This window comes from Gasterosteus aculeatus, chromosome 15, assembly GCF_964276395.1.
Source record: "Gasterosteus aculeatus chromosome 15, fGasAcu3.hap1.1, whole genome shotgun sequence".
Taxonomy (NCBI): domain Eukaryota; kingdom Metazoa; phylum Chordata; class Actinopteri; order Perciformes; family Gasterosteidae; genus Gasterosteus; species Gasterosteus aculeatus.
Window position 1 is genome coordinate 4519105 of NC_135703.1, and position 574537 is coordinate 5093641.

Below are 574537 nucleotides of genomic sequence, written 5' to 3' on the forward strand. Positions count from 1 at the left end.
ATTACATGTGCACTGAGCCAAAAGTTAGAAGCAAAAAAGAGAGTTCCGCTCTACTGCTCTGCTTTCTGGGTTAGAAAATGACAACACAAGAGTTATTTAACAGTGGCAAACAAGATGTATGTTGATGCTGAACAAATGCTGCGCGGCGGTAGAGAGGCGCTATCGTGTCGCTGTGCCACGAGCTAACAGGGATAGCAGATGATTTTATTTGTGAAGGGCTTTTTTTTCCCCACACCAAACATCTTAGACCTGCCTGGTTCTGACTTTTTATTCATATTTCCAAAGACTTGGGAACCAGAGAACAAGCTGGAGGAGGTTCGACGTGCCATTTTAGAAAGACTTCTCATGGAGAGTGTGTAAGAGGGATGAAGACAAAACCGATGGAAGGTTGATACTAGTTCTGATTGGTGTGAATTTTAAATGTGATTTATGGGTTAAACAAGTTTGTGAGCTACGACCCGTTGTTTTACAACACATTGGTGCTTTGAACTAAACGCTAACGTCAGCATGCTAACATCCTGAGAATGAGAGGGCTAATTTGCTGATGCTAAGCAGGTATAATATTTGCCAAGTTAACCATCTTACTTTAGTGTACTAGCTGCTGATTAGCACCAAAAATAGCAGAGACTGATGGGAATGGGTTTAGTTTGGCAGCTAGATGGACGTGGAAAAATTCATATTTAACTCTTTGTCAAAACAAAAGTAAAAGTTGGAGAATTGAAGTGAAAGTTCTTGGGACAATGAATGTTTCATCCGACCCTGGACGTGCTTCAGTCAGGACGACAAGATGGTGGACTGAAAAGACACTTTCACCCATAGAGCCATGTTGAACATGTCAAACAGAAGGGACACTGCTTCCTGGGTGCATAATGGAGGTGAATGAAACCTATTCTGAAAGGAGTGTTTTTACTGTATTATCCTCTGTATTGGGCCCCACTGTTTGTACTCACACAGCCTAAAAAGGAAAGAAAAGATGAGAAACTGAAACTGCCACCGCTCATCCATTATTTAATGCAATTCTGACAGTGTCTGACCACTCGTCTTTGAAATTCTACTTATTTTTCAAAGTGCATATTACCTTTCATATTCCCTTTGTACACGACTGAAAGGAAAATGTAAAGTAAAAAAAGGGGCTGATGGGTCCGTCATCAGAATACACAATAGGGCAGGGTGCCTTCAGAAAAATAAAGAATGACGGGACCTTTTTTCACTAGAAACCGGCAATGCTTCGCGCTGATTGTAAGATGCAGATGTTTGACAGCATGCTCCCACTGGATCTAAGTGCCTTAGCTCTTTTCCTCTCTTCCTCTCCCCCGTACGGGGCTCCGCTGTGGGAAAAGTCAGCTAGTGGAATGGGGGAAGCCCTGAGAGTTCACACTTTTATCAATAATGCAGAGCTTCTCGGGGGTGAATGAGGACGGAGAGGAAGAGAGCAGACTGTCACCTCTTCTGCTAATTCCTGCTATCTGCGGTTTGATGAGGAGAAAGAACACAAGAACTCCAGCCGCCGCCGTCTGCGATTCAACATGGAAGAAATTTTCCTACAGACCACAAACCGAGCCGGACGCCGTGGGTGCTACTTCAGAAAAGTCCTCAGTGTTTTAAAAGCCGGAATACTCTGCGTCTTCAATGGTTGAACAAAGCCTGTACTACTCTTTTATGTCTAGCACGACATTTTTATACTACGCACCAGGGGATATTTATTTATTTGAACAGTCATATCACACACTTTTACATTTAAGGTGTTTGGGTGTGTATGATGTTCAGGTATTGTACTCCACGCCATCCAATCAACCCACAGCAGTTTTATGGCGTTTTCCAATATTTGAGTCGTGCACCTGAACAATGGCAGAACAATGGCTCAAAGTAAAGGCAACTCATTGGTCAATTTTGTTCAGTAGAACATAATTAAAATTCAATAAATTAAAGTTAAAAAAAGGGGTTAGGGTTAAAACTTGAATGTCTGATTATGTATTTTACAAATATTGTCAACAATGTTATAACAGCGTGTCCTGTCCTCTCCTCAGAGCGTCGTCCTCAGCGGCTTTAAAGGTCCAAGCAGGTTTTACACAACCTCAAATGGTTTATCTGGGTCCGGATTTGAAAGGAGACATGTAGAATAAAATGTTGGTAGCGAACTGTTCATACGTAATCTTGTCAAATGTAGTTGTTGGGGAGGAATTTGAGGCGGATCACCAGAAATAAACAATCTGGAATTCAGGAATTATTCATGAAACTAGCACGCAAATGGTGATGAACCATCAATCTCTGTAATCCTGAATGCTTCTGGCTCTTTGTCACACCATAAAATACCACGTCATGACCTGACATGGCTTGTTCACGCATAGTTTACATGAATACCGGCGCCTCCCGCCTTTATCCACGTTCCTACAGAACTATCAAATGTTTCTCTGCATTGCAGCTCCGTCTCTACCTCAGCCTCCAACTGCCATCCAACACACTGCGCTGTGCCGGAAAGACGTGCCTTCCTCCACACAGTCTGTCTGTCCTCATTCTCCTCTCCGCTGCAGACTCCCCCTCTGTCTCCCTCTCTCTCCCCCCTCCTGTGTTGTCATGCCGATCCGCCTGTTCATCTAACAGCCCAAATGGCAACAGGCAAAACCAGACAGCCCGGCTCCGACAGCATTAACCCGCGGCCGACCATTTTTACCGGAGTCCTGGCCGGTGGTCTTAAGTTGAAGGACCTCAGTTAATCTTCCCGAAGGTCTCGGGAACTCGGGGGGCGTGTGCCCGTGCTCTTCGTTCGCACGAAACCTTTAACCTCCAGTGATGTTCCGTAACGCCTTTACCTTCTGGCGCGGCCCGGGCCGAAGTCAGAAGGATGCTGCAATCCGTGAAATGGCAGAGGAGGCGACAACGACAATCCTTCAATTTCATATTCTTTTGCCGGGTGTGATAACAGGGCCACTCTATCCGCCTCACTCAGAGGAAACAAAGACAGCCGGTCAAAAGGTCGCTCTCCTGCAATTAAGATCGTCCCTGCGGGGGTCAAGAGTAATATGTGTGAGCAAGTGTGGGGGGGGGTGTCGTGCTGCCAGTACGACAGCGTTTTGGAAAATAAGAGATCACAGCTCCCCCACGAGGACAGAAGTTGGCATAAAATGACAAGAGAAGGAGGCGTATACATCTGGAGTCCTCATTCATTGCTATGACTGTTTCAAACAGAAGATGGGGATCCATTACAGATGTCTTTGCACCGAGCCCCCCGGAATATACCCCCCTCCGTCCCCCTCCCCCCTACTCCCCCCCTCCCTCGGGGTGTATATATCGAAACACAGCAGAACTATCTAAATGGGAAGAGAGACGTTTGTGGGAGCGCAAATCATTCAGCGGAGGGAAAAAATAGAAGTGGCCGAGGGAAAGGCAGAGAAGTGACAGATACGATGAAGAGCAGGACTGGTCCGGGGGAAAAAAAAGCAATGATCTGGAAATAGGTTTTGGCCCCGGAACATTACCGAAGTGTAAGACACTGTGAAAGGTGTTTTTTTTTTTTAAATCATTTCTCCTCGAATATATAGATCTACCGTACCTAACCAAACAGCCTTTTCTCCTTCTCCCTTCCCAAAAAGCAATGCAGCCAAACCAGAGTCCTTTTCATAAACCTCCCCCCCTCCCCCTCCTCCCTTCCTCTCTCTGGGCACCTGGCCAGCGCGTAGATGAATGGCAGCTACAGTCGTTTGTAGCATCCTCGTGTTACCTCTGCATGGAAGCTTGTTCCATCACGAAAGCTGGCTGGGAGATGATGTGTGAGCGTATGTCCGCAACTATTACTTCCTGGAATTAACCCCCACACCTCAGCAAATTCCCATATTCCTATAGAGCAGCAACTGATACAGCGAGATAAGCCTGCAGGATTAAAATCAGAAAACCCCTGTGTTTCTCATATAACGGTTGGAAAACAAAATGTATTTTGTGCCCAAAAGCTGCGAGGATTCTGCGTGGTGTCCTCTCATGGCCTGGAGCCAGTGCTCTGAAACAGTCGGTACCGCTACTCCTCCCTAAGACGCCTTTTAATAACTAAAAGTAGTTAAATGTCTTTAATCAATACACGCTGACTCGGGTCACTTCTAGGTGCAGCTTGATGGTAATAAAGTGTCTCCCTGCAGTGATTAATCGCCACCATTTTTTGAGTATGCAAGGTACATTTATCGGACAAATTCTACTGTGTGCATAAAGCAGCATGATGAATAAACAGTATAAAGCACTTTGGGCCGACACAAGTCCTCAAATAGCTTCTGAAAAACAGATCATTTCCTGTTCTAATCATTTCCGATCTAAGACCCCCCCCCCCAACAAACATCCGTGACGACCTGTTGCATCTCCCGCGCTGCTTCAATCACTCCTTCAGGCCTTCACACTGAACTGGCAGCGTCTTTTAAATTCCTCCTACTCCGCTTGTGTTGACCTTGCAGTATTTAGGCAGGCAGCTGAAACCTCTCCAAATAGTCGACTGAGGCCACGAGCCGACGCCTTGTGACGGCACACGGATTTAGTGCTTCACGGGTCTCTGGTCCTGCTGCCCCCCCGCCCACCCCCACTGCTCCACTCTGCGAGAAAGGGATGTAAATCCATTGCAGGGGCCTGTTCGCTGCAGCCGGAGATTCACCCTCGCAGGCTAAAGATAAGCTGACTCAGTGTGCACGACAGGTGAATGCTAAGCAGTGAGGGGGGGATTCTTATCAGGGGGGGCTGAAGAGGAGAGGAGTGGGTAAAAAGAGTTTTTTTTTTTTTTTGCAAAACGCCCTTGAAGAGTCCTTCACGCGCAGCAGCCGCATCTCAGACTCCGTCAGATGTACAAAAGCGTGACTATGACAATGTGCAGAGCATGAGTAGGTATTACGGAACACGAGCAGGAGATCAGTGACGATATTTGTTAGAGCACGCTGGGTTTTACTTGCTTTTCCCAATCCAGGCACACAGCCCCATCTCATGGTCTCACCCAGAAATTCATGTTTAATCGGTGTTCTTCACCACTTCACCAGCTCTGTACAGATGCATTGTTACAATTAGTGTGCGCTCTCCGGACAACCCTGAGTGGGAACAAGCTGTACCTTTCCGTCAATAACCCCACTTTGATCTCAATCAATGTAAATGCTGCCGCCGCTGTTCCAAACCCTCGGAAGTGCACTCTCGTTTTTTGTATCTGTACAGTTGATAGCGTTTACACATGCAAATAGCATTTGCACCCCCCTGGAGAGCCATGTGTGGCTCCCGAGGTGTCCTGTGTGATTTGTTAATTCAACAGCACCGCGTGGGGGCTTCCATCAGCTGCAGTACATCCTCTCCCTTTTTTCATCCGATTTGTACCGAACAGCTGAGCACCATTTCACAAATCGATTCCGACACTGGAACTGAGCATCTTCAGTCAAGCCTATCGATATTTAACGTACTGCTGTGTATTCCGCGACCATACGAAGTATTTTGAAGCACTATCGAAGCTGACTGTGCCAGAGAGACCAGATAAACACAGTAAGGACACACTGCGCACAACCCGATGAATTATTATCTCCTCTTGGACAACAGCTGCCTCGACCCGTCTCAGAGCCGAGGAGGTGGCCGGCAGTCTGCGATAAGATGTCGCCCTCTGATGAAAGTAGGCTCCAGTTGAACTTGTAATAGCGCACGGGTTGGCGGTGCAGAAAATTGGTACTGCAAAAAAAAAAAAGAAATCAACACAGAACCTAATTCCAAACGCTGCTCTGCGATTCCATTGTGACACAGTGAGCTGGAGAGTGTGTGCACGTGAATGTTGAGTGCATGCTCGGCAGTGTGCGGTCCGTACCCATTTCCATCCCTCAGTTCTCAGTCACTTCCATCTCTCAACTTTGTCTAGGCGGTCCAAACAGAGCCATCAGCCCCCCCCCCCCCCCCCCCCACACACACACCATTAGCTGTGACGCAGCGCAGCAGGCGAACAAAAAGCCGGGGATCAACGCTCGCCACCGACGGCCTCTTTTTCTTTCACTTTCTTCAATCCACGCCTCGTTTTGCTGAGGCGGGCGGGATTCGGTGGAACGCCGTTACCGCCATGGTAATGAGAGCGCTGTGTCTCTCCCCCAGCGCGGCGGGCCCCCAGAAGGGCTTTATCCGGGCATGCTGGATGGCCGCGATAACCCCCATCCGTCATCATGACCGTCCGGCCTTTATTGCTTTAGAAGAGCCGCTTTGCCAAAAAACTGCTCGCCCAGGAAAACACAATATTTGTTCTCAATGTAAAATTGGTGGCTTTAAGATTGATCTGATCTGATAATATGACCGTAGATAACTTTTTTTTTTTTCAACACTAACGTGAGCAAGAGTTTGCAGCCATGGCAGCAGCGAGGCCGTAATATGAGCAGTACAAGCAGCTGTGGAAGGTCGAGCGAATCTCCGCTCATCATGAAATCAGGAGTTTAGTCGACATGCCGTGGTGTCCAGTAGATAACTACCATCAGAGAATGTCTATTGGTCCAAATGGGCAGGTGGCACATTGTATAGAAGCCTCCGCCATCTGCGTGCCAATGTGTCAATGCTGGCGTGTGTGTTGGAGTAGAAAAGCACCCTATGAATAAAGTCCATCTTACCATCGACGATCATGCTCATCGTGCGCGTAGTCTAACGGGCTTGCAGGTGCTAAACGACGGCAATGTTACGAAGCAAAGCAGGGAAGGAAATTCTGCTTTGGATCTGATGTTGCGAGACATAAAGGTCAGCAAATCCAAGTTATTCAAACTCAAACCCTGAGAACCATGAATAATTCATCATCATAATCCGTCCAACAATTGTCAAGACATTTCACAAAAATATCAAATATGTCAACCTCACGCTCGCGTTGAATAAAGATTAAGAATACATTATCTTCAAATCCAGAGGCAGATGGAGAGACAAATCACAAATGAAAAGGTTCCCCTGCAAGTGACGCTGCAGAGGGAGAACTGCCAATCAATCCAGTAGTTGTCAAGGTACGTCTCTCTCATCCACAGAAGTCAACCCCATGTTTATCCCGCTAACTGCAGAGATTCTTGATGAATCCGCCACCGACTGGGTTATGAAACATCCTCCCGCCCACATGAGGATCCCCCTTCGTCTACATTTCCAGGTATCATTCTTGTCGTCTTGTCTGATTGAAATGTGACAAATAAACAAAAGCTCTTCTTCTCCCACCGCTTGCCTGTCTCCCTCTCCCGGGTCGCCGTGATGTCAATCACGTTGCAGACGGCGGATGTCGTCTCCGTTCACTCGTCCCGGCAGGGGGTCCCTGCCAGGGGTGTCAAACACTTGTTGCACCCCAGCAAGAAAGAACGGAGCTCGACGCTCCTTAAAATTCGTACAAAATTTTACCCAAAGCCTCATTGAATCATCAAGTTTGTACCCAAATAGATGTCTTATCTACTGGAAAATGATCAAGTTTACCGTTTAGTGAGAGCTACTGAGAGCGACTGCTGTAGGCAATTCCTTTGTTCTTAACTAAGCTACAAAAAAGGTGATGAATCCCAATCCTGACGTTCAGATTTGGAGAATATTTGCGCACACTATCAAATTGTTTCCCTCTGCTGGATTTGGTTCCACCGCCGGGAGTCAGCCTTCTGCCACGCCTGAGGATTTGAATCCACCATTTTGCTCCTAAACTCCTCAAATAAAGAAAGTCATCGACAACCCACTCCAACTGCAACCTTGATAAAAGGATTCACAGAGGATTTCACAAAAGAAGCAGAAATGCCAATTTGTGTGCGGCAAAGTGCAAACAAAGAGAACAGAAGGAGAAGGTGACTCCGGAAAATAAGAGAAGTAACTGATGACACATCGAGAAAAATGTGAGAGATCCTTTGAAATAGCCTGAACTCAAAAGCCTGAGTCAGACATAACTTCAAAAGGGAACCACCGCTGACGTCTCACTTTCTGTGTCCTTGAGCAGAAGAATGGGGCGAAGCGTTGGTCCATGTATGTTTCTTGTGAGCGAACCGTCCCCATCACCCAAAGTAATGTTCACATGTTCACAGTGTGAGGGTGGCTGTTTTGGGGATTATTAACTGGAATTAGTATTGCTACACCTGCCCATCTGGGCATAAACACATTCGATTAGTGGTTCGAATCGTCCCTCGGATGCACAAAACCCAAAGAAACCACCACGGCCAGCGAGATGGGGACGGCAGGAGACTCAGCGGCGGCAGAACATCTTTCACACAGATTTGAGCCTGTTTACGATAGCAAATGAAAGCAGAGACATACTGAACACACGCATCCACGGTGCACGTCAGCAAACAGTCACCTGTGGTCCAGGCAGGACTTCATATTCGTGGCCTCGGTTTGCAAGCAAAAGGAAATAATAACTAAACCGTAATTATTTTCAAAAACTATATTTGCTCAGTTATATATTTATATGTTTTGGTTTGGTCGCTGCTTTCGAATGAGGCAAACTTCTTTAAAGTTAACACTGTAGATTCATGGATAGATCTATAAAGATAGTTGTAAGTTATTGAATCACTTTTTTTGTCTTTGGGTATGTTGACTGCTTACCTGAACCTTGAATTGTTGTAAGATTACTGGGAAATAAATAATTTAAAATACTCTATTCTCTATACTCTATAATACTCTATCTATTAATATGTAACCAAAGCACATTAACGCAACATATGTGTGTGTATCATTAATTGGGTAAATAAATTTCAGACCAGACATCACTTGTTTTAGCTTCACTGTGTGAGAATTTGTCATTATTTCCTGAGTTTTCAGACAAAAGAACAAAGATTAATTGAGAATATAATGAGTGCAATATTATGATATTGAAATTGATGGTTAGCTAAAGTCCTAAATCTGTCCCTTTCTTCACAAGACAAGAGAGGATCGGTTGTAGCAGAGCCGGTTTTCGGTGGACTTCCTGCCTGGTGTCGTGGCTGTGATCCGGATAATCAAATCACAGCCGGCCGGTCCAGACAGCCGGTCGCTGGCCTGCCGGCTACGTTCCCTCCACGGATAATGTCACTTCCTCTGAAAACCAACTGATCTTGTTACTGGACGCTCACCGTTATCTGTCACAGCAAATAACACAAAAAACTACTATTTCAATTGTGGTAAATACACTAAGAGCACGACGATGCCGGCTGACCTGGCAGAGAAACTGTTTTGTTCAGGGAAAAACCGAACGGGTGTCAGCTCATCAGCCAAATAAATGTCCCTTCACTGCAGCACCCGCGGATGACACGAAACGACTCAGGATATGTCAGGAAGTTCAAACACACAGTCGAAACTCCACCGGTCGACTGAGGAAACAGCTGCATTGGTACAGAAACACACGGAAGTAACAGGACGGTCGGCCGCATGGCGATAGGAGAGAGGGTCCGAACTGGCTATTCCATGGAGTCAAGTCCATGCCCCTCGATGTCCTCAAGGAAATTATTTTCATGCATCTGCCCCACTCAATCCCCATCCTGCATCTGCAGCACGTGCTGCTTCATAGCAGAACTAAACGCGTTTGAAGCCTGGTACAAAAAGACGTTTAGGTGTCTTTTTCCTGCTCATGACAACTCTACTGGGGCGGACGTTTTCAGTCCACCTCAACAAATTAAATAATATAAAGCGTTTAAATTATGCATAATTAAGCCCATGGTTCATAGCTTCTCCTCTCTGGCTAAATGTACTCTACATTTTGATAAAGACTAAAAGCATTTCAAAATCAGGGGTTCAGCGTGAGGCAAAACGTACCATCTGCTGCACGCATGCCATTAGTAGAGACTCGTAGGCTGTGAGCTGATGATAAAATAAGGAGAGAGGAGGGAGACGGAAAGAATGAACGGGAATTAAAGGTCTGCAAACAGCAACAAGAACAAGACCTTCTCCCAATTATTTCACTTCCTGCCACTGTCATTAACTCATTAATAAGCAGCTTGGAACAGAGTGACTCAGCGTTAAATCACCCAGCTCGCTCATTAAGTCCGTGACAAACTGAGAGGGACAATCCACAGAGGCCGGTGTCTGTCCTTACGTCAGACACCGCGTGCTTCAATGAAAGGGGTCCCGCCGGAGACATGAAGCGCTTACTCACGAATACATTCACGGGCAGGTAAGCGTGCGGCGCCATCACAAACGCAAATCTGGAGAACAACACGTATGCTACAAAAGAAATTGTATTTTTCTCCAATGTTCACAGACATTGATGGACACACAGTCAAGCGCTAAAACTGCAAGGCGACTTTTCTATCGATAAGCAGCGAAACTGGAGCTAGCTAGCATGTAGCCTCCCCCGCTAACGTCATCAGTAGACAATAAACAGCAAAAAAAAAAAAAAAGCTCAATCCGCCTCTTCAGGCATAAAATTAAATGAGATTGTCAGACTATGACAAATACATTGCTCTCACTATATGTGCAAAACACACACACACAACGTTGGCCGGACGAAGACTGCCAACCTGACAAGTTTTACCGCTCATTTAAAATGAAACACAATGTTCTCGACATGTGTACGGGCGCCGCGTGACGACTACTCTTATTAGAATGCACTTATTCTAGAGATCTCTCACACCACACAAGAGCTGTTTGAAAAGTACCACTCAGTGTTCCTCTAATCCATTATTCCTCTGCGTCATATAAGTTTACCATCAATTTGTTGCTACGGCAGCGCGGTTGCGTAGAGACGGCCGCCGGGAGGAGGAGGCCCCCTGTTTCCGAGCTACCGGCTCTTGTAACAGTTCAGCGGGTTCGCCTCGGCGGTGCTGGAGGAGGAAAGGGAGCAGCGTGGAGCTGGGAGAGGAATGGGGGGGGGTTGTCAAGGGTAGAAACTAACGGTGGAAAGAAGGGAAGGCTGGGGAGGTGAGATAGGGGAGGATTTGTCGAGAGTTTAGCGGACGTGAGGAGAACTCCTGAGGGCCTCCGGCATGCGCACGCACGGCGCGCCCTCCTCTGTCGGCTCTCACTCATTCACTCAGCCTTCTCTGATCTGCTGTCTCTTGCGCACGCATCTCATTGACGCGTTGGTATCTCTCTAAGACAGCGTCTCCCTTTCTCTCCGGGGGGGGGGGGGGGGGTCTCACTTCTGCTGAGCGGGTGCAGAGTGCACACGGGTGTGAGGCGTCGAGGCCTCTGGGAGCTATCAGAAGGAGACAGGCCCTCCCTGATTGTCTCGCCTCGCTACAGATTGATATCAAGTCCGCCGGAGGACACATTGTGTATGTGAGCACCGACTGTTTGTAAAAACACGCACATCGGGGGTCGAGCGAGTGTGTGCGCGCGTTCACAAAAGCGACAGACCGCCTGTTAATTACTCAAACTAATAGAGCAGCTGCTGATTTCCCCCCCCCGGTGTCGATCGGGTTCACAGCACGACGTGGCGGCCCGGGCAGGACATGTGAAGCATTAAGACGGACGTTGGGACTGAGGCTAAGTGAGGTGAAGAGAAAAGGCACAAGACTGAAGTACTTCAAGGACCTCTGATGAGGACAAAACACAACGCTTTCAGGAAGTATTCAAGATGCTCTTGAGATTAAGGTAAGAAAGTTCCCACACAGGATACGTTCTGAGGGTGTTAAGAGGACTTTGAAGAACAACTCCCAAATGACTTTCTGTGTGTGTCGGTGTTTGTTCGTCATTAATCTCGCTTACTAAGAACCCAAACATCCCGTAAACACCCGTAGTGTGGGGAGGAAGTGTGTGGGGGGGGGGGGGGGGGGGGGAAGCAGGTACGAGCTGACGAGCTGCATTTAAAAAAGCACAGAAATATTCCACTGTTTTCATTATGCATTTATCAAATATATTTCACAAATTTAAACATTGGTCCTTGTAAAATACGAGACTGTGAAGCCATCTTCATTTAAATGTAAACCGTTGATGCTGTTGTTGCTCGTTTTGAAAGCAACTCTAACGAGGACATTTGTCGGCGGCGGCCCGTCGGGCCTGAATTAAGCGCTTTGCATAAACGCCGCGACCTCACAGACTACACATCCAACTAAGGCGTCTGTCCTTCGGTTGTCTTGACAACCGTTCACCCTGTCACCTTGAGCGTGAGCTCCTGTGATCCATGGGACAGATTCATTTGTAGTGCGTTATGTACACACTGCGTAGTGTACCGACAGGGACGACTACTGGAACAGACCCCCCCCCCCCCCCCTTCAGCCTGTTGCAATGATTACATTCTTATACCTGACTGACAATCAACCACTTGAATTAGTCTGCGACAGTCATGTTCAGAGGGCTTTTAAGGGGGTAGGACTGGTTGATCATCTCAGCTACACAAGCACAAATGGGTTTTTGTCTGCTTGTTAACGTGTGGAAATAATTACCTGTTCCTGAGGGTGCAATTTGAGACACTGGCACTAGAATACTTTTTGTACCACTTTGTATTCTTCTTTTTGGTGGTGTGGCCCTCTGGATATTCCAACTGAGACCTCACAGAGCTCTCGGCCTCCTTCCACTCTGCTCCTTTTCCCTGTTGAGTCTGCGTGAGGCTTTCTGTGGCCCCAGAAGGGGATTACTTCTCCGCCTGCTGCTCAAGGCAATGACTCTACCAACTGCTGCAGAGAAGCTCCCATTTTATTTCCCTCCTGCAGCTGAGGGGGGTCGTCACCCGCTGCCACGGGAGATCCGGAGGTCATTCTCTCTCTCTCCACCTGGATTTGCTCCCACTGAAATGCGGAGGTGCTCAGGCAGTGCGTGAAGGGAAGGATAGGATGTTTCTAGTGTCTTCAGGCAAGCATACTTCTCATGCTCAACAACATCTGACACCATGCACGCCATGAGAATCTTTACTAGCTGGGTTAATACTACGTTCACAATGCAAGACAAGCAGTTGAAGTCGGTCCACTCACCTGTAAACAGAGTGGAACCACATGGGAATTGTAAATGGAGGCACCAGGTAACGTTTCAGTGTATATGTGTGTGTGTGTGTGTGTGTGTGTGTAGGTGGTTTTTAGGACATAGGGGAGACAAAAATCAATGAGGATCTAAGGCCATGAATGCAAAACAGAAGTGTCCAAATACTGCAAAGGATGACAGAAGGGGTCCCAGAATTGACCAGTCAGCGGATCTTCGTGCAGCATCTTTGCATGAATTGGTGGCAATTGTGGCATAAGCAATGTGAGCCACTTGCTCTTGGCAACAAAAGGTGCACTGCTGCTCGTGCAAGCGATGTGAACATGCTCTCACTATCAGACAAATCTTCCAAAAGTCCAATTTCAGTGAATTACTTAAGCGTACATTTCTACAATGCTTTTTTTTTCAAAATGCGAGAGCAGGAGAGAAGCTCCGGGCAGGTGATGGATGAGATGATAAAAGGACCCCGGAAATTCAGTATGGACGTGAAAAGTGGCATTAGGTGAAATATCCCCAAGTTAATTAAGGTCTATAGGCTTAATCCGTGAACTTGTGGCATGCAAATGCTCCGCTCACGTGCACAGGGACCCACTGATAACAGAGAGACTGTAAGAGCACAAAACACCTCATGCCGTCACTTTCAAGGCACGAGATTTGGAATGTGAGAAACACAAGTGGGGCGCAACTCAAGGAGGTGTTTCCGAGGAGGAGAGGCGATTCGTTAAAGCCCAGGAGAGGGCGCCTCTCGCTCGATGGTGCGCAGAAGAGCACAGCACATGCACACAGACATGGACACACACACACACATATACAGACGTAACGTCTTTAACCGTATTCGCCAGCAGGAGACACTCATCTTTCCGTGGTCGTTATTTTCTAAGCGTTTTCTTATCTTGCTCCTTGTTAGATTTGCAAGACATTTTTCCTATTTCTCGGAGCTCTTCCTTCCTCGGGCCAGGCAATAAATCGTTCAGCTGGTGTCTCTGAGGGATCCCGGGCCTCACACACACACACACACACACACACTACTGAACTCACCGGCGAGCATCCCCAGTTTCGTGCGCTCTGTCCAGCACGTACAAATGCAACAGAGCCACGTCATCCAAATAGGGAGACGGAAGCAACGCTTGCTGAAAAATGGACACAATGCGGTCCTCCCTTCGGCCGGCACAGACAGATGTGTTGCCATGGAAACAGGATGCCAAGGTAGACGCTGTATGGGCGCCGGGGTTGTGCACAACTATGCCAGTGTGTGAGCGCGCCTCGCCGAAGTCGATTGGACTCAGGCGCTGTTTTGCGATGCGTGAATGGTGACATGGGAACTTTGCTAAAGTGTGCGTGTGAGGTTTGTTGAGTATTTAAGAGAGGCGCAATGTACTCGGTCTTCTTGATTGCACAATGTCAAAAATCACGAGTGAAGACTACAACTGGCTCTGGTTCCCGGGCCAGCGTCTGCTGGAATACCTCTGGAGGAGCGTGAAACCGCCCATGTTCATAAGGCTATTATGATGTTATTTTGTCCGCTATGTCGTAACTTCTTGTACATCTCCACGTTCATTCGGCATGTCGCGACTGAACATACAGCAGCTCGTCCTGCTGGGAAAGTTCCTCTTTGGCCGACAAGAGCGAGCCCGGCCCTCGCGGCACCCTTCGAGTAGAGTTGACCGGATTGAAATTTTAGCCAGGCTCTCGTTTGCAGAACTTTTATGCACAAAATAATTGCAAAACTGCTGAATTACCAATTTGTTGAGTTTCTTATCGACTTAAGCGCAGATCATCTCGCCTACACGCCCCATCAAACATTAATTTCACGCTGCGAGATGCCTCGCAGTTATCGGTTATAAGCCGGCACCTAAAAACTCGTGGCCGGTTTACAAGTCTCTCTTTATCCCCAAGGCTGCGGTGCCCTTGCTCTTCTCCTGGGATTGTTGTGCGGTTAGCTTTCTAATCATGCCTGAGAGAAAAAAGAACTGTCAGTTTGTAGAACCAAGTGCAAATGTAACCTCACATAATGGTTGGTCACCGAATAGTCAGGAGGGGGGTGTTTCACTGCATGAAGGGATGTAGATGCGTGCAGCCAGCAGACGAGGTACAGATCAGAGCTCAACCCCCCCCCTTTGAAGGGTCCCTCCATCTCTGGTCTCTGCGCTGCGTGGGACCGGTGTGCTTACCGGAGAGGGGACATCTGCTTGGATCCTTACCTGTGTTCCTGTCTGGTAAGATACAGCAATGCTTCTTCAGTATGCCAGGCAACAACTTCCAAGAAACATCAAAGCAGGAGCGAGAGCGAGAGAGAGAGAGAGAGAAAAAAGAAAGGTAGAGGTTAATGTCGCAGCAGCTCGAGGCAGATAAACAAGGTGGCGCTGAGGGGAAAAGCACCGAGCCATGCTGCGTGCCGCAAGTCAGAGTAGCGAGACACGCCCATTTCTCACCCCATTTGCATCAAACGGAGCGGCTCCCGTATTCACTCGCACCGCCAATCCGAGCGGTGGAGCACCAAGAGAAGGTGCCAGCTGATCATCTCTGATTTAAAACAGACACAGTCAAAGGCGGGTTGAAGGAAATTATCCACTGGGATGGAACGGCACAGAGATTATGAAGAATGTATATGCTGGATTGGAATGGGAAGAGGTGTGTCAATGTCACCGATCATTGGAAAACAATTTTAGAAGCTTCCTCTGCTGGAGGAACGTCAGCTCCGCTGTGCTTGGACGTCGTTGCAGCAAATACCTACAACTGGCAACATTTTACGATCACCATCATCCGTCTTCTGGTCGTCAGTTTCATGTCTTGTTCTCGGGGGAACGATGAAGACATATTCCTCTGCATAAGTCAAAACTAAGTATAAATACTAAGTATGTCATTTCAGGGTGAGATAGCGGTTTTCTTAAGGTATGCTGTGACTCTGAATAACGAAATTGGTGCTCACAAGGCAAATATGCAGAGAATCCACCAAAGAGAGGAACTCATAAAACGGGTTATCGGAGCCTCTTTGTCCTCGTCCCTGACTCACATGCTCATTATTGTCCAGGATGTCGGTTATGCGGACAGACCACCTCTCCTTTCTCTCTGCTGATCTCGTGATAGTATTAACATTCCTATACATTGGCACTTGGTGGTTATCTCAGGCTCCTATACTCCTCTCCAGGCACTGAACAAGAACGATCAGATAAGTGTCCCTTTTAATTAAGGAGACGGGCATTTGTATAAAGGTGCTTCTCGAAAATGGGGGAAAGAGCGGTGAAATAAATGAGAAATGAACTCTAACTGCTTGTCCCTGGGGGATATTCAAAGGAATATCAACCCACTGCATCATTCATAAAGCAGAAGGGCCTCAAGACGCCTGTCATCCCGTCTCATTTTCAACTTTATCAGCGTAAGAAAAGGAGACGCAACCCTGGATTAGTATATTAACACTTCCTTACATCTCCTTTATCCTGTGACTCCTGCGCTTTTTCAGCGTGATGTACACCACCTGTTCATAAGGCTTTGTGCTCCGTCCTGTGAGTGGCGAAGCTTCATTCTCAACAGCCTTGTGTCATTAGTGACACGGAATGAAATCAATCGCCGCGTCACTCCGAGCCATTTAAATACAGTGTGAATATACTTGCACACAAAATACTAACATCCATTTCATACGTCTCATATTATTGTCTGCATATTTCGGGTTAAATCTTCTTCATACAAATGTTTTGTTTGCTAAAACATTTTTAAAAAGACCTCAGAGGAACATGACATCCGACCGTAAATAGTGTTCCACTGTCATTGCTAATATATGAATGCTATTCAAGAACCAAACGTAAGGAGAACCTCGGTGTGTAGAAGCAGATATCTGTGCACAGAGAAGAGCGAGGAGCTTCAGTGACTGACGTCTAGCGGCTCAAACCGCTGCATGATGTAAGTCAGAATTGATGCTGGCTGGCAGAGACGTGCAGCGGAGGAGTGTGGAAACTCTTCAGCGTTTCAGAGCTGCCTCTCATTTACACTTTGAAAGGGATCCGAGTCCAGAGGCAAAGCTTCTAATTTCACATGAGAAAATGCATCCGTCTGTTTGTCTTTTCACGCTTATCTCGGAACGAGCACAAAAGAGGATTCACAGCGTTTTAACAAGACAGAAATCGGAGGAGATGCAAAACTGATACTTTGTACAGATTTGTTTTCTCACAAACTAACTGGTTAAATATGATTGTATTTAACCAGCCGTTCTTGAAATAAAAAAGCTTTTATCGCATGAAAAGAACCCAATACGTTTTCATCACCCATTAAATAGGAAATCCAACCTAACAGTTTCTCAAAGGGGGTTTATTTCAGTCAATTGAAATTCAACACAATAAATATTCTGCAAAGCGAATCAATAGGTCAAATGTTGTAAATGTGTCTTCAAACCGCCGAGTCGGCGAGTGACGGACAGGCTCCTTTGGACAACGTCGTAGCGGTTTACCACGAGCTCTTCCATCAAGGCCGGTGGTCTTTTAAGCCTGAGGATGTCAGAAGAAGGACTTCATCCTCCCCTCCATGTTGTCACCCTGTGACATTACTCTAAAGTTTACTACTGCGGTCATCACGCTATACAATCAAGCACATTTTCAGGTACAGGGTGCATTTTTGTGTGCGTATTAGTCTGTATTATTCTACACTAGTGTGGCATCAAACCACGGCACCAACTTCAGACACTAAAGTAACTCCAGAGATCCAAATGAGACGGATGAGCTACTGAAGTCACTACTTTAGTAGAGTCGCACTCTACTAAAACAAAACAGCCATATGAATGATGGTCATTATTAGTTCAAATATATCTTTACTATGTCTGACAAAGCTGAGCCACCTCTTTACACAGAGCCAAGCTCTACGTCACCAGCGTGCCCGAGAGGGAGACACAAAGACTCCCGAGGCCCGAGGACAGAAACAAACGCCGGCTCATTAACTGACAATCGGACGGGGCGGCGCAGGTGAATCACAAACCATTTCAGTCCGCGAGCAAACCTTCTCTCTGGAAATGACGGCGAACACTAAAGAACTGATTACTCCCCCCCCTCCCTCCCTCCGCGCAGGTCGTTTTTATCTACTGTGTAATGGGGCCAGTCTCATCATCAGAAATTGGTTCTCTGATTCAACCGTTACACAAACTGCCGCTCATTTCTTGTCGTTCTAGTACAGCCGGGTGAGAACACCCCCCCCCTCCCCTCCCCGTCCACCTGGTGCAAATGCCTCAAAAACAATTCTAGCTCCGATGCGCCAGGTTGATTTAATGCCCCTGCAGGATTATTTGAGTTTTACCGCGGCGTAGAGCAGCTGGCAGGAACGCCTCGTGTCCGTGTGGTGTTTCAGGTCGACCCAGCGGCCACGTGGACAACACCATTACTGCTGGGAACAGCCAATTACGCCCGTGTATGATGGGATATCCGGGCGCCCGGTGCCGAGGGCCGGAGTGACGCTCTTGGGGACAGAGGAGACGTTACAGAGGGGAATGGACGGGAAGTAGAGTCACTCCAACGCGGCCCTGAAGGATCTTCCTGTCCGCTGCCTCTTGTAGCCGCGGCACGTGTGGTGGCGTGGATGGAGCGCGAGATGCGGTTTTCACACGGAAATTGTTGGAGGCACCTTTCGATAGGATGCAATTGAGTAGGAGAAATCCACAAGCTGGGGGCTTCCTGAAGCTCGTAAGTATGTCTGTGTGGGAAAGTGTCCCTCATATAAGGAAAAAGTGAAGCTGATATTTAACTAGAACCCCCCCCCCCCCCCCCCCCCCTCACCTAAATGCTCATGCATCAAGGCAAGCAATGCATCTGCTGAACAACAGAAACAAGGATGTACTATAAGGAATATTCTCAATCTTAAACAGCTTGAATACATTGGGATTATTAAGCACTAATTCACAATCTGGAGATTAATCAAATGTTAAATGTCCTTCACTGGAGCGGGCTTCTTCATTGAGCTAATATATTCAAGTTCACTGCTTCCGTTCGAAGGAGAGAGTAAAGTCTCGGTTGTAAAAGCGCCGGGCCTCTCGCCAACGATAATGGTATTAGGACTTGTACTCTACCAGGAGTCGTGCGAGGTCTTCCACTTGAATCAGGGCTGAACTTCGACGGGGGCACTTTTGCAAACATTTTCAGACCAAGCTATGATTTTAGCTTGCATGGTTTCTTTTCAAAAGGCGCACACCTGAAAGGACGCACGGGCCGTCCTGACTCCTTGTCATGATGGAAATGGACTTGTCAGGTGGGGGACTTGGCTGGACCCAAACGCAGAACAGACAGACACAGCCGTCAGGAGGAGAGTGAATTTAACAGTTTATTAATCGACACGACTGTGGAGGTGCAGCAGGAGCGGGCGTGAGGAGTGCAGATGAAGGATGGGGTCCCGGGTGATGATCTCCTCGACAGTGCGCGGTGCCCAGTGCTCCTCCCACGTGCAGGAATCCAGACCGGTGTCACTGTAACCGAGGAGGTGAGACAAGGGGTAAGTAACAGGATTAACACTGAATGAAAAGAGAACAACAGCCAGCTCTCGGCTTGACTGGGTGATGGTCACTGAGACTCGCGAAGACTGAGGTCGACATACGTGACGTGAGTAACGATCCGACGTCGGCCGGTTGTCAGGCTCTCCCTCTTATACCCTGGTGATTGTGGCTCCGGTGCAGGTGCGTGATTGCAGAGCTGAGACAGGTGCGTGCGAGGCCAACCTCTCCCAGATCCACCAGAGGGAGACCAAAACCAGCCTTTACCTGGGTCTGGAGGGGGGAACTCTGACAGGACTTTGTCCGGCTGACTAAGGCCGCCCGGTAAAATCCTCATAAATAACAATTAGACCAACTAAGGGGATCATATTTTTGACCGTGCAATTAGAGCAGAGAGGAAAGGTTACAGACGACGGGCCGGCTTGTTAATGCGCCTTGTAATGACTTGCATCTGACTTGAGGCTGCGTGGCAGCCATTGCGGTACACTGTAAACCCGAACGTCCAAAGTAATTAAATAGATTAAGTAGTGTATACTCAAATTTTTGAAAAAGTTCTACTAACTTAATTATGTCATGTTGGTGTAACATGTTCTTCTTTTTTGAGTAATTTTAACTAATACTTTTTGATTTAATGGAACTATTTAACAAAAACTTAAAAATATAACTTAAGTACAACTTAATAGAATTAAGAAGTGTCATACTAAGAATGATAAAGTCCTGTTATTTCTATTTTTTCAAATAGGGATGATTAAAAAAAAAACCTAATTTATATAGCACATGCTAAAATACAATCAAATCTCACAAAGTGCTTCACAAAATAAGTAACATCGATCATTAAAAAATACATTTCAATCATAGCTTATTAAAACAGTAACAATTTGATTGGGGCAAATGGTCTGAAATGCATTAGACATTAATGGAAGACAAAATGTATTCATTTTTATTGTCATCAGTTTAATGTAGCCTATATATTCATTTTGCTTGCAGGGATCATTTTAAAGCTCAAACTGACTTCCTACACTAGTCCATGTTCTCTCTAGGGAAGCTCGTTTTAAATTCTGAGCAGTGAGCACGCTGTAAAATGTGCTTTTACTTGTTTGTTATTTTAGGATATTATTCTGTCAGTATAACAAAGTATTCAAGTTGTCATGATAACACAACATTACTAGTTAGTAACATATCTACGACAAATAAAACGCTAATCTGAAAATTAATTCAATTGAATTAACACGCTAGTAGTGTATTTTAAGTCAAATTGATTAAGGAAGTAGTCGCGACCGTTATCAAAGTGCATTATGGGGTTGGCGGGCGAAGTTGACTTCCTTTCCGTCCTTGAGCCTTTTCGGACCAGGGTTCGGTAGCATCATCGGCTCAGACTGTTTTCAAGGTGAGTGAAATCATAGGTGTTTATATATATAAGTTGATATATGTAATGTGTGAAGTTAAATTATGTTACAATCAGCCAGTTGCCAATCCTCAAACGTAAAACAATTTAATTTAAATAATTTTCCAGACTTTGTCGTACGAGTGACATTACTAACGTTAGTTACTTCTGCTCCATTCACTGGGACTTAGTCTTCTCTGCCTGTGTGTGTCTCTACTTCAGCGGTTGCTGGTTTGAACTCGCAAACGTGTGCGCTAACGTACGTGCTAACGCACTCTGGCTAACGAACATACTACGCTAACTAACGTTACTTGACTGTGCATCTCGGACCAGCCGAGGAGCACGGGGATAGTATTCCACTAGCTAGCTAGCTTGTTCAACTGAGAAAAGGGCGGCTAACGAACCTACGCTAGCTAACATAAGTTAACGGTGCGTGCTTGAAACCGCTTTTCAGTCAAACAATCTAGCTAGCTAGTTAAAAAAAAACGGCCTCCCGTGCTTCTCGGCTGGTCCAGGAGCAGCGCCAGGTGTTTCTGCATCAAGCTTGTCGTGACTCGCAGTTCTGTGGCATTTCTATTAATTTTTTGCAAGTCATTCTGTTCATTCATTTTTGTGTAAAGCTGGAACTTTCCATCTATAAACGTTGTATAAAACTAATTGAAAACATGTCATTTTAAGGCAGTGTTAGCTGTAGTCATTGATCATGTTTTGGTAAGCTACTAGTAACTAACTTGTTATTATATTAAGTATAATTCCGTTTTTAAATTTTTAGATGGTGGTCTGAACTTTGTCATTTCTTTTCTTTGCCTTTTAGGTTGCTGGTTCCAAAATGATCTGGAAGTGTAAGTTGTGCGCAGCTTCTTTCACCTCCAGAATACAGTTATTTAGACACTATAGGTTGCAACAAGATGAGACGGCTGGATGTCAGGAGGTCACTGTTAATGCTGGAAAAAGAAGTAGAAGTAATCCTGAAAATGAATCTTCACATTCCAACATTAAAAGACCCAAGCGAGCCGAAGTCAACTTCCTACCCAACTTTCCCCAAGGAAAGGATCCTTCAATCCTTGAGCAGTTGAGGCAGACAATTGTTGAAGAAGTCACGAAGACTGAGGAGAGCCTGCCCCTGATTAGAAAGATGATGGAGACCACATTTCCCCTACGCCGACAGACTATAGTGATGCTCTGGCCTGCTCTCAAAATAGAGAATGAGGTAATATGGATCAGCTCTCTTAAGTGAAAATTATTGTGATTCTAACTCATTTGGCCCCTATTTTCTGCTTTATGAATGTGTGCTAGAGTCTTCAAATGTTACAGTTTTTGTATAAGTGTTGCTGTATTCTCATCCTACTGTTATTTCAATGTAGTTGTATGCAGTGTTCCAGCGGATTACGAATCAGAACCTCTCCAACACATTCTATGCTGAGCTTGACCGCCATCTTCCTCGACTGATGACCTTATTCAGACAGAAGGCATCAAAAACTGGGAAGACAGCAGAGGCTCTATTTGAAATTTTAAAAATCCACAATGAACAGGTAAATAAATTATTACACACTTCATAGGTTCTATGACTAATGAGTTTTGTGTATTTTGCAATTAGTCCACTTTGTGTTTGCCATTTGTTTGATTGCATTAATAATGTGAATAGGTTATTTGTGGACATGCGTTTTGTTTGGACTGTTTAAAATCAGTAGGTACAATTCTGTTTTTATCTGAATAGGAAATCCATGACATCCACACCAAGCGCACTACTGTTCTCCACGCCCTTCCTGTGTATCTGTGCGAGGATGCTTCTGGATTTTTCAGAACCTGCACAGTGAGTCTCCTTAAGTCACTAACAAATCATACTGTGTATTATGTAAATAGTTTATCAAAAATACTATTATCTTTTAGGACTTCTTTGTTTAGTACAGTTTGTGTATGATCTGTTTTCTTTCTCTTCACTACAAAGGAACTGTATTGGCAAGTGATAAGATGTTCAGTAAAACCTGTTCCTGTAAATGTCCTTTTAACTTGGTTTCAGTCTCTTACACCACTTAGATTCTCTGGTAATTTGGCAGATTTGTGTGTGCAGAATATGGATCTTATGCTTTTCACCTCTTGAAATAAGACCAAGATCTCCCTTGTAAAAGGGGTATAGGTCGTCAATGGGACTTGGTTAAAGGAAGATACATTATATGTAATCTGTTCTGTTCCATGTGTTAGTTTGTGATTAGTATCTCTTTTTCATTCATTCAGGACTAGTCTGATGAGCCAGAGCTTGACGGTGTTGCAGTGGGCCTCCTTACTGTCATCAGTGACCATGACACAAGTCCAGTTCACTACAACCCTGTGAGAATCTCTGTCATCATTGAAAGTGATGCCATGGTCAGCCTCCCCCGACTTGGCGATGCCTTCCTGGTAATCTTTGGACTGATCTATGCACTACACCTCAGCTACCCCAAAGAACTGACCAACACTCTTGAATTCACTGAAAAAATTCTACTTGGTCTAGAAAGTGGTAAACTGTCACCCAAGTTGCAGACCCTCAAGAATGACTTGATGCAGAAACTCATCTGAAAGAAGGCTGCAGGGAAAGCTTTATAAAAGGCTAGTTCAAAGTTTAAGGGGAAATGTTCTATAGAGTTTTTGTAATTTCATCCAAATTGCTGCCCTGTTGCCTTATGCATGCATTTTGCATGTAATCTTGTCGCGCAAATAATTTGCGTCATGTTTGGTGTGACCACGGCATTACTCAGGAATTAGCCAAAAGCACAGTTTTCTTTTTTAGCTGTAACGAAAAATAATTTCATTGGTATTTATTTGTTCTGATTACTTTGATTACAATTTATTTGAGCTCTTTATATTGAACAGACCAGTGCATATGTCTCTGTTGATTTTATAAATGTTGATTTATTTTTCTATTTCATTTTAATACCGCTGTGTGCTAAAAGGGAGTGGGTAAGAAAATACGGTTCAATAGCAAGTGTTCATGAGTTTGTGGAACTCAATGTATTTGAGGCAATCGATTGCCTCAAAAATATTAAGTTTCGAGTGACAGGTTTTTAAGTAAACACATGCAACATTTTTGACTAATGTGTACTTAAAACAATGACAACACAAACTAATAAAAATTGAGTTTGGTTAACATGAAATGGTGTGGTTGTGTACTTATTTTTTTAAGTTCTGTGAACTTATTCGTATTAGTTTGAAAACTAGACATTTTAAGTAATAATAACTGAAAATAATTGAGTTGCCTTAACAGAAAACTAAGTCATATTAACTGCAAATATTTGAGTTGAGCTAAATGGAACACTTTAATTAAACTGTTATCAAAAGGTACAAGTATCAAGTAATCCAACCTTTTAAGTTCTGGAAAATGTTGACTTTTAAGTTGATCAACTCAAAAAAATTGAGGCAATCGATTGCCTCAATTTTTTTGAGTTCTGGTAACTTATTCGGGTTTACAGTGTAACCGTAACACTGGGAGGACGTGCAATGACACCTGCTGGTCTGAAACATCTGTGCACAGCGCAGCACAAAAGGTGATTGGCTGAGTGGAGTTGGTGGCCAGGTATACACACACACACACACACACACACACACAAACTACTATACAGATCACACACTTGCATTATGAGATTCAAAAAGCTTGATCCATCCATCCCCTGAAGCCAAGCTATTACAGATGTGTGTGTCTGTGTGTGCGTGTTTCAACCTTTACTTTTTAGCCCACACGCAGAAATGTAGCGTTTGGAGTTCTCCCTGCATCTTCAAACAGATTATGAAAGCCTTTTCGTGTCACTGCCGACTACTTCAAGTCCATTGACAACTCGGGGCGCGTCTGTTTGTGTAGCCGCGTGTGTGTGTGTGTTTGCGTGCTCATGCACAAGAGCAATTTGACTGCCGCTTTGGAAATCTCTTGAAATGAGCTACTTTCAATTACAAACAGCTTCTGGGGAGAAATGGTGTCAGTTTCCAATTAGTTTTTTTGGGGTGGTTCCTTCATTCTTTTGATGCTTTTAATAAGGCTCTCTTCTTCCTAAGCCAAGAAATTGCCTCGTAGGATGCGACAAGATTTCGCCATCTCTTATGACTGGTTCGGAGTAGGGACGCAGTACCTGGAGGCACCGAGTGTAATCGAAAGACTGAATGCCTCCACCGAGTGAAAGCGCCGGTGTTCATTCACTCGTGTGTCAGGCAACATGGGGCTTGAGTTAAACGCTTGTATTCATGTGCACCGGTACCGGTGCATCTCTGGTGGAAAGCACAGGGAGTGATGTGGATGAGGGGAAAAGTGCCTCGTCCCTAAAGCTGGTCAATTATTTTTCAGTCACATGAGGACTTACAGAGCTGATGTATATTTAACACTCCCACTTTTTTCTTCAGTACAGACAAGCTAAGAATATTTTACAAGTAAACCCATCAGGCAACACGCACAGAGATACTGTCAATTACCCCCCTTGTTGCTTCAAAGTCATTATGTTGAGCTGCCACGGCATTACAGCACATTTCTCGCTGCCTTACTTATGAATGGATATGGGGGGAAAAAATAAAACATGCTTGTTGCTATGGTGGAAAATGGAGTCCGGTCCAAGTTTCACCCAAGCGGCTGCGTGTCATTGAGAAAAAGCCACTACTGTCTAAAAATAAAGAGGTTTTGTATTATTGAGCAGGGTAGCAGCGCCACATCCCCCGGGGGGATCTTAGCAGAACTTCTGCCAGGACAAACAGCAGTAACTCCAATGAGCTCCTAAAGCATTGCAATGAACATGTTCCCCTATTTTTAGCACCTCTGTGATTATGACGTCTGACTACGTGAGTCCTGGCAGCCGGCACTTTGTCACTGGCAGCGTGTGCCGAGTACTGAGGAGGACTGTGCTGCGGTTTCGGCAGCCCTTCGTTTTCTGTCGCTCACTCACGGCGATCTATCGGAGCTCGGACGTCTAAACTTGCGACTGCACTGAATTTTAAACCACGCAATGATTGTAGAACTGACAGGGACGATTTTTAAACCAACCAGCAACTTTTCTAATAGTGCAACATCCACAAGAATAGAAGCAGTAATAATTTCCCAGTCACAAGTCTCAGCGCTTTATATATGAGAGGGCTTGTGAATTGTTCATGTGCCTTTTTCCCATCCAGGTATTATGTAACATGTTTGTGCAGGTCTGTGTTTAGTTTCCTGATTCTTTCAAAACCGAGAGATCATCCGAAGCCCTCTTTCCTTCATCTCGCTGGCGCTCCGCTCTCATTCAGGACCGCCGGTGCTTGGTTCGAACTCAGATACAGTCAACCAAAGCCATAATACACTCTAAGAGACGACAGTCCGCATTGCACATGCAAGAATACGTGACAGTGAACAAAAGGAAGGAGTCGAGGAGAGAACAAATCCAACATAACATGCAGTTGAGAAGTTGGGCTTTTTTTTCTGCCTGAAATGGTTCCCATCCGAAGCAAAATGATTGTGCATCCAAGTGATGCAGATATGTTGTCATATTTTATTTATTTAAATAAATTAGCATTTTTGTAATTAATATAGTTACAATTATGAAAGGTTCTTACATTTCTAAAAAGCCAATTGTCCAAAAGTCAGAACCAATTAAGAAAGTCATGCACCCAAACTGCTTTAACACACCCATTTCACACAGCTGCACACCACGTTAATGCATGTGTTCTATGTTAGGAGTTAACACCTGCTCATAGATGAATATGAGATGGAGATAGGGAGAGGTTAGGGGGGGGGGTTACCTTCTTCAGAGCTGACATCCTAGGTGGATCCTCCTCCTGCAGAGCCCGTTCACATGCTGAGGTCCCAAGCGAAGTTTGGAGGGTGCGCAAATCCTACCTCATTCCGGTGCTGATGCTGAGCCATGAGGAGGCTGCTTAGTATTCTCACCTCGCTTCTTCTCCATCCTCCCGCTGGCTCGGTGTGCGCCCCCCCCCCCCCTCCCCCGCCCCCGCCCCCGCCCCCAACGTGCTGTTATTACAGGACTCGAACACACGGGGAGCTCTGGGCTCGTTTATCGCACTTCATGAAAAGAAAGTTGTCAATGGAAACTTTCCGCAAAAATTAACGTCTGCTGTATATGCCGATGTGAAGAATGGATTCGACAGATTCGAGTTATGCATTGATATAAAAGATATACGGTACACGTATTTTATGGCAACTGTGGATACGTGAAATCGATGAAAGTATGAATGGGAACCGGACGGAGGGTCGGTCACCACGACCGCTCTGTGGTCCCTCGAAGGGGAGGAGCGCAGCTGGAGCGGTCGGAGCATCGTACCTATTTTGACAACCGTAGCAGACTTACTTTTTTTAAAGTGTGGTAAACACGGGCTATTTATTTAGCTATATAAACGCAGCCCGCCGAGCAACTTCGATTATATCACCGGTGTCTGATGCTGTGAATCCGTCATGAATCGAGCTAATTCTAGAAGCTAACTTTAGCCGACTGGATAGCTACCTCAGCTAGCGTGCTAGCTGGATTAGCTACAGACACATGTTGCGTTACATTTCCGTCCTATTCGCCTCCACGCAGACATACACGTCACAATGGCACGCAGGGAAGAAGGTGAGCACCAACTGCGTCGTCGAGAACATTATTCCGCTCATATAGTTAAACTTAGACGTGTGAGCAGCTAGCTAATGGAGCTAACGTTAGCGGCCCAAGTATCGCGTTAAGTGGGCTCTTGCCTTGTAAACAAATGCACGTGCTCTACTGTCACATTATCGCTACAGTTAAACTTCAACACCGATACCAAATACAAGGTTATTGTGTCAACGGCAGAATACGAGAGCCTTTCTTTTCCCCATTCAGATCTGTAAGACTTCTGGTGATGTTTTACCTTTGTGCTGAACTTAGTTAAACAAATATTTACTAAATCCGTAGTTTTATCAGTTGTAATGGAAATATGTTATAACTGTTAGTATTACGAATATCACTAGTACCTTTATAATAGCAGTTTTTAACGTTAATTGAGTTCATCAAAAATAGATTTGCATAGTTATGAACCCTTGACTACATTTCATTCATATGCCAATCAGCATGACATTTAAAATAATATTAGGTTAACAGGTGGTTGTCTCTGTTTTGTGTCACTTTTTCTCATGTCCCTTAGTGTTTCAATCAAAAGTCTTCCAAAAGCTGTACCCTGCCCCTCCCAAACGGGAGAAGGAACTGAGCCCACCAGGCACAGTAGATGCTCTTTCCAGAAAACCCCACGTGAAAGGAAAAGCCTCTCAACCGGAGACGGCCACTGGTGAGTTCAGTTTAACTTTTGGTATTGCAATATACACATTAACAAATCCACAGTCATACATGCCGTGCCAGAACATCCCTCCGCTCCTCTTACATATGCATTGAGGCTTACTTCTTTTGTTTTCTGTCTCAGGAGATGCAGGAAGGAAGCCGATCGCTGCCAATCCAGGCAGGCGGATGTACACAGTCCTGCCTCCCCCCGCTGACCACAAGACAGATTCAGAGAAATCCGTCACACTCCCCCAGTTAGAAAGCGTAAATAGTGCAGACGACCCAGCTGGTAAGGCAATGTACTGTGCACCAGAGAGATTTACTGCGTGGGCTTTCTGCAGCCTCGCTCCATCATGTGTTAAATCCACTCAACTTAACAAAGACAAACCGCGATGATCGATTGTCTTTCTGAACTTGAATGCATCACCGATGGTGTTGGAGCCTCCGCTATTTTCACTTTAATCGGTGTTGTTTGTCAAAGTAAACAGAGCAATCTATCCAAGCTGCAGTTGAATACATAATTTAACGGCCGCTTATTTGGTCTGCGGTCCATCCGCAGGTTCTGTGACGGGAGTCCAGGCGGGTCTCCATACTCATCATCTTCCTCAATGCATACCTTCATTTACCGGACAGGCCACAGCTCTACGTCAACAAAATACAACCAGTGTGTTGGTTGAGACTTAGTGGGACCACTAGAATAAGTTTGATTAAATGCACTCGTCTGCCTAACGTAAGTCTGAGTTGGTCCAGTGTTCCTATCGATGGCAAAACAGTTCATGTCGTCCTCATATTCAGTCTTTGTCTAATTTCCCGACATTGTGACAGAAACGGCAGTTGAAAGAAGTGCATTTAGGCTTAAACACACATTGATACAGGATAGGTTGGTTCAGTTTTCTGCAGCGAATAGAACCGTGCAGTTCAGACGGCACATCGGTTGAATAATCAATGAAAATGTCCACCTTTCGCTTCATTGATCCTCAGACTGTCGTCAGTAAAGGTGTCCGTCTCTTCGAAATCGTTTGCGGCTGCACTTCCACCGTCTTTGGCCGGGGGCCAGTTCGCTACTCACAGAGGGCCACTGAGGATTCTATCAGAGCTGGTTTCTCGGACCTCTTAACACCTCTTGGGTTGCAAAGCGGAGGGCAGGGGCGGAAGAAGCAGCTCGCCCGGCAAGAGCGCAGCTTCTGTGTGGGATCACAGTTCAGTCCTTCAATTTGAGGCCACATTTACACATAGCCGGGTATTTACAGAAACAAATATTTCTGCCCCTCCGTTTTCAAAAATAACGTCGTACACACATGGTCGTTTTCAAAAAAGTTTGTTTATATGAACCCGCATAAATACGGCCCCCGGGCGCCATCATAACTATGCCAAACCTGTAGTCGACAGTGTAACGAGAAGGATAAAGACATGCAAACCAATCAGAATTCTCAAAACCAACAACAACTACGAAAAACACGATCAACTTCCTTTTTTTTCTAACTGTAAACATAGGACGCTCACATGACGTGAAGCATTTTTAGTCGCATACTGTGCGACGTTTGACAACCTAAAACTCTGTTTGGCCTAGTTCACACGCAAACACAAAAACAGAGTTTTCAGAAATCTCCACTTTGGCCGGAGTTTTTAGAAATGATCGTTTTCTGTGACAAAACCTCCGTTTTTGTGTAAATGAAAGGCCAAAACGCATGAAAACATATGCGTTTTCCCATCGTGTGAACGGGGTCTTAAGTTATAAGACACGACTGGAGAGAAAGATCTAACACAGTGGCAACATTTATTGTTGTGCTACTTTTGTCTTTGTCAGCATGAAAAAGCTAATGCACAAGCGTCTCGTCTGGCCCGTTGTTATTTGGTCTTTCATCAGAGTGCTGGAATATGAATGAGAGAACTGGTCACAATCAGCACATGCAGAGAGAATTAGAAAGACTCAATGGAGGATTTTGTCTGCGACTCGCTCAAGAGGCACCACGTAACCCTGCACATACGTTGTACTGATGCTATTGTTCCCTTGTTAACCACCTTTTGGTTTAATGCTTTTGCTCCATATGAGGTCAAGGATTGTGCAAGGTTTTATTTCCAATCAGTGAGCACACCAGCTGATTAGAATGCAATCATTTTTAAAGACTTAATTAGTGGGATCAGCTGGTGCAGTGATTGGATGGAAGGAAGCCCGCCATCTCTTAGCACAGCAATGGATTAGTTCAACTCAACAATTAAAGAAAACAAACTAATCCAGAGTTGTTTGATCCGTTTGCCTGCAGACAGGATAACAGACCGTGATAGCGATGAGGAACCAGTCCAAGATAAAGAGGAGGAAGAAGAACCGAAAAGAAGAAGGAAGAGAAGGAAAAGGAAACCGGACCGACACCAGGACTCCGGCAAGGACGGAGCAGCCGGCGTGAGTGAGTCCGGCCCGGGTCGGAGTCGGGCCCCCGAGGACGAGGGCGGGGAGAACATGAGCAGGAACAAGAAGAGGAAGCTGAAGAAGAAACGGCACAAAGAGAAGCTGCTCGCCATGGGTCTGATGCCGCGGGCCGCTGCACTGGAGTTCACCTACCGGAAGGCTGAGGAGGAGGAGGAGGAGGAGGAGGAGGAAGATAACGAGACGAGAGCCGCTGAGGTGTCAGACTTCCTGAGGACAACAATGGAAACCTATATGTCAGATCGTAAGTATTTATGAGAGCGAGGTCTGCTTTTTAGGATCAGCCAGTTTCGTACATTCTCACTGCAAAGTATTGGTTGAATTTTGATATTTGTAAAATTATGCTATGATGATGGAGGCCATCAACTGTGATCATCTGGTGCAAACTATGAAGCTTACAGCTTTGTTTCTGGGACTGAAATGATTACAGAAAGATTCTAAAACCGTGACGTCAATGCTTTTTTTAAAAATTGACCCCCTCTCACTTCTTCCGTGCCTCTGCAGCCTCTTTGCGCTCGGACCAGCGCCCCCTCCTGTGCGGGACCGTGAACAACCTTTTGAGCCGCGTGGCCGGCGGATGCTGCCCCCCCTCCGCCCTCCAGCAGCTCTACGCCCTCAAGGCCCTGGTTCAGCGGCGACAGCCGCACGACCTGGAAAAGGCCCTGGTGGAGCTCCTCGGCACCTCTCCTCTGCCCTCAGGTCAGCGCTCCCGAAACATCCCAGAATTCCAATCCAGCGGGGGAGGGGTCACGGAAAGGCGACTCGGCGCGTTCTTAGCGCCGCTCCGTGCTCGTGTCCCGCTTCCATCCCCGTCCGTCCGTCCATGCCGCCGTGCGTTCGCTGGGCTCTGCCCCAGGTGCATACGTGCCCGTACTTTACCTCTTTTTAGCCTCGTTTTTCGGCCGTGCACGTGAGTCTGTGCCGCGTGTTTGCATGGTGGGCAGGCTGGCTGCGTAATAGGATCAGCGGGAGTGTTTATGTGTGGGGAGGAGAGGTAAAGAGAGACTAGTGAGGAGAATCAGGTCACCGGCTTATTCTTAAAAAAAATAGTTTAAAAAGAAAGTCAACACATTAGTACTGAAAATATCTTGGAGGAAAAAGTCAAACAATATTGTTGAAAAATGTATTGGGGTGAAATATGTCATGGAAAGAAAAGTCTAAATATACATGTTCTAAAAATGTTTTGAAAAGATTCAGGCTGGCTTGATTCTGCTTGTCCCAGAGACACCATATAAATAGTTAATACATTAAAAAACCTGGTTTTCTGCCAGCAGTATTGCTCTTTATGCACCTGCTCATCAGCCGCCTGAAAGCTTCTCAGCCCCTCTCGCCTACCCCCCCCCCGACGCTGTATGAGTCATGCTTTGATTCACTTCATTGTGAAGAAAACGTGAATGAAAATAAATCAATTCAATTTTAGTTGAAGGGCACCGGCGTTCTCGCTACATTCGACGATTCGCTGCAGTGTGACGTTTCTTTTCAAAGGTTTCGATATTTTTGATTCAACATCCACCTTGATAAACACTTCACGGAACCCACAATTTAATTCTGCGGCCTTCAGGAATAAGTAAAAGGAAAATCTTGGGTGGGGGACTTTTTTGGGGCATTGTTCTCACCAAAGATACGGCAACAAGAGCCTCCTCAGTTCCTCTGGTGCTCTGAACGAAACGTTGCTCTCTGTCTCTTTTGCGTTTCAGGAGAAACGGCCGCGGTGGTTTCCCTGTTCCGATACTGGATCGCACACGTTCTCCCCATGCAGGGAGACGAGGAGGCTTCCTCGGAAGCGCCCGCCAGCTGGTGAGTCACGCCGCCACAGGGGCTGCGCTCACGCATTATCTCCATTGTGCTCCATCGCTTCTTCAATCTTTGACCTGAAGTGAAGCTGAATGAAATATTTGTATTACATTTTTTATACCCAATTTAACCATTTTTACATCTTATATTGCACGAGAACAAAAGCAGTTAATACTGTGATTATTTACATTACATATATTATCAACAGCCAGAGAACTGCCACAGAAGCTCTGCAAGAGCTGCAGCTTTTTTTTGCAGAGGATGTGACATTTTTGTTGACAGCTCCATAATTTAATCTATCGTACCCTCACCACCAATCCCTTTATGACCACTTCACGGCCTTTTCTCAAGAATGCGGATTAACACACAAAAGAGATGACACTCTGGTTCCACTTGGAGATCACGAGTACCGTTATTATGATCCCGCCCACCCACTTGTTGTTGTTGTTGTTGTTGCCCTTATCTAACCGCGCGCTCAATATAGCAGCCTGTTGATGCACCGCCCGGGGAGTCATTAGCTTAACCTTTCACAGTACCTGCCAACGTCTCAGGTAATCTATTCTAATGCATTTCCCTGCGAGTCGGGGCCGCGGGACGAGTTCAGGAAGAGGGCAGAGCGTTATCTCGGAATGATGACCCGGGTGACATTGTCTGCCACGTGGCGGCTCCAGAAGAAGACTCTTGTCTTTCACCAAATGGGATTATAGCGGTGAACAATTAGTGCGTGCGGTCGGCCATCTGTGGACGCACAGGGCGCCGTCTGCTGGAAGCTCGGGGGCCACGTCGTGCAGCCGTTGGTCGGAGGAGACAATGAGCGCAAAGAGACGTGTTTATGCGCAGACGGAGACGAATGGACTTTTTCTTTTCGCCGTGTCAGCGGCTCTTGAGGATGCCGAGGTGTCGTGTTCGGCGGCAATTTTGATCGAGACTGAAGTGTTCCCGTTCGACTTGGTGATCCCGTTCCTCCCCCCGAGCACCGGCGACGGCTAAAAGCGTCTCCATAACCAGCCGATTATCTCGACGTTTTGTACAGAAATTGACGTCCCACACGAGATGAATGAATATTGTTGTAATTGGGAGACAGTCACAACGCTATGAGTAGTGTGGCTCCTGCCGAGGCTCCTTGTGTATCTGTCTGGCACGCAACCGCTCTCAGAGCCAATAGCAAGATGATGAACATGGTCAATGCTACCGTAGCATGTGGACGAGATATATCTTTTTAATAATTCACGGCTTCACGCCGTTTTCAGTGGTTTCCTTTTTTTGCCTAAAACCCAGTAGGCGTCGCGAGTTTCAGTGGCAGCGTGACTTTGCGGCATTAATGCCAGAGTTTGCCGGTATTCATGGACGCATGAGCTGGGAGGCAGAGTCCTGTTACCGGAGATGAGAGGAAGGTCATTGCTGGCTGCTCTCTTCCAGCGAGGGAGACGTTATCAGCACAGCTACCTTTTATTATGGGACCTCACTCGACGGAGTCCGGGACCCCAAGGCTAGGAGGGATATTAAAGAGTAAAGAAATCGGCTGACGTGGCGGGAGAAGCCATTCTCAACATCAACCAGAAGGACATTCAAATCAAACCACTCGGCAGATTCACATGGATCCGATTTTAAATGACGGACGTCTGTCCGTTTTTGCCAAGTTCAAAGGTCAATTATACTTGACACTACTTGTATGATTTAGCTGGAGAGAAGAATTCAAAAACCTCCTTATTATCTCGTTGTCTACTTCCAAACAATGTACCTCAATTTGAACGATTTTATGTTTCAATGGGATAAACTTATGCACTAGAAACAATTCCGCATACATTATAAACCAAGAATAAAACTAACTTGAATGGGATTCCACTAAAAGTCGCTATCCTGAGATATCAAAGTGAGCCTCAAGCTCCCTCCTGTTGGGACGGACTTATTGGCCCCCGTGTGCCGGCTCCTGTAATCCCATTAGGAACCCCCGCCAGCAGGTAACCTGCTGCGCAGGGACAGGGAGGCGTCTCTATAAGGGCCGGGCTGGCCCGTCCTGCCCCAGATAGCCGAAGCACAGGTCGAAGCGCCGACCCCAACTGGCCCGCTTGTCGCCGGCTGTCCCGTCCTGGGAGTCCAGGAAGGAGAGAGCAGACACTCAGCTGGCCCTTTGGCCCCTTTTTTTTTTTACTGATTCAACAGGGGGACCCTCGCGGACCGCTCCAGAGATGTTCTTCAGAGTGCCGAGACTGACTCCGGGATACATCCGGCTGCTGCAGGTGGGTGTCGGCGGGCTTTGAACAAATTCAAATGTCATTTTTTAATTAAAAATAATTAAGTGACACTCGTTTGGATCTTTCGATGATACTTTGATGTAGAGGTGAACAAGGGTCGAGCGGCTGCATAAAGCAACTTGTTTTTGTTCTGAAGACCTTTTAAAACAATAAAAAATGGCTGGGATGATGAAATACAGTACCAGCACACACACACACATCATCCTCAAACATGCGTTTGTTCCACAGTCCATTGCGTTGTCAAAGAGGATGGCAACTGGGTGAGTGAGCTACGGGAATGGCTTCCTAACTATTCGCTCCTACAGCTACAGCTCTATATTTGCCACGGCCCCACTGAGGAAATTGCCCGTATCGCAGAATAGGCGAGCCTTCCGTTTGTCAGAGAGAGAGAGAGGCTGCGACTTGGTAAATGAGAGAAGATGAGTTTTTAATCTCCGGGGGATTGAGGGCAGTCTGAGCTACAAACTGCGGCAGTCAGTCAGACGATGCGAACAAACGTTTTGAAGCCCAAACAGATCAGCACCCATGCACACGTTTAGCGCATAAACAAACCATTACTCTTTAACAGGCCGTTGTTTGCTGGGAACGTGTCACTTCCAGGCTGCTCTGATCTCTCCTACACGCTCACGTTGCATCCGTCTCCTTCCAGACGCAGGCCTACCACCATGTGTCTGTGACCCCCCCAGCTGAGAGGAGCATGCCGGGCCTGGCTATGCTCCTGGGGGCCGTGGGGATCGGCCTGTGCGGCTACAGCTCCAGGCAGCTGGCCCTTTACCACCGGCCCTCCGCCCGCGTGCTGCAGTGGGTCGGCACGCACACCGACGCCACCAGCGCGGCGGCGGCCCACCGGAGCCCCGCCCTGGAGGTCCATCGCCGCGTCGGCGCCTGCCAGGAGATCCCGCCGGCCTCCTTCGTGGGCCAGAGAGTTCCAGTGAAATAAGAACCTTTCGGTGGTAGATCGGATAGAGACCGGCAGACGGCTCAGGTCGAGCTCCGGTAACGACGCTCGTGCACCACTAAGATTGTAGCTATGCCGGCCCCCCCCGCGCGCGGCCCATGTGCTCTCTGAGGCTGCGCGACTGTTGCTATTTGACCTCGAAACCTTTGCCTTTGCAGGGTGTCACGTGTGGTTATAGTAATAATGAAGTCCGTGCAAGACACAGGAAAAATAGTTTAAAGAAAACTATTGGATGGTGACAATCACTCACTAACGTTAGAGCCTTTAGTGCAGCGAGACGGCGCGATGTGAGCGCTTTGAACACCGGATGCTGCGGCTGAAAGGAGCTAACATGTTTAATTTGGAGACATTGTGTGTCTTGATGATGGCTGGCATAAAAAAGAAAGGGACTGACGCTTGGCAGTGCCCCTCCGTACACAGATGGTTGGTGACGCTCTCTCTCTCACTCAGCCATCGTCCCTCCCCAGCTACGTGCTTCTATTGATTTCCTCAGAGGAGAAGCAGGTGCCATCCATCAACAAGCCGTTGGCATTTGCTGGCATGGCCCGGCAACGGCTGTCAATCAAGAGACGGGTGGGGCGGGAGGATTCGACATGATAACCTGAGTCAAGTTAACGACCCAAACACTGGACTACGAGCCCTCGTTTCCCTCGCCGAGAGCCCGAATCGAGATTCCTCCCGGATTAACCTTCGTCCTCGCGTCGCACAATCTGCTTCGCCTAATCTGGTATTAGAGCCAAAGACCTGCGAGGGGCAGACAGTCACTGTGCGTCCCGACTTTGTACCATTCCCCCTGCGGTGTCCACCATTCAGCCCAGCTGCCATACGTGGAATAACTCACGATGGAATAGGTGTTTCCATTTAGCACCATTCCATTAGCACCAAAGATGTAGCAGCGAAAAAGGCACTTGAGGTTTGGCGAGACGCCGAGCGTGGTTGAGAATGCGTGCCGTGCCTTATGGAACGCACAGGGCCACACTGTCTGTACGTGGACAGCAGCAGTGGCGGCCATTAAAGGGGACAGGAGGACAAAAGGGTCTCAAATTGTGAAAAGGGGAGCAGGGGTGAGGAGGATCTTTTTCGGGCCCCGAGTAGTGACCCTGCAGGAGGCGAGCTCACCAGGTCACACACACACACGTGGTTCTAATCCACTCCGCTAAAGCAGATGAGACACTGAACTTAACGACAGGTCGCCTTGATCTGGACAGAGGGCGAGACCCGCAAACCCACCTCACAACAACACAAATGAAAACTAATTGAAATAAAATTTGTAACCCATCAGAAAAGATTTAGAACGCCATGTCCTGAAATCCGGGTCTGATGGTTCCCTTCACGCTGGCGAGAAGCTGCCTTTCGTAGTCATTTTCAGGCACGGTGCGAAATGACCGTGGGCGGGGGGGGGGCGGAGGTTGTGCAATGCACCTTGCTGCTTTTGATGGATGGTCCCTCTTTTAGCAGCGGTGGTCAGCATTATACTGTTTTATGAGGGGGGGGGCAAGACTGCCAAGACGGTACACTGACAAAACAAAGGGATGATCTGAGAACGCGTTTGCTGTTGCAATGAAAGACCGAGGGGACGTGTGTTAAACCTGTTAGCTTGTTGTGTGGGTGTCGCACATCAGCGCTCATTCATTTTAATAAAGTCGACTTCAGCTGTGCCCATTAACGCAGAGTATTTTTCTGTTAGCGATATAATGAATATTTAATGAAAAGATGTTGGAGGAGATTTACGAAAATAAAAGCATTTGGCAAACCCGCTGCTCTGCTGTTGCACTTAGTCACATTTGTGGGTCCTGTTGTTTTTATACTGTGCGATGAAGTTATGCTTTTTGTACCGACAAATAAACGTGTTTTTAGTCAAAGTGCAATTCATGGTGTTTGGCTGTGAATAAGGTTAAAGAGATCAGATGCGGATTTTCCAACGTTATAATGGTAGAATCATTCATTTGTGTTGATTTGAATGAGTTTTTGACTTGAGATACTCAAACTACAAAGTGTAGGGCACAGATTTGACATTAGGGGGGCTCTTTGTCTTTGAGGTCACACTCTCCTTAATCAAAAGTCAATCCCTATTCCAATCAAAAGGATTAGGCAGCACACATTGCAAATAGAAAATGATAAAACATGTAAAAGCCTTTGAGATGATTTATTCACTATTGGTCAATGACCAAGTCCATTTGAACCTGTAACGTAGCAGAACCAGGGCTGCTTCTAAATCGGTTCTATCAACCAACATTTTGTGTCTTTTATCCAATTTTATGATTTTAGATTCATGCATATTGAATCGATGCACCAAAAGAGTTAGCAGAAAGGTGATTTCCACCATGCGGATAATACAACTCAAAGTTCATAAAAGCGGTTTGATGTGCAGGCATTCACTGGGGGGAGGGTCGTTTGAATTTAAATAATTTTGCACAACTTCGGGTGCAATAACGCTGCTCGGCCCGGCGCGGTCTGCCACAGCGGGTCACCGGGTCACCGGGTCGGCTTCATATTAAAGAGTAAAGCGGCCGAGGACCAACTAAAACATCCCAGCGGCAACAAGTTGTCCCTATCGCGGCCTGGGGGCGCCCTCCAGCGGACGCATCCAGCGGACGCATCTAGTGGACACATCCAGCGGCCCCTCCGGCCGCCATCTGCCGCCCGGCTCTCTCCGCCGATGGTTTGTTTGGGTGGGTTTCGGTTTTTTCCTCCCCGCTCTTTGGCTTCGGTGTTTTGTGCCTGCGTGTTAGTGAGACGTCTGCAGCGGCAGCATGTCGCGGGGATCGAGAGTGCGCTCGGACGGCGACGCGGCGCCGTGGCCTCTCCTCCGCGGGGACGCACTTGGCGCGCAGCGCGCACGGCCCGCGCGCCGCAGAGACACGTCGGACAGCGGAGAAGAAGAGTTCTCCGAGAACGCAGTGGGGGGGTTTCTGCGCTTTAAAAAAGGGGTTCGTATGCGCTTTTCATTGCTCTTTGAATGCAGACGCGTCGCTTTTAAACGTCGCGTGCGATACGTTGAAGGGGCTTTTATAAACTCACGGATGCACATTTAACTGTCGCGTAAACGGCGTTGGGTAACGTCAAAGGCGTTACAGCCGCATGTTATTCTTTTGGATACAAGTTGGATACAATTTGTTAGTGCCCTTAGTTGAGTTGTTTCGATGGCGCGGAGTTTGTCTTTACCGGAGTTTCAATCTATCCCCCCATTGAAGACGTGGGGGTCCCTGAACCGGTTAACTGTCTATAGCGCAAGCGCATCACTTCATCCCTCATCTTTCTGGATGTCCTCTGCGTGTGTGTTTGTGTGTGTGTGTGCGTGTGCGTGTGCAGGTCACTTTGGTCTGAGCTGTGAAAAAAAGCATCAAACCCCCGCAGGCCCCCCATCATCGGCTCACACACCAATACTGCAGTATGGGTAACTTTTCCAGCAAGGACAGCCATGGACCCACAGGTAGGTCAACACAAAATACACACACACACACCTCAATGAGCCTCAATTCCTTTATTGTTATTATCTTTTTTAACTAATTCGGAGCAAATCACTTAAATCTCCTTCGGTCTGTTAATGGATTTCCAATGTTCGGCAGTACACGCAGACCTGGCAACGTGTGTTGGACTCATGTTTGGAGATATTTTGAGAATAGAAAGTCAGCCCACTTGACACATGAGGTAGAAAGAGGATGGTACAGGAAGAAACACAGGAAGAGAGGGGAGATGACGGGTGAATGAGCGCCATTCGGGATTTTGCAGGCAACACAAGGAGAAGCAAGCTGTGAAAAGGCGTTGTGCATGTGTGTGTGTGTGTGTGTGTGTGTGTGTGTGTGTGTGTGTGTGTGTGTGTGTGTGTGTGTGCGTGCTGAGCTGCAGCAGGAATCTTGGCCGGCCTCCTGTGTGTTGCACAGAGAGTGGTCATTCTCCTGGCGTCCCTATATGATCCGTTCAGGCCAGCTGTGATGAATAGGCAGAATTCCCCAGCTCAGCACAAGGGCAGCGGATTAATCACAGGAGGCCTGATGCTACCTGACACACACACACACACGCGCACACTCATCCTGCCACCCGTGCGCATGGCTGGACGAACAAAAAGCCGAGGTGACACAAGAAAGTTCCAAGACAATCCCGTCATTCTTTCCCAATGATTTGGCTTCGCAGCTGGCCCTGCATCACTTTGCTAACATGGAAAAAAAGAGGGGGAAAAAACACTTTGTTTTACTTGCAATGAGGCTTTAGTCCAAACAAGGAGTAGGTGGAAAGAAAAGACGGATACACGTAGCCCAGTGGTTCCCATAGCTTTTAAAGTTGTTATTAGTGGCATGCTGTTACAGCCGAGGAGAACCAGGCTTAAATCATCCGAGTTATTGCCTTTGTGTCAGGTTTGGAAATGTATTCGCGCCTGCCTGCTGCAAATTGGTCTATGTACGGGAAACATTTCCCCTCTGTGTAAGTGTGTGTGTTCCTGAATGTCAGAGAATGAATGTGACACACAGCGCTGTGGATGAGCGGCTCCAGAGGAATGTCCGTATTAAAGCATTCATCTTCGGGGGCCCGGCCTGAATGTTTGCCGGCCTGCTCGGCTCTCAGAATGTGTTTTTTTTTTCAGTTCCAACATACCACAGTAGTGAGCGGTAAACCTTTTTTTCTTTTAATAGTCTGCCCATGATTCGGTTTCTCCATCAGTTCTTTCAATCCCGTTGTGTTGTATTATTATTCATAACGTTACAGCTTTGTTACTATACTGGATGTTTGACCTAACTAAATCTTTAAGACCAGCCAATCGCCACACACGCTCCCATTACATCACATATACATTCACTCTGGATCTTTCAGTTAGGGAGAAAGAGTAGGAGTCATTTTAAAGGAGGATGAATTGTTATCCAAAGCAGATTACAAATGATATGCATGAGTTCTGTTTGAGTTCGGAACAGTGGGGGAATAAAAGCACAAGTAGCCTCGTAAATTGACAGTTAAACACAGCCAACCAAACATTCAAGCCCCAATATACAGCATGTGTGTCTTTTAAAACGTGTCTTTGCTTTTCTTGTTTCATCTGGATTTAGTTGGGGATAGTTTCCACACTCCTCCTGCCTCTCCACAGACTGATGGGCCTCCTTCCCTGCCCGGTGTCCCCTCTTTCCTTCAAACTACTCCCCCTCGCCCTCCCGCCGGGGCGCCGGTTTCATCGCCACCTCCCGTCCCAGTCCCCCCATCCGGCGGGAAGAAAGCCCAGCCGAGCGCCAACGCCACCACTACCGCCCGCGGTGCCGCTCCTGATTGGAGGCCTCATCCACCGGTCGGCTCAAACAGCTTCACTCTTGGCCTCGGAGTCAGCCCCCTCCACGACAAGTCAGGGAGCACTGTGGGTAAAGGACAAGATGCTCTGGGGAGGAACGGTGGTCCTCCTACTTCCACCCCGCGACCTCTGGCCTCCCAGGGGCGGGCCGTGGCCGTCGGCGCCACAAAGGGCCCCGCCTCTCCGCGTAGCGCCTCACCTGTGGTGGGCGGCTCTTCAGGGCCGAACTGGAAGGAAAGGGACAGCGGTCGGAGTCAGTCTTTACAGGGGGGTCACGAAGGTGGGGACGGCCAGGGCGAGGCGCTGGAGAAGCTGCTGGAAGAGTGTAGGTCAACACTGGGTATCACTGCCAGTCAGGACGGGGCCAAAAACACTGCAGGTGGGAAATAAAACAATATACTTAATATCCTGATGGTGAATCATATCCAGGTTCAGTTCATTGTGGGCTTCGCATTTCCCTGTGTTGAGAAGGGTTGATCTGTTTCCTCTCCTTTTAAACTTTTTAAAAATATGATATGCATTGGAAGTCATCTGACATTTCTGTGTCCTTCCCTCAGAGGTACTAAAGCATCTACTGACAGAAGTGAAGAGTTTGAGGAGTACTTTACAGGTGAGAAAGTTTGTTTGTTTTTAAATATGATCATGGTATGATAATGACCATCACCTAACAACCATTATTGAGCTGCCACCCACCGGCCTGGAAGTGTTTAATTACTTGCAGGCTCACTGGTGTGAAGCGGCACTCTGATTTAGCTCATTGACGAAACTACTATCTGTCACGGTTACTGATACCGGAGTACGGGAGAACCCAAATGCACGACTCGTACACGATGGACAAGACAGGAGGGTTTTAATCAAGGTTCAGGCAGGGTCAAAACCGGGAGATCCGTCAGGAGGCAAACAAGTCCAGAGGGGCAGGCAGGTAATCCGTAGACGAGGACAGGCAGGGTCAGAATCAGGAGGGCACACAGACAGGCAGACAAATCCAAAACGGGGCAGGCAGGTAAATCGGGGTCGAGGAACAGACGAGGTCGGAATCGAGAAAAACAGGATGGTTTCGGGAAACGCTGGAAAACTTGGTAGAACACACAAGACAATCTGGCAGTGAGCAACAGAATGTGACTGGCTTAAATAGTGAGTGACTGACGAGGGAAGGCACCACAGGTGAGGGTGAGGAGAACCAGGTGCAGGAAATCAGGTGACGAGGTGGGAGGATCTGAAATGACAGGAGAGTTAGTGAACATGCAGTGGAGATGAATAGACTATGATGTGAACACCCAGTGAAGATGAAAAATAAACTATGATGTGGACGTATGTGTGACAGAACTCCCCCCTCTAGGGACGGCTCTCGACGTCCCACTGGGCTGGTCCGGGTGTGCTCTGTGGAAGTCCCTGATCAGGGAAGGGTCTAGTATGTGGCGTGACGGGACCCACAAGCGCTCCTCTGGGCCGTATCCCTCCCAATCCACCAGATACTGCAGCCCCCTACCCCGTCGACGAGACTTGAGTAGGCGCCGGACCGTGTAAGTTGGGCCCCCGTCAATGAGCTGGGGGGGCGGAGGGGGTCTGGAGGAGGGTTGAAGTGGACTCTCCAGGACAGGTTTTAGCCTGGAGACATGAAAGGTGGGGTGGACCTTCATGGCCCGCGGCAACTGGAGTCTGACTGCTGCAGGGTTGACGACCCTGGAGACTGGAAAGGGACCCACAAATCGAGCCGCCAACTTCTTGGACTCCACTCTGAGTGGAAGGTCCCGGGCGGACAACCAGACACGTTGTCCCGGGACGTAGCAGGGTGCCGGGGTGCGACGTCTATTAGCCGACCGTTGATACCGGTCCGAGGTACGCAGGAGCGTGGAGCGGGCTTGCTTCCAGGTGCGCCGACACCGCTGAATGAACGCCTGGACAGAAGGGACGCTTGCCTCCAGTTCCTGCTCCGGAAACAGCGGAGGTTGGTATCCTCTAGAACATTGGAAAGGTGAGAGCCCGGTAGCCGAACTGGGGAGTGTGTTGTGGGCATACTCGACCCATAGGAGTTGCTGGGACCAAGAGCGGGGGTTGCGGGAAGAGATGCAGCGTAGAGAAGTCTCCATCTCCTGGTTCATCCGCTCTGCCTGACCGTTGGACTGTGGGTGAAATCCAGACGATAAGCTGACTGTGGCCCCCAGTAGCCTGCAAAACTCAGACCAAAAATGAGAAGTGAATTGTGGCCCCCGATCGGAGACCACATCGACGGGCAGACCATGCAGGCGGAACACCTTCTGTAATAGCAATTCTGCTGTCTCTTTAGCAGAAGGCAGCTTAGGTAGAGGGATGAGTTGAGCAGACTTGGAGAAGCGATCAATTACCGTTAGAATAACTGTGTTACCGTCAGATGGGGGTAGGCCGGTTACAAAATCCAAGGCAATGTGGGACCAGGGACGATGAGGGATGGGCAGGGGGTGAAGAAGGCCGGATGGAGCCTTGTGAGAGGGCTTATGCTGAGCGCAGATAATGCAGGCACTGACGAATTCTCTAGCGTCCTTCTCCATGGTGGGCCACCAAAACCGTTGTTTCAGCAGAGCTAGCGTGCGGATCACTCCCGGGTGACAAGCCAGGCGGGAAGAGTGACCCCACTGCAGGACCTTTGAGCGCAGATTCGCTGGGACAAACAGAAGGTTATCGGGGCAGGCACTCGGTGCCGGTTGCGCTGTATGAGACTGTTTTACTTCCTCTTCCACCTCCCAGGCCACTGCCCCAACAACACATTCAGGGGGGAGAATGTTCTCCGGACTCTGAACGCAGCTCCTGGACTGGTACTGACGGGACAGGGCATCAGGTTTGGCATTCTTCGTGCCCGGCCGGTAAGTTAGAGTAAACTCGAAACGGTTAAAAAATAGAGCCCACCTTGCCTGTCTGGAGTTCAACCGCTTGGCAGAGCGAATGTACTCTAAGTTTTTGTGGTCAGTCCATACCATAAACGGCTGGTCAGCTCCCTCCAGCCAGTGTCTCCACTCCTCCAGTGCAAGCTTTACCGCCAATAACTCCCGATCCCCGATGTCATAGTTCCTCTCCGTGGCAGACAGTTTCCGGGAGAAGAAGGCGCATGGATGAACCTTCTGATCTGTAGACGACCGCTGCGAGAGAACTGCTCCTACACCGGTGTCCGACGCATCCACCTCCACCACAAACTGGCGAGCAGGGTCTGGGAAAACAAGGATAGGGGCAGAGGTAAAACGTGTTTTCAATTCCCCGAATGCCCTGGCCGCTACCGAGGTCCACTGAAAGGGCACTTGTGGGGAGGTTAGAGCGGTGAGAGGAGCAGCCACAGCACTGTAGTTCCGAATGAACCGCCGATAGAAATTGGCGAAGCCCAAAAAACGCTGCAGTTCTTTGCGGGTGGAGGGTTGGGGCCAGTCTGCCACCGCCCTGGTCTTCGCAGGGTCCATCTGAATATTGCCGGCTTTGATGACGAAGCCCAGAAAAGATACTTCCGAGGTGTGGAAACTGCATTTCTCTGCCTTAACGAAGAGGTGATTCTCAAGGAGTCTCTTGAGGACTTGCCGTACATGTATCACATGCTCCTGTGTAGACTTGGAAAAAATCAAAATATCGTCCAGATAGACAAAAACACAGACATTGAGCAGATCGCGGAGAACGTCGTTTACCAGCCCCTGGAAAACAGCTGGGGCATTAGTGAGGCCAAATGGCATGACCAAATATTCATAATGTCCACTGGGAGTGTTGAAGGCCGTCTTCCACTCATCCCCCTCTCTGATCCTGACCAAATGATAAGCGTTGCGTAGATCTAGTTTGGAAAATACGGTTGCCCCTTGTAGCAACTCAAAAGCAGATGAGATGAGTGGAAGTGGATACCTGTTTTTGATGGTGATGTTATTGAGTCCCCGGTAATCAATACAAGGTCGCAGGGATCCGTCCTTCTTGCTCACAAAAAAGAACCCCGCGCCGGCCGGGGATGACGACGGTCTAATGAGACCGGCAGCCAAGGAGTCGCTGATGTACTTCTCCATAGTCCTAGTCTCAGGGGCCGACAGAGAGAATAGTCGCCCTCTTGGGGGCGAGGTGCCCGGAAGGAGGTCTATAGCACAATCGTACGGGCGGTGAGGCGGTAGTGAGGTGGCCCGAGCCTTGTTGAACACCTCCTTTACATCGTGGTAATCCTCGGGTACGCCCGTGAGATCTGGGGACTCAGGAGACACGGAGCGGCTAATGGCAGACGCCGGCTTTAAACAAACCGCGTGACAGTGAGGACTCCACCCAAATATAGTCCCAGTAGCCCAGTCAATGTGCGGATTATGCCTCCTAAGCCATGGAAACCCCAAAATGACTGGTTGTTGAGGTGCATGAAGTACATGAAAGGTGAGTGCTTCACTGTGGTTACCTGACATCTCCAAGCGCAGCGGGGTGGTTTGATGAGTCACCCTGCAGAGTAGCCGACCGTCCAACGCCGTGGCCCGGATGGGTCTCTCCAAAGCGATTTGCTCAATCCCCATCTTGAAGGCCAGGTCTTGGTCGAGGAGATTGGCGTCTGCACCCGAGTCAATCAGAACCGGAACAGTGTAGCTCTTATCCTGGAAAAACAACTGGGCATGGATTTGGGGTCGAGAGGGCATTTCTAATCTAACTTCCCGGCTCACCAGCGCCCTCTGGTTGACTGGTGAGCCCTGTCTTTTACTGGACAAGCGTTCACATAATGACCGCTTTGACCGCAGTACATGCATTGGTTGGCCTGCAGGCGGCGGTGCCTTTCAGCCGGAGCGAGTCGAGCCCGTCCCAGCTGCATTGCCTCTGGCCCCGCGATAGACTCAGAAGGTCCACCCTCGGTTGGTGCCCGTCGCGGTTCCGGCCACTGGCGCGGCGGTGATCCTGAAGCTGCGCAAGCGACCCTCTCTCTTCTCCGCTCCCGCAGACGGCCGTCGATCCGAATGGCGAGGGCGACCAGCTCGTCTAAACCAGCAGGGAGATCCCGAGCTGCCAATTCGTCCTTTACGCGGCTGGATAATCCGTGGTAGAAGGCATCGCGAAGCGAGGCTTGGTTCCAGTCACTCTCCGCTGCCATGGTGTGAAAGTCAATGGAATAGTCGGAAACGGATCGTATTCCCTGCTGCAGACCAAACAGTCCCCGGGCCGCCTCTCGTCCGGGAGTGGCATGGTCAAAAACCCTCTGCATCGCCTCGGAAAACGACGCGACGGAGGAACAGATAGAAGTCTGTTTAGCCCATTCGGCCGTTCCCCAATCCCTTGCTCTCCCTGTGAGCAAGGAAACAATGTACGCTACCCGGGACCTCTCGGTGGGAAACGCGGACGGCTGGAGCTCGAAGGCGAGCGAACACTGTACCAGGAACGGTCGACAGGAACCGGGAGCGCCGGAACAACGCTCGGGTGGAGGAAGACGTGCGTCGGACATTGGAGCGGAGGTGGGTGCTTGGGCAGCAGCGGGGGTGACGTCCGGAGTACGCGTCACCACGGCGAGGTTCCGCAGGTGGTCGCGGAGGGACTCCATGCTGCTCTCATGGCGGGCCGACATAGACTGCATGGCCTCAGCCATGAAGTGGAGCTGCTGCTCATGGCGCTGCAACATGTTGCTTGGATTCGGGGTTTCGGGCTCGGTACGTTCTTGGTCGGCTGGGTTCATGTTTGGCCAGATTGTACTGTCACGGTTACTGATACCGGAGTACGGGAGAACCCAAATGCACGACTCGTACACGATGGACAAGACAGGAGGGTTTTAATCAAGGTTCAGGCAGGGTCAAAACCGGGAGATCCGTCAGGAGGCAAACAAGTCCAGAGGGGCAGGCAGGTAATCCGTAGACGAGGACAGGCAGGGTCAGAATCAGGAGGGCACACAGACAGGCAGACAAATCCAAAACGGGGCAGGCAGGTAAATCGGGGTCGAGGAACAGACGAGGTCGGAATCGAGAAAAACAGGATGGTTTCGGGAAACGCTGGAAAACTTGGTAGAACACACAAGACAATCTGGCAGTGAGCAACAGAATGTGACTGGCTTAAATAGTGAGTGACTGACGAGGGAAGGCACCACAGGTGAGGGTGAGGAGAACCAGGTGCAGGAAATCAGGTGACGAGGTGGGAGGATCTGAAATGACAGGAGAGTTAGTGAACATGCAGTGGAGATGAATAGACTATGATGTGAACACCCAGTGAAGATGAAAAATAAACTATGATGTGGACGTATGTGTGACACTATCATGTTATTTAAGACGCATTTTGCAGGGCCCTCAAGATGAAAACGAGTCAGCTGGGAACGCCCAAAGATTTTACCAAACGCACGCAGCTAGCATACGCTTATTGAGCTAGCTCCAGCTAGCAACAATTACCTCTTCAACCAGCAAAATCCAATGAGTTTAGCGACGTAAACAGGAAGCCGCGCATCAGTCAGAGTAGCGCTTGTGACCTTTCGTCCAGGAGATAACAGCGATACCCCGTCCCCCTCAAACCCCTCCTCCATCGCAGAACCACTGTGGCCCCTCTGGGATCTGCAGCTTTGCTAATGGAGGTCTTCCTGTCCTCCGCGTCTCTTCGGGGCCCCAAAAAGGAAAAACCTTTGAGATTGTCATCTGTCAAAGTTTGTTTGGTTGCCCTTACTGGTTTGTCCTAGACAGTCGGGGTGTGGCTACTTAAATGTGGAAACGCTAGCAGGACACCCGTTTCTTTGCATGGTTAATTTGATTTTTTTGCCACTCTTGAAACACTATTGGGTTCCCGAAGCTAGCGATGTGGAAACCACGCACGATCAAAACGTAAACTCCGCAAGCATTCTTCGGTCCCGTTGCTTGGGCGGTGCATGCTCTCATGGGGATGGCGATATGCAGCGGTAATTTCCTGTGCGACGCTCTGTCCAAATTCTTCCCTCCCCTACGAGGCTCCCAGCTCCCTCTATATCTGCCACAGTTTACGACAGCTGGAATATGACCCAACGATACGCCTCCGTCGAACCCCGTCCCTCTTTCCTCCTGCCCCCCCCCCCCCGTCTCCTCCTTCTGCCTCTATGAATGATCTAGATCATCATATAGAAACCACTCGCTAATCTGAAACACATGACAACCACTTCCTCCTCTACACCACACTTCCCAGTCACCTCCGTCCCTACTTGATATTCACTGCCTGCTTTCTCCTGTTTTTTCCTTCCTCTCTCCTCCGATTTCCCACAACCTGGTAAGGGACCAGGAAACGCTGGCCAGCTGAACCTCAGAGAGACCTGTGGTAGAATGAACCAGTGAGAGGAATTAGAAAATCGTGGCGATCCAAAACTGTGTTTACTCTGGCCCTCGGTGGGGCAATATAAGCCCGCAGAGCTCGCCTTTATGAGCCCTCCCGGTCTGCACCGCTGCCCAGGGAGCCTGTTTGTGTTGCGAGCCGGAGAAAGGGGAGTGAAGTGCGGAGGAGGGGGGGGTTCACATTCGGCTGTTCGGGAAGACAACAACTTGTTTTGTGCTCTGTGGCGAGATGGAGGGTGGAGGGTGGGGGCGCAGTGGCTGACTGGCCATGTGTTTTGTGTGTGCACTCCACTTGAGACGGAGGACTCATGGACACGATTGGATGCATTGAAAGTCCGGGCTGGCGCGGTGGCTTTTGAAGCTCCGCGCCGAAGCCTCCCTCCCTCGGCTCTCCGCCGGTTCTTCAGACTTTTTGCTGCCACTCTATCCCCCCCCGCCCCCCCCTCTATCTCCCCTGCCCTCTGCCCAGCCCTCCTCTACTTCGCTTCCTCGCCCCGTAAATAGTCTCTTCCTCCTCCGTCCATCTTTTCATCTGACTCCTCTAAAGTGGCTTCGGCCTTTTTGCTTTAGCTCTGACCTCGTTTTTTGACCTTTTCAATATAAGAAGTTATTATTCTTCCAGCCCCCAAATGCCCTCGTTGTCTTTACACATTCACAATGTATTCCTGCTGTACTGTAGTTCAGCTGAATTCTAAAAAACACACATGGTTGGACAATGTGCATCGAGCTACAAAAGGGTTTCATGCGATGTGCCATCTGCCTGTGCTTATGCGCACCACCACTCTTCAATTGTTTTGACCGACAAAAATGAAAACACTCATTCATGGGTAGTGTGTGTGTGTGTGTGTGTGTGGGGGGGGGGGGCTCGTTAAAGTTGTGCTCTCTCCCTTCTGGAGTCCTCGCCGATCACAAAGCCCCGCTTTGGAATCAGTTCCAGGTGAACGCCGCCGGAGATTTCCAGGAATGATCTCCCGGTTCCCTCTCTGCTTTCTTTTGCTCTTCGCTAGGCTGCTCCAGCAAAAAGGGGGCCGGTCCCTGGAGGCCACGCAGGCTGTTCACGTGTAGAATGAGGATTTACGGGTGTCTTTTGGGGAGAGGGGGACTCTCTGTGTCACATTTGCAGTGACAAATTAATGGCAGTGACGTGGGACTGGCCCATCTAAACGTCTGACGTGGGACTGACGGGCAAATTCCCTCCGACTGGCCCATCTAAATGTCTACAGACGTTTAGATGGGCCAGTCGGAGGGAATTTGCCCGTTTTGTGCGTTAGGTTGACTGCTGTAGAGAAAGTGAAATGTCCCTTAATAGCGGTAACGGCCTATTCAGCCTGAGCTGGAGAGGGGAGCCGAGCTGGGCCGTTTCCCCCGAGAATGTTTCAGAACCACGATGGGTGTGGAGGGGAACAGATGGCTTGCACACACGCTGACACAATCATGCATGTGCATGCATCTGATACCACATCTGGTCTTGCAGCGGGACACTCGAGTTCCAGTTTTGTCTCTTAAGACTGACAATCCACACCCTTATCTCAGCGGGAACCTGATGAGCACTCCTTCCTGTTTCTCCAAACGGACATGCTCCAGTTGGAGTCGTGTCCAGATAACAAAGACGAGATCCTTCAAGGCCAAACGGGTGTGTTACTTAATCGAGAACATCTCTAAACGACCACGATGCTACTATTCATTTGACGCATTTTACCGGAGACAATGCGCCGCAGCTTAGCCCTGAATGTGCAGAGAAAGATGAAGTGTGGTTTAGTGGTAAGAGAACGAGGGAGCTGCACGTGGGAGAGAAAAGGGTAATATGAGATGTGTGTGTGTGTGTGTGTGTGTGTGTGTGTGTGTGTGTGTGTGTGTGTGTGTGTGCGCAGTGTAATCAAGTCCAGCTGTGGTCTTGAGTCAACGGTCAAACTCTGATGTTGCCTCCTCCTCCTCCACATCTCCATCCATTCGTCATCTAATTACCAACCGCTCCCCTCCTCCTCACATCTCCCTCACGTTCCTCCAAAGTCTGAACCGTATTAAATCTGTGAATGATTTCATCCACTTTTTTATTATATTCCCTCTTGTAATATAATAGTTGCTCAACCTTTCTTTTTAGGTCCTGGTGTCTTTGCCATCCGTCTTCCTCAAGAAAGGAAACTGAGCTTGTGTTCAGTGTCATGTTTTTTGTGTGGGATTAATTTCATTCATCAATTCAATTTTGTTATGAGTAGTTCACACAGCAAATAAAAATTGTTTTGGGGCTGGAATATTTTCCGTCCCGGAAAAAGGTTGATTTATAGGACCTTTTGCGCCAGAAATAAAGGCACCATCATCCAATTTCACTGTGCGAAATGGACGAACTTCCACGTACACATACGGTTCGACTACAGAGACTCAATAGTCTGGACCGGGAAAGCCAGCTTTATTATTCCTTTAATCTTTGACATGCTAAAATCATGCTGAAAAAATGCTGAAATCTTTTTTTTTTCTTCTAAAAGCTGAGAACAAAAGTGTTTTTTTAGATGACGTGAGCAAACCCTTCACCATCCAGTCGTGCCTCGTTGGAGTGGACCCGCCAGCTCCCGTCCTCTCTGAAGCTTGTTGCTCAGTTCGGTTCAACTCTCCAAATAGATATTTGATTACAGCCGTTGTCTGCTTAGGCTCCAGCTATGTTGGTTTGTGGCTGTCAGTCTAGTTTGGGTTTAAAAATGACATTTTTGTCCTTTGATATCCTTTGTATTCAGTTATTGTATAAATAGGATTTGCAGTAGAATAATATCCGCTGTAGGAATTGCCCGTCTGTTCTGATTTTATAATGGATTTTGACCCAGAAGTCAAATAAGAAACTAAATCTGCTGCTAGACATTTAAATGACTGAATATGTTCTGTTCTTTACCTGAACCCCCTCCCTGCCCCTCCGTTCTTTGCCCTCCAGACAGAACGCGGCGACTGGCTGCAGTTCCAGGCTGACCTGCAGGTGGCGGTGGCGGTGGCGGACCGCCTGAGGGCCGAGGCCGAGGAGGAGCTCGCGTCGCTGCGCTCGGCGCACGAGGACGTGGAGCGGGAGCTGGCCGCTTCCCGGCAGAGACAGGAGGAGGCCGATACGCACCTGGTGGCCCTGAGAGGGGAGCTGAAGCAGAGCAGGCAGAGGCTGGCTGCTGTCGCCCAGGCTCCGCGTCAGGAACCAGAGAGGCCCAACGGAGAAGCAACCGAGGGCTCTGAGAGCAACCGAGGGACCCCCAGGGGCCGGGAGAGGGGGCCGTGCAGGCCGGGGAGGGGAGGGGCCGGGGGCAGGAGTCAGGACGGGCCGACGAGGAGTGTCGAGGACGCCAGAGCGGACTGCAAAGGTGTGACCCAGCGTTACCTGAGGAACGTGACCAAAAAGGACGGAGAGGAGGCTCGAAGGACAGCCACCACAGAGAGGTCACGGTGAGGTGAACTGTGTGACCTTTGTGTGATGTTTGGGGAGGGGGGGGGGGGCGGGGGCGAAGGCGAAGGAACACACTGATGCATCATCTTCGCGTATAAATGGCACTTAAATGTGTTCCGACCGTAAGGTATTTCCAAACAAAGTCAAGAACCCACCACATTTTTTCTCTCTGACCCACTAGTGGCAAATAAATACTATTCACCAAATTTGGTCAGGTCGGTGATGGTTGTGTCTTTTGTCTGCGACAGTTCAAACTGCTTTTTCCACAGCTGGAGTGAAACACCTGTCTAATATGATAAAAGTGGTTGATTTGATATATGTGGCCTGTTCTCCTAACTCTGTATTTTAATGTCACAGAAGCCTTTCCAGACTACCTGCTTCCTCGGGCTCCCCCACCATGCAGAATGGAACCTTCCAGCCCCATTCGGCCTCAACCGTTGGCCTGACAAACAAGGTGAGATCTTCAGGATGCACCTCCATTAGAGTTGGCTTCTTAGCCAGGAAATGCACGCACGCTGAATTCATGATTTGAAGATCGTGTGTAGTGATTCAAGCAGAATTTTGAATGAGTGTTGTCTTGTTTGTGAAGAACTCGGGGCAACTGAGAGGCCGAAGAAGTCTGGATTGGCAAGACAGCCGGTCGAGTAGTGAAACCGGTGGGTTTGTTCATATTTTCCATGTAACCAGTTTTACCCCTTTACATATTTATGGTGCCCTGTGTAGTTGTTGTTTATACAGCAAATGGGTCGCCATCACTTCGACGACCTAAATGCGTCAGACTCACATCACTGCTGTCAGTACGATGCGCCACTGTACGCCATTTACAAACACGCTGTGGCGCCTCGAAAATAAACTTTTTGTACAGTTTGAAAAGGGATCAACTGGTGTACTCAGACGTTGGATCTGGGAAGAACTCCGTGCTCTTCTAGACTAGTCTGGGCTCTAATAAGTGGTGGAATATGATTAAGTATATTTAGGCTACTGGCACTTGCACTTTACCGGAGTATTTCCATTTTGTATAACTTCATACATCTTGTCCACTGCATTTGAAACAATAAGAACATTTTAATCTATTTAACATATGTTATATCTTACAGCTCACTCTGCTGCCCTTTAGACACGTAGAAAGATAAGCATCTTTGACCGTGCCTCCCTCCACCGCTGCTTAGTGTTCCTGATCATAGCATGCTGTCGTGTAATGACTTATGGTTCCTTTGCAGGAAAACGTGAGGGGTCTCTAAACAAGCACAACGCTACCCTCACTGAGCTGCCTCCCACCAAGTGAGTCTTCCCCCAAACACCCACACGCTGGCAAAGCATCGGGCCTTCCTGTCAATGACAGGGTCCAGGGTTTCTGTTTTCATATATAGTCTTTCACACTTTGTCAGGTCCCAGGATGGTTTCAACCTGCTGCTGCGCCGCCACGGAGGCTCAAAGAGAAACTCTCTTCTCCGCTGGTGTCAGAGCCGAACCCACGGCTACGAGGTGATTCCCGGATCCAGGATTCCGTTCACACGAGCAATGGTTTGTTCAAACCTATCAGCTTATCCGGTGCCACCGTAATCCTTTCTGTCCCCCCCCCCCCCCCCCTCCTCCGTGCAGAATATCGACATCACCAACTTCAGCAGCAGCTGGGCCGACGGTCTGGCCTTCTGCGCCGTGTTCCACACCTACCTCCCCTCACACGTCCCTTACGCCGAGCTCACGCCGGAGAACAAGGTAGGACCCGCCTCCTGCCGCTTGTATAATTTATAGGACCATGTGATTGATGGTGTTCGTTCCTTTTCTTTGTAGAGGGAGAACCTCAGCCTGGCGTTCAAAACGGGAGAGGCCGTTGGGATTGAACAAATCCTGGTACGCCTTCGTGTCTTTTAGAATTGCAAATTGTCTCCTTCCACCACGGAATGAAGGTCTGAGCTCACAAATGCGTTTCCTTTCTTTGCTCCGTAGACGTTAGAGGAGATGCTGAGAGCAGGAGGTCCTGATTGGCAAAGGGTCCTGAGCTACGTGGAGAACATCTACCGTCACTTTGAGATGTGACAACCCGCAGCGGACCCTGAAGGACAGAAACCATATTAGTTGAGATGGTTCCCTGAAAACTATTAAATGCCTTTTCTTGTGTCGGGAAACTTGACGAAAGACTTGATGTCAAAACATAAAAGTATTTCAAATGTGCTACTGTGGACCGAAGTCCCCTCTGCTTGTAAAACGCTTCAGAAAATGTCCTCCGACCAGCAGTGACATGTTATCATTGTCCCATTCATTTTTATATTTTTCGTACACTCAGTCTCCTGCCATTTGATTTATAGATCAGAATCTAGACAAAGTGGAAGTAGATAATATGACCAATTGAGACTGATAATAAAATACATTTTACATATGATTGACCATCATATAAATTAAGAATATGGGGGCCTTTTTTTATGGGGAAGATATATGTATAGTCTTCACACTGGCCAAAATTACTGTATGTCCTTTTATCAAATCTGTAGGAAGTCCTTAAACTGCCAATGTGTGATTTGCCTTTTAAGCTCGCCTGTGACACTCTGCAGAGATTATACTTCTTCCTAGACTTTTTTAGCACTCTGTAAATATGCACTTTTGCAAACACCTTGTTGGTGTACGAATGTATTGATGTACAGTACAGATGTTACACAACCGCTGCCTTCCACGGGCTCGGTATGGTGTTAGAAAAGGCCGCAGTCAGAGGATGCGTCGGGTTCAGATTTCTCTGAACACTACGTGCGTTTTCTCACAGCGAACGCAGTGACTGAATGGCAATGACCAAAACAAAACAAAAAAGTGCCTGCATGTTAACAAAGGTGCGAGTTGCATTACAGGAGTGACGTAAGCGAAAGTACCAGCCAGCATCAGCTCAGGTGACACCTGCATCCTCACAGATGCACGGAAGCGTTCTGTCGTGTCACACTGCTGCCAAGAAACGGGATAACAAGTTTCAGCAAATGCAACGCGGGAGTTTGTGGCCAAAGTACCAACACTTTAAAACATGTTTATATGTATGTAGAGTGAAATACCAAAGAAATAAAATGTTAATATGAAGTAAATTGCACTGTGGGTGTTGTGCATCCCTGGGAATCCCAAAGAACAACTTTCAGTAAATGAAACGTTTACTTTAATAAAAGCACTAAGCACAGTAAAGCGGTCCCATGTCTACCAGTTTCTAACAGGCACAGCTTTGAAGTGAGGAGTTAGCCTTGACTTGACTACCTCCTGCTGGTGAGGAAGAGTTAATAAGGGCCTTCGTTGTGCCTGTTATCATGTTGCTCGGTGAAGGTTTTAATTTCTGCTTCGAGGTTAAAACATGATCCAGCAAGGTCAGCTGCAATTACACAAACCCTTTGTGTTACACATAAGTATGTGTCTTCCCCTTCCATAACAGTGCTAAAATTGAGAAAAATTACATGAGAACCCATTTTTTCAGGTTAAAATGACTTATGACTTAGTTTACTGATAACGTGTCACCTCTCAGGTGGTTTTGTGTCGCACGTTAGCGGCTCAGTGGCTTGTTTTTTTCTGACACTCTCTGGGATTTCTAATACCCCCCCCCAAAAAAGACAGATGAGACGTGTCCCCCCCTGGGCTAAGGTGTGAGAGTGTGTGAACTCCTTTGTGACAAAGAATAGACGTGTGATGATATGTGCATGCATCCCGGTGTGTGTGTGTGTGTGTGTGTGTGTGAGTGCGTATAGGCGTGCGGCTGCGGCCCCCGTGGGGCGTTGGCGGACACACACGGGAGGGAGGGATCTCGTAAGGTCGAGGTCACTTCGCGGAGCGGAGCGGCCGCTGTCACTTCTGCGTCTGAACCAGGCGTTGAACGTGTGGACCAGAAGCATGGATGGGATCTGGGCTCTGGTGGTGTGTGCAGCAGTCGTGTGTTCGGCTGTTCCCTGTTTGTCCCTCAACTCATCCAGGTAAGAGACGTGGTCCGTTCGCATTGTCCTACTGCAGTCTTAATCCCTATGTTAATGCAGTTTTTTTCAATCTCATGCTCCAACTTGTTTTGCTAATTCATAACAAGCCGCTCTTTCAATTTTCTTCAAAGGCCATTGTTTATGATCTCATGTCCAGAGGTGGTGCATGCTGGGACACCCACTTCGCTGGCCATCACTGTCCTTGCTGACTTCCCTGGGAGGGTGACTGCTGAGGTGGCACATGGCAACACCAAAGTTGTGCAGACAGAGGACTTCCGAGGAGGTGATACTGCAGAGACTAGGAGGCTTTGGGTTATTTTGCATAATCACTTGACCTTTTGTGCTAAAGTAGCCGTTGTGTTTTCTTTTAAGGTTTAACTAAAGTCCTCATAATCCCTCCTGTGAGTATGACTTCTGTTTATTTGTCACAGATGAGAAAACAATAATGATGAGATGACCTTTTCAGTGTCTCAAAATGCACCAACAGCGTATTTTTTCAGAACATTCTGAGTTCATATTTTTAGCCTTTTTCGACCTAACATGTTGACTTTTTTTCAAAATACTTTTCCAGCTAATATTTTTTAAATTATTTTTCAGACTTTTTTCTCCACAAGTTTTGACTTTTTTTCCCCATACAAGTTTTCAACTAAATATTTTTTGCATTTTTTTCCATAAACACACACAAACATTTCGCAATATTTTCCAATTTAATATTTCTTTACATATTTTTATCTTAGGCGGCACGGTGGCGTGGTGGTTAGCACTGTTGCCTCACAGCAAGAAGGTCCTGGGTTCGATTCCACCCAGTGGCCTTTCTGTGTGGAGTCTGCATGTTCTCCCTGTGTCTGCGTGGGTTCTCTCCGGGTTCTCCGGCTTCCTCCCACAGTCCAAAGACATGCTCTGGGGATCAGGTTGATTGGGGACTCTAAATTGCCCGTAGTTGTGTGAGTGTGAATGGTTGTGTGTCTCTGTGTAGCCCCGCGATTGGCTGGCGACCAATCCAGGGTGTACCCTGTCTATCGCCTGAAGTTGGCTGGGATGGACTCCAGCCCCCCCGCGACCCTGTGTGCAGGATAAGCGGTTTGACAATGGATGGATGGATGGATTTTTATCTTACATATCACTTTTTTGTAAAAAAAAAATGTTTGACCTAGTATATTTTTTACTTTTTCAAAAAAGGTTTTTACTTACTTTACTTACATCGCAACAACCCTCTTTTCTCTACTTCATATCTTTTGACTTTTGTTCCAGATTCCTGGAACTGCAGCTGCAAATTTCCCCTTGAACCTAACAGTGAGTTTCTACAGAGAGAACGACCTCGTTTTCACCAACACCACCACCCTCAGCTTCAGCCCCAGGAACGTCTCCACCTTCATTCAAACGGACAGATTGCGCTACCAACCAGGCGACAGCGTCAAAGTCAGAGTTGTGTCTGTGCAGTCCGATAACCGTCCGTACAAAGGCAGAGTGGACCTCGCTCTACAGGTAGGTCTCGGACGTCTGTGTCAAAGAACAAAGCCAGAGGAGTAAAATGGATCTTTTGTTTTGTGTGGCGGTGGGATGTTTGAGTGACGTCCTTTTGTCACGTGCAGGATCCCAGAGGGAACATCGTCGACAGGTGGAATTCCACTGGGAACATGGGGATTGTGGTGTGGGAACTCAGCCGTGGCCACACGAGCCCAAATCCTGTTGGACAGTGGGTGATAACAACCACCATACAGGTGGGCCTGACATAAATAAATAAATACATTTACCTGTGTGCGCCATGCTGTTAAGAAATACTGCTCATTCACTTGAATTAAAAAAGCGGCATTGAATTCAATCTTCTTCCCTACAGGGCGTCACTGACGCGAGAGCATTCACTGTGGAGCATTACGGTAATAGATATCAGGTCTATTGCAATATCAATGCTGGACGGCAGTCAGTCGATCAAGAGAGATTACTGTCATTATTGTGCAGAATCATGGTCCCCAGAGGATTAGTACTTCCTTTCCCCCCCAAAAAATTCAAAAAATCAGTCTCCAACCTTTAGTCTTCTGAGAGTTAATACAACAGAATGAACGTGGCCGATTGCTACTGTCACTGATTCCCTTCCTTGCCCTGTCTGCCGTTGCAGAGCATCCCCACTTTGAAGTGCTGCTCAGGACACGTTCGCGGGTCCTCGTTGGAGAGGACATATCGGGATCAGTGAGAGCCCTGTGAGTTCCAGCAACTCATGCAAACTCATGCCGTTACATTTCAGCATATGGTGCAGTGCTATTCTCGTTTCCCCACCTAGTTACCCGAGTGGAAAACCTGTTCAGGGAACACTGACTGCGTCGGTCACTCTGGACGACGGGATTCCCAAAGCTTCATTTATGCCGATACAAACTACATCGGTGAGGCTTTATGACTAATTTACAGTTGGCACAGCAGGTCTCTGCACACTGACCGGCGCCGGCCGACATCTTTTCCGTTCCAGATCTATGGGTCGACGCGGTTTTTCTTCAGCAAGGATCTGCTTCAAGGAACCACCAGCAGCGTACATGTTTCAGTCTGTGTTACCGACAATTCCACAGGTGAGGTACATTTTGAGGCCTTGTCCGTTCAAGCGTCCCAGTTGCCCCTTCGAACCGTTCTGCTACAGCATCTCCCCCCCAAAGGCCTCACAGTGAACAAAACAGTGCAAGTCCAACGCACGAGGACCGCATTCCAGCTGGCGTTCCACGACTCGCCGCCTACGCTGAAGCCGTCTCTATTCTTCGCCGCGGAAGTGAGTGAATTATTATTAATCCGCTCATGCGACATCTGTTTTTAAACTGATGTCCCATTTTTTTTTTATTTTCCTTCCGCGCTGCGTCTCCCTGCGCAGCTGAGGATCTCCAGGTACGACGGAAAGCCGCTCAGCGCGCAGGATGTGAATCACTCTGCTGTGATTGAAGTCAGTCAGGGAACATCCACGGTGACCGCCGAACCGACGACTCTGACGCTTCCGGTGCCTGAGGACGGGAACGTCCACATTCGGCTCAAGTTACGAGATCAAATGGGGATGCTTTTCATTCGGGTGGGTGTTGTTTTATTAACGTCACGAGGGATGTTGGTCCTCCAGTTTTGTTGTACGTAATGTGAGTAGTTTCAGTGTGAATCCATAAACTTCAGAACAGTGTTAACAGACACTATAGTTACTTTCCTCACTTTTGCCTAAGCAAACACACGTTGATGATACGGTTATTGAAGTTGAAATTAACATCTTTTCATATCTTCTGTGTCTTGTGTTGACATTTAGGCAAGATTCCAATCCAGTGAGGAGACCCTGACTGTCTACAACAACAACGTCTCTCCCAGTGACTCCTATATTCAGATCTCCCCAATCAATAACTCTCAAGTACAGGTAGCTCTAAACACATGTTTAGTACCACTGGGATACGTCGGTAAAGAAACGAGATGATGCTGATTATGGAAACAAGACACAATTCACATTGGATGCTTATCTTTCAGATTGGAATACCTCTTCAGATAGACGTGATGAGCACCTTTCAACCAACTGAGATGCACTTCGTGGTATGTTTGGTCAGATATTTTGAATCAAGCAAATAAATAAATAAAAAAAAGTTTTTTCTTTTCCTCAACAACATAATACATTTCCACGTCAGGGTCCTTAAAAAGCAAACAATGACTTTTATGGTTGTACTTCTAGGTGAGCTCCAGAGGGCAAGTGTTGGCCGCCGGGACAACGACTCCCTCCTCTTTTTCTTTGACTCCAACCTTGTCCTGGTCCCCTGAGGCCCGCGTCACCGTCTACTGCATCCTCTCGGACGGAGAGGTCACCATGGACACGGCGCACATACCCGTCAACCAACAACACTACGTACTCTCCCTTCCTCAATGTGTTTCTACGGAATTTTTGTGATAGTCGCGGGATCCTCCCGGACGTGCCTGTGATTCTTTGCGTGTTTGTTTCCTCAGGGCTCTCTGAGCTGGAGCTCTGACAAAGCTCAGCCAGGGGGGCCGGTATCGCTCACCGCGACAGCTCTTGAACCGAAGTCCGTGTTGGGAGTCGTGGTGACGGAGACGCAGGACGACGCTCCGCCTGCTGACCTCAAAGCGGAGCAGGTGTGATCACCCGTTTTAATTTGCCAAAAGGTTTATAGGGGTAAAAAGTTTATATCTTTTATGAAACGCAAAATAGCATCTCTGAAACTTAAAGCAGATTTGCGTCATTTTTCTCTTTCTTTGTGAAACACTTCACACACTTTTCCCAGTTAGATACTACACAGCCGGTTGGTCTAGGTGTAATCCATCTGTCTGCTTTGTTGTTTCTAAGAAGTGGTAACGTTAGTGTGCTGAGTCGCGGACCGGAGGCTTGTTCATGGGTGCGAGGCGAAGGAAACAAAGCCTCACCACAGTGGGCCGTCTTAATAATGACCTTTGCCCATCACCATAGCACAGATGCCGTGTATTGTGTCTAGTAGAATACACTAGTTTAACAAGCGGGATCTCCTCGGGCATCAACAGAGCGGAGACCGCTTTACTCCTTAAATCACCTGCTGGCCTGACCTATATTTTACAGGCTTTCACACCAACAATGCGTGATCTGATAGTGGACTTCTCTGTACAGGCTTTTTAAATCTGAATGCAACCCCCCCCCCCCCCCCCCCTTTTAGCTGTAATATTATCAGCTAATGTAACAGGTTTACCATTGTTATCTTTGTCTTTGTGTCTTTCAAACCACAGGAAGGTAATATTAGGATGATAACCAATGCCAAAATACACCAGAAAAACAAGCCTGATGGACCTTCAAATGGTATGATATATAGCACACCAAGTCAAGGTGATGCTTTTTAATACGGCACCTAAATTATTTTTCTGGTGCTCTCTGTTGTGGCCATTTAGCATTTTAGATTTGACCCACAATTTCCACTGGATTTTATTACACTACTGATCTCTTCTCTCTCTGCGTGTTAAGGCGGAGCTGACTTGATGGTGGAGCAGTACTGGAGCCACTGGATGGACGCCGCCGAATCCTTGCTATGGTTCGACACTGGCGTGACGTGAGTGCTGAAGGGTAAACACAGTGTGCTGGCGATTGAAATGAGTGTTCAGGGACATTGAATGCATTCAATGTCGCACTTTCGTCTTTCTCTTCCAACAGCAATCAAACATGGACGAGTGGGAAAGTAACAGTGCCAGATGGCGTTACGTCTTTGGGCGCTTTTGCACTGGTGATGTCAGACAAACGGGGTCTGGGCTTCTCTTCTGTGCCACAAAAGGTAACTGAATATTCGCTATAGCCTCTGCATATCTAATTGTGTCATTTTTCAAAGAGGATGTTGAGCTTCTTTGTTTGCTCTGAAAGGGGAAAGGAGACATGGGGAGCGATTTCCAATTGGTGTGGCTATACAAGACCGAAGCAAACAGACTAACAAAATAAAAATATAGTAGTAGCTTTAACAATTCTCGAGGTCGTAACCCTACTGTGAGTTTAATTTCTCCTACTACCAATGTTAGCCAAAGTTGTTTTGGAAATGTATGTTCTCTTATTCACAGCTGACCGTCTCCAAAGATTTCTCCTTGTCTCTGGATGTCCCATCGTACCTCATCAGAGGAGAGGAGATTGTGCTGGAGGTGACCGTCATCAACCATTTAGAGCACGACATCGAGGTATGGACGGCTACATTTGTGGAACATTCCGGCTAAAACCAGACTGGTAAATCATCTGACCTGGAAAGTAGTACTTTACTCCCTACCTGATGATTTATTAGCATCTTCCACAAATCCCTGTCATCTATGGCAAACAGAAGGTACATTCCATGTTTCAAAAGAAGTTTCTCTCAACAGGTATTTGTGCTGCTAACACAGAGTGAGGCCTTTGAGTTTGTTTTGGTGGACAAAGGGGATGCCTCTGTAGTGACGGCCCACAAACTCACCATAGGGAGTCATTGTGCTGCTCCAGCGCTGTTCCCGATAAGGCCCGTGGTTCTGGGCGAGATGGAAGTATCCGTGGAGGCCATGTCGGCCGAGGCCTCAGACACACTTGTTTGGAGACTGCTTGTGAAGGTGTGGTACGATGGGAACTGGATGATATCCAATAATAATACCCAGTACATAAACAAAGTGGGCTACGTGGCACGAGATTACTCCTAAAAATAACTTCCATGTTCTCGAAGCCGGAGGGACTTGAACACTCCTTCTCAGAGACTCTGTTCCTGGAGATGGCACCAACGAAAAACAGCAGTTCAAGATCCGTCTCCTTCTCCTTTCCACCAGATGTGGTAGCGGGCAGCCAGAGGGCCCACGTGGCATTGGTTGGTACGTCCACGGTTTTGTCCTCCCTGTTCCATTTTGGGGCTTTTTCACGTTTGCTTGAACTCCATTAAGCATGTATAATATCTCCCACATTTTCCATTGTGAATAGATGATGATTGTGGGCATGAGTCCTGAAACATTTGTGAACAAGGAATAATTGACATCAAATGGGAATGTTTATGTGTGGGCAGATTCTGAGCAGCCGTTTCACTTGATGTTGGGAATTCGTCACAGTAGAAAGGCGAGCCCAGATTTTTCCTCGGATGGGACCATATTTGTGGTTTCTGTACTTCATGTCATGTAGAAAATTGACTTTTTTTCCTCTACTGTAGCTTTCGAATCAGAAGAGTCTTTATTCTCCATTCTTCCATACCTTGTAACTTTAAGATTTGAAGGCCATTCATGGACCTGTGCAACAGCTAACTCCCTCCTCCTTCCGTCATCTACTGCTTTTCACAGGTGACATCTTGGCCATGTCCATCAGAAACTTGGACTCGCTGGTTCAGAAGCCCGTTGGTTGTGGGGAGCAGAACATGATCCACTTTGCTCCATGTATTTATGTTATCCAGTACCTGAACAAATCAACTGAGGACAATGAAGAGATCCGGAGCAGAGCACTGGGCCACATGATGGAAGGCAAGTCACTGTCGTACATGTACTGTATACATACTGTTTAGTTATTGGACTCATTTTGAAACTTTGTTCTATTTCCTTCTGTCAGGATATCAAAGACAACTGTCCTTCCAACGTGATGACGGGTCGTTTAGCGCTTTCGGAGCCAGCGACACCTCCGGTAGCACATGGTTGGTCAACAGTGGAATGGCCGCAGGCCACAAGAGCATTCGTTTCGCTCAATCGTCGCTAGTGTTGCCTTAAAAGGCCTCTCATGGAGCTTCTCCTTTCTGTGGTCCAAGGTTGACGGCCTTTGTGCTGAGGTGCCTCCTCCAGGCTCAGCCCTACATGCAGGTTGACCAGAGTGTCCTGTCCAGAGCCGCGTCTTGGCTCTTCAAACTGCAGGGGCCCCAGGGTGAGTTCGAGGAGGTGGGCAGGTTGATCTCCACGGAGATGCAGGGAGGACTGGATAATAGTTCGGTGGGACTCACTGCCTACGTGCTGATGGCACTGCTGGAGGACAACGGCTTGGTGGTGAGTTCTAGGAATTTGTGTATTTTAGGGCAAATAGGGAGCGAACATAACCTTTGTACTTTTCACACAACACCAATTGCACACAGATCCCTTTGTTGCTCGATTGAATCATCTGCTTTACAAGGCTTCAAATAATTTTGAGTGTTGGTGTAAAGCATAAAAAATACATTTTATAGTCATATTTGTCATACTATTTTATAGGGGGGAAATGCCAATGGTAGTTTTAAGTCATTAATGTTCAAATGTGTTTTGAATCAACGTTTCACGTTCCACCAGTATGAACCATGAGGATCTCTGACCGGCGGCGGTCCGTCACGGCCCTAGTTGTTGGTAACAGTCTTCTGCCTGGTTTGTCTTTGTAAAGGACATTTACCAAGACAACATGTCCCTGGCCCAAAGGTACCTGGAGAACAAAGTGTCCAGTGGAGCGATCGTCAGTAACTACAGCTTGTGCCTGGTGGCCTATGCTTTAGCTATGGCCAAAAGTCCTGTGGCCGACGCTGCCCTGGCTGAGCTCAACAGGAGAGCTGACCACAGAGGTAATTCGTTTGTTTCTTAAGGAATTTGCAAAAGTCACTTCTTAAATCCTTCTTGTAATTATTGCTATTTTAGTTGATACTGCATGCATACAATCCAGTGAAACATGTGGATGATATGTCGGATTAACTTTTTGGATACTACAAATATTTGATACATTTATAACCAGTGCCTTGATGTAAATTTTGCCAGAAATTAGATGTTTAATGGTGAAGAAACCATGAAGACATATCTCAGGATAAACATTGTAATTTATAACGTCATGATCAGCACATTCATTGTAGCTAAAAAACAAAAGGTTGTTTTCAAATTACAAATTTGCAAACGTTTTTTTTTTTACTACAGATGATAAAAGAAATATGGTGCAGCCAAAAATATAAAACATGTTGCTTCAGCAACCCTGAAATACTAATAGTTGATTTAGAAACTAATCCAGGTTAACGTTTGTGCCATTCGTAGGAGTTTACTGTATTGTGCCACCAAGTGCTAGAACTTAAATCACATAAGCACAATAGATTCTACGCCGTAAAGTGTGATTTTCCTCCAAAGACGGCGTCATGATGTGGGGATCCTCGGCCGGCCTGGGGTCACATGGCTGGCAGCCGCGCTCGGCACAGATCGAGATGGCCTCCTACGTGCTGCTGGCGCTCTACAAGCGCGGCAGCTTTGTGGACGGCTTTGAAATGTTGAAATGGTTAAGCAGGCAGAGGAACCATTTGGGAGGCTACGGGACGACACAGGTGACCCAACGCAATCCAATCTATTGACCTGTGCGGCTGACCGGTTCGTTCGGGTCCACGTTGTACTGGCGAGCATTCTCTCTCTCTCTCAGGACACAGTGGTCGCCCTCCAAGCCCTGGCAGTTTACGCTGCCTTCAGCGGCGCCGTCGCCATCGACCTCACGCTCAACGTATCTGCCCCAGCGTCTTCGTTTGAGTCACTCTTTAGCATCAACTCCACCACCTATCTGACGTTAATGAGCCAAGAGGTAACTGACCTGGGTGGAATCCTGCGCTTGGGATGTGCATTTTAATTTAATATGTGACTATAACTGCACTTTCTTTGTTCCTCAGATCAATTCTGACAAAGATCTAAACCTAAATATATACATGGAGGGAAGAGGATTTGCAATATTTCAGGTAGGGTAATAACATGGTCCTGTTTTTCTTTGTCTGTAGAGTTCATATTGGATTAGTTTGGAGCTTTTGGAACTCTGTGGAAACAATTCTCATTTAAGGAAAACTAACTCCACAACCTCCCGCAACGCAGGAATGTTTTCCTACATCAAACATTCAACCGTACCAGAATAAATTGAACCCGGCAGTTGTGCACTTTACCGTCACCCAGCGCATCGAACTGCGTTGAAAATGCTAAACCAAAACAGCCAAACTCAAATATAGCATGATCATGGACTCCCAGCAATTAACATCTGGAACTTATACTATAGCTTGAAAGTGTCTCCGGATCAACTTACGCACTCATGGCAGGACCTTGGTGAGAGGTTAATCATTTCATTGTGCTCAATCTCACAAACCTTGACATCCTGTTTATACTTCGATTCAATACTTTATCGTTGAAAATATATACGGAGATGATCTCTATTTAATTCTCGCTTCATGCTGTTATGTCCGTGAGGCATCTTCATATATCCTTTAGCGGGGCGGATCAGGCAGTACAGTAAATTTAAGCAACTAAATCTATTTTTTTACACTTTTAAAACAACATTGTTAATCCATCCCAGATGAACATCTTTTACAACTTGGAGACCGAAGCTTTTTCACAGGACGAGGAGGCGTTCTCATTAACCGTTGGTGTTACTGGGGAAGCAGACCTCAATCACATGCTGTTGTCGATATGCACGGCGTGAGTACCGCTACGCCGAGCGACCGTTTCTGACTTCATTTCACACGTTTTATTCTAAAGTTGTCACGCATTTCAAATTATCCACAAGACAACAGACCATAATCTGGTACTTTTTCCTGGTCCTCTGTAGGTTAAAGGCGAATCAGGCCATACCTCATACGGGGATGGTCATAGTGGACGTGGGCATGCTCAGTGGTTTCCGTCTCTCTCCCGGAGCTGCTGCCTCAACAGATCTTATCCGAAGTGTGGAGATCCTTCCTGATAAAGTCAGCCTGTACCTAGATTCAGTAAGTGTTTCGTCATGGGCTCGTTCCATGTACATTGTAGTTGTATTTTGTCAAACCAGAACTCGAACAATCTCACTGGTTGTGTGTTTGACTAACCCGTATCATATTTCTTTGGGATTTTTTTTTTTCTTTTACCTCTTCGCTTCTTTGATGAGCGGCTTTTCACCTTATTTATTACCTCCGAAAACACTGTAAACATGAGATTATTCGTCAATATAGCATGATGTTCATCGAGTATATTGAGGGTCTCATTTAGAGTCAAATGCTTTGAGGAGTGGCTACCTTGTGATTGACAGGTCACTACGGTCTTACTAACTTAAAGATAGACATGACTACCTACATCACAAGGTACTTTTACATATTCACAACAATGGACAGAATAAAAAAGGTAAGAAAATGTTACATTGAGTTATATTGACTTCACTGGCCCCGTTTGCAGCTCAACAAGTCCGAGGTTTGTATCCGACTTCCGGTCACCAAAGACTACAAAGTGGCCCACGTGCGGGACGCCGTGGTTCGGGTTTACGACTACTACGAACCCAGTGAGTGCAGCCACACGTCGTTAGATTCTGCCGTCCGTCTCGTGCCTCTTCGGCGACATTCACGCCGTGTCATGTGCTGATCATCACATTATTTGCCCCCCATCTCACAGCGAGAAAGGCAACGAGAACGTACAACTCGGACGCGCTGCGCAGCACGACCCCCTGCTTCCTCTGCGGTGAGAACTGCGAGTCCTGTAGGCCGGGCGTCACCGTCATCGTGTCACCACTGTTTTCTCCCTCTGAGAGCAGCGCCGCCCACAGCGTCCTTTCCCTATTTCTTGGAGTCGCTGCTTTTTTTGCGGTGGTCTAATTAGAAGGAATGATAGCCAATATACAACGGTATAATACTAGCACACAAAGTTGTTATATTTTAGAAATCTATTTGCTTAGAGCACATGACTTCTACTGAACTTTTGTACACAATATAAAATGTGGGAAACTACTTTGGAAGCTAAATCAGTCAAATTCCATTCATGTAATAGTAATTTTTGGTTCCGAATAAAAATACCGTGAAAATGATATGCAATAATTTCTCTACCTTGGTCATGAGACCTGCTATTCTCTTTAATAAAATAACTCATGCACAGTTGAAAGAGAACAAATGAAAGTACCACATGTGTCCCGGTGTCACCACCTCTGCAAACACACACACGTTAATCTGCCGGAAGTCACACTGAAGCAAAAATAAAATGTATTTTCTAAAATGGTTTGCCCTGCTTTGAAGGGTTTAATGTGTTCTTTTTGCTGACGCTGATATATAGCAGTCCTACTTTCGTGAACCAGACCTAAATGAGTTTGGATGTAAATACGGCACCAAGGAGGAAAATGCCCTTTCAGATAATTTGGACTGATAGGAAAGTCATCATTCCCCTCGGCCACATCACGAACATTCGAGCCAGAGGAATGCAGACTGATCTGGAGCGCACACGTGTAAGTGATCAGGCCTGACGTTGCTGAAGTAACATAAAATATGAATGTTATTGCTGAGGTTTTGAGCCTACTGTGTTCAGTCCGTAGCATATTTCACTTTTTTCAACACAAACATCGCGTTCACACGACCAAGATCAGTGATCAAATGTTTTTATTTGGAAGTAATATCGAAGTTCCTCCAGTGATGGAAGGTTTGCTCTGTCGCTGTACCCGACCTTTGAACTGGTTTTCTGGTTTTTACGCGTCAGATGTTTTAGAATGCTCATTGGGCAAAGAAAGAACGCTCAAGGGGCTGTAAAGCTTTTTGTTTCATGTGCAAACGCAGACATGGAATGAAACTGAGAATGAAAGTTGTTCTGGTAAAAACCTCTACACATTTAAACTCTTAACTTTTGGCTTCATTCAAATGTCATAAATGCCTTGAACATCTGAGGGAATCTCCCGCAGATGCTTCCCCTGCTTCATTCCTTCAAATCTTTAAAATTAAGTGAATCCTTCAGTAAAGATACCTGACCACAGTACTGTGGGATGAAAAAAGAATTACAGCAAAGACAGATTGTGAACTGTGAACATGTAGAACACATGTGACCACACGGTCTTGGCCTTATTCTCTTTACTCCCATATGCTCCTGTTTTAAGACCTTACCTTATATAAGCATGAAACTACACACCAGGAGCTCACAGGAGATTTATGAATCTTCAAAAAAAGGGGAAACACACATGCTCATACAAAAAAAGATGATGGGTGATGCTTCTTACTGTGGATTGGCTTTGTCAAAGATTTGACTGGGTTTGTACCCTCGTATTGGAATGTGATTATTGTAAGTTGCTTCGGGTGAGGGCGGCAGCTAAATTAAATGGAATCTAATTTAAGTAGCAACTATGCTGACACAGTTTTCCCAAAGCAGAAATAAAACAATTACACACCGTTTCCATGATAACAAACACTGTTTGCATCTCGCAATTTCCAAAAGCTTTTTCCAGAAGACCCTGAGAGGTTGCAGTACCACTCATCAACACTAGATGGCAGACGTGCTCTCCTAATATCCATAGTTTTAAAAGCATTGGCAAGAGCCTTAATAAACTGATACTATCAGAAATAGGAAATACTTTTGGCCTGCACACTCTGCGGTGTCTGGGATTTAATGATAACTTTGCTGTTAGCGCTAAATGGAAAGTAGATGTGACACCCGGGATTATACCGACTCACCAGAGACCTGCATTGTGAAAGGGTCCATGACGTCCTTTATGCTGGCTGAGAACCAAACCGCCTGTATATCCTTAATCCATCCGCTGAAAATATACCCGATCACGTGGGGTAACAACCAATGCGCAAAGGTCACGATGGATGACCCTCACTCAGCGGGGCCTCCTTGTGAGCCCCGCAAGTAAAACAGTGATCAGTCAGCGGTCATGATGTCATGTGTTTTCCTTGTCAGAAGGTTGACAACTGCCTGATGCGGGGGGCCTTAACTGACACAGAGCTCAGGGAAGTGGTAAGATGAGTTGAAGGACAACTCTCTTAGCAAAAAAATTGCATGAGAGACAGAGAAGAAGAGATTGACGTCTTAACAGCGCGAGTCTGTCACCACTTTGTTATGAAGATCAACATGAGCATAAAAAGAAGAAAATGTAACATCCCGCAAGAACCGCTTCACTGTTTCCGCAGCGGCTCCTGGGGGGGGGGGTCGCGTCTCGCCCGGAAACAATGCTGAGCCCGAAATAAATCAGATCCATGGAGTCTGATGAGATTTATTGATGTTTCCCTCATGTCAATGTGGCCTTGAGAGGAGCAATGTTGGCTGTCCAAAAAGGAGATGCGTGGTAAACAATGTGGAGGAGAGGACTGCTTATGCCAGAGGTCAAGGTGGAGTGGGAACGTTATGTCCAAACACGCGGTTCACCTGGACAACAGGCGTCTTCAAAGCGTACCGAGAAAAATATGTCTCGCGTCGAGCAGATTTTATCAGACACACTCATCAAAAAGGAAAAGCCTCTTGACAGCGCTGCAGAGATTTAAGAGCAATACTCTTTCAAACCGCAGCTATTTCGAGCAAGACTTTGTGGCTTGGAGGCGTTTCCTGGCGATGCGTCATTTTAGAGCAGCATCTTTTTCAGAATAACATTGATACGAAATGGCTCCGTGTGGACCTGCTCCAGATGACATCAGTGGGAAAGATCCGCCATCACAACAAACAAGCACCTCATATGGAAACCCAAATGATGCATTTGTTTGGCAAGGCACGCTCCATTCACCGGGTCGAATCGTGGAGGAAAAAGAAGAAGAAGAAAAAAAAAGACCAACCCTTTGAGCTTCTATCCCACCCAGAGTGAGTGCGTGTTTGTACAACCCCCCCTCCCCCCACGGCGATCCTGCACAGGCCGACCCAGACAGACGAATGTACCCTAGACAGAGGGGGCTCAGGAGGAACAAAGCGGGGCTGACAGTCCGCTCAGTCATCCTGCCAGAGGTGGGCCATCCCTGATCTTATCCTCTCAGGTAGATGACCCCCGAACAAGAGGTGTCTGGTTCGCTCTTCGTCACCGCCAGAGATTATGTCTGGGCTATTAGTGTCTGTCAGGCGAAACGTCGGCCCGCGTGAGTCACTTTCTTTTGATGCATCATTTTGGACTTCACGTGTTGATGTCTAGTATGCTAGCTGCTACAAGCCCAATGACACATAACCCAAATGAAAGCCAGAATTGTTGAGACCCTGCATGGACACCTCTTAAACTTGGACATTTCAGTCACAAGTGAAAAAGAAATGATGAAAATGCACATTAGCTCTAATGATGTAACCAAACCAGCCCTTTGGAAACCAAATATCTCGACAACCGCTAAGACAAATGGTAACGACAACTTTGTGGTTGTCCTCGGGGCCGACGTTTGTGAGTCACAAGATGAAACTGCTACTGCCGTTGGTAGAGCCGTTCATCTCTTCCTCAAAGACATCCCAGCTACTTTCAAAGCCCAGCTTTGTGTGAATAAATGACCTCTGCTCCGCTCCGACCGCATTACTGCTCAACGCAACAGAATGAGTCGGTTTTCATTGCGGTGAAAGGTCATTTTTGGGAAAAGGCTTCAACCGTACCGCCTCTTGGGAGCGTGATGGATCGGTTCTGTCTGGCTCGCGATGGTTCCTTGACTCACCGCTCCTGTGCTCCATCTATTTGGCCTCGTGCTCGTCGTCACTCAACGAGTCACTTCAGGCTCTGGGGTTCTGAAACGTCTTTGTGAGGAAATGAATGATTCACATTACGGGAGAGGCTAAGATAACCCTGTCTCACACACACACGGGGAGAAAACGCTCCTAATGTCGCTGCGACTTCTCTCACTTAGAGCCTCTCTGGGTTTTCCACTCATTTTTCATCAGGGTCGTTTTCCCTCCCCCAGGTTTCCTGAACCTCATGGGCCAATTACAGTAATCAGAAACAGGTGGAAATAGGATTATACCACTGCTCCCGTATGCGTATGTGCAAATGTGCCATACTATACGCGGTTATAGGACAGCGACCAAGAGGAAGCATGTTAGCGTGTCAAAGGCACTAACCGACATGGGATTATTGTCCGAGGAGTTCCGCCGGTCCAAATCCGCCGCCCTGATTCCTCGGCATGGAGGAAACAACACGGGGCGTGCAGCTGAACTTGGTGTGACGTGGGGGCTCATGCAGTAGCAGGATACACGGGGGTTGATGAATGAAGTGGTGCTGAGAAAATAAACGCTACCGCTGTGTTACTCCGCTGACGTATGGCTCGATGATAAGCGACCCTCCGATGGTGGACCTGCTGGAAACGCTCGGGGCCCGGTTGTGACAAAGTGTACAGAGTAAGACGAGAGAGCAAGTTCATTAATGATGTGTTATCAGACGACTCAGACCTGCAATTACACTGTGCCAGAAGTCATTCATCTGACATAGAATATTGATATTGATTATTGATATTGTGCGATGAGCGAGTTAGTCGAGTCAAAATATCCCCCAGAACTTAATGGTGTACTGTTATGTTTGTAGGCAAGCACTCAATGTAAACCAATAATAATGGATAGTTAGCAGGAAATGATGCGTTATTTGACTATGAAAGATTTCATATTTGAAAAGGCTGACAATCAGAGATGACCTAAAATAACTTTTTAGATCTGGGTCGAATTGGGACCAGAATTCTGATGTTATGTTAAGAATTGTCATCACTGAACAACTTGTTCATTTATTTTTTCCTGCATCAAGGACAAAACAGTCAAACCTGTCATTCCAAATAATGTAGGCTCACTAATGGTATGGCTAAATAGGCTTAGGTTATCTTTTTTTCATTGCAAATGAAAATGAGTTGCTTTAAGTTGCAATGTGTGTCCTGGACTATTGTCCATTGCTTAGTGGGAAATCAGGAAAATCTAGCAGATTTTAGACTCTAGATTTTGAACGTGGTTCCTTTCCAGAAGAAACACACTCAAAACCTACTGAGAATTAGTGTTTTGTGCTCAAAAGGCTCTGTAACCAGACCTGACCTGAATAGATTTTACAAGATGCCTCCATACTTGTGGGACATTATCTTCCTTGTTGTGCAAATAATTCTTATAGTGGAAAATGGACAATAAATCTGTTTAAAGTAAGAGATCAGGATCAGTTTACTGACACAGTAAGTCCTGAAAGTAGTTGAGGGTTGATCTTTCCAAAGTAAAAAATGACCCTAAAGTTATCTTAGCTTGGGCCCAAAAACAACTATATATAACCTGCCTGCTTTGAAAGCTGCATTTACCAGTCAAACAAAAAGTAAATCTTTGTCTCTCTCAGTGACAGACTTATGGGGAAGCACCCTGAGCCGACAGTTAAAGTATTCAAAGTTTACTTTACCAGGTGCAATATTTATTACCAGGAATGCATCCTTTAGCAATATGTCTGTGCGTCTTGCCTTTCGAGATGCCCATTTGCCTTTTCAAATAGCTTAAAATTAATTTCTGCAATCTCCACCAGCCGCTATTCAAGTTCTGCCCATTCACATTCAAGTGGACATCCAGCATCAACGGTGGGGGAAGAGGATTATGGGAGAACCTTTGGCTTTGGGACCAAGAGTGCACCCAGTCGGGTCTCTGCAACCTCAATGGAGCGTGTAATGATTTCCAAAATCACTTCTCATCTCTGCCTTTGTGCCCCATCAAAGGTCATTTACTGCGGAGTAACCACTTGGGATGGTTGGGACTGATCTTTGGTGTCCACATGCCAGATATTCTGAGGATGATATCTTCCCCATTTTGCCTCCTGGTTAGAATGTGAAGAGTCATTTGGCCTTTCTGCTCCAGACCGGTTTATTTGGAACCGGCTGCATGTGGGGCGTAGCACCAGATGTGCGAACGCAAACCAAACCCACACAGTCAGAGAAAATCATTATTTCTAAGGTGTGCTGCTATATGTATGTACATGACTGACACGTCGAATCTGCTGTCACACGAAACGCCTCAGGGAAACAAATCCAATCTGCTCTGGATTTTTGCACTTAACTCAACCCCGGCCCCCCCACTGTCAGCTGGCTGGTGTTTGGAGACAGGCCAAGGTCTTGCTGCAGCAGACAGACATAACAGGAATGTCTGTCAGACCGACATATGTGACCAGCGGATGAAAAGAAACGGAGCAGGGGCCCAAAAAACAAGTCCCCCGAATGTGTGTTTTGTGAGAGCTGCTGCACCCACACACCCCTGTGCAGTTACCCACCATTCTGGGGGGGTGATTTGTGTGCCTCGTGGTGACTAAACATCGCTATTCGTTTCCATGAGCGGACGGTTGAGCGCTAATGGGGTGTCAAAAGACTCGCAGATGACCCGGTGCTACTGAAGTCCATGGGAGTCTGCAAGTATCTATAACAAATTCACTTTACTGCAAATGTTGTAGTTTGAGGTATTTTTGCATAGGATTTGGATTGGATCATGCCTCTGAAATTTTGGCAATTCTGGAAACTTAAGCAATAAATACACCATTTAGCTTTCTTTCCAAGAATGGTTACCAATGGAATTGTTTCATTAGCGAATAGAGGTAAAGAGGTCCCACATAAATAGATTTTTTACCACCGTAGGACAGAGCCAGTCAAGCTTTTTCCCCTTGCATGCTTCTAGTCTTCATGCAAAGTAAAGCCAACTGGCTGGTGGCTGCATCTTAACATCCAACGGACAGAAACATGACTGTTATTACCTCATCCAACGCGCAGAAATAATAAAAATAAGCATATTTACCAACTTTTGGGTGCCAACTATCATATTTGCCTCTTCTGTGAAGCTGGAGGATAATTTACCTGATACACAATAACTACTACTTGTCTTAATTTACAATTTACTTCATTTAATTTCTCCATCTTTTAACACATAAAACATAAGAGGATTTTATTATCATCACGGCTACATGCACGCCAGACGGGCACTGAGCGGGATGCTCAGCTCGAACTCTCAACCGCAGGCCTCTCTTTGTTCATCAAGGAGACCCCGGCACTTAAATCAAAGCCATATATCTTCCCCGTTTACTGGTCCCGGGTCTCCAGAAGAGCCGTGACCCCTGTGTGCGCTCATGGTCCAGATCTGAGAAGCGTCCTGTCCGTCCAACGTCTCCACTTCCGCCGCAGCGAGCCCTGCTGTCCTCATTCAGGTCTGCTCGCACCAAACCATTCATTGTCAAGCTGCTGCTGCTGTTGAATTATCGTTTTTCGACTCTGTGGAATTTCCCTTTTTTTATTTTTTTTATAGCAGCTCTCTTATACATCTGAGGTCCACATGAGGCCTGTCGGTCATCTGCTGCCATGGATGTTTTCCAGCACCGGTTTTGTGTAGCTGCCCGTGTAGCTGGAAACACGTCCAGTCCAGCACACCCTTTTGATTCACTGCACGCTGTGTATAAATGTGTACACACACACACACACACACACACACACACACACACACACACCCATCAAAAGGATGTTTCATTTGGATTAAGTGAGATGGAATTCATTACAGTCCAGAGCTTTGGCAAGGCTTCCATGACTGTGTTCTCGTATGGTGGCAAATTACAGTAAGTGATGATTTCTTATTTGACACTTTGTAAACTTGGCAGTAAACGGAGACCATTTTTCACTGTAGAGGGGGGCTGTGTTATGTTTATGATATCATTTCTTTCTTGGTAGTCGAGTGTAAAAACAGACAAGAAATAAGCTATAAAAGGCCTAAGAAGATACTTTCAAAGGATTAGTTTGACATAAAATAAATAAATATAAATATAGTATATAATAAATATAAATATAGTAAATAAGCTTATTTGCTGTCTTGCTGAGAGTCGAGTTAATCATAAAAACTGGAAACTGAGAAATAGAAAACTCTTAATGTTCAGAAAAACAAGGAGAGACATACAACATATTGTGGTTTTATGTAATTTAAGGGAACAAAACCACAGGTTATTCCTACTTGGTGGAGCTGACACATTATTATTATTATTACCCCCGTTTCAAGCCTTGTAATGACATCATTGAAATCATAAATTAAGGCCTAAATTAGCAGAGAGTAAAAAATGTAGTATTTAGTTCCTCTGAAATCAGGAGAGTCCTAACGTCACCAACTGGGAATTACAACTGAAACGTTATTCCCGGCTCCTCCTAACAATGTGGCATGGAAGCAACAATCAGCTGCCAGGCAACCAGTGGGAATTTCAGGTTTCAAGTTATTGCTCGTTGTGGATTATCTGCACAAAAAAGACAAGGATAGCTGTTGTACTAGAAATTCTCTAGTATTAATGCTAAGCTATATGTATCAGCTGCTGGCAGTCGCTCTATATTTACAAGCTGAGAGTTGTATCAATCCTCTTGACTAACATCCGCAATTAAGCAAACAAGCATATTTCCCATAATCTAGAGCTATTACTTTCCCGTCCCATCCCTCTGTGTTAAAAAGTTCCCTCACAAAATGCTCTTTGGTGTCAAGCAGAGAGACAAATGTCGGGAAAGCGTTACTGGAAAAGGACGCACGTGCTGAGCTCACCTCCCCAGACACTTCTGTCTGTCCAAGGGCTGTCCCCCTTGTTTCCTTTCAACTATGTAGCCCCCACGGGGCAGCAACATGTACTGGATGGAGACAAATGGAGTCGGGGCACTCCGAACCCCCTTTTTAACAGGGAGCAGGGAACGGGGGCTGAAACGCGATAGCTCTGACCCAAATCGATTTTCCAGCCGCTCCTTCCGCGCCTGGGGAGCCGGCATGTGCAGAAAACATCAAGCGGAGGTGAGCGGCGGCGGTCATTTCATTCCGCCTCGTAGGGTCTGCAGGCGTCGAACAGCGTAAGGCCGATGCCATGAGGGCCGCGACCCTGACACCCCCCCACCCCCCCGTTCCAGCCTGGCAGGACCTCCATCCAGCTACCTCCAGGTAACCTCTGCAGACGACGCTTCATATAGAAAGAACAGTAAATTACCGCTGCAGTGTCAGAAAGCTGGAAGGGAAAATAAAAAAGGAATGGAAAAAATGTGCAGCCAAGGATGTATGGGAGAGAATCGTGAGGTTGGGGGGGGAGAAGATAGAAAACACTGAATGAATGATGATGGGGAGCCGTTTCTCCTTAGCAGTACTGTCCAGACTGTCTCTGATGTATGATGGGAGCCTGGACCACCAAACCCTGGGGGCAACCGGTGGAGGAGGGGGTGGGGTGGGGTGGGTGGTTGAGGTCTGTATCTGAAACCACCATCTGCCTGCCTCAGGTCTATTTCCAGGAGACGCTGCGGAGCCTCCACGGTGAACTCCAGAAGCTTCTGTGCTTAAATCATGGAAAATCTGCGCCCCGAAGCTTGTAATTGCCTAATTGGAAAGCCTCACTCCCCTCAGCTATTTCCCTTATCCCCCCCCCTTTCCCTATCTAGCCGCCACTTTGATGACAACGTAAACCAGGCGGTTCTGTCTGAGAGGTGTGCGAGCTCACGAGTGCCTGAACGAGCGAATGAGCGATTGTTGGAGCTCAACTGTAGCCTGTGATTTGTGGCCCTCTGATGCAGAGAGTCTCCTTTCCACATCAAACCACTGGGGGGGCTACAGCCAGTAGGGGTTTTGAGGGGGGAAGGGGGCAGTAGAAACATGGTGAAACATGGCTCAGCAAAGACAGAAGAGTTTCACTTGACTTTGTCCTCAGTAGCTGAGATATTATCACAGTCAGGGGCTGTGAATCCTCTTTACCGTCTTGTGAAACAGTCAAATTGTTGTTCTTTGCTTCTCTTTCATATAATAGTTTGTCATCCAGGCCACAACAGCTTTAAAAGTAGATTCCTTTGAGAAAAATCCTGTGTTGGCCTTTTCATAGACCGCCAGAGCCGCATGCACCACAGAACTCGGGTTATTCACAACTCTCAGGGGGGCCGCTCTTCAAGCGGAACGTCCTTCCTAAACCAAGTCGTTATGCCACTTGAGCGGCGAAGAGCTATGAAAGTCAGTAGACCCCCAAGGCCCCGCAGGGCCCAACGTGAGGGGCACCTTCGCCCGGTGGAGAACCAGAACAGGAAAGGGGGAAATACTCCAGTCTGCAGTGAGCTCTCATGCTGTAAGATGACTTGTTCTCAGGCAGTAAGGCTCGCCAAGAGGAATGGTTTTGAGATCAGTCTTCCCCGAACGTCTTGATGTCAAAAAGAAGATGAATGTCTTTCTGCAGGTTTGCAGAAATAATATAACCGGTTACACTTCGGATAGTGTTCTCGTATAGATATGTCTATATATTTATACCTCCGTCTATTCTGTATATAAATATCTTTATATAAATAGACTTAGCTGTTTCATTCAGTCCCATGAGACCTTTACAAGGCTTTGCTGTCCGATGACAGGAAGCAATACGCTCACTCATCCATCCGGCTCGGGGAGCTGAAGAACAGATGCACACCGAATCGAAAGGATTTCCTCTCGTCCTGAAATTTCTGCCATCCCTGTCAGTCTGCATGAGAGTTATGACACCCGTCCCACGCTGATGTCATTATTGTGTCGAGAACTCAAAAACAGATCGAAATACCTGCCGCGGACAGAGAGCAGACCTTTCCGGAGCGCGTATGACTTCATCTCGTAGAAAAACGTTCCTTCACTGTGGTCCTGACTTCACTGCCGTTTTCCCTCAATCTTTTTATTTAGATTTGTAGTTCAACATATTTCACCATCTGTACTGGCTAATTACACTTGTTTAGGTGCCAGATGAGCCTCGGCGGGCTCGCTGATAAAGGAATTTTAACTACAAAATCACACTTAACAAAAAGATTATAATAAGGCTTTGGATGTCAAATAGCTATAACACATTTAATGTTCACGCGGAAAGATTGCAAAACAGAGAACTTTTTTCCCCCCAGAAAGGCCAAGACAACATTATTCTTGGTGTAAAAGTTTCACGAGGTGCATTTCCAGAGAGAAGTGAAGTGGTAATTTCCATAGGCGCTCAAACATTATCTCTTCTGGGAAGCAAGGTGGTAAAACTATCGGCAACGTGCGTGTTTGTGGAATAAAATCATCACCCGAAGTAATGGGAGGAACGAAACCTTCAGATTTTTTAAAAGTGAGTTATGTGGTTTCTGAAGAATTGCAGAGCAGACTGAAGCTCAGCGATTTTAGACACAACCCACGAAGCTTGTGTGTGCGTGTGAGTGTTACAAATGGTTTAAAACTCAATATCTCTCACTTGGATGGAACGTAACATTGAACCTTCACTTCCATATTATTTCAACCGCGACGACATTTTGAACTCTGGTGTTGTTTCACTTGAAAAAATCCGGTGGAAGTTAACGATGGAATATCTTCCAGATCTAATGTTTGCTGTCTTAATGAATTGTCGAGCCGTGTGCGTATGTGCCGTTTGGACTTGAAAGCTGAGCAGTCGTTGCTAATCAGTGAGGAGAGTTCGTTATGTGAACTCTGCATCAAACCGTAGCCATCGTGATGTTCGAAGGTCGTTCTCGACTTTTGGAAACAGCAGCTGAGAAAACAACCTCGCCGAGTCCACTAGGTGGGAGTTGCAGAAGTCTTGATCACGTGATCTTCGTCCGCAGAAAGGGTTTGTCGTTGACATTCTTTCCACCGCATGATAAGGACATTTTACCATCTACTTTCCTTTTTCCACTTTCCAAAACAGAATTCCAAGAATTCTGCGTGTATTTTATCATCTGCGCAATTTTGAAGAACATTTTTGAGCACATGTATGTAAATGTTGTATAAGTGTGTCTTTACAAATCACCTTCGTGATGCAGCACTGTTTGGGTCAAACCTTACTGGTCTTAATTTGCTTCCACCAATAGCTGCTGCTGCTGCTTATCTCCAAATGTGGCCCAATTATCCTAATGTGATAATGAGATTAACAGCCAGTCATTTTCTTTTTTTTTTAGTCATGACTTCAGTTCGACTCCAGTCTAGTCCATTAATAATCTGACACCATACTTCTGCCTGCAGTGACCTCATGCCTAATTTAACACATGGTGCTGATGGCAATAGTGTTTGCAGCAAAGTGATGAATTAACTCCCACAAAAGAACTCATTCAGAATTTCTTTCTTTACATGCAGTACGTGTTGAAAGCTCCTAGCCTTGGGAATTAGCCTCTGGCTACCTGCGGACAGCGCAGGGATCCGGCCTTTTAAAAAAAAAAAAATTTAAAAGCCCCCACTGGGCTTCTCGCTTAGTTTCCAAGCTCCTCCTGCAGATTCAGCTCCCAGGCTTCACTTTCCGCTCATAAAAAAAAAAACAGGCCCCCTCGAACTGCGCTTCCACGCGGCGAGAACCCCTTCGGTCATCACATTTTCTGCACTGAAACAATACTCGGCATTTCCGCTCCTGTTCCCGCGCTTGTCGTGGTGGGCCGTTGTCCCCGGCGATCCAGGCGCACGCACATTGCATCACCGTAGTCCGGCAGGTCGGTGTTACCTGTCCGGAGACACCGGCGATTGCTCGTGTGACAGCGATCGCCGTTCAGCTGGGAAACCGTACCGCTGGAAGTCTGATCATCAACCTCGAGGCGTGACCTCGGTTAAGCTGGGAATCCAAACGCTGCGAGTAGGCGCTAGTCCTCGACGACGCACAATTCAGCCTCCTTCGGAAGAGCTGACTTTGGGCATGTGCATGCAGTGTGAGACGCACCACTGAAGCGTTCATAATGATGGGTTTTTGGAATGCTGAGTACACACAGAATGATGTTTTATTAAGTTCAAGAAGGGCGCTGCTTCGGTTAACTCACTTGATCAGGTCTCTGCTCCCATGCTTGTCCACATTACTTATAAAAAGCATAAAACTGAGGGTGGGAGATTTAAAATAGGTATATTTAAAATGATCATCCATTCAAATCCTTAAAAAAAAAAGGTATACAGATTCTAGTAAACTGAATTTTACATTTGGTAGGCTGTTCAATTTCATTACCCTAAAACCCCCTGAGTCAGCAAGTGTTTTTTTATCCAAATCAAAAACGCCTTGTGCTGGTTATAAGGTACATGGCTGGAAAAAAAAAGAGAAAACGCTTAAGAAAGGTTGAGCACCACGGCGGTGGTGTCTGCACATGCAGAGGCCGTGCCCTCTGCCCTCTGGCGGCATTTTCTCTTCTCGTGTTCGGGGAGTTTCTGGGCGTCGGCAAGGAGCATTTGAATCCCAAGTGGGGCTGTGACCCCCCCCCCCTTTCCCCCGACTGTCTCTCTGCTGCACAGTGCCACATGGCATCACTAACCGAGAGGAGACACCAACAGGCACGGGGAGGGCCGACAGGCCGCAGCAGGACGAAAAGTGCCGCGGGCTGAATTCTTTCAAAAACCCGGCACCTTCCCCGCAGGTCGGTGCGAAGGCGTGTGCTCATATGTGCTTTGAAGTGTGACCGAAGAGAAACAGTCGAAAAATAACATCTCATTCTTGGGATTCACCCGTCCATCTCTTCATTCTGTGTGTGTGTCTTTCCATCAATCTGCTGTTGGGGGTCCTTCCAACTCGACGTTGTGGTTTAGGGACTGTTGTGCCTTGTCATCCATAACTCATTCACAAAGTCATGTCTGAACTCAAAGCAATTTGTTGCAGTTTTGCAAAACAAAAAAAGCCACCTTTCAGTCTCAATGTGTGTTCCCCAAAATGTCAGCTGTGAGGGATTACTCGTAAGCTGTGACCAGAGGCGGTCTGCAGTCTGCTTCCATGCAGAGCCTGTACATTCTGAGCCCTTTAAGTCAGGATGTCAATAAATTTACCGAAGCTTTTGGTCAAGCCAGACAGAGGAACTGCTCAGAGGCCTTTTATGGAGGATCTCGTAAGTTCAAAACACAGATGTTGAGTGTATTCTCAGGTTGGAACGAGAGAAGGGGCCCTCGTACCTGCAGATACGTCTGCAGAATATACAATAGCAATGCACCAATACGAAACCGGTATCGGGTATTAGATGCTGTGCATGTGTACTTTTGTACTCTTGAAACTACTCAACCGCACCACAACGTCACCTTAAATTCTATTCAGCTGCGAGCTTGTCAGCTATGCGTCTGCTTGGCCTCCTACGTTTCCACCGGTAGGCCTGGTGTGACGTTAATGGGTGTCCAATAAAGGAGGGGGGAGGAGGAGGGGTGTACGAGTATCAAGTTATCGCAAAATTAGCAACAACTCCGGCGCACTTAAGGTAGTTCAAGAAAAACGATGAAAACCTGAGGAACTCCTCCACGCTCTCTTCAGTAATGTATATGGCTAAAGGGGCCCCAATCTGGAGAGTGGACCCGGCCAAAGGGAGCCTCACGTTCCAAATAGGGGGTGGAGGCGAGGGGGATTACACAAATAGCAAGAAGCAAGACTCCTCTGGTACCTGACCAGCCTTTTTATTTGTTATGCTTTGCTTCTTAAACATTTAAAGGAGTCAAAGGTCACAAGGACTGCCTGGGAGGGGGGGTTGATGGAGTATACAGTGTGGTCTCTGACTGTGCAGAGAGATGGGTGGTTGGGGGGATGTACAGGACTGGCTCTAGTAAGTGGCGAGGGATGATGTCATGAGGTAAAGGCAAGTTAGTGTGTGGATGGATGAGAAAGAGCGGTTTCAGATGGAGCGCCGACTTCAAAACAGAAACTGCTTCAAAAATGCACTTCCTGTGGCGCCCTTTTTGTGGAAATCCTTCTTCTTATAAACTTCTCTGCCAATCACGGTTGACCCAAAACAATCTTTCACCCCTTTCTTTTGACTTAGATCTCGTTTAGTCATCCGCAGACCTTCTGCCCAATCCTGCCAGAGCTGAAGTCTTCTGTTCTCAATACGCTCATAAGTGTAACAATTGGACCAGAGCCCTTCCGTGAGAGGTGGGGTATTTAGCTGGCAGATGTCTGTGTTCATTTGCATCACCCGCTCCAGCAACTGGGGCAGTAAAAGATGCTGATGTTTGATCTCAGCCCAAAGCTCCTGGTAACAAAAAAAAAATATATATATCTTTTCAATCAATCTTTGAAAGGAAGGAGTGTAAAGGAGCACTGTGAGTCTGATTGGTACGATAAAACTGCTACTGACAAGGTTGGTTTTACTCCATGAAAAATCTCATCTTTTCTTCAAATCGTGTGTTTTTATGAAGAAAAATCACCATCACCAACTATTTTTGGAACGGTTGCTAAAAAAAAGAAGCCTGGAACCCAACCAGCTGTTACAACCAATCATACATACAGGATCTGCAATAAAAATCATTTTATGTATGTTCATAATATTCTTCTGAACCCTTTAAGTGGAAACCACCCCGAGGTGGTTTGAGATGTTAATTCCTCTGGTCAAATTCAATGAAGACTATAAAACATCCAATGACCAAACATTCGTCTGAAACCAATTACATTTTTGTCATCTACATGTTTGATAGTAGCGACTTGGGCAAAGTGGTCAAAACAATGTTTTCGTTACACAACAGTAGATGCACAAAATTCCCAAATGACTCAAATTTATTGCCACTGCGCTTTCAGAGACGGACGCAGATGCACATAACGCTTATGTCACACGGATGCTCATGTTTTCAATCACACCAGCCAAAGTGTCTTTTTAATGCTCACACAAGTTATTTCTGGAAATGCAGCGGTTTAGCTGCACAGCGCAAACCGAGGCCGTCATCGGGTTTTATTTTCACTTGACTGCATTTTATTACAAACATTAAACCAAAGTGCATTCGAGGTTCTTCTACAAACCATGTAGCACCACTGAATTAAATCTCCCTCATAAAAATAACAATTAAATGCAACCAAATTCATGTCGGGTCACACACATGAACGCCACATTTAGGGAAACAATGGACAGCCGTAAGCATTAACTTCATTACAGGAAAAGATACATTTGGGGGTCTTTTAAAACCATAAAAAAATATCATCACGACAACAATGGCGATGTTCATCCAACGCTCCTCCACTGTGCACCGACTGGCTATCTGGGTCAGGGTGGTTATCAAACCAATGGATGACACCAGGGGACGTCTCTGTAATAGCTAACGGCTGAAAGTTCACTCCTGGATTCTTTATGCATTATGAAACCATTAGATGCTAATTGATGATTGCCGGTTAATTCGAAAAGACTGTTGTTTCCTGGACGGAGCTCGTTTCCAGATGTGATCACCTGGCATTTGGATGAATCGTTTTCACCATTACTTGGACCCCCCCCTATTTTAAATTGTATGTAAAAAGCTCCAGTCACACGCAGTCCTTTGATGTCAAGTTGTGGTCACACGGTCGTTCCTTTCCTTCTATCACAATGTCGCAAATCTCCTCCTGGATAATTAGCCTTCTATCATTTGTTCCCTGTGATTTGTTTTTTTTTTATCCGCTTCATTGTGTAAAGACGAGTGCTCAGATGAGTCTCCCTCTCATCTTCATTCAAGGTCCAAAACCACAGGCCACATGAAGCTATGTGGAAATCCTCACACACACACACACACACACAGACTGACAGACAGGGCTTCATGCCATCGCCTACAGATGCTCGCATACACAGACAACCACATTTTCCCTTATTTACTGTAAATGTGTATTTACATGGCTTGTATTAAGAATTCTGCGGATGTTGCAGTAAAGATGTCCTCAATTTACGGGACATTTTGTAATCCTTCTGTCCTCTAAAAGGGAAATCTGATCTTTTCCTACAATGCAATGTTTTTTTTATTCAATTTGTTATGTACTTTAATCTGCAGCCCCTCAAAATAGCCCCCATGGTGAGTGTAAAGAACTCTAATGGCTCTTAAATGACCCTCTCTGGGAGTAGGAATTAAGCCTGAATATAAATGCATAATTCATTGAGTTGAGCTCCAACTCAGCCATCGTACTGCGTGTGTGTTTCACATTTCTACAATTCTCTTGGGTGGTAAATAAGAGGAAGTAAATCCTGGGGCCGAGTAAAGGGAGGAACAAGGCTGTTTGAATGCAATTAAACAATCAAGTGTTTGATGTTGTAACATTTTCCAGAAGTCCCCTCAGTTTTACATTATGGCCTTTTCCCACATTGTGAAACTAAGTTGGTACGGGACAAATCCTCTGAAAACAAAATTAATAGAAAACATAATTCAATATCGGTGTCATCTGTCTACCATTTTCACCCTTTAGTCATGTGAGAAAACCCTTAAAGGGCTGACGTATGACACAAGTAACCAACGAGCCGCGCTGCAGTGCTCCGTTAAACCGCCGCCTCTTACCAAACTCTGTCATTTTGGCCAAAGGGAAAAGCCCCCACTCTGTGATCCTTCTTTACCAGCTTCTATACACATGACATCGATCCATACAAGAAACCCAGCCGAAACAGAACCGTGGCCATGCAGCCCTCAGTTGTGGCTGTGGAAGGAGTCTTTGGTGGATCCATCATCAACGGGGCGAAGACAAGCCCTGAAATTTGCACCGTGTCTGACTCTCCGTTTCTGTCTGCACAGCAATTTAGTTAACTGTTGCAGATGCTCGCAGGGCAGCGGACCAGGTTCCATGTGGCCGGCGCTCACTGGGACGCAAAAGAAAGTCCAGAACTTTCTTTTAAAATTGCTGAAAAGAAGAAAAAGCCACTCCAGCCAGAATCCGTTTTTGCATTTCCAGTCATCGGCGCTGTGGTTTGGATCGATGGCACCGAGGTCCTCACGCTGGAGGAAGGGGAACCCGTTCCCGCACGTGAGGTTTGGCTCGTTGAGACGAGAGGCTAATGCGATAACATGTCAGAGTTTGGTTTGCGGCGTATTTCCTCTCACCTCCTCGTCACAGTGGGGCCACATGTTCTACTCTGCTCTAAAAGATTCTGCTGAATTAAAGTCCTAAATTCTAAAAAACAAACTAATACTAGAACCCCGTTCCCAGGAAGTTTGTGCGACACAATGCATGGGAATGAGGGCAAGACGCACCATCCAATCCTTTGACGTCAGGACACAATGAGCTCGCTTATGCGCAATCTAGCGGCCGCATTAGCTCCTTGAGCGGCTCTAAATTTCCCTGCCTTTCTTTAAAGGGTTGAGACATTTTGTTACTCTATGCACGAACACAACGGAGATAATTGAGTGATTATGAGGGCGGGTAGGCCTACCCACAAGCATTACAGTAACTTTAATGTAGATTGCCAGTGATGTGGGAACAATTGTTTTTCATGGTCTCCAGCTATATTTTGGCGGATGATTTCGAGGATTTACGCTTTTTGTGGTGGTTCTTTGTTTCACAATGGGGAGATAATTGCCCTCTCTTTTCAGCCACCAGGCCTTTCAAAATAAAGCACATTTTTATGGCTGATATTCTTGTGGTGTGAATGCATATTATCGTTGAACCCGTGGGAGCTGAGGCCAGTGACATGGGAAAAACTTGTACATTGAAAATAAATAATGATGGACCTGGTTTGCTATTCCACTGCTGTACTCATAATCAACAGTATTTATTGTAGTTGCACACATCTGGGCTAACAATCACTTAAAAGTCTGCAGCGGGAACGATGGCAAGCTGATCGGATTAAGTGCAATCACTCAGCAGACGCTGCATCTGTCATGTTGCAATCGGAGAAGATGCTACGGTTTAATTTCCGTGCCTCAAAGCTGAAGCGCACCAAATGTTTGGAGCTGGTGTAATCAAACCTGCCACTCACGGTGTTTGATCGCAGTGTGGGGTTATGAAGTAGCGCTCCAGCTTTCCTCAATTCAAATGTGGTAACGCGCAGATGGGACAAGCAGACCGATTCAAATCGCTTGATGTGCATTTGCGAGTGTCAAAGTCATTCTGGGAGCGATGTCTGCGTTGCACAAGGTGAAGGCGTTTGAGTGCAGCGTTTAACCTCCAGTCAGCAACTTGTGCGTTTCATTTCCATAACAGCCGGAAGAGAAGAAACCGATTCCCTCCTCGTGCCGACCCTGCAGAACTACCTGCACCAAGAGGCCGGTTTTGCAGAGCATGTGAACCACTCGCAAAAAGCTTTTTTTTTTTTTTTCCCCACTGACCAGGGCGTTCGGGTGGCACTGAAGAATCCCTTTGGCTAAAGCAGCAATGGTTAGATCAAGCATCTCCGTTTGCCGATTCGCCCCCAACATTCTTTCAGGAACTAACGACTGACAGCAGGGCGGCGAGTCGGCGCTCAGCTGAAGCAACAAGCCGTGTTTGTTTCTTGTTCTAAAACTGAAACCTGAGGGAAAATGTTTGCTCCGAGATGGTTTGAATAACAGCAAGCACAAGACATTTGTGACATTTTTTTAAATAATAAAACACAGTGGCAGGACGTGGTTTAACGTGCTTTTCATAAAGTGCGTCAAAGCCCTTCAATCCCTCCTGTGTTTGTCTGTTAACACGCGAGGCTTAAACAGCGTTGCCCAACATCGTTTCCTCCTCTATTTGACATGTAGAATAAATAGAACCACACGAAACTTGACTCATTACTAACATTTGTTAAAGGCAAGTAATATTTTTATTTTCTTTCAGACGTTGCCTGATGGAGTCGAATTTCAAAGCGATTACTAACAAGTATCTCACTTTAGTGAAGTAGGTTGCGTCATTAAAGCCGATGAAATGTGTCGAGAAGTAAATTGATCGCTAACAAATGCATCAAACGTAAACAGAAAGTCAATGTAGCATGACATGTTGGAGCCCTGCTCCCATGCGTTATAGTTTTAGCACAAAAAGATGTTTACTTCAGCCTTTGTACTGGAATGGATGCCTATATAGGATGGATAATGATGGAAGAAGACCCAGGAGTAAAGTAAGTTATAGAAGGAGGGAAACTCATTCGCTGCACTCATATCAACTTTAAATAATCTTTCTACCACAGAAACAATTCACACGGCGAGCGGTTGCCACAATTGGAAAAAGAAAACGGCCCGACCGGTGTCCATGTTGGAATAACTGCTGGCACATAACACAATAACCAGCTGGATGGGGTGACATGAGAATGCAATGTGGGGGGGGGACTCTGTTCCTTCGTTCCTCATTGATGGGCTCAGATCCCCCCACCCACCATGTTTCTATCAGAACTGGTCTCGTCTACAGGAAGCGGATGGAGGGGCGTCGTATGACACACGTCTCGCTCCATCTGCTCGAATCCACTCGCATGCCGGCGAGTTGGTAAATAAAGGGCATGTCGCACTAGCTGTTCCCCATAAATCAACCATGCTGCCTGCAGGTTCTGTTTGATGTCAGCTTTTCCACATTACGCCTCTGCCAGTGTGTCCGTCCGACCCCGGCCTTTAAAGCGTATCCCCGGTTACAAATTCAAAGCAGCAGTAACAACAAACTGTGCTTGTTAACGTTTGGCCTCGGCGCTGTGAGATGGTCACTGTCGGTTGTGAATTCAAACAAAGGCTCAGCGTCACAAATCTCCCCAGAACCGGAGGAGCATTGAGCTTCAGCTCCACCTAATCCCAAGAGACATGAAAAAGAGTGTGCAGATTTAATAGCTAATATTTTGATATACATAGTAGATGTTACCAGGACACAAGTAGTAGAGAGACAGGTTGATTATTCCACAGTCTCTGTGCATGTGAATCGGTGGCATTTATCTACTGTACAAACGCAGCAATAAATTATGCTGCATGTCTCCCTTCCTCTGTTGCTACAGCTGTGCGGATGTATTCCACGGTGTATTTTTAACTGTCCAGATGGGACTGATTAAAAACCATCTGGGCCGAGGTCAACATCAGCCCGTCTATTCCAATAAAAAAAAAAAAAGAAAAAGAAGAAGGGCTCAGGATGAGCAGGTACACAGCATCTCGCTTTATTCTGTCCATTGGCGTGCTGATGTAATACCCATGGAGGTCCACGGAGCACAGAAACACATGCACTGCATGAAGCATTTCATTTAATTAATGCTCTCAGAGGTATGAAGTTAGCTTGGTAACTGGATCCACGCACTGGGACATTTAGCGAGTTCAGGTTTGCAATACAAGTTCTATGAATCCGAGCCTCTAAATAATCTCAGAACTCTGATATAAAGACACAAGATATAGTTTGGTACCAATCTGCTGCTATTTTGAATACAGCACTGAACTGCAGGTTTGACCATCATTCCTTTGTACTGGACGACAGTTATTATTTAAACTAGTTGAATGGTCTGATTTGTCCCTTTCAACCATATCGAGGCCCTTGTCATTTCAAATATCAAAGCTATGAAACAAGATTGGGGGTAAAGTGTCTTGCCCGAGGACACATCAACACGTGGACGAGCGGGGCCGGGGGTCAAACCGCCAACCCTCCGATCACGATGGATGAAAAACACCTCCGTCTCACGACTTCATGTCGTACTTTTAAAGTTGAAATTCCACCGTGTTTCACTTTAAGGCCTGCGGGAAAGCTGTTAATCAATCCATAAGTACGTTGAAGAAAAACGCTCTAAATACAACGTGAGTCCTCATGGAGGTTTATGGAGTAAATTCTTACCTGGATAATTTATCTGAAGCGTGTGTGCTGCTGTTTGAATACACGCTCTCGACCACAGCGGTTGGTCTTTTAAACCAAAACACTTTCCTCAAAACCGACGATGAGTTCATGCTGCTACGCGCGAGTATAGTTAATTTCTCAGTGCTTCAGGACCGTTTTCACAAAAGTAATAAAACAGGAAAGAAGTGTAAATTGCACAATGTAACGGGCGAAACATTTTTCATTCGATTCAACACACGTCCCTTTTATTTTGCTGTAAATACTTGCTTGAGCACCAAATCGGAGTTAATCCTCAGCTGGAAATAGTCAACAACGCACTATTAACTCGTGTTTGTTTAAGAATTTCTTAAGTAAACAGTTCATATTCGTTTCTGAAAGTGATTTGTTGAATATTAACCGTTTTAAAAATGAGGCGTAATGTTTGTTTCCCATATTTGAAGCCCATTTGTCTTCAGCACTAACAAATGTCTCGGGGCCAGAGACAGGGTTTGTTAATTTGCAAAAAGGTACAAAGTCCAGGAAAAGATGTACTTTGCAATTCTCCGTGATGTCAGCGTGGTCCGGAGGGAAGAAACCGCACGCGGCTGAAAGCTTCCTCTCAATGGTGTTACATAACAGTTGAGTTACTCCAGACTGGACGGAGAATCAACGGCTTTCAGAGGAGATTTTAAGGTTTATGTTGCACAAGTATTACGCAAGAGACATTCGGATGTGAACAAAGTGTTGTTTTCTTTATTTCGGAGGAAAAATGTGAGCCCTCAGACCAGTCTGGAGGAACGAGAGGTGGCTAAAGCCTGGCACAGTTACCAATACTTCACATATGAAGCGCCAATCAGCCCCATGATGGTTTCATACGATCCGTCTGCATCTCTACTTTGTCGTTGCATCATTTAAGATAAACTAGACTCTGGTGCAAAAGTAAATCTGTGCGTGACAAAAGGTGCTACGGTTCTAGTGAGGTAACACATGGAAAGGGAATACTCTATTTTGAAGGTTGTGCTCGATTAGTGGTTATACACGAGTCTCCCACAGCGCACCAGCGTCATCGTTTTTAAAGTTACACCCACTATTTGAAGTTTGAAATGCGGAAAACATAAATAAGGGGAAGTGTAATCAAACATGTACTAATGTGTACAAAAGCCACGTTGCGAGCGATGTACACTGTAATCAGCAAACATCATAGTGATTATTTTTATGGCCGACTCCCAGCTTGTTTACTCTTGCCTCTCAGCTGAGGCAGATGGAGCCTTTGTTGTGGGGGGGGGGGGGGGGGGTCGGGAGGGGGGCTCCACATCCGAGCAGTAAGGCTCACACAAAGATTGGCAGTCAGCAACCGCGCGACAAGCACCTGAGCCTTGAGAAGCAAAGGAACCAGTGGTTACATTTGGGCTTTAATTTGACGTTCTGGTTTCACGAGCCTCCCCAGTGCACCTGACATAATGCGTCCCTCCCTGTGTCCCCGTCTGCACCTCCCTCCGGTAAAGCGCTTCGTCTACGCACAACAAAAACTCCTGGACCCTCACAAGAATGTCCATAATCTTTTACCAAATGGGCGTAGTCGCCGTCGCTTAACCACCTGTGACCTCCGCGGAAGCACCTGTGCCTGAACTGCTGCACATTGGTGGGCAGCATTTAGCCGGAAGGAAACCCTTTACCAGGTCCTCCTGGTGATGGGGATACACTACTTTGTATTTCCTGGAGGGGTTTAAGGGGCCGTAAAAAAGCAGCAGCATGTTTGAACTTGAAGGGAAGTATCACGTGGTTTTATACATCATCTGGGACAGATATATATCTCTCTCTCTCTCTCTCTCTATATATATATATATATATATATATATATATATATATATATATATATATATATATATATATATATATATGTGGGGGGCAAACGCAAAAACAACTCCAGTCTTCATGTCAATGTGTTATTACCAGTATATTTACAAATGAATGCTTCTGGGGTTTTAATTACAGAAATCATCTTTGTAACAGTTATTTAGAGCTGTTGCTCAAAACATCTTCATTTTTATTTCACTTGAAAAAAAGTTACATTTTTTTAGTCCCCTGTAATAAAAAAAGAAATAAATAAAAACAAACCAAAGTACAAACTAAGACTTTGACCTTTTGATGGTGCTAGATGAAAAGTAGGGGGGGGGGGGTGTAACATAAAAGCATGACTTTGTCATTAGAATTCAACATGAAAGAAATTTCATTGCAACATGTTATGGGGCAATTTATCCCTAATGAACAGCTAAAATCTAATAAGTCCTTTATTTAAATGCCAAAGAAAAAACACACACTGTGTTCTCTGATTATTTGTTTCAAATAAAAAGTGAATCTGGATTTAATGAATTGAGAAAATAACACAAGCTATCTTTGGCATGAAATGTCTTCCATCCCTGCACAATGTCAACTTACAAGACACAGACCACCAAGCGGCCGATACCAGGTGCTGCGGAGGCCTCGGGGGGGGGTAACGAGGAACAGCCGAAAAGACTCTTCACAGTTGAGCCGTTTGTAAAGTCTTTATTCATACAGAGTGATTTTGCATTACTTTTTTCCAATTTTGCACTGTTGGAGTGCGAAAACGCTGCGTTTAAGAATGAAGAAAAAGGCTTCCTGCATTGGGGGGGGGGGTGGGGAGAATTTGTCAGCGTCTGCAAAGCCGCGACCGCTCTCGGGTGATCTCAGCCCGGATGAAAACGGTCCAGGGAGTTCGGTGCGTTCCGTTCCGGCCAGAATCGGGTTCGACTGTTGGTTTTGAGGTGTGCAGAGTGTTTTGATAGGAGGTAAGTGACATGATGCCGAAAGCCAACAGCGGATAATATGTCTCACACATCTGCGAGAGCCATCAGAGGGAGAGACTCACGCAGCATGTATTTTTAGTCCCCGAGCACTGAGGCCAGGCCGAGTCATCTAGTGGAGTTGCGCTGCCCACGCTGTGAGCATAAGGTTCGATACGATCGCCCCCAACATGCATTCTGAGGAGTGCGATTACTTAGAAAATTACGGTGCTAAAATACAACGCAGTTATATTGAATTTCAAAATCGGTATTACAGCTACATCCTGAGATAAAAAAGGTTTGCAGTCTGCATCTGCGCGCTGGAAAGTCTGAGCTTTAAATCACAGAATATTTTCCTCAACACCCTGTCAAAAAGGAAGATGCAGCCATTATCGAGTATTAGGTTTACGCTCCCGTGCTGGCAATAATAACTGGAAAAAACGAAGAATGCCAAACCGAAAAACAGGCGCCGCAGGCACGAAATGAAACAAGAAGTGAAAGCATATGAAGGGCTGTGGGGGCCGAAAACGTGCTGCTTTCTGATGCTGCTCAGATCTGGATCCACGATGTCGAGTTAAGCCAGTGGCGTTTCCTTAAATAACATTTTTATACTTCTTACTTCGATTAAGACAGCGATGCAAAGACATTCCTTTGCTTTTAGGCTGCCTTCACAATGCACTCCAAAAATTACCTGGGAAGGTCATTAAATCCCCTTGTTTACCTTGGAAGGCCCAGTAGGAACTTTCCAGCAGACATAAAAAGGCTCTGCAAAAGCAGGGAACCCTTTAAATAATATCATCATACTTCATCAAATTTGTTTATCATGGCACCCGGGTTGAAATTAAGAGATGTTCCATATATTTCGGGTGGAATATAAACAAGAAAAAGCACCTGGGGCAAAGGGAACTGTTTGTACGATCGGATCGACTTACCGAGCGGAAGAAGAACTGACGACAACACGGAACAAATGCTTTTCATTCCGTTTATCACCGTTTTTGACTATTTTGGATCAAATCTGCAAACTGAAAATGTTAACGCGTGAGTAAGTAAAACTTACTGAGGTCCTTTGTGGCGACTAAACATCGCTTTTCTCCACAGCCATTTTTACCTCTCCGTTGGTGGAACTTTGTGCCGATTGTGCGCAAATCGCCCACCGGTCTCTGACTACGGGCCGCAGCTTCATTTCAAATCCAGCTGAGGTGTTTGTTCAAAAAAAACAAATCAAATACTCTGGAAACCTTGGTCTCTCCCACAAACCGCGGGATTAAAAAGCAGGGGGAAATGTTTCTCCCCATGAGGGAAGGGGGGGGGGGGGGGTGTTAGAGGCTCACACAGTGATGCATAATGTGTGAGTGACACGGCCAGAAACCACCATATGACAACAGAAATATATATTGAGAAACGGGTACTGAACGAGCATCCCAGGACATATTTCCATCCGATCCTTCTCAAATCGGCCGATTTGCACCGGATTGGATTGTGCAATAATAACAATAAAATGTTGAGTAGACGAGCTACAATGTGTATCGTTAGTTTGGATAGAAAGGCTTCGAGGGAATTTGAAGAATGAGGTAACGTAGATAAACGCTTACGGGGCACAACAGAAATGTCCAAGTGTCCTTGATTTACCTACGCAGCTTTAAAGCTACAACATATACAATTTCCAGATGGTACATAAGAGCACCGGGAAAGACTCCCACTAAATCTTTGTTTCTCCCATGTGATCCAGTCCCCTTCATTTGAATTGGAGTATCTTCATCATGGCGGCCACTTTCCCGGTTAAATGGGGTAATTCAGCGTGTCATCATCAATATCCACCGAGTGTAATGATATGTGCACATAGGAGCACATTCCCGTCCTTTGTGTGCGTCACACAATACATAGTTAGTGTCCTGCTATTTGTTGGAGTAGACACATCTCTGCTTCATGTTATGGAGTGAAATAAAAACCTCTAGTTGGACCCTCACAGGGTATTTGAACCAGGTAATTACGCTGAGCAGGAAACGCGGGTAACGCATGCTGAAATGTGAACTACACCAACGAAAAACAGGGTAAGGAATGGTAAAAGAAAGAAGCACAGACGCAGTGTGTGTGTGTGTGTGTGTGGTGGGGGGGTTCCAGCTTTGAATGGCGTAATACAAAGTTTACTGCAGGATTTGTCCGACTTTGGTGGGCTGACTTCAGACCTCTGAGGAAGGTCCAGGGGGCATTCTGAAAATGCATCAATCTGGAATAAACCCACCCGTGTTGTTCTGGTTAACAAATTATCCATGAGCACGTTGGTTGTGTAGATACAGATGGTGACGACAAGGCACACAAAGAGCGTTCTACTGGACGAGGATCTGTGCTCGGTCGGACCCTGAGAAATCTTGGTCATCATAAACATGTCTGACAAAAAGCGTGCCTCAGGAGTTCGCTTGGTCACGTCTTGTGTTCGCCATGGAGAGGAACTCAACTGTTGGTCGTGGCCCTCCGCCGGACCACTTCCAGTGCTCTGCAAACCCGTCCAGCAGAGCAGGGGATCAATAATATTCAATACCTGCGTCGGGAAAACCTACACTTCATTTGCAGCTGATGTGGTTGCAGTGATTTGCTCCCCCGAGGGTCTTTCATTTCCACTCTGCTCATCGTGCACATTGTTCGTGACTTCATAACTTGGCTCAGGACGAGCACAGCCAAGCGGCACATAAAGTCGACCTGCCAAGGGACACCCTTCGAACACACATCAGCGTGGAGAGCGGTGTGCAGAAATGTCCTTTAAAAAAAAGATCAGACATTCTCAGCGCGCTTCCCCGAAATTGATTAAAGATGAGGGAAATGATCCGGAGATGAACCGTGCAAACCAAAGGGTCAGTGTAAACTTTGAGACGCGACAGGAAAGACTTGTTTGTCTGGCCGCTGGAAGTCTGACAAACTAAATATAAAAACGTTTGTAGAGGAAGGACAGGATTTTATCCGATTTTTTTTGTCCCCCAGTCAGTCGCCTCTTAAATATTGGAATGGAATGTCCAATGTCAAAGTCCCGTGCCTTTTTTAATCTTAAATACATATAATCTTATACTTTCAGTTTGATCAGTTTCCCCCCCCAACCAACACCGAGGAAACAATGACAAAAAACACCCAATATAATAAGCTCATTTCAACTGGGATTACTTCATACTGCACGATGGACTCCACCTAATGCAAGCCATTAATCCAAGAACAATCTTGTGCAACTAAACTGTAAACCGCTTACAGATGGACAGTACACAGTATCATTACAGCATATTGTATATATATATATACATATATATATAATATGCTTGTGGCGCTGTTGTTTTGCCGGTGTGAGGCAGTGGCCTGTGGAGTGTTACATGCAGATATTCTGTTTAGTGTCGCTGCTCGTCGGGGTCGTTTTCATGTGTTTGGAATCCGTTTTTGTGAAACGGTTCTTTTTGCAGTGTTTGTGTTACAACTATTCAGGCAGCAACTCTCTGGCTTCTTTCACTTTTTTGTGTTGGTTTATGTTTCCTTGAAAGGCAAACACTTAAAAAGGCTGCCATAACTAAGAGCGCCGTTAAAGTTTGCTGCGCAAACATTGCTAAACACAAAAACACTGCGCTCACAATGGACAATAACGGCTGAATCAGCATATTTTCCACAACTATTGTGTCATGAGATTCGAGTGGTTTTTGTATTCTTATTTTGTCCACCATGTGTCAATGAAGCATTAAAAGGAGAAGATCCACTCACTACAAAAAAACACACCTCTTTACTTCCACTCAACGCCTCTCTTTGGGTTAGCGGATGCGGCTTCAATAAATCTGGCGAGGACGAGCGGCGTGCGGCCCCCCGGTGGCGTGACCACGCTGTCGGGCGGGTTAGCGCGCTCACGGCCAAGGAGCAGCCCGGCGGAAATTCAGAGTGTCAGCCGAGGCTGGGCAGCATCTTTCCAGCGTTATCAATCACTTGTGGACGAACAAAGGACACAAAGAAATCACAAACCGCCTCTGGAGCTGCATAACTCATCTGGAACTGTTGATCGCTAATAGATACAGATGTTGTTAACATGGTTTTAGGGCGGAAGCCTGATGACGTCGTGGTCCAAATGAAGCTAAATTTATGTCACGGCCACAGGGAACGTCAGTTATTGCATAATGACATGAGTTGCACATTCGAATGGATTTTAAGATGGAAATGAAGTGAGTTTGTGGATTATTAGCCTTAGTGAACTCTCAAAATATTTCTGCGTCACTAGAATATACTCAAAAAGGAAAGAGGACACGGAACCAAGAGACAGGCGATGAGGAAATTGCGGTGACCGTCGCCAGCTTCAGGCTATTTATCACTCGTGCCGTTCCACCAGGACCATCATGGTTACGCTGAAGCAAGATTAAAAAAAAAGAAAAGAATCTTCACTTAATAAAGCAGGATTAGAAAGAAGCAAGCGCATCAGTCTGCCCCTCCGGCTCGCGAGCTTCCCCCTCTCAACTCTCCAGCGCATGCGTTTTGAATTAGTCTGCTGGCAGCGGCCGTAATCTGGAGCCTTCCTTCGATGGAGAAGGCCCAAGCAGACTTTTACTCATCCGCCGCTGACAGATCTCGGTGGAAAGTCTGTGTCCAGTCACAGAGCAACACACTCAAGAGAACGAACCTGAATGGAGAGGATTGTGCAGAGAAACGGGTCCGTCAGTACCGATGACAACGCCCTGAAATCAGGGAGGTTATCGACACTGCACACAAATATTTCACTTTGCAGACCGCTTCATTTTATACGATCTACGTCCATTAATGAACTGAAGTCCTGGTGACAACCATTTAATTTCCACCGTAGCTTTAGCCTGATATGTTTTTCATATCAGGCTAAAGGAGGAGCTCTTAGAAGGAGCTAAGAGCTCCTTGTGCACAGTCGCATGTGTCTCCAATTATTCCAACAATCCGCTTGCCACTGAGGTGCGTGATGGAGTGTCTTTGAACGTCTGGTGACAACTTTATGACCATGCTGCGAGATGCTCAAATGAGTGGGCGAGTGATGACTTATGTTAAAAGCACACACGGAGCCGAGGTCGTTTCAAACGCCATACGCGGCTTTGAGGAACACCACCTGTTTCTACAGATTTAGTGTTGTTAAAGTGCAGCTTGCCAGAATCCTTCTAATTTACTCAGAGTTACTGTATGATAAAGGGAGTGTAGCCAGACAATTAAGTAACGCATTTAAAAAAAAAAAAAAAGATCCCTACTAAAAGCATTGTTTGGAATGCAGCTACGGTCAAGGAAAAATGTTGTTTCCCATAAATAATACACTTTGCTTTGGGCCCATTGTAGTGTCCCCCCCCCCCTCTTTACCAGTTCAGAAATACCTCTGATACTTTCATCAGCTCATTTACACTCAACAGAAACAACACTCGTCACTTGCTACCCGGTCTGCCCGAACCATCCGAACTGTAAACCAGCACCACACACCTGGGGGGGGGGGGTTGGACCGACCCCGGCGCCCTAATGGCCTCTTGATGATGGTACATCTACACCCGCGTTAGCGTTTAGCACAGTCCTGCAAAGAGCTAATGTCACAATGTAAGGTTGCATTGAGTTGCATTATGGTGCGTTCAAGCTGTATTCAGCAGAAGAAAAAGCTAAATATTTTCATCATACTGTCTTGTAATGTTGTGATTATTTGTTTTGGTCCAGAAACCTGAGTAAACACAGCTTTAGAAGGGGATATAAAATGCAATGGTGAGAATAATGATGTGCAGTTTTTTCCTAATCATTATTGGGAAGGGAAAAAAATGGTATCTGAACAATATCTAGTGGTTACATACATAAACAGATTTTTTTTATAACTGAGACAACCATATTGTATGAAGTATTCCTACAAAATCTGCTCCCTGCCTTGTGACAGCAACCTTGTTACACCCATTGACGCATAAACACTCGCGTGTGTTTGTGTGTATGCTGCCAACAAAAAGACACTCATCTCAGTTACACTAAAAACGCTTCCACACATCCTGCATCTCTCCCTTACTGCAACAGTGTTGTATTAACTATTTTACGTGTGTCCATTTGTTAATCCTGGTTAAAAGAGCCCCCATGAGCATTATGTGTAAATACAGCTGAAGGTATATAACCCAGTGTGCACAAACGTTACAGCGTGAACTCTGAAGTCTCCTTCACCGCCTCCCTGGACGGACGCTGCGTCCTTCACGGTGGTCACTGGGAGCCGTGTGGTCATTTCGGTTCTGAATCTCATGGCAAACGGTGGTCAGACCTCGTCCGCGTCTCTCCTGTTACACGACGGTTGCTTGATGTCTACATGTGGCGCCACTTAAAGATCTTTTTCCACCGGTGCGAGAATCATGTCATGCATTTTTTCTTTTTCTTTCCCCTTTGTGGAGTTTATGGCCTCGGGGCTCACCGAACATTAAGGAAATGTAAAGCTGTGAATTCGGAATACGAGTTGTTTACGGAGGCGCTGTAATCGGAGCATGGCTTCAGACTCGTGCAGACCAAAGCGTCCCAGCAGGAGTCTCGGGACTTTTTCTTTTTGGATATAGATGCGGCTTAACTGAATTTATCACTCTACAGGTTAGATGCTTGAAGCAGTTTAATCCGGTTATTGTCAGTAACCCACGGTTTGTTTAGTCTGACAGGATTAATGCAGCATGAACGTCGGAGGGAACTCAAATTCACTCGGAGCATTTCTCTGATCAGGGTCAAGTCGACAGCGCAGCTTTGAGAAGTTTAGTCAATAAAAACAATTTACTTCAGAAGGAAGTACGGCTGCTGTGGGTCAACGAGATGCTGCTAGTTGGTCCTCTGCCAGAGTAAATCTATTCAAACCCTTCATTGGAAATGTTTGCAGCCTGCGTCTCCCTCGTCGAGTTGTAATGATTGGGGGAGACTGAAATTAGGACTAAAAATTGGATTTACAACCACAAAAAGCGAGCGGGCAAAGAAACAACGCGTCTCGCACTCATCAAACAGCGCTGTCCGATACCCTGAAGCGGCTTAAGCCATCAACTGCGCCTCTGTTTTTTTATAGATACATAGACACGATACAAAGGTCAGTTGATGGTCACAGCCGTTCGGTGTTCAGACTAAAGGACTAATGTGTACGGGACGGTGTGTGCATGATGATCCACTGGAAGGCATCTCAGCTGTGGACACTGTGAGTCACCAAGGTCCAGATGTCTCTCCGATCCCGCCTCTACAGGTACGGTGCCCGGCGGCGGCAGACACCGGCCGTCTGGGAGAGCGGCACCATGGAAAGTGTGGTTTTTGTGGTTCATTTGAAAAAGGACAACAGGCCAACAAAGACGCCCTCAGCTTCACTGCAGCGTCGGTAACGGGACACGAAGGAGAAAAGACTAAATATCTTTATCCTGGAAAAGCCCTCCGGCTTGCGGTTGGTTTTCCTGGTCAATGTGTCAGACATTTTTTTTTAACAGAACTTGATTCATAAGGATAATGTTGAATCATCATTTGTGTACACATAATCAAACAAACATCTTTCCCACAAACGATGAACAGCAGAAAAGCCCAACAATTGAATTTTGAGTGACGTGCCGAGCTATGCAGGAGACATATATATATATATATATATATATATATATATATATATATATATATATATTTGGTTATATCAAGTTGCTATTTGCAGCCTTGTTGTCGTAGTAAATCAAGGAAAACGTTTAGCCCAAATTAACTGTGCCATCATACAGACAACACACTAAGGAGCCACCGCAGAGCCGTTTTATTTTTTTATTGAACCCTTTCCACTTGTAACATGAGGATCCAGGAAATGCAAGCATTGTTTGGACTCAATGATTCAGAGGTTATGAGACTTTACAAGGCGGCCCAGAGTCACGGAAAGCTGACCAAAGTGGAGTAAACGTCACTGCGCGATGATGACCGATGAGTTATATATCGGTTTTAACTTCCAATGTGTTGTAGTTTTTACAAGTCATGCAATAATATAGTTGTGGTTCAAGCACAGCAGTAGTTCCCATTTCTTTCAAATGAAAGACATCTTTGAATGTTATGAAACTTCTTGTTCTCTGAGTCCTTCACTCGTAACTTAACTGATTGCAGGGCTCTTACCAGCTGGGAGTCGACTATAATTTATTTTGTCCATCAGTCGTTCATGGTTTTTCTTTCCAATGAGCACATTTCTGGTAACGCAGGATTTAAAGATTGTATTTAATGGGAAACTCAGTTTTACAGATCTGTCAACAGAATTTAATTTTAGTCAAACAAGATTTTCCATTTCCGCATTTTTCCTTTAACATCAATTTTCTAGTGCACAAACATTCAATCCGATAGATTCTCTGATAACCTTCAAAGACCAGGCTGTGTGAAACTCCATGAGAAACCCAGACCAGACATTCCTCAAACCGCAGCTCATGGCAAGAAACCCGCTGGCGTTTGCCCTCGACTTGCACAAAGTCGATATTTTCAGCATTGCAAACCCCTTCCTAACGTTAAATTAGAGTGAGTCAGGATGTGCCGTTTACACGGCCTAATGAGAAGCATTCCCCCGACGCCGCGGCTGACTGAAAGCCAGCAGACTAGGAACTGCACACATGATGTCACGTGCGGACGGAGGCAGGCACGAGCCTCCGATGCTTCGACGCGGCTCCCGTGGGCTCCGAGCGGGTGAAACATTGGGTCACTCGGGCTGTTCGAGCTTGTAAAAACCACAAATGCCGTCCCGGTAATCCCCTGTAATAGCGATAACAGGAAGAGGCATTAAGACTTTACTGCCTGTGACTTTTCGGGCCATGTTCGGGCCGTGTATCTGCTCGCGGCAGAGAGGGGACAACTATTTATCCTCGTAGCAGACGTGCAACGAGCTGCTGACGTTTGGGCGAAACCGATAATTGCACAGTCGTCACGCTGGCGACTTAACACGGAAAGATCAGATGTCGACTGATCAAGTTAAAGTCTGTTGCGTTTCATCCAACTTTCCTGCTATTCCCGGCATCTCAGACTCGGAGGAGAACCCTGCACGTTTCAGCAATAACGACCGCACGCCATGTAACTAGACCAGAGTCAAAAAGGTCAAACGCAGATAGGGTTGAGACCACCAAAACACAAAGTGGCGTTCTTTGTCCAGTCGAGTTGCAATTTGTGGCCATCGCAACCATTAAAACCCTGAATACGAGCTCCTGCTGCCCAGAGGCTCACATGCTGCAGAGGGGGCACTTTAGTGGTTTTTGCAGACGGTGCTGAAGAGAGGATCGGTCGTGTTTCTCGTTCTCACACCAGGGATTCCTCCGTCCCGGGTGCAATGGGACTCATCGTTACCTGCTGCTGTAAAGGCATTTTCTGTCTGATTTTTAAAAGGTTTTCTCTTAAGCTACAACATTATCTTGTCAGGAGGAGGTCCCTCCTTCCTCCTAAAAGCCCCAAAAGAGCGGCAGATCTCCTGAGAGGGAACCTCGATCCCACGCCTGCGTCATCCCTCAAATAGGAGGTTTGAAGTAAGTAGGAAAGAATTCTGGTTGTCTCTTCCTTGTGTGCCATTGGCTTGGAAGAATGTGATTTTTCACCCAGCTCTTTAATGTTGCTATAGCTAATTTTGGGAAAGAGAATAGGCAGAGCATTACGGTCTGAAACTAAACATGTATCCTGCTTCGCGGCAGTGACTCAGGCAGTGCGGGTATTTTACCCCCATAGTTTATAGTGTAATGCTGCGGGAACGGTTTCATTTTCCATCAAGGAAGAATCCCAAATGTGCTGCACCGTTTCAGAGGAACCGGTTTGAATGTTAAAAACGAGAAGATGTTAAAAATGTACAGAAACTCTAATGATGAGAAAACGCACTGAAAGGGTAGAGGTCTGAGACGAGGATGCGGACAACAACCTGAACGGACAACGCCGTGGCAGTGACCTGTCAATCACAAGGTAGCCACGCCCTAAATTTATTTTAATGGGCTATTGCTTTAACTACCAGCTGAACGACTTCAGATGAAAATCTCCCATAGATAATACTTACAAAAACAGTTTACCAGCAAAAAGTAGTGTATCCTTCAACAGAAGACTAAGACTTAGAGTAAAACTAAGCTTGAAAAAAAAAAGTAATTTCCATACGAGTGTGACAGAAAAGAGCAGAATGAATGCAAGTCATCCTCACCGCGCTTCATTTGTTACCATCCCTTTTCTGAATCCAAACCCCCAAATTATACAAAGCAAACAGCCCAGTTTGACATCATAATACAAGATCGGTGCCAAATAAACATCCACTAGTCTGCTGTTTCTGGTTTCCCCCCAAAAAAAGCAGTTTTACTGGAATGATTGTGGAAAATTGACAAAAAAAAAACGGCTGTTTCCAATGATTCATGATTTTTTTCAGCTTGCTGTGATTGTGATTACAAAGCGTCAGTAAATGACCAGTTAGGAAATGTTTAAAGATTGTGGAAAGAGGAGACAAATGCACTTCATAGGGATGCATGCACATTTGAACAGAGAAAGATCACATTTTAATGCCAAACTAACTAAATACACCTCAGGCAGTGTGCAGAAACACTAAAATTGCAACTATTCATATTGGCTCTTTGGTGGATTATGTGATCGCCAAACTAACAGGTGAGTCTGTCTAATTCAGAAAAGACGGTGAATCTAGCTTAAGCAATATATTTGACATATATTTAGACACATCTGAGGATCTGGCGCTTGTGTGTTGCCTACAGCAACGTTGCAGTAGTCCTCTCGCTCCTGCTGGAGGCCGATTCAGACGCCTAACAGAGCGCAGGAGACAAACCGCGCCGCCGCCGCACATCGGAGCCGTTCACAGGAATCTCTTTCATCGAAACAGGACCATTATGAATAAAACAGGGCATCGAGCTTTAAACTACAGCGTATAGTTTTCGCTACACAGATCAACTCCAACTCCAATTTTTTCAAATGTTGATGTTTTCAAATCAAGCACCAGTAACTTTTAGCCTGATATACGAGATGCAAAAGAGAACACACTGCATCATTATGTGGACAGACGGTTTGTCCTGTCTCCCCTCCTCCTCCTCCTCCTCCTCCTCTACCTAAACGAAGAGCAATAAGTAATAGCTCCCCGCTCCCAAAAAACGGTTAACCTTCCACAGCAGATGGAAAATGTGAGTGGCTGAAGAGCAAACAGTGGAAAAAGTTCCGGTTATGGTTTGAACATTTCTAATTGAAGCTGACAGGGCCCGACTGCACAGACAAGGATCTCATTTTCTCTGCACACATCACAGAAGGAATGGGAGGCTTTCCGGCCATGAATAAATCAATCAATAACAACTTAAAGGTGTAAAAAAAAAACTGCACAGCGCCAAGGCAGACTTTCACGGCCACCTCGTTTAACAGAAAGCAGACATAACATTTGACAAAGAGCCCTATTAAATTAAGCCTTAAAAGAAAAAGACAAAAAAAGGCCCTACCTGGTTTTCATGAGGCTCGCCGGGTTGTTATTTGGTGAAGTGACAAACGTAACGGATTGGCGGCAGCGAGGGTCCATCACAAGAAGTATTCCCTTCACTACAAAGGTTGACTCTTCCTCGCTCTTCCCCTACTCTCAGGTAAATGTTTTTCCCATGAGTGTAAACTTTGCACTGTTCAAAAGAAATGGGTCAGTGCAGACGAGTGTACTGACTTTATTTGGAACAGAACAAACTCAAGCAACACAGTTCCAGAATGCAGAGGGATCACAACAACACAGCCGAGGTCTCGGGGTGAGTCAAGAAAGACAAACAAACAGCTAGACGAGGGACACATACAGGTTTGAATACAGTGGGGAGGTGCAGGTGATTGGACGCAGGTGTGAACAACTGGGGACAAGACAGACAATCACAAGGGAGGACCAAACCCACCTGTGGAGTTAACCCATGGAAATACAAAATAAGATGATGAAAAACCAGCACCGGGACAAAAAGTCACTTTAACCCATTTCACACATTGAATACACATGAATAAAGCATAAATACTATTCATTATTGACACTTGGGGGCCTGATAGTGATTAGGGCGCAGAGATGTGGCGCGGGGTGCTGTGTAAGCATGTGTTTGTGTGTGTTATTTGTGATTAAAGGCTATGGTAAAACCCGGCTCTGTTCTTCTCTATTAATGTCACGGCTGTTTATAGACCGTAGCGGTGAGGCTTTAATGACGAGAGACTATTCCGTCTCTCACACGAACGCACCGCAGCCGACTGCACTTTTCCCAGTCGCCTGGAGGCAGCGCTGTTCCTCCAACCAGCGGCCAGGGTGGGGGGGTCTCACGCCGGGGTGCATGTCGGCCTGCTGACTCACTGAGGAGGGACACTGAGATAACTGTCAGCCTCGACTCGCAGACAAACCAACCGAGGGGTCGCTTCACATCCGCGTTAGCCTCCAAAGCAGCTGCACAAATGAATTACAACAACACACTCCACACAGAACCACTTCTGCCTGAACTATACCGAGCCAGGACCTCATCACGAAGAAATATGAACGCTTCACACCATTCGAAGCGTTAAGAGTCTTGGCTACAATTGTCATTGATCCATTTGAAAATGCTAAAAACACAACTTCAACAAGTACTACGAGAGTTATGAAATATTCTATGCAAATTAGTGCAGAAATTGTGCACTCTGCGGTGCAAAACATGGACAATCCTTCGGAGCTAAAAGCTGACACGGCAAACAACACAAAGAAACTTTGCAGAATTGAGAGTTTAAAAACCGACAAGCCATCGAAGCGTATGAATCATAAATATCTTCTACCTTTGCTGTTTTGAACAAAAATATGAAGTGAATCGTCTCTTTCTGCTCTGGACGGCGTTCAGCATCCATCTTGCATGACTCATAGGGCTTCTTGACGCTTTTAATACACAGAATTCAGTTTGTGGTTTTTTTGTTGGTTGTGTATTGATTTATTGATTTATTCAGGTTCACCAGTAAGATATAAACTGATTTTTACACATCACACCTTTTATCCTACAAAACAAAATTGTCCAGATAGACAAATAAGTTTCAGAGTTATTACACCTGACATGTCATTTTCGTAAAAAGAGACCCCCAAATCCTCTCTCAAACTGAGACAATCTGTCACCGTGACCCTTTCACGGATGGATCATCATTCTTTCCGTCTTGGGAAGATGAAGACGATGCCTTGGGGAAGTCAGAACATTTCTTATCATGATGACTTTTTAATGTAGACAGGAAAATGAAATCACCATGCCCTGAAGCTGGGCCTGTCTGCAGGTGTCTCCGTGAAATAATACCATAGAGGAATTCTCAAGATTAGCCCGGAACTAGCTTCGAATCACGCGAGGGCCTATTGACGTCTTCCCTTGTCAGTCTGCCGGAGAAGTGATTATCATCTGTTAAGCAAAGCCAGAGGGGGGAGGACGCAGTGGACACATCCTACCGCACTCTTTCCAATCCAATCCAGGCTGTTGTGCGCGGTAAACTCTTGTGAGTCGGAGAAAGTTAAGAAACGAAACCAAAGACATCTGCTGAAACCTGGCTGTACCCTTAAGTCACATCACTGGAATACAACGGCCATCCTCGGCTGATGGAGAACACATGGGCAGCACTGTGTTTTCATAGACGAGTGAAGTATTATATGCCGGTGGAGCCAGAGCATGAATAATGAATGGGAGGGATGGTGGTGCGTAATTAGCAGTTAACTGCTTGTGCATGATGTGACCCTGATCATAACCATCGCTCCAGCTGAAGGCTCAATTTTTGCAATAACAGAGCCAATATCTTGAATTTCGTCTCCAAAGCGGAATTCAAATAGCTGTCTAATTGTTGTTTTTACACCGGCGATTCACACAAAAATACAAAAAACTAATCTACCATGTGAGGAAGTTTTGGCCTATCAGGTCGTAGTACATGGCGCTCAGAAGATGATATTTACAAAACGTGTTTAAATGAACGTGTTGAAAAGATCAAAACACTAGTAGGAACAAGTCTAACCCAGGAGACACATGGCTCGCTCTTAAACTCTTGAGTAATTGAGAGTTTATTTGAGATTAACTAGTATACAGTGCAATAGTGTGTCCAATTCGATATAACAGGTGAATGATTTTGATCTAAAGGTTGTTTTTTTTTAAACATTTGGAGAGCCGGGATAACTGATTCTTCCTTTCCGCTATTTATGCTAAGCTAACCGCCTTCACATTAAGTGCAATCTCCTCGTCTACCTCCTGAAAGGAGAGCAAATAAGCTTGCTCGTGTAAAACGGTCTCTTTCAGTGCTATTTAAAACTCAGCCTGATTGTTTTCTCATGCCTTTGTCTTCTTTATCTCCTGAGAAGTGCAGCTGAAGGTGGTAGTTGCAGATTGTATCAAACTCCCTACACGTTAAACAGCCCAACAAAACCACTAAAATAAACACTTATATGGGAAGAAGGTCAGACCCGTGAAAGTGCTCAGTCCAAGTTACCTCGCCAGTTTTTCTTTCCCCAAGATTTTCCAATAACGACGCAGGTCAAACCGATATACTGAAGGCTCAGAGACAGATTTCATACCTTAAACCTTAAACCACAAAGTCACCAGGACATTTTAAATGAGCCAGGATCAGTTTCCGTGGCCAAGTTGTGTAGCAAACCTCTCAGATGAAATCGCAGTGAAAACAGCCCAGAGGGAAGTGTAAAACATGAGGTTTGCAGACAAGAAAACAACCTCCACAGTTGGGAGTCTCTGGTGTCTCCTGCCTGTAACTGAATTCTGCCCGAGCGGAGGTAAATCTGGACCTTTAGGTTTCTTAAGTATGGAGAAAGAGTCTAAAAAACCCATACATGAAGCCACGTGAACCCAAACAAACCCCGAACCAAAGCGCAGTTTGGCCCAAGGCTACCGTCATGACGGGTATAAAAATGTGAAAATAAATGGATTTTGAATGAACAATGTGTGAGCCTGGGGGCTTTAGTGAGGGAGGTCCATCAGGTTATCATCTTATCTGGCACTGGTGCCAGTGAGTAAAGATCTCCTGGAGAGACTTAAGTTTCATATCTAAACAAGATTGTTCTTCATGTGAGAGTTGGACGAACTGTCAGTAAGGGCCTTCACGTCACATCGCCTACACGCTGGGAGCGGAGAGCAAATAGTGGAATAGTCCTGCTAAATAAAAGACCAGATGATTTAACACTGAGGCGCTGCACAGATGGGTTTTTGATGGTGCAGAAATGTTGATAGTATAATGCGGAACAAATGTTTCACATCAGAGTACATATAGGGTAAAATACGCATATGATAAGCTAGCCATTTCTTTACTGTTATTATTATCAAAAATGGATTAAAAATCAGAACCAAAAGAGCAAATTACCGGCTATTATCTCAGGTTTCACCCGGTGATCGGGTCCCCGTTGGGATACTGGCCGTCGCTTTTCAAAGAATGAAAAAAGCCGAGCGTTGTGCTTTGTGAGACAAAAGCGAAGAGAAGCATCCGGCTACGCTTAAAGCAACTGGCTTTGCTTTCATGCGTTGTAAAAAGATCAAATGTTCGTCACCAGAGCAGGATCATTCTGATTGATCATTCTTTTGTTTGACAGGCTTGAGATGGTGCATCTGGTCTGTGTGCGACTCCACAGCTGAGACGTCTTTCCGAGCAGTAAAATCATGAGAAGAAAAGACCCTCTTTCTTCACATGAAGATCCATCCAACCATTGAAGAACAGCTCTTCATTTGTTTGAAAAAAGACCACGCCCTAATTGCAGCAGGGATATTATGTTTTGTTCCGTTATGTCTGTTCACATCACCTAAAATTTCCTGATCATCAGACAAGTTTGGAGTTGGACCAAACACAACAGTATCAGATCGACTATTGACGAGGTATGAACAGACTCCTCCCCCAAACAGTAATAGTCCAATTACAGCCAATCAAGTGAAACCAGGCAGAGCACGTCTCATACGCCGATAACAACCACTTACACAGTGAACGCACAGTGAACCCAGCCAAAGCTAAACAAATAAAAAGAGGAACTTTTGAATTTGTTCTAAACGCCTTCCTTGTCCTCTCCTCGGAACAGTTAAGAACAACTTGAAAGGCTGTATGGCCCTGAGAGCAGTTTCCTCCTCTTGGTTTCGTGCAAAACGGGATGTGCTGAAACGTGGTCAATAACCAGCCACAATTCGGGAGAACAGAGGGGGTGGAAACCGAGGAGGTACGCGACTCGTCCAGTTGTTGTCTTCTTTCTCGCCGTGGCAGCGAACAGCAGACAGGGATTGTCTGCGAAAGCCATCGCCAATAGAAACCCCCGCTATCATCCGCTCGGAATGTCCCTCCCACACGGACGGAGACCTTCCCGCCTCTTACCACCTACATCAACATCATTTAAGGTCGGAAGAAAGCGTTACTCATGATGTGACCCCTACGGGAAAGGTTCATAGGCAGCAAACACAAGGATCCGTGTTATCGTTGCGTGTGTTTCGTCTATGATAACGTCACACAGATAAACATCTTGAAAATGAATTTCATCCCAGTGACATCTCTGAGGGGCCGGGACGGAAACACTCGGCGTCGATGTACCGAGCCATGTCGTGCTATATGTTCCCTAACCTCGAGCTGACATGCTCCACAGAGGCGCTCGGCAATGACTTCAGTGTGAAACTGTAAGTTGCCTCCAAAAGAAACGACCGGCGAGGGACGCGGCGGCTGCAGCGCCAGCAGTTTCCCTCCGCTGGCTGGACCGTAGGCTGCACGGCTGGAAGAAGGCCAGTTTATCCCAGTCTCACAGAAACAAAAGTGACACTTTAATTCAAGTTTTTCCTGGTGTCTACGGACTAAACCGTCAAAGGAAGATGACCTATCAATCTGCTGTAGGTTCTGCAGAGGATGAGCCCTCGTTTCTGTGACCTGCTGAACTCTCCTCTCCTGCAAACCATCCGTTCTATTGGTTTTATGACGCGTCTTCGTGGTCCTGTAGATTCCAAAGCACTTTCCGGGCCGCTCTCATTGGGGATCAATTCGTGGTCTTTTTTGCTAAAACTTACTTTTACAGGTAAAACAGTTGTCTTGGACAATTATCGGTAAATCTTACCTTAGTGATTTACCTTATACCTTAGTACCTTAGTGAGTGAAACCTGACAGTAACCTGAAACAAAGGTTGGTTTAAAAAGTTTAAGCTAAATCAAAATTTTAACAACTGACCCAAATTCATACATTTATATTTATAAATTTATAAATATGACCCCGCCGATGCATGCTGGGTACAGCTCACGACAAGAAGTAACTTAACGTTAACTAACGTTAACTCTGTTGCTACATGAAAACAGCAAAAGAACACAACTTGTGCCCAAGAGAGGAGCTGTGTCTTTGGTTTTGTAAAATCTCACGTAAGTTACATTAGATCAGAAAACGATTATTGCAAAGTCTGCCGAGCCTCTGGTGGCAACACTAGCCGCTACAACAAGCTAACATGCTAACCAGCTAACGAACTAACATGCTAACCAGCTAACAAGCTAACTCGCCGGCCAGTTTTGAGCAAGTTGGCTAGCAGCGGCGAACAGCTCTTCGGGGTCAATGAATTAAAGTGTTTTGTGAGAAAAAAAAAAGGGAATTAAACTCTATAAATCTAAAGTACCACTTCAAGGTGAACATTTAAGCAATTATCTTCTTTTTCTAGCAGCTTCAATTATCACTAAATCTTAACAATAATGTCTTATTCACAAGAAAAGAAAAAATAACCGGTGCTGACATGTACGGTATGTTTTATATTTTTTAGTTTTTCCCAGAACAGCCCCTCTTTTCTCGCTCTGACCCCGCTGGGAGCTGAGTCACACAGACTCTTCCTCCTTCCGGGGTTCACGGGTCATTATGACGGCTGCTCTGCCAGCTGCTGCGGCCTGGAGAGGAAACCGCAGGGAACGTTCTCGAAGCTGCTGTGCAGGGAAACAGTGACGCGGCGTAACGTGGGTCTAACCCCAGCGAGCATTTTCCCTCGCCGCCCTCCGGGGAGCCGAGGCCGCCGGCTGTCGGGCCGGCCCACGCGATCGGACCGGATCCCCCCCACAGAAAGATCTGGATGAACTCGCGGTGTAACGTCTGGCTGCAATGTGCAACAATGTTACAATGTTTTCCAGCTTTTCTCCATGCCTCTTATTTTAAGGTTTATTATATATTGATAATATTCAATTACTGATTTACATCAATGGTTTTGGGAAGGGACCTCCCAAGCTATCCTTAAAGGGATAAAGGTAAAGAAATACGATTCAGTCTTTTCTTTCTCTAAATCTTCTCTATTCCTTTTTCCTGTGAAATACTGAATCCTTTAAACCCTTCAGGGCCTTAAAATCCTTGAAATAGAAGTGAATGGTGGCTAGTTTATCCTCTCAAGGCCTTTGAAAACTCTCAAAGGAATAACTCGCATAGCTCATGCGCTTTCCTGCCAAGTGTGTTGAGAAGATGAAATATACACTTTTATGTTAGTCTATTAAATAGAATATTATACCAATGAGACGACTGGAAACACGGGGAGATCTAATTCTGTCCAAACATAAATAAAACGGAGTGCTTACGAACAACCGTAGGCTTCATTACTCATAGGCAACCCAGACTCCAGGAAGTCACAGCTTCAGGCCGAGAAATAACCCCAGTGGATTTGACAAACGAGTCATGTGTTAATTAACAGGCTTTCAGGCCTGGTCACAGACTCAACCCGTTGGAAAGAACGTAAAACACAGGGACCGAGATACAAAATGTTCTTCCTTTCTGTTCGGATACATCTGTCTCTGTTTTTTTTTCATTTCAGAGTGCCAATCAAGAGAGAAGCGGAATGCAGACCAGATATCCGTTCATCATCTAGTGCTTGTTTATGCGTAGCTCGGCCGTGTGCCGTCTGCAGAACGTATTCTCTATGCTCCGCTTCGCACTGTTAATTTCTTCTAGCTTTACATTCAACAACTGATCGCATGACCACGTGAGGCTCGATTACGGCCCCCCGTCGCACTACCAACGTGCAACCTGCCACAGACATCGAAGCCTTTTCCTCCGGTCCATGAAATCAGTCGCTCTGTAGTTTCAAGTGTTTGCTGTAACTTAATCAATACAAGATGAGACGGTAACGTCGTCCACGCATCGCGCTTGAGTCTCGAGTTACTCTTCTGAACTGCGCATCATTTGGCATGTGGTATCAAAAAACACTCACTGAGCAGAGAGCACTTGACAATGAGGCTGAAACGAGCTCTAATAGCAGCAGATGGACTATGACAAGAGTTGGGAGGACTTATTCCAATAAAATATTTCACAGCTCCCTGGGAGCTTTTAAACAGCCTAAAAAAAGGAACAAATAAACATGGAAACTAGTTAACACCTGAGGGAAAGGGATGTTTGAGTAATGTTGAATCCATACCTGCACTCTTGAATGAATTCAGGACATAAAAGAAATGTCATATCATAATACGCCTGCATTCAAAATTCAACTGATATCTACTGATCCCAGTTGAGTTTCACCTCATTAGTTTTCCAGTCACAGCAACAAGACATAAGAGACCACCCTCATCTCTCAATAAACACACCATCAAAGCTGACCCGGCAAAACGGTACGACATTTCACAAAAACATCGGTGCACCCTTTTGTGGGTTAGGCAGAGGAATCAAAGCTCTACGTAGCCTTAAAAACAGTGATCTCCACAGCTGTGCTCTCCATGCGCTGTTTCCTACAGAGGAGGACAGAGCTTCGAACTGGGTGGGGAATTTTCAGAGGGTCTCCTCCTCTGCAAAATAGACTTAAACAGCAAAAGTTAAGGTTAGAGTCCTTCAGACTTTCATCAAATCAAAAAACATGTTGCAGAATTGATTCATTATTTCAGCAACTACCATATAATATATTCACATTTTATCATTTTCTCTTCATGATATTCTATTCTGCCATTCAGGCTCTGTTTTAAACTTGACGTCATTGATATCAGCATCACTATTTACCTTTCCCACAGTCGTATTAGAGCTGTATCGAGTTGCTAGTGCAAACACAACGGTTCCCGCTGCTGCACATTAAAAGCAGCTGGGGACCTGAGGTGAGTTTTATTGTCACGCAGCCACAGTAAAGACGATTTATATGTCCCTGGGTGTAGCGCTAACTGTGGTTCTTCATTAAAAATGAAAAATGCATGTCTTTAAAAAAGCATAAAATTTGACACGGGTTTGAATTATTTTTGGACCGACGTTTTTCTAAAACACAACTTTGTTTGACTGCCCTTTAAATAAAAACACCGGATGTTTTTCTGACAAAGGAGCTGCTGAAGGAGTCGTTACTAAATCGGATGATGCTATCCCGTTGGTACGAGGACCACGACAGAGATCTACACTGCAATTTTGAGACTTGTGTGTGTAAAACCAAAAGGCTAAAAACACAAGCATTGCATAACTAAGTTAGTTCCTCACTGAGTGAGTTATACAGAAGGCCTCTCGTGCTGCAAGCAGCAGTCAAATGGAAAAGTTGAAGTAGATCAAGTGTCATTTATCTATAAAACGTCTCATTTTTTTCTCTTGGGGAGGACATTTTGGCGACAGGTAACAAGGCAAACGAGGACACTTTTTGAAGAGGAAAATTTCACAATAAAAGCTCAGTTTTTACAAGGTCAGCAGGAGACCACTTGGCTCCTCCTCTTGGTCAAATCGGAGTGCTGTTCCAATGCTGCTCTTGGCGTCTCGGTCGGTGGAAACATGGTGGATGCTTAATGCTTACTGAATATTTGCCCTCTGAAGACTTGACCCCCCCACCCCCTTTTAAGTTCAAAAGGACTACCTCATTCCTTCCTCAGGTTTTGGTTTGCGAGAATCAAAGCCACTCCGCTCTAATGGAGAACAGTTCATATACATTTGAGTCTGGTAGCTTTTGATCCTTTCTCAACCACATAAAAGCCGAGCAGGGATTACACACAGTATGATAAGATAGTGCAGTTCACAGGGATGTCGTATACTGGTTTTATTGAGTTTTTAAATGGGACTTCACAAAGTTATCCGTACTAATAAAAGTGTCTTTGCAATTTAAGTTCATTCGTTTCAACGCTGCTTTTCGAGCATCATTCACTCTCTGAAAATTAATTAAGAAAACAAAACAAACAATTTATTCCAACACAAATATTGGTCTGTGTCAAAGGCCGTCCAATAAAAAAAGCGTAGGATACAGTGGTCATCAAAATCTCAACTCAACTCTTGAGCCTGTTATGTAATATTTTTTGTAATATTACACCTATATGTAAAATTTGTATCCGTGATGAAGCTCATATGAAAGCATGTGTCTGTTACAAAACCTTAAGTTTCTTCACTTCATAACTGCATTGTCCAATAAATTACTTTTCTACAGTATGTTTTCTAGAAAATAGACACATGTATGCGATCTTCATCCCAATAATTCTCATGATGAGCTTTTACAGCAATCCTAAAAGTCCAAATAAAATTCTAGTTTAAATCACTCATGAGTACTTTAATACGAGGCTAATTCAACTCCTCTGCTGCGCAGCACTTGCTTGCTTTCTATTGGCACAGAAAAAAGCTGTGCAAAAGCGTAAATTTCAGGAAATTAATTGTTTGACAAAGAAAGAAAAATTTCTCTCAGCATTTTACTCAGTTATGCAGCTCCACTTTGGTGAGTGATGCTTTATTTTGATACTAAAGCCGCTGTGTTTTGACATGCCAACACTGATTGAACTTGACTAATATTCAACGCTTGGTATGAGCCCAAGATGTGACACCACACTGAAAAAATGTGAAAAGTTAGACAGTTTGACAAAGTCTGTCATTTTAAAACAGGAAACTAAAGCTTTTTAAGAAACTCCACAAAATATGACCTCATACGCAGGGAAATTAGTTTCAGATAATATTCTTTGAAATTCTCTTCTACCAGAGCCCCACAATGGAGTTATATAGTTTATCTGCACATAAAACTGATCAAAACAACAGTGTAAAGCCGCTCTAATCAATGTTTTTGTATAAAGAACATCAATATGTGGTTTGAAAACGAGTGATGAGAGAATGATCACCCGGCTCTGACCCCTTAAAATCTGTAGATTATTTTAGCGTTGTCCAACCTTGTTTTGATTTTTAGGCCTCTGTTTATCCACACAGGTGTTTTCAACTAAACTGTCCAGTTTTAAAGCGGACCGGATCTTTGATGAGAATGTATCAGCTCACACGATAACAAGAATGATAAAGTTGTCACTTCTTTTTTCTGCCCCAACATATATCAAGACTAATGAATCCTAGTCGATGCAAATGTTGTTCTGTGTCTGAGATGGATGTGAAAATGTGCTTTAGGCTACAATCAGTTCACTAAGATAATGTGCCTGAGAAGAGACACTTTGTTGTCTGCAAGAAGACAACCGGAGATAAAACATGTTAGTTAAAACCTGAAACAGCCGCAGACTCTGGAACAGACCACTTGAAACGCCCGCCACAAAACGAACACAGATGCTCGCTGGATTGTCAACAAACTCAAAGAAATCAGCAGACTGAAAGCAGACAGCGCGAGGATGGCATCGGGCATCACTGAATACCGTTTTCTTTATGGGAGTTTAGAGGGAAACCATATGATTGGTGGTGGTGGAAAAAAAAAGGCACATAGAGACATCTGGGAGACGGCGACATTAAAACCCAAATCAGAGCCTGATGTTGAGAAGTAAAGGACAGCGCACCCCTTTGAACAGGAACAAGGCCAGCAAGTGTGAAGGGGTGTTGCTGGAAGGTAAGTGTTTGTGCTTCCTTCAAAAAAAGCCACATCGTGAGGTGTGTACTGAGACCTCACCTGTGGGTTTAGTTACGTTCTCTCATGTGTTACAGTGTACCGCTGCAGAGATGTTTACAAGACAGACTGTCCAATATTTGTGATCTCTTTTTCTACTCTGCCTTCGTGCACACACCATGTGCAGACATCACTTCTGCACCCGCAAGAATTCCTGGCTCTCGCAAAATCAAAAGTCAGCTTTTCCATAAAGTTGCTTCATGCCGCGTCTTCGCGGTTCTAATGTCTCCTGTGAAAACTTCCTCCTCGCAACATGATTCCCTTTCATCACAACAAACAGAAATAGCGGGAGTTGTCCCTTACCTCACGCGTCTCTCGTTTCACCGCGAGGCGCGCTTAATGTGGGGGGCTGTGAATTTTTCCAGCCGGTATCCGCCCAGTTTTATTTGCATTGCTTCCTCGTGGAAGTCCATGCTTAATCGTTGCAACCTGACGAAAGCCAACTTGCATACTCCCTGCTTTCTGGTTTTGTTGCTCCGACATTACCTGACATTCTGCCGCTAAAATAGTTAGCTGCCAAAACAAATAAAGGTTCAAACTTCAAAGCATATTTCTCGAGGCCTTATGTTGGAAAGAAAATGTTTTTGTCGCTCAAGATCAAATAAACTGTGTTTGGTCTGGAGGCGTGTGGCGTAAAAGGGGAGATGGCAACATGTTGGGGAGTCAGTCAGATACTGTGAGAAGTAAAACAGCAAAAGAAAAAAATGACTGGAAAGCTGAAACAAACGTTACATTTTCAGTAGTTTTATTGAAAAATGCCTCTTCTGTTTTTAGAAATAAATAAGAAAATAAGGCTGTGTGGAATTCACAAAATGTGCAGTTCAAACATGGGAAAAGCAATTCTATGTCCATAGTCTTGCATCCAAATCCAGACTGCATATATAGAAAACAACAACTATATTCTGACGTCGAAATCCTCAGTAAATATACAACACAAACATGCAATTCCACCGTTGGTAACAAAACAAAATCAGATTATTTGGTTTAAAGGCCTAACAAAACATCTCAATAAACAAATCTTTGGGGATCAAATTAATTGTCCTTTTTGTTTTAGCTTTGGAGAAACAACTTTGCATCATGAAGTTTGACAGAAACAACATAGATAGTCTGAAAATGTTCAAAGTCATACCGTACTTCTTTGACATACTGCTGGTTTTCACATGATTAGTGACACAATGGACAATAAACATTTGCAGATTACAAACAGACACTTAGCAAGCACACAGGTTTTAATGAACAAACATGAAGGTTTCTATTCATCCCGCTAAATTGTCTCATGTCAAAAAATATATGTTCAATATAGCCAGGGGTATCAAACCCATATAAGTATGTAATTTTTCGGGAAGATCACCTCATCCTCACATGCGTGATCACGGAAGTTACTCCAATGTTTCGCTGTCTGAGAACTCCTCGGTGCAGCTATGATGCTAGCGTTTGTGTTTTGTCGTGTGGTGGTGATCTCTTTCCTCGCTGGTTTCGCATATAACCGGGTGATTGTATCGCCTCAAACTCCCCAGCGGGCTCCACGGGTATAGTCTCTACCTCGGGTCCAGGCTGGTAGTTGTTGGCTAGAAAAGTATTTGGAACGGCCAATAAGAAAAGGGTTCGTTTGAACAATTTTTCACATGCACAATTTAAATCATATTGCACTTTGGAATTCCAAACAAATGCCTAGTGTCTTACTATTGCTTCCTGAAGCACCATAGAAAAAGCTAAATAAAATAAAAATAAAAAACCTCTTCCAAATGCTGTGATGACATTTGAAAAAAAAAAAAAATCAACCATCAAGCTGTTGGATAATAAGACGTAGTAAAATAACCAGCTCATACTACAAAGAACTCATCGGAATAGCAGGGGAGCAACATTCAGCACCGACTTGGCCGACGTACACAAAGAACAGGAGGATTAAACTGACAAAAGGAACATGCTTAAGGCGTCGTATACAGAGGTGCTGGTGGTAAGTAAGCAGAGGGTTATGAGGCATGAGCTCAAAACGGATGTTAACTTGATTTTTGTGTTTTAGTAAAATGTCCTGGTTTCATACAATCATTTACAAGGCACCCACATTAGTTTTATTTACACATATCACCGGTACATTGACATTGCTTTGCATTATGAAATCCTCTTTGTTAGTAGTTGTTTTGGATGTTTGTACATGCTCCTTTCATTGTAGAAATGCTCAGTCTCGGGGGTTTTTATTTTTTATTTTCCAGTGGGTTGTGGTTCAAGATGCAAACAGGCCAGCAGGTTACCATCACTGTAGCCAGTGAGATGATGTTAGTGCCACTCCGCTCCATTCGTTTTTTGGGGGGCTTTTGTAATGTTCAATAATAATTGTGTCCGTGGTGATCATCCCTTACATGCCCCATAGCAAGTGGGCAAACATCTCAGACACAGGGCTTCAAAGTGTGATTACTATGCCATACCTGCAAATAGTTCAAAAAAGGTGTGAGTTTTCAAAATTAATTGAATGTAAGTCATCATACACACTCAGCATTAATGCTTTACAGGCCAGTTTAAACATTCAATGGATGGAGATATTGGAAAAGTGACTCCGCGCTCAGACTGAACCAAACCCCTCCTTCAAATGGACTCGATCATCCTAGTTTAGCATCAGCCAAGCTAACTGAGCTTAGCAGGACCTACACCTTTCTATCCTAACAGTTCAATTGTGAGGAACAGATTAAACAGTGGGTTTATGTTTCATAAAGATGCCATTTGAAGAAAGATTGATGGTCATTGACTGAAAACATGAAGGTGTGGAGGGTCAACCTCAAAGCCTCAAAAAGGGTCTTATTCCTTCAAAAAATGACCACTAATTGTGATGGTCAATCACTTTAAACAGCATTATGTCCCAATCAAGGATTATCTCGCTGGACAGCAGTAACCGGGACGGGGCCCTGGGGGTCGATCAGTTGTTTTGGGTTCAAGCAATAATACTCTGGAGCACTTAGATTCATATCTCCATACATTATCAAAGAAAGACGTAAAGCCCTGAGTTATTCATTAGTCTGCATACACTTAGTCTTGCATGTAATGTAGTAGCATGCAGGACCTAGACAGTGTTCAGTGTACCTGTGTATCCTTGTCCATTGTACGGAATGCCAACACACTGAGAGGAGTCGCAGTACCCAGATGGTCCTGGTGGTCCCCTCACACCTGGAGTGCCCTGGCGACCTGGAGGTCCACGAGGCCCAGTGGAGCCAGTGGCGCCCGGGGAGCCCGTTCTCGACTCTCCTGGTGGGCCTGGGAAGGGGAGCGAGAAGGTGAGTAAGGCCAGTTGGGGTGGACAGACGTGTCTGGAGCTCAGCACAAAGACTCGCTGACATCACAGGTGAATCTCTAGTGGAAATCTCTAGTGGGGTAATTCATAGGGGTAACACGGCACTGCTATTAGACATTTTCAATGGCTCAATTAAAAAGCTTGACCAAGAAAAAGAAAAAAGGAGAGTCTGGGGCTGTGTGCAGCCCCCCTGCCCGTGGCCCCGTCTGTCTAGACGGTAAAACTCAGGATTGGAATTTTTCCCCTCGCTCTTTTTCTCGTCCTTAAGTGAGCCCATGTGTTGGCGATGAAGTCACTCAAGAAAGTTCATTGTACGCTAATCAGATTCTCTCACACACGTACTGTACATTTACAGTACACACACACAAGTGAGTCATCAGTGTGGACTTCCTCCCACTGGTTGTTTCTCTCTTCATTCACAGAAACAGACATGTGAGTGTTTGTTGTTGTGGGGTCAACGTCAATAGAAGGTTGCTGTTGATCTGCAACAGCTTCTCTGGGGAGAGGAAGTCTTCTGAAGTGGTCAGCTTTTATTATTATTGTTGGGTATCCATTTTAACGGAGGAGAGCATACAGCCTTTTGCGAATGGACAAATCAGTCCAATATGTTTTTTTAAACAATATCAACTGTAGAATAAACTTGACCAAAGACTAAATATAGACCATCTAAAGCCTAGACACATACATTCTCTATTTAATGAGTGTAAATGCCTTCCATTCACTGTTTTATACATTAAATGTGCATAGTTTTCGGAGAGGTACAACATACTCCAGGCATATATCCCTAAGAAAATAAATGGGAATGTGTGCGGGGTCCCTCCAAATAATTTATGGAGAACAGCAGCCAGAACGAAGGTCCCTCTGACACCTACGCTGCAGGTACATTCAGGTTGGAGTATATCATTTTAATCGTTCTCACAGGAGTGCCGTGACATGGAAAGGTCCACAAAAAGGTGCAAACTGTCACTGGAACTGTGTTTTACTGCCAAGATTAAGTTGTAACTGAACAGTGGGAGACCAGCAGACCGTCTGGAGCTGCCGGAGAACAATATGCAACAGAAAATGTGCACTCTTGTGTTCCTTCCCTCATTGAGATGGGAGATTAACAGAGATGGATTATTTAGAATAATGGGTTACCTGGGGGCCCTAATGGACCTCTTTGTCCTCTGATACCAGTTCCTGGAGATCCTCTCTCTCCCTTTTCTCCTGCCAGACCTGCATAAAATGAAGAGGGGGGGGAAACACGTTCACACCAATAAAGCATGTTGGAGGAAAATCCCGGATCCAGGGACTAATATTTTACTCTTTTCAGACTAGTACCTCTTTCTCCTGGACTTCCAGGTAAACCCGGGTTTCCAGGGAAACCAGATCGACCAGGTTGTCCGGGCTCTCCGCGGGATCCCTCGTTGCCAGGAGGGCCGGGAGGACCAGCTGGCCCCGGAGTGTTGCTACGATACCCGGAGGGAATCTGGTTGAGCAACGTGTCAATTCGGCTCATCTGACCTGCAAGAGGGGAACCAAAACCGCTGGATTTGTAATGGATTTGTGTTTTTTCGTGACCTTAAAGTACATCAAATGTGAAGGGAAGTTTAGCTCACCGCTCACGAGCTGTTCACAAACTTGTCTGGCTATGGAGCGCATCATGTTCTGGGATGCAAAGTCTCCCTTGAAAACAAAGACCTTCTTGTGAAGACGTGGCACTGCTTCTTCTCATTAGTCATGAAAGATAATTGTTTTGCCGTTTGCTAAAAAAAAAAACAATACATACCCTCTCTCCTTTCTCTCCTTTAAGGCCAACGGGTCCCTGTTAAAGGGAAGAGATGTGTGAGAACAACGTCTTCAAAAAAACTGTCAATGTGTTCTCTCTTTATTTCCGTTATTAAGAACGTACTGGGTTTCCTGTGTCTCCTGATTTCCCTGGTTTCCCAGTAATTCCTGGTACACCTGGATTTCCAGGGTTTCCCTAAAAAAAATAACACAAAGATTATCTAAAATGACTGCACAATAAACATAATTGCAACGTTTGACTTCTGCTCCCTATTAATGTTTGTGTAACAAGCTTTAAGTTGGGTTATATACTTTGACAATTGCAGTGGGGGGATCGAAGGGGGGGGCAAAAGCTGCCAAGAACACTAAAGAGTAGATGGAAACACACACACACACAGACTGCGAGCATTAAGGGCGGTAAAGTGCGTGTGAATTATATGCTGGCGTGTTGCCTGTTGGCATTACGTCTGGATCAAGTAGATTCCGACCTCGTCAAACCGCAGAAGAGGAAAACGAGATGCATGCACCACCATCGTACCCGCGCAGAGGGCTTCAGACTATAGTCTGCTTTTTTTTTTATGTGCAGTTCCAGCAGAGTGCAACTGTGGAGCCAGAGGAGTAATTGGTGCAGATATAGGAGGAAAGAAAGCATGCTCCACGGAATAGTTGTTTGGCTCTTTTCTGTAAAAACACAAAGACAAAGAGACACACAAACACACACACACTCACCATGGGCCCTGGTGGGCCTCTGGGTCCAGATGGTCCCTCCTTTCCTGGTGGCCCCTGTGTAGAAATAACATACCATCACACATGGTCCACAACACACTGGGGACCCTATTCATGCAATACATCAGTGTCATAACTTAATATTGGTTTCAGCCTTGAATCTGTCGTTTGTAATTATTTTAGCTACGGCGCAAGTGAGAACATGCTTTGGCCCACGCGGAGCTCAGTGGGCGAACACATGCAAAACGTGTCCTTTAAGTGAAGTGTGTGTTGGATCAATTTGTTGGCTTGGAACACAGTGTGAACATGAAGCAGGCGAGAGGGTAGATCTTACCCGCACACCGCTTGGTCCAACGGGGCCCAGAGGACCACGTTGTCCAGGAGAACCCTGGGGGGGGAAAGCAGACCCATCAAGTCAAATGCTAAAGATCCCTGATGCGTTTGTTCAACTAGAATACACAAGAAGATAAACAATATATTGTCTTTGAAAATAAAAACAATTTCTTGTGCTTGTACTATAAATCTGAATCGTTAGTTTTACATTACACTTCATTGTGAAAAGACAATTCTGCCAATAAGCGCTGAAGCACTTTCTCGAGCGTCTGAATACGCCTTTTCAGAGGTTAGAATAACAAGCGGACAATGTTCACGCTTGTCGAATGGTGGGAGTTGGCTGAATGATCTCAACTGGATGCATGAACGTTCATCAGCCCACTCAGAAGTGCCCTTCCACCAAAATGATCCCATGAAATTCAAATCTGCAACCCTCAAACACCTTTGACCTCTGGTTGTTGGCGTAACGGTCAGTCGGGTTTTATGTCAATATTGTTCTCATCCAAGAAGTCTGCATGATGACATCTACTGCAAGCAAAAAAATGCTCCAGCTTCAGTCTCCACCAAGCCACGAACATCTTCAGTTACCGGTCTGTGGATAAGAACATGTTCCATTCCCTGGTTCCCCTTTGGTAACAGGAGCCAGCGCTCCATAATAACTTATCTGCAGCATCGACCTTTTGCCGTTTGTCAATCAACAGAGCAGAGAGTGTGGGTCTCTGCGGTAAACCTCCTCCTCTCAGGGTGGTTTCAATCTCAGCATGTGGAGTGAATCCAGGCTCCAGTAGCACTGCTGCTCTCTAAGGATATTCTCCTTGTTTCCTGTTCATAAACCACAAATGGAGAATGGGGGAGTACCTACTTGCAAGCCAGGCAGGCCCGGGTCTCCGGCATCTCCCTTTGGTCCCTGGCGACCCTGAAAGTGGAGCAGGAGAAGAAGAATGTTATGTTGAGAAGTTTTTGTTTTACCCCTTTTAGCCTGCGATTGACGTCATGTTTGTGTAAGAACATCTGCAGATTAGAAAATGAATTAGCAAGCCGCGTTGACTCTGGCTATTAATCACACACACTGTTGATTGGCAACAAAATTAGACTTTGGTATCATCGCTAATAACGGGGAGGGAGGGAGGGGGGTAATGTGGGACGCATACATTCATCTCCATCTCACAAGAATTCCTAAGTATTGCTCGCGTGGCTTGACTTTTGTATCGTAGGTCAACTTACGGGTTCTCCAGGTAGAGACAGTCCGTTGGGGCCCTGTGGACCCGGTGGTCCCATTGCGCCTGGGAGTCCTAAGTCTCCGCGTGGACCCACTGGGCCCTGCAGCAATACCCAGACAAAACGTTTAAAGCCACCCAAAACGCTTCTAATCAGACTTGAAATGAACATAACAGTGTAAAGGGTCCACTTTGAATCCAATAGGGAAAAAATACACCCACGATCAAAGCTTCAAAACTTGTAAAATGTGCCTTAAGTAGTGTACAGGGTCACTCACAGGATTGCCGTTTTGTCCTCGATCTCCTCGTGGTCCCTTAGAACCTGGGCTGCCCTGCAAAGGCAACGAGCCACAGGCACAGTGAGTGTAACAACAGGAGCAGAATTTCAAAATCCCCAAACCTCTAATCCCCAAAACCCTGAGCCCTGCCGAATCCTCACAGGGGTTTAGTGAGGTTAGGAAGCGCAGAAATTCCAGACGTTTTCACTGTTGATTTTTCAAAAGGCATTTATCTCTTGTCACTTCCTCTTGAGCCCACATTTCAGTACATGCAGCAGGTCTGATCCTCGTCTCCTCTTTCCGAAGGAAAACAAAATACCACCACTGATGCAAAGGACATCCTCAGTCTCACTGTAGCAGCGAATGTCGAGCAGCTTATTGTAGCTGTACAGAGACGTATGGCTTTATCATCATCATCAAGACAGACAGAGATAGAGGAGGTGCAGACAGAGGACAGAGGACCGTGGGAGTTTTTACCGAAGGTCCAGGAGGCCCCTCGGGGCCGATGCTATCCTGTGTGCATGTGCAAGAGTGGGGCAGGGAAGGACACTTGGCCTCGTCTCTCTGGAAAGGAAGATACACAAGATGAAGCGATCATAAAAGGAACAAAGATGCACAAACACACTGCAGAGGAGTGTTCTTAAAAGTCCATTTCACTTCCATTGGCAATCGGGATTCAAGCGGTCGGAGAGAGAATGCCGTTCAGTGAATGCATCCTGGAAAACTTGCAGTTTACGACGCTGAGAAAGTTTAGAAGCCCGGCTAAGGTCGTGATGGAACAGTAGCCCATGCAAAGTCAGAGTGGGACGTTAAGACTAGAGGCTCGCCGACAGCTGCGAACATTGATCACAGTTTTGGAAACGAGTCTTTGACATAATGAGTTACACAACACTGCAGTCATTGACATGATATATTAATGTCTGATACAAATTACAGACAAATTGCTCATAATGGGATGAATGTTGCGTGCGTCCGGTAATTACCATACTCGGTCGAAATACATATGATTTACTGTCTGCAAATGGAGCACTTGTTTTCCTGTAATTGCTGGGTCACACTGTTAACAGTCTGTTTGGCACAATGACTGACGCGCTCTCTTCCCAACCTGCATTCTAGTTATCAGTCTTGCCTTTAGCCCAATGAATACAAACTGGCTTAGATGAGAACATTTGCATGCACGCAATATATACAGTAAATATACTGGTTCATCTTTTATTTGTCCTGGGAACCAATATTGTTATTGATTCCAGGTCCTATTCTCTAAAAACACAGTTAGTCGTACACGTACATCAAAACCAACATATCCCGTGAGTGTGATCGACGATAGACGGCCTGTTGACTCGACTTGGTTGTTAGATGATTCAAAAAGGACGTTTGTGCTTACTGTGGAGGGCAGGTCGCAGCATTTGTCTCGGCTGATCCAGCTCAAGCTGCAGACAATATCGAACATCTGGAGCTGGAACTACACAACAGAAGAAGGGGAAAACATCCAGAGGTGTTACAAATGGCTCCCATTCTCGATGGAACTGTGGGTCCCTCAGATGAATAAAAGGTGGCAGGCTTCCCCTCTTCCAGCAGTCACTGGGAGCAGATACAATTTAATCGGGCATCTACACACAAGAGGATTTGGATATTTATCCTTTGGAAAGCCGTTCTTCTAAGCCTTTGTGTTCTTCCCCAGCGTCCTTTTCGCTTACCGTCGCAGACTGCCTCTTTCCGCCTGCGGACTTGGCCAACTTGCCAAGCACTTCATAGCCGTCCAGTGTGATGTTGTTGGCCTCCTTGATGGGCTTCTCCGCCACCTCCTGGCAGTCCAAGTTGAGCTTGACTTTCTCTGCAGAGACGCTGATGTGGAGCTGCAGGGAGGGAGAGGGCACAATTAACAAAAGCATATTGTCTTGTCAATACTTCGCCGCTGCCAGCCGTGTTGCAACACAATTACTTGGCAGAGAGCGGTAAGAACACTGGAGCTTTTCAAAAGCTGGGTTTGGCATTCATTTGTATTTGGAAAGGACACTTAAAAGAGGAGGGACATTCTTAAAGAAAATGCAACCATAAGGCCAGGAACAACTTCTCTGAACCGTTTTGACCCGCGCTGCCTGGAGTTTATGAAGATGCTGATCCCGTATTCCACATAATTTGCCAGATTGAGTGAACTGTTTAGTCTTTGCAGAGCCATGTTAATGATAGATTCTGATATTACCCCCGCAGCGGTTACTGATTTGGCACGAGACTGCCGTCTGATGCCTCCATAGATGAATGGGCCGTAAAAAAGGAAATATACAACAGTTGGATTTAGAGCTGCAGTCAGTGATTGTATAACAACACAGGATGACAAAGTGCCAGATTTGGAAGTTTCCTGACCAGAGAACCCCGCTCAAACATCTTGAAGCAATATCGCATGCGGTGTGCCATCAAACGTCCTACACTTTCCATACTTTTTCCCCCAGTTTTGCAAATGTTCCCCCTGATCAACACTCAGACAAGCTTTCTTTATGTCAGGAAAAGCAAGCTTCTATTTCTTTCTACAAAACCGTACCGACCACAGACTAGGCAGTAGTTCCTGGCAACCAATGACAAAAATTACAGTTGACTTCCTTGGCAGCAGAACGGAGTATCTGGTGGACCACAAAGAGAGAGGGGTGTCGTTCATCCCGGGGTCCTGGAACGGACAATAATACCACGGTGCTCCTGAGGGCTTACCGAAGCATCTTTGAATGATATACCGGGATGGCAAAGAAATGAGCATTTATATATATTTATACGCATTGCCTCACTGACCAATAAGTAAACACTATAAACACTGGAAAATGAGGCCACAGAAAAATTGTGTTTCTAGCGGCAATTGTTCCCTCTGTTGATAACACACGTTGTTAAGAAATCTGGTTCTCCAGCAGCAAAGTGTTGACAGATGAACAATTTCCATTGTTCAACACGGAAGGTTTCCCTGTGCTTTGCTGGGTCAACACTCAGTCAAGAGTCCGTATGGGAAGACATCCCAGCTCCCAGCTCTAATACACTTGAAATATTTCCGTAATTATTATCAGATTAGATTTTATGGTTCTTGGCTCTTTCCTGAGTGATCCGTCATTTTCATACTCCTTCAGTTTAGTACCTGCTATTAATGCATGGATGAAAGTCATTAAGTGTAAGTCCAAGCCTAAATTAGCTTTCATTGACAGTGAAGGGAAATAAATAATCACTATGAAAATTGCCATTAGATGTTTAATACCGACAGTGCTGTTGCTGGACCAGAAATCATTTCCAATGTATCTCTCATGATGTGAAGCTGTCTGATCTGGCACCTGCAAACAGTCACTGTGGATTCCTTTGGTAAGAAAAGTTAATTTCCTGTATTTCTCGCTCTCAGGTTCAGGAAGTCTTCCTGTCTTTGTGCCTGCCTATGTCCAAAAGAAGGCCGCCACAAATGAAGAGTACAATGACCGCAGTCAGCGGATAATCAGCGTGCGCGTACATTGGCGCAACCTTTGCAACAAAAGCGCCCGAAAGGAAAGTTTAAAAAAAAAAACCCACTGAATTCAAGACTTCAAGAACAATAAGGTTTGTGTGTGTTTTTCAGCGCTGCAGTGCACTGTTCAGTGACCCCACCGACCGGCACGCTCTCACTTCCAGCTTGTAACTCCCCGACTGGTCACCGCGGCTCGTGGAAAAGGTCCCGTCCACTTCGGTGTAGAGGAACTTTCCCTCTACGGGCTCCCACCCTGCGAGTGTGGGAGGGGATTCCCCAATGGGCCAGTGAGTGACTTGCATCTGCTTTAGTCATCTGTGAGAGCTTTCCCACATGTTCTATAAGCAATAGACCACGACCCCTCCAGCCTGGGTTTGCTTTTTATTCGGAATCTGTCGAGCTGTCTTTTAGTGTAAGAATAGTACGCTAATTGATCAAGCGATTGAAAGAGAGGGAACGTGAGAAAATGCGAGAACATTTTTTTATGGTTCTATTCTCTAAAATGTGAAAAACAAGATATTTGAAGATGACGCCACGGGGTTTTGAGACATTCGATCTAGATTTCTTTCCACTTGCCCTCATTTTACAGACTATTGAACAAATCAATGAAAAGGAGGATAGAATCTGGAGGCATATCAATCACGAACAGCATCCTTAGTTATTCGTTTCAGCTGAAACACACACTTTATTACAGAGGTCTCTCTGTAATAGCCACAGACTCGTTGGCAAAGCGCTTGCGACATGTAAAGACAAACCACCACAGCTGTTGGTAGCGGCACTTACTCAGCAGACCAGTAAATAAGCAGCTAGGTTAGACCGCTGAAGACTCGCCAGCTCATGGACCAACAACTACAGCACCGCAAAGTAGCCACCCAGTGTACATTCAGACTACAGTCTCTGCCACGGCCACAAAACACACACGGAACAGGCCGCTGTCCAACAAAACCATCAGTGATGTCATTTACATCTAGTCCTGAGTCCGACCCAACGTTTTCCAGGGTCCCATTCATTCATGAAGTTACCCCCGCAATTACGTGTGGGGAAGTTAAGTGGTCAAACTGAACAGCCAGAACGCTCTCTGATCCGCCGGCCAATCGCTCCCATCAGATCTCCAGTTCAAAACGCTGCCCTTTGTAACATCGGGAAGTGGGCTCCCTTTGATGTCGGATAAGACCATGGAGCATTAAAAAGGCTCATTCATTTTGATTACATTAGAAGGAGGAGCAAGGGAGGGTGGGGAGAGTGGGGTGGGGGGGCGAGGGGGGGTGCGGTGTCCTAAATAAGGGCCCTTGAAAACGTTCAATACATTGAAAACAGTCGTTTTTCTTCCAGTGCTGAATCTAGCATCCGAAGGCATTCTGGGGTTGTTACGGAAACACACTGTGCTCTCTACACTCGTCACAGAGGATGTTTTAGGTCCGCTCCTGCTTTCAATTGGACTCAAAGGCATTTGATGTTGTCTTTTTACCTCTTGCTTGCGACCACAAGAGACTGCGTATTGTACACACATATTGTTTATCGCAGTTATAAACTTGGCACGTGAGCCCTTATTTAGTGGTTGAACCACTGAAAAGAAACAAGGGTTTGCCAAACAATAACACCACTGTGGATGATTATTTCAAGATAGTTTGAACAGTAGTTGATTTTAGAATACTCTAATTACCGGTCCCCAGTTCAATCTTCATTTCTTCCTTAAAAGGCTGATGGCACGGATCGGTTTCATCGGGGCGGTTCAAAACATCTGGATTCAACCTTTTAATAGATCAACCATTGTTAGCGATCATTCCAGAACGTATTCTGGCTCACAGAACTATTATTAAATGTCCTTTAGTACTAAAAATACAAGGGCTCCAGCAAAGGGTTTAAAGGGGCAGTCAACTATTTTTTGTTCAGTTCTTGTTAAGGGTAATACTACTGAGAGCCCTGCTTTAATGTGTGCTGCGGCTCTCTTGCAGTTATGCTCATTTTAATAAGACGAAAGATGCCGTTGCGTTGCATTACGGGAAAAATTAGATTCCGCAGATCGACCCGAACAAGGTCAAGGTCCTCAGTTGCATTGATTTCCTGTGTACCAAACGCATGGAGAACTTCTTTGTAGAAGCACCGCAAAGCCTGCTGTATGCCATCTATGAACCCAATTCAAACAGAACCCTCAATTAAACTCAATCCAATCCCCTGACTGGCGCTTCAGTCCGGAGCAGAGTGCTTTCTAATCCACGGGACAACTAACGGGAGAGTTTCCCGTCTCTATGTGGTCAGACCCTTTAAATGAAGCATGAAGTCACGCAGAATTTAAAACCATAAAATGAAAGGGAGAAAAAAAGAAAACAAAATCTGAAAACTATAATCAGCCCACAGGTGACCACGAAACGCTCCCTCTTGACTATCCAAGTGGCTACGTACTCCTCCCGTTAAGAGTCATGCGTCGTGTTTACCTTGTGGAAGCTCCCGTGGAAAACCCGCTTCACTTGCTGGTCGTTGAACGTGGCTCTCTGGATCTCTCCTCGGGTGTCCTTGTTGTAGAACGTGATTGTTTTGCTGGAAGCTGAAGAGAAAAGAGCCTTTGATGAATCCCTGACAGTGTGTTACGATGCGGTGGCACGCAAAGCAAAGCCGGGGCGATGGAGAACACATGGTTGTAGCAAGGGAAGGCTAGGAGGGATTAGGTCCGTGTTTGTAATTATTTACGCGCATTTTACCGCGTGTGCGACCGTGCATTTGTCTTCACGAATGAAGGCTTTCTATTGGAGAATTTAAAAAGCCGGGGGAAAAATTCCCAAGCAAAGTGTTCAATACGGCTCGACTGTCTTATTATTATATCGGACAAACTTTAGCTGCCTGTCAGTAGGTCAAGAGAAGGCAAGTTGGTATATAAAAGCGTACAGCTGTGACTGTTTTGGGTTCAAGTACAGAGGGCTTCCCCTCCATCTGGGGGCCACAGTGGGATGAAAGACTTACGGTTAACGGTGATCCCGACCTCGGGGTTGTTGTTTTTGTCTGAAATCTGCCAGATATCGAAAGGTTCAGAGGTCGTGTCGGGCAGCAGGCGGAAGAGCAGGATGATGGTGTAGGATGGGGGAAGACCCTCCGGATGGAGTTCCCTGTAAAGCGTAAAGGCAACATAAATTGTTATGCGTCATGAGTCCGTGCCATCATCACAATAGCAGTCAGAGTATTACGTTAGAAATGAATCAAGAACATTCAGTCTCTCTGCAAAGATTCGGCATCCAGTCGCATTGGCTGAGAAACCCTTGATTTGCAAAAATTGGCCACATGTTGAAAACGTTCCATGTTCCCCTTCATTGTCTGAAGTTTTAAGTGTTTCCATTTGTGCACATGATGGCAGCGGCTGCTTCCGGGCACCAAGTGCTCATCATTATAAACACATGACGGATACTCCCGCAGTTCTGAAAATGCTCAAATGAGACCCAGGAGACACGGAGCTCTGGACCCTGCAGGTTTTTTGTTTTGCTCCTAGAAACACAAAGGAGGGCCGGTGCAGGAACTTTTAGAGGTACACTCTATTCCACAAGCTGCAACAACCTAATGGGGCTGTGGGCTCAAAGCCGAGGGGCACCGGGGAAACCCTTCTGACGACAGAGGCCTCATTATGAGTAATGACTGTGGGCCGAATTATGGTGCACGCGAGAGATAAGGCCAATAGGCTGCGATTTATTAGACTCATACGCCCATGACAAACACTCAGAGCTTACTTTGTGGGCTGGTTTAGGAAGGAGTCCTTGTGCAGCCTGTAGGCGATGTAGCTGTTGAAGGAGCCCGCCTCCATGGACACACCGTTGATGCCAGCGAATGTCCGGTCTGTGATGTTGAAAGCCTCGAGCATCCTGAAGCCTGGCAGGGGTGAGAACGGGAGGCACGTGGAGAGGGTGGAGATGGAAAGAGGGAAAACTCATTGTAGCTGCATAATAGCATTTCCCTAATGCAAACAAGCAAGAGGAGGTATTGTGAATGGTGAATGTAAGGTGTGTGGCGATGCTCTATGCTTACCCGGTGTTGTGAACCCATCGATGTAGATCAGGGGGCAAGCTGGAACAGGAGAAAAAGTTGTAAAGGCTTTGAGAAACAGATTAAGGGCTAGAGAAAGTGATTCATGTCAGTTAGTGCATTTCCTGGCAGGAAATCCACTGAAATGTGGGGCTTCCTGTTACCTTTTGCATGTGCATTAGAATAGATGGATAGAAGCTTCAGAAAAAAAGGAAATGTTTTTGAACGCCTTCCTATAATGGTGTTTTGTGATAATGACGGCCTTACTGGAAGTGGCGGTTTCACAGATGAAGGTGATCAGGTTGTCCTGGATCTTGGCGAAAGCGTCATAGTCGTCCACCACGAACACGTGTCTCTCAGTGGGCTTGCTGCCGATGATTCTCAACTCCGACTTGTCCACATCGGCGACTCCGACCACGAACACGCTGTAGCCTGTGAGGGCAAAACACACCCAGACACACACACAAAAAACAAGACTACTGTCAAACTTCCCCCAACCACTCAGTGTTATCAGTAGAAGGATCTTTTCAGAGAGTTTAAATTAAATTAACAACTGGGGCTCTGCTGGATGAAAACAAAGTTAGGGAGAAAATTGGAACGTAGAAAAACAGCTCTACTAAAAACAATATGGACACCGACAAAAAAGTGCATGGCAATGATGAATAATTGTACACATACCAGAATGTTGGAGTTTCTCTGCGCTCTTCTTGACCTCATCCTGGGAACGTCCATCTGTGACCACCACCAGCACCTTTGGGACGTTCCTCCTCATGCCGCTGTCTGAGGTGAACACCTTCTCATAGACGTGCTTCAGAGCGATACCTGGATGGAGGAGGAGGAGGACCACAATGAACGAGAGGGTTCAGGGAGCATCAAACACTTATTGATATGAGGGATTTAATGGAACCTCAATATTTTAAAAAACCTTGGAAACTTTTTATTGTCTTACTTAAAAAACATTCATGTTTTATTACGGTTATCTATTGTTTCCTCTCGTCAATCAATGAATCATCTGCTTTACAACAACTAGTTTTATCTGGACCTCTGTGTTTTTTGGTGGTGTACCTGTCTTGGTGTTGCCTCCTCTGTAGCGCACATTCTGTAAAGCTGAGATCACCACGCCTTTGTCCTGATAGGTGTTCAGCTTGAACTCCGTCTTGGCGTCGTCACTGTACTGCACAAATGAAACCTGTTCAAAGAGAACAAAAATGATGAGAGAGCGATAATGGTTGATGCAGAAATACAGAGCAAACATTTCAAAACATTGCATTTGGTGGGTTTACAAAAATGTTGCTGATGAAGAACTCATCAAAGACGCCATCGAGGTTCAGTGCCGACCTGCATGCCGCGAGGGTTGATGACGTCGAATGCTCCAGTCATGCTCTTGACGAACTGGAGAACCTTTTGGAAGCTGTCGTCTCCAATGCTCCAGGAACCATCAATGAGGAAGACCACATCCGCCTTGGCGCCTTTGCACACTGTGATGTGGGTACAACGATGTTAATGTGAAACCCGATGTCAGCAAAGCCATCAGAGTTACTGGTGCAAACGCCGGAGCTCTCCTCACCGTCCAGTGCAGGCGGCACTGTCGCCGGAGGAGGGGGGCTGGGCGGCTCCGTTGGCACCTCTGTGGGTTTCACCACTGCGAGGCAAAAACAAAAACACGTGCACAACGTGTAAGGCGACACGGTATAACGTGGCTGCTGCAGGTATCTACCGTGTACACGCAAAATAAATCCAAGTTCCAGTTGGCTTTACCGGTGAAGCGCGTGAGACCACTGTCCTCTGGTACATTAGCGTTAAACTAGCACAGAGGGCGTTATCTTACGTGTCCTCTCCTTTACTTTGACTCCGGGTCCCTCCAGGTTGGGGGTTTGGGTGAACACCGTGGCTTCGTAGAGCGAGTCGGGGGTCAAGCCGTCGAAGCAGTAGTTGCTCTCCGAGCCTCGGACAGTGATCTCCTTCGCTCCACTCTTGGACGCTAGAGGAGAGGAAAGAAAAAGGAGAATCCGGGTTGGACAGATTCAGGTTGCGCTCCCGGACACATTTAAAGTTGGCGCTGACTGAAGCACTTACGGTCGATAGGATTGACTTTGAGTCTGTAGGAGGTGGCGGCTCTGTGAGGGGTCCATCGGATGCAGAAGGTGTCATAGCCAACGTTGTAAGTGCTCAGGTCCGTCACATTCAGGTACACTAAAGGAAAGCACTCTTCTTATTACTTAACCTTTCACAACAACACCAATTTACAGGAAAATTAGAATCATCTACTTTGTTTTGTGCAGATAACACTTACATGTGGTGCCTGTTCCAATGAGAGGCGCACTGAGGCCTGTTTCGTACTGTGCCAGCACCTTCAGGTCGTAGGTGGTTCCAGGTTTCAGGTTGTGCAGCTGGTGGGAGGTCACGTCTCCAGCAAACACCTCCAACGACTCATCAGAGCCTGAGAGTAGACATTAAAAGTCCCCTTATGTGTAAGTATTAAAAGGAAAGTCCCTCTACTTTTTATAAACGTTCCTTTGAGGTGTAATATCAAAAAGCTCGCAGCGTTTGAAAGCAATAATAACGTGTTCACACCTTCAGCCTGGTAGATGATCTTGTATCCGGTTACCCTGGAGGGGGCGGGGTCCCAGGACACCCTGAAGCGGGTGTACCACTCATCAGAAACAAGAAGGTTCCTTGGGCCGAGCATACCCACTGCCGGAAAAACAAGACAGGGCAGCACAGTCAACACGGCTTTCCTTCCATTGCTGTGGTTTGTAGTTCTACGTCGGCGTTAATTAGCAGGGTAATTACTGTATTGCAGCTTATTATTGCTCATTCTGACTCAAGGGGATGATAAATTGGACCACATCAGAGAAATATTAACAAAGTAAATATTAAGCTGCCTTTGTGCCATGAGGTAGGCCTTCTTTTGTTTTCAAAAGCAAAGCACTGGCCGGCACTGGAAGCACAACATCTGTCTGGCAAAGTCTCCAGCTGCGATTGGCCCTCATTAAAAAGTCAAGAATTCAACTTATTTCCTTTTTTGTTACCCTAAATTTGCATCCAAAACAATGGACCATACTAATCACATTCTCTGCTATCTGTGTGCAGTTATGTAGTCTCTCTCAATGTGGCTGGTTTCGTGTCCTTAAGGAAATCTGCATTAGTCAAGATTAATTTGCTCGTACCCGTGCGTCCGTCTCCTTCCAGCTGTCCTCCTGCTCCATCGGCGTACATGGCAGTCACTGTGATATCATAAGGAGTATCTGCATCCAGGTTCTTCAGGACCACGTTGTTTCTGTTTCCCGGTACCACAGTCTGTGAGCCATAATCACATCACAAAAAAAAAAGGATAAGATGAGAACATGTCAGGAGCACACGAGGGACGCATTGCATTTACATCTCTTGGTTCATCACTTAATAATCGCCACTCTGGAAAAGAGACTTTGTTAGATATAAACGGGGGAATTTTGTGGAATTATAGACATCCTTACGTATTCCTCGATGGGGTCTCCAGTGGTCTGGGTATAGGTGATGCGGTATTGCGTGACGGGACCGTCGGCATGTTCCCAGCTCACAGACAGAGTGCTGGTGGTGGGGTCGTATACACGCATGTTCCTCGGACCACTGCGGGGCACTGAGCACGGAGACATTCAAAGAGCGTGGTCTAATCGTTGAACTAACTGCACCAGATTGCTTTTTCTACATGGGGATGGACTTTTTAACACGGAGGCAAAAGGTTCTCACGTGTCTTTCCGGCGTCGCTGATGGCGGGTCCTTCTCCGTCGCTGTACATTGCGACCACTCCGACATTGTAACCAGTGTCTGGGAGCAGCTGCTCGAGAAAGGCCTCGGTGGTGGTCCCTGGTATCAAAACCTGCATAAAGGTATCGCGCGTGTGAGGAGTTTCAGTAGTTTGCCAGACGGATTAAGCTCCTGGAAGGCTTGCGTTAACCTCTGTGATCACGGGCGGCATTGCCGATGCTGGCAGTACATCCTGAAAATCCCCAGCTAGTAACAAATTTGATGATGCCAGCTGAAAAAGGCCAGATTGCACATCATGGCTCCAGCTGCGAAAAAAGGTCTGAGCTCTCCATAAATGTGGACCTCTCCATCAATAAACCGTAATATGCCTGACTCTTTAAATAAACATGTTTTTTTTTAAGTCCCGGTGGATAAACTGTTCTTAATGGTGCAATAATACTGGCAGATGCTGGAGAGAGCTAATGATACTATGTCAAAGTAACATTCTTTAAGCAACCCAGAAGATGTGGTGCCACACTGGTGCCAGATGACGGATATTGTGGAACAGGAGTTGAAATCTATCGCATGTTACAAAAAGGCAGTTAGGGTAAAACCTCCATGCACGCAAACACACTAACATGGACCACTTGGTGAACAGACTTGATGGTCCGTTAAGATGATAAAAAGGTGAGTTACGGGTGACATTCTGCACTCACCGACTCAGAGGGCCTGGCACCATTGAGCGGAGAATAGACCACCCGGTACTTCACGACTGGACCCGTGGCCGCCTCCCAGCGAACGTTCAGAGTGTTGGTCGTGGGGTTGAAAACCTGGATGTTCCTGACGGGGCTACGCATCACTGCGGGCCCAGGAATGTCGGGGCGGGGAGACGGAGATACAAAGAGCGGAGAGGTTAGGACGAGGAGCGGGGTTAAGCCAGTACGCGGCACAAAGTGGAAAGAAGATTGATGAGAGGATTGTTAAGACACAGAGGACGGGGTGATGAACGGATGAGGTCAGAGGCCGGCAACTCGAGTGGTTTGTAAAGATTGGTTGAGATAGAATGAGGGAGAAGATGAGACCAGGCAGAGGAGGGAAGAACAGAGACTGTTTAGGTCAGGTTTTCATAGACGGGGATTGGACCCAGGTCAGTAAATTAGAGGCTAAAGCCATAATTTACACAAAACAACAGCTCTATTATCGCAGCACAAATGCCTGAAGAATGTTTCTTTTTGAATCCATGTTTTAGCGATGTGACATTTGACCTTGTGTAGTTTCATGGGGGTTATTAACAAGTTTTAAATGATACCTTTGAGAGTCTCCCAACCAGTGGTCCCCTCATTCAGTCTCATTTAACACAACGCGGTCTAGACTAGTTTTGTGGACACACAGAACCGTCCAACATCTAGATGAGAACGTGTCAATGAATTTGCAAACAACACCGGCCGACCGAGCCCAGTTTAAGACATTATTTAACAATACTGCTATCAACAGGATGCTTCCCGTCGGGGCCCCGCAGGTTAATGAATAGGATATAAAATGGTGTGCAGCCTTTGTGTGAAACTTGCCTCTAAAAAAAAAACCAAAGCAGATGTTTTGAAGCTTTGTGCTGCTCCCCAATATAACCCCAAAAATGCACGGGAAAAACACAGTGGGCAAAACCTGGGGAGGGAACTTCCGTACTTTAAAGTTACACAAACCCGAGCTTGTTACGGAATTTTAAAAAGGCACAATCCACAGTCAGCCGCTTGCAAAGTTAACTCAAATATTGAGGGCTGATCCATCCTTAAAAATTGGAAAATTGATTGATTGTTTGAGTGGAGATGAGGACATATTCCACAGATGTTGCAGCTACAAGGTTAGTTTTAAAAAGCAGCATGATCCGTCATACTTTACATAATGTATAAGAGCTCAGTTAACATTTCGAGGAAAAAGCCACAGAACATGAAGGTCCATGGTTCCAGAAAGGAAAATGGGGGGAACAGTAGCAGGCACGGAGCATGACCTTAGCCAAGTAAGTTGAGAGCCATAAAACATATAAAGCTCTCCATTCATTTCTAGCCCATTTTCTTTTTCCTAAACGAGAGCCAATTAGTCAATGTACCCCTCCCCCAGTCCCTATACCCAACATTATCCTGACCACTAGCTTACCTCCAACCTATAAATGGACAACATCACAGTAAAGCCAGATGAGACATTATTACCATCCCGCCAAGCCGGAGGAATTCCTTCCTACGCAATCACCCCGCAAAACGCTGACTCACTCCCAGCACAGATTGGTGGTTCGAAATTGTGGCAAAAAAAAAAAAAACATGAACCCTGCAAACTGTCTTCCAAGGAGGTCACAATGACTGTGTGCATGTATGCAGTGCTTACGGGTTTTTCCCCTCTCGGACATGCGTTGTCCCTCTCCGGCGGAGTAGACCGGAACCACAGTGGCCGTGTAGACCGTGTCGGACTGCAGGTTCTTCAGCACAGTGTTCAAGGTGCTGCCTGGTACCTGGACCTGGGCAGAAGTACGCCAAAGGCATAGATTGAGGAAGTGCTCCGGCAACTGCAGGGCCACATTGTGATCATGGAGCAGCCCGTTTCACCATTCTCATGCTCTCGAAAGCGTTGTCCCAACTTACCATCTGATCCTCTCCTCCGGCGGCGGGGACGTAGAAGACCTTATACTGACGCACATTGCCTTCTGCAGCCTCCCACACCACATTCAGGGTGCTGGTGGTGGGGTCTGTGACCTGCAGGTTCCTAACACCGCCCAAAGGCCCTGGGGTGAGACAAAAGAGTGATGCATTGCAGCTGTCAAACCCCAAACAGCGCTGAATACGTTCATCACGAGGGGCGTCTTCTACCACTTTTTGTTTTGGAAGCAGCCAAAGAGAGAGAGAGAGAGAGAGAGAACAACTCACTGGTCTTTCCAGGGCCTTTCAGCTCCGGGCTGAGTCCTTTGGCGTAGACCGCCACCACGGTGATGGAGTATTCGGTGTCTGGGGTGAGCTTAGGAAGCTGGACGGTAGTTTTCTTCCCTCCAACTTGGGTCTAGCAGGGATAGAATACATTTCCATTTAGGTTAGAACTTTCACTTTAATATATATACATCACTGATGCCGTCAAGGGTTTGTGAAAAGCTAGTTGCATTGTTACAATATCTATCAGTCTCACTATCGCTTTCAACAACTTTTAGCAATCCTAGCATCCACCGAGGGAAAAGATCTGTTCATCAGATGGGATCAAGACTCACGCCGCTCTTTGTGGGTGCATCAAGGTGACGTCAATAACCTGATGTGTGATAATGTGACCGCCGGTGCTTTTAAATTCTCCCTTAACCCTCTGTGGGTGTCTTTAATCGCTGTGCAGCTCTGTCTCTTAAACAGCTGGTTGAATCTTTTATAAGCAAATTAAAACCAAAACAGAAGGGAGGAAGTTCTATAATTTGGCACCAGTTTTCTGGTACACAAGTTCCAAATGTGCTGTGGATTTGTTGTCCCAGACCAAACAATGCAAAACTGCCTGTGTTAGTTACACTCTCTTGACTTTTGACAGTGTACCAAGATGCCTTGGCTGATGCTAATATTTGGCAGTTTTTAATCAAGCTTTCAGTGTGATAATACTTAACCAATTAGCCCCAAAAAAAGGGAAAGCTGTCACATCAGCTGAGCCAAAGGCACACTTAACAAAAGAATTCTGAAAATTTGCTGAGACCTTCAGTCGCTGTCTCCAGAATGACAAACGGTGTCTGTTGTCTGGAACTTATTAAAAGAGAGGAAAGAACCGCCCAACACAGTCTACTCTCTAATATTAAACACACGGGGCACAGTGCTCTCTCATTACACAAACACACACTAAAAGGACGGGACGAGAACATTCCGTTTTCCATGTATACATACACACACAAACAGGCGCACACAGACACACACTGAACGGTGAACTTTCAATGACATCGTAATTGGTTTCCCTCTTAAATAACTCCTCACATTAGTATTACTGCACACCGGCGAGGATGAAATATATTCAACAAAGTTGATTTAAGGAGTTGTTTTCGGAGCTTATCGGTCTGCAGTCTTGTGTGAGGGCGTGTGCATTAACACACACACTTTAGCCTGCTTGCTTTTTAAGTCTGCCTCTTGGAAACGAGGAGAAATGTCTGACAGCAAATTAAAACCAAATATGCAACCTGTCATCCAAAAACACTTTTACACATTTAGGAAGGCAGCCAAAAAATGCTGGGCTATGAAGCGTTTTGTCCACATTAACGCCGCCACATCCAAACAACCGCTTATGATTTTAATTAGGATAAAGTCAAATAATGCTAAACCACTGGCAGCACCTGTATTTCCTGGAGGCAAATAAGCGCTGGAAGGAGAAACCGATCCGGTGATTGAATAAAAGCTTGAGGGCCCGTGAACGTAAGTAATCCAGTAAAGAGGTTATAAACTTTTAATGACCATCAACGCTGCTACTGCAGTATTTGCTTAACTTATAATAAGTGTGTCTTATTTTCCAATAAACCACCAGATAATTTCTCTGCTTGAGAAATTGCCATAAAAGCCACTTGCAAAGGAAAAAGTCTCATCTACTGTAAATTTCAGAAAACACAATAACTACACAAAGCAGTGTGTTGGTCTGTTGGGTGACTCACAGTCAGACTCCTGCCTCCAGCCGTGGGGACGTAAGTGATCTTATAGTTCTGCACTCGCCCCGGAGCCGGATTCCACCTGGCGTTCAAAGTGGTGGTGGTTTCGTTGAACACAACCAGGTTTGTGGGAGGTCCGTTAGGCACTGGAAAACGTTTCACAATTACAACGTCAATGTCAATGTCGATCCGTCATGTGGTACGAGCAGTTGTTCCATTGCACACATTAAGAAAGTATTCTTTAAAGACACAGTCCTTGATATTTTGGTCGGCTCGTGTTAAAATGTCAACTCTGTCTTGGATGTCTCGAAATGACCTCACTTTCTTTACCTCACGGTAGAACAAAGCGGGTTTATCGCTGTTTTCTATCAAGGATTGCAACTTTAAAGAAGCAAAGACAAGCGGTCTTGTCTTTTTCACGAGGCCGGGATGGATTCTTGTGAACAGCAATGGATTGATGGAAAGATGATAACGGATGGACTGATAAATGCATGGATGAATGCGATGGAGAAATGGATGATGGATGAATTGATGATGAATGATGAAGGAATGCGCTTCAAAAACAAGGGTTCAAATCCCTGTTTGGCAGGGCATGCATATTTGAAATCCCTCTTCAGCCATGTCATTTGTCATTTCACTGAGGGATTCAGAAAACAGCCATGGGATGAATGGGATGGACAATGAGATGAAGGACGGACAAACATGGTCAACTCGGCCGCGTCGGGTGCATCACAGCACCACTGGAGCGATGGTTGGGTTAAGGGCCTTGCTTGATGATGATGGTTGTTGAATGAACAAAAAATGCTGATGACTGCTCTGAACATGCTTTCACAACTTGAAAGGGGAAAAAAACGAACATCCTCTCGCTTTACCATGAATATACTTACGTTTTTTACCACCAGTTGAGGACCCTATAGGCACTAGAGGCAGAAATAGAAAGGTGTAATGGGCATAGCCTTTGCTAAGGATTTGGCTCATTTCAAAATGTTAGTAATTGGGACGGCCTTCGTTTAAAGATCAGACAGAGATTCTGTCAAACAACGAAAGCAAAATCGTTTTATAATATAAGGGATTTTTCAGTCGCCATTGCAGCGCTGCGCGAGTGTGAATCTTACATGTCCTCTCGCTGCCCAGCAGGTCCTCGCTCTCCGACTCATCCGGGTAGATGGCGGTGACGGACACGTCGTAGGGCGTGTCCGGGTCCAAATTCTCCAGAACGTAGGTTATCTCGTCATTGTTCAGAATGAACTGATGAGCAAAACATAATCGCAGGTTGGAAACAACTTTCGCCAAAAGAAACCAAACAACACAAGGTCCATGCTGGAGTGCTTATAATTGGACTGTTGAGAAATATCTGGGGGGGGTTTAAGATCTCCTGCATGCCTCCACTGGAGTTCTCTGTCAGAGCATCGCCAAAGCATTTTCTGTGAGCCTTATCAAGAAATACTTGCATGAATTATTAGATCAGAAGTGTAAAAGATCTTTAAAAATTGTATTTTTCTTACAGATTTGATGTTAGAATCTCCCTTCTTGACCCAGGCGAGGCGGTACATAGCCACATCAGGAGCTCCGTGCTCCCAGGTGGCTCTAAAGCTGGTCTCCGTAACTTCTGTGAGTTGCAGGTTCTTCGGTGCAGGAACCACATCTGCAGAATAGAAAGACAGGAGTTATGAGAATGGGATGGTACCATTCTCCACAATACCATATTAATGAGGTGGTTCTTACCAGTGATTGCCTCTCCCAACATTGGTTGACTGGGTCCCTCATCATAGATCGGAGTGACAGCCAGAGAATACTCAGTCTGGGAAATCAGGCTGTCCAATTGTCTGGTCGTCACACTTCCGTCCACTTCCAGCTGTAGGACAATCAAACAAGATTATTTTCATATCATGACACAAAATCAACCCAAATACATGTGCTGAGGCTCAAAAGCTCATGAACCTTAAGTTGCTTTTCTCTTAAGCAACATTTTGCAAAAACTTTAATTATGAGTTGAGCATGAGTTTCCAGGAACGGGGCAACAGCTGCAAAGCGTTCCTTATTGAAAGTCAAGTAGTCAGGAATTTGTAGACGTAAAACTGCTCGTTTCCAGGGAACAAACACAAAACAAACAAACAAAAAAAATAGCGGCTAAGAAAACCACCTGAAATACTTCTAGGAAACACCCTGCTGACTTTACTGCCGTTTGTCCCATTAAGGGAATGGAAATAACCAGCAGGATTGCAGATTTTTAAGAGGTTTAACTTAAGATATTCATTCTGAACCCCCCATTAACCGGAGCAGTTGCTGTTTTTTTGCCGTTTATAGCCCAAACAGACACAGTATTTGTCTCTGTGAACCATTAAACCTTTGTAAAATGATTCACCTGGAGGGAACATGTCCGGTCTGCGTTGTGAGTGGCATTCTATCAGATAATCCATCACGACAAACATGACATTGTGCTACTTTCTGGGCAGTAGATTGTTTTTACACCAACGCACTTCGTTGCATCCTCATCCCATGAGTCACACGTGTGTTTCCATCAGAAGCGGTTTGAGGATCACCTCCACCTGATTTATGGCTAAGGAAGTAGCAAAAACGCTGACCACAGAGTTTTCTTCCGCAGCCCGAGAACTCCTATAAGGGGGATATGCAACCATAAAGCATCTGTCCACCCTTCAGCCCCCACAGGACCATTTTCTGATGGTCTCATAGTGTTTTCGTTGGAATCGAAAACCTTCCCTCGTGTCCATACAACCAGCTGCAGTCTCCATTATGTGGTCTCAGCCAATAGATGAAGGCTTCAGTGAATGTTAATAAATATATAAATCAATATACAAACCTAATGGCTGAAACAGACAACATGCAGCGGAAGGCCTTGTGGGAAACATGGTTTTATTGGGAAAAGAAGGGCTAGGATTGGAAGCAGACTCACTTCTTTTGCGTCTCCTTCCTCAGGCTTGTAGGTGATGAGGTACTTGCGAACGGGACCAGGAGCAGCATCCCAAATAAGCCTCAATGTGCTGTGGGTGACGTCGCGCACATTCAGCTTGCCGGCAGGTGGCAGAGGCCCTGAACGGGAGGCAGAAGGTCAGTGAATTAAAGTCAAAGTGGCTCTGCTGCATGAAACACTGCAATGTGCTGCTTTGATGAGTTTAGCGGCTACATACGTGTGACTCCCTGGTTCGTCAGGGGTTCGCTGGCTGACTCTCCATGCAGGGCGAAGAGAGAGAGGGTGTAGGCCGTGTTGGGGAGTAACTTGACCAGCTGGACCTCCGTTGTATCCCGTCCCACTCTCATCTGCAACGTGAGCATAGCAAGCCAACAACGTATGGTCAGGGAGAAGGTGACACGGACTGAGACGTTTGGATGAGACCGGTGGGAAAATTTCATCTGCCGACACCTCGTGAAAAAAAAGGTGATGTTCCGTTTGGCAAAGCTCTTGGTTCCCTCACATCTTTGAGACTAACAACGTTGAAAATGCTTCGGGTGACATCTGTATTCTGTCAAGAACGGTCTTCGGCGTTTTGCAGTGTGACGTTTGGTGTATTGTCTTGCATCTGAATGCCGGCGCTGTGGTTTCCACCCATGAGCACATGTGTTGAGTTATTCCCTGTCATATCCCCAGCACGTTGGCCGCGTGCCCTCTTCCTCGGCTCATGATGTGCTCGTCCGAGGATGTCTCTTACCTCCTGCTCCACGGTGGACTCGGTGGCGTTGATGGCGCTGTAGAGCAGCATGTACCCGGAGGCCCCGTCTGCCTGCTCCCATCTCACCCGCATGGTGGTAGTCCGCTCATCGAAAATGTACATGCGGCTCACAGCACTCAGGGGAACTAGAAAAACAGGCAATGATGTCAAAGGACGTCAAATTTGTGTTATGCAACTGAGAGATTCAGTGGTGGGCGGTGACTGAAAGTGAAACTTTGGTTCATAGAAGTAAAGGCTGGAGGTTCACATAAACTGTGCATAGACCATAGACCACGCTTATCAGGGATTCCTTAAGTGGCAGATTGTCAGATCTACGACTAGCGATCAAAGACCAGTCGAATGATTCTTTTATGTATAGTTTAAATAGTTTACATTCCTATGAACAGCTTCTGCCTTATATGGATTGTTACAGGAGGTTCTTCTCGAATCGGATGACGCAGGCCTAGATGTGAGTCGAGGAGCCAGAAATAGAAGACATACGTGTGGTCTCAGTTCCTTCGAGAGGTCCGCTGCTCTCCTCTCCCACCACTGAGTAGACGTTGATCATGTACTGTGTCAGAGGGCTGAGGCTCTGGAGAACCACCGTGGTCTCAGTGCCATCCACGAACACCTGATACACACAGAACAGTTAGATCTAGAGTAGAGCTTTGTTTACTGTCGCATGCTTTCTTTGTACTGCATTGACTTAGTATTTCATAATGCTATCCATGAAAGAGGAGAAATCCATCCAACAAGTTATTACTGCCCCCATTCAATTTTATGTCCATGAAACCACATCATTATGTTCACTATGTAGCAAAAACATCTGAGTTGGAAAAACATCTTGTCTATGTAAACTAGATTCAGACAACAACAAATTATTATTTCCCACGGCAGTAGAGCTAGAACTCATGCAATCCTTATTAGCTTCATAATCCTCTAAACTGCGAGTGGTGTGTTTTGTTTCCTTGCCCTGTGTCACAATGTAATTAGACACCCAAATTGCAAGAGGCCAAGACAAACTGAATGGTGCAGATGGTTTGACTGGTTTGACTTCCCGTTAGGAACAGTGGGTCAGCACACGTTAAAGCCCACGTCCCCTCAACACCCTCACAGGGAGATGCACTGGAGATGTATTTTTAGTGTTGCTGTGCATTGTTTTGTTGTATTAAATCAGGTATACCTGTTGTTGTTGTCCAGCCAAAGTGATGTACTCCACGCGGTACTTATCCACTGGGTCTTCGGGGGCAAGCCAGGTGGCTCTGAAGGAGTGGTGAGTCACCTCTGACGTCCTCAGTTCAGTTGGAGCATCAGGTGCACCTCCTACTCAGGTTGAAGCACAACGAGGCGTAAACTGCTAAATGAGCAATCCCAGTGAACAGAGTGAAGAATGAATGGACACCAGATGACAGCGTGCATATTTAGTAGCACGTCACAACAGAAGCTTGTAAATGGAACGGTGCTTATTGTGACTACGAAGCCAAATCCCAGCCAAGGAGTTTCCCTTCAGTATCAATAGCAGCTCTTAAATGTGATTAAAGAGCAGACATTCTTTTCCAAGTCCCGGGAGGCAGAGAGAATAAAGGGAATAAGACAATAATATATCTGAACGTTTCCAACAGCGTGGCTGCTTCTTTTGGCTCTAATAATGATAACAACATATCAGATTTGTGTAGTGTTTTTAAAAGTTCTCAAAGACGCTGAAAGTGCCTTTCCACGGTGGGCCAGACTGTCACTCTATGATGCTATACACTGTGCATATATATTTTAAATGTCTGGGAATGGAGCAGTTGGCGTATTTTGTGCACAGTAGAAGGTCTCTGTACTTCCGGTAACGGTTCCTCGGTGATTCCCCCTCTTGGATCGGTCCAGTGTGTGCATACTTTGCCGTTAACTCATACACACCTGGTCCCTTGACACTGTTGCAGAGGTTATCAGTGAGGGTGTCAACGATTTCCAGCAGGAAGCCGAAGTCAACCACGTTGAACATGTGAATACTGTCCGGATCGGTGGCGATAGACCTCAACTCACTCTCATCAGCATTCTTCACACCTAAAGAGCAGTAATGAGGATAGCGGTTGTATGCACTTTGATGAGTACCAATGCCGTTCGCTCCGTCATCCACCAAGTTCCAACAAAAACTGATTTATTTTCACTTACCGACAGCGTAGAGCTCAATGCCCTGATCGCGCAAGTTCTGAGAGTTGAGGAGGACATCGTCCTGGGATTTTCCATCAGTGATCAACACGCCAATCTTTCTGGCTTTGGGTCGCATCCCAACGTTCTCCTTGAAATTGTTCTGGAGGAGGTAGTTCAAAGCCAGGCCTAACACGGAGACATCAATGTTAATTTCCCTCCCGATAGTCACACAATACAAAATGTGCTACTGGGCTGGTCGAAGGTAACAGATTACGTAAACAGATCTAAGTACCAGTCATTGTGTTTCCTCCTTTGTAGGGCAGGTTGGCCACGGCATCCAGGAGAGATTTCCGGGTTCGATGAGCATCCAGGTGCCACTCTGTCTTTGGGTCCCCACTGTACTGAGCGAGACCTGAGGACACAAGTGTTACACCAGTGCAAAGAGACCTCATTTCGTTTCATTAGTAATGACCAGTTGGCTAGGACTCTACTAGTTTTGGTTAAACCCACCGATTTGGACCCTTTCCGGACCGATTTCAAAGACTTGCACCATACGGGCGATGAAGGAGCGAATGGTCTTGAAGTTGAGACGTCCAATACTCCAGGAGCCGTCCACCAGCAGCACAATGTCAGCTTGTGCAGCGGTCTTACACGTCACATCTGAGAGGGCAAAACTCCAGGGCCTTAATTTCAGAAATATGAAGGTCTGAGGTGACATATACAATACAAGTCGTAGTGTGTGTGGGGAATTGTAGTGAAAGAGGTACATAAATAGGCGTGAGAGGTAAAGAAAAGAAGAAGAGTTCAGTTTTTGGCATTGAACACAACTAAAACACATCAAAACACTCCCCAGTTGCAGACAAATGATACATTTACAAGCAGGCAGTAAAACATTCCCTCTTTTCTGGGGATTTTCTATCAGACAACTTCCATTTTCCAGGTGCTGTAATGATTATCTTCTTGTCTTGTGGCATGTCGAGGCAGTATTTCTCTCTGGGTTTGTTCCTTTTTGCATCCACGAGTTATTCCCAGGGGCGAATCAGGCCCGTGACATATCAAAGGCCGCCGCCGGAGAGGGTATTACTGCGCCTTCAGAGCAGCACGGCAAGATTTTCCAAACACCTGTGTGATGACAAGGAAGGCATCCCATCCGCTGTACCTAAAAGAGGGCTGCAGATGTGCTTTGGAGGTATGCAGATGTTGCAACTAACTGCAACTGTCTGCAACTGAAAACAGGTTATATGTTTGATTTACAGAACGGTTTGCTCACACAGAAAAGCCACACCCCGGTAATGTCTTCTGCGAATCCTAATCTGCCTCCTTGTTGGGACCCGGTCTGCCTTTTAGCGGTCAAGCTGACCTTTCAACACAACATTTCTCCTCCCTTTCACACTCACTGCCGACCGGGCTCTGACTCACGAGGTAGTAAAAAAAAAAAACTTTTATAACTGCGAACAGATTGTATGTGTATGGGCTGAATCTACACTGGCTTGTACTTGGACTGGAAATGAAAAGCAGAAGCCTGAAGTGTCACAAAGAAGAAAGCGGCAGCCGTTCCTCTGTTATTCACGCGAAACAATTAGATTCGACGAAAGGCATTTAGGGAACCTCTTTAGCTTTTATGGGCCGCGGTATTTTCCCAAGCAGAAATTCACTATGTGATACAGTCTCCAATGTTTGACAGTTGCTGCTCATAGACATAACACGCTGCAGACACAGCCTTAAAGGCAACGACAGGAGTAGCAACAGAACGACTAAACGCCATGTTGTTCTAATTACCTTTAGCACAAAACACGGTTACGTTTTTACAACAGGTTGGTTGCATTGTAGAATATTAGACTAACTTTACCCGATGCCACATAGGGAGGAGGCTCAGGTGCATCGACGAGAGTCGTTTTCTCCTCTCCAGCCAGAGGCATACTCTCTCCCCCTTCAAACATACCAACCACATTCACTGTGTATTTGGTACCAGCTCTGCAGGCCAAAAAAAAAAACACCCATATCATTTCAGATATTTTTTGACATGACATGCTGAAGAATATTCTTCAAAGTTCCTATGCGACATTGAGATTAAAAGTAAGAATCCCGCCACACCTCAGCTCCTCAAGGACCACGGTGTTGTCGTAGGGACCAACCAGAAGTTCTTCCAGGTCGATGTCTTTGCCTGAAGGGTGGAAAATGACTTTGTAGCCCTTAACATCGCCAGGAGCATGGTCCCACGTGACACGGAAACTGGTCTTGGCCGGCTCTGAAGTCTGGAGATTCCTTGGTCCTTTATAAGGAGTCACTACGGAGAGAAGAACATTGCAAAAGTGACTAAATGACACAGAACTGCAGGATGAAATACTGAAGGAATAAATACTGCAGCATGAGATGTTTATGGTCGTGATAACTTCTCCTAAACCTGCCGAAAGAACGGAATCTTGGCTTTTGAGAAGGATAAAAAAACCAACGTACGTGTTGTTCCTTCTCCCTGCCTCGCTTTGCCTTCACCAGACCGGTAGACTGGTAGAACAATGATTTCGTAGGTGGTGAGGGGGGTGAGGTTCCTCAGCACGGTGTGGGTGGTGCCAGCGGGCACCTTAGCCGCTAGCTTGCGCCCTCCAGCAACGGGTTTGTAGGTCAAGCGGTAGTTGAGTACATTTCCAGGTGCTGGTTGCCAAGTCACCTTCATGCTCTTCTCCGTCTCTTCAGAGACAGCAATCGTTCTGCCGGCCGCTGAGACTGCGAGGAACCGGGGGGGAAAAAGGGAAGAAGGGATAAGAAATTATTAAATGATGATCTGAGTGGAAAATGTGGATTTTGAGCCCCGTTCAGGTGGGATTTGCTGAATATGTGTTTAACTGTGGATTTTCTCAGTATACCTTTGGAAATATAAGCAGCGTGGCTTTCCTGGCGGTGAGTAAACTAATCAACAACATGCTCGGCTAACTCAGGCTTTCTTCTGGATATGTGTTCAGTTTCCACATGCGTATGGACACAACACAAGGTATACGTTAAACATGCCCGGAATTTACGTGATTGATGTTTTATTTGAAAAGGTTAAAGACTTAGACGCCTTGTGAATTTCAGTAAAACCAGCGCTCGAAGTGCTCACCAGGACATCGTACCAATACTTCTACATTTACTCTTTGGCGTACCGCGATTCTTCCTGCATAAGCAGCATTTCACGGCTGCATTTACTTCTTTCTGCCCTCCAAACATCAGGTTCAATGAGCATCATCGAATGACTCTCTGGTGGATTTCCAAATGACTTTTTTCCTGCTGCAGAATATGTTGTGTAGCTCACAGCCGGCGTGTTGTAGAAACTGTGACTTTAGGTTAGAAACACAGCGAAACGCTTAACTCAAGTATTCAAACGCCACCATAATCCTTAAAAGTTTGGGTTGGAATTTTATTGGACTGTTACAAGCCAAGAAAAATAGTCTCATTTTAACGTTACATTGATAATGACTGACACAGTGTAATATGATAAAGAATTACTGACAAACCTAACGAACTAGATGATGGATAAATAGAAATAAGTAGCTAGAGATTTCTAATGCCAGCCAATACACATGCCTAAATGTGAACAAGGGGAGCAGTGGCACATTTCTTTTCCACTTCAAGCCCTGAGCAAAGCCATGGCTCTCAATTTTCCATCGTGCTCCACAGAGTGTTTTTTTGTTTTCAGAGCAGGACGGGCGAGCGTGAATCAGTCAGTAGCATCAAAATGAGCAGCTTCAGAGCGAGGGACTTTTATTCAAACAAACGCAATCCAAGTTTGTCTTGTCTGACTCAAAGAGACCTGTGATTTGTGTAAAGCACAAGAAAAGATAGCGGGCGTTGTAAACATTTCAGTTTACGAGGCGGCCTAGTGGGGTTTTTTGGAGAGTGTAGGCCGCATTCACTGCCTGCCAGAATCAATGAACGTCAATGATGGTCGGAAATATTTTTTCCTAGAGCACATTCCATTTCACCTACTGATGGACCGATTCCCTCCCAACTGGTGCAATTTTCCGCTCAATGTGCTTTTCTCAAACGAGCATGAGTTTAGTCCTGCATCGCCCATGAAATCCGGTCGCAGGTGTGCTGCTGACATTACGTCACTTACAGAACATACATGTAACGCGCACGCGAGGTCGGAAAGATGTGCGCTGGAAGAGTCTCTATTCTTGATGGCTCACGTGAACTCCGGCAGCTTTGACGCTGTCTCTTAACGGAATGAGTAGATCCGTAATTGGCACCGACAGATCAACATAATCAAAAAAACTAAAATGGAGCTCACGGCCAAACTAGCGGCGCGTGGGACGTTAAAGCTTAAACGCGTGTTTGTGAAAAAAAACAGAAAACGTGCAAGTCTCCCTCTGTGGTCGTAGAGCGTTTTCGACTGCTGCGTTCATCGGTTGAATCACACCTTGGCTTCCCTCTTTTTCGCCAAACCCCACCACGAGACAACCCTTTGGAAAAACCCGTTGGGAGAAAAACCGGGTGGGACTTACTATCTGTGGTTTCTTCTCCGACCAATGGCTGACCCTCTCCCCGGCCGTAGCCGGCCAGCACGGACACCTGATAACGCGTCTCTGGGGTGAGACCCTCAAGGACCGTGGCCGTGACGTCTCCTGGTATCGTCTTCTCTCCGGCCTCTTCCGTGAACAGAGACCTCCACGTGATCCGGTACTGGCGGACGTTGCCGGGGGCCGCGACCCAAAACGCGGCGAAGCTGGTGTCCGTGACGTCTCTGGTCACCAGGTCTCTGGGGGAACCGAGCTCTGTGGAAGAATGGGGAGGAAAAGGATGAGAAACATTTTGCTTAGTGGATATGGAAACAGAAAAGAAACAGCACTACGGCCGTACTTTTGTTTACCTGAAGAATTCACTGAGGTTTTTTCTTTGGTTTGAGTTGCTCTGAGGCACAATAATTGATCTAAGATGGCAGTGCTAGTGCTACTGCCAAAAGGCTTCAGGGAGCTCCAGGCAAGTAAGGGCTTTTCCAGGTGGTGTGGATTTCTAATGCAGGTTTATGGAGGTTTGAGGAAGGAGGCCGAGACACAAAATAAACAAAACTAAGAACCCCAGCGATTTACCATGAAAAATGTCTCATTTGTTTCTGCTTTAACCCCTTGGGATCTGTCTGAACATCCTCATTTTCTCCCTTCATTATCAGACAGTGCTGGAAAAATTTCTGCAAAACTAATCATAAATCACAGATCCTCAGCGCCTCCCCCGGCTGCACTTAAAATGTTCCAATCGAAACACAGGACACCCGATCCACTAAAGTGTGTTTGCTACTATTGCAGATGTTCGCCTCCCCTTCACTCACTTTTCTTGACAGACCATCATGAAAGGAGAAATGCACAGAATCAGAGTTGAGGGGATTTTGTGGTGGCCGGCAAATGCTTCGTTTAGACTCTAAAGGGGGATAACCAAGTCGAGATGGACAAACACTCAGGTTAGGCGGCCTTATAAAAAGGAGTTTCATCTACCATGAACAGTCTCCCACACAACCTCTGGGATCCTGAATCGGGGCCCTAAGCTCCTACAAGCCAGCACCTAATGACAATATAATCACAGGAAGATGACGCTGGGTGGTCCTCCTCAAACCTCATTCATCAGAACTCAAAAACTGGGATTTATTAACGAAAAAATACAAATGAAGGATGAGATGCATGACAAATCTTTTTAAGAGCGAAGTATAATAATTTAGAAAAAGCCACCACACAGCAGAAAGAGTCTATCTATCACCTTTCAAGTCCTTTTCCGTATTTTCTGTGTTGGAAACTGATCTGAACAGTAATAACAGCAGCAGCGCCGCCTGCCAAGCGCAGCGTTCTGCGCCGTGAGCGTTGAGGCCAGTTATCAAGAGTAATGGCCACGACCACAAAGCAATGAAGAGTTCCAGATTCTGCAGGACCACGAAAACATCATGAGCACTTATAAATACCCGGATCGCTCCATCAAAAGGGCCGTCCTCGCCGAGGCCAAAAGGAATAAACGTGACGGACTTTTCCGCCTGTGTGTGAATCGAGGGGAAAAGGATCACACGATAATAACTTCTGCAGACAGCGGCTCACTTTTCACCGGCGCTTGGAGGCGAGCTAGAGCGAGGGGGCCACTTCTGGAAGCAGAGTCCACATCCATGAAACACATGGCCGACAGACCGAGCAAAAGCTTTGCATGTAATGTATTCATTCAGCTGACATTCTTTTAATTTGATGTTTGGCTACAGTGTACATTTATTAAATCAAGCTTCAGGTTTTGTTAGATGGAAGCGCTGCAGATGTTTACCTATTTAGTGATGTGTATAGCAGTACCCGCCCCCCCCAGCCTTCCCTTGCACACAACCTCACCCAAACTGTACCCTCCCTTCAAATTACAACCTAGGACAGGAGCGGATCAAACGAAACAAATTCACATGACAGCCTCACCCACATTTCTAGAAAAACACACATGAGATCGTCTAAGAGATTCCATGCAGGGCATGTGCTGACATAACCGTCACATCTGCAGCCAAATGTGTCTGAAGCTTGAAAATATAAATGAGTGCAGATCATAAAGCCCACAGGCAAACAAAATAACAAAAGAAACACTGCCGGCTCATGCACTGAAAATCGCCCTAATGATTTTACATGAGCGATGGATCCTTCACCCCGTTGCATCTTTATTTCTGAATCTTGGAACTATAGAGTCAGCCAAAACCACGCTAATTCGGACTCAATTTCTGTCAATTCCGCCCAAAATCGTTCCCCTCAAAGTGCCATCTCAGCACCGGCATCCCGCGTCAAACGTTCCGTACTTTATTGCTCTTGGTTCGCGGAGACGTGCATCTGAGCCACAGCGCTGAAGCCTTCAGTGTGCACGTGCCAAGGTTTCCTGTCTCTGGCACGTTACTTCAAACCTTTAGCGTGGTGGGGGAAAACTCTCTTCGGCGGCACCGCCGACGGAGCCTGGCTGTGCCCAAAACGTTCACAAAGACAAACGTTTGTCTGAGAGGAAACCAAGATGCTACTATTTCACCTGTTGTTGAGCTGCTGTCCACGTTAAAGATAGTGAAAAGAATTCGTAGACATTTGCTATGTTATGCCGGGAGGTCATGATTTGAGGTGTCGGTACGATGCTTCAGGGCCTTTTCCGTGTTAACTGGCTGAGCTTTTCATCCACTCGGGGGCATTCTGGCTCACACTTTGATTAACCCATTTTCTCTTACTCATCCTCGCCCCGTCTCTGCCTGTGCCTGTCTATCGCCCCTCCCTGGCAGAACAGACAATTCTCCCTGTGACCAGACAGACAGTCCTCTTAGGTAACGTCTTCCAGATGCTGGATAAAACTCCCTGTTCTTAAGTAAATAATTTATGTTGAGTATAATATCAACATATGGGACGTTCCTCCCGGCATTTACAAAGGACACCTTCTATGTCCTCTCTTCTGAGTCATGTCAGGATGTTTGGTCCTACTCAAGGCTTCTGTATTGGCTACCATCCAGTGTTAGCCACAAGGGAGGGCTTTGTGCAAGCAGCTCTCTCCTACATGGACTTCACAGAGAGGGTCCCTCAGTGACTGGTCCTCAAAACAAGGAGATCAGTGTGGAGGCCTCCTGACGTCATGGGAGTCGAATTGTGCTGGCTAAACAAAATGCTTTGTCAGGAATGTTTTTCCTACGGGGGTGTTTGCTTGATGACAGCACAGATTTGACATGTGGAAACTAACTCATTGATCAAAACCAAGCCCTTTGGTCAGTGTGGGAACAGGGGAAAACAAACGTTTATTTAGCACTCAAAAATTTCAAAATGTAAAATCAAAATGTACACAAATTATTATTTTTACTTCAGATATTAGATAATTGTTGAGGGGACACAGTACAAGCCAAACCCCTCTTACAGAGCGTACTGCCAGAATCCATGTGAGAAACTTCCGTTAAGTACAAACAGGTCCTGGAATGAGGACCTCACTGCTGCCAGGAATGTAAGGAAGCGACATGAAGGAATCAGAACTTTGCTCTTGGTATTCAGAAGAATATATTAGCTTTGACATGCACATGGGCTCAAACTGCGTTCAAAGAGGATTTCTATTTCGGGGGGAGTTACACATGGACAAGATTATGGACAGATATCGTGCTGCTGTTTTCTTCTTATTGCACAAAAAGTTTAATCAAGAAAGTTTTTTTGTTCCTTTGCATAGCTGCTCTATGATCCTCCAGTTATCTTCATTCTGATGCAAAGGCTACCAATAACAATTAGTACAGCATAGGGGGGCTAACTCACAAATATAATTATTCCCTGGCCAGTTAAGTTTTGTTTTTTAATTTCATACACAGTTTACTGGCTCAGCAGCCATAAACTGAAATAACTGAAAGTCAGAGTTTTTCTCTCTGTGGGATACAGTACCTTGATTGTTGTTTTGTCCCACCAGACCAAAAGCCCCCCCCCTTGCTCTGAAAGGAGATCTCGTTGAAGTCCTTTCCTGTGGTGCGACACTACAACAATCCCTCTTCCCACTCTGTGTGAAACAGAAGAACCTGCCCTGTATACGTTGCGTCTTCTACACTGATTGCAGATGTCTGCTGTTGGGTTTAGTTACAGTAGGATGGCCATTGTCACAACATTTTATTAATTCCCCATTAAAATATGAATGAATAATAACTGACATTAGGTATTAGATATCTTCCACGTGTCTTATAAACCACTGTAAAACAACCCCGTCTTCTTGTCTTCATCTCAGACAGACCAAGACATACAGGTACTACAAGCAGTCATATGGCTGTCACCACAATTTAGCAGAACACACAGCGGTGGCCGGCCAATAGTGGACAACTATAGCAACTGACTATAGCAAAAAGTCCCACCATGTTTCAAAGGTTTCAAATTAGGCATCAGCAGTGTGACTTTCTCTCTTACCTTCTAAGGTGGTTCCCGTTCCCAGAAGAGGATCACCCAAACCGGAAGAGTAGCGAGCACTGACAAACAGCTCATATTCAGTGCCTGGTTGGAGGTTCTTCAGCACAGCCTGGGTAGTCCCTCCCTTGACAGATATCTCCTTCCGTTCGCCGCCATTAGCGGGCTTGAAGGCAATGCGGTATTGAAGAACATTTCCTCGAGCGGCTAGCCATTCCAGTTTCATCGTAGATATGGTCTCGTCAGAGACGCGAAGGTTACGGGGAGAGCCACGGTCTGAAGGCCAAACAAAAATGCATCGGACATTTATTTCTGTTCAGTTCATACAGCTGTTTCAAAAAACACCTTGTTTTCCTCGACTCACCTTCTTTTGTCGTTCCATCTACTTGCATCTCGTCTCCTAGGCCTGTGGCATACTCGGCAGACACAGACACACGGTAGGTGGTGGAGGAGAAAAGCTCTTCGAGAACTATGTTAGTCTCTGATCCAATGGTTTGGGCCTCCAGTGTTTCTCCAGCACCACTCAGTGGGATATACGATAGCCGATATCTGATGACCGCACCTGGAGCAGCTTGCCATGACACCCTAAAGCTGTTGGTTGTCTCGTCTTTTACTTTTAGGTTTCGTACGCTCCCTTTTTCTGAAGAGGAAAGAATATTTTACATTGTAAATATAGTCATTCTGATGACTATTTCGGTATTTGGTGCCTTAGGTAACGTCCAACTGAATCTCTCTTACCATCTAGAGTGGTCTCCTCACCACTCAAAGCAAAACTGTCTCCTTTCTCATACTGAGCAAAGACGTTTACTTCGTAGGCAGTGAGGGGGATCAGATGAGGCAGAACAGCTGTGGTGGTATCACCAGGCACTGCTATGGAAATGTAGTCGGCAGTGACATCTTCAGCCTTGCGGAAACGCACCATGTAACTCATGACCATCGTAGTAGGAGCTTTCCAGGTGGCTCGGAAGCTTCTGGAGGTAACCTCGGAAAACACCAAGTCACTGGGTGGAAGCAGACCTGGAAATGAAAAAAGTGTCATGTTACTAACATAACATAGTGCTAACATTATTATATTATACCGTACATTTATGAGATTTATCTGTCTCCTGAGGCTATGTTTCATTCCTCCCCCAAAACGTAGCGAAAGGATGTACTTCTATTTATGGGCAGCAATGAAAAGCAACGCATTGTTGTGACCTTGTTCAGCTAACAAAGTTTTAAAAAATTAGAAATTTACACGCATTATTGTTTGGCATTGAGCATCACACCCACTTTTGAAGACCTGATATTCTAGCCCTGGACTTACTTTTCTTTTGGATGTTGAGCAGCTCCTGTTCAATCCTTAAACAGATGGACTGAGTCAGCTCCTTTGAGATCCTTTTGAAGGCATCAAAGTCCTCCACCTCGTAGACGTGACTGTCTGACGGTTGATTAGCAATGGCCTCGAGCTCTGACCTCACTGCGTCCTTCACACCAACAGCAAAGATCTCCACATCAATATTCCTCAGGGCAGTTGCCGCATCTTTAAAGGAGTCTGATGACTTTCCATCTGTGATCAGGACCATGACGCGGGGGACATTCTGTCTCGCTCCACGGGAAGTGATGAAGATCTTATCCTTGACGTAGGTCATGGCCCTGCCGGTGTTGGTGGAGCCTCCGCGGTAAGGGAACGTGCGCACGGCTTTGACAACGGCACCAATATCGTGGTGGGTGTCGAGGAAAAACTCGGTGTGTGAGTCGCGACTGTATTGGACCAAGCTAATCTGAACCTTGTTGGGTCCAATGTCAAAAGCAGTGACCAGAACCTCCAAGAAGCCCTGGACTTTGGCAAAGTTTGCTTTTCCGATACTGTACGAGCCATCAACCAGTAAGACGACATCGGCCTGCACGTCAACTCCCAGAGAGCACTCTGCCAAAAGAGGAAGAAAAGGATGGGTCACTGAAAGGCTTTATATGGCGTCAAAGATGAACCACAACAGCCGAGGGACTATATCGGAGAATGACCAAGGAGAGATGACATGCATGACTAAATGTTTTACCTGTTGACACTTTGATAGGCTGAGTCTTTCCCATTTCTATGGTGGGTTCACTGGGAGTCAGACCTTTGAGGGCATACAAGCTGATCTCATACTCGGTCTCTGGGGAAAGGTCACGGACATTGATGGACGTCTGTGTGGGCCCAATGTAGAGCTCTTGGCGTTTCATTCCAGGTAGCATGGGGTTGAGGGTGAGCTTGTAGCCGGTGATGTCACCCGGAGAAGCGTCCCATGTCACCCTCATTGATTTAGATGCCATTTCTGTGACTTGCAGGTTAGAGGCTGGATCCACCACTGTGGGGAAAGTCAAGGAAAACGTGTTACTACATGAACTGTCAAGGTGTAGCGTCACACGGCTGTGTTTACAATGGCGGTAGTTCCTAATAGGACAGTTAAATGTCAAAACCATCGAACCCAATATAATGAAACACATTCGATGGAGATCTTTTTACTTACTTTCTTCTCCGCTGATCAGTGAGCCGAGCTGCTCATCGACACCAAAGCACACCTCCTCGATAATCTTCTTCTGGACCTCTTGTATCCCCTCAAAGTCAGGAACATTGTACATATGTCTGTTGTGAGGTGTGGAGGCCATTTCTCTTAGCTCATCCTCATCTGCTCCTTTGATACCTGAGGTGGAAAATTTGAACAACATCAACTCATATGTTCTCCGCCCAGTGGCTGCGATGCAGTATTGCATATGCTAAAAACATTAAAAGTACTGTTACCAAGTGAAATATGGATATGAACAATCAATGGAAAGTAAAATGGGTTCCAAGAACAGGCTGACTGTTGCTTGGGATTGGCCAGATCAACAAAACACAGTAATAAACCATACCTAGGACAAATATTTCCACTCCAATGTTCCTAAGCCTTTTAGCATACTCCTCCACTGGGTCTTGGGATTTTCCATCAGTGATGATCATGGCCACCTTGGGAAAACCTTTCCTGGATCCAGCTGCCTCCGTAAAGATGTTTTGCAGCAGATAGTCTATGGCATCACCTTGAGACACAAATGTGCGTGCATTTTTATTTTTTTTGACAGTAATATTGAGATTTGCACGGCAATTCAAATCCACAACAGCCACAAAAATCATGCTGCAGAGTACAAATCTATTTATGAACACTTGTATATTTCTATATAACACCTTACCTGTCATTGTATTCCCCCCTTTGTATGGCAGGTTATTGATGGCTTGGAGCAGGTCTCCTCTTCTGCTGTAACGGGTGAGCGGGAACTCTGTGCGGGTGTCGGTACTGTACTGGACCACGGCCACCCGGGTCTTTTCCTCGCCAATGTCGAAGGCCCCGGCCAAGGAGGCAATGAAACTGCGGATGTGCTTAAAGTTTTCTCTGCCCACGCTCCACGAGCCGTCCACCAGAAAAACCAGATCTGCTATTGCACTGACCGAACACTCTGGGTAAGGAGAGTGGAGAAATGGAAGTTAGTCGGGAAAAGCCCCATTAAACAATTCTGCAGCATATATTGGTTGTGCAAGATTAGGAAAAGTTTTACTACTGTTATTACTACTGCAAAAAAATCTGAAAAAGCACATCCTTTATGTCTCAAATTAAACCACTTTCCAAGTCAGAAATGTGCCAGAAACAGCTCAGCTTTTGAATAATATTTTTTTGCACTGCACCAATTTCTTCTCTTGTCCGTCTAAATGAATTAAAACCCTTGACAGTTAGTTGGATGGCTCAAAGATATGCTTTGTGACATCAAAAGAAACAGTAGCCAGTGCCAAACAGGGGGCTGCTATAGTCATTCCCGCAGACAGAGGCAAAAATAAGACTTTTTAGACTAAACATCTCGCAGAGGTTAAATTTTATACTTTCGATCCTGCGGGGCCTTAAATCATAGATTTTTTCTCTGGAACATCTAAATATGACTCTTTTGGAACAATTGGTAGGGTTTATGTGGATGGACTTTAATCCTCATTTCCCCGCAGTCTCATTCACTCTAAATTCTGTTCCCCACATCTCATAAGCCCCCTTCTAATGGGGACATAATTTTTTCCCTCAAACGTCCCTCGCCTAGTGTTAAAAATGTTGGCATCAACGTGGGGTTCAGTCAAACAATGTGGGTGGTGGTGAGAGAATTTCTGAGGGCCTACTTGTGAAAATGGGTTTAGCAGAATCTGGAAGCGTGGGTAAAGTTTCCCAGAAGAGTACACATGGAAGTGCATACGGACGGATGACCAGGTCACAGTTTGACCTCGCAGTAAGAACGGCCACTTCTTTTAACAGTGAAAGGGAATGCGCTTGCCTCCGGGTGGCACAATGAATTCATTACTGGACGACCCCCCCCCCTTTACGGACTGACGCATAAGACTACACGTGTCTCCTAGCCTCCAGCCTTCCTTTCCTTCATGTGCAGACTGGTTTCAATTATAGGAGCCAATGTGGGCCCTCCCATTCCCTGTCTGCGTACCCAAAGCAGAAGGTCAAATGTTCGCCTGACTCATTTAGTCTGTGGGAATAAAAAAATATCAGCTCCGTTGAGAAAAGGCCTTGGTCCGATTTTGGTGGAGACAAACGCGGGCGTACTCACTGATAGCATCTGACTTTGGCTTCTTGACTTGTCCACTGGTGTTACTGGACTGGACTGAAACACAGGAAACACTTGGTGAGTTAGCACCTCACATCGCCCGGCTCACTGTGTGCGGTTTCACCAGAGGAAAAATGTCAAGAGAGTCCACACTTCATAAAAGCCGGCCGACGGGTTCCAGACCGCATTCACACAAACACATATCGTTATGCAGCATTAGCCATAAACACTGGGCGAGAGTCAGTAAACAGATGGGATTCGTCCATATTTTCCTTTGTCTGGTGGCTTGAAGAAAGTGCTAAAGGGAATAAGTTGTACTGCTACCATAAAAGGGAACAATGACCTTCTCTGGAATATCAGTTGCAGCCAAATAATGTCCCTGCGATGTAGGACGAAGGAAGAGGTTTGACAGTTTGGTTGGTCTGATATTTGTGATCAAGTGTCATCATTTATTCTTAATCTCACACACATAAAAAATAATGAGTGAAAAATTCTGGATATAACTTTACCTTTTTTGCCTACAAACCAGCATTACTGTACCATTATTGCAACACTACAGGGATGTTGGTGCGAAAAAAAAAAACTGTACCCTTGCAAGTTTCCATTGATAACTCAAAGTTATGCATTTCATCCAAACGTTGTAAAAGAACTCGCTGTGAAAGATGCACTTACTGGTTAGTTGTCCAGAGATGGGAATGCTCTCATCTGACCCGTAGTAGGAGTTTATGGACACCGAGTAGTCCAAGTCAGGAGTCAGGTCAGTGATTTTAGTCTTAGTTGCGTAAGCATCAAGAGTGAAGTCTCTGACTGGTTCATCTAGGAGAAGGAATTTAAAAGTAAATGGACCAATGTTTGTGTACACTGCGAGTAAACAATGTTGGGTTCCGATTGCAAACCGTGTAAATAATACGCGCTTACTGACCTGCTTCTGACACAACTTGTAGTCGGAAGCCGTCTATCTGCGACGAGGGTCTTGTCCACGACATTTCCACCGAGTTCTCGTTTAGAATTTTAAATTTCATGTCTGAGGGGGGTTCCACTGCAAATGAGAGGCGACACGCTGTTAAATCGCGACAGATGTGAGCATATGTATCAATGTGGTTGTATTTGTGATTCCATTAAAAACACGCTGGCTCAAGCATTCACATTGATCCCAACGACAAACACTTCGTGACTGAAGTGGATTTTTTTCATTGTTGGGGACAGACACATAAACACCGACGTCCATTTGTGAGGGTGACGAGTAAACGACACGTGACAACATTGAAAAAAAAAAAAAAAAGTGTGAGAAGCCATTTCGGAGCGAAATGGCGTTTGTTTGAGTTGTTCGGCCCGAGGCGGCCCGCAACTCAAGCACTGGCATACTGGCGACTCCACACGGAGTCCGCCGAGGTGCAAAAACTGAGTGAACCATCCAACACATGCTGAGTGCAGTCATTACAACGCATGCCCCGACAACACAGACGCACACAGCGGCCTTTACCACGGAGTCGATCTCAGCATTACTGAAACACCAGTCACTGATTATACAATGGAATCAAGGTTGCCGTATAGTTGTTGACGTAACTCTTGACAGAATTGAACACCATATGTTATATACACATTGTATATAAACATATTTCAAAGACGAAAAGTGTTTATTTGGTTTGAACTTTCTAGACGAGTGAGTGGCACACATCCATTGCAAACCTTTTAAAAAGAATACACAATGCGTCCCCGGAGACCCTTGTGTACTTTTTCATTGGCAGCATAATGCGTGAGAAGGCACGAGAGAACAAAATAACTCTAGGCTTACTCAAAAAGGCCCATGATAATAATAACAATACTAATAATAAATACATTCAGGAAAACATATTACATGATACGACAAGGCCCAACGCCTTTAACATTGAGCTAACGTGATCCCAGCATCATGCATCATGTACATGAGAAAGTTGTTTGGATCAACAACTTTGACTAACTGGACGGTAGTTTCCATGTACAGTTACAGTTGGGACCACAGACACACAAAGAGATGACAAACATATTTTAAAATGATATTCCATTTTACAGCTTCTAGGCCCCCCAGTAGAGTTGATTAGTGAAGGCGTGCTGCTATATAGTCTTTACATGCAGATTCACGTTGTATTAACCAAGTTACACACTGTCAATTTAAAAAATATACTATGGTTAGTTCTCACTCATAATTATCTCATTCTATTTTTCAAATCCTCGTTTCATGCAATTCATCAAAAATGTGCAGCATTGTGCAGGAAGTGAGTGTTTTAACAACAAAAAACACCATAGTGACACTGAGAGACAGTATAGAGGACAGGATGGATTATGTTAATTGTTAGTTAATGGCCATGATGTCGTCTGCACTCATTTGCAGAGCTCGTTCCTCACTGCTACTTCCCTCACGGCGGCAGCGTTACCATGCAGGAGACCATGTGAGATAAGAGAGCATGCTCTCGCCTGTGAGGCGTCGCCATCTGGGTTCATGCTTGCTGTAAGGTAGGGTGAGTTCCATGGGAGGCCGGAATATCATTGTAAAATACCCTTTGAGGGGGGGGACGCCACATCTCGGGACACACCGAATGCACAGGCAGATGACAAACAGGAGCCCACCAAATGATCAAGAACTGGGATTGGAGGATCACCAACCTGACTTATCAACTCAAGGAGCCCCGGTGGGCCGCGCTGCACCTGATTTCTCCGCGAGTACTCATCTTCAACAGCGAATGGTTAGGGCAATAGGGCAAAGTGTGTGTGTGTGTATGTGTGTGTGTGTGGAAGTCGCGATGGATGGTGGATTTGCATTACATTTCTTTCATCATGGATTGACTTTGGTTTGTTTGTGGAGGAGACGTTACCATCTGTCCTCCTGCTTTTAAAATATACTGAAGGAACAAAAGGGGGTTATGTCACATGTCAAATCTCGGAAATGTTATTCGGACATTGTGTTTGGTAACAGAGGACACCTCGTGCTCCCAGTGGCCAGAGTCTGGCTGCGGTTCCGTTAAACAGCCTGAGCCAGCCAGCCGTCCTGCCCCTGCAGCTACTTCCAGGAGGGGAGCCCAAGAAGAGGAGGAAAGAACACCCATCCTCCCAAAGAGGCAGGACAGATGCCAAAGTAATTCCACAACATGTGCTGACATTAAACATTACAGCGAACTTTCCATATGTATTGCAACTCAGCGTTTTGTGCAAAAAGTGCCCGCAAAGAAGCCCCAGAAGGGCTCTTTTTTTTCTTTGTGCTGTCTGGGGATTATTTTGCTATTCTCGCGTTTCATCTTTCCGTTCCGTTTGGCGGAGATACGTGAGAGTAGACGTTAGACTCCTCTCACGCAGCCAGAAAGCTTTCAAAAGGAAAAAATGTGCGGGCTTCCATAGCATATTTCCATATTTGCCAGTATGTTGGATGGAAATGTTGGCATATGAAATTACTTTGAGTCATTTTCTGTCAAAACTGCTGACAGATTGTTAACGGTCCGTGACATGTAGCAGCTATTGAGGTACGGCACTCAACCACGATTTTAAAGTACACACTATGTCCTTTGATACTTCCAGTTATCTGACTTTCAACTGATTCATTTACATTAAGCGAGTTAAACAGGTCTTAAATGTTGAATGCGGATCAAACTCCCTGTAGTTGCACATGTCATTTCATTATTTATTTTTCTTCCACAACCACAGCAGCAGATTTAACACAATCCTACTATAACCTCAGCGTGACACGTTTAACGTATGCAATGTAGCATCTCGGTGCCTAATTAGCTTGGAAATCTTACATTTTTTCTTTGAAAAAGTGCAGAGGCTTGCTATCATAAAAGGGAAACAGTTTGGCATAAACATTTATAAGGGGAAACATTTAGCCATGAAATTACTTTTTTTTACTCTGTGCCCTGCTGTTTACTGCCTTTTGATTAGAAATGAAATAAACTTAGTAGTGCGCTTGTTTCCGGTTGACATCACCAGCGTCTGAATGATAAAATTGCCCCAAATATTGCCTTAAAGGGATCTAAATTACAGACTCAATACAAGTAAATGAAAAGTATTTAGATTTGACATCAAAGCCAGTAATGATTCCTGACATGACAGATAATTCCGACAACAACGAGGAATAAAAAGCATGACGAGTAGTCCAAAAGGCACACAGACAAATAGCATACACATAACACAAGGATAACTTTATTCAGGTCATCAATAGAAAGAGTTCAGTGTCCATTTGATTGATTCTCTGACATTCAAGTGAAAGACTGATCCCTGTAACCCAGGGAACCCGTTGAGTTATAAAGATGAAAGAAGGGAAGAGGGAGGTAGGAGGGGGAGCCAGAGGGGGAGAGAGTGTGTGTGTGTGTGTGTGTGTGAGTGGACTCATGTGAAGCGCTTTGAATTACCTTGAGCGTCTGTGGAGCACAGCAGGGCAGCGAGGAAGGCCGCCGTGGCCAGCGACAGCCCGAGCTTCATGTTTGGACGTGACGGGTCAGCAGATCATCAATCAGTCTGAGGGTGACGAGAGAAAAATGTCTTTATGCCGCACGTGACACAGATCCGTTGGTGCGGCGTGAAGATCCAGGAGGGTTCGACCTCAACCCAAAGGACTTTGTGTACGCGAGACGTGTACGCGGTGGAACCACGGGCCTTTTTCAGAGCTCGAATCATTTAATCATTACTCTTCATTTTTGACACACGGCGAGATCCATTTAGACTGCATTGCACAACAAACGCCACACCTCGCTGCTTCCAGTAGATTCACGCTCCCTGAGGGCAACACTTACTGTGGGTAATCACACGGGACACATCTTAACACATGTTCGCGTTTCTCTTTGATAAGCATCATTTGAAAATGCAACGCCTTAAATGGTATATATATCGCCTGTAGGCACGTAACTAACTCCTGTCCTTGTGTTGGAATAGATCCATTTATCTGTGACCGGGTTGGATTCAGTTGATGGAAGTCAACGGCTTTGACTTGCGCTCCCCTCGTTATCGTGAGGAGTTATTGAACAGCAGTGAGTTGATCCCACAGGGTAAGAAAACCTCTCTCACACTGTTAGTCTCAACTGCTTCCAGTGAACCACTGGAATCGTCCCTGCAGGCTGCTCGCCCCGCCTGGTGCACGAGCACGAAAACTGCAGCCACGGGGGCCGAAATGACTGTTGGCCCCTTGACACACAGTTGGACATCATCTGATTCAAACTACACATGGAGAACAATGGATGCATCTGCCTGCCATTGACTCTGGTTAAACCATCACCTTTAAAAAGGAAGGTCTGCGATTGCATTCTAACTCAATTTAACTCGATCGGATTGAGGGTGAACTCTTAAAAAACGTCACAAAAGAAAGTTTCAAAAAGGTGTGTTAATTATGTAAATGGATTTTGACAAAGTACAGAAGTCGAATTACTGTACGCACAGAAAGCGCAAAACTAGAACAAAAATGACGCTATTCTCTGTTATCTTCATCTATTTGTAAATAACATTATTGCATTAAAAAAAATGTAAACACTTCTTCCACTCACCTATTTGACCCCCCACCAAAATAAAAGCCGCACGGAGCAAATGTGCAGAGCCTCGTCTGTAGCCTCGCTTCTGCAAAGTGAAGTGAGAAGTTCAGGAGCTGCGGCTGGACCCCTCTCTCTCCTCTGCTCGGCTACTGAAGCTCCAGCAGCAGATGTCCTACCAGGAAAAGCCTCTTTCCAAGTGGGAAGAATCTTTCCACCATCGGCTACTTAATAAAGGGGGGGCAGATCCCAACCCTCAGTTTACCGGGATAAGGGCATCTTACGAAACCTCCACTCGATGCGTAATGCCCCCCCGCCCCCCCGCTAAGAGCGACCCACTGCTGGAAGCTACTCTCTTTTTCCTGCATTCCTTTGGTCTGGCGATTTAATGAGTTTCCAGCGCCAATGTGACGTCACTGCGGGGGTGACAGCTGGACAAACGAGGCTGGTGCGGGAAGTGTTTCCTCACAGCACATTTATTTACTCACATGTAGACGTAAATAAAAGTGAATTTTTTTTTATTTATTTTTTTATTAAAAGGAAACCTCTTGGGTGTTGGTTTGGTTTGTTAGGGTGGATATTTCTCACAGGGCGTTCAATGTGATTAAAGAAGCTTAAAGGTGTCAGCCCAATGTTTTTACAAGAGTATTCCATTGTTTTGGTATTTTGGGAACAACTTACCGGGCTACTCCTTGCCCCAAATGGAGCGCTTCTGACTGGCGGGTTTATGGCGCCCTCTGGTGTTCAAACCAAAGAGCTGCACTAGATTTAGGTGATTGGTGGAGGAAATCCAATGTAGGCTAATTAAAAATATATAAATTACACACACACACACACACACACACAGACACACACACAGACACACACAGCTGTTCTCTGCTTTGCTTGGATCATGTGTGAATAACTAACTCCTGTAAGTTTAAAAAACGTTTATTATTATTTGCAGCTCGTTATTTTTTACAAATACATTTCAAACATGAAACATATCGTGATTCATCGGACTCCCAGGATAAAATTCTGGACAGAGTTTATAAATTACGGTCATGATGCGATGATTGTTGCATCAGATAAATTAAGAAGTCCATCCCCCCTCAGTGTGGCTTCCTGGGCATTGCTGCACTGAAGAGCTCATACACTACAAACGCAGCCCCTGTGAAGACAGCAGACCAGTGTCACAGGTGGGACGGAGACACGACAGGAGCATCGAAACGTGCTTTCAAATGTCAGGCCGACGCTTACGTACCGAACACAGTGAGAGTCATTGTGGCTCTGTAGAGCAGAGCGTCCCTCGTGCCGCCTTTAAGATGGACGGGTAGACCGTTATCCTCCTGTTCAGAGAATGAAGGCGTGAAGTTATTCAAAATAAACATCTCTACTTAAAGAATGTGCTAATGCTTATTTTTGCTTGTCTCTGTTCTACGGCGGGACGTTTTTGGAGGAGCTCAGCTTTGGTTGACCACAACAACCAGGGGGCGGGGTACAGAACACTACGCAATCAAACAGCGCTCGCTCTGAGATTCAGAAGGCAAGTAGGACTCAGCAAAGCCTGCCGCACTGGAACGTTGATCTTGCAATGAATATTTAATTAGAAGCCTGCAAGCAGCATCAGTTTGGCCCCAGCGACAGCCGAAGGTTGATTTGACATTGTAGGGAGGAAAGAATCCACTAATACTCATCTGTCAGGCTACAAAAGGGAAATAAAAGATTCAGTCTCCAGAACCTGGGAATAAAGTAGACTAACATTGTCAGCATCAAAATATCTCTCATTTGTCTCAATTTTAAAAAAATGACATATGTGGCTTTTAAATCTCAAGTCCAAAAGAAACATTGTACATTTCAGAGAATAAAAAACTAAACGTTTCCTACATTTATTTTCCCAGGTTTCGTCCTCAATAAAAGGGTCAAACGCTACCTGAAAGAGTTTTTGTTTTTGCTTCACAGAGTTCTCCATCGGTCTGCTGGCACTGCTGGTAACGGTGCGGCTGGAAAGCTGCCGAAGTCCCTGTTGGTACAAACACTTCATGGGAGGATTTAGCAGTTCACACAGTTGAACGAGGACATTGAAACAGGACAATGCTGTGTAATTATTTTGACACTAAATTGGCAAACGCTTGTACGACAGTCCAGCAAGCTGACTTCAACGAGTGATGAGTGAAGTTGCACATTTGTACAGCACGTTGACCACCCGAGCTGGAAGGTTGATCCTTTTAAAACCTTCGAATGGAAACAATGGCGACGCCTGCTGGTTGACCTCTTGCGTTGCAGCTGTTCGGAAGGAACACGTGCATGAAGAGAGCTCACCTCTGCTGTCAACGCTGATTAAAGTACTTAGTGAAAATTATAATTCGTAGACGGTCACGGGACTTTCGTTTGGTTGAAACGAGCAAATGGAAGCACCTGTTTACAGGTGAACACCGGAATCGGACCTCGCGCGTGACGTCACAAGCGTCCAGCTCACTCGCTCGAGCGCTCGACCTGTTACTTAAGCGATGACGTAACGATCGGCCCGGTGTCAATAAGGGCATTGCTAATTACGTAGAATTCCTAAATGAAATACGCGTTTGTCTAATTGCGACACGCTTTTACCATCTAGCTTTAGGTTAAGAAAGCAAAGTTAGTGAAACGAGTCGAGCTCGTTTTACCGTTAGTGCCGTTACTCTTCATCTGGAATAAACCTCGCAAACATTTACGCCGTAATAAGCGGAATGTGTTTGCGGAACATGCGAGCCGTCTTACCACGAGTTGTCTGAACATTTTGGCGCAGTTGTTGCGTTGTGTGTGCAGCTGAGAGGAGAAGGAGCAGCACAAGGACAAAGGGACAGGACGACTTCCCACAATGCCTTGGTGGACAGGTTACATCCGGTCGAGGGACATTCTTATAATTACTATGATAATAAAATCATAGTAATCATATTAGTATCGATGACAAGCTTTTAAAAAATAACACGTAAATGTGATCCGCAATTAAATCACAACAATACATTCAACAGGTTGTTTAATTGGGCCCTACAAACCTTATAAAAAAAACTATACATTTCAAATTAAAACAGGTGAATTGGATTTAATGAAGAATGTAATTATATAACAGGATGCAGTCTAATTGAGGGGTGGTGGGGCAAACAAATGGGACACTGAAGTGCATATCATTTGGTCAACATTGAAGAACACAAGATGATCGAACACTCTGTAAAAACAAAACCACGTTTGTGCTCTTATCTGCCTGAGGCGATGGCGTTTCATCAACAAGCATCAGATTATGACTTCAAAAGTAAACCTAAGGACCGGTTCAGCATCTGTATACAGCCAGTCGCTGCAGAGGGTAAATAGCCACAACCGTGGTGCTACTTGTATCCTATGAGTTACATACTTCATGCTCGGTATCAGCGATAGCCGTGCTCGCCGTGGCCAGCGTCACACGAGCAATGGTTTTACCATCCTATATTCAAGGTAATCGCAAAGCCAGAGGTATGTCAATAAAATATAATGGTACATTCGTCAGCAGGACATATTACAGTACATGTTATGGACAAAAGCTGCATTAGAAATGCATACATCCTTCAGTAAAAGGATCCATTTCACAAAGCACTGCTAAAATAAATCAAGGTACTTTGATATGATTTAGATAAAAAGATAAATACATTTCTTTGAACACAGGAAAATTACATTCCCAGCAGCTGATTCAAAGCTATATGTACAGAGACACAGACGCAAGCATCATTCTTTGCATTAGTTGCCCAAAATCACAGCTTTTGATGAGACTCTTCGGACAACAATAAACAGAAACCAGTGTATTCACACTAAAGTCAACAAGCAGCGCAGAACAGACCGCCTTCAGGGTCAACCATGCATGCAGACAGGAAATTGTGCTACACGGACAGATTAGCCCGGGATATCTGCACTGTTGTTGCGGGTGTCGTATTTATGGTGGATGATGAGCAGGACCACACCCAGGAAGAAGCAGATGGAGCCCACGGTGATGTAGGCGATGCCAAGGAAAGGGTTCTTGCCTCCCATCCAGGAGATGGTGCTCAGGATCATCCGCTTGCGACCATCAAAGCTGCGCACGGGGTAATCTGGTGATCACACGGTTAAAGGAAAAAACAACAACAAAGAAAACGATGGGAAGTTTTGGCTTTTAAATCCCGGCTTGCACAGAACCATTCATTTTGTGAAACGCTAATAAACATATCCCTGTGTGATTCCACCAAAGTAAATAAAATATCCATTCATGGAAGCGCAACAATTGCTAGTTTACCTCAGTAGCTTTACACTAGTTTTAGTATAACTAGATAGTATTCCAGCTTCTGTAAGTATGAGATACCTGGAAAACTAGTTGAGTAAAACCCAGATCCCCCTCTACCCTAAAACATGTACTGATATCAAATGAGCCACTTATACTTAGTTCAGATTACTGGGTTGCTTCATAAAAAGGTCGGACACAAAACTGGCTTCAGCCCAGTGTCGACTGCAACCCGAGCTGAAGTGTATTTGTTTCAAATATTTACTTGTTCTTTAGGTGTTTGCCAGATTAAGAATTTGTGGATTTTACTTAACAACTATGTGATTTAAGATAACCAACGATACGGGTAAATATGCACAACCCTCTTACCCCGTCAAGCATTATGTAGGGCAATAAAAGTGATATCAGCCACCCCCACAGGGTAGTTGTAGTCTTGATTGTACAGTGGGACGTCCGGCCCAAATTCAAAAGGATACTGTAAGTGATGTTCAAGACGTAGTTGCCGCTGGCTAGGGTGGGGGTGCTGCTGGACTTCTTCTGGATGATACGATAGAGCTTGCGAAAGGTGGGCAACGCAGCTGTGCGCATCCAAACGATGAAGTCCTCGTTGATGAAGCCGTTGTTCTCGGGATCTGTGTCCATCTCAAACACCGGCTTCCTCCAGTTCACCGGCTTAGATGTGCCTGAGAAAGAACAAGACCCCCCCAAAAAAAAATACAAGTTAGTCTGAAGAACCCCCCCATGTGTTTACGGGTCCAAAAACAGTTTGATTTAAATACCTTGGAAAGCTACAGTAAGGTTGTCGTTTCCACCAGGGTTCCTGAACTTAACGTGCTTGTCCGTCCACCACGCGATCCCCTTCTTGACCAAAGGAACTGCATTCCTGGTGCCGTTGGAATCAATGTAATACAGCTCCAGAGTATCTGAAACAAACATATTAAATAAGGTTTCCATCGAGTAAGAGCAGCTAATAAGTAGTAAACCGTTCCGATGGAACCTCTACATCTGGAGAAAAATGGTGAAGTTGTGTATCGTCTCATACTCACCGTTAAAAAGGCTGTTCGCTATGGCGCCGCAGGGAGCGATGGGCTGTGCTCCACTAGTGCGGTACGGTTCGCATTCCTTGCTGGGGTTCTGTAAAAAGCCAGCTGTATTAAAAGGATGCGAAGGGCACTTACTGACATTGAAATGGTACAACACTACATCGTACCATTAAAGCAGAGCTGTCGCCATTCAGCTGGCTATCGTCCCTGGACTTCACATAACGTCTGTGGTTCTGGTAGAAGTTGGATAAGCCGTAGTACATAAAGACGTTGCTCTGCAGGAGGAGAGAGATCGGATTATTGATAAAGAGTATCAGTAAAAGATTGAACGTACTTGACCCAGGTGGTGATCATCGGCCCGGCACACACAGAACCAAGCTGCTACTACTTCTTCTTATTTCACATATAGAATAATAAATGATGAGATAAATCATCGAAGCGCATTTACTAAATTTCTTTTTAGGTTTTTCAAACATGCTAAATCATGACTGAAATCTAAGCTATCCTTAGCGCGGCTGGTTTGTCTTAACTGGAAACTGAAAAGACAAGAGCTTTTAGAAGTAATCAATACAAAGCTGCTGCAAGCCCGCCTGCCCAATTTCAGACCACGTGATCGATGATAATAACGTCTGTAAAACGACCAGGGCTGCGATTTAAAATAGATCCTAATGGACACTCAGTGTCAGGAGAGGAGCTTCCATCTTTTTATTTCACCATCAGCTTTGAAGCCGAGGGCATGTATTATGCATGGCGGTCCGCCTGCTGCGGGCCGGTGTTCACCTCAAATGGCTGCGTCAAGGTGAAGGGCACGGAGCACACACACGGTGTCGTGCTGTTCCAGGTGAAGTTCTGGGAACAGTTGTAGCATTCATCGCCAGGGTCTGCACCCGTGTAATCAATCTGAAAAGAAAGAACACAAAGTTACATATTAAAGTGACCCAAAATCAACACATACCGTTTTGGACTGTTTAACATCCAGATCCACAGAGAAGCCCCTTTATTCCATTGGATAAACACAACATTCCATTTGTAAGATTTGTATAAAGAGGTGCCGATTAGGATGTTTTTTGGAGGAATATCTAGTGTGGCCAAAATACTAGAGAGCCACAAGTTCCCCAAACACTTTTCACAATAGTTTCCCCGCAGATGAACATTTCAGAATTCCATTGATTTCAATGCTGTTGCATTAGCTTGACCTGATGTCACCGCGAGCATTTTACCGTTGAAAAAGACGTTTAAAACTGGTTCAAAAGTTTTCTTGACATCTAAATGTAGACGTTGAAAAGGCTTTGCTACCTCTAAAATAATTAACATAGATCGGCACAGAGTAACGGAAGGAAGCCTGAAAAACGTCTACCACTTTCTTTCATACACACATGCACACGTCATTTTTTTCATTTCCTGTTCGCTAGTGCACCTTATTTTTCAATATGTTTTAACTTTAACTTTATTCTTTAATGTTAAACTAACCCATAGCCGTCCATTGTCGTACTGTCTACTGTTACGCACCAACTTCCCAGTCAAATTCCTTGTACGTCTGACATATTATGGCAATAAAGGTTTCCTGATTCCAGATTCCTGAAACAGACGTTTTCAACGTCTGTTGAAACGTCTGTTGAAACGTCTGTTTCAGACGTTTTCAACGTCTGTTTCAGACGGACGTCTTTTAAACGGAAAAATGCTCGCTGGGTGACTTTAAAGCTAACGTAGCTCCTAGCTAACCAACCGAGACTGTACTGTAACGAGCACCGGTAACCGTTAGAAGTGAGCCGCTGTACCTCGTACTCTTTGATGTTGTTGGAAGTGACGTACAGGCCGATGCCGATGGGGATGAAGATGAGCCCGATGACGAAGAAAGCCGGCAGCACGGTGCCCGCCGTCAGGATGGGCTGCCAGGCCGGTAGTCTCTGCTGTTTGAAGGCGGTGTTGTCCGGCTTCTTACTCTTCACAACCCCGGGGCCGCCGTTATTCGACGCGCCCGGGTGGTGTCCGTCCTCCTCTTTCGCGTTGTAGCTCGACGCCATCATGGCTGCAATCCGCTTCGGGGCGAAACAATCGACTGGGAATTAGAAGTTATTGGTAGTTCCTCGATCGCAATGCCACGCGGTAAACACGAGGCCACACGTTAAGGCAAAGGGTAAACCTGTTTTAAGAGGGGAATTTACCGCCAGTCTAATCCAGATATTGTACTCATTGCAACGTATATGTTGCACGTCCCGTTAATCTCATCCTAGAAGAAGAAGCCGGAAGCGTTCAAGCCAATAGGACGATGAGACGTGGCTGTTACGTCACTGCAGACAACAAGGACGCCCCTTTCAAAACAGTAGTGTGTTGTGCAAAAATATCCAGGAGGGCCGAGTGCGAAAAGTGACCGGAACCTGCCGTCCTGACAAAGGAAGCTACCACCGACCACTTTTCGCACTCGGCGTCACTCAAAATATTAGATGCAAATGTGAAAGTCTGTGTTTTAAAATTGAATTGCAACTTTGGAAATCTATAATCTATTAGCAAGATAACATCCCGACTTGTTATGCCAAAGAATTTATAGCATTAAAAATGAATTTGATAAACATGAAATTGAAACGAGAGATTGGAAACTGAATAATAATTTATATAGTTGTGCTTTCATATTTTCAAAGAATACAGGATAAGACCAACGTTGTAAATTTTTTGGAAAATAAATATTTCAACATTTGAGTCCTAAAACGGTTCTATTGAAATCTTGGATTATTGTGGTCTCTTATGCAAGCATAATACTTTCACTTTACCTCAAACTATATGTAAATTTGCAAAAAAAATAATAAATACACGTAATATATTAAACAGTCACATGCAATTTATCTGGCACACTTCACTCTCTGTCTTTGCTGCATATTTGCGTTATTTGCACTCACAAAAAACATCTCTCTTTTCAAAACATTTATTCAGTACACTTTTCAGTACAAATCTTTTTCAGAAAAAAATAAACATAATTTACACAATTATTTTGACCAATGTGTGCTTCACAAATATTATCAACAAATGTGTGAGACAACCATACAAAGCAAGAAGCATTTAGTAGCTGCATGGTCTAATACAATATTTACCTAAATGTCACAATACACATTGTAAATTGACTGGTTTCCATTTAAATTAGAGAAATTTATATGTACAGGTACAAAAGACGTATTTAATTACAAACAAAAATGTCTCGGGGGCCTTGAAATGTCCAGTTGAGTTTTATAGCGAAATCAAAGCTTTCTATCTGTGGGCATAGTTGTAATCTTTTAGAAGCAACGTGTTTGTGTATTTTGTTGGTATTTTTTTTCCATCAGGCTTTTCCTCCATTTTGAAAAATACTGCTGTTTACAGAGGTTTTCTTAACTTCTATCCTCATGGACTGACTCTCAGCTCGTGACTCTAGCTTCACTCCACCGGAGATCCCCAGGGATCCCAGCGCAGCCTTCCCTGTCTTCAGGCTCTTGGACATCGGGATGCGGGTGAGCCCTGTGCGAGGTGCCTGGGCATCATGCCCAGTCTGTTGATAAAAGGAGAGATTACAGTTTATCCGGCGGGAGAATGCAGACAAAAAAAACTCTGAACTTCTAAACAGTGTAACTAATCATACAAACATATTAGCTGTGTGAATGAAAAATGCAAATATTTATACATTCCTTCACTTTATACGAGCATATTAGCTTTGTGAATGAAAAATGCAAATATTTATACATTCCTTCACTCCAATCCCAGTGGGCGAGCGCTTGTCCGGGCTGTTTCAATGTGTTGTTTATGGTGCAGGGCTGCTTTGTGTCAGCCAGAGGGCACTAAGCCTCTCCGGGCTGTTTGTGAATGTAAATGCTGTGTAACAACTCAATTACAGCGTGACTCTAGCAGAGTGGCAGAATGCCACCTCATTAGCTGTGCTGTGCTGAGGCCTGCCCATAGGACCATTTCTGTGAGGCAATTCACAAAGAGGACATTATGAAGTCCAATGGAGCACTAACCGTGTTGCTTCTTCCAACATAGAGATAAAGAAACCTCTCTGAACCACCTCCTTTAAAATACGTAGAAAATTAAAACCAGAAGAAGCATTTCTTTTACATTTTACATGAGCATTACAGACTCTATCCTAGTAAATAAAGGAACATTGTCACTTTAACACGTTGTGTTCTGTAAGAATGCAAGAATGAAATGATATATCTTGTTCAGGTGTGCTTCAGAACCACAGCAATGCAACTCAATTAAATATGTATTACTTCATGATACTTTTTCTTTGGTAGCAAGTACTTCCAAGAGTAAATTGCTCTCGGGCAATGAATGGTCAAAATGATTAATGTTATCAAGCAAAAAGTTATTCAATACTTCATATGAACAGAACCTCTAAGCCGAACCTACCATGCTTTGTGTTGGTCTGGAAGTGTTGGATGCAACGGGGGAAATTGTGATGGTACTCATCACTTTGTTCTGTGTGCTCCTGGCAGTGGTGGTGGTGGTGGTGGTGATTTGCCGGGGGGAGCGTAAAACTGTCCCAGTTGATAAGGTCATTTCCCTGCTCTCTGTCGCAGCAGCCGCCGGCCTGACCACCACCTTTGGGGTCATGCTGTTGGCCAGATGAATGTGGATCTTGTTATCGTCTGTGGTCGTGATGTAGCTCGTGTTGGGGTGGCCCTTCCGTGAGGGCATCGGGACCATCTGCTTCTCGGGGGTAACCTTGAACACAGCTCGGCCCATGGTCATCTCCTGGGGTTCTGGGGAGGAAGATGCTTCCGGCACCATAGCACTTCTCACTGTCATAATAGAGACGGGGGACAAGGCTCTTCCTGAGGCAGACGAGGGGACGTGGCTGTTTACGGGAGACTTGGCTCTGGATATTGTTGTGATGGTGACCGGAGACTTGGCTCTTTCGAGGCCCTGAGGTCCGTTGGTGGACTTTCTCTTGTGGTTTGGAGCAGAGTAGGTGGGAATGATTGTGATCCTTGATTTTGGTTGAGACGGGTTGGGGCTTAGCGGAGCTGAGCTAGAGAAAGAGTCCTCGGCAGTGGGGCTGCTAATCTCAAGAGTAGCCGTGTTGTTTTGGTGGTCTGGTGTTACGTGAATGTGTAAAGGCTGCCCTTGCTTTGGGGACATTGTCAATTCAGAAGTCATATGTACACCATTCATTTGCAGGTGCTTTCCCAAGTTGGTCTCCTGATGGGCGTTGTCCTTTTTCCTCATCCAGGGAATCCAGGACTTCTTCACGCCCAGGTCGCTGCCAGACGAAGGGCAACGCTCAACACCACTCTTTTCTGTTGGCTTCTTTAGGTACTTCTGTCTGAGGTTGTTCATGATGTGATTCTCTTCTTGAACAGATTTCCTGATAAACACAGCTGGGGTATCCTCTTCTGCTGGCTCAGTCGACAAGGCCTCCGTCTGTACTCCAGTGGAAGTTACCGCAACGTCTACTATTCTCCTCCCGTTCAAACTAGGCCTTAGCGCTCGACTGTGACGCTTTGCCATCTCCAATTCTTTGGTGAGATGGAAAACTTCGGTGCCCATGTTCTTGGCTCTCTCCTCCTCTTCCAAGAATCTCTGCTGCAGGACGGAGTAATCCACCTGGAGCTGTGAAAGTTGGTCTTCCTCGTGCATCAGTTCATGGATCTTCTCCTTGAGGGCTAAGACGTCTGCCTGCAGTTCCCTGGTTTTGGCCTCCTCTTTTCTGCATCGTTGTCGGAGGTCTGCTTCCTGGCTTTCCTCCTCTCCTTTTTCGATTGCTTTGTTTCGCGCTATCTGACCCCTCATTTCTTCCACCTGTTGGGAAAGAATGTTGGCTTTGTCTTGTTCAGTCAAGAACCTTTTCTCCAGAATGTCGTACTGATCTTCTGTCTTGATCAAATCTCCCTCGACTACTTCAAGTTGTTTAAGACGATTTTTCAGACGTTCGATTTCAAATGTCAGCTCCTTGACTTTTTTGTCTTCTCTTTTGGCAGTGTCAGACATTCGTCCCAGTTCACATTTCATTGAATTCACTGATAGCTTTTCTGCTTGCTCAAAGCCATCTAACCTTTTTTTCATTTGACTAACTTCAGAACTGAGATCCTTAGTTTTATCAATTTCACGGGTCAGTTTAGTACCAAGCTCTACCTTTTCGATGGTTAGAATCTCTACTTTGGTTTCCATCTCTGATTTCATCTTCAAGAGCTTTTTGCTTTCCTCTATCAATTTTTCGGTCACCTCCATAACTTTGCCCTGCTCATCTTTGAACATCTGACTCAAATCCTCCTTTTTCTTCTCATCTGACTTCATTCTTTCCATTTGGGTCTTTCGTTCTTCCATCAAAGCAACAGTTAATGATTTCAGCTTACTCAAGTCATCCTTAAGGCTCAGCTCGGACCTTTCTAACTTAAGTTCAGATGACTCAACTTCTTTCACGCGGATTCTGAGAGATACGACCTCATCTGAGAGCTCTTTGGTGTGTCCCTTCTCCGTCTCTAGAGCAGTGTGTAACTGTGCACATTCAGCCTTGTTTATGCTGAAGGTACCCTCAAGTTTCTCCAACTCCATCATTCTTTTTTGGAGCTTCTCCACTTCCAGCCTGAGGTCTTTGCTCTTAGTATCCTCTTCTTGTAGCCTTTTCCGTAGCTCTTTACACTGATATTCAGTCCTGGTAATCTCCTCATCTTTTCCCTCCATCTCCAGCACATGTTTCCGCAAGTTCTCCAACTCAGTGATCAGGTTGGAGTTCCCGGACTCTCCTTTGCCAATCTTCTCCCTCAGCTCCTGCAACTCTTCCTCGGATTTCCTCAGGGCCCTGTTGCTCTCCTCGAGTTCTTCAACTTTATGCGTAAGCCCAAGAACATTGGCATTAAGTTGACGGCTGTGGATCTCCTGAGTGGCCAGCTCGGCGCTCATCTCCTCATGTTGTTGGGTGAGTTTGGTGGACTTCTCTTTAAGCTCCGCCTCCAGGCTGAGCACCCTGTGGGCGTCCTCCTGACTTCGCTCCCGGGCTTCACTCAGGGCCTGCTCCCGCTGCTGGAGCTGCTGGCTGAGTTCCTGGGCCCGCTGGTTCTGTTGATCCATTTGTTCCAGGTGCTGCTGACGCTCGTTGACCAACATCAGCGTGAAGGACTTCAGCTTGACCAGCTCTTCCCGCACCTTGGCCAGACGTTTGGAGTGTTCCTTCTCCTTTTTAACCTGATAGGCTTTCTCGTTCTCAATCAAGCGCTTCAGTCTGAAATGTGAAACAATCAAAAGCAAAGCATTAATTTGGCTTTTTATTGATTTAAAAGCTAGAAACTTGTCTGTGTTTGCCATTGTGTTACAGAAATGTGAATAAGTTTTATTCCAGGATGCCCTACGCAGTTAATGTTTCAATGATCGAGAGAGACTCAAAGCCATTTCTATCTTTCTTAGAAAAATAAAATAAAATATAATATAATCAGAGTATATTTTGCATAAAATATATACTATACATAACATACTATACCAAACGAGCAATACAATCAAAAGAGAAAAATGACAAATATTAACACTAAACATCCAACGTACCTCCATCCATGGAGACTAAGAACACAATCTGCTGGTTAAAGTTTCACCCTCTCACCAAGGTGTCTTCTTTTTGCTCAGCTTCTATCTACGCTGCATCTCTGGCTCAAACAAAATGAATGCAAAGCAGATTGGATGCAAAGCTGTATATTTTCCTCTTACACTCCCAGGGACATATGACATTCAGCCTGCCCGTTTTTGCATTGCAAAATGGAGCAAATTAATCAAGGCAGCAGGACAACAAGGAAAAGAGTGCAACTACATCTTAAATAACCCCTAGTTTTTTTTATATTCATGGCTGGACAGAGTCACAAGTCAGAAACTTTACAACAACCACATTTGAAACTTACCCTAAACGGATACTCTACAGTCAGCACATAAACATTGTTTTCCGATACACAGGATCCTCTGAGAACGCATAAGAAATAGCCGGGGTCCTTCTTTTATACAAATCCTACACCGTCACATTCCATGCACGTTATCAGGACGATGAAAGGTGAATAGATACAGTTGAGCACCAGCGGACCTCTCGTGAGTAACGTCACCTTATCCATATAAGGGAGAATGTATGAGAGCGTGTGGACACTGTGAAGAAGGGGTTGGACCCTTTCCACAGGAGGAGCGTTGTGTAAAACCCAACCCCAATTGTCATGCTTTCATAAAACATGGAATGTTTGGGGGGAAAACAACTACGGACAGTTTGTAATAACATTCTGGGTAACAAAGAATGAGTAGATAGAAACGTTTATCTCAGACAAAATCAAGTTCAGTGTGCAAATGATATTATATTTCAATATTGCAAATGATATGGCCTCTGCAGACCGAAAGCAATACTCTCACTAGCACAGGAGACAGCAGAGAAAGTCTGCTGCAGGTCCACTCGAGCGGAAACTGAACTTGAACTGGGTTGGTTGCTGAGTCTGAATGTGATGAGGAAAGCAGATATGGCAGAGTTGGATGTCTCCCTTGACGTGAAGAAGATTTGGTACAAGGATATGTCAGCAAAGATATATGTTTATAAAGTGCTACACCCTGTCCAGTCGCATGGAACTGTATAGATACACTCAATCTTTTAATAAACTGTAGTTTTCCGCAAATTAATTCAGTTTGAAACGCTAAATGCCGATTGTCCGTGTATAAGTTACATTAAATAGCTACATTGATTTATATCACCAGCAGTCGTCTTTGCCAAGTGAGATCACTTTGCTTTGGCTTCTATATCTCAGATTGTGACAGTCAGATGTCACTGATAGCCTACAAACTGGCCCTTTGGTGCGAGAAGTTATGATGTAATTGGTATCTGGCCTCAGTGGTCAGGGAAACTGTCTCTGAGGAAGAAATAACTATGGACCAATTGGCTGTGTAGAGTCGTCCTCCTAAGGGACTGTAGGTTTAGAAAAGTTTGAACGAGGATAAAACTGAAGTGTACGTGCAAGAAAAACACTTCATAAGCAAATACACAGACCCAAAAAGACTACACCCACAGGAGACCATTTATTTCATCATGGAATAACATGTCATCCCATTTTTCCTGGGAAATTTGCTCACAGGCACTGCAGATCCCGTGTGCCTGAAGGCCGGGGATTCAGGCAGATGAAAACTGCCAAAAAGCTGTCAAAGCACAGTGTTGTACGTTAATGACTTCTCTTGACAGAGGACGACCATTTTGTGTTGTGCTTCTGTGATAGTGAACAGTAAACAGTAAACACGACCAATGTGGTGTTAAAAGAGATGAATCAGAGACAAAGCGGACATAAAACTATGCAGGAGAAACACAGGAGGTCCATACATACTGTGTGTACACGAGCTGCTGACAGACGGTGGAACACGGCTCTCAGTGTTGGGTGTGGCCTTTTTATTTTCCACGTGTGACTTTACACGTAAGCGATTTCTGTTAATCAATGCACCTTCTAGTTAAAGTCAAGCCACTTGAATAATTTAATTTCTCAACCAGTAAATTCCTCTCTCTTGTCTCAGCAAATGGCTGACGGCTACCAGTCAGAAACAGCTCCTCCGGTGCCCATCCTGTGCATTCCTGCAGCTGTTTGGCACAAGACCGTTTCTCTCTTTTCTCTCTTCACTATCACCCTGCTGGCGGGAGGAGATCGCATTGATGAAGACGAGATGACGACATGCTTCCGTCTCAACGAAAAGAGTCCAAACCGACACCAGACACGACGACGACGGGTATAGTGTTCCTGCCAAACTAATGTTTATGATCTTTTTCAGTTTGCAATGTTAGTTTTGTCCGTGTTTGGCTTACTAGTGTAAGCGCCCCCATTGAATCACTCGCTGGGTTTTGTGTCCTTCTATGCCGACAGATAGAAGAATCTGTGCTCGGCAAGGTGCCGACACATCAAGACCTAGCAGAGCTCATCTCCGCCACCGAGCTGTACATGAGCCAGGGAACCTGCTGGAAACTACCCGGCATAAGAAGGAGTCCATCACATGTAAAACCAAGGATCAAGTGAAAGTTAAATGGTTGTTCACTTGTCATTTGCTCCAAACTGAAGGCTTGGCTGTAAGGATTTCAATGATAGTGATTTTGTTCAGAGACTGGTTTGCCGAACCATTTTCTAAATTAATTAATAGTTCCCAGAAGCATTTTATCTCTTGTTATGTTTTTGGGTCAACCTCTGTGAGTCAACAGACCAAAAAAAGTAAAGCACAATATGCATATAAACTCAACCAATTTGGTTCCATCTGGATAACTTAATTTAGGCCTGTGTGCACAATGATTTACAACCATGAACGAATTCTTCATTGAAACGTCTTGAATCATGACCACTGTCTCTCCCTGTCGCAGTTACCAGTCGTAGGAGTATACTGCTGTGATGCTGCTGCTCTCTCCTCTGGCGTGTAGCGGCAGCTCAGCTGTCAGGACCGTGATTTAACCTCCACAGCCTGTTTCCTGTGTCCTCCACTAAAGCCCAGGAAAGAGCAGTCGTCGGTGCCTCGGCTGTTTCAAGTTTTGACAGTTCTTGAAATGCAGCATGGAAGGGGTGTCTGATCTGCTCTACAGATGACTGACTGTATACATATACAGTACATAACACGTGCTCTTCCTCCTGCTCTGCTCGTCTCCCTCAGACTTATTAACATGGACGTCATATAGTCATATAGACCAATTCACAATGAGGCGTTGAAACTCCTTCATGGGTCCATGTTTTAATGAGTCGCGCCTCCTCTGTCATATGCATTCAGTGCTCATCCAAACGCTCACAAGCTGGTTTGATCTATGTGGGGACCCTCCACACACACACGATGCAACCACCCCCTCTCCCATGTGGGAGGGTGTGTATGTCCCTCTTTCTCCCTACACCAACAACAGCTCATCCCTTGTCTCCTCTGGACCGACAAGCCAGGCCGCAACCTCGTTGATGACTTCCTTTCCGCAGATGATGTCACGAGAGAAGCCCTGCGGTCCTTCCCTTGTTTTTCTCCGGGGGCTTCGTCTTCTCCCCTCCGTCCCCCTAACCTCCCTCCTTCCCTGAGGGAGCCTGGACCACTTCCCCACTCCACCCCCCCTTCTCTCCCCCATGCTCCGTATATGAGGTTATCATTTTAGCATCCAGCCCCCCCCCCCCCCCCCCCCCCCCCCCCCCATGTCCCCTCTCCTGTTCCCACCTATTCACCCGGCTGGTGAGGCCATCTTTCACACATTAGCAGTTGTCCATGCATTCCTCCACCGCTCTTCCCCCCCCTGATTATCTTACCTCTCACACGTTATGTTCCAGACTGGTTTCAGAAACCCTCGTTGGCTGACTGATTCATGTTGGCACTCACACGCCTCCCCCACTGCTGTTTCCCCTGCCCCATGCATCTCTAATAGCTCCCTCGATCCTCTCCTCACCTCTCTCTCTCCTGCTCCAGAAGGTTAGTGAAGTCGTCGCTCTTGTCCATGTAGTCGGCGTGCTTGCGTTTCTCCGAGTCCAGCTGGTTGACGGTGCGGCGGTGGGACTTTTCGGCCAGCAGCAGCTGACCCAGCATCCTGCGGTACGTCTCCTTGTGCTTCTCCTGCAGACGCTCCAGCTGCAGGCACACAATCACAGGGAACAACCCACATTTAAGAAACCAAGGACGCATAACAAGTGAACCTCATGTGCTGTTGTGCAACATTTTTTAATTTCAGCAGCAACGATCAGTTCAGGAATGTCACGAGTGCATTGTGCAAAAATGTACGATACGGATTTTCAGCATAAAACTGCTGTGACCGACAGTTGCGAAGCTGACCTCAGCCGTCGGCTTTTGGTAAACACCGTGTTCGCGCGGCTTGCTGCCAGTGATGAATCCGTCCCTCTGCAAGGCTGCGAGGGCCGAACCGGGGGCCGAACCACAACGTGATTCAAGGTCCTCCGGGGCAGCCTGTTGGGACTTTAGCATGCAGATTACGTCTTCTCTGGCCTGAAATCACACAAAGGATTTAGAGAAATACAAAGCATACAACATTTGATGCCTTGAGGAGAAAATGTGTCTATTCAACTCCTTTGGACTGCCGTCTGAAGAGTAACACATGTATTTTGACATAAATAAATGTGGCCGTTTGCTCTAATTCAACACATCCTAAAGTCTTTGAACCCCGGTAGCATTTGTTTCATGGATTCCAGATTTCTCCCGTAGGCACAAATTTGCTGTTTTCTGGCACATTTCAACTTTTACCACAAGATAGAGCCATTGAGCATGAAATTGCTGTCAAACTCCAAATAACGTATGTGTACCGACTTTGTGTTCATTCAGAAAGCCTCCTCAGGTCCGTCATTATTGCACATACCCCTCTTATTACAGCAGGTTATTGGTCAAATAGAACACCCAACCCACCTGAATCTCTCCTTCCATGATCCCCAGTAGTTTTAGCAGATCCTTGTTGGACAGATCCATGATGTTCGCTCTCTCTTCTTCAGACTCGGGGGAATCAAACAGTAGCTGCTGTTTGTTGGAGATCACCTCCTCCTTTGATTTCTCTTCACCCTCCTTCTGCTGGACTTTGGCCTTCAGGCTCTTAACGGGCAGACACTCTTCCTGTTCCTTGCTGATGTCATGATCAGCCTGTGGAACCCCGAGCACCCCGTTAGCCGGGGTTTCTACTCCGCTGCTTTTGGACCTCATCTTCTACCTGCACCAGCAACAGAAGAAACACGATTTTACATTTTTTTTATAGATTATAGTACCGCTCTTAGTTATTTTATGGCAACATTTGTTTCTTTCCACATCATGCCATCGATCTCTTTCTTGCCATTTTTGTTTCATTTGATACAGAAGGTGTTAGTAAATGGTCACAACTGCATTTTATGACTTTGGTCCTGACCACTAACTCACTTTGACCCAATGGCACGTACACTGGATGACATTTTTATATGTAACATGAAATACATGTGGATAAATACCCACAATCACCCAGCAGTGTGTGCATTCCTGACACGCACAAGGTTTGTCTCATGCCGAGTGTTGATAATGTAAAAGCACATTTGTGGCACTCCTGGGTGTCTTAACCTGCTCTGCTGAACATTTTGTTCAGATCCTGAGTATAAATCTGTCGTTGACAGACTCTAAATCTAATTGCACTACGTTTAACATTTATAACAAGTGACGCTGAGGTGGCCTGCGGCATGCTTGATTACTTAAACATTCAACGGGAGAATACAATCGAGGACTTCGGACATACATTGTTTTACCAGAGAGTCAGATGTTCTCCCACCCCAACCCTGAGACACCGAGCAAGTGTGCGATTGATTTCAGATATGACATCAACAGCGCTTTTTAATTACAAACAGAAAACACCACCCAAGCCCCCAAAATCCCCGCCGAAAACCCCGGGTGATGTCATAAGACCCCGACCTCTGAATCATGCATTGAGACATCCTGCAAGCTCACCAACATGTCACCCTCCCTTCGACAGTTTTGGCTATATATACACAATATATATAATTATTTATATATAGGGATGTATTTATATCTGTAGAAAACACCAATGACCATTTGAATCAGTCCCACTAGATTAGTAATAGCGGTTTTGGAAGGGAGTTTAACTAAGGTTTTGCTTCACATCAAGTGTCTTGTAGTCATCAAAGCAAAGACTGCAGTCAAATCTAATGATGCTTGAAAGCAATCTGTTCTGTTTCCAGGAAAGAGAGCAGAACACATGAGAGGGAAGCGTGCGAGATAACGGCGGATGCATCTCTCTCTTCAAACCCACACATTACGGACACGTCTTATCTCAGCTCTGGAAGGTCAGCGAGTGCACATTGGCTCCGATGAGAGCTGGTTCTTTGCTGGAGATTAATTGCGGTGCCTTCTTTCCTGTCCATATCTATTAGTTTCAGCTGTGGGCTCACTATCACTGAGTCAAATGTGTTGGTACAGCCCCGTACACAAGTGCTTACAGTGCTCATCCATTCAAGCAGTGCCACATGTGCAGTACTGTAAATTCCTCGGGCAGATTACCGGGGCGACCAAAAGGTTGACACTTAGTTAAGCAAAGCAAGGTCTATTTTTAATTTCTGGGCCATCTAAATGTACTAAGCTGAACATTATCAGCCCATTAAAGAGGGGACATCTTAATAATAAACACACTCATCTTAGGCTTTCTGTGGTGATTGGACTTCTGTTTACTTAAACCAGCCTTAATTGAGTTTAACTTTTAACTCTACTGTTTTATCCACCCTGACTACTTGATTGTAGTGTATTCTCCAGCAACAAATGGGGATTCCAAAGGGCCTGAGCCCGGAATTCCAGTCTGACATGCAGCATTAGCAGTTGTCTCTATGGAAAACAAAGGAGAGCGGGCAGACAATAAGCCGTCTCTGCGCCGAACTCTGAGGTCTGCGCCATCCTGCCACAATCCCTAAACACATTCATGGCTAATCAAAACCATCGACACATTGATGGTTTTGCCTGGGTATCCCATTCCATAGGGCCTCCTATACAAAAGGCTGGTCTAATACCCAGCGAGTCACCCGTCAAGGCCTGAGCCGATAACTAAAAGCGGTGTTCCAAATCCATCCTATGGTTGGAGTCCAGCTGTCATACATATGAGTATTTATAGGCCCAAACAAAACATATGGCCCCATTCCAAAGAAAAAGGGGCTGTGAAATGTTGTCAGTGGTCAGCAAGTTGGTGAATGCCACTGATGTTCACTAAATGACTTATCTGTGGTCTGAAATTCCAGTTTGAACACAAGGAAGAATAAAGTGCCCCAACAACAGCTGCCACTTTGGGAAGTAGGCCGTAATCTATACAAGATTAACGTCACATTATTTGTTATATTTAGCCAAAGTATTTGATTATTTCAGTTGGTTTCAGCCGCTCTAATATGGACATTTTAGTGTTTTATTATTTTTATTATCAACATTTTGACCTCTCAAGTGCTTCATTCGTCAATCAAAGGTTTAACTGATATAATTGTGAAAAGTGGCTTTTTTTTACCCTGAAATGGTACAAAAGACAGGTTCATTTGTGCATATAGGTTGATTTTTTCACCTGTGTGTATTCATGTGGACACACTTCAACAGAAAATAAGCAACATTAGCATTAGCTACATTAGCAGAAATACAAACTGCTATCATGACACGGCCCTATTCCAAGCCTTACAGCTATTTATCTTTCTGCAAGCTTTAACTCCTAAAAGATTAGGCTATAAAAATGCCAATTTAACATTAGGCTCATTAGTAATATTCACAAATAGGAAAAGTGAAGAAGACAAGAGATCTGGTAAATAAAGTCTGCATTGTATTTGCCAGAGAGGAGTAATGAGGAAAGCAGCTGAAATAATGCAAAAACAGTTTCATAAATTCACACCACTAACCCAATGTGACTAAATAAGGATTGGCAAGTGTTCTTTGCATGTCAGAGCATTTGGCAACTTGTTCTTGATCGAATGCAAGTGCGCTTTGGAGGCTCTCCCGTCCTGACAAGGAAAACACGAAAGCCCGCCAAGCTATAAGAATTTCAATCAAAACCGTAGCTGAGGATGAGAGTCGAATCCACGAGTCAATCCGACTGATATTGAAAGTTTTGTGGGCACTAACTTCTTTGCATGGGGAACAAAGCGCCCGTCTCTTCTGGGATTGGGCAGCTTGTTCCAGTCTAAATATCCAGTGACCCCTGGTTGACCAAACTTGCTCAGCTAGCGACGCCGCTTCAGACACGTACAAATGCCCCAAAATTTTTTTATCCATCCTGTCACTCTCACTCAAGCCTGCAGGAGCTTCAGCAGTTAAAGTGTCACTAGTGAGCGAACAGAGAGGAACGTAGGTACTTCTCCCACATTAATGGCTTACTTGCTGAGCTCAGTCTCAGTTCTTGAATCAGTCTCTTATAAGAAATGGCATAATATCTATGTGCTTGTGGCAGTTTGTTAATTATTCACTTTGATTTACCGAAAGTATGAACACTGATAGTGTCGCCAAGCATATGGACGCATGCAGCTGCTGCAAGACTCGACTCACCTCAATCTATCACAATTAATTTAATATACATGGTGAAAAAAAGGGAAACATCCCTTATCTATGAGTCAATGTCACCTGGCAACAGCAGTTATTCTGTCTGTCTGTAAACGGAAACCAACTAACTCGTCGAGCGCAAGACCCGACCAATGACACGCGTGGTGTTCAGCTTCACAGCATGGAGATCAGGGAAGAGATCAAGTTCTGGTTGTTCTATGAATAGAAACAGCACGACAACATATGGATGAAGCAGTCTCAGATATGCTAAAATGTTATGGGCTCAGTGTCTGATGTCTCGTCTAAATGTCCACTAGATCAGTTTTTTGACTGCCTGTTTTTTGGGGCCCTTGTTTAAAAGAAAAGAACTATCACTTTGTTTTCATGGCTCTCCTGTGATAATACTATAATGCTATATCTGATGAGGTGTAGGACACGTTGCTCAAAGTTATGCTGATGGAGGCCTTTAATTGCAGTTGCAGTTCATGGATTAGACCTTTAGCTTTGTCAGTGCACCACATTTATATGTATGTTACAGGTAGAATTTGGGCACTGCTCAATCATGTCTCCTTTGTGGCTTTTAGGGAAACTGGACACAATTAATAGCAAAAAGTTTACCTTTGTTGCCTCCTGTGGGTTAAAATACATTTCTGCTTGTTGCAATGAACCAACGATTGGCAATACTGGTCCGTCAATTCATCCATTCGGGAACATCTCAACAATTAGTGGGCGGAAGGTCAAGAAATTGTGTACAGACACAAAGAAGAAGAAGAGTGTTGTTGAAAGCACCGCCATGCTGAAGTACACTTCAAAGAGCTGTGGACTCTCAGTCGTGTTATCAGACAAACAAGCCGACTGCAAACATCTAGCAAGCTAAAGAGGCAGGTGTTTTTTATCAGGAGGTAATGGAGACAGACACCACAGGAGAAGGACCCGTTTTTAGATCCAAGTGAAGATAAAAAAAAAATACTTGAGCATTTGTCTTTGAGTAAGTATCAGTACTTTATTATGCACTAAATTATGAGGCGTAGATAGTTTTGTCTCAGCCTGATGTATATAAATGTATATACAGCATATATATATGTTAACATTATTTCTCTACAATGTTAAAAGAACTCAATAACATTAAGGCGTAACTCTTAAATTAAAGCTTTTTAAGTAAATATATTACACTCTGGAGTGATAGACTGTTGGATATTGGGATTGAATTATTAAACTTGGCTAACTGCACCTTTCTAAGCATTTCAGTTGCCATTAACAAAATACAATTGTATTATAAATGAGAAATGCATTGTTGCAGGTGAGGCAAAAGCAGAAATAAAAATAAGTTAAAGCGCTTATCACTAACAGTGATAAACAATGTGTGAGCTCAGCGCTTTCAGGAGATAATTACCCGTGCACACTGTGTCAGTGACATCACTCTTAGGTGACATCATCATCAAACAAATATATCAGTTTACTGAGAGACTCGTGACGACGTCTCTTCCACTGACGCAACGTGAATGAGACATCCAGCACGTGGTGGGCAGAGATTCTGGGAATGTTCTGTGGAATTTACAATTTCACCAGCATCAAAGCAAAAAACAACATGTCTAGTGAAAGAATACTTAATAATGTGAACTTCATAGGACTTCACTAGTTTCACAACCAAGCAACTGATGAGCTACATATTACATTTTGTTTGGAGAAGGTTGCATCTTTAGAGAAGGGTTTATTTTTAAACCAAGGCAACATGAGTATTAAGTACCACTGCGAAATATCCAAATATGTCTAAACTGCATGTTTGGCATTCAAGACCAGAGGCCCATGTACTCCTGGAGCTGTGCATGTGTTCATGTCAGCTGTTGTTGAGGCCCACTAGACTTAATCGGGAAGACAGTGACTATTGGCAGCAATGAGCTCCACCTCCCACTACATTGTGTTTATGGTCATGCACATAGACATACACCCACACTTCTACTCCCACGCAGAAACGCATGTACAACAAAGATACAGAGTAAGGGAACATAAAAATTTGTGAAAGAAAAGGTGAAAGGTCTCAAAGAATAATGAAAGCAATATCAAGTCCTTTTCTTTAATGCATAGTTCTCTTATTTATGAAATGTGCTTACAACTCCATTTGTGTAATTCCATTCCAAGTGGATTAATTCTCAGTTATACACTGAAACCCAGGATGCAACAACGCAAAAGGCTTTTCTACTCACAGCCTCAAGCTGAAGCTCACTGTACCGGTGACATAGAGCTATACTGATGTCATGAGGTAAGCCAGTGAAACGCATTTAGTACATCTAAAATCAATGCTGTTTTGGCAAACACCCCAGGCTCGCCCAGCTCCGTTTCAGTTCAAACAGACGCTCACAAGTCTGTCTTTCCCCAGGGATCATTTGGCTGATTGAGCTCCAAGGACTTTGCAGGGCATGAGATGTGCTAGACAGGATGAGCTTAGATAAAGTTGGAACGAGTGCAAAAATGTTAATGAGTAATATCTGGCAACTAGGTGGCTTTGTCTGGTGTCAGTGGTGACATCACTGAGTGCACAGAGGCCACATCAGCTGGAGAGGGTGGGGGAGAGACAGAGGAAGGTTGAGGTTGCACAGAGCGCCTGGATACTGACAGAAAGAATCTCTGACACCAGCAATAGCCACACCTGCGTCAGATTCCCTCGCCGAGGGTGAGATACTTCCGTGGTTTGTTTTCGGTTCACCGAGATGATGTGCGCATTGAAGAATGGACAGTGGCTCTCGGGAGCCGTGTCATGCTCCTCTCCCAAAAGGCAGATGACCTCATGTGGATGAAATGGAATTCATTTTGGTTTCATTACCATCCATAAATATTCCTCATGAAAGACGTCATCCTGCTGAGCTTGTGAAGGCCACTATGTTAAACAGTGATGGGGGTGCATTGTGTATTGTATTCAACGGCGGTCCATTAGGTATGGCACCCACAACCCAAACTCCAGGTGGCTGTGGGAGAAGTTAAGGGGAAATGGTCCCATGTGTCTATTTCTATGGGAGATTCCTAAACACAAATAGCCAAATGATAGATACCTTTTTGTTCCTTTACATTCTCAATATCTCAATATCATCCTGTGTTGTCTGGTGAAGCAGTGGGCTTCACTTCCCACACAAGCCTTCACACTAAATGGTCTTATTCATACAGCAATATACAAGGTAATTCATTGAGACATTTCATTCACGACTCTCTCTTTTCTGTACGCATGGTCACAATGCCAAATCTGTATGGCCAACAACAGCACCAAGACTAGTCCCTTGTCTTCTCATGGGCGAGTAATGCGTGTAGTATGTTGAGATCCATATTATTATTATGAAATGTTGAATTAAGCACTTTCTACGGGGAAGAGTTGTTTCATTCATTTAGTGCCAAACAGATACAACCACAGGTGGAGCCAAGCGGCTTTCAATCAAGACTCCTCATTAGCTTCATTGAATGATGACAGCGGAGCAGCATCACCTGTACTGTGTTTCCTAGATTTCATTCTAGAAGCAGGACAGCCGGTGAGCTCTACTTTGAGCTCAAAGCACGTAGCCGCCTTTGGCTGTTTTCCCACAAGAATTCCCAAGGACAATCTCGGTAGAAGCCTACTTACCTGCTGTTGTCCCCAGGTTTGTCTTGCGGTTGGTCTTCACGCCGATGGTAATCCTCGAGAAAAGGCTCTGAAGCTGCAGAGCGCCCACGAATATCCTCCGGCTCTCGGGTTCCACTTGTGGTGTCTGCTTGTCCGTGCTGGCTACCTAGTTGGGCCAACAGCCATCCCAAGTTCCACTCTCTCTCTCTCTCTCTCTCTCTCTCTCGCTCTGAGTCCAGCTTTCAGTTCCTCAGCTCAGAAAAGTTATGGCGGAGACCAATAACAGAGCACAGTAACTTCCCTCTCCCTCGCTTACACCCTCCATTCCCCTCTCACTCCCACAGCCTATCCAGATGCACTCTGCAGAGCGCTCTACGGTACACCTCTGAATGTCTTTCCCTCCTTCCCTTCGAGAAGTCAGCCGAAGAGTGTGTGAGGATGAAAGGCAGAAGGGGCTGAGGGGGTAGACAGTCACTATTCTCCTCCCTCTCAGCGGTTGAAAGGGCTCGTTGCCCGGCGTGGAGGAAGGCAGAGGTGTCCTTTTGTCAACGGGCCAGATCTTTTCACTCAGCGACATCCTCCATTGTGCCTCCCCTACTCTTTCTTTGACTTGAGCCACCGGGGCTAAAAGTATTCTTCTATTTTTAACTCGTCCACTCTTGCCAACACGGACGCTATTAGCAGCTGAGGCTAGCTGAATGCTAAATGTTTTGGCTGGGCAGCTAGAGAGTTAACTTTCCTCGCTGACCCTCGGTGACAGCTGAACTGTGCCCATTTTCGCATGCTGGGAAAGTACCAGAGGCAGTAGCCACCCAATCCCCAACAGTGGTCCAACGAACCACCAATTGCTGACTTTGGAGGGCTAAGTGAGGGCAAACTCCCCAGGACCTTGGCAGCTTGGCCTGTCTTTTTGGCCGTGTTTGCAGAAAGCAACGCCAGCGAGCTAAATCCGAGCTACAGTGGTTTTGCTCTGCATCAACGGGGAGCGTTGACTTTGCTTCCAGCGTACTGTTGGGTTAGACATGTGGAAGCAGTAGACAGTAAACACATCAATATTTTGGTTCCCCTACTCCTTTTTTTGTTGGATTCCGCGTTACCCACCTTTCAGGGTTAGCGGTTGTAGTTTACTGAATTCTCTTCTTTTACACCTGCCCCTGTTATTATGTACCAGGTTCATATTGCTTTTAACCTCATGAGAATCCCTGATTGTTTATTAGAAACCTCTACATTGCTGGGCAGTGGGATGAAGGGTCAAGAGAGGGCCCCATCGCCTGCATTTTTCTTCCCCTCAAAGTAAAAGACTTGTCTAAAAGGGAACATAGTGTCACTCTTATCTCCAGGTGGAAACCAAAGCAAACAAAAGACGCTGGAGCAGAGAAACTCGCAAAGGAATCATCCCAGATGGACACGTTCATTTCCCCCTTGTTGCGATGCACATCATTGCTGGTTTTCATGGGTGTGGGACTGACGTCATGTCTTTTAGTTCAATGAAATGAAAACCCACTCTAGCAAACAGAAATACAGAGAATACGTTTTTCCCTGGTTGTTAACAACTCGCATTACTTTACTCTCTTTCCTGGATACCTGGATATGTGAGGTCACCTGAGAGATCCAGGGAGGACAATAAATACGTATTTGTCACCTTTTTGCTGCCCTGTATGTGACACTCAAAAGGAATCAGAGAAAAAATGAATTCTGGGGAAAAACAAAGCACATTTGTTTAACGGACACTTCTCCTCCCCACATATGAAGTCATCCCCCTCCATGCGGTATCGAAGAGGAAGATCTATCCAAACTGAGATTAAGAAATGTGTGTTTTGATGGAATGCCATACTTCCCACACCCAAGATGAAGTCATGTGGCGGGAAGTGAGGAAGAGGTTTGTTATGATTTCAATCTGTGTATATATATATATATATATATAATGCCCACATGACGGTGGTCCTGTCCGGGCCCCATCAGGTCTGCGGTCATAGTAGAAACACGGCCTGGTGGTAGCTGCTATTCCGACTCTTAAATAATGGTGTTCGGAAGGAAATAGCACTCAGATTTAATTAATGCAAGCTGCGTGATAAAATGTCTCCGTAAGAATTGAGGTCATTCATTCAAAAACAACGTGGGAACGTAGGAAACAAAAACAACTCTTATGGGGTTTTTTTTTTAATGAAAACTATGAAGTCACAGGCCTGTCTGTCATCTAGTGATATAATCTATGTCAACTCTACCATCCGTTTGTCTACATCTTAATGCTTCACACGGGTCCCAAATCTCTTTCTTGTCGCCCCAATGCAAATTAATAAGCGCAGGGTCCCATCCAGCAGTCGTGTCCGTCGCCTAAACACTCAAAGCGAACGATTCTCTGATCGCTGCCACTTATTCTGCTCAGACGTTGCCTCAGCTCTCTTTGGCCATTTCCAATCCGGGGCGCGCTGACAGATGCTAACGAGCTGTCCATGCAGAGGGAGAGCGCACTGGACTACGGGGAGCATGGCGTTCTTGGCCTGAAGGCTGGAAAGGCTGGAAGGGACTAAATAGGTTTCTGCTAAGGGGGAATTGAGGTAAAAAAAAAAAAAAAAAGAAAAGAAAGAGTTATGGATGTGTTAACTGGAGTTAAAGGGCTTTGGTGAACCTTTCTGGGAACCTTCAGGAAATCAGCTAGCTCGGCAGTTGTCAGTCTACCAGGAGGTTTCCGCTCCTGTCCAGAAAACAAAAAATATAAAATATTGTTTTTACAGTTTTTGTGTGGAATTAGACAAGCAAAACACAACGTTTAAATTAGTGAGCTTTGCATGAGCTGGTAGTTAGACGGAGCAAGCGATTTTCTCCTTTTTCCAGTCTGTATGCTAACGTAAGCTAACTAGCCGCTGCGTCTTGCTACATGCTTACTGGACAGACAGGACAGCGCCATCCTTTGTATGACCTCGCTAAGGGAATGAAAGCACATTTGTCCATTTCTCAATCGTTAAACTATTTGTTTTGGTATTAATATCACCCGTAGTGGTCCCCAGGGTGCTTTGAGGAAAACAACCCTCCATTATTTGAGTGACAGGATTGTATAATTTCCTGTTATTGGTTATCTCCACACTTACTCGCCTACAACGTCAGACTCATGTCAGATTATTTGTGCCACAGAAAAAAAAGGAGTCTTGTAGTTCTTTTTCTTAAGAAGTCCAACAATGCTCAGAGTACCACAAAAATACCAACAACGCATGTATCACAGGAAAACAGTGATTACCACAAGAATTTTAATGACTAAGTACCGCAACTTCTTTTATGTGGTGCCACGCCATAGGATTTTTTGTTACGGTTGACAGAAAGGAATGTCTAATTGGTGTTTAAATTTTCCACCTCCAAACACAGTAATGGTTCCCTGTCCAAAGTGATGAATGTACATAATTCTGTACCAATAAAAATAATCAAATGGACTATACTACATTGTAGTTCAAGTGAAACTGTTCTCAACAAGCACTTCTTGTGTTCATCCCACAACATCTGGATTTAAATCCAAGAGATTACTGTAAAATAATCCAATTCAAACTACTTTTCTACTTGATTAGAACACACAATGTGGCTAATTTACTATTACTATTGTTGTTTTTCCTTAATTGTAATATAATACGGCCATAGTAAATACATAAACTCAGTAACTCAAATTGTTTTGGGTATAAACATCTGGTTTCACTTTTTGGGCAGCTAACCCTGTTGAACTTGTTACAGCATAAATAGCAGATCCAGTAAAATACAAGAGCATAATACTGAACTTTGAATTCTCATCAAAACAGAAGTTATTGTTTAACATACTACAGGACATATCATCTCTTGTGGTTTCCGTCTTTATTGATGTAAGTCTGCTCTCCTAAGTTGGCTTGAAAATTATATACTTTTTTTCCTGTCTTTTTCCCGTTTTCTGTCTGATGTTTCAGTTAAAAAGATGACTTACCATCTCAGAAATGTTAATTACGTATGTTTCATTTCCTGTCTTTGCTGATCACACACTACAGTTTGCATGGAGGAAGAGACTCTGAAAACTAAGCCGAGCTTTTCTCTCGCTTCTGAGACAACAGGAACACATGAGTCTAAGTTAGTAACTGTTCCTTTGACAATATTAGTCTATGCATTACCGCAATTATGCAATTGTACAACCTGTGTCTAATACACTTTAATGAAGAGAAGTCGAGCAAACATTTTGATATCATGCATGATCCAGTTTGAAGTAGTCCCTTGGGGGGAGCGGCTGAATATGATCTTGGCTCCTTTTGTTCTGGGGTCATATATTTTTCTTCTGCTAGAATAAAGTTCACTCCAAGGCATGATTTCATTCAATGCAATTGCCAATGGAAAAAGTAGCCACAGCAAGGGGCCTGGGAACTGTTTTATATTTGAGTTGATTAATCTTGTGTTCATATCTTTATTATTTTTTCGATTACATCAATAGTCTGATTGCTGTGATTCCCACGCATCCAATTAACTGTCAACAGGGTGACTTTGGAGACGCCTCTCCAGAGCTGTAGACCATCTTAATGGCCTGAAGCTCTCTCCCAAGGTCAGCCACCGCGGGAAACAAAGCAGCCACTCATCAGCCAAACCCTGGAGGAGAAGGTCATTTCCATCTTAAGCTACGGCGCCCGTGACCCGGCGTGGGTCGTTAGCAGAGACGGGAGACCTCAGGGCCTCGGATGGGGGGGGGGGTTCAATCCAAACAACAGCTGTGTATCATACAGCATGACAAAACACTCATAGAAGAAACTTCTTCTCTGCAACGGACACGAAGCAAGTGGGCTGCTAATCACTTTAAACTGCGGAGCATATGTTGTAAATACGTAAAAGAAATGATTGAAACGTTAAAACGATTTTTAGAAGACTGGGTGAGTGAGAGGCGAGGGGGGGGCGGGTTGCTTAATTGCTCAAGGATAGCAGAATTTTCAATAGGTAATTCTATTTCACATCCATGCAGCATTTACAAAGGGAAAACTATGAGTTATTGATGATCACGTAAGTAACTGATTTAGAACTCTGATCATCAACCGATACTACGTGTTGTAGTTTAATGAAGTCCATCGCCATTGAATTCGCTGCCCTCTTTTGGCTTTGACGCGTAATTACATCAACAAAACACGTTTTTTTTCAAGGGCACAGCCAAACCCCGCCTTCTTCTTTTTGATTGGTTTAGATTGGAATTGGCGCGTAGTGATTGGATACTCACACGTCGGGTTGGGTGACGGAGGAGGAAACGTACGGGAGGAAAACGGCACCGGTGAGAAACGTGGATTTAAGCGTTCTTAGCTGTCTGTCCTTCTAATGTTCCGTTTGTAGAGAGCTCAGTCGTACCTCTTCTTGTTTAATGGAAAAACAACAGAATTATTCTGCTTGAATTAACAGCCTCGCGTTCTTCTAACTGCATAAGACCCAATATGTTGACTTTAGCCGCGATGCTAACGACCGTGTGAAGCTCCGGCTGCCCTCAACTTAAATGTAAAGTGAATTACTCCAGTTTGAGGTGATTTCACTTCTTCTTCAGAAGAATGTTGGGGTTTAACGTAGCTGCAGATTCCTCGGGGGGCCATTGCCTTAAAGTAACTAGCTAAACACACACACGTGTTTTCATAATGTTGAGTGAATGTGGTTTTATGATAAACTCGACCAGTGCTGCTCCCATTGGTGGTTTAGTGGGTAGGGGTCACGGGGGGGGGGCAGCCTGAACATCTCCTTAAACAAGTGGTGTGGGATGAGGGTTGATTTAAGTAGAAGAAACGACAGAGAATAAGTCTTCCTCCAAACACCAGAGTTTGTGTCCTCATGTTGCTCATTTAGTCTTCTGTTTTAACGCCACTAGGTGGCGCACGAGCTCTTATGATCAGACACCATAACCTTTTAAAGTCAACCTCAGTAATCAGTACTTGACAATTTTGCCAGAATTGCCCTGTGTTGTTTCACGTCCGATGTCCTTTGCAGGATGTTTGTGGTTGAAAACATTTTAATTTGAAAGGTTGGAGAATATAATGAAATACTTACCTGTGAGCACCTGGCCTGTCTGTGATTCGATTACCCCCCCCCTCCTCTCCCTCAACCTAACATCATTTTCACAGACTCTTTCAAAAGCTATTACTGAGAGGTTATCATTACAATCAATGCCTCACATGTTGCCCTTTCCAGGTTTTGTGCGGCTCTCGGCTCCGGAGCCGCTCTGCTGCAGAGGAAGCCGATCAATCACCTTTTTGTTATTCTTTTCTTCCGCAGCGTTCACCGGAATGATGGCCGCCTCGGGGAAACTGGCGTCTTTCCGTCTGCCTCCCCTGCCTACTGTGGGCGAGCTCATAAAGCTGTACAACCTGCGAGCTGAGAAGCAGCTGTCCCAGAACTTCCTGTTGGATTTGAGGCTCACGGGTCAGCCGCTCTCACTCTTCCTTTCAGTTGAGCTCTGCACGGGAAAGACGTGTTCACCTTGCCAAAGCAATCCTTTCTCTTTTCCTATGCTCCGCCTTTGGTGCACCAGTACCTGCTGCTTTTTTTTGTCCGAGCACTCGATTGCACAGCTCCACCTCACCTTGTTTCAAGGCATTGAAACCGACAGGGTTTTCTGTTCGGTCGAGGTTGAGTAGATCTCCTTCTGCTGTGAATGGAGCGAGTCAATTGTTTACAGCCCTTGCAGAGCTCGAGCCTTAATGTAATTATCAGTGATGCAGTGCAGGTTTGATCTGCTCTCTTGTCCTTGGACAAGGTGACTGTTAGATTAATGCACCTCCTCTTCATCACAAAGACGCAGACGGATATTGTAACATCACACTATTAATCTCAATTTATACACCCCAGACTCTAATGAAGACATTTGATTAGAGTGTACAGTGTTATTTATGTGGCACATTAGTTAAACTAAGTAACTACCTTCAGTGTACGCAAAAATATTGATGAAATTTCTCCATTGAGTTGTTGATTCATTTTCCATCGTTTTAGACAAAATCGTGCGTCAGGCGGGCAGCTTGAGGGATGCACATGTGTGTGAGGTGGGTCCTGGTCCCGGTGGCCTCACCCGCTCCATACTCAATTCCGGGGTGTCAGATGTGCTTGTGGTGGAGAAGGATACACGCTTCATCCCAGGGCTCAAGGTAAATTGAACAGCCACACCGATACAGGCTTTTACACAATGTTATCAAGGTTATTGGGTCACTCGGCAGAAAAAGCTCCTACGCTGTCAGCTCTCATTTGCCGTTCAATCCACCTCAGCATCATTAGCCACCTGCGGAGTGACTGAAGATTATTTAGAGGCCCGGGAACACCATTTTTCTCATTTAATGTCACCTCCATTTCCTCAGCTGTTGTCTGAGGCGGCACCAGGAAGGTTGAGGATCGTCCACGGTGATATACTCACCTACAGGATGGACCGAGGATTCCCAGAAAATGTCACCAAGCCCTGGGAGGAAGGTGCGAACCGGAACCCGTGAATGCCGTTGCAGGCGTCGCGCGTCGTCACATGCGGTTGACCTGTGCAAGTGTGGCTCCACAGATCCACCAAACCTCCACATCATCGGGAACCTCCCCTTCAGCGTGGCAACCGCCCTCATCATTAAGTGGCTGGAGAACATGGCCGACAGGACGGGGCCCTTTGTCTACGGACGCACACGGCTCACGCTCACCTTCCAGAAAGAGGTGGCAGAGGTGCGTGAAGATCGGGGCCTAAATTTGTTCCATATATAGAAATATATACCACTAAGCTGGTCCTGTGGAATTTGTCTTACTAACTTGTGTGTGTCCTCCACCCCATCCAGAGGTTGACAGCCAGCACGGGCAGCAAACAGAGGAGCCGACTGTCCATCATGGCTCAGAATCTCTGCACGGTCCGCAACTGCTTCACCATCCCCGGGAGGGCCTTCGTCCCTAAACCGGAGGTAGGGTTACACTTTGATGATGGTTCCTTAATATCTCTAAATGTAATCCTGCCATGCCGAGAAAAAGGCAATTTCAACCGTAAGCGGCAGTATGGAATCAGTGACGGGCAGATGCACACGTTATTATGTCGCAGTTCTTGACCTACGAGGCCTCAATCTGCTCACGTCTCCCCGGCTCTGCCCCAGCCAGAGTCCCTCACCGTGTCACCATTGGCACCCTCCCCCCGCCTCCCCCCTCCCCCCTTCCTTCTCCTCTTGCTTTAAGGCTTCATTAAGACAGTGTTGAACGGATGTTGTCTCTGTTCTTTCTCTGGACCCTTTCTAGGTTGTAATGATGCCTGCTGGGTATTTGAGACGTAGCACGATCACACTGCTGCTTATAATGAGGGCCCTGGTTCTTTTTTGGGACCATTTTTCGCTCTGCGTCTTCTAGCCCGCGTGCCTCAGTGGGGAAAGAAAGACGTCTGCTCTTACGTAACATGTAAAATGCAAAGTTTTTAGGGGGTAAGGATTAAAAGTAGGACTGGGGGGGGACATTAAGAAAATATAAGTACCGCTGCATGATTTGAAACATCAGCGTTGGTTAATAGACAGCTCTGCCGAGATGGACTTGGAGATTACAGGCAAACAACTCCCAGCACATCTTTGTACAAATGAGACCCTGTTGTTCTTTTCCTGAATTAAAGGATAGGTGTTGGGTTGATGTCAGAGATGGACTGTTGGTCCCCTGAAGATGTCGTGGCTCTTTAGAAGACCCACTATTGGTCAATATTTAATCTCCTGTGTGGCGTAAAACGCAGCGGAGTGAATGGGACCAGGGCTGATTGTTCATTCTCTTAGAAGAGATGGCTGCCAATGATTATTTTATCACCATCGGCAGCCTTTCAGTGCTTTTCTTTTTTTTTTTACTCTTAAAAGTCTTACTTTTATGTGCATGACGAAAAAAGGCAGCTTAATGGATTTCAGCATGCTGGACTGTGTGTCCCACGCGTTAACATGTATGTGGTCTCGGAGTGCCCGGGCGTGTGTTCACTGCAGATGAATCGGCCGCCCCCCCGCACGCACGCACACCCCCCCACGAAATGTTTTAATGGGCACTTGGTCAAACGAATATCATTAGGAGAGATGATGTCGGTTTGATGAGCAGGCCTCCTGCTGCCGGTGTCCTCATGAAAGATCAGAGAGCACAGCCAGTATGTAAATGCCATGATACACTCTGCACTGTGCAGGCCCCTGTTTACTACTATGTCATGTGGTATAATTCACAAAACCCTCTATGGGTCCATATTGTTTACTGGTCCACACCAGCGTAATTACACTAAATTGCATGAAGCATAAAAACGTCCCGCCTGATCGATGGGACGACATTAACGGCTGGTGGGGGTTGAAGTTGTGACACGCAGCTAAAGCAGTGGTTTGTCTGCAGAGCCGACCGATATGTTGTATGGAAGAATATTGTCACAACTGCACTGTACAATGTGTGTAGTTATCTGTTGATATACACAAGTTATATAATTCCATAATACATTTAATATGAGAGAATTGGAGTAAACGTTATAACCCCTTTGTGGGCAGAAGTTCATCATAATAGAGGAGTAACACACGTTCTCCCTCTGCTCCCCTCTCTTTCTGCCTGTCTCCCTTGGTTACTGCATCGTGTGTCATTTTTGGGGAGTGTGTGTGTGTGTGTGTGTGTGTGTGTGTGTCTCATACTTACAGCCAATAAATCAGCTCAGTGTTTGTATTCTCTAGTTTCCACTGCAGATGGGGGATCACTGGTTGTGTTAACGAAGCTTGACGGGATTGTGTCTTTTCTTTGTGCCCCGCTTCCGGCGCGTGTGTGCCCAAACCTGAGGCTCCCCGTTCCGCGGGGGGGGGGGGGGGGGGGGGGGGGACGAGCGTGAGTCATGGCCGGTCTGGAACCCGGGGGGGGGCCACCGGGTCACGTATCGATGAGTTATTTCTGAACGCTTGTGCGAAATGCCACTGGCTCTCAGCTGTCCTCCTCCCGCATCACCAAAGGACGAGTGTCTCACACTCCAGCAAACAGGATATGCGGCTGCAGGTGACGCACCGCACATATCGCGGTTCAACCGGTTTAATTCTGTGTAATCAAAACACAGAAAGAGCGACGGAAGGACAATGACATTACTGGTCCGTCCCAAATAACCATGATGAGAAAATAGCTTCAGTTAAAAGCCGGGCGAGGGGGGGTTTGATTGGTCGGTTGAACCTATAGAACCAGTGTGAGCGAATAGGATAATGAGCAGGGAAATGTTTGAATCCATTTTAAATCAGCGGCTGCCGGGGGCCCATATTGACTGCGGCGGGCGGATGGGCCCCCCCTTCTCCTTGCGGATCACACCTGCCTACCACTCCTCATTAGTCACTGCCGTCCCGTTGGTTCTCACGGTCGGACGGACGGGTTGAGGACGTCTTCCTGTCGGTCACAGCTGTGCGTTTATCTGGAAGGTGTCTTTAAGTGTTGCACAGAGGAAATAATCGGCTTCTCTGCGGTTGCTTTTAGTCATTATACACATCTCTCATTTGTATTCCGGCCAGAGGTCGAGGAGTGCCGGAGTTGCATCTGCGTCCTGCGTCCGCCGCGCTCAGTCATCCATTTTCATCTTCGCTGCCTCTTTACGCAGAGAAAGAGAAGTGTGTGTGTGTGTGTGTCGTGACTGGCTCGTCGCTCTCTCCCTGCCTTTCTGCTTCCAGAGCCGAATGCGATTAAAATCAACTCGTGTCCGTCACATGCAGGTCTTTGAGTCGGACAATACGTGCTCCGGTCACGAGCAACCTGCTGTCTCTGCTGTAGAGCCACCATGGCGGCGACCACTGTGCTGTGAGGAAGAAGAGGAGACATTGAGAAGAAATCGTCAAGGACAGAGATAACATTTTTTCGGTAAAAGAAAATGAGTTTGAGAAAGCTGGGGAATGTAGATAGGAATAAAGTATGCATGGAAACCGACCGAAACCACGGTGGGATATGAAAAAATACCTCTATCAGATGGTTGTCTGGGGGGCCGGTCGCTCTGAGTAATGGACGCTCAGCTGACCGAGCCTCACGGGACGAGAGCCACCCGGACGTCTGTCTGGTACTCAATCGTCGACCAAGACCGCGGGGCCAGTTGGTCGCGTTGAAGCATCCGTTGTCGCCGGGCGAGACAACCGGCTGTAAAAGTCCCACAGATGAAGTACGTCTTCAATAATTAAAAAGTAATATCCTCAGTTTCAGCGGCTGTTAATCCGTACAAGTATGTCCCTTAAAGTTCCGGGCGGTTTCGGTGTACGGCGGTGACGGATACCTCCTCGGTGACCCCGGTGAGAGTCCACTCAAGAGGAGGAGCGCCGGCCGCTTTCCCACCTGCACGCACACTACTCATCCGAGCCCGTTTCTATCTCGCAAACGGGGTCAAACGCGGTACGGGGAGGATCGCGCGAAAGTTATTTCAATGACTTGGCGGTAAACGCCCGCAGGGCTTTGTCTCAATACATCACAGAGCCTGAATACTCTCCTCCTCCTCCTCTTCCTGTTTCCCTTTTAAACAAAATGCCGAGGTTGGCAGAGTTGGATTGTGAACATCTCCAGAGATCTACTGCTCCGCCTAACAAAGAACCGGGCCTGGTTCGCTCAGTCAGCGTTCAGTAAAAAAAAAAAATTCAGCTCTGTTTAGTTAAGTAAGCAGGCCAGGAGAATATGTCGGCATTATGAAGAATAAGGCTAAAACACCTGGCTGCGTCCCAAAGGAGGAAGGTCGGCTTTAAATAATGAACTTGCTGGTGGTGCGAAGATGTGAGGATAACAAATGAAGCTGGTTTAAAATGTGTTTGCAAAAGCCTCAACCCAATGGAAGCCAATCAGCTCTTATTTGAAGGCTCAGAGTAAAAAAAATCTATCGTAGTTCTCGATTTCTTCCTTTTTTCTGTATCCGGGCGTGAAAGCGCGCCTCTGCCTTCGCTAATACACCGCTTCTCCCCTGGGACACTACACAATACAAACCACAACACAAACCTCATGGATCAGCTCCAGGCAGACAGCCATTGTTTGCCAAAAACCTTGTGTGTGCGCGCGCCTTCTCAGTCATTTAGCCCCCCTCACCTTCAGCTCCCAGGATCCTCCCAGTGAAAGCTGAAATATTAAAGGGCTTCCTTTTGAGCTGTCACAGTGTATTGTTTTCCTACAAGCGCTCCTTTGTCGTCTGCGTCGCTCTTTCTGCCTTTCTCAGCAGTTAACTGCTCGGCCAAGGTCGTTGCTGTTACTCCCCCCCGTTACCCTCCTCCCCCTCGTCCACCGGTGGAAAGGCGACAAAGGAAGGTCGTTCTCCCTTCGGCCTCGATGGCCACGTAACATCCCCGAGATGGACCCTCGCGTGCTCGGCGGCTCACGGCCGCTCGCTGTGCATTCCAGCAGCGCGGCGTTTGGTGGCCCGGCAGTTCCTCAGCGCTCTCTCGCATCCGCCTCGGGGGGGGGGGGCCCTCGCGTCCGCCTCCGGCTCTCTCGCCGCGGTTGATCTCGGGAAAGGTCGCTCGCCGGTCAACAAGGTCGGCGAGGGTGACCTGCGGATCTGACTTGAGGCGGTGGACTTCACAGGGAAGCCTGACGCGTGATTAATCCCCGGCGTTGACAAGCGCTCACCTCCCTTCACATTCCAGATCTGTCATAGCGGCAACTCGGGGTGAGAGCCTTTGATGGGAAATGTAGGTTAAACACACGGAGGAGCAGATCTTATTAGCGTTTTCCCCACGAGACGAGCGGTTATTTGATCTGCGCTCTTGTTGCGTAACCAAGCGGAGCGGGAGACTGCGAGGGAGCTGTGAATATTCCATGTTTGTTTCAGGAAAGCGCGTTTTCACTCCAATCAGCTGTAACGAGGGCCCCGATTCACGTGAAAAGTAAATAGAAAGTAAGCGAAGTGTACGGGCTACGGAATGTGACAAAGATATTAAAGCGGGAAGTTTTCTGAAACCAGTTTTAATTGAAATTTAGCAAGTTGTGCAACTTTTTTTTATTGTACGTTAAGAGTGCGTTAAATTAGCCTTACTTATATCTAATTTCCCTTGGTAAGTTTCTTTATTGTGTGTATTAAGACTGACTGGATCCTCTAAGCAGATACTGGTATTGATAATAAGTCTTTTGAAAGCTATAAAGTATTTGTAATGAGACTAAAATGTGCTAAGCGGGTAATTAATATTTTCATTATCTGGTAATCCGACAAGTATTTTCCACAGGCATTCAATTTACGATTACATAAAAGAAAAGTATAATCACCATTAAGTAGCTGGAAGCAGAATGAACAATAATTGATTATCAAAGTATCCGCAACTCAATTTTCTGTTGGTCCACAAATCAATGAATCGACGGATCGTTTCCTCTCTGACGGTTCAAACTACGGAGAAATGTCTTTGCGCGGCTAACAATCTTATGAGCGCTTAGCGCAGTCAGGTTGGTGATTTGCACGGCGTGTCTCCCGGGTTCTGCGTGCGAGCAGCCGGTCGGCGGCGCCCGGCACAGCTCGTCCGCTCCAACACAAGCTGCAGGCTTGGCAGGAAGCTGAAAGCCGCGTCCGTCCTCATCGCCGCGACAAGCACGAGCTCACGAGACGACACCCACGTTGCTTTCACAAAATAGTTTTATTGGTAAAAAATAGAACTACTTGCACAAGCACATTGAGACCACTGTATCAGAACTTGTGAACTACTAATCATCACAAATATGCTCTGGCAAAGTAAGAAGTGCTAAAGCATCCACAAAAATAAGCTGCAGTTATCAAAATTATAAACGTCTTGTTACAGTATACGCAGGAGAGTGTTAACTCTTTAGACTTTTAGGACCTAGTCACTTTGCACTCTGGCCACTTATAAGCTGATGAATTTGCGTGCTGATGATCCGATTGCACAGCCACAAAAAAAGAGAAATCTCTAGCTCCTATTTTCTTGCTGATCATCAGAGAAACCACTTATTTTTTTGCCAGTAGTTTGTGTGTTTGTACTGGTCCGGGGTGCTTGGAATGCTCAGCCTTTTCAAACAAAGTAACACAAGTAAAAGTGCATCGAGTTGTCTTCTTATAAAGAAGATATGGTATGAAGATGAAATTGTATTTAATACTGAAACAATCTGAGGGAATCGTGATCCCTCTGAGAAATGAAACCCGGTGAAAGCCGGGACGCTCGGGTTCTGTTGTCGTGGACTCAAAGTGAACCGGAATTAATGAAACGCAAACATAAGAACATTTAGAAAATACCGCACTCAATACTCCTCAATGAAACACTCACCCCTATAAAGTCCTGCTGTGCTTTGGGAAATTAAGAGTAAAGAGGATTTAAAATAACCCTCGAAAGCTTCACTGGACTGAACACAAGCATCTAGTTGACTTGAGACTTCGTCTGGCAGAACAAATCACAAATCCGTGAAACATTTGTTGATGTATAATTCACGTACAAACAACCCAATAAAAAAATAAACAGAAAGAACTCCAGATAGTATTAAAATGTGTCCTCGTGAAAAGATTTGGCACATTCTCAAAACACATAACGTGTCGGTATTGGTTGATCACATGGCACATTCTTCTTCGTTTATTGCATTGGTTATGGTGCCTGGGCAGTGAGTTATTGTCAGGAGGCCAGTTCCGTCGGCTATGTGGTGGGCAAGATGGCTGAGTCGGCGGAGGGGGGGGGGTAGAAACCTGGCCCTAGAGCGCTGGCAGGGCCGGTGGCGAAGGGGCCCGCGGCGTGCCCGTCAGCGGCCTGCAGGTGGCGAGCTGGGCTCGGCCATCTGCTCCTCCCCCAGGAGTCTGCATGCTTATGTGAGAGAGAAGGAGAGAATGTGCAGGCACTATACATCGCTGCCTCTCGGCCCGTCTCAAGCACCGGGAAAAACCTCGAGACCCCCCTCGTCACCCCCTTCCTTCCCTCGGCAAAGAGCAGACGCCCTGATGTCTGACGGCGCCACCGACACCAGAGTAGGATGGGGTGGGGGGGGGGGTATGTTTGTGTGCATGCGTGCCTTCAGCATGCATTAGCTTTCTCTTCTCAGCAATCGCATCTGTGTGACATCAATGAGACAAAAGCAGGACAGTGGGGGGGGCGAAGCGCGAGGGGGGGGGGGTGGGTGATGGTAGAGTGACTGATAGGAAACGGAGGAATGGCGGCATGGTCAAGTGGCTGCAGTTTAAGACAGTGAGACCTTCTGCAGGTGCACACCGGGAGCATATGCGCACTGCTGACGCACTTGGAAAACAAGTCACATATGGAGAATGACTCAAACCTTTTTTAGCTGCCCGCCACAACAGCGTGACTCAAGAAGCTTCTTCCTTTTCTGCCTCGTCTCTGCGCCATTAAGCATCCGTTCATCCCTGGGAGATTACTCGCATGGTGGAACTATCGGAGTGGGAAGCAAAGAGGGCCTTTTTTTTAAATTTTGTTTTACCTCTGACCACGCAACAGGCTAATAAAGAGGATTAATGAGAGCAGTGCGAGCTCTGATTTAAAGCTTCTGGATCCATGCCAAGGGGAAAAAGATGCCCCCCCCCCCGCATCCTCCTTCCCCACACTCCTTAAAACAACTTAAAATCCCTGACTGACATGCACACAGCCGCACACAATACGGATATTTGAATGCCGAATTCCGTTTCCATGGCAGTGCGGAGGAGGATGACAGAAGTGAAAAGCACATGTGAAAAGCCGGCGATTGTTTACGGTGTGCAGACACACACACACAGAAGAGCGTGAGGGGGGGGGATGTGCATGTCTGAGGGCGGGCGGGCAGAAATGGGTAGGTGGGTTTGGAGGGGCGGCTGCTACTCACAGCCAGTGTGTGGTTTTTTGTTTTTTTTGTCTTGGTAGAAATAAATAAAGCAGCACAGATCAGATACTGCACTCTGCTTCTTCATTGAATCTCCCTCTTATCAATTCCTCCGCATCTCTCTCGCATATTCACCCGCAGAGAGACAAGCAGGCAACTGTTTTTGTCTGCGTTTTCTGTCTGAATTCCTGCCCGGCAGTCGCCCCCCCCCCCCCCCGTTTGCTCCTCTTGACAGTCCTCTCTGAACACTTGCAGCAGGGTAATGTTTCTACAGCTTTTCAGGCACAGGCATTTTGTGGCTATGTCTCAGTCTTTTTTAACCAGGCATGCCGCTGTATCGGTACACAGGCAGGCTCCACACAGCATGCTTTAGAGGCAAAATATCAACGTCATTCTAGTAGCTAACAAAAATATGCTTTCGATCAGTCGCAGCATTCTAGTAAAAACTACAATGGCTCGCTATGGAAAGGTTCCTCAGGCGTTATACTGCCTGTTTTCGTCAATTGAGTGGACACAGACAGATTGTAAATAGCAGCTAAATGATTGCTTCTTTTCTTTCAATTCAAACCTTTGGCGAAGGGGGAAATAATAATAAAAAAAAATGTATCTACACGGAAGGCTTCCTTATTTGCTTAATCCATTCCCTGGGGAGCGTTTTTCTGTGGTTTACCGGCGAAGGAGGTCTGCATTTGGTTAGCGGCGTCCTCCGATGCTGCAGCACCTCGTCCCGGCTCCTCACACATTCAGTTCAGTTTGATCCACGGCGACGCCGAGGGAATTTACCTCCGCTGCTTGTGCTTGCAAAAGACCAAAGGGAAGGAAGAGCAAGATCGAGGGGAAGGGGAAATGAATTCAAAGTCGTTTGCCCTCCCCTCTCCTTTTTCCCCTCCACCTCCATCTGGAGTGGAGCTCAGTGTGTAGCATAAGCCGCGACGGCGTCCCCCCAGGCTTGTCCCCTTGTAGCCGTTTATTACACGTAGTCCTGCAGGCTGTAGCCGGTCTTGTTGTCTAATGGGGAGAGCGAGCAGTACTGGTGCTGGAGCTCCTGCTGGAGCAGCTGTTGCTGCTGCTGCTGCTGGAGCAGCAATTTGTCCGGGGGAGGGAGCAGGATCATGTCTTGGGGGCCGTGCCTTTTACCCGAGCAGGACATACAGAAGATGGACCCCCCGACGAAGAGGAACCCCGCTGAAACGAAGGCCACGTACACGGCACCCCCGGGCTCAAACTTGTTGCTCTCGGGCACAGAGGAGTCCAGGAAGTTGGTGATGACCTCGTTGGTGAACCAGGAAGCCGGCACCAGACACAGGAAGCCGGCGGCGACGAAGCAGCCTCCGCTGGCGATGGCGGCGTGCCGCTTGGAACGCCGCCCCCCTCCCCAGCGCGTGCACTTCAGTCCCAGGGACGCGAGGCAGAGGCCCATGGCGGCCATCACGCAGCAGAGCACCATGGTGGTGCGGGCGGTCTGCAGGTACGCGGGCAGCGAGAGCACGGAGTACTTCAGCGTGCAGCTGAACATGCCCGTGCTGTACCACGTGCAGTCCATCCACAGACCCTGCATCTGGGAGATCGCTGTGATGATGTTGGAGCCCACGTCCGCGCTGACCTTCCAGTTGGGCAGCAGCGTGGCCACCATGGCGCCCATGATGCCCAACAGGGCAAGGACGAATCCAAATATCTGCATGCCCGTGGATGCCATGCTCCTTTTTAAATAAAAAAAAATTTCCCCCCCAAGTGGATGCCGCTGCCGCGTCAGCGCCTGCCCTCGCCAGGCAGCATTCACCCAGCGCCGGCCAGGCACGTCGACCCCCGCCGCCTCAGCGGTGTACCGGCTGCCAATCAAATCCCCAGTTCTTCAGCCGCGGCTCCACCGGACTGGAGGAGAGAGAGACAGACAGAGAGACAAATGAGGGATGGAAGTGAGCGGGTCCCCACGCGCTGCCTCCTTCCTTCGCTCAGCCCGACACAAGCACAGACTTTTCTGGCTGGAAACAAAGGGCAGCGTGGCTCCGGCCGACTGGGATGAAGGTAAGCCAAACGCCGAGGGTTGGCGTGCACGTGTGCATTTTCTACGTGCTGCCTTTCTCCTCCTCCTCTTTTACGGGAGCCCCGTGGAGCTGTTATTGGAGAGGGAGAAATGAGTTTGGGGGGTATTGGTTCAATAGCGATGTGGACTTAAAGACGCAGTGCCCTCACCCGACTCATATACTACCACTTTAATGCCACTGCCGTTTGCCTTGTTATTTATTGCGCCAATATTTCTGACAGTCAGACAGGTATCACGAGGTAAAAAGACAACAAAAACAGTTTGACTCAATTGCATCTGCCGTTAGAATTAAACTTCACCAGTTCTTTTTCCTTCTCATTTCGTTTTACTTCCCAGCTGTCGCATTTTCCGTTTCATCTCCGAATGAAGATTGATTTTTTTTTTCTTTTTACAATCCAAGAAGATTGGGAGGAGGGGAGGGGGGCAAAAATTCATATTTAAAAAATAGCCCGAAGAGCGGTGTTGGAATGATCGCTTACCCCGGCTGGCGCAGAGCTGGAGCGCGCGCGCGTCACGTTGTTCGCAGTGAATCCCGCAAACACGCAGAGTGGCGCGCGGAGAGACGGCCGGCCGGCGAGGGCGCGAGCGGGGACGATTCAGCCCGGGTTACGGGTCCATTCGAGCCATCCATGTCCTCGGCGGCAGGGTGGGAGAGGACATCCCTGCTCCGTCGACCGCACAGAGCTCTCTCCCTCTCTCCCTCTCGCTGTCTCTCTCTCTCCTCTTGCGCGCGCGCCCCCTCGCTCGCTCGCTCGCTCTCTCTTGCGCGCGCGCTCCCTCCTCCCTCCCCCTGTTTGTGTGTGAATGAGAAAAGCGGTCTCTGCCTCACAACAACAACTTTATAAACGGCTGAAGGAAGCTGTATTCCTCCCGACTGCTACTGACGTCCCGCTGAGAGGAAACACTCGGGTCGTAAATGATCAGAATAATCGGCTAAGATTAAGATGAATTAAATTAATTCGATTTCAAATTCGAAATTTTCATTCAGTTCATCCACGCTACAAAACGCCTAACATTGCTTCCTTCTAAACGTGTTTGTTTTTCCACACATTTTAACATCTAAAGAAACATTATAATAATTCAATTATTACAAATCCCAGAAGGACATTTTTATTTCCACACTATTCTGGGATTGGATAACTAAAATATAGTAATGGGATTTATATTTTTCTGTTTTTATTGTTTCATCTATTTCATGTATGTGAGCAAACCAAACGCTAATCTCCACAGTCGTCTACTGATTATATATAATTATTTTTTGAATATTCTTTATTCAGCTTGATGTATTTTGTGAAAAGAACAGAATACTTGAATAATTGTTTAAAAAGTCCCATGGAGTTAAAACTTTGATTAATGACGGAACGAGCACATTATTCATAATATGGATTACGGAATGGGCTTTGTTGCTTGAACGGATCGAGGCTACAAATTATTATTTGTTTCTGTAGATTCCAGATGAGATGGTCGTTGTGCAGTACGAAGCTTTGTTTTGGTTATGTGTTTGCTCAGAGGCGCACGGTTACCCCTCCAGGCCCAAACTGACCCTCCCTGGGGCATCGTCTTCGTCGGGCATCCGTCGGCTGGAGCCTAAAACTCACAGCTGCTACCCCGTCTTCCCTCGCCTCTGTGTAGAGGACACACAACAAGGGAGGGAGTGTCTCGGGTGGCCTTGGTTCATGAATGACAAAGAGGGCAAAATGGGAGAGCGAGGGGAGAGAAGAAAAAAAATCTGATTGGACTAATAGACGTGATACCCTTGGAAACGCAGATGCGTGTTGTTATTTTGCTGCCTCGGCAAATCAGCAAAAAAGAACCAGCCTGCCAGAAATAATCCCGCCCACCCTCCTCTTACAGTGTAACGACCAGCCAGTGACCACGGTGATGTGTGTCCGTTACATGTAGATGGGCTGGTTGCAATTGATTTGTTTAGCTATTGATCTGTTTGTTTAATATGGGCCAAAGCTTTCTCCATTCATCCCTTTACCCCCCCGGCCCCCTCCTAAGAGGCCCTCCTCTTAAAATGAGGCTGTGTGGGCGATGCAAACCACATTACCTCCAGTGTGTCGGTGTCGACCTTCAACACTACGTTCTCCGGGCTCCTTGAGGGACGCAGCAGCAGCAGCAGCAGGAGAAACCTTCCAGTTTTCCCACAGACGCACTACGGAATGGCATGTGCGACCCAAGTGTTGTTCTGCGGGGAGTGAGATAAATAAACAAATATTTTATAGGGTGAGTGGATAAAAGGAGAGAAAAAAATGGAAAAATAAGAGCGAAACGCAGTTAACATAAGCCCCGTGAGTGCAGATGTGTGACGCTGTGATGTGTGAAGATATCGCAGCCCATTATAAGCGTGGTCCCCCTGTTTTATTTTTATTTTATCACCTCGCAGCAGACCTCTTTAGCCTTCCTGCAGCATCGCTCAGAAGCACAGCCGGACCGGCCGTGCTCCTTTTGCCCGCACGAGGGGCTTTTATCGTCCCCATTTGCATTTTCCCCTTTTATGTCCTCCCTTGTGTAATTGGGTTTTTTTTGTACTCGTCTTGCAAAGGCGGTCTGTTGTGTGATAGCTGTGATGTCGTGAAGCTGGACCAGGGCACAGATTCACCACAGATAATGCGTGGAAACCTGTCCCGGGCAAAAGGATTGTGACATTCTGCAAATGGCCCGGCCTGATTAACGGGTCTCCTCGGCTAACTTTTATTGGGGCCGAGTCCCAAGGGAACAATGGTGAACGCACAACCGTCAGATTCGTGTGAAAAGTTCAAGCTTTTCTTAGACAAAAGAGTCCGTCCAAGGAGCTGACCTTGTCAAAGACCATGGCTACGGTCCTCAGCGACCGGTTTGCACGCCGTGGGACATTTAATGGGAAACACGCCAAAGCCCTTTCTCCCCGAACCTCTCCAGCAACATCAGCCTTGTAGATTCAGCGGCATCGACTGCTGCCTTCTCCTCTCCGAGAGGCGAGTCTCCCTCCACTGATGAAATGGAGGTTGTCCTCTCAAGGTATTGTCATGATTAATGCAGCTCTTCCCCCTTAGCAGGAACGCCGTGAGCTTTTTCTCTCTTGTATTCCCGGCTGTATATGGCTTTTTTTTTTTTTTTTTTTTTGTCAGAACCTGCCATTATGTAAGCGCACGTATTGGTGGTTCAGGTAGCGCAGTGGCCGGTGCCCCAGGGCCCCTGCCATCTCGTCTTGGTTACGCTTAGAGGGACATGACAAATTACTGCTCACACCCCATTGGGCGAGAGCTCGCCAAGAAAGAGGCGTTGGAGGTGGAAATGTGGAAAGAGAAGCTGCCGAACAGTAATGGAGTACCCTGCTGGGGGAAGGTCAAACCCATGAAATATGGTAACTCACTAGTAATATAGATGTGGGACTATTGCACTAAAGGTCTTGAATTGCAGGCGAAAGCAGACGTTGGGACTTTTGGATGGAGTCGTCCCATATTTTGCACTCTTCTATCTACCAGGGGGAATATAAACTAGCTTATTTCTACCGTGGATGTGCTGGTTCATCAGGTTATGCAGTACAGCGTGCATAAGGTAGGAAGCCGATTCAAAGTCTCTGCAAATGTTTAAAGTATCTTCTAAAGATCCAATCAAATTAGCCAGATTTGAGCCTGAGCAATCACTTTCATAAGCCTGAGTAATGATCCCTACATAAAAATCTAATTAAGAGGCCAAATTACGTTATGATTCACACGTTTCTCCTGCTAGATATGATGGCTTGCCTAAATAATTACCATAAGAGCATTGATTGAGCAATGAATGGGCGGGGTGGAGGGATTTAAGGGGGGTATTAAGGTTGTTGAAGAGGGTCAATAAGTCAGTCTGCTGCCCCAGTTCAGGATCTCCCAGCAGATGCAAAGCATTTCAAAGGTGTTTGGGGGGAGGGCTGGTCGGGGGAGGGGGGGGGGTCGATGGGAGTGAAGGCATGTTCATAGCATCTCAATGGAGCACCCAGGCGACGGCGCGTGATTTAGGACAGAGTTTCCTTGCATGTTGAGGTTATCAGGGGAAGGATTAATGGCAGGGAGCGAGCTGTATTCCGGTGGCGCTATTGAAGCCGTGCAGCAAGGCCATACATAAATCATAGCAGCAAAGTGACTTGGACAAGATGATGGCTGAAATGCTGCTGCCTGTATAGTCCCCATATCGACGTCTGCACTTGCTCCATCTTAAATCACGAAGGGCAGAATACAAATGGCCCAATTATTCCAGCAGAAACTGAAATTAAAGACATTTCCTTTTTAGCGCAGATTGTGGTCCGATCTCTTGCACATCAAGACACCAAAATACAGATATAAAATCTCAATCACAATTCAAACACGTTGATGTGAAAGGCAGAGGGGTGGATTGTGGTAACGCACTTTGGTGGTAACCAAATGTTGCAAACCCAGGCTCTCAATGCCTTTGACAACACCTGCAACCCTAACCCCCAAACCCCAACCCCCTATCGACACTACAGAAACCAAGGAGTCATTGTCAAAAATCAACATTAAAATGAAACCAGGCGTCAGTCAACAGCCCTGATGTGAGGCCATCTAACGCTGGGAACGAGAGTTTTTAGCTTTCCAGCTTTGCAATCTATTGTTGCAAATGGCCTTCGGGGGGTTGTTGAGACAAACCGTCGTTGTGACCCGGAAAAAAAACGTCCCTTTTAAGCGCCACCGCGGCGGGACGCTCGGGAGCCCGGGGATCTATAGATCAGATCAGAGATAGCGCTGCGCTTTACAAGGGCTCCCGAGTGGTACCGCCGCTGCTCACAGAGAGGAGGGGAATCCAAAACGCTCATTAGAAATCCTTCACGGGTCTTTGGACCACTTAGGTTTTTCCTTCCCTAATTATCGACGCCAGCCCGCCCCCCCTGCCCAAGAAAGCAAACGGCAGCTGTGAGTGAGTCACGCAATCCAGAAATACATTCTCCGAGGAGGCCCGAGGAGCCCCGCGGGGCGTATCAGTTTAAACGGGAGGGCTGTTGAGCCGATGTCCCCTCAAGTTAGTTCAGTGTACGTATGTGTTGGCATGTCTAACACAGAGAAATAAGTCCGCTGGTATGTGTTGGTACATGCTCAATTTGCCTTTTAAATCTCAAGTTAACACTTAAACGACTTCTGTTTCCTCTCGGTTACACGGCTGCACGTGTGCAGGACGGAACCTCCGTGTTTCTCCTTGAAACGCGCCGGCCCACATTGCAGATCTCAACTTCTCTTGCATTCACATGGACACGTGGGCTACTTTTATGTAGACGTTTCTCATCATTTTTGCTCGCTATATAAATAGTCTTTCAGTGTCATGAAAAGCACTCAAAGGCAAAAAGCACTTAAGGACAATGAACGGTATTATTATTTAGAATAACACTGCAGAGGTTTTCCCTCGGAGCCCCGTTGTGCTCAGCCAGACAAAGTACGGCGCCTCACTAGGGAAGCAAAGCTATTCCCATCTATGGGAGGACACGCGGCTCTGCCGGCTCTGCCATTGGTCCGCACACAGTAGAGGATCCCTCTGGTTGTGCAGTTTCCCCTTAAGCTCTATCTTGCAGGACTGAACGGCACAATGTGAAACGCTCTTGGAAGATGATGAATTTGTGTGCAAATGCACAGATTCAAACTTTCAGAAAAGGTCTTCTTTTGATGTGTTATAGTTCTTTTGACCCCATCATGGCGCTCAGAATATTAAGAGAGTAGATGAACCTTAAAGGGGCAACTGGCAATAGAGTGAGGAGGGAACGTGTGGATGTGCAGTGTATGCGTTGACTGTCAACAAGATTTAGACAGTCTGCCACGACTACTTCAACAATGTGTCAAGTCAGCTTAGGACTGAGGAACACGAGCTAAGGTTAGCACCACCACATGTCCTCTAATCTGGTTCAGGGGTTTACAACCAGGGGTACCGGGGGACCAATCGGTACAACGGTAGTTGCCGTGTTATTCTGGAAGCCCGGAGATCAGCAGATTGTTGCTTTACCGTTACAGTGTCGTCAAAATGAAGCATCTGCATGAGGAAAGTGTGAAATATTTGCTGGCAATTCTTCATTTTCAGACCTTTTACAACAAAGCCGACATGATTATTCGCGTTCCCTGCATGCCAGCAATCTAAAGTTTGGCCCGGTCTCCCAATCATTGGTTCGTGAGTTGGGTTTGCTATAAACAAACACTAATCTCTAGAAAAGGGTAAACGCTGACCTTCTTTGCACTGGTTGGACTCGCGTGTAGCCGATGTGTTAATTGTGATGCGGTTCCTGGTCAGTACAAAGCCTCATGGCCAATTTATAATGGTCAGCTTAGAATACTCTCAAGCAAAGGCAGTGAGCTCACAGGCCGCCGCTGCTGCTTATAAGATAATATGAGCCGACGTCTACCAAATAATTTGAAGCTTCCTCGAATTTCTATTTTTAAAAGCTTTTAGAAACAATGCCTGTGATAGTCCGCTCTCTCACACACACACACACACACACACACACTCCATCATACACAGCCAAGCGGCAGGCACTCAGCCCTCGGTCTGTAATTGTCTCCGTCCAAAATTCAGAGATATACGTGATATTATGCACACAGGAACGCACTATTCTGCTTCTATGTGCTGCTGTTTCGCCCTTGTCACCCTTAAGAGGACGTTCAACTTGTCTCTGCTTGTTGCATTTATGTATTTTTTTCTTTTCGTTATCAAAGACGACATTGATTTGAGACAAGAAATCTATTGCTTGGTGCGCAAGAGTCGTTACTTTATTCGCTGGCTTGTTTTTATTGGTATTTGTAGTTCGCATAAAAAACTAAACGGCTGTATTAGGGGGAAAAATGGAGGATTTTGTGTAGGATGAATGTCTCATAAAGATGCCTCAGTGATTTCTTTTTTTTCGACACAAATATTTCACGTTCGGTCTGAAACGACCTTCCTTTCATGGGACTCGCGTCCCCCATAAAGCGGGAGCGTGAGCCGCGTGACTGCCTAACGCTCCCATCACCGGATCCGTATGTGTTCATGCTACGCCGGCTCCCCTTGTAGCGGACATGGTGGCGCCGGATAGACAATAAGGCAGTGGGGTGAAGAGAAGAACGCTACAGTGAGGCAGCCAGGTATTAAGAAAGAGAGAGCGAGAGAGGCTCGGCGTCCATGGTCCATCGCGCTGGTGTTACTGTGGCAACTGGAGCCGGCTTGTCAGCCAGCGATGCTGCGTCATCTTATTTTTCTGCCTTCTATCCCAGGGTATTGATCCCTTCCCCCCTCTCCTTTCTTTTTATCCATCTTTCCATTTCCAGTGTTTTACACTTTGCATTCTCCTCGCCACTTTCTCCATTGCAAACTAGTTTAAAGGAATCTCTCGCTCTCTCCGTCTGTCTGTGTGTGTCTGTGTGTAGGTGGACGTGGGAGTAGTTCACTTCACCCCTCTGGTTCAGGCCCAGATCCAGCAGCCCTTCAAGCTGGTGGAGAAAGTCGTCAGGAACGTTTTCCAGTTCCGCAGGAAGCACTGCCATAAAGGAGTAGAGTAAGCACAGTTACACAACGAGCATCCAGCCGCTGGTCTCGTTCCCGCCCCTGCTCAGGGACAGCTGCGTCTTCATCTCTGTATTAGTTAGAATGTTTTTGGATTTGCCGCGTTCTCTGTCTCACACACACACACACACACACCAAACTCTTGACAAATAAATCCACATATTTTGAGGCTTTTTGTTCCCCGGACAAGTCTGCTGATCGGAGCCCGCTCGGAGCGCGGTTAATAGAACCCGCACGCCGCCCATCGCCCCCGCTCCTAAAAGGCTACGTGGGCACAGATAACAAAAGGACTCTGGTTGTGCGAAAGAGAGCAGCAATTATGAGTCAGTGAGGTGGCAGATAGAGAGAGAGAGAGAGGAGGCAGCGTATTTTATGTAACTGCGGCGGTGGCACCAAATTGGAGAGGAGGCACCGGCACTGAAGCGCCTGAAAAGGTTCTGCGTGGTGTGTGGAATTAGCTGTTACTCACCAGCCTGCAGAGAAGGAGGGAAGCGGTTTTAGGAACAAATGATCGCACGTCTATATTGAATATTTGGGGAGTTTTAAAGGAACAATGTAACATTTCAATGGTGGCTGCGGTCTTAATGACTCCATGTGAGTATCTACAGTCCTTTATTATGCCTTTTGTGGGATTTTCAATTCATTTCACAGATTTGAACCACTGCTGAGGGATCATTTTCTTACTCTTGAAACGCTACAGCGCCATTATTCTTGCACGATCGCCGAGATATCAAAGTGAACCGAGTGCCGGACTCTTTCCCATTATTTCCTCATGTTTTCTCACCTTTCAGAAAGCTGTTTCCTGAGGCGTGTCGCGTGGAGCTGACGCAGGAGATGATGCGGAAAGCAGACGTGGACCCCGTTCTGCGGCCCACAGAACTCACCATACCCCAGTTCAGGGCCCTGGCGGATGCCTACGCTCATCTGTGCACACAGGAAGCCAGTCTCCTCAGCTACGAGTTCAGAGAGGAGCTCCGAGTGAAGAACCTCGCCAGGAAAATCAAGAAAATAGCGGACACATCTCCGGACAAGCCAACCGGCGTACCCCGACAACCCTGCTAAATAAATTAAAGTACAGGAAGAAAAGCCCACAGTGCTCCTTTTCTTCACATTTCAAGCTGGCACACATGCGTGCATTTTTAAAAAGCCTTGAAATGCTGGGAAAGACTCAAGAACCACGAGGCACATAAAGAGCGTGGATGGGTTAGATCAGCTCCAGGAGGGGACGACTCAAAGGAGAGACTAAGGAAAGCCTGCTAGTCGCCCACAGTAGGTCTTAAAGAGTGAGCGTCTTTTTTTGTCCTAATTTTTTTTCACTTCAGATCCACTTGCATAACATTTTGTCCTGTGGGACCTGAAATAACCGTCAGTGTTTTCAGGGTGATTTAGAAAATGGGAACAACATGGCAGCACTGTATCCGGGCCGTTTTCCCTTCTCCACGTAGTGAATTGCTTAAGTCCCTTGGGAGGAGGTAAGCGATTGGAATTTCTCAACATTAAAAGGAATCCACTCTCAATGCCAATATTTATATTGTGAAAGTCCCTTTGGTGGACTAAAAATGTCACTGATGTCATACAACATTCATGAGATGCGTGTTAAGCACGATGTAGTCGTTCAATGTTTCATGTCAATAAAAGTGTTGCAATTTTAAATAATCCTTTTTGAAAGCTTAAACAGAACGTGACGGGGGCGTTTCCCGCCGGTGTGGCAGATGGCGGGCCGAGGTTCGGTTGCAGGAGGGAGAAGCCGCTCGGTTAGGATGATCGGTCGGTGTTAACCTCCAACCACAATCAGGGCTCTGATCCACGATGGCAGCTGTGAGTCATCAAGGCGCCGTGAGCCTGAAGAAACACACAGTGGCTTTGCGGCATGATAAGCTCGTATTTTGGGAGTGTTTTGCAACACAGACACATTGGGCACACGTGGGGAGAGATCAGACGGCGAGAACCAACATCGGGGATAAGGGGAAAGACACATGAGTTGTGTATAAAGTATTTGCAAATCTCTCGATAGTTTAAACCAGGAAGTTATGTATCGAAACGTCACATATTGTAATGAGCCAACTTCTGATTATCTCCACAAATGTAGAACTTCATATAAAAGTGTTCATCTGACAAGATTTCATCATGCAAAGCCTTCCTAAAACCCGTGATTGAATCAGAAATTGGCTATAAAATAGGTCATAGTATAGCATGTTGAAAAAAACAATTTTAAAAGGCGCATGTCATAAGTCAATGTAAAGTGAAAAATAGTTTAGTATGGTAAATATAGTATGTCAAGTCACGAACACAATCTTATGTTGAAAAAGTCATTTTACCGTATTTGCATTAAAAATGGTACAATACTTTGAAAAAAGTAAAATATGATCGTAGCATGTCAGTAAATGACCTGAATGTGCTCAGCCACTTGAGTTCCAGCATAAAGCTTATTCTTACACGTACTTCACTGTGTATAAAATCCAGGACCTGCAGTGAAGCGCTTATTTTTTTCTTCAAATAACTTTGCCCCACTTCTGTCAGTTTCTTCGCATTGAGAAAATACCTTTTCTTACGACAGCTTATCAGGGACCCCGCCTGAGATAAGCCCCTCCCTCCCCAGCACCGCTCTGCCCGTCACTAGAACACAGAGGACCATCAAACGACACAGGGTGAAGGCGTCATCCACAGATAAAATATTTATTTATAAAACAATTCCATTAGAATGGGACGTTCACATTCATTGGTTTGCTAGCGTTAAAGGCCTGGTAAAGTTGAGTGGAGAAGGTAAAGGATATGATATTATTATTAACACGTACTTGATACGGCAAACAAAAGATTTTAGAAAAATATCAGCTGTGTTTATTGCAAATTCCTGCCTCTTGTCTTACCTGCACAGTGTCTAGTACGTATGTGAGAATACATACATGTGGGGGTGATAGAAAAGATGACGTATACAAGACAAACATAAAAAGAAGCATTGGAGTTTCAACATTATTGCAGTTTAAATCATCCAATGAGGCAGCAAGATCTCAAAACAATTGAACATTCCAAAGCATTTTCTAGAAATTGCAATTTTGTGGTAAAGACCACAAAAATCCAGTAGGCAACATTTAAAATGGAGCTGAGTTAAAAAGTCAAGCGGTATTGCATATTTTGTATTTACTGTTCAAGCCTTCACTCAACAAGTTTGCCAAGCTCGACTGTACATGGTCCAAACTAATAAATTAAAGGAAACCGCATTAAAAACATCAAAACCTGTACAGGTAAGAAATATTTCAAATATATAGGCAAACATTGTACTTTAGTGCACAAAATACAGCAAAAATAATCTTGGTTGTGAAAGTCGTCGTCGGCCTCTCTGTTTATGCGAAGATCATCTAGTTTGAGGAAGACTGACGTAACCGCCGAAGCTCTTTGGCCGGGTGTCGTCATGGCGCAGTACCTGCACACGCTGCCCATTTCCACCTGTAACCAGTGACGTCCCGACAGTGTTTAGTTCTGTGACACTGAATAAAAAATGACCACTTTACCAACCCGGGACGTCTGTGCAGAAGCTGCTGTCTGACAAACTGTGCTTTAACACCGAGGAGGCGTCCTGTGAAACCTCAGGATGTTTTTCATGACTCTATAGGCAGTGTGGACTGTTCACTTCAGATACTGACAGATTGAGGACGTCCCCCCCCCACTCCATTCATGGTCGGAAATCGATCACCTCGAGTCTCAGAGGAAAACGGGATGGAAAATATCACTCAGGCGGTTTGTTGGGAGGAGGCGAAGCTCGGGGAGCCGAGGAGAATCGCTCTAATGCACCGATACTTGGTGGATTCGTTGTATTTTTATTTTTTCTGCCACCGACACAGAAACCTCCAATGGGCTTCAGAGCAGATCATTTACACCCGACTCTCCAACAAGCAGGTGTTTGTGGCTCCGCTCCATCCATCCATCCATCCATCCATCCATCCATCCGCTCCCCTACGAGGACGGGGCGTTTGGGGCCTCCTCCGTCTCATAGAAGCAGTCTTCATTCACCACCGACGTGAGACTCTGGACGCTGAACTCTCTCTCCAGCAACGCGTTGAGGTCCGGGACCCCCGGCGACGAGGCCGCGTCCGTCTGGCTGTCCAGAGACCTGCTGTGCTGTCTCATGTGCAACAGGGCGCCCTGGCTCCTCCTTAAACTGCCGGATTTCCTCTTGACGGCGCTGAAGTGTCCGCGCACCAGCCTGGGCTGCGTCTCCGGCGTGTCCCCCAGCCTCTCGGGCTGGACGCGGGGGGCCTGCGCGGCGTCCTCCGACAGCCTGAGGCGGAGCAACTGCGCCTCGACGCCGCTCGTCGGGGAGCCGCTGTCTCCGCTGCCTCGCCTCGCCCCTCCTTCGCTAAAGCCGTCGTCGTCCTCGTCGCTCAAGATGTCGGACTCCTTGACGGCGGGGGGGGAGCGGCGGGTCTGCGGCTTCTGCTGGACGGGCAGGAGGTGCGACCCGGAGGAGGCGTGCAGCGGCGGAGGCGGAGCAGCCCCGGACAGACTGCAGGTCCCGCTGCTCAAGCTCCCCTCGTCCGAGTCCGGCCCCGGCTTGGGATGCCCGGCCTGGGCGGCGAGGTCGCCGAGTGGCTGCCTACACAACCAGAAGGCCCTGGTGGTACCTGGTGACCAAACGTGGAGACGGACGTCAGAGACATCGCTGTCTTATCGGAGCAGAACACTCGCGAGCTCACCCCCCCCCCCCTTCACCCTCTAGCGTTTCATGACCTAAAAAATGAGATGCGATTATCTCCCAAGTACATTCATAATTCGCATTACACAGTTGATGGTTTTTAAAGGCTGACTACCAGTTAGGGAATAATCCCTCCTCAGCCCCACGTGGACATGAACGTCCCAGGAGACCATTTAAAGGACTTTCTTCTGCGTGGGAAACTCACCCAGCTTGACGGCGGAGGGGAAGTGGCCGCGGTTGGGCACCAGTTGCTGCTCCTTGCTGTTCTTCTCCACGGTCTCCTCGCCCCTCATGTTCCTCCTCACGTTCTCCCGCAGGATGGAGCGGACCACCTTGATAACGCTGACCTTGTTCTCCAGCACGCTGAGGAGGACACGGGGCAGTGGCGTGAGCACGTGGTATGTAAACTTGAATTTGGATGCTAAATATAGATTAAGGGGATTAGAAGGAGAGTTCCATTGTGTCCCCAGTGAAATGGGTGATGTAATTCATTAGGAGTGATCCCGATTTCACTCGGTGTCCCGGGACTTACCAATTGGGTCACAGGCTTTATTCTTCCTAACCTCCTCGTGTAGAGAGGAACAAAAGTACCAATGGGACAAAATTGCTAAACTGTTGTCTACCGTCTCTTAATAAGGGCCATGATAGAAAATGTAATGATTGATCAAATGGTTAAAAATTGCTACACAATATGGGACAAATAGAACCTTATTTTCTATACTGTATCATTGTCTGTTTTACTTAATTATTACATGTGTGGAAATAAGAGCAGTAGATTGAGATGAGACTAAACAAATGTTTGCCTGTTGAATATGAAATTACACCCAACAGTCAATTTCCTTCGCGAAGCACAAAAGACCGTCTTTGTTTAAGCCGGATTTGTAAAAACAAGATATATAATGTAAATTACTGAGCCCTAAAGGTGCATTTCCCCTCCTTCAAGTCTGTATGCGAAGCGAAGCGGCTGCTGAACGCTGCTTCATATCGAACAGACAGATGTGAGAAGAGAAAAGTGACTATTGCACTTAAAAAAAAAAAAACATTCATCACGCTTCTGTCGAGCTGTGAAACAGATTATTGAGTTAAATAGGCTTATTTAGCTTGAGCTCGATCAGCACCCACCCAAATTCTGGGCTTGTTTACAACCCGTGAGAATGCTAATCTTTCTCGCACTTTAGAACTTTGACGAGTACAATATTATCGTAATCAACAAAAACGGTAGAAATGAATCCCACGTGAGGCCAAACTTTTTATTCATCTTGATTATGCTTTAAGTATTCGGTAGAAAAAAACTTATAATAAATCCTTCCAGATTCCACCTGAGCGAGTAATCTCTGACCTGCTGCACAGCTGGAAGACGGTCTCTGGTCTGCCCTCCACTTCCGACCTGCAGTGAATCAGCTCCCAGATGCAGCTGCTTTCTGTGCCGGTTCCTGGGAGACGGAGGACATGAAGGGGAGGCTTTTAATCGCACGGTCCAAATACGGTTTACGGTTACAGAATGAGATGAGGACAGAGCCGAGTATAAATGCCAGAGGAGATGTGTGTGTGTGTGTGTGAGGAGAACGAGCTCAGGGGTTTTGTGTGGGGGGGGTATGAAGCGGGACAGAGAACTCACTTTGTGAGTGATTTAGTGACCATCCTCGTTCTTACCTGCAGTATTTCCCAGTCTGACCTGCAGCGACGAAAGCGGTATGAGCCAACGGAACTTAAAGGGGTCAGAATCTCCGCGGGGGGCGCTCTGCTTATCGCATGTCCGGTGCCACATGAGGAAGGAGAGGAAGAGGCCGCGGGTTAACAACAACAAAGGACACCGCTTGTGGCACGCGAGTGTAAGCGAGCGCAACGGAAAACAACGCTTACCATCTTCTTCTTCAGCTTGTTGTTCTCCCTGTAGACCAATATCACGGCTTTCTTGAACACTGGTGAGAGAGAACACATCAGAGTCTTAGTTTTGACTGCGAATGCCTCTTGGGGAAAGCGACTGGAGGAGTGAAACCCACAGAAGCGTTTTAGATGCCAGCTTGAGCCCTTAAAGCATATATCAACGGCCCAGATTCACTGAAATATGTTTGGAGTGCAATTGCAGACGCAATCCGCTGCGCTTAAAGTTGGAATACATAAATGTGGTAATCCGTGCCCAAAGCCATTGAGACAAAATAGGCTGTGGAGTTTGATTTGAACCGCCAATCAAATCATTGATTGTCTACCAGGGCTGCAAGTTGAGGGTCGGGAAAGAAAGAGGGACAATTTCCCCCAGAATGCAACAGCGATAAAAGCGGGAGACTCACCAAACACGGTCATTTCGGGATGTTTTCTCATGCGACCCAGCGATGAATGCGGGTTGAGCCAGACCACTGAGGAATGCATGAGAAACTCCCCCATAGAAATCTCTGCGACCTGAGAGAGACACACGCAGGACACGGTTAAAGAAAACAGCAGCGGGACAGACGGACGACTCCCGGGGTAGAATTTTGGGAGCATAATGTTGTGTGATACTAAGCATCCTTCTATCTGTGAACGACGCTCCATGACAATACAAACGACTGTTTGTACAATAAGTGAAAGCTTTAAAGCTTAAAATACTTGAAAGTACCGTACCCAAGGCGACATTATTTCGCATTCACTTTGAATATTCACACTGCGGTGGTTTCCAACTTAATATTCCATCAATTTCTAAACGGATTCAATCTCTAGAGGCGATGCACGGAAGGAAGCGTCAACAACTTCGGGAGCTAAACAGGCCAGACCCGCTCTGATGTAGTGAAAGTTAGCTGGATCTACGCAGTTGAAACAAATAATCATGAGTATCGCATTCTTGTAACAACTGCCCTTGAAAAAAATAAATGTACAACTGTCGCCGAGGCGCCTCTAAATACATTCTCTACACCAGAGGATTGTGCATCCGAGCCGCGTGTCTACCTCTTTATCCTGGCCGCTCTGCTCGGCAACTAGCTGATCAAACACGGAGCCGTAATCCTCGTAGATCTTCTGCATCTCGTTGATGTGGCTCGCCACCTTCTCCATGGCTTTCTGAGCCTCTGCAGAGAGGAAAACCACAGAATGAAGCGTTGCCGGGGGTCAACTCGGAGCTGTGTGCGTGGATTGCATTGCATCGCCGCGGCGGGTTTGACGTGCACGTCGCGTGCGACAACAAATTGCGATCACTTAATGCATGACGGCATGAGGACGACACACTGAAATGAAATGAAGTGTGAATGTGGCCCCACATACAAAAGTACACGTCTCCTTACGGGTAAGGTGGTAGTGCTCCTCGCTTTCGGCGTCGGTGAGGGAGACCAGCTCCCTGAGCAGCAGGGGATACTTCAGCACCCGCTGCACCGGTTTAATCAGGTAGGACTCCAGGGTGGATGAGTGCTGCTTGGTGGGGTTCCTCGCATCCAGGAATTCTTTGAAGGCCTGATCCGTCTTGGCTGAAGAAAGCGTGCGCACACACACACACACACTGAATTAATATGAATCTTTGAGTCGATGACCATCTTGTTTTTTGGACGTTTGTGTTTCCAGATGCAGAGAGCCGTCTGGTGAAAACCATCGAGTCGAACTGGTCGGTGTAATACAGAACGACGGAGTCTTTTGTAAAGGTGATGACATTTTCCCTGAGGAGTGTGCTTCCACGTCGCTCCCCGAGGGGAGCCATTAAAGTATTAATTATAGCGCTCGCAGACCGGCAGCTGCATCGACACCTCCCGGAGTAATTGGCAGGCAATTAACGAGTCGACAAATAAACACAGAAAATAAGGCAACCCGGGGCCCTTGGCATGATGGGAAAGGGAGGGCGTGATTTCATGGCAGAGATGGGCATATAATTACTTTAAGGGTTGACAAACTCCCCCAGATTTCTTCTGTGTGTCCTTGGATCAGCTGGTTGGGTCCATCTGTACGGAATGTGCAACTCTGACCCTCATTCTTTGCTATTCTTATCTGTGCTGTGCAATTACTGTGTTACTCGTCCCGATAATAGCTTGTGTGCACCAACCATAATACGGTTCACCACACCATTTAAAGCTTTGGTTCAAGAATAAGGTTCACAAACCCTACAAGTAGAATCTGGGATATTTTCCCTTCAATTAGAGTCATGATGAGCCAGGTTGGAACTTTATGACTATTATCATTTATTGTTATAGAGGAGAACCAGTATTCTTTACCTCACAAAAGAGAATAAAAATATAAAGTCGGATGCATCCACTCTCTTAATTTAGCTTAGGATGGTATTAGCATATGATTACACATTATGTTCAGCATTTTAAATATCCAACGCTTCAGAAAACTCTTATTTACCGTATTTACTACACTTTGTTCTCCTCTTGGTAATTCTGACCCATCAGGGACTTTTTCTGAGTGTTTTTCTTCTGCTAATCCTATTAAAGTTATCCTGTAGCTTACGTCGAGGAATAGCCATGCAATTCTAGTAATGGGGCAGATTTAAGCAGCACTGGGGGGGCAATTTTCCCACCCCACCCCCCCATGTTGGCAACAAAGTCAATCTTCTTACATTTCTCTCTGAACTGGGCATCGTTCCCAAATAGTGGCAGAAAAGGCCGGCGTCGCGGGAGCCATAAATCACCCGTAAAGATTCTGCTCTCTCACGCGCCGAGGGGCGACGCGGGAAATTATTAGGGCTTTATTGTAAGGTTTCAAGCGCTCCATGCGGACAAGGTTACCCAAACTAATAAGAAATACATGTATTTGGTTTTTTTAATCTCAACTGCCTGTAAAGCAGCTTTGACGTCTAGACGCCGTAGTGAATGAAATGAAATCGTGGATTCGGTGTGCGTGTCTGTGCTTGGTGATGGTTATGGAGAACAGGCTCGCAGTAACCCGCACCGACCATCACCGACCTCCCTTTGCCACATAATCCATTTTTCTCCCAAAAAGACAAAGTCAAACCTTCGACGGTGACTGCTGACGCAACGCAGGTGCAATGAAGCTGACTTAACACGTCTGCGGAACACTTTGAAGCCGTAGGTGTCTCCAGATGTGGCCTTATGTCGTACGAGTGTATTTGTCATGAATTCTTCATGCGTTCAGGTGTTTGTTGTACCTCTCTCCAGGACCTTCTGGACCTTGATGTGGTTGGCGCAGAAGCCGCTGTACAGCTTGAAGTGGTCGGCGTAGTAGAGGAACGATCCCCCGAGAGAAAACAGCAGCCTCTGTTAACCGAGAGAAAACACAAAGGAGGTTACGGGCGGATGGCGGGGAGGAGGGAGGGGGGGCAAATAAGTACACAGAAAGGGGATGAAAGGGTGAGGACGTGTGAAGTCCTGACCGAACCACTCTGTCCTTACTCCAAACCGAGCGCCCCACCCCGTCCTCTTCCCTTCTCGCCTAACCTCTCGAGCTCGCTCGCTTTCAGCAGCTCGCCGACCTGTGAACCCTCGCGTCGATCAATAGACAGCACACCTTTTCAAGTACAAGGCTGTAAATCCTCCGGGGACGCTCTCACTCTCTTTCTCTTTCTTTCATATTGTATGAAACCACCTGCCATAAGAATAATGTTGTCCCGTATACTCATACTCGTGAAATCCATACTGAAGTGTTGGACATTTAATCAATAAGGCAATAAGTCACTGTGTGTGTGTGTGTGTCTCACCTTGAATTGTGAGGGGGTCTCCAGCGTGCTGAAGTCAGGCGAGGAGGCGATCCTCTCCTCCAGCGTCTGCAGAAAGACCCTCTGGAAGTCCAACATCTCGGGCAGGCTGCCAAACAGACTCTCCATCTGAGGGACGGGCGGATAGATGGACAGGAGGTGAAGAAAGGACGGAGTGAAAGCGGGAGAGAGAAGGAGCACGACGCAACAAGGAATAAAGGATCAGTCGGTTGGAGGCAAACACGCACACTCGGGGTCAACACTTCATTAAACGCTTTTTAGGGGCTAACGTGCTCTCATCCATTTTGTGTCTGGACACATCCGGCTGTCCCATAATGGCATTTTAATTTGCCCCCCGCTGCTCAGAGGTCGATCGACTCGCGTGTCTTGAGGTCAAACCGGACAGAGACGCACGGCGGGACGGAAAACCTGCGATATACGATGCTGCTGCTCCTGTCACACGTTGTCACGGAAACACACATTAACAACTTAATCTTGGGAGTTCGGAGCATTTATTGGTGTGTCCCAGTGGGGCGCTGGAGGGTCAGCGTGAGGGGATGCAGCCCTGCAGAGCGCACCAACGTATCTGGACGCTACACCTGTCGTAACATCATCGTCGTGCCTCTCATGCCATAACTCCGCCACCTACCTCGTCCAGCGTCAGGAAGGTTTCACTCTGCAGGGGTTTCAGGTAGATCTCGAACAAACAGGCCAGGTCCTTTGCACCAAAAGCAGAGAGACAAAGAAAAGAAATCAAACATCATCCCTTTGTCTGCCTGTCCTTTAAAATCCCCCCATCTCATTCCTCCATCTTCTCCCTCTACCTCGATTTCCTCTCCCCCCACTACTTTAATGTTGCTGTAGCTCGTCTTGGTATCAGTGGGGATGTTCTCATTTGGTCGATTTATGGGTCTCCTCCTCCTCAAACTGCCTCGTTCAAAAGAGATGCATTGATACAGGCGAGCCGGCCTGCATCAAGGCAGAGCGGGGAGAAAAATCTCCTCGCTCAATTACAAATCAACGGCAAGTTGGGGGAGGAGGAGGAGGAGGGGGGGGGGCACACTTCATGAGGAAGTGAGGAGATGAAAAAAAACACCAGACGTGACAAGTGTTGTCGAGTCGGAAAGATCATGAATGTGGATCTTTAATGTGAGACAGTGAGGAAAAGGTCAGAATGGAAAGCAGTAGGGCAGCAGAATGATTGGGCAGGAGGAAGATAAACAAGGCTAGACAGGAGGAGGAGGAGGAGGAGCTCTCACTGGGAAACACTTTCTTCTTTTTTATGTCCAATGTCACTTAAAAAGATGATATCTTACATTTAGAGGAAAAGATCATCATTTTGAGAAACACTGTTATTCACCTATGCAGATATCTACGGCCCCCCGAGCCAGTTCATCTACAAGCACCATCACTAATTGGCATGTTATATTTTCCTTTTTCCCCCCATTTACAGGAAAAAAAATGTTTTACAGATGTTAGTTTTTGAACAGATGAAACAAAAAAGAGATAGCGTTTAATTACTGAGCTTTAGAGATGCTTTGTTAAATTTGAACAAAACAGAGCCAAGATTCTCTTCAGTCTTTATGCTAATCCATCTGTCATCTGTCTAGCTCCTGCCAATTATTTATTTGAGATTTGAAAGTTAGTTCATTCGATCCATAATATTTTCAACAAATAAGTAAAACAAATTGTTATTACCCAAATAAATTAAGAGGACCTAAAAAAGGACTAGGCAGCTGCCAGCGTTAATGCCTGTTGTATTTTGAAAGATCGATTAAAAACATGAGTAGTCCAGCCAAGAAGACTTTTACGGCCTCGCGGTTCTGTGCCTCTGCCAACCCGTCGGGTTGAAATATAAATCCACGTCGCTCCAAAATACCTTCACTTCAACCTTTGGTCAAATTAGATATTTGTGTTAAATTGTCATATTTGCCCACTAACTCTTATTTTTGCCAATGGTGTGTCTTGTGAGGCATATTTTGATTCCAGGTGGGCGTCTGTGCCAAATTAGAAGAAATTCAAGACAGTCGACTGATCCAAAAACACAACGCTTCCGACTTCATAACGAAGGTAGTCAGAAGAAACTCTAAGATGACGACGGCAGTCACACAGCGGCGCCGGCTCACCTTGACGTAGGACTTCTCCGTGTCCACCAGCTCCTGGATGACCTTGCGTAACCTCTCAGTGGCGCTCATGTGCCCGGGGCACGGCCTGAGCAGAGTGGCCTCTCGCGTGGTCCCCGTCCCCGTGTCCACTCCCTGCCTCGCCGGAGGCTCCTTGGTGTCGTCCATCAAACCGCCAGAGCCCGCCCCCTCCTGGAAGGACTGGTAGAGGGTGCACACGGTCTCCGCGCTCTGTAGGGGGGCGAGAGAGAGAGAGAGAGAGAGAGAGTGGGGTGAATTCAGGTGAGCGAGCGCAGGGGTGATGACAGCCGGTGCTTATAAGACACTGCATTACCTGCATGCACACACACACACACACACACACAGGTATCTGCACAAGAACAAATGGTCACCATCATCCATCCACACAGTCGCTGTATAATATAATGAATGCTAGTGGTTCTCCCGTGTGTACTAGGAGCGTTGTGGGGATTTAGTCTATGCTGATTGGCTTTGCATTAAATAGTCTACTGTGCATCTGAAGGACTAACTGGACACCCCAGCAGACAGCACACTGTCACACTGTTATACATCACACTGCATTATTCTTCTAAACCCATAAAGGACGGTCATGCAGCTTTGTGTCGTGCACACAGCAACATGCCCGAAGCTCCCAGGAGGTCTTGTATTAGTCCATAATAGTTGGGATCGTAGAGTGGAGGAAAGGGGGGAGAGTGTGTTGGGGGAGTAAATAAGCATCTCATTTTCTAAATGGAGCTGATAAAACCTCATTCATGACAAGTAGGAGCTACCTGCAGCCCGCTTTGTACTCTGATACGTGGAAGCCTGTGAACCCTGTGAACCCCTGCAGCGCTGCGCCGTTTACAGAGGTCTGTGTTCATGGGACTGCGTCGCCTGGGGTGGGAAAATTAGTAACAGCCGTGGGCACCATACTGCGAAGTCTTGGGTACGACTTTGTAGTCTCCGAGCAGCTGTGGCAGAAAATGAACCATTATCAGCCTCTCTGTTCAAGTCCCTGGGAGACGGAAAAATAAGAAGCCCATCGAGCCGTGCTTTGCAACTATGGGGCACGCTCTCAAAGCATGACAGCAAATGTCCCTACGCAATCAAACTCCATCCCAATTTCCTACCTTGACAAGCTGCTCAAGCACTACTTCATCAACTGCACCAAGCTTCGCGAGGCTGTAGTGCGCGAGCCATCAATTGTGATGCAATTTAGATTCTAAAAATAGCCTCGCGATGGCCCGGCCGTCCTTGTTCCAAACAATGTAGTTGTGTAATCTGTTGCCATCCACTAGAATCAACAGAGGCTGATAAGTGCCAGTAATAGCTGGTTCCAAGCCGCTGCACGACAACACAGCGCGCCGGGGCGGCAAAACAGCTGCTCAGCACTTTCAGCTTCAGTGTTTGTGTATGTGTAGGGAGGGGAGGGGGGGGGGAGGGAGTGGGGAGGGGGTACATTGCATGAGGAAAGCACCCGAGCTCAGCTCACTCCTGCAGAATGCACAGCAACACTCTGCGGATCGATGGGCTCCGACAACACGGGCGTCGACACGCACGCGTGCGCGCCTCGTGTGTGAAATCTTGTCTCAGTCCAGCTCACACTGGCAACTTGTGGGAGCTGCCACCCATTAACCCCCCCCCCCCCCCCCCCCACACACACACACACACACACACCCTCCATTCCCAGGGAGCCCAGAGACAATCAAGGCTTCCATTAATAAGTCTGCAACCCATCAGCCCGCTCACTATAGCGTGGTCACTCCAGAGACGGCCCTCCAACGCTGCACCGTAGACTGTGTGAGAGGGCCGGACTGGCAGAGTAGAGTGGGAGGGCCGGGGGGTGAAGGGGGGTGTATGCCTCTCTATGTATGTCTGTGCTAAGCCTCTTTCAAGGCCAGAGCAGCGCTCCACTCTGGGGCTCTTTGAATGTGGGGTGATAATTATGAGGGGACTTTGTTTGTCCCGCTGTGCTGACGGAGAGATGCTCGGATTGGAGAACGCACGACACACACACACCTGTTAAAACACACCGGCGATAAACCTCCCGCTCCATTAATGGTCAAAAAACAAGTCCGAAGCCACACTGGCAGCTCCAACAAAGAGTGCTACCATGCCCACATTGATAATGCTAACATGGGGGTTGTTAGCATGTTAGCATTTGTCAATTATCGTTAAACACAAAGTGCAGTGGAGTCTCATGGCTGTGGCCTTCGTTCTGCAGGTGGTTGATCATAAATCAAAGAATTGGAATTTTGTTTTATGTTGAACTGATTCCTCCAGAGGAATGTTTGTACTAAATGATATCCAATAGTTGATGAGATATTTCATGCAGTGGACCAACAAACATCGCCATCCTGTTAGCTTGTCCTACAAAACCCTCTTCAACCTTTAAGCTGAGATGAAGATTTATTACCATCATATTTAGAATAAAAGCGCCACTCCCTCTCATTGGAGCACATATTGCGGGGAGATATGTGCCGTTTTTTTCGGCTGTAGGCGGCCGGAGGAAAAGACGGGAGGCCGGTTTGTTAGCCGCGTTCATTAATTCCAGTCACACCATCACGTTGGTACAATACGTGCTCATATTTGCCTCACGAATGAGGTGACAGAGGAGCCACAGAGAAAAGAGCAAATAGGCCTAATTTGACTGTGCGTGCAGGCAAAAAACGTTTTGCCTCACGCACAGATTAGTGTGTGAGGTAGATACGATTTCCATCACCACTAAATGGCCCACACCTGCGTTGGACCGTGACAAGGAGAGGTGGGGGCGCGGTGGGGGGGGGGGGGTACGCACGCTGCCATGACTCAGGAGTCGAAATTGCCTCACAACAATGCCACCAACGCGGCCTGACAGCTAGCGCAAATAACCAATGAAGGGCCGAGGACGTGGGACGACGGAGGCGGGAGAAAATCCCGGGAGCTCCGGGAAAGAGGATTGGATCCGACAGCGCCGCTGCAAATTCCTACTCAGGTTCTCCCTCCGACAGCTGACACCTCTGAATTCGTTTCCATTTCTTTCTCGCCGTGTATGCCCTTAAGTCTAGAAAAAAAGAGGCCTTTGTCACCTTTTGCGGGTTAGAAAAAAAATCCAATGAAATGAAGTGAGCGGCTGCGGAGTCATTTTGTGTCCGTCTGATGGTGTCCAGCAGTCAGACGTAATTGTCAGAGAACTGACAGACACACCTGTAGGCCTACGCGATGTCCACTTCTGCTTTGATGTCAAAGCCAAAAGGGTTTCAACAGAAAACGCATGTAGTATTAATTCACTTTTTCTTTCTAAACGGCTAAAGAAAATAAGTATGAAATGAAAGCTCACGCTATACTTCCTTCACCGCATAATGAAAATAAACAGCATCCATATCAATATGAGCCCAAAAAGCCCTCTGATGTATCCACCCACTTAGAAACACAGTTGAGTAGTGACTACTTTCTGTCATCTCTCAACCGTCGTTAAGTCCTAAACATCCACTCGCTCACCATGAAGAGCAGCCTGTAGAGCAGCCTCCACGCCGCTATCGCCCGCCGCTGGGTTCTCCGGGCCAGCGAGCAGCCCTTCCTGCGCAGCCTGCCTGCCCTGGATGCCGGCATGACGGCTCCAGAGGGGAAATCACCAAACGTCTACGAAACCGGACGAAAATATCCACGACAAACCCTGGATAGTCGGCTCGGTTGCCTTGGATACGTCTATCCGCGTCCACCTGTGGTTCTGGTTGGTCGATGCTGCCCCTCCTATCCGGGCCTCTCTAGTTAGTGTCCGGTGCCGCCTGCCTATCCGCTGGGCCCCGGGTCGGAAGCCTCAGCGCTGAGTACGCCTACGCCTGTGAGGCGGAGTGGGCTCTGACCATTGATCCTGCGCCTGTGCCGTTCTGTGAGCCTAAGCAGAGACGCAAAGCGCTCGCTGCCAGCTTGTTCCGCATATTAATCACCGGCGGACAGTCTGCCCACTTGGCTTGTGCAGAAAGAGGGGAATTCTTCCCCTGGCAACTGTGTCCTCTGTCACTGTCCCGTCTTGTTTCATCAACGCTGGTCTTCTGACATCTTTGCTTTTACATCCTGCTTCTCTCTTTCCATTTGCCTCCAGATATCCCCGATCCTCTTACACTCGTTTTCAGCTCCATTTGAACTCGGTTTAAGTTCCAGAGAGCTGAATGGAGAGTCGGTATCCAGTCTCTCAATAGCATCAGTACAATGCAGACTGTTCTGGCGTGTTACCTCGACACACAGAGGAATGGCTGACTCAAAAATGTGAGGCTCGGAGCCCGTCGGGGGGGTAACAGGGCAGGGATGTTAACCACCGCCTCACACTGGAATAAAACGTGACATGAATCGCACATTGCAGACGGTACTTTCTTACTTACTCAACTTGTTTTCCCAACTGGCTTCAGTCTTTAAGACCAAGACAAGGTTCTTACTATTCTGGTAACCTATTAGAAGACAATCCAGTGTCACGGTTCCTCTACTCCCCCTGCAGGGAGATATTTAGGATTTCATGCTTTTATCAGAGAGACACTGAAGTACGACGACAGGAAAAATGTGTGAGGGAGAATGGGAGTGACACGCAACAATGGCCCCCAGCTGCGATTCGTGATTGGTGCCTCAATCCCTCGGCTTTTCACCAAGGTGCCCCTCAGCATGGATTTTTCTTCTTCTTTCAAACAAATATAAAAAAAAGGTTGTACAATGTGTTGTCTAACCACATCCAAAGCGAAATGGTACTATTGGTAAATGGAGTGTTTCAACACTACACGGCATCACTTGTCCATTCATAAACCCAAGGCGGCAGCTGCCACACAGAGTGCCACATGCCAATCAGGACTCTGGCCTCATACCGTTCATACACCACACACACACACACACTGCACAAGCAATTTCAGACTGGTTAAATAAAGGTCAAATAAAAAAATGAATAAACCATGATCCACGGATCCAAAAGACGGATCCAGGCGCTGTAAAACAACCCAACAAGCACTTAGTTTGAAGCGTACCGAGGCCTTTATGCTCATAATTCTCCCCGTTTGCTGTAATCACGGACACTTGTCATGCAGGGGTTTGGCCCCCCCATTTATGCCACATGTAATCACAAAATATTATTCGGTCTCATTTGTGTCATATTCGTATACGTTTTGTCCAAATGCCGGGTGTAAACGGTCACATAAAAACCCAGCTCTGTCAGACCGGGAGGCGGCAAGACGATCACTAAACACCGTTTCTGCCTTTAACGCTCCAACGGATTCATTATGTACAGAACTCCGTCGGCTTTGCAACCAATCCCAAAAGGAAGCGCTTCAACAGCAGAGAGGCCCAATCTTCTCCAAAATACACAAATAAATAAATACGGTGATGGAGAGGATTTTTAAGAGAAGAAAAAAAAGAAGTAGAGGGGATGAAATACAGGTGTGCCCCTGGGAATAGCGTTGCCCATCCCTCACAAGAAGCAGCCTTGTTGTGACAAGAGAGAGAGAGAGAGTGAGAGTGAGAGAGAGCGAGTCCTGGCAGGCCGGTGATTCATACGCCATGTTAGTGGGCTATTCTGCCATGATGCCATCTTCTTTACAAAGCTCAATAAAAAGAGACGCATGATCGTAAATCAAACACAGCAGATGGGGGAATGGGGGAGGGGGGGGGGGGGGTCCCGTCGCGCTCCACTCAAGCCCATTTGCGCCTTGTATTATTCACCCTAAACAAATATTATTCCACCAAGTCTCAGAGGACTTTAGAGGAGGACTGTATTTTAATAATGAAGCCGGCTTCAAATTACAGCGCCCGAGTCCCCTCGGCAATCCGGACCCTCTCCGCTGCGCTACTGCCAGTGCACAGGCAGAATAACGTTAGCACGCCGTGCTTACCCCAGCAAGATGCCAAAATCTAAGTGAAATTTTCAGTGGAAATGCTTGTTGTCAACACTGAACACGTCTGAGGAATAACTAATGCAGATCCCTGTGCAGCCCCCGTTTCCCTTTCTGATCTGGAAAAAGATCAATCCGGGTGATTCAGAAGTGACCAAAGGACCCTGAACTATTCACACCATAGACCTGCCAGAGATGGCGTGATGCTAACAGATAATAGACCCACTAGGCACACCGGGGGACAGTTAGTGAGTGAATACATGAATAAAGACTCTAACTGCCAGTCAGACCAATAGAATTAATTATATTACAGACATTACTGCCGAGATAAAACCACGAACGGCAATAAAGGCGGGAGAAAAGTAACGCTATAACCTTTTGACTGTCTGCAACAATGAATCTTACAGGAGAACATTTCAATTAAAGACCACCAGGTCAGGGCTGGGTTAAGTGGGCTGGCGGGGTCAACCGGTAGGAAACACGACACATGAGCAAATGTTTGAGTCACAATGACAAACTATTCTAGCAGGCAATGCTTGCCGTGTTCAAACATCAGCGTGCTAACATGCGTGCTAACATGCGTGCTATCGGGTACTAGTCACAAAGTACAGCTCGGGTTGGTAGGAATGTCATTGATTTGGGATAAATGGCGCAGAAGAAATAGTCAAAGGAACATCAAAGTGAGTGTGTTTCATCCTCTGGCCAGTTTCATGGCCTCTGTCCCATAGTTTGAGATGTTTCCGTCTACATGAGTTGGGCCGACAAAGCTGGAGCCAAACCACTAGCATGGCTAAAAAATGCAGTAAATTCATACATATTGCATGGGATACTGTAAATGCACACTGTAATTTATGAGCGCTTAAAAAAAGAAGAAAAAAAAAGGCTGACTTGCTAATCAAATGCAAATAAAAGGCTCTGAGTGTAAAATTACTTCGTAGCACTGGAGATATTTTTAGCAAATACACACAGAAGGTTGTGGGAGTTGTGTGTGAAGGTTTGCAGCTCGAGTGTGAACCCTCATAGTATCAGCTGCCTCAGTGAAAATCTCCCGCGAGCGAGAAGCACGATAGTTACCGTCCGCTTGTCCCCTTTGGCGTCCCTCTTGCAGGACAGGCAGGCGGCCATGTCCCGAGCCAGGCAGCCCAGCTTGTCTTTGACCAACCTCCCCAAGCTGAGCAGCACGGAGCCCCGCAGCAGGTCCTTCTCCTCGGCCTGGCAGCCGGACGGCCAGAACCAGCACATGGCCAGGAGGGAGCACAGGGCCTGCACAGGCGACTGGTCCCGCATGAAGAGCCCGACTAAGGTGGTGAGGAAGAGGCCCGGCTGAGGATCTTCATCGCTCACCGCCGGGGCCACGATGGGTATGGCCACGGCCACGGCCCCGGCTGCGCCGGCCACCCGCGGCGCGGCCATTTCAGCCATTTCCAGTCATGGTCGATCCGGGGTCCCAATCGGCCCCTGCGTCGCTCCCTCTTTTGTACGTTTTCTTTGTCTCCAGCTATGTCTTTCCAACTTGTTCACTGTGGAGTGGACTGACGAGAGCCGGCGAGCAAGAACGAACACTAAGCCCAGATTATTAGCCTGCTCACGGCCAGATGGCATCTGGCATCATGGTTTAGTCATAACACACACACACACACACGTCTCAGTAAATATACCCCTCCAGACTCCCATCCCAGACAGACATCCACCCCAGTCGGGTAAAGTAGATTCTCTTAACGTTGGGAAGGGGATGGTTGTAGCTCCGAGGAAGACGGGAGCGTGTTTGAAGAAGAAGATATGGCCCAATATCCGTAGGCATCTACCATATTCTTTTGAAGTCTAGGAGCCGCGATGAGAGAGGAGAATCGAAAAAAGGAATAATTTAAACTTTCTGTTAGTCACACATTTTTTTTAAAAGTGTTAAAAACACCTCTCAGACTCCTCTCGTCCATAAGGGACCTGAAGGAGAGACGAGGTAATAGAAACCGCCCAAATGCTGCAGCCGACTAATACCTTCTTCTGATCAGAGATGAAGCGGAATAACATCACTACTTGAATCAGGTGAATCAAGCCAAATCTCTCTCTCTCGCTTACTGAGAGCCAGACAGAAGATGGCTCCGGTGTAGCTCTCCTCATAAGTCCATTTAAATGCTCTTATGGAGACCTTTAGTCTGGACGAAGGCAAAGAGGCTTAATATGTCTGTCCCCTGTTTAAACCTCGAGTCAAACACATGACAGGCAGCCTTACAACGTGCAGTAACATGGCAGTAGAAGTGATGCTACACACACTGATATACAGTGATAATCCCAACTTCCTGCATACTTAATGTAATTGTAATATTAACTGTCCAAAATCTAAAAGATGTTCTGTACTTTTTACTATCTTATAAATGATGAAATTTTAAACGCTGGAAACGGTAAAATGTTCGGTATATATATTTCTCTATTGATCAACCGACTAATAATTTCAGTGACAAGAACCTTAATGTCACCCTGCTATGTTCCTCTGCTTGTGCAAAGGTTGACGTGTTGACTGGTGCCATGTGGGGAATTCAGATCATGCCAGATTACTTCCCGTGTCTCTTCCATCTGTCTCCTGAGAACGCCCGGAACGCTATGGAGGAGTGTGATGTGATGAGGACCTTTCAGCAGACAAATCCCCATCGAGCCGCTATTAAAGCCCTTCAGTTGCTAAACCAGTTAAGATTAGGTAAAGCACAAACAAACAAAAAAAAATGGATGCCGGCGTTCATATTTTGCCTAAATGCATTCGTATGATTGCACAACTTCACAGCGCGAGGCATGTCAAATTATTTTGACGGACCTTGCGGGGGAGTTTTCCGGCACCAATTCAGTTCGCGTCCGCAATCGATTGGTTACGGCGACACCGCTTTAAAACGATTGCTGTGTGCCGTGTAGCCAAACGTCCCATTGAGTAACCCACAGGCGCAGGAGTCACAATCAGTGCCTCTATCAATTAAGCAAGTGAATAAAGTAAAACATTGCTAACCGTGCCTGGTGAGCGCCTCAAAATCACACACAAACACACGGATCGCTCTTGTGTAATAACCACAAATTGGAAATGTAAAAGGGCCGATTAATCAAGGATAGTTCGCCTAGTGAGAAGGCAAAAATGCAAAGTATTCACCAGCCTTTGTTTTGCCACAGTGGCCGACACTCCCTGGTGGAGGCATAGCGCCGGTCCTCCTTTTGTGCCTCAAGTGAGCACATATGCAGTGACATAAGCGCGCGCACACACACACACACCTTTCTCCCATCCACTCCTCCGCTGAGCAGCAGCAGCCGTGGTGCAGTGCAGATCCCAGCGCAGCGGGACTGACTGGGCATTCAGAAAGAGGAGACTTGGGCACGAGTCCTCCTCTCTAATCCACCTCCCGGCTGACCTCGGGTCAAATGCTGCACGGCATCTTCCGACACAGGCAATTAGAGGAGAGCGGCATGGGCAGCTACAGCAATTAGAGGTGGTTTTCTGGATATTTGGCCTGGATTTACTATCAATGAATCATTAATGAAATAAACACGACAACATGACGGCCTATTCCCTTTCCAATTTAGGCCTCGTTACATAACGAGCAGGTTGGTGAAAGTGTGCCAGACATGCACTCAACGTTGTTGACAGTAACTACGTAGCTCACAAAGGACACGACGTATTAGCTAAATTATGTAAGAGAAGGGGCATATGCATGAACGTACACACACACACACACACACACACCTCGGCTGTCTTGCAGCCATGTCCAGATCACTGGCACGTGGCTCTTTGTGATGACCACGCACTCATTACTGCTCCCCATAAACACTGGTACACACACTCACTTTCCCTTCTTGCATCACTGCGGGCTGTAATTCCCAACGGGACGGGCTCATGCTCAATTTAATGACTTCAATAAACTGCATATCAAAAACCTGGCCGGATGCTCGACAACAGACAGAACAGAAATAGGCATGCAATCTGGCATGAATCATTAGGGACAACCATTGGGCATATTCACAGATATTACAGACACTAGAGTTGTATCGATTGCAGGCCGCCTGCATAGTGTTTAAGAGTAAAGACAGGACCAAGAAGGCAGACACAAGCACCAGGAATTTGTCACAGGAAATATGAGTATTTACAAAATATACTGTTTGTTGGTTTCGATATGATGCTACATATGCAAGTTTGAGTGGATGTGATTTATTTATGCACGGCGGGAATACTCAGTCACGTGCACGCATGCGTGCATGTATGCATGTACGTGTGTGTTGAGGAGGCAGTGGGCACAGCCACTTCTCTTTAGCCCGCATCCTATCTGCATGACAGTAATAAGCTGTGTTGGTACCGCTGGCTACGATGGCGTATCTAGTTATGGTAATGCCAAAGAAATTGGTGCCTGTCTGGTTTCTGACAATCCCACAGCTGCCAGTGTGAGTGGGCACAAACACACACACACACACACACACACACACACACACACACCACAGTGTGCCCACTTTTATTCAACACAGACTAACCCGGCAGGGGGAAGGGGGGAGAAAGAGAGGGAGGGAGAGAGAGGGGGGGGGGGGGGTGCTGTAGGTGGATTTCTATGAGACAATGGAAATACTTTCTTTTCAGCTCTCCTACCTTGCTGTGCTGAACGGGCCTGAGCGTGCAGAGGGAGGAGCTGTCCTCCAGTCCTACACCCGGGGAACCAGAACCATCAGCTGCATTGCCCACATCTGGGGAAAGAGAGAGAGACAAGAGGACATTTTTTAAATCGGGTTGAGCTTTAGTAGGCGTGTGCGTGTACTGAAGCACATCCTTCTATTGACCACAGTACACAAACAATGGAAGCTAGTTATTGTTTAAAACCATCGATGCGGCCTGCCGCTCTCGTAGATTGTAAAATATGTCTTCTTTCTAGTAGTAGCTATGAAACTCTATGTGTTTGCACTTAATCCGTAATGACATGGGGGACGTTAGCGAATACCCCCAGTGACCTGTCTTTACATTCAAGGTCCAAGAGGACAAACTCTAGCGGTTGGCACACGAACAGACTTTATCCTTGATTGTAGCCTGGGAGGCGGGCTAATGTGACAGCAGGAAACAACGGCAAACTTCTGGACCTCCTGTGGAGCAGAACCTCTTTTTCAAGATGCCAATCAGCTGATGGAGTAGATTCACAAAAGATATCCAGTAATCGGAATTTGGTTCTTTTTGTCTCGCACATTTGCACGAGGCCGAATCCATCAAGATAAAAACACGGTTTCCTGTGGATGTCATCGTTAAACGATTTGTGTTAATGTCTGATTTCACCTCCGTGCCTCTTTATCCGCCTGTCTGAAATCACACGCCCTCTAGAGAGCGAGAAGCAAACTGCAGGCGCTTTGATCACACCGCTCTCCGTAATGAGGCCGTCAAGTCCTTAATTCCTCCCGGCTCAATTACGGCTGTGGAGCAGGAGGCACTAATGAATTGCAATCATTGAGATGAGGCTTGATACTTTCTGGGAAACGGACTCTTTGTTTATACTTTTCATGCCAAACAATGAAAAAAAAAAAAAAAAAGTCAACAGAAAGGCAGTTGTAATGTTTTGGTGCGTTGTAATTATTTTTTCAAGGATGTTAAAAGGCAATTTAAAAGGCGCGTGTCCTGAAGCCGCAAAAGTTTAATTCGCCGCCGTCCTCAAATCTTCAGATTTTAAATGGAAATAATTAGACCACATGAACTGAACAAACCGAAGAACTGCAACAAATGTTAAACCTGACTCGGGCTGCACCAATACATCCGCCTTACCTTTTCAGATCGAGGCTCGAACCAACAAAACGTATCCCTACCAGCCGGGCATCAGCTGTGTTGCTCCGGGCAACTTGGATGGACTTACTATTTCTCCAACACCTCAGATCCCCAGTGAGAGAAAACCAAGCTGACGGGCAGCTCTGCATTCACAGTCAAAAACCCACCCTGGTCTCTCCTCTCCCTCGCAGAACTGTGAGACTTCATCTCTGGTCCTTTAGACTTTTGAGCGTGTTGAGGGAAGGGGTGGCTCTTGAGGAAGTACCGAACGAAATGCGGTCTTCACCAGAGCAGAAGTGATGTAAGCTGTTTTGTGGTTTAAGAAACAAACCTTTCGCAGCAAACGCTATTAAGCCACCGACGAGTAACTTCGAGGCTTTGCTAAATCCCATATTGCTGAGACTAACGAACTCAAAAACTCATTTGGAAACGGAGCGTGATGCAAAGACATGAAACTGAAAACTGGATGCGTCGACAGGGTGTTGACTGTGAGCAGTGGCCGACCCACGTTTGTTTAGAGGAAGGATGACACAGCGTGATTACCTTGCTTTCAGAGAAAACTTGATAACAGCACACAGAATCGAGGAAGGGCTAAACGAAAGTGTGTGTCGAGCATTTCACAGCCGACACGTCGGTTTCTCCTTCTCACCATCTGTCTGACAAAATGAAACTAAGAGGCATCACTATCGACTCTACCTTCAATTGTGCCGTTAAGCAAGTAAAACCGATATCATTTCCCAGTGCAAATCCATCCCCGCTAACGACCAGATGTACGGGGATTTCTGTGGTTCGGTGCCACACTGGCATAAGCACCTGAAGAGGACTTGGCGCGGTGGTGCTTGCCGCGGACCTCCTGGTTGGGTTTGAGGGGAGGGGCCCGGGGGTCGCAGGTCACCGGCGGCGGCGGCGACGGCAGCGCCCCGTCCCTCCTCAGGCTGAGGTGCAGGTCTTGTTCGGCGAAGAGCGTCTGGATCAGAGCCAAGTCGAGGCCCGACACACACCTGCCGTTCAGCACCAGGATCTCGTCGCCCGGACGCAGGCCTGACAAGAGACAAGCGAGTTGCAGAAAAAGGCGGAGGGAGGGAGGAGAGCAATGGAATCGATGGCTTCAGCGTTATTTGCGGCACTCCTGAGTGAGCGGGCACCTTCGTTGAACGCCAGGTCGTCGGGGAGCACTTCGCTGACAAAGATCCTGCTGTTTTTCTGGCTGTCAATGTGTCCCGTTACTGCGAAGCCTGGATGAGAGACGACAGATGGAGCCCAGCAAGGAGAGTTAAGATGACGAAAGCTACAGACACAACCACATCTAAAATCAGTCCACGTATACGCGTGGTCGCCTCACCAAAGTCTCCTGCGTCGCTCGGCCTTCTCATGTGCAGATTAAAAAAATTAACCGGGACCACCTCCAACTGATCATTGACCTACAAGGGGGACAGCAATGCACGTTGAGCAAAGAGCAGATCACCAAGAACGCCGCGTGGCGTGACGTTGCATGTTCTCCCTCCTCACCACGTCGCCGAGGAGCTCTCCAGGAGCCAGGTATCGGACCTCCACGCCCTGCCCCGCTCGCCTGTGCAGTCTGAGGCAGTGCAGGCCCGCGTCCAGCTGTTTCACCTGTGCACACTAATGTTCAGTGGGCTGTATGCACAAAATCAGCGGACATATTTCATGCACCAGCGCTCATTCACACAGATGCTGTGGGGCCGGGGCGTGAATTATTCAGCGACTTTACACTTTGCGATGAGGAATTCGCGGTAAACAAAAAAAGCTTTGCCCAGGGGAATTTGCCGTGCGTGCGTGTCCATGTACGTGCGGCCCTTCTTAAGGGGCCGTGTGAATGAACAGAGGTGTTATTTCAAGCTCATGGGGACATAATGTAGCCAGATCTGCTTCTGCAGGTGCTCAAACAAAGACCATTCGACTATTACGTCACGGCTGAAAATAAAACACAAATTAACGTTGTATACAGGTGCAGTTAAACCCCACATTACAGGAAAAAAATACACAACATTACCATTAAGTACAGGTGGTAGGATTAAGTTAAAATAAAAGACCACTAAATCAAAATTGTCATACTGTTGGGGGGGTTTGCAACACCTGTCAGCGCATTGTTCTCCTATTGTGGTGAAATGTCATAATTTCTCCGCAGCAAGCTGCCAAGCAAACCTTGCAAGATGCAGAGAGAAGGTCGGCGGCCGTCTGGTCTCTTCTGACAGGAACTTGGACCGTCAGGCCGTCTGGCATGTAGACACACGTCAGCGCGTCCGAGGCGCCGCTGATGCCGTCCCACAAACTGCCCTCAGGGGGCGACATGGAGTAGATGCTGGTCAGCATGTCCAGCCTCTGTGGGAGAGGGTAGGAAGGGTGCGGGTAGAGGAAATGAGGGGGGCGGGCGGGGGGGTAGTAAATGGAATCAGAGGGCGGGAGGGAGGGAAAGGTAGACCTTGAGTAACAGCACACAAATCAATACGGCTCCATTAGTCCGAATGCTTGGCTGTGGATCAAGCAGCGGAGCGGAGATGTCATACAATTAAGCCTTTCAAAAGAAGTCACTTGACAACACGTAAGAGTCAGCGTACTGGCCCGTGTACACAAGCGGATCGTCGGGGGGGGGGTGTCGACCGGCGGACTAGACTCCCTGGCGATGTCGCCTCGTTCATTCGGTTTCAAAAGCCACAGCCGCAATTCTGGCCTAAGTGAGGGATTCACGATTTATCTTAAAGATCAAATCAAACGGCCATTTCAAGGTGGTTGCTTGATGGTGGCATTAACAGTGAGGTTTGTGCTGGGTATTATGGGGGGGAAGAGGGGGGGGGGGGGGGGGGGGGGGCTGGCCCACCAGTCAGCCATTTGGGGGTTTTGGTTGCGACTCTGTGTCTCTGGAGGGGGAAAGCGGCGCTGTTGCACGGAGGGGCCTGCCGGAGAGACTCCACGGTGCAGCAGAAGGCCTCAATTATCAAAGCCCCAGATGCCTCAGACGAGGATTTCTGTCTGGTGTCTGTTTGAGAAGCTGACAGCCTGCAGTTGATGCATCACCGCGAGGAGGAAAAAGACCGTTTCCCCTGTCAGACAACAAGCCTAAAAGGGACAAGCCGTGGCCTCTGATTCAGAGCGTCACCCACGCGCACACAAACACACACAAATGCATACACTTCTCTCCGTGCAGCTGAGGTAGCCGCGGGCGCAAGACGCACACATTTTCTCAATTTGTCATCTAAATGTCCGTTGACTCGCCTACGTAAGGAGCCAGAGTCGAAATAAACGCCGCCAGTGTTCTTTGCTAAATGTTCCCCCTCCAAACCTGCCAGGATGCAGGAACACAAGGTGCCACTTCAGCGCACACACTCGGCCTGTGTGTGTGTGTGAGGGACGTGAGGTCATGCTTACCGAAAGAGAAAACGAGCCGTCATGGCAACTCGTTGCATGACCGCCCACGTTTCGTGTCACAGCGACGTGGCGTGACCGGAAAAAACAAAGATTTGGTGGAGTGCGCCGACCCGACGAGCGGCTGACTAACAACTGTGCGCTCATTCATGGCCGCAGGAGGGTTGCGACACACCGACGGTTGTCCGGTCAACGTTCCATGAACGACTGCCAAGAGCCTGGTCCGGACACGCGCCGGACTCCAACAAGTGCTCTGTGTGGCGAGTGTGTGTGTGTCTGTGTGTGTGTGCGCGCGTCGCCTGGATTCAGCCGCCCGGCGTCCCGCAGCTTCTGGAACGTGGATGCAAGTGCGCACCCTTTCCTTTCCACTAAGCAACTGGAAAACACAAACGTCACAGGACTGCCGGGAGGAGACAGCGTGGCCGTGAAGGAGAAACAGAGAAGCAGTTGAGATCTATTTCAGGAAAATTTCTATTCAAAGGCGATTCACTTCCTCAAAGCTGCAACCAAGGTTCCTTATTGCGTTGCGGTCACAAACCTTTCAACACACACACACACACGCTAGCTTGTAACCGCCTACACTGTCAAGCGCCGGTGCCATTTGTTTCATGTAGAAGTCGGAGGTGTGTATTTGTGGGTAGAGAAGTGTGGTGAGACGAGGTGAAGCATGAAAGAGGCATCAGCATGTTCCGATCGAGATCACCGGCCAATAACCTTTTTATAGAGACAGACAGAGAGAGAGAGAGAGAACACTTTTCTGTGGGAAACAAATAGTTAACAAGTTAAACCTGAATCTTATCCCTTAACCATACGTTGATTACCCCATTGAATTATGTGAATAGCTCAAAGTGAGTGTCAGAATGCCACACAAAGGGCCAGGAGTTCACTATTCAAGTCAACCCCGTCCACTCCCTCCTGTGCCGACAGGAGGAGCGCGTGGATGAAGGATTTGTAGAGTAAATGCCACGGCGGTCCCACGCTATATATACACGAAAGCTCGCACGGAGACGTACCCTTCACTCGACTTCACTTTGACGGATTAGCGGAAGATGATTGCTTATGAGAGTAATTCGGCGGATTTGAGACAACAGCAGCAATGTCATCAAGACAGATGATGTATGTGCCAACAAAAATCAATAAAGCTCAGCCGTCCTCCCCCTGCCTCACCTTTTCTGCCCCAAAGGGGCCTAATCCCCTTAAATCAAACCCATTCCACTGACGAGCCGGTTTCCACCTCCAACTCTCGGAGAGACCAAAATACGCCGCCGCATTAAAAAAATAGATTGAAGCGTTGACTCAATGAAGGCCGTTGTTGTGTCCCGAGTCCATTACTAGGCCCTAAATGGGGGAAGTTTTAACACTTGCCTCATTCACCACACTCACACGATGAATCATAGCATCCTGCGGAATAGAAGACTCTACCCGTCTAAAAGCGTCTATTGTTCTTATCTGTCACCGACTGGAAAGATTGGATGAGATTTGACGCGAGGGGACCGAAAATATATCTATCAAACATGTCAGGGCTCAGCTGCAGAATAGCTCCATTTGAATTTTAAAAAAAGGTATTTGCTTGCTTAAGAGTCACTTCAGAGCGTTCTCAGCAGGTGGGCTGCAGCCAAAATCAGTCAATAGTTGAATATTTATGGGAATATTTGAATCGGCTTTATTGCGGACATTGAAGTGAGAGGGTTGATATCGCTCTGTTTAATACGATGCTACATCTAGCAGGCGTTGATGCTGGATGTAGCATGCTTTGATGTTAGCTTAGCATAGAGACTGGAAACGGGGGGAAACTGTAAGCGTGGTAATGTATCCAAAGAAAAGGCTCAAAACAAGAATTTGCTCTTCCCTCTTTGTGCCCAGCCAAGAAATAGTTAATTGTTGTTTTAACACCAAGTAGTTTGTGTACGAACAAGCTAACCTGCTGCTGGCCGTGGCCCCATTGCCACACAGACGGGCACGACAACGACGTCGATATTCTCGTCCAACTCTTGCTTGAAAGTATCATTTGGGGTTTATTGCGAAATGATTCTCATTTTTGAAATGTTAAAGCCTGACGGAGCAGAGATGGAGGCCTGTTGACAGGGCCACACGTGCCATACCGAGGTGTGCGACCGCCCCGTAATCAGGCTGCATAATTCACGCTCCTCAACCGCCCAGCAACCTTTACCGGAAATCAACACACTCACACTCTCACGTGTGGTCGACACTCTCCGTTAACAGAGTCACGCCCCAAAATTGGAGGCCCGCCGGAGTTCAACGCGGTTTGAAAATCTGGTGTTGGACGTGCAGCGCATTTCTGTTTCAGACACCTGCTGATAAACATGAAAAGAACCGCTGCTTTGATCACGCACGAGTAAATTACAAAGGGCAGACACACACTTCTTGATACACGCGCGCGATTAATATCATCTTTACACGGACCACTATCAAAGCGATGAAGCGCTGCGGAGGTCAAAGTAACACCGCCTTGACTTCTTCACGCCTAAAACGATAATTCAGCTCGTAAAACAGCGCCGCGGGATAAAAGATGGCAGTGGAAAATTTAATAGATATATCAAAGATCCACAAGCCGCATCGGACAGAGTTACCCGACGCCATAACTCACCTCCGTGCTCCGGGGGGGGAGGCCGTACGTTTGACCTCCGGCGTCGCTCTCAAAGATCTGAAACAAAGCGACGGACAGTTAGGAGCGCAGACGGAGGGGCGCGGCGGCGCCCATCGACTCACGGGCAATTTGAGTCGCCGGCAAACACAATACCAGACACACACACACACACGCACACACACAAGCAGTGCTATTATGTTGTTAATTAAAAACTACGTGTGGCGAGTGCTGCGCTTTGATAGCGCTGCTAAACGGGCTCTGTAGCCTTTGAAGGTGCGATGGTGGGTATATGTGGCGTGTGTGCGGACACGGAGCGGTTTCTGTGTGGAAGAGACATGAAAGGGAGAAACAGTCCAGTTACAGAAGAAGAGGACGCACACACACACACACGCGCGCACACACACACACCGAGCCCTCGGTGTGGAAATCTCTCTCTTGATCCACTTCCTCATCTTCCTCAACGTCTCCTCCTCAGAGCCTCTCCCTGCCCTGTGAGGCGCGTCGTGTTGGAGGTGACTCTGCCGCCTCGGAGGGCTTTAACACCTCCGTGGTTGCTCAGGATCGGGATTGTTTCCCCCCCCCCCCCCCCTCTCAAGAAGCTTAATTTAAAGTGAGATAAACTCTATTGTGACGGTAAGAAGGAGGCTGACCTCCGAGCAGACGAAACTCATCCAGTGCAGTTATAAAGCGGCTGTAAACAGACTAATTTTAGAACGCTCACCAACCCGTCCACAAATCCTCAGACCTTTCTGGCCTACTTCCCACAGCCGACCTGCTCCTTACCGTATACATAGCTCACTTAAGACGGATGAGGAAAAAAAAAAGAGGGAAGGAGATTGGGGGGGGGGGGGGGGCGTGACTTTGGGGCACGGTTGCTAAGCGCGGCGGTGCAGTGGTAAATGAGATTTAGGCTCAGGCATCGCAGATGAGTCAGTATGGAAACTGTGGGAGAAAGGCGCCGGCTAACGCTTGTGTGTTTGTGCCCTGAGAAACAGGCGGTTTGAGAGAGGACGTGGCCGGAGAAAACTCAGACAAATGGGGAGGAGGAGAGTGAGATGAAACTCCTCCGTAGGGACGTCAAATAGAGAGAGTGGAGTAAGAAGCAACAAACGTGTGTCTCGTCGCTACAGCAGAGAATAGCCAAGGAGCTGAAGTCAAAAACAGCAGAAAACCAGAACTGTGAAACTCCCTCCAAGCCCTGACCGGCCTTTTTCTGTTCCTGGCTCGCTTCTACGCAAAGAAAAAATGATATCTGAAAAGCACTAAAACAAGCTTGTGAGAGAAGGTGGTGGGAAAAAAATAAAAGGGAGGCTGTTTAATATTTAGCGGCCTTTACAACGACCATCTGCTGGTGCTTGCTGGGCTGAGAGAAAGAGTGGAGAATGCCACACATGGCGCTCAATAATTCATGCGCGCCACCGCCGCCGTCTGCACCGCGAAATGTAACTGGGCCTCATTAGGCCCGGGCCGGGCTGGACCTCGCCGGGAAAACAATATCTATCCGCGGACGGGACGGGTGCGAACGCACAAGCATAAATGTCACAGAGCAGGTGGTGGGACGGCTGAGCAAGATGAGCCCAAGTGGAACGGGGCTCAGTCACCGCGGAGTCCACGGTTGACCCGTAGCTGTGCGACCGCCAAAACAGTACGCAAAGGGTTGAAGGGTCGGCGAAACCGTGCCTCCTCCTCTCCGCTCCTTCCCCTCCTCTCAGCTACTGAACAGAGTTCTGTAAAAGCCGAGCAGATGAGTATTTCCATGTGGCGATTCTAAAAATAGACAACCATGAGCTCAGCATGCTCCAGGGATATACCCTCGGTGTTCGGAGGGGCGGATTTCAGTATCAATGAATCTTCCGCTCGCACGGGTCTAATTATTAACCGGTGAGGATTAAGACCTGGGAAAGGAATGCCCCTCTGTGTTCATGCTGATGGGGGATGTGCGCTCGAGGGGGCAGGAACGTGAGCTTATGTGCTTCGAATTAACGCAATCTTTTTTAATGGGACAAAAGGGCTGAGATGGATGCATGACTGTAGCAGTGTCTTTCTTTCTTGAGGGTGAGGAGCAATGAGGAGAAGGGTTTCATCAAGGCGGGTTTCCGTGGAGATTATTTAGAGACAAAAGCTGCTGCCGGGCTTGTCAGACACACACAATACGCTAATATTTGGTGATTTTTGATATGTGCATCTAATTAATGCGCTGATCTGCTTGCGCGCGTTGTGGTACCTGTGAGGCGGAGGGCCTTTTATCCCGGCCCCTCTTCGTAAGGTTGTCGAGGCCTTTGAGAGACGAGAAAAGGCCTTTCTTGCGCCGTCGGTGCGTCAGGGACAGCGAGCGCCTTCTGAGTGTGGCCTCGTCTCTGGAGCAAATCTGAGCAGACACACGGAGCCATCAGAACTGCAAAACTCGACGAAAAAACACATTTCAATGATTTCCTTTCACTCCAGTAATGCGTGAAGGTAGAGTGTGTTGGAAGGTGTTTTGCCTGAAAGAATGGTAATGTAACAAATGCACAAGTAGTGTCCAAAGGCATCCAGTCAGTGCACACACATGGACCTTTGATTGCGTATTGTGCATGATGTGTGTTAGTCATTCATCTGCTCGTTCTCAGGGCTCGTCCTGTGTTTCCTCACCAGCGCGTGGAAGGAAGAGACAGAGAAGATCCCCAGACGTCCCAGGGTGGCTTTGGTTGGTCGGCTGGCCGTTGCCAGCAGGCTCTTCGGGTTAGGCAGCTCTCCCCCCTGTAGACTGGCCAGGTAGCAGCGCATCCTGAACAGATCCATGTTAAACTTCTCCAGATTCTGCTCCCACTGCTGGATCTGGAGGAAAAAGGAAGATGTTTACTTAACAGGTTTCTAAATGGTTTTTGTGGGATAGCTGAGGGTGAAAGGGAGGTAAAAGAGGGGTGGGGGGGTGGGGGAGAGAGGGCCATGGAGGGGCCTCCGGGGTCAGCCGAGGGGCTTTGCATCAAGCTGCAATTGTTTGCAGATGTTGGCGGAGGGTGAGGGCACATATTAGTGGGGGTTTGATGCGACTATACATCCGCAACATCCAGCCGAGGAGTCAGAGTGTGGGCAGTAAATCCTGATGCTCGTTTCTTATGAAAGTCTAGAGAGAGTGGTGATGTTGCACAGAACACCCGCACACACGCACAAACACGACATGCACACAGTTTACAGTGGCTCGCCCCATCCCTCTTTGCACTATGTGCACTATGAGAAAGTGCTTATTTTGTTGGCAGGAGACTGGTTTTATTGAGAAAACTCAAGTTAAACAGCTCTCTGTAACCACTGACTTTAATAGGTCTCGTCTGCACTGCGAGTTTCTTTACAATAACGCACCCGATGGCATTTTGCTAGTAGGTCTCATTTACGTCGAGGGCATTCTGTAGACATAGGAACAGGAGGGTGGTGGTTTTATTAACCTCAGAGTTTTTAAACATCTCCAAAAAAGACCAGAAATCCACATGGGACCATACTGGGCGATGTGCTAAGCCCGTAAAAACGCCCGCGTACCCACCAGCGCAGGTGGCCTCCCTTAACAAGCCTCGAGTCAAAGATCGTCATTATTCCCTTTCCTGACTTGAACCACGAAGACAGCTTTTAGGAATCCACAGGCTTTGGGTCAAAATGGCAACGCATTGTGGCATGTCAGTTACATAAATGAGTGGAAACATGTAAACAGTACGGCATTCGAATATTCACTTCTATATCTGTAAAATCAGTATCGTTACTTTTTATAATATGTATATATTAAAGTTTCTAACTTTTGGTGGTAACATTTATTTTTCATTTAAAGCCAAACTATTCAACTTTTGAAAGAATAAGTTTTTCATGTTTTTCCTCTTTGTCTACAAACAAATGGTCCTAAGCAGTAAAACAAACATTTCATCTGCTCCAGGAGTACTTACTATAACTAGTAGCTTTAAGTGGCTAAAGTTAGTTAGTTAAATGAATACGCCTCTGCATGTATAGTACTGTTACACTGTGTTTTTGTCCTAGCTAGCATTATCTCATAAATGTCACAGGTCAGTAAAACCACGTAGCCGCCTATAGCTAGAAGCTAAAGGGAGCTCTAAAGAGATCACACCACCATCTCAAATGTAGCACAATGAAGTATAATAAAAACAACTTTTTTGCAACTAAACAGGTATTCTTTTTGGGAAAACGTTAGTCCCAGATAGCATTAGCATGCTTAGCAAGAAGCATAGAAGCTAATGCAGATAGCTTTTGTGTCTTTGTTCTCATCATTCCATAAGCAAGCTGACAAACAGACCATGTACATTAATCTTCCGATAGTAAGTAAAGCAAGAAAGAATGTTTTTATCCTGCTATTCCTCCGTCATTATATGTAAAAGGGTGTTCTGCAGGAACAGTAAATAAATCCCACTGGGTGGTTTGAAGAGAACTTCAGACAGGGAGGAAGGTACTACTGAGTAAATGAGATATGCTCCTTCTTCAAAAGCAAAGGCAAATTCAGCAGAGTTGCTGCGTCAGAATAAATTGCACATCTATGTATAACTATCAGGCAATATACCAGCAAGGCCCAGATTTATACCCCATCGGAGTCAAATATCCAAGTCTTCATTTAGGGATGTTTTAAAATAGCCCTGCAGATTTTTTTTGATTTGATGATTCATGCCACGGGTGCATCACTGACTGCCTATATGCATTCTGTTGCATCATGCCTTTAGCAGGCCTGAATAACTGCAGTGAGACAACCAACATCAGTAAAAAGCAAGGCATGTGTTGTCCCATCTGGCCTGAATGCACGCAAACTTATTTTCATTCACTTAAGCGCTATCAAGCCCAGCACAAGCCTTCCTTTTAACAGAGTCCCATCTTTTCTTATTTCCCCTCTTTATCTGCCCCTGCCTTTCTGTAAAAAGCCCTAATGCCTAATAAGTCTTTCAATGCAACCTGATCGCAGTGTCTACGTGAACAAGACTGTGTGAAAGGGGGCAAATGCTGTCTTCAAAAGAGGTCTACTGGCACCGATTTCGGCAGACATCGGTGGGAGTGGGGTACATCAAAGTGGGGCCCTCGTTGGGGTTAGACAACCCCATCGAAACCTTAAATCTATCATCAGCCTCGGGGGCGCCTGCATCCGAGTCCCGTCCCATACCCCTCTGACCCTATCATTGACTCCAGCCTCTTTCCCTTTGTGTCCTCTGAGGTGGCATGCTGGCTAATTGGAAACAGATCACACGCTCAGTCTCGCACGCGGCAGCGACATCTCCATCTGTGAATACGAGCATTCATAATGACGTGCTCATATTTCCACCCACTGCACTTAAGCTAAACACCAAATAACAGCCCTTCTGGTCCAACTGAGCCAGCGCACAGTGACACGAGCAGCTGACGAAATGCGAACCCACTCGGCTGTAAGAGAAGCAAGAGACCCTCCAAGTCAATGAGCAGCTCAGTCACAGAAATGAAAAAAAAGCTATATTTCCCACATTCTACTAACAAGTTCTAGTGAAAGTATTTGGGGGGGTCTTGCTGAGCAATATATTAGGGGATTCTTATACCGTCCGTAATCTGCTGTATGTAGGCTACAGCACAGCGCTGGGTGCTTTGGATTCTCCCCCAGGCTATGAGGAGGAGGAGGAGGATAATGCATGTTGAGAGCCCATTACCGGGAAACATCTGGAATCTCGATCTGATGCTCGGGGAGCGAGCTGCTCCCCTAGGCCTCTAGTGATGCGTTTGGGGACTGATGCATTCAGGCCACTTCACCCGCCCACAGACACGAATAAGCACAAGCTAGTCGGCGCAGTCGCAAATTCAGGCAAATGAAGTGAGGCACATTGTGTGGTCGCTATCCCACGGAACAACAACTCAGAGATAATGCAGTGTAAAATGGTATTGGGGCCTCCGACGTTGTGATGCTCAGTGATGCTGGCACACGTTCCCACTAAAGTTCCCACTAAAGTCTCGTTACCGCCACCTCACCTGGTTCTCAATGGCCTTGCGGTTCTTGGGGTCGCTGACCACCGTCAGCTGCAGCTCGGCCATCTTCTTCATCTTCCCGTCCATGTCGATCTTTTGCAGGAGACTCCGGACCTGGCTCCGGAGCAGGCGCACCGTATCCTCCTTCCCCTGGCGCTTGGCCAGCAGCGAGGCGCTGGCAGAATGAATGGCCGTCACCCAGTTCTCCATGTCGGTCTGGTTGCTGGCCTGGAGGGGCCGAGGAGGGACAGGCAGTTCAACTTGGTGAAGTAGCGAGGCCAATGTTCCATGACAAGACGTTCAAAAAAGGCTGATCGATCGACCAGGATCGGCGATGCAATGCTGTTCTGTTATTTAACCACAATAATAACAATGCGGTGAGATCGTTGGGTGGCCAGATGGGCTTCGCTGGATCAACAAGAAGACGTCACTAACGGTGCCGCAATGGGAAAGCACAGGTTTGGAACGACTGCTGAAATCAAACACACATTTGCCCTTAAAAAAAAACGTTTCAAGAGTATCACTCTGTAATCCACTTGGAAAAGCCGCTTCAGTTGAGAGATCAGTCGAACCCCCCCTTTTATTGGGATTGACTCATGCTCAACGGGCCGTGTGAGTGGAAACAAAAAAGGTAGAAACCCCAGGCTGTCTTCATGCTACCGAGCTGATTTTCTCTCTGCTCGCCTCTGGGGCCCATGTCAGCTCCACACAGAACTACTTAATCAGATGCAGACATCACATACGTACTGAGGTCTAGAGAGCTTGTCACGCCGTTGGCTACAGGCGAGGCGCCGAGAACGGCCATGAGTTTCGTGGTGATACGTAGGTCAGCCACAGGCAAATAGGATGAGCTCTCAGGCCCTGAGCTTGGAAGTTTGGGAACTTTGCAAGTCCCTCCAATGCCAAAATTGGGTCCATTCATAGGAAGCTAAAAAAGTCTGGTATAATTCAACCAAAACCATTTATTGCAACTGTAAAACCCATAACCACAATTGCATATTTCCGTTTGTTCTCATCAAACTCTGCTGACACCAGAAGGAGAACTCTTCCAATCATCCGCAAAGGGTTTCAGAGAAAGCAGCGGGCCTCACCTGAAAGAGGTAGACGTCTCCATACGAGTTGCTGAGGCAGAAAACGTTCTCCTTTTTGGGGTGCTCCGGAACGGCCTGGACGATGCCGTCCTCGGCTAGCAGAGCGTAGCGAGGGGACATCTCCTGCTCCAGAGAGCCTTTCCCGTAGGTCTGGTAGAACAGCAATGTACATCCTGGAAATGATGGAAGAGAAAGACAGACACAAGCGTGCGTAAGTGAGTGATGCAGAAAACAAGTTTCTCTAGACTGAAATTTTCTGTCTTTCTTTTTTTTTTTTTTTTACAGCTGTCACATGAACTTTTATAGAAGAAATGTCCTTGAAACAAAAACACATCCAACAAATGAAGTCCTGCTGGACCGGGATACTCAGAAAAGTTTTACACACTCTCAAAAGACCACAAATGATGACAGTGTCCTTGCCTATTTCTTTTATATTTTTAACTTCCAAGAGGTGCTCTGCAGTATATATATAAAAGCAGCAAGCGTGGCCTAAATTTAATCTATTTGGCGAGAAGCAACAGCATAATTCCCTTGAAGCCTTTAGGGTGGGATGGAATGAAAATCGCTCACTGTCGAGTGTAACGTCGTGGTCAAGGACAGAGCTGATGTGGAGAGGAACAACGAGGGACCTGCATGCTCCTCAAAACTGAATTAAGGTACTAATCTACTTACCTGTGAATCACTTTAAATCCAAAAGACGGCACATTCTTTGACTCAATTTCAACGAGCGTGATCGTTTCCCTCAATGGAAACCCACCTCCTCCTTTTCCTCCCGGACTCACGCTCACCTTTCAGGGTCACCCAGTACTGCTTCCACTTGCGGCGGGTCACCAGCTCCAGCTTCTTGTCCTTGTGCAGGGTGACCAGAGGTTTAAAGGACAGCCAGCCGGCCCGTCTGACCACCCCCTGCTCCTTTTCAAACAGCAGGTCCAACTGCTCCAGGGAGCCCTCGGCCGACTCGTTGCTGCTCTCCCCCTCCTCGGTGCCCGTGGACGGGTCTCTTCTCTCGCCGCCTCCCCCTCCGCCCTTTCCCGCGTCGGTCTCGAGCTCCCTCATGAAGTTCTCGTAGATGTTCTGGCGGAGGGCGTCGCTGGTCGTTTGGTGGATGGCTCCTGACGATTGGGCCCTGGAGGCTCCGGGGAACCAGAGGAGGCTGGAGACCTGAGAGGGGGAGCTGGTGTCTGCGGTCAGGCCATCGACCCCGCTATCGAAGGCGTCGCCCAGGTCCTTGTACCTGCACTCCTGAAGATAAGAAAAGGAGCATGAGATGCTGAAGAACAGACCGACCATGTAGAGGGACGATGAGATTCATGTAAACTAAAACCCAAATTGTCTGATTAACTTGGAGATCTCCAAACGGATGAACAGAATTTTTGTTCCCGCCTTCATTTATGCGAAAGCACGACATGTTCGCTGCCAGAGGAGCGCACCTCCGAATCACAGCTCACGTTGGGACGACAATCAAACCGCGCTTGTTTCAATTAGCCCCAAGGCGCGGTGGAGAAACTTTTGAAGAAGAAAAAATAAAATAAAATAAAACCACTCAAACCTACTTCAAAGTCTGCATTACGGTCTCTAACTCTGTCGCTGGGGCTGAGAAAGTGGGACAAATTTCCTGTGTTGGCACCCTGCGGGCTCACACGATTTCATGTCATTTGAGGTCTGCCGTGGCTTCCCGACTCTTACAAATGAACACTTGATGGAATTGCAGTCTTTCGTGCCTGATGACAGTCTACACTCGACTAGATTGCAGCATTGATTCCGCCCCTTGCAGCAGAGTGGCGTGCGGCATGTAGACACAGAGCAGCACCGTCATGCTCATCCTCCGCCTGCTGCCGTCTCCCACTCGGCATCGTCCATGTAAGACTCATTAATGCTACTCCCATTGTGGATGCTTGGCAAAAAATGTTGCCCAACTATATAAGCAAAAAAACAGGATGTTTCTTAAAGCCCTTCGGAAAATGCTTCAATTATATGAAAAATAACAGCAAGGTAATTAATGCTTTATTAATTCTCACAGGTTCCTGTTTATCTACAGGGGAGCAATGAACCTGTTCACCCTACAGTGTTCAGTTGAGGACAGCCTCTGTTTGGACATTACATACACCTGCCACCATAAAAAGCACCGTATTTATAGTTCAGATGAAGGAAAATGTATTGCGAGCACAGGGTGGGGCTTTTTTTTTTCAGCTCTCCTTATTTTCCTTTTGTTGACACAGCCTTGATGTGTCCACCCTGTCCCGGTTCTCCAGCTGCTTTTAATTACAAGCAGGTTCTTGGCCTTTGACACCGGGGTTGCAGCGTGACCTCTAAACCCACAACACCGCCCTGGAGCTCAGGTGGAGGAGTACCAGAGCTGGACGTGCTCCTGATTTTGGTCTTTTGGCCTTGCACTGTGAACAGCTTTTGCAGACGAATGCCACGGAGGTTTGGCACTGCACAAAATGGCTCCCTGAGAACCGAGGAAATTCCTTAAGAAGCAGCGAAGGAAGCAACGTAGTCACTTATAACGGGAACACGATGCAATGCTACTGGCGATTATATTTTCCTCCAGTAAATCACACCTCGTTTAGAAGTTTCTTTGGGACGTTAATCAGCTTAATTTCTGCATGACAAAGACTAGAGTAAATCTGTGTGCGTTAGTCTCTCGCGTTGCATGAGATTAGCGCGGTGTTATGGCAAGTAGGGGACTTAGAGGCGGACATAGCCGATGTAAATACCGTAAGTCTCCTGAGTATTTGTCAGGGAGGACTGACAGCATCAAGGCAAAGTATCAACCCCCCCCCCCATTTAAGCACAAGGAGAAGCTCCCACATTCATCCCCTAGCGAAGAGGAGAATGCCATCGGAATACAGCGATTGTTCCAGTTTGTCTTTGGTTTGTTGTCAGACACAACTGACTGAACACCAATCCCTATTAGCAGATTTACTCTCAAGGGTCCACGGGAGGGGGGGCAGAAATTCTTCCCCACACAACAGCCAGAACAACCACAAGTCATTCATTAACATTAGCGGGGTGGGGTTCAATCTTCCGCTAGGATTTAGTTTCACTCTAACAGAGCCTCTCAAAGGCTTACAGCTACTCTCTTGGCAGTGCCCAAACAGGGTTCTTTAAACTTTTTTCAAGCCAGAGCTAAACGAATTAATGCAGAAACAATCGCTTTCAAGCCCCAAAGACGCAGAGGGACGCGAGCTCAGGCTCGGCTCCAAAAAACGTTTTATGTTAAATTAAAGCCATTAAGAATTTAGTGTTTGTAGAACAAAATCACATGGTTCTTATTAATTCTGTGCAGGCAACATCATAAATATCTATATATATATGGAGAGAGCCAGCTGTCTCATTTGCTAGCATATCACTACTCCATTAACAAAGTACGAATACCGTTCAGTGAAATTGTGTCCTTCGCCGGCCATTTGTACGTATAAAAGAGCCAAAAACATTAACATGCAACAGGTACTCGTTTAAACGACAACCAATCACAAACAATCAGCGTGCAATAGTACTTCAAACGTACCCACCCGGATACAGTCATCATGAAAACGGCACACAAGCCCCGAACTTCTTGTCCTCTGAGGATCATCCATGCCTAACGCATCCTTGTTCCATTATCATGAAAAACAAACAGGACCCGAGCTCTGGCTGCCTTACAGATTTTATTCTGTGCCGCCCCACTGTTCCCTGTCTCCGGACAGCTGGTGCTGCAGTGCTAAGGACCAGAGGACCGCTGGCCATGCCAAGACCACCGCTGTGGTTTGCGATCAAATAAACCTTGCCAGACAGGAAACTCTCGGTGCATTGCTGCGTTGCCGGTGCCCTCACCTGTCTAACAAGCTGTAGCCTTAGGGCTAGTTGTGAGGCAACAACAGAGTAGCGCAACAAGAGGATAACAAATGTTGTCTATTGAGTGCTATGAGGGCTATGAGTCAGGGGCAACCTATTGTTTTACATACCGTGCAGATAAGATCCCTGTATGGCAAAGGCATGGGAATCAAACATACCTGAGACTTCCTCTTCTTGCGGCTGAGGCTTCCTGTCCAGTCACTGAAGCGCCTCATGCGGTTTTTGATGGAGTCTTTTTTATGGAAGCCGTAACCGGGGTCAGCCAGCTCCTGGTCAGGATACTGGTCCAGATCCTCGCTCATGGTGTGGGCTTTGGGCCTGCGACAGGGCAGTGTGTACGATGAGTACTGGCAGGCCTCAGCGGACTCTTCCTCCAACGGGACATCCAGGACAGATGCAAAAGAGGCTCTGTGTGGCCTCTGGCCTTGGGCAGGCTGATGCAAGTGGGAGGAAAGGTCCCTGGCAGTGGGGAACGTGGCAGCCATCGTGGAGTCCTTATAGAGGTCCGTGATGGACACTGGTGGGGTCTGCTCAAGCGGATGCATGGGGGAGTGGACCAGTGTCCTGCTTGCTGAGCAGGGTTGTTCCTGCTCGCACAGCTCTGTGCCGGGCCCCCAGGGGGAGTCATACCAAGAGCCATCGGAGCTCAATGAGCTTCCTTTGCTGGTCCTGGCCGTGGAGGAGGTCGAAGCGGGAGGCGGGCCGCCGTGGTGGCCGTCCTGCCTACTGCCACTGGAGCCAGGCAGACTGGGAGTGGATGCGGACTCCAGGTTGGGGGAGAACTTGAGGAGTTGTACGGGCCCAGAAGCCTCGTCCAGGAGGACGGGATTGCCCGAGGTGTTGGTGAACTCCACCCTGAGACTGCCGTCCTTCTTGATCACCACCCGCGGGCTGCTCTGTTCCTCTAAAGCTTTGTGTTCATCTGTGTGTGCATTCAGAGTACCCCCAGTAATATCGGCCCCGTATGGGTTGTCTTCGTACTGATCCGACGTATGCCGCCTTCGTAAACCACATCCAGGCGACCGACGCCAGCGATGCTCACCTGGGCTGCCCCTTATCCCCTTAGAGACGTAGTCACCGTGCCTCGGGGAGTAGGGCGGCCTGCTCTTGGGAGGGGACAGACAGCCGCGAGCGACACACCTGGCCTTGTAGCCTGAGCCCAATGGGGCAGTTTTCCACCAGGTATGGGGCGACAGAGCATCATCTCTGGCCGACTGCAGCTTTAGTGAGCATGGCTTCGGTCTCCCTGGGAAGACAAAGCTGGTGCCTTTGGGGCCTTGAATGCTATATTGGCTCTCTGAATTTCCCATTGCTGCCTGGAAAAAATGAAAGCAGGGAAACTAAATTATAATGTCATCGGCATTATGCTACTGGAAAACCCAGCAGGTCAGAGACATAAAATTAACTCATTACTCATAAACTAGAATAACTACAGTCACATAAAACCATAAGATACACCCTTGACCGTTTCATTTGGAGTTTGTGTAATGAACCACCGCTCCTCCCATTTTACTAGATCCATTCATTCTTAGTCCAGTTAGATGAACATGCCTAATACTGTCATGGTTGTTATGTGAGACGGAGTTCCGGACAATGTGAAATTACTTCCAGACATTAGTGATGGAGCGCCGTGACCACACAGACATTTCATTACAGGGCTGAGGCTATTGCAGATAGTGCTGGTTAGACACATGTTGCAACTAATATAACATAATAGGTTAAGCTTAATACCTTCAACGGTCTTAAAATCATTGAACTTGTGGTGTACACCACGTAGATTTAGCCGAACACCAAGATGTGTGAAACATAAAGTAAAGTAAATAATTCTTTTTCGTTCGTATATCAAGTTTACTAATATTGGCCACACATGAAGACCACACACTCACCTGTCGGAAACGTCTTTTTCAGATTGGAGCTCCTATGTGCACGGTTCCGTCGCCATCGTTCCTCAGAGGAAATTCATTCCTTTGCCCTCTAGCTCATCTGAAACACAGAGACAGAAGTTAACTTAGTGCGTACACTCTCTGTACAGGGCTGTAATTCACCACCATGTAATAAGCTCCTTGTCTGATAACAGGTGTGCCAGTTAAAGGGCACACCTAATCCGCAGCGTTTGGGAGAAGGCAGCAATTGGTAGGCAGCCATACTTTGCCTCTCACTGGGACAAACAAAGCCTGTGCAATGCTGAATCGGCCACTGTGATCCTACTCGCTGTAATTTGAGAATTGTTTAATGTGGGGAAAAAAAATCAGTATTGTTTTGAGGTTTGGGGAGAGAAGCCAGAATGTAAATATTTTTGTAAATGAAAACCAAGCACAATAGCATAAAACCAACTGAACACAGGACAGTAGGATTTCCCTGCTGGTGTTACACAATAACAACTGTCGTTTTAACACTTCATCATGTAACATCTAGCGACAGAGCTACTAGTCTTACATGTGTTGAGATTGAGTCATGGTTACAACTTTATAACAACAATGACCCACAACAACTCTGTAACAGGGTAAAACACCACAACACAACAGCTTGTGACACAAAAACAATTTGTTACACTAATCATTTTTATACATTTGTATGTACATTTATAAAAATGACCACCGCCGAACTGCATGCTGGGTACAGCTCACAACAAGAAGTAACTAACGTTAACTCCGCTAACACGGAAAAGAGCATACAGGAGGAACAACGAGAGGCCTGAGATGCACCAACACAACTTGTGCCCAAGAGAGGAGCTGCGTCTGTTTGGAAGGTTTTTGGTTTTGGAGTCACGTTAGATCAGAAAATGATTCATTGCAAAGTCTGTCGAGCCTCTGGTAGCAACACTAGCAGCCACCACAAGCTAACACGCTAACTAGCTAACAAACTAACATGCTAACGAGCTAAAAGCTAACTCGACAGCCAGTTGCGAGCAGGTTGGCCAGCAGAGGCGAACAGCTGTTTGGGTAGCCAGCCACAACAAGCAGACATGCTAACAAGCTAACACGCTAACTAGCTAACAAACTAACATGCTAACGAGCTAACAAGCTAAGTCGACAGCCAGTTGCGAGCAGGTTGGCCAGCAGAGGCGAACAGCTGTTTGGGTAGCCAGCCACAACAAGCAAACATGCTAACAAGCTAACACGCTAACTCGCCGGCCAGTTGCGAGCAAGTTGCAGACAGCTGTCCGGGTAGCCGTGATAGCAATACCGTGATATACCGTGATACCGTCAGAATCTTGCATAATACCGTGATATGGATTTTTTTGCCATACCGTGCAGCCCTACAGTACAGCCACCATGGCTCAAAACACTATATAATATTCAGTCCACCCAAAAATCTTTCCTTAAATCAGCCATCCCGGACTGAACATTAGTAGCACTTTTCCACCTCCCAGCACGGAGATGACGTCATCTCAGATCGGGTTGGGAAACTTCTTGAAAGCCGGCTACAGTTTATCCGTCTGTTTATTTTTAAACCTTGGAATCTCAGCCTGCTCCTTCTTTTTTTTCACCACACTCGTCACCGCCAAATTTGTCCCGGAGGTGGGGGTCGAAAACCCGAAACGGCTGAGGAGCGCCCTTTGCAGAGGCACCGGGCATCTTCTGAGAGGCGGTGAGACCGTGTCCCGAGTGTGTAACTTAACCCGCTTACATGCGTGTAGCTCAGACTCAGAGAAGGACTTCAAATAGTGCTAAGCCTCGCAGCACACGTACAGAATGCGTAAGGTTACAGTGTAAACACCCGCCGCCAAAAGCCCCGACCTTCAGGATTAAGTGATCTGTAGCATTAGGAGTTCATCTGCTCCTTCTTGAATGCACCTCGACTGTGAGGCAAGATTTAATAGTGTTGGCTGACTAAACGGACGACAGTAAAAGAGTGTGGTTAATACAAGAAGTTGAGAGGGAACATCCAAGGGGACTTCAATATTTCAAATGCAAAGCATATGAGGACCTGTATCCCAAAGTGCAAAGACGGGCCAAGGAACCAGACAAGGACATGTTTCGCTCTTTTTTTGTAAACTGATTGAAAAAAGCTTGAAAAAGTTGCACTTGATAAAAGCTGGAGACATGTAATGAGGCTGAACAGAGGATTAAACGCTTTCTTTGTTCGTCATGAGTTAAAAAGCGGAAGCCGCACCGATACGAGGACATATAGCCCAGGCACTGCAACCCTCAACCAAGCAGCTTTCTGCCAGTAAAACACTAATCGTTTCCATCTCTGTCATGCCCATATAGTGCTTATGGAGGCACGATCAACTACACATAAACAGTCCAACTATAAGCATCGTTCCCTTTCATTAACCTAGAAACCTGCTGGATAACTGGCATATTTATTACTCAATTCCCTGCTTGATTTTTCATCTAGAAGCCTAGAAAGTGTAAATAAAATGACTGAGTCGAATGGAGCGTGACTAAACGATGCTCTCTCCGGAGTGAAGACCAAGAGAGCAGCTGCCGACAACACCGGGAGTCGGCATAAAAGCTGGATGTCGAACTTGTCAGGGTGACTGCTTTCTTTTTAAAGCCCTTCTTGCAAACTTCATTCACACAGAGCCGTGACGCCGGCGATGAAAGACTTAAAAGGCGTGCCAACACACAAACCCAAGGACGCACACGTCCGCCCGCTGCCGCGACTTGAACTGTGGTATTGTGCGACTGTTTGGGGAGAACAGCGAGACAAGTCTTCCTTTTAGCTCCTTAGACCGGTGCTCCCAGTCTGAAGGCTCCCTCCCTCTTCCCCTCCGGTCCTCTGTTCTCGTCAATAGGCTTCCTACAAGCCCATCGGCTCCGGGGGGCCAAGGGGCCGCTGCCACCCCAACTCCCCCCGTGACCTGGCATTCTTCAACGGCTGCCCCGCCGATGACGCCCACGTAAGCTCCATGTTTAGTCTGCCACTGCGTGCGTCTTAGGGCCGGGTAAACCGGGAGGAACCTGCCCCGCCTTAGGAACGCAGGGTGTAAACAGTGGGTACGTGAAGGCATTGTGCAGGGGGAGGAAAATGCCCTTTTCCTACTCGGAGACCACCACGCACTGGGTGAACAGTAGCGCCGACCTCCGTCAAAGTCGGAAGTCCTACGTCTGCAGTGTCCTTGAATCTGACCTTGGGAGCCGAAGCAGGAGGAGCAAACTATTGACACAGCAGCAGGAAACTTGGCCTCACAGTTGTATTATGATGCCATTAGTGCAGTTTTTTTCTACCTGCTCTGCCACAGAATCTTGCTGATGGGCAAAAAGCCCGCGGTGCTTTTCTTCCATGGCTGACCAGAAGAAGTCGTGCATTAGTTGCACAGTTGTGCAATAACGCTGAGAATATAGGTTGACCACGTGCTGCTCGTGGTCATAAATCAACAATGCAAATAACAAATAAAGAGGCAAAGTACCAACGAGGTTTCATGTTTTTAAATTATGATGCTGTGAACTAGGAACATATGAGGTCATTTGTTAATGGAAATGCCTGTTAACACAATCGCACTGCTTTCCTCCTGTCAAACGCCCATGGGACCCGTCTCTTATCACGTTCCTCTGGCGCGGTGACAACTGAGCTCTTAAAAGGACCAGTGTGCTTAAAGCTTCACTCAAACCAGACGCGGCTGGAATTCACGCTCATGCAAACGCAACCACACGAGTTATTTCGGGACAAAAACATTGTTTTTCTCAGGAAGAGAAGATAGCCGAGTGTTTGTCATAGGAACCGGATTGGAAGCATTCTGCGGTTGCTTGATGGGAGGAGAAATGTCAATCGATGAATCACTCGCTGAAAGCCCACATCACCGTGTGGTGGATCTGGACCGAGCCACCAAACATCCATCAAAGTGCTTGTTAAGTGTCTTTCGGACTTTTTCATTATGCATTTAGAAGCTCTGCGCTTGGCTCCCGACCAAAAATGACATGACAGCTTCTGAAAGATTTATACACGCATGCCCGCTGCCATTTGGGAGTGATAACAATAAAATACAACGCTTTCCCCACACACGACTTCTGCATGTAAAGTACAAGGAAGAGAGACACCGTGGCCATTTAGTCAATCTCACTTCTGCTCTTTAAAAGTCCCGAGTCATACATCAGATAAGGCTTTGTAGCATCTGGCCGGCTTATACAGGACGACAAGAGCCAAACACAAACTGCACTCGGACAGATACAGGAGGAAACTAAACAGCACTCACACACTCAGAGCGACGCACACCTGTGGATCCAAACGTGAGCTCTTCAACCTCAGCATCCTCTTCATCCAGTAAATAGGGAGAGAGAAAGAGCGATAAAAGTCCATACCGTCCTGTACCTCTGTGGCCCCGTCTTTCATCTGAAGCCTCTTTGAACAACTTGCAAAAGGAGAACTCTGGCGTTCTCTGATCTCAAAGTGGATCTCCATGCGAAGGCTCGTTGTGTCTTAAAGCCACACACGCACACACCGCATCTGACTCACACACACACTCTCCGGAGGACACGTGGAAACTCCCCCCCCCCCCCCCCCCCCCCCCTGGCTTGGGAGCAGCAGCGAATCAGAGCCCCCGCGGGGGTAACCCGGCGTTACGCGGCGCTAAAAGCGGAAAAAGTGAAAAGCTTCTCAACAGAGGAGGATGTTTTATAGCTCTCGTCCATTCGGAGTCTCCACAGCAGAAAAGGGCTCCACTGCCGCGACCGGGTTGTTTTTCCTCTAGCCTGCTTTTCCGTTGGCTCGGAGGAGGACGCGGGGCCTCGTCGCAGCCAAGGCGGTTTTCCATTGGCGTTTGAGGCGCTCGGGCCAGACAAGCTGGCGTATTAACGGCTGCAGCGCTGCCTGGGAGGCACCGGGGAGGGCGCAATGACTGGAGCTCTTGTCTGACCCTAAATACCACAATGACCCAAGGGCCGAGGAGGCAGCCAGCTACTGGAAAGGAAGAAATTAAGCGTGTACATACTTGTGTGTGTGCGAGTGTGAGTGTGAGCCATTGAAATTCCTACAGTTTTCTTGGGGGCCAAATGTGCATCCAATTTAGAGGAGCTGATATGAAATGCAAGAAGTGCACACGGCGGGTTATGACTCAGAGCCTGAACCCGGATCCCAGTGGAGACAAACTTGAGACCGCCGTCGCTCTACAAAAATAACACACACACACGCGTGCCTCCATTAGTCTATGGTCCACATAACTGTGGTGACATGGTCAAACTGGACCCATTCAGAAAGCCACAACAGAACACAACACAGCATCAGAACCATTGAGTAGGAGACTGCTGCAAAAGCTGCTTCCAGCCGTTTATTCCAGAAGCTATTGGCGTCATTGCCGTTCAGGGACATCACTCTTGACAAATGGAAAACATGAGCGCCTGGGTAACTGAGACACTCAATAGGGTTCTTCTCGGGGAAATTCATCTCGGCCCGAACAGCTATTCACGAGCGCGCCACGCTTGCATGAGCAGCTGTGGAACGGTGCCCCGCCGGCCTGCTGCCCGACACGGAGCCGTCAGCTCCAGGGCTCAATGTTAGCGGAGAATCATTATGATATTCACCCAGGACGGAGAAAAAAACGACAACATTGTTAGCAATACAATAGTCATGGGCCCAGTCGGAGGTACTCTCAAAAGGCCTTTGTCCGCCTGTAAATGGAGGCCGCTAGAAGGGTGGGTCAACTAGCTTGGAGGCACGGAAAGAGAAGGAGAAAAGGCGAAGGCGAGGAGGCCCTGTGACGCATATTCACACGGAGCAGATGTCAAGTCTAATTCCACGAGGCAAAGTGATCCGACCTGCTAATTAAGATCAATTAAGGCGGCGACAAGCTCTGCGGAGCCGAATCAAATCCCTCTATGTCCAAGCAATGAGGAACTGACTCATGAACGCACCTCAACCGGTTCTTTCTGAAGGTGGCGCCACACTACGTTATGACAATGAGAATGATTACTGGAGGTTTAGTTTTCTGCCCGTGTACACCTCATAACCAAGAAAGCACAGGAAATGAAAAGAAGGAGCGCGTCTAACAGGCTTTCCCCAAATCGGGAGCGCTGCTGCTGCTGCTGCTGCTGCTGTGTGTGCGGTAACGCGCGTTTCAGAGAGCTTATCGGCAGAGCTCGGCTTTGTTGTTCTGGGATAAAGCTTTCAGAATCCTCACTGATACCGAGGTCTAAGATGACTCCCGATGGCCCAATGAAAGGCGCTGGGACGAAACCCGAGTCCCCCCCCGGAGAAATCCTCTCCCCAAAGCTCCCGCCCTCCTGAACCAACATGAAGAATCGTCCAAAATGGCCGATAGACTGAGGAGGACCGCGAACCTTCCTTGTGTATGACTCTCTTTACATACTTTATGTAAAATCCATAAACTATATCATATTTATTCTCAAGACAGATTACTTGCAATGCTCCTCTCTGGTGAATAACTCACACCGGCCCTGTGATGCTAATGAGGCTGACGAATGGGGTGGAGGCAGATTTGGGGAAAAAGATGGAGAGGAGAAAGATGATTTTCAGCAAGCAAGCTAATATTTCTCGTCTCCCCCCCCGTCGCAGGCGGCGTGATGGAGCCTCGTGCCTGGAGGCCGTTTACGGTGCCATTGATTACCCGGCTCCGTGGGGACCGCGGCCCGCTGCAATTTACGAACGAAAAACGTCCATTGGGATGAAATTAATTGATCTTAATTGCTCAGAGGAGAGCGCAGCGCCTCCCTCGGACGCATGGGTTTAAATATTAAGTGTCTAGAAATGCAGGAGGGAAATGCGGACTGTGCAGACTGATGGAATTCCCTTTCGATGGAATGCTTTGAGTCAGGGTGAAAGGTCCGGACCTTTTGTTTGGTGTCTGTCCTCCGCCCTCAACTTGCTTAATCCATCTATCTCTGACAATTCAACTGTGAAGTAAAAAAAAAAACACCCTTCATGCGAAACTCCTCCACAGTGGGTTTACTTGTTTGTAAGGCACGCCTACATCTGGCTGTGAGAAGCGGAAACAAACCGGGGGAAGAGTAAAACATGTGTTTCTCACGTTCCGTCGATCAGAGGTTATCCCTCCCACCATCCTCTATTCCTCCTCCTCCTCCTCCTCCTCCGCCGCCTCCTCCTCATCACTCACAGGGAAATCTCCTCCCTGTCAGCCTCTGCGGCTGTCGCCTCCGTTCATTTTCTACCGATTGGCGCTCCGGTCAGACGAGACACAGCGAGTACGACACGCTTTAAACTTTAAATGAACCGGGACGAGATGAGATGTGGCCCTGTGTGTGTGTGTGTGTGTGTGTGTGTGTGTGTGTGTGTGTGTGTGTGTGTACATGTGGCGTTAACATCTTCTGATGCTTTGTTTGAAAGGAGACACTTACTCAGGAGATCCTCAAGGGGGTGTAAGTACCCATATGGTGCTTACCATGTGTGTGTGTGTGTGTGTGTCCCGACACTTTTACATCTGCATGTTTGGAGAGGCAAAAGAAGAAAGAAAGATCTCTCGCACAAAAATACGGTGTGTGTTTGAGATTTGGCAAACAGCTGGAAGGCTGCAGGTCGGCTTTGCATCAGCTTCTCTGCTAATTAAGCTGCTTAATGGACTGAAGGAGGTCATTTGGGGGGTTAAATCTGTGAAGAAAGGGAGGCACAGACACACAGCATGTACCTGAACATGATACGGTATCTCTGGCTTTCAAGCTGACTATTATTCATGTCATTTTAGCTGGATTGATTTTCTGGTGCAACCATTAGCCTCAGACACACACACACACACACGCACAAAGAGACACACACATCTGTGCAGCAGCGGAACATCCCAGCAAAGTTGATTCAGCTTCATGTCGTTTGTCATGCAGCCCCTTTAAAGCAGAGCTAACGCAGAGCTCGGGCGTTTAGGCAGCAGAAGTTTACAGAGAAAATAACGTCGATAGTAAAAGTAAATGAACGAGTGACAGGCGTGGCATGACAAACATGTGGATCCAGACACTTTGAGCAGCCACAGGGTCAGATGAGAGACCCTGGGCTCCCGCAAAAACCAAAACACACCCAACTCTGCCCTGAATGACGGGGTTGATGCCCGACAGCTTCCTCTTACAACGGGGAAGGAGAGATACACATTCACCTCCCGGCCAATCGGCGGTAGGGAGGAGAAAAAGAACACCGATTGTTTGTTTTTTTGTATTGTTACTTCACAGCGACGTTGTATATTTTTGCGTGGACGTGTGCTCAGAAACTCCTTGAACAACACACCTGCATTGAAGCCTATTCGCAGACTGACACGTCTCCCCCGGTATCGAGTGTGGCTGTCGTCCGTGCGCCGAGGGGGTAATCCGTCACGCGTTGCCGTGGCGCTGGTGATTAATAAGATCAACCCGCGACTCACTCACTCATTAGCATAGCGATAGCCACTGTAGGGTGCCGCGAAGGCCGCGCGAGACACACTCCAGGCTCCCTGAGGTGATCCATCAGAGACGGTTCACACGGAGCCGGCTGCTAGAGGTCACGCCGCCTCGCCAGAGGTTTTGAGGGGGGGGGAGACAACGAGGTGGTGGGGATTTGCTAGAAGGCGTGTGCATGTTCAGTAATCAATGGTCACATACACAATGCAGAAGTCACACACACAGATCCCAAACCTCAGGGCCCAAAATGCAGAACTATGAGGTCAGTCAAACGAATTTGATGGAGCAGAGGAAAGAAACTAAAACAATGGAGCAACAATCTATTCATTTGCGATCTGAGGAGGACGGAATGGATTACTCGTGTTGCCATTGAATGGCAAACAGAGCTCTATATGGGGTAGTAGGGCAAACAACCGAAGCCTGGCTTTGTCCCAGCGGACACACACACCTGCTAAGATGGCGGCTACTTCTACAGGGGAAGGCCAAGTACTTTGCATCCAGATGCTCTGTTGGAATATGTGCAAGTGTGTGTGTGTGTGTGTGTGTGTGTGTGTGTGTGTTCGTGTGTGTGTGTGTCGTCCCATCCATCACTGCCCCAGACTTGCATTAATCCCTCTGCATTCTTGAGGAGCTCTGTCGCCAGAGGGAGTTTGCCCTCGTGGCCTCCCCCACCCTGGGTGGGGGGCGGCCCGCCCCCAAACCCGCCCCCAAGCCCCCCCCCCGCTGCAAGCCTGAAAGCTGAAATGCGTTGTCCCTGTGCGAGCTGACGGATCGGCAACACGTGATTTAAGCCCGACGGGCCAGAGGACAGGTTGACGCTAATGGATATGGTAATCCAAATGTTGTCTCGGTATGCCAAGGCGAGCCGTGCGCTCACGGTAAACTAGCACCCCGGCCGGCAATGGGTCTCCGTTTATGGCCTATTAAGGGCTAAAGTGTCGATCGCAGTCGGGCTAAACGGGACACGAATCACCCCGCTCCCTCGGATCGCCGTCATCCACGGCATCGGACTTATAATGGGAGTGGACAAACCAATAAAAACACTGATGGAAGTAGGTTGAGAAATACACAACGACCGGGTCGTAGCTATTGTTGGTACTTGCTCTGCACATTCTGCCCCATTAATTCACCCCCCCTCTCATCGGCCAGAGCCGCAGACAGAGACGGACCGGCAGGCTTCAAGTCTGTTAGTGGCCGTGGAGGGATAGTCCTGCCCCGTCTGGCCATTGTGGTCAAGGTTGACGCAGAAAACAAGGGGGCTGATGTTCAGTTAGCCATTAGAGGCCATTACAGTCCATATAGCAGCCTTTCTTTTACCACATTGGCAGGTATGAGAGACTGCCTTCTGTTAAGTGCTCAGCGTGGAGTATATTCGGTTGCATCACCATCCAAACATGGCAGATCAATCAATGCGGCGCAAAAAAAATGTCCACGTTAACACGGGATAACTCAGTGCTGATCAACGTCCTTTCACGTAGCGAGCTGCTGGGATCGATTTTACCCCCCTTCCCCTCCCCCCCCCCACACGGCTGAAACAAGCGATCCAGAACTACAAAACAAGCGGGATTAGCAAGGTCCACCAGAATGGCGGATCAACTCATTTCCATGAACTTTTATGCGGCGGCCAGTCCGCCCCGCGTCACAAATGCATTGGAGGACGCTGGAATGCAATTTATTTTTTTGCTTTGAATATGAAAGTGAATATGATGATGATATGATTCCCCCGGAAAAGGGCTTTTGGATTCCCGTCACATGGTTGAGATGGGCTCTCTAGCCGAGCGGAGCCCGGCGAGGGGCTGTATATGACACAGGATGAAGAGGCGGAGCTTTTCAGCACCGGGTCACCGACCTAGATCAGAACCCTGTAAACACAGAACCGTGGTCTGGACGGCCGAATAAACCTGTTTGGACTCTTGTGTGCGTGCGTTTTTTTACACGCAGCTCATAAATGTCCTTAAATCTAAGTTTTTTTTCTGTGCAGTTCTGAGCTCACACGCAATGAAAGCTCATGCAAATCTCCGCGTGAAGTAACCGCACTCTGACGCAAAGCCGCTCACAGCTACCGGCTCTCCCCAGAAGTGGGAGAAAAAACTAATATTCTCTGCTGTGCTGAGCTGGCTGTTGATCGCAAAAAGGTGGCAAAATTCCCAAAGCAATAAACAAGTTCTTGAAATAAGACCAGCTTAGCGCAAACTGGCTTTTACAGGAGAGCGAGAACACTACCGGCCCGGTTGTCACTAAGCAGAACCATTTGTTTTATTGCAGATTCCAGCCCAGCTGTATACACACACACACACACACACACACACAGACACACACACACACAAGGTCCGTCACTCTCCGCGGCAGACTCGCACACTGGAGGGGAGAAGGAGTCTGCTCAGCCTCCCGAAGGCCCCGGTGATGGGGGAGACAGCTGGTGAGAAGCCAGACTCCCCCCTCGCCCCCCACACACACACCTCCTCTGTGCTCTTAAATACCTCATACGATGTCCAGGAATAAAGTGCTGGAGATAGACTGCTCCACAGACGGCTCATTCGATTAAAGCAGATTCACCGCAAACTTTTTTTTTATAAACAATATTGACTTTTCATTTCATTATAACAGCCAATATGACAACCTCAGCTTAGCCGTGAAATGTGTTGTTGTTTTTTGAGAAATGAGGCTACGCCGGACGCATGGTGCCGGGGGAGAACTCGACACTCACCCACAGGTTTAACACCTGTGTGTGGACACATCTTTGCATGTCTGCCGCTTTCCCAGCGCTTACCCATGACCTAGTTTTCTGTCTCCGAATCGTCTCATAGGTCATCCACGTGGAATGTTGCGCGACAATTTGTTGGTACTCGTTTGTGCCTTATATCTTTTGTTCTTTCCCGCAGAAAAAGAAAATTCCACAGAGCCGCCGCCCAAATGGCAAAAAAACGGGAGATTTACTTTTTCGCCGTTGGATAATCACCAGAAATTAGCCGGGAGGCGTTATCGCGCCTTAATCCAGAACAGGTGCTCCACAAAGCATGCGGGCAGTTCAGTGTTTAAGTGGGAGAGTTAAATAAACGCGGCAACAAAAGCCTGACCGGCGCTGGCAGCAGGAAAAAACCCTAAACCGGTTTCTCTAGTCACGCGAAAGCAGAAGGGGTGGGGGGGGCACTGTGAGATAATGCAATTGCGGGAAGAAAAAGTCACAGATAAATCCTTGTAAAACCCTTGCTCTTTTGTCCCGCAAATCCTTTACAGTGAGGAATGTGGTCCGCGAAGACCGACGGGACGGAGACAAGCCGGTACCGGCACCGAGCGACAACTCATCGGAGGGCCCCGGCGATGGTCCGCTAAGCACCAGCAGCTGCACCGCATGTGCACCGCTTTTACCGACATGATTAAATTAAGGCCGCTGCCAAACTCATTATTATCCCATCCATACAGGGCGGCTCAAGAATGTCAATGAGGGGCCGCGCTCGTTGTGCAGTCGTCGTGCACGGTGCCCCCCCCCCCCTCCCCGAGAGGAGCAAAGTACTTTCACACGATGGCCGGCTGGAAAATCGGCGGCACGTTACGCGGGCTTCTCCAACGTCACGTACAGGCCGGCGTGTTTGATTTTCATCCTGTAAATTGAAGTCCTCCACCGATTGAATTACAGGTCCCGGGCAGATGCAACCGCCCGGTGACGTCCCGCAGGACGGCCGGGTGCAATCGACAGGCAGATGCTCCCGCCAGCAGAGGTCAACAAAGGTCAAGCTGTTCCATTATGAGAGGACAAGGGGGGGTATTTATTCACAGCCCTCTCCTCCTAAGCAGGGAAGAGGGGAGTGGGGGGGGGGGGGGGGGGGGCGCCTTGGAGCGAATAAGATACTTAAACCATGGAGCAAACAGCTGACAACAGTCCATCCACTGTTTCCCTTATTACTGGTAAAGATTCTGAGAAGACGGTATGAAATGATAGGAGGAGAAAGGCGGGAGAGATTCACAAACTGAGCAATCAAGACAAAGCGCTGCCACACAGGCGGGTTGATAATGAAAGAAAAGGGAATAGTCACCGCACTGCTCCCCAATTTAAACAGCAACCCCGACCACAGAGGCACGTAGCGCTGTGTAAACAACCCCACCTGACCCGACTTGTCGGCGGAGCTTCGTCTACATCAAAGTGTGCTCTGATGCACCCCTTCACACAGCAAACGGATGAGGATACTCAAAACAGCATTTCTTTCAAGCCATGCGTGAGCGTGCCGCGGCCTCGACCTCCTGTGGCGAGCAAAAGTGTAGTGCACAGCGGGCCAAGAAAACCCAGACATTTAGCATGACGATATGGATGCTGGTAAAAGATCGGAAAGAATGAGTGCAGTCTTTCGGCTTGTTAAAATGCTTGTTGGCTTAGAAAGAAGGGGGGGGGGGAAGCCTGTGGCATTGTATGATAGCGTGATTAGCCAAAGCAGAAGGCATGTCTGGGACCAAATATGAGCAATTAGACAATCCCTCTTGGAGACAGACAGACAGACACACACACACACACACACACACACAGGCGATCATCATTCAGAAAAGCTGCCTGATGGCTGTTACATTACGAAACTACTACACTTCCTCTTATGTATTCAAGTGAAACAGTAAAAAGGGTTGAAATATGTTAAGGGGGGGGGTTCAACATCTGAATTTAGAATCAGCTACAGGAGAAATGTTCATCAGGTGAAAAGGAAAGAATACAGAGGGGAATGATGCATGGGGCCAATAATAGAACCTGACTGTGTAAGTACAGCTCCTTGAACAGTAACAATCATCTCATCCGTCAGGAAACCCCCGTTTCTGCCATTTCTCGGCTTTGTTTTTATTAGTTGGAGTCTGGGCAGGCCGGTACGAGCTTCTGCACTATATAATATTGTTATTAGCCATTTTTTTTTTTTTTTAAAGCAACCACAAGTTTCCAGTGAGGCCGATGGCTCCACGCGAGCAGACCACAGGGCTTGCTGCTGGAGACAGAACCGCTGGCTCAAACACACAAAATTACTAGTGCGGAGCAGGACAAGCGCATAAGGAGACGTGGGCGGTTTGCAAAATTGCTTCAAGAAACAAAACTCCGTTATTAAAGTCATTCTTTTAGAGCTCGACGATCTGCCGGGCAGGGACAGAAATTTGAACTGAGAGAATTGGCAACGGTTGATGAAAACTGTCCAAGAACAGAGCGTTGATGCCCACGGCCAAATAAGGGAAATTAAGCTTTTTACAGAGAAAATGAATTGCAATAACCTAGACACCAAAGTCAGCGACAGCCACCTATTAGTCACCATTCGGGGCGTGCTCCTTGGATTACTGACCTCATCAGCCCGCGAATTAACGATTCCCCCCCTCCAAGGCGGGAAATGATTTATAATGAATGACTTCACCGCTGTTTGCATTCCCTTTACACCCCATTGTGTCAAATGCGAAGCTATTATTATTTTTTTTTTTTAAACAACGCTTTGAATCTTCTTTGACAAGCTTGCAGAAGGATTCGTATCGTGAAAGGAGATCAGGTAGGGATCAAAACTTTCCCCCAACAGGCGGATCTCACGCGGCTACTCCATCAACATGGATGATGAAGGCGTGGAGAGAGTTACACGAGAGCAACACGGAGTCCTTCTCATTCAGCGGGAAAGAACGCAAGCCCAGGAGCTGCTATACAACATGTGCGCCCCACACACACACACACACACACACACACACAGAGGGGATATGCACATCCCTTGTAGCGTGAGTCAGTCGTTCCCGTCTCACCACAGAGAGCCAGTCTAAACTTAAGCCATTGCATGATCACATCACCGTCCACATCCAGGGAGATCCGCTTGTGAATGCCAACAATGTTCCTTTTGAGTGGGTCAAACCGCAAGGGAGATCCAAGGGGTTGAGTGAGATAACCCGTACTTGGGTAGCCGGTGCTTCCTTGCTATGTCCTATAGCCTCGGTGGCCAAGAGAGGTTGGCCGAGTCTCCAGTAAAGTGGGCGTTTTTTTTTTTACCCAATTTTGCACTACTACAATTAGATGAGAACATTTATAGGATTCTCAAAATAGTACACAAAGCCTGAGGCAGGATATGCTTAGCCTAGCTTAGCTTAAAGAATGGAAGCAGGGGGAAACGGCACCGTTAAAACGTATCTCAGTGCAGCTTAGAATTTCTGAAGTTAGATACTTGGGTCCAGGATCACATCACTCGGAGTCTATAAACCAAGCAGTTCACTTCCTCGGGCTCCAGCACCTTTAATAACATTAGGATTGAGCGGCGGACACATTAGGAGTCAGCCTCTCCAATGACAGCTGAATGTCAAACTACAGTAATAGCCTCTGGTATCTGCTGCGGAGCCGGTCGCCCTTCATCTCCTCTTCACCCTCATTCCACAGGGTTTAAAGATTTGGGACCATTGCATTGATATTCTGCAAGTGGCAACTGGCCAAAGTTGTATTTATTTTTTAAAATCCTCTGACATGACCGTGAACCCACAGACTGATAAAACTTTTTAAAACGTCACATTTCTGAGAACACCGTTTGAAGAAGACGCATTAATATTGCAGGGACTGTCCCAGGTTGCAACGAGCTGAGCGGCAAACCTGCACCCTGCGTAATCCGCTCCACTTGGCATCAACACAGGAACCGGCCGGCGATCAGACGGACCCCCTGGACTTTGTATAAATGCTGTGCCCTTGTGCCATTTGTCCAGGAGTGATTTAACGGCGTGTTTGGCGATTAGATTGGGGACAACGGGGGAGGGGGAGGGAATAGTCCGAGCGAGTTAGCGGTCGGTCACACAGCTCTTGTGTGACAGCCATGCGCAGATCGCAGTTTGGGCTCGCGCGGGTAAAAGCGAGGCTCGGTGTTTTTCTGGAAACCTGAGACCACCGTGGCGAGGAACGGAGCGCTGGGAGTCGATCCTTGGGCATCCAGAAGGTGCAGAGAAAATAAGCCAGCAGACATAAACACACACACACACCGGCCCTCCCACTGCCGATAAACCCCTTGGCTTTCCCGCATGGAGGACGTTAGGCATATTGCACCAATTCGCTGCTTTTCCAAAGAGGCGTAGCTTGCCGAGAATGATTAAACAGAAAGAAACGTCCCTAAAACTACAGTTGCTTTACACTTTTGTACTCCTGCTGAGGCCTGTCAGCCAAATAAGCCTTGACGATGATATTGCCCACCTCCACCCCCCACTGAGGAAACAGGTTGTTTGGATACATTTACCTCTTTGAGAGAAAAGCGTTTTTTAAAGAAAGCTCTAAATTGAGCGTGTTCACCGAGTGGCCCCTGCCTCTGTTTGCGCTGGCCGGAAGCCAAATGACTGAGCCAACTGAACAAGGCCGGGGCGAGACTGAGAAGTGGAGAAAAGAGCTTATCTCTCCAGAAGATCAAACCACACAATGCCGAAGCAGGGCGGGGGGCTGGACAGCGAGAGGAGCGCTAATGAGCCTGAAAATGTTTCCTCTACTTGACACGAGCACACCGGATGCCAGAGACCCTCCCCGGCGCTCTTCATGTCCGACACAAAGCCCAGGAAAACTGCGCAGATATGGGCAAAGCAGTTCAGTGGAGCGAACTCCTGAGCAAGCAATAGAAAGGTATCAACATCAATATCTTGTGGAACTGCAGAGTTACAGCAATTGGGTGTTGTGGTGACAGATATACATCGGTGCTACGGGGAGACTCTGATGAATGGACTAGTGGACACGGCTGGATCCACGTTTGGTCAGCAATCGATTTGTGCATATCCCCACCTGCCCTTTAGAACACTGTGGTACTAATACCACTCAGCATTTCTGATGGGATAAGAATCAGGCTACGGTGATAGAAATGTGTCAAATTAATTATGAAAACTACAGACGAACACAGCTTTAATTATTCTACAGACAATTGGAAAATAAAGTTGGTGTGCTTCCATAAGGGACAATAGTCCATTTCCACCTAAGGATGAGCAGGTGGGATGTGCCAGAGTAAATGTGTACCCAAGTATTCACTCCATCCATCATGTTGGGGAGGGGGGCGCAAGTCACATGGCGCCAACAGAACATCCCAGCAGCGAGCACTTTAGTCTGTAGCACCAGCTGTGTTTGCCTTTCCAATAGGGCAAGGATAGTAAGGAAGACCGTATGGCTACCGGGCCAAGGTAGGGACGATCAATCTCAATTTCTATTGTTGTTGGGATTGACTGGTGGGGAGGGGTTGCAGCATTAGGGGTATTTCCTGTTCAACAGGGCTGCTAATTGCCCTGATGCATGTGCCAACACGCGGCGTCTTTTGAAGGTTTAAGAAACACAAATGTATCGCACATGCAGACTGCCGCATGCAATATCAGCATGAAAGGTTCCAACAGTGTTATACGCACAGCAGCCATGTGCTCAAAGGATTGTGTTTCCAGCATAAAATATCACACACACACACACACACACACCTCTCAGTAGCAGCTGGATGTGTGGGGCTTATCAAGTGTCACACACAGATCAATACTCCGCCAAATAGCCTACGTGCCAAATACTACTCGTCCCCTTCGCTTCTTTGTTTGTACGTTTGAATAATCAAACCGCTTCTTAAAACATCCACATCTTGTAAATCCCCTGCAAAAATCAAACAATTGCAGAGGCAGCACCTTTTTTCCCCAGACTGATAGATTGCATGCAGTCTGGTGAGCTCACGGGACGTACATGCACGCTCCTCACCGTGCACGCTCCTCACCGTGCACGCTCCTCACCGTGCACGCCCCTCAACATGCACGCTCCTCAACATGCACGCTCCTCAACTGCTGCCACGGGAGCATTTTTTTGCCTCATGCACACCTTTCACCATATGATTTATATGACCGCCGAAAAAAGGAATGGTAACGGCATGCCTTGCAGTAATTCCTCGGGGGTTAATGAAAGTCTGACTCACAAGAGAAGTTGTGTGGGGCTGTTTAAAGAGCTACCGTGTTAATTTCTTCATCTACAACCCTGATAACCGGCACCTAAGTCTTACTCCATTACGTTGTTTGACACATCGTTAAAGCGCCCGCCGCCATTTAATCTTCATTGAATTTGCAAAAGCCTTAAAAGCCATTCTTTAGCAGGGGACCCCAGAAGGAGCGCAATTCAATTAAGACCTATGGATTAATCCCCTCTAGAGGTCGGGGGTGGGGGGGGGGGGGCTAAGAGGAGCCTGAATGGGTTCAGCTGGATGAGACCAGGTCCCTCTGCTGAGCTGGTCACATGGTTCCCGTTTGTGCAGAAGAGCAAAGGATCTTGTTTAGGAGCACGTACACAAAGTAGAGCTGACTGAACAGAATCCCTCAAAGTGGATGGGTTGTGTGTGTGTGTGTGTGTGTGTGTGTTTGTGTTTGTGTGCGTCCGCTGACCAAGAAGCCACAGCAAAACAAGTTAAATTCGGAATCACTGAATTATGCAGCACAGAAGGTACACAGTCTTTTTTTGTCACAGGGTTCAGGTTTTATTTTTGGTCCAAACAGCCGCTACAGCGCAGCTCGGGTAAAGCCAATGTTGGGTTGGTGATGGCTCTTTGACCTGTACTTGTGTGCGCCCGGGCAAGGGGTCAGAGCCAGTCATGTGCCCTGTGTTCGGCGCCTCGACGAGTGCGGCGGCCAAAGGAGACGTCTCGGGCCAAGACGCTGTCAACGGCAGCTTTTAGCTCACCTGCTTTTTATAGCAGCCACTCCAGACGCGGCCGGTCGCACGGTACCGGCAAACACTTTGAAAGCCAAATATAATCTCAACCGCAGATGTGAGAAATAGAAACACGCGGGCCACCATTATGCTCGCCTGACCAGATCGTCTCCACCCAAACAGAAGCCTTGAAAGGGCATCGTAAAGGGGGGAGCAGGCAAAAAGAGACAGTTGTTAATGTGATGCTTTTCAGATCCTTTTGCTTCTAAAAGACGCACAAGTCACAAGCCCCCCCCCCCGTGGTTTCCCCCCCTGCGGTGCCTCTCTACCTAGAGACAGTAGAAGGCCTTCATCCCCGTGTGACAATGAGCACAGATGTTACCCATGCCTGATAAGTCACATGCACCGCCACCTTATATGGAGAAAAATGTGCCGGGGAGAAGACATGAAACATTGGTGTTTCTCGGTCAGCGTGCTTCAGAATTAGCAACAACGGGCACGCACACACACACACACACACACACACACACACTAACACACACAGACAGAGAGAGCCTTCCAAATGGCCCGCGGACAGGAGAACAAATTCCACACTTAGTGAAGGCTGCTGTTCACACACAGCATCAAATCAGCCGCCAAAATATTCTTCTTACCACAACTCCACAGTCCAGCACTGTGCATCAACTGCCTTCAAAACAAAATAGAGGGACGTTCCTGTGTCGATACCGTTCCAGAGAGCGTGTTAAATCACACAAGAGATGAGCAGCGAGTGCCTGTAAAGGGACCCTGAGCCACCCACAGAGACGGTAGCGTTGCGTTTGTCCTTTTGTCCCTGGTAAACAACTCGGACAAACTGACGTTCCCGCCAGCTGAAAAGCTTAATGCGACGAATGGAGAGAGCGAACATAACAAAAAAGCATAACGTTTTCCATTACAAAGAGAGGAAATTACGGGTCACACTTCATCAGAATCACTCTGGTTCAAGACCCCGTCTCAACTTCAGGGAAAAACAGAACAGTGAAAACAGAATGTTCCTTGTGGTTGAGGACTTCTTCGCCACAGAAATGTGCGTAAAAGGCAGAGAAAAGGAACGCATGTGGGGACACGGCTTCTGACCCGGCGATTTGGTTCCTGGCCTTCAACCCCCTCGCCCCAAAAGAAAACTAAATCAGGACGGCAATAATTCTGTAACCAAATAACTATTTATGTAGAGTCAATGAAAGAAGGCAGGTTGGGCTACACTACAAACCAATCACGCGGCACATTCCCCCTGCTGAGAAATAAAACAAAAGGAATGATTCTCTCTGGGGGCCCGTGTGGGGCAGAGCCTTATTCCTGGATGAAGTAAATGATTACAAACCATTTACAGCGCATCCATCAGCCATCATTCAGCAATGTCATTTATTGCCATAAATACAGCACTTCCTCCGCCGGATCAATAACAACACCAGCCGGCCTCCCCGAGTCAAACATTAGCCTGTGTTTTATTATCACAACCCTCCAGAGCAGCAGGGGTTCAAAGATAGTGGGACCGTCCCACTGACACTTTCCCGCGAGGGTTTCCGGGACAGAGGGCCGAAGCATGCCAAAGGGTGTGCCCGGCCCTTCCTCCTGCCCCTGGGGGGGCTGTTTACTCTGGGCGGGCCCTCCCCAGGGGGGCAGGGAGGAGGGAGGGGGCCCTTTTGTTGCCTCTGAATGTGACCGGAGAGCGGAAAGTGCCCAAGCGTTTAGTGGATGGACCAGAATCTCCCAATCGCTCAGTTCATAAATCAGAAGGGAAGAGTGGGAAGCAACGTGCAGACGGGGAGACTGCTGAGGGCCACAGGTTGAACGTTCACACTGCAGTGATCCGTTTCGTCATTGGGGTGACAACTAAATACCTTTGGTCTGGAGGTTTGATTTATTTCCTACAGCTGAGCCTGCTGACAACATGCGTTTTATTTCATTTATCGTAACACTACAGCAAACAGGACTTAATAGGGGGGGATTGCATTGAGGAGTAGAGTGAGAGTCAGCGTTATTAACGTTATAGCTGATATTATGAGTATAAACAAAAGGGGCGGGCGCTTTGCATTAATACGCATTTCATCACAGGTGACGTAAACAAACTCAGGTCGCAGCTGCTGCAACGAGATTTACAACCAACGCGTGAAAAGTCGCCCTGCAAATTAAAATAACACAAACAACCCCTCAACTTTTGGTCATCAGACGAAAAAAAAAACTGGCTCCCCGATGCGCGTAAAGTGCGCGTCGGGCAGCGGACAAAGCGCGCACGCGAAAGCAGCGGAGTCCTTTTAAACCGCGACGGGAGGAGGAGGACAAGTTGGCTCTCAACTCACCGGCTCAACGTCTCCTCCGGCGGACGCGCTCCCCCGCGCGAGACCGCGTGAGAATAACGTCGCGGCGTGGAGCAGAAACGTGCAAATCGGATTTGTTTGTTTTTTCCTCCACCCTTCTTTCCTCTTGAAGTGTACTTCCACCACTGCGCCGTTCCCAGAGCGCAAATGTTCGCGGGACGGAGCGCCAGGAGACCTCGAGGACTCCTCCCAGACACCGTGGGGTTAAACTCCTCCTTCCCACGGACTGTGAGCTCGGGGGGAAGAGGGAGGAGGGGGTTCGGAGCGCCGTGGGAGTAATAATCGGTATATTTTAATGTAGGTTAGATTCAGGGGCTTCCGAAACAGAGGTTCGTGGACCTTTTTATGGGTCATCTGTTGAGATGTCCGAGTCCTCTGCCAAAAACAGAGTCAATTAAGTGACTTTTGCAGTTAAATTAAAGAGGCATTCCACAATTTATACGCGACGTTCCGTTTATGCATCTGGTAACGATGATAGTGATGTAATCGGGATATTTAGCTTGGGACTTAATTGTAAAAAGGTGGAGGTGTGGGTGTTTTAAAGAGTTGGCTATTAATGAAGCATGGCGGTTTTGCGAGCTGTCAAGTTGCATCATGGGAAATGTAGGAGTGTTTTCAAAGCCTGAGACAAATCCGCCTTAATCTGTAAACTTGTGTGTCTCCAAACGTTATGTGGAAATAGCTGGAATACCTCTTTAAAATAGTTTTAAATAACGTGTTTGCAGGCAGTCCTGTTCATACACTAAATATCAGCCACATGGACTCGCTCAAGCATGGCAGTTTGCAAATTGGTAAAGTTTTACACTTATTAGTTTTACTTTAACCATTCCAATTAAGAATAATTCATCCTCCGCAAGACAACTTGTTAATTACAATTGGATCTGAGGTCCAATGCGGATTTGGTCATCTTTGACCTGAAACATTTCCTGCCCCAGGTTCCCAAATCGCTGTTTTGTTTGGTGAACGACGGGAGCATCGTTTGCATAACACCAACATTCCTGTCAGTCACATGCACTAATGAACTGATATGCATGCATGTCAGGAAGCAGGTTTGGTCTCCTCATACAATGGCACAGCATGCCAGTGAAGACAATAGTCCTTCTCATTCTTGGACCTAACATGTCAGTATTCATCCGTCTCTTTCTGGGTCTCTCTGTCCTCCTCAGGGACGCACATCCAAATGCCTTCACTCCCCGACAACCCAGCTGCGATGGCCAGGCCTACCTTCCTGCAATCTCCCTGGCAATGCTCGTAAACCACAATCGAGGCTTGTGTTTCGTAACGTGGCTCTTTGGCCGGCCGGCCAGACCCATCTAATCTGCGTATCAGCCTCTTTACAGCTGCTGCAGTGGGGCCTGAATGGAGATGACAATCTTTCTGCGGCCCATTGTAGCTGGAGCTACAGTTCTCCTCTGCTCCCTTCAGCACGGGAGATCTGACTACATAAGAAGCAGCCTCTCCATTGTCTCAGTTGGCCAAAATCAACTGCAATGATCCGTGGTGCAAACTGGGTGTTACCCGACGACGTGCTCCAGATCCCCACCCGGTTTGTAATGATGTTCAGTGCTGCATTCTGGAGAGATTCTGTCCACGCTCTCTGCGTCATCTGGCAGCTTTCAGGGACTCTGGTCACTCCGGGCATCTAATTAGACGTAATTGTCTGTAACAGACATCCTGCCACCCATCATCCCTTTCTGTCTGTCCGTTTGCCTCGCACCAGACAACCAGTCTGACCAGGCCTCTCCTATGAACTCATAACGACCAACTGTAAGAGGATCTATTGGCATTGCCAGTTTATTGCTGAAAAACACAAAATAGAGCAGAAAAAACAACCATTTTATTCTGCAGATGCAAAAAAAGATATTGTAGAGATAGGCAGACTGGTATGTGCTCACACACACTCACACACTGACAGATATCAACACCTCAGCACCTTTTCTTTCCTTTTAAATGAGGCTGCTCAACACCCCAACCCAAGCATCCAGTCACACTTTGTCCCCGCCATTACGGACCTTCTAATAGGATCGTCATAGTAATTCTATGTGAGAGTGTGTTACTGTGTGTGTGAGAGTGAGAAAGGGGGGAGGGGGCTATTCTCACCCTCCTCACTGCTGCCCGATGTGCCGACGTGACATTACTACCGCTGTACGAGTGCCGGCCTGTTCAGCGTCCACACAGAATTACCACGCTCGTTTGTCATGTAGCCTGTAATGACTCGGATAGAATTGTCTCTGGCAGGAAGGCGCTCCGCGGCCGGGGGGGGGGGGGAGATGTTTTTTTTGTGAAAAGGTGTGGGACAGACGAAGGGCTATAATCAGACAGTCTTCCGCCACATCCTTAAACATCTCCTCACTCGTTTCTGTGTATAGCAGCCAACTTTAAAGCACCCGCAGATGCAAAAATAGGGCGTTGGCAGCCTACGTACGAGTGAAGATAAAGGTACCAAAAAAAGCCTGGCCGTTTTCAGACAGGCTTTCAATTCAGTCGACAGATTGGATCCAAGCGATAGCTTGCAGGCTCCTGAGGGCCAAACTGAGGAGAAATCAATGGTGACAACGGGTGAACTCGCGCCGGCGCTGTTCAGGTCTCGAAAGGACAGACGGAGCACTTAAAGCCACTGATTTACTCTCCAACGGGATTTCATTAGCGTTAGATAAAATCCTCAGACCATGTGCTGTAATTGTTTGACAAAAAAAACAAAAACTTACACAAAGGCCTTTTGAACAAAACCCTTGAACTGTAGCCACGTGGGAGCTTCTCAGCAGAAACAACAGCAAGCGTTTCATTTTGTCAACGACATTACGGCCGATGCAGCAGGTCGCGGGTCGACTAGCGGTCTGCGTGTCAGAGGACATACGGAACCGAATACATGTATCGGAGTAGGGAAACTATACCCGTGTGTGATGGATCTGTCCATCGCACACATTGCATCATCTGTCTGTCTGGACTGTCTGTCCGCCACTCGGATATGTCTTTACTGAGAGAGCAGGAAGGGGAGGGGGCGGCGCTCGCGCTGTTGATTGCTTGAGTTCTAGGTGAAGAAACTGTCACGTAGGTGTGATAAAGTGGGCAGTTGAATTAGGTTTTTAGTGTCCCCGTATATGGAGAAAAGATTGAGAAGGCCATTTGACGAATGGCAAGGTGAGGCCGTAAAACAAGGATTGAGCTGAAAAGAGGAAGAAAAAAAAGGCAAGCAACGCGGCACCTGGGGAAAATAAATTCTGGTGAATAAAAGCAGCCGAGGCCATTTTGAAGAAGTTCACCCAGACCGACGGAAGGGACGAGAGAAATTGTGCAGAAAATGTACCAAACAAGAACACCAGTGAAGTGAAGTCAACAAATGCCGTCAGAAAAGCACCGACAAGAGTTAAATCACAACATAAGAATTAGACAGTGTCTCCATTCCCTTTAATTTATTTGCTATTTGCTACTTTATCACACCCAACGTACAGGTTATGCTATAACCCAATGCTTGCAGATAAGCTTTGTCAATACATTTTGTGTGTTGTGTGTGAAATTGGTTCTTATACAATCGTACCAAATCCCTCAAGGCTACAGTGCTACACAAAGAAAACTCTTTTTTCACCTTTTCTTCATCTCTCCAAGCCTCCTTCTTCTCTCCTGCACGGAATTTCTAACTTTTAGTAATTCCTGCGAGGCAACATTGCCCACCTGCGTTGGCTCAAAAACATCCAGCTGCCCTGCGTTTTCTCTCCGGCTATTCGTGAAATAACTCAGACAAGAAAAGTGTAAAAAAAACCTTTGTCCTCCCGTCAGGTAGAGTGGCACACTTTCTAAAGACAATTTAGTTTTTTTTCCACTGATGATAGATACCTCACGTGCATGACATCAGACCTTCATCTAAAAATGAACCCAAGAACACACACGAGGGACCATTTTGTTTCCACATCTTCTTTAACTGAATATGGGACAGAGTCGACAATGACAAAGTTGAGAGTATGTAAGTCGCCAAATATGTTCCACATAAAAGAGGAAAGGATATAAATGTTTAAGTGACTGTGGGGCAATTACTCTGTCAAAGAAAGATCAGGACTGGACATGCCTTGTCTTTTGTAAACTCCCAGAAAGAGAATAAGAGAGGAAGCCGTCTGAATCTGTGGGCTGGCGTGACAGTTTAAGCTGCTTCAAATCTCTCAACTCCCGATCGAGTAGCTGCAACCGCTGCTTTGCAGCCAGTGGAAGGGAATCCTGACAAAACACAGGCACACTCGATTGACTTATCGTAAGCTACAATTGAGTCAAATGAGAATAACATATTGCAAGGCAACAATCGTAGGTTGGTAAAACCAAAAGCTCTATTCAGTAGCAAATGGCAACGGGTGATTCCAATGAGTCAAATTAAATCATTCACTCTGTAGTGTAATGTGATTTGTATTGAGCTGGGCTGATGCTAAATTCTGCTCCTTGTAATTTAATAAGGGCGACCGGCAAACCAAAAAACAAGATATATACAACTCAGACACAAACATTTCGGGGCAGAAAGCTGAGGGCTGCTGTACGACAAACGCGTTAATTGCATTCTTTAATTGCAACGCTCAACAACACAATAACTTTTTTCGCCTATTAATGTTGCTATGATTGTGACGTTGCTGGCTGTGCAGGCTCTCCCAGCATAATGTCGAAGGTGTTAAAAACAAATGGGCTCTCATTTGCTCCATCAGGACTGAGATTTCCCCTTTGCACCAATCCACAAGGTAATGTTCCCACACCCATTACCTCCTCGCTCCCCGCCGAGAAACACTTTCACACCCATGTGAAGGGAGCAGAGCACAGGGCTGTTAAAATTACCTTGTTAAAATCTGCTCATTTCACTTTCTTAATTAGAAACACTCGACCTGCCCCGAGTCTTTCCCACAAAATCATCACCTAACCCGAGCGAGGCGGTTGTCCGTCTGGCAGCTCGGGTTTTAAACAAAGTAGGAGATGAATTACTCGGAGCAGTTAATAAAAGGTGACGCCGCCCCCCCCAACCAGCCAAACTGTCTGGACTGGTTTGTTCAGTGGGGATTTGGAGGCGTGCATGGTAACCATGGATACGTCTTTGCACGGGTAAGCTAACATGAACAGTTCTCCTCAGGGATAAACTTTAAATTAATTAAATTAACGTGGCGGGTCTGTCGAGCTCACGCAACATTTCTCTTTACAAAAAAAAACAAGAACAAGGAAAAGTAAAGTGCAAGTAATTGGTTACGTTTTGTTTAACGGGCGTAACATTTAGCCATAGTCTGGCTAACTAGCTCACAAGCTACAGTGACCAAACATTACATCCAAAGCCAATGACATCGTTAGCTAACCACGTTAGTTTGAGCGGTTGCAAAGCTAACACCTGCGCTTTTCCTGTCACGTCAATGTCTCCGCCTCAGTCTTCCAGCACAATATCATGTGTGTAGCTACAAAATTCAATCTTTTGGTGAAAGGCACGCGGCTGTTGTTTCAAAATGTCGACAGGGGAAAATGTCACCCGGGCAAATGTAGCTAAAGTAGCTCGATTAGCTGGCTAGCTAAATCCACCAGCTTCAGTTTTCAGCCTGTTCAATATCATTTACTAAAATGATATGGTGTCAAATGACTAAATATCCAGAGGGGCAATTCTGCGAAGGTCATGGCGGTGAAGCGTAGGAGGCGGCTGGCGTGAACGGGAGAGAGGTGACCCTGCAGTGTTTTTCAGAGCTTCTGAGGCAGTGAGTTGTGGTGAGATTAATGCGTAGGTCCTTCTCTAAAGGTGTGCGTCTCGGCCTGCGTAGTCACATGGAAAGCCGCGAACAAAAGAAAAGCACTCAGCAGTATTTGGCTTGGCGGCGGGTCTTTCCGGTGCGTTCACCTATTAGTCGATTTAACTGATAATAGCTAATGGATGTCTTCATGCCAGACTCTTTTCATTTGGGCTGTGATATCCTATTAGTTCTCCTGTGTACTGTGATGTGTGTTTGATTTGCAAACAAAATGTGTGCAAAAAGGCTTTCCTCTCCATAGAAGCGACACAGAGAGTGTGCGTTGGTTCGCAGAGGACCAAAGTAACTGAAACACACGATACAAAGTGTGACCTCGTCTTGTGCTGCTGCTCAAAATCCTGAACTGTTGTCAACAGGATATTGGAGCTTATTATAAGGAGGAAGAGGCTTCAGGTCGTCGCATCCTAAGCAGGTTTAATGTGGTCTGGGTCTGGTGGTTTGGGAGGTCCTAGGCCGCATACTGATGTTACGACTGCTGCAGGGCTTAGGAAGTGGAGGAGCTCGGAAAACTCCGGGCTAGGTCCGTGTCATATAGTTTGAGGTAATTTAACTGAAAATTGTTACATCTGGATGCTGTTATTTCTCTTTACTCAGATAATTTCGGGGCGAAACACAACAACACAAGTTTGACTCGTGTCTGTGGATCCGTTTTGAAGTTGCAGCTGGTCAAAGCTTTAACGTACAGAGAAGCCCGGGAGTTTTGTGTGTATGCAAATAATGCCCTTAATGCCCTTCGGAGCCTTTTTAAACTTTTTAAACCGATGAATGGAGTCCCATATATAAACGCTGGCCAGGTCAGCTATATTAGCTTAAAAATAAACTTTAAAAACGTATGAATCTGCATCCCATATAATGTAGACCTCAGAGCATTCATTAAAGAGAGCTTTTCCGACCTCTTTTACGACTGACACACGCCACTAATCGCTGCACTGGTTACTTTGCTGTGTAATTACGACGACGACAAAAAGCTATTTATTTCACATGGATTTGTTTCTGTTAATTTGTCCACCTTCTGTATCTGAATACTCCCCCTCTCTATTTGCATGGCAACAAGACAATGAAAATGGTTTGCTCCTCCCTCCATTTCAAGTTTTGTATGTTACTTCCTGGCTCGGTTTTGTTTAACTACTGAGTCTAATTACAATGTCGCACACTAACATAAACAGCTCCTCAAATGCGGCATTCTTTGCAAGGATGTCATACTGAATTAAATTGTACAGGCTGCGCTCTCATGCCTATTGTTTGCTATTAGTGCAGAATTGTAACTCCTTTATGAGGCATTACATCTGGTATTGTTTGTCTCTTTAGCATATATTTAGCAGAACATGCAACATCCAGCTTATCCAGACATGATGGAAATTAAACCTAAAAATAAGCTTTGAGCCTTTTTAGTTGGTTTTATGAACCAGGAACCAATGGGGAGGTTCAGTGCGGCAGGGGATCTGACCATGTGTGGCGCGTTTCGCTGGGGAGTGTAGGGGAAGAAAGGGTGGAGCGTGTGGAGGAGTAGAGACGTGAGAGGTGACAGGCGAATGGTCAGAGGCATTGACGAGGCTGAGGAGAGGAAGCAGAGTGAAAGAACAATTGGCGGAGAAAGCATCGGGCGATGAAAGGCAGTAGAGTCCAATCACGCAGCGAAGAGAGAACGGAGGCAGAATGTAGAAAGTGCTGCATCAGCTCTGGTCATCACTCATCTGTCATTTCATTGGCGGAGGCTGCAGGGCAAAGCACGTACAGTTTATACAACACGTCGAAAAAGGACCAATGGCCCCAGAGTTTAGAGTGAAAAAATGGTCCAAGGAAAAGCAAAAGGATTCGTTTTTATTTAAAAATAAAATTAGTAGGAAGAGCGTCCACTGCTGTTTACAACCAGCACCTCAAACACGCCCCAAAAAAAGAAGGAAAAGAAGGAAAGAAAGACAGAGTGGGAACTTTTTCCCTACAGATTCTCTAGGTCATGGACTTCTCAACCCTGATCACACACACACACACACACACACACGCTGGTGTGACATCTGCTGTGGACAGGCTCTGTCACACTGCAGCCGTCACAGATGTTCCCAGCGAGGTCCTCCCTTCCAGTCCGTCCCTCCACGCTTGGGAGACTTCAGAACGGCGGTCCGGAGAGACACAGAGACGGGAAATCTGTTCTTTTTCTATTCAACAGGCCCGGCGGATCCATATCACACACACACACACACACACACACACACACACACACTCTCACATTTCCCTCCTTATGGCCAGATGAAGTACAGATTTATTCTGCAGGAGTGATTGTAGACGGGAGTGTGTTTCTTTCTTTCTTTCTGCGAGTCTGTATTGTGTATCAACAGTGGGCCTGTATATCTGATATGTATGAGTGGAATGATAGGAAGAGGTGTGTGTCTATGTGTGTGTGTGTGTGTGTGTCTGTGTGTGTGTGTGATCCCTGATGCCTGCTGGTCATTAATAAACATGAATGTTTCATCCCCATCAGCGGGGTGGCAAGGGAACCCTCGTGTGTGATATTGACACAAAGTTGCAGACACACACTGCCGCACACGCGCCATCGACAGATTGGTGGAGCGGTGGGGGGGGGGGCGGAGGGGGTCTGCCGGGCCCAACGCCGGTCGAGCCTCTCCAAAGCAGGACGTTGGCTCAGTTAAAGGATCATCTTCTGCACATGACAATTTAAGATGTGCGACTCACAAACCTTTAGAAGGAATCTTAATGTAAAGGAGCTTCTGTGAGCTATCGACGCTATCTTTAAGATAGCGTCGTCCAACGTCTCACAAGCTGGATGTTCTGAATCTCCTTTGGAGAAATGTTTCCGTCTTGATTAGAAACGTTCTGTCCTCAAAACCTACAAGTCAGTCCAGCTCCACCACAGACGTCTTTCCGTTTGGATGTAAACACGGTTCAAGAACACCAGTAGAAGACTCGACTAGGTTTGATCACAGCACCGTGATCCTGACAAATCTGTCAGCAGCCTCTTAAAGCCCACCGCTCCCCCCCACTGCCTCGACTCCCCCTTTTCCGCCTTCCCTGATCCTAGTGAGTCAGGAATTACCTCTTCCCCATTTGCCACCGTCTGCTCCGTCTTATTGCACCGACTCCGGAGTGACTCGTCCTCCCCTCCAGAGGGAATCTACTTCCTCCTCGTAAACAAACAGACAGACAACGAGAGGGGGGGGGGGCTCGGGGGCTAATTAGCAGACGCCAGCTAGCCACTGCACAATTCCAACAAACAGCACCCTGTGGGGGAGTTGGGGTGGCTGGGTAAACCGGAGGGGGGAGCAAATATAGTCATACAGACACACACACACACACACTGATGGAAACAATGAGGCTTGTTTGGCTCGTGGTTCGAACCAGAAGTCACATCTGCAGGAAGAAGCTGAGTCAGCCGTTAGCAAACAGCTTTTAGAAGCTGGGACATCACATATCTGCCGCATTATGAGGCTTAGTGAACGTCTGAGGCGTTATCACACACCTTCTGAAGTGGCGGGGTTGGAGGGGGGGGGGCATGACATGACATGTCATGAAAAAGTGATGTAAGTGCCGTGGGGGCAGCGTCGGCTTGCTCAGCGTCTGCGCACACCTCCCTCCATATCTCTCCCACGCCCCCCCCCCCCGCCAAACAGACACACATCCTTCTTCTTCTGCTTCTTTTTTGCGTTGGCAGATTTAATAAGCTCCCCTGTCACCCGGCATCACAAACACACTCCGCCTGGCAGGAATCACGGGCCGGGTCCTCTACGGATAATCGGGAATGCATGCCCCCCCCCTCTCCCTCTCTCCCCCCAATACTCCCGGCTGTCTATCCAACAGCGGTGACCTTTAACCGATGACCCTCCACGACGGGGGCAGACAGTTTGAGACGAGAAGCAGCAGCAGAGCTTTTTTTTTTTTGTCTCCCTGTTACACCGAGACGGACGCGGCAGATAGTCACGTGTAAACAGAGGATGTGCGGGGGACTGAGATTTGTTGTTTTAGAAGTGTGTGTGTGGGGGGGGGGGGCACGAACACCAACGATTAGGGACCAACTATGTTAACACACGTCAATCCTGATGCGTGAGTGCGCTGCCTCTGCTTGTGTAGACCACGTTCACGCCAATGGGTTTCATTCTAGCTGCCGTGCTGACACACTGTGACGGGCATGTAGGCCACTGCTAACGCACACACACACACACACACACACACACACAAGTTCTCTCCTCCTGCTCCTGGCACGGCGTTAAAAAGAAAGTACCTGCCACCAGTTTGTATTCGTCCCGAGAGGATGAAACGAAGTACGCTCATGAAAGTTGAGGGGGAAAAAAAGGACATATTGAAACCTACGAAAACAAAAGTGGAGCAACACTCGTTGCGTGTGGATTGAATCAGCTTCTGCTGATCACTGCATGTACACGTATGCTGAAAAGAACATGTTTATGTGGTGAAGTAACTGGCAATGGGGTGGTGTTAAAAATAACGGCCCATGGCGCCCTACAGGTGGAGGGGGCGGTACGTTGTGAGCATGTGTTGCGGTGTTGAATACGTGACGTGAGGATGTCGAGGTCTTTGGTCCCCCGTGAGATGTTGCGTTGTGGACAAAGGCGACGCGTTTATTCGGCTCAAAGCAGCGCTGGACACCAGTCTTGTTACTGCGTAACGCGGTATGGTGCTACTGGTTATTTCTGCACAGGTCAACAAAGAGTGCGTCTCACACAGCCTCTGAAGGAGGAAGTGAGGGGACCACTGAAGCCAGTAGGATCACCATGGATACCGGCCGGTCCGTCGGACAGACGTCCACCTGAGTGGTGGGCCAACATTGTTCGCCGGAAGCCACAACAGTCACATTCTCAGTCGCACAATTCCGCGCAGGGTCTTTGCCTTCTCTTAATTCAAAAAGGCAAACAAAAAAAAAAAAAAGCAGCATCTCCCTCCGGCTGCAGGAAAGAAAACTTCCTACTGGAGATTTAAAAAAAAAAAAGGGGCGTCAAGTGAGAAGCCGCAGACTTCTCTTTAAGCCCGAATGGATGTTGGCCTCTACACACCCTTCTAAAGTGACCCCGAGCAAGGCACCAACGGGTGGAGGGCAACCACGGACCCCCTCGGCCGGCCTGCTCCGTAGGAGTCTGGTGGCTCTGGTGAGGGGGGAGCCGGGCTGAGGAAACACACACACACACACACACACACTCTGGTGAGTAATTGCTGGGACTGCAGAGACACGGGGAATCCTCTCCTGCACAACGAGGCAGACGGAAGATTGATTTGCTCTGTTTTTTTCCTCCGTCTGTCGCGCGCACTTATTCGACCCCCCACCCCCTCGCCCCTCCGTGTGCAAATGTGATATCTTGGTATCCGGCCAAGGCTGATAGATAGGGGCTGGTTTTGGTGGGGAGGCCACAATCGATAGCTTTAATCATTTAAGAATGCGGCATCGGGGGGGGAGAGAAACCGGCCAAGTCTCGCGCTGAAAGGACCTCATTGCATCTATCAAAGCGCCCCCCGGTATCGACCCGTGGCAGGCTCGCGCGCGCACGCGGGAGGGGGGGCGGTTATCCGGTGAAAGGAATTCAGCACTGTGGCACCGCGAAGAATCCGCGTGGCATCGTTATCCTGCGCGTCGCGTCCCGCCTGTTGTCCTTTCGAGGGCGGGAACTTGCACGCGGTCTTCTTATGGTCTTTTTTTTTGTTTTCTTCTTTAAAAATGCATTTCTTTCAGCGAGGGCGAAGCGGAGGAAGTGAGGGAGGTGAGCACTGCAGGGATTTTTTTTTTGTTGTTGAGATTGTCGCACTTTACCAAGATGCCAGTCTGCGCCAACGCCACAGACGGCGGAGCGCCGCGGTGCCACACTGACCCCCGGTGGCCGGACGCGGTACCGCAGGCGCGGTGTCCTGGTCCTCCGGTCAGTGGCAACAGGAGAACACCGGCCGTTGTGGAAATGCACCACCGGCCTCTTTTATACAAGAAAGAGTCCTACAAATGCCCCAGTTATGGAGGAAATTATGCCCCGGATGTGGAAATCCAACAATTTCCACACGTCACATCAAAAAATGATTTACAAGCTCACTCTCGTTCCCTCTTCATCCCGTCTTAATTGACCTCCTCACAGCGGGGGGGGGGACTTCTCGGCACACATTAGCAATACCACACGCAGCACCGTTATGGTCTCCCGTTATTGTTGCACGCGCTGGGCTAATCCTCCAACTAAAGGTCAGGCGCGCTTTGCTGTGTTCCCGCGGGGTTCATGCTCCGGGTTTATACCACGTGTAGCAAATGATTTGGAGCAGGAAAACCCACTGGACTCGGAAACGGGCCGATCCCGCTGGTTGCACCCGTTTTGGCGTGAAGGGGGAAAATAGCGCACGGGAAAGGAACCTAATCCACATTAGCTTTCATGTCCTTTATTCTACAGGAGATAAATCACCGAAGGATGCCGAGTGGGGATTTATTTTTACTGCCGTAGGAGGCGTAGCGGCGTCTGTTTGGAGGCAGATAGGGGTTTGATTCAACGTCTCAGCCTGTCAAATCTTTGTGAGAGAAGGTCAGCAGGAGGCCTCGACCCGGCTGACCGGACGGGCCCTTTGGCAGCTGGAAACGTACAGGCCCCCCCCGAGTCACACTGGGAGACGCACCGCGGGGCATTTATGAGCCGGGCTTTATCCCCTCACAGGTCTCCAGATGCCAGATCAGGAGCCAAACGATGACATTTGTTTTCATGTTTGGATTTGCAGGATTAACCGGGGTGTAATTGGAGGTAAAAGGTATTATGCAGCACATGGAGCTGCTCCTCTCCCGTCGTCTTTCATAACGAGAGCTAAATCGGCGTCAGCAGACACGCAGGGCGACGCTTTGAAATGGTTCCTCCGGCTCGTGCTCCGTGACACCAGCCGGCCCGTAAATCAGCCCGTGCTGATTTGGCACATGTGCTGTGCAAGCTCCTCCTCAAGCTGTAGCAGGCCGGGTCTCAGGCCGGCAGTGAAGGAGGGGGGGGGGGGGGGGGGCAAAGGGGCAACGAGCATCTTCTCCTACTCCCCTCCTCATTTATTTATTCCCTCCCTAACCCCCTTGTGTTCAGTGCCAGATGGCTGCTCTACATGTATATTCTACTACAGGAAGCTTTAGTGGGGGGGTGGGGGGTTCCATCAACACCTTTATTGCTAGGCGTGGATTGAGGACGTCGAGTGTATTCAACACGGATCTCCCGGTAGTTTGTTGTTGGGATGTTTTTTTATTTTTATTGCTGGCTTGTCGGACAGTAACTGAACTAAGAGACTAAAGAAGTTACGAGCCGACGTTAGTTATTCAAATAGAGGGGGGGGGGGGGGGGGCGGCGATTTCCCTCGTGCAAAGGTGTGGAACATCACAGCAGATTCTAACCTGCAGTCTGATTTAGTGCCACTTACGTGGCAGTTGTACCAACTTCTGTATGTAAGCTATCAAATGAAATAAAGAGCGTTCAATTGAATAATATCTGGACAACTTTTATAATCCGTTTTTTTTCTGGAAATAATGACGTAATCATGAATCTGTTTAGTCTGTGCTTATTGAAACCGGCTCGTGGCGCCGCTTACATAATCACGTTCATAAAGTTTAGGACATACGAGAAAGACGTGGGGAGAAGTTACTATTTTTCGTGCGGCAGTGAAAAATTGAAGCGCTCTGTAAAATGTTTTAGAATTCCTAATCAGCGGTGGGCTGCAGGTCCTGATGCAACAGCGGCTGGGGTCCGCCTGTTAGTGAGCCCCGGTTTCCTAATCTCATTTTGATCGGTTCGGTTATCTCCGTCTGAGGTTTTAGCGGCGCCGCGCGACAAGTCGTCTTTAATCGGCTCAGGATTCACGACAGTAAGAGGGGTGAAAATGTGATGCACCTTTTTAACTTTTATTCAACATCACAACTCCTGTAGCAGACATTGTGTTCCAAGAGAACAGCACAACTATGGATTTTTAGTAGTATGTCCCGACAGAAAAGTGAGAAATGACAAAAGAGACAACAAAAAAGGTTAAAACATGGCTGCAGGGCTGCATGCACAAAAACGACGGCCGTACAAGGCGCCCGAGCGACCCGCTCGAGCGGCAGGCCAGTCAAATGTGTGCGGTTAGCATCAACGGTAGTGCTGGGTAGCATCACGAACGACAACTCCATTAAAAAAAGAAAAAAGGCACAATCCCCGTCCTCAACAGTCACCCAGCGAAAAGCTTTTGGGGGGGGGGGGGGTAACATACAGGCTGAAGTCGTCAGAAACTACAAAGTCCCGCGGTTGCATCCAACGACAACACCGAATCGACGGCGCACAACGTGTACGAGCCTGTGAAGCTGTCTCAGTTTCCACTCGTCCTGGGGTCAGAAAACAGTCCTAAAGCATGTGGTTTTAAAACAGACAAAGCATGTTTATTTAAAACTAAAACAAAATGCACCCAACATGAGATTTCCCTCTGTTCTTTTTTCTCTGCCCCCCCCTCGGCTTGCATTTTGCTGTTTGTGTGCACTGTGTAATTGGAAAAACAAATTACAGACATTTATTTTGGGGGATACAACAAGGTCACGTTTTCATTTTGAAAATGTTCATCTTTTTCCAACTATAAGCAGCTGTACTCGTCTCACTGTGTGCAGGCCATTTGTTTTGTTTGTTTTTTTTCTGCGTAGAAACCGAAAGCAGGACACCACAAAAGCATTCACTGAAAACTCTGCAGCAGCATTTTAAAAGAAGAGGAGACAGGAATCGGACCAGAAACTGCCCTTCTCAAAAGTATTGTGTGCGACTGTGTTCAATCCTTCGTCCAACAGCCAGGATGTTTTTCTCTCTTCCATAGGAAGGTCAAAGCGCATTTTCCCCCATTGAACAATTGAAAACATTTTGGTTGGCTATTGGATAAAATTTTGCCAAGTTTAAATTAAAAACGAGTGGGGTTGGCATTACAACTTAAAAAAAAAAAAGTAAATAAAAACACAAACAAAATAGTCTATCAATAAATCAGCTAACAAGCTTTCTATTTAATTACACTGGTATTTGTGAGAGATAAAATCATTTGTTATAAGACAGTAACTGATGTGAGTCAGTATTGGGCTTGTCCCGTGTGGTGGTTTGCTGACATGAGCACAGAGAAGAAGAGACAACTTTACAAAATGATCTTTTACCTACTGAGTGATGATTATGTCCCCTCAGTGTCTGTGACAGTGTCTACCACTGGCTGACTCGCAGCGTCCTCCGCCGGCTCGCTCGGTTCATTGTCTACGTCCTCAGGGGAGGCGAGCGGCTCCGGTTCGCTGTCGGGGGGAGCGGAACCGGGGGAGGCTTCTCCGGGGGGCTCGGGACAGCGCCGGGGGGAGCTCTCGGCGGAGCTCTCGGGCGTGGATTCGGCCGCGGCGCTATTGTCCATCCCGGCTCCGTTGACCCACCGGGTTTGGGGCGAGGAGGCTCTCCCTTGCAGCGGCGGCGACAACGACTCCTCCTCCTCCTCCTCCTCCTCCTCCTCTTCCTCCTCCTCGTCCCGCTCCCCCAGAGAGGGAGTCTCTTCGGGGGGGCTGGCAGCTTGCGCGAAGGCCACAGGTGAGTCTTGGGACGAGGCCTCGACCAGCGGCGAGGCCTGGCTCGGGGTCTCAGTGTCCGGAGAAGCACTGGCTTTGGACTGGGCCGGGGACTGAGTCCCGGGCTGGGATGGGGAGTCGATTCGGGGAGGGGTCTCGGGCTGCGGCGAGGACTCGGCCCGGTCGGGAGCGCGGGGCGTTGACGGGCTTTGAGCTTTGCCAGGCGACTCGTCCGGTGACTGCGCCCCGCACGTTTCGGGCGGAGCTGGCGTCTCCGACCGGTGCTCGGGCACAGCGGCATGGCTCTGCGATGGAGGCGGAGACTTGGTCTGAGCTTGGGCCGGCGGCTGATTCGGACCGGAGGGAGGCGGCTTCGCCTGAGCTTGGGGCAGGAGCGGGGACTGGAATCGGGACTGAAGCTGGGGGTTCAATTTGAGCGGCGCGAGCAGTTTGCCTTGGTTCAGGGTCAGATTGGGATTAAGGGGCGGAGTGGGAAGCAGAGGCGTCGGCAGAGGGAGGAGAGGTGTCCAGCCCCCGCGCTCCCGCTCGCGGTCCCTCTCCTTGTCGCGCTCTCTGTCGCGCTCGTGCTCTCTGGTGCGGTCTCTGCCCCGCTCCCTGTCCCTGTCCCGCTCTCGGTCTCGGTCTCTTTCGCGCTCCCGCTCTCTCTCCCGCTCTCTGCTGTGGCGGTTGTTGCCGTTCATGTCCCGCCTGAAGTCAAAATCTCTTTCGTCTCTGTCCCTTTGCCTGTCCCACGGGCGTCTCCGCTCATCGAGGTCTTGATGAAGTTCGCTGTCGAAAGCTGCGACGGCACCACCGCTGCGGTTCCAGGCTTGTGGCCCCCCAGCAGCCCCGGCGGCGCTGCCCGAAACTCCAGCGGCTGCGGCCGCTCCTGCTGCCGCAGCCGCGGTCCCAGGGCGGCTTTCAAAGCGGTTGGGGAAGTTCTGCCCAGGCGTGGGCCGCTCTTCCTGGAAGCCCTTTGAGCCCCCGGGGGCCTGTAAGCCTCCTCGCATGCCGTCCCGCTCATCAAAGTCCCCTCTGGTCTGGTTCCAGCGGCTCTCAGGAGTGAAGCCGGCAAGAGCCTGCAGACGGCCCACTAGGCTGGTTCTGGTTGGCTGCGTCACGGGCGTCTGGAGCAAGGGCGGCCTGCCTCCTCCTCCTCCTCCTGCTCCTCCACCTGCTGCTCCTCCACCTGCTGCTGCTGCTGCTGCTCCACCGCCGCCACCACCTCCAAGATGCTCCCTTTGCTCTGGTGGAGGGGTCCTCAGCAGGCCCGTGCCGTGCTTTTCCATTGGAGGGAAGCGGTAGTCCTGGTCTTTGCCCTCATCCGCTCCAGAAGAAGACTCATCTTCTGGCTTGGATATATTCTCGCTGTTATGGTTGGGAGCCCGGTTGAAGGGGTCCAGCTGGGAGAAGGGGGCCCTGGCGCGGGCTTGAGCCTGGAGGGAACTCTCCAGCAGGCCAGCGGCCTGGTGGACGGGGCCCGGCTGCATGAGCAGCGGGAAGCGGCCGGCGGCCCCGGATTGGAGGAGGCTGGGTCGCACATCGAGAGGCAGCAGGCCGGACATTCTCGGACCGGTCAGACCCGACTGATGCAGCTGGTGGGTGAGCGAAGCTGTGGGGTGCATCCCGAGGAGACCCATCCCACTGCGGACGGCGTTCTGCATTCCTGGGGACCAAACACAGGGACAGAAATACAGGTTCAGATTCCTCTCAGCTTGAACACAAATGACACGTTTACAAGCCGGTGCAGGAAGCCGTTCCTCACCTTGCAGGGTCAGCTCTGCCGCAGCATCCATACCGTCCGCAGACTGCAGTGACTTCTCACTGGTGGCCTGCTGACCGTGGACTCCCACTTGGTTGAACACCCCGGCCATGAAGCCGCCAGGGAGGGCGCCGGACGGAGGGATCATAGCACTGAATGGCGATTCGTTGACAGCGTCTTGGCTGGCGGCCAATGAAGGCTGCACTAGCGCTACAGACGGCCGCAGGAGGAAACCACAAATTTGATCAGAGCTCAAAGACAAAACAAATTCACTCAAAAAAACGCTGAAAGGACAGATTTGAAAACCATAAGCGTGTTCTAGTTATCGAGGTGACACGTCGCACAAACTCACCAGTAGCCGCTGAGACCATGGCGGCCGCCTGCAGGAAACCTAGAAAGCAGAAAACGTTCTTGCGTGAGCTTTGGAACATCTGCAGGTCGGATACATTATTCACACAACGTCCTGATGTGACATTTACCAGGCGGAGGCTGTGAGGCGTTGAAGCCGGCCCGTATGAAGGGGGGCGGCGGCCCGTAGCCTGGCGGCGGGATGCCCATGGTGACAGGGAAAGAAGGCGGCACCATGCCGACGGCACTGGGAACGGACTGTGTCACTGGGAGCTAGACAACAGAAACGGGATCATGTATTCTCGCTCTTTTTTTTTTTTTTTCAAACATAAGACAATCAAAGCCGTGCAATCAAAGGCTGTTGCTTCCACAGGTGGAGACGGTACCTGCACGGGCATCATGGCGACCGGCTGGTTGTAGGTCTCGGTCTGCGCGCTGGATGCTGCCGTGGGCTCAGCGCTTAGTGGCTGACTTGAAACTTCCTTGGCTGGCTCAGCGTTCTTGTTCGCTTCCCACTCTGCAGAAATAAACATTTAAATGAAAAAAGCACAGCAGTCAACCGTCATCCAACCTCCGTCTCGTGTCCTTTTCATGTGTACAAACCTACCTGCTTGTCCTACTTATAACTGCACAAGCACTCCTACGGAGTCGGGCTTTGTTTTTAGAATGAGTTAGTGTGTTAAAGGGGTTCTTTTCACCATCGTTTACGGTCTCCTGGTCGATGATTCCTCCCTCGGCAAAGTCCTCCAGGTCATCCAGCTTCAGCTTCTCCCACGGTATGTAGGTGACGCCCAGGTCCACATCCCAAAACTGCTTGTACTCCTGCTTCACCCCTTTGTTCAGAGCCCATGCAATCTGGATCACACACACACAGACACACAAAAGAGAGCGTCAAGTAACGGCATTTTTCTAAGTAATTCCAAGGAGCGTGTGAGGATCCATTAGATAGTGGAGACGTTTCAAAGGGAATGACGATACTATCATGACACAAAAGGTGGTTGTTTACCTTGATGATTTTGGAGCCAATCTTGAAGGAGCCCGTGCTGAGCTTCTGGCGCGCGCGGTACGCATCCTGTCTGTGGACCATGCAGATGTAGGCACAGCCTCGAGGAGGGATCATCTGATGAAACACGGCCACACACAGAGCGGTTACGTCACCCGGTACATAAGGGAGGTAATAGAAAACAGACGGGAGGAAGCCCAGAGAGGGGTTGACTCACATTGATGGACTCGATCTGGCCGAACTCCTCAAACAGATTGGTCAGGTCTTGCTGAGTGGCCTTTTTGTCCACCTGTCCGACCCAGAGGGTCGTGCTGCACACTGGGCACAGGGGAAGCCGATTATTCTCCATGAAACAATACGACTACGAACATCTTTCACAAAGGCTTCCACTTACCACTGAGAGTTTTGGAGCGGATGGGAGGCAGCCCTTTCTTCTGCCGCTCCTTCTCTCGTTCCCGGGCGCGTCTTTCGCTCGAGTAAGACCGCGAGGACTTCCTCTTTCGGTCTCTGGAGCGCGAGCGCGAGCGCTTGCGGTGTTTACGTTTGCGCGAGCCAGAGCGGGACCTGGATCTTCTCCGCTTGGGAGACCTGGGGAGAGAGAAACAAAAAACGTCTCGTTCTTTTTCTCCTTTTCATGTTTTCACACCACGAGCCAGCTCCCGTGGAGCGTCTGTCCGAAATAATTGGAACTGACCTAGAGCGCGACCGCGAGCGCGTTCGGGAACGCGTGCTTGCGTTCTTTTTCTCTTCCGACTCAAAGATCTCCTCCTCCATGCCGTCCGGGCCCTCGTCCAGATCCATGTCCTAAGTAGAAATAAAGATGAAGGCTCACGTCGCCCCTCGCTCGACAGAAACACCATATAATGCTGCAGCTATTAGTCTGAGATCTATTCCTACGTTAGAATAAACTAATATTTACATTCACAAATGCAAATAAATACAACCACGGCATAAATAAAGCTAATTTACAGGTTTGGGTGCTAAACAACTGGCCTGCGTACCTGCTGTTGGTTATCGATGGTGTCATCCAGCTTGTTGTCTGCCTCAGGAAGCTGCTGCTGGCTGCTGCTGCTCTGAGCAGAAGCAGCTGAGTTTTCGTGCCCAAAGATGGAGTCCTGCCCATCTGCGCTCATCGCCTGGGGGGGGAATAAAAAGAAAAGTACAACTTTGATGTTTCGTGTATTTGCAAGGCATCGGGAAAAAAGCCACGTCTAGGCATGTTTATCTATAATCAAAACGATTCATTTTTTTTGTCTTAACGTGTTGTGGGATGAGAAGTCTTCACTTCGAAGTCACTGGCTTTATCTTGTATGATCTATACAAGATCACGGCAGATACTTTCGCCATTTATTTGGACACACAAAACATGATGTTGTTTGTCCTGTAAATATCCTGTAAAGCTCAAGTACACCATCGGCCCTGAACAAACACTGTTTGGGATACAACGATCTGTATGTGTGTACCTTCTGCTGGTGCTCCAAAAGCTGCTTCTGAAACTGTTCCAGGTTCTGCTGCTGGAGCTGCTCGGCCAGCTGGTGGAAGAGGGAGCTGTTGATGGGCTCCGACACCATCGGCCTGGAAGTGGTCAGCAGCTCGATTAGACCACTCGATGTGGTCGACACAATCAAAGGACCCTGAACCACGATTGACTTTTCATGCGGGAGAAATCAAAACCTCTGAACTTACAACTGTGACGAAGAGGAGTCTTTCTTGGAATCTTCCCCGCGTTCTGAATCATTCCCAAAATCAAATGGACCCAGGAGCTTCTGCGGGGGAATAGACGACATCGCATGAGGAGGCAGCCGGCGACGCGCGGAACAGGAGAAACGTTTACCTGCTGACTGCAGCGCTACCTTATTGAACGAGGACACCCTCTGCTCCAGGGGGTTCAGGCTGTTGGCCGTAGCGGCGGCCGTGAGTTGGGCCGTCAGAGCCTGCAGCTGTACCACCAGGCCGGCGTCCAGGGCCTGCAGCAGGGACGGCTGGGGCTTCTGCTGCTGCATCTGGAGACTCTGCACCAGCTGCTGCAGCTGCGGAGGGCGACAACGCACGGCATGTAGAACAGCAACGGCCACACGAGCTCCTCCAGCAAAAGGGGGCTGGGCAGCGGTTCACTGAGTGTCTCGGCTCTGACGTTGGGTTTGCACATGCTCACTGACCTGCTGTCCTTGTGGACTCTGTAGGATCTGAGCGACTGCAGCCACAGTGTCTGTGTTGGTGATCTGGGAAGCCCAGTCAGGCAGACCCTGGACGATGTTCGCCGGAGTAGCCGGTGTAGCCGGGGTGCCTTGACGCACAAGAAACAAGAGGCGTGGTAACGTGAACTCGGAGGTAGGCACATCTTCCCAACGGTGTCAAACACGTCATGTGACCACTTTATCGGTGCACACTCTGACTGACCAGGTGTAGCGTTATTGACCGGAGCGGAACTGCAGGACATGACAGGCGTGATGCTGGGCGGGGCGATCCCTGCCGCCATGTCCAGCAGGGGCTGGATGATGTCACTCTTGAAGACCGCATTCTTTTGCCACAGGTTCAGGACTCGCACGATCTTACTCTGAAAACGCAGAAAAGAGCAGCTTTAACGTGGCGATGATAAAAAGCAGGCGCAGCCCGGTGAAAGGAAGTGGTGTCGTGATTTTAGAGAAAATCCAAGGCACTTTCGTTCTTGACGCTCTTGACATATTTCCCCATGATAATGTGGGAATAGAACTAACAGCCCTACAGATGTACAATGCATGAAGATGATTGGATGCAGTGAACCCGTTCATCCCTGCTTCCGCAGTGACGCATGAAGCTAAAAAAGTTTCAATAGACAGGTTGCAAGAGGAATAAAATAAAATAGAATGCTATGGGTTAGTAGGATCAGGTGAGTGGCACCTTATCATCTGAAGGGCAGCGGTAGAGCTGCTGGAACGTTGCAATGATATTCTTGCTGAAGCGCGGGGCGAAAACATCCTTCTCCGTGCCAAACTGGTGGCGCGACTGCCTCACGATGGAGTCGACGACGTACAGCCCGGGGACCTTGTACTCCGGTTTGCACTGAGGAGACAGACGCCGAGCATGTTTTTATATAAAAGGTAGAACGATTTATGGAGTTACCGTCTGGGGCCGCTAATGCATTTCTTAAGCGGTGAATCTACACATTTACAGTAGATCGAAAACGGCACGAGAGAATGAACATTGCACTCACACCGAGTTCGTAAATTCAACAAGTCATCACACTGAAATGAAATGCATGAATGCCGTGAAAAGGTTTGCGCATCGTGCGTATTTTAAGGTCCCAAATTGAAGTTAGATCTTCTTCCTTTTTCTTCCAAGCTCACCTTTAGAATGAACTTCTCCACACTCTGGACCACGTGCTTGTAGAACTGAAAGGGAAGCAGAGCAAAGGTGACATTTAGAGTGGTGTGAACTTGTCAAATCACCTGTAGTATCATTTTGTCTGCAGCCATCATGTGATCATGGTTGAAGGAAAATTTGCAATTTCGCGGGGTGTGAAAGTAGAAAAAAAAATATTACTTTTGCATTGGGTCTTACTACACGTAACAACCTTCTTCTGGTCAATGATACCAGTTATTCAACAAATATTCAGCACCCACGTGTGTTTAGGAAAAATGAACTAAATTCAAATCTGGAAAACCAGAATGTGAATGTCATTACTGGTCCAGTTGGTGCACTTTTTATTCAGAAGGAGCTGTTCAACTGTTTCAACGTTAAAGCGAGCCGGCCAGCGAGAGGTGATTTGACAGCTCTGCAGACACCGGCTGTGCTCTTTAAAATCATCCATCGTTTGAGACGAAGACCAGCTGCTTTCTGCTCATATTCATCTAAATACACATATATCAAAGCAGCACATGCAAGTTAATAAACACAAAATTAGCTCCCTCTTCATGCAAAATCATCTCTCCTTGCAGAATCTGCTTCAGTCTGGAAAAGTGTGTCTTTGAGTTTTAATTTAGAGTAATTTACACCCGATAAAGAAAGGATCATTTACACCTGTAGTATATATGATTTTAAAGAGGTTTATGACTACTACTCTGCAGTGTTAATTTCGTCGACGAAAACTATGACGAAAATTTTTCGTTAACGACCTTTTTTTCCATGACTAAGACGAGACTAAGACGTCACGAAAACTATCTTAAAAAAGAAAAACTGACTAAATCTATTCTAACTTTTGTTAACGAGACGAGAATGTTGGTGGTTGACTAAGTCACAATACTTTTCCCCCCTAAATTTGCACGCATCTAACAGACAACAGACAGGCAAAGATATTAACGCATCATGATGACGTCATGCACGAACCCAGAACGCTCGCATCGGTGCAGCGGTGGTTCTGGTGCACCGACTGCGGACCGCGACGACTATTTTACGCTTCGGCGAGTTTGATTGTGGCTTCGTTAGTTTAGCTCAGCTGTCTCGGGTTTAGCGGACTGTTAGCAGGCTGAAGCCGCGCTGCTTCACAGAAACATGAAGACCCGTTTAACAGCTCATGGCTGTTAACACGTCTAACGTAATAAAATCATTGCAGGTTCTGAAGCCTCACGCATTTCAACTATAGACGGTGTTAAACCGTCTCGGCCACCGTACGCTCGTTACTAAGCAACGTGGAGGCGCGCACACACGTGACAGGTGGATCCTTTTGATGATGATAGAACTGCGCAGTGCAGGTGAAGGACGTGGCGGCACCGAGCAGGTGGAGGAAAACCCGCAGGACACAAGAGAGAAGAACTGGTCATGAAACCAACAAATAAACAAAGAGACAAAGAGAAAGAAAAGACTGTTGAATGAAAAGTGGGGGTCCAGTTTAGAAAGGCTGGTTTATGATGCAGCCAAGAAAATAATGTATTGCACCGATTGTAGGACGTTAAGGTCTCTTTTGTTGGGACAGTGGAAACAATAAAAGGACCATGAAGTTTTCGGTGGCCACGTCAAAAGCACTGCAAGTAAACAGACAAAGACAACAAAGCGTTGTGTTTATGTCCCTGGTCCTCATGAAGTTGTTACACCTTTGCCAATTTGTTAAATTGCCTTGCAAATAAATGCTTTGCTATTTGTTAAAATCCAAATCCTTTCATGTAATGATTTCTCACATGTCATTTATATCAGCTCACACAAACACTTCAACCATTTGTTCTTGGCCCGGCTGCTCCGTCACATTTTCAAAACTAGACTAAAACTAAGAAGGGTTAAAATGACTAAATGTGACTAAAACGAATATGCATTTTTGTCTAAAGACCAAGACTAAATCAAAAATAGCTGCCAAAATTACCACTGCTACTCTGACACTACATTGCTGTGACTTGTCTACTACTTCTAAAGTTTATAAAAGGTCAGCCAATGTCAGCAGATTCCTACTATGAACTAGACGGAATGACGACCGTCACAGCCAGGCTTCATCAGCTGGTGAACTCCATGTCTCTGTACTTCAATCAATCTTTAATAAAAAGGACAAATTTCATCTGACTGGGGAGAAGAAATCCAAGTACACACAATGACAGCATTAAACACAAAGTTACACATTAAACACACAACAATCACCCTGCATCAACCGGACCCACAAGAGGAAAACAAGTTCAATGCTTCGGATGTCACAAAGACATAACTGGTTATGACCATTAAAATCATCAGACTGGTCTCACGCTGTGGATAATGAGTGACAGGTGGAGGTGGGACTGAATAACAGCCCCTCCCACATTAAAATGAAAATAAAGCCTTGAAAAGGTAGGTGGGAAAATAAAAAATGTTATAAAGATGGAAGTATTACATATTCAACCTTTAGATATTTTATTACATTTGGTTTTTGAAGAGAATAAACGACGTCTCCTTATCTGATCAAAAGCTCCACTTCTACAATCAGCCAGCAGATGGAGTCAGAGAACCGGAGAACACACTTTATGGTTAACTATCAACTGGAACATCTAGAACCTCAACGTCCCGTATAGGACACCAGAAGCGTAGAGTCAGAGTGATGTGTCAAATTCGAGATGGGATTTTGTTGTGAATGCAATTAAACAGCGTTTCAGTAACTGTTCATTAATATTGCACGTTCTGAAAAACAGGAAAGGCGCCTTCGGTTATTCTTTTACAATTAATACCTAAAATAAATGTCCAAATAAACACTCAAATGAGCAGGAGCAATGTTCAGTAATGTCGCCGACGACTCACAGCATCTCTACTGTTGAACTCTGAGGCGGCGCCGTGTCACGAGGACGGAACACTATCGATTTGGGTCACGGCGGCATCGACAGAAGGATATTAGGATTTGAGTGTCAGACGCACCAGTTTACTGGCTAATAAGCAGAAATGAAGTGACTGAACTCAACAGACGCCCGGGAGACGCTTTGAAGAATCCAGTGAACACATCAGTGGTCCAAGTAAGCCAATTGGAACACGTTCAACACCGGCCAGTATTTACGCGATAAACACGATAGCTTGATGATGAAAACAGGAATTATAAATGTGGCAAAAAAAAAGCAAACCGCATCCTGTCTGGGACGGGGGCTCCATTACAGATTGTCTTCAGAATTTAGGTCACTCTGAATCAACCGCCGAGATGAGAGAAAGTTATTAACATACTCAAAAGACCAGCTTAGGTGAATAGACCACTTGGTGATAAAAGAGATTAGATGCTGTTCCGCTGTCACAAACACCCCGAGTTAAAATGAAATACTGGCTAACATTTTTACAATAACACAAATAAATCTAACAAAATCTTTTAATACATTAAATTTCTTTAGAGATTTTTCTTTCTTTCTTCGCCATGTTTTTTTTTTAATCCTCAATTTGAATGAATACATTTTTCTGATTATATTTAATTCACTTTCTGAAATTATATTCTTTGGGATATTTACACTTTTTAAAGTGTGAGGCATGTTCAAAAATGTAAAAATAGTACACCGAAAAGTTGTCCACCATAAAGAACGTGGACTCTTTTATAAACTCTTGTTCGTAGTTATAATGAGGAAAAATTCCCCATCCAGACGGAAGGTAACGGAAGGTCAAATCACATAATTTCCTCCACCTCAAACAAAGAGGGATCCTCCCGAAGAAGAGGATTCAATTCTGAAGATTGAGCAAAATAGTGACGAGACTTTTTTTGTTTTGTTTACGTCACCGCTATTAGTTTAAACTAGGGACATTACAACTGACATTAGGTTAGAAATAATGTTACAAAATAATCTGTAAACCCGCTACAACAAAATCCACCTTCCATGGACCAGTGCGGAGCGGAACAAAGACATAAAGAGGCAACGTAAGCATGTTGCACATCCACACGGAGGACTTAAGACAGCCAGCAGGACAACATGCACTTTACATCAATTCCAATGTTTCACGACTTCCTCCTCAAGTTAGAAATGAAGTTCTGAGCCAAAACTACGGCCGCAGTACGACTATTTCAGGGTCACGCGGGCTTGTTGGTTACGCTACTGTTAGTAGGATTGGGAATCTTGAGAAACTAGCAAGAACTTGAAAAAAAAAAAAAAGATAATAATTCAGAATTGAAAAACAAAGCCAACTTCTACAAAAGGAAGCAGCTACAGAAGTCATTAAATCAAGCAACAATCGCCAAGTCGGCAACACTGGCAGCCTTTCAGGGCGCAACAAACATGGCTGGTGTTGGTTCTCCCAGCTGTTGGGTCAGCAGCTGTAGAAGAACCCGCTGACACGAGCAGAGTGCACGAGCAGAGCGGCAGGTGGTCTTCCTAACGTACATCGGACGGCATTAGAGACGTGCAGTACAACACTAATAGTATAAAATCATCCTTCAGCAAGTACTGGTGCAACAGATCATCACGTTAGGGTTTTTTTTGCACACGAATAGACCCTGAACGCACCACAGTGTAACTGGACAGAACCTCCATGGGGCACTTTACCAGCTCTCCTCTGGTCCTCAACACGGATTAGTGGTTCCCCGTATGACGTCATTAGAGATACGAGACGGCGTGCCGATTGGCGGATAGCGATGCCAGTAACACTTGATTCCACCAGGTGTTCGTTGGGATACACGGCGTAAATAATCCCCGGATCAGACGGGGGATCCGTGCGGATTGCCGAGTTTTAGGAAATGTAAACGATCCTTCAGTCACAGCTGGAATATGTATAAAACAGCTGTGTGCAACAAGTACAGTACTTAATATAAATACTTGCAGAGAATATTATTGTAGGCAAACTAAGCAATACAAGCGTCTGGTTTTCTCTTTTGCTTATTTTCTATCACTACCTAGAAGTACAAAATGACAAATTTAGAGCATCTTTCAATCAGGTAAACATTAGTCAACTATATCGGAACAAAGAAAGTTGTTGTTCGCTGCTTTATTACAGCTCTGGTCTACGCAGTTAAAATGGTGTAATAATTGGCGGAATACAATTGAACATAATTGAGAGCTGCGATCACAGAGTTTCTGTCAGTGTATCACAAGCATCGTCTTTCAAGTTACTTGGGGATATTGTTTATTTTAAATTAAACAATAAAATGCGGAGTTTGATGGACACATTGTGGTAGATTTATCAAGTGGGGGAAGTTCCTCTAAAAAAGACATAATCGATCCTCGATGAGCTCATGATGAATGATCGCATTATCTCACTATCAGAGCATGAATACAAAGTGAGACTGACTGTTATAAAATCCACTTGTGGCCTTAAATGCACAAAAGGCACAAACTACTCGGGGAGCAACAAGTACAAATCACAAATATGAAACGATCCAAATACGATTTCACCACTCAGGACTGCAGGACAGAGAAGAAGATGAGAAGAATTTAGGCCGGAGCCTCAGCGCGCAAAAATAATAGGACCACATCTGAGGTGCAACAATAAAGGACATTTCCTACCATGAGTCATATCACACTTTAGCATGTGGTATAACCTCACCGTGATGCCTATTTTTGTATAATATGATTTATCGGCCAATGAAAAGAGTGTATTCTCTTTCAATAGAAGACCTTTAGAGCAAAGCAGACAAAACGCCAAGGGACATTGTAGCAAATCATTTCACATTAATTACCTAAAACTGTCTGTGTCGGGTATATTTAGGTGTCTTGGGATACACCTGATGATTAAGAATACATCATAGTGTTTCAGTTGATTTATATTGTAGTAAATAATCTGAACCTACAAAGAAACTTTACTAATAACTGATATTGTTAAATAAAAGTAGCAATATTCAAAGTGTAGTTAAATGTCCTCGGCCAAAATGTACAGCGCATAAACCCAGTGTGCCGTTAATTGTAGTAGAGCAGAGCATGGAAAGAGGTGGATAAAGGTAAAGCTGTAAATTAATTTATAAAATAAATTATTTGTTTATAAAATCAGCACTTGAAACAGTGACTTAAATACATAAAAAATACAAAAACAGCATCAGCTGATTCGAAACGGTCCTTTTCTCAACATATGTGCCGACAGAAGAAAAAACACATTGGGAATCACTGCTGCTCTGTTGAAACAAACACTCGGGGTTTAACCTCTGGGAGACAGACAGCACCCGGGGGAAAGAAATCCCCAAGACGATAAACACGACACCAACTCAGGCTTTCTCCTCAACGTCTTCCAACGACTGAGACTCTGCTCAGCCTCCGTATTGTGACATTATTGCGGCGCGTCCTCATAGCTCCTGCATCACATCAGCCAATGACGGATTGAACACCAGCGATATTCAGCGCGAAGCAAGACATCGCCATCACACCTTCAGGAGCAAGAAGCCAACACCGAACAAGCGAAACAGCAACAAACAAAAAAAAGTCTTCTTCCACGTTCCTCGTGAAACGACCCGTTACTCCTACCTAAGCTGGTAAGGGATTCTCTTATCTCTGTGTAACTCTCTCCACCCCATCCTCCTGCCTCCCTTTCAGTGCTCTGGGGGAGCTGGGGGAGCTGCTGAGGGAAGGGGAAACGGGAGTTATTGTCGTGCAACATGAGGCGCAGCAACAGCACAAGCACAGCAGATCCTTCAGAGACAAGAGCGCAAACGGGATGAGGGAACAGGGCACCGCCAGAGGGGGCGAAGGGCTGGTGTCCTGGACTGGTGCTTAGATGTCCACAGCATCTCTATAGCAGAATTACAGAACGGGGCAGAAAACGTCTTTGAATGTTTGAATGAAAACGCGTGAGGGGATAATTCCTCTTAGTACGTGGGCCTATCAGAAAAAATGGTGCGCCTACAGACGATCCGTCGCGTTATGATATGCTACGCCTCATCCGTTGTTGTGGGTCAAGTTCCTGACTGTGTGTATTTGTGTCTCACGCCGGCGTCTTGACGACGGAGTCGATGAAAATACCCCAATCTACCCTCAATCTGAGCACCTGGTTTAAAAGAAGCAGCTCGAAAGTGTCGCGTTCACTCGAACAGAAGAAGGAAGCAACGATGGCCTCGGGGGCCCTTGTATTGTGCATGCAGACAGCAGGTCCTGTCCTCACTTGGTTGGACACTAAGTCATTTGGTTTGTGCTATTAGAGACATCAGAGCTTTTCTCACAATGAAAAGTCACAAGGTCTGTTGTGAAGGGCCCCCTGTTTCATACGTGAAGCTGAATTTATAGAGCGGCTGACAGGGTTTTGTCCTAAAAAAATAATTTTATCTTCAAAAGCACACGGGTTCCAATTATTAAAATATCTATGTTTGCATATTACGTCCAGTGAGCAATGTTCTAACAGGCATCAAGAAACGCAGCGCTGCCAAAGACGGCGAAGCAGCCGATTTATTAAGTAAGACTCATTCGTTAAGTTGTGATCAAGAGAGCACAGCTGAGAGGTAAGTTTCTCATTTATGGACCAGGTGCCGTCATTACAGCTGTTGTGCAATTATTCCCCTTTTTAGCTTGAAGCAGTAATTAATAATATTTTGCAAACATTAGTTGATAATATAATTTGATTTAAATTTGAATCCCATTTTAACAATAATGAAAACCGGCATGTTTAGGGTGAGACAGTAATCCAACCTAAAATAAATAGATCCCTTCATCTCAATACTAAAAGACCCGGAAAGAAATGACTTAGAATAGTTCCTTGTGTTATGCAGAGTGACTGTTGTATCAGATGTCAGATTTTTACATGAAATCACAAAACTGCTAATAAAAAACACACATAAGCACCAGTTTTTTTAAACACTCAATTTGGCCCCAAACCACAAAAGGTGGATTCCTCAAGTATCTCAATCCTGCTGCAAACCGCTACGTTAATACCTCAAACCCGTTTTCACCGCCAACATAAGCAGTATTTATCCATCGTATGGTAAAATAGTGCGGTAAGCTGTGCCTCCGCCCAGGCATAGTGTGGGCTCGCTCCCCATATGGAAATTTGATAAGTGATAAAACATGGACCGGTGTGCATCATGCTTACATGTTTGGGCTTGCATGTTAACCCTCTCACTGTCTGCCTTAGTTTGGAGCCCCCCCCCAAAAAAAGCAATTGATTTTAGTTTGGAGCCCCCCCCCAAAAAAAGCAATTGATTTTATAAATGTATTTTACACCGGTATTCACAAGGGTATAAAGATGTAAAAATCCAAAATTAATCTGAGCTGATATTGCGTCAAACAGCTGGTTCAAAAGTAAAAAACTGGCATATTGACACTGACATAATAATTCAATGTTGTTGTAAGATCACATTTGCGTTTCTATATTTGTAGCCAGGTTAGCTTGAGTTTATTATTTATTTTAATTGATCAAACCACAAGTTGGCCCTCAGTTAATAAAGTAGTACTTAGTTGTATGTAAGGAAGTGTCTTATTAATCCATGGAAATATTATATTTAGTTCAGGTTTAAAGAAAAAGTTTTATATTGGAAATAGAAGTCCAGACCTATTATTTATGTTATAGTCCAGTCATTTCGCAATGAAAAACACCTTTAACGACTAAAATGTTCAAGATCGGAAGTTGACTTGCTTGTTTTGACTAATTTTACAAAAGTTTTAGAACCAAAAAACCTAGAAAACCCGTACTACCTCGATGGTTAAGCAAATATTTTGGCGAGTTGAAGAGATTTGTTTTTCGTTAACTAACCCTATTGCTTTACTCCCCATTACCTGCCTCGAGCTTTAACACTACATACTTACTTTTATAGCTTTGATTCCAGACTTGGTGATCTGGGTCATCTTGGCCTTGGAGATGGGTGGCTTGTACTCATTTAATGAGTACAGCTGGAAAGTAACAGAAACACACGCTGTCATAACACGTAATTAACTACTAGAACATAACGTCAATGACCATGTAAGCGTTATAACAAGCAACCCTCTAGAGAGCATCATCCACCGCAAAACCTTCATCATGAGATGGTGTATTTGTTTATTTTGGCACTATTGAAATAACCGTCCGCGATGTAATTGCGTTTATCCGAGTCGTGTTACCTTTGAATAATAACTACGAGTGGGTGTTGAGTTAAGCGTTGGCACCCGGAGACAAACATCAGTGTCAATGCACACAAATGAGATGCGCTAGCATAGTTAGCTGGGTGGCTAATGCTAATGTTAACCTGACGTGACCAAACGTCCCTCGGTGCTGTAGCTGTGAACCAACCCGGTTATCCACATTGTGTATTAAACGTATTTGGTCAAACGTAACATGGCAATTAATTTCTGGCTAAAAGGGGAGCAGTGTGCCTGTGAGCCCCCAGCCCCCCCCCACGTCCACACAGCGGTAACTTAATGCTAGTTAACGTTAGCTCACCAAGTTACCGCACGACTGAGGCGGTGTTGCTAACTTGTAGCTAACGTTAGCAGTGGGGTTAACCGTTACCGTAGGGGAATAACGTTAAATTAGTCCGTGGGAGATATCGCCTCATTTACTGGCAACTTGCGCACGGTGTGTGTCAATAACCACATTATCCTCATAACTGTAGTCAGTGGGGTCCGGTTTAAGTAGCCAGCGAACAACGTCAATGCAATCGCCGTTATTGTTGTGCACAAACAGCGGCCTTGCGTGAGGCTACCCTCCTCTCCGCGGCTAGATGCTAACGTTAGCATACCAGCTACCGAAAAGGCGTATAAGACACCATTTATTGTAATCTCAATGGGCTCCGAGCGGTGCGATGGTTTCCAACAAACCTCATTGTTGAAGGCTTTGACGGCCTCCATGGTGTCGCTCGCAGGTGACTGTAAATATTTACAGATTTCTCCTCAATAACCGGTTAGAGGCATGCATGCTCGACGCTTGGTGAGATGGAGGAGACTGCCAATATGGCGCATAACCCCAACACGAAATCTGCACAGAGCAACGACTCCTAGCGCCAGTTTCGGGACACTACTAGTGCGCCTTTTGCTTGGGCCTCAAAATAACAAAACACACAAGCGCCAGCGGTGCCATTAGAAGGCTTAGATAAAGTTGAGCATGTTTGTTATTGTAATAACACTTTATTTCACTGTATACAAACACACGAACTGTCACACCATCAATATAAATTACAGTACACAAACTGTACGTTTATTTACACAGACGTCATGTTTAGCAGGAACAACATATCCAACAAAACCCAGAGTAAACTACATCTTTGTTGCACCTTCCATTACCTGTTGTTGTTGTTGTTGGGATAATATGCATCACGCCGGATGTCTGAATGACTTTCCCATGTGTAATCAGTGCAGGATGGGTTTGCTGGACTGTGGATTGTGGTGGTTTGGCCCTTACAGAATATATGACACGTATTCGTCTTCCTGAGAATTACACCATGCATCATGTTTAAATGCAAAGTGCTACAGCCAGCCTCAATTCCCAATAGACTGCACACAGCACTGGTTGGCAGTTAAGTCTTTATCACGTTTGCAATACAATATTAAGTTGCATGGGACTGTTAATGCTGCGTAGGTTGGAATTCTCCATTTTTAAAATGGTTTGTTTTGGTTAAGTGGAATGCAAATGTAGCCATTTCATAGCATTTTCTACGATAACTTTTAAAAATTTAAATCATCCCGACTTGTGACCAACATTTATTCAATTAGCGCAGACCCTGGTGTTCAAGTATGATGACATCATTTCTAGGGCAAACAACATTTACCATTCAAAATATAAAACATGTGTATCAGGCAGTGATGGTACATGGCACCAATAATTGACTGAACAGTAACACTTCAAATTGGTTCACCACTGATGAAATCAAAGCATAAAACATACTGTAAAAACAAGTCTCCCCATGCGGGGAACAATGGCTTCATTATCACAATGTACACCATCATTCCAAATAGTAAAACAATGCATGAATAGCATCATGGAAATTACAACCTAAAAACAATAATCCGTCAAATATGCAGTAAAAGTAACACTATGACACATTTCACATTTTAATGTCATCTGCTAATAATGTAAATACCTGCATTATATACATTTAGGAACTTAAAAAATAAACACTTCTTCATTGATCCAGTTACTTGTCTATTAGTATTTAATGTCTGCTGATACGGAACAGTAGTCTCAATTGAAAACAGCAGTGTGTGCATGGCTCCGAAATGTGTGAAGTCCTCCCGAGTCCAGACCCAGTAAAACCAGCCAGGAGGAGTCTTTATAAACTGGTCTCCACCACTGGAGCAGCAATGACTGATGCTGCAGCTTGTGTGGCCTCCGACGCCACCTGCTGGTCCAGTTTGAGACAGATGTCCTGCACCAAAGGCACATTGTTGTCCTTCCACTCTCTGAACATTCCTGAGGTGAGCCCCGGTTCCGACAGCAAATGATCTATCGCCTGGAGGTCCGCCTCTTTTGACTGTGCCGGAAAACACGGGAGTAAAGAAAATCTAATTAATATTTATTAAAGGAAATTGCACCATTGCACGTAGCTCTCCAAATGATCACACAGAGCTTTCACACCCCCCCCCCTCCCCCCCGTAATTGTGTGATATATAAAAGTGCAATTATGAAACCGAAAACGTACCTTTAACGTGCTGTTGAGAGTCCTGATGAAGTGAAGTTTATCGTTGACGGCGTGGTTTTTACAGCGTTTTACAAAGGACGCCCTGAATTCCCTCTTCGTAGATGGTTTCCGATCTCCTAGTGGGGAGAGGCTGGCCTCCTTGAGGTGAATGTAAAGCTTCTCCATCTCATCTGAGCCGTTGACACTATCCCCTGCAATGAGGTTCAACTGCCATCACTAATATTGCACCGAGTAACTGAAAGTTCTACAGGTATGAACACTTCAAGTCAGACTGGCTGTGTCTCAAAGTCGCCACGCTGCATCCTTAGGGACGCATCCGTAAGGACGCATCCGTAAGGACGCATCCGTCGACCGCGTACGTCACTTCCGCTGCGACTCCCCCCGTCCCGTTCGTCGGCTCGTAGTTATTAGTGAAGTTATAAACCTGAAATATCACTTTCTAAGTAACGTTACAGAATAAATACACAAAGCACTTTGCTGTGTGATCATTGTTGTGTGATCATAAATTAACTTTACATTTAGTTGTGTTCTTCTCTCGGCCTGAAATACATCATGCAGGAGAAGCGTTTCTTCCTAAATTCAATGAAATAAGATTATCTTCTTTTTCTGTACTTTTACTGTCAATGGCAGCAGGTTGCTAGGCAACAAGAGCAGCGGAGGTAAAGCTGATGACTCAAGCAGGAAGTCCCCCCGTAGGCCAGAGCGCTCGGTTCAGCCTGTGCGGTTGTTGGCGGACCAGATCTACCGCGAAGGCTGCAGGCTACAAGGATGCAGCCTAGCGACTTTCAGACACAGCTACAGACTGTAAAAACATATCTCTGGTGCCAGATCAACAATGCATCAGTGCTGCAGAGCCGAATGCGTGAGAAACATCTCCGCTCGCATGTTTTTACACAAGCGAAAGTGATACAACTGAAAGTACTTCAAATGCAAGTTCACTGAAAAGAATAAAAAAAAAAACACATACATTTTTGGACAATAAAAATAACCAAAACAATTCTAGGAGTAGAATAAAGTCTCACCCTCGCTTTCAGCGCCCAACACCGCCGCCTGCGCCTCCCCCTGCGCCGCGGGGCTTTCTTCATCGGACCCCATCCCAGAGGGGCCCAAATGAGACGCGCTCCCAAGCATCTGGGGTTCATCCCCGTGTCCCGCCCCCGACCGCGGAGGTGTATGCAAGTGCACTTGAACGGAGCACACCGCCGCTGCGGCCTCTGCGCTGGGAGGGGCCGCCTGCGACACCAGGTCCAACCAGGACTGCCGCTGCTTGGCGAGCGACGAGGTGGAGCTCTGTGATGTCATTGTACTGACGGGCGACGAGAACGAACCGTTGGCTTCGCTGGGGACCGCGGACGAGTAGGGGGGAGGAAGGGTATCCTGAAATACAAATAACACTGCCGTCAGACATAATGTACCGTAGCAATAAAATCCATATGCCTTCAAAATGAAACGGTCGGCTCCAAAATGCACAACCAACGGGAGACGTGTCCGACCTGATGAGAGGATCCTGGCGGACCGGAGGCATCCACGGAGTCCCGCAGGGTTTGTTCACAGTACGGGGGAGGGGGAATCTCTGTGCTTTCAGCTTCTTCATGGTCACTGGCCTCACTGTAACACTCTGCGCGGGACAGACAAAAGACACACAAAGTCAGACTTCATAACACGACACGTAGATTCCGGTGAAAAACATTTAGATTAGGGTTGATTATTATGTGATTCAATCACAAAAAAAAAGGTTTAAAAAGGTTGAGAGCAGTTGAAAGGGTTTGCTCACCCACTGCGGCGTTTTGATCTATTGGCTGGTATTTAATGGAGGCCAGCCCGAGCTTATTCAACCATCTGCAACAAAAAAAAACAAAATATGCATTAACATTCTGCAAAAAAACTACATTTTTCTAAAAACAATTGCATTGAATGAGGTAAGGCTTACAAGTTCATATCCTCGTGGGTCTCGGCCGCAAAGTAAAACATCAGGACGTGTGGGTGGCAAGCTTTGAACGCACTGCATGGGGGGGGAGAAGCACACGGAGAGCAGCTTGTGACGGGGTGAAAAATAACTTTCCACTGGAATTTATGTACACTGGCAGTTAACCACACAGGTTTTAGTTCTTCATCGTTTTCGGGTTGCTTGACCGTGCACTTCCTATTACTGTATGAGAGTAAACTTTCTATTCTATTCAAGCTGCCACAATAGATAAATAAATATACGGTTCATTCTCTGCTTCCAGGTACTGAACCGCCGGCTTACTGTTTCTTCTTGCACTCGATGGCTCTGTCAATCATGAAGTTGGTGAGGTCAATGTAGCCCTCAGCCTTCTCCGCCTGCAACACACAGATTGAACAGCGGATGAGACCAAACCACTTCCTGACGAGGACACCTGCCCTTTTGCATTGCAGCAGGACGACTTCTTCTATTTTCCGAAGCAGATCGGGTTGGATGCCGTCGAGGACGTCGGTTAAGTTATGCAAGTTACAGCTGGGGAAGAAACAAACATGACTCATCTGCCAACTCTGCCATCCGCTTGACTAACAAGTGCATGAGAAAAAGATAAATGAATCCTCTAATGTAAATTAAATGAAATCCCGTTTGAGTGATGTTTGCCGAGAGTATTGAGAGACCAAACAAAAGGCCTCCAGCTCGGTTCTTTGAAAGAGTCAAAGTAGTCAATGAAGCAGAGCTTTACAGAGAGACGGAGAGCTTGGAGCGGATTCGAGAGGGAAACCTTTACCCTGGTAATCCTGTGTGCTTTGAGGAACAAGAGTTGCTGACTGGCGTTTCTGCAAGCAGCGTCTCGTAAACGCTGAAGCGGGTGGGGCGGGGGGGGGGGGGGGGGGGTCTCACTCACCAGCTGGTTGGTGTACCAGTAGAGAGCCGTCTTCTTCAGCACGAACCAGTACTTCTTCCATTTGATGCCCAGGAAGCCTTTGCTCTCTTTCTTCCTGTACAACCAGCCCTGGTGGTCCGGGGCGCCGAGCTCTTTGACCGAGATCCGTCTCCGGCTCATTGTGCCATCGCCTGCGCAAGGACGAAAACGACGGCATGCACATGAATGCACCGTGAACCCCCCGCCTCCCTTTTGTCCGCGGAGAAACAAAGCCACGATTAAAACGCGAGTATCGCACTGGAGCGAGCAGACTGCTTGCAGAGACCGTAAAAGAAAGAAGAAAAAAAAAAACAGCCTTGATTTGAATGTGCAAAGCCGCGTCCCGCCTACCTGTTCCACGTATGAATCAGCCAGAAGACAGAGGGCATAAAAACATGAAGAGTCGGCACAGAGATCACACACGCCCACAGAGGGGACAAATTACAGTGGAGGGGCCAAATTACAGTGTAGGGGCCCCCCGCAGTGAGACAAAGCGACAACAGCACCGGGGAGGTGGGTTGGGGGGGTGGAGACCTACCTCCTCGAGTCTTCCTCTTGGATTTGTTGCGGAGGGAGACCTTCGGGGGAAGCAGAGCAGAGGAGGCAAACGTCAGACTGGAGAGACGCACCCGAGACAGATCAGTGTCAGGGCCCCCACAGCGAAGGAGGAGAAGCTTCGCGGAAACATCCTGTCACGTGCGCTTTGTCGCCGCCGTTCTCTCTTATCTCCCCGCGCGCACACAAGCGCACCCCCCCGCCGCTCTACAACATCCTCATCTGTGACTCGTCTGGCCTCTGCTTGTTTTTTTTTGTTTTTTTTACTTAACCCTCAAATTGAATGTAAAACACCACGACGAGAGAATCCAAAAACGCTCAGTGGAGCGTGGACGCTTGTTTGTTGCTATAAACATTTAGGAAATAGGAGAAGTGGAGGTTGTTTAGGGTTTCTATTTAATTGCCGGTGAGAACAAGGAAGAAACACTCACAGGGTTGTAGTCATCGCCAGACATAGATGGGGGCACCGATATGGGGAAGGCAGCCTGTGGAAAGACAATAAAAAGATACACCTGATGATATGCTGGTTCACGCTGTTAGTGACCGAGGAGCAGAGCTTTGGTCCCACGTGAGGCCAGAGGAAGTGATGTCCAGCAAAGACGTGGTTTCGCAAGGTTTTTAAAGGAAAAAGAAACAGACACAGAAATGTGAATTGAAAGTGAGTGGAAAAAGACATGTTGAAGTGGCCACACAGAACGAAGATAGATTAATAAATGCTGATGAACAGCAGTGACTCACAGCTGAAGTGTCACTGTCAGAATCTCAGCCCCTGACACATACGCACCTACAGTAGAATCCAGACTACCGCACAGTATCGGTGATTAAAAAGCTCCTTTTGTGGCATCGCACTTCAAATAAATGGCCTCTTTTTGGCAGTGTCAAAAAAAAGATACATGACATGCAAGAAATTAAGAAAGCACATTATGGACTAACTTCCTCTGTTTGCTTAAGTTCCTTTTTTTGTCAGTTGTAACGCTGCCTGAGAGGGACAAAAGGAAAAATCACAAACACACATCGACCACTTACCAAACATGATACAATACAGCAAAATATCACAAAAAAACACCTCACCCCCCACAACTATGACATGACATGTGTCAGATTGAGTGCTAAACTTGCAAAAAGAAAAACTGCCCCCAGGTCACTGTCCCCGGGGTCTTGAGGTCAAGTCCAGCACGCATTTCTTCGCATTCAGCCCCAAAAGACGGGGGGTGAGACTCCTACCTGGCCCCTCAAAATCCTCACTGATCCCCCTCTCAGAGTCCGTTCCCTATTTTAATCTAAAAGTTCACACGATGACAGACAATCGTTTGACACATCTGTACACGAGTGTCACTGCGTTGCACAACGCTCTTGTTTCCGGGCGTTTGAGTGAAGCGACTGCCTGTGAGCCATACGACAACCACCACATGAACCACAGTGCAAGCCTGACTCTCAGGATGTGCGTGTTCAACTAAAACAAAGTTGTTGGGTTTTTTTGCAGATGTGAAAGGTTACCCATAATTCTACAGTAGCTTTGAGATCCATATTGTAACGAGAGAACAAACAAACTATTGTGCGCTTCACTCAGGTCGATTGGCAGTTAATTATCGGAACACAACATACTATCTGCATCGAATTGTGTAAATAAAAAAATAGCTGCAAGCCCACAATGGTCAGAATAGAAGTTCACGTTTAGTGTGTGAGTGTGTACTCCAGCAAATGACAATGCAAAAGAAATAGATACAATGCTAAACATGTGTAAAAGGTGTGTTTAGAACGTCTCCATTGCATTGAAGGCTTATTTTAAGAAACCTTTTCATTTTAATGTCAAAATGACTTAACTATATCTACTAGTAACCATTCAATAAATAAATATGTAATTCAACCACTCCAACGGTTGCCAATTAAATTAAGCCAGATGATATAAAAGTAAAAAATTAACTGAATAAAAAATAATAAATCCCTTTTAATCACCCGGTAGTCTGGTCGGTTGGCGCCACGCGCAGCGCGTGGTTGTTCCAGTGTGACGTTTTTCCAATAAAAACGTCACACATGTTTAACAAAGGTAGAATGTTGCCGTACCTGCCACCACAACCTGAACGACTGAAGGCTGCACCGTAAGCGCCGCTCGAAGTCGGACCAAACTTCAGTGAGCATGTCGGCAAAAGACAACGGAAGTCCGGCTGGTTTCAGGTGCGTTCGGGGCCTCTTTGGGTGTCACCCAGTTTCAGGTAAAAAAAAGAAAAAAAAGGCCGACACCCAAGCTAGAAACTGTAGGGTCACTTCCTACTTTGTTTTTTTTTAAATGAATCAACGGTATTGTTGCATCGTGTATTCAAATTAAATGAATTCTTGATGCCGGTAAATGCTCGCCCTTCCCCAGTATGGCCGCTAGGTGTCGCTAGTTTACCGCGGTGTAAAAGCATTTTGATCCACCAAAACAATGGCAGTAAGCAATAACGAATGCAGTGGCGAATAAAGTGAGGCTTAACGTTTTATTTTACTCTTCAGAAAGAAAGTTGAAGCTTCTGCTGAGCTCTAATGTTCAGGAAACGTATTTGATGGATTAAAAACACATCTGCAAAAGAGTGGTCTCACTAATTACAGTGCCTGAATGTGCCAATCCCAGCGCAACCCATCATTAGAACTGATTAGTTAATAGTTTAAGAGTCGTAATGAGATCGCATGGAAATGGATGTTACAAAACATTTTTCCCTTTTTTAAAAGTTTGCTTCACCTTAAGCCGCTCTTGGCTCTGGGAGGCTTCGGTTTGCAGTCATAACATCGGTGATCTGTGTCCGTGCCGACGATGTTCTGGCTCAAGGTCGGCCTGCGCTGGGAAGGCGGTAAACCAGCCGCAGACACATTCTTGAACCCCGCGTTATTGTGGTCTCCATTTCATTTCTGCTTAAATGGACGAGGGCCTCTTTTCTCTTTCCACTTGTCATTGTACTGCAGCAAGTGGGGACACCCTCCCACGCTCCCCAACCCCCATTATTTCCCTCAAATTCTCACACTGTAGCTTCCTCTATGCCCCCCACCCACATATTTTTTACCCCACCGTTCAAGGAACTCCCTTGTCCCCCCCACCGCCCCCCAAAAAAAGCTCCCCCTTTGACATTTCATTTAAACATGTTGAATCAATTGAAGGCTTTGAACACCATTAACTTTCAGTCTGTTTTCCTCTTCTCGTTCCCTGTGAGGAGGGGAGAAAAAAACCCTTTAAGGCGGGTTTAAAGGGCATTTGGCTGAAGCTGTGTTTGGGTGGAAGTGAGGTCACTTTGCCTGCGACTCACGTCAAAAGACCCGAAGGATTCACGGGAATGCAAATTAGTCACACCATTGTAGCGCGCACAATCTCCCATCATGATCCATGCTGAGAATTGTCACGGCACTTGGTTACTGTCTCTCCCCCCCCGCACCAATACCGACCCCCTTAAAATGTGTGTGTGACCGAGAGAAATTAGTGGAGGGGGGGAGGGGCAAACAGAGTGGCTATTATTCTGCAGGGGAATGGCTCACAGTGTAAAGGGGGGGGTGCAGGGCTAAAAATGATAAAATAGTCCTAGCTTGTAGTACTTGACAGCTCTCCCTGGCACTGGTCACCACTGTCAAAGGGATCCATGGTTAATGCCTCAGGTCATTTCCTTTCTACTTCTGTCACAGCCAATAGAGGCTCAATTTCAATTTCAATCAAGACGAGGCCACGCTAGCAGCTCTGTGAGGAACTGCTTTGAGCTAAAGGCTAACGCCTGCATGCTAACATGCTTATGGTTGACAGTGTGCCGGTGTTCATTATATCCATTATCTTTACCAGACAGTAAATAAAGGCAACAACAATAATGAGATAAAATGTTAAATGATATGATATGGTGATCCCTCTAATAGTCGGATGGGCTATTTAAAAAAAAAATGGGAAACAACGTTGTTGAGCCATGAAAAGCGCTTTGTGAAGTCGATTCATGACGATACCTGCGCCTGCATTGTTCTATTCTGGCAGAGAGCGCGAGAAAGAAGAGCGTGTGTTTTCATAACCGTGTGTGAAATGTAATGGGCCTGTAATTGTGGCTCCCAGTTTCACCTCCTCCTGCCAAGGCCGAAGCCGGTGGCATTCCTCACATTGCACAAGGCACACGGCACACGTCACTCTTCCCTGAGCGGAAGTGATTGAGTGTTCACTTCTTTGACAGAATGACCCCCCCCTCACACACACACACACACACACACACGCACACTATACTTACTGCCTGAGAGAAGGACCAGGAACGTATTTGTGGTTGATTATACCTGTAAGAACAAAGTAGAGACAGGGAGATATTTAATGATGTCAGTCAGCACCAAGGAGCTTCATTCAGACTTCCTACTTCGGGACTGTTTGCACACTTTTAGCCGAGCTCTTCACGTCTCTGGCTCACTTTGATACGCCCCCCCCCCAAACAAAACAGATCCATATAGTCGGTGGGCCATCGGATCTGACAATGGACTTGGCAACCAGTCCACAGCAGCATTGGTAGCCACCAAACGAGTTCCCAACGCTTAAAATACACGTGTTACCTCAGGGCCTCACCCTGCAATTTCAGGGAAGGAAATTGTCTGACTGTTTTTTTCCCCCTGCCTTTCGATTGCGAAAATATTTGGTGCTTTCCTCGTCCTGTCATCCATACTCAAGTTTTTGTCTCTTCCTTAAATCACCAGTTTAAATAATATATAATATATCTGCAGGTGTCAGCCCCGTAAGCCAAATTGACGGTTTGAGAGAAATGAAACAGATGCACCATCTTATTTTCTGCTTTGTCATGAGGGAGAAAACGGTTTGCTGTTTCTTTTTTTTTTTCTGCCAAAACGAAGCCGACACTTGATTAAATCTGCCGTCAATCACGTCGCACGCATCCGTGTCACACGTTTATGAAACCATCCACCCTCGGTGAGTCAACTGCTCATCCCCCCCCCCCCCGCTCACTCCAAATGTGAGTAATGTGTTTTGATCGGGCGTGCGCCACTCTGAGAATAGAACCGACGGAAGGGGGGGGGGGGGCCAAGGCGTTTAGTCATCGATCGCCCGCGTTAACGTGGGGAGTCACACCTCCTCGGGGGCCCCGGGTCCAAGGCCTGGAGGAGGCACAGGGGCCGCGGCAGACCTCGAATGTTGCCGCGTTTCGCAGCGGGTGACTTATTATTTATAGTTGGAAGCGTCACGATTTGTCATAACGGTGACATTTCTAAAGATTACGCTGCGTAACGAAGGGAGAGCTCATTGGTGTGTGGGACTTGTTGTTGTGTAGTAGAACAGGTGTTGCAGGTCCTAAGAAATCCACTGTGAATATTTCAAACCTTCCATTAAACAAGTGATACACCCTCGGGATCGGGATCGTAACAGCGTTTAACTCCCTGTATGACGCCCTGATCGTTACACCCCCCCCCCACCCCGCTCTCTGAGCCTCCGCCCAGTGGCTTGTTTTAAAAGGATTCCACGGCTCGCTCACAGTCACTCCCTTCAGGAAAATTAGACCCTACCTGGTGTTTCTCAGTGTGTGTGTGTGTGTGTCCGCGTGTGTGTGAGGGACTCACCGGTTGAGGAAGTCACTGCTAGAGTGCCAGTCGGATCCCTGCGATACATAAAGATTAATGTGTTAAACGCACGCGGGTGATGGAGTCAGACTACGCCGGTGTGGTGGATCCGAAGGGCTCGGCTCCCTGAGATGCACTAAACATTCCCTCCAAAGCAGATTTTGATCACTACTTGTTTTAAGTTCATAACGTATGACTTTACGTGGCAAATTTTTATCTTGCAGACAAATCATTTATAATGTGGCCTTGTAAATTCTCTGGAATAAGTAAAAAAAAAAGGGGAAAAAAGGAAACCAAAACATTCATACATCTCCTGTTGTGGTATGTTAACAATAACACAGGATAATTCAGCCCATCATTCCCACGTGAGCGTTTGTGATGTGCAGGCACGAGATGTTAGTGGTTGGCAGAGGGTTAAGCAGAGTGCAGGTAGTGTTTCGGCTTAGACCACAGGTTTTTCAGAAAGCGCAAATTAGTGTGGACCGCAGGCGACTACGGCTCGACAAGCTTGGGTTGAGCAGGAAGTGGAGGAGAGATAAGAAGAGAGGCCCAATCTACATTAGTAGAGTCCATGCACAAAGAGGTGGAGGGTGGGAGGGGGCGGGGGGGTCGCTGCAGATCGTTACTAGGTATACATTGAAAATCAATGAGAGGCATAGTATTCCTAACCTGGCTTTTAAATGCTTAAAAGGCAACATATGTGCAGGAATAAGATCCCCGATCCCCGAAAAAAACCATATGGTCGCTCCATCAAAGAGGAGCGCGGTTGCATAACCATCGACTATCTGACACACGGGAAAAAAGGTAACTCGACATCAGCTATCCGGTTTCCCCACGTTGTTAAAAAAAAACACAGAAGGGTTGAGCTCAAAGGTCGCAGCGGGTCAGAGAGCCCGCCGGCTCAGTAGACCGGTCCTGTATTAATCCCTGAAGCTGACCTCCGCTCTCAAGTCCCATTTTGGAATCTGAATAAAGCATCATCCCATGTGCTCCGTTATAGTTCCACACCCAATGGTAAAATAAAGACGACACAAAAGATCACTCACATGAACTGCAGTTTTTAATAAAACGCTATTCAAAACTTACAAAAGGCAGATTGAGCAACAACAGACACTTCTTCCCCCGTGCTTTCTTAAATAATACTGTCACTGCATCTCTTGTGACCTAAGAAGGCCATTTGACCGGTGTGCCCCCCAAAGACCATTTATTACTGTCAACCAGCTGGGCGGGTAGGCCCTTTTTAGGTCAGTCAACTGAAACACAGGATATAAAAGTGTACTGAAATAGAGAGTGCATATCTTTAAAACCAGCAAAATGTTTTGCCAGTGGCAAAATTTAAACATCCTTTCCCCAACCGATGCAGCATTTGTCAACTCAAGTGACTATAGAAATCTCTCTGAAGTACAGGCACAGCTCACAGGAGGCCACCTTTGGTCGAGGCCAACGGAACCAACCGATCACAAAAGTGTCATTTGAGAAAACATGTAAAAGTAACATGTATAGTAAAAGCACACTTTCACCAGCAACACATGCTGTACTCCTATAACCTATTTATGCACTTTAAAATCAAAATAAGCAAATAGCTGAAGTGACAGCAGGCAAGTTTTCTGAAGTATTAAATAACGGTACCAGAAAGCATTTTAAACTGAAACATGACAAAAATGAATATGATACAGAGGAGTCCACAGAATCCTAAATCCAAACCAACGGTTTCTTCTTGAGGCAGCGACTGGGAGTTGTAGGCAGAGACGAGGTGGGCAGTGTTAAAGGGGCGATGAGGTGACGTAGTGAGTACTACTAAAGCCAGTTTGGTTGAAGAGTAGTAGTAGTGACACCAGGAAAAAATGGAGGTCAGTGGGGTTGGGGGGGGGTGAGAAAAGCCGGGAAGCTAAAAAAAAAAACGAATAAAAAACAGCTGGATGTTTAAAAAAAAAAAAAAAAAAATCGAAAGGCACTGAGAAAGGACAAAAGACAGGAACAGGAAGCCCCGGACAGGAAGCGCATCATCAGTGAGTCAATAGCTTAAGCCGCGTGATCCAACTGACCAGTAGTGAGCGATCTGCCGTTGCGCGCTTGGGGGTGGGGCCAACGGGGGCCTTTTTGATGTCCTCCTGGTAGGGGATGGTGGCGCTGTTGTGGAGGTCGGAGTTGGAGTAGTAGCGGCTGCCCCTGATGCGGTCCACTCGGACCAGGTGACGTTCCCCCGCGGGTCTGTAGGGCGGCGACACCGAGGGCACCTCCTCTGCGATGGTGGGGATCCTCTCGTTGCTCAGGTATCTGTACAGGAGGTCCTCACCTGAGGCGGAGGGATAATTCACTTGGTATTAGGATGAATCCTACGTTAATTATTTTTAGGAATATGCTGATTTGCTTTCTTGCAGTCTTCGATAAGAAGCACGATACCAATGTAATATCTATTCGTTCGACATTTAGCTGGAGAAAGCAGTTAGCCTAGCCTGAAGCCTCGGAGGAGCTAACCTCCCTCTGTGCATTTAATAATTTAAGAATATTTCAAACATCTTTCATTAGGTGATATAATTGATGCAGGCAATGGTCAATTGTCCATTATAATTGGATGGAAATTAACCATCATTGGCAGTGAATGTGTAATAATTTCATGGTATTCAGTTTCTTGACAACTTAAATGTGCTCAAAAGTCCCTCGTAGGGTAACTGATGGCCGAGTGCCGTGCTTCTTAATTTATATGAACAATGAGTGAGAAAATAGATCCTTGTCAAACCACAAACACAGAGTCATGGGGGTTTTCCCTGGAGGTGAGAGCGGCTGCGTGCCTACCTTTCCTCCCCTGGTTCCAGGGCTTAGCGTAGGGATCCACAACTCCGAGGCAGGTGTCCACAGGCATGGAGAGGGGGCGGGGCTTACCTGGAGGCGAGAGTTTCACGTTCCGTCAATCACTTTCATTTAAAGTCATTATTTTCTCCAACAGCCATTGGTGGAATATTTCTAAGATTCCCTGAAATGAGAACCACTGACCACGCGAGGACTTCTGCTCCCGCAGCCTGGGCAGGATCACGTTGGCCTCGATGGGACAGCCGACGCTCGGCTTGTCGTAATCTGCAATGGTGCAGCGCCGTCGGCTCTCCTGGTCCAGATAGGAGTTGGGTGACTCGGAGCCCTTCGTTTTTTTACTAACGCTGCGGAAGGCGTCCGTTCTCTCCTCTCTGCGTGGGGGAAACGAACGCCCATTCATTCATCACGACACCACATCCCACTCGTTTAAAGTTTAAAGCCCGAAGCAGTACAACCAGGAGGAAGGTGAGTGAGCAAACGCTGGTAATTCCAGTTAAATAAAGATGCTATATATTCCCCATTAACAATCAGTCCCTGGCCTTTTGAGCGTGGCCGTGTTTCCTCAGCAAGGTGAAATAGCTGTTGCGTAAGGGACCCGAGTGGGCTGAACACAAGCAGAACAGAATGTGCAGTAGGAGGAGAGGCGATCACAGGTTCCGGGACACACTTGTTATCAACCCAGGCGGGAGGTGTGGGATTGTGGCAAAAGTTGGCGAAGGGGGAGAGCGAGGGCCGCTCACTGCATTTCTCTGCGTCGCTTCAAACTCGACTTTAAACGACACGCGTGGGCAATTGAAGCCGGGGCGGCTCACCGTGGGGTGTAGGGCATCGGAGGAGGAGGGGGAATGTACAAGTTCAGGATGGCCGACCTCTCCTTTTTGGTCGATCCGTTAGCCGAGCCGCAGGGGGACTGGATTGTGATCGGGGAGGAGTTGTTCTGAAAAATACAACACGATGAATCAACGTCAGGTCCCGGCCGAAAAACGAATGAAGTCGTCGCTTCCCGCGGGCCCCTGGGAGGGGTTTACCACATGCGGTGAGACATTTAAGTGCCCGAGCGTGTCTCCTGCAGTAAGAAAGCTTTTTTTTTTTTTAGGTATGGAAAGACCAAAATAGTCAGCAACACATGTACTTAAAAACTGTACTCGTTTACCACAGTTATGACTCCAGACACCCGACAGCATCGAGCCAATGACGAGGCGCAGGACTACTTTTCAAACCCAAATGACACGATGTTGGTGCGATATATTCATGACAAACTAAACATCGCATTTGGCACATAATGAATCCACTTCCCTCCCCCTGTCCTCGTCCATGTGTACAAATCTCTTCCGTCGCCGAATCAAGGTGAACGCTTTGTCTTCGTTCTGCCTCCTGGAACCCGCTTTATCTCGGATAAACTAAGATGTCTGACTCTGATACCCCCGACGACTTGTTAAAACAAGACTCTGCTGATGACGTTGACGCCGGTCACCTTTGTGTTAAGAGGCTCTCTGTTGTTTTGAGAGACTCAACCTTATCTGATATCTTCTCATCTTCTCCGGCTATAAAACAGGCTGCCTGTGATTAGACAACAGTAGAGCCTGAGATTGGGCGGTGTTGGTTTACAACAGTCCTCTTGTCTCCCTTTTAGTTAAACGAGACTCGGGTGCAGGGATGTGGTTGAAAGCTAAGTGAAGCCTAATGTGTTCACGTGAGGGAGAACAACAAATTGCATTATGTGCATGTGAACTTATTAGCTAAATATTTACCAGCTAACCATGACCTTTCTTTGAACAAAAGACAGAAAAAAAAGAACCCAAATGATCTTAAGTCCTGTCTTCTTTACACGGCAACATCTGAGGCAATTTAATTCTAGAAACCAATTGGCTGGCAGCTCGACCGAATGACATCATGGGACTCTGTTTTCCTCTGGTGTTGTGCTTGAAGAAAACCTCCTAGGGTTGATTCAGCCAGTCGGAGTGGCTCTGTGACACTTGTCTGAACTTGCTGTTTTAGATTTAACTCCCTAAAAAGCTGATAATTGGTCGACAATGACTAGATGCAAAGGCTGTTGTTGATCTTCCATAATGAAAGGACGAAGAGTGTGTGCTCGTGTGCATGTACCTGCTGTACCGGGGGCTTCCAGCGCATGTTCTTGAGGGGGGCGGGGGTGAAACCGGTTATGCCCGTGGGCCTCTTCTTAAGGAGGAGAACCACACCTTTGGGGTCCTCCCTCAGTTTGAAGACCAGGTTTTTCAGCTGCCAGCCCACCTGGTTAGCAGGATCAGCACAAAACACACCATTAGTTTCTCATTGACCCTTACAGGGTGAACTCAAACAGACAGTATCAAACATGTTTGACCACAGATACTATGGTATTATTCAAAGAAACAACAAAACAGGTTCCTACCACTGTCTGCTGGTTGACCTGGATCACCTCGTCACCTGCATGGATCTTTCTGGTCATGTCTGCAGGGGACTAAAGAAAGAGTAAAAGGTCAAAGCCGGATAAACCGCTTTCATCGACTCAACTGTTTAGACCTGGTAGAAATCTGAGCTCCTTTAGAGCCGGTCCTGTCTGGTTTCAACTGTCTGCCTCTGAAATTCTCTTTTCAAAGAGCAAATATCTGTTGAGCAAACACTCTGAGCTCAATATGGGAGAAAACACAAATACTCTCTCCGTGTACGAAAATCAGTTGAATTGTTTTCCATGTCACACGGATGTCAAACAGGATTAACTAGTCGTTATGGCGATGATTCAGGGCCCTGATTCACAATTAAGGACCAGAGGCGTGAGGATCCAACCGTGGCAGTGATGCTGGTGCATTAGTCACTGACTGGTTGTCTCGGCGTGGGAATAGGTAGGACGTCTTTTTGTGGAGGCAGCGGAGGCTTCTGCACTGCGGTAATATCGATAAATATGACTAACAATTCACTGTACGGATCAGCAGTTCTTAACTCCCTCAGACAACTCTGTGCCCGCGGTGGAGGAGGAGGAGGAGGAGGAGGGTGAAGAGGAAGATGAGAAAGAGGACGAGCGCAAGGGGAATAGTAAGATGTGCTAATAAAAAAAATAGTTCCACAATGACCATAAACTATAAGAAAAGTTGAGGTCAGCATGTTGTCATACTCACATGTTCTGTCGTTCCTGTGATGACATGTAACCCATCGTAGGTAGACTTGATGTACATCCCCTGTGGCAAAAAAGTACAAATATTATATTCCCGTAGGGTGAGACATGCATGACGGCGAGAATGACAATTAGACACACATCGCATGCACTCCCGGCCTACAAACGCAGAAGACAAAAATTGAGAGGAAGCAAGGGGGGGGCGGATTGCTTACCAGACCCTCTCCCGGATTGATATCGGTCAGCTGGACCTCCTCCAAGCAGGCCGACTGGCTCATCAGGGGGTCAGAGGTGGTTCTCACGGTCTGATCGCAGATGCTGTTCAAAATCTTAGACTGCAGAGGAAAGGGCAAAAGAAAGGTCATCGGGGGATGAGATGAGAAGCACAATACTTTTAACTCCTCACTGGGAGGAGTGCTGCGCTAAATATTCTCATATTTGCATACTGCGCCTTTTGTAACCATCCCGTGTTGTACAGTTTGGCCTTATAGGGGACCAATAGTGTGCTATTAACTGGAAGTTCCAGTACACACACACACACACACACAAAACTCAACCTCCTTTCCGTGCGGTTCCTCGTTTGTTGTGATAAGAATTGGGTCTCTTCTCGAGCACATGCATTTTGTTTTGAGCACTTAATGTAGAGGAGGTGAGCGTGACACAAGTGGAAACTAATTGGCTTGTCAGAGAGAGACGACGTGCTGGAGGAAGCCCAGTGTTCCTTTCTGTAGAGCGCCAGGAACAGGAAACACTGACTGATGGCCGGGGGGGGCGTATGAGAGCCGCCTACCCGGTTGGACCTCGCCCCACAGATGTAGGACCATCTCGGGGTTTCGTGTAGTTTACATTAGGAGAAGCATAGCAAAGAGATTCAGTGTACTTACAACTTCCAGGATCTTCTCTTCCATCTCGTAAACGCTGCAGTCCTGTTAGAGAGGACAGTGATGACAGATTAGGCTCCAGAGCAGTAAACAACAGGGGAGAAGAAAGTATAGAGGTCGGGTAAATACGATGTAATCAGCATTCCACATATAGACCTGAGTATGTAGAACAGCCTCAAATAAACAATTCAAACCACCTATTTGCCTGAATTCTGGGGGGACGCTGTAATTGCATAAGGTCCTATATAAGGTTCAGTGAAACATATTGAACCGTGAAAACCCGATCGACATTCATAAAGTAGGTGGAAAGCCTTTGAGATATTCAGTGGTATGATTTTATGCAAATATTTGACTTCATCACAGCTAGTGGAGGTCTCTGGAAGTCAAAGAAGCACAGTAGCTGTGATCCTGGTGGTTTGTGGGAAGGATCCAAAAACAAAAATCAGCAAAGCCAGCTGTCCGTCTGTCTGTCCGTCCGTCCAGCCTCTCCGCCGTCCCCTCCACGTGTCCCGGCACGGCACTCGTAGGCTGCAGCTGGACTGACCACAGCTGAGGCAACAGCTTCCCCTGACAACTGGGCCCTGCTTCAGCTAAGGAGGGCGGGTGGGGTGTGGGCGGGCGGGCTCTGGTGGGGGGGGGGCCTGAAAGTGGCTTTACCCTGGACATGCCCCAAGGAAGGGAGGCCATCCATGAAAACACAGGCGAAGTGCTTCTGTCATAACGAGAAGGCGCAGGAAGATCGACGTCAACAAGTCTCTCGTCTCTCCGGAGGCCCCACCGTGCAAAAAGTAACAGAGGGGGTATCGGCGCTGTGGCCCTCAACAGCGTTACTGGCGTGCGGCGACATGCGCCGCGCCGCACAAAGCCGGCTCTGTTGCTCGTTGAACATCCATTGTGCAGACAGCGAACGGGGAGGTCGACTATGTTTTCCCATATTTTCCGTAGCTCGCACATTCCGCCGGGCTGAAGGGGCAGCGTCTGTTTTCAGAATGCGCTCGGCTTGTCACGCTGTTGGTTTGTTTGCCTTGGAAAGGTTCTAAACGACGGCCCGTCGCCGCGAGCGATGCTTTCACATCCGAGGCTGCCTAACTACGATTTTTCAAACTGCGTTTGAGAGCCTGTTCTTTTGTGCGTCTAATCTCTTTTGGTAAAATAATAAACAAGCGACTTACACACTTACAATAATTGGTTTGAATTCATTTGACATATTAGTTCTACAATACATTCTTCAGCCAAGCATTTGGTTATGCTTGTGTAAACCAGCTACTGCACATTTCTTTTAGAGACCGGCCCCTGGATGACTGCACTGTTGACTGAGCCAAGAGGGATGAGCTAAAAATACATTTTCAATGTTTAGAGGTCGTGGAAACAACAGTATCTGTGTGTGCTGCAGACATGGCCCGGCATACCTCCCGTTAAGTTTGAACATTTCTCTGGTCTCGCAGTCTTACCAAAACATGTGCATGCAATAATCGCAGATGATCCCTCTCAGATCTGTGCGTGATATCCAGATGAATCCCACATACATCTTTGTTTTGAACCAAAGTGCTTCTAGCAGAGGCTGAGGCACAATTCCCCGGGTGTACTGATCCCTCGCGTTGTGGACTCGCTCCCACAGCCGCCGAGGATCAGATGACTCCCCGTGTGCTGCTCCGTGGGCCTTTGATCGGCCACCAGAGCGGATTTGCCTGGTCGAGCAGTGAAGCGGTCGAGGGAGAAGAGTGCCGGCTTAGTGCCTTCACACTGCGCTGAAGTGAAGACCTGATCTTTTTTTATGTTGTTGAATATATTTGATGAAGTGCAGTATTTTCTTTGCAATAGAAGAGATATAAAGTTATCTAAACCAACAAAGTAAGGAGGGAATCGATGAAGTGCGTTCTTTGAAAGAGAACGACTTCCATGCCGCCGGGTCAGCCTGGACGCGCTCACAGTTTTATGGTTGTGTCCCATTGTGTGTGTGTATGTGTGTGTGTGTGTGCACACAGGCTTCATTCATGCAGAACACATAAATCGTGTGATCTGAAAAGCCCTGATTCTTGGCTGAAGTTCATGAAGGAGCCGTGCAAACCTCACACCGTCCTCCCCCATCATAAAACCAGTCTTCCTGCACAATCTATTCTATTAACCAGTGGCTCAATATCTGGCCTACGCAACAAAGGGGAGTATAGATGGTCTAAAGAAGGGCGCAAAGGAAGCCAAGAGCCTGTCAGCTCAGACACTTGAAGGATGTAATGAGTTGGACGTAAGCCGCCTCCTCCTCCGTGTTTTCTCCAGTTGCATACGAGCGGAAAGGCCAAACTGCATCCCTCCTCCAGTTGTTGGAGGGAACTAATCTCCCCAGCCTTACTAGACTCTTTCAGCACCTACCAGGAGTTTATTCTACACCATAACCTCTTCACTTCACAGGGCAGTGTGGGAAACCATATACCCCCCCCCCCCACACCCCCCCACACACACACTCCTGGAAGACCATGACCGAGACACCCACGGTAAATCACCAGAGGCGCTGAAATCCCAGACTCCAGCGAGGAAATGGGCACTCTGGGAAAGGAATTTATTTTGATGCAATAACCCCTTAAAAATGACACCTGCAGTCTGTGCAGCTTAGGAAGGAGTCGCTTAGCAGGCTTTGCGTAAGTCAAACCCTTTAGGGAGAACAAATTGCACATTCAAGCCCAAGGAAAGGCCGCTCCCCGGCTCCCTTTTGGTTAAAAACATATGACCAACCACTTTTGGTCGCATGAGGATGACGGAAGTTGACACCCGCTTTGTATCACGTGTCATGACGCAATGCCGGCGCAACACGGCAGAAAGCCGAGGGACCCAGTGCTCCTTGTCGGATGGAGCTTCGCCTCGTCCCTGCGTTAAACCAACGCACAGGAAGCGCTTCCAGACAGTTTGGTTTCCCGCTGCGAGCGTCTTGGGGAGGAGCAAGAACTGCAACCACATGGCTGAAAGTGTACGGCGGCCCGGGGAATTGTCAGCGGCCGGCCGTTAAAAGACAGCGGCAGTGGGTTTTAATGAAACTGGAAAGACAAAAGCCACGGTTACCATTAAAAGTCCCCGCACTGAGGGGGCCTCCTCATTAGCCGGCACGAGGTAAAAAAAAAAAGAGAAAAAGATCCCAGCAAAAACATCAGCATTTGCAATAACATGCTCAGACTGCTGGCTTCAGGCTGCTGCCGCGGCAGCCAGACCGCATTTCCCGTAACTCTCTTCTCCAACACTTTATCTCGCATGTCTGTGCCCCTGGGCCGGTACGCGCCGGGTGGAAAAACAAAAACTATTGTCTGCGCGTTTTCCCCCGGGGGGGAGCAAGCATGCGTATGTGCTGCGGAGGTAACTAGCGCGCAGACCTGTTGAACCGTGGTGGTGAGCTCCAGGCAAAGTTGAATGATCTTGTTCTTGGTATCCGTGAAGTCACTGATCCCGATGAGAGGCGTCCTGCGAGCAGACAAAGGGAGGTAAGGGAGAACATTAGGAGCCGGCGAGGGACGGCATAAACGTGACGTTAGATCAACACATCTCAGTGTGAAAAAAACGTTAAGAAACAAATGTCGTACGCGATTGCATCTAATTTTACTGCTGTACATAATAAAGTGATCTGCAGTGATTTACTGTGGAGTAAATCACAATACTTTTGTTTGCAAACCTCTTTTGCAACACTTTCTTCACCCAAAACATATGCACACAACTAACTATTATAAATGTGAGCTGCACAGATGTAATTACAGCACTTTTAAACACTGCTCTTACTGAAAAATGAAAATTGCCATTTAAATCATGACATCAACTGACGCAGCGGAGCACGCCACGAAAACAGAATAACAGATAAACAAATGCCCGTGTCCTCTCGCAGTAGTCACATGCCCTTCTGATGCCTGATCCGACTCGCACGGGCAGGTCAAGCCAAATCACCTGTCAAGCCACGCCAGGAGGCTCTTGGCGGCGCCGATCAGCTCGACCACGGAGGTGAGGAAGTCGTTGGGCGGCTTGCGCGAGATGCTGCCGTCGTACACGGGGCTTTTCCTGCGGTCCGACGTGGCCGCGTGGAGACTGTTGCCGGCGGCTCTCATCCTCACCACCAGACTCTTCAAGTTGTCCGTCTCGACCCCATGGTTCTGAAAGCGGGGAAGTGAATACATGATTGAAGGCAAAATTACAGCCGTTTTTTCCAATTGAACTCCAGATCAAAGCAAGCGAACCCCTCCGAAACACCTGGGAGGCGCTTGTTTTTTTGGAGTCCTCCAACAGTGGCGTCCCATTACCCGGAGAGCGTGTTGTTTCCTGCACAATGCAGAGCTGTAATCATGTATTTGACGTACATTATTTAAGTGCCCTTGTCTGCGAGAACAGCTCTGGCATTAAAATTCCGCCTCCAGTCCCGAGGATTGTTTTGGAGGCGTGTGCCCATTCAATCGCCTGATCCCCATCAAAGTTTGCATTCTTGAGCCGGGGGGGCCGTTTCCTGCTTCTGCCCTCCTCTGATACGTAGATTATTCAGGAGGCATGAAGGAGCGCAGCTCTGCAAAGCCGGCTATGTAGCAACTCAGCCCGCCGTGTTTGTCTGAGCGCGCGCACTTGATAAACACTTTAAAGCGCTTGCTGTAAAGTGTTTGCAGTGTTTTGACTGAACAAATGGGTTCGGGACTAATGCGTTGGTTAAAAGGTGAGCAAAGAAAGGGGCAGAAAAGGGCCGGCCGTCCTGGAAAATATTGGCTTACATGGCGTCGCAGCGCCGCCAGCGTGTGCGATGTGCCAGTAGCTAAATATGCATAGCGAGGAGTAAAACGACACACGTCTGGGATCTGGGAAGTGCTCACTGGGGCCTAGTTTTTTCCACTGCGTCGATCCAACAATGAGCTCAAAAGAAATATGCAAATCCACACAGTCAATCCTCGAGGAAGCACCGGACTAGTCAAACAGTAGCTGTAGGCTGCCTCCCCCGTGGCACAGACATGAAATGGATTGTTAAAACGTCATTAAAAAGGTACACAGACATCCTCGGGGGGGAGAAGAAACCAGACCATGTGATGGTTTGGGTTCTCATTGAGTCACTGTAGCACAGAGGCCGTGTGAGCCTCTCCCGGGTTCCTCATCAGCAGGCTAGTCACACAGTCACAGCGGGTCTAACTGGCCCACAGATGTCTGGCGAGCTCCAGAGCCACACTGCGCAGCCATTGACCGCGTCCGAGGCAAAAACGTGCGCTTCCAGTCAAACGCAATTTTTCACCCTCATAAGAGCATTTAAAGCTACATTTACATTCTTTCAGAGCCTTTTAGACATTTAGTTAATCTAGAATCAAGACGGCAGAAGCTATTTCTGTTAGCGCTAGTCGAGGCTCTTTGAAGGGACCGAGGACACTCGATTAAGTGCCCTCGGGAGAAAACAAAGAACGGCTAGCACAGCACGCCACTTCCTGCCACACGCTTGACATGGATCTGACTCGACAATGATCTAAAAGTATGTACCGTAGCCCGAGTCTGTGCATCTGTTGCTATAATGTGTCATCCAAGGTTAGCCCTTACGTTATAACTGGGGATAGAGAACAACCCCCGAGGCAATGCTACATTACATTTACAGCAGCTCTGTGGCTCACAGGGCCAGATGTCGTATACTCTACGCTCAATGTTTATGCGTGTTGGTCTTTGTGTGGGCTGCCGGGGTCCGAGAACAAACGAAGAAGTGTTGGGTTTCAACGCCGACACCGCGGCTCAGAGAAGTCCGGCACAATGAATTCAAATGTTCTCTCCGCGTGTCCCTGGACAGCCGGGGGTTTTTTTTCGGCTGAGAATCGATGCTTCCTGCAGGTCTGTGGGGTTGTGTGTTAGGCCATCGGCCGTGGGACATTGGGTTGAGACTGCTAAGAGGACCGCTCAGGTCCCTGATGTATAAGAGGTGAAGTCTTTACAATGCGTGCACATGCTGGTTTTACGAATCATGGGGAAGAGACGAAAGACGAATGTGACTGCAGCAACAGGAGGAGTCTGACCTTACAGTGAACAAAATGAGAGAAGGCGGGGGTGGGGGGGGGGCTTCTGTGGGAGATGGTGGCCTGTGTTCCTTTTGGTAGTAGTGGCCTTGCCTTGGTAAAAAGTTAATTGAATCGGGGGCCTCACTTCCTCCCACGGGACCTGTGGAAGGCCACGGGCTCCTGCTTAATAAGGAAACCCCGAAAGGACAAGAGAGTCCAGCATTCCTTAAGTTCCAAGGGACAGAGAGGGGGGGGGGGCATATAAAACACACACTGACACGGTAGACACACCAACAGTGCAACAGTGCATTTAAAGAAAAGGGAGACTGACGTTCACATGCAAGGAAAAGGGGTTTACTTCAAATAACAAGCACCACGGTGAGGAAGCACTGTGGAGGCCAGGAGAGGAAAATGATTTGAGATTTCATTGCCATGATGTCAAGGTTCTCGGGGTGAATAAAAGTCTGGGCCTGATTTCCATGGTGGTAGAAGAGGTTATGACCCACCAGATGTACCATGTGGTACTTGTTGTAAGATGAGTAAATCTATCATCCGAACAAGGAAAAGGCACCTGTGGATGCGCGGAGCAGCTCACGTGTGTGCCAAAAAAACATGCATGCTTTCAGTGTGCCCACGCGGCAGATCACTGACTAAATGAATCCAAAGAGGGCCCAAAGATTGTTGGAACCAAACCCAAATCTTTCACATCTGCAAGAGGCCGCCTCGTGTTGGAGAGAGATTTTCCAAGTTTCTTCAATATAAAAATAAAAGGGTGCCCCAAACGATTAATGTAAAGCCTTTTAAGAGAGCGTAAAGGCAGAAACGCTGACTCTGATCAAAACGCCGGCACCGCAATCTGGGGCTTTTATGGCACAGGAAGTGCTAAAACTCCAAATCAATCCCATCTGCTGGAAAACCTGCTTCGCTTTCAGCGGGCAGCGTGGACGGTTTTCATCGCTCTTTTCATGCTCGCTAGTCGAAGGCAGACATGGTTTTGTTTTGTTGGCAGATCCTTTTCGAGGCTATGATGAATGCAGGGGTCTATATTCTCAGGTGAGAAGATGGCTGCAGCAGTAACAGTGGCTGTTCAGACCCTTAAAGCAAATGTACCTCACAGTTGCATGTATGCAGCGTGCGTCAGAGACTCTTATCTATCTGATCAAACTGCCACCTATTGCAACGCAGCGACCGTCCACCGCCCCCGTAAGCTCGCGCAGGTTTCGAAACGGCCAAAATGGAGCCCGAGGCCCCTTTAGCCCGACCTCTCCTCTCTGCGAGTGACACTGGCGTGTGTGTGTCCCCCCCCCGTCCTCGGGCCCACTGAGCTGTGTGGGAAATCACCAGCCCTTCTGCATCGCTGGTTCCTTCAGCCGCCGAACCAGACGCCACAGGCGGTTTTCTTATTTCTTATCAGTGGAAGGGGACATTGAGGACGAGGGGAAGGGACACGGACCGCCAGAGAGCGCCAGTTTTCTTACACAACCTCCCCAGAAGACATCTAGTCACATCTAGATCTGGACACGCGTCACATTGGGTCCACTGACCAGAGCGCAGAGCAGATCCACGGCCTCCAGCACCAGCTCCTGGTGTCCGATCCTGGCCACGCCGAGCTCCTCCAGGTCTTGATGCGTGATCTTCAGGAGCTGCTCTCCGCTGATCTTCTCCCGCTCAAAGTTGCTGACATACTGCTGCAGGCTGTCGTCCAAACCTGGACACACACACACACACACACACACACACGGGTTGAAGATTAGAGGGATTCACTACGTGAAAAATACACAGCGGTCTGCTCTTTTATAAACGGTTCACGTCAACCGTCATTTTCAGGAGCCATTTTTCATGTCGATTTTTTTTTTAATCGACATGAACTAATAAGAAGGGTGGATACAGTCGTTCAGCCAGTGTCCAAATAGAGAGTGTGTGTGTGTGTGTGTGTGTGTGTGTGCGTGCGCGTGTGTGCATGCATGTAGGTAGAGTGCACACAAGGAACAGGTGGGACCGCTATCTTTCCTAGACAAACGCACCACAAACAGTAACGGTTGGGACCTTTTAGTCCGTTGGGCTGGTTAAACAATGGATGGCTATATTTGTGAGCGTGGGGGGGGGTGTGGGGGGGGAGGGGGGGGGGGGGGGTTTGTGTAGGCGTTTCAAATTGTGCCAGCGTTAGCGACGTTCTCCAACAACAAATGAGCGTCACACTTCCAACGGCTTTGGCCGTGGAACATACGAGGACGTGACTCCCATGAATCTAGGGTGTACTGAACTGCAACAGGCTCTTCTGATACTGCAGAATGAAGTATATACAGTGCACTGCCACATATAAACTGTGTGTGCACGCGTGTGTGTGTGTGTGTTTGTGCAAAAGTCAACGGCATCTTCCTCCCCATCAAAGAGCGCACAGAGAGGGGGCAGCTGCAGAGACATGGCCCTGTGCCCCGCTTTTCTGAAAGACACACTCGCTGTGAGTGTGCACAAACACACACACACAAACTCACAAATAATGGCGAGAGAGGTTTTTTTTTCTCGCCAATACATTTTCAGTTTGACATTAAAGTCACAAAAAGTACTTTTTTTTTCCCTCCCCAGGAAACCGTAACTCATCTACAGACGACGGCCTCTGTGTGAAATGAGGAGTTCTGGTTGAGGAGTCGCTGCGTGTGTTCCGTGGTCAATGGCCCCTCACGCATCTGTGACAGTCAGTCTCTGCATGTGTAACGGAGAGTATGCAAAGGCTATAATCTGCGTGTGCATCTCGGTAGTCAAATGCTGAATAAACATGATATGACGTTGCGTTTTTCAGCCGGGAAAATGATTTTGCGCCGCCAGTTTCAACGAGTGCTGACCTTAATATCTTCTACTTTTTTATCACAGTTCTCTGTTCTGTCGTCACAGGCTGCAGTGCTAACAAAGCTAATCAAAAGAAATAACAGGAGGAGATGTCTTGTGATTCCTCACCATTCCAGTACTGCAGGCTTGGTATAAACTGTCACAGTACCACCACACATGCTGCATTGTGTTGCCCTCGGGCTCAAACTACCTACATAGGTCTCAATTCAATTCATTTCAAATTCCAGTGTTCCAGTGAGGCTTCCCCCCCCCTCCCCTCCCTGAAAACATTTTTGATCCTCCGTAAAAAAAATATCTGAGAGTGAAAGTCACCTCGGCGGAATTGAAGGGAGATTCCATTATGGGTTGTTAACCATTAGCTTCCGCGAGTCAAGTCCGGTTACGCTCATCGGATTCTTCTCATTCCTTGGCACGCTAAGCTTCGGAGAATTTTAAGCTTAACCCCCGTCTGGCCAACAAGCGAGGGGATCTTCTACACGTTGTAAGACTTAGAGAGAGTGAACTAGCCCGACCCACAACGGACCCAACACGAGCCAAACAAACAAACACTGGGCCAGTGTCTTAATGCCATCAGATACAAATAAAGACTTGGATTAGGAGGATGAGGGGGGGGGGGTCCTCTCTGCTGTGTTTAAAAAGGCATATCCTGTTGAATCCTGTTGTATCCCGAATGCAGCCTAGACGTCTGACTTCAGAAAGCTTAGAAGCGCCGGGTCACTCGAGTGTCCAAACTGAGCTGCATTAGCGTAGAGTTGTTTCAACAACTGTAACTGCTTTAAAAAGCGATTGAGCATAGCGCTGATTATGCACTGCAGAGGAAACGCGTTACTCCCCCCGCTGAATTCAGGGGCCGTAAGAAGGTGGCAGAAGGGTCGTCTTTCTCTCCGGGCTCCATCCGCTGACACCTTCTGAATAAAAGCAGGGTGTCCTTACAGTGGGGCTTATAAACCATTTATGAGGCCTGGACCAGCGACAGCTGTGGTCTGCGTGTGTGAAACTATCAATTTTCATTAAAAAAGGTAGAGTAACCAGTAAAGGAGATGGAGTGTCACGTTCTTGTGAATTGAGCAAAGAAGGTGGTGGGGAGGGGGGGGGGGGGGGGGGGGGCGACTGTGTGAATGCTTTTTTAAAAGCCTGCACGGGATGAAACACTTTCTGAGGAGTTTAATGGCCCCTGTGAACCACTTGGCGAATTCCCTCGAACCAAAGCAAGTGGGTGCGACTGTGGCAGCGTCGATGTCGAATCCAGCCAGATTTCCAAATGGCTGGAAAAAACATTCATTTTTAGAATTGAATAGGTCATTAGCGAGCACGTGTCTTATTTCAGCTTCTCCAATGTGACAATTTGTATGGTTTATGAAAATTTAATTAGGACTTTTGATCTGTAAGGAAAGTTCCCACCACCGATGAGTTTGTCGACTGCAAGAAAAAAAACGATTTGTTTTAATGATTAAAGTCCCAGTGATCGCACATTAAACAAGCCCTTCCTTGAGGACGAGGAGGGCGTCTGAACAGGATCTGTGACCAATAAACCACAGAAAAGAGTTGACTGGCAGATACTCAGTGGTGCACCTGTTGTTCACTGTGGGGTCTTCGATACCACCCACCAGCTCCCATTCAGTAAACAGTGATTAGGAGAGGAACGGGTTATCCACGCAACAGTTTCTGGGTAAAAATGGATACTCGTACACGCACTAACACACAGACACACACACACAAAGGCATATTTCTGAACAGCTGGGAAGGCGAGAACGCTGGTCCAGTCTGGATGCAACAAGTGCCCCCGGCCCTCGTCGGTGGCCGTGGAGCTCTGCAGCCTACTTAAAGGCTGTGAAAGCACACATTTCTGGCAGCGTAAACAGCAGAACTCTTCCGATTGCAAATGGCCGGGTTATCTCGACATCGGCCATCTGCACAGACGCACAAAGACAGCAGATTGAGTCGAATGTGGCCGAGTGCGTGAGAGCTCGGGACCCACCGTGTTTGCGGGATGACGCAGTCACCGGAACGGGTCCGTACATGGAGTCTTACACAAGTCCAGTGTTGATCTGTGATCAATTCTGATCAACAATGCTTTCAATGCCGCTTTTAGTTGCCAACGTTTTGGTTCTCAGGGGTTTGATTACACCAGAACACAGCAGAGAGTCGTTCACCTCCAACAGAAAGAACCAAACAAGCTCCCTCCCCCCATCTTTCAACCCCTGCCTGTGCTCCCAGCAGGACATGCAGCCACCCTGCAACACACACACACACACACACACACACACACACACACACACACACACACACAATCACAAACCAATACCCCCACTGGGCAGACCAGTGGGAAAGCTACTGGGTGTGGAATAGCAAAGCCACTGTAACTCCGCTGCCTCTGTTTGTCAGCACGGCCTCTGAACCCGCTGGGAACAGTCAGGAATTTGAGTCATTGTTCTCCCCATTGTGGGAACTCACAGCACCCTGGCACAATGGTCTCTTGCGGGACCAGGCCGTGCTGTAATTAGAAAGAAAGAAAAAGCTGCTCTCGGCGACTGCTAAGCTATCCCCTAATGCATGACTTCACAGGACAACAAAGCCCGTCGCCACACACACACACGCACGCACGCACGCACAAAGAGAGGGCCGGCCCTTCCAATGGGAGGTGGAAATAGGCGTTACACAATGGTGATCTCTCCATCAAGCATGTTGTGTCCTCATCTGAGAACAGTTCGGGGTTAAAGCATCTAGTTTTGTTTCATCTTGTTGCTTTTTGTGATAAAAGAGCAAAGGAAAGCGTTATCGTGCCGCGTTTTAAGATGCTCCTGCAGCGGCTGAAACTGCGACGCAGACAGTTGCGAACGCGGAGAACGGCTCAGCTGGCGTTTTAATCTAATCGTTGCTTCCGCCGGCTGACAAAGAGTCTTTCACTTCATGTACCCTAATCTTAAAAACAGACAACTACAAAATGGCCGTGACGTGTCCAGACCGAGCTCGCCAACTGAGAAGAAGCAGCTGAGGTCCGTCCCCGCGCGGGCACACAAAAGCAGCTCTGTCTCTCACAGGGTGACGGACGATGACTGATGAGAGAATGGGGGAGGAGGGGAGGTGGGGGTCAAAGATCGTGGGGTTGTCAGGGTTGGAGCACATCAGTTACTATGGGCCCCTGGGCTCAGTCACTCCTCAGCTCTAACAGCACATGGCCCCAGTCACATGGCTGGTGACCTGTCAGATTTCTGAAGTTTAAGCAGGTTTTTTTGAGGTGCTGGAGGGGGAGGTCGAGGGGGGATGGGGCAGCTTGGTCAATATTGACTGGAGGTAAAGCAAATCAGCAGCAGCAAAGCGCTTTGGATCCTATGGTCCCATGGTCATGAACAGACGATAAAAAAGGAAAAACAGGATGGAGCGGGACCAACGCTTGAGAAGGAGATCAGACGGACTGCTGCAGGCACACCCGCATCCACGGCTGTTGCTTATGCTGAGGGCGTGAAAAACTGGTTTTCTGGGCGACCGAGTTAACAACCTGTAACTTCGTTAAGGTTTTGTTTAACGTGCAGCTCTTGCTAAACTAAATTACCTTAAAATGAAGGAAATATTGAAATCACTTGCAGTTTATATCCTGCGAAACCTGGATAACAAATGGTTATGGTTATCGGTGGTAAACCCAGACAGATACATCGCGGCCTTCGTACGGTCTTGAAAGTGCTCAATGCCATATGCAAATTGTCTTGTAAGTTTTCCCGTTTTCATCCCAATGGGTGTTCATCAGAATGCAATGAGGACCCTCGCTCGATGCCCCCCTGAGAGTCAGCTGTTGCTCAACAGGCTGCTTTCTACCCGGGATAAACCCATCAGGAGCGCTTTACCGGGGCAGCGCCATGTTCTTCTAGAGGTCACGCTTGTTGCCAACAAAGACCTGAAGACACTGAACACAAATCAACAAAGTCAAGCCTTCGCACCAAGATTCCCAATGACTCACTTCTCATAATAAGACAGCGAGGAGCGGCTGTGGAGTACACTCAAAGTAATTATGCAAAGTGGAAGGGAGCGGGGGGGGATCCTCAAATAAGGTGGGGATGAGCGACATGGCGTCACCCGCAGGCCAGGACAGGACAGGACGCCGGTGACGCGGCCATCAAGAGCACACATTCCCACAAGTTGTGTTACTATACAGAAACAGGGGGTTTAAAGATGTGTCCTTCCATCGCCCACTCGCTCGCACATTCGTGCTAAATCGCTCACCGCAAAAACACGCACCGCCCATTTCCAGGTGAGGCTTGTTTGTGCTCCTGCCGACACCTGTTGTGGGTCTCTCTCGCAGCCATGACGTGTAAAGAAAGGGACAATCGTGTTTTCTATGAATGATAAATGTGCTGTTGACTGCAAATTGGTGCCATGTACAAACAGGTGATAGGCTTCACCCAGGTGTACAGCAGTGCACACAAAAGAGACAGAATCTCCTGCCATTGTTTGCTTTCTTCTTTTTCTTTTTTTTTTTCCATGAGGAAGAGGCACCACTCCCTTCTTAAACAAATTAAAATCCAAACATTTGGCTTGACTATCCTACAAGCTATTGAATTGAGATAAAAAGGACCTAAATGTTGCTTTCAGCTGAGCGGAGATCAGCTGAGCTATGTTTATAAGATCCAGGCTGTTTTTCCAGCCTCTGGCAAACACGCGGATGAGTTTAGGTTCAGCGGGTTGACGGATTCCGACCTGTATTCTCACAAGTTACCTGCACATTAGAGGCTTTGCCTGTTGGACTTAAGGGAGCAACAACAAATGTGTGTTTTTCTTCCAGAGCGACCTGTGATGGGGAATTTCAGAGGCGGACAGATGAAAGGTGAAAAAGAGCTTCTGGAAAGGCGTAGCATGATTGACTTCTCTGCAATTAATTTGTGGAATTTTTCTGTGCCCTCCTCCCCCGGTGACTTTTAACCATGACAAATGGAAAGAAGCTCGGCAAGGTTGTTTCCCCTTATCGCATAATAGTCATATGCGCCTTTGTGCAAGGTATACCTGCATAGTATCAAAACCCCCATCAAAACAACCAACAGCAGGTACGGGCCTTCCCTTTACATCGTCCAGGTGTTTTTTTAACAATCCATACGGGGTGCCGAGCTGCTAGTGCACCTTGAGCCTCGTCAATGCACCGCCGATGGAAACACAGGCTAACTAACCCATTACAGCTGCCTTATCCGGCAGCAGCCTCCAATGCACGAAGGGAACACGAGCACAGTCTACCAGAACATGCTAAGCTAGTCTCATTCCAACACAATGTAATGACGCATGGACGAACACCGTGTGCGAAACCCAAGCCAGGAGATCTTCTTTAAGGATAACCGTGTACAACTGTAGTGACTGCGGGGACAACTAGACAGGAATTCAGTCAGCCGCCGCGCAGGGAGAACATGGACCTGTCTGAACATGTTCCATAGAAGCCACAATCTGGCATCCAGCCAAGAGCTCGGCTCAACCCGAAAATGGGTAACAGTTCATAAAGCCACACATCACTTCATAATCGTAATGACGTTACACTCCATTACAGTGTAAGCTGGTGGGCTTTGTCTGTATTTGGTAAACCGAAGGGGAGGGTGGAGGGCGTCCACTGGACTGAGTTCTGCGTTTTAAATCCGTTAAAAGCAACTGGTGTCCCCAAATGGAAGCAAGGACATGTGGGACCTGTTTTGACTGCTCGGTCGCAGAGCCGCTGGTTTGGTTTGGTTCGGTTGGGCGGGTGGCCCTGCATTCCTCTCATGTCCTGTGGTCATTCGAGCATAACTGCCTCAGCGGCGCTTTGATAGCAATACCAACACGGCCCTTGGCTTCCCCTTTGCTCCTCTATAGCGGAGTCCAGATCACCGAAGCGGATCAGATCCGGTGCGATGGCGAGAGGAGATTTTGACGTATGCAATACAAACCTAAATCACATGGCTGTGAGGGTGACCCTCGTGACACGCAACCAACCGGTGAGTCACCGCCGCGCGAGAGGTCGCTCGGCATGTGGCGCGTATTTGCCCTGGCACCCGCCGCGCCACCTCAGGTTGTAGCTTTCATTCCTAGGGCTTAAGCGTGGCACTTTCTCGGGGCAATGCTCTTAGGGAAGAGCAAGGCCAAGTAGCTTGCAGGTCCGGCTAAGCAGAGATCATCTGAGAGATTTGCAATGCACATTACAGATTTGAATAGACAAGCAAAATGGTCTAAACCAGGTTGGCAGGCACAGGACGCGATGTCTCCTTTCCTCGTACTGAGCGAAGATCTGTTGGATGTGAATGCAAATAGATACTGCTATAAAAATAGATGAGATGATAAAAAAATAAATCAAATACATTACTTCAGTAAAGTGCTGTACACACAAGTGATCGTTACCAAAGGCAACATGAATGCGCTGCCTCAAAGGACGGCTTTCAATCGGCGTTCGTAAACCTTTAGATTTGTTAAAGACATCATCTCTGTGTCCTCATCGAGAGATTAGAACAGCCACATTAACTATTGACGATATCTCTAAAAGGCCCCCATATGGTTGAGCTCCTCCTGAGCCTAAGGCTGCCACACCAGGCCATGTGAGAAACGGGCCGCGGGGGCTGACAGGAACGAAAACCACGGCAGTCCCTTTCAGTCTCCTCTCCCCAGGGGGAATCCTCTTACAGCACTTCCCCTGAACTCTGAAGGCCGTTTTCTATGGAAAGGTAACATGGTTATCTGCCCATCAATGGAACACAATGGGTCAATTTTAAAAGCTGAATGGCTGGATGGCTGGTAAATGACAAAGACGGGAGCTTTAACTACGGGATGTCGAAGGAAGATCGACTCTCAATTGATTAAAATAAATTGAATTGAACACCTGTCCTCTCTGATGCATAGACACACACACACGCACACAGCACGAGTTCCCAAAACGGATTGATGATGCCTTTGGAGGCCAACCCGTAGACAGGAAGTCACGGCACAGGAAGAGAGGCGGCGTCTGCAACGCGTCTGTTCACACTGCGGTTTAGGAAGTTTTAGCCAGATAAGGATAACGGGTCATCATTGCCCACACCTCACTATCATCTCTTTGGATAAGGCTGCTGAAGGTACCCGGACTCGCTGCTCTTATTTTCCTAAGCACAAGCTGGGGCAAAATACAAAAGGCCCACTCGGCCCATTTGCCACCTCTCTGACAGGCTAATTGCCTCCTCGGCACTTTGGTGCTAACTCGAGAGGCAACGCGCAGACTCGCCGATGCTCTTTAGGGTTCCACACACGCGACATCAAACACGCTTTATGACGTGGTGACGGAACACAGGTTCATTCCTTCGTCCGGACATTTATGTCAGACTCTGAATCATGGGTAACGTTCACACCCTACACATGACTAATAAGCTCCCGGGAGGCGGGCACGGGAAAGGGGCTGAGAGATAGATGCGGGCCATGCACCAGATCAACAGGGTTCGACTCCTCGCTCAAAATACACCCGGCATCTGCTGGGAAATTTCATTAGCCGGGATGTAAGTATAGAAATTGTTGGAGGATTTCCAGGATTGTAATAAACAGTAGAGTCTGGAACTGGATAAACACCACTCAGACAGATGTTGTACAGATTTGCATGTTTGGAATGCCCTGTTTAAACTTAGTAACTACAAGCAAAAATGAAAGAAAGAGAGAAAGTATTCCTCTTATTTGGGGCTAAACATTCCCCCAGCGGTGGCGGCCGTTTAGCTCAGCTGAGGCACTGCCATTGGCATGTGGATTCAGCACTATATTTGGAAAACGACTTTCACTTGGCGAACGTTTGCATGTGGGTCACCGTGTTAATCTCACTGCAGAAAGTTCCTCAAACACTTTCCTTTTAAAACGTCATAAAAAAACAACAAATTTTAATAATTTACGGATATAAAAAAAAACACGTCCTGTGACTTGTATGCGGTCATTAGAAGAGCGCGGCGCCCCCCCCCCAGGGTAAGTAGTCCCACACATAACACATGGATTACTTATCACAGGACACCACAGGTCCAGCTGGAAGATCAGAGCTTGCGGTGTAGGGAATGCACTACAGGGAAAACAAGTCCCCAAACAAAAAAACCCCAACAGTTTTTCAAATGAAAGGACCCAACGCCCTTTCACTGGCAATAAACATCCGCCAACCACTGCTTGATCTCCGGGAACAATGCAAGTGATTAACAACAGCCTCAATACACAAAAAACGTTGCTGTCCCTCTGAGGACCCCCCCCCCCCCCCCCCCCAGGGTGAATGAGGGAACAGGTCTCCTCCAGCTTTAGCTTTAATTGGACTTCTTTCATTCTGGAAACACCCGCGTTGTCGATTGGTGTGAAGAGGTCGACGTGAGGCCACGACCCGGCTCCCAAAATGGATTTAGTTGAGGTGTGATGCTGCTGGTGCCAGATATGAAAGGATGGACACAAGTTGTCTCCAGCGTTGCTTACATGTGATGTTGGGGCTCTGTGCTGTGGACCCTGAAGACAATCCAGCCCTGTCATGGACCATTACGGTTGTGTTAAACCGTGGCAAATTCTCACCCCAGGATATAGCGAAGTCTTGAAAAGGTCCGCTAAGGCCGATAAGTGACCTGTGGTGGGGAGGGCCGGGGGTTTAAGTCGCGACAACAGGCAGCGCTGTATTATGAGTTTGGGTTTGGATGCTCTATTTGTTTTGTGGCTCTGACTGCTTGAAAGCAGATCCTACTTCTTGCAAAGTAATTGTAGTCTACACCCACAGACAACGCCCGTAACCAAAGCAAATGGCTGTTTGGCCTTGTTAGACCACAACGAGGAAAGTTAGATGTCGGGGTTGACTTTACAAGGCTGCGTCACCTGCTTTTTGAGTTAGGAAAGGTATAAACAAAAGCGGCAGTGAGTTCAGCTCGTTACAACCATGATTAGATAGCGAGACAACTACCTAATTGGCCGATTTACTCTACTATATCTGGAGGGAAAAAGTGGACCCCCGTGTTGCACAATGCAAAATAGGTGCATGAGCTTTGAACTTTGTCAGTTTGTTCGCGTCTAACGTGTTTGTAGGAACCTGCAAATCCACTGGTTGAAGACCTACAGACACAACTGCCGAGTCAGCTATGCATGCGGGAGACTGACAGCAATGCAGCCTGACTGACAGCTATGGGGGAGCCGTGTTGGGAAAAAACAAATCCCCCTCCCGGGCGGACTCCTTTAAGTGGTCGCGCTGACACTCTCCCTCCCCACAATCGCCTTTAGCTCCCAACTACAGATGAGCGCTGGCAGGCATGACTCGATCCGCAGAGACTGCATCACAACAACAAGAAGGAAGTCACCGAGGATTTTGTTTTGGGACGTTTCCAAATGTCCCCGTGGAGTAAGCGAAGACAAAGATAAACGGCCCACTGCTCCCCACTGCACACACTCTTGAGTTGAATGGGTTCGGGAACCATCACGCCCTCTGAAGCATCCATACCTCACATAGCTTTGGGTGTCTCTCACTAGACATACCTGCGCTGTGACTCTGAACTCCAAACAGCGCTGACGTCATACGCGAGCATTCTTCTGAGCATCCGAAACTGGTGATGAAGCAAGACTTCTTCAGAGGTCAACTTTTTTTTTTTAAATAGTTACGCACCGGTATTACTTAAAGACAGTATGAGTAAGAGGAGGCGAGGGAACAAGGATGTGACCGTGTTCCCTGGATTTAGTCCCTACTGCTGAAACTGCTTTTAGAAAAGAGGGGCGCAATAAGTCTCTGTGGTCTGAGGCTTTAACGTCACTGACTTCAGGGTTCATGTGACAGAAACCATTTGGAGACAGAAATATTTCTTTATCTTCGATATCATTGCTGGAAGTCAGAGCTTTGCTGTGCGCGCGCACACACACACACACACACGATGCACATAAAAGGATTGCGAAGAGCTGAAGGGCAGCACGAGTTGAATGTGTCAACTGGGCAACATCTGTAGGGGTAAAAGGAAAAGGCAGAGCCGTTGTTGTCGGCGGAGGTATGTTGTCACACTGTCGCAGTTTCTACGAAACTACCTCGTGATAAGCGACAAGCGACTCGTATGAATTGAGTTTTTTTAAGCTGTATTCACATAAATGTTTGTTTGTTTGTTGTTGAACTTCACAAAACTTTAAGTCTTTTTTTTTTAACGTATCAGTGTTTCTGACTTACCTCTCATCCAGTCGATGACTTGCTTCTGCGTCCACTTTGTTATCGGCTCCATGGCTTCTTTCACACGGACACAGAGGCACGCGAGAATGCGCCAAAGTTTGGCGACGAAGTTTCTACGATTTAAATTAAAAAATAAAAATGCTGTCACATTCTCAACAGGTCGGTGTCGTTCGTCTGTTTGTGTTCAACCACTGAAAAAAAAAGCAACTGTGTACACGCGTGAGTGGAGGCTGGACTGGAATCCCACGCAGCTCCTCACCGCCCGGCGCTGGGGATCAATGTTGCGTTCAAATGCTCCCGGGAAAAACCGCGACAACGCACCATCAGGGTCTAGAATGAAACCCCCGCGCGGGGCCTCGGGATGAGGCAGCTGTAACAAGTCTCGTATCGTGTCGTAAAATCACAATTGATGTTTTGTATTTCTCTATTTTATCACTGCTTAATGGCCATTTTTGTAGTTATTTCGATTCTCTTTTCTAACACTCAATACCAGTCCTGAAAAGCGGCGAGACTTTTCGGAGAGAACCTGAACGCAGCGTATGATGACCGTCGTAGGTGTCTTTTTACCGCCCTCATTTGAAACTGGAGGTGTGCAGACCAAATATAAAACAGCGTGCTGCACATTTAATATTTAGATGTTACACGTCCTACTTTGAGTCTGTGAACATAGCAATATTAATAATATAATATTGTTAAAAACAAAGCTTTATATCAAAGTGCCTTAAACTTATCAGTGATACTGATATTAGCCATATCAGTAACCCCCACTTGATTTGATATTACGTCATCATTCTTTCATTACCTGTTTTACTTTTAATCTGATTTGCAGTCTATAAAATACAATCTCATGCAGGAACAAAAACAGAACTTTCCACTAGCCTGAAAGTGGCTCAGCGCTGCTCTCTGTTGGTGACTGTCCACTTTACAAGTCGCGAAGAAACAGCTACAGGTAGCAAAAGATTATAAAGCATATCATTATGCTTTATAATGTTTAAGATTTTCAATTTATCTGTAATCTCTCTTGAGACAATCATCACTATTTGGGTTCCTTAAAAGGCGATTGCAAAGTTTTACTAGTCTATGACGTTCAGTAACCTCCCCTGGCTCATTGTTTTTTAACAATCCGAGACCCCTGTGAGGGTACCGGCCCTTCCTGTCATTCCATTACTTAACAGCTGGCAGCTGTTGTATACTCTTCTGCAATCGGCTTCAGATTCAACCTTGGCTGTGATTACCAGGGCGCGTTATCAATTTGGAGGTTTAGTTTCTGTCAAGACGTATTTTGAACGCGACTTCTTTCTTCAGAATCAACTTAAATAGATATATTTGCTCGACTGTAGGTTAACGTAGTAATTTTGGTATTCTCCGGCATGGTAGCTTGCCTGTGGTAAACTTTTAGTTTAGTTTAAGAAGCGACGGTGAGCACGAGTAACACACGTTGAGAGGAAAACAGAAGATATCTCTATTGAAGCACCAGTTGCACCACCTGTTTTGCACGTTAATGCAAAAGCCTCTTTCTATAGTTTGGGCAGAAACTATACAACAAATTGCAGCTTTTAGTGCCTAATGACCCTCTTGGACGTTTTATCTTCTTCTCAAGATTTAAAGTTTGTTTGTGTACACCGTTGCCAGGCGGCCCAAACATTTCTCATGGTCAGTTCTCATGGGAGTGGGCTGGTTAGCAGGGGATCCGGGTGGTGTAGTCCTCCCTGATAGGATTAAGTGAGTCATGGGATTGTTGTGGAGGTGAGGCGGAGGGATGGAGCAGAGGTGCTTGGTCTGCTGACGGATCCTGGGAAACAGGAAGATCGGTTTTGGTAGTTTTTTTTTAGATGTGCATTACAAAAATAGCCGCAACTTCCTTGCGCTAAAGGTCAGAATGGAGAATCGCAAAAGAAAAACACGCATCAGAGCAACTTTGTTATTCACAGCTCCAAAAACAGCACAACAAAGACTTTGAAAGATACGCAAACTCTGCACGATCTGGCTTGTATTCTGAAACAACGTTTATTTCAGCCTCAGAATTCAGTTCAGTTTCGGCAGTGTATATTATTCTAGGATCTACATTTAGATGGGGCTAATAATCCCACGTAAACAAAAGAGGAACGGATATTGGGGGGCTTAAAGATGAACCCACTTCCTGCCTCTGACAAGTTTGCTCCAAAACAGTTTCACCACAGAGAGGACACCCGTCCAGAAAGACTACTTTGCTTCACGCCCGCACTGCTCCCTTTCCCTTTCTTTATTTTTCGGCATCGACGCTAGGAGGCCTCATCACGGAGTGAAGGAGCGCTTCAGGCCGATATAAAGGGAGCAGTGTGGATAAGAGACGCACACAGAAGGCCCTGTGTGTTGATGTTGTTGCTGGGGACTTGAAGAGATGATTAAGCTACAGTCTCAAAGTCTTCCGCAAACCCGTTTTGGAAGAAAATACATTTAATGTTGCCCGATCTAAGCACATTAGCAACAATATCATTAGATAAAGACCTCAAAATATTTTTTTTTAAATCTATATCTATTATGCAGCTGCACCCATTTGATGTGCAGCGTTGAGTTAATTGTCAGTATTACATTTTCTTGTTGTTTAAATGAAATAATGTCTGTAATTTCACTCTGTGGAACAGGTTAACATCTCTATAACACTAAAACATGAAAATTGGCAAATCACTGTGCCCTTTGTTTGTTTGTTTTTCTTTCTCACGGGGCATTCTGTGGGTTTGAAGGGACGGCGGGTTTGGCGTTGAGGTACTCCAGGACAAAAAGCTGCATGATCTTGTTGAGGTTCTGAATGGTGGAGCGATCCAGGTTCTGCTCGTTGTCATCAAACGTGTGCCACACCGACGGGAAGGGGGAGGGGATGAGGTGGAGGACGGGAACACCTGACGGAGAAACACAGAATGGGGGTCAGCGAACACAGCTAACACAACGTACGTAATCATATCGACGCTAGTTCGGTTATTTGGCGGGTATACCTCGGCTCAGGAAGGGTATGTGATCGTCCTGTATGTGGCCAACGGGTTGATTTGGCCAGAAATAGTGCACGTTGTCAGGATGATCCACGAGCTGGTTCATGGAGTGTAAACGCGTCTCTGTGGTTGTAAGAGGGAGGACAGAAGTAACAGACAGAAATAAAAAAAACTTACAAACAAAAAAAACAACAACATTAAACCATAGACGGAGTTTCATTGAATAAATGATTCACCAATTTGCTTCATCAGGACCGTGTGGGTATGAACACACCGCACAACTGTCTCATAATGAAAAATCTGATTGGTCCACAGAAGTGTGTGACATCCCCAGCAAAGTCCATTATATTTTTAAAAGTAAAAAAAAAATACCAATTCTGAAGTAAAGTAAAGAAACCTAGTGTGTTTTTGCTCATTCACCAATGCTCTGCAGTCTGGAGAGCCAGTGCGCCGTGCTGGGGAACTGGTTGTAGAAGCGGGGGCCGGCGCCCCCGATCAGATCCAACAACACAAACAGGTCCTGGAGGAGAAGAAATGGGGAGGAGCGGGGGGGAAGGAGGGGGAGAGAGGAGGGGGGGAGAGTGCGATGTCAGTGAGCTCCCATGAGAAACTCTCTCCACACATCCTGAAGATAAGTACAGACAGGAAGCCAGGTCCCATAATCATCAGACCTCAGAGGCAACACGCTGACATCAATGCTGCGTGCCATCGGTGCAGGACAAACTAATCACACCTGACCGTCTGTCTGCATGCATTCACTAACACACACACACACACAGTTGATCTCAGTCTGTCCACACAAGAATGTCTCAATAGATAGTCTGAGTACCTCTCTGGGGTTTGGATACAGAAACGCTTATGTGTTGTTATTATAGACTATAATAAATTATGTGACACATCATGACACAGACGCCTCCCGCATGATAAAATGTGCGTCTTTGTGATTTTCCCCCGAACTGTCCGAGGGAACAGGAGGCCGGGCCTAGACAGACTGTACTGAAAAGAAAGCGCGCTAACGACGAGCGTACGATGGCGTGCAGTTGGTTCGTGTCCGTGGCTCCGGCGGGATGCGGGGTGATCTCCATCTTCTCGGCCAGGTGACGCGAGCCATAGAGGGAGTCTGTGGAGGTCCACTGGAAAAGAGCCTCCTCTCCATCGAAGAAAAGCAACTGCAGGGTCAGGTCAGAACTGGTGCTCTGAATGGGGGAGGGGGGTAAAAAGACACAGTCAAGGCATTTGCAGAGTTTCGCCCGCCCTCCAGTGGTTTTGACAGAAACAGCCTGATGATTCTTTTTTTATTTTTTTATCACCCCCCTTGGGATTTCCACCAAGACCTCTGTGACCTCATGTCTCCCTGTCACAGGACCTGTCACTGTCCCACAGGCAGGGCAGAGGAGATCGTTAGATGAATACTAAGTGTGTTCCTTGTAAATCACAGCATTTTGGGGCAAACAAATAGTTATTGCAACATGTTGTTTTTTCCTATAATGTTGTGTATTAGAAAGGTTTGTTAGGTGTCAATAGGTTACATTACATTAAATGTCATTTAGCTGGTGCTTTTCCACCATAAGGATACGAATACAGCAAAACCATCAAACAAGCCGATTTACAACTTGCTATAGATAAGAGCCATTATAAGTACAATTAAAGTGCTACAATTTGTTTTGTGTCTTTTAGTCAAGATATAGTCTGAAGAGGTGTGTCTTTATTTATATCCAATTAAAAAAAAGTTTAAAAGAAGCTCCTTAATTTTGTTAGCAAAACATAAACCTCTTCTCTCCTTTTCTTATGATATGACAACAACTGTGAAAAGTCCACTTCTTTGTTACTGTGGACAAATCACAAAAAATGTCTTAATCTGGAGCTCAATAGTTATTTAAAGTGTGCGGCTGTTTTAAGAAATTACATTCAAAGACAAAAAATTAAACTGTCCATTTATGACTAGATTTTAAAGACGTGCATCTTCAGAGAGCCACAGACAGGGAAGATAAGGTCAAATACAGATGACACCAGCCTCATGCTTTAAATTCGATTTGGAAACATGTCGTTAGCACCACCTTTTCCCTTCGTGTAGTTGTTTGTGTAGTATCTCTTGTTTGACTGTCATGAGGAAACTCTCCAGTGACGTTTGACCGGAACTGCTGCAGGTTTGGCCTCGTTTTTTTCCCCTGAGCCTATTGGGCCGTTGCTGTTGTTGCTGTTGAATCACATCGCCTGTGATTCACGGCCACAAACTGATTCACCAACCCCCGAATAACACAATTGAACGCACACACAGAGGCACCTACGGGGGGCGTGTGTCCAGCAATGCATCGTATGCCCTTTAACCTGTTGTATAGTGCAGCTTTAACTTGCGAGGGCCACCACCTTGTGAGCTTTCAGTTCCTCATCCAGCGCGCGCGCCAGCTCCAGCATCATGGCGCAGGGAACGGCCGAGTCCGTGGCGCCTTGGAACTCCCTCCCGTGCCACTGCGGTGGGTAGTACTTGGAGTCGTAGTGACAGGCGAGGACCAGGCGCCGGTGGGCCGTCGAGTTGAGGGTGGCGACTATGTTGGCGAAAGGCAGCTGGCCGTAAGGCGTTTCCGACACAAACGTGTCCTCCGTCACCTCCCAGCCCGCTCCGAGGGAACGCAGGGTGGTTTTGATATGCTGTGAATTAACCCAAAAAAAAATATGACTCGTAAAGAGCAATCATCGTTTTTCAGAAAGAAAAATTCCTTTATGGGCAATTATGTGTGTTAGATGTCTGGTGTGTTTGGAAGCGGATCCGGTTACGTCGTCCTGGAAGTACTGTAAGCTCACCTCCTGCACGGCCTGACTGCCCGCAGAGCCTGGGTACCTGGTGACCAGCAGCGGCCTCAGGTCCCTCTGCCACATAGTCTCCAGGTCGGTGTGGGACAGACCGGCGCGGATCTCGTCTTGTGTCAGAGTCACAGCTCGGTGATGGTGCTGAGCGGAGCCGGAGGAAAAGATCGGGTGAGGAAGAGTCTTTCTACGAGGCTTTTCATAGAGCAGCGGTGTGGATGACACAACATACAGATTGATTGATTTTAGTGTGTCACAACACTCTCTCGTGTTTCTAGAAACAACACCGTCGTGCCGACAGTGGATTCGTTTCATGCCAGTATTCAAGCTGCCGTGGACACCTGAGGAGAAACGACAAGTCATCTACATCAACCACATCACATAAATAAAACCATACATGTTGAAGATTATAAATCTCAGAGTTCCATGTCAATTAATGTCTGTTCGATCAATTTCTCTTACTGAATGCTGATGTCAGCCCTGCAGATGTGGGAATTAGATTTCTGCTGAGTGAGATCCATAAACTCACAAACTCAAAAGAGCCTCCAAAGCCAGATCTTTGAGATCCTAATATTAACATAAAGGAACATAAAAGAGATCTTGTTGTAAGCTTGTATAAATCCTTGGTGTTTACATGGGGTGGGAAGTTCGCTCTAACGCCTCCTCAGGCAGAGACAATAGAGCCAATTAGACCGGTGTGAATAGACATTGATTTTCTTCAAACGTGTGTTTGAAGGAGCTGCTTCAGAAAAGGAGGGATCTATTGAACGCAGAAGCATGAAAGTAGAGGTGTTTATCAACGCGCTCTCCATTGCTAAAAAAAATCAACCGGGTGATGGGATATGAGGGACACAATGCGGTTTGGGATTCGGGTATTCATCCTTGGGGTGCTAAATTACAGCCATCGTTTAGAACAAACATATTGATTCTTCTATCCGATGGATCTTTTTTCCTGTATGGTCTCAAAGTTCACCTGCTGAGCGCCATGGTTGTCCTGGCAACCAACTGACCCGACGAAGAGGACAGAGCCGAGGAAGAATATCAGAGCACAGTCGCAGCGTGTGTTCTGCACAGCTCCAGCCTCTCTAATGACCTCTTAGTGGTCCTTAATTGGTAGTTGTGATTTATTGCGGTTGTTGAAACCGTACTACCTTATTTGGATAATCAATTTGGATTTAAATATTATCATTTATTAATTTTTTATGGGAAATCAAAGTGGACACTTGTTTTTTCTCCTAATTTGGTTTTGTTAGACTCTCTGAGAGAGTAGGGGAGGGCACATCCTTAACTCTGTTCATTACAATTCAAGCACACAGCCTTCACTTAAAAAACACGTTGGGCCCTTCTGACCGTCTGTCATTACAGAGTAGCATGCGATGCAAAACATGTCATTATTTGGTCACGCAGACTGTACAAAGTCATCCGAAGCGCTGGGGCTCGCTGGGTTCAGAGAGGGTTAAAAGGGGTCCACTTAAGGTCTATATATATACCAAGACCTGCAATTGGAGGATCAATGATGATGACTGTGCTGCCATAGCAACTCGGCAAGAAGGAGAGGAGAAGAGGCACATAAATGAGGGATTTGAATGGCCAGGCATGCCCAGGTGCGCCTCAGGAGAATTACACAACAGTGTTGGGAAACAGTGCTGAGGGTTGAGGGATATTGTGAATAAAAAGGTTATACATGTCACAACTGTGCTTGGGAACTCGCATTTTTCCCTCTCTCAAAATAAGATTGACACTTTAAAGGGACATATTTTGGAGAGATGTTAAGTTTTTGGAGACGGTTTTTTCTATGTGCAGCTATGCTTGCCTGGTAACATGTTAAGACGACAAAACGTGACCAGAGCCAGATGTAATTACCTTTTGCTGAGTCCAGGGGATTCCAGCTGTGCAGTGGACTAATGTCGCCCAGATGATCGCGGTGTAAAACAAACGCATCTTGGAGGCAGCGTGGATTCGCTCCGTCCTCGTTGGTGTCGCTCCTCTGCGCATTCCTGGCTCTCTCCTCTGCGCGAGATTACGGATCATGTGCAAAGCGGGAGGGAGGACCCGAGGCTCTGCGAACCATTGCGCGTCACTGCGATGTCGACGAGTGTGTGTGTGTGTGTGCGTGTGTGTGTGTGTGTGTGTGTGTGTGTGTGTGTGTGTGTGTGTGTGTGTGCTCCTAAGAAGCACATGAGTGTGTCACAAAGGTGAGCTTTATATTTAACAAACTAAACAACCAAAGGAAAAAACTACAACATTTTCGGTAAAGTACATTAAGATGTAATCTTGCAATTATATAATACAACTTGTATTTACATGTCAACGAGCAAATATCATTACAAATGTGTACATTTTTAATGTGAATTTAGTAACCTATTATTTCATGTGTATATCAGCGCTCCGTACGTCACTTACCACGTGGTTCTCCGTCACGTGCTTAACCCGGAAGTATCTGCCCTTTGCTCGACATGCCAACACGTTCGCACCACAAAGTCACCTAACAGAGCTGTAAAGTATATTTGTGAAAACCCGAATACTTGAACACCCTCCCGAGCAGCCATGAGTGACGAGGTGCGCAGCTTGAAGGCTCAGCTCGAGCAGAAAGAGGAAGAGATCGCCGCTCTCCAGAATAAACTGGCCCGAGTGGAAAAGGTAACGTTAACTTACTGTTCGCCACGCTAAAAACACCATATGAATGTGTATTTGTAAACACGTTCTTCCACTTGCATTGCAGTTCGGCATTTGTGGTGTAACGTCAGCTATGCAGCATTTGATCTGACATGGAACATACTAGTCATTACTTTGTAATACTTTAGTTGTCTCCTTTTCTTAAATTGAACTTGCATACTCGATACCTGGCTCGTGGACGTCCTAATCGGGACGCATGCGATTTGTAGTTGAGAGAATATCTCAGACAAATGAACCCTGAAAAACACAAAACAATTGTGTCCAACTACAGGGAGGATCATAAAATATCCATTTTAATATCTATTAACATTGCACTAAACGTAAGTACTACGATTATGTTAATTGGATCCTGGAATGCAGTTCTATGAAATGCAATTCGGATGCCTTTGAATTTAGAAAAAAAACAAATGAATACCAGATATGCGGCAGTTACACGCCATTAATTGGGAAGTAAAAAAAAAAAATCTAAAATATATTTGGAAATTCTCAAGAGAGATAAAGCACATCCACTTAGTCTGGAATGCAAGAAACAAATAAGCACTCTAATTTACTGAATTGCTGCATGTGAAGAGCTGTGTTCCCCAAATAGTGCCTGATGCCAGACACGTGTACTGTGTACGTATTCAAAGAGCGATAAATGCAGCTCATGATATTCTAGAGCCGGGCTGATCAGGGCTCGGATGCCACATGGCTCCTAGCTTCGGGTTCAAACGTGCTGCTCATATCTTGATGGTGTAATTCCTCCCCGGTGTACAAGAGCCATGCCTCAGTACTGCAGCTGCATGAGACCGTGACCCCCCTGAGCCCCCTGAAAGCCAAAGCAGCCCTGAGCAACGAGGACATCATGAGGTACAGCAGACAACTCCTCCTGCCCGAGCTGGGCGTACAAGGTAGGGATGACTACGGCCGTCACGCCGATGTACTAAGCATTCCGTATTTAACACGTTTGATTGTCGACAGGTCAGCTGAATTTGTCCAACACCTCCGTGCTGATTGTGGGCTGCGGAGGACTGGGCTGCCCCCTGGCGCAGTATCTTGCTGCAGCAGGCATCGGTAGGTCGTCCAGTCGATTAACTCAAAGCATGACGTGGTGCCAAACAAATCATACCGTTAACCTTTTAAATAAATGTGCTCTGTGGGTGTGAGTAATTGTTGAGCTATCAAAAGGTAATTTCCTTTTCACGCAGGGTCTTAAATTAGCAATCTGGCTCACCTCCCCCGGCTGGCTGGGGGTGCAGGTTTTGAACTATAATTATTCATTTCCACTCACTAAATAAATATATCACACTACCCATTTTAGTGCCGTTTAATGATTTCAATCAGCTGGGATGGAACAAGCCAAGAGCATATTCACAGGTTAAGACTTAATTCATTTTGTAAATATGTTTTTCTTTTGTGGGCAAAATTAGACTACAGTCTAAGGTAGAGTTTCAACGCAACTTTTCCTGCATAGCCAACTAGAACAATCTGTCCACTGGAAGGAAAACCGGTACAACATTTGAGAAAAGGACACAAATAAGAACTACGCGTTCCAGTGGAGTTTGCTGAAGGCACACTGTTGAATGTGTACCCTGTGCGTGTCTGCAGGGCGCCTGGGCCTGCTGGACTATGACGAGGTGGAGCTCAGTAACCTGCACAGACAGGTGCTTCACGGCGAGGAGAACCAGGACCAAGCCAAGGCTCTGTCTGCAGCCAATGCAGTCAAACGGTACGGATGGAGAAATGCAAATCCTGCACACATTAGTGCCGAAAAAACCGACCCGAAACAGAGAATCTAGTATTTTGATATTATTAGTAAATGCTCTGTAACTAAGATAAGGGCTGTACTTCTGTGTATTTTGTGACCGTTTAGTCGCAGTGAAATGAATGCCGGCGCTCTCCGGTCTCACCGCAGGTTATATTCGGTTGCGTATTTTCTCCCCGGTCTGCAAATATTGTGTAAACATGTTATTTCAGAGACACCACCTCACAGTGGTCACATTGTAGAGCCACGACCACATGAGGGCACCATTTCTCAAGATTGCTGACACCCCCCCACCCCCCCGCCTCTTACTTTAATTGTTCATTTGTATTGTTGAATGTGACTTTACACATGCAGGTTGAACTCAACAGTGGAGTGCATCCCGTACCACCTGCAGCTCTCGTCGGAGAACGCCTCGCAGCTCATTCAGCAGTATCCTCTACCGCGCGTCTGTTCGCCCGCCAATGCTTTGCAGGGACACCCCATCTACGTTCTTGGTGACCCCTTGACTTGGCTGACCTCATATACGACATCGTGGCGGATTGCTCGGACAACGTCCCCACTCGTTATCTGGTGAATGACGCGTGCGTGCTCGGGGGTAAGCCCCTGGTGTCAGCGAGCGCCCTGAGGATGGAGGGTCAGGTGAGGCGGAAAGGTCGGAGTCCAGCGGCTCCTCTACATTTTTCATCTTACTTTGGTAGAGTGAAAGGCCTCTCGCTCTGTGTGTGTTTCAGCTGACCGTATATAACTACCACGGAGGCCCCTGCTACAGGTGTCTGTACCCGGTACCCCCACCCCCAGAGATGGTGACCAACTGCTCCGACGGAGGGGTGTTGGGAGTGGGTGAGACTCGCCCCCAGGGAGCCATTGATTTAAAAAAAAAAATATATATATATATATATTTTACAGAGTTCAGTAATGAGTTGTGTAATTGATTGTTGTTGGTAAAACCTTTTTTTCCCCTTAAGTTCCGGGGATAATGGGCTGCTTCCAAGCGTTGGAAGTCCTCAAGATTGCCTCTGGACAAGGCTGTATCCTTGGGCTTTCCCATTCTGAACACATGCATGCATGACGAGTCCACGAAGATCTGCCGAGGCGCTGTAGCCGCGTTGGGCATGCGGCGGGTGTTCTCTGCCCGTCGCATTGGAATAAAGCAAAAACCGAATGGACTCTGATGATTCCTCATCCGCATGGGCCCATGAGCGCTCTTGTCGAATCGCACAGAGTGCGAGAGCCGTGGCACAGCCACAACCCGTCAGGATCGTGCAGCGCCGTCGGTGATGCGACTTCCCATTGTTGCCGTTTCCTTGACCCCCGTTCCCCCTTCGTGTCAGCTTCCTGCGGCCAGCAGCTGGTGATGTTTGACGCCCAAGAAGCCCGATTCCGGTCCATCAAGCTGCGGCCCAAGCAGGCGGGCTGTGCGGTGTGCGGAGAGAAGCCCAGTGTGACCCGGCTGGTGGACTACCAGGCTTTCTGTGGGTGTGCGGCCACAGATAAGGTTGGTCACAAGTGACCCGTCATCATTCTGTAATCATAGGAAAATAAATCTCTTATTGCCTGGATTTTTCCGTGTGTTTCAGTGCCGCAAACTCAACCTGCTTTCCAGAGACCAGAGGATTTCGGTGCAGGTAGAGCAAGTATATCGTCCAGAACAGTTGCCCGTCGCGTGACTCCCCTGCATTTAGTGGCGTTTATTGTATGATTACCCACAATTTTCTCCACAGTTTTCATGTGTGTTCATAAACTGATTACATCTCAGCGCTGACCCAGCCCCAGATGGGAAATGACTTGAAATGTGCCTGTGGATTTTCTATGGGAAAGAATAACACGTTGTATTTGTTGGAGGGAGCAGTGGGAGTGGGTTGCGTCAACTTTCTGGAGAACTGGTGCTTTGAAACCAGCGGAGTCATTAAGCTCCGAGATCGGGATCATGATTGATTGGGCTGCAATCGAGATTTGTGTGAGGGGCTCCATTAACCCCCCCCACCCCCCGCCCCAAAAAAAGCAGTTTTGTTTCCTTTTGATTTAAGGAAAAAGCAGTTCAAATGTTCATTTTACTCCAGGCAACATTTCAACTTTGGCTGAGAGCATCTGTGGTTATCCTGTTTTATAGATATCATGTATTTTCTGGAAAGAGGAAGCTCCACCTCCCTCTAAAGGAGTTATTTTCCTGCTTTGATGTCATTCCAGGATTATAAATCAATAATGGACAATGCAGAGCCCCATCTATTGTTGGACGTGCGCCCTCTTGTGGAGGTGGACATATGCCGCTTGCCGCTCTCTCTCAGTATCCTTTTTGGAGACCGAAGCACAACACCAACCTCCTATTTCCAATCCCGGTGGGACTATTCCCCTTATATTGTTGCCAGACATTCCCCTGGCAGGCTTAGAGGAGAGGAAGAGCGAACATCTCCGATTACTCCGGGAGAGAATCGGCCAGCTGAAGCAGCAGATGGAGGGTGACCGCCGGCCTGCAGGTAACATCCCCGAGCCGCGCTTTGGGTCCGCACATGTTGTTTAAAAATGGACGGGCACGTAGAGCCACTCGTGCATATTCACGGGCCACCGTGTGGTCTCATACTGCTGGCTTACTTTGGACAGCTAGTAACGGGTTGTAATGGGGTTGCTAGGTAACCCCTTTTTCCAAAACACGTACGGTCAACCCAAGCAGCTGGCCTGCCTTTAGAGAAGTGAATATATGCAAAATGTTATTTTTGTGATGTTCTGGATATTCACTTTGTTGAGCTTTCTTTATCAATGAGCTAAATTTAGAGCGGTATTTAATGCAGCTCTCTTTAATATTCTAACTATTGTGCAGCTTTTTGTCACTTTAGATGTTTCTCTGTGCTATCAGTCAATAATAAGTATCTGACGCATATCACGTGTTTTAATCCACCGCTGTCACCGAACTAACTTGTGTGTCCTGTGCTGGTTCCTCCAGTGTATGTGATCTGTAAGCTGGGTAACGACTCTCAGAAGGCGGTGCAGGTTGTGGAGAAGATGAGTGGATCAGAAGTGGACAGTGTCTCGGTGAAAGACATCAGCGGAGGCCTCATGGCTTGGGCAAAGAGAATAGACCCTACATTTCCACAATATTAATCTATTTTAAACCATTTCTATATCAATAAAGTTGTTTTTCTTCATTGTTTACTTGTTTTCTTATTTTCAGCTATGATACTTACTGTCTTACAAAGCGTGTAACAATGAACCGGCTCCTAAAAGGTGTTGTGTAATGTAATGTGTAGATCTCTTCATCGAAAAACATCCGCTGGCGTTTAGAATAAGTGCACCTGATAGCTCCATTAATAAGCAGACGTAACCCTGCACATCCTTATTTTCCCTCTGCTGGTTGTTTTACCGGTTTTGACAGACAACCGACTAGATACTTTTACTTTTTGTTGTCGGTTAAAGTAAAGGAAAACCCGTCCATTCATTATTATTGATGGGGTCACAGCAACCATCTCTGTGGCTCCCGAGGGGCGCCTGGATCCCAGTTTGTAACAAACCGACCCCGGTTATGTAGAAGTTTTTTCCCCCCCTCTCGGCATGGCCAAGTTGAAATAACGGAAAAGAAAACGCACATGCGCATTGGTCTGCGCTCCATCGGAGGCGCCATTGCTTCCCAGGGACTGTAGTCCAAGTTGTCCTCCCCGCGCATGCAAAGTCAGCTACGCGGAGACAATAAAAAGACTCCATCCCCCAGAGACGGCTGGGGCTCCTCTTTCTCGCCGGGAGGGGGGGGGGGGAGTAGACACAGCTGGGAGGATAATAAGATGCGCATGAATTCACAATCTGGAATAAAAGATAAAGAGAAAAACAAATGCACGACACGGTTTGTCCGCGCGCGCCCGCGAGTGCAACTTGTGTCCTCGGTGGTTCCGTGTAAAGTTGCGCTTCTGTGTGCGCGCAGCGTTTTCAACTTCGGACCGCTTCGCTTTCCTCCGTTGATGGAGTCACAAAGTTCCTTCAGTCAGCTCACAATGGAAAGAAAAGCGCCCGTCGCCGGCTGTGAAGGTAAAGTCACACATCAGATGCCCTTAAGGCGACGTTTGCTTCCGATCGGGCTTCCACGTGAAGACCACACGTACAACTGCTACGAAGTGCTGTGAACGTGTGAATCCACGGCTTGTATAACTTGTTTTGCTGGCATTCTAGTCTCGGGTTGCGTTCCTGCCAGCGAGCCTATCGAAAGTGGGAGGGGGTGCAGATGTTAGGAACCCCCGGTTCCAGATGTTTGTGCACTTTGAATTCTTGTAAACACCGACATGATGCGCTTTATCAAACTTTTACGCGCCGTTTGGGCCGTGCGGGTTGTTGTTTTACGCACGAGCACGAAGGGCCGTTGTTGCTTAGAGGAGTAGAAAAGTTCAAGCCGTCTCTCCTCAAGCACCGTGCATTTCCACGAAGGGAGTATGAGTTAGCTCGAAGCTAACCCCGGCCAGCCCTTTTAACCAACACACAGAGAGTCATCATCTAAGAGATAATCTGTGCTCTGTTTAAGAATGAATTCTAACAAAGGAAAATAGCCTGACTCACTCTTAATTGAAATGGGTCGATTGGCTGAAACATGCTTCCCTAAAGAAGCTTTCATTCATACAGCCGGGCTGCTTCGCCCTGCAAGGAGGAGAGCTTCTCTAATGCGCTCCAGTCCTTCACAGGTCTCTGCTGTTTTTCAGACAGGTGAATGCTTTTTGGGTTGTAAAAAAAAAGTGCGTGTTTGTCTCCGTATGTGTGTTTGTGGTGACAGGCTTCCTGTGGTCAGAGTGGATCACTAACTTCCGTAAGGAGAAGGAGCGCCACTCCAGGATATGAAGCTTGCGGCAGTCCTTTTTTCTTGCAGAAATCTGCAAATTCCTCCCAGACTTTCTCCTCCGTCACCTGCCCGTCTTGTGAATGAGTGTCGTATAAGCTCGGGCGGGCGGAAGCGCTTCATTTATGAGAGACAATGTCGCTTTGATGAAAGAACTCTCCCGGTGCTGACTCACTAACCCTGATGAGGACCTCAGGCTCCCCCTGTCAAGAGGCAGCTGTGTTGCCTTCTGCCAGCCCTCACTAAAAAACACCCCCACCATTCAGCGCTCCTCGTTGCCATTGGAGGAAAACCCAATGTCTGCCTACTCTCCCCCATCCTTACCTCGAGCCATCCTCCACTCTCTCCATCCGCACCAACCGCCCTCGTCGTCCGGGCCGCTGTACGCGCGATTGTCCAACGGCGGTCACAGCGTCCCCAGCCCCACCAACTCTTTCCATGGGGTGTCCTTCCTGCTTCAGATAGGACTGACCAGAGAGACCGTGAACCTGGAGACCGGGGACCTTTCGCTGTCCGCTGTCAAGGACCTGGTGTGCTCCATAGTGGACCAGAAGGTAAGCCCCACACTTACATAACTTTGCTTGTTTTCAAACTTAATGAGGAACACAGAAGGCAAGAGGAGGACCCACGTGGCGCACCGTTATGTGTTTTTGCCACCCTCTACCACGTTCATCTGTTTCATCTGGGCCTTCCGCGCCAAAATGAGTCAAACGCCGCAGAAGCATGCACACCACAGCTCCGATCCCTCCGCCGGTTGCAGGACACGGCGTTGCAGCGGCAGTCATTTGCATCGTGGGTTTATTGTTAGCGGACTTGCATGGTGCAAGTGCACGGACACGAGCTTGTGTGCCCACACAAACAAAGAACACACAGTACTCTGTGTTCTTGCTTTGCCCGTATGATGTTGGGCCTACTTCTTTTTCCATGACACGGGAAATGCCGTAAGGACTCTGGAGTGTAGCCTCATCTTACGAAGCGACCGAGGCATCATCTCATATGTGGTTGTGTGAAAATATCCAGAGTGCAAATCCAAAGCGCCAGCTTTAATCGTAATGTTTGTTTGCACTTTAAATGACAGGGCCCGTCCCGATCGTGGTTTGCGTCGGCCTCTTTGCAACAGCCTCGAGAACGAGGGTTTTCATTTTTGTATTTTAACGTGGTTCAATATAATAACATGCTTTGTAAAACTCCATCACCACAGATTTTGGGCCTTTTTTTTAAATGAAGTAGTTTTGTCTGCCAGACTGCTAATACCACCACCACAACCCGGAGGGTTAAAGCAGCAAGTGGCACTAATAACCTTTGGAAATTATAACAAAATTAGTGGATAACTTAAAAAAAATCGGTATTTCTAAACATATGTGCAGAAGTTGCCGGTGCTGTGAACCTCTTACTCAGTCATTGTCTTCTTTGACCTCATGCCTGTGTGCTCTATAGTAGTGTGGGATTAATGGTGCATAAAGCCTGTTGGAATAATGAAATGGCTCCCGTGTGCATCCGCACGTTGCTGTTGTTCTAACCTCTTGTTAATTACCTTTTGGCTAAATAAAAAGAGGCGGATTTAAGCAAACGCTCACTCGTCAGCCTCCAGGATCTAAACGTTCAGGTCTCTCAGAGCTACATTTTAGTCTGAGATGGTGCAGTAAAAAAAAAGGAAATACATAGTGAAAAACAAACCTGTGTTGAACTAGAAGTGACAGTGGAGGAGCTATTCGCGTTGAGCCCGCCGTCCTTTGGTTCCATGTTGTCTGACATTCCAGAGGAGAACGGTAATGTTGTTCTTCTTGACGAGGTCTGCTGATTCTCACTAGCTAGTTATGAACAGCTCTGGTCTGCAGGGCAGAAAATCTCATCACTACGCACATTTACATGGATCCTGTAACATGTTGGCATAGTTGCAAGAATCTGTAGCAGGAAACGGCTTGGATGAAAGTCAGTGGGTGCGGTACGCTCATGGCGAGCGGGGGCTGATAATCTTCACCGCGTGTCATTTCATAACAAGTGCGTTCGTTTAGCGACGCCATGCACTCCAACAAAATAGCAAATCCATCTAATTTATGGCAAACTGTACATGCTTTTTTGTGATTTTACATATCCGGCCCGTTCATCCACATTTCTTCTATCAAAGACTGCCAAGATGCAGTGTACTGCCTCAGCTGTTTCATGTACATGGCTTGAAATCCACGGAAAATATGACTCTGGGCCTTCTGCGCTGTCCAGTCCATCCCCGCCTCACTCCTCGTTCTAAAATACAGTAAGGCCGAGATCCTCCTTGTGGCAGTGGCAAGTGGGTGGCATCAAACTTGAGAGCCCCACCCCCTACACGGAACCCGCCGGTCCAAACCTAAAATTAGCCTTTGTAATAAGAAGACGGGGGCTCACGTGTCTCAAATAAAATTAAATAAAATTAAATAAAATTAAATATTTACAGCAGCTGACCTGTCGTACAAATAACAGTTGTTTCTGGAAAAAATTGGCTCCTCCCACCCAGCGTGCCGTCGTGACGCCGACTGATTTACTGGCGATTGCCGCTGCCTGTCACAAAGTTGCCACCCACGTGCCACTGCCACAAGGAGGATCTCGCTGTCACTCCTAAAATATGCACAACAATGTTGAACCTCTTCACAAAGGCCGCTCATCCTGGACCAACTTTCCCCAGCTGAGGCTCTCCGATCCGGGCTTAGCCGTCGACAGTCGTCCCCACGATTGTGTCCAGTCAGCAGAACCTCAGGTGTTGGTCGGCAGAGGGGGGGGACGGGGAAAAATAGACTTTTTTTTTTACTTCACGCGGTAATATCTTTGTGGAGGTAGAGTCTGGATGGAAGTGTACCCCCCCCTCCTCCTCCCTTTCCCCACCACCGTTTCCTGCGCAGGGATCTGGCCTGCTTAGCAAAGTGATTCACCGCTCAGCCATGCAACAAACAGGCTCATCCATTCAGTCAGGATTTCTGCTGTGTCAGCTGTTTCAACTTTCATAGAGGGATTTAGTAAAGCGTGATCATACCTAATGTCCTGGTAGCTGATAACCTTGGGCTGGGTCACCGTGGTGGCTGGCGTAGGCGCATCAGCCCGGCGTGCATTCAGGCATGCATGTAGTTCCCACACTACATCCTGTCTGTGGTCTGGTTTTAGTGCGAAGCGAAACTATACCTCAACTACCCCAATTGACCTTTTGGAGCAGTAACGCTTGACCTGCGATACGGTGGAGTAACATCAACGCAACCTTTCCGGTTATTTCACCTTGGTCTCATGACTGAAGCGTGGACTACGGCCATGCGATCGGCGATTATCCGCCAGCATCGGGGAGAAAACGCACAATTAGCAAAGTTTGCGACCACAGCTTCAGGACTGAATGTTGAAGTGAGCGCTTACTTTGTACACGTTTTCAGTTTTCTCTTTTTAGTCTTCCTCTTTGGAGCCTGTTCTCTAACTGGCTTGCCAAACTAAAGATTCACACAGTCTTTGGTGTATGCAGCAACTTCAAGATGATCCGTGTAGAGTTTTCAACAGGTTTTTGTATTGCAAATGCCGACAGAAATAATGCCATTAAAAACCAAGGATGAAGCCTGTTTGCTGTAGCATGTTCACTGGATGCAGTTGACAGCTGTAAAATATCCAGATCTTTTATTAAATGATGTGTCCTGGCTTCAAGGTTGATATTTCATATCTTTCCTGGAGCCTTCAGTTCTGTATCGGTCTCATTGTTTGGCGGGGACTCATACAGCCTGCTATAATAGCTGTTCATTGTATGGATTTGGTACGGCTCATGCTTCTTCCTGCTAAGGACTCAACCACGTGACTTGGCTGGCGTCCAGAGAGCAGATTTTCTTTCTCTCTGTTCTCTATGCTGATCTGGAGTTGTTTTTTTTTATAGTAGTGGTTTGGACCACATTCACCAACTTGTCGTGGTTTAAGGTCAACCTTAGTGCGGGGGGGGGAACCTGATCTCGATTCCGTCTCAGTCCCTTAGCGCAGTTATCCTACCTCCATCTACCGTATACTTAAAATACTGACTGTTCTAGTGGCCCCACTTGGCACCAGGGGTATGGACTCGAAGCCAGGCTCCGCGAGGACTGTGAAGAAGGATGAAAGGAGCCAGCCAGCGGGGGGTCGGAAACCCTCCCAGTCGCCTCTCCACTCGTACCCACAATGGCACAATAAAAGTGGCTGCACGCGGCTCCGAGTCAGGACAGCCTTGTTTCTCTCGCCCCGGATCGCGACTCCTGTCTCCTGGTTTTGGGGCTTGATGAATGGCGCGAGATAAACATCCATAGCCTCCACTTGTTGAGCGCTTCCTGTTTGGTGTCGCCCAAGTCCTCTCGCGCAGCCAGCGAGGGAGCAGTGGCGGGACAAGAGTTCATGACTCCCTGAGAATGACTCCCAGTGAGCCAGCTGATCAGGCCGGACAGCCAGCCGGCTCCAGAACATTCCTCTACACCCAGGCATTTTTGGAGGATGATGTGATGTTGCTCGGGATGGGTGGGATTAGACCGCTAGGAAACTTCGGTAATGCTGAACATCCGAGAAATGTCGACGGATGCTGTAAAGGCGTTTGCAGAATCAACTGTTTTTCAGGTTTTCAGTCTTTATGGGACTGTGACATATTTGACATCCTACAAAGATCCGTTTTTAGCGTGGATGCTTAGTGCCGAATGTTGGCATCGTTGAATGATTATGTTGCTATCAAAGAAGATGATAAAGCACGATGAAGGAAATTTGAAGTTCTTCTGGCAAAGGTAATGGAAAAAAATATGTTAGGCCTTCGACCTCAAACGTTACTGTTATGAATACTTTAATTTTAGCGCTCTTCCTTTTGGATGTTTCTGTATTTTCACTCAAGCAATGAAAGGCAGCAGCCTCAGCCACAGGTTTCCCCACTGGTTTTGTCCGTGCTGTAACTCCCAGTCTCTGGTTGAGGGCCGTACAGCTGCCTCTGTAATTAGCCAGACAAAGGCCTGTTTGAGTCTGAAACGGGCGACTTTGGATATCATACAGTATAACGGCAGTGGAGCATTATAAAAACTGAAGGACTGTTTGGATTGCTCTAAACCAATGAGTAATACCCCCTTGGATAATGCCAGGTAACACTTGGCAGAGAGAACTAGATCAGGGTCAACATTCCTTTTTCAAGAATAATTCGTTGATGTTGAAAAGGTGGAAGCAGAACTTTTTTTTGGTTTGGCTGGATAGTGTTGCAATTGTTATCAGAATATTTAGCTTTCAGTTTCAAGTTGCAATTGTTCAGATATAGGATTGGTATCTGACTGCAATATTACTGGTCCTTTTGCCTAAGATCTGCATGGGGAGTTGAGGTTTGTCACAAAGCTTTGCCTTCAGGGAAACGGTATCTATAAAAAAAAAATGCTTGAAAGACAAAAAAACAGTCATAAGGGGAAGAAAATGAGAACGGAAAATAGCGAGAAAGAAGGGTGCAGATGGAAAATGGAGAAACTGCAGTTCACATCGACCAAAACTAACTCAAGCACTTGGGAAATAAATCACCACAGTCTCTCTCCCTCCCACCGACAGTGTAAGCCCACATCTGCATGTTCCTATGGAGCTGGCAGCCATATTTCACCCCTCCCCCAACAGCACAGAGCTTTATGTGTGATGTACATGAGGCCAGACATTTCCTGGAAAGGATATTTAGCTCTTTCTCAAGTCAAAATTTTCACTGTTTCTGGTTCTTGGTTCTGGCATCTTTAAAAATGTAGATGGCTTTTCAAGCACACATTAGGAAGGCAAACTGATTTATTCCAAAGCCATAGAAATGACTCCACCGATATCACAATTGGGATTGCTGAAACCCCCCCACACCCCCCGTGCTGTGTTCGACTCAAAGGCATACTTGCAGAAGGAATCTATCAATTGCCCCGGTCTTGGAGTAATTTGTGGAAAAGGAGGGGGGAGAGCGAGGAGAGAAGAAAAAAAGGGGGGGGGGGTATCTCTAAAGTTAAGTGAGCTAAGTAATTTCTACCATCTGTAGTGCACAGCGGCAGAGCTCTCCTCTCAATGTGAGGCGGCGATGCGGCGTGCGGGACCCGACCACGCGGGTTAGAGAGAATGACAGAGTGCAGAAGAGCATGGGGAGGAGGGTGCGGGGGGGGCAGCCCTGTTGGCAGGCCTTGCACGGAGCACAGAAGGGGGGTCGCGGCCCCTCTGCGGCTGGTGTCCTGCCGTTCGGTCGTGTGCCAGAAGTACAAGTTTAAGGCCGCCTCTGCCACCAATGGTGGCTTTGCTGGGGATTTTCTGCCCAAATGCCCTTATACTTGACTTATGCCAGGGGGATGATCTTGCATCACTCCAATCTCTGTTAGTGCTGGCTGAATGGGCTTTGATTGTGATTACGCTGAAGTGGTTTGACAGCGGTAATGTTGAACCGTTTAATGCGCAGAAATCCCAGGGACTTTGTCCTTGAGAAGCCAACCATGTGGGGTGATTTAGGGCCACTTCCTGAAGGAGTTTCCATTCATAAATTTGTAACTGAAGCATAACACAGTCATGTGTCCCTTTTATTAATCTACTCATGAACGGTTCAAGTTTCTTCTCTCCTCACACTGACAACCTCAGCACGCTCGAAGGCCATCAACCGTGACAAATGCTGAGGAGGAGGGGACGCTTGACAAGCACACTAGCCCCTTTCAAGATATTAACTGTGGCCTATTTGACCAGGTTAGTCGTTATTTAACTTGTGTGAACTGTGGAACCTCTCACAGGCCTCGCTAACAAACATATGACATAGTCATCATCTTGGTCAGATGTGTTATAGTGGCAGAAATATTTCTGGCATCCTGTAACTAAGACCACATGTTGTCTGTTGTTGTTACATATCACCCTATCAGCGAGGGCTTATTGATCCCTGCAGCAGGGGCATGTAGCAGAATGTCTCATTTTGTGTTGTTTTCTCAGCACTGTTTGCCCTTCCTGTCTTTCAGCGTAGTGAGCGATCTGTCAAACTGATAGGAAGGTGGTAGAGGAAGTACAATTACACATTTACACAACTGTTTTGTGAAGGCAAAATGTTTGCAGAAATGCCCCTGAGGAAAGCACCACAGGCCGAATGGAAGGATAAGGAGCTACAATACAATTTAGGTTTTTTGTTGACTGGCAGGTTTGAGCGTTTTGCACCCCGGGGGAAAACAATCAGTCACTCAGCATGACACGTCTCTTTCTCCCGCCGCGCTCCCTGCAGAGCCGCTCCCTCTTTACATATTCTCTCTGCCCCTGCACTCCGAAGCTGCAGCCTATCCAGTCTGTGTGCCTTCGTTGTACTCCGCTGTACGTGCACACTGTTCTCGTCTGTGCAATGAATAAGGTGACAGCTTGAGTGATGGAATCTCGCCATACCCAGTGTTTAGTTTAGGGTTCGGTAGAGTTACAAAGGTACAACTGTACAGAAATAAAAAACCTTAAGCAGCTACTAGCGCAACACTAGTGTATTACCAAACACTTGTTAATGTTTCTGTTGAGCAACAGCAGCATGTTTCCACATCCTGCTATTACTGCTCACCTCATGACCTCCTGCTCCACCAGCGCAAGACAAAGTACAGTCGCCATCAATCTCCCCCCCCCCCCCTCCAAGTTCACCTGTTTATTTGCCCTGCGTGGAGGTGAATCTGGCAGCTGTTCCCGGCCAGGCCATAGAGGTGAGATGGAGTGTGTAGGGCAGTGTATCTGGGAGGCGGAGGACCGTGGCGGGGCTATAACTCATCAGCAGCGTGCGGAGGCCCGGCCGCGCATGTCTTGGATCACACTGCTCTCTTCCTGAGAGGCCTTAGATCCTGTGACTCAGCCTTCCTCTTCTCTGCTTGGCCTCTGGACAATGTTAATGCCTGCAAGACTCATGCAAACACACACAAACCGGCATGTGCATGTGCGCAAACACCCACACGAGTGAAGTCATCCACGTTTCTATCATGCATGCTCTCATTGGTGATACAGTGGCTAGCAACCAAACACTGACTTCATCCCCATTATCTCCCTTACACTTTAGTGCTATAATACCTCAACTCAAAATGACCACAGGAGAGTGTTATTTGTGCGGCTTCGAATAACCAAATGTCAGGTGAAATAATAGGTTTTTCTTCGAGGATAAAACGCTTTATTGAACCGGGAAAAGATGTGGCTGGATGTAGATTGGGTAAAGCGTACATCTCGGTTAGCTTCGCTCAAACATGCAGGAAAAAGAAGAAGGGTGAGCAGTGGTTTAGCTGCTATAACAAGATGTTGCTCTGTCGCTGCGCTGCGTCCTGTTTGCACAAAGCAGCCGCTTAAAAACAGAAGTTGATGGGGGAGGCTCACCGCTCGTGCCGGGTGGGTTGGTTGAAGTTTTGAAAGTGCATCGCTACGCTGTGATGCACATTGGAATCGAATGTCGCGCCAGATATACCTAAAAGTAAAGCTCCGTTCCACGATTGGCTAAAGCATTGAGAAGCACCACGTGTCATTCGGATCTGTCGATTTGAAGAACATGCCGTTGTTTTCGACAATGACACAGCCTCATACAGGGAAAAAGAACAACTTTGAATCAGCCGTGAGACATGCGCTGCCACACGAAAGGAAACAGTAAGTCAGCAGGTAGAGGGAGAAAGACGCAGCTTTTCTCGCCGCTCTTCCCCCTCCGCGAGCACCGCAGCATGTGGCTGCTGTTGTTGGTTACAGTTCTTGGACTCTTCCTTTGTGGAAAAAGGCTTGACTTCAAGAGGAGCACATGCGTGAGTTTGCTCCATCCTGCAATGCCTGTTTGAATATTAACCATATGGGGGGGGGGGGGGGGGGGGGGGGGGTAAATCCTTGAATTTGCTGAGAAGTAATCATTTTCCATCTTATAGTTCCTAACAGGTGCAGTATGTGCTAGCTTGTCCATGTGTGTGTCGCTACATTCCCTCCCCACGACAGTAAGATAATGAGTACACCGAGGACATCGGCACCCCCGGAGTCAATTATTCAGAAATCATGCAACCAAATTATAAGCAAACTGTGGGACCACAAGCACGTGATGCTGAACAAGGCTGTGGAAAAGCAGTGTTTCCAGTGTGCTTTCTGTTGATGCCTCAATGTGACAAATAAACGATGTCTATGCCCCCTTCTTGTAATTGTGTAATTGCTTGCGGGTGTGTCTCTCGTACCGTGCTGCGCGGAAAACTTTTGCTGGGCATCACATTAGTAACACCTAACGAAAACAAATACAATTCCACTGTTGACTTTAATAAATGAACACAGTTTTCCCACACAGTGTTTGATGTGACTTGAACAAAGTAATTACACAGTCTCCACCCCCCCCCCGTACCCCTCCGCACGGCTCGCGTGAGCACATAATTGGATTTTCCGATGCATCCGTCTGCCGACTTCTTGAAGAATATGTCTCTCTGTTGTGGTCGTCAGCGCACCTCAAAATCAGACAACCGTTTCCACGTGGCTTTTGGCGTAGAAACGTGTTTTCCCATTTGTGACACCCTCTTTACGGCTGTGTGGCACTTCGGGTTTCATGACGTGGCGCTCATCAAGTCGCGCTCGCCGCTGTTTACCGAACGCATGTGTGATTTGAGCCAGCTTCTCCTGTTGATGTGTTCTCTGAAAGAAACCGACGCCTTGTGGCTTCTGGTTGAGGGTTTCTGGGGCGGTGTGATCCGCGCCGTGGCCCTATTGGGTATCAGTCAATGGACTTATTTATCTGCTGGAAAAAAAAAGGCCCTTTTATCACGCCAAACTTGTGACAGTTCTTATCCAGCCTCCTCCAGCTAAATCCACAACGGCCTTCGGCCTCCCGACACCTCCTGATCAGTGTTTCGCAGAAGCTCAGTACCTCTGTCCTCTGCAGGGAGGTTGGAGTTTCCTCCACCCTCATGTTATGTAGCGCTATAAGGGTTGAACGGGTCCAAGATCACACCCCCCCCCCCTTGGAAGTGATCACATGAAAATGCAGAACAACAAAACCGGCAATGTATGAAATGCATTCACTTGCTAGAGTGTTTGTGAAAGGATCAGTTGTTGTTGTTCTAAACTGGTTAGTGTGCATGAAAGGCTGACTTTAAGAATGTATTAGTGTGGACATGATTCATCATTAGAGCCCCTGAAAAACAATCATCCACTGATCTATTGTGACTTAAAAAACTGAAAAAAAGAGCTCTTTGATGATATTAATTATTTTTATTATTATTATATCAATTCTTAGTTGCAACTAGCTGTTTTTTGCTGCATTGTTTATTTTACCTGCACATGTGCAGTACGTACACGCAGGCCGATGTAGGAGCAGGACGTTTCACTGTAACCGTCCCCCACGTCTCTCTGGCCAGCTGCCAGACCGATAAAAGGTTCAAAGGCAGCCGGAGGTCGAGCAGCATACTTTTCCTCGCAGCAATCACACGGCCAATCTGTCAGAGCCCTCGCGCCGCTCTCAGCGCTGCTTCCCGTTCACCACCCACCTCACCACACGTTGCCTATGCGCAGAAACACAAACGCCCAACCGGGTTGATCATGCGGACAAAATTCTATTTTTGAGAACAAGTTTCCATTGTCCCCTGGGACTGAGTACCTGTCTTCGCACTCTGGTTTGATGTTATTTCACTGCGCTAGAGGAGATGTTCAGCAGAACGTTGTACGTGAAAGAGTTTTGACTCATGAGTTTGTTTCCCCAATTTTGCCATTTTACCATCTGTGCCGGACAAAGCATCACGCCAGATAGCAGATGTGGTTATTCATGCCAGATCATTTCTTCATGGCTGTCTTGAGGTATTTTGTTTTTGGCTTCCAATGAAATCAAACCATATTTCAGATGTATCCCGCCAACCCCCACCTCTCTTCATCTCCCTCCTTCCCTCTTCTTTCCAGCCTCTCACTCTCTTTCCTTACAACAGGATTTAGCATATCAATGGCGGATTAGTTCGTTTAACAGAAGCTTACTGCTGCAAAGCCCCCTTTCCACTCGTCCTTCCAGCCTGACTTGTGGACCTCACACACAGATCCTCGGCGCCGGGCTCTTTGGTGTGCGTGTGTGGTCGCCGCTGCTCCGCTGAATGGATTCACTTCCTTAGATGACAAAAGACGTGCTTCGTCACTGCGGGCTTCTGAGATGCCCGCAGTAGCCTGCGTGTGGGCGGCGGTGTGTGAGTTTGCAGATGTGGCTGTGTGTGTGTGTGTGTGTGTGTGTGCTGGGAGCTGCTCTGCACCCACAGGTTAGCCGTCAGTTACCCGTCTTATCTCTAGGATCTGAACAACTTCTGTTAAAATGTGCCCCAAACGTGCCACTCTATTGTTCTAGCGCCTCTCTGGTTTCCGCACGGAAAAAAAAAGTAGTGTCCTCTGCAGTTAAACTCCGAGAGCTCCGGCTCTGGAGTGGCACCCGCTCTGTACAGTGGAAAGTGTTGCACTTGGGTTGGGGGCAAGAGGGTGGGGCGGGTGGGGGGGCACTCCAGCTGGCTGGATACATGACCGATGTGCGTGCAGGTTGAAGTGGAGGAACGAGCCCTCTGTGACACTGCAGCCGGCTCAGGAAGGATGCCCCCACTGCCTGCGCGCTGCTGGTTTGAGCCACGCAGCATTAATCACCGCAGAGGGCGACGGGGTTTAGGATGTCAGTGTGTCGAGCTGGAAATGTTCCACTCGTTCAAGCACGAGCCTTGTGTCACAATCGGAGCTGAGCAGAAACGTTCTCCCGCTAGCTTTTCACGTTTGTGCTTGCGGTGCTTGTGATGCAGAGGGAATCCTCGTCCCACAGCCGTGAGATAACGCAGCGATCAACGCTCTTAATAACATTGAATAGCCTATCATACACCCAGCCCAACACATTGGAGGGGAATTGAATACATACCAGTGCTGGCGTGCTCAAAAGCAGAGTACCTTTCCTAAAATGATATCCGGATCGGTCCAATGAGACTTGCTGCGACGCGACTGTTGCTGTATACCGAGGAATATTGCTGCTTTGGCTGCAAGTTCTTTATCCCAAGAGTGAACTTTCAGACAGTTCATGAATGCTATTCTAAGCAGGCCCCTTCATGGGAAAACCCGTTGCTGTACAAGAAGCGATGTTGTGATGTACTTTATTGATCCCCGAAGGGAACATGCATGCCTCCGCTGGGAGTGTAGGTCGGGGGCAGGAGAACGAGGTCCATTGTTGGAGACTCTCGGTTTCTGCTGCCTGACAGAACGGAGCAGGCCTCGGAACCCACCGATTTCTCTGCAGAATGCCTTTTTTCGCCTTCCGACGGTTCATTCCTCTGGCGCGGTTGACACGAGTCATCCCAAAGACCCGTGTTTTCCCGAGCCATCAATCTGTCTCGCCGTCGTCTCTGTATCTGTGTTCCTTGGCAGTAGAATGCCTCCAGGTGTCTTGTGTGTCCCGTGCCGAGGCGCTTTGCCAAGTCCCGCTGCTCTGGGGCCGCAGAGGCATTGTTCTTTGTGCCCCATTGTGATTGACCCTGGTTCAGGGGGAAACAGCTGGTGGATCCTCCAGTACCAGCCTGCTTGGCACTCCAACTAGGCCCGAGCCGCGGTGTGATACAACCCGCGCTTCCCACTTTGACACAAACCACCATGGGCCCAAAGTGATGTCACGATGAGCGGGTCAGGAGAGCCGGGTCTTCTGTTCGCAGTTTTAAGTGTATGTATTATGTACTTTTTGCATGTGCTCGTATCATTTGCTTGGAGCCCTTTTCCTTGTGTCAAGAACATCGCTTCTCTAAGAGGCGGGGGGCTTGGCTCGGTACAGGAAGTGACTCAGTCAGTATTGACTGCCGCTCGACTTCCTGTGAGCTGATTCTCCTCTCAGGATGTTTACCACCTACTCCTCCTTCCCCTCTTCTCCCCCCCCCCACCCCCCCACCGCCTTGCATGATCACGTGACTTAACGACGATGCGCTCGGCTCCAGGTCAGTTTGAGTCGGCTTGGACATCGTCAGTGACGGTTTCGGGTGTCTTGGCCATGCTGGAATCCAGATGATTCTTCACTGTTAAACAATGTGATAGTGTGTAAAGTGATACATCACATTACACATTACCTACTCCTCCTTCACAAAAGGGTCCTTTTATTGGTATTTTCTCCAGCTTTATTTGTGTATTCAGAGGTGGTTTCCTGCAGAAATTGGTTGATCAGTGTCTCATTGTCTCTTAGTTCCTGGATCAGATGTTGACCCAAAACCGTGCATTCACTCAAAATAATTATTCATCAAGCTCACAGCTTCACTAATATCGTCACGTGTATCTCCACCTCTCTCCAGTTCCCAGAGTGCGGCTTCTTTGGCATGTACGACAAGATCCTGCTATTCCGCCACGACTTAAACGACGACAACATCCTGCAGAGGCTGACCTCGGCGGAGGATATCCACGAAGGAGACCTCATTGAGGTGGTGCTTTCTGGTACGTCTGGTGCAGTGAAACTGTGAATAGATGCATGGTGTCTCTCATTGAATGTATTAAATGGTTTTTGCATACTGTTTTCTGCCAGCCTCTCAGATTAGCAGTAGTGGTACAAGTAATTGTGACGTTTTTGTTAAAAAATCAACAACAACAGACCTTTGTCAACTATCGCTCCATTCAAAAGTAAAGAATCGAAGACGAAGACATTTGATCAACCTATTTAATTGAGAATGTTTTTATGTTCAACCAATGAGAAATCAAAATTACTTTTTGTCCCTAATCATGGGAGTTTTGGCCATTTGGGAATATTGGGACCTACTTCCTAAACACCATAGCTTGAAAAACAGCTGCTAACATTAAATGCTGTTATTACCAATGGGACAGAAATACAGTATAATGCTTTGAGCAGATGTGAACTGTGTATTTAAAAAAGGGAAAAGGATGGATAAAAATCCATCAAGTCAAAAGTGTGGTCTGAAGCTAATTGGGGCTGCAACTAATGATTATTTTCATGGTCATTTAATCTTTCTATGATAATCTTTGTGAATTGATTTGTTGTTCGTTCTACAAAATGTCTGATTATTGTGAAAAATGTTGATCTTGATGAAAGGCCAACATGACATCATCGAGCCTCTTTTTTTGTCCAAAACTCCAATGTGTTCAGAAACCAGAACATTTTCACCATTAACAAGCTGGAATGACCAATTAATTGATTATCATAATAGTTGACAAGTCATTGATTAGTTGCTGCAGGTCTAAAAGCAATAAACTGGAGGAAGCTTCTAGCAGATTACTCTGCTTTCACTGACACTTTGCTGTCAAAATGAAACATTATTTTCCCCCAATTGGGTTGAATTGCTGCCAGTGAGTCACGCCACACTCCTCCCGCTCGCTTACCTGCTTTTTATTGTCCTATCATTTTCTCTATCTTCTCTCCACCTCAAAGTTTCCATAACATTTTCCACCCTTCTCACTAAGCAGATGTTTGTCTTTTTCTCCGTCATTTCCCGCGATGAATGAATGGGCTTCCTGTGCTGAGACCAACAAACGGCTCAGAGTTTGTGTTCTGCCCTAATCTGTTCTCCTGCTCCGTCTGTCTCCACTGGAAAGCACCTGACACCACCTGTGCTGAAAATCTCCCCCTTCTCTCCGGGGATGAGAGTATTGTTTGTTGTGGATTTAGCCACGGGATGATTGTAAAGGTTCAGGATCGGAGGATACTGCAGGCTTCACGGCCGAGGAATGCAAACCGAAGACTGGAGAACTTCCTTCTTTTTGTTTCTGACCGTCTGTGTTTGTGCTCTCTTTTGTGTCAGTCTCCGACGCTCTCTTTCCCCTCCTCGCTTTCTCTCATTGTAATCCCTCCTACCTGCACAAATCCGTCTGCAGGTGTAAGCCCCAGCAGTGGAGCTTGACAGTTTATAGGCTGAGAAATACCTGATGAAAACGGTCACAAATTTGCTAGACATGCGACGCACGCCGGTTTCTCAGTTTGTTTAACACTCAGCCAAACCCGGCCTTCTTCACCAGAGGGGGCTTGGTGTGGTGTTAGGCGTCTTTGTTTTAGAAGCACAATGCGGGAGATCCACACAAGCCCTTCTACGGGCTCAGAGAAAATACCAGCCCCCTTTCCCGTACTCCGATTTGTCTCCCGTCATCTTGCGTTGAGTCTCCCTGAACCAACCTGCTGTCGGACCGGGTGGCCGCGGCACAGCGAGGGTTTCAATATCTCGGAAGAAGTGTCTTTTTCTTGGCCGTGGGCTCAAAGCAGAGGGTTTGTTTTTCCTGCAGTGTGCGATCGTAAGGCTGCACGGTATACCGGTATAAGATTCCCAGCACGGTGGGAATTTCTCACGTACCGTTGATACCGGTGTTACGCCACAACAACTGATGTTGCTCTTCGGCTGGCAGCAGAATTTATTTTTACACCCCGTCACGGAGCGCCCAGCGGTCGGAGCTACTTGTCTTACGTGTGTTGAGATCGGCCGTCGGCCGTGTGGCCCCCCCCCCCCACCCCCCGACTAAATGTCACTTCAAGGTTTTGTGAAAAGTTGAGAGCTCCGTGTTACACTTATAATTACAAAAATGACCTCGCCGAACTGTATGCTGGTTACAGCTCACAACAAGAAGTAACGTTAACTCTGTCGCTACATGAAAACACGGAAAGGAGCGATACAGGAGGAACAACGAGAGACCGGAGATGCACCAACACAACTTGTGCCCAAGAGAGGAGCTGCGTCCGTTTGGAAGGTTTTTGGTTTAGGAAAATCCGACGTAAGTCCCGTTAGATGAGAAGACAATTTATTGCAAAGTCTGTTGAGCCTCTGGTGGCAGCACTAGCGGCCACAACAAGCTAACGAGCTAACAAGCTAACTCGCCGGCCGTTGCTCAAGTTGGCCGGAGGGGCGAACAGATGTGTGAGGTTTGGCCCTGATTTTCACTCCCTCAAACACTCACCATGATCAAGCTCCTTCTTCACCAGTGCTGGCAGTGTGAAATATTTTACAATACTTTCTGTCCGTCATAACTTCTTGTCAGATGGAAACTTGTGGCCTCCAAACGAACACTTTGTGCCTCTGGGCAAGCGAACTTCGTGAGAAGCGCAGTGAAAAACAACGTGTGGAGGTTACGCTCGGCGCTGCTCGATCCTAATTAACACGACGAGTGTTACATAACGCTGCGGCTGCTAAGAAGAGGCCAGTTGTCTCGAGGACGTGTGTGAAAAAGCACATGAATGCCGCCTTTTCATGTGTCTCGGGCCAGGAAGCTGTGTTCGCCACGAGACATGTGACATGCCGGAGTTCTTTCTTCTCTCTCAAATAAACCCCAAACGGCGAACCCCCCCCCCCCCCCAAACACTCGTCATAGTTCTCCGAAATGGGGAAGGAGAAAGAAAAAAAAGCCTGTGTTGATGGTCTGCAAAAAAAGTGAATATCGCAGATAATTTATTCGCAGCAGTCCCAGGAGATGGCTTGACAATTCTTGTTGAGTTCACCATGACCCGTCTTATTTGTTCTATGCAGGCCACACGTCATATTTCTTGTTCAAGTCTGCATCTCGTTGCAGCACCTGAGAACGTCTCCTCAGATGCCAAAAAGCAGATGTGATTGAGTAACCTCACAGGAAATGTACACAAACAAACTCTGACATCATAATCACCGCCGAAAATGTACTTCGCTAGTATAAGGATAAACCTTTTCCTTTTTTGTCATTAACGATTGAACAGGAACCAGAAGCAGCATGTTACTAGCTCTGTAGATTCCGCTGCGCACACACAGGTTTGTGCCGCGGTCTCATCCACATCTTATGCATCCTCACATCTTTGATGATTCACAGCCATGACTAAGCAATGCTTGATTCCAACAATGACTTCAGTGTGTGTGTGTGTGTGTGTGTGTGTGTGTTTAACACGAAACAGCGTAGACGTGTAAGAAAAAGGAGAGACAGAGGCATGGGGACACGTCCTCAGCTCTGTTGGCTTTGATTGTGTTCAACAACAACAGACGGACTGATACAACAGGATCACTCTGCATTCTCCCTGGTGTCTCTTGGGAGTTCCCATTTTCATACATAAGGTTACAACATATAAAAGTTTCTTTGCAGATGTGGCGCCCTCTGTCGCAGCAGTGTAGACACGGCACTTTTATTTGTTTTGTATTAAAGCACTTGCGTAAAGCGAAAGCCTTGTGAAATATATTTGATAAACAAATCTTTTTGATTTCCTCTGTCTGGTGTTTTTTCACTATTTTACCCATTTGTTTGGTCTTCACCAACTTTCAGTTGCACCGCTTGTGTTTTGTTTCTAGCTCAAGCCACAGTCGAAGACTTCCAGATCCGGCCGCATGCCCTTTACGTCCACTCCTACAAGGCCCCCACCTTCTGCGACTACTGCGGGGAGATGCTGTGGGGTCTCGTCCGGCAGGGGCTTAAATGTGAAGGTTAGACACGAGCACACAGAAAACACCTCGTTGACATTTTGGACATCCCTGCTGTGTCATTGTCAAGCCTCCCCCAACTCTTTTTACTCTCCTCTCATTAGGCTCGACCGCGGTAATTCAAATGAAGTGGCTGATTTATTAGTTGGAATGCATTGAGATGCATTCCAAGTATTGTTCTTCGAATCTTTATTCTTCAACTTCATCTTCTTCTTCTATTTCTTCCGCGGCACCTTTCAACTCCTTCACACTTTCAGCTATTAAAACCGTTCAAATATTAAAATGTTCAGCTCCTTTCTGGCTTGAGGGCTATGACTTTTCAGCTTTCTACCTCTTATGCTTGAATTTATATAAATCAATAATCATTAATATTTTAACATGGTTTTCAAATGGAGTTTGCTTTCAAATCCTCCTAAACTTCTTCAACTTTCAGATTTTTCAGCTTTGCAAATCTTTCAGCTACAGACACCATTTCAACTCTCAAATGTTCACACAAGTCTCAACTATTTTATGAAAAAAACTGCTTCTTGATATCTATTGTACTTTTTTCATAATCACTGATTATGTTTCACTAGTTTTTCGCTCCGTTTCTGACTTTTACATGAGTGTGTATTGCGTCTGCTAGAGTGGAGAGCTCGAGGCTAGAGTGTGGGGCAGCGCAGAAATCTGGTTAAAAAAGTATGGAACTTCTGTCCTTGCAGCCAAAGTATACACTCTAGAGGCTTAATTTCTTCAGATTAATGAGGGTATGGTTGTGCTGATTGGATTAATGTGTTCATGGAATCCCAGAGTTTTTTAGTTTTGGCGCAAGGAGTGTTTGAGTGACACAACCTCTGCCAAAAGCCCCATAGGCTCCAATGCAAATCTGCCGACATATTTCTCACAAAAATCCACAAGGTACACGTTCTGTCAACGGCCATAGGAGCCGTATTTATTACCGGACAGACATAAAAGCACATCCACGCGTTCGGTAGAGTCTTGGGTCTCATACAAACGCCGTATTTTTTAGATAGCTGTTATAGTTTTGCGCTGGTTCTCATTTGTTTGAGGTGTGGATTCTGTGTAACTTGCTGTTCTGTGTCTGCCCTCTTGCAGCCGCACAGGTGCGGCGTTGTCGTGGTTACTCGCTCACATGCTGCAGGATCTGTCTGTGGCTCACAGCTGCTCCTTGTGACCTGATTAGTGGAGTCACATGACGCAGCTATGCTTTCTGTCAACAGACCAATATGATAAAGACACTAGCCCCCCTCCCCCCTCCACCCTGACCTCTACTTACTGTTAATCACTCTCAGTCAGTCAGTCAGTCTAATTCTCCTCCCCTCTCCCTCTCTTCCTCACCACCATTCCCTTCCTCACCCTCTCACCCTCCCTCCCTCTATCTACACCCCCCCACCCCACCCAATCCAATAGGTGCGCCGTTGCCGTGGTTACTCGTAAACACGCTGCAGTATCTCTGTGTGTGACTCACAGCTGCTCCAATGACCTGATTAGTGGAGTCACATGACGCAGCTATGCTTTCTGTCAACAGACCAATATGATAAAGACACTCGCCCCCCCTCCCCCCTCCACCCTGACCTCTTCTCACTGTTAATCACTCAGTCAGTCAGTATGTCTGTCTATTTCTCCTCCTCTCTCTCTCCCTCTATCTCTTCCTCACCACCCCTCCCTTCCTCACCCTCTCACCCTCCCTCCCTCTATCTACACCCCCCCAACCCACCCAATCCAATAATTTCAAAATAAAAGCCACATGGAGGGAATTTTTACTGTAATGTTTGTGATGAGGCCTATTAATTAAAAACTTCTTAGTTTGAATAACAAACATTCTGTCTCCCACTACGAATATTACTCGTACTTCTAGTACTACAACTGATACTTCTACTACCATACTACTAGTATTTCTACTGCTATTAATACTACAACTACTACTAATGTTATTACAAATACGACTATGGCTAATAGTATTACAGCTGTTTCTACTGCTATTGATACTAAACCTACTATTACTGCTAGTACTACTAATACCACAATTATAACTAATACTACTACTAATATTACTACAAACAATTTTAAACAAATTTAAGCTCCTGCAACTTCTGTTTTTAGAAAATCTATTGAAATTCAGCTTCCCCACTTCCTGTATTTTCAGCAGTTCTTTAAAATAATTTCAGCTATTCTTATGCCTCTATCAACAGCAATGTTTCACTATTCATTTCTGTATTTTTTTGCAATATTTCAAATTTATTTCAGCTGTTTTCATTTCTGCTTTTTCAGCAAATCTATTGAAATTCCTTTCAGCTTCTCCCATTTCTGTATTTTCAGCAATTTCAAATTCATTTCAGCTTTTCTAATATCTATAATTTCAGCAAATGTATTCAAATTCCCTTCAACTTTCTGTATTTTCAGCTATTTTAAAAAGTTCATTTCAGCTTTCAGCTTTTTGCATTCCAACGCATTTTCAGCAGGAAATGCATTTTCTAGTTTACCTCCTTTTCGAGCCGCTGGGGATGCCGTCGTGTGGCCGCTTTGCCGAATGAAAAGCATCTCTACTGCCCCAGTGTTTGTGATGCGTGTCGCGTGTGTTCTTTTCACATCTCTCAGGATGTGGGCTAAACTACCACAAGCGCTGCGCCTTCAAGATCCCGAATAACTGCACCGGTGTCAGGAAGAGGCGACTGTCCAACGTCTCCCTGCCTGGAGCCTGCCTCTCCGTCCCCCGGCCGTCCCCCGCGGAGAATGCCGTGGTCGTCCAGGACGAGGTGAGTTCTGATTGGTGGTTGGATAGAAGTGGGTAGAAAGAAGCGGGGGGGGGTAGGTCATGCTTTTTTATCCTCCTCACGCATAAAGTGAGACGTCGTCCTGAACCAGACGGCGAGCCGGGGGATCTTGCCAAGAATGTGTGGCAGCTTTGTCTCAACTGTTAAACGCGTCTACACTGATCCAATGTGGCTTTCTTCAGTGAGTGAAAAACCTGGTCCCCGTTGTAGGATACTGGTGATGCAGAAAATTGAGTTGATGTGCGCGGAGCTCCGCCGAGAGATCCTCCTCGCTCTGGAATATTCCCCTTTTGTCTGCGTCCCCACAAAAATATCATCAGGAAATGCGATTATGCAGAAGACATTAAAAGTCAATGTTTATATATCTGCTCATTTATGAACGGAGAGGAAGGTTCACTCTTTATTGTTGGAATGCATTAACGATGCATTCCAAGTATTGTTCTTCGAATCTTTATTTCCGACTTATTGTTGGAATGCATTAGATGCATTCCAAGTATTGTTCTTCGAATCTTTATTGTTGGAATGCATTAAGATGCATTCCAAGTATTGTTCTTCGAATCTTTATTCAACTTATTGTTGGAATGCATTAAGATGCATTCCAAGTATTGTTCTTCGAATCTTTATTCAACTTATTATTATTATTCTTCTATTTCTTCCGTGCCACCTTTCAACTCCTTCACACTTTCAGCTATTAAAATCCTTCAAATATTAAAATGTTCAGCTTCTTTCCGGCTTCCCTGCTATGACTTTTCAGCTTTCTACCTCTTAAGCTTGAATTTATATAAATCAATAATCGTTAATATTTTAACATGGTTTTCAAATGGAGTTTGCTTTTCAAATCCTCTTCAACTTCTTCAACTTTCAGATTTTTCAGCTTCGCGAATCTTTCAGCTACAGACACCATTTCAACTCTCAAATGTTCACACAAGTCTCAACTATTTTATGAAAAAAACTGCTTCTTGATATCTATTGTACTTTTTTCATAATCACTGATTATGTTTCACTAGTTCTTCGCTCCGTTTCTGACTTTTACATGAGTGTGTATTGCGTCTGCTAGAGGGGGACCTCGCAGGCTAGAGTGTGGGGCATCGCAGGAATCTGGTTAAAAAAATATGGAACTTCTGTCCTTGCAGCCAAAGTATACACTCTAGAGGCTTCATTTCTTCAGATTAATGAGGGTATGGTTGTGCTGATTGGATTAATGTGTTCATGGAATCCCAGAGTTTTTTAGTTTTGGCGCAAGGAGTGTTTGAGTGACACAACCTCTGCCAAAAGCCCCATAGGCTCCAATACAAATCTGCCGACATATTTCTCACAAAAATCCACAAGGTACACGTTTTGTAAACGGCCATAGGAGCCGTATTTATTACCGGACAGACATAAAAAGCTCATCCACGCGTTCGGTAGAGTCTTGGGTCTCATACAAACGTAGTCTTTTTTAGATAGCTGTTATAGTTTTGCGCTGGTTCTCATTTGTTTGAGGTGTGGATTCTGTGTAACTCGCTGCCATGTCTCTGTCTTTTGCAGCCGCTCGTTAATGATCACAGGTGCGCCGTTGTCGTGGTTACGAGCACTCACATGCTGCAGGATCTGTCTGTGGCTCACAGCTGCTCCTTGTGACCTGATTAGTGGAGTCACATGACGCAGCTATGCTTTCTGTCAACAGACCAATATGATAAAGACACTCGCCCCCCCTCCCCCCTCCACCCTGACCTCTGCTCACTGTTAATCACTCAGTCAGTCAGTATGTCTGTCTATTTCTCCTCCTTTCTCTCTCCCTCTATCTCTTCCTCACCACCCCTCCCTTCCTCACCCTCTCACCCTCCCTCCCTCTATCTACACCCCCCCACCCCACCCAATCCAATAATTTCAAAATAAAAGCCCCATGGAGGGAATTTTTACTGTAATGTTTGTGATGAGGCCTATTAATTAAAAACTTCTTAGTTTGAATAACAAACATTCTGTCTCCCAACCCCCCCTCACCCAATTCCATCATTACAAACTAAAAGCCTCAATGATTATCTGTACCTTAACCATGAAGCGGTTTCGTTGAAATACGTATTGCTCTTTCAAATACTACTACAACCACTACGAATATTACTAGTACTTCTACACTAAAACTGATACTTCTACTACCATACTACTAGTATTTCTACTGCTATTAATGCTACAACTACTACTAATGTTATTACAAATACTACTATGGCTAATAGTATTCCAGCTGTTTCTACTGCTATTGATACTAAACCTACTATTACTGCTTATACTGCTAGTACTACTAATACCACAATTATAACTAATACTACTACTAATATTACTACAAACAATTTTAAACAAATTTAAGCTCCTGCAACTTCTGTTTTTAGAAAATCTATTGAAATTCAGCTTCCCCACTTCCTGTATTTTCAGCAGTTCTTTAAAATAATTTCAGCTATTCTTATGCCTCTATCAACAGCAATTTTTTAATATTCATTTCTGTATTTTTTTGCAATATTTCAAATTTATTTCAGCTGTTTTCATTTCTGCTTTTTCAGCAAATCTATTGAAATTCCTTTCAGCTTCTCCCATTTCTGTATTTTCAGCAATTTCAAATTCATTTCAGCTTTTCAAATATCTGTCATTTCAGCAAATGTATTCAAATTCCCTTCAACTTTCTGTATTTTCAGCTATTTTCAAATATTCAGTGCAGCTTTCAGCTTTTTGCATTCCAACGCATTTTCAGCAGGAAATGCCTTTTCTAGTTATTATTATTCTTCTATTTCTTCCGTGCCACCTTTCAACTCCTTCACACTTTCAGCTATTAAAATCCTTCAAATATTAAAATGTTCAGCTTCTTTCCGGCTTCCCTGCTATGACTTTTCAGCTTTCTACCTCTTAAGCTTGAATTTATATAAATCAATAATCGTTAATATTTTAACATGGTTTTCAAATGGAGTTTGCTTTTCAAATCCTCTTCAACTTCTTCAACTTTCAGATTTTTCAGCTTCGCGAATCTTTCAGCTACAGACACCATTTCAACTCTCAAATGTTCACACAAGTCTCAACTATTTTATGAAAAAAACTGCTTCTTGATATCTATTGTACTTTTTTCATAATCACTGATTATGTTTCACTAGTTCTTCGCTCCGTTTCTGACTTTTACATGAGTGTGTATTGCGTCTGCTAGAGGGGGACCTCGCAGGCTAGAGTGTGGGGCATCGCAGGAATCTGGTTAAAAAAATATGGAACTTCTGTCCTTGCAGCCAAAGTATACACTCTAGAGGCTTCATTTCTTCAGATTAATGAGGGTATGGTTGTGCTGATTGGATTAATGTGTTCATGGAATCCCAGAGTTTTTTAGTTTTGGCGCAAGGAGTGTTTGAGTGACACAACCTCTGCCAAAAGCCCCATAGGCTCCAATACAAATCTGCCGACATATTTCTCACAAAAATCCACAAGGTACACGTTTTGTAAACGGCCATAGGAGCCGTATTTATTACCGGACAGACATAAAAAGCTCATCCACGCGTTCGGTAGAGTCTTGGGTCTCATACAAACGTAGTCTTTTTTAGATAGCTGTTATAGTTTTGCGCTGGTTCTCATTTGTTTGAGGTGTGGATTCTGTGTAACTCGCTGCCATGTCTCTGTCTTTTGCAGCCGCTCGTTAATGATCACAGGTGCGCCGTTGTCGTGGTTACGAGCACTCACATGCTGCAGGATCTGTCTGTGGCTCACAGCTGCTCCTTGTGACCTGATTAGTGGAGTCACATGACGCAGCTATGCTTTCTGTCAACAGACCAATATGATAAAGACACTCGCCCCCCCTCCCCCCTCCACCCTGACCTCTGCTCACTGTTAATCACTCAGTCAGTCAGTATGTCTGTCTATTTCTCCTCCTTTCTCTCTCCCTCTATCTCTTCCTCACCACCCCTCCCTTCCTCACCCTCTCACCCTCCCTCCCTCTATCTACACCCCCCCACCCCACCCAATCCAATAATTTCAAAATAAAAGCCCCATGGAGGGAATTTTTACTGTAATGTTTGTGATGAGGCCTATTAATTAAAAACTTCTTAGTTTGAATAACAAACATTCTGTCTCCCAACCCCCCCTCACCCAATTCCATCATTACAAACTAAAAGCCTCAATGATTATCTGTACCTTAACCATGAAGCGGTTTCGTTGAAATACGTATTGCTCTTTCAAATACTACTACAACCACTACGAATATTACTAGTACTTCTACACTAAAACTGATACTTCTACTACCATACTACTAGTATTTCTACTGCTATTAATGCTACAACTACTACTAATGTTATTACAAATACTACTATGGCTAATAGTATTCCAGCTGTTTCTACTGCTATTGATACTAAACCTACTATTACTGCTTATACTGCTAGTACTACTAATACCACAATTATAACTAATACTACTACTAATATTACTACAAACAATTTTAAACAAATTTAAGCTCCTGCAACTTCTGTTTTTAGAAAATCTATTGAAATTCAGCTTCCCCACTTCCTGTATTTTCAGCAGTTCTTTAAAATAATTTCAGCTATTCTTATGCCTCTATCAACAGCAATTTTTTAATATTCATTTCTGTATTTTTTTGCAATATTTCAAATTTATTTCAGCTGTTTTCATTTCTGCTTTTTCAGCAAATCTATTGAAATTCCTTTCAGCTTCTCCCATTTCTGTATTTTCAGCAATTTCAAATTCATTTCAGCTTTTCAAATATCTGTCATTTCAGCAAATGTATTCAAATTCCCTTCAACTTTCTGTATTTTCAGCTATTTTCAAATATTCAGTGCAGCTTTCAGCTTTTTGCATTCCAACGCATTTTCAGCAGGAAATGCCTTTTCTAGTTTCCGACTTATTCTTCTATTTCTTCCGTGGCACCTTTCAACTCCTTCACACTTTCAGCTATTAAAATCCTTCAAATATTAAAATGTTCAGCTTCTTTCCGGCTTCCGGGCTATGACTTTTCAGCTTTCTACCTCTTAAGCTTGAATTTATATAAATCAATAATCATTAATATTTTAACATGGTTTTCAAATAGAGATTGTTTTCAAATCCTCCTTCAACTTCTTCAACTTCTTCAACTTTCAAATATTTCAGCTCCGCCAATCTTTCAGCTACAGACACCATTTCAACTTTCAAATGTTGACACAGGTCTCAACTATTTTATGAAAAAAACTGCTTCTTGATATCTATTGTACTTTTTTCATAATCACTGATTATGTTTCACTAGTTCTTCGCTCCGTTTCTGACTTTTACATGAGTGTGTATTGCGTCTGCTAGAGGGGGACCTCGCAGGCTAGAGTGTGGGGCATCGCAGGAATCTGGTTAAAAAAATATGGAACTTCTGTCCTTGCAGCCAAAGTATACACTCTAGAGGCTTCATTTCTTCAGATTAATGAGGGTATGGTTGTGCTGATTGGATTAATGTGTTCATGGAATCCCAGAGTTTTTTAGTTTTGGCGCAAGGAGTGTTTGAGTGACACAACCTCTGCCAAAAGCCCCATAGGCTCCAATACAAATCTGCCGACATATTTCTCACAAAAATCCACAAGGTACACGTTTTGTAAACGGCCATAGGAGCCGTATTTATTACCGGACAGACATAAAAAGCACATCCACGCGTTCGGTAGAGTCTTGGGTCTCATACAAACGCCGTATTTTTTAGATAGCTGTTATAGTTTTTCGCTGGTTCCCATTTGTCTGAGGTGTGGATTCTGTGTAACTTGCTGCCATGTCTCCCCTTTTGCAGCAGCTCGTTAATGAGCACAGGTGCGCCGTTGTCGTGGTTACGAGCACTCACATGCTGCAGGATCTGTCTGTGGCTCACAGCTGCTCGCTCCTATGACCTGATTAGTGGAGTCACATGACCCAGCTATGCTTTCTGTCAACAGACCAATATGATAAAGACACTCGCCCCCCCTCCCCCCTCCACCCTGACCTCTACTTACTGTTAATCACTCTCAGTCAGTCAGTCAGTCTAATTCTCCTCCCCTCTCCCTCTCTTCCTCACCACCATTCCCTTCCTCACCCTCTCACCCTCCCTCCCTCTATCTACACCCCCCCACCCCACCCAATCCAATAGGTGCGCCGTTGCCGTGGTTACTCGTAAACACGCTGCAGTATCTCTGTGTGTGACTCACAGCTGCTCCAATGACGTGATTAGTGGAGTCACATGACGCAGCTATGCTTTCTGTCAACAGACCAATATGATAAAGACACTCGCCCCCCCTCCCCCCTCCACCCTGACCTCTACTTACTGTTAATCACTCTCAGTCAGTCAGTCAGTCTAATTCTCCTCCCCTCTCCCTCTCTTCCTCACCACCATTCCCTTCCTCACCCTCTCACCCTCCCTCCCTCTATCTACACCCCCCCACCCCACCCAATGCAATAGGTGCGCCGTTGCCGTGGTTACTCGTAAACACGCTGCAGTATCTCTGTGTGTGACTCACAGCTGCTTCTATGACGTGATTAGTGGAGTCACATGACGCAGCTATGCTTTCTGTCAACAGACCAATATGATAAAGACACTCGCCCCCCCTCCCCCCTCCCCCCTCCACCCTGACCTCTTCTCACTGTTAATCACTCAGTCAGTCAGTATGTCTATTTCTCCTCCTCTCCCTCTATCTCTTCCTCACCACCCCTCCCTTCCTCACCCTCTCACCCTCCCTCCCTCTATCTACACCCCCCCAACCCACCCAATCCAATAATTTCAAAATAAAAGCCACATGGAGGGAATTTTTACTGTAATGTTTGTGATGAGGCCTATTAATTAAAAACTTCTTAGTTTGAATAACAAACATTCTGTCTCCCACTACGAATATTACTCGTACTTCTAGTACTACAACTGATACTTCTACTACCATACTACTAGTATTTCTACTGCTATTAATACTACAACTACTACTAATGTTATTACAAATACTACTATGGCTAATAGTATTACAGCTGTTTCTACTGCTATTGATACTAAACCTACTATTACTGCTTATACTGCTAGTACTACTAACACCACAATTTCAACTAATACTACTACTAATATTACTACAAACAATTTAAAACAAATTTAAGCTCCTGCAACTTCTGTTTTTAGAAAATCTATTGAAATTCAGCTTCCCCACTTCCTGTATTTTCAGCAGTTCTTTAAAATAATTTCAGCTATTCTTATGCCTCCATCAACAGCAATTTTTTAATATTCATTTCTGTATTTTTTTGCAATATTTCAAATTTATTTCAGCTGTTTTCATTTCTGCTTTTTCAGCAAATCTATTGAAATTCCTTTCAGCTTCTCCCATTTCTGTATTTTCAGCTATTTGTTGGAATGCATTAACGATGCATTCCAAGTATTGTTCTTCGAATCTTTATTAGTTGGAATGCTTTAAGCATTCCAAGTATTGTTCTTCTAATCTTTATTTCAACTTATTCTTATTCTATTTCTTCCGTGCCACCTTTCAACTGCTTCCCATTTTCAGCTATTTAAACCGTTCAAATATTAAAATATTCAGCTCCTTTCTGGCTTGAGGGCTATGTATGTTCAGCTTTCTACCTCTTAAGCTTGAATTTATATAAATCAGTAATCATGAATATTTCGTCTAATGGTTTTCCTATGGAGATCGTGTTTAAATCCTCTTCAACTTCTTAAACTTTCAGATTTTTCAGCTTCGCAAATCTTTCAGCTACAGACACCATTTCAACTCTCAAATGTTCACACAAGTCTCAACTATTTTATGAAAAAAACTGCTTCTTCATATCTATTGTACTTTTTTTATAATCACTGATTATGTTTCACTAGTTCTTCGCTCCATTTCTGACTTTTACATGAGTGTGTATTGCGTCTGCTAGAGGCGGGACCTCGCAGGCTAGAGTGTGGGGCATCGCAGGAATCTGGTTAAAAAAATATGGAACTTCTGTCCTTGCAGCCAAAGTATACACTCTAGAGGCTTCATTTCTTCAGATTAATGAGGGTATGGTTGTGCTGATTGGATTAATGTGTTCATGGAATCCCAGAGTTTTTTAGTTTTGGCGCAAGGAGTGTTTGAGTGACACAACCTCTGCCAAAAGCCCCATAGGCTCCAATACAAATCTGTCGACATATTTCTCACAAAAATCCACAAGGTACACGTTTTGTAAACGGCCATAGGAGCCGTATTTATTACCGGACAGACATAAAAACACATCCACGCGTTCGGTAGAGTCTTGGGTCTCATACAAACGCCGTATTTTTTAGATAGCTGTTATAGTTTTTCGCTGGTTCCCATTTGTCTGAGGTGTGGATTCTGTGTAACTTGCTGCCATGTCTCCCCTTTTGCAGCCGCACAGGTGCGGCGTTGTCGTGGTTACGAGCACTCACACGCCGCAGGATCTGTCTGTGACTCACAGCTGCTCCTTGTGACCTGATTAGTGGAGTCACATGACGCAGCTATGCTTTCTGTCAACAGACCAATATGATAAAGACACTCGCCCCCCCTCCCCCCTCCACCCTGACCTCTTCTCACTGTTAATCACTCAGTCAGTCAGTATGTCTGTCTATTTCTCCTCCTCTCTCTCTATCTCTTCCTCACCACCCCTCCCTTCCTCACCCTCTCACCCTCCCTCCCTCTATCTACACCCCCCCACCCCACCCAATCCAATAATTTCAAAATAAAAGCCCCATGGAGGGAATTTTTACTGTAATGTTTGTGATGAGGCCTATTAATTAAAAACTTCTTAGTTTGAATAACAAACATTCTGTCTCCCAACCCCCCCTCACCCAATTCCATCATTACAAACTAAAAGCCTCAATGATTATCTGTACCTTAACCATGAAGCGGTTTCGTTGAAATGCGCATTGCTCTTTCAAATACTACTATAACCACTACGAATATTACTAGTACTTCTAGTAGAACTACAACTGATACTTCTACTACCATACTACTAGTATTTCTACTGCTATTAATACAACTACTACTAATGTTATTAAAAATACTACTATGGCTAATAGTATCAGTATTCCAGCTGTTTCTACTGCTATTGATACTAAACCGACTTCTACTGCTAGTACTAATACCCAAATTACAACTAACATTACAACAAACAATTTTAAACCTCTTTTTATTCATCTCAGCTTTTGTTATTTCTGTACTTTTTAAAATTCATTTAAGCTCCTGCAACTTCTGTTTTGCAATATTTCACATTTATTTCAGCTGTTTTCATTTCTGCTTTTTCAGCAAATCTATTGAAATTCCTTTCAGCTTCTCCCATTTCTGTATTTTCAACTATTTCAAATTAATTTCAGCTTTTCTAATATCTTTTATTTCAGCAAATGTATTCAAATTCCCTTCAACTTTCTGTATTTTCAGCTATTTTCAAATATTCAGCAAATGTACTCAAATTCCCTTCAACTTTCTGTATTTTCAGCTATTTTTAAATATTCAGCAAATGTATTCAAATTCCCTTCAACTTTCTGTATTTTCAGCTATTTTTAAATATTCAGTGCAGCTTTCAGCTTTTTGCATTCCAACGCATTTTCAGCAGGAAATGCTTTTTCTAGTTCTTCAGCTTCTTCTTCTATTTCTTCCGCGGCACCTTTCAACTCCTTCACACTTTCAGCTATTTAAACCGTTCAAATATTAAAATGTTCAGCTCCTTTCTGGCTTGAGGGCTATGACTTTTCAGCTTTCTACCTCTTATGCTTGAATTTATATAAATCAATAATCATTAATATTTTAACATGGTTTTCAAATGGAGTTTGCTTTTCAAATCCTCTTCAACTTCTTCAACTTTCAGATTTTTCAGCTTCGCAAATCTTTCAGCTACAGACACCATTTCAACTCTCAAATGTTCACACAAGTCTCAACTATTTTATGAAAAAAACTGCTTCTTGATATCTATTGTACTTTTTTCATTATCACTGATTATGTTTCACTAGTTCTTCGCTCCGTTTCTGACTTTTACATGAGTGTGTATTGCGTCTGCTAGAGTGGAGAGCTCGCGGGCTAGAGTGTGGGGCATCGCAGGAATCTGGTTAAAAAAATATGGAACTTCTGTCCTTGCAGCCAAAGTATACACTCTAGAGGCTTCATTTCTTCAGATTAATGAGGGTATGGTTGTGCTGATTGGATTAATGTGTTCATGGAATCCCAGAGTTTTTTAGTTTTGGCGCAAGGAGTGTTTGAGTGACACAACCTCTGCCAAAAGCCCCATAGGCTCCAATACAAATCTGCCGACATATTTCTCACAAAAATCCACAAGGTACACGTTTTGTAAACGGCCATAGGAGCCGTATTTATTACCGGACAGACATAAAAAGCACATCCACGCGTTCGGTAGAGTCTTGGGTCTCATACAAACGCCGTATTTTTTAGATAGCTGTTATAGTTTTGCGCTGGTTCTCATTTGTGTGAGGTGTGGATTCTGTGTAACTTGCTGCCATGTCTCTGCATTTTGCAGCCGTTAATGAGCACAGGTGCGCCGTTGTCGTGGTTACGAGCACTCACATGCTGCAGGATCTGTCTGTGACTCACAGCTGCTCGCTCCTATGACCTGATTAGTGGAGTCACATGACGCAGCTATGCTTTCTGTCAACAGACCAATATGATAAAGACACTAGCCCCCCCTCCCCCCTCCCCCCTCCACCCTGACCTCTACTTACTGTTAATCACTCTCAGTCAGTCAGTCAGTCTAATTCTCCTCCCCTCTCCCTCTCTTCCTCACCACCATTCCCTTCCTCACCCTCTCACCCTCCCTCCCTCTATCTACACCCCCCCACCCCACCCAATCCAATAGGTGCGCCGTTGCCGTGGTTACTCGTAAACACGCTGCAGTATCTCTGTGTGTGACTCACAGCTGCTCCAATGACGTGATTAGTGGAGTCACATGACGCAGCTATGCTTTCTGTCAACAGACCAATATGATAAAGACACTAGCCCCCCCTCCCCCCTCCCCCCTGACCTCTACTTACTGTTAATCACTCTCAGTCAGTCTAATTCTCCTCCCCTCTCCCTCTCTTCCTCACCACCATTCCCTTCCTCACCCTCTCACCCTCCCTCCCTCTATCTACACCCCCCCACCCCACCCAATGCAATACGTGCGCCGTTGCCGTGGTTACTCGTAAACACGCTGCAGTATCTCTGTGTGTGACTCACAGCTGCTCCAATGACGTGATTAGTGGAGTCACATGACGCAGCTATGCTTTCTGTCAACAGACCAATATGATAAAGACACTCGCCCCCCCTCCCCCCTCCACCCTGACCTCTTCTCACTGTTAATCACTCAGTCAGTCAGTATGTCTGTCTATTTCTCCTCCTCTCTCTCTCCCTCTATCTCTTCCTCACCACCCCTCCCTTCCTCACCCTCTCACCCTCCCTCCCTCTATCTACACCCCCCCAACCCACCCAATCCAATCATTTCAAAATAAAAGCCACATGGAGGGAATTTTTACTGTAATGTTTGTGATGAGGCCTATTAATTAAAAACTTCTTAGTTTGAATAACAAACATTCTGTCTCCCACTACGAATATTACTCGTACTTCTAGTACTACAACTGATACTTCTACTACCATACTACTAGTATTTCTACTGCTATTAATGCTACAACTACTACTAATGTTATTACAAATACTACTATGGCTAATAGTATTCCAGCTGTTTCTACTGCTATTGATACTAAACCTACTATTACTGCTAGTACTACTAATACCACAATTATAACTAATACTACTACTAATATTACTACAAACAATTTTAAACAAATTTAAGCTCCTGCAACTTCTGTTTTTAGAAAACCATTGAAATTCAGCTTCCCCACTTCCTGTATTTTCAGCAGTTCTTTAAAATAATTTCAGCTATTCTTATGCCTCTATCAACAGCAATTTTTTAATATTCATTTCTGTATTTTTTTGCAATATTTCAAATTTATTTCAGCTGTTTTCATTTCTGCTTTTTCAGCAAATCTATTGAAATTCCTTTCAGCTTCTCCCATTTCTGTATTTTCAGCAATTTCAAATTCATTTCAGCTTTTCAAATATCTGTCATTTCAGCAAATGTATTCAAATTCCCTTCAACTTTCTGTATTTTCAGCTATTTTCAAATATTCAGTGCAGCTTTCAGCTTTTTGCATTCCAACGCATTTTCAGCAGGAAATGCCTTTTCTAGTTCAAATTCATTTCAGCTTTTCTAATATGTGTAATTTCAGATGTATTCAAATTCCCTTCAACTTTCTGTATTTTCAGCTATTTTTAAATATTCATTTCAGCTTTTTGCATTCCAACGCATTTTCAGCAGGAAATGCATTTTCTAGTTATTGTTGGAATGCATTAACGATGCATTCCAAGTATTGTTCTTCGAATCTTTATTTCTTCATCTTCATCTTCTTCTTCTATTTCTTCCGCGCCACCTTTCAACTCCTTCACACTTTCAGCTATTAAAACAGTTCAAATATTAAAATGTTCAGCTCCTTTCTGGCTTGAGGGCTATGACTTTTCAGCTTTCTACCTCTTAAGCTTGAATTTATATAAATCAATAATCATTAATATTTTAACATGGTTTTCAAATGGAGTTTGCTTTCAAATCCTCCTAAACTTCTTCAACTTTCAGATTTTTCAGCTTCGCAAATCTTTCAGCTACAGACACCATTTAAACTTTTAAATGTTGACACAAGTCTTAACTATTTTATGAAAAAAACTGCTTCTTGATATCTATTGTACTTTTTTCATAATCACTGATTATGTTTCACTAGTTCTTCGCTCCGTTTCTGACTTTTACATGAGTGTGTATTGCGTCTGCTAGAGTGGAGAGCTCGAGGCTAGAGGCTGAAGCAGCGCAGAAATCTGGTTAAAAAAGTATGGAACTTCTGTCCTTGCAGCCAAAGTATACACTCTAGAGGCTTCATTTCTTCAGATTAATGAGGGTATGGTTGTGCTGATTGGATTAATGTGTTCATGGAATCCCAGAGTTTTTTAGTTTTGGCGCAAGGAGTGTTTGAGTGACACAACCTCTGCCAAAAGCCCCATAGGCTCCAATACAAATCTGCCGACATATTTCTCACAAAAATCCACAAGGTACACGTTCTGTCAACGGCCATAGGAGCCGTATTTATTACCGGACAGACATAAAAACACATCCACGCGTTCGGTAGAGTCTTGGGTCTCATACAAACGCCGTATTTTTTAGATAGCTGTTATAGTTTTGCGCTGGTTCTCATTTGTTTGAGGTGTGGATTCTGTGTAACTCGCTGTCCTGTGTCTGCACTTTTGCAGCCGCACAGGTGCGTCGTTGTCGTGGTTACGAGCACTCACATGCTGCAGGATCTGTCTGTGGCTCACAGCTGCTCGCTCCTATGACCTGATTAGTGGAGTCACATGACGCAGCTATGCTTTCTGTCAACAGACCAATATGATAAAGACACTAGCCCCCCCTCCCCCCTCCCCCCTGACCTCTACTTACTGTTAATCACTCTCAGTCAGTCAGTCAGTCTAATTCTCCTCCCCTCTCCCTCTCTTCCTCACCACCATTCCCTTCCTCACCCTCTCACCCTCCCTCCCTCTATCTACACCCCCCCACCCCACCCAATGCAATAGGTGCGCCGTTGCCGTGGTTACTCGTAAACACGCTGCAGTATCTCTGTGTGTGACTCACAGCTGCTCCAATGACCTGATTAGTGGAGTCACATGACGCAGCTATGCTTTCTGTCAACAGACCAATATGATAAAGACACTGGCCCCCCCTCCCCCCTCCCCCCTGACCTCTACTTACTGTTAATCACTCTCAGTCAGTCAGTCAGTCTAATTCTCCTCCCCTCTCCCTCTCTTCCTCACCACCATTCCCTTCCTCACCCTCTCACCCTCCCTCCCTCTATCTACACCCCCCCACCCCACCCAATGCAATAGGTGCGCCGTTGCCGTGGTTACTCGTAAACACGCTGCAGTATCTCTGTGTGTGACTCACAGCTGCTCCAATGACCTGATTAGTGGAGTCACATGACGCAGCTATGCTTTCTGTCAACAGACCAATATGATAAAGACACTGGCCCCCCCTCCCCCCTCCCCCCTGACCTGTGCTCACTGTTAATCACTCTCAGTCAGTATGTATGTCTATTTCTCCTCTCTCTCTCTCTCCCTCTATCTCTTCCTCACCACCCCTCCCTTCCTCACCCTCTCACCCTCCCTCCCTCTATCTACTCCCCCCCACCCCACCCAATCCAATAATTTCAAAATAAAAGCCCCATGGAGGGAATTTTTACTGTAATGTCTGTGATGAGGCCTATTAATTAAAAACTTTTAAGTGTGAATAACAAACATTCTGTCTCCCACTACGAATATTACTCGTACTTCTAGTACTACAACTGATACTTCTACTACCATACTACTAGTATTTCTACTGCTATTAATACTACAACTACTACTAATGTTATTACAAATACTACTATGGCTAATAGTATTCCAGTTGTTTCTACTGCTATTGATACTAAACCTACTATTACTGCTTATACTGCTAGTACTACTAATACCACAATTATAACTAATACTACTACTAATATTACTACAAACAATTTTAAACAAATTTAAGCTCCTGCAACTTCTGTTTTTAGAAAATCTATTGAAATTCAGCTTCCCCACTTCCTGTATTTTCAGCAGTTCTTTAAAATAATTTCAGCTATTCTTATGCCTCTATCAACAGCAATTTTTTAATATTCATTTCTGTATTTTTTTGCAATATTTCAAATTTATTTCAGCTGTTTTCATTTCTGCTTTTTCAGCAAATCTATTGAAATTCCTTTCAGCTTCTCCCATTTCTGTATTTTCAGCAATTTCAAATTAATTTCAGCTTTTCTAATATCTGTAAGTTCAGATGTATTCAAATTCCCTTCAACTTTCTGTATTTTCAGCTATTTTTAAATATTCATTTCAGCTTTCAGCTTTTTGCATTCCAACGCATTTTCAGCAGGAAATGCATTTTCTAGTTATTATATTTCTTCCGCGCCCCCTTTCAACTGCTTCCCATTTTCAGCTATTTAAACCGTTCAAATTTTAAAATATTCAGCTTCTTTCTGGCTTGAGGGCTATGTATGTTCAGCTTTCTAGCTCTTAAGCTTGAATTTATATAAATCAATAATCATTAATATTTTAACATGGTTTTCAAATGGAGTTTGCTTTTCAAATCCTCTTCAACTTCTTCAACTTTCAGATTTTTCAGCTTCGCCAATCTTTCAGCTACAGACACCATTTCAACTCTCAAATGTTCACACAAGTCTCAACTATTTTATGAAAAAAACTGCTTCTTGATATCTATTGTACTTTTTTCATAATCACTGATTATGTTTCACTAGTTTTTCGCTCCGTTTCTGACTTTTACATGAGTGTGTATTGCGTCTGCTAGAGTGGAGAGCTCGAGGCTAGAGTGTGGGGCAGCGCAGAAATCTGGTTAAAAAAGTATGGAACTTCTGTCCTTGCAGCCAAAGTATACACTCTAGAGGCTTAATTTCTTCAGATTAATGAGGGTATGGTTGTGCTGATTGGATTAATGTGTTCATGGAATCCCAGAGTTTTTTAGTTTTGGCGCAAGGAGTGTTTGAGTGACACAACCTCTGCCAAAAGCCCCATAGGCTCCAATACAAATCTGCCGACATATTTCTCACAAAAATCCACAAGGTACACGTTTTGTAAACGGCCATAGGAGCCGTATTTATTACCGGACAGACAAAAAAAGCACATCCACGCGTTCGGTAGAGTCTTGGGTCTCATACAAACGCCGTATTTTTTAGATAGCTGTTATAGTTTTGCGCTGGTTCTCATTTGTTTGAGGTGTGGATTCTGTGTAACTTGCTGTTCTGTGTCTGCCCTCTTGCAGCCGCACAGGTGCGGCGTTGTCGTGGTTACGAGCACTCACACGCTGCAGGATCTGTCTGTGGCTCACAGCTGCTCCTTGTGACCTGATTAGTGGAGTCACATGACGCAGCTATGCTTTCTGTCAACAGACCAATATGATAAAGACACTCGCCCCCCCTCCCCCCTCACCTCTTCTCATTGTTAATCACTCAGTCAGTCAGTATGTCTGTCTATTTCTCCTCCTCTCTCTCTCCCTCTATCTCTTCCTCACCACCCCTCCCTTCCTCACCCTCTCACCCTCCCTCCCTCTATCTACACCCCCCCACCCCACCCAATCCAATAATTTCAAAATAAAAGCCCCATGGAGGGAATTTTTACTGTAATGTTTGTGATGAGGCCTATTAATTAAAAACTTCTTAGTTTGAATAACAAACATTCTGTCTCCCAACCCCCCCTCACCCAATTCCATCATTACAAACTAAAAGCCTCAATGATTATCTGTACCTTAACCATGAAGTGGTTTCGTTGAAATACGCATTGCTCTTTCAAATACTACTATAACCACTACGAATATTACTAGTACTTCTAGTAGAACTACAACTGATACTTCTACTACCATACTACTAGTATTTCTACTGCTATTAATACAACTACTACTAATGTTATTAAAAATACTACTATGGCTAATAGTATCAGTATTCCAGCTGTTTCTACTGCTATTGATACTAAACCGACTTCTACTGCTAGTACTAATACCCAAATTACAACTAACATTACTACAAACAATTTTAAACCTCTTTTTATTCATCTCAGCTTTTGTTATTTCTGTACTTTTTAAAATTCATTTAAGCTCCTGCAACTTCTGTTTTGCAATATTTCACATTTATTTCAGCTGTTTTCATTTCTGCTTTTTCAGCAAATCTATTGAAATTCCTTTCAGCTTCTCCCATTTCTGTATTTTCAACTATTTCAAATTAATTTCAGCTTTTCTAATATCTTTTATTTCAGCAAATGTATTCAAATTCCCTTCAACTTTCTGTATTTTCAGCTATTTTCAAATATTCAGCAAATGTACTCAAATTCCCTTCAACTTTCTGTATTTTCAGCTATTTTTAAATATTCAGCAAATGTATTCAAATTCCCTTCAACTTTCTGTATTTTCAGCTATTTTTAAATATTCAGTGCAGCTTTCAGCTTTTTGCATTCCAACGCATTTTCAGCAGGAAATGCCTTTTCTAGTTTCTATAAGGATCTTCTTGCTTCTCGTTAATTTCTATAAAATCTGAACTAAATGCTCACATGTGGTAAAACCTGACAAATCATATAACCTTTATCGACCACTAACCATGCAAAGTCATGCTGGCTCGGTAAGGCAGATCTCTTTTTCCCTTTTCCACTGATTTATTTCTCGTCTTCTACTGTCATGCCGTTATTTTACTGTCTTTCACTTAAATACTCGCTTTGAGGCAGTTATTCCTTTATTTTTCTCTTCCCTTCCTTCCTAAGTATGGTTTTAAATTTCTCCCAATGTCCCTCCATCTTCTCTTTTCTTTTCGCCCTGCAGCAGCGGCCCCATCAGGAGGCGGGGAAGAGGATCCTGTCCTGGAGCGGCAGGCCTATCTGGATGGAGAAGATGGTGCTGGGACGGGTCAAGGTGCCGCACACCTTCGCCATTCACACCTACACTCGCCCCACCATCTGCCAGTACTGCAAGCGTCTGCTCAAGGGTCTCTTTCGCCAGGGCATGCAGTGTAAAGGTAAGACTTTATCATTTTAGAACGTGTCTGTGATGCTTCGCCACACTTATTATTCCTTTTTTTTTCTCTCCATCTTTCAGATTGCAGATTCAACTGCCACAAGCGATGCGCTTCAAAGGTACCTCGGGACTGCTTGGGGGAGGTGGACTTCAATGGAGGTAAGCTCCACATCCAAATTCACCGTCACAATGTCCGCAATATTTGCTTATTTGATGTTGCGCGTGTGCAGAGCCAGCCAGCCCCGGCCCAGACTCCGACACCACCATGGATAACATGGAGGTGGACAGCGGGGATATGGATGGCGGCAGAGGACTGGACGACCCAGAGGAACCGTCCACCCCGGACGAGAGGATGTTTGACATGGATTCTCCCTTGTTGGACAGAGAGAAGGACGAAGAGCCCATCAAGACTATCAGGTGGGATGTCAGCTTGGGGTTAAGGTTGTCCTGTTTGGTATCTTCATTTCTCCCACTCCATTCTGAGGCAAACGTTATGGCCGGTTCAGTAGAAAGGGACAGGAAACAAGGGGGAGGAGGGGAAAGACAGGACAACAAATAGAGGTGACAAAAAGAAAAACAACGGTCTGCAGCCTGATTCAAAGCGGGGACAAAGCGGCTGTGTTTTAAATCAACAGCTCTAACTGCCCAGTTCCTACATTTATTCTATACCAGCAGTGTGCGTTTCATGTTTCCAGTAGTGTTGGTCTGCCAGAAACATAAATTCACTTCCTGACCTACCAGACGTTGGGTGGTTAGAAGAATATACATGAGAGGATTCATGAGCTGGTTACAGGTCAAGTACAAGTAATTGTCACATTGCTTCACGAAATCTTGATTTTCATTTTCTTTTTTTTTACGTGTTTGTCCAGCCCCTCCACCAGCAGCAACATCCCTCTGATGCGGGTGGTCCAGTCCATCAAACACACCAAGAGGCGGAGCTCCACGGTGGTGAAGGAGGGCTGGATGGTTCATTATACAAGCAGGGACAACCTGGTAAGACTGATAACCAAGGAGCCCAGTCTGAAAAATAGCCTGTATGCTGGGGAAAACTCCTTCTCCAAAGCTGTTCACATGTGTTGAATTCAGCACAGAAGGTATTTTCCTCATGAAACTAAATTTTAAAGCACTGTAACATCGGTGGGTGATGTCGTCCTTGTTGTCGTTTGGACTGACTTTGCGTTCGCTTTCCCCCCCTTTGCACAGCGGAAGAGACATTACTGGAGGCTGGACAGCAAGAGTCTGAGTCTCTTCCAGAACGACACCGGAGCCAAGTTCTACAAAGTAAGCATGAAGCTGTCATCCTTTGCAAAATCACACACACACACAAGCTTTTATTAAGCAGAAAATGGAGCAGCTTAATGCGAATGGACTCAATGAATAAACTCCCCATTCCAGGTCCCAGTGTCTCACTAATTCACCATCGTGTCACTTTCTTTTGATTCAAACGCGGTGACGTTGGCGTCATAAGGAGTGATCCGTTTTCACACACATGTTTGCAAACGACCCGTGCCACTCGTGAGAGGCGTACAGACACGGTCTAACCAGTGGTAGCCGCGTGACTCAGCTTCGGGTGTTGCAACCGGAAACTACCCAGAGGTCAGTTGGGCACGCTGAAATCCCCCCCCCCTCGCGTGTTTAAATTCATCATCAACAGTCTCTATCTCCGGCTGTCGTCAGATCAGATCAAATCAGAAGGGGGCATTTGAAGGGGTTTTGATGAGAGAGTCGTACTTTGGACCATAGAGCTCCTCCGGTTTAAAAGAACAGTGGATTCACAGCATCTCTTTGATGCAGGGTTATTCTATAACATGGTTATGGTTGTGGTTTTAATAAAGAAGAAGAAAAAAGAAACACTCCTAAGTATAGGTGGTGGCTGTGAGTGGAACATTGTAACTTCAATATGTAAAATCCGTTGCGGAGCGTGTGTGACACTTCCCCGCTCGCTGCCAGCGCCGTAGTCAGTCATTACACTGCCGCAGGGGCTTAATAGCACAGTAATTACACGCTGTAGGACCCAGGGAGGGAGCCTGCAAGGTAAAGACTTCCACATGTGTGTTGGTGTTTTTGTCACACACAAAAAAAAAAGTTATTGTTTGTGCTGCTTTGTGTGTCTGGAGATTTTGACACCTCCTCGCGCTGCGGTCGGACGTGTGCTGCTGCAAGATACCGCGTGGGAAGTGGGAGCGAGTTGGCACATTCACTTCTGAGTGTGTGTGTGTGTGTGTGTGTGTGTGTGTGTGTGTGTGTGTGTCAAACAGGTGGTTTTAGACGCAGCTGCGTTCAAAGTCCTCTTTCTTACTGTCTCCCTTTTAGTGCCGGTTGAAAAGAAAAGAAAATCCAGATTCACTAACTTTCCTCTTACAATTATTCTGTGGCGCCCGCTGCCACTAAGGACCGACTCCCCGGTTGTGTTCACTGGCAGCTTTATGTGGTTCTTTATTATCAAACTTGGCACTCCGCTACGTTTTCAGAGCTGAAGGCGAGCCGTAAATTATTTCCTTTCATGCTCCGAAGTTTAGGTCTTTGGTTCCATGGCTGTCGCTTCAAAGTAGCAGATATGCATCCAATGACAGATAAAGTGAGACGATTTCCTGTCCGTGCAGTAGAAAAAAACCCAGCTTCTCTCCGAGGGGTTCTTCCACCGAAACCACACGTTCTCCATGTGCTCTGTTCGCGTCCGGGAAACCCTCTTCCCCTTCTTCTGAGCTTCGTAGCCTGCTGCTCATCAGCGTGTTGGCCAGCGTCCTCCCCTCTCCTCTTTTTTTTTTTCTTCTTCATACCTCCACTCTGATTAGTGCAGTGGTCGCGTGGTGCTGCTCGCTTGGCAGGCATGGCAGCCATTTTCTCCATTTGGAAGCCATAGCCGCTATCCGTTTGAAGATGAGACCCCTGTACTTACACACACACACACACACACACACACACAACCCAAACCACCTACACACCACCAACCCCCGACCCACCCACTCCCTACCCTGCCGAGGAACAGTAGTTGCCGTGTCTTCTCGTCTCGGCGGCGAGCGGCAGCGCCAGCGGCTCGTGCTCAGATGGGGCCCCTGGCTGGCTCCTGCCTTCTAATCAGGGAACCGGAGCGTTTCAGTCCGCCGCAGGGACCGCTCACGTGACCCGGCCCCCGCTGACCACAAGCACTTCATCTGATACTCCGCGGTGAGCCGCGCGGAGGGGACAGCGCGCGCCTCCGCCGGCCCCCGGTTGGCTGGAGGTTCTCTGTGTTTTTAAATGTTTGACCCTCCCTCCTCCCTTTTGATTTGACGGTGGGTTGGACGGGGAAGGGGGTTGCAAAAAACGGTCCTCCCTGCATGTGCTCATAAGAGAGAGAAGAGGTGTAGGAGAAAGTTAGAGCTGGGACTATAGAGTCAACATTACAACAGTGGAGTGTGTGAGTGTTTCTACCTGTATTGCTGTTTTTGTTTAGCTGGTGCATTATTACTATTAAGTTCTGCTTTTTTTAATTACTTTTAAACATTTGTATTTGCATAATGATTCAATGAGACATTTCTCATTCTCAAAAGGGTAATGTGACTTATCTGATGCGTGTCGGTACTGATGTAGAAACGCAGTCGGGTCCCGCTGTTGGACTCTTTCACGCTGTTATGGCTTGTCGAGCAGCGTTGTTGCTCCTCAGAATCATTTTTTTCGTGAATAGTTGTAACCTCCGTCCCTCGCCGCCCCTCCCCACAGGAAATTCCTCTGTCCGAGATCCTCCAGGTTGAACAGTCCGGAGACTACAGTAATCTGGCCCAGGGCAGCAACCCACACTGCTTCGAGATCATCACGGCCACCATGGTCTACTACGTGGGGGAGAACAACCGCAGCCACTATCACAGCCCGGCTCTGGCGGCCTCGGGAGTCGGGATGGATGTGGCTCAGGGCTGGGAGAAGGCCATCAGACAGGCCCTGATGCCCGTCACTCCCCAGCCCAGTGTGGCCAGTGCTGCCGGCCAGGGCAAAGATCACAGTGAGTAGAAGACGAGCGCTCTCTCTCGTGGAAGGATGAGTGATAAAAACAACTTGATAACTTTATTGTAATTTTCAAGGAATTGAAACATTCAATCAGATTAAATTAGACATGGGAATGTCATGTGCCGAAAATTTAATCAAGTCATTTTTGTGATTTTTTTTAATTAATTTTTTTTATCGAGAATGTCATCGGTTAATTGTGTCCATAATGAAATGCCGGGAGCCATATCTACTCTTTTGGCAAAACTCAACTAAATTTTGACATCAGCAAAGAATGTTGTTTGTGACTTCCGGCCGCGTTTCAACTTTCGGTTACAAGTGGGTTTTTGCCTGACTCATCAAGAGACAAAAGGTTACGTATGGCTTCTTGATAAGACAAATGAACTGACCCAATTCAGCCTCCCCACAGTACCCAGGTGTTGTTATATTAGGTCATGTTAGGTTATGTTAGGTCATACCATGAGAATGAGCTGTTCGTCCACACAGTTCCATTCATTGAGTAGTTGTAGATGTACATATTGTTGTAATGTATGCTGCCATCTCTCATTGCAAACCATGTAGCATCCGCAGAATGATCACAGCATCGTGTCTCCTACTCTCTTTCATCTCAGGCGTTTGTATTGGCCAGCATGTAGAATTGGCAACTGTAGGTGTTTGAATTCCCGACGATGAAGTGCACTGCATACTTGCACCATTCAGTCACATGTCCGCTTCCCAGATCAAATTTTATAGCCAATTTATTTTATAATATTATGCCTAATTATGTGGGGTTGTGAAATATTGCATGCAGCTGCGGAAGTTTGGTAGAAAAAATAAAATAAAATCTGAGCAGTGCGTCTCATACCACAATTAACGATCTATGCTTATGCTTTAATAAAGATGCGTTATTTGAGGTTTTTGAATGTGGAAACATGATGTGTTTTGTCCTCCAGAAGAGCTGTCCATCAGCATATCTGTGTCCAACTGCCAGATCCAGGAGAACGTGGTGAGTGGCGATTCCTTTCTGTTGTACAATTTCCCAGCACATTCATGCGAGGCAGTTATCCCTTTATTTTTTTAGTTTGTATTTTTTTTTACCATAACCTCCAGTGAAAGTTATTATGTTGCACAAATGGGGAACCTGCTGGCCCATATTTTTGGTAAAGGTATTTTCATCTCAGTTCCACTTCTCTATTGAGTGAAACTGAACGATTTGGCAATACCAGAAACATTTTGAAAGCGTAAAAAAAAGAAATCCCTGCCTTTTGGAAATGTTTGTACAGGGAAGCTCAAACAAAGAAAAACACCAGCACTAACAATGCAAATCCTCCCTGCGTAGGATATTGCTTCGGTGTACCAAATATTCTCTGATGAAGTGCTGGGATCCGGCCAGTTTGGCATTGTGTATGCAGGTATGTTTTGCTTCTGATATGGTAATATCACTGAGAATGGTTTTGCATTTGTACAAAGTTATTGATTACACCGTGTTCCATAACGTTTTAGGCAAACACAGAAAGAGCGGCAGAGATGTGGCCATCAAAGTTATAGACAAGATGAGATTTCCTACCAAGCAGGAGAGCCAGCTGAGGAATGAGGTGGCCATATTACAGGTAATGGCAAGAATCTATCAATGAAATAAAAATCTAGCATGTTCTGTAAACGAGGCCTCTCCATAGGCACTACGCATCACTGACTATCGCTCCATAGTTGTTACCAGTTGAATTTCTGACTCAGCGAAGGCTCAATCTCTTTTGCTCCCTTTGCCTCAGAACCTGCATCACCCGGGTATCGTTAACCTGGAGTGCATGTTCGAGACGCTGGAGCGTGTGTTTGTCGTCATGGAGAAGCTGCACGGCGACATGCTGGAGATGATTCTGTCCAGCGAGAAGAGCAAACTGCCTGAACGCGTCACCAAGTTCCTGGTCACACAGGTCCGTGCTGCAGAAACACCGCTTGCATCCTTCTGCTCCCATCTCCCCCTTTTTATGTTTTACTTTTACTAGCTTTTTTTATGTTTTACTTCATGTCTCTCTGTCCCTCTCTCTCTCTGTACTACGCTATTTGGGGTGTCTGAGCGTCTGCTGCAGCTCCACTTTATTCTTGTGGTGAGCTGATTGCGGGGAATTGTTTATGCGACTGGCCCGCGTGGCATCAGGCCCTCCCCATCCCTGGCCGGGGATTACAGCCTGCAGTGTTCTGGTGGCTTTGTGGCCTGATTAGAAGAGCAGCAGGCCCCTCCTCCACCCCCACCGAGCCCGGGCCATCCGCCGATCACGGGGGGCCCAAACAGAAGCGGGGCCCGTCAACGACTTGCCCCATTAGCTGCGGCGGGCCCGGCTGTGATGTGGCCAGGGAGGACTTCTGTCAAAGTGAGGGTCAGGATCGGGGAGCCGGGCCCTCTGCGGTTTCTGGGACGGGGCCGTGGGCAAATGTGCGTGCAGCTCCCTCCTACGCCAGGCCCGGTGAATATAGATGGGATGATGAGATGAGATCATGTGTCCTAATGTGAAGGCACTGGTCGGGATGGAAATACTTAAGGGGCATTGGGGTGCTTATCCCCCTGGTATTTTTCCATAGGGCTGCGTCGTAGATTCAAAAGGTTACTCTGTTCATACCAGACGCCTCATGCATTCAAATGTTTGGAAGCTGGAGTTTATATTACTGTACTTTTTTGTCTTTTTTTCGCTCAATAGATCCTGGTGGCCTTGAGACATCTGCACTTCAAAAACATTGTTCACTGTGACTTGAAGCCTGAGAATGTTCTCCTGGCCTCTGCAGAGCCTTTTCCTCAGGTGAAAGAAAAAGACATACGCGTGTGTATGTTTTGATGCCGGCGGTTGCGTGGGAGCATTTGACCATGTAGCTCCATCCCCCCCCCCACCTCCCCCCAGGTAAAGCTGTGCGACTTTGGCTTTGCCCGCATCATCGGCGAGAAGTCGTTCCGGCGCTCCGTGGTCGGCACGCCGGCTTACCTGGCGCCAGAGGTGCTGCGCAGTAAAGGCTACAACCGCTCCTTGGACATGTGGTCAGTGGGGGTCATCGTGTACGTCAGCCTGAGCGGCACTTTCCCTTTCAACGAGGACGAGGACATCAACGACCAGATCCAGAACGCTGACTTCATGTACCCCCCTACGCCGTGGAAGGACATCTCCGCAGAGGGTGAGGAGACCTAAGCGGTCTGTCTGCTGTTGCCTTTGTCTTCCTGTAGGAATTTGGCCCACGCTCGATCCAATCTGACGGTCAAATTGTACGTCCTGCACTCTTCTAAGCGCTTGAAGGTTCGGGTTAAACTTCAACTTGGTTAAGTTTAATATCAGAGTGATACTCAGGACGTGTAGACTGTCCTTCCCACAGACTTTAGTTTGTCTGCGGTCGAGGTGAGTCACACTCATACCTCCCCCCAAGCTGCTGCTCTCCCCCCCACCTCCACACACGAAAGATGTGACAAGTTGAAAGAACCGAGGGTGCTGTTTAGCAAACCAACAGTAGGTACCTCTGCTCTTTCTGATCGTTTCTCTTTTGCTTAGTGTCTGCCTCTTTTGCGAGTCACATCATCTCAAGTGAGCCGTGGGTGTGAGATGGCAGATCTTTGAAGGTCAGCTTATAGATTACAAGTCTGCTCATTTTCCATTTCCTTCACAGCCACAGACCTTATCAACAATCTTCTTCAAGTCAAGATGAGGAAGAGGTACAGCGTTGACAAGTGTCTCAGCCACCCCTGGTTACAGGTGACATGATAGCGTACTTTCTTTGACCCTATGACCCAGATTGTTTATTTTTCTCAGGCAAAAAACTGCCCAAATACGACATTTATGACATTTCTAAGTTGCCCAACTGGAAAATAAAAAATGTATGACAAACAAGACATAACAACTCTGCTAAGACCCTCCAAATGTATAGATTAAAGGCATCTGAAGCTAAAGTTCAAAATAATTGAATCACCTCTGGACTAATGTTCATGTCCCTTTTCATCCCTTTTCATCAGGACTATCAGACATGGCTGGACCTCAGGGAGTTCGAGACGCGGCGCGGCGAGCGCTACATCACGCACGAGAGCGACGACGCGCGCTGGGAGGAGTACGCAGACGAGCGCAGTCTCCTTTATCCGAAACACTTCATCATGGCTCCCAACCTGGACGACATGGAGGAGGGCCCCTAGGGGCCCGCCCCGGGGGGACTTACTGCACCACACGTATTGAAAAAAGAAGGACAAGAACTTTCACAGGGAGACTTTGGGAGCGGTGGATCTACTGAGCCCCCGACCCAAACCCCCCCCCACCACCCAAAACCTGAGAGAAGCCAATCGGGTGGAGAGTCATTCTCCGGAGGCTTTCAAGTGGGAAAAACCCGACAGAGTTTGTAACGCGATGCCCTGTTACAATGAGTGTGCAGGTGGAGATGCGCGCCACAGAAACGCGTTAAGAAACTGTCAGAGGAGAAGAGTGTTCGCCTTCTTTTTTTGCACAATAAACACATTCCATGGATTTCCTAATGCAGGGTTCTCTGTTAGAAACAAACCAAAAGAAGGTGAACGTATTAGTGTAGTTATTCACAAAATATTTCATAACTTTGAGCAATAATATGTGTCCGTTCTTCACGTGAGAGATGGGATAGAGCGCTTTCTCCAGGATTAAAGGGCACTTTTCACAAGGGATTACAGTCTGAGAATTGAAGGTTTCTTTCTCATTTCCCACCTATTTGTGAGACTCAAACTGGAACATACGTTTAAGAAAGAAAAATGTGGTCGATTTTTGCACTATACGATCATTGAAGATAGCAATCGAATAGAAACACTATTTGCTTTGAGACTGGGACAAACAGACCGGGCCCAAAAATATTGATCAGTTTCCTCGTTTCCAGGCCTTTTTCTTTACGGATATTCATCTCCTGAGTCACTGAATAGTCATTAAATGCAATGATGGAGCCATTTCTGCTGTGTTCAACGTGAAGCAAGAGCGGCATGGACTCTATGTTAGAGCGTCATGTTTCTACGCATCCTTCTCTGTACTTTCACAGTATTCTTGAATGTGACTTTTCAAGCACTCCAATTCTGGAACAAGTGTTTCTGATTTAGGTATCTGAAGTGTTGGTATCAGCAAAACCGAGTTGTTGTTTTTTTTTTTACGTAGAACAAAATATTGTTGTGAGTTACCTTGTTTATGGCGTCGTCTGGAGCGTTTTAATAGCCCTTTCTGTCTAGACATTGGACATAGTAGAAACTATGGGAGTTTTATTGTACTGCAGTTTTGTTGTTTGCTCTGTTGGTGTGTCTCCTGTTGTCCTCTTTCCGTCCTCTATGTTGCCGCTGGATTGGCAGGTGTCAGTGTTTTGTATATTTCAGTACTTACCAATGGAATAAAAACCAATCTTCGCAACTGAAAACGAAAAAGTTTTCTTCAAACCCTGGATGTCTTTCTGCCCGCGCCCCGGACTTTAATAGTAGATTGTGTATTTCAGTGTGCATCCATGCATAAGCAGCCCTGGCTTATGGATTTGTGCATGTTGCATCACAATGCCAGAGAGAGCGAGTGTGTGTGTGTGTGTGTGTGTGTGTGTGTGTGGTGTGGTTTTTACATGTCAGATCCCATTCTCTGCAGCTGGATGCGATTGTTGCACCGCACAGCGCAGTTTTTACCGAGCCAGTTGCTCAACCACAAGGGAGTAATGGCATAGTTAAAGAGGGTGGTGGTGAAGTGGGGGTTTGTGGAAGACTTTGAAATCGCTATCATGGAGTCCCTTCCAGTATCAGACGTGTGCTCAGCTCCAGCAGTATGAATAAATTGTCACATTCCTGGACGGCGCTTCAGAATGGGACTATTGTTTTAAGGTCTACACTTCACTGTGAGCTACAGAGAATAGAGAGCCGTCACTCATTTACCAAAATCTTTGAAGCGTTCTTTCCATGATTCCTCCACCAAGTTCTCCCCTGCATTGCCTGTCAATACTGGCTGACCACTGTTAGCAATCAAGGCTAGCATTATTGCAATGATATCATCTAATAGCCCATGATGAAAGGTTGAAGGAACTTTTTTTTTTTCTTCTCCAAATGCCCTCCTGCATCTGGATGTTTTCAAGATGTGGGTTGTCATTGCAGGCCAAAGGACCCCATTAACCCTTGTAAGAGAGGCTTTTATAGACCGAAAGGCACATATGCAACACTCTTTGAGTTTGCTGAGTTGTTTGTCACACATTTCGCGGTGAATAAAGAAAAGCTCTGCTGAAAAAGTGAAGCTACATCTAACTGAAGGAAAGGATGCGAGATCAAAGCGGCCTGGAGAAAAAGTGCAATGTCTCCCTCTTCTGGATGGACTAAGATGGTAAACGCTTTAATAATCCATGCTGTTTTTTAAATGTTTTTTTTTTTTTTAAAGGTTCATGCCCTGCCATAAAGTCTTGTCCAGTTTGTTCTGTCATATTTATTATAGTAAGACATTTTTCAAATTGCCCCCTTTATTTATATGATTTGGAAGGACAGGAATAATATTTGATGCAGTGTCACAGCGTCACCTTTAACTAGGACCTCAACACTGAAGCAAAGGTTTAAGCCATTATTGAAGTCCTCCCTCAACTCAAAAATGCTAATGGTCGCTTCACTTACATGTGTGTTAGTATGACCTTCCTGAGATTTATTGTTAATTCAATGAACCTTAACAGAAAGGACAACAAACAAGTGATCTAGGGGTATAATGTCCCACGGGGTGCCCTTGTTTTGTTTCCACAGTTCTCTTTGCCGCCAGAGGGTGTCACTAAATGTAGGTGAATACAGTAAAGATGTAATAGGATAGTATCAGTCTTGGTCGGAGATCTCTGAAACAGTGTTTGTGCGTGTGTCTGTGTGTATTTGTCGAGCGGCTTTGCCCGGTTGCTTCTCGGCAGATCTCTCGTCACCTCAAGGGGAGGTCCGTGTGGCACCTCCCCCTCTTCCCCCACCACCTCCACTCCTTACGTCCTCCATCCCTCCGCTCCTCCTCTCCACGCCATGCTGGGGTATCCATGGTCTCCAGACCAAACAAGCAAACAAACGGCACAACACAGAAACCCATCACCCAGACATGGTTGATCTGGGCTTGGTGGACGTGGAGGGGGGAGGAAGGGGGAGATGGGGCAAGATCTTGTTTGCTTTCTGGGCCAGTTCCATTTCACTGTGATGCCAGAGAAGGCCTCCCTGGACACGGCTACCCACACTTCTGTTTGACTTCCGGTGGGGGGGGTCGGGATCAAGGTGGTCCTCGGCACTGACACATCATCTGCCGGCCCAATACACAGCTGGCTGCGGCCGCGGGCCTGTGGCCTTTACCTAAGGCGCCCTGTGCTCTTTAGCTGTGAGAAACTTGTTGGCGCGGCATTCAGCCGGTGGCCTTCAATCCTCAAAGTGCTGTTCTCTCAGTCAAAACCTGGTAAATATGACTTAAAACCGCCATCCTGCACCCTATCACATTGCATCGTCTGTGAGAGCGGAATGAGGAAGCTAATTGTGTAATCGCTGAGCTGTTTCTCACAGTAAGTTACAATCAAATTCATGGCATGTGGACAACTGGAGACTTTGTTCTCATAGCACCAGTCGAGAGCGCTCTGCCTGCCACTAACTGGAACCCACTTAGTAGGAAGACTGTTTGGCTTTTTCTCCCTTTTGTCCTCGGTGAAGGGCACAAGTCCCAAGAAACACTCTCCTATCTGAAATCTCCAAACAATCTCTCACACAATGTATTTTCCCTATCTGTAATTTCCACATTAAGCACCAGGATAAAAAATGAATGCAACCACAGAGGGCATTCCCCTTAAGCATGTGTGTGCAGGAAACAAAAGTGTGCAAAAACATGGCAGGTTATGAACAAGATCATCTTTTCATCCCTCCGCATGTTTATTCCTCAATGGCCTGAATAGTGGAAGTTATGTGTGTCCATTTGCAGGTTTTTTTTGGATGCTGATAAAACAAGTGTTTTGCAGGGGGAAAGGGTCAAAGCTGTGTGTGTGTGGAGATCAAGACGTTCCGTTGTTGTAAAAAGCAGAGGAGAGAAAGGAAACTAAAGCTGGAAACGGTTTACTAGTCTGCGAAATGCAGATGGGCTATATAGGTATGTTTGATTTGCTGACTCCAGCTGTGCCTGGAGAATTGCCCTGACCCGTCCTATGGATCTGGTTGATGTGTGAGGCCACATGTACCCCCCGTTGTCAAAGGAGGCCAGCGCAATACACAACCCCTCCACCCCCACCCTTGAAAGGACTGGCCATTGAACTCTCAGGCAAGTGGCAATATTTGCTCACCTGAAATACACACATCTTGCCAATTGGGGTAGGGGTGGGCCTCGGGGACCGGGGAAGGACCCCTTGATGCAGCTGTGGCCCGGAGGAAGGCCAGACCAGGAAGTTTTGTGGCTGGGTGGAGGGTGGGGGGGCTCTCTTGGCAGGGGGCTGTTTAGCGGTGGCGGCCCTATTGTGTCTTAAAGGAGGCAGGGACTGTATTTGTCCGAAGCTGCAGGAGGCTGATGAGGTGCTAATCTGTTGAGTGGCTGTGCCATTGGGCCTCCTTTTCCCAATAGGCTGTTAGCTGTCAGTGCCTGTAAAAAAGGCACAATTTACGGGCCCCAGGCCAGGACTCGGCCATCGGTGTCCGCGGGTAAGCAAACACAGATTGAACACTTATGTTGTTCCTCTGGTAGGACGGGCTTTTCCACCGGGCTCCTGGGGTGACACGTAGGCAGCCTCTTTTCAGTCGTCTTCATGAGCTGTCAGCCCCCTCTTTGCTCCTCTGTAAACACTACAAATTAGCCATCTGCATATGGATGGGCCGTCGGTCCATACAGGAAGGAGACAACCGCCTTGGAGAAGGGGGGGGGGGGGGGGGGGGGGGGGACGGTACAGGTTCTCCTCCAACGCAGACCAGATATATGTTCTCCATTATCATCTTATAATTTCTACCCTCGTGCATAGGAAACACAGTACGTTCAACGGGAGATTTATTTTTTTGACATGCCAGTTCCTGCTCGGGGGAGTGTTGTGTTCGGTTGTACGGTGCTGTGAAGCACGCAGGATAATGAAAGTGGAGGCCAGCTGTCTGAGATGGGTACGGGTCAGCAGTCAGAGGTAATCCCAAACTTGAATTTCCCCATCAGCCTGGAATACAGATAAGACTGCAGCAGCAGATACCCCCCCCCTTCACTCGCAGAGCGACTGATGGAAAAAGGAAATGGACCAAAAGCCTCTCTGAGATGTGGGGCGGAGATGGGAACGTGTGTGTTTTCTGGTCTATCAGAGATGGTTGCAGATGTTGAGCGATGCGGCGACCTGGATTACCGGGATTATTATTTTGCAACATTATGTCTCTCCAAAACCAGATTGAGATGCTTGACCAAATACATTTAACTATGCCATAGAAAAGGATGCTAATAGGTTATGCTGTGAGGCAATTAGGATTAGAAAGACCATTACTGATATTCAACTTTTTAATCAACGCGGCAGGTTTGCCCTCTTGTCTCCGCTGACGTGGGTCTGACAGCATGGCGAGTTTTAACGGCAATAGCTCATCCTGGATTATGGCACGGGCTTGATTGTAGTGATATTTAGACACAGGGCTTCCCGTGGGAGACCGGCACTTTAATTAACATAGCACTACTGGCCCCCCTCCTGTTTTAATTGCCTTCAGTCTGTGATTAAATGTGTATTGACTCTGCAGTTGGTCCACTAATGAATAACAATGTGCTGATTTGGTGATATTAAATCTTTTGGCTCTAATACGCATCCCGTCCTCGTTGCTCAGAAAGTTCAGACATTAAAAGGAACCATCTGAGCACCTCTATGTCGGGTTGGGAGGAAAACAAATATTATTAAATATATTACATGATCTCTTTTGTATTAGTTCATACAATCAATTGCCTATTTCACCTATAAAATTGCTTATAAATCATATGCTATTGATAAAATGTTGAAATAATGCATAATTAGAGCTTCACTTATAGATGCTTATGCTTACAAGTTGTTCCTAAATGTGTTATTTATGGTTAATAGATGATAACCACTTTGAATAACCAAGTTGCCAGGTTGGGAAAGACCATTTGGCATGTGTTAATATATGTATCAATGTTATCAATTTATTGATAAATGTTTATTAGTTACCAGTTACCAGTTTTTAACCAACACAGTTATAAATGTTGAAACGATGTTGATAAAGATATTTTAATCCGTCCAGTATAGACCTTTTCTACAATGCCAAACAAGGCAAAGAGATATTTAACAAACTGGCAACCCGAAATCTCTGTGTTATTAATACTGTGGTAATCATTTTTGTGACTTATTAAGCGATTTCTTAAAACATGATCTTTTTAATAACGGGTGTCTAATCAGAAAGTGGTAGTTGTTTCAAACACTGTATCACAACAATGTGAGCTCCTAAACAGCTCTAATTGTTGGTGCACATGCATCCTTAAGTGTCCTCTGATCCGTGCATCTCCCAGCGCTCTACTCTCCTCCTGTGGTCTAATAGATAAACTGTCACCTTGTTTGATAAATGAAGGCCGGTGGTCAACATAAGGCCCTTTACCATGACAAGAGAGAAGTATTGAATCTGCAACGCCGTGGATACAGTCAACATGAAGCATATCGGATGGCATTCCTCGCCAACATTCCTCTCAATATCAAAAGGTGCGTATTTGAGGATATCCTTAGTGCGTTTACGCCTGTGTTTGCGCCCTGACCCACTGGGGCCAGTGCAATAACTTTGGACCCCCTCCCACGTGGCATCTCGTTGCAATGACCACTCTCGCTTTTTTATTTAGCTGGGTTGTGTGCCTTCCCAGTCCGGGGCGCTTTTCAGATTCATTTCCAGGTAAACACAGGGTGGCCAGCCACAAACCTGCGGCCAACAGGCGTTGTCACAGCTGTGGCAGATAATGGCAAGTCCAAACTCCAGCCCGGCTCTGGAATGTTTACTGTCACCACAGGCAAGTTGGCAGCAAACATTTTTTTTTTTTTCTTTCCCCTTCGGCTCTTTCTCAGAAGAAGACTTTCTCGTTATTAATTTTATTTTGATGAATCACATGCTTAACCCTTTGCCCTGTGCGGCTTTTGTGTGACTTGACTGCACTCAGACGTGCACAAGGGGACACACGGAAAAAACGAAAGACATTCTTAAGTGGATCTTTTGATTTTAGTTTAAAAAAAAAAAAGAGAAATCCTGAATGCAAGTTGAAACTTGAAGTTAACACGTTCCTGCCAACAACTCCTGGGCGTTTGGAGGAATGTTCCGAGAGTTCCGCCTTCCTCTCACAGGCCAGGGAGCACCCTGTTTTCATCCCGCTGCCCTGCACCCAAAAAACCAACAGCATCTGTACCGGCAAACTCGGCTATAGTGTCACTTTGGGGCCTCGCTTCTATGCAAGTGTTTGTGCTTTCACTTCCTTAACTGACTCATTACACTTTTATCATTTAGTGTTTGCCCTCGTCATAACCAGTAAACGAATGACGCCCAGATGTGTGAAATGTAACGCCGATCATCATGGAGGTTAATTGTCGGGTGTCGAGAGAGGAGACATGTTGGGCACTTCATACGCTGGAGTGGGAGGCTTGAATTTTAAGCTTACAAAAAGCTCAGCAGCAAATCAATTTAAATTTGATGTTAAGGAAGAACAGACATGAGTTCATTCTTTTATTTTACGTTTTCCAAATCTGTAACTTCTATTATCAGCTTGCAGCAAATCTTCTCACTGACATAATTGCAAGGGTTCCGCATGACCATAAGACACCACACCGAAGCAATATTCTGGCTTCTTTTGTAATGAATTAATGAATAAATAATTTGTTTCATCGAAGTAAGATGCAATGCATTTGAATTTGTGATATTTTATGCATTACTTGACTTCAAACAAGGATCAGTAAAAAACTGATGTAAGCTTAGAAACATTTGGCGCTGTTTGTTAGTGTGATTGTGCTTAATCGTGCCGAATCTATTGGCATGTTGTAATTCCAATCACAGAAAAAGGAAAAGGACGAATGGGTCTGATACGTTCATAATAGTTTCTTTAATTTCTGCCTGAACTATTGCAAATGGATTCTGAGTGATGTCCCTCTTTGTCGTTACAGGTTTCCCAACGTTCTCAGGAGGATAATTCTCCCAGAGCCCCCCCCACCACACTCTTTAGTACCTGCATGGAGCACTGTATTAGCATACACATAACACCTACATATTAATGAAAAATACTAATAAAACAGGAACAAAAAGAAGAGCAGCACAGTGGATTCTTTTGTTTCTGACCAAATCCAAAATGTGACCTTCACCCATGTGAGAGGACTCCAGCAGGTTGATGATTAACTGTGGAATTAACAACATGCCTCATTCAGGAACACAGTGTCATGCAGGTCAAGGACCAGTTCAAAATAAAAAGGATTTGGCACCTTTAAAATCTTTTTGCAATATATACACAAAGGATTTTTAAGAGGCACGACACTGTGCATTTCTTTTACAGTAAGAACGTGCAGTTGTGGACTGTTTATGCTTACTTTGAGCACCAGAAATATATACTCCATCTTTTATTTCAATGTTTTATATTTTAAAATAATATCTTGCGTCCATTATTCTTACCTGTAAGTGTATCCTAAAGTATCTCCATCTGACATGTTTCCACAGCTGGAAATATCTGCGGCGATAATTACATCCACTATACACAATAAGTGCTACATATTTATTTAATTAAACAGATCGTCTATCATTAAGACACTATTTCAGAATTTGTTTGAATTATTAAAGAAAATATTAGCCTAACAAGTCGCGCCGAGAGAGCGCAGCTCTCCAGCTCTCTGCGGTGAAATCCCCAATCCTCAAACACACACAGTCTTTTTCTCATGATCTCATTTCCAAGTTAAGCAGACTCTGTTAGTCCCTCGTCAACACCACAGGTTTGCTTGCCTTTACTAATGGGTCTTATACTGATAGTTATGCTCTTGCGTAAATATGCAGTCAAATAGATGTACCACTACTGACACGTGGCTGGCACCGGACCGCAGCATCACCTCGGTGTTCGTGTCTGTAAATACTGGACAGCAGCAGCAGCAGCCCGGTTCTGTCCGGCAGTAAAAACAAACAAAAAAAAAACGCTTTCAGCACGATGTCGGAATATTAACAAAAAAAATGTATTCACCCGATATAATTCAGAATAAGAAAAAAACACGCGGACAGATAAATAGGTGGCTGAACGACTTGGAGCGTTTGACAGCTTCCAACAAACGCACGTTTATTGTCGCTTTTAATTGTGCGGAATCTATTTGGTGCCAAACGTGCAAAGAAAGCGTAAATCATTTGCATTCATTCCAAAAACGTTCCACCGACTTCAGAACGACGGGACCGCCACCATCGAGAAGGATGAAGCCACGCTGGAGGCACCGTCCAGGAGAGGGCGCTCTGAAGCTGTGCCTGGCATGCGCGACGCTAATTAAAACGCTCGAAAGCAGTGATGCAGTTCTCCAGGTTAGTACGCGGAAGAACCAAATCTCTCCTTTGTGAAAATATTGTCGAAATCTTTGAGGAGGGTTAAAAAAAAAAAAACATTGGAAAAGGCACAACGATGGGGAGACCAACCGATTTGCATCAGGATCTGATTGTTAAACAGCAGGAGACAGAGTGAAGAAAGGGCTTTTATTCTCACAAAAGGACTCATTCGAGTGTGCACTGCAGTGTAGCCCATGTGCACATGCATGCATGAATGCACGCTGTTATCAACCTAAAGCCTGACGTACATCACGTACATGAGTAACACATAAATAAAATAGCAACACGACCCTGACAACGAACTGCGATATTATAAGTAAATGGTTGTAAAATATGTTTTCCTTTAATAAACCAGCCCGTATCTCATGTATTCATGTTTTCACGCTGTGTTTTGTTTACTTGAGTAAATTAATTAACAGCTGTAAGTTCGAGGCTATAAACTCCTTAAACGCGACGCAATAATAACGCTTTGAGGTTTAATCTAAATTGAAGTGGAATAACCCCTTTTGAGGGGGGGGGGGGGGGGGTTGTGCGTCATGAAAAGCGCACCAAAGAACAGCGCCAGACATTCCTTTTATAGCCCTTCTTTTTTTTTTTTTTTTTGTTAGCCCCATTCAAACTACAATACTTCATAATGAGGCTTTTCTTATAAGAAACTGTTCTTTTCAGTCGGTGCAGGTGTACGATTGGGTTGGAGGGGGGTGGGTGGGGGGAGGCGGGGGGGCGGGGGGGAGCCTGAGGAGTCTCACGCCTAGGTGCGAGGAGATTATTCAAATAGGGCCCAAGGCGTAGAAGTAGGGATTGGAGGCTTGCCTGGCGCTCAGAGCTATATCACAGCGTTAACAGGCAGCACGGAGCGTCATTTCAACTCCGGTCACCGACAGACGCATTTCACGGCTGGATCCATAAGACACGCGCACGCACGCACACACACACGCACATCAACGCCAGTTCTCGACGAGGGGGGAACCACCGGAGAGCCAAACGCACCCAGTGGTCCCAAATCAACTGCTATCAGAGAGGCTTTGGGCTTTTCCCCGGCTGGGAGACGCTTTGTGAAGGTCCTCCATGATGCTTGGAGCAGTTAAAATGGAAGGACACGAACACACCGACTGGAGCACCTACTACGCAGAGCCTGAGGTGGGTACCTTAAATATATATATATATATTTTTTCCCTCCTAAAGCCAATCCCATTTTATACAACTCAATATTAGCACTGAGATAATATTAACTTTGTGATCAAATATTGACTTGAGGCGCCTCCAAATCCTCCCCCATCTCCACGCAGCGCACTATCCTAACAAAGTTGCTTGACGTGTAGGGGGGGGGGGGGGGGGTGCAGGGGGGAGAGAGAGAGAGAGAGAGAAACTTTTCACATGGATTACGATTTCAAAAGTCTATACGTATATCTTTACTAAATTATTTTATTATTTTTTTGCCATATTTACCCCCAACAAACACCTGAGCTGTTTGTTTTTTGGGGGAGAATGATTCAAATATTTGTGCGGCAGTCATATTTGGTGTCAACATTATCAAGGGCAGCGTGTGTTTTCAGGGGCTAATTTCACTTAATTTACACCAGTGGTTGAACACTTGCAGCTATGTCTTTTCATTTATTTTAATTTCAAAACGATTAGGAAGCAGGAAGCAAAAGTAAATGCGTCCGTTTTGAGCCGGTGCGCGTTTCAAATAACTTATTTATTCTGAATGAATGCAATCAAATGTACAAATATTACATAAAAACCACGTATTGTGATAAATAATTTACACCGTATGATGAAACTGATGATTGCCTCTTTCTCTCACTGACAGTGTTACACCTCGGTTGGCAACATGAACACCGGCCTGGGAATGAACTCTATGAATACCTACATGAGCATGTCCGGCATGGGCACCCCTGCCAACATGACGGCCAACTCCATGAACATGTCCTACGTCAACACGGGCATGAGTCCCTCCATGACCGGCATGTCGCCGAGCACCGGCGCCATGAACGGCATGGGCGCGGGCATGACGGCCATGAGCGCAGCCCTGAGCCCCAGCATGAGCCCCATGACCGCGCAGCCCGCGTCCATGAACGCGCTTGCGTCCTACACCAACATGAACGCCATGAGCCCCATTTACGGACAGTCCGGCATCAACAGGTCCAGAGACCCCAAGACCTACCGCAGGAGCTACACGCACGCCAAGCCGCCGTATTCCTACATTTCCCTCATCACCATGGCCATCCAGCAGTCTCCCAGCAAGATGCTGACTCTGGCCGAGATCTACCAGTGGATAATGGACCTCTTCCCTTTTTACCGACAGAATCAGCAGCGCTGGCAGAACTCCATCCGCCACTCTTTGTCGTTCAATGACTGTTTCCTCAAAGTGCCCAGGTCGCCGGATAAGCCCGGCAAAGGCTCCTTTTGGACTCTCCACCCGGACTCCGGCAACATGTTCGAGAACGGCTGCTACCTGAGGAGGCAGAAGCGCTTCAAGTGCGACAAGAAGATGAACCCGAAGGACAGCGGCCGCAAAGGGGGAGACGGCGGCTCCTCCAACAGCAGCTCGGAGAGCTGCAACGGCAACGAGTCCCCGCACTCCAACTCCTCCTCCGGGGAGCACAAAAGGTCCATGTCGGACATGAAGGCGGGCCAGGCCATGAGCCCGGAGCACGCCGCCGCCTCGCCGGTGTCGCAGGGGCAGCAGCACCTCATGTCTCAGCATCACTCGGTCCTTGCGCACGACGCGCACATGAAGCCGGAGCACCACTACTCCTTCAACCACCCCTTCTCCATAAATAACCTCATGTCGTCGGAGCAGCAGCACCACAAAATGGACCTAAAGACTTACGAGCAGGTGATGCATTACTCCGGCTATGGTTCCCAAATGCCGGGGGGTCTTTCTATGGGCTCCATGGCGGGGAAAGCCGGGCTGGATTCCTCGTCCATGGCCGATACGTCTTACTACCAAGGCGTCTATTCCAGGCCAATCATGAACTCCTCATAAACTCTTTACCCCTCAACGTGACGTGGACTTTCTCCCCCCTTCAGTTTGTACATTTGTAAAAAAAATATAGATTTTGTGTACGATACGTATTTCAGATATTTTTGACGTTTCCCACCGTTTTAGTTGTCGAGTTTGTTCGTAGCATAATTATTTTGTTGATGATAATGAATAAAAGTAAAGATAATGTGACGAGATCTGTTCGGCTTCAGGAATGGACCCCAAAGAAAAAACAACAACAACAACAACAACAACTTGCTGTAAAAAAGCCTCCATCTGCAACTGGATTCCTATATGAATTTAAATGCCTCGCAGGATTTCTTCAATCATTTGTGTAATTCCTATTTATGGCTTCTATATGTGTATTCTTGTAGTGACAAGAACAGAATCTATATTAAAGTGTTATTGGTTTTGTTTTCTGAATATGCTGGTGTTATTATTATTATTATTATTACTAAACAACAATATACTCCAGAGGAGGCAACAAGCGTCTCCACCAAGATGAACCATCACAGACGTTGTGATCCCATTGAAGGTGGATTTAGATTAGATTATTACAGATAAATATAACAGATTACAAATACAAATATAGGCAGATTTTTACGATAAAGAAAAAAAAAAGCATGATGAATGGTTTACATAAAATACAAATGAAATGTTAATAACTAAAACGTGTAAAATGTGTAAGAAAAGCTATATAATAAAATACCATATTTATCTTAGTTAATCAATTTGAGCTTTCCATGATATGCGTAACAAAATACACAATATCCATAAAAGGGTACATAACTTCAATATATATATATATATATATATATATATATATATATATATATATATATATATATATATATATATATATTTTATTCAAACATTATTTTGTACCCTTGCGCTTTTATAATGAGGCGCATGTTTTCCGCAGGGATTAATAGCTTTGCTGGACAACAACGACAACAATGCTCTCAATCTGTCGTTAAGAAAATGTAAACAAAACAGACATACGGTTATTAATTGCAAATGCAAAGTGATATATTTATGAGAAAAGACGTTTATCCCACTTTGTAACAGTTTGGCACCGGTGACAAAGAATAAACCGAGAGATATCAAAAAGAAGTAAATAAAAACACAAACTCTAATCCCAACAGACTTCAAATTATTGTTTCATCCAAACCAAAGAATCACTAACATGCACACGTGGTACAATTTCATGAAAATTAGCTGCTGCAAGGAGGGATTGGAGGAAGACTATAGGAAGAATTGCTCCAATTATGACACATGGAAACCATTTCAATTCCCACACATACACATTGTGATCCAAACGCACCGCGCACTGTCACTCAAACGCCATCAACATCACACGCACGCACACACACGCACACACACAGCAAAGTTTAGATCAGTGAATAAGATTAAGTGTCATTGTCACATAAAACAGCCTCCCCGTGGAGCAGGAGAATAGTTGCTGGAAAAGAGGGCTGATTTGGGAACAGAGCGGCCTGAATGTGATGCTCTAACTTCTTTCCCCACAATCTGGGGGGGCCATTGTCCACTCCCTACTTTTAAAGTAGCCGGACCCTCCCCTCTTGTTAGATAAGATAGGCTAGTTGTAGTCCAAATGAAACGACCCCCCCCTCACCCTGCTTCCCCCACCTCCCTACTGCACGTTCTTCCCCGCTGAGCTCAAATCCAAGGCCGGAGATGTCTGCTCCCCAATAACCGAATGACACCCCTCCGCCTTCTGAACACGTAGGGCCGGAACGTGCGCGTTCATTCTCCAGACCCTCTTTACAGATCGCACTTTAAACAGCGTGATCTGCGAATAAACAAAGCCAGTAAACAATGGAGTGTAGGCTATGCCCACATATAGGAAGAGTACACACACAAGCCAAATTGCACAAGTGTAAACTTTGAATAGGACTCGCGGCTCTGTAAATTTACACAGACATTAAATTTCGTTCTATTCATTTTAGACATATAATGCTAAGCTGATTTTTTTTTTATAGCACACTGATCGATATCTCTGTAAAATAATCATTTTTTTTTAACTAGCGGGGCAGTGAAATCTTTGCTTTGTGCTAAAGTCAACAGTGACAGAGTTTGAGCTCAAATAAATGCCGTGATGTCTGGAGCCCTTTGCAGAAGGCAGAAGGCGAGCTTCTACAATGGGCTTCTGTGCGGCTTGCCAACAACAAGCACCGGCTATTTTGCACAGGTATGAATCTTTTTTATTCCCTATACCAAGGTTCTCTTAAAAAAACAAAACTATAGATGCTTTTTCCAACAAAGAGGGAGAAGTGGTTTGGTGGACATGCATGAAGAAGGGTGGTGGTGGTGGTGGTGGGGGGTGCGATGGGGGGGCGGGGGGGGCGGTGGGGAGTGGTGTTGTTGGGCAAAGGCTGATATCCTAAATTCACGAGGAAGGAGACGTATTGGATTTCACGACAGGGTGGCGCAAAGCCGAGGGGATCTGCAGGTTGTGCGGTGGAGGCTGATTCAGGTTCTCCGGGTCTTTTGAGTTGTGTGATGGAGAAAGATATTCTGCTGCACCGCAAAACCAAACCTGTCCCCTAACAGGTGATTTCGTCTCTTTTGAATGTCACTTAAAAAGCGAAAGAAAAGGACGAGATAATTCAACGTGTTTTTCGGTGTCGGTGATTCTTTTAAAAACAACCGTCCGATCGAATAATCGGTTGACGTGACACCGGAAACGGGTGACCATTGCAGGTTTTAGGGAAACATGTCACCTTATGGCTTTAATAACTTCTTGATTTGGGCATTTTCTGCAGTGTGCGGCCGACTGAAATCGTTATTTGTGCGCTGATGTCATGGACTGACCCCCCTGCTGCTTTTATATTACACCAGTTATCGATTCCGATTTTATTTCAGGGTATAGACATTTTTAAATGATATAATCACATATATTCAAATATATATATATACATGTCTTAAACTGCTCATAATTGTGATGGGAAGTATTTTATTAAATATATAATACAAATATAAGTAAATCAGAAATCGAAACGTATTTTAAAATGTAAGTTATAGTTCGAACAGGATAATCATTGATAACCCTCAAATGTCATTTATAATTTACTAGTCATTTATTCAACAAAATACTTCGCATAACAATAATACAATCAATAACATTGATAAAATCGATATTTCTATTAAGTAATCAAATCTATGATAATATTATTTATACCACTAATGGAAAAAATAATATGATAAAGAAACAATTGTCCTATAATTCTGCAAAGATGCCTTTTGTAAGAAAATGTCCATCAGGCCGTAATTGAATATCTTGTCGAGTAGATAAATCAAGAAGATGGAGAGCCCTCAAAAATGTCCATGAGCTCATATTAAACAGTTGTATCCGGACACGGCGCTCTGCCAATCCCTTGAAGGCGGGATAACAGCAGTCAAGCCCCCTCTGGCGCACACCGAGATGGGAATGGCCTTGTGGAGCTTTGCCGGTTCAAAGGTATCCAACCTCAATCTGTACACGGCGGACAAACGCGTGCCGTGGCCACATTACTGCACCTTCCCCATCTCCTAACTTTGTACTGGCTTTCCTTCAAGTGTGACACCTCTGCAGCTCCATTAGCCACACCATAGCAGACGAGCACATCTGTTGTTATAGCAACAGTTTAAAAGGACAGTCCAGCCTGCTGGTCCTTCTTTTCTTTTTTTTTTTGCACCGCTAACCTAATTTCTCTGCATTTCTTGTGCACATTTGCACATTTCTTCATTAAGGCCTGAACTTTCTCACGCAGACACAACGCTGCCCGAGGCATCTTTTGATGGCAGTCTAACTGGCTAAATGTCAATGCGGGGGAATCTGCAGACATTACGGATCGGAGCCTTCCTGTGATAAAGCCTTGTTAAAGTAGAACATAGAAAATGAATAATACAGGCCTAAAAGTGTACACATGAAAACACGTCTGCGATACATTTTCTTTTCTTTCTTTTTTAAAATCTAACTGTGGGCGATTTACTACTTATTTTCATCCACGTCTTTAAACAGTGTGTAATTTTACCAGACATCCAAAGTGAGACATTTCCCCTGCAGCGATGCTTTTTAACACCTAGACGAGTTTGGGCCTCTTTTCTCCCCCTATTTTCAATGAATGACTCAGTCCCTGGTAAGCCACATGCGCATCCACCCATGGGCGTCGACTGAGCACAGCAGACGGCAGTTTTACGCATAAAAAAAGGGGACGTTGTACATGAAGGGAATGTGATGTGAAAATTCCCATCAAGGGATCAGCCGCTGGAACAGTGTGATCCGTGCAGTCAATCTTCGAAATCGGTCACGTATCTGTGTAGAAATCGGGTGTAGTTATTTCGTTTGGAAAGGTGGTGCTACGGGCTGCAGGCCAGGCTACAACAGGATCGCCTGCCGCACCTATAGGCTCCCTATACGCGGCAGCTCGCGGACTGGAACACCCAAGTAGATCTGTCTCCATGGCGACGGCGGGACACCGGTCCAACAAGCTGTAATTCTGTCTCAGCCTTCTGCAGGGGAGGGACCGTCCACACCAGCCCGATTTAACTCCTCTTTCACCAGAAATACTCTTAATCCCATATCTTAGCAAGGCAAACTGCCGTCCCTCAGTATATTAAAGGGCCCGCAAAGTGAAAACGTAAAGCCACCCATGGCTTCTCAGCGGGCGGCCTGTCCCGGAGAGACGCTGCGTCGTCCCGTCATGCGCCGACCATGTGCGTTTACGTTTAATACATGTGCTCATTATTAGGCCTTCGATTTTGTATTTCATTTCGAAAAGTATCTGAAACAAATATATATGAGTGTTGATTTTTGTCATATTTATACCGACGATAAAGAAACAAATTATGCCAGGGATTAATTTATTTTTGCTTCAATTCTCTGTTGATATGACCAATGAATAAATATTCAGGGCTCTATTGAAACTCCACTGCCGTTTTATTATTCTACTGCTATGATTGGCTTATTGTTTGTATTGGTAATAATCATCACCGGAATTCATGTAAAAATGAAACGGCCACAAACTTGAGCAGCTTTGGTTATTTCTAACACAATTCTTAAGGCCCACACGTAAATATATTTATATCTTGAGGCTTTTGCATATAGGATCCCTGGTAATTCTATTTTTAATATAACACATCATTTAGTATATAGGCCTCCAATAAACACATCTAAAATTGCACGTTGAGAAATACAGACCAATGGATTTGTTTTTTTTGACTATGTGCTTAAATTGTCCTCTTCAGTTTTGTGATATTCTACTTTTAATTGAGATAGTTGTAAATATAAAGAAGTAATAGTAAAGGTAATAGTAATAAATTAAACAAGGCTGCTGGACTACGCTTTAAATGAACAGTTACTGTAGACTGTAATTGGCATAAACATCCCATAAAATAAAAGAAAGTAGAAAGAATTCAACTAAAAATTCTAGCGTTTAAAAATCATGCACGGGTTTCTCATCCTATGGATCATATCTATATGGTTGGATTTGTTGTTCAGTGAGGATATTTACATAATCTACAACAAAATTTATAAACAACCATTTATTGTAGATTTTAATGAGACGTTCGTTCTTCTTCTGAAATATCTTTCTATAGTATAACTATGCATAACATATTTTCACAGAAGTCACGAATAATTTTCAAACAATTTTTGGTCATACAATTATTCTTGAAGTCTTCGCTGGGCCTTTCTTCATAAATATTTAATGGATTTTTGATGGTCACCTTATTATCATTGACAAAGGTGACACTTTCATTTCACTGTTGGAAATTTCCCCACTCAACAACGAGTGAAATATGTGGCTGTCTTTTTTTCTAAATGTACATGTAGGTCCGATTGCGGTTCTGTCATAAGTGAAAGAATAGGTATCTGTCTTGTCTGTCTCTGTGTGTGTGTGTGTGTGTGTGTGTGTGTGTGTGTGTGTGTGTGTGTGTGTGTGTGTGTTGGTTTTAGAGGGATGGCAGAATGGACAGGGTGAGAATGCGGCCGCCGACTGTGATGTGTCCGCACTCCTCTGACACAACTATGTGACATTCCAATGTAGGACTCCTTCATATCCTGAGAGAGAGAGAGAGCGAGAGAGGTCCACCAACAATGCCCATTGAGTATACTGTGAGGCAGCAGCTGGTGGGACGTGCGGTGACCTAAAGGCGATCCATTCAGGCCAGGACGGGGCGCCTCTCAATACTTTGCTGCTTTTATATGCCTGGAAGTGGATGGATGGTCAGTGTTTATTCTTGTAAAGTATTGCGACACAGGTCTGTCGTCATGCAAATGGAGGGGAAGTCGGTCCTTACCAAACCAACCGAAAAAAAAGGGACACACACACCGTGACATGGGCGGTGGAGATAATGTACATGCACAAAAATTGAGAAGACAGCCACAGCCTTTGTTTTCTGTGCTGAAGTGAGGCTCAGCCGCACACTGGAGGAGGGGATTAGCTTCTCAAGGAGAAACACAAAGTGTACAGAAACAGCCCTCCATGTGAGATAATAGATGAGGTCAACCAAGCAGAAAGATACTATATTAGTATGGCGATCAAAGACGCTGAAAATGCAAAGCATTGCTTGAGTTGACTGCTGGAAACATTTGTGTGCATGGATGCACCCGCTTGTGCTTCTGGCTGCTCTTTTTCTCCGCAGGCATTTCCCAGCAGGTCTCTTGCAGGTCTTTGAGATCAAACCTTGTTGCAGAGTGACCATAAAGCGATATGTCAGTCAGCTGTGGTAAAGGGATGCCGGTTCGGCTGTGATTGATCTTCCAAGGTTTCTTTATTCCCCTCGAGGGTAGCCAGGTCTTAGATTCAGCCGTTGCCAGTGCTGATGGATATCTGGCAAATTCTGCTTTGGAATAGTAACCCATTTTATCCCCTTTTCTGACTTATTTCCACTGCGCGGCCCATTCGGCAGCACATGTCCATGGACATGAAAGCCAACATGCTGCAATGTCTCCTTACTTCCCCCTCAGCTCCAGTTCCAGGAAGTGAAGGCAGAGCTTTGCCAGCCAATCACGGCGAAGGACACCCAACTCATTAAAAGTTAATGAAACCTATAAACGTGGTGCGCCAGCGATTCATTTAAACCCCCAATCCAATCTCCTCTCCCAGCAAAGGCAAACAAGCCCGTGTGCCCCCAGTGTCGTCCGCGGAATAACAAACTACGGAATATTTTGTCCTGCATATGTTCTCCTATGCGGACATGTGCACTGTGATAGGCTATCTTACAATGGGACTTGTCCAATTTAGAGAATGCCAGGATGGTGTTCTGCAGGGGTGAATTCTGTAATCTGTGTCTGAGTTGAATTTAATGCCTCTGCTTTACACCGTACAGCTTGTCGGGAATGGCGGCGGTAGATATGCCATTTCAACATTCATGAGAATCACTGACATTCAAATAATGTGCTGATTATAATACCGTGTGAGGGGGAGCCAAATCTGTGTTAAAAAAGGTATTTACTTCCTAGCGGTCATGCGAGTGTCAAGAACAATTTTTGATCCAACAAGGCCAGATGTGATTCCTCTCTCCGGTCAGATCAACCCTCTCCTTCCAGCATGGCTTGTCGAATTCATCGATGCTCTCACCTAATAACATTGCTGCTCTCAATTTGATAACAGCCCATCAACAGCAATAAAGCATCACCTTACAAGTGTCCAAATGGAACAATGCCCCCCCCTCCTTGTCTTTGAGACCTCTATTTCAGCACCCCATAGTGCTTCCCTTGGGGGTTTCAAATTAAATTCCCCCCATGTATAGCACCACTATCAGCCCGCTAATTAATTCCCGTACCCTGACTTGAATCAAATTAATCCCCAATTTAATCCCATATAAATGGTTGGGTTATTCATAACGGAAAGGCGGATGCTCGGCTGAAGGACAGAGGAAAGCGGGGAGGTGTCTGTAGGGCTGTTCAGCAGATTACGATGAAGGATGAGGCCTGTAAGTTTCCCCCACTGCAGAGTAGTCCCTTGATACACACTATTTAACCCTCGGCTGCTTGACGTTGACAGAAACATCACAGCGTTTGTCACTTAATATCCTTTCAGATTAAGGAGTCAACTGGCAGATTTATTGGAGAGAGCAGGGTTACCCTTGATATCTTGAAGGGCCCAACGGGGAGATGGTGTCGGGTGAAAGGGGCATCTCCGATGTGTCACCATTCATTTGTGCCGGCCTACAGTTAAATCAGCCGTGGCTGAGTACACCGTTGTGCCATAGACCGTTGTGTTTGCGTAATAATGCAAATCTCACATTGACCTCCATTCATATGCAAACCCTTCATGTGAAAAGTAGTTGCATTTATTTTTGCGAACAACACCCGTCCTTATTTAAATTGGACAGCCACATCCTGGAATAGTTGTAGCCAGCGATTGGGTGAATGACAGGTAGTTTGTCAAAGGGCTTATTTATACAAATAGCCAAGCATCATATTGCTAATGGTTTTTACATGCAAATATAATGCGGTGCGATGCATTTGAGGGAAGAACAGAAAAGTCCAGATTGTGACTTCAGGTTCAGTTATTGGTGTGTTGCTCTGAAGACTGGCGCTGTTGGACCGCCGCCTCCCGTGTTGTTTTTGGCCCCTTCACATAGGAGCCAACCGAGAATGAAAACATAACATCCAGATATGGCCACACAAAAAACTGCGGCAGTCTTTTTTCTGAAATGGACAATAGACAATAAACAGACAATAAAACCTTTGCATAAAATAAAATTGGATTGAAATATTTGGGGTTGATGCGCTGGATTGGAAAGTGTGTTAAGAGCCTAAAAGTTGTCAACGGTATCAAATACATATCGATGGACTTTGGGGAAATTTACCCCAGCAATTTGGCCTAAACATCTTAAAACTGGAGGTGTAAGACAATGGCGTCTTGAACATCAGCCGGGATTTACAGTTTGCACGCATGTTTTGGGGTTTTTTGCAGATCCAAATGTATGATACACTGTGTATAGTCATTAAGCAAGCAGGAGCCCAGGATGGATGGGAGGGTGACAGACGGTTCTGAAATCAGTTTGGCAGTTCAGAGGACAGTTTGGAGCCTTTAAAGCTCGGTCAACCAAATGTCTGAACAGCTATGGTTTATTGAGGCATCTGTAAGCTTACTCGTTCTATTGCCAAGCTTGGCTCGTGCACCCACCGTCACGGATAGAGAGAGAGAGAAAAAACACACACACAAAAGTTTGATGTTTGCCTTCATTCCACCAAATCCTTGACAGCCGGGCTATAGCCCATCACTATTCACGCCATTGTGCTGTCACAACAACTAAAACACATTTGTGTTGCAGAAACTCATCCTGCATGTATCCAATACCAAATGTTTGGCGGACGAGGAGTAGGGGGCGGCGGGGCGGTTGGGGGTGGGTGGCTGCATAATTTGCTCTGAAACATTTTACCGAACATTTGGTGATAAAAAACGCCGGCGTCGGCCCTGAGGCTTAAAGCAATTAATTCAGGATCCTGACATAAACTCTCCAATCCTTTGACAGCTTGGAGCTGAAATAAAAATGCTAGTTCTCCTGGGAACGGCAGGAGATAGCTGGCTCTTTTCTGGACTGTTTGCTCACTGGCCCTGAGAGCAATCTTCCCCAGTCAGAATGAAATGCAAGGACACAAACAATGTACCGGCAAGAGAAAGGGAGATGGGGAATGAACAGTTTGGACTATTTGCTCAGCAGAAGGGCAGCCACAATGGCCGGCCCATGGCTTTCCCATGCATCAAGCCTCTTAGTCTTAGGCCTCCCTTTGTTGCCTGGTTTCTTCTTCCCCGGCCAGATAAGAGCCCAGCTGCCCTATACTTTTAAGTCCCATTGTACGACATACTGTATGGTCATCTATCTGTCCACATTCTGCCTGCCGTGACGTTGTTGTTTAATTGAACGTGTTATCGCGCGTGTATCTCTGTTCACCTTAGCATGTGTACTCGTTTAGCTGGCTGAATCGCCCTCAGTTTGTCATGAAAGCCCGGGTGGAGGAGGGGGGAGGGATGACGGCTGACCCTTCTCCTCTGCGTAGAAGAGGCAGCAAGAGTCAAGCACAAACACTGCGATAACGATCCATAAGTGGCTTTTGCACAAGACCGGATCCTTATTTCAAAGCAGATTCAATGCAATTTTATCAGCAATGGGAAAAACTATAACGAGTTCAGATTTGGGATGCAAGAAAAATTCCCGTCCCGTTTCTAGCATCCGGCAAAAGATGCACTATTCCAGCCAAAGGAAGAGCCTCCGAGGGCTCTTGAGGGAGAAATGAGTTGCGGTCATTATATGACCTAATGGCAACTCCAGCCAGAGGAGAGGGCAAACAGAGCAAGTGTAGTGGCTCTGGCCGAGAGAAGGTTCCATATTGTGCTCTTTTGTTTTGGTCTGTTGGTCTGTGTTTGCATTTACATTGACCAGTGCTCCGCTGAATGCGTATTCGCACTCAACACATGTTATGTTGTCTGCGTGGCAGGAAATGGAAGTAAGCGTGCTTCTCAGTTAAAGTCTGCCGGGAATAAAACAACAATAGTAAACGCATCTGAAACAAACAAACAAACTAACAGAGAAAAAAAAAAAAGAAGAGCAGTGGGACGTCACCGGAGGATCAATACACACATAAGATGAAGGAGCAAATTCATGCATGTGAGCAGACACTTGCCTAAACACAAACACACGCACACACACGCCCATCCCCCTTTGTAAAGGTTGTGGTGTCAGGGACCCCCTGGGTGGTCAGGCCGAGGATGATTTCTACACAATATGATGTTCTGCAAGAAAACCTTTGAGAAAAGAGATTCATTCGCTGTGTCACATTTATTTAACCACTCGGTAATGCGTTTATTATCTAGCTTTTCTTTTAAGGTCTAATGTATTCAAAGACATAGTGACATTTTGGGTTATGAGTACTCCCTTTCAAACACTTTAGTCACTGAGTGAAAACACAAACCCATGATGATTCCACAATGGTTTATTCTAACGGCTAAGCTCTTAATCTATCAGATCAGATTTCAAAGTGCCAGTAGCTGTGCCAAGACAGGTCCCAGGAAGGAGAACCCTTTTGTTTTGGGGCAGAGCAATCTTACATTTAAGACCAGACTTTATTCACAAGGGCCACAAATCACAAAAAAAAAAAAAACGAGGTATGACCCGTTACGGAAACGATACCTCAAAGAGCAACATCATTAAGAAACAGTAAGTGCTTGTTTTCACATCCACCTTTGGTGCACCAGCAGCGTTTTGCCAGCATGTCAGACCTCAGGTATGGTGAGATAAATCGCTGTCTTACTTGTGCCCCGTGAGAGCCAAGCTCCTTGTGGGGTGGTGCTCTCAGCTTCACGCTCCACCAACGCTGAGACAAAGCTCTATGCGAGGCATTTCAACACCGCTTAAGGTTGTCGGTGGCCATGTAATTTATGAGTTGAGAGGACTTCGTTTTTTAAGTTCACTGTGACCTACAATCTCCCAGCATTCATGGGTGGAGAAAAGAAGCTGTGTGAGTCATAGCGTAGGAAACTTACAACACCCCCTCCAATTACCTTAAACAATGGCGGCCCGGGTAATAGCTGCGGCGTTCAGTTTCTATATTTGACATGATTGGACATATTGGTACTTTAAGGTTAGATGTTTTGTCACCTGTAGGTCGGTGTAAAGCTGTTCTCTTCATGCCCCGTAGCACTCAGTGGGTGGTCGTGTGGACAGACAGACAGACTTGTGCCCGCTGGCACTGGTTACCTCTTTGGCAACCTTCTGCAGAAGAAAAGATAGCTTCCTCCGAGAGTGACTGGGATTACATTTTTGGCATTTGTATATGAAAAATAGAGTGAAAGATATAGTCCAAATTTGGGATTTTGCCATGCACCTATTTTTTTTTTCACAGAAAGGTTGGGATACTTTGACATAAATATATTGTGTGGTATTCCCCTCAAAAATTAACTTAATTATAAGAACTTATTTTTTCTGTGTGTGGAAAAGAACCATTATTTCAATATTTATTTGTGAATATAATCAACAATGACATTTCTCTATTTAGACAATAAAGTCTTTATTGTCTTAATTTATATGTGAAAAACATTTATTTAGATTTATGAACAGAAATCCGATACTGAGCATAGACATCAAAACACTGCGATTTAAATTAAAAAGTGAAAATGTAATTTATGGTGACACTTTTTGAAACTGTTGAACGTTTGTATATTTACGTATGTGGGCTGGATATATGGCTTGATGATTGTATTTTACTGCATAGCCATTACATAGAAGGAAATTAAACTGCACGTTATCAGGTTCGGTTTATCAGTGGTTCCAAGCATTATTCCACATCATGAAATTTACGATCAGAGTTGTTATATTTTGTTTGCCTTTTAAACACAAAAACAAAAATATTTGATGGCTCTCAAATAACCGGGAAAAAGATAAACTGTAATTAATAATAAAATGATTTATGGTACAAATTTAGACCAATATATTTAATTGTATCTGTTAATTATTAGCTAACGAGTAATGAGTGTACTTTAAACACCAAATGTTGTCAATTTTGCTTGGTGGATATTATTGACTGACTATATTATCAATTACTATGGAATTCACGAAGATTGAACAATTCAAATCATCTTAGGCTATATTAAATATGAAAAAAACATTTTTGAAAAATTGATTCATCCAAATATGCAGAAACATACATTTGAAATGATAATGATTAGAACATATATTCACATAATGGAACCAAAAGAACAAAAACTAAAGTACTAAAATATGCAATATAAAATGTGCTCTTTATAATTCATGATTTAAAATTACTCAAATCATTCTGGTACATTTACTGCTAATTATTTTTAGGTAAAAATTGTGCTTTAATAGTACAAACTAAAAACACGTTTTTTTCTGCATGACTATTGGATTAAATAAAAATGAATTAGAGAAGTAATTTGCGGAAGTGTTTTTAACTTCTCAATTTAAATGCCAACGTTGTTGCTGCAACAAACCCCTCGTATTAGTTTTGTTGAACGCTTTCAGGGCCCAGCACAGCCAGACATTGCTGCGGCATTCACATTACCTCTTTGCCAATGTGTGAATGTCAACACCCTGTAAACACCTTTGACACACATGCTTGAATGCGGCGGACGAGTTAACTAAACATTCCTGGGTGTTCCCCATAAAGGTCCACCGCTCATCCACCAGACTGCACTGACCCGTCTCGCTCGCTCCAGACTGCACTCATACGGCAACATGGATGCAATTTTCAACCCTTCTAATATTAACTTTTCTTTCCATTTATCTTTTACATATAAAAAACATGCATGCAAGACGAAGTAAAGGATATGAAATAGGAACTGCCATAATTCCCCAGTCCGTATCTGTCCCTTTTTCTTCCAGCGTGTCTTGAAACGGATGGAACAATGCTCTATGAGGATTTGGGAATTTGGGAGTATAATTCCTGCCCTGTGCTTATCGCCACACCCAGACTATTTGAGTGTTTTGAGATGCGGGCTCCCCGAGGACGGATCGAAGGCGTCCTAGTAGAACTGCACATCAAATAAATAGGATGGGATGGGATTTATATGGAGGCTCTGTCTCTGTCAAACAGGGCTCTGCTGACTGAAGTGATCCCCATGGCCTGAGTGGAAGAGAGGAGGGAGAGGAAACCTCAGAGGGAAGAGGGATAGCTGCACACACACACACACACACACACACACACACACACACACACACACACACACACACACACACACACACACACACACACACACACACACACACTCACACAATGTCCCTCTCAGGCCTGGGTTGTGACCGGCCCATGGCATTGGCCAGGTATGTCAACTATGTTTGCCGAGCGATCCATCACCCATGCACCTTCCCTCCCGAAACAGGAACTTTTGTTCGAAGCATGCACCCTCAACCTAATTTATTTCCTTATGGCCGAGTAAAATAGGATTTATTAGCACCTATGTTTTGTTCTTTTCCTATTTTGTATAGTGCGAACGTGATCGCAGAAACATGGGCGTGTTGTCGCTAAGAGAGATTGGGGACACCAATGGTCCTTATCATCGGTGACCAGGGTTAGCAAATAAACACACTGTGGTTAACTCAAGCTGAATGTAAGAAAGGAAATATTTATAGCTCTCACCCATGGCAGACAATATCAAATGTTCTCATTTTCTGTTAGTCTTTCAATCATGCTGCACTAAAAGTGTTTATTCCTACAGAACGTTGGGAGCTAATGAAGTTTGGGTTCAAGTCATTTTTGTATCTTGTAATATTATTTAGAAAACCATTTCACCAAAGTGGTCATCAATAAAGGAAATAGAGAGCATAAAACAAAAATGAGAAACCGGTGTATTTGATGTTGGAATGTTTGTGAGGCAAAGAGGTTTCTATAGATTTCTGGGAATGCCCCATTGAAATTGCCACAAACAAATACCTGAGTCATTTACCTATTGTTGGCCTGTGAGATTCTGACATGAGAACCAGGACGCAGCAAAACTTCTCAAGAGAAACCTCCGTGTGGGCTGGTATGTTTGCTAAAGCGCCTAAGTTGGAGGCCTTCCTTCATTCCCTGAAACACAACCTTCATTTATCTTTTGACTTCTGCTCCGAGCCGGAGAGCAGATACTGCTGAAAGCGCTCCGTTAATGATTGACCCTCGGCGCACCGAGCATCCTGCGTCGAGTGGCCACTTTGCCTCCTCTTGTGCTGCATTTCCAGCCGTAAATGTTTGTGATCCCACTATCCTCTCCAACTCCCATACAGTATTATTAGCACTGGTGGGGGTTAGGGTGGGGCCAAGACTAAGTTTCAATAAAGAACCATTGGCATGCTGAGGTAAATGTGAGATAAGAGTTTGCCTCCGACCCTTTTAGTGCTTTATAAGAATGTGGCTGTGTAAACTTAATCTCCCCTCAAGATAAATCGGCCCTGCTTTGTGAAAGCAAGTTCATGCATTGCTTGTTTTTTTCCTGTCCTAAAGCCCACTTTGACAGGGAATGAAACGAGTCCCGGACTTTTCTTTGACAGTTGACAAGATGGAGAGCAAACTGAGATTAGGGCATGTTAATTAATTGTTGGGTTGGTAAGTTGGCCTCCGATCCCATGAAGGACTCCGTTTATACCCGTCCTGCCAATCACAGGCAATAATCACAAATTAGTTTTTGTGTTTGGTAGCATAAGACAACCTGCAGTGTAATTACGCGTACTTATCGAGACACGTAGTGATGCTTCCGAACAACTGACCTCAACAGCAATTTACAGCAATATTCCAATTATTACGTCTACACATATGGTTATGTGAGCTTGACGCGTGTGTTCTCTCTCTACAGACGCACGTGGCTTCCGTTTCAAGGACACTTTTCCATGGCTGCACTCCGTCTGCTCTCGCCGCCCTGCATCCAGCGACCTGAAAGCACTTCCCCGTCGATGTACTTGGCTATATCTACGTCCGACCTGCCTGCCATATGTAATATCAAAGCCTCTGTCAGCGCCGAGCTGAATGGGAACAAAAGCGAGGCCTCCATTAATGATTAACTGTTCTAAAAGCCCCGGCTTTTGTATTCCCATGGTGCCCAGGCTATCTGGCCACCATGTGACATGCTCACAGCATTTTTCGAGCAGATTGGGGGAAAGCTAGTGAGCAAACACAGGTGCTTTGGAGCAGCGTTGCCGACGCTGTCAGGGACAACCACAAACAAGAGCAGCTATGCCTGGCTAAATGAATCCCCACCCCTCCCAGCGCCGCCACCACCACCACCACCACCCCCACCCTCTCCGTCGCTGGCTAACTTGTTTGCTAGCTCTCCATAGCCTTCCTTCTGGAGATCCTCCCCCCCGCCCCCAGTGAGGCTAATGTCCGGCGGCTTCACAACTTCTCACACACCCTCCAAAGAAACAAACAAATAAAAGTGAGGACGGCCGACCGCTTCTTTGAGGTGATGGCATTTGCTGTGGTCACGACTAGTGGGAGAGCAAACAAATTAATGGTGTTCTAGTTTTCACTTTCCAAACCGAGCCAAACGTCTTTTAGTTCAAGTGGGGCAATTCCACTGACCCCGGTGTCAAACGCTGCGTGAGGGCTGCACACTCTCGCACTCGAATCGCAGAGAGGAGGCCGTGAGAAATTAAACAGGGGGCCCGAGCATCGGCCCACGCAAGCCTGCTGTGTTGAAACCCCTCAGGGTGACGAATAAATCTTAAATAAATGATGTGTAATAAACACAACAGTGGCTTATTTTTGCCGTCTGTGTATTTCGACAGCACACATTAACAAGAGGTGTGGAGCTCTTAACCTTTTCCTCCAGGCCTTCCAGGACTGGGGTTGCTGTGTCGCTCAACTTTGATAAGACAATCAGATGATAGGATGGCGTTATCTTGACATGGCTTTCCGGGCCGGGGGACAAATGAACAGTGTGCGATAACAGGAACAAAAGCTTGGCTCTTATTTGTCCTGGCTCCAAAGACTAGAAGAAATGATGAGGATGTAAAACTTACACAATACAATAGGTGCCTTTTATTTCATTTTCCAGCTCTTTTTTCCCTAATCACTCAAATATTGATATTATCTCTTGTTGGCATTTTGGTTTGACATTTTGCAATTACCTATTCCTATAAAGCCGCCATTATCCCTTGAAAGATGATGAAAAATGCTTCAAAACCAAATGAACAGAGAAGGTATTTGAGTTGTAAAAGTGAGACAAATAGATGCAAAAAAAGAGGCCTACTGATTACAAACACTCAGCAGATGTTTATAGAGGAATTGAAGGACAAAAGAAATTGCGTGCGTGAAATGAAGAGATGGGAAGACGGAGGAAGACGGAGGAAGAGAAAGGTCAAAAGTTGTTCCTTCGGAGACCCGCTTCTGATTGGTGAAATGCAACTCCCGTTTTTGGACTTTTGCGGCCCAATTCTAAGAGTCAGAGAGTGGTGTGTGCTCAAGGATTCACTCAGTGCTTTGTTTGCTCTATTGCCATAAAATGATTGGAAAAAATATTGGTGCCATGGCACCAAATGTGAGAACTTTCTTAAAAAAAATAAAAAAATAAACTGCAGAAATTGCATGAATAAAACATTTGTTTTAAAAGCCAAAGTGTTATGTGTTATTTTTAAATGTCATTCTCCCGAAAGTTTGTTTTTAATGAACAGTCAATTTTGTTAAAATGGGCATGAAGTAGAGTCAGGTTAAACCTTTCTTCCAGGGACAATCAGACAGGGTTTAAATGGGGAGAGGTGTATTGGGAGAAGCTCATCTCATCCCTCGCTCCGCCGCCGGTTCTCTGCAGGGATTTAGCCTCCGCTGGTCGTGAGCTGAGTCTGATCAGAGGAGTTACAAATCCTCACTTTTAGGGGGGTCTTACTGTAATTCTCAGGCCGGGTTGGCCGCAGCGAAGCGTGGGGGCCCAACATCTCGAGAGGGATTTGAGACGACATCTTTGTTGCCTCCTCATTGTGTCCCGGTGAAAGTCGTCCAGCCCCATTGTGCGACCAAACTCCCGCTCACAACTCGGCTCAGTCGAAGAAAAACTTTTCCAGTAATGAGGTAAGACATGAAAGCTCATTGAACACAGCGACAGGTTGAAAGGGCCCTTTTGATCTCGCCGGGCACAATGGTAAAATTTGAAAAGAGCAAAGTGTGCTTTAAGCAGCACCGCACTGCATTAAACCTGCCTTTTGACAGGCCCGCACCTAGAAAAAGTAATATTCCGCTCGATGGAGAATGCAGTTTACGACCTTTGTGCTACTTCTACCTGCTTCCTTTGTTTGATGGAAAAAAAAAACGGACTGAGACCGGCGCGTGTTCAATGCTTTGCCACATCCAACTTAGCCAACAGCAATTTCTTGATATATCCCGATTATTCTACAACGGTGTGACATACCAGCAAGGATTTCAATCAACGGGACAACCTACAGAGTGGCATCACATTGAGTCGGGTCATTAAAAGATTCAAGATCTCCGATTCAAGCGAGAGGTTCTTCAAAAGTTGCCCTTCTTGTTTTATGAAGAGTGATAAAAACGTAATGGCAGCAAGCTATGTGGGTCATGGGTCAGTGCAGGGACGACTCTGTCCCCAGACTCGGCTGACTAAGTAGGCCGCCACTATCTCCGCCCCATCAGCCAGCCGGTCTGTTGACTCCCTGAGAGAGTGCTAATAAAATATACCTGTCTCCTATTTTGAGACAGCAGTCCGTTAAAGACTTAACTTCTCTTCAAAATAAACCCCAAGGTGAGAGACTAAAGGCTCACTAAACCACATTGTCCTCCTAGGACGTGATCAGATGGGAGAAACCACATAGCAAGTGTTACTTGCCTTTTAAATAAGCGTATACGTTTAGTAGCCCTCAAGAACGTTCTCAACCTTCACCCCCACCTGACAAAAAAAAAACACACTCACACTAACACACGCTCCTTTTTGACGCCTGGCGGCCTAGTGTGCGTTCATTTTCCACATGGAGCTATAAGACAAAGGAGGTCCACTCAGGTAATGGAGCGCCTTGGAACACAATCGGCTCAGGTGGAAGACCTCTGCGCTGCCATCTTCACGCCTGAGCTGCAGTCAATGACAGACGTGCAGCCTGATGCCGCTCTCACAGCTCAAACTGCTGCAAGCTTCCCGCCGCTGTTCCAATAACCCTCCATTCACTGCATTGTCTCTCGGGCTCCTTTATGAATACGGCCCGCGTCCCTCGTGTTCAATTACTTGAGTCAATATGGATGTATTGAACCCCAACGCACGAGTCAAATCATAAAGTGTATATACAAGAACAGAGATATTATGGCCATCTCACAGGGGCGGTGGAAATTACGCTGGCAATTTGCAGTCCAGGAAGTAAACAAAGTGGTAATATGTGAGGGCAATAACACGCAAATATGGTTCCAGTGTGGAGAGCATCTGTGTGCTGTTGCTGCCCCTCACCAGCTCGACAAGAAGGACGCACCTCAGATCACAGCATCTTGTAAGCGGATTTATATTTTATAATAAAATACAAGTCCGTATGCCACAATAATGCCTGTGTGAATGGGTTCATGCGAGACCATGTGTGCATTGCGTGTATGGGACAGCTGCGTCTTTTTGGCACGCACACACGTGCACACGCACACACACACACACACACACACACACACACACACACACACACAGGTACCAGCTGGGCCGGCTCACCTGTCATATTAATAAAACCAGACAATCCCTTCCATCAGCAGCAGCAGAGGCCAAAGCAGACAGAGAGACAGAACAAAAGCAACGTGTGGGAGAAAAGGAGCAGGACGAGAGGAGGAGTAACACTGTCTGTCACACGCACGTTGTCAGCACATTATCGAGATCCACCTCTGCAACTGCTTTAACGACCCATAACGCATTATAATGTCTAATAATAAAATTAAATAACAAATAAAAGTTTATTGGGCCATAGAGACATTCATGCAACATTTTTGGGATTTTGATATTTATCATCAAATGAATCATACCAAGTATAATTAATAAACACATAATGTCATAAGACTGGAGGGATCGATATTACAGTGAGCAGTTAGTATAGAAATTATTAAAATTTTATTATAACATTTAAAAAAAGGAGATGGATAATGGTAACACACAGACTGCATTATTTACAAATGGGCCCTTTTTCATATTACAATGAAACCAAAACAGTTTGATTGATTTATTGATCAGTTTATTTGGATTTGGTGCACAGACTGAACTGGCATTCGGCACACAAGGCAAAAAAACCAAGATGGTAACACTTAAGACAACAAAACAATAAAAATAAAGACAAAGTAAACACTAAATATAATACATCTAAGATCAACACCTGCATATAAAAGAACCGCTTCGTGCTCTGGGAATTCTATCGTAAGGTGTTTCTGCGTCGTCATCTTTGATTTGAACGTCATCTTTCGCTTTGGCTTATGCAAAAGAACTTCTCTAAATTGTCCTTGTGAGTATAAATTGTTTTGGAGTCACTGGGCAATCAGACAAGAGGATTGTCTCCGGATGAAAGACCGATGACAATACTGATAAGATAAGAAAGCCCTTTAGAAACTTTCTGACAGTGTGTGTGTGTGTGTGTGTGTGTGTGTGCGTCCCCTCTGCGTCTTGGTCTCCTCCTGTGTCGGTCTTCTTGAGCGTGTGCTGGTGTGATGGTGCATGTTGCTGCTTGCTTCTCTGTGTCCTCTTGGCAACAGCGACGGCCTTGCTCGGATGGAGTGAAGCGAGGGCCCAGGGGAGAGCAGGGTGGTGGAAAATGACGAGCCCGGCAAAGGAGAGCTTCCTGAGAGCACCACATGTAACAAGAGGAGGCCGTGCCGCACAGACCACAGCGTCCTCCTCCTCCTGCTCCTCTTCCATTAACCCTCGCAGCGCCTGGTTGCCCAGGTACACACTGATTCATTGAAGGCTCCGACAGCTGCTCCATGGGTGGGATCCTGTGTGTTTACTTTTACCTGTAGACTCAGAGGACTCATCCTAAATCCAATGAAAGCTCCAATGTGTCATAAGTGACAGAAAAATGAAAACACTGTCATGGAACCGTAAGATCACCTGACACCGTGGTGATATTACGGTTGATTAATTGAAACGTTTTGCTGTCTGCGCAAATAAAAAAAAAAGGCATGCAGTTTGTTTTCTCCACTTCTCTTGCATGACCTGAATCAGTGGTTGCATCCGTGCGGCATTGTGAGCGGAGTTGTTGGTATCCCGGCAGCCTCAAAACCATCCGACTGTGATTAGGCTGATTACCTACATGGGTGGATTGACAAAACGTGTCCAAGGGGAGAAGTAGGAAATGCTTCATAAAGGAGCTTTAGAGACGGACTGACAGGACCCGGTGAGCGCCAATTTATGGATGCAGGCACAAAAAAGAAAGTTCCCAGTGTTCATCGGAGGCCAGTGAATCCAAAATGAACTCTTTTTATGAGGCCGACTTTGCCTCCGCCATGGCGCTCGCACAAAGCAGCCAACAAAGGGCGGCAGTAAAGGGGGAGTTGTGACAAGATAGCGGCACAAAGAGAAAATCAACTTTCACGTGGCTGAATGCAGACGGGAGCCCCTGCCCAGCTGTTTTTAATGGCGAAGCATTGACAGGAGGGCAGGCTATTTTTAATCGTGTGCACTTCTTTCAGGGCAGACGCACACACACACACACACACACACACACACACACACACACACACACACACACACAACCCCCCTTTTCCCTTTGTCGGTAACCTGCAGTGACCTGCATTCAAGGCTGCGTCAGGGTCCCCTGCACAAAAGACGCTGGAGGAGACGAGGACAGGGATGTCTGAAGCTGGATGTGCAGTCCGGAACCAAGGATCCCCCGCAGGACCCCCACAGACCTCCAGGATTTTTACTTTTTCAATTGTGTGGTAAATCTGTCCTTATAATTGACGTGGGCACGAACACGGAGTCATGCAAAGCCACACTTGTTACATTTCAAACTAAATAAACGTCTATAATGTCTCTGCAAACACACATACACTCAGAGAGACAAAAAGAATGTACAAACAAGTCGGAAAACAAAGGGCTCTTGTAACACTGCTCGGGATCTTGATGAAAAATTCAAACAATATTAAATGGGGAGTGTCAACAGCAGACACACTCCTGCTGAGGGCCCTTCAAACAGACGGAGTAACTCGGTACACACATTACGCCGCCACAGTTCAACCCCTTAGCGTAATGATGATGGCAGCTTTTACTGGGGCACAGCTTTTAATACCCATCTCCTGCAAACACCCTCCTCCATTGAGGAGAGAAGGGGCGTGGGGGGGTGGCGGTGGTGGTGGTGGTGGAGGGGGCCTAAGGTTTCTGGGTTTAGAAAAAAAAGAAAGAAGAGGGTGCGTAAAGGACCCGCCGTGTTCGGGCATGTCTCTGATTTACCTGCCCGGTCGGAAAACGTCACGGGTCACCTGGATTCCCTGCGACCCCCACATCCTCTGCGCTCTCCTTTTCCAGTGACCACTTCATCAGGAGGCGCACTCGCCAAAGACGCAGATTAAGATATCAGTGCCGAAGGATTCCAACTGTCCTGCTGCACAACACGCAGCAGTAATACCTCCTGACAGGCCAGCTTTGGAGCCGGGTCTCAGTTTCTCACATCCATCAGTGATCCCTCAGCTCGGGGGTTTTGGGAAAAAGAAACAAGTCACATAAATATGCGGACTTCAATGAGCACATTAGCAAAAAGTGCACGAGGGGAGGATAAAGGACCACTTTGTGTTTGTTCCTCACAATATTAAACAAAGTGGAAGCAAGTTTCTTAAGTAACACGAGGGCCCTAATCACAACAGAGCGGTCTACTTTAACTAGTTTGCAGGCGTAAAGTATACAAATGTTTTCATATTCACACTGAAAAACAGGCAAATCCTGTAAATATATATTTTTGCGTAGATCTTAAACTGTTAAATTATGTTCCTACATTTGCATATTACAAACCAGGTGCTTTACACACAGTTGTTTTGTGATGAATAAAGTGCTAGACGAAGCTTGTTTATCGTCCTATATAGCTCGCCTGATGATATTTCCTAGTTTAACAACAAATACGGCAAATGGGGTCCCCATGAAATCGTCAGAGACTTTTCAGACCTTGCCTCGCTTCCTCCAGAAACATAGATCATGATATTGCAAGAACTGTTTTGACAAGCCGAGTTGTGCTCGACAGGAAAACCTGATCGCGAGTGCCCGTTGACGGTGGAATTGACGACCGTGCGCAGCCAATCCAAAATAAAAGCACAGCCATCACGAGAGCTATTTTCCATAAGCGCGTGCATCTGGCAACGCCTCAGGGCCCGATAGCGCCGCCGCCGCCACCACAACCCGTAGGCGGACAACAGCGCTGACTGGGAGGAGCCGTGGTCCGACGCAGGAAGCCCAGAGAGCAGGTGCACTGTTATCGCCTGCATGGAAAGGTAATGAATCCCCGTCACAATCAGCCGGAAATGAAGCTGAACGCAGCTGAACGCCGGCCTCCAACAACATTTTAAACGCCTACAAGTGACTGCACGTGATCAGAGAGCAGCTGACGCTCACGTCTATCGCTCAGGACTTAACGCTCCCGATAAGGGAACAAAAGGGAAACAACTGCGAGGAGTTGTTCCCCGCAGTTGTTTCCCTTTTTGTTTATCAGCGCTCCGCGTAGACCGAAAGTGGTGGGACAGTTTACGGGCGGCTGCTTTGAAGAGGAGCCAACTGCTCTCTGAGCAGTAAAAAAAAAAGAGCCACCTGCCTCCCCCTCACCTGCCCTTTCTGTGAAGGCTTAGAGAATGAAAACCAGTGTCAACTCGAGCCTGCCCAGTAGCTACTGTACAACGGGATACACCTTCAACCCCCTCCTCCCCACCTCTCTCCTCGTCCCCCCCCCCGACCCAGCCCACCTCCTTTGCCTCTTGCAACAGACAGAAAAGAGGATAACAAGAAGGAGCTGTTTTCTTTTCAGTGTCTCTCCTCGTCTAAATCTGGGGTAAACCCGCTAATCCCGCTTGTGATGACTCACAACGGGTGTGGCCAATGTGTTTCCAAAGATATCTCCCCCACAGTCAGGATATCAATAGGAATGTTTACGTTGACTCGGGGAATCATGTTGTGTGGCATTTAATAGTTTCCATATGGCCGCTGAAACACCTTTTCTCGTGTACGTCACGTTTGAACAAAACAGCAAATGAAAAGAACACCTCTCGTTTCTCCCATTTGTATGTTGTCGGTTGCCGCAGTGTGGGTTTCCAACATATGTGTGTGTGTGTGTGTGTGTGTTTGAGTGAGAGGGAGAGGATTGGGCCGGTGTCCCACCTAATTGTTATTGCGTCTGTGTTTGGCCCTGAGACAGTCGATAGGAATCAGCGGTGAGCGGTGGTGGTGGTAGGGGGGCTATGGAGGGCTGTGTCTCCCACTTCCCAGTGTCTTAGTTGTAATGCATCCCTCCACTAACAGGGATCAAGGTATTAGGGATTCAGGTTATTTGTATTGATTTTATGTGCTGTCATGCCGGGCTCGAGGACGCCCTCATATTTGTGGAAATTGCAAATTCCACCTCGGAAATGTCACCAGCGTTTAATCTCTTCCTGAGTGGTCAATACGGGGCCCTCACTCCGGTACGACCACTTTTATTAAACAGAGACCAAGCGTTCCTCTCGGTTACCATGGCACCGCGCAGCGCGGCACATGATTGGTCCAGGCCGGATGGCAACATGGGAGCGAGGAAGCCAAACTTCAATATTAATAACTTTTGATAGGATCTGTATTGATGGTTATTAGGTACATGGATGAGGGGAGTTTACTCTGGATTAAGTGCACAGAAGAGGTGATAGTCGTAGTTGGGTTATGAAGGGGTGCACTTGGTCTGGTGTACCGTAAGTCAATGACATTCACACAATATTGTACTTTCATGAGGCTTTAGTTCCTGTAAAACATTTGTTAATAGACAGCATTTCTTTCCTGACATTAGTGCAAACGGCAAAGAGTGTATAAACTAAGGTCAGTGTCATTATTCTACGAGGACCCTTCAAGGTCCGTAAAAGCAAACTGCTTTGTTGCATCTGCCAACATTTGCATGCTATTATCATCTTTGCTTTATCCATGTCATAGCAAATGTTTCTCTTTCTCCAGTGTTTACAGGAATGACCGAGCCACCCCTCCTCTCTCCATTCACCACAATCAAATTTGCTCTGGCTTGAGCACACGTTTAGTGGCGACCATTTGTTTGAGGCAAACACTTAGGGCCCTTGTATGTCATTGACCAGTGTCCACAAATATAATCCTATCAAGTTCAATCTTAGGATGTCCTACGCCATTGTTTTCCTAATGCAAGAGATGAAATTTGATTTTAATGGAGAATTTCCTTCTTTTGTGTGCATTACGTACTTCCTCGAGTCCCTCTATCTTATGTTTGTTCAAGTGGCTCTGGACAAACTACTTCACGATATTATGATGTTTCAGTGAAATCCTACTGTTGACATCCACTAGCATTTAAGTATTTACAGTACAAGTGGCGGAACGGCACGGCAAACAAACATGAACCTGCTGGGGTGGACGGCAGGCGCGGACGCACCCTTTTCTTGCTTGTTGATAAACCCCGTGCTTCCTTCACAAGCCCTCAGTTGACATGTACCTACAGGGAAAGCCTTAGCAAAACAAGCAGGACCCTTGTAAATATGCAGTGCCCAACAGTGGCACACGCAGTGTTGGTTTACACACTGCTAGTGGTGTTTTTCTTTTTACCTCCAAATTTGCTCGGAAAACTAATCATGGTCTGATAAAGCCCATGGTAAATATGGGAGAGATTGACACCCACATGTCAAAGTTTACATAGCGGGACCAAGTGTACATATAGGGCAAGGGAACTGTGAGGCCGAGCGGGGCTGGACTGGCCTGACCTGGTTGAGTCTGCGCCAATGAAATGCAGACACTATGTGGGAGAAGCCACAGAGGAGGAAGATTACTCAAAGAGTCGGGCCAAGAAAGGGGAAAATTAACATTTCCCCCTCCGCCTTGTGGTGTGACAGAAAAAGAATGCAGACAACTATTCACGTGTCATCACATATGATAGTAATACAATAATATTAGATTATTTTGAGCCACCATCATTTAGTTGTACTGCTTTTTTTTTCTCATTTTCCGTTCATCTCTCCTGCGAAAGACATTACAATGAAGACTGAGGATGGCTTCCTTCTTGCTGTCAGCCTTCCAATTGCTTGATAATCCACAGCAAAGACAGTGCAGCTAACAGAAAAGGTTAACCCCTGACTGATGTGTCTGATGTTAATCTATAGATCAATTAGGGAAAGGCACACTGGGTCAAGCTACAGATATTGCAGTGGCTATTAGTTCCCCTATCTGCCATTATTACACAGTCACATGCTCAAACATTGCGCTGGGTTGGTATGCTAGGCACAGACGCCTCGGGTAAACACACAGGCCTACGAGGCTTGCACAAAATATTGATCTGACAGCAGATGGGACACCTTGATATCAGCCATTCGGTTTTCCTGTGTCTGTGTATTCCCATGTGTGTGTGTTGGAAAATTTGTGGGATTTATTTTTGGGAAAATAAATGAAATAAAATTTGTTATGTCTTATGTTAATCCGGAATATTTCCCGTCCAATTTAAATAACACCATGTGTTATTTTATAATATAGGTAGAACACATGTGTGTAGTCAAGTATTTTATTTTGAAGAATAATTGTTGACAATAAATAGATGAATAAAGCTTAGCAAAGGGAAATATATGCTAAATGTATACTAATATTTTTTGGTTTAATTTTTTACTGTTTTACTTATTTTTTAGTTTATACTGTTGGCTAGTTTAACCGTATTTTCCCAGTCTAACGTTAAATTACATACTAAAGTTTCAAATGTATAAGACAATGGATACAAGTATTACACATATCGAAAATCCTTTATAAATTGAATGTGACTTTTTTTTTTAACTTTGTTCCGCATTCAACCTTTGCTCTCCCTTCCAACCCTCCAAACCGAGAGGCATTTCTTTCTCTCTCGAAAAACACAGAACAAAAGCATGACACGCATGCACCAGCCTCTTTTGTTGCATTAAGCTGCGTCTAAAAGAGAGAAGGGTTGTCAGTGAGAAAAGATGGATTGAAATTTTCCATTACTTCATTCAAAGCCTCCCTTTCAGTTTCAGAGAGGTAGCTTGACGGTAAAATAGCGGAGAGTTGTAACGATACCTTGTCTATCAGCGCAGTGACGGAATGAGCTTCTTAAATCCCTTTTCTCAGAGTCTGGAATCATAGATATTATGGGTGATCAAAATGGCGCATGCTGGGAGAAATGTCAACAGCAATGAACCATTTATTGGCAAGGGAGGGTTCTTTTTTTTCTAAAGCTGGCAGTAACATTGAGGCATCACATAATAACGAAGAATTGCAAGTGCTCTCGGCTGTTGCGAACAGGGAATCTCTACTTATGAAATTTGGATTTCTAGAGAGGGTCAGGCTGGGTCACGCATTTTCTCAGAATATCCCTGTGGTTGCACAATGCAACCAACTTGTCCAAATAGCAATGATGGGTAATCCAACATTCCTCGATTCTAAAATCTCTGGATCATCACAGCAGGGGTTGGGAGGCATATTCATGACTAATTATGTTTCCGCGTCGTTCTGCTCCGCCTTTTTGTGTTCACAGCTCCATGGTGCGCTCCGGCCCTCGGGGATCAATCACTCTGAGTAGCCTGGCCAAACACCATTGACAAGGCGGACGCGGAGAAAAGCCGGTCCAGGGCCTCCATGGCATGCCACCATTCAATTAGTCTTGGTCAGCGGGAGACATGATTATTCCAAAATTAGTGATTATTTCCTTGGGTAAACAGGCCAGATTGGGGTGTGTCATCCCTTGTGCGCCTCACTGGTTGCTGGGCCTCCACAAAAGAGGCTGGGGCCTGGAAGAGAGGCCTGGGTACAGAAGACTGCTTCCCCTGAAAGAGCAGCCTGCCCCCCCCCCCCCAACCTTCTCGTTGCTGGACCCTGCGGCCCGACACAGGCCCTGCCTGATAAAGTGGTATTTCCCGCATACAAAGGCGGCATCAGACTTAATCTTCAGCACACCCACACCCCCTTCTTTCTTCCCAGCCAGAGAGTACAATGAGCGCGGACCTTGTCTTAATCCAAAGGTGGGCTATCACCGTAATCTGATAATACATGCTGATCAAAGTCTATTCAATGCTAATCAGGACAACAGATCAGCATTATGATCTAATTAGGAACACCCTATGTGCTACTGGGGTGAAATGCCAGAGCATTGTAAATAGTAAAGGATGGCATTGAAAAGAAAAGAAGGCTGAATGTAATGCTCTGGTATAAGCCAAATTTAAAGCTGTACCAGCAAATAGCCAGATAGCAGTTAAAAGAGTTTCAGTGCCTTTGCAAAGATATGATTCCCACAAATATTTTAAACAATGTTTCTTTATAATTTTAACAAAATAAAGCCGCAAATTTTTTATTTTTTTTTCCAGAAGTTGTACTTTTGTTTTTTGCAGTTTCATTGCAGCAAGAGGCCACTCCGGACATAAAGGAAGATGGAAAGGTCAGAGGTCACCCATGATGACGCAGCGTCTCACAACATGTCATGTAGTCCACCAGCAGCTTCAGTAAGAAAAAGAGCAGCGCTTTCTTAATCAAAGGGGATATTCATCGAGGCACCTTGATAGTTTTGACTTGCGTGGACGCATTCTGTACTTTTGTTGGTTTTGACACACATGCTATGGCCAATTAGCCCCGAGCTAATAACAAAGCACCAAATCAATTACCCACTTTCCATTCGGAAGTTGTTATTCTCCTCAGGGAGGCACATCAGTCGCGCCTTTGCCTGCAGAGCCGTTCCCCGCAACTCCAGAAATCTGGGTGGCCGCGGCTCTTTCACAACAGCACAATACAGCTCCTACATTTGGATCGACTAAGTCTACTATGACAAGGCTCCTAGCAATGGCTAATCCTATCAAAATGGACTCCTTTTAGAAAAACAATACAAGCAAGTGCCCACTAACGACAGCGATACGTTGGCCACGGAATGCAGGGGAAGCCAAAATCAGCGTGCGATGAAGATTCCTGTTGCGCCGACCGAACATCCCTTCCACCTGGGCCTAAAACAACTCAGCCGTTTTCTGGATTCAGCGCTGTTTAGATACTCCTTAGCTACGAAAATAAAGGCCAGATGTGCAGGCAGAAGTCACATGCGGCTACATGTAGGATGCTTGTGTGTGAGGGCGAAAGGCAGCCTTGTCGACAGCACATTGCTTTGCAAACTGACTTTCCCTTTCAGACAGTGTACAAAGAACGGTTTAACCCTGTAGTGCCGACAAAATGTACAAACATAACTGGCACATGTGAGAGTTGAACTTGGCAGAACATCAGTAGGATATTAATGTATGTGATGATATACAATACCTATTACATTTTTCAAAATACAAATTTGAGCCTTTGTAGATGACAAGTCTGAACAACAAAGCAGATTAACCGGATTAGTCACTGTTCAAATGCGATGACTTTAAATGAGTCAAAAGTTTAAAAAAAGTGTTAGACGACAGCCTAACATTTTAGTTTAACCCCCCAAACAGCTTCTGTTGCTTGAAGTTTAGATGTTCTGCTGCCCCGCACTGCCCCCACCCCCCGTCCTTAGTCCCGACTCCCACACACAGGCAGGAACAAAAAGACCCACCTCAGTGTGTCCCTATCAATGTCAGCGCTTTGTGTAGCAGTCTTTCAGGGTACATGAAGTGTCTTTAGCCACACAGAGATCAATAGCACGGCCAACTGTGCAGCAGCGAGTGGCGGCGGCAGCGCCACAACCGGGCTACGAGCGAGGGAAGATAAAGCCGATGAGACACATTGTCTGATCGGTATCTTTGATCTGCTTGTGCGCTCTCCGCTTCTACATTAGGAACTTTTCAATCAGGTTTGCATTTTTTTGCAAGAGATGGAATTTAGCGGTTGAGGTACTATATTGACGCGCCATATCTCCATTTAGTGGGAAATGTCCCCAGGGACCTTTCGAAGTTTTTTGTGTACTCTGCTGAGCCAGATCTTTCCTGACAGTGACCTCAGTCAGCCTATAGGCACACTGGATTGGACAGGTCGGTTCCATTGATTTCCCATTCCCTCTTGGCACAAAAAAAAAACTGTCAACGGTCCTGAGACGTGTCCTTGACCAAAGTGTAACCCACGCTGTTTTAGCATATCTAGTTTTAAGCTTTTAACTTATTAAAAGGTTCGCTGCTGGTGCAATGATCCATTGAATTAAATGCAGATTTAACTGTCCATTAGAGCCACTTTCATCGTTCCCCTCTGTAGTCATGTAAACTGTAGGCCAATATATCATTATGAATAAATGGAGACCACCAAGTTAGACTTAAGAGGTTTGTCTTCTCTTTTCCCAACAGAAAGAGCCCTGGCCTAATTTGCCATCATCAGTTTCTTTTGTTCAAACTGGGGCTGGTATTTGAGAATAATCCTCCTTCCATAGATGCAATAGTGTCTCGACAGGCAGCGGCATGACTCTGTCAAAACCTTCTGCAGCGGTGATTCTTTGAGGGACCTGCAATGTTCTAGGCTGAAAAAAAGCGTCTTGTTAATGACAAAACAAGTGATGTAAACTTGCCACCCGGCTTTGGATAAAGGAAATGTGCAATTAGAGCCCAAGCAAGCAGTGAGAGGTTTCCTGTTGCTTTCATCTAAGGTGGAAATGTATTGCATTCTTGTTACATGTAATTCATGTATTTTATCACAAATGTTCCATTATTTAGAAACAGACCGAGAGTTGACCTAACATAAAAGGGAAGTAGAGGCCTTTACTTTATATTCAGCGTCTCGTTATCCTTCCAAAATGCCACGTCTAATGTCATGCAATATCTGACAAAATGACCTTAATTTAAAGGGCTGCCATTGATGTCAACACCAGGTAAATACCAAGTTGCAAATGTGCATTGATTGTTTAGATGCATCAGGTGACACCCTGCCAGTAGAGAGGACTTTTGTTTACCTCTCAAATTTCACAGTGTTGAAGAGGCACTAAAAAATTATTGACATATTGCTAAAGTGTCTTTGTGAGGAGGGAGCACAGAATAAAGGCAACGCATCACATTAAAGGTTTGTTTGAAAATGTTTATGTCCAGACTCGTTGCAATATGTTAAGATGAAAAATCGTAACAAAATAAAAATATTAGCTTTTACAGACATATTTTCAATGATTAAACAGCAGCGCTGCATTTAAATGCATAGCAGCCAGGGATCTCTGTGATTCTTTTGGCGTGTGTGTGTGTGTGTGTGTGTGTGTGTGTGTGTGTGTGTGTGTGGTGCAATTCAATAAGGAAATGAGATGCAAAGGACCCCAAACATTAACAGCACATTTTAGGAACGTTATTTAGTGTTTGTTAGTTAAAATTAAGTATTCAAAAGATGTCTTTTGTTCTTAACCTTTGAGAGAGAGAGTGGAGGAAATATTTGGAATGTATTAAGTTGTGAAAACCGCCTGTCACGGCCGACAATAAAGAGCAGCCTAATAGATGTTAGCCTTGATGGTAAAGAGGACAAAAAGAAGCAGCTCTCTGTTGTGCACAAACAGCCTGGCGCAACTAAAAATGAATCCATTTACTTCCATTGACTGTTGACTTTGAACTTTTGGCTACGAAGGCAAAGAAAAATAAAGAAAAAAAAACCCAATTCACGACGTGCAGCAGCCAAGGCCTCAACTCTTCTTTGACAGGACACGTTTTTTTCTCAGCTTTTTAAAAACTCACACGCCAAAGCGCCTCGGCAGCCAACGCTGACAAGATGGAGGGGAGAGAGAAAAGTGAGGAGACAAAACCAAACAAAAAAACAGTAGCATCTGCAGCCGCTTCCAGCCAGACAGTTTGATGTGAATAACTCAGCACTTTGTGCCCTGACCTTGGCAAACAAAGGGTGAGGTGGGGGGCATCGGGGGGGGGGGGGGTCAGTGGTGGGGGGGTGTAGAAAGAGATGCCTCAGGAAGAGCGCGAGATGCCCCGGGAGGCGAGCGCCCAGAGAGCAGCCCTGCTCGTTTCGCTGAGTTGGAGTTATTGTCCCGCAGGAGGGCAAAGAGGTGCCACCCGACTGTCATAGTATCAGCACAAAGATGGCTGCATGACAAATGAAGCAGAGCGGTGCAGGAATGAAACGTAATTTTCAGAGCGGCGCATTGTTCGCGCCGCGCCGTATGAATGCAGATCAGGGTCAGGCAAATAACCATGGTGGTGTCTTTTAAAGAGACTGGTAAATGCAGAAATAGCAGTGCAGCAGAGAGTATAATGAATATTTATCAATCCCGCCAAGAGGATGCTAATATACATACAGATTTATTTCACCGCAAAGTTAGAAAAGGCAAATTCCTGCCCATCAAAATCAAAGGGAGACGCAACAAAGCAACTGTGTACTTCAAGACTTAAATCTTACAAGTTCCTAATCCTTCTGAAGTCCACACGGGACCTTTGGTCTCCATGGCAACGGCAGGGCATTCAACCAAGTGATTGCCTCCAATGAATTTCAGATAAGACAAAATGGAAGTGAATTGATGTGATTTTAATGCAGAAGTGAGCGGTGAAGGGGAGGTCCACTCGGTTCATATTTGAATAAAGCAAACAGAGCAGACAAAAGGCTGACAGCCGTAAATGACATTGTCAGTACAAAAATTATCAGCCAGTTTACAATCTGTTTGCTCATGTAGAACAAACAGAATGTGTGTGGCATCCCCGGGCTTTGTGAGCGGCGGGGCCGGCAGCCGGCGGCGAGAGAAAAGCAGATATCAGCTCCCCCTGCAGCCCTGCAACAATTAGATAGCATTTTGACAGGCACACTCAAAATGTGAGCTTGTTGTTGCCTTCCAAGGGCACCGCATCTTTTTCCTTTTTTTTTTTATAACACAAAAAGGTAATACATAATTGAGGCAAGCGGAACAAAGACAAATTGTGTGACCTATGGCCGCAGGACTCGCAGGGTGGGATGTCACAGGCGTAGGGAGACACATTCCAAACATAAGAGCCTCAGTTACCTAGCAAGGACTCAAATCAAGGTCTCCTTTTCTGCCCTGCCTTCCTTTGGTGGTAGGGGACCAACGGGGAGATCCTCCTTAAAGACGGCCCCGCTAGGCCCCGCTCTCGCTCGCCCCGCTGCCCTTTGTTGCATTTTGTCACTTGTTTTGTTTGGAGCTTGTTAACTTCTCTGTAGCCGCATGGGCGAGCAGCAGCTGGTGAGCTCTCAGTGGGCCGCGGGGGGCATCAATTTCGTGCGTTGACAAGGAGGGAAGACGGGCCGGGCTCGCTTTTGAGAGCACCTTGAACCTTTTGGCCCCCCCCGAAATGCCGTGCGTCCATGTTGCCGAGCAGCCATGCGGTTTTGGTGTGTTGCATTGACCGAAGAGTTGGTTAAAGGTGCCTCAGGACCGACAGGCGAATGTCAGGTTCTGTTCTCGAGAGGAAAACGGCCTTTTGAATTCATCTTCTTCAGGATACGTAAAATGTAGTTCATTGATATGGGGATTAACTGTGTTTTTGACAATGCAAAAGACAGGCAAATGTATTTGAAAGACATCAGCTGCACAGCCGCAATTCAGCCGCAGCGTGCGGCTGAAAAGTCAAGTGCAGATAAGTTGAGTCTTTTACTGCTGACGAGCAGTCAGCTCGGGCGACCCATCTGGAAGCAGCAAACAAAGTCAGCCGCATCTTCTTTGATTCTGTGTCAAACTTCTCGTCGCGGGAAAAAAAACAGCACGTCAGAGAGTTAATTGACATTCATTCCAAGATTCTCCTCCCTGTGCCGTGAAGCCCCGCTCTATTCTCTGGCTGCAGAGATGCCGTTTAGTCATATTAAAAAGTTGTTTGATTAGCCGGCCCTGGAATGGAGGCTGTGGAAAGGTCTGGCAGCAGCAGATAAAAGGGGAATGATAAATAGGCGAAAAGCCAGCCGATTGCCAGTCAGCCACTAGAGCATCAAAACACATCCATTTCTCCGCAGAGTTGATCCAATTATTGTCAGCCACTCACAGATAGCTACTATGCTTTACTCCTTTCACTCCAGGCTAAATTGCTCTTCCCCTTTTTTGCCGATACGGCAATCGGTCATAAAGGGCCAGCCATCATTAGTGCTGTTTGAATTGGAGCCCTGTAGTGTTTGGTTAAGAGGGTAAATGCAAATTTGATGAAAGAATAAGGCTGCATTTACATATCAGCCTGAGCTCACATGGGGAGGGTAAACATTCTGTTTATCTCAAGTGTCATTTTATGATTTCAGTCGAATATAAGACCGACCTTGGCCCGGTCGGAGCAGGAGACCAAGGAAATGCACTGCTGTTTACACGCAAATGATTGAAGAAGAACTTGGCAACTAATCTTAGAACTTGGCGAATGAAAAAAAAAATCAGGACGTTGTTTTTTTTTGTTTTTCAAAAAGAATGCATCAGTGAATCGTCATTTCGAATGCCCCCCCCCCATTGCTTCTCTATTCTATCATGTACCCCTTCTAAATAATTCACAAGGGGTGAACATGGGTATATCATAATACATGTGATTAAAATGATATCTTTAAGGTAACTAGAACAGTTCCATGTTAAAGACGATTTAATGACACAATTAATCGCAAAATTGTAAAATAATGTAACATTTCTTGAAAGTGAAACTGATTTTTCCCAACTGATTGCTGAGGGGAATCGCTGTGTACAGTGAGAAAACATTCATTCATGGTATATGAGGCACTAATATTAATTCACCATTTGGCAATCCCTATTTTGTATAGTACATCAAGTGATTTACTAATTCAGGAAATTTACCTTGAGCATTTTATCAAAGATCAGACACAATCGATGAAGCCCAACATGGGCTCAAATCAGAAAACATACTCCACACATTTTTGTTATTTTTTTATTTCTGCACAGCCACAGAGCCGAGTGGGCTGTTAAAAATAAGGCAAAACACTGCCATCTATGGCTATGTTCCTAGGACTGCCGAGGTCCTGTGCACCCTGCACAAAGGCAACCAACTATTCCAACCACGAAAAAAAACGGTATGGCTCTGTATTTGTAAATAAGATTATTAAAATATAATTGTAATCATACAATCGTAAACACATGCCTGAAAATGATCCATTCATCAAAGTAAAAAAGTCCTTTGGAACAGTGTTCATACTAAAGTTTCTTGCATTGCTCTCGAAGCTGACACGTTTTTGGCTTCCAAAATTGACAGATTAGACTGAAACCTAGATTTTCATCCAAATGGGCATCTGGTGGCCATATCCTTTAAGCAACACAATTCTGCACAAATCAGGGGTTCTGTCAGAGCTTTTCGTACCACCTGCTGTGTATCTTCCCCTCAAAATCACTGAGCCTGCCTTTATTGTTTCATCATAATTTTATCTTTACAGTTTGTTGGCCAAAATGAAACACACATTGCACATTTTGTACTGGCCAATATAAAATGATGCCGCGAGCACCATATAGTGCATGGCAGTACAACTTACTGTATATCTTATGGCAGATACCACACATCAAATAAATCTATATTGGCAATAAAAACACATATCGGGACAAAATTTTGACTGTGATTCAAGAGCGCATTAAGGCACAATAATGAAGTGCATATAGCTGCCAGACTGGGGTAGCAGGTTGGCGGTGAAGCATAGAAGAAAGCCAGATGTCAGGGCTTCTATAGCTTAGGCCTTGACCAGGCCTTCGTCTGCGGCGGCCCTTTATGTAGCTCTCTGTGTGATGCACTGGTCCCTTATGGGAGCCCCGAGGCTTTACTGGTGATGAGACGCGATCTGTCCCGTCTGTCACCTCTTCTCCAAGTTATTCATACACCATCCATACAGTCAGTCCTCCAAGGCCTCTAATCCCCGTCTCCCGAGGTGGAGTACAGACAGGGAAGCAGACAGGCGGGCGGGTTGCAAGTCTGTTCCTAAGATGTTTAACACGCTGAGCATGACAGAGCATTTCAAATTTACAAAATTTTCGCAGTGGGTCTCGGTGGGTTATATCTGCTGGTGGAAATCCTGATTCATTCAATAGTGTGCAAAATGCATGCAGTCCAAAGACGGAGAGGAGGACATGTTGTTGATTTCACCTGACGGATGGGTCAGGACTCGGACCGCACTCCAAATTCTGACTGCAATCATCATTCAACTTGTTTTCGATGGATGGAAAATCATTTTTTCATCATTTCAAACTAAACATTCTGTGTACGTTTTATTCTATAAAGCCCCAGAGTCGGTCGGTGTTTACAAACTCATCTTCAATTTAAGAAAAAGTTCATTCTACAAACACCAACATGCATAAATGCCTTATAGCTGTTGGTGGCAATATGAGTCAGAGCTACTTCAGCACCCCCGTGACCACACATGAGAGTAAATTTGCTCAGCGCGTCATCTCCTGATGTTTACAAACAAATACAGAAAGAGTTTATGTAATGCATTTATTTAAACAAGACCTAAGGAATGAGCAAATAGATCATTCTTAGGGATTCTTTGCTTCGCAAACACGCCTATTATGGATTAAAGTTTGACAGTATGCCAAAGTTATCAAGGTAAACCGGAGCGGTGACTGACAAGTGAAAGTGGTTTCTCTTTGTTCCACTGTGTGTGTGTGTGTGTGTGTGTGTGTGTGTGTGTGTGTGTGTGTGTGAGGGGCACAGAGAGAGAGAAACAGCTAAAAAACAAAAGCCGTGCAAAAGGAGGTCGAGCAGGTCTCTCTGTGTGCCACTTGTATTACCTCCCTCCTTCCTGGAAGCGCCATCAATTTATCGGGGACAACGTCACCACTCCCTTCAAGGATCAGCACAATGAGACTGACCTGGGGCCCGACGCAGAGGTTCACCTCGGAGCCCATCAATCAAGTGTCACAGTTGTGTGCAGATGAGGTCAGATTCAGGCAGGTTGTGTCGCAACTGCGATAGGTCACACACGGGGCACTGGATCAGGTCCGCAACGTCGTATTAATGGACAACAAAATAAGAAATTGTTATTTGTGTTGCTGTTGCTGTTTTCCTGTTGAATATTGAACCCCTATGTGTGATCAGGAGTGTTTGTCAAACTCAAATACTATTGTTTTTCCTGCAGATTAACCTGTTTAATGCAGAGAGCAATCAGCCACTGAGGCTGCACCGCCCGCCGCGCAGGTTGCCGATGTGTGTGTTTGCGCGGGCGGGTGTGTTGCGTGAGACAAAGACCACCTGTGCAGTGGAGGGAGCCAGTGAATTCGGAGCCAGAGTGCGCTCTGTCAATTGGCGTTTGATTTGTCACTCAGCAGACTCGGGCTGACTCACTTAGCGGGCCACACCCGCCTCTCTCCATCTTTCTTTGCCTTTCCCTTTTCTTCTCCCTCCTCACGAGGTGTATCCAAGGGTTCACCTGCGGGCCAGTGCTGTTGACACACATACCCGATTGCGCGTGGCTCACACCCATGTCTTTTCAGCGACTTGTGCTAAGCTTTAGCAAGTATAAAAATTAAACAGTCATCGTAGAATGTAAACGGTTCCGCGTGAAGGTTTGTCACTGATTCGTGGAAAGACTTTATTTGAGCGAGGACATTACTGACACCTGGCTATTCTCCCAACCCGATCGCACACATTTTACAGGCCCACAATTTGTGTGGGTTGCTGTATATTCTTCCAGCCACATTTAACTACAATGTGACAATCTGCACCCTTAACTATAGTGAGACAGAATACTTATATTATCCTCAATTCGTGGAAGAGTGCAAGTTCCAAAGAGATTTTTATTTTATTTACTGCACAGCAAACAATGCAAGGCAGGTCTGAGAGGAGCATAGTGCAGGTATTAGTTAAAGCCACATCTGAGCGGCACCGCAGGGATGCAGGTGGCAGCGGCAGTAGCACGCTCAGGGTGAGAGCTGAATGGATACCACAGCCCAGAAAAAGATCAGAGAGGCACACAGAAGTCTGTTTGTTGTACACATCATGCCCTTGAGATGGTAAAACGTAAATGCTAGATAATGTGCTGTGTGAAATCCGAGTCTATGAAATGCTATCGAACCCACGTCAAAATGTGTCCTTTTCCACCTTGATTTAATGCCAACAAAAAACGGTTCAATACAACACTCCAACAAAGACATTCCAGCAGCACCACACATTTCTATATGTCAATACATTCAGCATGCAATGTCAACCAAAAAGAGTCTTACACAGAACACCAAAGAATGGTTTGAAAACTCTTGACTGAAGTTGCGTCCCGAAGTTGCAACAACGGGTCCATTCATGAAGGCGTCGAGGGAGTGGAGCACAAAGCCAACCACATCAAACGGTTGATTAATTGACGGTGTGATGCCAAAAGGGGGGGTTGGGGGGGGGTTTGCAACACGGCTTGTTAATGTGAAACTCACCTGAACCGTCATCCCATGCGGTGCAGAACCTGATTCCGGTTTAGTGTGGAACACTAACACAAAAAACCCAACCCTTCTTTTATTAACAAGGGGAAGCTATCTGTACCAGTGGTGTTTGGCAGAAGGGATGGATGGAGTCTGCTTTGCAGCCACGGATATCACTTGGATATTAGCCCGAAAGGCCGCAATTCTGCACACAAGCTAATTAAGCCGTCGCTTGGAGGACAGGTTTCATAAACATTGTCCAGTTATTTTGAGAGAAATAGCGGCGACTAGCGAGACGGAGGGTGTCCCCTGCAGTGAGCAGCTAATTGATAGGGGGAACGTGGACAATAGGCGGGTGCCACCCGGTCACATTCCTCACATGCCAGTCAGTCTCTCGGTGACCCTGAAACGGAGCCCACTTTCCCAATTAGGGTCATTAGTGTGAGCCAGTAAGTGCCCCGGTCACACATGGCTGCAAACCAGGCCTACTTTGGCACTGGAGAGATCCCAAGCAAAACAGCACGGGAAAAACTCAGGCCATTGCGTTCCATTGTGTTTTCACCAAGATGTCCATCAAGCCTTTGAGGGGTTATTCGGTGTAGATGCATTTGTGGAACTGACCGCGACGTAAACAGTTTTGAGTGCCTGGACATTTGGAAAAAGAAGAGAATGAGCATGCATTAATGAATCCGCGCAGGCGTCGCGAATGTGAATGAGACGGACGCTGGCGGTTAGGACGCTGCTCACGGCTGACTAAGAAGGCACCAGACTGACAGTTGTGGCAGTTGCTTCATTACTCACTGTTGTGGAATAGGGCAGACCACAAGATTCACCGTGGTACGGTATGTTTTCATGCACGCCACCCAGTGGGACACCTCCTAACCGCCGTTTCTTGTCGGACCATTGTCGGACTTTTATTGTTCTTATGCCACTATGGAAATCAATATTGATTCCGTGAAGGACATTTTCCTAATCCTCACAATGGTCATCGGTCTGAAGGCACCATTTTTAAATCCGGGAATTGAAAAAGAAAAGGAAGCATTTACATGTGCGGTCACATCGTTTTTTTGTATTGCCATTGGGAAATATCGTGACGATACCATATAGCAGATGTTGTTGCTCATTTGACTGCTACTTTGCTTAAGCGCTTTAGATGTCTCTTGGAAACATCCGTTTATGGATGCGAGGAAAAACGAAGTGGTGTGGGGCCAGCATCCTCGGCGTGCGTGCAGTGCGTGGGGCTGTTGTGAAGCGGCAGGGATGCACTCTGTCGGGGGGGGGGGGGCCTTCTGACATCCTGGCGTTTTCGGGGATAACGCCAGCGCATCATCGCGCTCTCAGCCCGCTGATGCCGCCTGGACCCCGACTCTGCCGCCTCGGCTTTGAACTCACCGTGTTGTGATAGTTGTCAGAGCATTCGACAGGGTTTAGGCTACATAGCGACTGCTTACACTGATTTAGTTTGAATTAGCAGACACTTTTAATTTTAAGCTGTTCGGGTTGGGGTTTTTTTTGAGACAGCGTTTGCGGCACACTTCTTTTGGGTTTATATCTCTGTGGTCGCAAGGATTTACTAAACATGCTTCATTTCCCCCCGCTACGCTTTGCAACGAACACAACGTGCACCTGCGTTCACTTCAACCATTACCATGCTCTGTGATTTTATCTCCAGATAAGGAACGCTGAGAGATTTGGAGAGGTGGCAGAACATTAAAATGATCAGTCATCAACTCTCACATTGCAGAAACAATAAAGCAAAATGACTCAAAGAGAAATCAGTAGAGGGAGATTAGCGCTAAAGCTGTTGCCAGGTTGGTTGGTGAAAAGAACCGCGCAGCTGGGAGTTGTGCAGCTTCATCAGGCGGGATCCGGATAGAGAGCTGAGCCCGCTAGCTAGGTGCTGAAATGTGCTAAAGCCCTCGTAGAAAAGATGGCACCTCTCCATGTGCTGTATAAACACTAAAACTTTCTTAATACTGCCAGAGTCGAGGGAGGAATACGTTTCCCAGCTTATCAAGATAGAAGAGGAGGAAAAAACTGAACATGCAGCATGATCGCACCAAATGCCAGTGTGGTCAAATTCTGTGACAGCATATAGGGAAACAATATTTTGTGATATGTGTGAATAAATGCTCTAATAACACAAATCAGATGGAACAGAGTGAGTGCACTCAGTGCCTTTAGTGTGTTTGTTTGATGAGTTGTCTGGCTTGTAGTGTCTGAAGCCACTCACCTCGCTCTCTGTCATAAAGAGGCTGTTTGCACAGAGATCCTCGGACTTACAGCACGTCGCTCTGAAAAGCAGAGCACTGAAAAAGCTAGCCGTTGATCTGCCCGATCTCAGTGGCATGTTGGTAAATCAAAGCGGGAAAATAATCAGCCGGCCCAGTTTGTATAAGCGCGATGCCGGACCCGGGCCGCAGGCGAGCGACTTTTGTCCGCGAGTCCAGCGGCGAGGCCCTGCAGACGAGCCAGCGAGATGGACAACAGCACACGGGTTTAATGCAGCCGCTCGGTGTTCATGTGCTTTAAAACAAGTATGTCGTTCGCCTCTTTCGAGCTGATTTAGAATTTATGAGTTTTTCTAAATTCACGTACCAAAAAAAACCAAACCACTGCTAATAAGAATTACTCAATAAATAATGAGGTTTCAAATAAATGAAAGGCTTGACGTTTCGGGGAGCAGCATTGCCCTCCAGTGGACATGTTGGACCATTGCTACATCTTTTGAGAAAACAATTTGCCTTTTCTCCCAAATTAAATTCTCACTGCAAACACAGTTGTGTTTTTTAAAGGGGGGGTATTACATTGACTTACATTATTTCATTTCATTGATCACTGATGGCCAACACCAGCTCCAGCATAGACCAAATTTGACCTCAACACTAAATCAAGTTCAAACCATAAAATGTAATGACTTTCATTACCCACACACACACACACACACACACACACACACACACACACACACACACACACTTATTACAGTGGCCATATCCAGTTCTTGCCAAGCTATTACTACACGCAATCCCTCTTATTGTCTTATCTTTGTTCCGACAGGTGGTCTTACCTGGCTGTGGCTGGGAAGCAGGCAGATATGAAGGGGATGTTTGGGGCAATAAAGCCATAACCGGCTGGTTGTATGGAGGGGACGTTACATACGGAGCACCACCTGCTAGATGTGAGGGCTCGTTATCACCAGCTGGACAGTGTTTTATGGCACTTGTTTTACAGTGGCGATACTTGGCAGCGAAGGTCAGGAGGAAAATGGAGAACCTGTCACAGGGTGGATGGAACACAACGTTAAAACTGCTGGGAATATGTCAGTCAAGCTTTACTGTGTGACCACATTAGTGAGCTGTTTCTGTCCCTGGAATTACTTCCTCCAGTGAACGAGTCCCAGGACTCATTGGTCTGTGGCACCACCTTCTGTCGGATGGGTTCTACTACAACAGCTCCACTTTGAATAGACCTGTTTGACAAGAAACATTTTCACAATTCTGGGGTTTATAAACACCAGAGTGCCATGATGGTCGGTTTCAGACATGTTTTTGCGGAACTTGATTGTAGGTCAACAGAATTGCCTGGAATTTACCTAACGATCTCCCCATTAGTATATACCGGCTGTGACATAAGCAGCAGCTGGATTGTTTGTGGGCTAAAGGAAGAAGAAAACGGACAATATCTGTTAGGAAGCCTCACATTTATTGAACATTAACTTCACATCAAACAAAGCTCCCCCGCTAACTAAATAAAATGAGTTCAGCTCACCCATCGAAATGAAGAGAAATGAAACTGAGCGCCTACCGAGCCGCCAAACAGGAGAATACAAGGATCCTAAAACAAACGGCAGAGAACCCTTGAAGAACTTGCCCAGTGAGCTGCACGATGGCACACCTCACACAGCAGCAAACAAGCGCCGTGGGTTTGCTCATCGGGGACTGAGGAGGCCTGAAACACACACACACTCTGTATGCTGAACTACGTCAGGGGACGCTTCGAGAAAATATACTTAACTTGCAGCGTTATGCCACGCTGCGTAAACATTGCAATCTAGATAATGCATCAGAAACAATGTTGTCAGCACCCTTCTTATGTCTGATCTGGAGATTATATTCTGGGAGTAGTGGTAATAATCAGCGCATCTGACACGGTAGGATCACAGAGGGGGTCGTGGACCTGCAGGCAGGTTCCCTTCTCCTCGCCGTGCTGGCGTCTCTCCTTCCTGATGTCCTCGGGGTCCTGCAGTGTCTTCTCGGTGACTGGGTCTCTCCTTCGTGATCGTGTGTTTGCCACTATGCGTCACAATATGTCGCTCAGGACACTTTTCTATTGTTCATGTATGTTCATTTGCAACAGCACTGGTTGTTTTGGGTCTTACTGGAACATGTTTACATGCCGCATGTTCAAACGCCCCTTTGTTTTCTTTATTTTTTGCCAACTGGTTGAAAATATTGTTCTACTTATAACATTCTGCTCTTCTGTTGTGGTCCATAAATCATCGTTCACTGCTGGAAAGAATTATTTCAATTATGTGTGCCGAGAGTCAGATCTTTCCGCAGCGTTCACCTATAGCTTGCTATTATGTTTGCTAGCTATTTCAATTGAACATTGTAGATCACTTCCTTTTATGTCAGGATTAATAAATATGAATGTTTGATGCAATTCAGTGAATGAGAACTACATTCAGTACACACGGTACGGTTGGGTGTGTCTTCTTCTCAAATATTAGGCACTAGGAATAACTTTCCAAACAGAGAACTTGTATTTCTGTCAAAAATTCTGCCAAACTGACTGTATGAAGTATAAATAAGTGTTGCTCACATAGCAACTCCTGTGCTCATAATGTCTGCCTGCACGGATGTTAAGGCCTGTTTGACGGGATAAAAAGGACTAAAGTGGTGGGTTTCTATAATTGAAAGGTCCAAAAAACTAATGTCTGAACTAAAATCATGTAAAAAACTTTAATTTGATGTAATATCCACATAGTCATATATTAACATTGGAACAATGTGAGGAAACAAGTGAACACGATTCTCACAGTGTAAAAAACAATGAAACGCATAAATGCTTTAACCACGGGCCATTTATGGAAGCAATTAAAGATACAATTAATTGGTGGAGCTTGGTGGAAACACAAGCTGGGGGGGGGGGGGGGGGTCGGTTCTTGAGAGAAACCAAGTGAATGTTAAATGTCGTACATCTTTGATACAAACCAAGGAGAAATATTCTGTGTAGGTGATATTGGAGGTATACGTTTTCCTTTTCTCTCTCCACCTTCCTCATTAACATAACAAAACCTGCCACTGTGCTCGGGGGTACATGCTGGTATGCAGCAGGATTTTTAATGTGGTGTTGTTTTCAAACGCTAAGACCTAATTCTAATTTATTTTAACTAAATGCATGTCTTTTTGAGTGCAATCGTGTGTTAACAAGCATTTCTGAATTATAATCATTTGCAGGCAATTAAAAAGCCTCCCGGTTCCCCTCCCCTTGGCGTTTTTTTCTTCTTCTTCCTCCCACAGCCATGTTCTGCTAATAGCTTTGGATCACGGCTAAGCCTTACCTCAAATGGCTCTTAATCCATCGGGCCTGCGTTTGGTTACCTGAGGGAAATACTATCCAGGCTCTCGGCTACTGTTAAGGTTTCGGAAGCTCTCGAGGGAGGACTCAATCCTCTGTTCTCGTCCCGGCCGGAAACGAGGACACGAATGAGTCAATTCGTTTAAATTCAAAAATCAAAAGTTATTTAATAACTGAACAACGTAATAGGGATTACAATTACAAAGTGAAATACTAAGCGAACAGTGGAATATTTCGCGAAATAGAGAATCCTCTGAGCAAGTCTGAAGTGACTTATCAACGCGGCTGCAGGAGAAGTTCTAACAGTCTTTTCCCCGCCATGGTCCTTTGAAAACTCTTGAGGTGTGTCTTCTTTGGTGCATTTGAATGTCATTGGCCTCTTCTCCAAAGGGTCACCTCCTCCATTGTCCCCTTCACGTCGAGGTGTGATGCTGCAGCTGTAACCTGAAACCTCACTGTCCATCTGTCCCTCACATTCCAATGCACTCAATGTAGATACATTCGGCTTTATGCCTCAATGAGTGAATTTAACAAAGCATACATCGTTTAAGTCTTCATCTTATAACTAGTACACTTTAATTACAACAACCCATCATTAATGATCACCGCTCATCACACTTCATCATAAGATCTAAAACAGTTCGTGTGGTTCAATTTTCAAGACATTTGCCTCAGTCGGCTGCCTTACATTAAGTTGTTCATTTTATTACCTGACAGGAGAAAAAACTCCCAAAAAACCCTTTTTGGGGATAAAATTGGGAGAAATCCATAAAGAACGGCAATTGGCATCCGTCCCCAGGTTTTAACATCACATTGTGACAGAATGTAAATGTGTACAGTGTTTATATGATTTAAATGACTATGAATTGTGTTTGATTGAAATTGCATTCACTTCATCTAACATGTTAATGTAATAACTAATCTAACATCACACAAACTATAATTCTAACACTAAACATTATTACACGCACTACAAATTCTATGACTAGGGGTGCACTTCTGGCTTAAATCCCTAACAATTCCCTCCTTGCTCACAGTTCACTGTGAGCATCCCTCAAAGACAGAAAAATTATCATACAGTCACATCCGTCAACAGTGATTGTCCCTCATCATCTACTCGCTACCGATTTCCCTGTATACTAGTCTCACTAAACACAATATCGATCAATCCCTGCAGGAATCCTCGGATGCAGGAGATGCAGCTTCATCCGTAGTGGACTAGTTCATGACTGTAACACAAGAAGGGTTAACGCAGACAGGAATGCACTTTTCCGTTGTGCAATAATACTGACAAACCCGTTGGTGAGAGGATTGTCGTCGCCTTAGTTGTCTGTCAGCTGCTGGTTCAAGCTGTCAGTGGGGCTTGTGCTCTGGTCACCAAGCCACCAGGAGCTGTGTTATTGGGAATGAAAGTACAACAGGCAGATCCAAACATTCTACAGACTCCTCCCTTCTCTGCCAAGATCATGTCCAGTGCCATTCTATTTTGCCATGCCATCAAACTAGTCTTATCCAACTGCTCGTGGAGCCCTGTTATGGCATCCCGGGTGAAATTTATAAATCGCTGCTGGTTGTAGTATATGTAATTAATCCAGTCTACATTTTTATTGATTGTCACCCACCAGAAGAAAAAGGATTCTATGCCGCTCGCAATTTGATTCCTGGCTTTAAACTCATCAGGCACCCCTCTGGGCACCCCAATGGCATCTAAGTACACATGACTATCAAATGAGCCCGCAGGACTAGTGGATCTCTTCGCTCTCCTGGCGACGTGAGGATGTGGTGAAATCAAGTCTTGAAATGTGGTCTCCTTTACTGGAAAGACATAGAATGGCATGATAAGCTGCACTAATGCACAAGTACCCGTCCAATTAGCTGGCAGCGTTGGATAAATAACCTTAGTTCCACACCATCACCAGAGGTCGGCTCTGGAAATCGTCTGATTCAACACACTTGAATATCGAGTGACATTAGCAAACTGAACTGTAGTACAGTTTACTCCTGCAATGTCACCTACTTTTATCCCTCCCGTTATCTCTGATACTATGCAATCAAATGTACCATCTGGAACCATAAATTGAGGTGGCGTGCTCAAGGTAGCTGGCGGATAATCCCATTGGAACTCTAGACAAGTATGGTGGACAGGCTGAGTCTGCAGGACAAAGAGCTCCAGTATACATTTGAATATAGGACTTATTGGTCTGAATCTGGAACGTACAGGAGTGGGCATAGGCCTAGGTTGAGAACACACTATACAATCTGTACTGTGCACGTTTGTGGCAGTATACTGTACCCATTGGAGCCATAGATTAGACTCCGAGAATCCAGTTTCCCGTCTTACCACACCCTCCCAAGAAGTGTCAGCTTCAGCTCCAACCTGATCAGCAGTGGATTCCTGTTTGTTAGCAGAGGGTTTAGCAACAATCTTAAACAACCCTTGTGGGCTTTCAATATCGTATGTCCCTCCTTTCAACACGTATAGTCCACTGTCCCCCAATTCTGGATTTTTCAATGTGATTATTAGTGGATTGCACAACCCTCCCCCACATTTAGCCAAATCTGGATATCGGTTTTTCCGCATCGTTAAACGGGTTTGCAGCCCAGGTTTAGGACCAGTTTTAGATGACTTCCATCTACCAGTGTGTGCGAACTTCCATTCTGCCTCCTCGCAGTCACAGCCGTACTGCTCCACTGGCTTACCAAACCTGACTCCTGGTCCACATCGGTTGGTGGTGGAACACAAGTATTGGTCCGACCTCCAAAACCTGAGGTCTTGGACTCCGCAGGCTGCAATATCACAATAATCAAATTGAACAGATGCAGTTATATTTTCCTTGAATGTCAACGTGAGAGCAATTGCTGCTTGGATGTTAGGTGGTAAGGAAACATCTTGTCGACTGGGATGGGATAGATCACTTACAGACGTCATGTCATCGTCACCTGTGTGAACAGCTGCACTTCCCCGAACTGAACTTGAACCCCCTACTACCAACTGATACTTACGCTGTGGGCGAGACATTTTCTGCTGCTTTGTTCCCTCCTGTGTCTTTTGGCTCTGAATTAACTTGCCTGGTATTTAATCGGGTCTCCGCAAGGGTCTGGCTTGGTGCCTTAGCAGGTGCACAATGTGTGAGATGATGCCAAGTGGCTCCCGCTTTACCTTTCACCTTCACCGAGTGTGACGTTGCCAATACTACCTCCCAAGGACCGGTCCACCTTGGATCACTCCACTTGCGCTTATGGGCCTTAATCCACACCCAGCTGTGATCTGATTCTGGAATTCAACATCATCTGGCACCCTCCTTGGCACCTTCTTAGCATCCTTTTCGCTTATTTATGTGACCTTCAGACTAATGTAGATCTGTCTTTCTTCTTAAGGCTTTCTCTGGTGGTGTTTATTCCTGGTGATGTGATCTTAACTACCAGTAACTGTGTCTACTGTTAACCGCATCAGTGTCATTGGTAAACCGTGAGTTTCCCCTGAGGAATCAGTGTAGTTTGTAACACATAATTCCTTATTCAATCTTTCTCCCACATGGCTGCTGTTGGTAACCCTCCTGAAGATGTCCCCCTGGATCTCTTAGTGAATCTGGTCTCCGTGGCTTAAAGTTCAACACATTATATAGGGACAAGGTATCTGAAACTAAAGGAAAAAACACTATAGGACATATATTCACCCCCCCCCCAGGGGCAGCTCTGGATGTGTCTTTCAAGTGATGCTCCCATCCCTGTTTGTTTCTGGAGGGATAACATCATCAAACAGAATAGCCGCTCTATATGTGGCGGTGCCACAGTGATGCTTCAAGCTGAAAACACATGTTGAGGAGGAGAACATAACCAGTGGGTCTATTGTTGAGACCCTGCCCTTCATAGTTTACTCTCCCTCCATAAATGGACACCATCTCTCCACTTGTTGTCGTGTGGATCCACCTGCATTGAATAATGATCTCAGCTCTGTTTGGAGTGAAATAGAAACAACACATACAAGAACTTCCAGCCTCCTAAAAACAATTCTTATTTTCAATTCTTACTATGATATATGCCTTTTAACCGAGACAATGCTGTAGTTATCTGAATAGGCACAATTCTATGAAATGGTGGACTTCTCTCTCCTCCTTCTGTCCAAATGTTCCCCGTGAATGTGTCTAATGCTACTTAGTTTTATCTTGGTAATGATTGGTCATTGCAACCGAATAGCCGCTCTGAATTCAAAATCCTCAAGTTCTGTTACTGTAATATCGTTGGCGTATGTTTGCATCCTGAACATTTTTATCATATGTGTTTATCAAGTGTCCCAGCAGTTCCCGTTCCTTCTCTAATCTGGAAATGGTGTGTCACATTAGCTCAGTGTTTGTGGATTCCTTCGTTGTATGTGTGTGCCTATACTTCTCCTCCTTGATGTTCCTCTGCTGGAACATCTGTTGTTGTCAGCGGTTTGGTCAGATGACACGTAGCTGTCATCCTAGACGTGTGATTAAGCTTCACGCTCCCTCCTTGGACCTCGGATCACCTCAGTTCCTGTGAGCAGACTGCTCTGCTAACCGGAGGTCCCATTAGGACAAGATTCCCCAATCGGCTGTTGAATAGAGAACCACAAGTGGTGCAGCTATGTGTGTGTGTGTGTGTGTAGGTATGTCTAGATGTGCGTGTGAGTGTGTGCGTGTGTGTGTGCTCTCCCAATTCATGTTGCTCTTTCTGGTTTACCAAACTCTTCAAGCAAACAAGTTCTACCATCTAGTGTGTGCATATTTAAACATAACTGGAACTCAACATTTTACCCACTTATTTCCCAGTTTTAGCGTTTTCTTTTAATGTGGAATAATTGTATCATCTGTGTGTCTCATCAATCCTTGTGCCTGTGAATGAGAAGAGCAATGTCATTACACATTCGTTCCAGGAAGAAAAGTTCAGGTTGGATATCCCTGCGTTGGCCATCGTCTGCTGTTATCCCAAAAATGCCACTTGAGTAGCTAAACTCTAACATCTAGTGTTTTCCTAAAAACATTCTAATCCATTTGTGAGTTGTTTCATTGATAGAAAGACTGATTGTTCTTCTTAACACCTTAAATCTATGTCATCTACACATCTCTGTTGTTTGGAATCTTATGATTGTGTTTTTCTCTGCATGCAATAATGTTCCCAAATCGGCAGATACTCTAGTTGTATTCTGTTCTCCCCCAGTCCCTCATGTTGAGGTAGGTGTAAAAGCATCCCTTCACATAGCCTTTGGTGATGCTAATCACCCCCGGCCACCTCCTGGCTTATCCAACAACGTCGTAAAACCCCCTCAACGCCGTTTCTACTGGGTGTCGTTGCCGATCTGGACCGTCTCGCATTGGAGTCGCCTGTTCCTACTGAAAAGCAAAACATAGTTAACAATTGCCATGCACATGTATTCGAGGAAAAATGTGTCAGTAAATTTATCATAGTGAAATAATTCCCCCCATACCAACCGTGTGTGATTCTTAAACCTGTTGGGTGACTCTGAGATGAAATACAACCTGTGGATGGATTTTATGGCTCCGACACTTCCCCAGGATTCCTCCTCTTATCAGTTGTTGTTTTAGGGAGGTCTGCTCACTCCCTCCTCGACCATGAGTCGCCATCCCCTTTCAACCTCTGCATCCCCTTTGAAATCTATCCTCGTCCCTAATTCACTCCCATCTCAGCATCTGCCTGTTGTTTCTTTTACTGGGAGCTAAACTCCCAACAAAGTCATCATTTGTCCTGACTCCTGATGTTCACCTGATGGTGGAAGGAGTTCCCTAATGAACATAATAAACACACATACCTACCTACTACTACAACTGAAGAATTAGCACCTGGATGACACTCACGAATGTTTCTTTCTTAGAAGGAGAAATCCCTTCTTTGTTCTTGCTGTTTTGGTTCTGTTCCCTCTTGTTCAAATTCACTTCCTGCAAGTCGCTTTGGATTAGAGCCTCAGCTGAATGAAGCATGTGATGCGTTGACGTAAAGAATGCCTCTGCATATCTTTATCTGCTCCTAGAGTATTTACACATTGTTTTGGAAAATTGCCTTTCTCAAACGGCCTTGTTTCCAACCGATTTGAGGAGCCATTTATTTATAGAAATTTGGAATCTTCGACATAACTGATTATTGACCCCCATAGTCAACTCATGAAAAATTAACACCAATATTGCCTTCGTGTCCCCGTTCAATGATCCCTTTGAGTTTTTGCTTGTAGGTCTCACCCTCATGGTGTATGACTGTTCCATGTCTTCATGAACTAATTGACCAACCAAGTTCTCTTTGTTCAGTCTAACCTCAAAGCAATCTGCTCATACCAAGTTTACACAAAAATGTTACCTCTCATTCTCACCTTCACAGTCAATTTCTTCTCCTTTTACCTTCAGCCTGTTTGCTCGGTCATGATGAGTCATCACCTTTGAAAACCTATGCATTACTGCATAACTCTTCAACCTGTTTTCCCATTTTTACACTTCCATTTACCCTTGGTCATACTATCAAACACCTGCGTGTGTCTCTCATAACATTTCAACCTACTTTTCTTTTCTCTGCTTACTTCCCCATTAAAATAAACCATTCGATGCCCTCACTGAAGACCTCCATCATTACAGTCAATTTGCTGACCTTTGCGACCACTTTCACAAGTGGTCGAGCATTTGCAGTATCAGTCTCTAAAACTTCAATCAATGTATCAGAATGTGAACCTCAAACCCCGGTGATATCAACAAAAGGTTCTCCAAACCCTTCAGGGTCATAAAACAACAATGAAGATTGTGAGTCCCTTGATCCCAAAAAGTACCAGGAGATAATAAATCAACTTAGCATCAGACCCATCTGTTCCAGACCCCCCCCAGTGTTAATCTCCACTTTTACTGCTCTTCAGCCCAAAAGCAAAGCAGAGGGTGGGAGACGTGTCTGTTACCTGCAAACACAAACTCAGCTCATGCTTAGTTTGATCCAATCCATTCATTCATTACTGATAGATCACCAACCTCTCATGGTTAGCGTATCCAAATGTAAGGGTGTACTACTTGTTGAACATTACAGGATGACCGTCTGTAACAAATTTCCATATTTCGTGTACTGGTGCTATAAATGTTCCTTTGATCAGACATTTGCTTCAATCATCAAGATACTGTATCAAGTGTATCGTGCACTATACACTCAATAGCAGCACCCAACAATTTACCGCCCATCTCTGAATTCAGGAGAAAACTCGAAAAACTACAAACATTAATCCAAAAAATCGACAATATATACAACAACTCTCCTAATTCCTTATCACCTTCATTCCTCCTTTAAATCTTACACAACCTTATCTCTTAATTTTCAATGACTGATTTCCTTTTTTTAAAATCAATCTTCCCTACGGGTTTAAGTCTAGTTTCAGCTGACACTCTCAGCAGTGTATAATCTCTAGTCTCCTCTTCCTGGAATGTGAGTCGTAAACCGTAGAGACTGAGGGTGCTTATCTGAGCTGTTGGAAAGCAGCGGGGGTCGGTGTGTCACCAGTTAGTTGTTTAGGGCTCGTCTGCTTTGTCTCCATCAAAGCAAGTGGCATCTGTTGCTGTGGTCACCACATATGGGGAGGTGGAGGCTGGGGTGTGCCCAACCTCTGGTTCTGCCTGGGCTGCAGTGAGTTGGGAAACCTTCCTGGAGGAGCATTTGACCGTGTGTTCCCTTCATATTTCACTGGACACGTTCTTGACCAATGTCCCACCTGCCCACATATAAAACACACATCACCCCCGTACCCTCCTTGGTAGAATCCACTCCCTCTGTACTTTGGTGGTTGCTGGTATCCTCTCAATTGGTTTCTCACTGCTGGACCTACGGTTGGATATGTGGCTTCTGGAGGAACAGGGTATTGAGGTTGTTCATCTCTCACCGACAGTTGTTTCCTGACTCTCTGTTTTTTCGTTGCTCCTGCATCTGCTGCTGCCAGTTGGATCTTCAGGAGTCGATGCGTCATCGTCCCCAGTTCTTCTTGCCTCCTTGTCTCCGCAGCTCTCTTATCAAATGGAGCCTCATCCTCTTGGTTGGTGGTTCCCGCTCTTGCTTCTAAGGCTCTTAGGTTGACTGTTCCCTCTAGACGGGCTATTAAGGCTCTCATATCTCCAAGACCCAACTTATCTTCTATTGTGTATTTTTCAAAGAGCAGGATCCATGGGTTAGCTCCTTCTCCCAATGGCGGCAGTCCCTTCTCCAGCGCTTCCATGTCCCGATGGCTCCAGGGCACAAACTCGCTCTGACCGTTGGCTTTTCTCAGTAGTGGGCACTGTGGGACAGGGGAGGCTGCAGGTGGCTCATTTCTTATAGGGAGAATATAGTCTGCATAGTGGTTTGGAGCCTTCTTCACCAGGATACAATGTCTATTGTGATGACGTCCTCCATCCGCAACCTCTCCTTCTTTGTCGTTGTTTGGATGGGTCCTCTGCACGTGTATTTTGATAGTCAGGAGTCCTGAAGTAATATACAGCTCCTCTGCGGCCTCCTGGTATTCACTTGGTGTTTTACGGCCATGTTCACAGCTACCTGCTTCCTCCTCTCTGGCCCTGACAAGCAGTTCCTGTGTCGTAAGCGCAGCCATCATGCAACCTGGAATACTCTAAACAACCGCTAAGCTGTCCCTTCTGTCCTAGGTGGTACTCTGTCACTAACTGTAAGAAAAACCCAAACTAAGTCACCCCTAACAGCTGTCCGAGGAAATGTCAAATTGAACTATCGACTAGAATCGACACAGTAAAACAAATAACCAAATCTAAAAAGTAAGGAGGGCAATTTACAACATCAAATCAGTCCAATAACTGCCGTGTAATTTACTAAAGTATCTTGTTAGACCACTAGGTTAAATCAACTTATCAGTACCTCTCACCAAAAAATCAAATCAATCACGAAAACTGTAAAAATTAGTATAATCAATGGTCAATGCCAAAGACTATGATTACAATTGTACAGAGGAAAAAGAGAAAGAATTAACTATATCTCAAATCAAAACTCAATCTTCATTCAAAATTCAAAAGTCTAAAAATTAAACTTCAATAAAGTTAATCTTGATGTCTAAAAATGAATTACTCCAAATTATTAATCAAGGTTACAAAACTAATCAAAGTTATGATGATACAGTCAAACTGCCGGCAATATTGATCAGGAAGTAGAGCAGAAGCACTCCACCACAAATGCCGCCAGTGATTATACCACAATATAAACAATGATCCACCCCCAACCCAGAGACAATGCAATGACAGTCAATCTGGTTTCAGCTAAACATTGGGGATCGAAATCAAACAATTCATAACAGGTCCACAAAAGCACCACATCAAAATTAAATCAACCTCCAATTCCAATCCAAAATCGATGCAGAACTATAGTACAAACCAAATTCAACGTGACATTACAGCACTTTAATGTTTCAAATAAACGTCAACACCAATCCAGATATCCGTCAAGTTGTCTTATCAATCTTTACACTATCCTAGTTAGTAAAGGCAAATGTGCATCAAAGTCAACGTCCGAACACGGAGCAAGTGAGGAAATTGAACTCCCCCTCTTGTAATTCCCTCTACATCCACCAGATGGCACACTCAGGGGCTTCCCCTCACGATGTGCACTTATTCCAACCACATGAAGCGCTGTTCAGCCGATAGCTGAAGATCGAACACAGAACTACCAAAGAGGAAGTGCCTCACACCTCAGCACATGGATCGTAAAACGCCGTGTGCCGGCGTAGCAAAGAACAATGGGCTCAAGCTAACTGCTAACCCACAACGTGGTCAAGCTATCAGCACCCGCAAGCCCCGCTATTTCCCCAGTGGAATTACCAATGAGACCCCGTTAGCCGCTAGCTAGGCAGCCTCACGTGGTCCGGGTTGGACTACTCACCAACACCTTAATATGCTACGGTTTTACAACCCGACGCCGGAGATGATCAGTCTCCAGTTCGGATTCTATACATATATATACACTGTTAAACAATCACATACACGTATTAAAACATAATTTGGAACATCCATACATCAATCAAGCACATGCACCCCGCAACTCCAACACTCACGCACCACGTACTAACACTCACTCACACTCACACCAGCATTCAGATGTATATACACTATCATTTACACTAAAGCGCATATCCGCCACCCACCCCCTTCTAGACAACCTATATACCTAATTCATAGGATTTCTAGGGAGTGGAAAATGTTAAGCAGATCTTACCAGTCGATGCTGGATTTCTCCTTTACTATAACCTCCACCAGTCGCCGCTGGATTATAACTTTACCAGTCGATGCTGGATTATCACTTTACCAGTCGATGCTGGATTATCATTTTACCAGTCGATGCTGGATTATCATTTTACCAGTCGATGCTGGATTTCCCCGTATGCCAATCCCGTAGAGCAAGCTCCCCCCCCCCAATCTATTAAATCCTGCAATACCTAATTGTGAAGGACTTTATGCACAGAGAGGGGAAATGAAGAGAAGAGTCTTCCCTAAAGACGCCGTAATTATTGTGGGAAACCTAGTGGACAACATGCGCATCGTCACACCTCATGCGAACCCCCTAACCAATCCCATACGGGTCTACTTCTATGATTTTATCCTGCTGGTCTTTATGTCTCAGCAGACCAGTTCGCCGCCTGGATTTTTCTAACGCTCTAAGTGTGTACCTGAACGCACCAAACGCGCGTGTTTGGAATTTCTAAAAGCCGGCTCCCATTCGCATTCACTTTGCAAAAGTATGTCCCCACTGTTATTCAATATCAGCTTATTATATTCACCCAAGTCATTAATGTACTAGCCTTTAGTCTTTAGCATCTAAGGCCTTGCCTCATGGCCGACTGCCAGCACCACTCTAAATCTTCCTAAACCACCTATCACAGAATTCATGAAAAAGGTTGTTTTACCTTGTTTGTACCCGTGGTACTTGCAGTCAAACCTCTCAGCAACGCCTTCCCCCAACGAGAGCCCCACGTTGGGCGCCAACTGTTAAGGTTTCGGAAGCTCTCGAGGGAGGACTCAATCCTCTGTTCTCGTCCCGGCCGGAAACGAGGACACGAATGAGTCAATTCGTTTAAATTCAAAAATCAAAAGTTATTTAATAACTGAACAACGTAATAGGGATTACAATTACAAAGTGAAATACTAAGCGAACAGTGGAATATTTCGCGAAATAGAGAATCCTCTGAGCAAGTCTGAAGTGACTTATCAACGCGGCTGCAGGAGAAGTTCTAACAGTCTTTTCCCCGCCATGGTCCTTTGAAAACTCTTGAGGTGTGTCTTCTTTGGTGCATTTGAATGTCATTGGCCTCTTCTCCAAAGGGTCACCTCCTCCATTGTCCCCTTCACGTCGAGGTGTGATGCTGCAGCTGTAACCTGAAACCTCACTGTCCATCTGTCCCTCACATTCCAATGCACTCAATGTAGATACATTCGGCTTTATGCCTCAATGAGTGAATTTAACAAAGCATACATCGTTTAAGTCTTCATCTTATAACTAGTACACTTTAATTACAACAACCCATCATTAATGATCACCGCTCATCACACTTCATCATAAGATCTAAAACAGTTCGTGTGGTTCAATTTTCAAGACATTTGCCTCAGTCGGCTGCCTTACATTAAGTTGTTCATTTTATTACCTGACAGGAGAAAAAACTCCCAAAAAACCCTTTTTGGGGATAAAATTGGGAGAAATCCATAAAGAACGGCAATTGGCATCCGTCCCCAGGTTTTAACATCACATTGTGACAGAATGTAAATGTGTACAGTGTTTATATGATTTAAATGACTATGAATTGTGTTTGATTGAAATTGCATTCACTTCATCTAACATGTTAATGTAATAACTAATCTAACATCACACAAACTATAATTCTAACACTAAACATTATTACACGCACTACAAATTCTATGACTAGGGGTGCACTTCTGGCTTAAATCCCTAACACTACCCCCACCGAAAGCTTCCAGATTAGTCCAATATATATTAATCCCTCCATTTATCTTTGTCAACTAAGAGCCAAAAAATAATTTGAGAGCGAGTAAATAAAAAGCGAGTGCAATAAGAGAGACATGCCTCCGGCAGAAGGCAGGTGCTTGCCGCCTCGTGCGACTCGTCACTGGGATTGGCTCTCTAATGAGCCTCTCGAACGGCAAATACGCCTCTGCTCATTTTGCTCATCAACATTTCATGGGTTGGGTGATTATCCTCTTCCAGCAAACAAGGGATGTTTCAGAGTTTCGAAAATGGAAAAACGGTCATCAAAAAAACACGCGGCTCCGTCGAGCTGGAGTGTTTGCTCGCCAAATGAAAAGAATTGAGAGTCTTTTTTGAGAAGAGTGGTACGAGGAGAGGAAAATGGAGGCAAGAGGTTGACCAACTCCCTGGAAATTGACAAAACATCACACTTTTTTATTGGCTGAACCTTTTTCTTTTTTTTATGTTGCCTGAAAACTCTTCTCATGTGCTCGTACACACCGAGCAGCTGAACCCTGCGGGACGCGTCCAAAGTGGACATTTACTGTTCAGTGGGAAACTAATAAACACGACAGCAGAGTATATCATGGATGGAATGTGTGTGATGTTTTGCCAAAAGATCCAAATATGATTCCAGCATGATTCCAGGAGGTTATTAACTGCACATATATGTTTTAAAAGAAGCTGTTAACTTTAGAAATGGGACGTGTAGTCATCAGGGTGTTTCCTTACTGGGGAGTTTTCGGGGACGTCTCGGCAGAAATGAAAGTTTCTCAGTCTGCTGCAGGCTTGTCCTTCGGTTCTGCTGGTGGAACTCATTACAAGTGGTATATGCCTCCGCGACGCACCCAGCGAGACGCTGGCGCAGCGCCACAGTCTCCTGACATGGTGCAGATACACCATCAAAGGTAAGGATACCCACGTAAAGGACCTCATGAGGACCAAGGACGCTGCTGGACTGGATTTTCAGCATTTCATGGGGCTTTAGGGTTTCCAAATGATCTTTTTGTTGAAGAACTGTAAATAGTTGTACTTCTTGACTGTTGTTTGTTAGTGGTTCATATGAATGTGATTGATTTGCGGAAAAAATACCTTATGGTGTAACAGATGTGCGTGACCTTGACTTTCCTGCCAAACAGATATACAACTATTGTGTTGAATTAAGGAAATGCTTATTGGTTGCAAATGACCAATAGACATTATTTACATTCTACCTGTGCAACTAAGAGTGGCAATGCAAAGTAAGTTACAATATAAACCTTTACAATTTTTGGAAAAGACATCAACTGCTGTACATTTGAATAGATTTCTTCATTGATTTATTTTTGTGAGGCAGGCAAATATAATTAATCAACAACATAATTCTCTTCTCCCAGACCGCAACTATTGCCTAAAAACATGGTAATATTCAAAATAAAAATTAGCAATTAGCGATTTTGACAGGATCCAAAGAAAATCTAAATACACAGTTAACATGTTGGTCCTTCATTGTATTGAGCCTCTTGATCTATATGCATCATCCATTAAAGATGGACTCAATAAGGTGAGAGTATAGAGTAGGTTTGTAAACCAAAATATCTTCTAAACTGACTCCAAGATTGATTCACAATATGATTGGATGCTGTGCATGCATAAACTAGAGGAAGGGATGCGGACAGATTTACAAGAAATCTCCTCTATTCAAACCCATGTAGGATCCTTGTAAAAACAAAACAAATAAAAATTGGCCTAAGAACAAGTGAAGTGGTCGATGGCTGACCAGTGATAAGTCAGAAAGTAGCGCTGGAAGTCTTGTTTTTAAAGATGATCATTTAAAAAATAATTATGATTATATTGATCAACTTAACTAAAAAGACTTTCCCCCTTCCTCTTTTTGCGTTTCTCTCTCAACTATCAGGTGCAATCCCAGTGATTGGGTTCCACCCTTTCTGGCCAACCAATAGCCAGATGTTTTCCACAGAGGTTTGAACACAGGTCTGTTTAATAAAACCTGTTATGAAAAATTAAAAACCTGTAAATTCTGGGTGCCATTAGGGTTGGTCTGCTCTACACAATAATGTTGGTAGGATATTGTTGAGGTCCCTTTAAAAGAGTCATTGACCTTTTTCAGATCAGACAACAATCAAGAGGATCTTTATCCAACAGCTGCAAAGTTTCAAGAGACATTTTAAATGCAAAAGCTCCAAAGATGACACTTAAATGTTTTTTAACTTGGAATAAACGATGTGAGCGGATAAGAATTGACGACAATATGTATCATACAAACTAAGACAATACAAAGTATAGCCTTCTTTTGCTGGAACAAATCTACACTTTTACAGTGAAGTCCAGTCAAAAAGAACATTTTTTTCCTCTTGGGGAAACCCTAAAAACCTTTATTTTTTTATTTTTTGAAAAGTATTTATTTTTGAATCCAAGATTTATAAGCTACCATCTGCCTGTGGGCAACACACACGGATTATTTACCCAAAGAAAATGTGCCGGTGAAAAATTCATGTCTGCGTGTCAGTCTGACCCCTTGGTCATCTCCTGGCTCTCCCACCTCCTGGATGAGAAAAGCCCCTCAGTGTTGTTGAGTGATGGGGGTTAGAGAGGAGGTGGGCCAGATGGTCGTCTCTCTGCAGCCTGTGACATCCTCTCCCCTCTTTCCACTGCGCCCTTCTCACCACATCACAACCAAACGTGTCCCTCCTCCAAAGAGAGATTAGCGATTACATATTGTTTGTATGCTGGCTAATTGAGTGTTCACCTTTGCCGACGTCACACCTATTAAGTACAGCGCATTGTTTGAGTCTTTTACACCTGAATTGACCATCAAGAAGATGTTGGACTGTAGATTGTGTCACTGCAGTGAGCCCTAAAAACTATAACTGTCAGGTTCATAAGGAAGTCAAATATTTGGAGTGAAGATTGAAAAGGAGCCCTGTGCAACTGACTCGGGGGGAGGAGGGGGGGGAGGGGTTTCAGCCTGCCAAAAGATTTAAGTGGTCACTGAAGACCACATGACGTGTTCTGTGTATTTCATATGAAAGCAGTATTTCCATAATCCTGCATCTCCCTGTTAACCACTTGTCTAAATAGTCATAAATCACTACTGAATTCCTACTTTTATTTGGAAGGCAAAAGCTTCCAAAACTGCTGTAGGGAACCTAGAGCGAGACAGGGTAACGTTCCCCCTAAAAAAGAAAGCACTATAGCAACAAAAACTGTTGGAATTATTTCAACAAAACATACTGTAATATATTTTAGTAGAACATTACCGTGATTATAGTGGAACATTTAACATCTGATCTCTATCTGTGTAGACAAGAAATACATGTAAATGGACAAAGCCACACAGCGAGTTTCTCCCCTTCTACAGCAACTATTCATGTCCTGTGGGGAAGGAAATCATTCCCCAGTTAGAAGAGGACTCGCTGAGTGATCCATTTCTGCCCCCCTCCCCCACACACACATGAGAAAGTTAATAGGTTATATCCTTGGCCTCAGCTGGGATTGCCATTTCCTTTCCCTCTGACCTGTACATCAGAGTCTAGACTCTTACAGGAGACAAGGTGCAGAAGAACAAACACGGAGGCTTGTTCTCGACTGGGGTCCGGGGCTAAAAGGGCTGTGGGACCGAGGCCGCCTGCTCCGCTCCGTTCCGTCCGCCGCATCCTATGAGGGATGCTTGGAAAAGTCATCAGCAGGTCCTCGGCCCCGGGGGCCCCCCTGCTTGAACGCGGGTGGCCACCAACACAGAGCCTCTGGACAAATGGCTTTACACGATGTGATCACTATCTGAGAGGATGAACGCAACGTGAATGGCACTCTCCTGTTGAAAGAGAAATCACAGGTGATGTAACGGTGCTGCGTTCCGTCCTGGCCAGGGGAAAAAACGGGATGAACAGGGCTCTCTGTCTGTCTGTCTGTCTGTCTGCTCGAGGAGGCGGCCTGAGCCGGGGGAACCTTTCTCCATTTAGAAAGTCGGTCATTAAATTCGGCGTGAGGAAAGACAGAAGTGGTTTTTGCGGCTTTCTTTTTTTTTGTTTTGCAAAAAAATTCAAAGGGGGCAGTCAGCGTGTTTTTAAGGGAGAGTAAAGGTCACAATTCCACTATGCGTTATGCTAGTTTGCCATATTGAGAAGAAAAAGAATAACAATTACCAACCTAATTCATGCATTTGTACCATTTTTCGAAGGAATGTCTCATGCCAGGAAAATAGAGAACAGCTTGAATATCACTGTAATAAATATACTCTTGGACATGGCTCCAGTTCAGTTCCTTTGCATTTCCAAAATAAGCCAACAGTGGAGTTGGCTTCGTGCAACAAATTTTAAAATGATATGATTTGTAAGAGGAGGTTGCCTCAACTTCTTCCCAACATGCCCAATGGCGTGTGGTGCAACGTATTTAAACGCTGATGGAAACCAGTTCCATATGGCACAAGGATGTGCAGTTACTAGAGAGACCACTGGAGGTCGCAACTGCCACATCGCTGATCACATGATCAGCCTGCAACAGACAAGCCTGTGAATTGTACTCTTTTATATGATTATATAGAATTACCTCAGTTCAGCGTCACCAATGTAAACATATAAAAACAAAATGGGAAAATGTCTTACTCCTTAGAATAGTCAAGTTTATCACCTTAATTAAAATAGTACTTGTTTTTTTTTATCTGGGAAGAATCTTTTTCACCTGCAGCCACGCACCACCCCTCTCCTCCATTTAACCCCCGCTACTCCAGCTTGAATCCCCCCATAAAGACACGGCCCTCTGCCTGCTCTTTGCGGTTCACGTCCCTGACCGGTGGTCTTCAGGTCAGACCACCGGTCCCACGGGAGAAAGGTCTTCACCTCTTTTTCTTTAAAACAACAGCGATGGCTGGCTCACAGCTCTGTATTTTAACGACATTTCCGCAAGATGGCTACCAGCAGGAACAGCTGCAGGTAGAGGACCCAGCGCAGCTGGTGCAGGAGAGGGAACTCATGTCTTGTAAATGGGGTAAAACGTTAGTAAAATTGTAAGTTCTCCTCAAAATTCAAAAGGATTTAGCTAAATATACAAAAAACGCTTGTATGGTCAATATAAAACTTAATGAGTTTAATCACTATGAAATGCTTATTGGTATTTTTAGGGCTGTCAATAGATTAAAAAGTAACTAATTAATCACACAATTTGAAATGAATTAATCACGATTAATCACAATTAATGAATGTTGTTGTTACGATGTTGTTTTTAATTAAAGTGTTTTTCTTCTAAAGACTAAGTAATGAGTAATCACTTTAGAAAGTGTCTATTTTAGACGGTTATAACAAATGTCTGTAGTTTTTGTTTAAATACAAAACTACAGACATTTGATCATCTTGGAGGCAAAACAACCGGGTGGAACATGTTGAACTAGCAATTCTTCCTATTGTCCTTGTGCACTTTGCTCTCAACTCTCCATAATTTGACACCCGTGTGTTGAAGTGCCATCAATCTCGCGACATTCTTTCAAACCACGGTGTTTTAGGGACACAGTGGTGATCCTCTTCAGACTGTGTGCCGCGCAGGGTATCGTTAGATGTTGAGATGGAAGTACCCCAGCAGCTAGCTTAGCCTAGCAGCGAGCTTATTATAGCGGTGCGTAAAGTGGTCCGTTTGCCACTCAACCCCCTTCTGTTTGACACGTGGAGGAATTCCTCTGCACAGTCCTCCTCTTAAGTTATGTTAACTACATTAAAATATTTTGTCGCATTAGTCTCGGCCACATTAAACACATAGATTAACGCATTTCTGTTGACAGCCCTACTCAGCAAATTTCAGGGAGATACAATTTTAACTCTAAGCTGGTGTTTATATTGTCTCAATCTTGTCAGTGTTAAATCAACACTCAACAAAGTGCTAACAATTTAACTCGGAATAAGTGTCAAAAATAAACTCTACGTAGAGTTAAACCCAACACCAAGAAGTGTGACAGTGGTGTACAATTTCATTTCAAACCTATTAAAGAGTTACTAAGTGTCGCAAATAAATCCGATCTGTGTTAAATACACTCTATGTAAAAACCCAAGTCCTTGATAATGACTCCAGCTCTTGCGTACAATTGACAGTGAGAGTTGAATCAACTTTTTGCAGTGTGATTTCAACTCTGCACTTCAACACTTTTGCCTAACACCGAAATTAACTCTAAGATTTTTGCTGCGTAGTATTTTTAGGTTACCAGTGTTACTGGACAAGTATTTCACTTGTAGGTCTCACACATGCACACACACGCAGACAAATATGTTCGCTCTGCTCTCTCTTATTTTTGGAGGCGCACTGAGGTCTTTTGCCAAATACAGCTTCATACTGCCTGGCATCCACTCCAAATGGCTCTATAAAAGTTAAGAAACCTCCTGGACCCACAAAGACCAAAAAGAAACAGAGGAAAAAGGGAAATTGGCAGCCAAAAACACATATTCACTGAGCTCATCCCACCAGGCAGCAGTAAATCATTATGAAAGTAAAAGACATTGTGGTTGATGCTATCATCTAAGACCAATAAAGTACCCATTTGTAGGAACAGCCTCCTCACATATAAGTGTCACTAACTGTCATCACAGTGAACATTTCATCGCGTGGGTCAGTGTTTCAGAATTATAACCAAAGGGGGTGCAACAGGGCTGAAACAATTCTCGTGCAAAAGACTGAGAAACTCCTTGTCTGATCCTCTTAGGATTTGCCTGAAGGACGTTTACAGTCCATTCCCACAAGAACCAGGCAAGGAGATGATAAATTGGCTGGGAGCTGCACTCCTGATCGTGGTTGTAATCAGCCTTACATTTAGTCAAAATTGGAAATGGTGTGTTCCTGTTGTTGCAACACAAATGTGGTCTTCAAAGACCTCCAGTAGAGGCCAATTGGCTTGCTCTCTCCTTTTCTCCTGGGACATTATTCCCGCTTGAAAAGTTTGATGTCCAAACCGGCCAAATAAACAAAAAAGAGAGGATATGATTAAGGGACCTTGGTATGTAGAACACAGGAGATTGAGTTGCGATAGTCACTTTAATTTAGTATTGAGTATTTCCCTTAGTTTTTACCTCCCATGATTGCAGCGTTAAAGCTGGAGTTGTTAACAATCGTTTCATTTTGTATCGTCTGAGCATGTGGCTCTCTCCCAAGATGCAATCTGCGTGATGTCTGGTATTAAAGGGAAGGAAAGTAAGGGCGTCATCCCGTGACAGGGGCGTCAGTAGGCACCTCATTCCCTCCGGGCCTCCCTTCGGCTCCAGAGGGGCGTCGGCGGTTTGTCTTCTGCTTTAAAGAAGTGAGGCTCTGCCAAGTTCAACCCAGCCTAGAGACGTTGACTACTATTAGCCGGCTTCCTGACCAGGACCCGGAGGGCAGAGGGTTTGGTATTCTCAGTGGGAAAAGACGGTGGGGGGGGGGGGCATGTCTTTCCCCCGCCCCCTGATCTGGAAGCAAGCTGAGATAGCAGAGACCCGCCGTTCGACCACAGTTTACTCTGCGAGCAGTGGAAGGGGACGTGGCCCACGCAACAGTATTTACTCCATCACTGACTTCATGTGGGTGGTCCCCTCCCTCGCTGGAATACAATGAGTGCACCAGACACTGCTCACTCACATACTGTCCTGGCTCATTGGGAACAGCCATAAAACACGAGTCGTCCAGGTTTCCCAGGCTGCGCATGATATATTTTGAGCTTTCGGTTTCCCCACAGATCGCCTGGGATGCGCTGGTTCTTTGCCAGAAGGCTGAAGGAAATCAATCGATCTTCTTCCGTCAGTGTAGATGTGATTTGACGAATTGACCTGGTCGTTGTAGTTCATTAATAACTTTTTAGAATCATTAATGAAAAGGGGAACATTTGCCCCTGGAGGAAATAATCTCTTAGGACATTTTTTGAGCCGGGTGTCATGATTCCAGTTAGCTGCCGTGTGGACCTGGAGGTTGGGGGTGAACTTGCCCCCCTCGGAGTGTGTTTAATATGACTTCTGATATGTGGATGTAGTGGCCGTAACGCAGGCGAGCACTACCTTATCTGTGGATGAGATGTGAAGGAATAGCGGATCATAATTAAAAGGGGTTTAGCAATCAGTTGAGGGGGGGACTTGTGAGCGGCAGGAGGTGATTAAAAGGTTTCTGATTGCTTGATGCGCCGTAGGTTTGCTCATCGGTGACTGGAGGTGTGCGGCAGGCCTGAAACACACACAGACATCTCTCCTAAAAAAAAAATTAAAAAGAGACATAATTAAGTCAGGGGACGTAACACCCCCTTCCTTAACACGATAACTCGAAAAATCTTTGCTGACCTTGAAATTCATGGCTTATCTTCCTGATTCCCAAAGTCAGGATGTGCAGAGACTAATTCAGTCTTTCCCTACACTCTTTTGGGGACGCTATCTGCCGGTGACCTAGCTCCATGACCTGAGGCGGTGGAAATGAAGCAGACCGACTTCGTAATTTCTCTGAATTGACATCTGACCAGAAAAAAAAAACTCCGCCACTTTGGCTCAAATTATCTCACTTCCATTCCTCATGCCTCCCCGGCGACGGGAAGCTGCAGAGTAAACCGAGGTCAAATAATCCGCTCAGTCGTGTTAAACATATCCAAGTAACTGCCACCGGTTTATGAGATCAGGATTAACGGTACAAAAGGGCTGCGTACATGTAATGTGTTGCATTGCTGACTTTGCTGTCGAAAAAGAGGATCGGATGATTTGGTGGAACTTCCTTCATCGAAAACCCGCTTGAACACTAAATTTGAACATGCTTCTTCCTACATTTCACTTTTCAAACACGCGCAGAGAAGCACGCTCGCGGGTAATGGAGATGTAACTGGAAGAGTTCTCGCAACATATAGATGCCATTTGTAAGCTGCACTGAGAATGTATAGGTCAGTCGTACCCTTTGGTATCTCTCTATCCATCTGTTTTCACATTACTTGCAAATTATAGTGTCCTCCAGACCCAAATGAACATAAATCAGGTCGGTGAAAGTGCAGAAGTTTTCCCATCTGTCATAAAACAATGATTTAAAGTACGGGTTGTCAAAATACGGCGCTGTGAATTCACCCCGCTCCCCAGCAGTAGGAACACAAAGCACCATCTCATCGGAATAATTTATGGCCTCTGAGGGAGCGGAGGGTGATTAGGGCTTAGGCCACCAACAGACAGAAAAACAGTAGGAGCTCCAATAGGAATGGCTGGAAAACCTAGGCCAAATTTATCAAACAATCCACAGAAATCTATTTCTGTTTGGAGAAGAGAGCGAGATATATGGCTGTTTAGCATGCTGGTACAACCCTGGAACATTTGGTCGTACTGCATTTGTGAGTTTTGGAGATTCTACATTAAATAGTCGTAGCCCAGGACATGTGATGTATTGGTCAGCTGAGGTGCCCGGGGCCAAATCAAATATACAATGGGCCGTTCTTGGATTTTAAACAACACATTCGTGTAAATGATGTCACTGCGGCTCTATAAAATTGTTTCTCTTAAAGGTGGAGTTTGGTGGTTTAAAGCAGCTGTGTTGGCTGTGGTCATTCGGCATTCACAAACAAATGGACTGTATAACAAAAAAAATGCTTGTCTCAACCGCCTTCACCTTAAATGGCCTTCTTAAGAAACGTGAAAGGCATGGATGGTGACTAAAACTGTCTTCCTCTACGGTATATTAATATGTTATAATCAGGTCTGGGGTGCTGCCTCTACAGCAGTAAATAAATGCAAACCCCAAAATAAGTGAAATAAAAACACTTATGGTGGTCATGCAGCCATGAAGTGGCCACAGTGCAATATGGTATTTTTTTCTGTCCCCATCAATAATGTGAGCTTTATTAATAAAGGGTTTTCTTTCAGGTTGGAGAAGGATTCCGTGTTTTAAATTGTCAGGAACCTGAGACAATTGGAGTTGTTCTGCAGTGATTACTTTAAATCAAATGGCATGAATTCATCTTCACCTGTTCTCTCTCTCAACAAAGGAGGCTTCTTACACCGGCCAGGTATTGCTTTTGCATCTATTTTTACAAGTGCTTCCCTTCGGTCCCTGGCCAGTCATCGGACCCGGCCCCCACACAGCGCACAAAGTTCACAGCGCCTCTCCAAGGACCACAGGTGTTGAGTTCAGCCTCGTTCTAGAATCAATCTGATCTCAACATGTCACACTAAGCCCTGGCTTGCGTGCAGTTTATTGTCCTTGTACCCGTCATTTACACGTGAACTGTAATGTGAGATGGGTCACTTTTGTCTCTTTGGTTCTTTCGCTACACTAATTTACATCTCTTGTGAACTCCCTCGACGATATTCTCCTTAATCTTTATACTCGGCAAGGTTCCCCGATGCTCATTAAGTAAGCTAATTTAGGTCAATTGCGCGGCTGCCGGGGAAACCTCCTGAGCCTCCTGTGGTCCCCTTGCCGGGACTCTTAGACGCCCGTTGTGGAGCCAAGTTCAGGGGCGTCTGCAGCCGCTACCACACAGGCCCTGCCATCCGTTTAAACAGCAGGTAGTCCCCAACTCTCCTCTGTTTGCGTCCATGGCTTCCTCCAACAGCTGGGGAGGTGTAGGGGGGGCTATTGTTCCATAAGGGATGAAGCTTGATGGAAACACAAACTCACATTTTCAATAATTACCACAATGTTTCCGTTAAATTTGTTTGTTCATACCAGAACCAGTGTTGGAACAGAACTACTGATGTATGCACCTAAATCATGTGAAAAAGTATTATTAAAAAAAAAAAATGAAAAGAAGAAAAAGAAAAACGTTTTTTAAACTATTAAATTTTAATATTATTAAACAAAAATGAAAGGTTCCGGCGTGTCTCGGCGGGAGTGTGTACCCTGCCTGTTGACCAACACGTCTGCTCCATCAAGACGGCCTCAGCTGAGGTTCTATTGCGCCGCACGTCAACACTGCTGACAGCGAAAAGCACTCAGGGACCAACAGATCACTTTACCATTCCTTCAGCAGGGAGGGGCGACTCGAGGCGGTTGTGAAAGGGGCAGAAAGCCCGAAAGGCTGCACACTAACAGGCACAGTCCAGTAGGTGGGAGTATTGATGCTGCTTTCATGTCAGCGTTGGAATAAGGAGAAACATGATGCAGTTGTACAGAAGCATTTATTTAAAGGATATCCCTTGTTCTTACACAATGAATGCTTATGGTTTCATTTCGGTCACTATTCAACCCATCTGGATTCTGCCTACATCCGCAAGAAGTGTGGAAAATGCCTTATGTGGAGGAAACCAGCAAATGATGCTAATTGTGAAGATTAGCATCTCTTTTTAAAAGCATATTCCATTTTGTTTACATCTCCCAGCATTTTCCCTCCTTCCATGCCAATAGCTAATTGCCAACATTCTAAGTTGTTCTGGCTTCAACATTAAGACATCATTTAATTTCAATGCCCCATTTGCAGCAAGTTAAATATAAAAACACCAATTCAAATATTTCCCGGAAGGTTGGACGTTTGCATCTCAGATACAGTTCTGATGAAGTGTGGGGGGGCTTTTTTTGGGGGAAACCAGAATAATTCAAGATAGTAAAGATTATTATTATGATAATGAAAACAAATGCAAGTTGTATTCTTAAGGCCTGTAAAAGTATTTTGTTTCTAATGGACCCACACAAGAATAATTGTACTGAACTACATCCCATCTACAGTGATTATTTAGTCCAACAAATCATGAGATAAAAACCTAATACAAAATATTTTGCCCAACAATAAGAACATGAGTTCAGAATTTCCTGAACTTTAAAGGGCTTTCAGGACAGACCTCAGCCCGTCTCAGCACACAGAAACACAACCTTATTAGCGTGTTTTGGCTTTCAGCAAGTGAAGTCACCCTCAGTGGATCTCACCAAGCTGTATAATTCAGCCAAGAGCTGCCCAGAGTCTGTGGCCCACCGCGCTGCCTCTCTCTGTGGGTTTCCAAGGGCCAGCACAGTCCCTGTGGTATTACACGAGAACGATGCATAGGTGCAAGTACATGCATTCAGGTATGCACACAGAGACGCCTCAACATTACACAACACACTCAAATGATATAAAGGATAAAAGCGTTATTTAAAAAAAAACCAATCATCATCAGCAATCAAAGCTTTAAAGATTTAATGTTAAAACAAATATGAAACTGTTGCTCTGCAGCAAACCCTCAGACTGTTGGAGACAAATGGAAATGTGCTCACATACTGTATACAGTAGGAGTGTCTGGAGACTTTGGGCCTGCCGCTGGTGAAGTTATGCAGCCAGGTGAGGCCAGGCGCCAGTAAAAGTGCCAGTCTCACCTCCACTAAGCCCGATGTCTTTTAACGTGGGGAAATGTGGCCATTGACAGCCAGCCGAGCGTTTCAATGAGACACATTAGCTGTTGCCCCAGTGTTTTTCAAAAGGCAGCTCCGAACTTGCTTTGATGGCCGGGAAGCTGGCCCACGTTTCACTTTGTCATTGTGATGAGTCTCTCCTCAATCTGATCTGCCGGGTCTTGCAACCTCTGTGATATTGTAAGTGGAACCAGCGCAGGATGTGGTTGGTTTTCTTTTGTAAATGTTTTCTTTTTTAAACGTCTTTTGAGCTGGTGTCTGGTTTAAATCGTTGTAATTGTGGGGCAAAGATGAGATTTGAAAGGTTCAAGATTCTCACACTCAGAAGCAACTATTTCTTTTAATGTTTAATTACGTTTGGATTAAACACACTACGGAGGTTGGGCGAATTTAATACATGTGCTCTTGTGTCTCGTGGAACCCTTTGAGCAAAATAGTTATTCCACAAAGGGGATGGCAGCCATCTCTCATGTCCCCCGTCACTCATTCACAGAGAGTCATTTGTTAGTCACACGTTGGCTTTGAAGGCAGCCGGGAGCTCACTAGAGAGGAATTCCCTCTTGAGGGCAAAATCCTGTGGAAGAGACCTATGATTATATCTATATTAATGGCTCTGTAAGTCTAGAAAGATGTTTTGTCTGCTGGATTTAGCAACTAGAGCTTTTCCACAAAGAAGAGGGTCATCTTAAACTGATTAGGGTGCAGAAATATCAGGTTCTTTTGGAAAGCTTGTGCTGCGCCTTTGGTCTTGTTGTGCAGACATTGGTGCCAGATGCAATAAATTATTAGTCTAAATCAGAACCGAATGCCAGCACTACACCAGGATAGTGATCCATGTCGAGGAAAAGAGAGGCAACGCAGCCACCCAGCGTCAGCGTCCCTCCCGAGTCCAAGGCTATTATTTACTATTTTACTGAAAAAGCAGTGAGTAACAGAGCTTTGTGGCGACTCAAATTATTTGGAATGTTTCATCCTCAGCCCGAGAGAAAACACAGAATTGACTTTCTGTAGTCAATTTTAATGTGAGACTTTAACTACTTAAAACCCTGTATTACCAAATGCCATGAACCATGCCATGAATGTGTATCAAACAGATAGCAAGACAAATCCTGAGAATAACACAAATACAAGCAATACAGCATTTAAATATCAACCAGAAACAAACCCAACTCATTTGATGAAAGTTCATAATCTGTTCTTTTCATTTAAGTTGTAATTGTTGCCCCCTGCAACGCCACAAAAATATCTAATCTTTAATAGCCAACATAATGACATGGGGCTTATGGGCCTTACAAAGATTTCTGTTTCATTTTCAGAATGTCTGCAGACATTTATTACTTGTGCTCTGCCGTTTTAGCTACTGCAGCACGTAGAGGGACCAACGGGAGATTTCTGTGCTCTAAAATATGTGACTTTTTCTTTGTATAAAAGTAGTTCAGTTGTATAAAATTGAAGCAAAAAAAAAGTTTAGCGTCTAAGCTCTGATACTTAGAACCTGGAACCTGCCCTGAAAATAACTTATAATGACTTAAGATAATTTTAATTCAAGGCTCGGTCACCAGTGAATTAATAGATATATGAACACAAAGTTAATTTTAAGAATAAAATAAAATTCTAGAAACCCACAGTCCAGCTCCAATGAAAACCTACAGATTTTTATGACAAAAAAACAAACAGAATATATGTTTTTACCAAGGGGATGAAAGCTCCCATTCATGCCTAACCCTTTTCCTATGAACTGGATATATTTATAGAAACAAAGGCTACTTAGGAAACACACCACACAGTCTATGTAAAATTACGTAAAAACGGTGACAAGCCAACATTTCTTTACGCTTCTGGCTCAATAATCATAGTCAAACAGCTCTTCGCAGTTCAATGACGAGAGAACCCCCCCCCCCCCACCCCCCCTCCCACTCACACACACGATTCGATTCAGTGACTTGAAATCGATTCAGTAACTTAACTGGACAGTGCGGGCAAAGTTTCTGAGATCTCTGTTGTTTCTTGTAAGGAAATCAGGTTTAAATTAATTATGGATATTATAAACATGCAAACAACAATTAATGGCAAATGTATTAACCTTTTGTTTGAATCAAGTGCCATTTTAAATGTAAACATTACACAATAAATACACAATGTTTGGATCAATTTACAGAACCCCGGATTTTCAACCACATTGTAGGGTCGCATGTCTTTACAGATAAACTTGGCAATTGTTACTGTGATGTTGAGTTTGGTGCTGGTGAGGCCTGAGGTGTCTGCAGAGCTGGAGTTACCTGCTGCTGCTGCTGCTGCAGCGGTAACGCTGCTAGAGGCGCCTGACTGTCGGCGTGTTGTTTAATCCCATGGCGCCTTAGTAGATGGCCCGGAAAGATTCGTTGTGTTTCCGTGTTTTTTATTTGCCTTCTACGTATTCTACGAACAGCGACCGACTTATTTAGAACACCTCCGTGTTTGCAAAAGCCAAAATGTTTCCACACGCTGGATCAATAAGTTGGTTTGTAAATGTCTCGCTCGCAGTCGCCTCCTTCACGCTGTGTTTTGTTGTTGTTCAGAGTTTCGCACGGCTGCCGCTGCGTACTCATGACGTCACAGACAGGCAGACTGAATCGAGTAACGTTTAACGTGTCTAAAGTGCTAAAAAACAACCAAACAAACACACATCCATACCGTTTTTGTGCTTAAATCCAATGTGCAGTTTCCAAGTATCGATACAATCGATTATGTACCATTTCAATCGATTTGTAATTTGCGGAGCACAGATCGATTCAGTTGGATCGCAGGAATACAAATCGTGAATGAATCGTTACACCCCTAATGTCTACGCAAACACAACCCGCTCAGTCAGACAACTTCCCCAGTGTCACCCTATAGCGAGTAACATGGGCGTCCTCAGAGGTCCTGGATGTACCCACGAGCCCCACGGGAGCTGTCAGAGGTCAGCAGGGACCGGGCAGGGAATACAAGAACAAGCTTCCCAATAAAACAAGGCCACTCTGGCCGGCATTCAAGCTGCAAAATCAGAACCAGGTGTGCTGCTCATGTTCAAAACTGTCAAATGAACACCAGATCAGGATGCACTCGAGGTGTACATGCTTTTCTTCCCCTCCATGTGCAACCTAAACACACAGTTGATGGGATGCATTTAGGAAACACTGCACCCTGTTAGCATAGGAGGATATGAGCCAAGGAGGCTGTTCTTACAGCACAGCAGGCCAGGTTCCTCTGAAGCAAATGTCAGCTACGCCACGTTCTTTATTTACCCGTAAACCGTAAGTTGCTTTAAGCCTTTGGCCTTCAAGAATTTCTGATCGTTTGAAATGTGTCGATACCGCTCGTCAGAATCAGGAAAAATGTGATTTGAATAAGGTGAGGTGAACTGTTTAAGTGATCATGCATTTGCCATGAAATGCGTCCTCATTAAGGGTGAAAGATCAGGTTTCCTTTCTGCAACGAAAGCAGTAAACTGAGTCGGGAAAACAGTCCGCTTTCAAATGTTTTCCTGTCAGGACTGTAATGCAATTTTCTGCATTGAAGGGGGCCATATTCAGGAATAAGCCTGAAGACATGCAAAAAGGTACACAGAAACACTTTGCTCGGGGTCAGGAAGGAAGTACCATGCCACCAAAAAAGTGAGTTAAGAATAATGAAAAATATAAAAACAATCAAATAAAAAGTGTAGCAGGAAACTGTTAGATGTTAGTAAACTGCAAAAACGTTTACTTCTTTTGCCTATCGGATAGCATACTTTAAAGAAAACCACGGGTATGACTCTAATAAAAATCTAACCCTAAAGAATACCCAGAGTGGAAGAGAAGCCAGAGGCTCGGCTCGCTCTGTGGCCGTGGCTGTGGTGCTGACAGCGTTTAAGAGTGTTGCCAGGTTGAACACAGTTCACTGTTAAAGGAGAAATGCTCAGTCTCTGGATGATTGGTTGTTGATCCACTCAACTGTTGCATGCAGATGCTAATTGTTCTCTGTAGAAAAAATATTTCTGGTTTATATATATATATATATATATATATATATATATATATATATATATATATATATATATATATATATATATATATGAAAATGTTTTTTTTGTGTAAGGAGAGCCTAATAAACCCCCATCTCCTTTGATTAATGCAATTTGCGTGTTAGTTGCATTTTACTGCCCACAGTTTTTGAGCAATTAAATGTAATATCATTGACTAATAGTTCAAATGTGTCAATAGATTTCAGATTTCTAGCATTTACTGCAAACCCAATTCATAAAATCTTTAAAATTAACTGTATTTATTGGATTGTGACCGTATTCAATAATAATATTAAATAACTGGTTGACTTTTATTCGATTGTAAACAGCTTTTCATTTCCACCCGCACACTCTTAATGAGAAATTGGGTGTGAGACGTTGGCGTTGTTTGAGATGGAAACCAGCCTGTGCAAATATTGCACAGGCATGAACATGTCTGCATGTTGAATTGCGTTACTGACAGGATGTAGGAGAAGTGACCTTAAGCGAGACGGAGAAAATGAGAGCAATCAGATTAGTGCATAGTGACATCATCATCAAAACTGCTTTTCATGGGTATCACCGCGACACATAGCTGTTGGGTCGAGGACATGAAAGCCCTGCGACAGCATTTTCTCATTTGGAGTAACTTAAGCTACACTTTCACCTCTCAGTCGTGCTACAGAAATACCTGTTGTGAGAAGACTGGCACGGCCTGTTTGTGGTTAAGCCGGCCGTGGCTACGCCTCAGGCCATTTCACGTATTTCCTTCACACTTCTGTCAAAGCTGGTAATGTGTGACAGACTATACCCCCAAAGAAGCGCTGGAAGGGAAGGAAAAGTAAAGCTTCAAGTTCAATGTGTGTGTTGTTGTGGACTCCACTGGTACAATCAGTGCAGACCGAATGTCCCTTTGACTGTGATGGAGACACAGTCCTGTCCTCTTCTTGGTCTGGTAGCGCTGCTGAATGCTGTGAATCCTCTGCAGTCGCTTCTTAAGTTTGCTACCGTCGAGCCCAGAAGCCCACGGCTGCACAGTGCTGGAAGACGTCAGGATATCGCATCAGGAAGTTTAAAGATAAATTATTACCTTTTCTTGACATAATGTACAATGCATGTTAAATCATTAAACACAGTTTTAGTTCTGGCAGATTCCAACCGTGGCAGCCTCCATGTTTTATTTTTCATTTTATTCCTGAGCATTTGAACTTGATGTTCTGCGATTTAAACCATGAACATTTGAAAATAAACAAATCTTTTAAATAACTTGAGCAAGGAAGCCCGACTGCAATTTTAAACCTCTGTTAGCCACATGCTGGTACTGAACTATGCAAGTAACTGGGTAGTTCATGTAAACACAGTGTAAATGGTTGCTTGGCCCAGTAGCAGCAGCAGCACATCCGTAAGTATGATTGTATGTAAGTATGATGACCTACTTAACCTTTGGAATAATAAACTTCAACTTCTGGTCGTCCTTGTTCAGACATTTAATCCAAAAATGTTATTATTCAAAAGCTCATAACTGTCCTTTAATGCCCCTTAAGTTGTCCATTGTATTCACATGAGCATTAATTAAATTTTGAGTACCAGTTCTATATGTTTTTTGACGAAACACATTGTTTTCCCAGAGGTTGAGCCAGAAAGTCCCCAAAAGATAGATATCCTCACCAGTCCTGCACATGAAAACATGAATCCCCTCTGTCATTTCCTGCAGCTGCACACCATCATAATGATAATTAGTCCCTTTGAGATGGGTCCACCTCAGCATTTTGTGAAGATTTTAAGATAGGAAATGGGTCGCCGTGTTTGTTTGCTTCAGTAAGTACTGAAGAAATATCTGCTGTGCCAGTCTGAAGCAATCAGGGTGTATTCTGTTTGGCATGCTCGAGTGCCCCTGAAGTCCACTGGGTGAAGGGGAACTACACTGGATCTCAGCCCAGCTGGAAAACTGTCCTGTGAGCAGCTCATCAGCTGTGAAATGGACGCTCTGCGCTTGATACAGCAAGACGACGCGGACCAACGGACAGAGTCTTCATTGTCTTCATTGAAAATCAAAAGACCGTTCAAAGTTGAACGTAAAGCCCAAACTAAATCTTTGAGTGCGGCAGTAAAGTTTTGTTCCATTTATTTCCTGTATATTTACACAGGAATCGACTGTTTGCAAATGATGTGCGAGCACGGGGGCTCTCAGCTGGTTTCGATGCAGGGACGGGATCGAGGGACGGGTCTTTGACTGGGTCGCGCTGTGGGTGGGAACACACACACCAGCGTCCTCGGCAAACCCAAAAGCAGCACCTACGCCACTGGAATAAGTAGGCCCGACCCCGTGGCCCGTGACGCAGAGGTCCGACGGCGCCTGTCGGCTGAGCCCAAAACACCATTTCTGCAGCAGATGTATTTTTGAGATTTGGTAGTGCAGCAACTTCAAAGTCCAGCTCGATTGTTTTTGATTGTGTGATTATTCAACGCTGCCGTCCTTTTTCTTTTTTATTTCTGGGGGGAAAAGATATTATCATTCAACCACACTTATTTAATTGCAACAATTGGAGCCATTCTAATTGGGCCTTGCCTTTCATCTGTAATGGTAATGGTGATTTGGAGATTGGGTTTGTGCTGAGTCTAGTCTGACGAGGACCAATGGAATGAAATGACTGCTTTAGCTACGAATCCATGCATTTGGGATTTTTTCCTATGAAGAAAAAATTATGCTGGATGATGATCTGATTTGATACAAAACATGACTTTCTTTTTTTTTTTGCTATCAAACAAACAAACAAACCCTACACGCACGCACATTGTTCTCCGTCTCGATACTCGTAGCTGATTTGATCTTTGTAATAGAGGTCTTGAATAAGTAAACACAGAGCGCCTGTTCACAATGTCAGCAGGCTTTGTCATAGTCACGCAGACATTTAAAGAGCATCTTATCATGTTGATTTAAGCAATTAAACATGAAGTTGCCCACTGCAAGCTCCGACTGACTGTATCATCTTAATTATTATCCACAGAACCTTATCCTCAAAGCGTTTTCTGAGGCCCGATAAAGGGGACTTACCACGGTCATTACGTGGTTAAATGACTGGCTATTTGAAGGAAAAAACAAAGTTTGAATTTGCAAAATGTTAGGCGCTGTGCAACCTGGCCTTTAATGTGTTTGGGTTTGGTGGTTAACAATGCTTTCAGGTTGCATGTATGATAAACAAAGTAATTAACCCTTAAACGGTACCTTCTACTCTAATCATCTCGTGTGACAAGCAGGTCTCGGTTAAAGGAGTCTTACCACATTGTGCTTTGACCCAGGAAATTGTTAGTGGGGTCTGAAAAATAGCTAAATAGGCAGATAACTATTATCTTCTTTGAAAAAGTCACATTGGTTCATCAATATTTTAAATCACCAGTTGCAGCAGGTCTTTCTCCTGTCAGTTTTCCGATGTAGAAGACGCATCTCCATAGCAACAGTTGTGCAGCAGCTTTCTATCTTGTGTAATATGTGACTAACCCTCAGTCACCCACATCACGATTTGATCAAATGTGACAAGGCTTTTCGGGGGGAAGGTGGGCAGCGACCTGGAGTCTGCCCGTGCCAGTGTAGGAACTGTTTTGACAAGGACTATCTCCTCCATCAGCAGGTCATTTATAACAACCCCCAGCTTCGACAGACCTCGTATCTCTCCTAAAGAACTGTGCTTGCAAACACCAGAGAGATGCTGGTAGCCCGGTTTCTCACCTTCTGCTGAAGTGGGAGAGGAAAACGTCGCGTTATCTTTGGCCCATATTGCAGGCGGACTCTTGCACAGGAGCTTAGGCCGTGAGTGTCTTGGCAGAACAATCACCTGCATAGTGATGCAGAGTCCAAGGAATTTATCCAGAAGTCTTCATAAATCATCACTCGCTGTTAAAATAAACTAATGCAGCTTTGACAGCCGGGGTAATAAATTAAGGCAATTCTAAAGTTTTGCAACCTTGGTTATTTGTCAGTTTTTGTTTTTGAAATATTTACACACATACAGTTTTTTCTTTTTTTAGACAGCTATAAAAATAACATTACGACATGCACGGGCGATGGCGCTCAGTGTATGTAAATCTTCTAAATGGCACCTCTACATTTCACAGCCACCACTGTCTCGCAACAGACTTCATAATTTAGCGTCAAGCAAGAAGACGGATGGAGCAGACGTCTGAATCCAGGTGGGGACACAAAGACCGTTAATGATGTAAGCATGCCATCCTTTCAGTTTGCGTAATGCAAATGTTTTTGCAGTGCAGTGCTACAATAACAGCGTCTCCACCCCTTCCTACAACAATAACAGAATGCTCAGGTGGTAGTACACTACGGCGCCAGTGGTCTGCCATGAAAATGATGCGGCATTTTAATGCACAGGTCCTTTATTCATTTGTTAAAACGACAGACCCGACAGATTTACATTTCTAAAACATCTGTAACTCCTCATGGTCGCCAACGTTTCCCCAGTTTGGAGAAAATCGAGGCTCTGCACAGAAATCAGCATGAACAAAACCCTGGTGTTAAAGCTCTATGTTTTCATAACGCAAATAAATACTGGCTGCTGTTTGACTGAGGTTTTTGCCGATTTTCTTCAATTTCTCGATAGATTACTTTTAAACGCTAACATTTGCATGATGCCGACTACGTTTCAGATCTACTCACCACAGAGTAATGAGACTCCAGTCCAATGGAACCCTTGTAGGAATGCATGTTACGATGTAATAGACAGAAATCAAAAACAGAGAGGCAACCAGACAAACCATCCGCCGACGCTCCGGCCGTGTTCTCCTAATTCGGCCTGCTACGGTTAAACGCTTGCGGCACAAGGAATATCCTACAAATGTTTGTTGTACATCAAATTGAAAAGTATCGCACGGAATTTTCGCAAAGAGACAATGAAAGCACGAAGAAAGGAAACCAAAAAATGTGGCCGCACGACATGTTCCTTTCTGCTCCTTTGTGTGCTTAAACCATAGTTCCAGAAAGCCACCCACACTTCACCACGTAGAGAGAAACCGGTCTCAAACTGGCACCTATTTATGGACTTTGCTGCTGCCATGGAGAAATTCCTTCTACAGCAAAGTAAAAAAAAAAAAGCCTATGAATGTGTAGCTCATCCATCATTCTAAAGCCGTTGGCTTTAAAACTGAAGCAGCAAGGCTATGATTTGGTAACGCGCTTTGCTTTGGTTACCCACGTATGCTTTTGACTTCCCTTTAAACTTGCATCCTTCAAATAAAGCCCTTCCCCTCCTCACATACTACTTTTTCATTAGCTGAAGGATCATATTCTCAACGTCCCTTCCATCCTCGGCCGAGGCTGCGGGCCTCCAGATATCTGCGGCGTGCTGAGGTTCGCCTTGTGTCGTGTGAACTCCTCATTAATGCGAGGGGAGCTGACGTCATGAACTCCGCTTCACCTGTGCCGGCATCGGCTCGTGCAAAAGAAAGCTGTGGTGGCCCCGGACCTACATGCTTTCACGTCAATTAACTGGTCTTCTCACCGGCTTCCTCAAGTATGCAAACACTGTTGCGCTATCTGTGCGAAAAATCAGCCCGAAATGTAAAGATGACGTCTATTCAGCGTGCTCAAAAGCAGAACAGCAGAAGCATTCCTGCGAGTGTCAGGGCAACCGCGGCCGTGAATATCCAGTTACTCCGACATTGTATTTCCTTTCACGTCTCCCCATGGGCTTTTAAAATGGCGCAGACAACGCAGACGCACGTGACGGGTCCGGTTCTGGAGGCCGTCTCGGCGTTGTGTTCCAGAGATCACGTCAGCGTTCCCAACTGCACAAACCGCATAAGACAAAGACACCAGTGGCCTTGTCACGTACAGGGAGATAAGCAGCCACACACAACGGAGATTTTGGGGGCGATAGTGTGACTAGAAAGCTGAGCAGAGTTCAACTTAAGGCAGCATTCTGTGCAACGTGCATTTTTAAACAAAGCCGCACTTCCATCCCATCGGCCGGTTAATATAACGGCAAAGGGGAGGAACAGCTCATACCGGTGTCTATTTCTCTTTGTTTTAGCGTGTAACGCCAAAACACTAAACCAAAGAACATTTCAAAGAGCAGTGATTCCTTTTAGACGTTTGAAAGAGGGTGCAAGTATTAGATATAATAATAACAATGAATAAAATTAGGTGTAAATACATAAATGAATGATCTCATTGACAGTTTAACACTGCTACTGTTGTTTAAGGTTGCACGATCCTGTTGATGACGCCTTCCAGCAGGGTCTTCCCTCCACTTCTCGGCTTTAACAAGTAGGGTTTGAGCGACCTGGGGAAACGCTTTAATGACCGTTTCTTGACCGTTTCAACGCAGTGCGGGTGGGTGGTCCGACGCGACGAGGCAAGGACTCTACGCTGATGTACAGTACCGTAAATGGATGAAACGGTGGAACAACAAACACTCTTCTCTTCGGCAACCGAGGAAAGTACCGGATCAAGCCAAATTGCGTATTTACAAGATGGAAATACTTTGTTTTCTGAAAGAGGTTAGTCCAACGATTTTCCACAGATAGCAACTGTGACACAGTAAAATAGAGCTGTGATTTTACAGAGCGTCCCCTTCCCTCCTCCTCTACCAGTGAACATGGGCTATAAGATCTTCGGATTCTTAATAATCATCACAGACTTTTATGGGAGGCCTGGCGCCGCAACCCTCAAGCCAGCCGTGCCCCACGAGGATACGTCCGTGTGCGGGTGTCATTTGTTTCATCTGCAATTAATCAACCATCATGTTGACTATGAGTTTGTAGGTTCACCCCCCCCCCCCCACGCTCCCCCCACCCGACTACCCACCCAACAGCGCCTGCCAGGTTTATAGTCAACACAGAGCCAACGGCTGGATTTAAGAGAGTTCTGCCACTCGACATGCTTTTCAAGTTTTTATTCCCCTGTAACACTCTATATAACACAATGACACACTATAAATGATGACTGAGTTTAGCTTGAAATCTTTTTAGATTCATTTTTACAGGTGAGAAAAAGGTAAATTACCTTCAATGCATTCGGTTGGAAGGTTAACATTTGGTGTAATATATATTATTATTATAATAATCTATCGGCCTCCTCCAAACTAGAGCAGAAAGACAAAGTTAGTACCTGGTGGAGATAGTGGTGCATTCAGCTGCTCTAGGGCCAAACGTTTTCTGCCTGAGTTGGGGGAGATCAAAGCGGAACTGCAGGATGCACGAATGACTCCGTGTGTCTGCTGGATGTGCAAATCCGCAACTGTTCACCAGCTTTACTTGATGAAAGGTCAACATTGCGCTGCTCCCAAGTGGTGAAAAAACACATTAATCACAGTTAATTTTGATGCAGATAAACTGTACCCCAAGTACCCCAATGACTCAGTTTTTGGTTTCATTTTGCCTGAGTTACAGGCCTGCTTCTCATCCAAAGCCATGTTAATTTATTTTCACTTCCCTAATGGAAAAATATTCCCCTAATTACGGTAAACAGAAAGTTGCTATTTCATATGGAATCATTCACGTTTGATGCCTGAGCCCGATAAGACACTTTTGAAGTTCCACTGTATATGTTGTAAATTGTTTCTTTGAGCTCGCTCAAGTACCAAAATCACCCCTGTTTCACCCACGGGAGTAGCGAGCAGAGCGGGTACCACTCCAGCACTTGGAATCTGGGCCAAAAACTTTCTAAACATCTCTTCCTGGTGCCTAAAATTAGAAGCATAATGAGGTAGTGGCTTCCTTTACTCTGAACTAATACCCCTTCCCTGTGGGACGGCATGATGTGGACTAACACTCGAGATCAACAGAAAAATCTCACACTGACACTTAAAGCCCCGGGGCTGAACGTTTTAAACTCCAAAGAAAGAATTAAACTCCAGTGCGTTGATAACAGAACTTTAGTGTGCGAGCTTGCGAAATAAATATATAGCTAATTTACAAAATGATACAGTTATATAACATCCAAGGTTTAGTTTAGTACTTTTTTTCTAAAAAATGTCCCCAGCGGTCTCTTTCACCAGTGTTTCCAGTGCACACCTACACTAAAAGGGGTTTTATGTGGACTCCAGGCCGGCTGGGGAGAATGGAAAAGACATGCTTAAGTAGACTCCACTTCATTATTAAACCTACAGGTCACATTTAATTGCACTTGCATTAATCTGTTTTATTTCAACTAATGAGTACTGCCATAAATTTAACTGAAGGTGAGGAATTTTTATGACCCTCAGCAAACTTTTGATCAGGTGCTGAAGCCGTTCAGGGGAAAACGAGGCGGAGGATCTTTATTGTGTACAGTACAGTGTCAGATTACACAACGGTTTGATTTTCAGCTCTCATTAGGAATTCTCCATCGCACGTAATAGATGCCTTTCAGTTTATTGGACTTCTTTCTTTGAGGTTCACCTATAGGGGCAGATAATCTTCCTAAAACAGATCATTTGTTATTGTGCCAGGGAACTACTGTCAACGTTGTTTTTGTTATCAACAGTTTTTTTTTAATACCGTCTTTTATATCTTTTTTTCTAATGTAAAAGCATGTTTTAACAATTGAAATGAAATTCTGCTTAAACTGCTCAAAAAAAGTTTCACAAATCATAATATAAGTCATGAATTCACACAGCATTAAAAAAGTGGGCAATGGAGACATATTGACCACTTTTCCTTTCCCCTCATTTTCATGACATAAAATATTACTATTACATGTTACTATAGTGGGTCAGATTTCATTTTTCGTGGTGTTGTTTTGTCCGAGTGGCAAACATTTGGTCTCCATTCATCCCTGTTTTGGTCTCCACCAACTTCTGAGCAAGATGACTCCATCTCCCAAAAGCTGCAGTGAATATCTCCTAGCTGTGTTTACAGGTGCTCTGCAGGTAGCATCCGGTGGGCCCCGGGTTTTTATTTTTATTTTTAAACAGCGGCCTGCAGCATCTGGAAGCAACACAAAGGAAAGTTGTGAGAAAGGACCAAAACAGTAAAGTGGATCCAAACCATGGATCGAAGAATTCTAACACTCCATACTGCTGATGGGGAACTGCTGAGTGGGATGATGATTCCCTCTGAGTCACCACGAGTGTCCCCCCACTCCACATACGCTTCTGAACCGTTGCATGAATATTAAAATATTGATTTAGACTCCCGTAGTCCCGAGTCGGTGCGGGAAAAACACACTTTTCAGCTCAAATAACCTGTAACTTGTCAGATATCAGCAGTGGCCGGATCATCGAGCAAGCGATCTGACACCCAGACACGCGTCATATCACTGTGAACCCTTGACTCCTTCTGGTCCATTGACTCCGGGACGCCTCCAGAACCGAGCATGTTCTCCAAACAAACATCACAACCTGTACAGGAGTCCAGACCCGGAACCCTAAAGAGCCAGACTCTGGGGTCGCCTGTGACAGCTGTTTCCTGTTATGTAACTACACACAGCTGCTGTTTCCAAGAGAGGGCATCTTGGTGTTGTAGACATTTCCAAGGGTCAAGAGGAAGAAAAATAATGCAGCTTTAATAGTGACCAACGATGGACCACCAAGGTTTCCTCCTCCAGCACGCAACGTTGTGAGTGACCAAATAAGTCAAGCGCCTTCACGGGATTTCTCTCTTTTGAATGAAGTTGTACCTTATGAAATTGAGGTTATGGGAACTTCACGAGAGGCTCAATATATTGAAGCAATAGAAGCAGATGAATTGCTGGTGATAAATGCAGTATCAGTTCTCAATGGAATTGTGTTAAACTTAAGCTTAGAGTTCTTTCAACTATGAAAGAATCAACTATGTACAATATTGGTGGTTATGGATCAAAAGTCATTTTATTGGTTCCAACAGCATTCGTTATCATTGACAATTGTAAAGAAAACGCAAACCAAATTGACCCAAATACGTTTCAGCAAGTCTCAATTTCCAGTTGTACCGATTGTGTTTATTGTTTGTTTAATCATACCTGACACAAACATAATGTTAAAAGCATAAAAACAGTATTTGTTCATGGCAGCTTTTTCGTTTTCAGGCGTTTTCATGTTTTTCCGGTATAATACAGTACAGTGTGTCTATAATGAAGACGATATTCATTCCTCCTCGTCCTCTTCTTCCCATTCCGTTCTCCCTATAGTAGCCGAAAAGTAGCGTTAGAAGTATACACAGTTGTTGCAGAATCCACTTATTTTATTGTATCGTATTCTAAGAAATTACATGTGATCATTTATCTTAATAAGTCTGCGAAATACTTAAAGATAGCCCAGAGAAAAAGCCACAGCGTCCTCAAAACGTCCGACGCATTAGTTGCCTTGTTGACATTTTGCTCCGGAGAATAGAAGACAAATGAGCGCCCAGTAATGGCTGGGAAAAAGGCAGAATATTTGGCCGCCATTCTCTGTAAATATTGCTTCAGTTTATTTGAGGTCCCTCTACAAAATAAACATTTTACATATTGAACAGATTATCGTACTTGACTGAGCTGAATACTGTACGATAGCATGTGAACATGTCTTTAACTCCCCGCGCACGACCGACGCAGAGAAAGGGAGGGAGGGAGGGAGAGAGATAGCGAGGGAGACCCTTAAAAAGAGAGAGAGTGGAAGTCTGTGTCCTGTTTGCAATGCACCATTTGTGAGGGATGTCAGATGCAGCTCAGTGCGCCTCACAGTTCAGCCTTTAAGGTCTTCACGGCGTCTTCGTGTATGCAGTTAGCTGCTGCTGTCCAAGCTACAAATACTCCTCAATCAGACAAACACGTCCGCTAACACGCTAACAGGTTAACACATTTTATTTCAGTCCCGCGTTCAAAGCCAATGGAAAAATGGAGACATGTCCCATTGAAGTGCCAAAGGACCAGTAAATGCGGCCTTACAGATGCTCGTGGAAGGATCAGAATGGCAAGGCGATAGGTCATAACTTGGTAGCAGACCTTGTAACTGGAGGCAGATTGTGGCTGTTCTCACGCTGCCCCCCCCCCCCGCTCCCCCCCGGGAGCCGGTCGTGTGCGTAAGCTAAGCTGTTACTTTACCCAATTACGGTTTTAAAGCATTACTGTTCCTCAAACAGCTATGCCCACGTGCACGCCGAAAGATGCTTTACACATCTCTATTATAAACCTCGCAGTTTAGTCAGGTGTTGACCAGCCAGACAAGCCAGTCCAGCATGCCGCAAGAGGAAGAAAAAAAAAAGGCCTCGATCACACGCTGGAATGCCTCCACGGGTCAGGGGTATTTATTGATGACATCTGTTCTGGGTTAAAGGGCCACAGAAGGTACAAGTACATATGGAAGTCTCTTTTCCACGACTGCGGACGTCCAGGGTGCGCGTCCCCTTGTACCAAATACCTGCTCCCGCCTTACACCTCGACTCTCCACACATGTCAAGTGACAGCAGTCCGTTGAGATTCATCAAGGGCGAGATTTATGTTTTCAGCAGCCCGGCTCTCACTCCTTTAGCCGCCGCGCTCGCTGCGGGCCGTGTTTTTCTTCCTGCACGTTCTTATTAGCTTAGTTTATTACGGCAGCGCGTCTGGTGAGGTCATTTATGGCCAACCATGGTGGTATGACAAACTCATTTATAACGGGCGAGGCTTCAGCACTTTGAGTGAGATCACTTGTGCCTTCTTCTCTTTCCCTGAAACCGAGCTCCACAGGTAATAACATCCTCCGTTTGTCTGTATATTTGCGGCGGGATACGACGGACCGGAGATCGCTGTTGTTGGTGCCCAATCGCCGGCTGGAGGACCATTTCACACACTGCTGAGTTTCTTCTTCTTGCTTAATACTATTGATATAATACGAGAGACGCAGCAGGTCGGGACCACGCGTTACTGGTCACAAAGTCACCGGTTTTCTTTTGGAATGGAATATGAAAGATACGAACGCTGTATTTTTTTCCTTTGGAGGCGAAAACAAAAGCATGTAGATGTTTAGAAACACGGTTATTAATCAGGACATTTTCATTCCACTGAATACAAAATGTGCCTTTTTCTATTTGTTTTACTAATTTGTTGTTTTTAAAAGCAAAGCATAATTAATCATGGTTGTCTTAGTAGGAGCTGAGGGATTCTGAAGGATAATTATCAGCTCAGCGGCATACGTTCGTTTCAGCGCGGGTTCCCCGCTGTTATTGAACTTACGACCCCGACCCCCGGAGGGACGTGTTCAGACAAAGATAGAGGGCAGCAGAGAGATTTAGACATGCTTATGGAACCTGTGTGGTCTCCAGATATGCAATGTGGAGTCCAACACACACATTCAGGCCTTGGCTTAAACTTTGCACTGATTCATACCGGGTATCCATCTGGTGGAATACCCAGCGGTGCTGTGCCCAGCTCGCTGCAGTTCCCGTCCAGGAGAGAAAGCACGCCGCCAGAAGGAAGCACAAAGGAACAAAGCTGTACAAACCCCAAATGATGACGATGACACATAATCTGCTTATTTTGACATGGAAGCACTTTCTCCGATTGATGTGTATATTTAACATTTTCAGAGGGAAAAATGATGGCAAAACATCCAACGTATAAAAAGTGGAATTCATCCACATAAAACAGGGAACTGAAACCCTTTTGTTAATATATGTTCATTGATATGAAAAATATATTTCTTCAGATCAACACACAACTCAACGCTCATCTCCACCCAGTTGCCATGTTCTTGCAGTTGCCAACATTTGATCTGAATCCGTAAAAATTGTTCAATAAAGATTTAATTTGTTTTTAGTTTGGGTTTCTCACAACACTTTGTATCCATTCGAAAAAACAACTTAAATACTTGCTTTATTAAGAGCAAGGCATTCAATGTATTTTTAAAGGCAGTGGATAATTTGCTATTGTGAAAGCGTAGCTGGTGAGTTTTTCTCATGAGGACTTTGCTGCACAGTTACTTTCCTTTGGTCGCTGAATGTAACTGTGGGAAGCAGCTTCTCACAGTGCAGCGTGGAGCACGAGCGACAATAAGGAAATGTTGCTCGTCATTTCATAAAAGTGCATCATACCCAGACTCTTAACCGATATTTGCGTTTTATGAAAAACAGTCTTGCAATTTCACCAACAGAGTTGGCGACGGGGCGTCTTTTATCAACTCTGAATGAAGGCAGCTGAGGAGGATTAGGCTAAATGTCCTTGGAAAAAAGGGCTCACCACTAAAGGAAAAAAACTACAGCACAACATTGACCACTTGGTTGGTTCCAACAGATACAACCACCAAGTTTGGCATCATTTCTTGCATGCAGCCACACCAAATAAACATTTTGCTCATAGCGATTTCCCTGAGTGGTTTCCATTACACCTTTACATTTTGACACTATTACAGCCTCTTCCCACAGGAGCATGCTAAACACAGCTTTACCAGTAGGATCTACTGGACTGATGCCATCAACCTGAAACTCAACACAGCTGAGGTGTTGACACACACACGTAGGCAGTCTATAGTTCCTCCCTAGGGAGACAAATGTCAAGGTCAATGTTAACGTACAGCTGGATTGTCAGCAGCTGGAGACAGCAATGTGCCAATAACAGTGGTGGTATTGAATGGAAATGACAAAAAGAAATGTGCTGCACCAGGAAATTGATCTCACACATATATTGTGCAACTCAGTTTAACTCAGTTTTTGCGTCGACATGTAACCGTCACTCTATTTGCCTTTCGCCATGCAGAAAAGTGTGTGGAGACCATTTCCACTTTCTTCCTTTACCACCCATGTGGATGTCTCCTAGATTGAGATACCTCCCTCCACTGCACACAGTCAATATGCCCTCATGCAGGACAAACCCAGCACAATCAGTTGGACCACAGCTTATTCAGATTCCCCAAGATTGGAGAAAGCACATTTTGGCAGTTCTGCATTGCCTGGCTAAAAGAATGATGCTGACGGCATGAGGATAAAATCCATGTTTCATGGGTGGCTTTTTTTTTAATTGATATAAATGAAACAAAATGTGGCTGAATCGCTGATGGTCCCTCGAAAGATTAGTATTAAAAGTACAAAAGGTGCTGTAAACATAAAGGGGAGTGTTGTGTTTTTACGGTTCATGTCACAAAGAGGAGAAAGGAATATTTAAATATCGGAGATGAAAATCCAGCTTTGCAGCTGTTCCAAAAAGCATTTTTTTAAATAGAGCTGAGCACGAGAGATCATGTTATACAAGTTTGTGGGAATATGCAAAGGACTTTTTTCAAAAACCATCAGCAATCATCTTAGCCACATCCATCCAAACCAGTGGAAAATAAATAATATGAGGACGTGCTGACATGTTGAATTTTACTCTAATTCTCCGTTTGGCTCACGTCCCACCACTGTAGCCACAGAAGGAGGATCTTTGCTCCCATCTGGCTAACTGTACCGCACTGATGTGCAGGCCAGCTTAGTTCAGTCATTAAAGAACTAAATCCATCTCACAACAGTAATTGTTGAATGGGTAATATTGGAGAAAAGCCTTAAACTGGATTCCGGAAACTTCCATGAGAACTTTTTATGACACAAAAATATTCAAATATCTTGTCTTTTTATTAACTAAGTCTTTTTTTTTCATAAATTCCAAATCAGTAGTTGTCTGCATAATTATATCGGTTCTGTCTTTGTCTTCCTGAGAACTGGGAAACCCCCCTCCCACCTGCACCCAGTGTTGATCCTCTAAGCCTTTGGATCTGAAAGTAAACAGACAGACTTGCGGATATAAAGAGGGACACTCACAATATTTAGTTAAGAGATTCAGGCAGGAGGCGGGTAACTCACCTGAGTACTGGGAATGGCTTTTGTGTGGCTGGACAGGTCAACAACATATCCATTTTCACTAGCGGATGGGAATGTGTTTGCTCAGGCCTATCTCCGGTCTCATGGAACCCATCTCATCCTGAATGGATAATCTATGGCTGATAGTATCTTCAATCATTTTCCTTAGGGGACCCGTTTGATTCTAAGTTCTAATTGATGGAGTTTTGGTTATCGCCTGCTTTGATCACGATTCTTTGAGTTCGGGAGACAAAATCTTTGGATCGACATTAAGCCTCCAAAACCAAAAGCTCATTAGGCTGAGGTGAAAAGACTTCTATGTTCAGGGCAGGTCAACACCTGTCACACAGGGTAAAGCTGTTCTCTCAGCAGCGTCTCATCATCTGCTTTATCTGCTCTTCACTTGGATCGCCAGCCTCAAACAGATATATAGCAGAAATGAGAGGAGAGAGATGCCCAATGATCTGTGATTCATGTGGGATGGCTGAGAGATGACAGCCGGTTGAAACTGTTTTTGTACTTGTTCCTTGCCTCCAAAATTATTTATCAGTAGAGACATGTTGGTTGGGATGGGAATGCACGTTGCACCACTTTGGTCCAGTTCAAAATATCTCAACAACCACTGAGTGAATTGGAAGAGTTTTTTTCTGAAAAACTCATTGCATTCGTCTCGATCTAAAGTGTGGCTGGTTCAGTCAAAAGTATCATTGCAGCTTGTCACCGCTCATGCGGCCGTAGCCGCGGTTGCGCTTCGGTTGTCTTGATCATGACTGACTCTTTAGTTTATATTGGTTGTATCAATAATTACATGCAGGGATTGTACGTATGTGTGCAGTACATTTGACAGGGTTGTGCTAAATGTATCTTGTGGTGACGCAGCTAAATTCCTGCACTCTTGTGGCGTATTGGTAACATCTCTCGTATCGGAAAGAAGCAAGAGGGATTCAAATCCTGCATGACTTATCAATGCTCTCTTGACCAACGTTAACAGGTGCAGTAAACAGTTACTACAGCACCGTATCGATACGCGAGATTCCACCACAGACGCACCCATAATCCAAGCAATATGTCAGGGATGTGGGGAAGGCAGGACTCAAATGCAGACATCTAAAGCAAAAAAAGACTTTAATAGTAAAAAATGCAAAAAGCCAACGGGCAAAAACACACACAGGAACTGGGGAAAAACGGCAGGTGGGAACTACGAACATCCAGGACGATAGACAATGACGCGACAAGTGACACACGGCTTAAATACACTAGGGAGGTGCAGGTGATTGGACACAGGTGGAAACAATCAGACAATTACAGGAGATGACAGGACCAGGCAGGAAGTGAAGTTACCCAGGGAGACAAGAAGCAGTAAACTACAAAATAAGACAGGAAATAAAACCACAATGTGACACAATAACCGTATCCACAGCTTCAACCAGCACTGCCAAGCAGAGTAACTGCAGTGCTCACAGTGGTTGTCACATCATCTCTTCTTTTTATAGTATCTGGAGAGCATTAGACTAAATTCTCTGTGTAGTCTAACTGGACTGGACCAACATACCCACGTGTTCCTACGGATCAAAAACAATTCAATGCACAAAGCGGCGTGCAAGGCAGCGCAAGAGTACCGTGTTTCAACAGAACAATTGCAAAATGGACTTACATGAAAAGATACATGACTCTATGTGTCGGTTTCTATGATACTGTTATACAAAAAGTAAATGTTACTTATGAAGGTCAATTCTCCTGACTTTTAGTGTTTTTTCTGATATATTTTGACAATTGGACGAATAGCCATGAAATTTGGTACAGGCATTCATTAACCCCCCATGATGAACTTCAGCCGCTTTCTTTCAGCTGATGCCATTTTTGTCCAAGATTAACTAATTAGCCTCAGCTGTACTTTGTGGTTTGTGCTAACATGCTAAAATAAGACAAGAAGCCTTATAACCTTATAAGAAACCTTATACCCTGTAAAAGTGTTTTATTGTGAACCTGTAGAATCTTGTTCGCAGTCTCTTCCTGCATCAGTCATCATAAAGCCATAAAAAAGAATGACCTTTTTATCCAAGTTTTAAGAGCTTTAACAGCTTGGTTGATATCAGATAATACATTTGTATGACTGTCATCATCATTAAACCTAGTAATCGGTCTGAATGATGCTCCAAAAATCTTTACCAACAACACAATTAAAACAAATCTGTCATCTTAGAAAATTTAAATTGCAAACAAAGAAAGATCCCTGTCAGGTATTCTTTTCAGAAACATTCTCTTAAAATCATAGCTGTTTAAAGTAGACTTGCTTGGCATGATTAATTGTTTTGATGACAGCGTCAGCCATGATTACAGTAGTAACTCATTCAATCTGAATCCATTACACTCTTCCACAAGGTTAGGTTTGGTTAGAAATTATCACTTTATTATTACTTCGCCTTGGGTGTTACAAAACACAGTGTTAGGGTTGACAGCTTGTCAAACTGAGACTTGACTAATTGCAGACTTGACTCATCTAGCCCGGCGAAGGAAGATAAGACTGTAAGGATCATTTACGTAGCTCATGTCTGTTCTCTGTGTCGGGACAGGATGAATATCAATCAAGTAAGACAGCAGACACCCACTGACTGACTGCCGTCTTGACTTTTCTCTTGTTTTTTTTTCCATTTCCCCAAGAAAATGTCTCTGCTACTGGTTATCAAAGACCACAAACCTACATTATGAAGCTAAACTGGGCCTCAACAGCTATTAAACCTCATTTACAGTATCAGCATAGGGCTCCACAAATTATACACAGTCTCTGGATCTTGCAGGCGATAAGGACTCTCCCCGGAGATTGAGGCAAATGGCTCAATTTGGGCCTTTCAGACACACTCACAGGGAGCCGCACTTGTGCCTTCAGTCGCCAAACCTCGCCATCCCGCCTTTTATAAGGCGGTTAGCACTGCGGTATCTCCACCTGAGATCAGCAAGCGCCAACAAAGAGTCAGCGTTCACATCGACAGATAGGTCCTGGAGCTGCGAGAGGGCCCGGGGGTGTTCAGACTTGGCTGGTTGTTGAGTTGGGCAAGAATGCCTCGCTGGTGCCAAGTTTTATTTCAGTGCAGGTCCATTGCGAGAGCAATCTGAGAGTGTGTGGCATTATGGAGGACATCCAAACGGTTAAGATGGAATTCCCTGATTGTTACCGAGACCTGAACCCCATCGTTCCTGCAATGATCTCTATCAGCCGGCACTCCTTGAAGCACACAGCTATTCATTAAAGATGGTTATCGGTGGGTCTGAGACGAGAGCAGCGTTTTCAGGGGCAGTCATCGAGGCGAGATCATTGGGGAGCATCTGAGACTGGCTCAGTTATACGTCTTTGTTTACAATTGAGACCTTTTCACTCCTTAGATGTCACTGTGAAGAGAAGAGGCCACTAATGATCTTACACTAATAAAGCACACAAGCCACACGAAATTGTCCACCGTTGCATAATAGATAACCATAAAATACCTCAGATGTGCAACAAAAGATCAAGTCAGCGCTGCCAGGAATTAGCTGTGCTCAGCTCCCTTTGGGCCCAGCGTAGCGTGAAGCTGATATTTTCTCGGTGAATGTCAATTGTAGACTCAATATTTGTCATGATTGAGCAGTGCCCATCTTGCAGCTGCGTATCTGCATGATCTGTTCACACAGCAGCTCATACGTCAGACCTGTAATTCATCTTTGTTGGTTACTTTCATGGTCGCTTGATTGCATGTTTAAGTTAAAAACTGAGGTCGTTCATTTTTCAGGGATACATGCTACTAAAAGTCTGAATGCATTATCAATCTGCCAAGGTCAAGTCTTCTTAGACCATTTGAAGAATTTATAAAAAATTTGTAAGATGTATCTTTTACTGACCTAATGCATGAAAGACTGACTGCTTCCTCACTGCAGGCAGTAAGGCCTTACTCAGCAGTAGAGGGCTCCCTTATTCCTCCATAATTTGAAATTGATTTTTGTCACTTCCACAGATAAAAACAGCACCAACTGTAAGATAAACGTTAACCATTGACCATCAGCTAAAAGTGGCTTTTCAACTTTATCCACAAAATGAACACTTCCAGAACTATGGACAGGAGAAACAGCCACGTCGACTGCAGGTTTCTTTAAACAGCATATGTAGCAATTGTTATTTTTGATCTTTTGAAGATTATACCACGTACAGAGTGAAACTCTGTATCTGAGAACTATTTCTCAAACCAAGTGATCTGTTTTGATTGAGCGGGACGTTCGCCAGATAGGAGTTCCCCTGCCATTAATCTTACTGTGGGTCTGAGTGACAGACCGGATTATCAACTAAAACTTTCAGCTACTTGAGACTGCTACTGATGTTTGGCTTTCAAGAAGAAGAAAGGCTGCGAAACAATTCTTCTAGGCGGAAAAGCGCAGACTCTGGTGTAACTTAAGCATTGTGGAAACCCTCAGCAGCCCCGTAGCATTATCTGGACAAACTAATATTTACTCTTAAGACAGAGCAAACACACTCCTTTACTCTGGCTTTATTCAGTGCTCTGGCATTGTTGATGGATTAACTCCAATGATGCAATCCATCCTATCTTCTCAGTGTGATCTAAAGGCTTCCCTTCAGAGACGGCCGTGTATCAATCACCTACAAGTGAAATTACTAGAACCAACAAATGGAAATTGTTGGTTAAAGGCAGTCTACTGACTAGTTGATGTCAATTGCTCATGAGCTGCACACACGCCGCGTTTCCCGCTTAGATGGAAACAAAATCCTCAACAGTCTGTTTTTCTTTTTTTTTCTTTTTTTGCTGTGGATCAGAGATTTGCAGCAGTCTGAATGTGAAAAAGTCAACCAAAGAGTTGGTTTGAAGTCTGACCACAGTGCAGTGCATCTACATTTGAGTCACGTCTGCTCCGAATGAAAATCTGCGGCCCCCTTCAATTTAGTCTCCAAAATTACACACTCCTCCGAGGATTGTCGGAATCTACGAGACTTGAAGGAACTTCTTTCTCACCACAGTGTACTGACTAATAGCTTGTAGGAGGACGCTGGTTGTGAAGGCAAACACCTGCAATGATGAGACTAAGCAAATCAATCTTCCTTTATCCCACCTATCAACACAAAATAGAACTTACTAGATCCTCCTGACCGACCCTTCATCATCCTATGAAAGTAGAGACAACTGCTTTGCTGCTTGAGGCAGGACGATGGATGGATGTGGGCACAGCATTTTTTTTTTTAAAGTACAGGTTGAATGATGCAGAGCCCCTAGTTTAGATGTTTTGCTCATTTCCTCCAAACGGAGGATATTTGTTTCATTTGTTGGAATGTCAGTTTGTCACTATAGCGTTATTTTGTTATTTTTATTTCAGATTTTTTCAAAACTTAGTAGAATTGTGTAGCACCGGACAGGTAAGAGCCCATTAGATTATTGGAGAGAATCCAATGGCAGATCCATTATGTTCCACTTATGGAAAAGGCCTTGGCAGTGCCCATCCAAGTTTTAAATGATAAATGTTCATTTGCTTTGTCTACTCAATGTTTAGTCATCAACTGGTTTCACCTGCCAAATGCCCACCGGTGTAAACAAACTTAATTTGAATCAAACTATGGCATTTCTGTTTTAAACGGTCCATTTTCCCCTTTTAAATGAAAACAAAGAAATAAATCATAGAGCATGGAGACAGAGTAAATGCCCATTTTAGAGGTAGAAGAAGTGCTCATATCTTGGAAGTTGAAGCATGAGACCATCTCAAAACCATTTGTGCTAACTTTACCAATGCATTACTTTTCATTCACGCTAATGTCAAGTAAGTAGTACATAAACACGTAATGGTTTGTATGATATCCTTCAAAAGGTTATTTTAGTTGTGTGTTGGGTCACAAGCCCTCACAAGCCTCAGTGGTTTTCAAGATACAAAAATATGGTTACGTTTGAGCAAAGACCCATAGTTTAGGGATCCAATAAGTACATTTTAAATACTTGGCTAGGTTTGGGACAGAAAACAACTTGGCTAGCTTTGGGGGAAGTTCATGGTTTGAGTTGAAATAATTACATAAGGGACGTTACTTAAGTACGGAAGTGACTTGACAAAAAAGTCCATATTAGCCTGAAAGTGCAATGTTTAAGCCCACCAGTAAAACCCAGTCACTTCTTTTTGTTGCCACTGGATTAGTTTCTCAACTGAAAATATTAAACTCATAAATTATGTACTGGAAGTGAATGCAAGGAAAATCTTTGCCAACTCTGTTTGGAAACGTTTCAATTCAACCCCGCTGCACACTAGAATGAAACCGAGCGACATAGAGGCGCCTCACCTGGCTTTTTCCCACCTGCTTTTGTTCGGTCGATGGGTCCAACTGGCAGGAACCACTTTTCTGAGGGGGGAAATCTAAGCCTTCCTCTAAGAATTCCCCCCTTTACATTTGCAGGTGTACCGAACACGGCGTTGCGTTTCGTCCATACGGTGTCTTGTTTTCGATGGACAAAGACTTGACTTCCATTCTTCGGAACACATCGGCTCCAGACTAAAACCTGGACGAATTCATCAGTGTGTTTATTTGTATTTTGTTCCATGTGACGGACAAACCGAAATCCTTGGATTTCACTTATAGAGCAGCCGAGACCTTGTTAACTCAGTAATGGATAGCTCTGGTGTACGCGGAGACATCCTCTTCATTCCTGTGCCACAGAAAGCAGGAAGAGAAGACAAGCACTTCCTCTATCACTCAAACACTCACCTTTTGTCTGTCTCTGCTAACAAAGCACCAGGAGCTGCTTTATGTGACGGTTGGTGGTTGAGAGCTTTTCTCTGCCATTTCCCATGCAGAAACGACAATAAAAGACATATGTTGGCTTTATTATGAGATAGTACAGTATGATGATGATAAACACGACTATTATGTAAAAAATATAGTACATCTGTTTGCATACCATGAACTTGACCTTTACTTGCAAATATCCATGCATAGTTTATGTTCTGCTCATTTAATAATTGTAAAATGGACATTTTATTATTTTATTTGTTAATTTAAAAAGTAGAAATTTAGATAAATGTTGACCTGCACTAATTGATTGTAGTCCACACGGTGTCAACATAAAGAACAGCAATGTTATGCTCTTACATACGCACTCTCTACTATACTGAAACACAAAAATACTCCTCAGCCAGAGGACCAAAAAAACTGTTTCTCATTAGGGTTCCACCCCATGACAGACAAAGCATTGGAGCTGAAAGACAGGGGGCTTGCTAGACAATTGAATGCAGTTTAAGCATTTGTGCAGAGGCCCACCTTGTTGTTGTGGCTTGGAAGTGTGACTGGTGGTCGGCTCAGTCTGCGGTGGAGGGTGATGACTGAGACCATTTCCAGTGCAGAGGAGCCACCCACAGAGCCTTAAATGCCTGCAGAAGAGTTCAGTACTTTTAGGCCTTTATTAACATAGTGTTTTATTTTTGTATTTTATTTTGTGTTCCCGCCTTCACAGCTTTACACATAATACTAGTAGGATTATTATTATTATTTGCATATTTGGAGTGACAGTGGGTATTGTTGGATATTAAATTCATTCATAACCGTGTTGACGTTTGTCTCACACACACACACACACACACCTTATAATATGGACTAAATAGAGAATATGGTACAATAGTTTACCTTTATAGAACAAAGTGGTGCAGTTCTATTGTTTTAGTAGAACCATTAAATTACATGTGATACATAGTGTGTCATATCATATGAATTTCCCCGCCAGACGACTAATAAACAAGTATCTTTTTCCATCTCATTGATCTGCACATTACTTATTCATACAAATTGATGAATTTGTATGAATGTATTCAAATTCAACTTCAAATTTTTACATATGCACACTATTCATAGCTACTCTTCACATTCACATTGCACATTTATCATTTTACGTTTGCAAATTAAGATATAACAAAAACAAATCAGTCAATGAATTGCGATACATCGTCAAAAATTAGGATGTTTATCTGCAATAAATATGAATTATTTTTACACCTTCAGACAAATATTTTGATAATTTGATAAGACATCTACACCATGAAGGGACCAATCTTCATAATGACTGCATTTTACTGTTCATCATGTAATTACATTATGTTGTTTCTTAAATACTGGAGTAAAGATTTGGGTGTAGTACTTTACACGACTGGTTCCACCGCAGTTTGCAGCTTTGTGTTTTATTATTTTGAAGTTTCAGTTTCGCAGGGTTATGACACGTTTGTGCTTATAATAAACATTTCAACTTCAACAAACTGACAGTTTCATAGGCCCCTTAATGGCATGTTGTCTCTCGGTTATTTCCGTATCGGTGTGATGTCACTCTGGCTTGTGGAGCTGTGCTCCCGTCCCAGTGGATATCAGACCCTGCATTCAGAGTAAATCCATGTTTTCGCCATGCCAAATTAACAGGCACCCTTTGGGTCAATGCTGCGTGCGAGTGTTGAGATGGGAGAGGCGTGTCTGAGCTCCATTCCGTGTCCCTCTCCCCCCCCTTCCCGGGTCTTTCTCCCTCTATCTTACTACCAGCTGTTTTTGTAGCCGTAGTCGACTTCACACCACATTCAGCAAACCCCATTAAGGGACCCATGAATCCGTCGCTGGGCCTCGCTCCTCACAGAAACATTGGCTCTCCGAACCTAACAGCACTGTCAATATAAGGTCAGATGTCATACAGTATTTCCTCCCGGATGCTGCCGAAGTGAAGAGGACACGCAGGTTTGTGTTGATAGACGTGGATACACACGAACGAGTTCCTTAAAATCTGACAAGAGATTGGCGTTGGCAGCTCTGTCTGGCGCTGTTGTCACATACGCCCAGGGAGCGGCATCAGAACGGCACGGTGAAAAGGTTGATTAATGACACTGGCTGTTGTTTGCCTTTCACCTTTTGTTGCATTATCTCTTGCACAGTGACAGCACTCACTTCTGGTCCTGTACCCATGCAGCATTCAACAACAGGTTCTACACGCTTGAGACCTGCACTGCGGACCAGTGTGCTCTGCTGTCTGTTATCTCATCTGAACACCGAGACAATGAACACAGCACCCACAAACAGAAGGCTGTGTCTGGGAATATTTGACCCAGGTCACAAGTCTCCTCCATAGTTATTCTGCAACTTCGGGAATCCAGAAGTATGAGTTTGTTAAACTTCATGTATTTAGTAACCCCGGTTGAACTCTTGAGTCTCTTCTAAAAGACTTGTCACGCCCCAAAAAACATGACACTCTCTAACTCTCTAAGAAGTATGGAACGGGAAATTATTCCTTCATTTAGGAAAAAATGCTGCTTAAAGGTTGGATGTAAAAAACACATTATTTTGAATTATATGCAAAAGTTCTAACAGTTAGCAAGTTGTTTATATTGTTCCTTCTTAATTTGTATCTAAGGAAAAATAGACGCCGATGTAGTTATTTCCTCTCATTTACCCTTAAGCCGATGACGTAGCTCTTTATTTAAAATGTTTTGCCAATTTCTAAAAAATATTTCTTTAATCAATGTTATCGATTGAATGCATTAAACTGAAACAAGCAGGGATATGACTTCCTGACCTCCGATGTTCAGATCCAAACTCTGATCTTTATCTCAAAGCTAGATAATATTAACATAATGACATTATTCAATAATACAATTACATGATAAGTTAGTAACTATCTTTGGTCCTTGATACTCACGGAAAAAACGAAAAGACAAATCTATGAATACCACTGAAGTTTATATACAGCACATATACAGTTATATAGATGCTCTGAGAGGCATATTATTTTATACTACGCACTGTAGTTTATTTCGGTTCAATACTATCCATCAAACTGGGTTGGGAAATCAAAAACTTTTGTAATCCATTACTGCTGTAACACCAGATGTAAAATGATGCAAAGCAATATGATTTTTTTCAACCATGTAAATTCCAGTGTATCTAAACACAGAAAGGTCTTTTCTCTCGTTTCCGCGATCCAACTGACTTTCTTGCAATAATTTCCCTTCCAAACCAACAGACAGTACGGTGGTGAACCACTCACATATTTTGGGAGAAGAGTCATCATCTTATTATCACCTAATACGAATTTGCGCCAAAAATTAACTTCAAGGCAAACCTCAAATCCAACTCTGCATGGCCTTTTTTTTACCGGCGGCCTTTGGCATATTTGGCAACATTTAGCACAGTATATGTTTCAGCACACTTTAAATAAGTCACAGATGGGCAGAACATTAATGCTATAGTCTCGACAAATTAGAAAGGATCCTCCGGCACCGACCACTGTCTCTCTGTCTCTGCCCAGATCTTCAGCACAAAACTGCTGACACATTTCCATATTGCAGGCTTTTGACTTCCCTAGAAATGCAGACTCCTCCAAGTATTGTTGTTTCCCTATTACTGACATCACACACAAATTACAGAAATAGGCTTGCGTTCATGGCAGTGTTTTCAAAGACTGTAAACATAATTTCATGCTCTTTTATTCATCGGTATATAATAATTTAAAGCTGGGCTCTGCAATTCAATGTAATCCTGCTTTCATTCTCTTCATTGCTGTATCCTCAGAAGACCAAAAACAGCAACGGGATCTCCTGAGAGCAAATGCGAAATGATACGTTTTCATTTAGAAAGCCAAATGTCATCATCGTGTCTCCGTCCATTTTGCTTTTCGAGCAACGGGTTGATGTGGTGAGCTGGCAGAGCAAGTAAGAACATGGGAGAGAGACATTTATCATCCTCCAGACTGCAGAGCTGTAACTCTGCCTGCTTTAAAATCCTGTGGACAGGCAGCGGAAAAAAAGAGAGGCTAGTCACTTGACCCATTGCTTTGGTGTTTTAGGTTTGGGTGGTAAAACCGTGATTGCATCACTTTGAGATTTGGTCAAATGAATATCTTACTTGTCTTCTCTTCCTGTCAAAAGCTGGTTAGCGTGTATAATTTTCTCTTCACTTCGCCCTGTTTCTATTTTCTCCTGGTAATAAAACGCTCATCATATTCTGTCATACAGAGTAAACAGGTCTGGCGGCTGTGATCGAATGCTTCATCATGTCAAAGACCATGACAGGCACACGCTTTTTTAGCATCGCTAAACGCATGTTTGCATGCACCAAGTTACTATGGTAACTCAATTCATTTGAAATTGACACCTGGCCTTTCTTTTTCAGAATTTGACATTTTGCCAGCTTGGCACTCTATTCTAATAAGGTTTCTGACGTATCTTTCTCAGTTATTTTTCCAAGGACTTGTCTCGACTGCTTTGTCACCGTGTCCTGGAAATGCCCTCTTGTTGACTTTGAGACGTGCAAAGGTAGAGAGGTTAGAGAATAAGTAACGCCGGGACAGTCTGGGGTAGTTTCCCTACTCAACACATAAAAAAGCACACATAATGTAAAGTGTCCAACACATAAACGGAACCTTGGTCTTCAGAGAACACTCATAACTTCCAGTACACATGGCAGACCTTGATGAATCGCTACAGTTGAAGATAGGTGCGCCTGTTCTTTCTTTTCTATTATTAATACTACTTAATATCACACCCATTAGGATCAAGGAGCCTACAACTGCTATCCCACTCTCCAGGAATCTGTTTAAGCTTTTGGCAATCGAGAATCCTTTTGAAGTTTAAGTTGCAGAGGTAACACTGTGGAGGCACTGCACGGTGTTTAAGTCTGGGACTCTGCACACTTGTGAGTGTCATTGAGTCTGAGATGGTGTGGTGCAAACGGTCTCCTTTTGACTCACTTAGCCACAAACAGGTCTGGTGTTTTAGATTGATTCAAATGTACAATCCATTGGGTTCAATCCAAACTCCAAACATACATCTATTACATACAACACCTGAAGATATAACAACAAAAAGTTGGAAAATCATTTTATAGTAACAAATAAAAATGTTTATTGAATAATATGTTGTCAAATTTCTAGGACTGTCACAATCAAAGGGTTAATTTATGTTATTAACGTGGCCGAGATTGATACGATAAAATATTCCAACGTTGTTAGCGCAACTTTGTTTACTATGAAAACAAACTCGCTGCTAGCTGCGGTTAGACGGGAGAGAACGAGGCGATATTGTAGATGGAGAGAGCTTTTTGCATAGGAAGTAAAACCCGAGGGGCGACATACAGCGGAGAACTGTGTCCGTGTCAAACAGAAAGTGGGTGAGTGACCACTTTACGAACGCTAGGCTAAGCTAGCTGCTTGGCTACTTCCATCTCAGCATCTAATACACTACACAGTATATAATAATATAATACTTATAATACAAAAATACATCTACCCTGAAATACACGCTTTCTAAAGTGATTACTCATTACTTACTCATAAAGAGTCTATTAATTTGGGATTAATTAGTTAATAAAAAAATAAATTATATTTTTTGTTGAATGTATTTACCGCCCTAAAAATGACATCATTAGTAAAAAAACTTTAAAAAAAATAATAAAGCAATGCCTCAGTGGGAACCAGCTGACCAATGCTGTAATTGCATAGTAATTACATAGTAATAGTACTCTTAATGGTAGTTCTGGAATGAAGCACGTTGTCATGTTGCACCCATCTCAAAGTACACACACTAACAATGAAAGACATATTATGTGTTTGTGCTGTGTATCAATAGGAAACCACCGTCTGAAGGCAGCCCACCTGCTGACCCCCCTCCCAACACAGAGGGTCTGCAGAAGTACGCAGTGGGGGGTATCACTTGCTGCCCTGATTGATGACCACAGGTCCCGCAGGAAGTAACCCCACCACCATGAAGGACTGTTTTCTGAACCCCAAGTGGTATCCGGGAAAACAGAAGGACTCCAGTTAGGGAGCGTGTGTACTCATAGGCCGTATTAATGTTTGGATATACGGAGTCGCTTGGGATTCTGCCCGAGAAAAAGAAAAGTAATCAGCAACTTCGAAATAGAGCTCAAACAGCACCCGGATTCCTGGATTTATCCTAAAAGTGATCACCACGGCACGCCGTGAGAGAGCTTGCATGCCGGATTGTAGCACCTTGTGAAAGAGGTATTTCCTCTTTTCCTGGGGTCCGTTTTTCAGACCTGTTCCTTATCAATCAAAACTGAAAAGTTTGCAGCCTTTAAGAGAAGTTGATTATCGCTGTACATGTTCATGCTTGCATGTGGACATGGGAGATGAAATCTATTACCATCCTTATTATTATAGGAGGACAAAAGGACACGTTTTAAAGCTCAGCAACATGTTCAAAAAGCACATTGGAGGGTCTATGCATTAACCCATGTATTGAAATCATGTCTTGTTTTTATGATCAATAGTCTTCTTTTCTGTGGCGGTTCAGCTTGAGTTTCCAAATTAAGAAAAGCGAATGCATATTTATGTATATTGCTCTCTGAATTGATCTTCCCTCCAGTCTTATGACTACTGTCATTAAGGCGTCTTCAGTTTTGCGACTGCACTCATTCATGTCAACATTAGTCAATCAGCAGCTTTTGCTTTTATTGGTGAAAACCTTGAAGTTGATTTGTTTGAACAGGTTTATGTTCACATTACAATCAATCGTCTAATTGAATGAGTTCAGCGGAAACTGACTTGGAAGGATTTCTTGGTCTACGTGAAAGTTCAACAGGCCTTGTTAGGAATAATAAAACAGGATTACATTTTTAATTTATGAAGATACTTAAGAACTTAAGAACTTTTTGTGTGTATCATTTTAAAGTTGTTTTCGTTGCGTCACCCTAACCCACAATATGGTTATGTGACACACCTGCGAGTCCACTTTAATCACATTCATCAATTTGAGTTGAAAGAGTTGAGCGATGTAAAAAGAGTGTTAATCACTTTGTAACATATGTACGTCTACATATTTTGAAAACATGGACTGAAAATTCTAATTTCTCGGCCCGCGTATTTTAAAACTTGTGTTGCAAATAGAACTACAGAACACCAATAAAGGCATTGACTCATTGTGAGTACTAATAGAATTAGACACCCCAAGCTTTCATAAATAAATTAAAAGTATTCAGTCTTTGATTATTTTAGCCAAGACGTACATTTTCAAAAACATTCCCCATCCCCCACATCTCTAAACACCCAACTGTCCATTTTATATTGTTGGTCGAAATTAGGCTATTATTACTAACGCATCGTTAAATGGATCATACGGAACAAAATTACAGAAGTGTTTCCCACAAAGAGGCTTGATCAGAAAACAGTTTATTAGGTTTATTAGGGCGAGCATCGAGGAGGCGGTTCGTTAAAGCAAACGGGGTCCCGGGAATGAACCCAGACACGCAGCCGCGTAAAGGCCCGCACGCCCCTCATAATGCCTCAATTCCCTTCATTTGTAAAATGGAGGGGGGGAAAAAATACCCGAGGCTGCATGTGGGTGGATTTTGACTGACACCGTTCACAAACGTGCATGATCAGGTCTGTGATTTCCATCTCGGTCGGTATCATTTACAAGTGAGAGATAGCATCAGCGGAGGCGCCCGCCCGGTCTGCATGCGGTGTCACACCTGAGTCACGAAATGCATTTTTCCCATGGTGGAAGGACCCAATTTAATCCCCTACAGCCGACAGATGGACGTGGTGGTCTTTTGCAGAGACTTTGGTTCGTCAGGTGTGATATTATCGATCGAAATGTTTGTTATGGTATTTACAGGAGCAAACAAAACGCAGTAATCATTCGTTCACCTCCAGGTAGAAAAGTCGCGATGAGACCATTGCGGGCGCAAAACTTTAAAGGCATCACCGAAATCACTTTTGGGGGTTAACTGAAAGTGTGTTTAGGCGACAGATATGATGGATACGATCGACAGCGAACATCCCTGACTGATTCCTTTACCAGATAAAGCAAACATTCATGGAACAAATGCCGAAACAACTACAGAACGACAACACGCAGCATTGAAGAAAGCCTTTATTTTTGTTGAATATTTACAATGGAGTTATAAAAATATATAATTAAAGCTTTGGCAAATATTTTACATTTAGACAATTGACCTGTTTGTTCACATCGTTGAGTGTGGTATGGACTCGAAATCATCGCAACAAATCTAAATAATATATTTCCGATTACAGATAAGCCCTTGTTTTTCTTAATAATAAAACTTCAGTGACTTTATGCATGTTTTTTTTTTTTAATCCTGCAGTCTTGATGAGAGACATGTGCTCAATTAGCACCATGACGTGTTTCAATTGAGCACATTTTTCGCGGGGCATCACCGATATATCCACGCAAGCTTACATTCAATGAGCCAGTAGGCCGATAAAGCTACTGTATTCATAATGCGTGTGAATGGGCCTGTGTGTTTGACTGTGAGCTGCGCAACTCTCGGGGTAAACAAGCCGTTAAGTGTTCTGACTTACTGTTGGAGTCCAAGAAATTAGTTCAGTTAATTTGGGTCAGGTAATTGAGGTGGTATTAGTCCCGGTTATGACGATGAGGTAGGGAGACTGAGTCCATGCACACTGTTCAAGTCCTCGTGTTGCTGCTGCTTGTTCAGGAGAGTGGGCGGTTTTCTGTCCCCTGCACGGCACAAATAATAAATATAAATTATTATTTACCCCACGACGTGCCTTCACCATGCGCTATTTCACATACGAGTTTTACCAAGAAGATGAAAATGACCTAAAAAACGTCTACCATTTTTGTATATAAAATGTAATCGAACCACGTGGCGTGGCCTTAATATTTAACAGCATACGTACCCTCTCGCGCCTGATGCTTAAAGGTCATCGGTGAGTGGATCTCCCCCGCGTGCATGCCGGCCATCCCGCCGCTCGGGTGGGACAGCACCGGGCTCTGGGGCTGCCAGTGGTGGTGCCCCGGGGCCACGTAGCCGCCGGCCGGCCCACTGTACACCCCGTACTGGTTGTTGGGAGAGTAAGCGCACGCCGAGACATAACTGGACAGTGTCGAGGAGGGCTGCGGGCAAGCACAAGAACACGCAAACAAAGTAAGCACAACAAAACCTCAGACGGCGCAGCGCTTGTAATGACATATGTGACAGCGGCGGCATGCGGCCTCCAGCGGGGCTTCGTGGTTTACAGGCTGAGGGGAGCAAATTATGGAATGGAATGAGTGGCGAACTGAATTCGCCATAAATAAGACTAATCGGAGCACGAGTACACAGACTGCCTGTCTGCGTCCTAAAACCGAACACTTAATCAACAAGCATAGGACTCTTTTGGAGTGTCGGGGGTAACGTCTCGTCGGGCAGCGAGGTCTGTGGCCTTCAGTGTCCGCCGTAATATGGAAACTTTGGAAACAACTCCGCCACAGGCCTGCGTGCGGCGAGAGCAACGCTTTAATAAAGGCCTCTGCCCATTTTGGCACGAGACAATTGGAGGGTTTCTCACAAAGGAAAGGAAATGGCGCTGGCGACACAGAGTGCACAACAAGTGTGGAAACGTCACGGGCTTCACGTGTACAGACATCCAGTTACCTGAGCGTATTTTATGTCTGAGTCGATCGCCGCTTTATCGATCCCGTTGACCGTGTGCGCCCCGGGGAAAGCTGCTCTGTTGACGCTACTCCACTCTTCCATTTTTGGTGGGTATCCTTCTGCCCCAGCAATGGCTGATTTGGAAACACGGAACTTCATGTCAAAAATGTATAAGAAAAAGTAGAATTTCCACAGGAGAAAAAAAAAATGCAGTCCTTTAGATATTGATAAATTATGCGAATTAAATATTTTAAATTCTTTCCGTATAAGACTGCCCCTGCTTTAAAATATATTTTACTTTCAAAACAGAAGGCCTTTCTAAAAGAGTTTAGCTTGGTTTAATTAAAAAATAATTCATTAAACGGAAGATAAATATTATCATAACAAGTATAATAAGGACGTATTCTAAAAAGGGCTGTTTTTAAATTTAACGGTAAAGACAAATACAAAACAAAAACAAAAACATCATCATCATATTGTAATTAATATGATCTTATTTAATTCATTATATTAACAATTGTTTGGGTATATTGTCCGAAAAAATCATATATTGTATCATATGAATGCGTCAAAGAAGCAACTTTCTCGTATAATAGGTTTACGGCTCCAATCAATTTCAATGTGAAAAAAAAAAACTCCTAATGTGGAATTTGACGAACATTTAGTTAAAATCACATTAAATGGCACAAAACACGCTTGCTGGCTGAAACACTGACCACTGTGTAGCTGTGTTGGCCAGTCAAAGACAAAACACCCGCAGTGACTACTGGAGGGATTAGCGGGTTATTAGAGCAGGTGAGCAAGGTGTTTGCATTTGCATCATCCCATGAAAAGGCTCATTGAGAAGCGGCCTTGCTGCTTTCTGACTGAATGGTGAAACGAAGGCCTGTGTAACTTCTAATGGACACATTGTTCCGCCTTGAGGCGCAGATTGTGCGGTGTGATGCGGCAATTTGCGCAAAAAACAACCCGCCGCAGTAGTCTACTAAACTTCAATTTGAGGACAGTGAGAGCGATACGTCTCGCTGTCCTCACGGCGCAGTGCGTGTTTCTTTTCCTCACCTGAAGGGTCCATGAAGGCCCGTATACCGAGGATGTTGCTGACGGTGTGTGCAGAGGGCCAGGCCCTGGATATGCTCATATGTCCCGCTGTCATCGGTACTCCAGGGCTGCCCATTTTAGTGCCAGTGGGCGACATGTTGGGGTAGGAATAAGGGTATATGTGGTTGTAGGAGAGCCCGGCCTGCGCAGAGGCCTGCTTACTGCCCTCGTACTGGTTGGGCTGGGAGAGATTTCCAATCTTGTTGCGTAAAATCCTGCTGATCGAGCTGACCGACGGGACGTTGTACTTGTCACAAACTCCATCCGCCAAAAGCCTGTCCCGGATCTCCCAGGCAAAGATCCCGGGGTCGCCTTGTTTGTACTCCCTAATGTTCTTCACCACGTTGGGCGTCGTGACCCGCGGTTTGCTCCCGCCGATAGCACCGGGTAAGATGGAGCCCGTCTCATTGTACCTCGCCAGAATCTTGCTCACGCAGCCGTGCGAGACTCGCAGTTGCCGGCTGATGTCGCAGGGCCTGATCCCGAGCTGGGCCAGCTCCACTATTCTTAACCGTATGGCGTTGGGCAGGGGTCGCCCATTGACGAACACGCCGCCTAACTGGTTCACCTCCCCGTAGTTTTGATCTGCAGGGGAATGGAGACACACAAGGCACATGTTCAGTGGGGTGGGTAGTCATGCAAATACATTTCTGGCAGGGAAATTAAACATCCCCAAGTTTCCCTACACTGCCACACAATGTCATTTCATTTTTTTTTTAAGTATTATTATTTGTCATTAGGAAGCTCCTTGAAAAATGGGCATCCTGTCTGTGTTTGACAGGTCGGCTGCTTCGGGTTACGCCACAAAGAGAGGATAGCATGTCAACAAACGTGTGTACATTATTTCACTGCATGTTTCCCGTCTGCCGCTTACACAACAACTACAACTAAAAGAAAACGTAAAAAAAAAATGGCGAGCACGAGAGCTCAATCGGACGCTCCTCAGAGACACTATTCATGGCACAATTGGCAGTGTGCTTCAAATTAAGATTAAAAGCTACAATGCCTGCTAAATAGAGCTGGAAAATCCGCCCTCCCCGGATTTAAGCTTGAAAAGAAAAAAACACACCCTTGTAATGCGTATTATCTGAACCCAAAAGAAATAGGAAACCAAACAAACGCGCATTTCTGTCTTTACGCAAGCGTGATGTTCGGGATTCGCTTCCATAAGCTGCGTGCCATTGAAGCATGCCGAAGACTTACCCATTTGCCTATGTTTCGAGGTGCAGGGAGATATAGGCGCCCCGTGGAATGGCTGAACGCGTCCGAGCGAGAGCAGAGGAGGAAGGGGAACGGGAGGAATGAGCCCCAGAAGAGGGGAAAATAGACCTCTTCAAATCTCCTCCGAGTGCAGCGCGCACCCTTCTCTTTTACTCGCTTGGAAACAACTGACTCGCAGGGCAAAACACGGTCCCAAACACGATCTTCATTCGATAAAAGCGAATCGGAGTTATCCCGGGGAGTCCAGCGTTTGCTAAAATTAATTTAATGTGTCCACACGTCAATCTTCGCTGTTATACGCTGAGCCTGTGCTTTGGTTTCATTGGTCGTCCTGCGCTGGGAACTCCGTCAGCCAATGCAAACCCCATCCGGTCTGGAGCCGTGCAGCCTCCTTGAATATTTTAAATAGGGGAAGTGAGGGAAAGGGAAACGTTTCATCCAACATGCCACCGGTAAGGACTCGTACATCATAACCGATACATGCAAAGGGTTGACATCTCCGCCGTTTGTCAGTGTTGATACCGGTGACGTGATTTTAGTGTGCATCCAGAGGGGAGTAGACACGTGATTTGAAAAATATATCATCAGAATATATCTGAAAATATTGACCTGTGGATGCGACTGGCCAGTGTTTTCCATTTGCGGCTGTTTTAATGAAAGCCTTCCATACAGTTATCAGCACTACGAAATCCTTTTTTTTCTGTATGTCCAATCGAGTTTGGAAAACTTAGGGGGTCGACTCATGTGACCATCAGAGAAAGTTGCACACCAGCAGCCTGACTTTATTTTTTATTTTTTATAAGCCAGTGTTGGAGCATCAAACATGGAAAGGGGCGCGTGTAATCGATACCTCTGTAGATCGCACCGCTCCCAGACTATGGGGCATCCAGTGGATGCCAGAGACTTACATTATCACAGCATGTTGACGGAGTTTCCTGTGCAGGTTTAGAAGGTATCGTTTATGCGCTCGCAAAACGTTACTTGTAAAACTTAACAGTCGACCCGATGGTAACAAGGTGCAGTGTCCTTGTCCCCCAAGACCACCTCTTCCACCCCCACCCCTCTCCTCCATATGTCTCAGAGTCGCTCCGCCGTGCAGATCTGGGAGCAGGACACATGGAAAGCATCAGGTCGGGTAAGTGGAGTTGGATGTTGGAGAAGGTTGCCTTGAAGATGCAATGAAAAAGGTATCCTCCTTTATCATGGATGTATCGAATGAAGTGGATGTATCAAGTGAATTCGTATATTAATGTTGCGCGTTGCAGGGTGCATGGTTCCATATACCGGAAGGGAACTTCTTTGCAGTTGAGTGCAGACAGAATGAGACCTCAATTATTGTATTAATAAGTGAGGTCTCATTCTGTCTGTGTCACTGGTGTCTCTCACTTGCCTCACTGTCGTTTTGTGTCTTTGTCTCTCCTCCATTGCTCTGCTAGCAGGACTCCCCTCATCTGGACATGGCAGGAATTGCATGGTTTTAATAGCACAGTTTGACATGCACCGTTGGGTAGGTAAACCATTTTCTGGATTTTTCATTAGGAGAAAAAATGTTGGTTTTACCTTTTTCAATTTATATACATATCAACACGAGAAGGGGCTTTTCTCTTTGCCCCATATTCTTACCGTTTTCTGTGTTGTTTATTTATGCGTTACTGTCATTTTGTGTGTATAACATGTTTGCATTTCACGAAAAAAAGTTTGTTTCTAGGCTTGAAATTGTCTTTGGGATTGTGAGATTAAATGTAAAAATTAATGTGAGGAAAAATGAATATGAATTATGTCGTTTTCTATTTCTTCATTTGCCTTTGCACATGTGAAACAAATTAAAGTCCCATTATTATTACGTTATTTTCTAGAGACTGATAAATTACAGTTTTTTTAATTAATTTCAGATGTATTGAAATATATATAAACCCCGCCCCCAAAATATGTGCTACAGATAAGTACATTTGTTAATAATTTGTTTTGGTTATTTAATCATATGTGGTCTGGTTTTATAACTGGGATCGTATGTTATTCACCAAAAGGATTTTGTCTGAAATTTCTAAGAATACACACGTGTATTAAAAAGGATACTATATTTATTAAATAATGAAACACATAACAGATATTTAATAAGGATTATGCGTGTGGACTGTGGACACCACAGTCGTCGGTTAGTTTTGTACATATCAGCGGCTCGTCCTGTGTGACAAAAACAAAAACAGCCTTGAGTGGCTCAAGTGTAATCACACCACATCTGCCCACATAAACACAGCAGCATAAACACCAACTCTGAATTCAACATTCCATCTAAAATGGAATGAAGGAAAATGTATTATATATCTTCACCTCTGACTTACAGAATGAGTCTCTTCAGGTCTAAAATGCTCACGTGCACCGCCATTTCATCAGAGGTGTTCAAACTAAACACAAACTTAATAAGATTACATTTAATCTTTAACCGAAAGCTCTTGAGACGTCGTGCCCATGTTGGCACAATATAGCCATTGAGGGGCATTTTGAGGCTAGGATTGCAACTTAAGTATACATTTGCCGGTATAAATAGTAAGAGATATGATATTGTCTGCTGATGATCACCGACTTCAAAAAGTCCACACCGTTTAATCTGCTAGATTTTGAGAAATAGCACAATAATTATTTTTTTCGATTTCAATTATATTAATGAGGCGGTGATCCAAAACAGACTGCACTGTCTGTTATTTTCCTAGAATTATTATATTAATTACATTAATTAATTAATCGTTCAGACATTTTTTTAGGCCTGTGTTTGGTTTAAATTGCATTTCCCAAGTTTCCTCATATTTAGCCATGAGTACTTCTCTTTCAAAACGGTTCAAAGCAAATGTTTGTCAGAAAGATTACAACGAATAGCCCACAATTAGGTCTTCAAAGTCTGAAATGTCCTCCCAAATCGCTATCAGATCCGACAGAAAGAAGTGAACTCATCCGATCGACACCTGAGGCCCGCGAGGTGCGACGACCCCCGTCGGTAAATATTGATGTTGGTTTTAAGTGTCATCGGAGGATTCACTTCCTTAAGTCTGCTTTTTCTTTAAAGTTCTGAGCCGAATTCAAAGTTCTATTAGTCATCCTGTCATATGGGGCCCATAGTGCGCGTGTGCAGCTTAACTTCTTTCACGGGTAATATTGCTGCTCCTTTATATATATATATATATATAGGCCTATATTTTTTATTTCCACAAGAGCTGAACGGTATGTGTGCGTGCGCGCGCGCGCGGGTGTGTGCGTGTGTAGCTGTAGCTGTGAAGCGTTGACATTTACGATAACATGTGTTATCTGACAACAATGTGCACATGATGCATCTTTCCAATTTCGACCCGAGGCTCTTTGCTATGGTCTTAATTTGTCATCTGGATGTACCATAGTGTTTAAATGCAGAGCCGATTTTTTTTAGGGTACCAATGTTTTTGATTTAAAGTTGGATCAAGTGATCTCAGTGCTCAGTGGGGAAATTATTTGGCGGGGTCCAGATTATGAGCAGTTAGCACACCATCATGAGGCTATTAGTTTAAATTGAAGTGAATATTTATATTCTTTCGGGATCCAAACAGTAAGGCTGCTCTGTGTCTGCAGAGACGTTTTGGAGTTGTTTTGTATTGTAAAAACCCACATTGCACGTATAGTCTAAAAGGGGTAATATCCCTATTTGCCCATAATAAGGAATGGTAAATCAATGCTTATCCTGTAGGGTCGCCATCCAAGCTCAACCTGTAAAAACACACACACACACACACACACACACACACACACACACACACACACACACACACACACACACACACTAGTTTAAAAAAAGAATACTTTTGTCAACTCCTATCTGATCCAGAGGTGGTGATGTGTAGTTTCTTTGTGCTCCTGCTGGTGAGCAGGCTTGGAAGGCAGCGGGCTCAGGTCTTTTATGGCCACGAGACCCACTCGGAGCCGCAGAACACGCCTAATGAGCGCGTGCAGCGGTGCCATGTGCGACGTGCCAGCTTTTACCAGGCCGGGTAATTGCTCGTGACCTTCACTAAACCCGTCTCGTGTGTCTTCGGGTTCCGAGCATACTTCTAATTGTTACATCGAGGATCATGCGTTGACTTTCACCCTTTTGTGGGGAGAAGACGTGCGTCCCCAGTTTGAAATGTCCAGGGAGGCAACGGGTGTGAACGACAGTCTTTTTGCTCCTTTTTTGGGGGGCGTGTGAATGAAGGGGATTATAGGAGCCCTTCTTTACCTCTTCTTGCATTTATCACATTCCAAAGATAGAATGTGTCAGTGTTCTAGCAGACATTTCTTTCTGTAAGACCATTAAACTAAATTGGCTCCATCAGATATCGTTTCTTTTTTTAGTTTGTTTTGATTTAATTCGGCTGGCTGTCCTTGGGAATCCATGACAACTGTGTTAAGGGAACAAATCTGGTTTTCATTTAAAGTGGAAACATATTAGAAAAACAGAAATGACTTGTTTCTCTCTGTTTTTTGCTCTCTGTTGATCAAAAATCGTCATCACATATATCATACAGTACTTGAGCATGATGATCTCTCTGAAATTATCCATTTTTTATTAGTATGCTTTGTTTATTTTTTTTCCTTTGTTGTACAACACTTCCATCAGCGTGTGATTTTGCATCTAATAATTTTATACAATGCAAAATTAAAATGAAACTAACTCAATAAATGACATTTATTTTGTCTGCAGGGTGGAGATCAAAGTGTTACTTAAACACTTAAAACTTGAAATTGTAATTAGTTTATGACTTGTTCTCTGGTTAAGTTTTAAAATCCACGTGTGGACATATTGGACTTCATGGCATTTCATTGCTCTCAATGTTCCAACAATTAGACACGCGGTTAAAGCCGAGGAACCACAGCTGGGCAAAGGTTACGATAAATGTTTGAGCATCCAAGTGCAGAGTGTATATCGAAGCACATGTAAGAACTTGTAAAGTGAGCTCATGATGTTATGTAAACCTTGCTCTCCTGAATTACAGCATGCTGCTGGAACACAATCTGTGCAACTGAAGAAGGAGGCTGCATTTATCATGATGCACTTCATTAAGATAAAAGCATGACTTTGAATGAGAAGCAGCGACCATACATTCGAGATGACGCTCTGGAAATGTAAAAGATAAGACGTATTAGTGATAAGAACACTTATGTTAAGGATCAGGCTGGACGCCACTGAAGACTCAAGGTGTGACCCCTTTATCAGACAATGGCTTTAATTCACCATCACCATCTAGATAAAGATGGAGTGCACAAAACGAGATGCTCCTTGAATTTAAATATGATTCTGTGCTACTTCCAATAGATAGATAAGAAACGTCATGCAAAGCGTGTCTGTAAGAATAGTCATTTTTCCACGCTCTTTTGTGGATGAGATTTACAAAGACTGTCCACATTGTTGGCAGAGCTGCTCATTGCCAAGTCATGATAAGTTATGCTACGATATCTTTAAGCGGCTTACTGTGTCCTGCCTCCTTTTTGCATGAGCTGTGCGTTGCTGAACCTGATGCAACGTCTTAAACTAGTGCCTCGACACTTAAAAGACTGTGATCCTTCCCAGTGTTGCAGAGTTAACAGTGCAAACGGGTGAAGAAGAGCTCCCCCTGTGGCCGAGAGCAGAAAAGTCCTGCTTTATTTTTGGATTTGCTCGATTGGATAATGTAAGGAATTCTAAATGAGGAATAAAGATAGTTGCAGATGTTGATGTTCTTCACCAAAGTGTTGCAAATATCGTTCTTGTCTGCCAATGGGCTTGGTTAAACAGCAACAGACAGAATCACATAAACTTCATAAAATATTGAAAACAAATCTTTTCATTAGGTTTTCATTACTTGTTTGTGACTGCACCACTCATACTCAGAGTGTATCCATTCCATTCGGCCTGAAATCTGGGAATTTTTCACATGCACATGTTTGGAACGTCGCTTGGCTAGATCTGTTGTCAATTAAGTGAAGGAACCTTAATTACTCAGTCCACTGCTGCTGCTGGTTCATGCCCGCCCTATTTGGGAATCAGGCAGACATCAGCCTTTTTATTTTAATTTCACAATCCTGCGTAATGTGAATGGTCAACTTTTTACTTTTAGCTTTTGTACTTACTTAATATATCTAGCTCTTGTTAGCATAGAATCAGCTACATAGAAAAAGCCCAATAACCACAAGCAGTGATTCCTCAAACAACCCTCTTGGAGCCGTGTGTGTCACGTGTGTGTCATGGATTGCAGGGTTGGTGTAATTCTCTGCTCCTCAGCTTAAGAATGCTAGATCTGTAATGGAAAAGCTTGCAAAGGGGACATTCAAGGCCTTCCATTGGAGGCAGTGTGATATCGTTTTCTGCCAAACCAGAAATCAAGGCCTCGGAGGGCCCTTTTTAATGTCAGGAATAGGGGTACTGTATGTTTTCTGACAGTTGCTCCTTTTAAGATTAATGAGCTTATGAAAACCGTGTGTCTTCTTCCAAAAGCCGAGCTCGATATCGGTCAATGTTGCCAGCATAATCGCTCCGACAAAGAAATCCCAAAGACAGATTGAATATTGTCACAACACGGGAGAGTCAAAATATGCGTGTGAGCCTGAGTGTGTGTGTGTGGGGTGTGAGGGGGGTGTTAGCCGTACTGGATTTGATTTCAGCCTTCTGGGACTATACACGCACGCCAACAAACTAGAACAATTCTGTTTTAACACAGAATTTTATACATAAAATGCAGCAAATTAGACTGTACAAAGCTAAAGTCTCTGTGCATGGATTAACCAATAAGGAAGAAAACCACATGATCTGTGACCCACGTTGAAGCTTCTTCTGGAATATGTAGAGGAGTATGGGTACATCCACGTGCTCTATCAGTGCACTGACCTCACTGAACCACTGCCAGATGCTCATAAATACATTCCCTTATTTCTACCCCGCCAGGAAGTGGGTTTGTTTTGGGTGTTCTCGGTATATTCCAGCCAGAGCCGCGCTTTTCACTTTCCTCTATGGAGAACTGTGCCGGCTTCCTGAAATGCATATGTATTCCTGCTTGTGGTCGTCCGTCATGGTGGTGATCTGTTGAAAGCAGCATAACTCGAGTCCAGTGTCTGCATAATGGCGACTTGTTTGTCCCGACACCCGCGGATTAATCAACTGGACGTCTCTCCTCCGTGGATTGTAGTGCCGCGCTGTGCGGGTCCAAAATCAAGAGTGCAAACCCGAAAAACCGACAGTGGACTAAGTGAGCAGTTGCGCCTGCATCGACCAATGTCAGAATCTCAACCCACATGATTATTTTTTGGTGACACCTGGACACATTGCCTTTCAGCTTTCGGTACCCATGTGTGTTTTACAGTTTGTAGATATTTTCCCGGAATGCTGCACGTCGCTCATCGGCTCGCCATATTTAGAAAGAATATGCATACAAGCTAATTATGTAGTATTAACAAATTCACCCGGCCGGGTACAATTCAGGCTTACAGTGTGAGCCGTAGATAACTCCAACCTGCAGCGAAGGAATGGGGGACCTCAGCTCACTCACACTGGTGGTGAAATGTCTGACATGTTTGCGCTGAGTACGGATAGACAGGCCTGCAACCAAGCCTGGACTTGCTGGCCAAGAAAAAGCCCCTCATTGCTCCCCCTATTTGAGCATGCTCCTTCCTGAATGAATGCACTGCTTAACCTCGTACACTCCGTCGCTGGGTTTACGTTCGTGAAAGTGTGTATTAAGTGTGTAAAAATATCCAACCACTGTGTGTGAGTCGACTTTTACTCTCTGTTGTTTGTTGCTGGTGTAGAAGGAAGGTGGTTTGTGTGAACAGAATGGAAACCAGCTGGCAGAAAGTCCATTGTGTGTACAGAGAGATGAAAGCAGTGGGAGTGGAGGAGCAGGGAAGGTAAACCGGGATCGGATTAAAAGCACATGACAATATTGTGCTGGATGTGTGGTAATACTGAGAGACTGGATGGGAAATGTAGTCCAATAAAGAAAATATGATGTATTTTTATTTAGAATGCTTATCCTGTTTTCTTTTTGAATGCAATCAAGCAAATGTACCTGAATATATCAAAGTAAAGTTAGAAAATGATGGCCTTGTTATTTTGTAGATGTATCGATATCTAAGTAAACTGGGGTCTAGTAATGTTAGTAGTAATAGTAGTAGAGTTTTTATAGTTCAGTCCATTGGTTCCCAACTTGGGCCCCTTTCAAAGGTTCAGAGGATGCACCGAAGGGTTTCTCAAGTGATCTCGGTTAGGGTTAGGCTTAGGTAGAGTACTTTTTTTTTCAATCAATCCATTAATCGTTTACTCCATAAAATGTTAGAGAATAAACACACAAAAGCCATCAAATATCCCAGAAGCCAACATGGAAAGATGTTGAGTTTATTACACAATGGCTGCAAAATGTATTATTTTACACGCCAATGTCTGCAAATGTTCCATCAATCAACATAATTACTTTGTAAGTTTGGATTTTTGGATGTTGACTATTAAAAATGTATTCCTTTGCTTCCGCCTTTTTTTTTACGTGTCATTTCAAATGTCGGACAATGAAAACCGTTTTACAATGCACTACTTATTATTTGTGGTCAAAGTAACAAAAAAGATCCCGAGGCATATCAGATATTATTACCATGAGTTGCAATAATGACGGTAAATGTGCCGGAGCCCACATGAGGTGATGTTTTCTGTTGGAGCAGCTCTGGGAAAAGGAAAACGACTAAGCGCAATTGCTCAACGTCAGTGTTGATGTAACCGTATTTGATTTGTGTACACCCACATTACAGCTAATTATGGGTTTGCTCAAAGGTCTCTATGAACTTCGTAGAAGACTTGAGCTGTTATATAATGTCAAGGAGAGCGTACCCCTATCCAGCGAAATTTGACACGAGGAAATTATTCTGGCCACTTTACTACGACTGTCCTTTCATTAACTCATTACACCGAAGACAATTTGTCCAAGATGATGCATTAAGTGTGATTCTATCCTGTTTAGTGTTATGCTAACAGGTCATCACAGAAGATTTGTCAATGGAAAGTCTGAAGGGGTGGAAACTTGTTGTCAACGACTGCGTTGATAAATCAAAGCATCCCTTGGTCTAATTTGTGGTACAATTATCTCAAAGGAGAAGCCTTTGTTGAGGTTTTTAAAGTGAGCCCACATGCTGCAGACCACAACCTGTTGCCGCACATCCAAAACATCTATGGAGATGGAACCGTGCACTCGACTGCATCCTCCTACAGACAAACGTGTCCCAGACCTCCTGTCCGGGACAGAAAACCATTCCAACATCAAATAGAAAGAGTGCGGCGCGTTTCCCGGGATCAGGTGGGTCGAGTCTTTCCTTGGCAGTGAGCAGCAATGCTGGCCGAGAGCCTCCTTCACTGAAAAGACACGGCGAGGACTTCCTCGTGGTGCACAAGATACAGAGGAAAGGAGGACGAAGGCAGCTGCGGACTGGAAAGCTGGGCGTAATGTTTGGGATTGACTGAAAATATACAGTTCATCGTAATAGAGGAACATGCAACATGCTGATTTATGGATGTGTTTTGGAACAATTGGCCCGAGTCATTCGTTCCATCTGGCTATGCACGTACAGAAAACACTTGTTTTCAATTAATTGTATGTTTGGTAAATTCTTGGAACTTCTTCAGAAAAACACACACGTGAACAGTAGTCAGTACATGAGGGTGAATATTTGACCTTGTTATTATATACGACATTCATCCCAGGGTTATCAACCCTGCTACTATACATCACACAACAATCTCCAAAAGGAATCTAAACATCTTTATCAGCGGGGAGTTTCACACACATTCACATTGACACACTAACAAGGTTTCTCGTCATGGCAGGTAGTACGGATGCATGTGGAAATATGCAAGCAGCATCATGACTTTTGGAGCACACGTCGATCCCTTGCACCGTCCTGCTTGTAGTGTCAATGCTTGGGGAGTTGAGTCGGCGTCAGTGTTATTTCTTCAGCGGGGCTGCGACCTGTCAACGAAGAAGGACAACCTCTGAAAGTGATACGCACTCTTCAGAGACCGTTTGACTAAACCAAGCGAGACGTTATTAGCATTCTGGAGCTAAAATGTTTGAGTTAGAGCTAAACATGGATTTGTCACTGTCTCCTCGTCTCCAGGTGATTCATTCTGAGCCATTCTCCTCCGTCTTTCTCTCTTCCTGAACTTCAGCCAAGACAAGTGCAAGCAAGTCCCACAGGACAGGTTTGATGGGCTACTTTTAATAGTTTTATTTTTTCCATACACACACGCACACATTCACAAATCACAGAGAGAAGCATCTGTTTTTTTCCTGCTGAATAGAGGAATGAAAGAAAAGATAATCTACAGGCTAAAAGTATAATCCCATGAATGAATAATTACATATTTCCGTTCATGTTGTTGTTTTTCTAGTTAATTTTAATGATTTTTTCTGTGAGATAATAGGAAATCACCATCATTCATTAAATGGTAAGGCACCTTTTAACACACCGGCCTTTGACTTTTACTGTGCATTGTGCCCTGAATTCTCTGCCACTTGACATATTTACAGACATTCCCGCTACCCTTTTCTTTACATCACAGCACTCTGAGTCGTATCAAGTTCTCAGGGACACTGCAGATAGCTCGGATAGAGTCAACAAGGTGGTGCAAAGTGATGACACGTCTGCAGAATCAGCCCATCTTATGAGGCGTGGGTCACGGGTGACTGGGAACACGTAGTCATTGGCCATGTCATCACCGTTTACCATTGCCAAGACTAAGCCCCATAGTATCACGTTTTTCTCTTAAGGAAATTACAGAACGCACAATGAAGCTTTGGAGGAAGAGCTGCAATAAAGAAATGATGTCAGCGATTGAGTTAAACGTCAACAGATGAAGCCAAAGAACTGTTTTTTCTGATTATTTATTAGAATGAAGGGACTTGTCAAAGAGTAAGCCATTATGTATGACTATGATATTCCTACTAAGTAAAGCAATGTGTTTTAAGTTGTCCATCCTGACTGTTTAGGATGAGCTACATCTAGCCGATGGGCCTTCCAAGATTAAGAATGTCAAGTCCCAAAAACCAAAGCTTCATATCTCTTTGAGGTTCCTACTTTGTCTCTAAAGAGTCTTCACTTGTATTTCCATTTGTATTAAACTCAACCACCGTACAGCTGGTGCCTGTCAGAAACGCCTTTGTCAAAACATGAACTATCCTCTGACAAACTAAGATTCCTTCCTGACCCGTAGAGATTACAGGATCCAAGAAATTGAACAATTTCCATTAACTACAGTCCGAGCTTCATATCCAGATTAAAAGAATCGAAGAACCTTGAAGTGAACTGCCTCTCTTTTGGGGGAGTTTACATATAAACACCTTCAACATGCAGGTGGCAATAGGGGCAGTTAAGGCTAAACAAATAGTCCTAGTCTTTAGTCATGAGCTTCTTGTGAAAGATAGAAGTTATCATACGCTTCTCTGGAAAAAAGTATAGAAGAGAAAAAAACAACACGTTATCTTCAGCAGCATCTTTCAAGTGTTTTATGACCATTAGATCAGGCCTGCAGAAATCTTTACTCTTCACTGCAACAGCACTTAAAACAAACACTCGACTTGTTTGATGAAATTGTTTGAAACCATCACTGAAATCCGTCAAGGTCCCTCGAGTCCGGTCAGTTTGTCTGCTGTTGATTGCAGGACTTTAGTACAACTCTCACATTCCTGTCTGTGCTACCTGGTGCAAACGCGCCATCGTCTGTGTGCAAGTGGAAGTTGCTCTATTCTTCCACTTGCAAGAAAGTGTTTCTAGGTCATCCTAATGCCAGCCCCTAGATATTGTGTTTTGTCTTTTACTCAGCAGGCCATTTGAACATGTTAAACTTAAACTTAAACTTAAAAGGAAAAATATTTCTGATTAAAAAGACATTTTTCTTTTTTCTAAATTTACACTTTTTTTAAATGTGTCAGTTACAAACTGCACAACCAGAGTGTTGTTCAGGGGGAATATTTATCATCGTTTAACACTATATTGCTGTAAAATTTCAGAGCAAAAAACTTTAAACGTTTCCTCAGATTACACTCCCCCTCCAGTAGATGGCAGCCTTGGTTCATGGAACAGCACGTGCATTTGTCGTGGAAAAAAAGGATCTGCAGCACTTTTGTCTCTTTTTACGTCCTTGCTTCCTTTTAGACGAGGCGTGTTGCTTAGGACTAAATCTGTAAATGAGTAAAGGATAACCCCAAACCATGGACATGCCATGACGAGGTGGACTCGGTGTGTGAACGTTGCCAGAGGGTGGCAGTCTTGACCCATTGATAGGATGAAAAAGGAGAAAATGATGACTGAAAACAGCAGGCATCTTTACTTAAGTACTAAACTGAAATATTCAGTTAATAATGCTATCAATAATGTGTCCATTAATCCATTTTCACTTGGATTAGGTTTTGCTATACTGCAATTTGCTGAATACATGTTAGTGTATCATTTTGTTGATATGAACAATCCTGCAGGACTTTTTTTAATTCCAAACCTTTTACATTCATTTGCAACGGAGCTGCGCAGAGAAGAAGAAAAAAAACACCTCAGATTGATGTGACACTGTATGAAAATATATATATATATATATATATATATATTGACAACAAAGCCAACATTCCTCATCGGGGCTCAGCAGTGTCAGCTTCCTTTTCTCTCCATCCTTCATCCGCTCAACCCGGTCCCCTCCACAATGAAAGTCGAACAAATCTGCTGACATTGATCCTGTCTCCTCGGCCGGCCTAATTTCATTTCAGCCTGAGAAAGACGGCTATCTCCAAAGATCTTGACAGACAATTGTATTTACTATTTTCTTTTCACAAGCCAATAAAGGGGGAGCAGTTATTGCATCAGATTATATGAAAAACCGTTTAATGATTCCAATTTATAACTCTAGACTGAATAATGATACAGTTAAGAGCTGACAGGCTGTGATAAATGAAGGCTCATATAAAACATATTTAGTGTGAAGAATGGCTGGAGATGAATTGCACAGTGATACAAACTCATGATAAAGAACACTAAGAGCCACTAGAAGACTTAATAATGTGCTATTCATTTTGAAGTGATTTTGCTGGTTAATAAAAGAGCACAAATTAAAAATATATTTATTGTATGAAGACGTCTGGGAATATTGCCCCCATGTCCTCAGACACCCCTCACCCAATCTAATCGCTCCCCATCTCTTTAAATTGAACCTATCAAATCCTCAGTTTCCCTCTCCATCACTGCTGACTCTCGGTGCATTTCCCTGTCTGTAACCTGCTCGATTTAGTGCACGTATGTGATTTCTTCAACAGCATATATTATCCGGTTCTCTGAAGGGACTGGCAGCATCGCTCATTCTACTGTTTGCACTCAGCTGCTGAAATCCAAACCCGTAACAAACTGACAGCTACACCGAACCTACACTCCCAGCCAGTGTATGTATCAGTCTTGCTCGTTCTGCAAGAAGTTATTGATTTTGCTAAATGGTTGACACTGGCATCCTTGAATTGCAGCTGTGACAACATGCAGGGTACAAAGATCATTCAAGGGGAAGGCACTAATGCGCGTTCTTTGTTGCTGAATGTGATGAAAAGTCATGGTCAAGTGGTGAACTCTTTCAAATCATGGACAGGAATATCTGTGAGGGTGCTTTTCACTGAAAGGTAGGACTTTTAATTTAGCACAGACAATGTCTGCCACAATTTCTGTACATTGAAGAATAACTCTGATATGTGCTCTTCCAGAAAGGGTTCACCAACTGTTTTGTGTTATAGCAATTGAGAAGAAGGTCATAGTTATTCCTTCTATTTGTCAGGTGAAGCACCGTTAATGTGATATATCTAGAGGCTTTAGAGGCGATGCAGCGGCACAAAGAATCCACAATTTCCACAACAGTGTGTATGACACACATATAGACCCTCGCACACTACTTGTCTATTCTTTGTTGCTTTCTTTGTACACACAAATTTGAATAATAAAAGTGCAGAGGTAATGAGAAAATGTAAATGAGACTATGGACGGGCAGACACTCGCCTTCAATTGACGGACAAGAAATGAGGAGCGAGGAAAATTATCCCAGCGACATGTTTGCGGTGACACCTGAGAGACGGATGAAGTAGTGGCTATTGTTTTTCCCTCACTGCAGATGGAGCTGGGGCAGAGGACGGTGAGAGGAAGTGCATCACACTATGTGACACCCTGCCCCCCACCCCTCTCCCCCCAGCTTTGGACCCCCAGGATGAGGACTGGATCCAACTGAGGGGTTGAGCGGTCTGTTGTGTGCATGTGAGCACTCCCTTTGGCAATAGTAATAGTTTTGACATTTCAGTAGCGTGTTAGTTCGAAGGCAGTGGGCTTCAAGATGTCAAGCATGTATTACAGATTCAGGTTAGGTCCAAACAGCCTGGATTCCCACCTACAGGCAAAGGTTGGTATAGAGTTATAGGAAATACCATCAGGTGATACATTTGATCAACCCAGGTCAGCAACATGGCTCCAGGGATGGTAATGTCTGCTGGTCGGTCGACTCCTTTTTAAGATTTCAGTAAAACATCTCATAGATTCCCGTGGCCTTTAATACATCTTCCCATGAGGATGGAATCCAATGACTATAATGATCCCCCGACTTCTTTTTTTGTCGCACTAGCAGTGTTTTTTCACTCATCCTCTGATATATCTCGACACCTACTAGGATCACTGGCACTAAATTTTAAAGCAGCCCACTAGTTTGGTTTATGTCCAAATATATCTGTTTTAAATTTGTGACCCTGGTAAACATCATACCATCCGTATGTTAGCATTGTCACTGTGTGCATGGTAGCTTGCTGACAATAGCACGGTGCATCTCTGAACTATGCTTAGCCATCTTTCTTAAACTCTCCCTGTCCTAAAAGGTTTAAAAATAGACCATAAACTACCCCAATGCAAGGTACATCTCACTGTGTTTGTATTGTAAAAGACGTTTAGTTTGCTAAAGAGTCAACAGCAGAGGAAAGTGATTGGCTCAACCAATCCACAATCAAAGTATTTAAATTGTCAAAAAGATAATTCACTCAACAGCACACAGTGAGATACCTGAAAGAAAGCAGAAGGAAGGCAGTAATAAGAGCGGCAAAAACAAACCAGGCCGAGGCCTATAAAAACGGGTCTTCTTCCTCTCAACAGCCCCTCCTTGAGATGCAGATCATCCCTGATCACCTGGTAGTTCCGGACACAGGGAGGGCTCTACGCTCTCGTCAACCTCTAAGAGACAGCCTAGCAACACCCTGTGTCCTTATCCTTGCGGACACCCACACACTGCCTCTCTCTTCCTTGCCACCTCCCCCAGGCCTCCCACCCAGACCTTCAGTCCTTGGATGAGACCCCAGGCCCAATGGTGAACAAGGGGCTTCTGAATGGGCCCTGGACTGGCCTTTGTCTGGCCCTACTGCAGAGTCCCTTTATTTACACAGTCTTTAACGCTGTATGTTTTCTTGTCTCTTAATTGCATTGGCCTTTGCTGCCCCTTGGTCAATCAATACCATCTCCCCAATGACATCAGCAACTCTATTCACCGAGGCCATACCAGGTGATGGTTGTTTCGTGGGAGAGCTGGTGTGGGAACGAGCCTTGTAAATAGACCCAGTTCCCTCTTTTTCCTTCCTTCCATTTCCGACCCAATATTCTGCGAGCATATGTGTATCTCTGTACATAAATAATGTGTATACCTGACACATAACAAACATGGTATATCTGTCTATTTATGTGGGTTCTAACTACCAATGCTCATCGCCTTTGTTAATTCCCAAATGGTGCGCTCATCACGCAGACATGAGGCGTGTGGAAGAGGGTTTGTCTTCTTCAGCTTCAGGCTCAGCACTCTGGAGTCTAAAGGTGAGCTCACTGCGTAAGTCTCGCTGATGAGACAATCGGAGCCATCAAAACAATTTTGCCAACCCTAGACTCTGGAGAGAGAGAGAGAGAGAGAGAGAGAGAGAGAGAGGGAGAGAGAGAGATAGAGAGAGAGAGAGGGAGTTGACATGCCTTTACCAATCCTGAGTGCGTGTGACCAAGCGCATTAATCATAAGAGGGCTAACCCTCTCCTGTGTCCAATTCGCCGATGATTCTCTCGAGCCGCACCGTGTCAATGTTTAGACAGAGCCGGACATAATTATCTTTTTGTGTACTTTAATAAGGAGACATCCGAGTGTTCAGACGACAAAATACCGTACAGTGATATTATCCCCTTCATTTCGTGTAATTAAAACATAAATAATTAAATGCCACTAACTAACATAACTGGTATGCAAATTTGAAGAACGCAGTTTTTTTTTCTTTCTTTTTTTGCCAAATGGATACCATTTAAAGTTGACCTTTGGAAATGTTATTTTGAATGCAATGTGATGGTGCTGTTTAATTTCAAGAGGTGCTTATCTCAAAGTCAACATCTTACTTCTGTTTTCCTGACGCACACTCAGTCACCATATATTAGGCAGTAGCCTGGCAACCAGGAGAGTAAAGCCGTACCAAATGGATACGTTTGCAGTATGGCAGGCCCACTGTGCTCCTCACCGCTGACCCCGCCTGCCATTTTGTTTCTGTCCTGCGAAGGTCTCAGTGATAAATGTTACCTTGTCTCAGCAGGTGTGCCTGGATGGAGGGCCCTGTCGCACGGAGGGGGTCACCAACCCCACAGTGTTTCCCCCCATTTATTTGAATAATGGGCCATTAGGACGGCTGGATATCCAATGTTAAAGTAGCTGTATGTGTCTCCTACATAAAAGACATAATTACCTGAGAGAGGGAGGATGTGTTGGTGCACACTTTTCCTCAGCCAGGGAGCATACTCTTCTGCCATTGGGTGGCGACAGAGAGAGGTTTAACACACACGAGCACGTCCGTGTCACACAAATTGAGTCAAGAAGAAAATGTTTGAAAAGGCACCAACGGAAATTAGGTTGAAACTCTTCCATTTTAGCACAATTTTTTAGAGAAATCACATAGTGTTGTGTATTTTTCCACCCTGGCGTTTATACGCTATTGCAGCTTGTCCCCTTTGAGTCAGGAGGCACTTATTTGTGCTTTAATTCAGATTTATTCAAATGGACGAAAGAACATTCATTCAGTGTCCAGAGCGAAGGTTCCCCTAAAACTAAAGTGTCTGTCTTTTAAACTATTTCCAGGCAATTACTGTGCTCGTTGAATTGCATAGTATCATGTTGAACAGAGAGTGTGCAATTTTAAAACCTTTGGCTTGCTGAGCAAAAGAGTTGTGCTTTTTGTTCAGCTTTGTGGCTCCTTCTACCTTTCATATTTCTAGTTCAAGAGAGACTTGCCATGCAGTCAGCGGATATGTGGATTGGAAATTTGAAGTGGTATTTATATGAACCAAAAAGATTGCCAATTAAGAATGAGCTCTTTATCCTTTATTTGCCCTTGGGGTTTTATTCCTCAATTGCTAAAGCATGCTTTTAGCGGAAAGAATAGAAGCCCATTTTCGTGACCTCCTCTAATGCATTTCTATCCATCTTCACTGCCTCGAATAAAGTTTTCACCTCTCCACAAAACATGTTAATTGCCATCGTGGGCAGAGTATAAAGAAAATATCTACACCTTAATTATCCAAATATGTTAGCAACCCATCTGCAGACAGCCATTGAATAAAACTAAATTGTGTTTTCTCCTTTTCGTCTTTCATTTTGGACACATTGTTTGTCAAAAGGCTTCAAAAATGTGCAGATGGGTAATCCTTGTGTCTGCAAGGAGCAGCCTGGTTCAAGGTGAATGTTTCATGCCCCTAAGCCCTTCTGTTTCTCTCCATTGTGCTGTTTAGGTTACATGTCCTGATGGGAGGTTCACTGTACTCCAACGGGGACTTTCCTTGCGCACGTGCAGACACGAGCACGTGTCCAAAGCTCAGCCTTCACTGACTGATGTCATTAACGTAATTGCGCCTTCATTTGTAGCAAAAGTAAAGCATTCCAGAAACCTCAAACAGGTCACACAGTGTTCCTCAACCTCAAAGGCAACACACTTAAGAAACACCTATGGTGGTTAAAAGACATTGCAGTGAGTGTGGAGATAAGGACCCATTCACTGTTAACGTCTTCAGGATAATGTGTCTCCTGTTTACGGTGCAACATTCGCTGAAAAAATGAGTTCATCTTCAATAAAGAAAAATGATTCAGAGAAACAAGGTCTCCACTAAGTGAGGCAATTCTTCTCCTTTTCCCAAGCAAGTGAACTCTTGAAAAATTCTCTAATCGGAGTAGAAAAAAATCATCCTTCCATGTCAAAAGTTTAATAGCTTTCTTCACTTCACCTTGCAAACGGTTATTTCGCAACGGGGCTTTGAAATGATACAGCACTCTATAGCTTGAATAGAGATTTCACAACTGTAAACCTTGGTTGTCCAACATCTCAGCAGATCATTACCTAAACCCACATCTTTAAAGTCCCCAGAGGCGACCTCAATGCTGCATGGACGTAGATTACAGTGCTGCGGAGTTAAAGTGTGCTTGTATGCACACATGCTATTCAGTTCCTCTATGCAGGATCTCAAGGTAAAGTGGCTCAACAGCCAGACCTCACTTAACACCACAGTACAATGATGATTCCGATTTCTCACATGTTTTATCTCTTGTAAGAACATTTGTATGTTGAGATTGATGTCTGTAGTCTCCTGAGAAAGGTTAAACGAACAATAATTCATCATTTATGTCCAGATTTGTGTACTTTAGATACAGTAGAAACGTTTGTAAAAAGTAAATCCAGGTTTTGTGCATACAGTACTATTCAAATTGAAGTTATATTATTCCTTATACTTCTCTATTAGTCTACTGCTGAATGTCTTTTACAACATCTTTGAATAGTTTTTTAATCTTTGCTCCACTGCTGCTCTGTGCAGCCGGAGTAGAGGCAAGGACGAGCTTTCCCATCACCAGATCATCTGTCCTTCACTCGGGCCTCCATTCATTGTTTCGATGAACACGAGAAGACTTAAACGACTGAAGCAACCTGATTGTTGCATTTTCTTGAGATCTCTCTCTCTCTCTCTCTCTTGCAAATTCACTTAGAATCCAGTTCGGTCTTCCACATTGAAACAAAGGCAGCTGCCTTGAGACGCTGTTCCATTTTCAGTGCGCTCTTCACTTCTGGGATTCATTCAACACATCTGGTTCACGACCCTTCGCCAAGAGTTCTCGAACGGGGGAATAGGTTCCTCTTTGAAGATGTCATCACTGGGATTTGATCCTGCTCCTCTGTTTATTCCTTGGTGAATTGATCCAGCCAGGTCCTTCTTGCTTAATGACGCGCACCTACATGAGGCTCCTTTAGTCTATCGAGAGAGCAGGTCGTAGCATCAGGACTCCGCGTTACAGTCACAGCTCCGATGTGTGTGAGGAAGATGTCCAGCTTCTTCATTTCCTCTCACGTCGGTGGCTATAACATCCACATCCACCGCCTTTTCTAACAGCACCTGACACATAAGTGAAATGTTTGATGGGGTCAAATCTCCATTATTATTTGAAGCTTAGAGCTTTTAAAGCGTCTGACCTTGGCTAGTGCGTTTCCTTTGTACCCACATGCCACAGGGGCTAGAATGCTATCAGAATGTGTCCACTAAGTACTGTGTTCATTGGCCCTTGGCCTCCGCGGCTATGCTTACAAACAGTACACGGCTCCCCAAGGCCAAGCGCTGGCCTTCCACCAGACGCTTAGCACTGGAGAAGAGGCATTCATGCCTAAAGTTATTCATGTCAAGTAATGCCCACAAAACCTTTCCATGCAACACATACATCTCATACTGTTAGAAATACCGGACGTTTGAGTGAGTTAAAATAACTTTTTATTTCACTCAGTCCCTTTGACACGGTTCACACTATGTGTTCCGTCGCGTCCCCTCTCCAGTACAAAACACAACAGGGCAAAAATGTTAAGACCAAGCGCCCCGTGTACACTCCAGAGCTCCTCCAATTCACAACGCACCGTTGTTATTTAAGAATATGGTAATATTCACCGGTGTGCAGAATTGAGCACTTTGTTGGAAAACAACCCATCTCCTCTACTTTGCTTCACATCTCTTGAAGAGCTAAAAAACACCCATTCACTCACCTTCAAACTAAGGGCTCTGTGAGCAAATGCTAAACCTCTCTAAGTGCATGTATTTGTGAGGAAAAAAATGACTAAGCCTTCTCCATTGATAGGACCGGCTATCATCATGTATGAGTCTCGACCGGCACAAGTGAGCTCTTGGGTTTAATCAAACTTTTTTCTCTCTCTCTCTCTCTCTCTCTCTCTCTCTCTCTCTCTCTCTCTTTTAAAGCGTATCTTCCATGAAGATCGGTCCAGTCCCTCTATGGCGTTTGTGTGTGGAGAAGCTCTCCCTCTCGTCGTTCTCCTCGAGTGGTCGATACATTAAAACTTGAACTGATTGATTTCAGAATGCCGTGACATCAGTGTCCTTACGCGGCCGCTAACTACATCTGAAGTATCTTAGTCATCAAGCTTTAGGCCGGGGATTGATAATAGCTTGACCGGCAGGGCCTATCTTACCCATCCTTTTTCAGGAGACCTTGCATTTAGCACCCAGAGCACTTGTGGCAAATCTCAAACAGCACAAGGGTGTTCACAGAGCGGCTGAGTGGAAAGCTTTTTCTCATTCGTCTGCACCTCATGAATAAATTCCAACTCTAACTACTTTGCCTTAATGTGGAATTTCAAACGAGGTATGAGGCCAATTTATTTATTTGTATTCTTTGCGTCTTAGCGATACTCTTGAACAGAGCGATGGCAGTGAGGATAATCTCTGTCTTTCATCAGCAAAGTGGCCCTGCACAAAACCCATCAGTAATGGATTCACTATTGATTGACGGCCGCGCCTGCTCTACTAGGCAACACCATTATTACCCTGCATAGATTCCAGGCTGCCACAATAAAATGATTGTCTTGATTCAAGGTATCCACCCACCTCAAGGTGTCATAATAGCACCCTTGCTGTTTCCCGCATATTGCTTTCTTCCTTGACCATTACTGTCATCATTTTTACACTGATCAGATATGGCCACGCTTTTGATACAAGGGAGGGTGGGAAACGTCGCCAATGCACGTCCAACATGTATAGATTGATGTTGGAGACACCTTTGTGAAAACGGCCATGAAATAGAACAGTGTGTTAGTAGAATAGACAAAGTGGACGGAAACATGTTCCCTGTAGAATATAGCCCCTTATTTTGTTATTTTATTTTCATCCGAATGATATGTTTTTAATTAACATGACATATTGGCGTACATAGTACATAGACTTTTACAGTATCCAACATATTTCTTTTTTGCCAAATTAATCATTTAAATCAGGAATCTGCGCGCGTGTTTGTGTTCATGACGGATTGATGCCTCAATTGTTTTCTTTGTTACCACTTTTTCCCAATTGTTGGTCCTGTTTGCACCTAAATACCTTGCGAGCAGGGCCTTTGCAACTGGTTTCTGTTATTATCTGACTGTCACATTGGCGGCCTCATTTCACACTGTTGCGTCTGTTCCCATGTGTCGACACGGGTGGATCTATGTGGCTAACATTACGTGTTAGTAGTCGGCCTCATGGGAGCTGCCCGGGTCTCCAATCGTTGTGAATTGCTGTGACCTTGGTTATCAATCATTGCATCAGGGTATCTAATGTAAACGCAACCGCGGCGTGGATAACATGCCACATCTGCTCTTTGGGCGGCGCTGCTTCTTGGTTACCAAGCGATTTATTAGAGAGCCCTGTGTGAGGAATAATAGGTTGCAGTAAAAAAAATAAAAAAAATACCAACCAGCAGCTATACTCCGTATATAGGCGTATAAAATGATCTCTGAAACAGGCTGTTGTAACATTGTCAGTCTCGAACATTATACAATACCCCCACCCGCCCCTCCCAAAAAAATTTAAAAAAAATCCCAAAGAGAGAAAAGTAGCTGCAGCGGGATAAAAGCACCGTCCGCCGGGTTTTTTTTGTTTGCGCTCAAGACCAATTTATTGCCGATGAACATATGGCCAATATTTTGTCTCACGTCATAGCACGGGGAAAACAAACAGCGCGCAATGTTAGCCAGTCAGCAAGAGCCGGGCCACTTGGCCAGCTATGCAAACGCTCTTGGACAATATGAGAAGAGAAGCACTTGCTTTCTGGGTATATAAACCACATCAGGCTTATCTCTGCACGCACTCCTGACTCCCATTTGGAGATATTTCATTAACTCCGCGCGCTGTCTTAACGCTGGCAACACACCCAGGCCCCCTCCAGTCCAGGTAAGCGCACTGGATGCTCCACTCTTTTTCAATACAGTCTCTTCATTTTCCTTCTGTTTTTTTTTCCAGCCGAATGGACTTTGCATATATTTCTTTTGTTGCTTTTTATGTGCATCGGTGCACATTTAAGTTGTTAAGTGGTCGTTTTAACTGCGTTCAATGCTTGTTCAGTGTGGGTCTGTTGGGTTTTTGTGGTTGTTGTTTCCTTTAGCTGGTCATTACGCACTTTGAGACGGCCCATACAGGATCATGTCCTGCACCTTCAGGCCCAAGCTCAACCAGGAGACTGAATGTCCGCATTGTTGGGAATAAAATAGTGAACTCTACTGAACATGAATAAGTATTTAAAGAGCATTTGCATGGCCTCTCTAACAAGCAACAAAATATCATACATTGACCATCAGCATGGTTCACCAGTGGTGCGCTCACGAGGTCACACCCTGATTTAATGAGGATCATGTGTATTTGAATGCAGGATGGACATGGATGGGTCCGTTCGCCTGCAGGGGAAGAATCAAACGCCCGTTATTATCACAACGTGTCTGGTCACACCGCGTATGTTCGCATTGGTCCAAATAAGTTTTCTAATTGGGGCGAAACAACAAGCACCCCCTGCTGTTTCCCAGACTTGCCGGTAGAGACCGCTAGAGCTCTACAGATGTGAACAGCTGTTAATGTTATTACTGCACTCTCACACAGGCTGCCTAACAAGGAGGACAAGTTGTCTGTACTTGTGTCAGTAGATCAGGTTCTCCTGGAGAGGATGATTTATTCATGTGTTTATTTATTCATGCGAGTGTTCGACACAATAACAAATATCAGTTGTCCCCCCTTTTTAATTAATCCGAAAAAGTCGAAGTCTCAAGCCATTTCTCTCTCTCTCTCTCCTTCCCGCCGATGTCAGTGCGACGCTGAAACGGGAAGTGATTAAAAAATAATAAACCCCTTTTTAGCAATTCGTCTTACACAGAAAAAAAGATTAAGGCGAATGGCACAGCGTGGCATGAAATTCACCGTTACAAATAAACTGGTGGTTTAACAAATGAAGGCATCTCCTCGGGCCATGGGCGCACTGCTATAATCTTGCCGTGACATGTTTAATCATTAGAGGAAAGCAGACGAATAAAGACTTTCGGCCGGGAGGGAAAGGTGGCTGGATTTCTGTAAAAAAAAAAAAAAAAAGAAGAAGAAAGAAAAAAAAAAAAAACTGGCTCCAAAATGATTTCTAGCCTGAAGCCAAGTCTCCTCGGGCCACGGCTTAGCCCCAATAATAAATAAACCGGACCCGCGTTACCTGCATATCATATATAGGCTTTTAATCATAGAGGGAGGAAATCGGTGTTGTCACTCTGTGCATTTATCACGGGCTCCCTGCGGCAGAAGGGGTTACCTTTATCAAAGACTAACTCCCCGCCCGAGGCGCCCAAACGCGCTGAAATTCAGCGATTAAAAAGGGGAATGATCAACGTTATTATGGATTCTCCTGCGGCATTCTTATTTGTGCATTCAATCGAGAGATTTATTTAATCAAGAATATAAAAAGCTCTTTCTTCACTTATTTGGGAACAATCGTGGGCATGAATTTTTAGGAGGGAATTATAATTAATCAGACGGGGCCCGTTTTTTGGGGTTCATCCGAAAAATTAATTGTTTTTGGATGAGTCCATTCTGCTGTACGTTTGATTACAAAGCTGGGATCAGGACGAAAAAAAAATGAAACAAGCTTTAATAATGAGCCAGTCAGCTCTGTTGCTCATAATATTAAAATGGGCAAACTGGTGATAGCATAATTACAGCAGCAATGATGACATGAAAAGGTTATTCTTACGCATGCTGTGCACATCCAGTTTTATGGAAGTAGTCAGTTGAGAAATTCCATTGTAATGTATGTTTTTTGGAGTCAGATCTGAAGATTGAGTGTCAGCTGAACTTAAATAATCGGGTGATGTGAAGCCCCAGCCCTGCGCCCCGTATTGTCCTTTAAATCCTGATGCATCTGCAGCTCAGAGGCCCTTCTTTACTCCATCTTCTGTCTGGATGAACACCCCCAACGTGCACACACAATGCGCTGCAGACACACAGTCCTAGCTGAGGATCGAGGATGATTTACCCACGCGGAGGGAAAAGCAGTGGGAACATATTTCCAACAATGTTTCAACAGTTTTAATTAGTTAAAAACCCGGATAGTTATATTATACGACCTAATAATTACAAAAACATCACCAATGAAACTTGTAGGGACAATGAAAAATATAATGGAAACGACACAACGTCTATAATGATACAAATAATAATCATATGAGAATTATTATTATCGTCAATGATAATTACTAAAATAATAACAATAATGCCAATTTTTCTCCTGTAAAAAAAGATGATTTGTCATTCATTTTAAACTGGAATTTGGAATAAGTCGACATAATACAGCCTCAATACATCCTGAGCGGATTTACAGGACGGTGAACATGTCCCGGTGTCGGTCCCGTCAACTCGTCCCGCTCTGGAACCAGACGTGGCCACTGTCAGAGGGAAAAGGCAAGCGGCCTGTTTGAACTACCTGTGAAAGTAAACAGGTAAACACAGAGCGATAGGCTCTCCAAGTGGAGTACGTCCACTTAGCCTGTGCACATTTACCTCTTCTTGCCGAAACCCTCGGCTCAATTGATCAAATACTGCATCCCCAGCAACTGACCACAGTCTGCAGCCCGGCGCGCTCCCCACGCGCCGTCACCAAACCCACTGTGACTTCCCCCTTGTCACTGTGCCACACGCAGCCACAGCAAAGGAGAATGACTCGGGTGATAAGCGCGCGCGCTCTAACACACCCCGATTTAGCTCTACACGCTTTCGAGGTGCTAAACAAGCCTCGGTGAAATAATGTCCTGCATGGGCCATGTGAGTTCCCTGATGAGATGTGGACGGAGGGTACAGTCCGGGCCATTCCTCCGAGGTGCGTAAAGCTCTCCGTGTGTCTGCTGCAGGCTGGATGTCCCCTTCACATGTCGGATTTAGCTGAGAAGCATTACTTGGTGGATCAGGTCAGTAACCTCTCTCTCCCGTATGGAGGCTCCAGCGCTGCTGCAGTGTGTCCACAGCCCGTTCAGTTCAATGGAGCCTTTGTGGGATGTTGAGACTTGTGTGATTAATTCTGCCAGTCTGGTGAAATATTTACACCGGGGCCTGCATTAGCAGGTGCACTGTGGACCAGACACCTTGGAATGAGCAGAGAGCATCCGTTAATTATAACGCCAATAATATTGATTCTGAATTAAATTATTTCCATTGGTTTGTATTAATGTAATTCTATTAACTTACCAATAATAATGGAAAATGCATAATGATAAAATAGCCATATTCTGTGTGAGTCATAATAATACTTTTTAAAAAACATATAATAATAAAATGTGTTTAATTCAGTGGTGCAATCTATTTCTATCATCTGATTTCAAGCACCTGAAGTAATAAAATACAGTATTTCCTGGTATACCACAAGAAGGAGAAATACTACTGTGTGTGTGTGCGTGTGCGTGCGTGTGTGTGTGTGTGTGTGTGTGCGTGGGTGTGCTGAGATGAAGGACTTTCCTTAATATTGTGCAGCGATCCAGGAATTGAATGAAGAGATAGTCCATTGAAAGCAGTTGAATGCCATGACAACTAGGAACAACCTCAGATTTATTCCAAACAGTTAGGAAGCATTGTGCACGGGGCGTCAATCATCTATTATTTCGACCCTGAAATAAATGCAAAAACTGCGGCCGGACAAAAGCTTCCAACAGGAGCCGGACATTTGTCTACATTTCCCCCATTGTCTGCAGCTTAGCAATCGGTTTGTATTTGTGTTTGCCCGGGACCGACCACCCAGGATGCGCAGAGGACTTGGTAGAAAACGTGAAACATTGTCACCCACATCACATAGTGGATAGCAGGCAGAGGGAGGAGAACGAAAGGGAAAGTCTGGAAGGGGAGGAAAATAAAGTAAGCAACAATGGTACTTGGATTTCCCAAGAAAGAGCAAGATTGAGCACTTTAAAAGGGGGAGGGGGGGGGGGGGGGGTCCAAACCCGCAGAAAACAAATATTAGGATGCGCTGCCGTGATAAAACTGTGGAGATTTATTGAAGAAAGACAGAAATATTTTCCAACAGAATGATTAGTTCATGCAAGAAAACATTGCTTTAGGCCTATTGTCTTCCTCTTCTTATAAACCTTATATTTAACGCAGCTCAATTCAATGATCTATTAATTATTATTATTATTTGTATTATTGGTGGTATGATTCGTATTGCCGTTGTTGGTTGTATAGTCTTCTTTACTAGCATCATATTTGGATAGGCCTGCACTGCCTTAAATACCTGATTAGCGTTTTCAGACAAACAGAGTCCTGCTTCAGTTTCAACACCGCCTCTTGTCCTTAAGCCTTGGTAAAAATATTGACACAAAAGGTTTACATAAATTAACCCCGAATATTTGAACAATAGCCGCTCTTCCCCGTGGTTCCCATCCCCAAACAACAACTATTAAAAAAAAAAGAAAGAAGAAAAAAAACCAAATGCGTTTTTTAATGTATTAATGTTTTTGTGATGAAAGTAAAATAGCTTCAGTGGGAGAAATTTGTTAAAATGGTCTTTTAAAGTATTGTGAGCATAAAGCTACTTGGAGGTTCTTTGTATGTAAATAGGGTGTAAAAAAGGCCCTCCCCGTCTTTGTAATTAATTGACACGTTATACCACTCATCATGCTCTGAAGCACCAATGGTAGAGGCTCGGATCTCCCCAAAACCCACAATTTCACATCTGCAAACACTGTCTTCATCCACTTGACTCCTAAGACCCGCCCACACGTGGCCAACCTTTCGCGTGTTTTAATGCTTTTTCACTGCAGGTTCATGTGTTGAGACCAACCTTATATGGACTGATCGGACAAGGTAATGGCTTATTTCACTCTAGCACCCAGCAGTAGCACAGTATCCATGAGCCGCACATAGCACTTCAGCCACTTTGGCATTCTTCCTGGACTTACACTGCATCCACTACTACTTGCTTAGGCAATGGTTATCCACAGTGGCTGCTCTGACTGTACTTCAGCGTAGGGCGACTCTTCCTCATCCGATTTTTTTTCCTCCCGAAACGTCGCCTCATCCCGTTTTTTTCTTCTTCTTCTTCTTCTTTCCAAAACAGCGGATTGTCCCAAAAGCTGGTGCAGCAACTTTCCCCTGCATATTCCCCCCCCACCCGAATATGTCGTTGACCAACACAAAGACGGGCTTTTCTGTAAAGGACATTTTGGACCTTCCTGACACGAACGACGAAGACGGATCTATCACCGGAGCGGAGGAAGACACGGAGGGATCGGAGACCACGTCCACGACGAAAACCACTGGAGTTTTGGTGCAAAGTCCTCTAGAAAACGTTCAGAATCTGCCTTTAAAGAACCCCTTTTATGACAGCAGTGAAAATCCTTACACGCGATGGCTTGCTACTACGGACAGTATTCAGTATTCATGTAAGTAGAGTCCAAGAATGCTCGTTGATCTTGTTGGTAGTGACTTCCGTGGTATTTCTAAGCTGTGCGGTTAAATGAATCCAAAATTGGTGGCACGAAGCCTCCTTTTTTACCAACCCGAACGACGCCCTTGGGCGGCGCGCAGCATTCGTCTTGAATGCACCGCGCACCGCTGCGCTCGTCTTGAGGCGTTTTACTACCCAGCAGAATGCGTGCGGCGTTCAGGCTCAATGCAACGCGCATTGCAAGAAATCGATCGGTAAAACACGGCGGGGGGGAAAAAAAGCGCAAGCGGGTTATTCTGAGTTATTCTGAGTGTGAGCACGGTGTGAAATTTAAAGCATGCATTCTGCGGGGATTTACGAAAACAGACAATGCCACCTTTTAATGCTTCACCGATTCGCTCAGCGTGTACGAGATTGGGGCTGAGCAATCTTTTTCGTGGGTGATATCCACTGCAAAACTACACCAAATTTGGCCAAAATGTGGCTTTTTTAATTATTCGGCCGTGTTTATGTCTTACAAAGTCTTATTTTGACAAGTGCTCAATCGTTAACAGGTTAGTTTCCCGTTTACACCGCAGCACTCGATTTACCTCACACGTTTTGATTGACGGTGATTGTGTTTCTGATTTTTTTTTTTGTATTATTATTATTATTATTATTTTTTGTTAATCTTGAAATGTCCCTGGGAACTTTACAACATAACATTTTGACAGTGTTTCTCCCGTTTCTTGCCGCAGTGCACGGTCTGTCCGCCAGCTCTCAGGACTCGGCCAAGTCCCCGGAGCCGTCCGCGGACGACGAATCGCCGGACAACGACAAGGAAACTTCCAGCAGCGGCGGCAGCGACTCCGGCAAGAAGCGGAAAAGGAGGGTGTTGTTTTCCAAGGCGCAGACCTACGAGCTGGAGCGTCGCTTCAGGCAGCAGAGGTACCTGTCCGCCCCAGAGAGGGAGCACCTGGCCAGCCTGATCCGCCTCACCCCGACCCAAGTGAAGATCTGGTTCCAGAACCACCGGTATAAGATGAAGAGAGCTCGGGCCGAGAAAGGTATGGAAGTGACCCATCTCCCTTCTCCCAGGCGGGTGGCCGTGCCCGTCTTAGTCAGGGATGGAAAGCCTTGTCACACTCTTAAAGCTCAGGACTTGGCGGCCACTTTTCAGGCCGGGATCCCCTTCTCGGCTTATAGCGCCCAGTCACTCCAACACATGCAGTATAACGCGCAGTATAGCGCCGCGGCCACGCCACAGTTCCCAGCACATCACTTGGTGCAAACGCAACAGTGGACTTGGTGAGAGAAATTATAGAGACTTGGCTTCGGAAGGCACGATAGGGAGTTTCACCACAAGGCAAAGAAAAAAAAACAAATAAAACACAAAAAACAAAAAGACTTTTCATTTTTGCAGCTTGACTCATATATATACTACCATTTTTATTCGGGGCTCATGTGTGCGCCGTGTTTACATGTTTTCGTTAAGAGAACTGGGTCCGAATCTCTCCCTTATAGATTTTATTAAGAATGTCAATGCTCTTCTTGTGAATTTTTTGTAAAGTATGTTGTGTGTTGGTTGTAGAGATGTTTTCCTCTTTTTTCCCCCCTTTGTCCCTTCGTGTTATTATCAGCACGTACGAACCACTTTATAATTATAGAAATTTTAATTTCTTGCTTCTTTTATGGACCGAAAAAATATTTATGGCCATGAATAAACACTGGCAACTTTGCAGCTATTTTCCTTTTGTTTTTATTCCTTGTAAATATATTTGTGGCAAATGTTTGCGAGCTCGAGAAGCTTCCGGGAGCGCAAAGCTGAAGATCAGCCCCTACATATATTTTAGGTTACACATTTTTAAAAACAACATGGGATTGGTTTCTGCCAAAAGGTTATGACTGCCGTGTCAGATCAGATGTAAATATCCGTGTAGCCGCGCGGAGATGGCTAAATGTCCCACTTTTTTTCTTACAAGGACTTTAAAATAAAATGCTGTGTTTCTCAAATGAGGTTTTGGTTTATACAAGTGTCCCAATCGACGTGATCATCTCTGAAAAGAAATCGCCACAGACACAACAATGGAAGTCGAGGTGCTAAACACTAGATTGTGGCGCAGAAAGAAGCTTGACTTTAGGAATAAATCTCCAGCGCACTTCAGTCTTTTCCTTTTAGACAGATCTAATCCAGAGAATATTTTTTTTTTCAGAATCCGGACACCTCACTAATAAAGAGCCTAAAGTCACTTGTGGAATGGGACTGAAATCCACTCACTTAATATAAGAGGGCTTCTCCACATAAGAAGCTTTTGAGTCAAAAGCTCTCCTTTTTGTCAGCATCCACAACCACTCCCGGCCTTGGGTGTAAAGTGGTGGACGCTGTGTGGGAATAAGGAGGTTGGGGGGGGCGGCCGGGGGAGTGTGGGGGGGGGGGGTATCGTTTAATGCAATAAATGTTTTGTTATCTTGTTAAGCGCTAAACTGCAAATAGAGCAGGAATAATCAATGAGTCACCAGTCTTCTTTGTTTAAGCGCGGCCAATGGTCGGCTAAAATACGCACGGCTCAGAGGGGCTCCAGCCTTCTAATAAAGTCCCCATTCATGTGATCTCAGACCGGGCCAAGCAACGAGACACCGCAGAGTAAACTACACGTTGCTCTGTTGGCCACCGTTCTCTTTAAGGTGGAACCAAAACGAGCGCAAATGGCTCCCCGGTGATCCGCGGATTATCAGGCAGTCAATATCTTGGGCAAATATGATAACCTGGTGGAGAAATCAATGCATCGTGTTTGTCCCGGGACAAACAAACAAAAAAAAAACACCCTCCCTCAACAGATGTTAGAGTCGCCCCTATCATCGCTGAACAAACAGACAAATTGGTCAGATTTGCTAATTATTTACAGAATGGAGTCTCAAGGGGCTACTGCTTTTGTGGCCGACACGGACTCAATTTGTCGCCGACAGGAGGGTTTTGTGTTTCACCACTGGTTGAGCCTGCGGGTCAAATAAATCAGCAGTTTGCCTTTAGTTTCTTTCGCTCCTGGTGCATGAAATACGCGGCGTCGCCTCGAGCGCGTTACGCCCCATTATTTGGTGTGACGTGCGCAGGGCAAGGTGGGGAAGTATTATCTGTTATTTCACTATATGGGAACTTTAGCTTTAACACGAGGGGGGTCCCGACGTTTAAACCCCGCCGCGCTGCCCTCACCCCTCGTCCCCCCTTGTGCCGAGGCGGTTTTGTCAACTCTATCATTGCACAATACAGTACACGACCCAACCCCGAAACAAAAGCCCGGGCCTGGTTCTGCGGGATGTTAGAGGCGTGCATGTTAACGGGCTGCTGCGGACTGTAGATAGAGAGACTTTCTCGGTGCTGTTCAGAGTCAGGGAGACGCATCCTTGGGCTTTTTGTCCTGCCAATCACATGGTGCCATTGTGATCTTTGCTGCGCACGTTGTATCCCCATATGGGCAGCTGGGCTCGGGCAAGGAGAAAAGGGGGTCTCTCACAAACCCCAAATTGTCTCAAGCGTTCAAATAAAGCATTGTTGTCTCTCAAAGAAAAACGAATTAAAAATTCGTGCTATATCTATTCTGGTAAAAAAAAAAGAAAAAGAAGAAGCCCCATTCACAGATAACAGGGAGTCCTTCTTCCTTGATAGAGCTATGCCAACAACAGCCTTCTCATTTCTCTTTCCCCTCCATCCACCCGTCCTCCAGAGTGAAAGGCTGCTTATTGTCTGTCCTAAAAAGTCGCTCTTCTTAGCGAAAAGAACCCGCTATTTTGATACCAAACAGGGTTCTTCCTTATTTGCTGTAAGTCCCGGTATGCGTTGGCCTGCTTCTAAAATAGACTCATGGAAATATATTTCACACAATGTGAGAGGTCATTTATTCAAAGTTCCGCTTAAAATGTAAAACTGAGCTGCTATGGACATTATACTCCAATTATAGGTCATTTATATAGGACATTTGCTGCGTCGGTCAGATCGATTGCGATGTAAACTTCCCTTTGAATTATTTTTATTGTGAAGCTGATATTCTGGAAGTGCTGCTGCAGGATGCAAATGTTTTTTTCATGGGAACACAAAACACTGGCAGGTGTGTTGGAGGACGAATGCACCAAGATGTGCTGCCGCTGAAAGGATTGCAAATGAAAGCAAATAGCTCCTATATTTCTCAATAGCATATTTTATTGTGCATTTCTATTTTGAGATTTTCTATTTTATTTTTTATTATGGATTAAATGTATTTTAACCATCCACTAAATCTAAAGCATTGTCTAAATCTAAACACATTTTAGTTAAACCTTCCCACTCAAAAATGAACATGTTCTTGCGTCCGACCACGCGTTATGTTTTACCCCAAACCAGAATGACAATAAAACCCCAAAAAATCCGCCCTAACAGCCTCCCCGATACATATTTACGGTGTACAATATTCGCTTTGCAGCCGTGTTTCGTCATTAACGCACCAGAAAATCACACCGCCCTTCCAGCAGCCCGCCAACAGGGTCAGATTTATCGGAAATTGCTTTTGGCTGCTTGAAGGGATAAAGCAGGCGACGTTAAAAACAAGCGTCTTGGCGTGCAGCACAGTTCAACCTGCGTGGATAACACTATTATATACCTTGGAATACAATACTTGAGGAAATATGCACTCGGGACACCATGTGCTCCTCGTCATCCTGCCCATTTGAACCTCGACATGAATCACTTTTCTATCATGCACATCGCCAAATAAACGAGGATTTCAAAGCTGTAATAAGCGGTGCTTTTCATTTAAAGGAAGCTATCTGGGTTTTATTGCCTTAAAGGAGATTCAGATTAGATTCGCCACAGTGCCGATATTAAAGAGAGAGGGAGTGACGGAGGGGGTCGGGGAGGGGGGGGGGGGGGTGCAGGAGGAGGAGGCGCTGTGCCAAGCTGCCACTAGATGGAAGCAGAGGTCTTTGGTTCGGCGTCATGCAGCGTTCACCTGGAATTGTCTGAAACAGTCCAACAGCATAACGTTACACCGTGACTGCTTAAACCAACGCGTTTCTTCCTTCTTCTCTTTTTTTTTTTTTTTAAAGAAAAGACGTCCCAGCAAATTTGACTGTTTTAACAGCAGGATTGCAGTTTATAACGATTTGATGTATTTGAAGAGAATAACCGTATCGCTTACGACAGCTGACTCGATTCAAAACAGTCCACAGACAATGAGCACGAATTCAATCTCGGAGAAGGAGGGAGACTGGGTGACACCACAGTGTGGCGCAATAGGATAAGGGAACAATCGGACAAATATTTTGCAGATTAATGCACTTCACTGGAAGTGAACAATGGAGCAGAAGTGAGGTTTTCCAAAGGAAGTCTCCGCTCTAACAGGGTCCTTCACAACAAAGAAGACTTTGATTCAAATACACACATTAACATGACGACAAAACTGCATTCTCATCACAACTGTTTTTATTTGAACGCGTTGTATTAAACAAAAACTGAGAAAAAAATATAGTCTTGGAGAAACTAACAAGAAACATAAAATCTATGGCGTCTGATGGCTTTATTAAAAACAAATACTTGGATCCACTCACTACTAATTACATTCCTATCACGTCCTGCACGTTAGGTCGACTTACTTCCCAGGCTGCAAAGTGCCTCAGCGACCATCATCTCCTCATGCGGAGACCAAGTTTATGCAAAGCACTGCAAAATGGGTCGGATGACCAAATAAAAGGCTCCCATCTTCATGCACCTGCTCAGTTCAGCATCAGTGAGCTTGCACCTGTAGGGGGCCTCATTGGGTTAGAAAGAGGCACCAGCAGGGGGTGGAGGGATGCTAGATATGATTGAAGAGGAACGAGAAGGGAAGAAAATAAAATGTTAGATCTGCAAGAGTTTTGTTCACTCAGATGAGGCTGGTAGAAAAAAATAATAATACACAAAAGGACCAAACAGCTTCCAACTAATGTGCACATTAAAACTGCAGCCAGTTATTCCTATTTCTAAATCCGCTCTAGGAATTCTTCAGATGAATGCTTTGTTTTCGTGGGAATACAGAGATGGGACATCTCGGCATTCTCATTAAGATATCTCCCGGAGTTGAGGAGTTATTAGAGCGCACAGAGAGAATCCACGCGGTGGGACGCAGTGTCTGCAGAGCTTCGCTCCGACGGGGAGAAGCCGAAGCACCCGCCACTTTCTGCGGGTTCAACGAGGAAGACACGGAAGAGTCTGCAGCTTGGTGGCAGTTTTCTTTGGAGCTTAACGGGAAAGAGACGACTCTGACTTCTGTCATTTATTGTGTTTTAGCATGAATTTAAAACAAAAGGAGATTCTCTGTTATTGTATATAAATGGAAAGCAGAGACTAGTCGTTGGGCGAACTGTAATGCCGGAAACGTGTCATTTTATTTATAATATCTGCATTGCATTTCTTTGCATTTTAAAAAGATGTATTCGGTGTCTTATTACAATTCCTAATTGTTGAATGTATGGAATAATTAACCCCTTTGTCTGCTTACAATTTGTGCCTTTGTCCATCAGGTTCCTGCACAAAACATTCAAAATGTTCATTTGGCACTAATGTTTTAAATTAGACATGGACAATAAAAGAAATCTAGTGGGAGCAATTAAAAAGGGAAAATATTTTACTGAATTGTTTATTTGCACATATCCAGCAAATATCCTGAAGGTATTTTTTCATTTTCTCTTCTGCTGCTCAATCTGAGGTGGCATCCTTTTACTAAAAAGTGGAAACACAGCTTAGAGACAAATACAGAACCCATCTCCTGAAGTTTTAATTTAAGGTCATCTTTACAAACTTCAAGTTTAAGTAGATGTAATCGGACTGAAGCCGAGGTGAAGCTGAGGCCAGACTGAGTAACAAGCTCCATAGGGACATTTTGTTGAACTTTATTAGTCAAAATTCAACAGCGATTGAAAGTCTCTCCCATGTAAATCAACATTTGTATTCTGGCTTCTTGGGGCAAGACAGAACCCGCATCAGTGATTAGCTGGGGGAGACGCTGATGGTGCAGTTCTCAAATTGTGCCAACAGCAAGTCTGAGTTTCAAGCACTGCAGATGATCAGCCGCCGGTTCAGAGCCGTCGTCTCTGTGAAAAAGCAGTGAGTGTCAAGGTTCTTGACTTTGCTGAATGTCAAGATTAGGAAAACAGCAGAGTCGGCAGAGTGCACCGGGAGAATGCCTCGATCTGATCAGGTAGAGTGCTCGGACAGGGAGGGCTTCTTTTTTTCCCCTCTCCAGGTACCTTTCTCATCCTGTCTGCCATGTTCCACCACTGCAGCCATGTAAAATATACGCAATGGTAGATGAAATAAAGGAATGCTAAAAAAATCACACTGGCTTCTTATTTTGGTCACTTTTGTTGTGCGGAAGGGGTTTTAAAAGGGTCACAATTAACATGCAAGCAATCATGATGAATGTATATCTGCAGGAAAGCACTCTGATAGCTTCATTGTACAACTAAGTCTCAGCAGCGTTCAATTGACATCATTCACTAATATTCTAACAGCGAATACTCCATCTATCTCAATGGGAGTCAATGACAAAGCAATGTGACAGGCAGTGTTAAAAAAAAAGAGGTTGTTGAGAGCTATTAACAACTAAATGTGTCTCAAGCAGGACCGTTTCACTCAGCGTCCTCCTGCTCACAATGGTGTGCAAACTCAGGTACATTACTGGGGGGGTCAGATATGTATAACAAGGTGCACATGTCCCCATTGAAGCTGCTCTGATTAAACATAATCTGGTGACCAATAAACAATTTCATGCAGTATCACAGCAAAGTTTGTGTAGTTGCTGCTGTCTTCCAACAAATATTTCTATAAATATGAAATACCTGTGGCTACTCCCGTCGTATCAATACGTTACACATCTAATGGGGTGTTTAAACCTGAAATAAAGGCTATGTTCATTCGCAGTGTCTGCGTTTCTCACAGTGTTAACTCAAAAACTGTCTCACAGAGACAGAATTAGGCTGCTCAGATAAATAACTGAATTAAACAAAAGGGGACTTTACATTTTGTGATTATAAAAACAGAACTCATGAGATGTTGAAGCTGCGAATGACAAAATCAACTCAATCGTTTACTGCATCAATATTGAAGTTTTAGTTGACAAGTTCATTCAACTGCTTTTGTTTAAGCTAAGCTTGTGGTGTTTAAAATTCAATGTAGACGTTTTGAAAGACAAACTTTCCATCCCAACCGATGTGGTAGATCAGAGATATGAATGTTGTTGTTAGAACAGTACATGTTTGTATTGTGCTGCTCAAAGAATAAGACCACATTGGATGTGGCGAGCACATGCAACGTGCTAAAGTGTAATATAAAAATCCAAAACGTGGTGATAATGATACAAATGTGGTTAGTTTGAAATGAATGGTCTTTTGCTATTCCTCACAGGTGAATTTATACCAACAGTGCATGATAAATCATACTGGGAGGCAACTCTTCACCAAGGGTTCTGCCTCTCACATCTGTGAGCTCTTCCATTAAAGTTCTGCTGCTGTTGTTATGAAATGCAAATTGCCTTACGCTCTCATTTCCCTTTGTCTTCTCTTTCTCAATGTTCCATCTCAGGACTTGAATTGTCTTGTATAAAACCCACAGTCCGCTGCAGTCAGATGGGCTGGATGGGGGACAGCGCCAACAATCAGGTTCCCAGAGTTGAGTGTTTATGCCTTTCACTTAATGGATTGTCTCACCTTCTTCAGAGGATGAACATGAGGTGCTTGAGATGCCAGCACTGCAAATGGATCCTGGGGCTTTGAGCCTCATAACAAGCGGCCATCATCTGTTTTAGACATGCTTCAATCAGCATGCGTGATGATCAAAGAGCAACAATGTGGCAGCGGCGCGTTTTACCAATTCAAGTTGCCTAATTAACTTCCTGTCTAAAGAGGATGTAAAATATGTGCAGCAAGTTGTGCCCATCATGTGTTTGTGCACTTGTGCTCTGTGGTGAATTTATAATGTGTTTCGGAGCTAACTCCGCTGAATGGGAAAATAATAATATGAAAAAAGAGCTTCTCTGTGACATTTCTGTTCTGTGGACTTGCTTTACTTAACAAGGTCATTGGATCAATACTACCGAGCGATGCACCATCTGACATCACTGTATTAACTATGACATTCAGCCTTTATGCTCTTGGTGATGCGTGACATGGAAGCAATAACCTTCACTCATTCGTCTGCTACACTCACAGACACCGAGTCTGCCGATAATACTTTCACCGACACATCTTCCCGTCGTCTCACTGTCCTTTCCTCCATACTAAGGAAACAAAAGGAACTCATTAGAAATGGAATCAATAACCCCACACGATGCCTACGCATCTGATCAGCTGACCGACGCAGACAAACGGTAGTGTCACATCCATGGCTGCCCTCGCCCGAGTGCACCTGAGCAAGGCACACGACCCCCTCCCCCCTGTTGCACAGCACCACTTGACCCCTGGGCCCCTCAGATCTCCGGTCCTTTGCCCCAGTTAATACCTTGCGGAGTGGGAGAGTATATTTGTTGCCCAGATGTGCAGTCCAATCCTCCACTGCTGTAACCATGGTAATACTGTACATCAGAGGTCTTCAACAGGGGGGTCCGCGACCCACTGGGGGTCCGCGGAGGTACTGCAGGGGGGTCGCGAAATTTTTGGTTGATAAGACAATTTTTTTTCCACAAATTTAAATGTCTTCAGAATCAGAATTGTATTTATTGTCTTCTTTATTGTTACACATTAACATAAATCCAACATATTGTAGCGAACGGATAAATGAATGGAGAAGACATTATCTTTCAGTCCGCAAAACACACATCCAGCTTCCCACAGCAGCTCTCAAGCTGGGCACCGGTTCATTCACAGCACCTTTCACGCTGAAACCACAGCAGAGGCACCAGCCAATCAGATCACGTTCATGCTCACGTAAAAGCGCAAAGCTCAAAAATAAAAGATGGCAGACGAAACTCTGTAGAATAGGGGGTCCCTGCTCCATCTCGCCATCAGTTTGGGGGTCCTTGGCCTGAAAAACGTTGAAGACCCCTGCTGTACATACACACATTTCCTTATGTTTATGCTTTATTTTTGCAAACATAACTGTCCAGACATGTTTGTTTATTTTCTATTCAACACTGTGTATTTATTTATACTGTGCTTTTTGTATTTTTACAGTGTATTTATTATCATTTTAAACGTACCTGTACAGCACGTTCTTTCGTTCACTGCTATAAAATGTACAAATGGCCAAGACATGTTCAATAAAATCAATGCCATCCTCACATAATTTTATAAATCTTTATTTCATCACAACTTGATGTAACTGTGTGTATCAACACATGACATTTGTTTGTTTTTAATAAATTGTGTGTTTACAAGTACGCCACTTTATAATTCCACAAGGCGTAAACTGTACTCCTCATTAAACTCGTCATGTGACATCATTAATAGGTTACCTGGAATATGATATAAAAACCAAACCCCCAATGCATTGTTATTTATCCCACACAGCAGTATATGTAGTAGAAGCCTGCGTCATTAAAGCCTCCTCACATTAACATAGTCAGTGGGAGTCTGACCGTTGTTTATACCAAGAAAATGTATGAATACTTTATGTAGTTTATGAAATGTGTTAACATTGTGAAAAAGAACAAACAAACCAGTGGAAAGAGAATGTAAATTAATTACTTAGAAAGGAATAAAGAATGGAGGGAAATGAAGCAGTTATATTGATTAACGAATAAATACATTACATGTAAGTAAATGATCCACAATTTCGAATAACTAAATATTATTATATATTATCATATTATTTGAGTATTCCACTCTAAAAGCAGTTATTTAAGGACTTTTATTTTGAAGCGCACAAAAGAACCGGGCCAACAGAAGTTCATCTGCGAGCAGTTGAAATGGCCGGATGAGCCCCTGGGAATGAAACTCTCCTGGTTGGAGGAGACCTCTGCAGATGCCACTGAGGTGCTCTTAAGCAAGACACTTGACCCACTGCTTCATGTCCAGCTGCAGGACGCCGCGTGTGTTTCCTCTGCACGGCGCCGACCGAGACCCTGCAGCCGTGCTCAGACGGCCTGACAAAAAAGTCATCGGGTTGTTGATGTTAGAAAATGGTTTGCAAAGTTAATTGGCAAACTTGTTTATCAACCTTACCAATATACAGTGAACACAATATAAAAGGTGTGTATAAAAGAAGCTTATATCCAAGAATAGATTGGATAACAACATCTGTGGGCCTTTTTTTCCTGAAAAAACGGTATTCCACAGCAGATGTTTATATATTACATGAACCAACATGTTAGTATTTCCCCATTTATGTGAATCGGTATTGTCATGAATGACGGTAGATGGTATGTTTGGTTATGAAGACTCTGGTTGGTGCCATTGTTTGGGAGTTCCAGCAGGGACTCCTGACAGCGCACACGACTAATTTGACAGGACAGGACAGCTGTTACTGACGTCTAGCCGTGACAAGGAGCCGATAAGCACAATATTAGGACCGATGACTGATGAAACTCAGCCGTCATTCATTTCAGTACCTGTGTGTTTGCTGCTGTGACTCCTGTGACTTGTTCCAAAGTGTGAATACTGTACATTTTGTTTAAATAACCTGTAAGCATCCATCCTATTGTGCTCGGCCACTGCTGCAAAATAAATAAATCAAATCCAAGCGGTGAGCGGGTAGCAGGTGGCTGAAGGGCGTCCTGCGTGTTTTCCCCTTCGACTGGGAACCAGTCGTCCGAGCGGAGGCATCTCTCTCTGGCTCCTGCACACATGGCTGGACGGAGGAGAGAGGACGAGGAGGTGGAGGAGGAGGAGGAGGAGGAGGAGGAACAGTCTGCAGCGTCGGAAGCGGCTGATTTCGCGACGGTTTCAGAGAAGAGGCCAGCCAAGCATCTCAAGTGGCGGCGCAGCGAGAGAGAGGGCCGCATTGTAGACAAGAGCAGGTGGTGTAATGATCAGGTAGACGAGATGACATCAAGCGTCCTCAGGGATGGCCGGGCGCCGAGAGCCGACATCCTTCCAGAGGGGAAGAACCACTGGAACGCGACCGGACAAAACCAACAAACACGGAGAGAGCCATTAGCTGACTTGTTGTTTCTGCAGAGCAGCAGAATGTCAGACAAAGGGATTTAAGCGCGTTGGATTTCTCTGTTAGCTTTTCGGACGGAACAAAGGCTTTAGGAATATTGTTTTTTGACACATCGTTGATTGACAATGATGGATGCAAACATTTTCATATCCACTTCTTCCACTCCAAAATATTCTGTGGAATTATTATGTGTAAAAGTGCATAATAAAATACCTTCTAGTGCAAATACATCTTCATAGATCAGATGACAAATACTAGATACAAAGCTGTGTCGTTCCACCTTTGGAGCCTCATTCAACAATTTGTCAAAACTGAATCCTTGCAAAAGAAATAACATATAATTAATAAATATAAGATGTTAGAATAGTGCAAACTGTGATATTTCTTATATTTTTAAGCATCATATGGTGTTATGATGAGATATAATGCTTAATCGGTAGGACAGTAACCTGTCCACAGTGATCACAACGTAACCAATGAGCGATTTCATTTCAAGATGCTGATTAAAATGAATAACGAGTTAGACAATTCGCTCAACACATAAAAATGGAAATTATGTAATTTACATTTCATATTGTTCTGCAGTTGTGTTTACAAGTTTTTCAAGTATTTTGAAATGTTCAGACGTGTAGTCTATTCTGTTGTGGGGCTCACAAAGAAAAATGAATATTTGGACGCATGGACTGTCACCAGACAGAAAAGTAAAAACACCTTTCAACTCTATGCATTGTTATGATTGTGTAATATGAATATCTTATTTTCTTAAATAAAAAGATGAAGAGATGCAAAAATGTAAGATAAAGCTTCACTTCTGATTCATGGGAAATTCACATAGTCGCCTCGCAATGGTTCAAATTTTTTTAATGTAATTCAAGCCACCGTAGTTTATATGAACATTTATATTGAAACTATTTTCACTGTTTTACCAAACAACTTGGATGATATCGCCACAAAACACCCCCTCTTACGTCAGGAAAGTCAGACGTTTCACTCTGATGCTCCTGTTTTTCATTAGACTATAGGTCAAGAAAAATGAACTTCACTTAAAGGATTTTTGCTGCTATTATTATTGGGACGCTGAACATTAATGACTTTTGACCCTTTTTAAATTGATGTAGTTCTTCTCATGGCCACAGAGGACAAATTGAAGAATTTAGCAGGACATTCATGTGAATAATTGAAAATATGGTAAGTGTGGGTTTTAATATTATAAGAGGCACCTCGAGATGAATAGGCTACATTTTAGCTTTAAATGTTGACTTTAAGTACACAAGATTATTGCTTTAGCTCTTAAGCATTAACAGCTTGTATAAAGGATGTTGTTTAACTTCTTGGGTAAGCTCACATAGTTTACATTGTAATATGTTCTCTTTGAAATAATTTATCAACAATAGACTGTTATTCACTTTGTAAGAGAAAATATTCCTTTTTTCTATTAACAGAAATATTTCTGTTTTAACCCTGATCAGCATGTCAAGGTCAACATAGGAGACCGCACATGGCCTCGAGCAAGGTTTTAAATATTACACATTTCATATTTTATTGATTTGACTTGGTTGAAGTATAATTTCTGTCAACAACCAATTCATCACACAAACAAAACAAATGGCCAGTACACAAAAGCATGCAGTTGTACATAGTTAGCTAAATAAAATAAAATTGTAGTTTACAACCTACAAACCACAATATTGTTCACACGAAGTAATGATGGGATGAAGTATTATTTGAATAAAATAAAAAAATAATTCATATAATCCATAAATATATATGTGGGTGTTTTACAAGGGTAAATATATCACATTACACAAAAATTAGGTTTAAAAACCCACAGTATTAAAATAAATAAAGTTCAATAGTGATTATGAATATGACGACATTTTTACAATATCTTAATACTTTATTACATATTTTTGATGTATAATCCCATTATGTTTTCATACATCTGCAGGTAATCTTCTGCGGCCCCATACAGCAGTTCATTCACTCGTCATTTTCTGAAAAGAAAGCGAGCAAAAATTATAATCTTTTCACTCAGCTCAGTAAATGGTCTTCGACTTTATATTCTAAATTGCAACACGTGGTGAGTGCTCGTATCTCTCAGGATCAATACATTCAGAATTTGAAGTAGTTTTTGTGATGTGTTTATGTGGATTCATCTAAATAATGGTAGTCTATCAGGGGGCCTACTCGATAAAAGCATCCCAAAGTGGGGATAAAGATACAGGTAAAAATATTCCCATTTCCATTGTTGAGTTGTGAAGCAATTTAAAAAGTTTCCGTCTCCACATGCAGCACTCAAAGTGCTTTGAAACTTTTGATCAGAAGATGTGACCCTTGACTTTTACACCAAAACAAGCCAAATAAATGACTTTCTGGCATAAATGGACATCGGGAAACACTTGATACAGATTTCAGCTATTTGCATTAATTTCCCCTGTAAAACCAAGATTGATCATTATTATTATTATTTCTTTTTCTACACATGATGGGGAGAAATATCTACAAATGGATTGTTATCCAGCTGAACGTTTTCGACAGCACCAAAAAAGAAAATGAAAGGGACTGAAACAAAATTTGCAGATATATGTAAAAAAAAACACATTGCCTTTTAATCTGACGAATAATATCCACAAGGTGTGAATATTATTTTTGAATTGACATAAAACACATCCAGAACAAATGTGTGATGTATTTTTAGCTAAAAAATAAATACAAAAAACAAAAAACAGATGACACACAAGCTATTAAACAGCTCTTGCTTCGATAACAGTACAAAAAAAGTTCTATACACTTCTACACTCTCAATCTACTCAATCTACACTTCCATCACAAGTATGCATTCTGCAGTAAAGCAAACTAAATTTGTATATTTAGATTTTACGGAAGTGTCATCAAACAGGCCTCATCTTATCACAACAATTGGCTGCCAAGGGCAAAAAGAGATTGGCAGATGTTGCCATGTGAGTAACTGGGTGACAAAGCCGTGGTTGAGTCACAACCGTACTCTCTAACAGCTTTGTTTACCTGCCCTCACCGCTGCCACCATTAATGCAGCCGAGAAGTGGACCACCCGGGCCCCCTTGGAGCCTTGGTTATCTGCATTGATCTGCTGTGTGCGTATGTGTGTGTGTGTGTTTTTAATTGTTGCTACAAAAGAGAGCGGCTATGCTAAAATGTTGCCACTCCAAACAATGCAGGGGACAGCAGCACTCACAGACAGCTGAGTACCTCAAATTTCAGGAGGCTAAAGCCGTTTCTGACCCAGAAAGGTGGAAATGTGTATTTTACCCCTCCAAATCTCAGGCAACAGACTTGCAGAATTTACTTTTGTGTAGTTAGTCATCAATTGATTTACTGGATTTAAAAACTCTTTAAAACTGAGCATAAGCTAATGGTTGAAAAATAATACATGGGTGGGGTTGACGCGTGATATATAAATGTCTCTTTATATAATTAGAATAGTAAATAATGTTAAACACAATGATATTTCACCTACAGAATGTGGGCACCTCACACAGGATTTTAGCTCTCTTAAAAAACCTTGTTACTTGTTTTCTAATTACATTAGCGCACATTTGATCAGCTTAGTCTGAGACTGAAGAAGAAGCCAATATCCACTTGTGAAAGATGGCCTTTAATCTGTGGCTTCAAGTCACACTTTAATGTATTTCTTTTATACATGTTTGAATTTACAATCTCACACAAGATGGGACAGATTTTCTCCAAGTAGGATCATATCAATTATATTTTTTGTGGTTTTATCTCTTTCACAAAAGATTAAACAATAAGTTTTCACATTCTATTATGGTTACTATATTACTATTTATTTTTATCACTCTACATCCCTCTGTCTCTGTTTTCTTTGGCGTTCTGTGGCCTTGGATTAATGGCTTGAAAAGTCAATATTTATTTCAAGGAACACAGATGATTTAACAACAATTGCACAGTAAAAACAGGAGAAGTAGTAGAAAAACACAACATTTGCAAGGTGGCCTTCCCTCAGTTCCTGATTATAACCTTTGCTATAAATTAATCAAGTGCTACCCACAATACAGTGAACTTTAAAAACTCTGCTCTCTAATCCTATTACAAATTTCAATTATCCAGCATTTTCCTCAGTCAGATTATGGTCAGCATCCCAATAGAAGCCCACATTCTGTTTTCGGCGCTCTATTAGCATCATTTCGTCCATCAACCGACATTAATTGTGCATGAATGCAAACTCCCGCAGAAGAATACGGTCTTCAAGAGGCCTGTCGCATACTTTCTCCACTTGGGAGGACCTTTAACCTACTTAGCTGAGGAACCGTACTGTTTCAAGTAGTGCAGCTGAAAGATATGCACCTGCCCGCTTTTTACTCTCACACTGCTCGGTGATTTAAGGGGAGAGAAAGTATTTGATCTAAACGGCACTACAATGACTTGCAGGTGTGGAATTTTCGCCCAAAAATGTCCTCTCCAATTCAGCGGGCCGGCCGCCATACAGATGTGCGGTGGCTTAAATACCCGCATTTGCTGCGAGGAAGACAATTAGTGTGTCTTGTTGCAAGATTGTGTCAGTATACAAGTTTAAAATCGGTTTATTATATTGTCTGCGTAATAACCCACTGGGAAAAACAGTGTTCAATACCTGGGAAGAAAACACTTTGCAGAGCCACAGACATTTTGGAATCGACTTAAATTTGTATCGATAGTACATTTCTGATTTGATTTGAAGGGACAAGGAATTATGAGCAAATTATTTTCCCTTTTCCTGTTTGCATTGATTACATTTTTATAATATGATACTTGAAAAAGTTCACATCACTAAAAAGTATTTTCTAATTTCATTGCATTTATGTCATAAACGACGCAACCCGATGCGCCAACGCACTCGAAGCGGATCATCAGTCTCGCTTCTTCGTGGGAACCAAAAGCCATATTTATTTGTCTGATACCGATACCAAATCAAATGAGAAATCACGGAAAATCTATCAATGCCAGAACAAACGACCAAGAAAGAATATGTGTTCTCATATTTCCATAAGGTCCCTGTGTCATGCGTTAATTACGCACGCAAGATTCGACCTGGATTTGTCTTTTATGATTGAATTGCACCGGCATCTAGCAACTACTCTTTAAACTAAAGTATCATGATTTTTGTCCATGATTTACCATTCAATTGCCAAAAATGACCTTATTATATAGATAATAAAGCTGGGAACTTCTTACCGTTTTGTTACATCTTTAAATCGCATTACAGAGAAAAAGTTAAAAGTTAAGTTAGAGATTTAGGGCCTTCGAGACTAAAATGATCCCCATGTGCTCTGCACTTTGCACTCGGCCGGTGTGTGGTTGAGGTTGCAGGTCATGACCCCGGCCCTTAAGCCATCTCTCCAAATCTCTCAGGGTATTGAACCAACAACGACGAGATGGAGAAAAGCACTTCAGTAACCATGCGCCATGGTCCATCTGCTGTGGTGAGCTGAGCTGAGGGGGGTGATGATATCGGAAAAAAAGATTGTCTCGATAATATTAACTACATAAATGGATTGTTGTTCGCTTCCGGTCAACAACGATCAAATGGCCAGAAGAACGTTCACGCAGCATATTCCGTAAAATTGGTCCAAATGTCTGAAGTCAGCGCTGATTATTTTGGGCAATTTTGCACCAATAATTCTTATAATTATTGGACACGATGATAGACGACTTTGTCGCTGGTTGCAAACAATTATTGGCACACATTGGACACTTTGGTATCCTTCTGTTATCACACAATTGAACTGGCTTGTAAGCAATTACGTCATTGTACAATCTCGTCAAATATTTGTGGTGAAACAATCAAAAACGTTTGTCACTTAAGTTGTCTGTAGCTTGTCAAGGACCAGACATTTAAAAAGCGTCTATTATTAAGTTAAAGCAAGACCCGTTACAACGCAAAGCAACACACCGCCCTTTGCGTAATTCTGGGAATTAAATATTGGTTTCTTTATCAACCCCAAGAGAATAAGTGAAAATCCTGGTTGCTGCAATGATCAATTTAGATGATTTCCTATGAATATTTTGCAGGATATTTGTCAGCATGTATCACATAGCGCCATGCACATGCAGCAACGAGCTATAGGTCCAATAAGTATTAACATAAACAGCTGTAAAACGGTATCAAAAAAAGGGAACATTTTCAGCACATTAATTATTATTTTTTAATGATTCAATTGCTGTCTTTATAAATGTGTCAAATGTATTTACAAACCTTTTCTGGGCCTTCTTCTCACCTCCTTGGCGCGTCCGTGTTTCCCGTTGCCGATGCCTTGACCACGTCACATTCAACGAACGAGTAAAAAGTAAACTTGGATCAAAAACAATACATGCATTTGGACTATAAGACCTTCTAAAGCGTTGCAACCAGCTCCGGATTTTTATGGGATCGTAATGTGGAGGGTCTGTGGACCAGGGTCCTGCTCTCTGACTCAGTAATCCACGAGGTTGAGAGGTTTGCCTCATTTACATAATGTTAGAGGTCTGGGCCGAGGCCTACCTTTCTTTTCGCCATGAAAAGACACCATGCTGCCGAGGAGAGACGAGTGGAAAAGGCGCACAGACGTCTGGACAAGTGCAGGAATATTTGCAGGTATGAAATGTTTCTTTAATTTAACAAATACGTTGTGGTTTTTCATTATTGATGATGTGATCGGAAAAAGGCTCCTATTATAGTGGCAGCATTTGGTTTAAACCTGTTTACACCACTCCAGTCGAACACATTTTTACTTTTTGCGCCCCCCCCCCTCCATCCCCCTCTCCCTCCATCACCACACTTGGGTAGTTTTCGATCAACTCCAGCTGATTTTGGAATACGCACGCACTGTTTGCTTTACCTCAGGAACAATAACGTGCAGCCACTCCACATCAAATCCTCTGCGGAATCCAGCCATCCTGTCTGCTATCAAAAAAACATTCGGTACAGAATATTTATTACAACCGGACTGTCGAGTTAGCTGGAGATTGGTGTTCTTGATACGTCCCTTTAATTGATGGCTGACCAAGTCACGTCTTCAACTGATCAATTACGGTCGGCAGCTACTTGCCGCGTGCCACGCTAAATTACATTAGTGGGCTTCATGGAGACGAGTGCTTCCATCCTCTAATAAAGGAAGATGGGAACACGTTTCACGTGTAGAAAATAAGCCCAAGACAGAACACCTGCTCCTGCTGCTGCCTACTGTTGATGGAGATGGAAAAAAAAGAAGAAAAAAAAAACATCATCAGTATTATGATTTTAGCCCTTTATGAGCGTGATGTTCTACCCCTCTCAATTATTGAACGGTTATGAGCTATGCGTTCTAGATCCATAAAGGACACATGTTAGGCTTTAATGGGGAGCTACATTAAGTGCTGTTCATTATTGCCGTTTGCAGTAGCTCTTTTCTCTTCTGACCCCCCCGTTGTGTGTCTCTTCCTCTGATTCTTCCCCTGGCGCCAGTCAGTTTGCTCAGAGATTACAATGTCGGGTCAAGACTGCAAAGTGTTATTTGTGCATGCAGTGACCGGACCTGAGGATTGGATGCTTACAATATTGTCTTCCTATTGCCTTCAGTCGGATAAATTGTATATTTGGAACATATTAATAAAACTACGATGTATCCTAATTCCATTCGACGAAGAAGAGGAATGAATGCGAGAAAAAACAAACAGCCTTAGAAAATATTCTAATAATCCCGTATATTATATAATATGCCTGGTTATATTGTATAATATGCCTGTTTGTGAAGGTAAGATGGCTATATGCTCACAGGTCGGATCATTATTCCCGTTCCCTTTCAGCATTTTATCATTTTGAGCTAATTTGGACTTTTCTTTCTGGTGTCTTTCTTTCTGCTGGGGCGAAATGATGCTTAAGAAGCATAAATGAGGCGGTCACACAACTTCATTGTGCCTCTTTGATGACGCTCGGTGGCCCTTGTGTCTGTTCAAAGTGCTCTCAAAGTTTCTAGAAAGAGTGGAATTCCCTACTGACGCAAAATAGTCATATGTGGTTAGATCAGCTGATCTGCAAAACATAATGGGTTATTCTCACCTGTTTATAGCTGCCAGAAAGCACAGAATCGTACATGTGTGCCATCGTTTTATTCACGTATATGCAGCTTTATATAAAGCAATGTGCATCTGCATGAATTATTTCCCTAAAATGTCAATGAGGATTGTTTGATGGTTTAGGAGTTTTCGCTCCGCCCCCTGTGTTTGTCGTAAACCTGGCTCCTGGCTCCAATAAACCCGGGCTAAGAGCGCCCTGGGCTCGCCTCCTTCTCCAAGGCGATCAATAGGATCTCAGGCGCTCTACAAGCACTCTCTTACGTAGACATCCACTAAGGAGGGAGCCGATACAACAACACGGTTGATCTGCTCGAACACAAAAATCTACCTGCTTTCTGAATCATGTCGTTGAGCCCAAAGCACACTACGCCTTTTTCAGTGACAGATATTTTGAGTCCAATCGAGGAGACCTACAAGAAGTTTAGTGCCATGGACGGCGCAGGGAACCTAACCTCTCCACTGGGAGCCTACCGACAGCCTCAGGTGCAGACCGGCATGCAGCAGCACTCCATGGGCCATAACGCCGTGGCCACCACGTACCACATGCCGCACGCCGTCTCCCAGTTCTCCCACAGCGCGATGGGGGGATACTGCAATGGAAGCATTGGCAACATGGGAGACCTCCCGTCGTACCAGGAAAGCATGCGGAATAGTGCGGCAACAGGGTGGTACAGCTCCAACCCTGATCCGAGATACTCCACAAGTAAGTCATTTACTCCATTTATACGCGTTTTCTCTTTTTATTTATAAATGATGAATACATTCAATTTATTTTATTTATTTTTTCTCCGGAATGAGGGAAGAAAGCGCACGTAATTTCATATTTATATCGCTTTCTGATATTTATGTTGTGGGGCAAACAATAACAAGTTAATACAAATTGTGTGCACACTTTTAGCACATCTTTAATTTAAAATGGCTATTACTAATTAACCGAAAAGGAGATCATTATTTCATGTCTGTTCAACTTCTTTACTTTGGCAATAGAACATTTCTAATATATTTATTTGTTATTATTATTATTATTTATTTGTTATTATTGTGAATATTATTATTGTTTTTACCACGTGTGTTTTGTTAAGCTTTCAAGCTTTTAATAATGATCAGCCAATAATCGATAGAGACTATTTCAGGCGAAACAGTGTTCTCCTCTTCTATTTATTGAACGCACATATATGTATGTATATTTTTAAGTTTCTAGATTCATGGGACCTTCCACAGGTATGAACATGAGCGGCATGGGGGGTCTCTCGGGGATGGCTGACGCGACCAAATCCATGCCAGTTCTCCACGCTGCGCCCAGACGGAAACGGCGCGTCCTGTTCTCGCAGGCTCAGGTCTACGAGCTGGAGAGGAGGTTCAAGCAGCAGAAATACCTGTCGGCGCCCGAGAGGGAGCACCTGGCCAGCATGATCCACCTGACGCCGACCCAGGTGAAGATCTGGTTTCAGAACCACCGGTACAAGATGAAGCGACAGGCCAAGGACAAGGCGACGCAGCAGCTGCAGCAGCAGCAGCAGCAACAGGACGGTAACCTGTGCCAACAGCAGGCGCAGTCCCCGAGGCGCGTAGCCGTGCCGGTGCTGGTGAAGGACGGTAAACCGTGTCAGAACGGCTCCAACACGCCGACGCCGAACCAGCAACAGGTACAACAGAGCCAGCAACAAAGCCAGCAGCAGAACGGGGCCGGAGTTGTGCTCGCTTCCCCGACCAGCAGCCTCGGCCAGCATCAAAGCCAGCAGCAGGTGAACGCTTTGGAGCTGGAGGAGATGTCTCCCAGCCCCCCCTCGCTGCACAGCCAGCTCAACATGGCCCAGATAGACACATCTGCTGTAGATTACACCAGTAACATGGTGAGCTCAAACCTCCTCTACGGCAGAACGTGGTAGGACTTAAAACAGTACTGTCACTTTCCACTTTTTCTATGTGAACCTGCGGATGAGCCCATGCAAGAACTATATTCATATATGTGTGTGTTTATATATATATATATATATATATATATATATATATATATATATATATATATATATATATATATATATATATATATATATATATATATATATATATATACACATATGAGCACAACATATGAAGGCTGGTAACGTGGGCCCTTTGCTTTGGAGGAGACGAGGCGCACAGAGGCGCACCAGCTGATCAGGGCACATTTTCTTGACATCTCTGAGAGGGGAGTCTATTTTTGAACATTACAGAAATGGCTGCCCTTGAAAGCAATTACGTCGTTTCTGGACCTTTTGTAAACCATGTTTTGGACCTTCCTCATGATGTTTTAAACGTAGTCTATGTTGTTGAAACGAAAAGGAATGCTGCTTCACTTGTTCGGACCGGGGGGCGCGCGGGGGGGGGGGGGGGGGGGGGGGTGGGATCAGGTTTGAAGTATAAGCCACCACTTCTTATTTACGGGGATAACCTGATATTTTATCATATTAATATTGTAAACTAATGTATTCCTTTAGACTTATTAAATAAAGTAGGGAATTGTATATCTGGCTAACACACGAGAATGCGGTTAAATGTGTAATAATAATCGTTATTGCGTCCACTTCTATGTTTTCTTTATTCTTTTGTAAGTTAAAAAGGAACAAATGCGTGATGGCTGCTGTATATGTTTCAAAACCAAGTGAACGTTAACAATAAATAACTTGAAGTGTGAGAGCTATATTTGAGGAAGTAATTTTTAAAAAAAGGGATCTGTTTTGGAGTGCAATTTCATTATGTTGTGATTGAGACCAAATTGGGACGTAAAGCAAGGTCGAAGAGGGAGCCAGCATTGTTCAGGTGACATTTTCGAGGGGAGCCTTTCATGGAGGATGTCTGCAGGATGTCAGGGCAGGGAAATCTCCCACCACTAACGCTTTGCAGCAGGTTTATATGGACATTCATTTATGCATTGGTGTATTAATATAACTAATTTCTTATAAAATAATAATAATAATATGACTATGTCTAATAGGCCCAGACGTTCGTTGTGCCTGTTCAATTTTTATTGTGAATGCTATCCTTTGTAAAATATATAATTATTATAAGGATGAATAATATCCAAAGGGATTGAGTACATGTTTTGCATTATTATCATACTCTAGCTAATTACATTATAATTATTGTTTTATTATTATTATTTTATAATTATAATTATGATCCAAAACTTTAGCAACATTAAATAAAGATTCCCTACCAATAAGTTACAAAAAATATACTTAAATTTAAGTTTTAAATCCATTTTTATTTTACTACATTTCTTTTCGCGGAAAGTGAGAGTTTTTTTTTTTTTTTTGTCTTTAAGTTTGTTTTTTGAGTATTGACAATAAGGTTTAACCAACTTTTGATGATACAATGAAAATATTCCACCTTTATCTAAATGCAGAGAAATACTTATTATTTTGATAAAATTTATTTAGATAAAATCTTTGACAAAATATATCATAAAAATGCAAAACACCAGACTTGCCAAATAATAACAAGTGTACATTTACATGTGTAAATTAATTTATTGCTATTTTGATATTATATAACCAATAACCCAATTATTTTCTGGTGCATTCACATAAGCAATGTTTGAAAAAAACTTTTGCCACAGTTCCTTTTTTCTTCACACTCTCATTCCTTACAGACACACACACACACACACACACACACACACACACACACACACACACACACACACACACAAACACACTCACACACTTACATTAGCGTGATTCTGATCCATCTCTTTTGAAGATGATAAATTTTGTACAAACAAACTCCAAAGTGTTTAAGGTCACTTAGCATCAGTGTCGGCTCCCCTTTGCTTCTGCCCTCTAAAACCTTTTTATTTTTATTTTACACCAGCTCTGTGGGTAATAGCATTTCAATAACATTTCATTTCCTCTGGTCATTTAAACACGTTTGGAAATGACTTCCCAATCCCCTTGCTGATGACACCCTGTGGTGGTGGTGGTGGTGGTGGTGGTGACGATGGTGATGATGGCTATCAGTGTGTCTCAATGGGGACCTTGGAGAGCCCCCGTTTCCAACCCCTTCACATACCTGGCAGCTGTATGTATATGTGCTATCATCCCTACACTCGAAGGAAGCATCAGAGCCAATATGCACCTGACATTTGGATTGAGCGTGACAACTCCATCAGAAAGGAGTTTGATAGGAGCATTAAAAAGAGAAATGTATCCCACAATATAGACTTTGATGTTGCAAGGTGTTCCTGATACATTCTGTCCCTAAATTGAGGGCATGAATGAGTTGTCAACAAAGATTTTTGATAGTGTGCCACGTGAAATGAAAGTGGAGGTGAGGCCATTCTTCTCTCTTTTCAATAGCCGTAGTTATGGCGCACTAATAGGCTATGCTTGGTAATCACTGTCTATTGTGCCTGTTGCTTCTCCTGCTTTATTGGGGTGTAGCTCTCTTTATAAGGACATATGAGACAGACCGGGCACTGTAATTGGTGCTCGCATCATCATCTGTGCCTGGAAAGTTTTTGGAGGCTGCAGCCGCCACCGCACGGTGTTACTCGCAGAACATCCACACGCATGTGCACGCTGACACGCACAAATAGACGCTTGGGTCAACTCATTCTCACACACAGTGCCTCAAGTAAGTTCATGCACACTCACATAAACAAATAAAGCAATATAATCAAACATCCATTATATATATATAAAAAAATTGTCTCTCACACAGAAAAGCAGATATTTCCATCAGAGCTAAAATGAGATATTCGTAGGATTATCCATCTCACCGATGTAAAGATTTTTTCGGACTATTCTTCTCAGGTAATTGCAGGTTGCGCTGCAAAATGTGAACTTAGAAGAAAGCCTCGCTTAGCCCCCCCCCCCCCCCCCTCCCGACCCCCCAATTCCCTTCCTCCCCATTATTCTACTTAATATGTCAGAAGGTCTGATCGCAGAGAAACCTTTTCAAGTCCTATTGATGTGTCCCTCAATTGACCATGGCGACCTAGCAACCCAGAGAGCGCTAATTGGCAAGGGCTTAACGTTATTGGCTACATGGTTTACGCAGAAATAGAGGCAAACGTATGAACCTCATCAAACACGGTTCACTGTTTTTTGTTTTTGCAGGTACAACAGGATGGGGGAATTGCTTTGTGTTGTTGCACTTTAACTGGAAAAGCAATTAAAACTAAAAAGCTAAAAGCAGCGTCTGGCCCGGTTGGAGGGGAGTGGAATATAGTGCACGAGTACGAGTATTCCCGAAGACACGCAGGTGAAGTCAGAACAATGTTGCTGCACTCTACAAAGAGGACTTCTTGTTATTTATGTTACTTTTCCTGATAACAAATAATATAAATAGCAGACCTGGATGGATATTAAGTCAGAAGTTAAAAGTTTACTCCGACAAATTCCACCACCTCCCCGGAAATAGTCCCCAAACTTGCCCCAAGAGAAATGATTAGGAGCGGCGAGGCCTGCTTTTCATCTCGCTCTGCGAATGAATGCATTGAATTGGCAAGTCCCAAGAGACACAGCGAGATTTTAATTAGTGTATTGCCCTCTCATTCTGCCAGGCAGAGACAATCTTTCTCTTTTCTAGGACAAACCTGTGCCTGCTAGATTGGCTTGGTTTCCCAAAGAATGAGTCACTGCAAGTCTGCAAGTCTTTGCCCCAGGAAGCAGAAAGTTCTCCAATTCCAGTCATTTCCAAATGGAAAAAATAGCCTGCAAATAATCATCTTCCTACAGAGAGGGAAAAAAACATTTCAAGAAGGTCATAGGACTCGGAAAGCAATTCTCACTCTAATAGATTTCCATGAAATTAAATACATGAAACCGTATTTTTTCACCATTGCCTTTGGTTTGAAGATACTTTAACATTAACTCAGATGCACACGCACACAGACACACGTGCGCGCGCACAAAAGTATATGCTATACCAGGACCCGCACTTGCTAATTCTATTGCTCACTATGAATATCATTTTAGCAATACGAAGAGATTGCAGTGTCAAAGCAAACCTTTTGAAGACTATTCACAAATGTCTGGGGGAGGGAGGTGGTTGGAGGACCAGGTTAGGAGTGTGTGTGTGTGTGTGTGGGTGAGGTTGGACGAGGGGGTGGGGGGGGCAGCATCCCTTATTAGAGAACCATGTCACATTCTCTCCTGCGCCGGCCGGACTCGCTGCACTGCCAGTAATCCCCCCTCCAAGTCCCCCTATGCGCGTTATT

General features: G+C 45.5%; 19 protein-coding genes and 4 long non-coding RNA genes across 55 annotated transcripts; 11 read left to right on the plus strand and 12 right to left on the minus strand.

Annotated features, from left to right (window-relative positions):
- Window positions 1-19082: 19082 nt before the first annotated feature.
- LOC120832308 (uncharacterized) lies at window positions 19083-19550 on the minus strand. The gene is made up of 2 exons (XR_013452666.1): window positions 19366-19550; window positions 19083-19237 (listed from the first exon to the last, which is right to left on the minus strand). It is a non-coding gene; the product is annotated as an uncharacterized LOC120832308 (long non-coding RNA).
- A 453-nt stretch (window positions 19551-20003) lies between these two features.
- On the plus strand, window positions 20004-23776 carry LOC120828507 (uncharacterized). The gene is made up of 4 exons (XR_013452770.1): window positions 20004-20648; window positions 21460-22177; window positions 22363-22458; window positions 22881-23776. It is a non-coding gene; the product is annotated as an uncharacterized LOC120828507 (long non-coding RNA).
- Window positions 23777-26621: 2845 nt separating this feature from the next.
- On the plus strand, window positions 26622-37062 carry erich1 (glutamate rich 1). Its single transcript, XM_040199943.2, has 8 exons — window positions 26622-27199; window positions 27747-27887; window positions 28020-28166; window positions 30142-30546; window positions 30807-31001; window positions 32000-32099; window positions 34260-34336; window positions 35001-37062. Exons 1-8 carry the CDS (start codon window positions 27181-27183, stop codon window positions 35039-35041), a joined length of 1125 nt encoding a protein of 374 aa, XP_040055877.2. The 5' UTR covers window positions 26622-27180; the 3' UTR covers window positions 35042-37062.
- A 784-nt stretch (window positions 37063-37846) lies between these two features.
- Window positions 37847-54286, plus strand: LOC120833098 (uncharacterized). Of its 3 annotated transcripts, XM_078089499.1 has the most exons (13): window positions 37847-37981; window positions 38622-38742; window positions 40349-40541; window positions 40584-40960; window positions 41139-41191; window positions 50734-51227; window positions 51586-51682; window positions 51818-51884; window positions 52449-52509; window positions 52617-52713; window positions 52831-52947; window positions 53023-53082; window positions 53179-54286. In XM_078089499.1, exons 2-13 carry the CDS (start codon window positions 38703-38705, stop codon window positions 53266-53268), a joined length of 1746 nt encoding a protein of 581 aa, XP_077945625.1. In that variant the 5' UTR covers window positions 37847-37981; window positions 38622-38702; the 3' UTR covers window positions 53269-54286. The 3 variants fall into 3 exon arrangements, with proteins under 3 accessions (XP_077945625.1, XP_077945624.1, XP_040055876.2); XM_078089498.1 differs by having other exon boundaries at window positions 40349-40960; XM_040199942.2 differs by having other exon boundaries at window positions 37921-38239; window positions 40349-40960.
- A 679-nt stretch (window positions 54287-54965) lies between these two features.
- Window positions 54966-66339, plus strand: cd109 (CD109 molecule). Of its 2 annotated transcripts, none has more exons than XM_040200538.2 (32): window positions 54966-55160; window positions 55292-55443; window positions 55533-55561; window positions 56412-56645; window positions 56753-56881; window positions 56998-57037; window positions 57277-57358; window positions 57439-57538; window positions 57622-57718; window positions 57803-57912; window positions 58012-58203; window positions 58426-58530; window positions 58638-58700; window positions 58837-59007; window positions 59106-59252; window positions 59874-59943; window positions 60106-60190; window positions 60292-60409; window positions 60687-60800; window positions 60978-61196; window positions 61307-61448; window positions 61905-62081; window positions 62167-62248; window positions 62360-62591; window positions 62956-63130; window positions 63678-63868; window positions 63961-64116; window positions 64202-64267; window positions 64870-64991; window positions 65122-65278; window positions 65718-65820; window positions 65931-66339. In XM_040200538.2, the coding sequence occupies exons 1-32, from the start codon at window positions 55081-55083 to the stop codon at window positions 66128-66130; spliced, it is 4140 nt and encodes a 1379-aa protein (XP_040056472.2). In that variant the 5' UTR covers window positions 54966-55080; the 3' UTR covers window positions 66131-66339. The 2 variants fall into 2 exon arrangements, with proteins under 2 accessions (XP_040056472.2, XP_040056473.2); XM_040200539.2 differs by having other exon boundaries at window positions 55318-55443.
- A 47387-nt stretch (window positions 66340-113726) lies between these two features.
- col12a1a (collagen, type XII, alpha 1a) lies at window positions 113727-161552 on the minus strand. Of its 4 annotated transcripts, none has more exons than XM_040199115.2 (66): window positions 161207-161552; window positions 160082-160187; window positions 156625-156741; window positions 156375-156518; window positions 155706-155759; window positions 154305-154568; window positions 153990-154154; window positions 153608-153781; window positions 153155-153445; window positions 152422-153024; window positions 151854-152132; window positions 151480-151755; window positions 151119-151391; window positions 146727-146996; window positions 144703-144969; window positions 144340-144532; window positions 144095-144219; window positions 142756-142905; window positions 142538-142657; window positions 142267-142431; window positions 142012-142158; window positions 141290-141429; window positions 140608-140737; window positions 140107-140252; window positions 139588-139717; window positions 139353-139489; window positions 138164-138293; window positions 137944-138083; window positions 137554-137686; window positions 137326-137358; window positions 136445-136584; window positions 134715-134844; window positions 134433-134572; window positions 134179-134308; window positions 132519-132661; window positions 131806-131935; window positions 131553-131695; window positions 131247-131376; window positions 130651-130770; window positions 130370-130516; window positions 130153-130269; window positions 129905-130057; window positions 129644-129718; window positions 129415-129554; window positions 129142-129265; window positions 128755-128898; window positions 128344-128508; window positions 128080-128118; window positions 127785-127923; window positions 127030-127172; window positions 126507-126616; window positions 122300-122458; window positions 121987-122064; window positions 121080-121166; window positions 120603-120656; window positions 120332-120427; window positions 119970-120023; window positions 119109-119162; window positions 118778-118831; window positions 118173-118244; window positions 118050-118085; window positions 117880-117946; window positions 117602-117784; window positions 117419-117496; window positions 116074-116244; window positions 113727-114566 (listed from the first exon to the last, which is right to left on the minus strand). In XM_040199115.2, the coding sequence occupies exons 2-66, from the start codon at window positions 160149-160151 to the stop codon at window positions 114418-114420; spliced, it is 9360 nt and encodes a 3119-aa protein (XP_040055049.2). In that variant the 5' UTR covers window positions 160152-160187; window positions 161207-161552; the 3' UTR covers window positions 113727-114417. The 4 variants fall into 4 exon arrangements, with proteins under 4 accessions (XP_040055049.2, XP_040055051.2, XP_040055050.2 ...); XM_040199117.2 differs by having other exon boundaries at window positions 113727-115424; XM_040199116.2 differs by lacking the exon at window positions 137326-137358.
- Window positions 161553-162102: 550 nt separating this feature from the next.
- Window positions 162103-164114, minus strand: LOC120832672 (cytochrome c oxidase subunit 7A2, mitochondrial-like). 3 transcript variants are annotated; one of them, XM_040199135.2, is made up of 4 exons: window positions 163925-164114; window positions 163101-163190; window positions 162432-162516; window positions 162103-162338 (listed from the first exon to the last, which is right to left on the minus strand). In XM_040199135.2, the coding sequence occupies exons 1-4, from the start codon at window positions 163940-163942 to the stop codon at window positions 162280-162282; spliced, it is 252 nt and encodes an 83-aa protein (XP_040055069.2). In that variant the 5' UTR covers window positions 163943-164114; the 3' UTR covers window positions 162103-162279. The 3 variants fall into 3 exon arrangements, with proteins under 3 accessions (XP_040055069.2, XP_040055067.2, XP_077945628.1); XM_040199133.2 differs by having other exon boundaries at window positions 163101-163205; window positions 163925-164089; XM_078089502.1 differs by lacking the exon at window positions 163925-164114 and having other exon boundaries at window positions 163101-163211.
- Window positions 164115-164166: 52 nt separating this feature from the next.
- On the minus strand, window positions 164167-168872 carry tmem30aa (transmembrane protein 30Aa). The gene is made up of 8 exons (XM_040199128.2): window positions 168637-168872; window positions 168250-168510; window positions 167252-167371; window positions 166639-166746; window positions 166475-166562; window positions 166208-166351; window positions 165905-166111; window positions 164167-165261 (listed from the first exon to the last, which is right to left on the minus strand). The coding sequence occupies exons 2-8, from the start codon at window positions 168496-168498 to the stop codon at window positions 165068-165070; spliced, it is 1110 nt and encodes a 369-aa protein (XP_040055062.2). The 5' UTR covers window positions 168499-168510; window positions 168637-168872; the 3' UTR covers window positions 164167-165067.
- A 505-nt stretch (window positions 168873-169377) lies between these two features.
- LOC120832665 (filamin-A-interacting protein 1) lies at window positions 169378-186765 on the minus strand. Its single transcript, XM_040199121.2, has 6 exons — window positions 186018-186765; window positions 178790-179084; window positions 178205-178375; window positions 177825-178003; window positions 170846-173657; window positions 169378-169988 (listed from the first exon to the last, which is right to left on the minus strand). Exons 2-6 carry the CDS (start codon window positions 179075-179077, stop codon window positions 169782-169784), a joined length of 3657 nt encoding a protein of 1218 aa, XP_040055055.1. The 5' UTR covers window positions 179078-179084; window positions 186018-186765; the 3' UTR covers window positions 169378-169781.
- A 3701-nt stretch (window positions 186766-190466) lies between these two features.
- Window positions 190467-212874, plus strand: tfb1m (transcription factor B1, mitochondrial). Of its 3 annotated transcripts, XM_040199130.2 has the most exons (9): window positions 190467-190539; window positions 191167-191493; window positions 192234-192380; window positions 192948-193099; window positions 193307-193415; window positions 193498-193649; window positions 193760-193879; window positions 211086-211213; window positions 212013-212874. In XM_040199130.2, the coding sequence occupies exons 3-9, from the start codon at window positions 192245-192247 to the stop codon at window positions 212281-212283; spliced, it is 1068 nt and encodes a 355-aa protein (XP_040055064.2). In that variant the 5' UTR covers window positions 190467-190539; window positions 191167-191493; window positions 192234-192244; the 3' UTR covers window positions 212284-212874. The 3 variants fall into 3 exon arrangements, with proteins under 3 accessions (XP_040055064.2, XP_040055063.2, XP_040055065.2); XM_040199129.2 differs by lacking the exon at window positions 190467-190539 and having other exon boundaries at window positions 191023-191250; XM_040199131.2 differs by lacking the exon at window positions 190467-190539 and having other exon boundaries at window positions 191244-191468.
- LOC120832671 (claudin-20) lies at window positions 199495-204530 on the minus strand. 2 transcript variants are annotated; one of them, XM_040199132.2, is made up of 2 exons: window positions 204207-204530; window positions 199495-203555 (listed from the first exon to the last, which is right to left on the minus strand). In XM_040199132.2, exon 2 carries the CDS (start codon window positions 203377-203379, stop codon window positions 202654-202656), a length of 726 nt encoding a protein of 241 aa, XP_040055066.1. In that variant the 5' UTR covers window positions 203380-203555; window positions 204207-204530; the 3' UTR covers window positions 199495-202653. The 2 variants fall into 2 exon arrangements, with proteins under 2 accessions (XP_040055066.1, XP_077945638.1); XM_078089512.1 differs by having other exon boundaries at window positions 199495-203797; window positions 204207-204529.
- A 1009-nt stretch (window positions 212875-213883) lies between the features above and the next one.
- Window positions 213884-306015, minus strand: LOC120833178 (rho guanine nucleotide exchange factor TIAM2). Of its 11 annotated transcripts, none has more exons than XM_078089505.1 (27): window positions 289237-289941; window positions 254014-254110; window positions 252286-253443; window positions 249076-249529; window positions 248288-248460; window positions 247200-247424; window positions 243879-244064; window positions 243472-243615; window positions 241248-241304; window positions 237422-237598; window positions 236765-236869; window positions 236598-236676; window positions 236401-236490; window positions 236069-236296; window positions 234104-234198; window positions 223649-223876; window positions 222172-222240; window positions 221526-221651; window positions 220977-221085; window positions 219166-219345; window positions 218834-218952; window positions 218203-218311; window positions 217775-217833; window positions 217565-217652; window positions 217251-217344; window positions 216117-216274; window positions 213884-215840 (listed from the first exon to the last, which is right to left on the minus strand). In XM_078089505.1, the coding sequence occupies exons 3-27, from the start codon at window positions 253435-253437 to the stop codon at window positions 215173-215175; spliced, it is 5172 nt and encodes a 1723-aa protein (XP_077945631.1). In that variant the 5' UTR covers window positions 253438-253443; window positions 254014-254110; window positions 289237-289941; the 3' UTR covers window positions 213884-215172. The 11 variants fall into 11 exon arrangements, 10 of the variants coding, with proteins under 10 accessions (XP_077945631.1, XP_077945629.1, XP_077945630.1 ...); XM_078089503.1 differs by lacking the exon at window positions 289237-289941 and adding an exon at window positions 274354-274597; XM_078089504.1 differs by lacking the exon at window positions 289237-289941 and adding an exon at window positions 258270-258906.
- Window positions 306016-306642: 627 nt separating this feature from the next.
- cnksr3 (cnksr family member 3) lies at window positions 306643-342604 on the minus strand. Its single transcript, XM_040199122.2, has 25 exons — window positions 342303-342604; window positions 330886-331049; window positions 327285-327487; window positions 326723-326810; window positions 323370-323411; window positions 322701-322820; window positions 322490-322549; window positions 321766-321834; window positions 321480-321626; window positions 320186-320310; window positions 319557-319744; window positions 319359-319445; window positions 318608-318858; window positions 316563-316600; window positions 315239-315281; window positions 311444-311497; window positions 310996-311035; window positions 310440-310609; window positions 309842-309915; window positions 309524-309595; window positions 309368-309432; window positions 309087-309211; window positions 308616-308970; window positions 307594-307784; window positions 306643-307425 (listed from the first exon to the last, which is right to left on the minus strand). Exons 1-25 carry the CDS (start codon window positions 342352-342354, stop codon window positions 307225-307227), a joined length of 3024 nt encoding a protein of 1007 aa, XP_040055056.2. The 5' UTR covers window positions 342355-342604; the 3' UTR covers window positions 306643-307224.
- A 1686-nt stretch (window positions 342605-344290) lies between these two features.
- Window positions 344291-350562, minus strand: qpct (glutaminyl-peptide cyclotransferase). Of its 2 annotated transcripts, XM_078089515.1 has the most exons (8): window positions 350477-350562; window positions 349937-350133; window positions 348071-348217; window positions 347636-347917; window positions 346297-346464; window positions 345689-345788; window positions 345275-345391; window positions 344291-345181 (listed from the first exon to the last, which is right to left on the minus strand). In XM_078089515.1, the coding sequence occupies exons 2-8, from the start codon at window positions 350102-350104 to the stop codon at window positions 345000-345002; spliced, it is 1164 nt and encodes a 387-aa protein (XP_077945641.1). In that variant the 5' UTR covers window positions 350105-350133; window positions 350477-350562; the 3' UTR covers window positions 344291-344999. The 2 variants fall into 2 exon arrangements, with proteins under 2 accessions (XP_077945641.1, XP_040055482.2); XM_040199548.2 differs by lacking the exon at window positions 350477-350562 and having other exon boundaries at window positions 349937-350169.
- Window positions 350473-355638, plus strand: mocs3 (molybdenum cofactor synthesis 3). The gene is made up of 13 exons (XM_040199547.2): window positions 350473-350713; window positions 351507-351639; window positions 351710-351802; window positions 352337-352457; window positions 352848-352922; window positions 353015-353132; window positions 353225-353333; window positions 353459-353521; window positions 353825-353988; window positions 354071-354118; window positions 354681-354777; window positions 354860-354967; window positions 355432-355638. The coding sequence occupies exons 1-13, from the start codon at window positions 350621-350623 to the stop codon at window positions 355587-355589; spliced, it is 1380 nt and encodes a 459-aa protein (XP_040055481.1). The 5' UTR covers window positions 350473-350620; the 3' UTR covers window positions 355590-355638.
- A 454-nt stretch (window positions 355639-356092) lies between these two features.
- prkd3 (protein kinase D3) lies at window positions 356093-404273 on the plus strand. 3 transcript variants are annotated; one of them, XM_040199546.2, is made up of 19 exons: window positions 356093-356504; window positions 357238-357854; window positions 370515-370653; window positions 374460-374591; window positions 377187-377344; window positions 394733-394925; window positions 395006-395083; window positions 395155-395341; window positions 395794-395917; window positions 396128-396205; window positions 398627-398903; window positions 399838-399890; window positions 400224-400296; window positions 400388-400494; window positions 400654-400815; window positions 401578-401676; window positions 401776-402043; window positions 402527-402612; window positions 402870-404273. In XM_040199546.2, the coding sequence occupies exons 2-19, from the start codon at window positions 357597-357599 to the stop codon at window positions 403041-403043; spliced, it is 2646 nt and encodes an 881-aa protein (XP_040055480.2). In that variant the 5' UTR covers window positions 356093-356504; window positions 357238-357596; the 3' UTR covers window positions 403044-404273. The 3 variants fall into 3 exon arrangements, with proteins under 3 accessions (XP_040055480.2, XP_077945639.1, XP_077945640.1); XM_078089513.1 differs by having other exon boundaries at window positions 399841-399890; XM_078089514.1 differs by lacking the exon at window positions 357238-357854 and having other exon boundaries at window positions 356227-356504.
- An 8836-nt stretch (window positions 404274-413109) lies between these two features.
- foxa2 (forkhead box A2) lies at window positions 413110-415773 on the plus strand. Its single transcript, XM_040200510.2, has 2 exons — window positions 413110-413501; window positions 414175-415773. Exons 1-2 carry the CDS (start codon window positions 413430-413432, stop codon window positions 415351-415353), a joined length of 1251 nt encoding a protein of 416 aa, XP_040056444.1. The 5' UTR covers window positions 413110-413429; the 3' UTR covers window positions 415354-415773.
- Window positions 415774-417242: 1469 nt separating this feature from the next.
- LOC120833439 (uncharacterized) lies at window positions 417243-432409 on the plus strand. The gene is made up of 2 exons (XR_005714323.2): window positions 417243-417562; window positions 430650-432409. It is a non-coding gene; the product is annotated as an uncharacterized LOC120833439 (long non-coding RNA).
- Window positions 432410-458871: 26462 nt separating this feature from the next.
- Window positions 458872-461391, minus strand: LOC144388405 (uncharacterized). Its single transcript, XR_013452772.1, has 2 exons — window positions 460027-461391; window positions 458872-459959 (listed from the first exon to the last, which is right to left on the minus strand). It is a non-coding gene; the product is annotated as an uncharacterized LOC144388405 (long non-coding RNA).
- A 3209-nt stretch (window positions 461392-464600) lies between these two features.
- Window positions 464601-469539, minus strand: LOC144388404 (uncharacterized). Its single transcript, XM_078089516.1, has one exon. The coding sequence runs from the start codon at window positions 467312-467314 to the stop codon at window positions 466295-466297; it is 1020 nt and encodes a 339-aa protein (XP_077945642.1). The 5' UTR covers window positions 467315-469539; the 3' UTR covers window positions 464601-466294.
- Window positions 469540-516535: 46996 nt separating this feature from the next.
- Window positions 516536-520778, minus strand: pax1a (paired box 1a). Its single transcript, XM_040200480.2, has 5 exons — window positions 520386-520778; window positions 519144-519767; window positions 518082-518215; window positions 517345-517561; window positions 516536-517162 (listed from the first exon to the last, which is right to left on the minus strand). The coding sequence occupies exons 1-5, from the start codon at window positions 520387-520389 to the stop codon at window positions 517068-517070; spliced, it is 1074 nt and encodes a 357-aa protein (XP_040056414.1). The 5' UTR covers window positions 520390-520778; the 3' UTR covers window positions 516536-517067.
- Window positions 520779-542254: 21476 nt separating this feature from the next.
- nkx2.2a (NK2 homeobox 2a) lies at window positions 542255-549904 on the plus strand. Of its 6 annotated transcripts, none has more exons than XM_078089809.1 (3): window positions 542255-542674; window positions 547851-548175; window positions 548918-549904. In XM_078089809.1, exons 2-3 carry the CDS (start codon window positions 547911-547913, stop codon window positions 549469-549471), a joined length of 819 nt encoding a protein of 272 aa, XP_077945935.1. In that variant the 5' UTR covers window positions 542255-542674; window positions 547851-547910; the 3' UTR covers window positions 549472-549904. The 6 variants fall into 6 exon arrangements, with proteins under 6 accessions (XP_077945935.1, XP_040055934.1, XP_040055931.1 ...); XM_040200000.2 differs by having other exon boundaries at window positions 542543-542674; window positions 548894-549904; XM_040199997.2 differs by lacking the exon at window positions 542255-542674 and adding an exon at window positions 545433-545712.
- A 16854-nt stretch (window positions 549905-566758) lies between these two features.
- nkx2.4a (NK2 homeobox 4a) lies at window positions 566759-571017 on the plus strand. 4 transcript variants are annotated; one of them, XM_078089807.1, is made up of 3 exons: window positions 566759-566872; window positions 568712-569035; window positions 569527-570235. In XM_078089807.1, the coding sequence occupies exons 1-3, from the start codon at window positions 566806-566808 to the stop codon at window positions 570219-570221; spliced, it is 1086 nt and encodes a 361-aa protein (XP_077945933.1). In that variant the 5' UTR covers window positions 566759-566805; the 3' UTR covers window positions 570222-570235. The 4 variants fall into 4 exon arrangements, with proteins under 4 accessions (XP_077945933.1, XP_077945934.1, XP_040055929.2 ...); XM_078089808.1 differs by having other exon boundaries at window positions 566761-566872; window positions 569554-571017; XM_040199995.2 differs by lacking the exon at window positions 566759-566872 and having other exon boundaries at window positions 568514-569035; window positions 569554-571017.
- Window positions 571018-574537: the final 3520 nt, after the last annotated feature.

Bases quoted from the DNA above. Each gene is read 5' to 3' on its own strand.
- col12a1a (XM_040199115.2), bottom strand. From the start codon at position 160,151: ATGAAGCTCGGGCTGTCGCTGGCCACGGCGGCCTTCCTCGCTGCCCTG. The intron at 134,309-134,432 runs GTAAGTTGGGAC...ACTTCTGCCCAG, and splicing joins CCGGAGGAGAGGATCAGATG to GTCCAGGTACCAGGCAGCAC. The intron at 118,245-118,777 runs GTGAGTGTGTGT...TATTTTTTTTAG, and splicing joins GAGGCCCACCAGGGCCCATG to GGAAACCCTGGAAATCCAGG.
- LOC120832671 (XM_040199132.2), bottom strand. From the start codon at position 203,379: ATGGCATCCACGGGCATGCAGATATTTGGATTCGTCCTTGCCCTGTTG.
- qpct (XM_078089515.1), bottom strand. From the start codon at position 350,104: ATGATCCGTAATCTCGCGCAGAGGAGAGAGCCAGGAATGCGCAGAGGA. The intron at 345,392-345,688 runs GTGAATGAGCAA...TTACAACCACAG, and splicing joins CTCCAGACTGCAGAGCATTG to AGACGCGTTTACACTCCATG. The intron at 345,182-345,274 runs GTATACCCGCCA...TTTCTCCGTCAG, and splicing joins CATACCCTTCCTGAGCCGAG to GTGTTCCCGTCCTCCACCTC.
- LOC144388404 (XM_078089516.1), bottom strand. From the start codon at position 467,314: ATGATGGCTGCGCTTACGACACAGGAACTGCTTGTCAGGGCCAGAGAG.
- foxa2 (XM_040200510.2), top strand. From the start codon at position 413,430: ATGATGCTTGGAGCAGTTAAAATGGAAGGACACGAACACACCGACTGG. The intron at 413,502-414,174 runs GTGGGTACCTTA...TCTCACTGACAG, and splicing joins CCTACTACGCAGAGCCTGAG to TGTTACACCTCGGTTGGCAA.
- nkx2.2a (XM_040199996.2), top strand. From the start codon at position 545,587: ATGTGGACGGAGGGTACAGTCCGGGCCATTCCTCCGAGGTGCGTAAAG. The intron at 545,713-547,850 runs GTCAGTAACCTC...TTTCCAAAACAG, and splicing joins AGCATTACTTGGTGGATCAG to CGGATTGTCCCAAAAGCTGG. The intron at 548,176-548,893 runs GTAAGTAGAGTC...ACATTTTGACAG, and splicing joins GGACAGTATTCAGTATTCAT to TGTTTCTCCCGTTTCTTGCC.
- LOC120832672 (XM_040199133.2), bottom strand. The intron at 162,517-163,100 runs GTAGCGTTTGAC...TTCTCTGAACAG, and splicing joins AAAAACAAAAACTCTTTCAG to GAGGATAACGGTCTACCCGT. The intron at 162,339-162,431 runs GTACGTAAGCGT...CTGTCTTCACAG, and splicing joins AATGACTCTCACTGTGTTCG to GGGCTGCGTTTGTAGTGTAT.
- prkd3 (XM_040199546.2), top strand. From the start codon at position 357,597: ATGTCTGCCTACTCTCCCCCATCCTTACCTCGAGCCATCCTCCACTCT. The intron at 357,855-370,514 runs GTAAGCCCCACA...ACCTCTCTCCAG, and splicing joins GCTCCATAGTGGACCAGAAG to TTCCCAGAGTGCGGCTTCTT. The intron at 396,206-398,626 runs GTAAGCATGAAG...CCCTCCCCACAG, and splicing joins CCGGAGCCAAGTTCTACAAA to GAAATTCCTCTGTCCGAGAT.
- pax1a (XM_040200480.2), bottom strand. The intron at 517,562-518,081 runs GTAACTGGATGT...GCTTGCCCGCAG, and splicing joins CAGACATAAAATACGCTCAG to CCCTCCTCGACACTGTCCAG. The intron at 517,163-517,344 runs GTACGTATGCTG...TGTGCCGTGCAG, and splicing joins TAAGCATCAGGCGCGAGAGG to GGGACAGAAAACCGCCCACT.
- LOC120833178 (XM_078089505.1), bottom strand. From the start codon at position 253,437: ATGGGAAATTCAGAGAGCCAATATAGCATTCAAGGCCCCAAAGGCACC. The intron at 244,065-247,199 runs GTGAGGTGGCGG...TTTTTCCTCCAG, and splicing joins GCAAGGCCATTGAGAACCAG to ATCCAGCAGTGGGAGCAGAA. The intron at 236,870-237,421 runs GTTTGCTTGGCA...TAGTGTGCACAG, and splicing joins TTCTCTCTGCATCTTGCAAG to GTGAAACAGCTGGACGCGGG.
- LOC120833098 (XM_078089498.1), top strand. From the start codon at position 38,703: ATGGGTAACTTTTCCAGCAAGGACAGCCATGGACCCACAG. The intron at 40,961-41,138 runs GTGGGAAATAAA...TCCTTCCCTCAG, and splicing joins CGGGGCCAAAAACACTGCAG to AGGTACTAAAGCATCTACTG. The intron at 52,948-53,022 runs GTAGGACCCGCC...TTTTCTTTGTAG, and splicing joins AGCTCACGCCGGAGAACAAG to AGGGAGAACCTCAGCCTGGC.
- LOC120832665 (XM_040199121.2), bottom strand. From the start codon at position 179,077: ATGAGGTCCAAAAGCAGCGGAGTAGAAACCCCGGCTAACGGGGTGCTC. The intron at 173,658-177,824 runs GTGAGGAGAGGA...TTCACATTTCAG, and splicing joins CTGGAGCAGGAGAGAGAGAG to ACTGAAGCGCTTGATTGAGA. The intron at 169,989-170,845 runs GTAGGTTCGGCT...TTTTATCAACAG, and splicing joins CCAGACCAACACAAAGCATG to ACTGGGCATGATGCCCAGGC.
- cnksr3 (XM_040199122.2), bottom strand. From the start codon at position 342,354: ATGGAGCCGATAACAAAGTGGACGCAGAAGCAAGTCATCGACTGGATG. The intron at 327,488-330,885 runs GTCAGTGGACCC...CCCCGCTTTCAG, and splicing joins TGGATCTGCTCTGCGCTCTG to AACCATGGGGTCGAGACGGA. The intron at 319,745-320,185 runs GTGAGCCGCCCC...TCCCCCACGCAG, and splicing joins CCGATGCCCTACACCCCACG to AGAGGAGAGAACGGACGCCT.
- mocs3 (XM_040199547.2), top strand. From the start codon at position 350,621: ATGAGTGACGAGGTGCGCAGCTTGAAGGCTCAGCTCGAGCAGAAAGAG. The intron at 351,640-351,709 runs GTAGGGATGACT...GATTGTCGACAG, and splicing joins GCCCGAGCTGGGCGTACAAG to GTCAGCTGAATTTGTCCAAC. The intron at 354,778-354,859 runs GTATCCTTTTTG...TATTGTTGCCAG, and splicing joins CCGCTTGCCGCTCTCTCTCA to ACATTCCCCTGGCAGGCTTA.
- nkx2.4a (XM_078089807.1), top strand. From the start codon at position 566,806: ATGCTGCCGAGGAGAGACGAGTGGAAAAGGCGCACAGACGTCTGGACA. The intron at 566,873-568,711 runs GTATGAAATGTT...CGCCTTTTTCAG, and splicing joins AAGTGCAGGAATATTTGCAG to TGACAGATATTTTGAGTCCA. The intron at 569,036-569,526 runs GTAAGTCATTTA...TATATTTTTAAG, and splicing joins TGATCCGAGATACTCCACAA to TTTCTAGATTCATGGGACCT.
- tfb1m (XM_040199130.2), top strand. From the start codon at position 192,245: ATGATGGCCGCCTCGGGGAAACTGGCGTCTTTCCGTCTGCCTCCCCTG. The intron at 193,650-193,759 runs GTGCGTGAAGAT...CACCCCATCCAG, and splicing joins TCCAGAAAGAGGTGGCAGAG to AGGTTGACAGCCAGCACGGG. The intron at 193,880-211,085 runs GTAGGGTTACAC...GTCTGTGTGTAG, and splicing joins CCTTCGTCCCTAAACCGGAG to GTGGACGTGGGAGTAGTTCA.
- tmem30aa (XM_040199128.2), bottom strand. From the start codon at position 168,498: ATGATGGCGTCGAGCTACAACGCGAAAGAGGAGGACGGACACCACCCG. The intron at 166,563-166,638 runs GTACGATGTAGT...GGCTTTTTACAG, and splicing joins GCGACAGCTCTGCTTTAATG to AACCCCAGCAAGGAATGCGA. The intron at 165,262-165,904 runs GTATCCTTTTGA...TGTGATCACCAG, and splicing joins CGTCTTGAACATCACTTACA to ATTACCCCGTGCGCAGCTTT.
- cd109 (XM_040200538.2), top strand. From the start codon at position 55,081: ATGGATGGGATCTGGGCTCTGGTGGTGTGTGCAGCAGTCGTGTGTTCG. The intron at 57,038-57,276 runs GTAATAGATATC...CTGCCGTTGCAG, and splicing joins ATTCACTGTGGAGCATTACG to AGCATCCCCACTTTGAAGTG. The intron at 59,253-59,873 runs GTGTGATCACCC...TTCAAACCACAG, and splicing joins CTGACCTCAAAGCGGAGCAG to GAAGGTAATATTAGGATGAT.
- erich1 (XM_040199943.2), top strand. The intron at 27,888-28,019 runs GTGAGTTCAGTT...TTTCTGTCTCAG, and splicing joins TCAACCGGAGACGGCCACTG to GAGATGCAGGAAGGAAGCCG. The intron at 31,002-31,999 runs GTCAGCGCTCCC...TTTGCGTTTCAG, and splicing joins CACCTCTCCTCTGCCCTCAG to GAGAAACGGCCGCGGTGGTT.